This window comes from Epinephelus fuscoguttatus, linkage group LG8 (assembly GCF_011397635.1).
Source record: "Epinephelus fuscoguttatus linkage group LG8, E.fuscoguttatus.final_Chr_v1".
Lineage (NCBI taxonomy): Eukaryota > Metazoa > Chordata > Actinopteri > Perciformes > Serranidae > Epinephelus > Epinephelus fuscoguttatus.
This window is the reverse complement of record NC_064759.1, coordinates 29,868,204-30,365,783: the sequence shown is the minus strand read 5'-3', so window position 1 is coordinate 30,365,783 and position 497,580 is coordinate 29,868,204. Positions and strand designations below refer to the sequence as shown.

The following is a 497,580-nucleotide window of genomic DNA, read 5'->3' as shown; positions in this document are numbered from 1 at the left end:
AGGCGGGTTTAATTACACAGTATAAAAAACCTTTTATCATACTGAATGACACTGATACACAAGTGCTATAAAATCATTAAAGAGAACTTGTAAAAATGTTTTAATCGGTTAAAAACACTTAAAGTTACACCTGTTTCTTCCACCTTTATAAAAACTCCAAACCTAAACTAGGATACAAGATGTCTTCTACTTCACTGAAAAGCCTGATTTATTTATTTATTTGGATCTACACACATGTAAACATTACATCATAATATAAAACTAATGTGATTAAAATCCAAGGCAAAAATACAACATTGATTGTAATGTCACAAAATCTGGCTTGTACATACCCATCTTAAACTCAGATTTAATGTGAGCACAGAGAAAGTTTCCCCTTCAGCAGTCTCACAACCCAGCAGCTATCAGTCAGTCAACGATAAGCCTCTCAGAGCAAAGGCCAGTATCTTCAAGCAGGTATAGCTGCAGCTGGAGCAGCTACATCACTCACCCACCATACCTACACGACAGCTCAAGATCAGCCCTGTTCGCACCTTGGCCCAGAAGTGGAAGTCCTGAAGAAAATGCTAAGTTAGCATTTAGCTAAGTATGAAGAGTTATAAGAGAGGTGGCTAAGGTCAAGGGTTAAAAGGTTAGGGTTACGTCTTGTTACCTGAATCATGTCTTCATATGTAATGAATTATAAGCAGATTCATGTATTTACTACAACGTCACATTGTAGCAGGGTTCAGATAACCATCCTGTTGTCTTCTGATCATGGGCACAGTTTGTAGGGTTGAGTTGTGTAGGCTACAAACAGAATTTAGACTTTACATGTCTAAATATTTTGGGGGATCTAGTGTACCCAGCAGATATCCAGGCCGAGACTTCCTGTAATTGCATCTTATATCTGTATGTAAACAGATACTGCGTATTAATGCAGATTGATAAAAATTTAAAAAAAAGCTAAAACATTGTCATACTATAACCAATGGTTTCTTAGATTGCATTTCGCCCAGTGTGTTCAGCCTCTTTTGCTCTCCATACAGACCAGTTACCTTCCATTCAAAGGTGACTGGTCAATAATATGCCAACTACAACTGGACTTCGAACAGAAACCAGCACACTTTTGATACCAATATCTTGTCCTGCTGCCTACTGATTCTGCATACATATGCCGATATCTATTTACAGACATTACCTCTTCAGTGGATAAATGTGAAAACAGCCTTGCTGCTGTCAAAGTGCATGCACTTCATTCTGACCAGTGAGGAGCAGACATTTAAGTGAAGCAACAATAAGCAAAACACATTTGTCAGTGAAGGGCTTTAAAATATCACATTTGATTAAAACTACATTATAATGTGTTATACATTTACTAATTGTGTATTTTCTGCTTATAAATGCTAAAAGGTGGGGAGGTTACAGTGAAGTGTTGCTTCCTTCTTATGTAAGGAGTTATTCTTTTGTTAGTTGCTATTGAACACAAGTAAATTAGTTATTCGTTAGAGTACATTGATTATGTCATGCTGAGTGCGTGCTGGATAAAAGCAACAAAGAGACTGTGTTGAAACATACTTATGTCCTTCCATATGTCCAGACACTTCACCTTTTGTTCCCGCTCGAGGTATTGATGTGGATACAGTGCCGTGTGTCTGTGCATCATTGTGCTACTTGTTTTGAAATGTTAAACTGTTTGGAAGAAAGAAGCACACAGAAACCCGCTGCGGCAGCTGCATCTGCGATTTGCTCCCCCACACTATCCTGCTCAATTGACCGTGAGACTACTGTGAGTCGGTGAAAATGAGAATGACATCCTCAAAAACGAGACAACATTTTTTCACCCACATCGCAGAAGCTGAGTCTGTAGTCTGCTGACGCAATACTTGCGATTAAACTTTCCACCTCTTCTTCCAAAGTGATTCTATTTGCTCGCCCAATTATTATTTTTTTTATCACTTTCTGTGATGTCACTTTTCTCTTTAGCATTTGCACAGATTACCCTAAACTATGTGTTTGAACTGAGCATGGGAACCGAATGAGGGCTTTAGCTGTGTAAACAGCCAGGCGTTTTGTACGCCGCAATAGGGGGAAATACTTAATTAGGATTATGGGATTTGTCTCTGCACCTTCAGATTCCTGAGAAGGAGGCTGGGAGATGTCAGAGGGATATAAGTTTGGTCTCATTTAATCAGGGAGTGCGGCCTGCACAGCCCTGACCCCAGCAGTAATTTATTACCGCTCAAACACAAACAGAAGCTCTTTCACCGTGCCTGCCATCGCCCTGTCATTGGTGATAGAGAGAATCAGCTGGCTGAATATAATGAAACCAGTTATTTCCCTGTCAACTCTGAATATTTTTCCTTTTTTTTTTTTTTTTTTTTTGCTCTCCCTCTCTCGCTCTCTGTTTTTTTTCTGCCACAGATATTGCCATGGCAACTGTGGATCCTGTATGGAGTAGCTGTTGAGGATGTAAAGTAGTTCCCGTGGAAAAATAATCTTGCAAATCCCCAAAACAAGAGCAGAAAAGGGAGGCAGATGCAGCTGTGGGAAGAGGTGCGTGTATGGTTGGGGAATTTAGCATTTATGGGATTATCACACAAGTCCGAACAACCAACGTGTGAATATATTTCCTCACATAACAGCGCTCTCTCTCTACCTGTCATTGAAGCAGCTCTATATTTCCCTTATCTCTCTTTTTTCTCCATGGTCAATAGATCTGCACTGTGATTGGCAACTGTATGGATTGAGCGCTGTGTTCTAGTTGCAGTTCGTCTCTGCCTGCCACCCAATTCGACGGCTGTCACCCGGCAGTGGCACAAATCCCACAGGCCATTATGAGGCTGGTTTAATCCCCACAACAGCAGCAACAGAAGCCTTTCAAGAAGGGTTTCAGAGCATGATACCCTGTCTGTCACATGCATCCGTGGGCTTCAGGCAAGGCTACGGTGCATTGTTGTCATCCCACTCCATCACTTATGTCTCGTCTTATCCCCGAGCCACTAAAACAAATGTACTGGATGTCCTCCTGCTAAAGATCAATCACATGTTGCGTGTAATCTTCTGCTGGGCTTTGTCTCTGCTATTGATACTCAGATTCGGCCTTGGCTGTTGCACACAATAAATTGATTTTGCAGGTCAAGATAGATTTGTAAACAGAACTGCCTCTTAGTATGTCGGTAATATTTTTTATTTCTGGTTTGTAATTTAAAGGTGTTTGCTGGTATAAACTGAGGACCCGATCTTTTTATGTGTATGTGTTCCATGTAAACTCTCCTCATCCTTTTTTGGTACACGTCTGATTTGTCATGTCATGTATCACAGTATGTTTTAGATCCAACTCATTGTTGTGCACAGATCAGTATCATTAAATGCATGCAGTCTGTTTTCAAAACTTAGGCAAAAAAACCCTTAGTATTTAGGTTAACTTTCTGAAGTTTAGGCAACAAACGGAAACAGTTAGGTTTCGAAAAAACATCATGGTTTGGTTTGTAATGTGCATTTCTAACCACTATAACGTAATGTAACATCACATCACTTACATCACTAGCATATGCTACATATACTAGCGCACTACGCTGTTATTAAAATAACTCGACTGACTTGTTTTACATGGAAGACAAACAGCGGTCTCTCTGGGGAAAGTCCAGAGTTTGTTTGAACCATCGACCTCCCCTCTCCCCTCCCTTTGCAGACTTTCTTGCTTTGAGCCTTAAAAAATTCTACCACCTGGTGCGTCTCATACGGCTGCTAAAAGGGTGCCTCTGTGCGTTGGTAACTAACGCCGAGGGCCGCTGACCAAGTGTCAGTATTTGAAAAAGTTGAAAGTGACACTAAGTTGAAATAAAATGTGTAACCTAAGAGTGCAATGGCTATTCCTGAGCTGGATTTTATATTATGTATCTCTTGTCCCTTTCTTTGTTTAACATGCTCTATTTTATAATTATTGTAAACTTGTAATGATGTGCTATCTTGGCCAGGTCTCTCTTGAAAAATAGATTTTTAATCTTAAGGGACTTCCTGGTTAAGTGAAGATCTTTTAAAGTGAATTTAAGTGTGACATACTCTTTTGTTCTGTTCTAAAAGATTAGAGAAATACAGGGATGATGAGAAGATCAAGACCACCTTAAGACAGAAAAGTGGTACTGATCTTGTAAAGTCCAGTTGTTACCAATGATTCGCGACGAGTCAAACCTGCCAGTTTACACCAATGCAACTAGATGAGAGGCTGTATCATCTCTGTGCAACAACCCTCTGTACTTTCATTCTGATATCTAGCATTTCAGACTAATTTGTGGCTGAATATAATTTGTAGCTTCTTAAATATGAATGAAGACAGTGATAGTGAGATATTGGCTGCAGTTTGTAGTAGTGATGAATTGGCAACAAACATAAAAAAACGAGCATCAGATGGACTGTATTTATTATAAATATGCCACAATGATATATTTAACCAGCACCAATTAATCAGTCAATGAGAATGTGCACATACAGAGAGCAGCAGCAGCAACCCACCATCTAACACTGGTGCACCTAAAGCATGAAAACAGTCCTTGGTGGGGATGGAGCACCTGCTACAGCAAGCGAATATGTTGTCTGCAGTCATTTTGACTTGACCAGCAGACTTCACTACAAGCTGATTGGCTGCTGAAAAGGTGACGTGCTTCATGCTCTAAAACCAGCCACCGGCGTTTTGACCAGCTGAGTTGCAGGTGACACTATCAGCCTGCTTAAGTTGAGCTCGGACCAGCCAGTTCACACTGCTACAACTTTTCTCTGCAATGTTCTGAAATGGTTTTGTCTCGGGGAACTGCCCATTGGTTCGACAGCCCATTGGTTCGACATCCCATTGTTCCGACCATATTAAACCCATTGTTCCGAAGTCCGTTCCGAAATCATCATGATGCCCTGTGGTTAAGGTCTGGTTAGGTTTAGGCACAAAAACCACTTGGTTAGGGTCAGGAAAAGATCATGGGGGGTTAAAATGAAAAAGAAAGTGACAAACACATAAGCCGTGAGCCTGCTCCGCCTCAAGCCGGTCGCGGCGCACCATACGCTCGCCTTGAGCCGTTCAGCACCGTGGACAGTCGGACTAATGGGATGTGGAACCAATGGGCTGTCGAACCAATGACATGGACCCTTGTCTCGTAGCAAATCTTTGGTCTGAACTGGGCTTAAGATTTAGGGGTATTTAGTGGCATCTAGTTGTAAGGATTGCATATTACAACTAGCTGAAACTTCTACTAGTTAGAATTCCTTCAGTGTTCATTGTTCAGGGGGTTTTTACCAGGAACTGAATTATCTGCAGAGGTCTCTTACTCTCAAAAAACAAACGGACCTGGTGATCTAAACTAGCTAACTAACCAGTAAATAGTAATGTTTTAAGCCCTGAGTTGACAGTTTCAGCCAACCTCAGATATTCTGGAAGTTTGTTCCACAGGCGGGGAGCATAGAAGCTAAAGGCTGCTTCACCTTGTTTGGTTTTGATCCTGGGAACACTGAGTAAACCTGTTCCAGATGATCTGAGGGATCTGGATGCTTCATAATGTACAAGTAAATCAGAGATGTGTTTAGGCCCAAGACCATTTAGTGCTTTATAGACAAGCAACAAAATTTTAAAGTCTATCCTTTGACACACAGGAAGCCAGTGCAGTGACTTAAGCACTGGTGTAATGTGCTCCACTCTCTTGGTGTTGGTGGGGACTCTGGCAGCAGCGTTCTGGACGAGCTGTAGTTGTCTGATTGATTTTTTACTCAGGCCTGTGAAGACACCATTACAATAGTCCATCCTGCTGAAAATGAAAGCATGAACAAGTTTTTCTGTATCTTGTTTAGACAGAAATTCTTTTATTCTTGCTATGTTTTTAAGGTGGTGGTAGGCTGATTTAGTAATTGTCTTAATGTGACTATTGAAATTTAGGTCTGAGTCCAGAACTACACCAAGATTTCTGGCTTGATTCATAGTTTTTAGTGTCATGGCGTCAAGGTGAGCACTGACTATTGATCTTTGTTCTTTGGGGCCTAAACCAACTATCTCAGTTTTGTCTGTGTTTAGTTGTAGAAAATTCTGGCACATCCATGTATTGATTTCGTCAGTGCACTCATTTAGCAGATGTAGGGGACTGTAGTCATCTGGTGACACTGTTATGTAAAGTTGTGTGTCATCTGCATAAGTATGGTAGGAGACGTTATGATATTCCATAATCTGAGCAAGAGGGAGCATATAGATGTTGAACAGAAGAGGCCCAAGAATGGACCCTTGAGGAACTCCACATGTAATCTTTGTTCGCACAGATTCATAATTGCCAAGTGACACAAAGAAATCCCTGTCTTGTAAATAAAATTTAAACCAATTTAGCACAGTACCAGAAAGTCCCACAAACTTTTTTAGTCTGTCAAGCAGTATCTTATGGTCAACTGTGTCGAATGCAGCACTGAGGTCCAGTAATACCAGAACCGAAATCTTTGATGCATCACTGCTCAGATGAATGTCATTTAAAACTTTTACAAGTGCAGTCTCAGTGCTGTGATGTGCTTGAAATCCAGACTGAAAGGCATCAAAGGAATTGTTTTGCTCCAAGAAGGTGTTGAGTTGTTGAAAAACAACCTTTTTAATGATCTTTCCTAAAAATGGTAGGTTTGATATGGGCCTGTAGTTATTTATTACTGAGTCATCCAGATTAGGCTTTTTTAAGAGAGGTTTAATGACTGCAGTCTTCAGGGCGTTGGAAAAAGGCCTGACTGAAGACAACAGTTGACTATCTGTAGTATATCTGATGCTATGCAGTTAAAAACATCTTTAAAAAAGCTTGTAGGCAGAGTGTCAAGGCAGCAGGTAGTGGACCTAAGGTTTCTAATTATGTCTGTCAAAGTAGCATAATTTAATGGGTGAAAAAGTGCCAAATTAACTGGAGTAGTCTTATGAGGCACAGGTGAAATAGCCACTGTGTTGGAGTTACAGACTGTCTGTCTTATCTTTAAAATCTTGTCTGTGAAAAAAGAAGCAAAGTCATTGCATGCCTTGGTGGATAGCAGCTCAAGAGGGACTGACGCTGATGGGTTTGTCAGTCTGTCAACAACAGTAAATAAAGTCTGTGCATTGTTGTTATTTTTGTTGATAATCTCAGAGAAAAAGGACTGCCGCGCCCTTTTTAGCTCCAAGTTATAGATGGGCAGATTTTCCTTATAGATGTCATAATGAACCTGGAGTTTGGTTTTTCGCCACCTGCGTTCTGCTTTTCTGCATTCTCTTTTTTGAGCTTTTACCCGTGTGGTGTTCCTCCATGGTGGTTTTTTCTTGCCAGAGACAACTTTGACCTTCATGGGGGCAATATTGTCCAAAATATTCATAGCTTTAGAGCTGAAACTTTGAACCAGATCATTGACAGAGACTGAGGGCAGAGCTGGTGTGGGTGTAAAATCCTGGGTGAATAGTGTACAGGTGTTTTCATTGATATAGCATTTTGTGATTACCTCTGTTGTACTTTTACTGGTGTCAGCGGGGATGGCCATTTTAAAGAAAACACAGTAATGATCAGAAAAGGCAACATCAGTCACCACAACCTCAGAAATGTTGAGCCCTTTGGAGATAATTAGATCTAAAATATGTCCCTTATTGTGTGTTGGCTCTGTTACATGCTGGGAAAGTTCAAAGCTGTCCAGGATGTAGAAAAGAATAAAAACACAGCAATTGTTACAGGCATCTATTGGCAAGGTTTATAACCACCTGAAAATAAGAATTGTTGTGTTACCTCAGAATGAGTCATTTATATCTACATACATTGCAGGTTCTTCATTGGAGGACACCATGTTGTTTCTACAGTAGCCCAGAGTGGTCAACCACTGGCTCTAGATAGGGCCATTCAGGTTTTCAAATCATTCACTGTCGTTTGTCTACACACCTGGTACACAGGAGCAGTTTCAGTTGGTTGCAATCTGCAACCTCATCACCGCCATATGCCACTAAATCCTACACAATAGACTTTAAATCAGATATAATCAATATTGTTAATATTAACATTGGCTCAAATAACTGCTTGTAATGTAAAAAGACTATTAGTGATGAACACATATCCGACTCAGCACCTCTCCTTGGCTCCACAGAGCAATTTAGCATTATTTTGGTTTTCCAGCCCACAACTTCGCTGTTGTGGTTCACTCCCAACAGCACTGCTTCCAGGTCCAGAACCAAATGGCAGACAGGGAGAGCAAGCAACTAGCTGATGGACATAGTGGAGAATTTAGCAGCAAGAGATTTCCCTGAGGAGCTGGCGGAGACAAAAACAGAGCTGAAAGGAGAGTGAATATTGAACTGTGGACAGAAACTCTTGGACTAATGTTGCTCCATATCTGCGAGGTGTGCAGGCAACTGTCTGCAACAAGTTCACAATGTCAACTTCAAAGGTGATAATATGTCTATTGTATGTTTGCAGCTTGTTTCTGCTGCTTGCACGTGGATTAAAAAAAAAAAATCAATTATTAAAGGGTTGAAAGTGCAGACGGAGTCCCAGTTGTGTAAGATTTTTTTTTAAATGATTATACTGGATCAAACAGATATCTATGCAGCCTGTAACCTCACCGAGATATGAGTCGATTTCATATGGATTCTGTCCCCCAGGGATTTACAGACTACAGTGTTGACGTGCTACTTGTGCAACATAGTAAACAGGAGGCTGAACCCTTTATTTACGCAAACACCAGCTGTGTATCAGTAAGACGTAGGACAAATACACTGGCCATCTTCCTGTTAAAGACCACACTTGTGGTGCTTTGTATTTTCTGTAGCACACATGCTGTTATTGACCTCCAGTTGCTCCCAAAACTGTTTTTATGGGCTTGATGCTTTTTATTCAGGACTATGAGTATTGTTATCTATCATCTTTGCTGAAACCTTGAATCTCTTACTTTTTTTTGCTGGCTTATCATATTTATTATAATTCATGATCAGCTTGCCTGTGTTCCTTTAAGTCTGAAGGTGCCAGGTTACCCCGGGCACAGTGATTGATGGGATGCTTGTGACCTACAATAGACAGACCTACAATTAAAGAGCACCTTATCTCCCAGCTGTGAATCTCAAAGATAAATGCTGATAGCACCCTCCCCTTTGATGTTCAATCATGCACTCCACGCCTTGGTCTCAGCTTGTGTCCTTAGAATGACTGATGTGCATTTGAATATTTCTTTCTCGCAGGTAAACATTAGCATTCAGTTCACTTATTCATTCACTCCTCCTCACTCTGGGTTCGATGTAGCCTGCCTGTTTCGCACAAACATTCTCGGGGAAAAGCAGCACCTAATTTAAGTGCGTTTATTTTCATGCTGTGCAACAGTAGGACTAATGTACTGAACATCCTTTTACTTTGGAATTATTCATCACATGATATGGAAAATAGTCAATATTTTTCTTTAGTTCTTTCTCTGCACCCTCTTCAGGTTTTTTATTCTTTCTTGCTTGTTTTTTTTAACTTGGCTTTGTCCCATATATCTTGTTTTTGGACTTTAAAACAACTTTTTTTTTCCTCCATTCTGTCTCCAGTGGGACATAAGCCTTTGACCATTGCTTGCCTTTTGTTCCGGTCCCGGGATACATGTTGGGCCTCAACCCATAAAAGATAAAAGAATCATCCCTGCCAGTTCAGTTGTTTTGTCCTGCACTAGATTTTTTCGGCAACTAGGTTTCCTTTTCCCGGGTGGAGTCTCACATATAAAACTTCTCGATTTGACTCTGGGGCATTTTGAGTTCACAGTTCTACATCTGTCTGATGACGAAATTCATACAATGCAGTCGGTGGTTATTATGGGTATGATGGAGAGAATGCAACGCTGTCGTGTGCCGGATTCCAGTGGCGAACACTCAAAGAGGAAACTGTCAGTGATAATGCTTCATTCAAAGTGGTGATAAAAATGCTCCGTCAGTGCAACAGTGCCATATGATCCTCAGATCTTCTATAGTGTTGCAATGCACAGTGTGAAATGCTTCCATGGACTCCATACTAAGCACTGTTCAATTATGTACATACTGTGAAAATTTGATCAATGCTCCCGCTTTCATTCTCGATTCCTTTTTGTTTCTCCCTCAGCTTATTATCTGTTTTTGACTGAAGTTAGACTTTACCATATGAGCTGCAACATGCAAAGTCACTCAGTGGGTGTCATTTTTCTGATCTCTCCTCTGTCTGAAGCTAAAATAACTGCACGGTTGGCTTTTAATGTTTCCAGTGCTCCGATGTTAAGGGAAATGAAATTTTTGTATGTACTAACAGGTATACTGTGCAGGATTGTTGGTTACTGTTTCCAAAGATCAAGTGGCAATCTCTGGGACTGAAAAATAGAGCCAATGCAGGATTGCCAAAAACTGCAGCTCTTTGAATGGCCACTTGAGGCTGGCTTCAGAAGCCAGTCAATACCTGGAAATTCTCATGTTAAAATGTTCAACATTACATCAGAAATAAACATGATTACAGGCTGGTACAACAAATGGTTTCTGTCTCTGTAGCTAAATTCCCCATGCATGACAGCAGGGGGTGAATTTTTGTATAACTCACTCATTTAAATTTTATAAGGCTTACAATTCTTAAGAGTGGGGCTGCTTTAAGTGGCAAGCTGTCTGCAAGGCGTCACTACAGTCTTTGAGTCAGATCAACCCCTTGTTCCTCCATTCCTCCAAAATGGGACACCACACTCTAGTGACATCACAGTAGCTACATCTATTACTTTATACAGTTTATGGTAAACATGGCATGGTGGTGCAGTGGTTAGCATTGTCTCATTGCAGCAAAAGGGTTCCTGGTTTGGACCCAGGGTGTGGGAGCCCAGAAACTGCATCTTCTCCCAGTGTTAGCGGGGATTTTCTCTGGGTACTCCAGCTTCCTCCCACAGTCCAAAGACTTGCAGGTTAGGTTAATTAATGAATGAATCTAAATTGGCTGTAGATGTTAATGTAAGCATGAATGGTTGTCTGTCTCTATGTGTCAGCCCTGCGATAGTCTGGCAACCTGTCCAGGGTGTACCCCGCCTCTCGCCCGATGTCAGCTGGGATAGGCTCCAGCCCCCCCGCGACCCTCAAGAGGATGAAGCGGTTAGAAGATGAATGAATGAATGAATGAAAATGGTAAACATGCTCACCAGCGAAAGTGAAAGTAAAAGCCAACTCCAGATTCCCTCTTGGTTCTTGTTTGCCTCACTATATTTGTGTTTCTTTTTTCCCATAAAAGTCCCAAACACAAGAAAAAATAAGAAGATAAGAAAAATAAGAAATACAGGCAGAGGGCAAAGTCTCTGCAGAAAAATACATTGCCACACACTGAGAGTGGGTCGTGAGTGACTATTGAGAGGGTTTTCTTCTGTATGAATCTATACATTGCTTTGTTAGGAAGATCCTGAGTATATCTTAATCTATTTTTTATGTGTTTTAAACAAGTGGGTATCTCTGGGTCTAAAGAGTTCAGCCAATGTGCAATGGTCTTAACGCTGCATTCTCTCTAATGGCCAGCAGGGGTAACTCCATTGGTTGCAAAAATAAGTCTGATTGTATGGAAGTCCTTGAGAAAATGACCCTGCTTCTCATTTGATGTATTACCTCTGTAAACATTTCCCTAATGAGGTTATGGTCTCGATTCCTGATTTCAAGTCTTCCATACAGGATGATGTTCTTTTTGTAAATTATGGTTCCATTTAGTGTAAAATAGACGATCAAACAGGGTATGCTTTAGGGCAGGGCTACCTTGTGATTTGCTAACACAGCTCGCTGTATGGCTCAGTGACAGGGTGGATCCACCCTTCACTCATCCACAGTGCCACCCTCTTGTCAAAATATGGTTGCCCCTGGCTTTAAAAAAAAAAAAAAAAAACAAGATGCGACAACCAAATGCCAAATTGGAGGCTTCAAAATGACAGTCCACAAACCAATAGGTGCCATCACGGTAGCTACGTCCAGACTATGATTTTACACTGTTAACACAGGTGCAGACTGTCAGAGAGGCACAGAGAGCTGCTGTCACTGACCTTTTAGCAGCATGAACTACTACATCATCTCCCAGCTAGGAAGACAGATTGCAACAAATTTAAACAATGATTTTTTTTTAAATATGCAGTTTTCACCTTCAGCTTTATTTTTCCCTTCCGCATCTTGACTGTAACTAATGTTGATGCCTGGGCCCTGAACCTTGTCATTTGGTGTCCATTTATTTCCTTTGAGGGAAGCAGCAAGCCCACTGACATTCAATCACATTATTTTGGCACAATGATTTGCTGCCTCCACCTGTGACCTGAACCACACATAACACAGTGCATGACAAGTGCTGTGTAAATCAAACCACCAGGACACATTATACACAGATTTCTAACCGAATCTCATGGTGAGACGCTGACCAGCAACAGGGATGATCACATGCACATCAATAAACAAAGCAGACGGTGGTCAGCACCCAGGATTGCACTTTTACCCTTTTCTACAATGTTTTAATTCAATTTCTCCAAAGCCATCTTCAAGGTGATACTACACCACTTGGATGCAACTGCCGACCTGTTATTGCCAGACTGTAATAGAGAGTAAGCTTATAGCAGCCATAACAGGCTTTTGTAAAGGCATGATTGCCTGCAGGTAAGTGATTTAGAGAAAATCAGGTTGATGCTCCTCAAACCCTCTGCCAGAGAGGCACAGGCCAAGGCCAAGCAGTTGTAAATTTTCTCAAAGTGTCAGCATTTTCCACATCGCTTACCTTAGGCTCGGCTGGAATAAATTCTCACACAATTTCAGAGCTGGAATTGGTCATTCCTTGCGCGTCTTCTCACTCCAGGACCTCTAAAAATTGTCTGAGGGTGCCGTTTGGAGGCTTGTCTCACTGTATTTGGTGTGGCACCTGATCCATACACTCAGTAAAGAGAAATTTCTGAATCTTTCACCCAGTTTAGAAGGAATTGGTTATGCTGCACAAGGCTGATTTGACATGGTCTGTGCACAAAGAAGGAGCACAGGCCTATCTGATGTGTTCAGGCTCACTGCAACTGGACAGCTAGCCTAGGTATATACAAACAGGTACTAGTGTACACTGGAGGTCAGAGTAAAATCATCACATGCTGTCCACATCCTGTATAAGAGTTTAGCAAATTTGTCTTAGTGCACGTGTACCATTATCCACAACCAATTTACTGTTAAATAACGTGGGATCATTTAAATGACAGATTATGACCTTGTTGAGACCCACACAAAGATAAATGGTAAAATGACTGATGAAGAATATCTGTGAAGAGCTTGTAGTTATTAAATCTAACACAAACTGTCAAATACACTGGGATACAGGTGTAAAGAAATGGACACTACATTAATATAGGTGGGATACTGTAGGCCTTTTATTAAAGATGAATTTCCTTTGTACTGTAAATGTGACAGAATTTCAAGGGAAATTGAATTATGCAAGACGCATTAGATTTTCAAGTATAGAGTGTGCACTGAATGACAACTTGGGAGTTCAATAGCTTGGAAGAATTTATAGGAGGATATATTTTAAAAGGCCCTAATTGCATCATGTTCCTCTCAGACCAAGGACACGGCCCCCCTGCGTCGCCAATTAATTCGGATTTGATTTCTTTTTTTCTTACAGAAAGAGCCCACACAGAGAGCATCACAGGTTAAGTGTGAGGTTGAGAATTAGCTGCTCTGTTGGTTGTCAGTGCTGATCACATTTTGACGCGTGTCCTTCAGCAGTTACATCTGCACCAACACCGGCCCTGACATGAAGGCTGTGATCTCAAACTTTAAATCACTCTTAACACGAGTCAGAAGGGAAAAGGTGACATCTCGGTCCTAATATTGACTGTCTGGATTGTCTGTACAGTCATACATAATCAAAATGTCTAGAAGGACCAACTAAGGAGTCAGATATTTCCCTCAGGAGACAGTGTATATTGGACTTTAATTTGTCAGGGGGCCTGAGACTCGACTCCAGATGAATGATAATGTTGCTCTGTGACTACTGGATTAATAAATTAGCAACTATACTAACAAGTTGGCCTTATCGACTTTAAGGTCTAGTGTGTAGGATTTGGTGGCATGTAGAGGTGAAGTTGCAGATTGTAACCAACTGAAACGTCTCCCATGCACCAGGCATGTAGAAGAACAACGATGGCTGATGCTAAAACGTGAAAACACAAATGGCCAGATCTCGAGCTGGTTTTTGGTTTTCGTTTACTACTGCAGAAACAATATTGCAAGCTCTGTGGAAGAGGACCTGCTCTGTATTCAGATATAAACCAGGTCCCCCAGGGAGCACTCTGGACTTTGAAGCCAATTTAACACAGTGGCTAAACCGTATAGCTTCAACTTCTGGGTCTATCATGTGACACAATGGGGCCGAAAAAAGACTATTAACCATAGACTTAGATTGTGAAGAGATGTCTGTAAATCAGTGGATACACTTTTTTGAGTGTCAAAACCCCTGCAAAGAGATGTGTTTCACTTTTATAAGTCTGTTTAAGCTGCACAATTAAATAATAGTTGTCCCAATTTAAGTTAGAGGAGTGCTAAACCTAAAGTTAGCCACTTGGCTGGTTAAATCTCTGGTGCGCTTGCTCTATGGACCCAATGATGCGGAAGAGCCGGGTAACTTTATACCTTGGATGACAAACTTTTTTGGCTTCGGGCACCATTGAGCAACTTTCATAGGAATGAACGGAGCTCTGCCTCCAACATCGTATCCAGTTCACTTTATACATCCATGATATAAATGGCTCATTCTAAGGTAACAAAACCACAATGATTCTTAGTTTCAGGTGATTATAAACTCATGAAAACATAGTCACAATATTATATTATATTTCTGCCAGTATATCCCACTAAATCCTGTACACTGGACCTTTAAAGGGCGATGATGTCAGTGTGTTAACGTAGTGTTATGTTCACAACTGGAGTGTTTTGACAAAGCAAGATAACCTTTAAGTCACTGTATCATAAAATTGAACTTGCAGAGGCCTATTACTTGTAGAAGACAGCCAACTACATTTCTCGTGGTGCATTCAGTGGCTCAGCTGTTGCTTTTTTGAATGAGTTGATAATGGTCGTCACTTATGTTAAAGTATTACAATATGTAGTTAATAGGCCATAAGATGGAATTAATCTCACGTAGTGGTCAGTCTTTGCCAGTGCAAAAAAAATTAAGAGTTGTATTTTAAGTTGATATTGGAACAATTGTTTACAAAAATGTAAATATTTGTTGTAAAACTGTCTTAGTCATTTCATTTAATGCATGTTCAGACAGCTGCTCTGTCAGCTCCATTTCATAAGCTTAGCAGATATAGTTTGGTCACTTTGCCCAGTCTTTTACAAACCTCTGAGTTTTTCTTGCTTGTTTTTCGGCTGCTCCTACAATATCATGGAATCTGACACCTGGCTGAGAGATTCAACTTCAGCTGTCATCTGGCACCATGGTAGGTTATGATTTGTTTTTCCTTAGTTTAGCTGCTTGCCAACAGTCAACACAAAACCCCATCTTGAGCCAAGCAGCTTAAAGGTCCCTTTATTGTGCAGTAGAAAATTTGATGGCGTACGTGCAGGTGAAAACCCATAGTGTTTATCGACTGATATGAGTGATACTGATCTGAAAGCAGTTATTTCCTCTCCACCAAGCTGTCATTTGGCTGGCTGAGTGAATCCAGCCCGGGCTTTAGCCTATTCTTTTACTGCCAGACGGCTGGGTGATTAGTACTGTGGCAGTCTGCAGTCGGCAGCTCACTGCTGTTGCCTGATAAAGGGGTCAGGCTCAGCCACACACCCATCGCCAACCTACCCTGCCACTTAGAAGTCTGTTTCCTGTTGGCCTGCACGCAGTGAACGACACCAGGTCACCATCCCACCGTCTGGCCACGCCACCTCTTCCTCCAAAGCCTGACTCTCCATGAAGCAGATCCCATTTTGCCACTGCTCCTTGTTGCAACCAGGGCAAGAAAATCCTCTGATTAATCTTAGTCAACATCAGAGCCAGTAACCCAACAATGCAGTCCGCCTGTAGCCAGATTCTCTTCATTGACTGCACAGAGGATAGGACCCCCACACACAGCAGAGAGCCAGAGTTAGTTAATTGGATATTATATTGAACAGAAGTAGTTTAGAGCTGAAGGAGAAAATAACTTTTGTTGGTAACGGTGCAATTGCAGCAGCATGGGCAGATAAAATGGATGTGATTCTCCTATCAAAGAGCAGTTTTATTGTGTCTAGAATTGTCTTCTAAAAAGGATTGAGATTGGAAAAAGAGATGGGGTGTTCATCTTTTCACAAGATGATTTACTGCACTGATACAGTTTCTAATCAGATTTTACTGGTGTTTTAGGAGCTTTTTGACATCAAATCTCTGAATAAATCCACCTTAAAGTGAAATTCACAGGCAGATGTAGCTAAAAGTACCAGCATTAACAGGTTTGCTGCCTTGAGAATTCACTTTTGCTTGATCCCAGTGAGAGTCCTATGTGAGAAATGCTGCAGTGTAAATGTAAGATGAAGGAATTGGGGGAATTTTTAAAAAATCTCCTGCTGAGTGGTATTTATTGGAATTGGAGAAGTTCGGTTAAAGTCTCTCCCCATTAAACTAACATTATGTTGTGTAATGCATAACACAAAGGGTCCCAAAATGGTGGACTTAACACTTTTAGCTCTGAATCTCATAACCATCCTACAGGCAACATCTTTATTCCGAGCTAACTTGTCATTACATGCAGCAAAACAGCGTAACTAGCAACATTCAGAAAAAAAGCAATTATAGCATTCACAGTGAATGTGCAGAAATCATTGCAGCTCACCTTGAAGGCTGCTGGAGGGTCAGCAGTAGGATGCTTTTAATCTGTTGGTCCCCACATGCTCATCACCACGACCTTGCAGACACACCATGAATTTCATTACATGCTTCTTACCTTTGACGTGACAATGACAGTTGCTGTTAGTTCCCTGAAGAAGTATTCTTTAGGCGTCGCTCACAAGCCAGGAAATCCATCAAGTTACAGGCCCATTTACCAAAAGAAAATATTACTTTCAGTTCTGCTTTGAGATTCAAGGCTCAGTCAGAATTCAGTCAGATGTAACTCTTTTCAGAATTCATTTTATTGTTTCACTTTCAATCACACACACATGCACGCACACACACCCACACATACACACACAGCTCGGTTCCACTAGTTTGGCTGACTTTTCAGACTGCATTGCTAAGCATTATCTAAGACTGCCTCATGGTTGTTGCTAATTGATGCTGCAGTCAGTTCATTATTTCAGTCTCTCATGGCCGCTCAGATATCTGATTCATACATACACCCTGCATTTAATCAGTGTGATCACACAGCCATGCAACCAAACATGAGAGGCTCTCTAAGGCCATCAAATCATTGGCTATCAATAATGTGTAAGATGTATTACAAATGCTAAATGATTATTTTCTATCAATCAATATAGATTTTTTTCTTCCTATATATCAATTAAATTGCAATACTTAATGTTTATTATTAACTCCTGCTTCAGAGATTCAATTACAGACTCAACAAGGCAATGTAATTTGCATGTCAGATTTCAAATTTAGGTGCTGCGAGCAGTGTCTGACGTGGCACATTCAGCGCCCCAGGCAAGCTTCTTCTAGCAAGAGCTAATGAAAAATAAACACAAATAAACCACTTAGTTAACAAACACTAATAATAAATATTAAACAATATAAGAATACGGTATGTGCAAATTTGCAAATTTCATCTTCTTCTTTTTCTTTAGGTCTGCTCCCCTGATGGTTTTGAGTTTTTCATTTCCTCCTACTTTTAATGCTCTCCATTTATACTCCATTCCACCGTACCCATTAATGCTGTTGCTTGTATTGACTGTGATGGTAACTCACTGATTAACCAAATGAATGTGAACTGCATTGCCACGACTAGAGGTGGTACCCTTACTACAGACATGGGGTAATTGGGGTAATTTTGGCACCCCACCTGACTGGCACCTTAGGCGGCCACCTATGTTGCCTATAGGAAGATCTCCCACCAGCTGTAAGCATTGTTTAATGGCTCAATAGTCACCAAATGTGCATCATTTTGTAGGAAGAAAGAATTTATGTGTGCTCATTTTGCTGCTGTGAAGAGGATTTCAAGAATCAGATGTGACAAATGACTGATTGAGCAAAATTCCTTCAACATGCCAATAGATCAGGGGCAGTATATTGTGGGATGTCATTGCTACTGTTCCCACATGGTTTGCTCGATGATGAGGCTACAGTACCACACCCACCCTCCTAAATATCCAGATATTATCCCATTTGAGTTTTTTACTAGCCAACATAAAAATGGAGTACCGAGGTGATTATTCAAAATTATGATGGTAGCAGTGATAAACATTGGCCTTGCCCACTAAACAGGAGCAGTGAACACCAGAGACAGTTGCCATTACTGAGCTATAAATGGCGGGAATCCCTCAGCTGGTGGGATCACACCAAACATATCCAAAACAACCATTATTCAGTCCCTGTGTTGACAGTTTATTCAGAACATCTATCAGCTATCTAAGGGACATCTAGAATTACCTTTCAGTGGCAGACAGACTGAAATGACCTCATTTGAACGCATTATTCTGTGCATAACTCCAACAAATGATGCATTAAAATGCCATGATCAACACGTAATAGACCTTACGCCACTGGCAAAAATTCACTCAAGCAACAGAGACTGTATGCCTCTGATAAAAAGCAGACAAAAAGAAAGACAATTAGGACGTGAAAAAGAAATTACCATCCTCATTGATGGGCCTGAATGGTGTCCCAGAGGAGGAAGAGGTAAAATGTAACGCTTCAACAAAAGGACATTAACGCAGATCCCTTCATTACTTTGAGTATAATGACCCTCCCTCTCTCCCACCCACTCTCCATCCATACGACCCAGCTAGGAAAAGAATTTGCAGTGGTTTAGTGGCAGGCATATTCTTCAAATACATCACTGCTCCATCCAGACATCGTAAGATGAAGAGGAGTGAAGTGTCAATGTTGTTAATGAATACTTTGACATTTTGGGAGTTTTCAGTGCATGGAGCTGGACGCACTTGCTTTTCATATGTTCAGACTCAGCGTAGTTATAACATAAATGGTTCCTGAGTGCATGTTAAAATGGGTTACACCACACACACACACACACACACACACACACACACTGGTTCTTAGTTCAGAGATTAATTTTTACCAAATATAATCAACTGTGAGGCGTAACTGTTGCACGGAACTGTCAAAACATTAGCATGCTAATATATGAACTGCCAAGACTGAAATTAAAAGATTAAAATAGCCCACATATATTACCTGACATTTGATCAAAATATTGTTTATTAACAGTGTTGACTGAGAATATTTCAAAATTCATCTCACAGTATCACTTCATATCCCTCAAATTACAAAGTGTTATGCTAGTACCTCCTGACTAAAGGACAAATAGCATTGGTGGGTTAGCACAGCCAAATAGATCCCACTCACTTTAAACTGTGAATAACGCCACAACACAAGTTTCTCCATTTGCAGTATGCGTAAATGACTTTATACCTACATTTAGAAAGGAGTGAGAGGTTTAAGTTGTTGCATAGCTTACAAAAGCAGGTGTAGTTTATGGCAGTTTGCTGGCAGTGATGCTGCAGTGACTCTCTGTGTAGACATAGCCGACTGCTTTATAATTGGACAGCACTATAATAGCCTACATACAGTGTTTCCTATAGCAACCAGTTTACACATTAGGTTTTTCTTTACTACACTAGCTTAGACATTCTTAAAGGAGCTCTATATGATCTTCGGAGTGTATCTATGATTCAGAGGATGTCTGCACATCCTGTCACAACAGCACTGTCTCCATACCAGTGGAGTGCCGTATGTGCAAAGTGCAAAGTGGTGACAATTAGCTAGCCAGTGGGATACACCATAAATGTTAAGAGACCTGGATACAGTGTTGGAGGCGGGACCCTGTTTATTCCTATAAAAGGAGCTTGAAGCCATGAAGCCAAAAAAGCTTGATTTCGGGGCGTAGGTGGCTTAGTGGTAGAGCAGGCGCCCCATGTAATAGCAGCAGGCCGCAGCAGCCCGGGTTCGAGTCCAGCCTGTGGCCCTTTGCTGCATGTCATTCCCCCTCTCTCTCTCCCCCTTTCACACTTAACTGTCCTGTCCATTAAAGGCAAAAAATGCCCCAAAAAAAATCTAAAAAAAAGCTTGATTTCCATGGTATTAAATTACCTGTATGATCAGCGCTGCTCCTGCATCATTGCGCCCATAGAGCAGGCGCACTAACACTACTTCTGGTTTATCACTTCGCTGACTTTGATCTTGCGGCTCTTCTACACTTTCCAAATGTTATCTGACCAAGTGGGTTAAATCCTGATAGTGAATCAAGTCATTTCGTGGAAGCTGTGATGCTCAGAAATCTTTATCCAGTGATTTACAGACATCTCTTCAACAATGGAAGTCTATGGGAAAAAGTATTTTGGGGCCCAATGTCATCATGTGATGCATTTGGGAGTTGTGATTCCACTATGTGGCTACTCCGAAAATTGGCCTCAGAGTCTGGCTTAATTCCTCGGGGCCTGGGATACACACATAAGCCAGACACATGCACACGTCCACACTGACTACCACAACAGTCTTCTCCCAGTCCTGAGTAAACTGCTAGAAAAAATTGTATATGGTCAAATCCAAGACTATCTCTCAAGCAATAATCTGATTACAAGTTACCAACATGCATATACAGAGGGACACTCCACAAACACAGCACTTGCACAAATGACGGACGAGTGGCTAAAAAGCATGGACGACAAGAGGCTGGTAGGGGTGGTGAGGTTGGACTTCAACGCTGCTTTTGATGTCAGTGATAACAGCTCCTATTGTACATTAAATGATATACTGATCACTGAGCTTGAGGTAGTTGCAGACTGGGTAGAAAGGAATAAATTGGTGCTGAATATTGATAAAACAAAATCCACAGTGTTGGAGTCTAGACACATATTGGATGGCGATCCTCGACTGAGCTTATCACTGGCGGGGAAAACAGTTGTACAAGTAAAAGAGGCTAAACTACTAGGCATTACTCTGGATTCTAAACTAAAATGGTTGAAACATATTAATAATTTAGCAAGTAAAATGGGAAGCATCGCTGTAACCAGGAAATTCTCCAAGTATAACACTACTAAACATCCTGAAAGAAGTAATCCAAGCACTTGTCGTGTCACACCTTGAATACTGCCCAGCCATTTGGTCATCTGCAACAAAAAATGATAGACAGAAATTGCAAATAGCTCAAAATAAGGCTGCGAGACTGGCTCTAAAATGTTCAAAGTATACAAATATTGTAGAAATGCACACAAATCTCTCATGGCTGCCCGTTGAAAAACGATTACACTCCCGTCTCCTCAGTTTCTTCAGGAATGTGTTAAATGAAAAAAACCCAAAGCATTTCTCAGACCAAGTAGTGTACATAAGAAACAAACATAATCATACAACTAGACAAGCCAGTTCAAACTATCTAGCTGCTCCCAAACCTAGAACAAACCTCCTTAAATCTTCTATAATCTATAGCTATTATAGGATGGAACTTATTACCTAATCAGATCAATAATATAAAACAAAATCCACTTTCAAAAAGAAGTCAAAAGAATGCTTAATGAAAACATATCTGCAATGAGGAAAGGCTTTGGTCGGGGATCACCGTCCAACATGTGTGTTTGGTGTGGGGGGTGATCATGAGGGTGTGTGAGGTAAACTAGGATTAGTAGGTTTTTCTTGTTTGTTTGTTTGTTTGTTTTCTCTGTCTTTGTTTTGTCTTTTATGTTCTCTTTATTTATTTGTAGTAATCTGGTTCTGGTGGTATGTATGTATATGTATATGGGTACATATGTATATATGTGTGTTAGTACTCTAAGGTAAAAATGATTGTACACTGAATGTATGTTTGTTTTTATATTTTATTTTTGACGGACCCCAGGAAGATTAGCTTTTGCATGTTGCAAAAGCTAATGGGGATCCAGTAAACAATAAACAACAAAGAAAAGAGAAACTCAGACTATAACACACAAACAGGAAGTGTGACTTTCAAGATGCCAATACTTCGCTATATCTTTACATAGCAGATATGAATGCTCTGAATATTGTATGGTGCAGCCTGATCACCAGTTTGAAGTTAGCCACTAGTTGCTTATAACTTAGAGGGGTCGTGACACACATACTTAGTCATGGATTTATGAGTAGCCTAGCTAGTGCAGCCAATACTGAACTGACCTTAGTGTCCAAGCAATAAATCTACTATCACCATTATCCCAAAGGAAAAGATAGAATCCCAATAAGCACCTTAAATATATTCTAAAAGTACAACTTCTTCATTTTTAATAAAGCACTGGAATCCAAGTTCAAGTCCATAATTTGCTTTTGGCTGCCTCGGTCCTTCAATATTGAAACCACACAGAGTTTACTTTTTGCAAACACACCAAGTACCATATTGATCACCTTGAAGGCAAATATTAGGGAGACAAGAAGCAAAGTTTCTCATTAGAACGCTGAGTTCATTGAATGTAATTACCATGGACACTCGAAAAGTTATGCATCAATTAAGCCAAGTTGCATAATGCGAGCTCAATTATCACACAGCACGGATAGGTATCCATGTAGAGAAACAGTGAAAATGATTACTCTGCTGTATCTGTTCTTAACATTGGTCACGTTCAGAACAAGCCCTGCCGGTGAGTAATTAATGAATGAGTGAGCTTAATGAGCAGAGGTGAGCACTTCAAATGTGAATCATGTCTTCACATACTAATGATGTGGGAGTTCATTTCAATAATAAAGAGATGTAAATTGCTGAATCATGCTCTAGTTACGGAGGAGGAGATTTAAAATTTGAATAGAAAGCTAAGACAGGACGCTTTTTAAGCCAATCAAATATTTGAACTAGTTGTATGAATATTTGATCTGCAGAAGTAGAAGTGAGTGATGTGCGGGTGGAAAGGCAGGCTGGTTTTTATTCTATTTATTGTTTAATTTCTTTTAATGTTTTATTCCCTGTCACTAAATTCAAAGTACAAAGATGACACTAAGTATAAACTGTCATTGATTTTGTGATAAGCCATCTTCTTATTCAAATAACAGAGAAAAAAATACCTCAGTACATTTTTTGGAGTATCCTGCCTTTAACCATTTAACCATTATGATTTGTCTGAGTTTACCTGAGGATAATTTTAAGGCTGGGACTTTTATGTTTTTTTTTTTTCTTTTGTGATAAGCCAGCCAACATATCAGGCTGCAGTGCGTCTGTGTCATAATCCTCTCTTACTAACCTTTTTCTCTCTTGCCGAGTCAGCTAAAGCTCAAAATCTCCGATGATAACCTGTTATAGCCTGGACCAAAGTGCTGCAGAGCTGGATGGTTACCTGCACAATGGCTCGTTGATGGTGCTTTAAAATTTAAGTGACACCCACAAAAGGGATTTTTTGGGTCCTTGGGGGCATTCTTGTTGTTGTCAATAACTGTTTCTTTTATAGAGTTAGTTCACAGGTACAGCAGTGTGTGTAGACAGGATAATGCCGTGGTTAAAAATTTTACACTCTTGCATATCTCTCCTGAGCTCAGATACTCCCTATTACACTACTCTGCAAACGAGCTCATCTTTATGTAGGCTCGACTCTAATGATGGAGGGAGGATGTGGAGATAGAGATAGAGAGAGCAAGGTAGAGGACTGGAGTGCCCTCATGGTCCCAGACACAGATGGACAAGATGAGAGGGGAACACAAGCACAGCTGAGGCCTTGCAGCGTAGAGTATTATAAGACCAGGAATCAGTGAGCCCGGCTCTGCACTGATGACACTGGCTTTACTGCCACTCAGTCATTCACAGCTCTCACCAGGAACCCCGGGGACGTGACTCGTTGGGCACAGTTGCATCAAGATTAAAGGCACTTTTCCCTCTAAGATCAAAAGTTTGCAAGGCTAAGCCAAACGTGTCTCCAGTGGAGTTAAGATGGCACAATAACAGAACACAAATGCCCCAAGCCATTAGCAATGGGGTATTGAGAGTCAACTCAGAGCATATGAAAGTGATGTGCATGTCCTGTTTAAACAGAGCTTATTACAAACTGATCTCACAGAAATGAATGAAACTTACCATGACCTCTTAAAGTGACAGCGTGTAAGATTTAGGGGGATTTAGTAGCATCTAGTGTTGCGGATTGGAGATTGCAACTAGCTAAAACTTCTTCCATGTGCCAATGTTAACTCCTAGTTAGAATTCCTTCAGTGTTTATTGGTCAGGTAGTGTTTATCTGGAGCCGAATTATTTCACTCCAAAACAAATAGACCAGGGATCTCATTTATAAAACAGTGTATAGGATCCATACTAAAAATGTATGTACGGACAAAAGCCAAAAATGGCGTACATCAAAAAATATTAAACACTTTCTACAAACTGCATCGTCAATATCCTGTCTCCAAAATGTGTGTAAGCATGGGTCAAAGTTTCTCCCATCAAGTCTGTTTTTTTAGATCACAACTGTTCCGTGAGAAGTGGAAAAGCTCTTTCAGGCCTTGTTTTGTGCATGTGCAATGTTCATAAATGAAACCCCAGGTGATTAAAACCAGTAAAAATTACGAACAAATCAGTTTTTCTTTGATGCAGTTTGGCTCGTTGCAGACAGGCTGCTAGCCCAGCACCTGCCAATGTGTGCTCACCTTTTGTCTCTGATGAGTTTAGATCCAGACGTTCAGGAGGTTATAACTGAGAGACAAACTATCAGCAGAGATCTCTTCCTCTCTAAAATAGATGGACCCTGTGATTTAAACAAAACACTAAATAAAGCAGTTTCACGTTAAAATAAGTTTTTTGCCGTTATGTTTGGCTCATTGTGGACTATGGTGGCTGATGCAGAAACACTGCAGACTTTTGTGTCTAGAGCTGGGCTACTGTAGAAATATGTGGGTGCAACACGGTTGACTCTGTGGACAAGGACTCATTCAAAACACGATTCTTATTTTCAGGTAATTATACACTCAAGAAAACATACTTATTATATTACATTCAATTTCTGCCAATATATCCCCCTAAATCCTACACACTAGGGGCTCTAGTTTCCCGGCGCAGCGCAGGGTGGCGAACCCCGCGCAGAGCTAGTTTCGAGCAGCGCAACCCGAGGCGCATTCAGTTTGGTAGTTTGGCAGACCGAGGTGCGCTGAGATGGGTGTGGCGGCGCAGCAGGGGGAGGTGTCAACAGATCCAGCTTGGCGCAGTGACAGTTTCATGCCAAAAGGCTTCGCCGAAGGTGCGCTAAAAGCTCACCAGCTGAAACCAGGTCTACTGTCAGTGCACGGGGAGTGCAGCCAGTGTAAGCCGAAGTTTGGCTGACCGGCGGACAGTGCGCACACGTCACCAAAACCTCACAGGCAGGTTTCCAGAATGTCAGGCATTAATAATGCAATAAATACCCAAAAAACACTATTCAATGCAACTATCTGCAATCAGCAATTAAATGTATCTCTATATCGACTGTCCCATCACATCTGATGTCAGATCAAAGGGGATTGGCACCGTTTGGCACGTTTGGCACGTTTGGCATGCGTATGCCCAACCTGATATGATTAACACAGCTGCAAACTAATGAGTTCACATCCCTCTCAGCCATCCACAAACAGCCACAGCATCCGATAGGGAGTATATATTCAGCATCTGTCATCTTAGAAAAGTCAAAAGAAAAGAAACAGAGTGAGACTGCGAGAGAGAAAGAGAGAGCGCACGCGCGCACGAGAGAAACGCAACATTGATTTACAGTTGTGGTGACCTCCTCCCAGGCTACCTTTGCATCATCAGCCCATGGAGGTCTGCTCGCAGTTCCCGTATATTCGGACACTGCGAGCTTGAACCTCCTGGACCAAAACATCAGTTTCCTCCTGGAAGAAGTTTGGCCGTCTGACGCTGCTGCTCTCTTCTGCCATGGCTAATTGAGTAAACTCTCATTACGCCTTCGCGCGGCGCATTTAAGGGCGAGGAGAGGGGCTCATTTGATTGGTGTGATGTGTGTAAAACCCACTCCACGCCTTCTCTCCTCCCTCTTTCTGACTTGCGCTGGTAGGAGGGACGGAGGTGGGAAAGAGGAGTAGCTGCGCCAGGCGCACGGTGTGCCAAACTTACAAAATCCACCTGGCCACACCCAGTTGGCGAAGCCCAGGTGCGCTGCGCCCGGTCTGTGAAACTAGAGCCCAAGACCTTTAAGGTCGCATTATTTGGTCGTTACATGTAATGTGTTAAAATAACGTTCCTCAACAGTCGCTGTTTTAAACATGGGATTAGGGCTCTAAAATGGTCACAGTTTCATTTTGGTTTAGGCACTAAAACTACCTGGTTAGGTTTAGAAAATGATTATGGTTATGGACATTAGTACATAAAGTTACAACACGTCAGCGTTGACTTTTAGCTTCACACAGGACACTGACAGAGAGGGTGAAAGTCCAAGTTTGTTTGACCCATCCACCACTCTAACCTTTCTCCTTGCACAAACTTTGTTGCTCTTTATACTACCTATAGAGCAGTAACTTTATCCAAAACTTATTTCCTGATGTTGAACCGAGGAATTTGTATGTCCAGCATGTCCAGCATGACCAGTCATTGTTTCTGTGGTGCCAGCATGTAATTTTAACACATGATGTGCAATCACCACATAGTGAGGTGTTACGAGGTCATGGCCATTTACATATTTCTGCGAGACCAGTCTGGTTTATTAAGTATGTCCTTCATCTGTTTGGACAAAACATTTTTGGCTGGATTGAACCAAAGTTATCAACTTTGACATTTTGCTGCTCCAAATTACCTTAATTAATTGCCTTAACTTTGATGCTTAGGCTTTACATCTGAGCTTTTCATAAAGAGTGTCATTTATGACAGATGGATTGGTTTGACCTATTATGTCTGCCATCCTTTATGAATCCCTTAAGCCTCATGCATAAAAATGATGTTTGTCAGAACTTTGGACAGGGACAATGAGTTAATGCTTTAATGGGAAAAAGAAGAATAAACGTATCCATTGAGGCATAAACACCTGTTTGTCTTGTTATATACTGTGTTGGATGAGTGTAACTGCTAAATGGCCAGAAAAAATTGTCAAAAGTTATCTGTGGTGCTTCACACTCCCTGTGAGATGAAGCACAAAGCATACTCCACCTGAACTCTACAGAGTACAGAGAGACTAGTAATCTTCCACCGGGGCTTCAGCGGGCAGGACAAGAAAGCACACAATAGCATCAACCACTTCTGATCCATTTTGTGAAGGGAGAGGAATGAGAAAAGAAAATGAATACATAGCCTCAACCTCAGCCTCAACGGTTGCAGAGAATGGAAGAAAGAAGTGGAGAAACGACAACAGCGAAATTCTTAACAAGTCCACTGCTGTGGGTTTATGTGAAACTTTGTGCTGCAAAATTGGAGATTCTTTGAAGATGATTATTATTGGAGGATTAATTGACATTATTTGAACATGCGGTGCTTTAAATCCCAAACAGTCTGTCAAATAAAATGAATAATCAGGAAGAAAAAGCCAGAGTAGTTCACAACTCTAATCCTTTCCACCTTCAGCTCATCAGCTTCCTCTCCTGTTACAGAGGGAACTTCCAGGTAGGCAACGCAGAATAAAGTATTTCCACAGGCCAGAGCTGGTTTCCAAGGTAACAGCCAGTGGGCCCCCTTTGGATCGAATGGCTAATTTCCACACCTGTAACCTTATCGTGACTGCAGAACGATGTATATTTCAACATGCTTTATGACTGCTCACCCGAAGGGATCGACAGCAACAGAGGTGACCACAACGTAGAGCTGAAATTCCAGAACAACACAGAGCCACCTCATTAGTAGTATCACACTGATACCGACGCTGGCTTTTCCTTTCCTCGGCTTGGTCATCACTGCCATCTCGCTGTGTGTTATGTCAGCCTGTTCTTGTTCCTCCTTTCCCTTTCACACCATAATCCTTAGTGTGCCTGTTTGTGTGTGTGTGTGTGTACCTCACCTCCTCCCTTTCCTGCTTTCACCTCATCTCCCGTTGTGATCTGTGATTCAAACTGTCCTCAGGTGGCTCTTTTCATCCCTATCAGTCTGTCAGTTTATCAAGCCTGAGTGCCCTCCCAATATCTCTGTTATAATTAGTACACTGTCCTGCAGGAGTTATCTGACACCAGCTGTTTTCACTTTCAGAGTTTTCCAAATTTAAGATGGCGATGTAATTGATTTGATTGGCCAGTTGAGCTAAATTGACCCATCAACAACTGTTAACTCAAAGGTCTAGAGTGTAGGATTTAGTGGCATCTTGCAGTGATGTTGCACAATTTAAACTTCTCCCATGTGCCAAGCATGCAAAAGAATTATGGTGGCCGATATAAAAACTCAAAAATGTAATTGGCCTTATCTAATGCCAGTGTTTGATTTGTCCACTCTGGGCTACTGTAGAACAACATGGCAGATTCTGTGTGGACCCACTCCGTATGTATATAAATGGCTCATTCTAAGGTAACAGAAAGACAATTGTTATTTTCAGGTGATTATAAACTAATGAAAACATAGTTGTGAATATGATATACCATGTCTGCCAATAGATTCCCTTAAATCCAATACACTGGACCTTTAAGCATTTCTTTATAACATCAAATATCTATGATTATATAACCAACTTTCAAGATTTAGAAACATCCTTGGGCATTATTTGTCATTTAAATTAACAACAGTTCATCAGCTTCATCACAGGGGTGTGGTTTGATCAGATTTGATTGACAGTGGCCTGTATAGTAACCTCAGCAAACTACCCCACAACTGTCATCACTTTTTGATTCAAATGTTGCTGAATCCTGATTGGTACATGGAAGTATACGACAGCACCTATTTTATACTCAGACCCACCCACTAGAAGCCAATGAGTGGAACAGGCAAAAACACACATACAGAAATACTAAATAGTAATGAAAGAGTCAAAACTGGCATTCATCTTCTTCTTCTAACCGCTTCATCCTCTTGAGGGTCGCGGGGGGGCTGGAGCCTATCCCAGCTGACATCGGGCGAGAGGCAGGGTACACCCTGGTCAGGTCGCCAGACTATCGCAGGGCTGACACATAGAGACAAACAACCATTCACACCTACGGACAATTTAGAGTTATCAATTAACCTAGTCCCCAATCTGCATGTCTTTGGACTGTGGGAGGAAGCCGGAGTGCCCGGAGAGAACCCACGCTGACACGGGGAGAACATGCAAACTCTGCACAGAAGGGCTCCCACGCCTCTTGCTGTGAGGCGATGAATACCACACCACACCACCGTGCCGCCCTCAAAACTGGCATTGCATGTTCAAATAGGACCCTGTCATTTAAAGCAAGCAGTGATGCAATTTAACAAAGTACATTTACTTAAGTACTGAACTCAAGTACACATTTTAGGTACTGTACGCTATATTTCTGCCCTATTACATTTCAGAATTGTTTGACAGCTTTAGTTACTAGTTACTTTACAAATTAAGATTTTACTTATGCTACAAACGTGAAAAGCCTATAAATATGGTTCTTTGTTATTAATGACAGTAAACTATCCAACATTGTATACTGATAGAGCTGAAATGAGCTGATTAATCAATTGACAGAAAGTACACTGTTAACCATGTAAAAAAAAATGCAAAACATTTGGTTTGAGCTGCTCAAATGTGCTCAATTTTCTGGCTTTATAGAATAACATTATTGAATAAACAGAAGAAAGGTGTCTCTTTGGGCTCTGGGTAATTGTAATGGGGATTTCTTAAGACTTTTCATAAGTTTTACAAACCCACCGATGTATCTATTATTCAAGAAAATAAGAGGCCGATTAATCTATAATGAAAATAATCCTCACTTGAAGCCTCATATGAAATAAATAAAGCTCCATCTCAGCCAAGTACAACAGTAAATCCCTGCTTTTACATTAATGCATGAGTAATAATAGTCTAATAATAAAATATACATTTCTCTCAACTTTTGATTGCAAATCCATGTTAGTGAGCACTTATCCTTTTCTCAGATAATCCATCCACCTGACAGGTCAGCATATCAAGATGCTGGTTAAACAAATCATTACTACACAGGTGTGCCTTGGGATGGTCACAATAAAAAGCCACTCTAAAATGTACAGTTTTATCTTGAAAAAAGATATTTAATAGGGTTTCACATGACTAGCACCACAGAAATGCATTCTTTGGTCACAGATACCCTAAAGAATTTGTCTGTACTTGGTGTGATACCATTAGCCTCATGCAGCGCAACACATCACCTCCTCAGAGTTGATCAGGTTGTTGATTGTGGTCAGTGGAATGTCAGCTTGCTCCTCTTCTAAGGCTGTGTGGAGTTGCCAGATATTGGCAGGAAGTAGAACATGACATTGTACACACAGATCCAGAGCATCCCAAACATGCTCAGTGACATGTCTGGTGAGCAGGCCATGCAAGAACTGTGATCAGCGTCCAGGGATTGTTTACAGATCCATCTAACATGGAGCTGTGCATAATCATGCTGACATGACAATATAGTGGCAGATGATGGGCATGAGAGTGGGTCTCAGGATCTCTTCACAGTATTTGTTTGCATTCAAACTGCTGTCGACAAAATGCACTTGTGATCATTGTCTGTAGCTTTCCCAGCCTATACTATAACCCCACTGCCACGATGGGGCACTCTGTTCACAACACTGGCATTAGCAAACCGCTCGCCCACACAGTGCTATACAATCTGCTCAGTATTCATCTGTAAAGAGAACACATCTTCAAAGTGCCAGGCACCATCGAATGTGAGCAGTTGCCCACTCAAGTTGGTTACAATGACGAACTGCTGTCAAGTTAAGACCCTGATGAGGATGAGGAGCATGCAGATGAGCATCTCTGTGACGCTTTCTGATGGTTTGTGCATAAATTCTTTAGTGGTGCAAACCGATTATTGCATCAGCTGTTCGGGCACCTGGTCTCAGACGATCTTGCAGGTGAAGATGCTAAATGTGGAGGTGTGGTTACATGAGGTCTGGGGTTGTGAAGCCAGTAGGATTTACTGCCAAATTAAGGGAAACGACATAGGTGACAGCTTATGGCAGCGAAATGAACATTCAGTTCACGGGCAACAGGTCTGGTGGATATTCCTGCAGTCAACATGCCTCAGAACTTGTGATATCTGTAGCATCGTGTTGTGTGACTAAACTGTAAATTTTAAAGCGGCCTTTTGTTGTGACCATCCCAAGTCACACCTGTTTGGGAATGATGCTGTTTAATGAGCATGGATTGCTTGTCTGACCAACATTTGAAAGAAATATATCTTTTAAGTGCTTATAAAGTCTTGGAAAGCCTGGGAAAAATGGGAGCAAAGACAAAAATTGACTTTTACTTTTGATACATTAAGTACATTTTCCAGATTACAGCCTATTGACAGACTTCTATTTCAGTAACATTTTAACACTTGTAACAGAGTAATTCAAACCTTGTTTCCACCAAACACTCTGGCTCAGTTCAGTTTGGTTTGTTACACATTAGAATTGTTTTGTATTTCATGTTGTCAGAAGTTGTGGATGGTACCAATATAACTGCTCCATACCATCACCATTTTTCGCTACCCCTTCGTTGAGGTACCTAACACACTGATCACATACTAGAAGCTGTTGCTATAAACACTGCTGCCATTTGGTCAATAAACAATCAATGCCTTTGCTCAGGCTACAGTGGACTGTGTTCCTACAGTGGCAAGTTGACATACATCAGTCAGCTCTAACTATGAAATGTCAAAGGATGTTTTGCTGCCTTTTCATCTTTACTAGTTCACAGTCAGCTACAGACTGAGAAAACATAATTTAAATCAGTATGCACTTTAAAGGCTACTGTCAGCAGCTACAGGCAACTAAGGTGGAATGTTTTCCTGCTTGTTACTCTATGCATGAGCTCACATCATGAATCAGTCAACACAACTTATATGTCAATATGATAACCCTGACTGGGCTTTCTGTGCTTTAGTGATGATTAGATTGATCTTCAAGAGCTTAAAAAATGTATATGAATTCAAATCTGTTTATGTGAAGTACAAACACTCTATTTCCTCACCTAGGAAAAAAAGTGGTGGAGTGTCATTGATGTGTGCTCTGGCAGCACTACACTCCTGCTCTGAACACTCCACCCTGTTCTTTTATGATCTGAACGCGTCGCACAACTGTGTTCCGTGGACAATCAGTGATGTGCAGATATCATTGGTGAAGAAGAAATACACAGAGAGCTGGACAGATCAGTGACGAGGCTATAACCATCACATAAAAACCATCCAAACACAGAACAGATCTCAGGTTTAGGCACATATCCGTACGGGTTGCATACAGTTCTAAGGGAACTATACCAAAAGTGTCTGGGGGAAACGCAGCCTTATAATGTGGTATTAGTACTTTTACTTAGTGGTTGTGGTAAATGATCTGAGTCTTTCCTCCAGGACTGATAACAAGAAAAATAACTTTTCAGGCCAAAAGTTCTTGCATTTCGAAACATTTTAAAATGAACATTGTGCAGCGTTTTTGTTTAACTTTCCTCAGGTTGAGTCGCTGTCCTCTCCTCTGAGGGCCAGTAGACAAACAGTCTAATGGCATCGCAGACGCTGTAATTTGTGTGCATCCTGATGACTGCTGCCCCGAGCTATTTGCACAGTTTCCCAGCAAGCCCTGTGAAGGTCAGCATGGTATCACAGCAGACGATAAAGACAGACTCAATTGCTCGGACAATTGACAGTTCACACACACACACACACACACACACACTGCTTCTTTTTTGCACCATGTTGCAGCTCATGCACAAATACACCCAAACCCACTGCAGGCGTTGTCTGTATACAGTATCGTTCCCATATAGCTCTCCTCCCATCGCACTGACACCGAGCACAACAGTGACTGTTTTTTTCTTCAGGCAAATTAATTTTTTTTTCTGTATCACAAAGTCTTTAAAGGTCCTTTTCATTTCTCTGACATGTTGGTAACAGGCTTTTAAGAGTGTGACGCATATTTGTTATCTTGTTGGCTGTTAGCAGCATTGTTGAGATGCTGTAAATTGGCTTTTATTGTTGTGAATGTGGAGAGTCAGTCAAAGTGATGTAACAGTCAGATAAATCACTCTTCCCCACATTCTTATGTTTAAACAGATGCATCTGCGGTTGCTGAAAATGAAAGCGTGCAATGATTGTACTGAGTGGAACAAGGCTCCTACCACTCTTACATACTTATTAATCTTCTCTGCATCGTGCTCATAGTTTAGAAAGCGTTTCCTGACATTTTCCTGACATTTCTCTGTTCTGATTCAAACCAAGGAGATCCAAAATCAGCCATTAACATGGCTAGAGGCTCCTTAATCAAGAGGTACATCTTGGAATTTGATATGGAAGTGCTCAGGTCAAAACTAATCTCACATGGTATTTTTTTCCCTAAATACTCGAGCACGCTAATTTAGATTAAGAATATAAAGACGGAATTAAAAACACAGAGGCCAAAGTCACAGATGGAAAATTAGCACAGCCATAATGATGAAACTTTTCTTGTTTAATTAACTGTGGCATAATCTTCATATTCTGCATGCACTCCATGTCCTCTGGATCAAAACAGAAACACTCTTCCCTTGATCTTCATTAAATTTGAACCCAAAATCTATTTTGTATGAAGACTCAATCTGTCACAACAACTTTTCTGGATTACTGTATATTTCTATTTCCACAATCCCTTATTATTGTAAATAAGTAAGTAAGTAAAGTAAATAAAGTACACAAAATCCAACACTGTAGTATTTTTAATTTGAATAACCTACACATTTGTATGACCTTATTTGTTAAACTATTTGAGATCATTTTCCTGCAGAGATGGCTAAAATGTTCAATTATGATCATTTCTGAAAGGCAGTTAAACTGAACTGAACTGAATCAAAGTGAATTGCACTGAATTAAAACTAAAATTTCATGCAAAGAAAAAACATAGGTCCTTTTAAGTGTCTTGGATCTTTCTACTTCAAACCCAAAGTCAATATCAATGTTTAGAATTTAAAGTAGGAGATAAATGTTGAAATACTCAAGCAAGACACAATCATTTGAGAGTAACTGTGGTGCAACAGGTTGTTGTCTTGCTTCTCTTACTGTTGGTGCAACATCCTAAAAAGCATTACCATTTAGCCTATTATTGTATTTACTTTTAGCATGCTCTACTTTTATCTACTGTAGGCTTTATGTTTTAATTTATTTAATAACAAATTTATTTTATGTTAGGCCTACATCTTAATATTTTATGTCATTTATCATAGTTTAGTTCTTAACTCCAGTGTTTCCTCAGTGGGAGCCGTGTGCACCAGGGGGCGGCTGCTGGTTCTGTGGCGATGGCTTGGGGTCCGCTCTCCCCTGGTGGAGTGGAGGGTGGCCGGGTTGCCACCTCCCGATGCGGACGGCTCCATGTGATGATGTTTCCTCTCTGGTTCTTCCGTGCTCAGCCTTATTTTTTTTCTTCTTATTCATTTATTTATTAGTGGCGTTTGCATTTGGTTACGGCAGACAGACGGCAATTTGAAATGGAATGAAGCCCACAGACGGCAGACAGTAGCTACAAAATGGTAGTGAAATGCGTCCTATCCGCCCCCAGCACAATGCTCTTAAAGCCCTATGCTATCAAAAGCTGGCAAAATACATTTATTTTACTTCATGGCCTTGACATTAACCTGTCATATTGTTGAGTTAGGAAGGACGCTTTCGTGTTTTTGTGTGTACATAGGAATGTTAAAGATATTGAGGAAAACGAGGTTGACGTGACGTTGTTGAATCAGGGAATTCGTGTGTCCACTACAACAATGGATCCTAATTGGTTTTACATTGGCATTGTTTCCGTGGTACCGGTACGTAATTTCAACCCATTACGTGCTGCCACCATGGAATGCGGTGTTAAGAGGTCGTGGTCATTTCATGTATTTCTGTGAGATCAGGTTGAATCACGCTATGCTATGCCCAGTTAATGTTATGTTACCAGTTTGTGACAGAAGAGGGAATGTTAGCCAGTGATTCTGTTGGTTGTGAATGAGCTGGGCCTGGCAGAGATCAGGTTCTGATGCTTTTTGTTCCAACTGTGCACGTTGGAGGAAACTAGTTGCTGTTGTCCTTACAGAGTTAGTTGCTCGACAGTAACTATGCTTTCTTGTGCCTTGACACTTGTAAAGTTAGCTGACAGATTTGTGTTGTAGGTGTTGTAGTTGATAGTGCTAAGCTTGTTTACTCTCAGTTAGTGGTCTGCACTTAACTAACCAGGGATATGCAGGCTCTTGTGTCCCTGTCATTTAAGGGTCCAGCGCTTCTGCTTTGTGAGCAGGGTACATGGCAGACATCAGAGAGACATCAGGTAGAGCATGGAGACGAGATGAGAGAAGAGAAGAGAGGCGTTGCTGCCATGAGAGCAAACAACTACTGAAGCTGGGGTTTTGTTGATAAGATCACATCAGGGTTCACCGCTACACTCCACTAATGGTAGTTAAAAACTGGGTCCGTGGGCAGGGTTTCACACACAAGTGTGAATAACAGAGGATTGTGGGAAACTGAGTCCATGTAATGGTTTATGTTTCACAATAAAACTTCAGTTTAAGGCACACAGATGGACACGTTCATCTGCGGAGCACATTTACAACAACTCTTTTGCAAGTCGAGTAAAATCTGGTCCTGTTAGTCACTGCACATTGCTCACTGTGGTCAAGCTTGTTAAAAATTCTGTGGGCAGGTTCGGCTGGTGGACGCATTACAAGCAGCTGCTTGCTGTGAAAGGTTTTGATGAATTCTACAATCAACTGGCTTTCATGTTAAACACCTTTCCAGCCACTGTGAAATTAGAATTCTTCTCAGCCCTTTTCAATTATTCATTAAATCTGGTTTGATCTGAAAGTCACTGAGTGTGATAAAAGGGCTGTTTTGAACATTTTTTGAGAACCATCCCACCTGTTAAAATAGCCTCATCTATTTTTTCTATTATATTGAGTCCTCATAGGTAAATTGTCTCACATTAAATGGCTGTGATGCAGTTCCTCACAAACCTTGGTGCTGTTTTAATCCCCAGAGTTTGGGAATGGATCTCACACTGTGCAGAAACAAGAATAAAGAAAATACAGTATGTATGGCAGTGGTCAGGTTTTACAGTACAAGTCAGAGAGATGGACAAGACATTTACCTCAGACAAGCAGCTCTCTGATTTCTAACATTAGCTACAAGTCAACACATGAGTTAAATATTTTTTTTCCACTGATTCTCTTACAACAATGGGTTTTTTTTCATAGTGAAAATGCGTAGGTCGGAACAGGCTCACTCCCCACTCCTTTCATACCCTCCAAGCACCTTAACACCTGTCAGTTCAGAGTCAATGGAGTATCACAGAAAACAAACTGAAAACCTAAGTCTTACAAACCTGGCATAAAAATTGCAATTTTTCAGAGTATAGAAACATTGTCATTCAGTGCATCAAAAATCTATCTGGTGAAGCACACATGCGTGACATTAGGTAGCCCTTGCTTGCATTGTAATTCAGGATGCATCATAAATGGTTCCACATCTTCCTTGAATGGTTTCAAAGTGCAGCACAGCATTGTAAAGGGTGTAAAATCTGACAATACATGGGCTCTCAAATGTTGACCAGGTCTTGCTTTCTTCTAATGTGCGCTCTTCTTTTACACAGAGATTCAATAACTAAGGTCAGGTAATGGCTGCTTTTCACTTTATAAAAATCAATGTGTGCTGGTAGTGAAACCATGTAGCTAAAGGTGTGTATATGATACAGGGTGCTGATACAGGGTGCTGATCAGACATGGCTGTGTACCAGGTGCATTTACTTATGCAGGGATTGTAATTGCGATGGGTTTTGGAGACGGGGTAGAGAATACAGCAATCTAAGCAGGTGAATTGGCAGCTTTGCCATGGGTGTGCTGAGCAGACTGCTAAATAAGGTTTTCTGTTGTCCAGAGAAAGAGCCAGGACCGTGGCAAGGGAGAGAGAGAGGGAGAGAGACGGGACAAGGGATAGTGAGGAGGAGCAAGGGCAACAGAGGAAGGGAGAGAACGAGTGAAGGAGATAGAGAGACGGGGAGGGAGAGAGACCAAGGGAAGATAGACGGCCAGCATGGAGGAGTGAGGACAATGGAGGGTAAGGGAAGGGGGGAGTGTGAGACGAGCACCTTAGAAAATCAAGCAGCCAGTCTATTCCCTGGAGAGGCAGCAAGGCTGGCTGTGGCTGACTGATCCAGTGCTGTGCTGCACTGTGTGAAAGGGGCCAATAACAGGCTGAGTAATGGGATTGTGCCACTGCAGATTGTGTGTGAACAGGTTGGGTCCTTGGGTGTTCCCACAAGTCAGGTTAGCACTGGCCTGAATAAGACCGGACTGAACAAGAGCCAAAGCTGCCTGTTGTACTCAACATCTATGGGCTCACCATTTTAGTTGGATAAGGCTGGGGCTATTCTAAATTTTTCTAAGTGCTTGCAAACCTTCATGAAAAGACCAAAACCAAAAATAAACAGATCCTCCTAACAGGTATTATGAGGCCATGTGAGGCCAAAGCTTATTCCTCTGTGCCACAGAGCTCCATTCTTCTTAAAATATGAACATCTGAAAACCATCAAAGAGCTGCATTGTTGCACTGGATGACATGTTCCTTCATTGCAATGAACATGGGCCCTGTAATTTGTAAATTACACACAAATGATTTGACCAAAAGTGTATTTATCCACAGCTGAAAATAGTCCCCAGCAGTACCATTTGCTCATTTGAACCTACAGTGTCCAGTCCGCTATTTTAACGAAAGGAATCAATAAAAAGATTCACTTCTCTTTCAAATAGATTCAGACAAAACACATTGCCTCATCCTAAACTTGGTCATTTGGTGGCATCTAGCAGTGAAAATCGCAGATTGCAAACAGCTGAAACTTCTCCAAGTTCCAGTTCCTTCAATTTTGATTGTTCAGGAGGGTTTTTTTACGGAAGTATCTGCAGAGGTCTCTTCCTCTTCAAAACAAATGGACCTGGTGATATGAACCTGTAAAACACTGTAAAGCAGTGTCACATTACAAATCAGTGTTTCTCCTACGCTGTTCAGCACATTGCAGACAGGCTGCATGCCCAGTCCCCGCTAATATATGCTCATTTTTGTTTTCTGATAAATCTGTGCTCATCTTATTTCTGATCCAGACGTTGGGGAGGTTTTTACCGGGAGTCGCATTATCCAGAGATGTCTCTTCCTCTTCAAAACAAATGGACATGGTGATTTAAGCCAGTTAAAACACGAAATAAAGCAGTTTCACATTACAAATCAGTGTTTTCCTTTATATTAGTTGTAGTTAGATGTCCATTTTGTTTTCCCCTTTTGTATTAAATGGTTTGGCCAAACCACTATATATGTCCCCTCAAGTTTCATGTGCTTAGGTCAGTATGTTCAGTTGAATTACTGTGTTTTGTTGCTGTTATTTTGAGTACAGTCCTATTTGTTTGACCTCTGTTATGGGCCTAGTTACTAAGTTCTTGGTTTGTATTGTTTTTGGCATTATTTGGGTAAATAAAACCCTATTCTTTCCAAACAAATCCTGTTTTTCTCATTGCCTCACTGCTTGGTCCCTGGCAGCTGCTATCTATGATGGCCGGAGCGAAAACAAATGGCCCTGTCTAGAGCCAGTTTGTCCATTCTGGGCTACTAACATGACAGACTCTGTGGAGGAGGACCTGCTTCCTATGTAGATATAACCGTCTCATTCTAAGGTAACGAAAACATGATGATTCTTATTTTCAGATGATCATAAATTAAAAGAAAATATATCTATATTCCACTTCTGCCAATATATCCCTCTAAATCCTACACACTGGACCTTTAATTCATGGTACCTTTGCTGTCACTAGTGATGACAATACTAACTCCTGCATTTCTGTCATGTTCAGCCTTCACTGCCTTATCTACGCCATGATATTTTTTCCCATCTTTGGTACTGAATCCAAAATCCACTTATTTGTCATTACCATGGGTTACACAATTCATTGTTAGTCATTGCTCTAGTTTGCTATTATTAATATTTTACCCACCAGAACTCCTCTGTGCTCTATTCTGTCCCTGTGATAGGCTGATCTGTAATGAGGTCCATTAACACACTTTAATTTAATACAACAGTTTTGTTGGAGTGTGTGTTATGTATGTTGCATGTATAAAAAGGGCTGATGATTACCACAGCAAATAGTGACTATTTTAGCTGTGTGTTTGTTGCAGACTAATTAAGCACATCACGACTTTGCTAACCTGATTGTCGTCATGAGTCACATAGTTCCACAAGAAATCTCTGTGTGTAGCTTGCCTACCAGCAGATAACTCATTTCTTACTTTCTTTGTTATTAGTGTTTTGGGGGCTTGTTCCTATAAAGCTGGCTGTAAGTGAGTTAATGTCATTCTGTTGTTAGCAGGAATAAATTTGCCAGTTTGAGCTTCATTCATTACTCAACACAAGAGAGAGTGCACAACTGCTACTCTTCCACACATTACTTCTCTGGCAATTTGGTGTTATAATTATACGTTTAGCACTGCTCGCTAATTTCCTCAACTCACACAGGACATTTGAGTTAAAATAATTCTGTCACACATGATGTGAATTTTTAATTTGAACAAATCATTACAGATCTTTTTTCTCCCCCGATGTTACTGCTTTAAATGGTTATTAGTGTAAAAAAATATTAAAATCACGGGTCCTGTCTGTCTCTGTGTATGTCAACCTGTCTTAGGGGATAAGATCATCTTCTGAAGTGAGTCAATGGGCTCCATGTTGATGTGCGGTTTAGTTACTGTAGTTCACACAATGTCAGTGTGGATTAGAGCCACCACTGCTCAACACCCCACACCCCGCTTTGAAGCCCCTCTTCCTCCACATCCTGCCAGTGCTTTAGCTCACATTTAGCACGTCCCATTGCATTAGTCTCACTCTGTCCCTCACCTTGTGGCTCCGCTCGAGCGGCTGCTGCCCAGCCATTTCCATTTCCTCGTTGCTTCTTTGATGTTTGTCCATCACATCAGCCGCTCCCGCTTGTGTGTGGGCATGTGTGCAAATGCATGAGTGTGTGTCAGAGTGCAGGAGTTAATTGTGCCGATGCGATTTAGCAATGCATACCGCTGTGATCACTGAATTCATTTAGCAGTTAAAGGCCTTGCGAATGCTTGGCTCAAAGCAAAGACGAAGTCGCTGGCATACAAACAGCCTAACAAGATGAGTGTGTTGCCAAATGTATAGCTGCGTGCCATTTCTACACCAACACAAAATGCATTCACAGGTCCAGATGATGAGTCAGAAGCAATATAAAATGAGGGTTTGTTTTTTTCCTTTTTGGAACAATTTTAACAGTGTTGATTTAAGATTATTCAAATGAACTTCCCACTTGCTGCACATGTTGAAAGGAGAATATAATTCATTGGCGAGTCACCAAAGCCATGATTGCTGCTTGTATTTTGCTTTCACACTGGCGTAACAATCTTTCTCCTTCTGTAGGTAACTGCAGAGAGCACTATAGCTCCTTTAAACACCACCATTTTCCACCAGATTTCAAGCCTCTGACATCTCATTACTTTGGATTAACTAGTCACAAGTGCCACCTCTGACAGCACTGAGGGGGCTACAGATGATGGCCTAAGGGTTTATTCATACCCTGTGGCACTATGCTATCCTACCCTGCCAAGGTACTGAGGGATGGAAAGAGTGAGGGAAAAGATGAGTTTAACTGGCTGTAACTCAAACCTGATTTAAACTTGACCTTGAGCTTCTTGTTTAGAGTAAATGTGTATTTATTTTCTTTGATGTCTTTTTTTCTGTTTGCATTTAATGGCGTTCATACGTAGGTTGCTTTCTCTGCTTAGCATTTCATTTTACCAAAAATTGGAGTTTGTGCATGAAAAGGTGGGAGTGCTGTATCAGATAAGATATGAGAGAGATTTTGCTGAATATAGAAAAAAGTGGATAAAGACATTAAGTTAACAGATGAACTTAATGCTCTGTGAATTACTGCAAGGACCCGTGGATTGGGAAACATTGCGTCTGCCATTGTGATCTCATGTTGCACTGACATTGCTGAACTCACAGAGAATAATCACCTGACTAGCCTTTACTGTCTTTTGCCACATTATTTTGTTTAATGCCTCCATGGCCAGAGCCATTATATTTTTGGGTTGTCCCTCCTGTCTGTCCGTCTGTTCTTCCCATTCTTCTCAATGCGATATCTCAAGAACACCTCAAAGGATTTTCTTCAAGTTTGGCAAAAACATTCACTTGGACTCAATGATGAACTAATCAGATTTTGGTGGTCATAGGTCAAAGGTCAAGGTCACTGTGACCTTGTCTTTTTCATTCTTGTGAATTCGATATCTCAGTAACAGCGCTTGAAAAAATTTATTCATATTTGGCACAAATGCTCATTTGGACTCAAGGATGAACAAATTTTGGTGATCAAAGGTCAAGGTCACTGTAACTTTGCATCTGTCTCATTCTTGTGAATGCAATATCTCGAGAAGGCCTTAAGGGAGTTTCCTCAAATTTAGCACAAACGTCCACTTGGACTTAAGAATCAACAGATTCAGATTGGGTAGACAAAGGTCAAGGTTACTGTGACCTCACAAAATATGGTTTTCAGTTTAAGTTTATTTACTTTATTAATCCCCCTGAGGAGAATAACTCAAGAATTTTTTCACTAATATGACAAAATGTCGCACAAATATTTAGTAGGATACAATGATGAAGTGATGACATTTTATATCCAACATGTCAAAGGTCAGCTTCACTGTGACATCATAATGATCTATGTTTCAAAAACATTTTGAAACTGTGCTGGTTGTGAAGGTCTTCTGTGCTGCTGGGGGGAAGATGCGTGTGAAGCATCCATGTTTTCACCAACATGGATGTACTCTGAAATTACAGCTTGAGTGGTTTACAAAGGCATACAACTGTAAGGCAGCAAATCTTTTTTTTTTTTTTATACAGGCAATTTCCTGTTTTCGTTCACTCTCATGGCTATATTCAGTGTCACTACAGATGAAGCACACAGCTGTTCAGTGATAAAGCTCTGATAAACCCAATGCACGCTACTTAATAAGCACTAAACAGTACGCATACATAGTTTTAAAGGCCTGTACAAACAGGGGCTTTTTTAAAAACGATTAATTTGCATGTTTGCATGTTGCATTTGCATTTTTCTACGGTTGTTTTTGTTATGAGTACTTTGACACAGAATGCAAATATTATGCCGTGGTAAAGCACCACAGTTTTCTCTGAGTTACATTTTTCTGAGCTTTTGCACCGCTAATAAAGGCATCATCCAATCACTTGTATGGAACAAATATCACGTCACAACATCTCAACAATGGCAAACTTGTTGCAAACACTCACATTAGTGCCTGCTGGTATGAATAGTTTTAATGCCTGATTTTTGTGTTGTTTATTCCTCATGCCGCCAGTGCGTAAAAGCCTCAAGAGTCAGATATTTCCCCATAGGAGTTGGTGGAGACCAAAAAAGAGCTAAAAGTAGTGTGAATTTTTAACTTAAATTTGTCAGGTGGACAGAAACACAGCTCCAAATAAATGTTGCTCTGCATCCGTTGGATGTGTAAGTAGGTAACTGCTTAAACAACATAAGGGAATAATCTGTCAAAGTTGTGCCCACAGCCTATTTTGCTGCCCCCTGGGGCCAAAAATATGAACTAATGCAGAATTAAAGGGGCTCTCCTCCACTTTCACAGATCAAAGTCAGTTTACCAGAGGTGGAGAGTTCTTCACAGACCGTGGAAATAGATATGTAGTGGAAGAGTTTCACAATTTCATCTTGTGGATTTTTTAATGGAAAGCCAGGTTTGCTAACTGTGTCTGAATTTGTATATTCTGAAGACATGGGTTTAACCACAGGTCTCATGAAAGATACTATTTCAGTTTCATTTCTCAAAGTGTATTAGGGACAAACAGTGACTAAAGATCATGGTATCTTGGATCTTGCTGAATCAATCAACTGTTTTTGTTAAATCTGTCTTTTATATATCACACAGCTTTATAGAAGTGTGATCCCACTGTAAGTTACTGAACCACTGTTTTAATTAGAAGCATCACTTCACACCCAGGCTAAAATAATAGATGGTGCCTGTTATAGTAAAAATGACATATGTGCATATTTTGAAATAGAATTGAGACATGATCCACACTGCAGTGGACTGTTACTGTCTCTATGAGAGGAAGTGTGACTCCAGCAGCCGAAGTCAGTGGTAATTAGGCCGGTGGGTGGATACATTTCATTATGCCCAGAGAAAGACGTGGCTAAGCCCTGTGTTCCCCTGTAATCCTTCCACTGCGCTGCCCATTATGACTCAGCCCCAATCCGCTATACTGAAAGTCATCACTTTTCTCCAGCCACAGCAGGCCAGACAAGCCAGGTGCCCCAGGCTTACTGACACCAGCCCTGCCTCTGGTGACTGAAGTCGCCTCAGCACAGAGTTGAAGTTTCCTCTTCTCAGGTTGAATAGGGCTGGAGGGAGCGGCATTTAGTTCCCCTTGTTTAAAGATAAGATAAGGCTAACGACTGTAATAGCTCCTCAGGGAAATAGATACTCAGGATAATAGAGATCCACTGTTCCTATCAGTCCAGGTATATTGGACAGAGCAGAGGTTTTTGGCTGGAGGAAAAAAGCACTGATGAGCTCTGCTTTGCATTACAAGCCACACTAATGACTGTGATATATCAACAGTTATCTGACATAGCAAGGAAATATCACTCCCTAATCCTTTTGATTTTTGTTCCTTACCATTACTCATCACTCTCTGTTCATTTAAGTTTTGCTCGTTGAAGGGAGAAATGTTTTTTCAAAAATCCAAGACAAATGATGAAACTTCAGAGTGGTTTTGAGGGGGTGTGTATAAGTGTTTTTTTTTAGTCCAAAACTTCTGTGGTCTTTTTGTACTTTCCCCTCATGAATATTTCATGAAGAACAAGGTTCATTCAGCAAAGTCAAAGTCTTCCCAACAGTTTTGTGCAGAGACTGTCAGGGACACAAGTAAAAACCCAAGACAAAAGCATCACCCGTCAAATGCCAAAGGGTTCAGAGAGCAACATGACCCCGGAAGAGATTTTACTCTTTAAAAGGTAATTTGAAGCAATTGTTTCAGGTGACTTTTGACTGAAGAACAATAATTGTCAGCCCCCCCACCATCATTAAAGTTTAAAGGCACAAAAAGACTCTACTTGCGTCACACGAGGCTCTTGGAGTCGTGTTTTTGACTGTTGATCAAAATGAGTCTGCCGAATAGCATCAAATAACACCCTCAGAAATCATCACTCACACCCTGCTTGTTATGTTACTCTAAAGGGCACCCACACCAAAGGCAATATCCAGTCAGAATAATGTTTTCCCACACTATTATATCAAATGGTGCAAAGAAAGACAGAGCAGTATGGAAAATGATCATTCTGTGAGAGGGCTATTATAGCAATTTGAGGTTTCCTTTCAATTACAAAACGCACAAATCACCAGTAATCTGAACTTGATTACAATAATTTTCATTGTGGTCACATCTGTAAACAACAGCAGTCCATCTTAGGTTTTAGCACTAGAGGGAAATTATAGCGTAGCAGTGTTTTATTTATTTATTTAATTTTTTTTAGGCCCTGTCCTTGTCTGTGTTTTGCTCTAGATGACTGGGTGTCTTTTTTCAAAATGTTAGCCGTGGGCAGGAGCATTTGTCCCTTCTGCCCACACCTTTTACTTTGTGTAGTTAAAGCCTGCGTGGCACCCTGAAGCTTTAGTGTGCCACCAACCAATTTAAATTTTGGCACTAAGATAATTTGTTCTGGGTTTGTACCACAAAAGATCATTGTTGCACACTGACTTTGACCTTTGGAAGACCAAATTATTAAGAAAAGGTGGTATTATTTTGCATTCATTAGATGTCACAGCTGCAGGCTTGCACATACTTTTAAAGTAATTGACATTTAATTTGGGATTAAAAGGTAGTGCAACTTTATCTATCTATCTATCTATCTATCTATCTATCTATCTATCTATCTATCTATCTATCTATCTATGTATCTGCACAGCACATTCAGAGCCTACACGCACACCTGCTGACATTGTTTGACTGTTAAATTTAGAGCATCTCTTTCTGCTCCCTTTGCTTGCCGTCTTCCCGTTTCTCCATTATCTCTGGAGAATTGTTGTGTTATTCCTTGAGTCTCTATCTGATTTTGAGATGAAGCAGTTTACCTTCTGACTTTCCATTCGATTCCAGGCAGATTTCAAACCCATCCTCTATCTTTTTATAGCCTCTGCTACTGTATCTCTGTGTCTGGGTCTTTTTTATTTTTCTAAACTTTGCATGATGCTTGGAAAGTAGGTTTTGTTCACTTTGAGCAGCTGTTGAAAAGAAGTAGCCTTTCAGAGTATTGTGCCAGAAGCAACAAGTGGCACTATGGGATGTACTTTGTGTGCCATTCTACATGAATGGTTTAGTACATCCACCCATCCATCATGATCTCATGAGGGCGCGCCGTGAGATTTGTGTGTTCTCTGCTTTACTACCTTTGCTTCTGCACAAACTGCAAAGCCTCTTTGAGATGACGGTGGGCCAAGTGGAAAGAGCAGAAGTGGTGCCTCTCTGCCCTGTTGAGTAAACACTCGGTCGACCGCATTATCCTCCTCTTTCTTTTTTAAATATTTCATTCCATTTTTGCATAATATAAAAGGTTAGAATCCAGGTCTGACTATGATACTTAGATGAGAGTGCTGTGCATATGCGAGTGTGCATGTGTGAATGAACCTGCATGCCTAAGTTTGTGTGCGTGTGTGTGTGCATGTTCCAAACAACAACAAATCCAGGTTACTGTGCTCCAAACCTGCATTGACTGCTCACTGTGGAGTGAATGTCAGCACTCTGTGTAGCTCTCGCTGTCTGGCATTTCGTATGTGCAATTAATGTCCTGGCATACAATGTCCCTGTGAAATGTCCTCAATCACTGCTAGATAACAAACAAATACAAAAATGAATCATAACAAAGCTAGGCTAACATTCCTTAAATATGATACTCAGCCTTCCCCCCTGAAGGAGTCACTTAGCTTGCACTTGTACAGAAGTAGAGTCAAGTGAAGCATGCCTCTGTTTGGTTACTCTCCTTTCTTCTTCCTTTCAAATTGTCTTTGGCAGTGTGTAGCACTGCACCACCAGGGACACTGCAATGCAAACTGGGACTGGCAAATAACAGCATGAACTCAGGGCTGAGCACAATTTCAAGAAGAGTAGGTAGCAACATAAAGGCCAAGGTGTGGAAGTGTAGTCCATGACTTGTAATTATGTGTCGCTGTCTCTTTCCCACTCCAAATCAATAACCCTGACACCGCCTTGGTCCTTTCATTTCAGAAAGTCCTTCCTTCATTTTGCATCCTTCAAAGTGAGCACAGATCTTTCCTGTGTAAGACTTTTAACTGGTGATAAAATATTACCATAGTAACTTGGATTCATAAATATAATTTCCATAAACAAACACAACCATAATTGAGAAGATTGGCAAGCTCTATTGTGGTCTTGAAGCTGGTCACACTGCATGCTCAATCATTCCTTTCACTTCCATCTCTAGTTCAACACTGGATAATAATCATATTACACACTGTATAATAGTGATTTTCTATGTAAAAATGGAGACATGCTGCCCTGAAGAGGTAAGATACTCTTAACCACTCTGTTATCACACACAGATAGTGACAGATAACCCCTACTTGTTGTTCATTATCAAGTGGCAATCTTTTTGTAGTAAACTACACCTCATTCATCGGCTTATAGTCATTTACACAAAAACTCCTTTTGACTTTCTTTGCTTTTTGAAACCTCAACCATTCTGCAAAACCCTGCTCTGTAACCTGCTCTTACAACCCATACAAAAATACCACAACACCACTCTTTCCTCCCTTCCACTTCAGTCTGCCCAGCTTGACAAGAGCCAGTAACACAAATCTCTAGAAATGGTCAAATGTATCTAAATTGTAGCTTCAGCTCCTATCACACACAATCTACCGCCTACAGCTGCTTCTCCAGAAAATGTGCCCTTACTGTGGTTCATGTGAATTTCTGTAATTGAAGCTTGTTTTATTCAGCTTATTTACGCTCTCTTATACTGGATGCGTTATTTCAGATTTTTCTATTGTTCATCATTTTCACATTGTTATCATAATTGTCATTTAAAAAAAAATTCTAGTCCAGTCTGTCAGCTGCCGTTACTCTCCTGTGCTAATCATCAGTTATTTGTCTGGTTGTCAGTGGCAACAAGGCTACCCAAATCTTACCAGCAACCTCAGGTACTATCCATCACGATATTATAATGTCATACTGAGTGACACATTTATTTCAGACTGGTCCCACTATTGCCAGTGACGAGCGTGGTAAAATCGTAATCATAATGACTAACATGTCTTTGCATCAGCTAAACACTTTTCATTAATGTGGAGCAATGCAGAAAAATGGCTCTTATTGCTTTATCATTATAGTGCTTTCCTATAATGTACAGGACATTACTGAACCTCAGAGCAAAATGAACCACAGGATGAGTCTCAACATTCTCTCATTCAATTCTAAAATGAAGATTACACAAGAAAAGAGAAACTTTTCTCTACCATTCATCAGAGTCAGCCTGGGCCTGGGTGCACAGACATTTGTCCCATAAAATGCTTGATGAAAGGCTCTTAGTGGGACTGGCTTGGACTGATTGCATATGCACAACCAGTGATGGTGAATTTACTTGGCCCACAGGGGAGCAGTGCTCCCTGGCTGCGTAATGCTTTGATCACCACAAGACACCAGCAGCACTGGGCATGTCTCCCACCTTTTACTCGCCCTATGCCACAGGAATATATTAGCATATTGTGCTTTAAAAGAGCTGTCGCCTGTGATTGCATGGCTGTGGGTTAACAGTGTGTTTAAGCAAGTTTGTTTCTTTTTGGTTGTGTGGAAATATTGAGTGTTGGATGAAAGATTTGTCAGCTGGCGTTGTTGCTCTTAATACTGTGGCAGCTTACTGTCAGAGCATTGTCATGATATAGCACAGCACACAGGAGCTTAGTGAATAATAAAGACCTTGTGCCATTTGGCAGACCTTTTGTTAGTTTTCATAAAACTTCTTGCAGCTCCGTACAGCTTGGCTATAATTTACACGTACAAGGTTGCAGTGCACGAGCCCTTAAACTCATACCCACTATAACTTGACGTCCATGAGGGGGGGCACAGACATTGGCAGGAGATGTAATTCTCAATAATTTCCATACTGTATGTATGAATACATCCATCCCAATGTTATTTCATACTCATACATATGTGAATGTTGGAGCGTAAAATGCTCCTCTGAATACTGCGCCTTAAGCAATGTCAAGTTTGATAGGCTTTGTTTTGAGTTTAGAGGTGTTAGGTCACACAATGACCAGGCATTAACTTAATATTCCTCAGGCTTTGTTCATATCAGGCCTGGTCTAGTTAGGGCATTTGAGACATCTGTAAGCTCTGAAAAAAATTTAAAGTTGTGCCCACATTGTGGGTGCTGCACACAGCAGTTGAAAGTTTCTTGAATAGCATTACTAATTAGTCCCTTTGCAAGAGAAAATATTTTCAAATGCCAAAAACATCAGTCATGAGATACTTGAAGGATATTGACCTGATGGCATTTTCATACATGTGCTTGAAAAGGCTGGCCTGTGATGATATGATAGATTTCACAGGATTTCATCACATCCTCTCAAGTTATGCTTTTGTGCATGTGTCCGATATATTATATCTCACAATGTTTCTCATCTCTACCACTCAGCCAGTATAATTTGATGCTCAGATGCCCCAACGTTGTTTGCAAGTCAATATTTCAAGTGCTTTAAGCGAGGGGAGTCGATAGCAAATTGGACGTATTCTGGGTTTAATCAAATGCTTTAGTTCTGTGATGACACTATCCCTGCTGTGAGACCATCACACTTGCACCGAGGAGACCACGAAAATATTCATTGCCACACAGCTCGCTGCGTTTGCTCTTGAGGACATTGCTGAATCATGCAATTATGGTTTGGATGAGGAAAGTCGATAACTGCCTCATACTTGGGCCGAGATGGCTAAGGTCACACCTGTAATCATGTGGGAGCAGCACAGTCCATTGACACAATGATGAGACTCCACAGACAGTCGGGCAGGATTGAGATAGAGGCTGATTGCTCCTTATTGGAAGATGGAGTCGGGCTGTCATGAATTGTGCTGTCACAAAGATGGAGATATGCACCAGTAGTCACATGTTTGCTCAGGGCAGGGCCTGACACCCCCCCCTGCAGGGCTTGTTTTGGTGAGACAGATGTGTAAGGGCCTTCATAAACAGGCAGAGCACTGACGGAGCAGTGACTTTACGGTAAATTAATATGAAGCAAAGATTGATAGGTGAGTTATAAGCTAAAATAACATTTGGGTTGCCAGATTTGGAAAAAAAAATTGTGCTGCTGCCCTTTTTTAGAGAAGGGCTTTGAGGATATAAACCAAAATTCATTCATTAACAACTGCTTTAGCATTTTTACCAAATAGAAAGTATAAACACTGATCTAAAGGTTTCTCACACTTCAAATTCATTCTTATTTATGGTTTATAACTGTGTTTTTTAATTACTGAGAAAACCACTGGCTACAACCATTTACAGTTTGGTTACTGTTTAAACCATGATGATGGGTTGTTTTATTCTATCTGTTTATTGAAATTTAATGTATTATATTCTTTGATAATGTAGATTTTATAGCTACATTTGAAATTTAACAACACAGTGCCCTTTACATAGGGGTAACTTAGGGTAAAAAGTGGTAGCTGTATTTAAAAGAGATAGCTCACCCCAAAATCAAAAAATAGGCCTACAGATTTTTCCTCTTACCTGTAGTATTATTATTAGTCTAGATTGTTTTGGTGTACGTTGTCGAGTGGTGGAGATATTGATTGTAGAGGTATCTCTCTCGTGCATTTACTACTAGCTCACGTAGCACCACTAAGCTAGCTAGTGTTACAGCTCAGCTGAGGAGGAGACCATTACATCTCGCACTGTCACAAGCAAGAGCCTCTTGTCCATGAGTAGATGCACGCTTCCTTCTGCACGGTGGTAAGGTTCGCAGGTGTAGTTTGGTAGACAGAAAATAGTTCCTACATGACACTGCTCACAACAAGGTCTGTGGATTATCTTGAGTATCTAGAAAGAGACATTGCTGTTGAGTTCTCCAAATGTATTTTTTGGTGCTTTGAGCACCACAAGCTGAGTGACATCTAGTTCCATTTTATTAAAGAGAAGGCAGACATTTCTACGGCCAATGTCTCTAACACTTGGCAACTCACGTTAAAACAATCTACACTGATTAACAGTACTACAGGTAAGAGACCTAAATACACCTAAATAGGCCTCTGTATATTTGATTTTAGGGTGAGCAATCCCTTTATGGAAATATACTACATTTCTTTGCTGTGTTGACACATTGCTGATTTTGTCTGGCTGTAAAGGCCTGGTCACACCAGCACTGAAAACAGCAAACATTTTTGCACATTGACAGTGTTGATCTTTAAGGAAACGGAGAGCCAGAGAGTCCAAAATCTAGCAAGCTCATGTAGCTCATTAGTTGTGTTGCACTATCCACTTTTATTACAGCCTCCTATGTCAGTGTAAAAACTGCTCCCCAAAAGATGAGTCAGAAGTTCATGGTACAGATACATCCTTTGATAAACTGGGCATGAACTGTAGTATTGGCAAATGTGCTTGCTAACTGACAGTTAGCGAGCTTGTTAGCTTGGAAAGATCTTTCCGTATTCAATAACATTTTTTGAAGAAACAAAATGATGTACAATCCTAAGAACAAAATGCCAGACGAAAGTTAAAGGCACAGTACAGAGAATATAAGGTGAAGCTCAGGGAAATATTGTGACTGACTGGGACTTGAATGTTTCTGGCTGGCTAGCTTGTTAGCTCGCCCAATTTCAGAGTATGGTCTGTGAACAAGTGGGCTGGTGCTGGGTAGTGGATACAGAACTGCCATTAGCCTTGCCATAGGAGTAGTCAAATACTTGTAGAGTTAATACAGTCACATCTTAATGATCTGTGCTCGTGCTAGTGACTATTCTTCTGATAGCGCTGATGTGAACAGGAATAAAGTGAGCTTTTGTGATGGGCTATAATTTTGCCACAGTGAGACAGTTTACACCATAAATAATGCAGTTTTAGCGAAAGGATGATAGGTTCGGTGAATTTCAGATATTGGTGCCAAAGGATTAGACACTGCTGGCACACGCAGCTCACATAAACCATCATATATAAGGTAAATGACCTATGAAATGAAAATACCTTGAAGAAAACTGTTACAGGGGTACTAATGAAAAATTGTCTGTATTGTTACATAAAAATAAATCCAGTCAATACAAAGTTAATGTGTCAACTGAAAACCAATAAGGAAGAAAAAATCACAAGTGAATATTATAAATGTGACATAAAAACCACAACAAAGGAAAAAAATATATTTTGATATGTGAAAAGGAAAGCTTTTGTCATTTATCCAGTTTTCCCTTTCATTTTTAAACATTTGTACAGCATTTGCTATAACCTAGCAACCCTCGTACCTGGGACACCACACGAACATGCATAGTGCATATGAGTGTGGTTCATAGACTGGTTCAAGATGATAGAAAGGCAACAGGAACTCAAATAACCACTTGTTACAACCAAGATATGCAGAAAGACCATCTCTGAACAAACAACACGTCAAACCTTGATACAGATGGGCTACAGCAGCAGAAGACCACACTGGGTGCCACTCCTGTCCACTAAGAACAGGAAATTGAGGCTGCAATTCACACAGGCTCACCAAAATTGGACAATTGGAAAAACGTTGCCTCGTCTGATGAGTCTAGATTTCTGCTGAGACATTCAGATGGTAGGGTCAGAATTTGGTGTAAACAACATGAAAGCATGGATCCATCCTGCCTTGTATCAGTGGTTCAGGCTGGTGGTGGTGGTGTAATGGTGTGAAGGATATTTTCTTGGCACACTTTGGGCCCCTTAGTACCAACTGAGCATTGTTTAAACACCACAGCCTACCTGAGTATTGTTGCTGACTGTGTCCATCCCTTTATGACCACAGTGTACCCATTTTCTGATGGCTACTTCCAGCAGGATAATGCACCCTGACACAAAGCTCAAATCATCTCAATCTGGTTTCTTGAACATGACAATGAGCTCACTGTACTCCAGTGGCCTCTTCAGTCAGATCTCAGTTCAATATAGCACCTTTGGGATGTGGTGGAACGGAAGGTTTGCATCATGGATGCTGTCATGTCAATATGGACTAAGATCTCTGAGGAATGTTTCCAGCACCTTGTTGAATCTATGCCATGAAGAATTAAGGCAGTTCTGAAGGCGGAAGGGGGGTCCAACCCAGTGCTAGCAAGGTGTACCTAATAAAGTGGCTGGTGAGTGTAATTGACTTGTCTGTAGAGAAAATGCCTTTTGGACTGAAGGGTATTTGTGTTGCAGTACAGGTGTTCGTGGGGACACTGAGCCCTGTGAGTTACCTCTATGTGTTCAATCCTTCCAGAATCAAATATTTCAAAAAGTTACACAGATGAATGACACTTGTGACCATCACGATCCCCTTTTAGAAAAGTTTCGAACTGACTGTTATGCCCTATACCTTTTCCACATTTAATGAAACACCTTAGGAAGCCCCAGCTTGTGTTAACAACATGTTATATGCACTTTACACCCAGCAGAAATTTACATCAGTGAGTTGTGTGCAAGCAGATACCTGCTCTACTGCAGCCTCTTATACAGATGACTCATTAGATGGCACCCAGGTATTCACAAAGCTTCTCTGTCCACTTCAGTCCAATTATTCTTAACAAGTGCTCACTCTGAGGTCATCATTATGCCACCCCCCACCCCCCCCCCACTCTGTCATTTCAAGAGCCACAGCAGAGTGGTGAAACATCATCTGCTTGTCCTCCTGCAACACAGTCTTTCCTTTTTCTCCACACTTGCACATGCTGAGTCTGATTAGATAAAAGATCGCATGAACAATAACTCCTCTATTAATAACTCAGGATCCATTCACCCGTAATGTTATTGTGTTTGCTTGTGTAAATCTGCGACTATTACAGCATACTCTCAGTCCTCTATACCCTGAAGCTGCATGTACAGCTGAGAATGAACGGTGGTTAACTGCCAAAATCATCCAGTGCTTGGCTTCTTCGGCTGGGCTGCGGAGGCAGACAGCGCAGGAATCCAGGATTTCGCTGCAATGTAAATGAGAGCCATTATAGCAATGAAGAGACATTTGGCTGCATTATTCTAATTAGATTGTCAGATGAGATCCATAAAGTATTTTTAAAAATTGCAAATGATTTGTTTTTGCATATAAACTGGAGCCTATATTATCAAGTCAGTGAAAACACCATTGTTTACCTTTTCTCTTGGGTCGCAGGCAGTGCAGAGCATCATTAATTCAGAACTTCGGCATATTTGTATAAGTACAGAAATAGGTGCAATAAGAGGGACTCATCAGAATATCGTTAGTAGAATGTGACTCAGCGATGGTGGATTGGTTCAGCTTATTAGCTTGTTAGTGTGTGTTTGTGTGTGTGTGTGTGTGTGTTGCCTCACTAGTTTAAACATCAAAGTCCCACAGCTACTGCCATGCAGGCGACAGATATTGCAGGCATGATGTGTTTTGTTATACGAGCTAGCTTGCTATGTGAGCACTGGCAGTGGAATGTAATAAAGGATTGCCAGAAGCATGTTCTCTCTCGTAATGATCTCTCTCAAAATCACTGCAGCAGTTATCTCAGATAAGACTTCCTTTGTTTATGCCTATTCAAATCAAAGTGATCTATCAACAAACCACAGCAGGTGTTAGATGCTTCCAACAACCTAATTGTTGTTTTTTCTTAAATTGGCCCTTATTTATTACACAGTTGTAGTAACATGTTTGTCAGCGCGTCAGAGACTGCTGTGATACTTTACCAGCCAAACAAAACTGCTCAAATTTACTTCAAGTGCAGCTTGCTTGTTTGTCATTTCTCTTTATCAAAATGCCATCATGTTGTGTGTTTGTTCAGCGCCTATGCAAAGCCTTTATCTATCGTGCTAAACTATACCGTGCAAAAAGTATGTTCGGCTTAACTGCCTGAGACTAACGAGCATATTTGAGGTGCTGTTGTTTCACTCGGGAGACGGTCCTCTTTTGATCTGAGCAATAATCTGTCTCTCAGAGTCTGGGAGCTATTTACAGAGGAGATTTATTTCACTGATTCTCTGTGTACAATGAAGCATCTGCTCCTGCCAGCTCAGGTAGAGAAGGGCTGTTTCAGACAGCGGCTCACTGAATATGTGCTAGTTCTTCTCAAACACAAAGAGGAAAAATATCTATTAATAGTCCGCTGAGTGTTGTCTGTGTGCTGGTAGATGTGTGTAATGCTCCTTTCAACGAGTTGAAGTGGGAGGAAAATGTCCATTTATGAGCATATCCCTCCTACCTCCTTGTCAATGCTGCAGTAAAAATACCACAGGAGGAAACTTTTGTCCATTTTCTATCAACAGTGGACACAACTGTGTTTTCATCTGCTCCACTGTGGCTACAAATAAAATAAAAGACCAACGAGTGGAATTTTCCATTGGATTTGTCTCTGCTTTTTTATCTCCCAGCTCCAAAGTGAATTACAACACAACAGTGTCTGGCAGGCCTTGAGATATTCCCAGGCAAGAACAGTAGAGGTCAAGGTGTGAGAGCAATGCCATAAGCGCAACTTGAAATTCTGCTGGTGCTTCTTCTCCCACAGGCTTGCTCTCACTTCCCCACTTTCTATCGCTCTGTCTCTGCCTGTCTCTCTCACACGTGCTTTCCGGTTTCTCTCCTCTGCACATTCCCTCTCTGTCCGTCTGTCTCTCACTTCCATTTCTTTTTAACACCTCTTTCAACTTCTTCCCCCTGGCATTCTCCTCAGCTCTCTCTGTACAGGTGTAGTGAGTCAGTCTATGGTTCTTGTAAGACTAATTCATTCATTCATTCGTTTCCCTTTAAACATTTAAACATTTCAGTCGTAGTTGTAGCCAGGATATTAGAAACACTCAGGTAATGAGTCCAGATTCCCTCAGTGCGTCCCCACCCCCATAAGAACTGTTTGACTAGACACCAGAGCATCTCTTTAAAAAGTTTAATGTATTGCACATTATATTAATTCATTTAACTTTTAATTATATTTTCTGTAAAATGAGGGTTATATCAGGATAAACTTGCTGAGATATATTATCTCACCGCCAGCGGGGAGACAGGAGGTCTTGTAAGTTGCTGCTTGGTAAAAATCTTCACATATCTGCTTCCAGCATCACATTGTATTGTATTAATTGTTATATTTCACATCACTTTAGTTTATCATTCCAATAACTCTCCAGGCAAATAATGTCACTATCTAAATGAATTTTCTGATTCAACACTGATTCAGGAAGCGTCAAATATAATAACAGCATTTTCATTAGGTACAATGTAATGGTGATTCTCAATAGTCAGTCAGGATGATATAAAAGAATTACAAAGGATCACACTGAAGAATAAAATATGCGGCGTGAATGACACACCATGAGTGTGTCTGCTTGTGGTTTTGTGAATGTGACTCATGGTGAGTGTGTATTTGCTTGCAACCAGGCTTGGTATTTATTGTATCTGTCCTTCGTTAAACACCAAGCCCCAGTGAAAAGTGCTGCTGGTGGGAAAAACTCCTCCTGTATACAATGAGGATCACTGGGTGCATGGACAGCATGGACTGAACAAATTGCAGCTTGGAGGTCTCCATCAAACTTATTTTAGCAGCATCCTGCGGCGTGGCAACTGTAGAGGAGAGCCGTGACAAAGGATTAAGGGGAGTCAATATCAATTTCTAATGGCTGTGGTAAAGAAAAACAGATTATTGTGGCATGGAGATTTTTCTGATGCTTCTAACAGGCAATTATATACTAATCTAAAGCTATTGAAATGTACCGTGTAATAATTTTTAAAAAAGTATGTTACATATCAAAGTATGATTTCATCGTTGTTATTGTGGAAGTTATGTCAATCTTGAATGTTGCCTGCATTTAAATTGCAAAGGTTTATCAGACATGCACAGTAGTGGATGAGTAAATGCCAGCGTTCTGCTTTCAGTCCATTTTAGAAAATATCCACTATTCACTGTTACCAAGCTGAATGTGCTTAGTTTAATGGTATCCTTGTAATTATTTTAGCTAAATATCAATAAAGAGTTGTACTGTTCATTCCAATATTTACTTAAAGATCCAGTGTGTAAAGTTTAGGGGGGGGTTAGTGGTATCTAGGATTGCAGATCACAAGCAGGTGAAACTTCATGTTTGATTTCCTTCAGTGCTCATTGTTCAGGAGGTTTTTACATGGAGCTGATTTTTCCACAGAGGTCTCTTCCTCTCCAAAGCAAATGGTCTTAAATTAGTGGAACCAGTAAAAACACTGAATAAAGCCATTTCACATTAAAAAAAAAAAAAAAAAGGCTGCTAATTACAGTGGACGATGTGAAAACATGAAAACATAAATGGCCCCATCTAGAGCCAGTGTTTGGTTTGCCTATTCAGGGCTACTGTAGAAACATGGCGATGCAACATGACTATTTCCATGGATGAGAACCTGCTCCCTCTGTAGATATGAACGGCTCATTTTAAGGTAACAAAAAACACAACAGTTCTTATTTTCACACTATAAAAAACATATTCATCATATTATATTCCTTGTCTTCCAATACACTCCCCTAAATCCTACACACTGGACCTTTAAAAGCCAACAGAAATCTGTATTAAGATATCATTTTCATGCCTGCAGACAGATGGTCTACACTGAGAAAGTTGATTGCCCATGCATTATAGGTACTAAAGGTAGCAAGTGTGTGCAAAAGTTGGGAAACTTTTTCAGTATGTGTGCTGGGTGAGCAGCTCTAGTTGGAATAAATGGGGCCTACCTGTTTGGCTTCATCTTCCATGTCTTCCATTTATCATCCATGGGTGTCTCAAGTATGGAGATTCATTTTATCCCTGCAGATCTCTCACCCCCCCAACCAAAACAGTAGTGCAGCAGCAAAAATGTGACCCCTCACTGCCTCTGCACGTGGCAACAAAAGCTGTGTTCAGCGGTGCTTTGGGAATCTGATTTCCACGTCCTCAGAACATTGCGATAACAGAATTTCAGTTGGAAGTCCACATGGTGAGATTCTAATCATGTACTCTATGAAAAACGAACCCTACATTTCTATCCTTCATGCTATATTTTAATTTTTCCAAGTCGTATTGAATCAAATCATGCTGTAGCCCGCCTAATAACTGTGACATAAGATGCAGACTATGTGATGAATTTTATGAGTTGCTCTGCAGGAACAGTCCTCTGTGCATGTGTGCCTTTGTAATGCTAATGAAAATTATGATGTGCTCTTCAGGCCACTCAGAACCACATGGGTGAAAGAAATACAGAGTGTGCGCAAACAACAGGCAGTGTGGTAGAAACTGTGGATAAAGACCTCACAGCTACCTTCAGCACTTATTTCACATGCCAGGCAACAGCTCTGTGTCCTGTGTGTGTTTGTATCTGTGTATATTTAATATTAGAGTTGCTACAGTTTGAACAACAATGCTAGAGTAACTGACAGCAAACAGTGTGGTAACAACAATGACTATTTACATGTACACAGGATTGCCTGCAGTTGGCTTAACACAGGAAACACCCGATTAAACTGTCTAAGCTCAGCTTCAGATTCTGAGAAGCACAGTTAAGATGCCTAGCACAGTGTGATACTAAATGTAAATCTTACGCATTTGGATTTTGCCATCTGTGCAAACTCTATGACTGACAGCGTTCTGTTTACATTTTAATATCAACAAAAAACATAGAAGAGCTAGCTTTTGTTCTTATTACTTGGATATAATTTTTTCCACCTGCATTAGAATTACTGCCTATGAAATAATGAGGAAGCTACACTATTTGATGCTTTTGCTGGTGAATTATTTATCAGTGTGACAGTCACCACAAGTGAACACTTATCTTCTCACACTGGTTTATTCATGACAGGAGTGACAGTTTATCAAAAGGCGCTAGTGCGCAGCTTAACCCGAACAAGATGTCAACCAGAACATGGCCGATAACTGTGTTGCTCCATGTATGTAAATGTAGCCACGGGAAGTGTTCTGGGTTCAAGTCTAACTATTAAATATTCATACACTTGACATGCTGCAGGGCACTTTGGAGAAAATACTCCTTCAAAGAGTGAGTGTAGTGATCCATGGAAGTGGGAGGAATTCTTTTGTCAAGTCAAGTTTATTTCTATAGTTTTACATCTCAAAGTACCCGCACTTTTATTACAAAACAGTAAATGAAAACAATGGTTGAATATGAAAATAATATCTCCAGCCCCTGGTGAAAACGAGGAAAAACTCTTGAGGAGGAAAGTAGGAATCAAACAAATTCAAAGAAATAGGGCTCTCCTTTTTAGGAGGACAGATGTGCAGAGAGCAGGCAAAGATTAAATGTTTATCACAAAGTACAGTGTGAATAAAAGACACAGAGTAAGAAAACATACATTAAAGACAGCTTTATCAAGATTAATAAGGCGGGCCTTCCTGTGAGTGTTTTAAAATGGTGGTATAGATTAAAAACTCTCCAGCTCAATATGTTAAAATACCCCATCAAGACACAATTTTTGATCTCAAAAGAAACTAAAATGACCTCGAATATAATGGGGTTACAGGCAAGGAAACTTTGGTGGAAATTAAAGACTATGATGACAAAGGAAAAAGGAAAACAATGAATGACAAAAAAAAGGAAAACAAAAAAAAAAACAGTGGGGGATGGAGGATGGAGGCTGGCAGCAAGAAGAGGGACTTGACCACCGTAAATCCATCCAAAGCCTGGGCAGGGATATACAAGACCTGACAAGTGAGCTCAAGCAGAAACTAATGGACTTCAAAAATTACTTTAGAAATGAAATTAAACAGGAATTCAATAATTTTAAGACAGCCATATATCAAGAGTTACAAAGTATCGTCAGGATGTCTGCAACCAAGGTACAAGTCTAATCAAAGCAGAGCAATGAGTGTATGAAGCAGCAACACTAAGCATCAAGCTAAAAGACACTCCACTTTATTCCCTCAGACAACACAGAATTCTTTGAGCTAAAGTAATATAAGAGGAAGGTCTGTCTGCAATACAGTAACATACACAGAAAGGAGCTTGGTGTTAACATTCATTAGCAACTTCCCAAGATGGAGCCGGTTTCATTTGTGCACACATTCATGAGCAGATGATAACAAAAAGAGCATAAGGAAAAGGAGAGCCAAAGTTTTAACTGCGGCTTTTTGTGGAGCAATGGTTACCACTTCTGCATGGATGCACGTGTGTGAATGTGGAGTCAGAGCTAGGAGTGGTCAGACAGAGATGTGGATGGCTTCACTGAAACAGATTTCATCCACAATTTCAGGATGGCAAGGGTAAATTTTACCTACATCCATCAGCACCTCTTCCATGTTTGTGTTCACAGAGTGATTCCCACCAGCACAGAATTGTGACGAATGTTGATATAGCGTGATGAAAAGGTCGCATGAATTCCAATAGAACTGTTAGGACCGAGATCGCATTGCAAAAATCTGACCTGTATCTGATTTAGTACCACATATGAAAGTAGTCAATATCAGAATTGGGATGTCAGATTCCATGTGATTTGTGCTGATTCAAGTCAAAAAACATGAGCAAACAAATATCAGATTTGAGCCTCTTATGTCTGCAGTCTGAATGTAGCCCGAGTGACTGGCTTAAAAGAGACTCTGGTTTTTGCAAATAGGGAGGCCCTACATGATGTAGAACTGATTCTCCACCAGCATATGATAAGGTTTGTGAAGATGGCAGGGCAGTGTAACACCCTGAAGTTGGAAGTCAGTGTTAGACTGGTTCCTAATTGTTCTGGTAGGTGGACCCAAACGGAGGACACTGACTCGGGGTTAGGTGAAGTTAAGACTGGTTTATTGGGTTTAGACAGGTTTATTGGACCACAGGGAGTTGTGGGTGAGTGGAGAGAAGATAGCTGGCTGAGGGAGAGGCTGGAAGGGAGATGGTGGATGGCAGCTACACCGGAGGGGTGGACGAGGATGAGTGGCTTGAGTGGCTCGAGGGTTTGCTGGCAGGCTAGCAGGCAGGCAGAAGGAAGATTATCCTGAGGCACAAGGTAGAAAGACAGTCAAACTCTGGCTAAAAAACAACACAAGGAATGTTCTCAGAATTTACAAAACTAGACAGGACCAAAGCAGGTGACTACCACAGGAGATGATACAATGATCTGGTACTGGATGTGTGAAAAGCTGGGGATGAACTACTCCAGAGGTGATGAGCCCATTGCAAGCAGGTATGCAGCAAGACTAGCCTCAGGCTGATGACAGGTCTCACACACACACACACACACACACACACACACACACACACACACACACACACACACACACGCCGGCACATGTAGACTGAGCTATTGTTACGGGGTATAGCAACTTTCGAGTAGCTTCATGGAAAGGGAGCAAATCTATGTTCCCAGGGTCCTATGTTCCCCAGTTCAATATGCTTTAAATGTGACTCAATAAGGAGACCTTTCAAAGGATTTATGTTCTCAGCAATGGTTTTCCTGAGATTAGATGTTCAATGTTTTTTCCTCTGGGTCAATATGTTTAAGTCCACCACATGCAGCTTATAGCATACTGATGTTGTACTCCTTGAAACCTACACCATTAGATTTGTGGGGAAGACAGTTTTCTTGACTTTAGACATTAATGTCCCCACAGTGGCTGAAAAGATTTTTTCCACTCAAACTGCATTTGAAATGTCCATGTCCCTTCTTTCTTTTGCAATTTGAACTGCAAAGCTGGCCCCTACCAGTCTCTTACAATGTTAGTTTATATCAAGAGAACATAGGATCCTGGGAACATAGGATTCTGGGAACATAGGACCCTGGGAACACAAGGATGACCCCAGCTTGGAATATCCAATTAAAAGAAGCAGAGTAATGACCAAAATGAGATAATGGATGTAATGGGATAATGGCATAATGAGGGTAGATCTATCCTAGAAGCAAGGAAAAATAAAAATAAAATTTAAAAAAACGTTATTTGTGTCTAGCTACCTCCACAAAGTGCTCAAAAAGTTATAAAGGAGGCTCTTGAACTCACTGCTTCAGAGTCGCAGGGTACAGTATGCTGTGCAGGAGACTTTAACATAGTAATAAATGACAAATGGAATACCTTTAATAATAAGAGGAATGTAATTTCTCAGACTAAATTAATGAGAAAGGGCCTGGGGGTGGGCAGGATGGTGCAGTGGTTAGCACTCTCACCTAGCAGTAAAAGGGTTCAGGTGTGTAGCTTGCATGTGGCTTCCCATGTTAGTGTTCTCTGGCTTCCTCCCACATTAAATTTTGACTCTTAATTGCCCATAGGTGTGAATGGGAGTGTCAGTGGTTGTCTTGTCATAGTCTTTGTTGTTATCTGTCTCTATGTCTGTTAACCCCTCACCCCACCCCTTCCCCCACAAGTGGTTACAGATAATGGATTGGTCTGGATGAAATTGGCTCATTGGACGTATGGAGGAGCCTACATCCATAAAACGAAAATTATACCTTTTACTCAGCTCCCCATTTGATGTATTTAAAAATAGACTATTTTTTACATTAGCCCGAATTCTGAATTAGAATTAGCCCTGGATATCTTAGATGCACCATTTTGTTCCTCAGAGTATTTCAATTAATTCTAACCCCACTGTGCTGTGATTGGCTAGTACTACGTGCTGTGAATGGCTTATACTTACCTCAATGCATTAATGTCAGAGGTGGTTAGGGCTGGGGCAAGGAGGTCATGGTTAAGGTGAATACAAGCCAATCACAGCACAGTAGGGTAGAAATAGGGAGAAAAAAGAGGGGGAAAAGCACAGTAGAACAAGGAAAACAATTTGGAGACTCAACACAAGCTTGCTTGAGAACAAAACAGTCACACAACAAGAAAGATCTGAAATTAAGATCTCTCTCAATCTTTTTAAATGACAACAGGGGAGGGAACCCATACAGAACACCACAGGCAGTTGGCAATACAAGAAGCAAAGACAGATAAACTGAATCTGCTCGAAAATAAACTAAAAGAATTATAAAGGCAACACAGTGCAATATTTAGAACCTCCAAATGATGATAAAAGTAAAAGAAAATCAAATTCAGATCTTATATGAGGAAGAGTTACACAAAAAATAAGAAAAAAATCTAATCATATTATGAAGTAGGTCCCAAAGCTCCCAAAAAGAAAATACGGGGGAAAAAACAGATTTCACAGTCATTGTTTAAAATATCATTATAGGGTCGAAGACAATACAAATATTTAACAGCTTAGATGATATTAATGCTGCATTTGAAGCAAATAACATGACTCTCTACTCACAACCAAAGCAAAAAAAAAAGTAAAGAGAATCTAAAAACATTCTTTAATTCACGACTGCCCCGAAAATTAGAGTACATCAAAATAAGCGCCTAATTACAAAATGGATGAGGATTACAAAAAAAGACCAGAATGCATTGAAAAAAAAAAAAATAAGACACCAGGAAGTGACAGCGTACCAGCTGAGTGGTATAAGATCTTTTGAGAAGATTTGACTCCAATACTCTGAAATTCCTTTCAAGGGACACTTGAGAAAATGTCAGCTCCAACTTCACAGAGAGGAGCTGCCCTTTCTGTCATCTCAAAATAGGCCAAGAAAAATGGTGTTGCACTTGGTGAGTCTGGAAGCTATGATAGTTTTTGACTGTGTTAGTTGGCAATTTTTGTTTGGGGTCTTGGAACAATTTGTCTTGCTGAAAAGTTAAGTAACAATGTTAAAAACTTACATTGAGCCCCTATGACAGGAGTCAAGATAAACGGGTGTCTCATTGATTGCATAAATCTAGAAAGGTCCCCTCGTCAAGGATGCCCCCTTTTACCAGCCCCTCTTGCACTTTACATAGAACCTTTGGCACCAGCAGTAAGAGAAGATTGTAATATTCAGATAATTGTGGTGAATAACAAAGAACACAAAATATTTTTTTTCTATGCTGATGATGTTTTGCTTTATATTTAAAACAGAGAAGTCTGCCTTCCTACCCTTTTAGGACTCCTTGACATATTTGGCACATATTCAGGCCAGAATCACAATGTGCAATACCACACCCACACTGCCACCTACACATATGACAAATTAGTTCTGCAACTCAACACAACCCAACCCACTGACACAAGATCCACAGCCCTACTAAGACCTGCAAATTCTATAATAAGCATGCACTGTTCAGATTTGGTTAGGCAGTGCGTTTAAAGTGATCATTCTGGGACATTTCATACATGTGAAAATAAGATTTTAAAACAAAGGTAATTCAGGTAATACAGTTTAGATATTTTTTTTTCTTATTCTCATAATATTGAAGAGCAGACCTCCAGAGTTTACCTGGCTTAAGCAGCTGTCATATTTCAGCTGGTGCAGAGGACAGAGCTGACACACAAAGTCAGCAGTTAAAGGATTAAAACGTTAAAACATTAGTCTCATTTTATTTGAAAATATTCATCATCCAGCACTCACAATTTGAGCCTCATATTCTTTGTTTCACCCAGAACTGAACCTGGAAATAAAATTATGACTAAACACCACTTGTGAATTAATGATGAAGTAAATTGTGTAGATTCCAGATTTAAGCACTGGACTAATAGAAATATTTCTGTAGTAAAACTGAGAGGAACACATTGCAAAGCTTTGAAACACTAAGAGGAAAATGTAACTTGGAAAGCCTTCACTTTTTCAGCCATTACTTCTTAAAAGAAATTGGGCAAAGTGAGGCAAATATGGCATCTGAAGGAGTAACACAATTAACTGTACAGGCATACACTGATGGTTCTAAATCAGTCATTATAAAACTTTACTGGGAAATTTTAAAGGTCAGAGGCACTACCATGAACTTTATCAAGGAGAGATGGGAAAGAATTACATGATAACCATTCAATAATGGGAAAACGTGCAAAAATATCTTTTCCATTTCTTCAATATATTGACGTGAATTCTTTTGAAAGAAAATATTTTTTCCCCATTACTCCTAAACTGAAAACATATCTTACATCCACAGACCATACACGTTGGAGAAAATGTGTGGATGATAAGAAAAATCACCACTGAATTTTTTCGGTCTGTCCAAAGATAGCTGTTTTTGGAGAATATTTGAAGAATATTCTCACTGCAGATCTCACTGCCATGCATGTCTCTTATTTGGGCAATCTGCCAAAAGGAATAATAGGAAATGAAAGGTACCTCCAGAAAATATTTACAGTAGCAGCAAAAAAATGCAATCACTCATAAATGGTTACAGGCCGATCCACCTACAGTAGATAACTGGCTTGAAATCATCAAAGAGATTCATGAGATGCAAAGACTGACTTTCCTACTAAGATAGAGAAATGATGAATGACAAAATGGATGATATATTTGTTGGAATAAGGAATGTGCCTGGCGGTTTGGCCTGCTTATCCTTGCTGCTTAAAATATAATTTACCTTCCTGTTACTGCCTGCCTTGACAGTCATGGAAAAATATATGCAAATTATGAATTGCTGTATAAAGACCCCCTGCCCATAATCCATATTATAGGATGTCTGTCATCTGGATATGGTTAATGTCATGATACATGGCAATGATGTTGCTGTTTTGCATGATTGTTTTTGACAAAAATAAGACAAAAAGAGAGAGGACTAATAAAAAATCTCAGTGTCAAAAAAAGGCCAATATGGGAATGTTATGTGACCACGATAAACACCACAAAGCAAATTAATTCATACAGGCTAATATGGAGGCCAAACCTAGAAATGTGACGTCATTTGCCTTTGTATTTTTATGTCAGACTGGAAGCTTTAATGAAATTAGATACATTAAATTAGTAAAGTAAAATAGAAAATACTTACTTAAGCTTTATGTATCCCAAAACAAGCAGTGGGTGGTGGCTCAGGAATCATCAATCATACCCTGTCCTTTACAATTCTCTTAATTTGACACACAACAACTGAGAGACACAGAGAGAGAGACAGAGAGAGAGAGAGAGAGAGAAGAACTTGGGCTATATGTTCATTAAGGATTTAGGAAATTGTAGATTGACAAAAAGTCTTATCACAAGATCCACTTACTGGAAAGTTTCGTGGACGAGAGACTGAATGAAAACCAGAAACAAAGCTGTCAAAGCTGTCAATGAACATCAGGACAAAGCCTGTCACAGCACCGACTGGGAAGGCATCAAAGTTATTGATTAAAAGTCTGTGGACAGCCGGAGAACGATCAAGGAGAAGGCCACTGACATCCAACACCAGGGACAAGAGATATTTTTTTCCCCCCCAAACCCAACCAAGTAGTTTTGCTGACAAAACCTACTTTTACCATAAACAGGTTTATTTTGAAAACACTATGCATGTAACAAGGGGACATGGACATGCTGTCCCTGAGTATCTACAACAAATGCTAGAGGGGTACCTCCAGTGTCATAGTTCAAATCTATAGACTGTATTCAAAAAATGAACATGACTGCCCCCCAAAAGTGAAGCCAAAACATCTCAATCGTCCCCTGGTGGCTGGATGCACGAGAGGTCATAAACCCTGCCTCCTCCATTTAAGCATGGGACATTGGCCAAACTAAAAAAATCTTTTTACCAAAGATGGTTTCTCATGTAGGACAACCACTGCTCCAGCCGCCTTGATCTTGGCATGGTGCTGGAAACACTGATGAGTCCAAACTGATAGAAATTATTTGTCATCTATGCAGTATTTCACTTAACTCTGAGCTTTTGGTCGATCAGGCCTTCATCAGAGCATACATGTGCCAAACTCAAACGTCACCAGCTCAAGATGGCAGTGGCTGTATCTGGGCTGTATCTTTGGCATTGACATTTTGTACAGTGGAGGGAAGTGGAGATGTGTGTCCATCTTTATATGTAGTCACTGTTTGAAGCACAGGGCCACCGAATAAGCTGCCATATTTTACAGATTTGGAGTGAAAACCAGCCCCCCCAGAAGGTACAGCAGGCTGAAGACAGTTTTTGTAGTGGCCAAACAGTGTAATTGCACCATCAAGTGATGCCCTGTTGCCCAAAAAGACTTTTCTCCAGTGACTTACATGGCAAAAAAGACGTCTGTATATCAGTCGATGCATTCTTTTGAGTGTCACAACCCCTGTGAAATGACTAATTTGACTATTGGGATTTAATCCATTTGGTCCGATAACATTTGGAAATTCTAAAAGAGCTGCATGATTGAATCAGTTTATTGTGTCATACTGTCAGGTGTTTCCTGTCACTTAAGCTGCTGCTCTCCTGTTATTCAGACAACCAGCTCTGAAAACAATGCTTCTCCTCACATAACCAAAGTTGGCCAGAGTCATGCCAGATCATTTAGCTGAGGTCACATCAGGATAACAACAGTCTCTATCCATTCACACACACCATGTTTTATACAATAATAGTTTATGCCCAGTCATTTACACTATGCGCTCTATCCAGGTCTCCTCATCCATCCATTGGTGAGAATGCATTGGAGGGCCATGATCTGTAGTTTAACACGCCAGAAATTTTCCTGTAAGTGAATCTTGTGCTAAGAATCAAAGTTGAATGATATAGGCTGAGGGGACCAGTGACATGCATTTATTTGTTTAGATCATACAGTTATACACACTCAGTAGGGTGACTGGTAGGTTTTCAGCAGTGCAGCTCAGCCCCCGAAGGTGGACTGACTCATTGGTAGCTTTTAAACTTTGTTCCTTAAAAAAGATTAATATCCCTATAAATCTCATCATAAACTCTTACTGGTGCAACGTTTTCTCATTGAACAGTTTGTATGATATCCTATAAATAAGGGCCTCACGAATTATGTTAAGCCCTTATCATACAATTGTGTTATTAACGTAAAGTTACTGAGGTTAGGTTTAGTGAAAGAAACATGGCAAGGACGTACCATAACATGACTCAAAGTTCACATGGTCCTGAACACACAACTTCAGAGGAAAGTCGTGGGCTAAAGTTCAGGTTTTAATGATCGATCCATCACAGCCATTCCAATACATGGAATATGTATGAATATAGGCGAATTACTTTTCATAGGAAAATATAGTAACAGTTTGTGTAGACTCACAAGTCAGTCTTTAGACGCTTTGCTTAACTAAAGACTGATGACTTTCTCCCTGATTTGTGTTTAGATGGGCAGATACAATTTAAAAAGTTTAAAAAAACTCCCTACGTTGCAGAACCGATAGTAAATCTGCAGGGCGGTCCTTCAGTGGCTCGCTGAACTCTTGTGCTTGTAGACATAGTCCCACTAGAATCACGTGCAGCAGTACAAAATGGCTCAGCCATGCTCACAGAAAACGCTGTCAAAGTTAGTGGATGTTTGTCGCGTTTGCAGTGATACATTCTCACCAACTAAAAGAAGCAAACATAATCTTTTACAAGGCCATGACTCATTTGTCCAGCCGGACTATAGAGGGATTTGCCTTGTTGTTTACATATACTTTCGGGTAGAAAACCAGCAGAGCTTTTAGCTATATATATATATGTATGTATATATATATATATATATATATATATATATAATCACATTTTTCACATCACTGTATCACCGTTTAGACTAATCCGATGTTTGTAAAGTCTATAAACACAATGACTGAACAAACATTACTATTTCTTAGCCGTTAGCGGTGTCTGTAATAGGTAATAACTCATTAAACAGTCCGTGAAAATATTTTTTCCAGCGGATATCTTAGTTACAACATGATTGAGCTAGCAAAGCAGTTTTGTGTTGCTATATGTGGTATTTATTCAGTTTTGGGAAATCACGATGTCTAGAAAGCATCAGCGGCTGCAGCTGACTGGGACAGCTAACACTAGCAGCAAAGCTAACATCAGGACGTCATCTGTTAAAAGCCTCCCGTTGTCGGATACGACATGAAACAACTCCAGTTAGCTTAATCATGTTGTAACTAAGACATCCGCTGGAAAAAATATTTTCTTCATGGATGAGCACACGTTTGATAAAACGGAGTTAAGTCTCTTGGCATCCATTTTCAAGCTCTCCGTGTGTTTGTTTCCTTGTGGACGAGAAAAGGGGGAGCGCACATTTCCGAGAAGGCGTGTCCTTTTCAAAAATGCAAGAGGCGTGGCTTTGTTGCCGGCCGTTTTCGCCGGTGTGTTAAACACACTTTAGAAAGGAGTGTCCCCAGACTATCAGAAGGCGGAGATCTCTGATTGTCTGGTGGCGAGACTACAGTTTGTGAGAACAGCCTGACTGGTGAGGAGCTACAGGTATGGTTATACATCTTGCTTGGAAATATTAACTTATGTTGTCTATAATTGCTTTTCAACTTCAGTTTGTTTTATAATACATTATGTGGAAGTCTACACGCTTTCTGCTCGAACCTGTGCCCCACTCAGATGTTAACTGTTTAAATAACCTACTGTGTTAAATCAGAAGATACGACTACTAACACTGTTAATGTCTTTCCAATCCTGCATATTTAATAACATGAAAAAAGTCACATTCAACAAGTACTACTGTATGATGGTGAAGAGAAAGGATACATTTTCCTCTCTCCCTTTATCAGGACATTATTTATAACTACAGTATAGAAAATTACCTGCACTTGCTGTGAATAATATTAATAATTCTTCCGTTTAAACCCATCCATTTAACATAAACTTGACTAAATTACGGTGAGAAACCAAAGCCATTTAATTGCGTCCTGCATCCTTGTTCATACCACATTCTGCTCGAAGCTATTAAATCCAATTTCAACCCTGATGATTATTATGTAGTAGATACTAATAGAATAATGGCAGAGGAATACCAGAGTGCAGAGGTAATTAGGAGGCAGTGGGTCATCTCGTTTGCCCAGAGGAGGATGCTGAGGGAATTACCTGGTCCACAGACAGAAGAGGCAGGAGGAGGGAAGAAGAAGAAGAAAAAGAAGAAGAACGTAGAAAGAGAGAGTAGCATATAAATGTATAGGGGAGATGAAAGAAAGGAAGAAATAAAGCAACAAAGAGAGACTCGAGAACTGAAGTATGGATGGAGACTGAAAAAGAGAGAGAACGGCGACAAGAGAGAGGAAAGAGAAAAATGAGACTTGTTTCATTTTGAAATGATGGAATGTGTTCCCGCCCCAGAGCTCTGTTCAATAAGCCACCTTCTGTTGTTGAGCTCTGGAGGAGACAGGGAGGAGGAGAAGGAGACAAGAAAGAAAGAGAGAGCAAAATGGCCATGTGTATGAGTGAGTGTGTGTCATGTGTGTGGAGAGCGTGTGTATCCAACCCTTAATTCCATAAAGAGCATTAGTCCGCCTACTCTGCTGCCTTAAATGTTCAGTCATTCCAATGCGTGACTGATCATGATCAAAAAAAAAAAGATTAAGACATGGATCTCTACAGTCATCCATAAAAAGCCTTATATGTCTACAACCGTCTGTCACTCAAGTGTTTCTGCTTTTGTGCTTAATTAATTCATAAACAACTTTGGTTTATTTTTGGGTTAAAAACTGTCCAGTGGCAGTCAGGAGATAAAGGCACTCCAGTGACAGATATTTATGTTAATTGTCTAGACACAGGTTTGAAAGTTATTTTGATTATTTTGATCCCACATATTAATGATTTTTTAAGTATAATGTTACAAGAGTAAAAGGAAAGATCCAAAAACATTATTAAGTGTCACCTTTAAGTTACTGCTCTTTAAAGGTCCAGTGTGTAGGATTTAGTGGCATCTAGTGGCGAGGTTACAGAACTGAAACTTCTTCCATGAGCCACGCATGTAGGACCTGGGTCTTCAACAGGGGGTCCATGACCCCAAGGAGATCCTCGGGGTTGTCTGAAAATACACATTAAGACATTTAATAAAACCTATCTAATTTACAGTACATATTAATGATAGGCTAACTGTTACCCATGAATCCTTGTGTAATCATGTAAGCTAGCTAATGCTAAATTAGTGTGCTGCCATATTGGCCAATTAGCTCTATTATTACCAGTATTTTAAGTGTACAGGCATCCATGTGAGCATCAGTGGATCATTTTGTAACTTTTTCAAGCAAGAGAGTCTGACATACTGTCCACAGGAAAGCCACTGGCAGAATTATCCCAAGTCCAGCTCAGTTTTATACAATATACAGTGGGGGTCCCTGCTCTGTCTCTCTTTCAGCAAAAGGGTCCTTGGCCTGAAAAATGTGTAGGAGCACAGAACTGTCCCAACAGAAAAAAGTCACAAAACTTTTATGATTCTGCAGAGACAGTACATTCTCCACTTCAGAAGAACTATAGAACAAGCATTTTTCAGCAGTTGCCGGAGGCTCGACAGAGGCACACGTCTGCATTACCTGGCTGCGAGGTCATTAATGAGGTCATTATATGACAGCTTCTGAGTGAGTTGTGCATCGATGCTGAGAACAGAAAGACCACCAGACGTCCCAGTCACATTGTTGAATGCAGGTATGTTTAATGAGCTTAAGTTAAAAATAAATTTCACTCAGCAGAGGCACCTGACTGTATAATTAACTCTAATATTAACCTACAGTATAAGCGCGAAGGCAGTGCTTGGCTAGCTTGCGCTGCAGTTACGCTTTGTTCACTGAAAACATCCGCGGTGCAGCTCAAACCGTGTTGTGTCTGAGACGGCCGTAACTGAGAGGGTTAATGAACAACGTGAATTGCACTATCTAGAGCCAGTGTTTGATTTATTCTCTCTGGACTACCGTAGAACAACATGGCAAATTTCATGGATGAGGACCTACCTCCTTCGTAGATATAAACGTCTCATTGTAAGGTAACGAAAACACAGTGAGTCTTATTTTCAGGAGGTTACACACATTAAAGAAAATATACTTATCCTATTTTGTTCCATTTCTGCCCATCTATCCCCTCACAGTCCTACACTTTGGACCTTTAGAGGGATGCTCTGCAATAACCAAAATCTTAAAAAATATTTTCTCTCTTTCCCATGCGACAGTTTTGGTTTATGTGCCAAGGTTGTGAGATGTCCACCTGCATGTGTGATGCTCAAAGCATTCAATAAATACATTTGAAAACACAAAAGCAGCCTTAAGCAGCCTTCCCTCACACCAGAGCTGTGCTCTAAATCCATATTACACAGTAATTCTAAGCAGAATGTGTTCACCCCGCAAAAGGGACAAAATTAAGTACACTCAAAACAGTCAATGTGCATACTAAAAGAAACAAAGGAAATGGAGGAGCTTGTCACAGCTGGAAAAAAAATCAAACTAATTGTGGACTATTACAGTTTTGGAAAAACATTTTTGCTTTCTCTTTATTAAGTCTAATTGGCAGTGGCATTATAAATCACAGTTTGACTGACGTCTTGCAGCGCATGAATTGTATGAATAAATATTTTGAACAAAAACTAATAGGTGGGTGAGAAGGTATCAATCAAGACCAATCTTTACACGCCCACACAGCCCTTCAGGAGAGATCCAGTCAGGCAAAAGTAAAAAATACCTGTGTGAGTGGACCACACATGTGGCCTGAGCAGATCTATGTGCATTTATATTTGACACCAAAGACATTTTGTCATGTGCCACTAGAAAAGCAAAGACTTCAGTGATAAAGGTAACGATAGCTGAATTCCATTTAGCTGCTTTAGTGGCAGATTGCTGGTATGGTGAACACTGGCCAACACAATCACCAGAATAAATGTTGGTGTTGTATATTATTGAAAAACACAGACATTCTTAGGTCAATATGAAGCAATACGAAGTCCTGTTGTGGGAACAACTTATTTATTTATTTTTATGCCCACAAAATAAAAAAATATTCCACCTTTAGGTCTTATACTTAAATTGCCACAATCGCCACTATGTGTTGCAGTTGTTTGTTGGTCTCGAACAGTGGTCTGCAGTGGTCTGTTGCTTGGCAGCCATCTTGCCTTGCTTTCACGAATAGGTGGACTGTGCTCCGTGTCTGGACCCATCCTATCTGGACCTGGACCCAAAACCAAATCACCCCCTTGTAATAAATTAACACAATGCTCACTAGTAGGGGCATAAAATGAATGTAGAATGAATTTATCTTAAAAATGATCATTTTGATTTGAGCTACATTAGACAATTCTCTTTTGTTAAAGGCACGCTGTAGAGTGTTTGATCTTTAGGAGCACTATAGAGCTGCCTTTCTGAGAAGGTCCCTGTTTTATTAATCTCATGAGCGCGCATGGGTGACTTGATCCATAGGTTTGTCAATGTTTTTACACTAACCCACTGCATCTACAGATGATGTTAACATGCTAAGATATGCAGTAATATTTATGCAGTGACGGGGAAGACCAGCAGGTATCACATACGTAAACAATACTGAGTATAAAATGCTTTAGAAAGCTGCTTTGTTAATGTTTTCTGAGGAAGGAAATTCATTTCGGCACATTTGTTAAAGCCCAAGGATACACAAAATGAGTTTTTGTGATTAACACTCCATTTAAACAGAACTTTTGTTTGTTTAAAAGAAAACTCCACAGGATTGCTTTAATAGAATCTATTCAATGATGGTGATCTAGGCAACCTCAAACCATTCCTCTCAGTGAGAAATAGACCTGGATTAACCCTGCTGATTTAAAATTCCAGGCCGCAGGTCCTGCATTATGTATCGTAACATTTAAGTAATCAGAGATATACCAGCTATAAATGGCAGCCCCAGCTGTTGGATCCACCACCAGCACCACTACAACCCTTCACTGAGGTCACAGCCTGGCCCTGCAGGCCATCATACCTAATTCTAACTGCACCATTTGCTCCGTCGGCCCAGTACCTACACCTCTCTTTAAACCCTGTTCCCCCATCTTGTCTCAGTTCATCTCCACATGCATCAACAAATCTTTGCAGACAGGAGAGGTGCCCGCTGCCTTTAAAATAGCAGCTCTGAGCTCAATCCCGGGGAAATCTAACCTCAATCAAGGCTCTTGCTCAAACTACACAGACCCATCCCCAGCCTGCTGCTTCCCACCAAAATGTTACAGCATGCTGCTTCAGTCACAGCTGCCTAAAAATGAACTTGATAAAACATTTTAGTTGCTGGCAGTTCACAGCAGCACAGAAATGATCTTGAATGAAGCTTTTCCATGACTGACTAATGGCAGCCAGCTCAGCTTCAAGTCTATTTTTCATTTTTATTACAGACCACTATATTCTCCTCAATCAATGAGTCCTGAAATGGTTTCCACTCTTCTCCAACATGCACTGTTATTTAGGTATTATTTGTAGCAATATGTACCCGTGAAAATGTATTTGCTGGAGCAGTCGCGGCAAAGATATGAGTGTGTGAATTTCACAACTTGTTAGATGTAGTGTGGGATTTAAAACAGTGCAGTAGTGAATGCGAGGTGTAAGGTTTAAGGTTGTGTTTACATGAGAAGAGAAAAATAATTTAGAGACGTACTGCTCCAAAAACAATTTTGTCTCACTTCAGATTTATTGCTTATGTGCACTTACAGTACTCTGTACAAATATAAATTCCTTTGTAAACATGCCCAGATCTTTTGCCACAGATACAGATTTTATTGTAGAAATATAAAGGGATTTTACAACTAAAATAAATTCATAACTGCCAGGATTTACTGGTTGAATTAGTTCAAGTGAAGCTGGAGAATAAAACACATTTTCATATGATTCACAGAGGTGTTGTGAGGGAATCATATAAAGGATTTCTGTCTGGCTATGTATGCATGCAGCATGCATGTAATGTGTTTAGATCTGTCTCAGTCCAAAGACAACAACAGTGTGACAAAACATACAATATGGCCCAATTCCTTCTCTTATTTTTACCCATACCACTAGTTTGTGAATGCCCCTTTGTCCCTCTGAAGAGAGTTACAAGTGGCAGTGGTTAAAACGTTCCCTTCACAGCCTGTTCTAACTCCCAACACTTCAAATACTGCTGCTTTGTAAGTGATTTCAGTGTTAGGGACCAATGCACAGAGGCACCTTTTGCGGCAGAATAATGCGTACCAGGTGTGTCAGTTTTAGAAGAAACGGGCAACATCCTAAGTCATCAAATGCGGCTACTTTGCCAGTGGATGATGGGGTCAGATATGGATGCAGAGACACCCTTCACATGGTACGTTACACCCTGGTTGGCAACTACTGTGATATAAAAAGCAACAAAGTCCATATAGGGTGGGCAGGAGTGGAGGTGGATGGATAAAACAAACTCACCAGGGAACCTGCTTTTCAGTTCCTATGTGAATTTTAGGCCACACCATGATGTTTTTTTCTGCATGTAACCACATGCTATTGGTGCCTTAACCTAAGGAAACCAACCTAAAAACCTAAGTGTTTTATCAATGTTGTAAGTTTATTTGAGAAAGACTGTATGCATGAAACGACCAGAAACAACATCTCCTGTGAAAACGGATTGTATTTTAAAAAAGAACATGTTGCCTTTCAAAACTCTGATACGTTTTTAATAGTGGTCAGTAGAATGTATGTAAACAGACATGTGGAAATACTATGGCAATAATAGTATTATGACAATTACATTTACCTGATGGAGATATAAAATCATGGATGCTCACGACTTGTTCACAACTTAATGGACCTGCATGGTGAATGGACCTACATTTGTGTAGCACCTTTCTATTCATCCGACCACTCAAAGTGCTTTTACACTACGAGTCTCATTCACCCATTCACACACACATTCATACACTGGTGGCCGAGGCTACCATACAAGGTGCCACCTGCTACTCAGTTTTAACACACTCACACACCAATGGAACAGCCATCGGGAGCAATTTGGGGTTCAGTATCTTGTTCAAGGATACTTCGACATACAGACTGGAGGAGCCGGGGATCACACCGTTGATCTTCCGATTGGTGGACCACCCGTTCTACCTCTGAGCCACAGCCGCCCTTGAGTTTCATGCTCTCAATTGACCCTTCGCTAAGCCTCTCCCTTAATCAGTCACTGTCCAATCCTACCTTAGCAACCGTGTGTAACAACCGAGAGGTCCGTCAAGCTTTAAACAGAAGCTAATATGCCGAAGCAGTGTGCACACGGTACCATTACCTTCAAGTCCGACACCTGATACCCAGAAAGTGTCGAAGGTGGTGTTGAATTTTTCCCCTTCCCCAAGCCCAAGACCCAAGGAAGATATGGCTAAAACAGTGTGGAAGACCACACAAACAGCTGAATCCAGCAAAAAGCAATATAAACACCTACGTTTGTTCCAAGTTAAGATGCTAACTAACATTAGCTAACGCTAGCTTTGTGTGCTAGTTGCTCTCCCTTTGTCAGCCCCGGAACATAATTCAACATTAACTTAAATTTAAACCATATATTGACTTACCCTGCTGTACAAGAACATTCTTTATCCTTCACATGAAGTGTCAAGACGTGGGGTGCCTGACGCTTGCATTGCAACTGGTGAGCTTTTCCCTCTATTTTAATGTTCTCATGATTTATACTCCACCAGCAGATGATATTGTGAATGTAGCTCTCACGTGCATATTGAAGACCTTTCTGTCGGCTTCTCTCTGATATCTCCGAACAGTTTTTCCAGAAATTTGATGTTATTCCCTTTGGAATATCTCTCACTGATATCGCTGAAAACTCCATATTTCGTAGGGGGTGATCACACAGAAATGAGACGCTAGAGACATGGACGCTTCAAAGATGCTGGAAGCGCATATTCAATGCGTGCTAGCTACTGCCGTTTGACGCTCAAAAAAGTTGAAAATATTTTAACTTTTCAGCATCTACGCGCGTCTAAAAAGAGGCGTCTACAAAAATGCGCGTCTAAAAAGACGCCGGAAAAACGTGCATCTAAAAAGATGCTTGAACGCCGGTCAGACGTGCCGTATCATAGGAAAACAATGGTTTTACTGGCGTCGCGTTTCTAGCATTTCATCTCAGTGTGATCGCTGCCTTATGCTAGGAGCGAAAGCTTGATGGACGTGGCAACAGTAACTAAGGGGGGTGGGGCTTAGCAAAGGGTCAATTAATCAGAAAAGTCATCAAATAAAAAAGATCACTGCCTGATTTTCAGGTAATTAGCGGTGCTTTGAAGGCTAACGTTAGCAACTCGTGCTTCTATCCTGCACTCATATAAGAGGAGCAGTCATGCATGCAAGAACTTTTGGGCATCGCATGCCATCAAAGGGGGAAATGTGATATGGAAATATGTCAAAATGCAGAATTGTTATGCACAAATCAGCAATAACAGTGTAATATTAGTGAGCTAGCTAGTTAGCTAACGAAACATCAGCGTACTACTAGTGATTTGTTTTGGTATGTTTGTTGTAAAAAAAAAAAAAAAAGGGAAAAAAAGGACACACTGATACAATGTTCAGTTAAGATAATAAAATGGTTATTGTCATTTTTAAAACTGGATTAATGAAGAAAATACATTTTTGGCTTCTTTTGTTGCTTTGCAGCCATCTTACAAAAGATTTCTCATAACACTCGGTTTAAAGTATGTCTTGAAATGCCTCCATTTGGAGCGCCATGTAGCCCTAATACTTCACCCTGACCCTCTACTCCAACAAGAACCGGACACCCTACCCCTAAATGTGACACATAAAACAGAGAGGTAGGGTTAAGTAGAAGGGGCAAGGGGTATATTGGGATTGGGCCTATATTTTACATCTTATTTTTAAAAACCTCTTTTTTCTCTTTGTTCTCTTGTTTACCTGGGGAAAAAAATCATCACTCCTCAACATCCCAAAAAGTTGTCCTTTATTTTTTTTATTCAAATATTTTTTTCAAACTGTTGTTGAAGAGAACATGCATTTTAATGCTTTTCATGTGTCATCTTAGTTTCTTTGAAAAATAGTTTCTTGCTATCATTTGACTCAGACAGTCATGATTTATTTTTTCATTTGGTGACATTTCTACAGTGTCTTGTTTGAGGGAATGATGGGGGTGGTTCAGTTTCTTTGTTAAACAATATCTATTCACAGCCATGGCACAACGACGAACGAATTCAAAAGGCAGCTAAGAGAACTAGGGTATTGGAGATATTCAGGCCAATGCAGAAACTCGTCGGTAAAGGAGCAAAACTAGATAGAGACAAAATAACAATAGCAGTCGAGAAAAACAATAAATACTGGGAAGGCAAAAGAAATGAGAAGGTACAAAAAAAAGAACAGGCACTAGTACTTACTATCTCTGTGAGATTTGAGGGAATTTTGTAGGAAGAAAAACAGAAGCCAGCAGCTCAGAATCGAGCCTAGAGTGATCACGAACAGAAATAAAGCTCAATCAGGGCAACAATGGAAGGTTGTGTCCGGTTAGTAGGAAGGAGATCCAGATGTGATAAAGCTGCTTTTTTTTGGCTCATTCCTCTCACTGGGTACCACAGGCTGGAAAACGAGCCTGAAACTGTCAAATTCAGGAAATTCATCTGTGAAACCTATTCTGTTTTTTTCTGCATCATGCCTTTCTCTTGCCCAATCAGGCACAGACAAATGATTCACAATCTTACTTTCTCTCACACACATCAGTGAATAGTCTCCTTGGTTTCTTTTCAGATAAATGCAGCAAATCTCTAAGAGGTCCTGTTTTCGTTGATTTTCTTTGAGAAATGGTATAAAATATTCACAATTATGTGTCATTAGTTTCTAATCACCTGAAATAAGAGTTGTTGTGTTTTTATTTCTTTAGAAGGATCGTTTATATCTACATACAGAGCAGGTCCTTTTCCACGGAGTCTACAGTTTTGTTCCACAGTATCCTTGAACGGACAAACCAGTCGCTGGCTATAGATAGGGCCATTCACATTTTTATGGTGGCCACCATACTTCTCCTACATGCTTGGCTCAGACTGGCCCTCGGGCAATTCTGGCAAATGCCAGATGGACTAGCCCACCTTGTGAGCTGCAAGGCGACCACCAGCAATGTTGGAAAGCATTCATTCATTCATTCATTCATTTTCTGTATCCGCTTATCCTGTTAGAGGTCACGAGAGTGCTGGAGCCTATCCCAGCTGACATGAGGTGGGGTACACCGTGGACAGGCCACATGACTATCACAGGGCTGACACATACTGTAGAGTGTTTAGAGTCACCGATTAACCTAACCAGCATGTCTTTGGATTGTGGGAGTATCTGGAGTACCCGGAGAAAACCCACACTGACACGGGGAGAACATGCAACTCTGCAGCGAAGGATACCTCCACCCCAGGGTTCGAACCAGGAGCCCTCTCGCTGTGAGGCGACAATGCTAACCACTACATCATCGTGCCGCCCTTTTGGAAAGCAATTGTAGGGAAAAAAAGAAATTAGCGGTTAGATGGTCCAAAAATTTTCAGGGGCTGACCTGGACTGTAAGGCAGATGCAGTGATACCAGCCATCGTCACCTCCCCCTACCCCTTCAAGTTGATCGGTCCATCATGTAATGTCAGAGGTCAAGCAAGAGAAGTCAAGCAGGGCATACATGAAATCAAGAGAGAAAAAGCGGAGTAATGAAAATACAAATTAGATGAATAAATGAGATAGAAAATGAAAAGGTGGAGCAGAAAAGGTCACAGACAAAAGGATAAAAGTACTTGAGCAGCACGCTGATACCAGTGGAGCAACGTTACAGGCCAGGGGCAAGGAGAGGAGGTCGCTGCCTGCTGCTGAGGATGAGCTACATGACAGCTTCTCAGCAGGTGATAGTGCTAGTGCTAGGCTAGCCACTCAGCAACAGTACTACCAGTGCCAGTGCTGTGCCTCTCAGAGGGCTTTAACTTATCTCTTTTTAGGCTTTAATTCAGTTTATCTGTGCTGTAAATCCTGTTTTAAATCTACAGTCTGTTATTTCTGGTCAGACCACTGCTATGGATGCAGCTCTGATCATAGATGCTTAGTGCAAGCAAAGTGGACCTGAATTTTAGCCCTGGTCTGCAACCTCACTGTTAGGTTGCACTACACACTGGACCTTTAACTGTCATATGATTTGATTTTGATTTGATTTATTGCCAGAAAAAATGAAATTTGTTTTGTGTCCCAGGACGTCAACAGTTTCACATACACATTAAAAAAAATACAAAACAACATTTAACCAAGCAACAAAATCGTACAACAAACCCTACAGTTCACAACACACATTAGAAAAGTGGTTGCAGTGCAACACATTACTCATTACCTATCACATTCAGTGTTCCATCCAGGCTACTTAGAAGCCATACTCTGATTTAGCAAGTTGGCAGACTGAGGAATGAATGAGTTCCTCAACATGTTCAGTCAAGCCTGTGGGACTCTAAATCTTCTCTGTGATGGCAAAAGTAACATGAATGAGGGGTGTGAGAGGGATCGGATTGACTATTACCAGTCAGAGACAACACTCTGTTAGTACACGCAGTTTGGAAAGTTTTACGAGGGTGCATAAGTATGCATTGCACCCTTATTTTATGTGTCTGCATGCTCAGTTGAAAAGAGTGAAAAAAAATAAAATAATGTTGACATAACAATATAGAACACATTGACATTGAAGTGCGTATTCTATTTGCCTGTTTAGTTTTAATTCAATGGTAATTAAATAAAATTCCTGCCTTTCTTTCCTTTCTTTCTTTTGGACGCAGCTTTCTACTGTACCGTTAACAGCCTGTAACACAAATAATGTTAACGAGATCGCCATGGATATTCGAAAATGGTTCAAGCAAAACACGACCAGCAACAAGTCAGACAACGGTAACGATGGTGAGACAGAGACTCGACTTCAAAGTTAAGTTAGCCTAGCTGCTGGGGAGCAAGTGGCAGCCTCGTCCTGCTCACTCCCGCCCGAGCTGCTGCCTTCCAAAGCACCGCCACCCGACAACCTAGGTAAAGAGGAGCCATAAGACTCTATAAAACCTGCACCTTTTGCTGTGGTATGGCGGTTTCTGCCGGATGAAATGGACCACACAGGTTATTTTTATTTTATTTGAGCTTTTTGTTTTTTGTTTTTTTTTTAATTCAACTTTACTAAACATGTTTACAAAAAGACACAGATAAACAAATAACAAAAATAGGGCATATAAACAATACAATAAATTAGTTGTTGAGTAAGTTAGATGGTATGTGTCATGTTCAAGGGGTAGGAAGAAATTAATAATTTTTCTATGTCCTACCACGTTATACTGTTTGTGCAAATTTGAAATAAAAAATAAAATAAAAAACTACAAATTAAAACTAGGAATTCTATCTATAACAATCAGCGATGGTTTTGAGCTGACAACACTAACTGTTATAGATAGAATTCCTACTTTGAATTTCTATGTTTTATTTTCAGGGTAAGAAACATCTGTTGCTAGATGGACTGATGGGTGAGGTAGCCCAGACTAAATGTAGGCTTTTCTTTGTTCTGCTACAATATTGCTGCAATAAAGCACTTGAAAGACACTTTAAATATTTTTGCTTGGCTGGTATCATCCAACTTGAAATGACTGGAAAATGCGTAATTTAGTATTGAATAACGGGCCGGGCATGTGCACCCCCTCTGATCTAAGATGCACCTCTAGTCATTATTTTCTGGAACCGGCCCTGAGTTGACTCAAGTGTTTGACCCACAGTCACAGTCAGACCAAATATGCAGCAGTCTAGCCAGTCTTGCTTTAAGCTGACAACTGAGAGACAACTGAACCATGCACTGATTTCATACTGCATTACACTTTGTATTATAGATTGGAAAAACAACAACAGTCTTCTCACAAAATAAATGCATTGTTGTACCTTACTTCAAATGTGATTTATATATACACTCCAGGACAAAGCAGCATCCTCATAGATGCCCGAATATTCACAGGGAGAACTTGTTCAGTCTGTGTGTTATGGACAATAACTGGTGAAAAAATACCAGTCCAGTGGAAGACCAAAATTATCTCTTGTGTCTTCTTTGTGCTCATAATAAGTGGATCCCTCTCACACCCCTTGTCTGTCTGTACAATACTGACAGATCGTCTTAAGAGCCCAGTTTTACAATTATCTGTATAAAGTGCGAAAAGTTGAAGAGAGCTCACACAGCTCTGGAGTGCTCCTGAGTTAGTGATAATGGAAGCTGAATATGTTTGATTAACGTTAACTATCTGTACTCTATGTGTAAGAAATAAATAGCACCACTGAATTAGCTGAGGATTAACCTCTAGCTGAATCATCTTTGCCAACAAGAGTTCTGGCTGAATCATGTTAAATGCTAAGTGTATGCCTACGCCTGTTCTCATAAATGTGACATTTTACTTCCTTTATTATATATAATGTTAGTTCTAAAAGTTTTTCCCTAATGTGTTGCTGCAAGTAAAGCAGCTGTTGATATGTATCTGTGGGAGGAAGAAAAGACGGTGACGCTCAGTGACGCTAACACCATGAACTTTTTCTACTATTCCAAACAGACAAAATATACTTACAGTGTATGTAACAAATATGTCATGCAGCTCCACACAGGTATTTATTCATCAAACACAACAAGTCTAATCGGTCTTTTAAAGGGCAATCACAGTGGGAGCGTGGAGATCAGGACTTGATTGCTGCAATTTGGTATTTAGGCAAAGCCAATATGGAAATGCACACATTTCAGAGCATCCAGTTAAACTGCATTAAAATGGAATTCAGTCACACTCTACAATCAGTGTGCACTCAAACCACAACCAAAAACAATCCCAGCATCGCACCTGTTATACCTGCAATCCATTGTGATTGTGATTCTGTGCAGCGAGCTTAAGCTTAGATCAGGGAAGCCCAAATAATGTCCTTAGACAAAAGGAGATTTTACAAATTTCCCATCAGAAGGGAAGTGAGTGATGTTTCCCACTGCAAGCTGAAAACGTGTCTCACCTTCCTCCCTGAATCATATCCTCTCTCCTCTACTGACTCTAATTGCTCTCTCAAAATATCCCTCCAACACTCTGTCTCTCTGTCCAGCACTTATTCTATTTATTTTCCTACATTTCAAGCCAACAGTATCATTTCATGGTCTCATGGGTATTATAAGAACCAAAAGGGCCCAACCTTTGTGCTCCTTAAGTTTGGCTGCTTGCTCTTGTAGTGATCTGGGAATTGAGGCTTATTACACTGTTATCTTCACTGTAAATCACCCTGGGTTAAAATGCAATCGGAATACTAACATGTAGAATGTAAATGTAAGGCTTCAAATCCCAAACAATGTCTTTGAATCACAATTTCCTGTGCAATAAATGCACACAAACAGGTGTTTATGTTCAAAGCCATATGGGGAGAACGGGGTAAATGGATCTGCTTTTCACATTATGCTAGTACAGCAAAATAAATGCGCATTCACCTCAGGTAGTAATTGCTGTGGATAATTAAGGTTGCTGGGCATCCATGGAAACTAACACAAAAACATGAATTTAAAGCAATTTTAAAAGAATGACCCAATTTTTGGCACAGCCTGCCCCAGGGTTGGGGTAAGCATGAGGCAAGATAAATCCGAGGTAAGATCTAAGACTCGCCCGTACAACAGGGATTAAAAAAAAAAGAGATGCAGAAATATCTCTATTGGTCTTTTTTGGCAATTTCACCAGAACATGCTCAGCTACCACCTGTTGGATTCCAGGCACAGACGATTTGTATCTTTGCAAAATGTCCCAGTCTTAGTTGCTAAATTTACCTTACTCACACCAACGTAATCTGCTGGAAAACAAGACACAGCTTGACTGAACAGGTCCGTGTTGTGTACAATATGTACAGTATATGTATGTATCAGATGCTAGATCAAGGCGACTGATCCCACACCTATGATCAGATTAGCATACATCTGCTCTGCGACATCTGAAAATCCCACCTGAACATACATTTACTATCTTAAGTTCATTGCATTAGAATGTGAATATGATTACATAACATTATGCTTCACGCAGCAAATCATCTCTAGAGTTAGTTAGGGATATCATATTGTAAAGTCTAAAATGTATCTAATGTTATTTCAGTGCATTATTATGATCTTTATCTTTACCCAACATCTGCCCCTGCATAAAAAAAAGTTTATCTTTTACCTCACTCTTTATGTGCTCTCTTCTATCAGAGATACAGGAGAGTGAATAAAGTTCTGATCTCATTAATGTCTTTGTTTGGATAGACAGGCGAGTCATCTAACACACCAGCTCAACCTACCAATGTTGAGCTCTGCTCAGCTCTCACAGAGGCCTCCAGACAAACTTGGTTTCATTTTCGATCGAAAAACAGATTTGTCTCCTTTTTCCTTAGACCATAGTTTGTTTGTTTGTTTTGAATTCATTATTTCTTTCTTTTACCCACCTTTTCAAACTATTCAATTCCATATAAACTGGAGTTGTGTTTACATTAATAATTAAAAGGAGCACTGTGCACTGCCAGCGATCATTTGTGTGCAGACTGCTGGAGTAAGAGGGTTCAAAGTTACACCGTACATAGAAAAAAAGCCCCATGCACCATGTGTTCATGCCCAGACTGTGAAATCATTGATGTTTTGTTCTTTCAGACCTTTATCATAAAAATCCTAACTTGCCCGACGACCATATTAACCCACATCTTGACCACTTCACCTTCATTTCATGGTACATAAATTTGTTACCCATGGATATGTACACTTTTAATTTCATCTAATGAAAAAATATGGTAAGCAGAGTTATTAATGTTCAAATTAAACTGACGCAATATCCTGCTATATTTCTTGCTAAAGGCAAATACAATTTTTATGGTGTAATTTAACTGAGACATTGATTATTTTCATTCCCGCTCGAAAATGCACAGTAGCTGAGTGACAGTGAAGATGGGTGAGATAAAAGCAATGACAGGCAAGAAAAGGAATAAGCCCAAGAGCAATATAGCGAGTGGATGGTATACAATGCTCCAGCAGGACACCCTTGAACCATCACTTGAAACAGGAAGTGGTTGGAGCTGGAGCCTTAGGTAAGTCATTGACCTACATGGAATGCAGTGAGCGGCTCCAACAGACATATGCATTTCACCTTGGGAGCAACACTAAGTGTTATAGGACTTGCTAAGCTGCTTAGCTGGGTTCTTGATTTGCCTCAGCCTTGCACCATGCTCTGCAAAAAGTAGTGCTAGCTCTAAAAAATAAAACCAGTAATCTGCCTCTTTTTTAAACATGGATCCTGCATGCCCAAGCACACAGCACACCATGTTCTACATACTGTAAGACGATGGTTTGAAGTGATTGATTTCTCCTGCTTGGCAGTGAGATACTGACAACATGTAAAAATAATGCAGCTATTCCAGTCACTTTGAAAGAAGTACGCTGTAACAGAATGTGGTTGTTGTGCTGAAGAGACACGGACGCTATTTTGAGGGAATTCAGATGGGTAATTTTTCCCCTTATCAAGGATGAGAACTTGGAAAAATGGGTAAGATGAACAAATGCAAACAAACTCTATTTAATGACTTAATCATTACATTTGACGTGTAAGTTGCCCGTGTTTACTGCCTCAAAAGGTTGAGCGTGTAGCACTGTCGTAAAGGTGCTATTTAAGCTTGGCAACACTTTATTTAGTGTAGGTAAGTCTGGTATTTCACAGTGTGATTAGTCTTGGCTGTCACGAATACAAGATTATGTTTTGGACTGTCAAAAAACCTCTCACTCAATAACCCCAGCACATTTTTAATACCACCAGCACATTTACAAGTCTCTGCTCCACACTTACAATCAAATGCATTTTTCCTCCCGAAAAAAAGGTGTTTAACTCTTTTTTTTTTTTGCCTCCGTGGAGTGAATCAAAAAGCTAGCGTTTGCTTATTCTCTCCTCCTCTCTCTCAATCAGCAATTTTTCCCTTTGATCTTTTATTCATATGATTAAGTCTGTGTATCACCAGACTGTTCATTCTACATTTCAGTATATGATGAGACCATCTTTGAAGTTGGGTATGCTGCAGTCGAGTCACTTTGACGAACAACAGCTTTTTTTTATGCCAATTATTGTTGGAATGGAAAGACTTTCCATCTGGTTAATTATCCCATTTAAATTGTTTGACCTTAAATATAAACACACACAATCAGTTTCCTGTGTTGTTTGTGGATCAGTCACTGAAATAATTTCCATCTTAAATGAAAAAAATATTGAAACACTTCCAAGTTTTCCGGCCCATATACTAAATACGGCTTGTGTCACCCACAATCTCTTCCATAAACATTTTTATTTGGTACCCAGTTATTCACATTCATTACTTTTCCCTTGTTATTTTGGCTTCTGTGCTCCTCAAATCTATTTTTCTCTCTTGGTTATTATAATGCTTTACCCTTGCTCCTCTCCTCTGTCTGTCTCTCTTCCTATTTTTTTTTCACTGCCAGCCACCTCTATTCATCCTCACTCTGCCCTCTTTTGCCTGTTTGTCCTTCCCTGTCTTTCTCTCACTCACATCTGTTCTCTATCTCTCACCTTTATGCTTGCCACCATCTCTCGGTCAATACCTTTAACCCTTTTTTTCTCCCAGTTTCTTGTTATCCCCTGCCCCCCTTCCCTCCTTCTCTCTGCTATTTCAGACTTTCCCTAAGAAGATAAAAGGTTTACGAATGTTTAATGTCAGATGTGTGAACAAGGCACATGAGCAGGAGCAGTCAGCAGGGATCTGATAGAAACCTATATAGAACCTAATGAGCAAAAGACAGCCGAGTGTGGTGAACATGTAGTAACAAGGCAAAGGTGGTGAGACCTGGGAAAGAGAAGAGTGAGATGAAATAGAGAAAGTGTATGTATCCATGTGTAAGCAATAGGTCATGCAGGGGAAAGACAAAATATTGTGGGATTCATATTTTATGAAGCTTTTCTTAGACTAAAAATGGTTTTGATGTTTTCGATGTCACTTTTTATCCATATTTATTCAGACTGAACCATTTTCCATGACTTATAGCTCAGAGTGATGCCCTGAGCTAGAGCGCTAGCATCGCGCTGATGATGATCTCACCAGGCATGCCAGTGAAACTGTCAATGCGTGTTTTTGTCAGTACGCCACCACGTAACCTGCTACAGGATGAGGTGTGAAGGTGCGCTTTTGTGTAATTGTGAGATCTATGTTCCATTCTGTGCAAGGGGAAAAGCACGCCTCTATTTAAAACCCCAACTCCAAATGTGTTCAGTGACGGGCCATCATCCCCAAGCACTGGAGTGGAACAAAGATTATCCACACTGGCATGGTGACTGAATTTATTAATTTATCATTTATTACTCAACAGTGCTCACATATACACAAACGCACTAGGAAAACATTCAATAGTAAACGGACATTTGTTTGGACTCCATGTTTTTTCTGCCCCAAATACCCATTATCGCACATTAGTCCTTCTGCACCCCCCCTCCACCATCACAGTCACAGATATCTCTCCTCTGCTTTTCTCACCTGCACACACCTTCACAGTGCCCCTTGGGTGCTAGAGGTAGCAGACCCAGAGCAATGGAGCAACAGAACCCAGCAGTGGATTAACAGCAGTGTGTGAGAGAGGCCAGATCCAGACACATTCCTCTGGGGAAGTCAAGCCAGCTAATCCGACCCCAGTGCTTACTCTATCAACCCCCTACCAGCTGCACTTCGCCCCTTCAAACAGACAAACACAAAACTAAAATACAACCCAGGCATGAAGATTTCAACTTAGATGCATGCCGAAGTATACGGCAGACCTACATGCAAACAGGCATATACACACATTTTAGTGTACAGCCCTGGAGGGAACGTGTTACGTATACACAAAAAGCCTGACACTTTTATTCACACGTGTGCATGTACTCATGCATAACATACACATATACAGTATGCACACACACGCTCACAGACTGTCCGAGGCCCCCGCAGGGCCCCCTCTGGGAAGACAAGAGACCTTTGGCCCATGTGTGACACGAAAACCCTCCCAGGTGTCAGTTCTCATACATGGCCACTGCTAATCAGAACATGCTGCCCAGATTCACAAGTACAACAGCCTGAGTCCCTGAGGGGGAACACAGAGCTGGTGCAGTCACTGTAGCAATCTGACTGGCTGTTCAGTTGGCTGTCTGATAATCTGGCTCGTTAGCCGACTGGTTCTGTTCTTTCTGATGCAGTGGCCAGCACATAAAAGTACATTCAACACATCAAGTCCCTTTCAGAATGAGATTAAGCCTGCAAACATTTGCACAGAGCCTCTTCCATACAGAGGAAGCTTAACCATGCTTGCACACATGTATGCAATAGTGTATAGGTTCATTTTGGCATGCATGAACTGCTACGTTGACATAGACACACACACACACGTAGAGATGCATACGAAAACAACAGGAGGATCAGGGAAGAGGCAGTGTGATTGCTCATCAAGCAGCAAGCGAGAGCTGGCGAGAGGCATCAATACGACTGAAGCCCACTCTCCTGGGCCCACCTGTCGATTACAGTGGTAAAGACAAGCTGCCTGGTGCCTCAATCCATTCCCAGCAGTCTCCACTGGGCCTGTAGACACCTGAAGAATTCTGATGCCAGGAGGGAATAAGGGACCTTCCACTTCACACTGGCAGATACGCAGTGGTTTACCCCTGCTGCATAAACCATTCAGATAAACAGCTCTACGGAGAAACAGAGCGGGGGTACAAATCTATCGCTCACAAGGTAGCGATTTAGTTTGTAAGGATAGAATGAGATAGATTAATATCAAGCTGTCCGCAGAAACATGTGAAATGAGACGCTCACAAAGCACTACTACAATTCATTGCTTTGAGCTACCCAAGACACAATAAATACAGAATAAAACGTAACTCACAAAATACAACACCCATAAAGTGCTGCAGCTATTTACAAATCCAGAATATCTAAAATAAATCTCAAGTCGTTACAATTATATGTGAGATATTTATCACCATTTGGCCTGCAGAGTTGAATTATGTTTTCTGAATATTTGGCCAAAGGACAACAATCCCATTGCCCTCTGCTGCCTTATAATTAGACGAGATTAGAGCAGGATCAAGCTGTTTTCTCCTATTTATCCTCCCATGGGAGAGCAGGGGTAGGGGTGGGAGGTTTACCCTGTCTAGCCAACTAACCTTGGACACAGAACAGAAACATGCAAAAGATGATAATCCAGACAGCAGGCCTGCACTTTGGAGGGGAATTTTGGGCAGAGGGCGAGGTTGTTCTCTCTAATCTGTTAATTAACTGTTTGAAGAATGTAAGTATGGATAAAGTGATAGTATATTATTCTGAGTCGCATTATTTGCTGGGGATAAATGGTGAAAGGATGAGTGTGTTTCCTTGCAAAAGTGGCTGCAAGCAGATGCTCTGGTATAAAGTTTCTGGTTTCAGCACCATGGACAGCTCTCATACTGTAAGTTACTGAGCAGGCTTCCTCAAGAGACGCTCTGGGTTCATTTATTAGGTTTCCTAATGAACTCACCCTGCTGACTTCACGCTAATAAATCTTGCCAATAGTAGGGCACAGGATATTGATTTCTATGGAGGTCGTTGCAGCGACAATTATTAAGTGGGCAATATTCAAACCAGAAACCATGCACATAATTGATTTAATCCTCACCTGATATCCAAGCTCCTTTCAAAGCTGCTGCTCTCACAGAGTAGAAACTTTAATTTAGATTAAATAAGAGTGTGGAGATAATGTTGATGAAAGAGAGAAGCCTCACACATTCTTCTCACAGTCTTGAAGAAACTCCATTTGAATGTGTTATAGACTGAATGATGTTCATTCTATGTGCAATCACGGCCTCTCACTACACTGCTCCCCTTTTCCTCTCCGTCTCAAAGTGGAGGTCGGTGACTCTTCCGAAGCTAGATGGCAGAAGAGCCCCACTGCAGCTGAGCTGCGCTTTGCGCCGTCATCATCCCATCTTTGCATTGCAAATTGCCCAGTCCCATCACTCCCAATAACAGCTCCGCTCGATCTCCAAAATGAAAATCAGAGTTATGGTGGGATTGCCTACCAGGCGAATTTCTTTCATCAGCTTTCGGGACGGGATGCTGCCTGTCTGAGTCTCACCTAACACCTCCACACCCACACCCACCCTCTCCCCCCCTCTCTCTCTCTCACACACACACATAAACCACATGCTGTCATTAACAGAGTTCATTTCTTTCCCAGGATTTACATTCTTCCCATAAAGACGTGCCTCCTCCTCCCTTGCCACCCACACCTCACTGTTCGCACTTCATGATTTGTTAGCCACACATCAACCGAATCATACTTACACAGGACGCTCTCTCCCTCTCTCCCTCTCTCGCCACACCACCACCCCTCCCTCCCCACCACCTTTTCTCTCACACTCTGCGTGGTTCAATTGCCGATCGATAAAGGCAGCATTCAAATTGTAGACTAGACTCCTCTCCGTCCACAGCCGGTTTATAGGGATTAAAAAGGAAAGATGTTGAACAGCAGATGCGAGAGCGCACCGCCAGAGATGCTCACACTTGATGCCCCTCTCAGCAGAGATGGTTGAGCCCTCGTCCAGGTTGCTGTGGTCCTATCCTAAAATTCAGTCTTGCTCACTTCTCTCCTATCAGCTGACATAGCGCGGCGGGCGGCTCTGCCTGTTTCTCCTCTAAGAAGAGAAAAGGGGAATCTACTTAAACCCAACAGAAAGAAAACATATGCTCATAGGTTACATGTGTTAGTTGTGGACATGAAGGGGATTTACAGAGACGGATACTACGACGGATCTATTGAACTACGGGACGTTTTCAACAGGAGATGCGTTAAATGTGGCCGAGGGGACTTTGTTCAAGCCAAAACGATGAGGATTAGGACGGGAATTGTTTTTTGGAATCTCATCTTTTCACTGATGTTCACTTGTGTGAAAGGTACGAGCCACTGCAGCAAGCCTCTGTATTTTCTGATGCGCTTGGTGTGCCTTGGTGTGTGTGTGTGTGTGTGTGTGTGTGTGTGTGTGTGTGTGTGTGTGTGTGTGTGTGCGTGCGAGAAATCAAAAGCTTTAACGTTACAGACGTGCGCAAAAATAGGCTACCACGGTTTGCTGGATAGAGTTTTAAGGGACGCATTTCACCGGTTTGGCGCTCAATGCAGGCTTTGACTGAGTCGCTCAATAGATATTCTTGCGGTAGCCTACCCTTCTTCTAATAGCCTACGTGAGCTGCTTTGCTTAGTAGGCTAACTAGTGAATTGTTGAGGCGCAAGTGCATGCACTGCAGATTTCCTATAGGATGTAAAGAGATTCTTATTTATTTCGGCTCCAGCCGTCCGCCTTCTCTCTTTTCTGGGTCGAGTTTTCAAGTATTTATGTGGGATTTGCGTCAGGCCAGTTCCCCCATCAGAAATGTTACTGGAACCATTTAGGGGGCCGAGGCAATTAGTAGTGTGGAACCAATTTGTCGACTGGTGTTTATCGGACTTGCCAGTGCAGGCAGGTGTAAGGTGGGCTTGTTAGTATTCTAGTGGCTCTTTCTCAGGGTCTGCCCATTTGAATACTCGCTCTAGCTGGTGAGGTAACCGCTGATTCCATTTTATTTCTCATATGCATCAGCTATTTTAACTCAGACTGATGGCAATTTCAGCACCATGGAAATGACACTTTTCTGATACAGTTTTTTAAAATGTAGTCTTCTTTTTTGACCACATGAACAAAATCCCAGACTTTGGACTTATCTGTCTGTTTTTCTTCCCCTTGTTTACCTCAATAATGTCACTCATGCTATTTACATAATACAGCTGCTTTGAGAATCAGTCAAGCAATTGTTGCTCATTTGCCACTCTGCAACCATGTTGCTCTCTATTGTCCACTGACATTAAAACAGCATTTAGAGTAAACGTATGAAAATCAGTTTGTTGCTTCCTTGAAATGTCAGTCACATGTTGATTATAAAACTAAACATAAGTGTGTGTACTGTATGTGTGTGAGTGTGTGTGTTTCCATCTGTTTGTGTACGATGTATTTAATGTTAAACTCACTGTGTGAAATTCTCATTTCCAACTAAAATTAAAGCCAAAGAAAAAAGGCAAATCCAATTCCAGCCATCAGAATGTTTTTCTTCGTGTGTGTGTGTGTGTGTGTGTGTTTGTGTGTGTGTTTTCAGGGTCACTGTGTGTATGAGTGCATGTCCATTTATCTGTTGAACGCATGTATGGCTGTCTGAGTATGGGCACTCACAGATATCAATTTACATGCAGATTGTTCACCTTGTGAGTAATTCTCATGTCTGTCTGTTGGGGGTGGATGAAATGTGCAGCATGCAGAGTAGCAGCGCCCACCAAGAATGAGCCAAGTCGAGTCGAGCAGAGTCGGGCACAGTGCTGTTTCATCACCACCCACATTGTGGCAATGTCAAACCTCGAGGCCACTGCCAATCCTCCTAGTTCTGTTACTTATTAGGGAGCCAGCCAGCCAGGGATCGAGGAGGGAGGGAGGGAGGGAGGGAGGGAGGAAGAGAGGAGGAGGACGCTTGGGTCTTCTTTTGGAAAAGAGCAAAGGAAACAGTCGCACAGACCGAGGCGAGAGGGAAGAACCATGGAACAGCTGTTGTTCCCCTGCTCTGACAGGTGACACAATGTTTGCAGAAGTAAAAAGATATCTACTAGATCTGGCCTGTGACTCACTGCTCCTGCTAAGATAATGATGCTGTAAAAAAAAAAAAAAAGAAAGAAACAAAAGAAAAGCGTCTATCTAGCAAAGTTTGTTCAACACCGCTTTGCTAGAGGTGCTTTTTCATATTAGATTATTTTTGAGCCATGTGTGTGGGTGGTGCACAGCTCTGATTCTCAGTTTGCAAAGTTATCTCAGTCACCTGTCTGATTCTTGGCGCTCACACACACATTATACAGTGGATTTTAGTAAAATTTTTTCAATTAAAAAAACTGCATAGTGAATATGTTCTCATTGCGGCAGTCCACCACCAAACAACCGAGGACATCCACTGCAACTGTGTCACCTAATCCTCAGGGAACTTATAAAACTGCTTGACACAGACAAATTTAGGAAGCTAAATCGCAGGGACTGGGTTTTTTCTTTTAAATAGAGCAAAAGACCTGGGTCAAATACAAATTGAATTCCTTTACTCTGATATTGAGCATTTTACTGTATCTTCTTCTGGGTACCACTGCTGCGTTTGCCTCTTTTTTTGTCATGACAGTCACATTGCTTCCATCGACTGCACGACGATCAATCAAGTTCACAATAATGAAAGAGTCACACAGCTGAGAGCACCCCATTCCTACAACACATGCTTGTGTAAGCAGTGGATAATATCATGTGAGAGAGCAGAGACATCCTCAAAGTGTAAGTGAATAAGATCCAGATTGGATTTATGGCCACAGCTTCCTGGATCTGCCCTTTACATTGTTTATGGTTATTAGAATATTAAAACTGATGAATGTTTTGTTACTTTACAGTTTTCTTTTCTTTAGATCCATTTCAAATGCCACTTTGCAGATCTGAATCTCCCAAAATATCCAGTTTCTTTTTTTGGGACTTCTTTATACAGGCAGTCATAGTGGTGACCTGATAAGGAAAAGCGGGAGGGGACATGATCATCATGGGAAGTTGGAGGGACACCACAGGAGAGGACAACCAGTACACACAGGGACTAGCCTGTTTCCCACACTGACATTAGCTCGTCAAATGACAGCAAACGATTAATGATAGTCAACAGACTGTTGAAAATTGTCCATCTGTTGTGTCCCACCACTTCTATGTCTTGTGATCACGCTGTATTTTTTCAGTATCCTTCTAGCTTCCGTGTTTTGTTGAAATGTAGTTGTTGTTTTAGAAACTCTATACCAAGCTGTCACTAATTGCTGGTAATCAGGTGGGTTCTGCACAGACAGTAATCTGGCCACTGAGCCCTTGATGAAGACTTTCTCTCAATGTGATTATGTAAACAGGCTGGAAAGGCTGCTGGGGCTAATCAGGATTACAATTTGTCTGTGTAATTATACACTATCTACAGGGAATTTGGGGCATTATCCCACTGCCCCACAGGTTCCTGATCTCCACAACAGCAGAAGAAGTAGATCAAAAGTACGAGAAAAGGTGGTCAGTCTCCAGGAGCTTCACTTGGATTCAACTGGAACTGAGTGGAACAATAAACAATTTTCCAGGAAAAAGGAACTTGGAACAGAAACAATTTTACTCCCTGGATTCCTAATGCCTCTTTTAGTGCTGACATCTCACTGGATAGCCGTGGTGTGTACCATAGTAATACTCAGTTCACCCATTGGCCTCCCGCCCATGGCTTTAGGCCTGGGCCAGGCTCTTAGATGTTGCTGACAGGTTGGATATAGTTTGCTGGTTCTGATTAAGTCAGTTCTTCTCAGGTATCAGTTTTAATATAAGCAGTACTCTTGGGGGAGAGAGATTGGCAATATCTTGTCTTCAGGAGGAAAAATAGCTCACCGTTTGTTGAGATTAAATGTAATAGGCTGAGCAGCTGCTGCTTCCAGAGTCAAGGCTACAGATTCAAGGTGGACTGTCTTCTCCACCTCAGGTGCAGGTTTCAGGGAGGATTAAGTTCTGTTAACGGGGTGGAGGCATACTCCCAGATAAAAATGCATTCTATTTTACAGCCTTAACCATGACGTTAAAATCTAGAAACCCTGACAAATAAGAAATTTGCAATCATGGGGATTAATTTGTGAAGTAGCTGTTTGTTTAGTAGCAACTATTATTATTTATTTTAAGTGAGATGCAACAAATAAATCAGTAACTACATTGCTGCACATGAAATCCCCTATGTATTTCCTATATGTTAATTGAAGCACATTAATATCCATACCTTTGGATAGTTTTCCCATTAATCTCATGAAGAATTGTCACCACAGTATACTGTATTTACAGAATAATTCACTTCATAACCTGTGACCCACGTAACTTTGTGAATCTTCCTTGGCAGTGACCACTGGTGCTCTTGTTTGTGTCTGTGGCTGTCGCCTGGATTTTTGATATGTGACAGGAGAGCAGGCAGGGGCAAAGCATGGGCAGGGAAACAAAGTGGGGGGTGGGGGCTGGGGGGGTGTGAAGGTAATTGAATAGTTAGACTGCTTATTGGAGGCTGCCGTGATTCCACAGTATACTCCACAGCAATTAAAATGATAGGTGTGGATAGATTAACAGATACCTGTTTAGACTCTCAACTAAACTATTTTGTTATTAGCGTCGATGAGGCAGTGCTACATAATGCGTATTTCATCTACTTAGAAAATAAACGTAGACAGGTAGACCATAGAGGCTCTCAGATCAGCAGCTTTGGAAATTATTGATTTCTTCATAAATGCTCTATTACTGTTAATTTAACCATCGGGTTGATTTTTTTTGTGAGCATCCCTTGTTAGGAATAAAGTAGCAGAAATGTGTCATGCCATGTTTTTTCAACATGCGAGAAAACACATTCAGGCTACTCCTGTTCATACTAAAAAATAATTGATTCACTAATAATCTGATTTTAAGATGCCATGCTGTGTACATTGATATGTAGCCCTGGCCTGTGGAAGCGCATTTATTAAAAGCACTTATTCATCGATCTGTGTCCACTCTCAGTTTAGAACCAGGCTAGATGTTGGTCATGAGAGCATTATCAAGGACACACAGTGTCACTGATACGAAGAAGCTGAATCTAGACCGAGCCAATATCATCAAACTGCAGTGGCAGCAGTTTTAGACCTGCAGTTCCAGTCCAACCTGTTGAATCTGAAGGCAATGACAGTAGGAGTAATAGCAATAGATAGTAAAGTAATAGCTTTTTTATTGTGCCACCTACAGGTAATGAGTGTAACAACTGCAGTGTTGACTTTCTGTGATTGTGTGTATTTATAGCTGATGTTTATATTTTCTACTGAATTCTACTAAGGCAGTCCACACTGCTTGGAGTGTCCTTGTGTGTCCTCTGACTTCCAGTGTTTTTTCAATGGCCGGAGGAAAAGGGTCTTATCTAAATTATATTTGTTAATGGAAAAAAAGCCGAGGAGATTATGCAGAGGCCCCAAAGAAAATTAGCAATGTAGGTTGACCAAAACTTGAGTAAGAGCTGCACTGATTAGTCCATTTATCGATTGGCCGGGTGTTTGATTTGTCCACTCTCTGGACAACTCTGGGTTACTGTAGAACAACATGGCGGACTCAATGAAAGAGGACCCACGGCATATGTAGATATAAACCACTCATTCTACTGTAACAAAAACACAACAGTTCTCATTTTCAGGTGATTATACACTAAAGAAATCATAGTTATGAGTGTTATGTACCATTTCTGCCACTAGATGGCCCTAAATCCTACACGCTGGACCTTTGAGTCTAAATGCTAGATATATAGAAAGGGAAACTGAAATTCATTTTCGAACCTTTGGGTGTTTTACAGCCACAGACTGCGCATATTTATGATTAACACTGCAGATTAGCATGACTAACTAACAGGTCAAATCATTGATGGGATACTCCCAAAACATACAAATACAATAACACTGTAACACTCATTGCCTCCACATAGTGCAAAATTGTTGAAGCCATCACTCTCTCTACCTGTAGGTGGCGAGATCAACATGTCTATATTTGCAGGTAAACTCCTGCCGCCATTACTTTTCTTTCCAACAGGTGGCGCAGGTTTAACAATTTCTGGAGAATCAGCAGTTAGCTAAATGTTAATGAGGCAGTTTTGTAAGTTTGTGATTGAGGTTCAAGTGGGATCCATGAGGTAGCTTTGCATCAAAAACATGCCCTCACTAAGTGAACAGGCTGTTAAGTGGAAGAAGATGTTTACTTGGAGAGTGAAAAACAGCCAAGTATTTTTCCAGCCCCTGTGTTTGTCTTTAGACAGAAAAAGATTCTTGTTCTCTGCTTCTCTCCTTTTTCAGGGGAAAGTGAAGTGTTGATGTTATTGTTTGTTTGGAAGATTGGAGGCTAGAGAGACAGGCGTCCTATTAGATGTGTTGTTGGCTCACAGTTTTGTGTTGTACAGCAGCTCTCACAGTGGTGGCCTGGCATCAGGTGCAATATGGCTCAGTAGCTCTTTGAGGAGGTATTGGTGTCTAGCCATAAAATACTGTATCTGCTGGGAAGTGGCTAAAGCACCAGCAGCACGCAGACGCTCGCAAACAGTTATTACACTTGGCTATTCAGACTCACAACTTCTGTTATTTCCTTGTGCAGTGGCGTGTGTGTTTGGTGTGTGTATTTGTGCACGTGCCAGCTGTGTTTCAGTGTGGCAGTGTATTTGATTTTAGTATTTCTCACCTCAGTGGTTGGCAATTTAAAACCACCAAATGGAATATTTCAGAGCCCTTTTCCAAATTGCAGTGACACACTCATGAGGTAATAGTCATTCTCTAGAAAGCCTCTTTTCTGTTTCTGTTGTATGGAGCCCATTTCCCTTTCATCAAGCATGCAGACAAGCATAGTGAGGGGCTGCGATTATGCACATTCTATCAGTATGAATTGTGAAGGTGCAGCACAGCCATGCAGATAAAACCCTTCTCTTTGGGGACATCAATTTGAGATTTCTGTCTACTAAGGTTGCTGTCTAGACCCTTGCAGTCATCATTGTTGTATTCCTGGTTGTGCTGATGAAAAATTATTTTCTCTTCCCTCCATATTTTATGTCTGTGGCTAAGAGTACAGCTTGTCATGGATCTAAGAGAAAAGTGCTTGGTTTTCTAAAAACAAAATTACCTCTAAATATAACGCCTAAGTGCTGCAGCAGCTCTGATTTGATATGGGGCAAACCCTGAAGATTCATGATCTGATGGTATGACAGCAGACAGGCCACAATAGGTTTTATTTTTTTACTCCTCTACACATTTCCTTTGATCAATGGTTATCCTCAATGTTCAACACAATCTATAATTTTAATTTCCTCTTCTTTTTCGGGACTTTATAAAATCAATACTCAAGGGAGCACCTATGTATAACAGTTCAGTTTCTCTTTGTTGTGTTTTGTAAAAGGTGTGGATGCTCTGCAGCGAATGAAACCTACCAGGATGTTTGCTGACCTTTGTTTTTGCTTGGTAAGGGCTCAATCTTTCCGGTGGGTGCTCTGTAACCAGGCCCCGCTGATGGATATCTCTATATTGTCTGACTCACCTTTAAGGTCAGGTGCAAATCAGTGCTGGGTTTTTTGTACTTTAACTTTGATTGCTAGGACCGGTGCTGTCGCCTTCCCCCCTTCTGTCTGTGATAGGCCATCATCGTGAACAATGATGACATGCCATGCGGAAGAAGAGGTGTCCTTGACTAAGCATACACTACAGTCAATCGCAAGGAAAATGGAGTATCAAGCAGAGAGAGAAAATAATACATGCCAAAAATAAATCAAGAAGAGGAGCTTGAAAGCGCATAGCTCAGTAGGCTTGTGGATATTGGGCTTAGGATTTGTTTGAAGAAAGATACTGTGATGTATGAAGGGTGAAGGCAAAACTCTTTTCATGCATAGATCGACTGGTGGTCCAAATCAAGGCTTGTTTCTTTTTTTAGAAGTCTGAAATTGTGCATTTTAGTATTGTTTAGTTTTTCATGTAATCAGGTACTGATTTGAGCCAAACTGGTTTGAACATTTATTCACAGCAAGAGTATGTGCATTTAAGTCCTTATCATTATCCATGCATCCTTATACAGTCAATATTGATTAAAAACACAAAATATTTACATAGAAGTATTTATATGCTTCTTTTTATTCGCTTTTCTCATATTCAGTATATTTCAGTAAATATATCTATATGACTCAGAGAAAAAGGTGTAAGGGTGCATTATGTATATCACCTCACACACACTGTTTGTGCCAGAGATTATAATAAGTCACTTATTGCAAGTCTAAGTTAACTGTCAAAACACTGGGGGACACTGAGGCTCATTACAAGTCTCTGCTTAACCCTGTTATCTTCAGAAACAAACAAACAAACAAACAAACAGGTATATTATCTATTTAAATAGCAGGTTAAAGATAAAAAGCCACAAATGATCTTAAATGAAGCTTAAACACAGAAAGTAATAATACATAATAACCTGAATTATACCGTGGTGCTGTAAGAAAGCACTTAGTGAAATGCTTAGGTTTTTTAGGAGAGGAAGTCTAATTGGCCTTGAAACATAAACATCTTATGAGTGTGTCAGAGCTCAGACACTAAAGGCACCACTCCACCTCTGCTTTCTTTGGTCTCGAGGCTCAGTGCACTACACAAACACATAGCAGCAGACAAAAAGGTAGCTCTGGTGGTATGAGCATGTTGGCCATTAGTCATATGGTGGCTCAACCTCTTCCTGTCCACTTGTTGAAGTGACCTTAAGCCAGACAGCCAACTCCGAATTGTTTCTGATGTACAGAATTTAAGTTGCACAGGTCAAAAGCATCTGCCAAATGACTGGAACATAATGGTACACTTTGACATTTTAGCATCCTTTCTTCTGACACTGTAGACTTTGTGTAGTCCATTTACCGTGCTCTATAGACCTTGCCAAATGTCCTTACAAAAAGCCCTACAGCTGATGTCCTCTTGCTATTTTGTGTCCATACATCACAATGAGGTTAAGACATGTTGCTAACCTTTGAACAAATTGTCTTCAATATGTAATGTTTCAATGGTGTTGCATTCACTGTTTGCAAGTAACTGATCAACTGACCAAAGAATCTTTACTTCACAACCTAAATGTCACATTGAGAAAAATATGCATTGTTGCCCCATTAGGTTGGCACTGACTGATGCCAAAGGGGGGCGCTACAACATTCCTTTTATTGCCAGTACATTGAATGCCATTAATCAGGGCATAAAAACTTCCATTTCAATATTACTCTGATTGCTCTAAGCCACAAGGTTTTGTTAGATTAGATAAACTTTATTGTCTCATTGGAGAAATTGTTTTGGACATGCAGGCTGCCGCATAAACTGGAGACAATAGACGGTCGATAAAAGACAAATACAGCTCAATAGACTGCAGATAAATTCAATATGGTTTAGGGACAATCTATACCAAATGGAACACAATAAACTTGCCAAACTAAGAGCTGCAGTCTTTCATCAGAATTCAACAGTTTCACCGCCGGCGGAAGAAAAGTGTCTGCCAGTTAAATCTGCCCTGTGAGATCCAGAAGCAACTACCTTAAGGGAGCAGGTCAAACTGTGAATATTTATTTTTCAAGCCCGTTTAATCACAGTCTGTTCAAAAATAGTCGATTGGGATGGGCAATCTTTCTTTCCCATCAGCAATCATCCATTACCCAATGGTCTGTTTGTCACTCATAATAATTTGGATGGCAGTAAATGACTCCGCCTCTCCTCTCCTGCTGCACATAATCATTTCTCTTTATGGCACAACTACAAATCTGCATTAATACTGGAGGACAACATATTGGCTGTTTACTTCTTTTAGGGGGCACCTATCCCGTCAAACGCTAGCTCATGTACTGGGAAGCCACAATGTTCTTCCATGCTTACAGCGAACCTTAAATAACGTATTTAGCCTGAAACAAATTCTATTATCGATACTCTCTATGATGCATAATGTATTTTGTTTACAAAATCAATCTCATTCCCTTTCCACACAGGGTACAGCACTGTGGTTCATTACCTGGTTCATTCTCCTCAAAATCTTTGTATTCACTGGGCAAAGAGGAGAGAATCACTTTCAGTCGTCTTGTTTCACCCCTTGCATTAGTGAGAGACTCCGCAAGGCCTACAACACATATAAATATGCATGTACTTGCAAAATAAACACACACATTCAATTCAGACTGACAAAGAGACAAACACCTTCTCATCAGGACGGGAGACAACTGTCATTTTCCTGTCTGCATTTTGCACAGCAAGCTTAACAAGCAGTTACAAGCATCAAAGGTGTGGCGCAGTGGAAATGTGGTATTTGTGTGTATATCCAAAAGGCCAGTGGTAAATGTAACTATTTGAGGAACAGCTGGGACCGTTCTTGAGCTGTCTGTCAGCCAGTATGGCTGCCTGCTGAGGCCTGGGTTTTTTTCAGGGACTTGTGCGTTGTGATACTGATTCATATTTCTGAACCGCATTTTCCCCACTGCGCAATCACAGCATGTTGTTAATTTGGTTTCTCATCACAATTTATGGTTGATGTTGCGGCATGGCACTAACATGGGGTCGGAGAAAACCCCGGGGAGTGCGTTTTCCAGTTGAAATGATGATGGAGGTCGGGATAGGCGACTAAGTGGTGACAGTGGAATTCAAAGAAGACACACTGTAGGTGTAAGTGGTGAATGGATTTAATGCATGTCCTCTCTCTTGTACAAGGAAACACATGCTGTCGTTTCCCTCCATGTTCCCTTTGAAGTAACAAGCTAAATGTTTACAACAATGTTCTTTTTATAGATGTGGCTTTTATGGAGATGACGGTGCTTAACATATTACAAGCTCCTATGATTCATTGCATTGAAAAGGGGGATTCTAATTCATAATGGATAGCTTATGGAGAAAAAGAAACAAGGGGGGCAATAGATAAGGGGGAGACGATTGGCTGAAGAGGCAGTGAATGAACGAGTTGAGTGAGATGAAGAGAGGGTGGGAAGGAAGAGGTGAGAGAGTTGCAGCAACGCTGAAGGATGAAAGGAATACATAGATCTGAGAAGGGAAAAAAAGGAGCGGGAGAGAGGCGGAAAGAGGGACATAGATATCTCCGCAATGAGCATCTGTTCTGTCATCTTCAGGACATCAGAACAATCAGCCACACAAACATGGCTAAGCAGTTCACACCAACAGCATTGCTCTGAACATTAATCATCTAATGCTTGACAAACACTGAAATATCTCAGGGACTAACAGAGCGCTGTGGGTGCTGTCCTTACTGTAGTTCTAGACTCTGGGTGACACAAGAGAGCCTCACATAAAAGCAGTAATAATTGACTTTTGCTTTCTAAATTTAGGTGGGTTTAATTACTACTAAGCCCCACACAAGGTTCAGGGTCTTCTCTCTGTGCTCTGCTGATATCCTCAACTGGGACTGCTCCTGGTTCATGTTGTCCTACAATGGTTAGCCGCAGTTACCAAACTGTGTGATAACCTCACTGCAAGTCTAGTTTTCATTACTTGTGCTCATGGTTATGTAGCAGTGATTAAAACTTTATGTCTCTGGGTTCATATATTTTTTACTTGGCTGTTTAAACAGTCTTGCTTAAACAGACATCAAATCAAGAAAAGTGTTGCAGTGATCTTTCTGTTGTAACATTTAAAGGGATATTCCAGCGATTTAGTATCACCATTTCCATAATAAAGGGGACTCACGAGAGACAGATAAGAAAAAAAAGAAAAAAAAGAATTGTTAAATCAAAGCAAAGGGGGAGCAAAGAGATATCTTGACTTTAATCCAGCTGGCACCAGGTGTCAGTATGACATCAGAGTCACATTGGACTCTTGCATTGGACTCATGTAAAACTTTGGTTGGAATGAAAATTGGGTTGACATATAAATCTCTATCAATGATATAATTCCATGTCGCATGGACGTTAACATTATGACATTTTGGAGACGATGGATTTTGTTCTTCATATCTTATGGCTAAATATTGGTATTGAACTTCATGATGGTGTTGACGTAGAAGTTTAGAGGGCGTCAGATTTTGGTAGTCTCGCCACCAGACAATCAGAGATCTCCGCCTTCTGATTTAGTTAAGCAAAGCGTCTGAAGACTGACTTGTGAGTCTAAATTTTGGTGACTCAACAAGACAACTTAAAACCAACAAAATATCAACGTCATCTGTTTTCAGTGTTCTACATCAAATTGACATTGGCATTAGACATTGTCCTGACATTTAATATTGGTCACCTGGGGTCACAACCAATCGTGTTCCAAAACCGTGTTTTCCCATGAAGCATCTGAATAGCATCTTTTATTAGACCCTGCCTGCCTCCTAAATGTTCACCTCCTTTAAACCCTACACCTCCAATTAAACCTCACACTGAGATAAGCCTGATGACATTATCAGGGTTTTTTTTAGACTTTAGAAAGCACCCTCCAGAGACACAGAAGGCGTTATGCAACTGTTTCCGACTCCTCGTAAAAGTTAACTGAATGCATCTTTGTTTCTGCCGCCATTACTGTTGGATATTTAGTACAGTTGCATCATCCTATGGCCATGGCTAGGTTAAAGTTTTGTTTTGGAAAATGCATTCATAATTTTGCTCATAAAAATGGAGGAGGTGACATTCTATGAAAAACAATAGACTGAAGCTGCACACCAGTATCCAAATAGTGTGCTGTTATGCATCTCTGCCCTCATGATGATCTGCTACTCCTGTTTTTACAGAGGTGAATTAAATCTTAACTGTAACTACTGCAGCAGCTTTTGGTGGGCCCACTTTCAGTAATGGGCATGTCTTTCTCAAACTTCTTTTGCAAGGCCATTTTAAATAGCCAGTGTGGGTGTGGATCATTCTGCCATGTCTTCAAGTGCTCTTCATTAGCTGCAACCTTTCATCTAAGCTGTCTTGCATACACCCAGTCAAGCTATCAATTGCTTTTAGTTGGAAACACAAGCAAAATGTAGATGCTGGGAAAATATGTTGGTGGCATCTTTGTAAAAATGTGGATCAGACATCTAACAGGTACGCTCTATTTTAGCTCATTAAATTCGAGACTGTGACAACTCATGCGACGAAACCCTATGAAAAGACCACCAGGCAACAATTAATATCATGGTCTCTGTTGGTCAGACATGTTGCCACTTTACAATTACTCATCCACTCTTTTCCAGTCATACTGACAGCTTTGCTGGATCAGTGACAAGGGCTGTCCTGGTAAACATGATATTCCCGAGAGCACTTGAAAGCTGCAATAATGCACTGTGTCACAGGTTGGATCATGTTGAACCTGTAGGCGGGGCGCATCAATGTTACAAATTTGCCATGATCACCCTGTTTGCTCAATGGTGGCGGAAATAATTGCAACTTAGACATGCAACAAACCTTGGCGAGAATTTTTCCTCACTGCATTTAGAGCAGCAGCTCATCACCAGACACAACATCATAAACCTGTATGGGCATGATGCACAGTCGACTGGATCCATGACTGCATCTATAAGAAGGTCAGGCCACTTGATCGCTGGATACAGGAGGAGTGTATTGGTCTCGGGGGCAGGTCAGCTATCTGGACAATAGGTGCAGATATACTTTACTGTCAGGGACTCCAGGTCAGGACCCCCTGTGAGGATAATATCCTGAAGGTATTGCAAGATGTAAAGATTGTGGGGGAAAAAATGTCCCAGAAAATTATCATATTTGTGATAACAGAGTTGTTTTTTGTATGAAATATAAACAGCTGCGAGGCTTTGTCCAGAAATAATGAAACAGCTTGACAAGAGGGAAATTAATTGTCAGTTTGTCTCAGAGTTTAACATTTTGTTTGCTCACATCAATTTATAACGAGGCGTACACATTATCAGGAAAAATTGCCACTGCTTTCCGAGTTAGAGGCCATTCCAGATACATAGCTGCAGAGCAATCTGTGTGTTTTGCTTTCCTCCATATACTGCAGTACGTGTATGACCAACACTATGCAAAACATCCTTTTCCTACCGAGTGTGAAAAGCTAATTACACTAGGAGTAAATTGTGGGTGGGTAAACCATGCATCTTAATTAAGTTTGCATTTCATTAGACAACGTGTAAGATAGCATCACAGAAAATGGCATGTTTTTTTCCTGGTATGATACAGTGTGTATGGTACCATCTCAGACATTGTTTGGGTAAGTGTGGGAGTACACCGGGTGTGGAAATATGAAAGAATATGTGTGATCGTGTGGGAAAAGGGGTAGCCTACTGTAAATGTCTGTGCATGAGTGAGACAGATTATGTTTGTGTTTGAGCAAGAGTTACTTAGCTGTGGCACATTTGCTCATTTACATGAACGCCACAAAGGTTAGCCAAGCAGTCAGATTATTGCAGTCTGAGAATGATAGTATAATGCTTAACCTAATATGTCATGGGTATTGATTTTCAGCGAGCCAGTGCAGCTAGGTGCAAAGATATATATTGTGTGGGCTGTGAAACAGAGTGTTAAGGGCTTGTGGCACCAAATTGGAAGACCTTGCTTGTTGCTTGTCTCCTGGGCTTTCTGACCCACCGGAAAGAAGTGGGCAGTAATGATACATCACTAGCTTTTTGTTCGATATAACATTGAAAAACATCACTGTAGTCCTCAATTATGCATTTCTCCTCCGTAATGACAGCAGTAGTTGTTGCAGCCTATTCCTTTTTTTTTTTTAATTTGAAGGGGAACTGAAAGCATAAATGGAAGCACAGAGCTTGGCTCTTATTCAGCTGGTTGCCAGATTTCCCTTACAGCTTCTGCCAGCTGAGAACAATGTGGATTTTACAAACAATTTGTTCTCAGGTGAAGAAATATTGCACCTGGACTTTACAGGGTGCACACAGTTGTTGCAATAAAAATGTTAACTTGGAATAGCATCTGTACAGGCCTATTTAAAAGTTTTAAAGCCATTCTGTTTATTTATTGCCGCTTGAACGTGTTCACCAGGCAAAATTAAGTACATTTTCTGTAGGGATCTCTACAATTTACTCCTTTTCTTTAGTTGTTGAAAAGCATTTTGTTATCTTTATCTCCTCCACTGTGTTTGATAATGACTTTGTGTTTTCCTTTCTTTCCAGGTTTTATCCATACTTGCGGAGGCACTTTAAAAGGGAGGAATGGGACAATAGAAAGCCCCGGGTTTCCATATGGATATCCAAATGGAGCGAACTGTACCTGGGTGATTGTTGCTGAGGAGGGGAGCAGGATTCATATAGTTTTTCAATCTTTCGCAGTGGAGGAGGAATATGACTTTTTATCTTTGTATGATGGGCATCCACACCCGGCTAACTTCAGGACGAGGTAAGGAAGCGGCCCCGAAGCCATGCACCTTGAAGGCTCTGTTTGAAGAGTGGCAGGCAGGGACGGGAAGTAAGAGGGAGGGGAGCCTTCAATGATCACTTCTGATGGAGGGTTCATCTTTAATGTACACATGACAAAGGCTGCTTATTCTTGTCTGGCAACTCAGCAATAGTGTGCGTGTGTGGATTACACTGTGTCCACTCTTTTCTGGCATGGTTTTGTGCAGAATTGAAATGCCCTCATAAAACTATAGAAGATTTTGATTTAAATTTATGAAAAGCTCATTCTGTGTTTTGGTTGCAAAGGAACCAACTTTCAAAGATATATCTTGTACATTAAACTTAAAACAGACTTTCAAGTTCAATATGCAATATTTGATTCTCTGGAGAGTCAAATATATGCATTTTTTTCAGCAGTAACAGGACAAAAAACATGATTCTGTTCAAACACAATCATACAAAAAAGTCAAAAACTATTTCTTCCATGAAACACAGTTTAATAGTTTTGTTTGGATTCCAAAGCATCAACCCAAAGCTCTACGAAGAATCCCTGGAATTTATTTATGAATGAGCATGCTGTGTTGGCTTCACTGATCCGTGGGTCAGCTCAGTAGCCATCCTTTATTCAAATGCTTCACTGGAGGAGACAGAGGTACTGAAAAAACAACAACATGAAAATCAAACACAAAGATTTCTCCTTGTTTACTTTTGTCACTGAACAGACAAATAGCTGTTTACTCAGTGTGCTTTCTGCATTGTCGGAAAAGCCTCACATTCAAGTGGAGTGGGAAGATCCATCTATGTTTGTTTTAACATTTCTCCCTCTCCTCAGTATCTGTCTCTAACAGAGTGATTTGGCTCTCGCTGTGTTTGATTTTTTTACGGGACAGTAAATTCACACTATGCAGCTGCGTACTGTTCGATAATTGAATTTGATAAAGAAAAAAATGACACTCATGGTGAGACAACGCTCCATGATTTTTGCAGCACAAGCTCATTGTACTAAACCCACATGTAAGATATCACACAGACATATGGATATAAGACGCTGATCCAGATACGCAGTGCATGCATAGATACTGAAACAGTATTGGAAGCTAAGGTTTAGATGTAGACGTTTTCACAGAGCACACCATTCTTTTAGTTTTTTGTAGGATGTACATTGCTAATGGATTTTGATTATTAAATAATTCTGATGCTTTTCATTAAACATCACCAGCATGAGCTCAATCAAACCCTCAAACCTCGCAAATGGGTTTAACCATGCCAGCTGTAAGCCAATCACTATAGTGACGAAAATAATTTTGTTTCTTTGCCATAGAAAAAGAAGGACATATACAGCATCCGATTCAGAAAGAATCTGAACTGCGCCATTCTTGGGATGTTCTGTTTCTCACTTTCTAGAAAGAAATCCTCTTAAAAGGCTCATTTTTTGTTTGGATTTCAAAGAAAAACACCACAAAGGTTTTCCTTGTCAAACTAAATTGCCCAAAATAAACCCAGTCTTCACAGATAAGTGTGCTGTGTACTATGAGAAGATTATCTCACGTCTGAGCTGATACACACATCAGCTTTTAAACCTGTCAAAAGCTTTTTTTTTGAAAAGGACATCTTAGTGTCTGATTATCCACTTGTACTTACAAGCATGCTCATCAGAGGTGAGTGTGGGGTCCAGCGTTTCTCTGTGAAACACTCACAAAATGGTGCCAAAATGAATTCTCCTGGCTCATTTATGCGACTCGACTTCAGTGGAAGTGGACCGAGGTCACATGCTAATACAGTGGAGGATGTATAGCAAAGAGTGGCAATGAAGGGGAATAATTCAAGAGCTGAATCATTGTTGATACTTTAGCAGCTGAATCACTTTAGATACTTAAAAGATTATGTTGCATAATGCTGTTTTCAAGGTCAGGCTTATGAAAGGTTTGTCACCATGCTGGTTGACTCCACATCACTTAATGATCTCACATATATTACTCTTTCTGCAAATATGTTTGAAAAAGCCTCAAAATATAATGCCTTGTGTCTGAGCAATTATATAGCAGTTCCTGACATTGCTATGACTTTGCACCCATATTTTATTCTCTCCAGAAGCATGGTAAAGTATTAGCAGTCTTCGCTTTTTCTCTGCAGTAGTAAAATAATTGTTGCACAAATACAAATGAAACCACACCAAAATATTCAGCATTACCACAACACATCGGCTCAAACCTGTGTGTTATAAACAGCGGGCATTTTAATGCCAGCAATTTGAGTTTAATGGCAGTAAAATGGCACAACATCAACAAGTTATGTGATCACACATGCTGTTGATGTTGCCTCATATGCTCAGATAAATTAATCGGCTGTTAAGTATAACTAGTGTTGTCACAGTGCCAGAATTTTTACTTCAGTGACAATAACAACATTAAAATTCAGCAACACTATCAAACCTTGGTGCAATTTTAACAAATCAGCTCAACTTTAATCCATGAAACAGAATTCAAAATATATATAGCCTCAAAATATATCAATGATTATGTTTTACACGTGTTTGAAAACCGCTGAAAAAAAGATAAAACTTTAAAGTTTCCCTTTATTCATGAATGCATCACAAACTCCCCACACTCCAACAAACATGTAAACGCAACCTGTAATTAGACGGAGCAGACACCTGTGAAGAAGATGATGGGAGAAAAAGCATCAGGTTGACCCGTGCTAATAACTTTAGTAAGTAGCTTGTTTCTTCTTATATTCATGAATTTCTTTTTTTATTTCGTCCTTGTGTCTGCGTTTAGATATTTCAGATGATTTTCTGACAGTAACTTTTGCTACTGTCGCTAAAGTTTGTTGGACACAAATTACTGAGAGGAACATGAATACCAACATGGCGGAAAGATTAACGTTAGCTTGTTCGCTGCTTCTACAAACATACATTCCCAGTTCTTTAAAAGTTGGGACGCTATTTAAAATTTAAATGCAAACAGGATACAATGATTTACAATGATTTGCAACGAAAAAAAAAAAGTTGGGACAGAGGCAACAAAAGACTATGGAAGTTGTTTAATGCTCATGAAACACCTGACCACAGGTCAACAGGTTAACTGGTAACTGGTATCCTTATTATAGGGGCATCCTCAAAGGGCTCTGGTGTTCACAAGCAACAGTGGTCACCTTGTGAAAAACTATAGGCAAACAGTCCAGCAGTTTGTGACCAACTTTTCTCAAAGCACAATTACAAGGAGTATATGAATTGATCCATCTACAATCCAGTATAAAAGAATACTAAGCACATCTGTTTCCAAACAGGTACGTGGGAGAGGGACTAGCAGGACACAACTTGTAGAAAATCTCCTGCACACTGTCAGAACTTAAAAAAATAATGATTGTAATGCTGCTACGGCAAACAGTTTTGTGACAAAGCGAAGCCCTCTAATGTAGGAATAGCTGTGAGTTTGCAATCAGTCACATTACCTGCATGCAGTGGGGAGGTATAAATACTAAACATATTTATGTGACAGTCCACAATATTATACATAGAGACAGAGAAATAAAAAAGTAAAAGTTAAAACACTGTATAGTGATAATTGTAAACATACCCCAAAATGTTTACATTAAATAGGTAACTGCTTATGAATACATGCTCAAGTCCTTAGGGTTAAGTTGCATTCTCAAAAAAATACATTCACAAATCTTGTAGGTTGCATTAGTTAGTGAAACTGCAGGAATATCTTTACAGAGAAAAAGCATCAGTACACAACTAGGAACCTCCATAATGAATACAACAAGGCATCCAAAATGCCACTGGGCAAAAAATTAGAAAATGAGAAAATACAAGACAGTAATCTAATTACCCTCCGCCCTATCAAGACTGCACACTCTAAACTAAGTGGGTCCTTTTGAAAAAACCCTTAAGCCCTTCAAAAGGTGATTGCAGTCAAACAATGTAGGTGTCATTTGTAAATGAACCTAACACAGCATATAGAAAAAGCCGAAGCTAATGACACATTCAAAAAAAATAATATTTAAATATGAAGGCCTAAAAAAAATCATTTAGTCACTGCATACATGTATAAATGGACACAATCAACAGGTCACATTAGTAAATGAACCTGATAATATATGTACATACACATGCATCCGTGACTAGGTGGGTGTGAACTAGGAACCCCTGGGGTAAATCTTTCATAAAAAAAAAAAAAAAAAGAGGGCGTACAGGAAATAACAGAAAAATTTATGAGGAATGTTGAGTATATAACAGATCACAAGAAAATACTGAGAAGTAGTTTATCATTCAGTCCCTTCAGAGCCAAGGTTTGAAGAGTATAAATCCAGTATGCCTCCCACTGTTTAAGTAGTTTGTCATGGTCACCACCTCTAGGTGGTAGGGGACTTGTTCAGCACCACAGAAACATAATGAGATGTCATGGTGAGCATCATTGAAATGCACTGCTACTGTATGGGACAGTCCCTAGCATTTCTGCATGTAGTGCTTTTGTGCTCACTGCTCCTTTGTTTGAGTTTTCTGGTGGTTTTCCCAACATATGCAAACCCACACGGACAGCATATCAGGTAGATTGCGTGTATATGTACAAGTGATGACGCTGTTGATGGAAAATATATTACCTGTGTGGGAATGGGAGAAATGATTGGTCTGATTATTTGATGTTTAGTATTTATACCTTCCTGCTGCACGTAGGCAATGTGACTGATGGCAAACTCACAGCTACTTCTTCTTAAGAGGGCTTTTCTTTGTCACAAAACTGTTTGCATGATGAAAGTCCAGTAACTGAGACACTGGAGCATTATCATTATTTTTGCAAGTTTTGACAGTGTGCAGGAGTTTTTCTACAAGCTGTGTAGAAAAGCATCTACACAGCATTCTGACCACCTATAATCCATAATATTATAAAAAAAATATTATAAAATATTATAAAAAAAAAAAAAATACACAGTATCTGGAAAAATCTCTGCGCATGAAGGGCAGTGCTGAAAACCAATACTGAATACCTGCGACCTTCGACCTCAGGCTGCACTGCATGAAAAACCTACATAACCGTATAAAGGATATTACTGCATTGGCTCGGGAACATTTGGGAAACCATTGTCAGTAAACACAGATTGCCACTGCATCTACAAATGCAAGTTAAAGAATAACTTAGGTATTTTTCAACCTGGGCCCTATTTCCCCATGTGTATGTGTGCGTATGATTCATAGGTACAACTTGTTCTAAAACTGGTTCATTATTGAGGGAGGCGGATGCAGCCGGCAGCCACGAAACGAGCTAAAATGGTAACGGACCGGTTCAGATAGCCAGTGCTATCTCTGTAAATAGCATACTAAGTGTCCTCCTCCTGGCTGTGATGTCATCTCGCGAGAGCTTTGCTTGTTGTCGGAAGAAAACAGAGGAGTCATGCAGAGCGCCGCTCAGAGTGGCGCCAGTTGTCCCGGAGTACAGTTGAGAGTTTTACTGCATCAATTGAAAACAGTGGTTCGTGTTTGTGCTTATCCGAATTGCAAGAACAGGATGTCGCGCAACACCCCGTACAGCTTTCATAGGCTGCCTTTGTCGGACGGCGAGATGCTGAAGTTGTGGCTAGTTGTGCTACAAATAGATGCTAACACTCCTCTGCAGACACTGCGCCTTGCAGACCATCAGGTCTGCAGTGCTTACTTCTCCCAAGATGACTACTGCCAGCCAAAGAAGAGAAGACATCCAATACCGAAACACCTCTTCCTCAAGAAAACGGCTTTCCCCCGAGTAGAGAGAGCTACAGACACAGTGGAGGTAACGTTATATAAACAATGTTCGAAACGCTTAGTATGCTATTTACAGAGATAGCACTGGTGATCTGAACCGGTCAGTGGCGAAAAAAAGTACTTTTAATGTGCAAACTTATACAGGACGGGGCATTGGTGACTTAGTGGTAGAGCAGGCGCCCCATGTACAAGGCTGTTGCCGCAGCGGCCTGGGTTCGACTCCAGCCTGTGGCCCTTTGCTGTGTGTCACTCCCTCTCTCTCTCCCCCTTTTACACTTGTCTGTCCTATCCATTAAAGGCTGAAAATGCCCCCAAAAAATATCTTTAAAAAAAAAAACAAAAAACGTATATGGGATGCATTTGCCCCCGTTACCGTTTTAGCTCATTTCGCGGCTGCATCCGCCTCCCTCAATACTGAACCAATTTTAGAACGAGTTGTACCTATGAATCATACGCACACATGCACATGGGGAAATAGGGCCCAGGTTGGAAAATACCAAAGTTATCCTTTAAGAGTCAGGAAAGTAAAAACAATATAACAACAACTTCCAGAGACAGTGCCGACTTCTCTTGCCACATTTCAGATTGTTTTTGGAAACCATGGACGTTGTGTCCTCTAGGCTAAAGATGACGAGAATCATTCAGATTGTTACCAGTGCAAAGTAAAAAGCCAGCATCTATGATGGTGTGGTGGTGTGTTAGTACCAGTGGTATGGCTAACTTGCACATCTGTGAAGGTCCCGCTAATGCTGAAAGGCACATACAGATTTTGGAGCAACATGTATCCTTCAAACGATGTCTTTTTCAGGGACGTTGTGCTTATTCCAGAAGCACAATGTCAAGCAACATTCTGCACATGTTACAAAAGCGTGGCTTTGCAGTAAAGAGTGCACATACTAGATTGACCTGCCTGCAGTCCAGACCTGTCTCCCATTGAACATGTGTGGCGCATTATGAAGCACAAAATGCAGCAATAGACTGTTGAGCATCTGAAGCCTCAAATCAAGGGAGAATAGGAAAGAATTTAACTTCCAAAACTCCAAGAATGAGTGTCTTCCGTTCGCAAACACTGAGTGATGTTGAGAGGAAAGATGAAGTCCCTGTCCCAACCTTTTTTGGAACTTGTTGCAGGCATCAAATTCAGAATGAATTATTATAAATTATAACATTTAATACAGTTTCTTTGGACTGTATTCGATTGAATATAGTTGAAAAAAGATTTTCAAATCATTGTGTTCTGTCTTGATTTACGTTTTACACAACGTTCCAGCATTTTTTGGAATTGGGGTTGTAATATTGCGGAATAACTTCATGCTTAAACATGTTTCATGTTTCAAAATAAAAGCTAGCCAAAAAGCACAGGTGTATTAGCTTCTTGCTATCTCAAATTCTGGCTAACTGTCATGATGTAGTGGGGAGGCTGGGGTACTTCAGTTGAGCAGAGCCATAATTGATTGTTGTTAGGCACAATTGATTTTCCTGATGTGACATGTCAAACCACCTCTTATTCTTAAATCTTAAATGTTCTGTTGCTGTTAACACGTCAGAGTGGAGATATATTTACAGTGCAAAAACAACACACAACAAACATGCAGTCATAACAGAACTATTCTGTTTGGGGTTGAAATTGGAAAGGCATTAAGGATATTGTTTCTACGCCCTGTATTTGCAGCTGGATCATCAAACTGTCAGTATTTGAGCACAAGTGTGTTGCTACCACCCATTACCCCCCTCAGCTCACTTGCTGAAATGACCATTTGATGTTCAGTTGAAGTCGCTGGCCCATTTAGTGACAGCTGTTGCTGAGGAAAAAACTTGTTAACAAGAGCAAAGGTGTAAATAGTGCAGATACTAGTACCAGTGGCTGCACTGGTGTGTGAATTTGTAGACAGAAAAAGGGAAGAATGCTGTCAGAAGTGGTCGGAGCATGGGTTTGTCTGTTGTTGTCTGCTTGGGTTTAGGCAGGGGCTTAAAGGTTAAGGTAAGCAGCCAGGACTTTTGACACGGCTTCTCATCCAATGTCATCTGTCAGGTGACTTTTTTTGTCTTGGTCCCTTTCTCACCAACCATAAATTTGTTCTAAAACTAGTGAATGTGTAAACTGTAATTTCCTCTCTTCAAGACGAGAAGCTGACTATTGCACAAACTACACTATGAAAACAATTAACTCTGGTGGTGCAAACACTGTTACTGGCTCCACAGGCATTTTGATGTTGACAATGAGAGCCTAATTAAGTTTTTGAAGGTATCCATAATTAAATCACATTTCTTTAAAGTCTTGTTTTAAGGTTTTAACTGTGTTATGAGATATGACAAAATGTAATTTGAGTTTAATTTTGTTTTTGTTTTGTGCAGTCATGGTGGCATATGAATGGGGGAAGGTATGGAGGAGTTAGGGACAAGTCTCTAAACACGTTTTCAGCTGCTGGGCCTGTTTTTTTTTGTCTATTATCATTACTGTGCAAGACATGTTTGAGAATATGATTGCCTGTCTGTTAGCTTCCAACAGCTGTCCTGTAGTTTAAGGTCAGTTTTAAAATTTGGTCTTATCACTGACCAGTCTCTCTGCAACAAGCACTTGCAGTTATCCACCAGACCAGTGCACTCGGCAAAACTGACCCATGGTCAAAGCATGCAAGTCGTGCTGCTCAAGGCTTAGGGCTGAAGTAAAGTCTGCACACCAAAACTCTCTTCATATCTTTAACATCACATGACTAATTACTTTATAGAATCTAGAATTAATCAGGCATTTTCCATAGATGGAAGAATATTATAGAAGATTCAGCTGGAATGTTGGAAATGATTTCTAATTATTTAGTTTAAATATTGTAATGTTACACACTAGGGCTGGGTGATGTTTAAAATCTATATTAATGTATTAATAGTAATATATTTCTGATATACCATAGTATGGCAAAAGGAAGCAAAGTCAAATATAAGAGACTGAAGCTGATCTTCAGTGGAAATAAGTCGTTCCCACTGTAAAAGTATGATTTACCTCAAACTAACTGTGTCAGAAAAAAAATCTCTAACAAACTCAGTTTTAATTACATGGAAATTGTTTGTTTGGAAAACAGAATGTTAAATGATAAGATATGAGTCATGAATCATGATATGAGTCCAGTAGAAGATGCTAAACAGTATTATGGGCGTGCTAATAATATTTACAAATTCTGTATCTATTTATGTGGTACAGGACTGACAAACTGTACTTTTGACAAATGACTATGGATGTTATATGTATTAGTAATAAGAAATCAAGATAATACATTTGCTATTCCTAAGTACATGACAACTTAGAATTTACACTGTATAAATGTGCAGGCTGTACTTCAACATTCAATGTATCAACTTTTAATTGGTTTATGTATATCTAATCTACGCGAAGCTACTGCTGCAACTCTACTGAAATGACTATTACTGAACGAATCCTGTGGGTATTTCATAATAAAAGCTAAAGACAGTTCCCTTCAGTGCAAAGCTTTTATGGTGAAAAGCAAATACAGAAAATGTTATCTTTAATAGCACGCTGCTCATTATCTTCTGTTCCACTTGTTTATCTTAGTGCTGCTTTATCCCCATAATTCTGGTGGTCAGTAATGATGGTGATAGGCAGAAGTAAACCTGTAGTAGTGAAGTGTGCAATGCTGTGTGTAAGTTAAAAATGTTTTGGTCATTAGTATGCAGTGTGATGAAGATTCTGGCTACAATTGAATTGTAAATACAAGTATTCATGTTTTTCCAATTTACAGAAACTTTCCTCCTCCTGTACACTGAGGTGATTGTTTACAGACATGTTGGTTCAAGAGTCTGCAGTAGAGGCTGCGATATTATGCAGTTGGAGAATACACAACAAAGCTGATGTCAGGGAGATGGCTGGGCAGAGTTACTGTCTTGACAAAAATGTATGACTAACGTGCAGGATGCTTCTCTGCTAACGCTTTATAATCAGACTGTAGAAAAAATAATATATGTAGATGTTGAAGTTCAAGTGTAATGTTACCTAATAGAAACCACTAGGAAGCTCTTCAGTGACATTCTTATACCAAGGCGCTCGCTGCTGAAACACCACAAAGCCAAAATAAATAATTTACAATAGACAATATGTCAGTGGATTTATTGTAATTGGGACTGTCCCAAATGCCAAATTTTGGTCATTCAAGCGTCAGTGAGAAATATCCATATTTAATCGAAGCTTCAGTTTTGGGGATGTGGGTAATAAGTAACAAAGACATGAGTCGGAAATTTTAGAACAATAGTTTTCAGTTGATAACGCAGCAGTTAGCTACTTTGTCAGCATGCAGGTCACAGTTAGGGCTGTACCCAAACATTCGGATATTCGAATATTCGTTTCTATGGGTAGGTATTCGTTATGAAAATTTGGTATTCCATATTTGTTTTTTTATTTACTTTTTTTTTAGTCTTTTTGTTGTTGGTAAATGTAGGTTATCAATAAAAATCAAAACATTTAAATTGCATTGTTAAAAATGTGAAAATATAGTATAGCCTACCAACGGAGCTTGTGCGCACGGCACGCTTAAGCGCATCCGTCTGAGGCTGTGGATCAATGCCAAGTTTTACCACTATCACTATTCCCTCTAGCTTGTAGCTGTTTTTTCGTTATCTTTTGAATTTAATATGAATTATAGAACCGTTTTTGTCAACGTTCATTTCCCCCGTTTTGTACAATAAATTATTGTTTAAAGTTTCAACAAGTTTCTTTTGGAGTGCGTGACACAAGTATGTTTTGAAAACAACCGCGGACTGTCACCTGCTCAACGCATCAGTACCTTCAGATGCCATGACAGTAATAGCCAATAATGTCAAAATATCATTTACAGACCTATTTAACAGACGATCACAGCTGCCCGACCCGCAGGTCCATTTGTGGGTCCCGCGGGTTACGGGTCAATCCTACTTCCTACAACTTGTTTCAACAGTTCCGATTTAATCAGAAGACAAATTAAACAGGATGACTAGCCAATGTGAAAATCAAAAGAAAGCATAGAGTAATGTACTGAAGGAGACTGTTGTGCCATGACATTTTTTTGTGGTTTGAGAGCAAAGATCCGGTCGCAGCTGTGCAAAACTCCGCAATACAATTAGGTCCGAAAAAGCCCTGGAGTTAGTTATTGCTGATGCATAATAAATAATGCTGGATTTAGGGCTGGGCAATATATTGATATTATATCGATATGTGACTAGATATTGTCTCAGATTTTGGATATCCTAATGTTGTAAGTGTTGTCTTTTCCTGCTTTTAAAGGCTGCGTTACAGTAAAGTGATGTCATTTTTGCTCTAGCTGCTTTATCATTTGCCTTTACCCACTTAGTCATTACATTCACATTACTCATGATTATTGAGCAAAAATCTGATTGTGTACATATTTTGTAAAAGCACCAAACCCAACAATATTGTTGCAATATTACTACCTTGGTATTTGGTCAATAATAACATGATATTTGATTTTCTCCAAATCGCCCCTACCCTTGTTACTATTTGTTAATTTACTGGCTATTTAGGATACATGGGTCAGTCCTAATTTTAACTGAATTTAACTGAATGCACACTGCACAGCTATTGAATAAGTTAGTGTGAAGTTATATGCACCAGTCATTTTTCCTACTTTTTTTTTTAGGCTCAACATTATAGGAACTCTTGAGCTCATGTGTTACTCCTATGGATTATACAGCTCGTGCAGTATTTTTCTGTCTCAACCAGGAAGCTGTAAGAGAGTACTGGTACTTGTGATGACACAGTTATGTTTTCACTTTAACTCTTTTGGCACCGTTAGCAGGGCCAGCACTGCTTGTGGTGCAAATATAGTATAGGAGCAAGTGGTTAACAATGCTAAAGGGGTTTTGCAGCTCAAAATGAAGCCGCTTGCTCATGGGGGGGGCCTGGGGGAAGATTGGAGGGTGGCCACAAAATTTTAAGGGGTTACTTACTGGTACTGTCAGGCTTTGGTAAGCAAAATTAACCAAAACTGAAATCCCTAGTTTCTGTGTTTGGTCCTTTACATTTACATATATGGAAGGGGCAGAATATTAGAAATGCTTCTTAATATAACGCAGTTCAGTGCAACACTATCACTAACTATGACTTAAATGCTAAAAAGTGTAGTTTACTGAACATCTTTATGACAGAGACAACAAAAACTGAAAATTATAGGCATTATGAAAGTAGACCTTATGGGAGGACAGTTGTATTGGATTGCACAGGTGTACCTCTTAAAGTGGACACTGAGTGGCGATGTCTCGTCAAGTCATTGGCTTCTAAGAGCCAATGCTGTTTCAGCGTGTCCATTATAGGGTTAACAATTTGCAAAACAAGAAACCAGAGTATTTTGCTGAGAGTTTTTAAATTCACATGGAACTAATCCGGCCATTCAGAGAGGAGGAGGAAAAGCACAACTAATTCTCGCTACAAGACAAAAGCAAATGGCTCAAATTCTGATGGGTTTTTGCTGATCCGACCCAAACCTCCAAATAGCAACGTCGTTCTTTGTGTTTTAGTCACACTTTTGTTTTTTCCAAGTGGTGGATTTCCTCACAATGTGGGACTATGTTATGTGGCGCCAGAAAATGATAATTCCATGACACAGTCTTTGCTGTGCCTCTAGGGCCCAAAATGTACGCTAGTAGAACGCCTGCTCTTACACAATTAATTCTCTCCAAAATAAAAATCACGGAGAAAGAAAAAACAAGCTTCCTTACCTTGTGTTTTCTTACCTTTTGTTTAACTTTGTCAAGAAAGACGCAGCAGAAACTTTCCCACCCTCTCTTCCGGCAACTTGTTCTAAAAGATGCTCATTTCCATATGGCAATACCTGAAGTTTTTTTCCCTTGTTTTCTTGTTTTTCCCAGCCTTCTCTGAATGTATGTTGATGTGTTTTTCACTCAGGTGTATCATCAGCTCGAGTAAATAAGAAGGTGAACACAATGACAGGCAATCATTTTTTCTGCCTTTCTTTTCCCCCTCCTAGGGTGATTATTAATAGAAACCTTGATAGAGATTAAAGAGGTCCTGAATTTATTAATGCTTTTAATTAATTAAGGCAGAAATTCAGAAGGGAACACGACAAAAGCGACAATGAATTTTTAACATGAAAAGGAATCGACATCCCCGTGATGGACCTGATTAGTGTGTCTCCCTATTGATCTATGTATTCTCTTTGCTCTGTGAAGTTTTTTCCCCATCCCTCTCACTCAGTGCTGCACTCACATTACGTACAATCCCTCGTGCCTGAACATGGCTGGTTGAAGTACTCATTATTTGTGCTGAAATGATATGCTGAGGATGGTAGAGGAAAAGAGTTGAGTTAGTGTGTTGCCCTGCACAAATAATGACCTAATTAAGGTGAAGTTTTTGCCGTTTTCAATATACAATTACTATGACAAAGACATATTGAATGCTGTGTTGATAAAGACTCAGTTTTTGATTTATTAGATTTGTTATTTGTCTATAGAGCCATGTTTTCTTCCTGCAGCTTGTAAAAAAGCAATCCCTCCCTTAACTTAACACAGCGCTAAACACTGTGACCATGCATCTAAAAAAGTTTTGCAACTGTAGAAAAATGCATAAAAATTTCGATGTACTTTCAGTGTCAGTCAATATGAAACTTGGCTCTGGTGAATTGTTGACCTGCTAGTGTATATTTTTATTTAGATATTTTTCAATTTTTGCACTTCTCATGATGTAATGTGTTGCTTTACCAGGAGTTTGCATGTAATACTAGGTAAGAGAGCAGATAGTCAGGTGACCTGGAGATAGAAAAGGTCTTCACACAACAGAAAACTGAGTGCTAACCTCAGTTCCTCATCTTGTTAAAGGACATTTTGTACATGGATTATTGAACTCTTGCCTGACATGAATGCCATGAAAATCCCTAATTAAATGTTAATTTATTTTGTACATAACCTTTGAATGTCTTTCATACATTCAACGGAATCTATTTTTTGGCTCAATCTCAACTTTCCTTCAAATTTGCTATCATTAGTTTGTAGCTTAAAGGCTAGACAGCTAACTGTTGGTCAAAAGAAACTGAATATAGATGGCAGGCAGTGGTGGGCGTATTATACTAAACTACACCCACTGATGGAGACTCTAGAGATATACACTTAACGATATAACTGTTTTTTTTTACCATAGGCAAGATATGACCTTGCAATCAAAATAGATATCTGCCTAGATTTGCCAGGAAAGTTGACAGTATTTCACGATTTTTTTCCAGCAGGGTGCAGCCATCTGTCAACAAGCTAGTTGGTGACATCATGGAATGATTTTTTTACCAAGAGCGCTGAGTACAACACTGTACTTCAGACTAGGTTAACTTGTATTAACTTAATAAGTGTTGATACAATGGAGTTTGAGAGTTTTGATAAGATACAGTGAACCACAGACAAAGTTAAAATCCAACTGCCAATGCAAAAGCCAGTAAGACCAAATATAGTGGTAGAACCTGTTCCCATGGAGTCAGACAACAGCAGCGTAAGTGAAGAGCTGCCTAACCTTGACTAACATTCATTTTCAAGTTGCTGCTGCTGACACACCACACAAATCACTTCTCCACACCAGACATGTGCTCTACCACTTTTTCCATCAAGTTGTTGCAACATTATGTAAATGCTATCATGTGGCAGCTAACATGGCTAATATTGGCCTAACGCAGGCCAGTGGTCACATCCACAAGCCACCTTATATCATGATCAACATTTCCACCTAGAAGTTGAGTCAAATGTAGGCATTGTCTGTATCACAAAGCATCAGCACAATACACAAACTGTATGACTCACCATCAGAGTAACTGTTGGGGTTGAGCTCCACTTGAACTTGGCCCATCTCCCTGTGTGTGTGTGTGGTATTAGATTTCTGGTGGTGCAAGTTAGGTTTTGCGTTTGTGTGCCCATCTTCTTGGTGTACATAACAGACTGTTATCTTTGATGTGGAGACACCACCAAGATCTTGCTGGCTCTTTGGTAAAGTTTTGGAGACAAGGGCTCCCTTCTTAGCGACAGAATCGATTTATAATGTCAGGCTGGTTGATGATGTTAGCCTTGCCTTGTATCATACACCAAACGTTTTACTGGTACGGTTCTTACCACTTAAAGCTCCTCTTCTGTTATTGTATATTTATATATCCTGCGCTCCAATTCTTCCATCAAAACCATGTGTGCACTACTCCACTCAAAACATCATACATGTCCATAAGAAACATATTGCCAGAGAACAAAACATCCATCAAAGGAAAAACATGCTTTAATACAAGTTTACCTAGCTTAGCTCAACAGCTGCTACAGACAAACAGGCAGACAACAGAGATGAACCATTCTAGTGACGTCGCTGACCTGGCAAATTTAGGTGGATATCAAGTTTGATTGGAGAAAAATCAAACAAACCACAATCGTATTGGCCATGGTTTCATCTCCTCTCTAACGCTTTGGTGGACTGGTTCTCTGTACAGTAGATAGGGAGCTTTAAAATGTGGTGTTCCTTTTGAAAGACTTTAGTAACAGAGGCGAAGTAGTGATGATAGTTAAAAGCTTGACGACAGCTGTAACAAAAAGTTGGTGATCTGAGACTTTGAAACTGAATCTATTAAAAGTTGTACTGTCAAAGTAGAGGCTTTACTTCCATTTAGCAAACTAAAGTGCAACTTACAAAAAAAACTCAGCAGTGTATACTAATACCATTTGTAGTTGCCACTGAGCTCCGATAAATTGGTATGTAATCCTAGATGTATGTATCCTTTTAAAGAAGAGATGGTTGCACTCAGAAATGTGACATTTGAAAAGTTTACTTGATCATTTTGTCTTTCAATACACACAATGTTTTTGGGCATTGAGATAAATGTGAATGAATTGCAGTGAAAAAAAGGCTTTTTTGTCTTTTGTTTTAGTTTTTTCCCCCTGACTCCTGTACTTCAGTTTACAGAACTGTTTTCCTTTCCTGTAGGCTTAGGGTGCTTTCAGACCTAGAATTCTCTTGCTTTGGTCTGAATCAGGGACTCATTTTGTGTGTATTTCAAAACAGTTTGTTTCAGTGTGCAACCTATATTTGATACACTCTGTGTTGTCTACTACTCTTGCATGCGAACCAGAGATTCTGGAGCACAAAAAAAGTTTTGGCAGTGCACCAGTTGCTGTCCACCAGCTGTAGTATGTTAGTTGGCTCAAATTAGACCAGTTATCCCGGTTAGTTAAAGTCAATGTACAACCAATGTAGGGATGTGCCGATCACATTTTTTTTGCACGCGAACCGATATGAGTCCTTTATTTTGAAACCGAGTCCAATCCGATACTTTGCAAAGCATTAAGAAAGAAAAAAAAAGAATGCATCCAAGTTGTCCCATAAGGTTTGTTTTTTATTTAAATAGTATCCAAAAAGCTTATCAGTGGTTCAGCAGCAACAAATGTAAACAAATTCAATATCATCTTCTTGCCTTCAACAAACAAAATAGGCCTATATCTTTTGTAGCGGTTTGACACATGAAACAAATATTTTTCTTTTACTCAGTCAAACCCCACAGAGAAACCATAAAACCCATAAAACTGGTCCATTAACACCAAAATTAAATTGTTAGTACCTGGTTTCTGTAGAATAAAATAATTATACTATACTATACAAACAGGGCTGCCCCTGACCAAAATGGGGCCCTAAGCGAAATTTTATTTGGAGGCCCCCATCCCAAATGTATCATAGATACAAAATGACCGTACAACTTGCCATTTAACTTGACATCCTTTATTGGCAATAACAAATGTACTGTAGATACAGTAGTTTGGCTGTATGAGTCAAATAAAATAAAAAATTAAAATAAATAAATAAATAAATAAATATTAAATAAAAATAACTTCAAACTGAAATAAATAAACAAATCTGAGTCACAAATAGCCATCAATTACTCATCAAAAGAAAGTAACTTCCACCACCTCAATCCCCCACCCTTGATTAAACACTGAAAATAAAATAAAAGAGGGAGACAGGTTTTTCCTATTTAATCTTATTTTGTTATATTTCGCCCTCTCCCCTTTCTGGAGGCATCCGATCTCCCTCAGCCCTCCGCCTCTCCCACCTTAATTAAACACTGAAAACAGAAATAAAATACAGAGACATTTTTTTCTATTTTCATCTTATTTAGCTATATTTCTCCCTCTCCCCTCTCTGGGAGCATCCGACCTCCCGGCCCGCACATACCCCTGAAGCTTGGGTCCCCCCCTCCGTGGAGCCCGCCCTCCGTCCCAACCCCGCACATACTCCTGAGGCTCTTTGGACGACATGTCGACAACTCTTCACCTGCTGCAGCTCTGCAAGTGCCTGCCAGCGCACCCCTCTGATTGTTCAGATGTGGAGTGCTGTCAATCATTGCAGCGACGCATGGGCGGTCAGGTCTCTTCTCTCCTTCCTCGAGCTGATTTTACGCACGCCTCACGGTAGCGCATGTGCGCATCCGTTGCGTATATGCGCAAATGCGTCTCCTCGCGCAAAATGTGGCCCCCCATGGAAGATGAGGCCCTACGCACAGCGCGTGTTCTGCATTTAGGGAGGGGCGGCCCTGTATCCACCTTATTTTTAAACACGGAAGTAAATAGTGATCAACTTCCGTTTTTTTGTGCGTGACTTCCGGTCAGCCGCTTTCCCTCATGCTTTCCCTTATCGGAGCTAACGGTGCAAGCTAATTTTTTTTCAATTTTCAGTTGTTTATGTTAGTGAATCAGTTAGTTAGTTCGTTAGTCTGTGTATTTTGTATAGATAACTGTGCCCACGTTTCCATTATAACGAAAATTTATTCCCTCTAAACGCGAATAAATCGCACGTCAATCATAAACTATGAACCAAAAAAGCACAATCTATCCCGAGTGAGACAAACTGCTTGATCCCCGTCTCCAGTGTACCAGCAGAGAACCTGCAGAACCGAATCAGCGAAAAAACACACTGGGCTACACAGCCTCTCTACCTGAGCAGCTGCGGCTCGCACCCTCGACACACAGACGGTGCTTCTACATGCCAGCCAAACGTGTGTGCAACTGTGAGAAATAAATATGTGAGGTGTACGCCGCTTTTCTATCTTTTTTCCCTTTTCTTTCTTTCTTTCTTTCTTTCTTTCTGTCAGCGACATACACTCCTAACACAGGACGGGTTGTTTTTATTGACTGAGTTGATCATTAAGCCATAGTGATGCGCGGATCAGCTCTGATAGCACATGAATCAGCATGTACGCATCAACCATCCAGCCGTTACAACATGATTGAGCTAGCAAAGCAGTTTTGTGTTGCTATGTGTGGTATTTATTCAGTTTTGGGAAATCACGATGTCTAGAAAGCATCAGTGGCTGCAGCTGACAGGGACAGCTAACACTAGCAGCAAAGCTAACATCAGGATCGTCATCTGTTAAAAGCCTCCCGTTGTTGGGTACGACATGAAACTACTCCAATTAGCTCAATCATGTTGTAACTAAGACATCTGCTGGAGAAAATATTTTTTTCACGGGCCACTGTGAGTTTAGTGAGTTATTACAGACACGGCTAACGGCTAACAGCTAATGGTTAGCCCAGTTAATCTGCGATAACCATGTTATTAATTACACACAGAGAAAATACTAATGTTTGTTCAGTCATTGTGTTTATAGACCTTACAAACATCAAATTAGTCCAAACGGTGATATAGTGACGTTAAAATTGTTATATATATATATATATATATATATATATATATATATATATATATATATACATATATATATATATATATCACATTTTTCACAGAACGCAGCCCTTTTTTTGTGCTGCACTTCCGGTCCAGCACTCTTACATGTGTGTATATATATATATATATATATATATATGTATATATATATATATGTGTGTGTGTATATATATATATATATATATATATATATATATATATAGCGATTCCCATTTACACAGTGGTAAGAGTGCTGGACCGGAAGTGCAGCACAAAAAAAGGGAAGCTGGCTGCGTTCTGTTTTGCCTCCGTGTTTCTGTGAAAAATAAGGTGGATACAAAAATATAAATACAACAGTAATCAGTTTCAAGAAAGAAATGCTCCGTTCTGTTCAGTCAGTTCAATCCAATACTGAAACGGAAAGTAACCCCCGGCTTTTGCCAACTCACGGGACCGTGTGTGAATGCCGTAACGCTGCGGTGCTGTTTCGGGCGTGGAGGCTCCGTAGGATCCCTTGATATCCGTGGTTGAATCTCTGAGGTGAGGCCGGTGGCCGGATTGATGATATTTCACAAGGAAGCGCACCTATTTTGCGGACTTTGAGCGGTGTAAAATGCCGTGGTGGGCCGAAAACGCAGAGGACTTCTGGCTCATTTCTCACTCGCCGGTGTCTCTCGTCATACTGCCAGGAGCGGCATAATGTAGGGGCCGGTCTACCTGGGCACAGCTGATCAAGTCATCCCACTGGCACCGGTGGGTGTGTCTGGAGGTAGCCTACCTCAGTGTCTGGAGGTGAGCAAGCCATCAGCTGACTGTCTTATAAAAAATATATATTTATAAAATATACAGGATCGCCACACTTTATACATTGGAAGGCGGAGGCAACGGTGAACAACATAGATGAAAAACCTGGCTATTGTTATTGTTTAGATTCCTCGATCTTTTATTACCGATTCGATTTTGTAAACATAACGTGATCGGAGTCGATACATCCTTAAATCAATATATAAATGTATGCATTGTTCAGCCAAAGTCAGGTACACCCGTGGAAACACTCCAAATATTTTATTTAAGACAACATCACCTGAATGTGTCAGAGAGGAAAGAGACAAAAACGGACTGGAAGGCAAGGCTTTCTTCCCACAGCATTCAGGCAGCCTCCCACTGCAGATTCGGACTGTGCCAAAATAATAACTAATGCTATGGAATTAAGTATATGTGACTAACCTTGCTTATGCTGTAACTTGTCTTGTAGAGAATAGCAAATTGAAGCACATGGTTAAAGTGCTTGAGCTCAGCTACAATGTGCCTTCACATGCTTTGTTGTGCCTGCTGTGTAACAATTAGAGCAAGCTGCAGTTCAGGAATTATCAGTGAGTCAGGTCCTTATAATGGAGCATTACATTTACATCACTGACAATTCAGTTATCCCCTTAACTTGTACAGGAAGAACTATGGCAAATGAACCACTGGTCAATGTTCAGTTTTTTTTTTTCAAATCAAATTTAAAAACACATTTTCTGCCTTTTTTAGTTTTCTCTGCTTTACCGAAAACATACTGCACTGTGTCCCCCAAACTGAGGTACATACTGAATTTTTTTTTTTTTTTTTAAGATATTTTTTGGGCACTTTTAGCCTTTATTTGATAGGACAGACAAGCGTGAAAGGGGGAGAGAGAGAGAGAGGGAGTGACATGCAGCAAAGGGCCACAGGCTGGATTCGAACCCGGGCTGCTGCGGCAACAGCCTTGTACATGGGGCGCCTGCTCTACCACTAAGCCACCGATGCCCCCATACTGAATTTTTAATTTTTGTCTACTGTTATACCCTATAGCAATCATCCATCTCTGTTTCAGCTTTGCTTTCAAAGCATGCCAGGCTCACACTGTGTGGAGGTGTGCTTTAAAATCTAAAGGCAAATGTCAAATGTAGAAATGTAAAACTGGAGCTTTCGATCACAGGAGACTTATTAAAACAAGTGTAACCCCAGCCTAATTCAAATTTAAAACATCCAATAACATTTTTTATACATGACCACTCCAGGCTCATGTTCATGTCATACTATTAGAGCCATAATATGGGACAAAATGTCCTTTGCCTGTGATTTTTTGAGTCATAGATACTCATCAGCAAGTTACAAAGTCCAAATGAAGCACGTCTATAGAATTTAAGTCGATTATAGAGTGCTCTGCACATCTGATTATGACAAGTAAATTTTATCTTCTGTTTATAACAACTGAAAGCTCATCATCTGAAACAAACCAAATTTGTTTAGCTTTACCCTTTTGCCACTTAAAGTTAAGAAATGTAAAGTTATTAAGTGTGTTGCCAAGATTGTGAAACAGTTAACAAAATCATTGTGAATTCTGGTGCATTTTATTAGTGTCAGCACGTTGTCCTGTACATGTTGTAGTTTTAGTAAGAAAGCACTGAGAGAAAAACCCTTTATCCTTTATATTTCACAGAGGAGTGACATGAATCATAGCAGTAGTTTCTAATGCAATACAGAAATAACAAAGAGGTTAACACGACTTAGCCTGACATTTAGCTGCCATATTTAACCGTTCTTAACCCTCTGAGTCACTTTGGGTGGCACTTTAGGAGTTCAAGGTGGTGGAATGTAAATCTGTGACTCTTGACCTGTGTCTTTATATAGCATTTTGCGACTGTCATTTAATGCCCTCTGATAAAATCGTGGAGGCTGAATAGTACTTGTCATGGAACAAGTGGTGCCACTAGTGACAAGTGGTTAGGTTTATAATGTCTACTACAGAGAACACAGTGCAGAAAGTGTTAGGTGCAGAAAAATTATGCTGCTAGCATCAAATCAGATCCTCAAGAAGGTTTGTAGCCATGTAGTTCACAGAACTGGCTACAACCATCCGTGTCCAGGTTTGCTGTGTTGAATGGATAAAGATTATAAATGACACAGTAAACAATGCAGTAAATAAATAATGTGACTTGCCATTTCGACACCATATCCATGGTGTAATGGTATACAAAATTCACAGTTTGGTATGTACCTTGGTTTTCAGGGTCATAGTGTGGTACGCTTTTAAACAGCAGGGAAAACACAAATAATGCATTTTTTCTTCAATTATTTAAAAAAAATTCCAACAAATCAATGACAACAATAAAAAGCATAAATGTCAGTAATGCCCCATCATAAGACTCTGACCCATTGTCCTTCATACAGAGCAGGCACAACGGACTGATTGAATGCACAAAGGCACATTGTAGCATGGCTCAAGCACTTGGACCATATGTTTTTATCCAGCATTCTCTATGACGAGTATGGTCACATACATGTGGCAATAAACACTCCATAGCTTTAGTTATTACTGTGGCATGGTCCGAGGTTGCCTGAATATTGTGGGGAGAAGGGCACACCGTCCAGTCTCTTAATTGTCTCGTTATGCTAAGTGGTGAATTTGGCTGATGCCGTCGTAAATGAAATGTTAGTGTATCCACAAATATACCCAACTTCAGCTAACAATGTTGGCACACAGTCTGACACAAAACTTTTCGGGTTAAACTCCAAAAATTCTGGTACATGTGTTGGTCATAGGGTGTATCTAGTCTCGTTCACAGACCTTTCTCAAGAAAAGAAAGGTCTGGCTGGGCCGACTCTCACTTTAAGATTGGAGAAAAAAACGCCCCAGCTGTTTGTATTTCTTTCAACCAATCACAGTCGTTCTGGGTGGTGCCACAGCAACGGTGCGCTTGCAAAAATATTGCCGGGGGGAAACAGGTTTTGGTGTAACACGCCCACAAAAATATTGCCTACAGGACGCGAACCACGGCAGAAAAATGGCTACATCCCCGCAAGATCAAACACCACAGAAGTTAGTAAAGGACGTGTAGAAAACGGTTGAAAACTGCTACACAACCGGAGGTGGTAGGGCGGGACTTCAGCGGGTGGCTCGTTCCGCCCAATGAGAGGCTGATCTATGCAGCGAACTTCCGCCCACTCAGACTAGGGTGTATCAAACTTTGGATGTTGCATACCAAATTGTTTTTGACCTTTACACATTCCGTCACACCCCTAATCTTCAGTCACAAGCAAATCAACAGTCGTGATGTATGAAGAATCTAAATTGTGACTCATTATGACTCTAGAGCTTTCTTTTCTTTTTTTTTTTTTCTTCAAATAAGTGAAAGTAACTTGAAGTTTTCATGGAGTAAGAACACAAATAATGGCTTGGCAGTGCTTTATTTATCTGCTCCTGCTCTGTCACTTTCAGCCTGGATAACTTAAATCAGGTCTGTGGTTAGTCTGTCTTTTCTTCTCCACATTGATTTACCAGAACGACAATACAGATGGCATACACTTGGAAGAAGAGGATTAATTACCCTTTTGTCTGTACACCTGTGAACTAGCCTAATTACAGTATTGTTAGCTGAAATGATAGCTCGTATTTATCCAGTTTTGTTTTTGCATTTGACACCTGCCTATTCAAATCAGGAGCATCATTTGCAGATGCATGATACCATGGAAAATGTCAGTGTGATTCTGCGCAAAAAAGAAGTTGAGCGGGCACAGTAGACACGCAGAGAGAGTGATATTAACTTTCTGACCATTCAGCAGGCATTTACAATATTAGATTTTCCATTGCAATTCAATAAGTAGCCTTTTTTTTTATTCTTCACTCCTATTAGACAGAGAAGAGCCAAGGATGAATTAATTGATAGGATGATTTGACCTTTATTACAGCAGTTATTAAAACGAAATGTCAGTGTCTGAGGCTGCTGTAATGAGTTAGGACATGTCAGTGCAAAATAAGTCTATTAATCATTCCCTGCTGTTTTTGTGACGGCTAGCAGAAAGGCCATTATTCACCTTAGTAAGTAACATGCCTTTTTTTGCTCTGTTTCTAACAAACTAAAGGCAAGTGATTCACTTTAATTGTTGCTTACTAGGTAAGATCAGTCACAACACTTAAGGGCTCTCTCCCCTCTATCTGTTTTTGTTCTCTCTTCTTCTATCCCAGGAGACAAAGAGGTTAAGAGCAGTGTTGCAACAAGGAAAGGTGAGCAGAGGGAAACAAAGAGATACAAAGAGGCAAGGCGACAGAAATGGTGAAACAGCAAGTCAGGAAAAGCAAAAGTAACGGTGAATATGAGCAACCTCTCGCAACCAGAAACAGAGAAAGTGAGAGAGAGAGAGAGGGTGGCAGAAAGAGCTAGTGCAACGCAGAGGGAAAGACAGATGGAAGTAGAGAGACAGTGAGTCAGACAAATAGAGGTGCATCATTCTCGTCTCTCTCTCCTCTCTGTCTATATGGCACGCCAGTACCGTGACACACTAATCAGATGGCGGGAATGTCTGACAGCTACCTTCAGGGCTGATGTAGTGCGTTCAGGTGGAAGGAAAGGCTGCATCTGTCCAGGCAATCATTGGCACACTGTTTCCAGGCACACACAGTCATTCTGCTGCTACTGGTGTTGCTTTGATCCATCAACAGGGGGGCACCATTATAGCTGTTCAGACACCTGGCGTCTCTCGACCTACACTGACATTTTTGGTTGACCTGGTAGAGTCAATACAGATGCAGCAGAACCGGTTTGTATCTGACTCACTTTTGTAGCACTATGCAATGTCTATTCATACAGCTACACAGCATTTAATTTAGTGGTTTTTTTTGTTTATTTTATTCTATTTTGTAAATGAGCTTTCCCGTAGGGCTGGGATGATATGCTAATCTCCCAATTTGATACTATTATGATACTTGGGTGACAAATTATTTATGTATTGCAGTGTTCAAGTATTGCAATTCTACAAGTATTGGGATTTAATTGGATTTTAGTTTAGCTTTTAACACTAGACTGAGGCATATTTCCAAAACCAGTGCACATCACATCAGTCAGTCTTTCATTTCAGCAGCATCATATACTGCATAGAAGAGTTGCAAATAAAATGTACATGTACAGTAGAGTGAATAAAAACATATATAGCCAACATTTTGATGAAATCTTAAAGTGCTAAATTTTGATGTCCCTGCTTATCAAGTACGTGCAGTGTTTCTCATAAATTGATTTATTAGTTGGCTGCCACAATATGAACATTAACTGCCATATATTGATTTTTTTTTTTTTTAACTAATTAAAATGGGTTACTTTAATGAGGAGCTGCGCGTAGGGCATTGGTTTGCTCAGCCCCTCAGTGCCCCTGTTTATCAAACCACAAATAAAACAAGAAATAGCTAGCTAGCTGTGGAGCTTCAGCAGCTGTCGCAACTTGAATTTAGCCAGCCCAACCCCAGTACTATTGGTCACAACTGGTCGAGTCAGGGCAGTTGGGGATCAGATCCCTGATGCTTGGGTTTGCCCTCGCTGGATTCCAGTTGCTACAGTCGGTAACTGATGGTCCATGTCCTAGGGCTGTTGGTTTTTCTCTGCTATTTTTACTTTGGCTTTGTTTTAAAGGGTTTGACTTCACCTTGCTCATAGGTTACAATAATAATGAGTAACTTCTTTGCACCTAGACATAGACTAAAATTAATATAGGCATCAGAAATCTGTTTAAAAATTTCAGTTTAAAAAAAAATTGCCATACTCAAGTAAAACAGTTTTTTCCCTCAACCCTCCCATCATCTCAGAAATGTTCCCATCTCACCCTTGCCTGAAGGAAGTCATAATTACTGTTTGCTATGCCATTGTGAGGACTTCACAAATGTTGTTTTTGCTTCTGAACAGACTTTGATCAAATTCATCAAAGCATTTTCATGCAAATAATTTGGTCCTGACTTTGTATGACCTCTAATGTTCCATCATCCATCACTATCGCAGGCCAAAAGCAATAATGTTGCTGATTGGCTATGAATGGGACTGCATTATCTACTGTAAAGTGGATGACCTTGTTTTCGCTGCAGTTGGAATTTCTTTGTCACAAAATATATTGTGTATTTTAATCCAAACACTCTGTACTCTCCTTTTCACCCTAACGTACAGTAGATGTAACATACAGTAAAATATGCAGATAATATTTGTTTGTGATCCTATTTTGCTCTCATGTAACTTCATGGGATTTAAAATAGGAGTCCTCTTAACCTTCTTTTTTATGTGCAAATTCTTTACCATCTTTTTTGAAAAAAAGTTGGGTATAGCAGGTCTATGAATGGTGTGGATAAAAATATCGTTTCTTGTCAATTGACAAAATTTTCCAGTGAGCCAGCAAGGGCTTCTGCAGTGAGCTTGAATAACTGTAGGTTAAAGACAAGTGTTTGATGTTGTTTTAAAAGCAAAGTACATATTTGCTAGGACAAATTTAATACATTTATGTCAAACATTAATGTCTATCCTTGTATTAACCTTTCTTCTGGTTGCGCGTTCATCTTGACTATAATGCCTTAAACTGTTGTACTTTTACTCTCTCAAATGAAAATGAAAATGAAAGTTCCCTAGTGAGTCTGGCCTACCTCCCAAAGTCAGATTAGGGCATAATCCGGTATTTAGGATGTCGCCGTTGTAGAATTTCAAATGGAAGTGTGATTTAGTTGCAGACTTGTGTCTGCTATCTGACTCATAAGCTCCTTGTGTCTGAGGAGACAGCAAGCCCCGTGGTGTTTATTTGTTAATGACATTTTCCAACCATTCACCTGATGCTTCCGTTGCCAAAGCAACAGGTGGTACTGAATGCCAGATGATGGAGATCTCTTTGTCTTCTGTGCTTCTTTGGCTTTAAACACAAAACACATAAGATATTCTGAAGACCTCTTGAGAATATGCTGTCAAAATGTAAGTACTCTTTTTGGATTAATTCAGAATGATTGTTTTGTAGGCAGTTGCAGGTTTTCATGTCAGTGGGTTCTAAGTGATACTTGTATAGGTTTTCTTTTCAGGTTTAAATTATTCCTGCATTATCGTAACCTATACGAATTGGCCTGTCTGAATCAGAGATGAGTCTAGGAGTGCAGAATTTTTACCAACTCTGCCTAGACTGTCACCTCCTAATCCGTCTCACTGACAGCCTTAGAAAAGATGTCTTCCCTTCATGTACACTCACTCCATGACATCCTCATTCCCCTGCTATTTTGTGCCATGATGACAACAGAGCAATCTAAGAAAGGATTTAGCCTGTTGAGACTTGGAACGTGGGTCTGAGGTTCAGTTTGGCATGCCTAAGCTTTTTCTAAGGCATTTTATCCACTTTGCTTGTGGTCATGAGAAAATGTCTTTATTTCAGATATCCTGGTGGTTGTAGGGGACTAAAGAAAATACCTAGGCTTTAGCTCATCAGGACTAATTCTTCACATTACCCTGTATATGCTGCCTTAACACTGCATTTGTTTCTCACCCTTTTGTCTCTCTATCACATGTTGCAGCACATCTTTTTCTCATCTTTTGTGTAGTCTATCTTCAAAGTCAGTGCTGCAACACAGAGTAAAGATTTGGCTCAACCAATTCAGTGTTTATTTGTTCCACTTCTTTTGCAACCTTTGCAGGTCAAGGCTTTTAGTGTCATTGTGTAACGGCATTGCACTCGTATTGGTGGGTGGCATCGACCTTTGTGCAAACACTTTGCACTCTGGAGCCACTGATTGCTCTGTGGTTTTCTGTTCTGCTCAGCCAATAATTAGTTCCCCCATGGATCCCCCTCCAAAACTCGGAGGTAAGGAGGGCTGATTTTAAAGACTACCCAGCTTGACATCAAACTGTGTTTCATTGAAAATATATAACTCCCACATGGAAATGGCACTGCAGACCCCTCCGACCCCTGCACTCCTGTTGGAATGGCGCTGAGAGAGAGAAAGATTGAAGGCTTGTTAGTTAGGTTCCCATTGGGAACAGAGATACAGGCCAGGGTTACATGCTTGTCTTTTCAAGGGGACTTTTGTAAACAGAAGCAAAGTCAGATCAAACTCATGTGTCCTTGTGTGTCATTTTCATGTGATCTCCGACTGGAGCTGTGTTTCCAGAACACATTTCTAACAATGAAGAGATATAAAAGGCACAGAGTGAGAGAGAATTCCTCAATATTTTCATTGTTCATATCTTTAGATATTTGTTCCCAATCACATTTTAGAAACAACAGTTTTGGCAGTGCCTTTCTTAGCAGCCGTGACAAGGTTGTGACAGCTGGTATTGTTTTCACTTTGAGTTTGTGTGTTTCTGTGATGATGGCAAAATGTAGTCCTGAAGACACATCTTCTACCGGGAAGTACCACAGAAGCAGTTTTAAATATTTTGGCAATTGTTTATATGTCTGTCTGTGGACAAATTTGTCAATGCAATGTCGTCACAACTTTGCAAAATTCAGTCAGGAAACATTAAATATTTGTAGGATCAAAATGAAGGCTGAGTTTGAGGAAGAGCAAGGGGGGCAGAAATGGAAAGGAAGTAGGGTTTCCTCTGTTTTTGCGCTTTGCACTATGTGTACACTTAACAGGGTTTGACAAATTCTTCTATTAAGTTACATGTAATTTTATATCACTGTAATGATATATGTATCATGATACAGTGATTGTTCCGTAAATTAAATTACAAAATTAAATTAAATTAAATTACCTTAATTACATCACATTTAATTATTTTCTTATATATGGTGAACTACCATGCAAACAAAACAACTGCCTCACATGAGAAAACACATGAGTTAAAAACAAAAGACTCAAAACAGTAAAACTAAATTTCAAATGGAAGCTTTTAGGTCCTGGCAACATTGATTTCAAACATTACAGGTTTCTGTATTTACAACTTCACTGTCCTCTTTCATATCTGCCAGCATCCCGTTACCTTGTGAGGCAGCTGTATTTGCATAATAGTTAGAGTTGTACCGATACCAGTATCGGAAATGCCTCCGATACTGCCTAAAATGCAGTATCAGATATCGGCGAGTACAGCCTATGACCAGTCTGATACCACGTAATGCCTCACGTCATTACGCATACGCACGCTACAGGCAAACGAAACGGAAACGGAGCGTAGTTTAAATTAAATTCTACTGTAGCCTTTAAAATGTCTTTTTTACCAAATTGTGTGGCTGCACTTTAACCTGTGTCTTGATCTGTGTCAACACTGGATAATAATAATAAAAAAAGTTTTATGGCATTCATTCTACTATTATATATTTATTTCTTAATATTTTATGTTGATTTTTAGGAGTTGAGACATACAACAATTCATATCCCATCCATTTTATTTTACGCGCTGGTATCGGATCGGTACTAGGTATCGGCAGATACCTAAGGTTCATGGATCAGAATCGCAACCCAAGATGACGTCCTCAGATGTCTTGTTTTGTCCAGAAACCAGAGATATTTAGTTTATTGCCATAGAGGAGTAAAGAAACCAGAGAAAAATCACATTTAAGAAGCTGGAATCAGAGAATATAGAGTTTTTTGCCTTAAAAAAATACTCAGATTTATATTTAGATTATCGAATCGGTTGGCCATTAATAGTTGACAACTAATTGATTGATCAGTTAATCTTTGCTGCTCTAGAAATTACCCAACCCTTGTTTGGGGCCCGCTAAATGAATAACATTGCTTTTGAGATTTAGATTGTGACCAGTTTGAATATTGCCTAACCAGATGTCATTGAAACTTTATTAGTAAAACCATAAAATGTGACAAAAACAGTTTTAATGTGCTACTTTTTTGTCCTGTGCTTGCTGTAGCATTTCAGCAGACTTTTCTTGCAATGCACGGCCTTGCCTCCACTTTTAATTTAACCATGATAGCATGCATATTCAGTGCAGTCCTCCTGTGAGTGATTAAGCTTCTAACAAGGTCACATTTTCAGTTCTGTTTCCTCCATAAATGTATTCAAAATTGCATCATGTGGCAATTGACTTTTAGCAGTATCTTGGCATGCTGTGCAGTACCTGCGACAAAGGGTAATTATTTACTGCAAGGACCAGCACAGTTCACAGTGCTGTAATTGGAAACTCTATTGAAGCTGTAAATACAGCACCCTCTTCTTTGCTGTCACAGGAGGGAGTTCAGTTTTTCCACACTTGGCCCACTACAGACATTATTCACCTGGCTTATTGTCAAGTCGAGGTTCAGTCACACAAACAGCCCCAAAACTAGCAATGGAAAATAACAAAAGAAAACGGGATGGCAATAGAGAAGGAGACATTTTGTTTCATGCACAAGTTCCGTCCATGCTACAAAGTCTGCCTTACAGCAGTGGAAGGTCGATACAACATCAGCAACCACCGCTGAGGAATGGTCAGCAACACATCTTGTTTACGACGTCGTGAAAGTAAATGGATTTGTTTGGATCTGCACCTAATTTGAAATGCAGTAATGAAGCAGTCTGTTACAATGCAGCTGCCAGCCCTCAAACACCATCCAACAATAGGGAAGGTTCTCGCTTGGGTTTTGATTGTATAGTACCCAGTATATTATTGGTAGACAAATTGCATCACAATTCTCAGAGCAGTTCTGTTTTATTAGACACAGAATGCAACAGCACACAAACTCACCAGTGGTGTGAGGTCTTTCAACAGTCATTATTTTTAGTGATGGTTACTTTGGTGTGCAGTTTTTGTGGATCATTGCATTTTAGTGCCCACATCTCTCAACAGGAATTTATAAATTTACGGTCAGCCACTTCACCTGGCGGCCTATCTAATTTAAATAGAAAAATGACAGAGGTTAACAAACCCAGATAGTGTTTTGGTTTCTGCTTCACAACTTTTTAATAGTGTTGCCTGTTTGGAATCATTACAAGTTGGGGGAAAAGCCTTAATATTGGTAGATGTCACTCAGGTTGATCATTCTTGAACTCGTGGTTTTAGCATGTGAAAGCTGTAAAATGCAAATGATTTACCACCGTAATACTTCTTGTAATTTCCGACAGGTTTTGTTGGACTGCCATCATAGATTTAATTAAAACATTTGTCTTGCATTTAATTAAGCTCAAACTACAACTGCACATGGTAATTTTAGTGTTATTAGCATATAAATGTGATTGATATGACATAAATCTTAAGTTCAGCACTGATGTGTCTTTCTCTTACCTGCAGGTTAACAGGATTTACCATCCCTCCGCCTGTTACCAGTACTGGCTCCATTTTTTCACTGAGGCTTACCAGTGACTTTGCAGTAAGCGCTCATGGATTTAAGGTAGCTTATGAAGGTAAGAAAAGCATCGTTTTCTGCTCTTTGTCTTTGACTCTTTGAATAGAAAAATGACAGAAATGTAAAATTTAAAGTGGTGACTACGATTAGGGCAGCTCTTCATAAACTGGGTCCTCATTTGGAAGAAAAATCCATCAGCCAGGAGAAGAAGACACAATTTATTCTTAAGAGAGGGACGGATGATCATACTTAGCTTACCTCATCTGATTTCCTGTAGGACTTCCACTTTTGAGTTATGAAAACATTAGGTACCTCAATTAAGCAAATTAATCTCATATTTTCCAAATCAACATCCCTCCCCCCAAAGTCCTGAACCTTTTCTGCAACTCCAGAGGTGCATCTGAAATTGCATGGCAGATGGCGATGGGAATTAGTTGAACTAATGGATGTGCCGAGTTATCTGTGTTGTAGCAGAGCTGAGTGCAGCGGGGAGCTGTCTAAATATGAACTATCCTTCTGTGACCATCTCGCTCACCTCTACTTTTTTTTCCCCCACTGCTCTTTCATGTGAACTCCATCGTTCATCTGTCTCTAGTTCTTTCTCTCTCTGTAATCTTCATCACATCTTATTGTTTTTCTTAAGCAGTCTTTTGTCTTCCTCTTCGTTTCATCATCTCACCCCCTTTCCTACCTTTCCTTTCTTCTCTCTTTCCTTCTATGTGCTCCTTTGGCTTTTCTGCTCCTCTCTTCCCTCTATTCCCAATATCCTTCGGCTGTGTCTTTACTTTCTGTCTTATTCTCTTACCTTCTCCCCCACAAACAGGCTGACCCCATCCGATAGCCTCAATCCCCCTCTCTTTCATGATGTCCTTTTCCATCCCCCTTTACCCCCTCCTCATCTCCCCACCTGCCCCAGACCTGGCCAGTCCAGGACCTCTCCCCTCTCCATCTGCCCATTTGTGCTCTCGTCTCCTGCTCTGTTTTTCTCCCTTGCCTGTCTCCTTCTATCTCTCTTTCTGTCTCCAGTGAGTGGCTCGGTTGAATTAGATCTCGTTCTTCTGCTTCCACCTTTTGCCTTTGTAATCTTCAACAGAATTTCATGCTGATTTGGATGTTAATCACATTTTGTTACACATGAGGCAAAGCCATTTCCCATTACATAATACTGAAGAGTAATAAGGACAGTGGAGGATATTTTCCAATAAGGACGATAGGGGATGTTATATCATCAGCACAGTTTATTTCATGGCTAGATGTGTCAAAAACGTATGGACTAGAGAGTGTAGCCAAAGCTGTGGTGTGGTAATACTTGGACTATAACATGTTCAGCTCAGTTTCTTATGACTATCATTCATTCTTTAATACCCCAGTGTTACAAGAGCGTACACAGCACACGCATAAATATTTAAACAACAATCTGAGTAGTATGGTATTACTTACTCAAGCCTCTACAGGGGTCTACCTAGAAATCCTTGCTATGATGGTGCTATCAATATTAAAACAGTGTATTCCCAACACATTTTACATTGTATGCAATAATAGCATAAAATATGAATGTAATGCGCTATTTTGTGCGTGAAATAATGGTACTATAGTAGATTACAGTGGTGCAATTCACTAAGGAATTGAAATGAGAAAGTTACTTTTTATCATTGTCACCATCACCACCATCTGAATGGAAAGCCCAATGGCTTGACTACCATCATAAATTTTCATTATTTTCAGTCAGAGACCCCTATGACTGACACACACAAAATACAAAAATTCAATGTGCTCATCCATAATGTATTCATTTGCATTTACTGTCACTGCTGTATACCTTTTTCCTTGTTATGCTGATATGGCTAGGTTCATCTTACACATGAATATGTATGTGTTTCTCATTCTTATGACTGAAAGTGTGTGATGCTTGTAGACTCTCAGATATGATTGAATCATGGCTGCAATTAAGTGAGTTTGAATCTGCTTGCTTACAAAGGACACAGTGAAGGACACGGCCAGATGGAATCTAATTCCTCAACGGCCTGTCAATCTTTTGTCAAGTATATTGGAATGCAAACCACCTTCAAATTTCTGTGAATTTTATTACTGATTAGTGCCTACTTTCCTATACAGTCACCACACTGTCAATGTGATTCCGCAGCCTTAATACTCAGGCATGGCCTGAAGGGTCAAGCCGCATTTATTAAGGAATGGAGATATGGGTGCTTTTCTACAACAATGGCCACCGTTGCTTGTGGCTTTCACAGGGATAGAGAGCGGTTGCAGTCGTTCAGCGTACACATCCTGAGCTGGGAGTAATGCTATCTGCTTGCCCTTTATTGAAGGTTGTGTGTTTGCAGTGAAAACATTGTCGTGCCTATCTAAAACCTGCCTCGATGCCATTTCAACCTGCCCTTTATTTGGAAAAGTCTTTGAAAGACAGCTGACCCATAAAACATATTTTCATCTTTTATCCCCAAATCATTTCATTTGTCCCTCTGTGGCCATGCAGATTGTCCACTGAGTTGGAAAAGTCTGTGTGTATGTGTGTGGGTGTGCATGCGTGTATGAGCATGTGTTGTTTACCAGCTGCTTTGCCCTGTGATCCAACATGAGTTCAGTCAATACTCTTTTCTCTGCCTGCGTGAAAATCCAGCTCAGCAGCCAGTGAAGCAGCCAGCTAGGAAGCCAGACAGGCAGTCTGCAGGCACCTCCTGAGGGGAAAGTGTGCTGCTTGTGTGCTCACAAACACTGCCACTCCGTCAAACTTCCATCTTCTTCAAAGGGCTACAGAGTCATTAGATATACAGGCGAAATAAATAGCTCAGCCCCAGAGAAACCTCACACCCAACTACCTCATTTACTAGTTCACATAACTCACTCGTTACCACTGTGATGAGGCATAATGCAAGCCACTCTCACTCCCACTGTTTGTGAACGCAGCTGTAGGTAAAATTGTAGAGGAGTTTTTGTTATAATGACAAAATCCCATTACTGTGGTCTTTTTGCTTTAATTGTGCACTGTTGGTTTACCAGGTCTCAGGTTATATTTTATATATTGTCGCTCCCTGTCCTATTAACATATTTTGGTGAAGACGTAAAACACAGAGCAGTTTTTTCATCACATTAGTTTACAGATGGGCCAGAGAGATTTCTCTGGGTTAAAAGCACTCTGCAGCATCACATTAATATTGTTTGTATTTGTTTTTCTCTGGCATCACAAATGATATTTACTGTGTATTATGATGTTAAGCATATATATATATATATATATATATATATATATATATATATATATATATATATATATATTGTTTTCAACCAGGCTTTATTTTGCAGATTGGGTGGTGCCTTATGAGGTTTAAAGCACTCCACTGGCATTAAGATTTTTTGCATTCATTTTCTCTCCTTGAAGTGTTTTTGAAGTACAGGTTTTCATGAGGCTTTTCTCCAGCATCAGCCCCTGGTGTTTAAGAGCAGCTGTTTTCCCAAGGTTCTGTTATATCAACAATTTATTTAGGGTCCTCCAGACAGCAACACTTTGTTAGCTCAGGGCTAACATTGTATCTAAAACACTTGATTTCTTTAGGGGGCTCTTCAAACGCTCGTAAAAGTAGAAATCCTGATTCAATGTTAAGTGCAGGCTATTATTCAGAGTACTTCCTTTTTCTTAGCTTTACCTTCAGCTACTGTAGCTGCAGCTGAGGCTCAGAGTCCTGTTTTGCCTACAGTAAGAGGCCTTATCCAAACCAACTGCTTCGAATGTCTGCAACACATCATTTAAGTTAATTCAAGAGCCATGTCTGTCTGACACATTAGTTATGACTTTCCATACACCAAAGGCCAGTGAGTCAGTGCTGGTATAATTACAGCTGGGATGCATCTATTACTTTTTAATTAGTGACCTGGGGTGAGTTTCTCCAAACATTTACTTGTGCTTGCACTTTTGTTTCTCTATGTAGTTCTCTCAAAAACAGCTGCTGGAAAGTAATAATTGTAGCAATGCATGTCTTATAGTTAGCATACTGTAAGACCTACACTATGCACATGAGCATCCACCATATATCCGTACAGCCTGCTGCACAGTTAGTATTGTAGTGGGTAGGTGTTATGCTCACTGATTTATGCTTAGGGAATAAGGCGGGTGTCATAAAATGAAATTGGAGAAAAAGAATTAAAACACCCAGAAATATGTGGAGAAACAAAAGTTGCATTTAATTTACAAAAATAAAGTTGTAAAGAAAAGTTTTAACAAGAAACAACAAAAAATTTACTTTCCTAAACAGAAAGGGCTGTTAGAACAACAGCAATTAACTAAATCAAATGAAGGAATTACAATGACTAATAACACATACTCCCCCGGAAGGAAGTAAAAACTATTGACTATAACTATTGACTAGGTCAACCAAAACACACCAGTGTGGGTGCCAAACTGGCCCAGTGGCACCGTCTTCTCCAGTCCTTTTCACTAGCCCATGAAAAAACTGGTGTGCTCAACCACTCTCTGATCAGCGTAAAGGGGGAAAACACGGAACCTGAGGGAAAAGACAGAAACACCCAAGGGAAAGAAGACAGGAAATGTGCACTCTGCCTTTACCCAAAACAGCAGGATGTTTTTGTTTTTAAGCATGAGCCATAAATGCATCATACCCTTGCATAGAAGATCTGTGGGAAATTATTAAAGAAGGTTACTACGCTCTTGAAAAATGTGGTGTCATCCTGTAAAATAATTTATATGTCATCACATTTTTATTTGGCTGAGTGCAATCTGTCCGAGGTCCCAGCAACATCTGGCAGCTGAAATTAGAACTCTGTTTGGGGTTCACATGGGTACACATAGTATGATTTGTAACACTCAACAGCTCACAAAGAGTTTTTGATTTCACTCATAGTCACATCCAAGTCACAGCAGGATAGTCGAGGCACTTGTGAGCAGAGGCATGTTGCATGCAAAGAATAAATTGGGAATGAAGTATGGAGAGACAATTCAAAGAATGTATGCTGACATATTGTTGCAAATATTTACAGATGAAGAGATGGTACCAATAGTTTGCATCAAAGCCACCTAATAGCTACACACGGTGTCACTTTCCCCTCTGCAGACTTTGTATATTTAACTATTTCACACTGAAGTGTCTTGCTAGACGTCAGTGTTACTTTTTTGCTGAGTCAGTGCAGTAAGAAGGCAGTAATCTGTGTAAATAGGCTTTTGTATACTTTGTGCACTGCTGGGTTTTCAATTGCAGAGTCTCATATTTAACATATGTCTTTTCCCCCTGTGTTTTCCCATGATATTAAACAGTGGCAAACATGGCTGTGGTCTTAACCACCCACACACACGTTGCAAAGCTTGCCTCTTCTTTTTATACATGATATTGGCAGTTTGGATTTTTAAGCTCTAGAGAGGAAAGCTTTCAATATATGGATTCAGATAATTTTTCAAAGGTTTAAACATGCAGTTGTATAATGCAGATATTTCTGTACAGGGAATGCAAGGTCACTTAATGGATTTAGAATGAAATTGATTTAAATCATATGCCATGGCCTTTGCAGTCACTCGATCTCACCTCAACTGACCTGTTAATGCACTAGTATACGTCATCAGAAGTACTTGTTAGATGGTTCAGTAGCTTCAGGAACCTCCTCTCCTCACACCTTTACAACACCATAATATGGAGGGCTGCACTCGACAATATCTTGGATTTTCTGAAACAACAACAACAGACATTCACACCCGCTTCACTCAGTGATTGGCCAGGTGTGCAGAGGTGGGAAAGTAGCCAGGGTTTGAGTCATCTTTTTTTCATTCTTTACACATCTATTTCCAGCACTGTTTGTGTGTACAACCGACACTGAGAATGCCTTCCAGGAGAGACTGTCTGAAAATGTGCGAGTCTCCCCCCTCTCCTCTCCATGATGGCTGGCTTTTCATCCTGCCTTTCAGTGTAGCGGTTTCGAACAGCTATTAACACTTTTGCCCTCTAACGTAGTCAGACAACATGATGTCTGAACTGGTTCTTTTCTAGTACAACCCGGCCCATAGTTACAGTTTATCAGACAGCACTGAATCCCATCAAAATACCAAATATCCCTTATTAGTATATTAGAATTTTATTTAATCCATTACCCATCTGCATAGCATTTAGCTCAGCCTCTTTGGCCAGGCGTATAGTACAATTTCTAATATTTACATAGCTTTCAATGGCAGGTACTGACACTATTTGTTTCTAGTCCATATTTGTGCAGTGTGTTATAGCAAACTTAAAACCAGTGATTTACCCAAATTGATAAAATATTCTGTTTCATCATATGATATGTGCATCTCTGTAGTTTGATGTCTTAATTTATTTTCTCAAATCCCGTGCCAAGACATTCAAGACTGAGTACTGGATGATTTTTTCCCCTTACAATACAGTGTATAAGTGCAGATTGCACTTTAGATAGGACAACATTAGAATTACTAAACACTGACGCTAGTTATTTTGCCAACCAAAAGTATGGGTACACCAAGTGCATCAAAAGGGAGAGTTTAGATCAGCTACATTCAACCCACATATTGTATTGTATCATGGCAAGCTCATACCTGAAGTCTTCAGTACTCTTTGTGATCTATGCACATGCACCTTACCTTATTTTACTTTTAAACGACTGGCACATTTCACCACTCAAGTCATCCACAGAATGCTCTGCAGCCTGGTAAAGCAGCCAGGCTTTTGCTGGTAACGTTTAATTTAATTGGCTGATGAGTATTGAATTGCTAAAGCACAGTGTGCCTTTGGTATTTTCCAGTGATCATCACCATCCATGAATGGTAAATGTCCAGTTAAATGTGATTGCTGTAAAGGCAGGCTTGGTGGGAAACAGCTTTCTTTTCAGTCAGGGAGAGATCTGAATAACATATGGTTGCACACAGCACCAGTCCCCTGACCAGTTGATTTTCTCTCTTGTTTAGTTTTTTTTTTTTTTTTTTGTTATTCAGATGTTTTCAGCTCAGCAGTGTGCTGCATTTGAATCTGATGTTCTCTGCATAAATTGTAAAGGGCTGTTGTGGTGAGTTTTTAGATATTTAGCTTATCTTTGATGTGCTTAGTCACACTTTGTTGAACGTACATTTTGATATTTAAAAAATTTAATACATTTAAATATCACAGACTCTCCGTAACTCCCATGTAGACATACTATTTTTGCAGTATGTTGCCAAAGACCATGATGTGCAATGTAGGGATGCACACATTCTTTGCAGCTTGCAGTTATTAATGTTCATATTAAAGAGTACCCATTGTGCTTTAACTTAATGTTTATTATAAGTTTAATGTTATAGTGCTGGATGTTCATATTAAACATGGCCAAAGTTTAAATAGTGTGGTAAACGTGTGTAAAAGTAATCCCTGTGAGCAAAAACCTCAGGCTTCAGACCATTTCGAATACCCTCGTTTCCAATGTTTTTTTTTCTTCTTTCAAGACAAGCTGTCAAGTCAGACAAGTCAGATCATATTGGATTCCTTTATACAGTCATGTGCTCGGGGCACGCTATTGCAGGTTTTTACAGTACTACTCCGCTACGCGAAGCTACATGCCAAATTTCTCAAATTCTGGTTGTGTTTAAAAGCTTTTATTGGTGATTTTTCACAGTAAAAGTGCCGTTATTTTCCATCACAGTCATTCCCCTGGCTGCAATGACGCTGTAGAGACACTCAGATACTGAAGCCCTGGAAACATTGACCAATCAGAGCAAATTGGGCTCTTTTGGGAGGAGGGTCTTAAAGAGACAGGTGCTAAAACAGAGCCTCCTCAAACAGTGGGTGAATACTGGTGTTCCAGCACAGCTTTTTTTGAACATCAAACATGTAAACATGTTCTAGTAGAAACCCAAAATACAAGTATAAACCTGAAAATTAGCATAAAGGTCCCATTCAATCAAGTTTTTTTTTTTTCTTTTTTGGATGCTTCTTACTATAGATCTGTTGTAACCTTAAAGATTAATGTGACCAAATACACTGTGCCCCATATAATTTGAACACAGCACCATGGACTCTTATTACTTTGTGTGAGTAATAGTTTACATATTTGCAAATGCAAAACAGTTGCTTACGAATGCTGTTCTTGAGAGTGGTTTGCTCCTTCTCACCCCTGACCTCTGTGCTGGTCAGATGTTAATCCAGGAATCTCAACCCTGCTTCACACTTCTCACCCCTACATCGGTCAGGCATCATTAGTGCTGCATATGTGGTCCGATTTTCCTTCAGTGTGCACCTCTCTCAGAGAAAAAAAACATCACTCAAATTGGCTGTTGGTCATAAATTTCCATTTCTGTATTTTCACTGAACTTTTGGAGATACTTGTGGAAGGAGGTGTTGCAGCTTGAAATAAAAGAATTGCATGGATCATACATAAATAGATAATAAACCCATTATACATATTTTACTCTTCTTCAGACAGATTAATTTGCAGGAGCTTTTGTCTAAAAATAGCTGGTATTAAAATGTGAGAACGCAAATGAGGGCCTCAGCTCCCAATGTTTCAGTTGGGTCTGTCAGTGAAGAGTTGATCAACCCAGAAAACTACTGTGCCTGTAGGGTTTTTGGAAATACTGTTTACTGTTTCAGTTTTACATCATAGTGTTTTTGTGCTCAGAAATGTGAAGGTTGGGATTGTCAGGCTAATGGTCACTGGAGTATCAGGTCTGTTTTGGATGTTTTTTACCTATTAGTCTACCCTTTCTGTATTTGATTAAAAAAGAAATTGCACATGCTCTGTGGTCCCCTTTCCTCCTGCTTTATTCCCGTCACAGTCTGTTGGTATTTAATTTTGCTCATAAACATAAACAGCCGGCAGTTGATGCTAAGGATTTATATTGCATTCATTAGAGATCATACATATGAGGGATGTGTATGTGAGCATCTGCAGTGTAAAGTGGATTAGTGATTGGATTTCAAAAATGATTCCTAGAAATTAACATTGGAAAGTGCATCTTCACAGATGTGTCTGTCAGTGAAATCAACTTCAGAATTGTGGTCTCAGATATACTTCTCCTTACCTCCTTCTGTCTGTCTGTCTTTCCATAGATCCATCTAACACAGTTTATGTAAGTGTAAAATGGCTTCCTGTTCCCTGACTTGCCAGTTGGAATAATTAGCCACAAACAGATGGCACATATCAGAAATAATAATTTAACTTGACTGCATGATCAGTCACAAGCTGTAGGACTGAAGGAAGTGTTCTTTTCCTATCAACAAGACAACTCTGGATGTGATCAGACGTAATTGTGTTGTATTGATCAATAGCCACGAGTTCAGTTATGTTGTGTTCCTTATCATAAAGCTAAGTCAATTGTGTCTTTTAAGATGGACTTAATATATTTAATAATAAAATTAAGAGTGTGTCTCATTTCATAGACTGTGAAAATAATGGACACACCTACTGTAACATCACCTACTGGTTTGTGAACTCTTCTCATGAAGCCTCGAGCTCAGCATTTTGGCTGTTGCTATCTTTTTTTTTTTTTTTTTTTAGCCAGAAGTGACCATTTTTGGATGGAGGATGGCGCTGTGAAAGAGCGCAGGGTGGATCTGACTGAGAATCGAGGACACTATCAGCAGACAACCTGTCAGTCAAAGCGACCTACCCTTAATTATGCATAATTTTAAGCTTCAATTTAATGTAAATGGGTGAGTTATATAAAAATTCACCCCCATACCGTTGTCATGAAGGGAGAAATTAGCTGTAGAGACCAAAACCTTTTTTATATCAGGCTGCTGACATACTTCAGCTGTTAAGTTGGACATTGTAATATGGGTGTCCATGGGGACTGACTGGCTTCTGGAGCCAGTCTTAAGTGGCCATTCAAAGAATTGTGTTTTTGGTGCTTTCTGTTGGCTTCATTTTTCAGCCCCAGAGGTTGGCCCTTGGCTGATTTATATTTTTTATACATACATTGTCTTTTACTGAGATGCTCTTTAATCTAAAATGACAGATGTAGCCCATATGAAATATTTACCTTCAAATAGATAATCACTGATCATTAAAGTGCTCTATATTAAGAGAGTAGCAACTGAAAAGCCATATTAATATATTTCTTAGTTACTTTTTGTTTTAGATTTTGGTCACAAGTGTGGCACTGGTTCAAGTTAATGAAGGGGTGTCCAAACTTTTTTGAATGGATTAGCTGTTAACTAGTCTCTATATACAGACTCTACATTCAGTGAATGTAGAGTCTGTAGGCAAACCCTGGAGATCTTGCCTCCGGAAAAAGCGGAAGAGCCCTGATTTCCGGTTGTCGGCTGTTTGTAGTCCGTGTGATATCAATCACATTTGAGCCGGCTGCAGTTGTTGCCAGGTTAAACGCTCTGTGCGGTGAACTAACGAGGTGGAACATAATTGGCGTCACTGCAAACTCTGAATCCATCGCAATGGTTCAGCATATTTACTTATATATAAACGGAAGTTGGAAACGGAAATTTGCCTCCTCCGCCCAAATCAAACTGGAATGCCAAAATATTGGGGGTCTGCCCCCAGAGGCTGTATCGCCGTCTGCCGGAAGTCAGACGCCAAATACAGCCGATGGGTTCCGAGAATGGCTGTTGACCAATACATAAGGAATTTAAAAAAGGTGATGACACTGTTGTGATTAGGGCTGCAACGATTAGTCGACTAATCGATGACTAATCGACTATTAAAATAATCGGTGACTATTTTAGTAGTCGACTAATCGGTTTGAGTCATTTTTCATAGAAAAGTACTATAAAAGTAACCCAAAATACTCTTATTGCAGCTTCTTACGGTCAAATATTGGCAGCTATACACACTCTCCCATGACAGTGAACTAAAACCCTTTGGCGTGAGTACGAAACGACATTAGATGACATAATTTTGGGGATTGGGGGAGACAGACCGCCATTTTCAACATTTTGACACATTTTTCGATAAAACGATTAGTCGACTAATCGAAGAAATAATCGACAGATTAGTCGACAGTGAAAATAATCGTTAGTTGCAGCCCTAGTTGTGATACTAGTTGTTTAACATTTGCAAACACACTTACACATTTGTTTGTCATTTCATCCACAGACACAAGCATAGAGCATCATGAAAACAATAATATACAAGGGAAAAACAGAAAAATTTAAAACCAAATGTAACATCTTTAGAAAGACTGTATTTGCAGCAAAATAATTGGCTTTACAGGCCAAACCTTGGTTCAAGTCGACCGCAGGTTCCAACAGCCAAAAGGACCCTGGATCATTAGTCTGCAGTCTGACTCACTCAGGTGTTTAAAGTTTAGTAACATGAACTCAGGTCAGACTCAATCCTGCCCTCAAGAAAAAACAAAACATCTAACTGCAGAGGCAAAAAGAAGCCAGCGCTGTGTTATGTTCTGTGTTGCAGCTTGAAATAAAATCATGATACATTTTGTTCAGTCTGAACATGTGCAGGGAAGTTTAAACAGAGATTGAGTTATGGTGGTCTAATGGAGGAGAGAAATGTACTAGAAGATTGTGTTCAACCAAAAGAATATAGGATGGGAGAGCCCTCCAGGCCTGTTTATCACAACTTAAAGTAGATTGTTATCAGAATTCTCTTTCTGTAGTTTGCAAAGGAATACATTGATCATAAGAACTTTGGCTCTGTCAGCACATGAGCACAATATTATGTTGCTGGTAATTTCTGGGGAATTGCCTTCTTGTGAAAGACGTATAACTCTGAGATGCCATCTTCAAAAATGTGTCCAGCAAGGGATTTAAATTTGATGTAAATGCAATTTTGTACAAGCAATGTTATTTTTCATCATTATGGTTGTTCTATCACATGCAGTCGTTTACATTTAATATCTATGTTTGTACCATGATTAGCAGACACACAACAGGTAAAGTAATAAGAAGAGAGCAGAGGGTGCTAAGAGATGATAAAGGAGTGGATATTAAGTTGTAAATATAATAATGTCACTCTGTTAAAGTACATGCCTACTATAGATTTCATCATCTTGTTACTATTTTCTGGAGTTAAAGAAATTGCCTAAATCAAAAATAGTATTTAAACAAATGAAATACAATCAGTAAGTAATATAAGTAAGGTAAAAAGAAAGTCATTTGACATGGCAGTTATCTGTACATAGTAAAATCTGCCATAGGTTAGATTGAACATTCCTTCCTATAGAAATCCTGTATTCATTGTAAATGATGTGTTAGCCTGTCCCTAGGCCCTGCAATGGGTATCAGATAGTAGGTGCTCTTTAAAAGTTAAAAGCCTGGTACACATTCAGTGCACAAGTCCCTTGGATTTCTGAAAATAATTTGAGTTCAGTTCCTACTATTAGGCAATGCGGCGATTCAGCAGCATACAGGAAAATGATAATGGTCTGCAGCTGTAGCTCCTTCTCTCATGTCCCTGTGCCTCCTTCTTCTTTTTACTACCTTTCCTTTTCTTTCCTCTTTCACTGTGCTCATGTACTTGTTTTTCTCTGCCCCTCATTGCAGCTTCTAGCTATACACTGATGTAATTTAGTGAACTATTAATGCAAAGAGATTGGTAAGACACCAGTGTGGTACTTCACCGCTCCCTGGGCAGTGGATTTTTAACATCTTGCCAAGATCATTTCAAATCTTCAGACATAACTAAGCATCTGAGTAGCAATGGCATAAATGTCAGACTTGTGCTGACATGTGCTATTAACAGTGTATGTGATACTCTTAACACTTAATTCAAGATGACTAACAGTGTCAAAAATGATATTGAAATCTTTTAGGAAGCCATAGCTATGAAAATAAAACACACTAGTGCAGATTTTTTTTTTTTTTTTTTTTTTTACATCAACACATGATTATTTTTAACAATACTGTCTTTATTTTCCAGAGCTGAGAAGCAGCTCATGTGGAAATCCAGGAGTTCCACCCAAAGGAATACTGAATGGAACTCAGTTCAACATAGGTGACAAGATCCGCTACCGGTGCGTCACCGGCTATGTCCTGGACGGACACTCACTCCTCACCTGTGTGACCAACACAGCCAGTGTGTCAGTGTGGGACTTCCCTGTGCCAATCTGCAGAGGTGAGGATGTTTTATTACTCTAAATGAATTGCTAATCATTTTTACTGCATGTCATGCCTGCTGCTGCCAACTATTTCTCCCAGCTGTACAATGTGACTGTAGTTACGCATTATGTTATCTACACATTTTAGGGTTCCCCAAAGACATATAAAATAAGCCGGTGATTGGTTTGTTTTGACCTCTTTTCCATGAATTGCATAAAGGTAATTCCTTTGACATGATGGAGAGCTTGATGGGGTGTGACTGGGTGACTGGTGTGTTCCACAGAGTAGTAAAGTCTGGCACAAGTCTTCATTAGATCTGTAATTTTATTTGCAATCTGATGGGATGGAATTACTTTTTTTTAATCATGTTGAAGAAGTTAATTAGAGCCTCTGTGGCTCAAAAGGTTAATTAAATATTTATTCCTGTAGAGCAAGTAGCTTAAATACATTAATGCTGATGGCAGGAGTGGTACATCTACTAGGTTTTGGCATCGCCACTTGGGCTGTACTTTAATGGCTTACACTGGAGGAGTATGGGTTTTGGGCACGTCTTTGGAATGTGCCATAGTTTTTTCCTGATGGGATGGGTTTTTTTTTTTGTTTGTTTTTTTTATTCAGTGACCTGTTTGCTCCTGCTGCTTTACTTAGATACCATTCACCTCTCCATTCAAACTGCATGAGTAACAAAACCAGGCTGCATGAGCTACAAAGCAAGCAATTAAAGACACACCAAGTCTGTTTTATTGGGCAGTGAAAATAAATGCAACCATTGTAGTCCACTGTGGTCACCCACCAACTCCAGAGCCATTTCCCGTGAGGTGGACCAGCAACAACTTGAACTACTACAGAATGTACAGCAGAGAAAGAAGACAGTAAGAAGACAGTTCTTATGCCACAATGTGGGGGATTTGAAATGAAAATGCCACATTATTCAGTCAGACCTGGAACCTGTGAAACTTCAATATCTACTGTGCCTTTTCTCTTGCCTGGCAGGAGGAATATACTGAGACTGCTGATTCACCAATATGGCAAAAAGCGTTCATAGTATGTATGGCGGAAATTCTCAGACCACTAATTTTTCTGTCTACTTCAAGACAAGTGACCCAACATTATCTATTGTTTAGACTGTTAACCCTGGCAAAGGTGATTGTGGAAGGCAAATTATTTATATCAATAAATTGTGTAAATTACAAGTATCCACTAGTGAAAAATTTCTGGAAGATCTGGCATCTCAGCTAATAATGAACCAAAATGAAAAACAACATGTAGGTATAAGTATGAGCGTACAGCAGGGGTAGATATTTCAAAAAGTTGCATTGCTTGAGATGTAATATATTTTCTCTTCTGACACTTGGAAGAGTTTCATTATGGTTTTTGCTTCATTTTTTGCTCAGAAACTTCCTAGCATGTTCAAAATACAGTGTTGCCCAGGATTTGAACCCTTAAAGATGCTGTGCATAGGTGATTTGTCTCAGTGAGCTCTTTTGCTCAACCATCAGGAACAGAGAGAGTGAAAACGATGCTATAGCATAATGATGGTTTCTTTCTGACAGCTGGTTGATGAATGACTGACTAGTGCTCTTCATGCTGTTTATCCCTTGCTGTGCTTAGATGGGACCTGTCGTCACACTGACGCAAATAATCCATGACATATGTAGAAAGGCATTGTGCTTATAAGAGCCTCTTGAAATTTGCAATGATGTGCGCACAGTGGGAAGGGACTTCAAGAAATGTCACTGTGGTCGGTAATTTGTCAGAATTGCTACAGCACAGTGTCTGTACAAAGGACTGAGAGTGATCGTTTAGCATGATGGATTCAAAATGAGGTAAGGCAGTCTTTATACTGCAAGTTATCTCTAACAGTTGCTATTGCGATGTACAGTAGACTGAAAGTTTTTGAGCTGCAATCACTGGGAGTTAGGTTTAATCAATGTTGTGTTGTAGAAGCTCATCTAAAACTCCATTTGGACATTTGAACAGCTTATTTTTTGCTGCACTTGTATAACACAAGAGAACTGTTCAGCTGAAGAGATGGAGGCATTTATTGCAGTCTGGGTGAACCTCAAACCTGTGATGCACATATTCCAGGGAGTCAACACCTTTTCTTTTCTTTTCTTTTCTTTTCTTTTCTTTTCTTTTCTTTTCTTTTGCTTTTGCTTTTGCTGTGTCAGCCTCCCTTTACCCCAAACCACCAGGAAGTTCTGCTGTAGTCTCATTTTTAGCCGGGGAGAACCTTAACAGTTTTTTTTTTTTTGTTTTTTTTTTGAGACAGACACCTCTTCATACTCTATACCACAAGGAAAAATAAACTAACATTAGGGGAAAAGCTCTCAAGGATTGAAAACCATTCTCATATACTGATCATTTCCATCCAATCTAACACCATAGTCAGCTCCTGTGTTTTTTATTGCTGTATACTAAAATAGCCTCATCCAACTTAAAGAGCTGAGCTTACAATAATTAACCTCATCAAAAAAGTCTTGCACCATGGACATTTTTGGAGTAGGCCAGTGTGTATTTTCTAGGGATGCACTGATTTATCAACTCAGTATTGGCAGATATTCACTTTGTTGACTGTCATCAGCCTATTGGCAAATAAGATGTCATTCACTGATGGCAGTGGCCGATTTTTTTCTGTTGTATCACATCAGTTTTAACCACGCTTAAAAGCAGGGCTCGAGACTAACAGCCACAGACTTAAATTAATGAGCAGGTACAAGAAGAATACAATAACTGTTTGGCAAATGGGCTCTGTGATCTCAACAGAGATCTTTCCCAGGATGTCTTTAGGACGAAAAGACGCAGGTAACTCACTATTAACACGTCAGAGGACGCACGCTGTTGTTTCCCTGGTAATACTACATTCACTGTAAACAACTAATCTGTGTTTAAATCGGCACAAGGAGAGCTAGTTAACATTAGCTGTTAGTAGCCAGAGGCCATAAATAACAGCTCATGGAGGTTGCGTTGAGTTACATTATGGTCCACTGAAGCTCTATTCAGTAAAAGTGAGCAGTGGGAGAAGGTAAATTACAATGTTTTCATAATGTGTTCAGTGTAATCTTGTAAAATGTAGTTTTCAGAGAGAAAATTGAATATATGCAGCCTTTTGATGGAGAAATTTGTTGATGTTTTCACAGCAATATAAAATAGATATGAGAGCGAGAATTATGATATTATCATTTACAATAAAAAGCCTTTGAAGCAATTTTTAAAAGATGTTTTTTATGTGAAAGAAGGTTATATTAAAGGTTGTTTCAAAAGACAAGGGTAATGAAGTACTGAATGACTTGAAAACAGTTCAGTTGCTTTTTTATAGTGTAGATTTTTTTGTTCCTCTAGTACAAAAGAGAGAGTGAATAGCAACAAAAACAAAATAAACAACAATATATAAACATTGTTATCAGCTATGAGCCAAATTATTTTAAACATCGGTTGTGGTCTTGGCCCAGAATTTCACAATCGGTGCATCCCTAGTATTTTCAACTGACTCTTTATTCAAGCAGATTGATCTTGTAGTTTTCTTTATTGAGATGAAAAGCAGGAAATAACTACATGTCTTAATAGACTAAATTGGTACATTTTGGTGCTGATGGACTGCTAGATCTAAAGGCCTTTGCACTGTACATTGAGTCTGCTTTTTATCGTTCTACTTGTTGTGAAAATTCGTAAAATGATACTGAACAGTGTCGTCAAGCAGTGAGGATGATTTGTCCTCTCACTTCTTTAAAGTAAAATAAGAAAAGATTGGGTCGATCCCATTCTGAGAAGACATCCAGAGCAAGGAGAGTTTTACCTGCTGATAAAGGAGCAGCGTAATCATCCCAGTCGTTTCCAGGTGTATTTCAGGATGTCAGTTTGATGTGCTGTACTGTACTGGAATCACACATGAAAAAGAAGACCACCAATTTTCATGTTCCAATTGATCCTGAACAGTGGGTGGCAGCCTATGTCAGATAGGGACACACACATACAGAGATAGATGTGAAAAATTGCCAACAATTGAACCTGTTTCAAAAACTTCAATGGCTGACAAAAGTTTCCGAGTTGGAGTATTAACATGATTGACCCAATGTGACATATTTACTTTAAAATGTGTGACGATTTCAGATGAATAAAATGGACATGGTGTGCGAAGGCCTTAAACCTGCAAAGTCAGCCAAACAAAAGAGAGAATATACTAAAAAGAGTCAAAGATCCCCCCCCCGCCCCGTCCCAATATGCAATCCTTAGAAATCCCAAAGCCAGCAGAGCAAATTTGCTCTTGCCAACTCATTCTACAGTGCAAGGCACAGCAAAAAGGAAATGGCTCAGCATATGTTTGAGAAATGGAAAGCTTCAGGGAAACAAAAAGCTGCATATGGGGGGTTCCTTTCCATTTAAGGATGGTGTTAGCCTCTATTGCCACGGGCCAGAAACATCACTCCTTTTCAGGCCTGGGCACTGCTTGAGCCACTCTCTCTCTCGACTAAATCCAGCCCGGCCCCTGTATGCGGGCAGATGGTCCTTTGATCTTATTTCCTCAGAGATCCTGCCCTTTCTGCTCATCACCAATTGTTTCACACTAAACACACAGCAACACAAAATCTCTCCCCAATCCACCGTCCACCCCCCACTGTCTCCCAACACCTCAGTCTCTCAACCAGTCACCTCCTTTTTGTCTCTATCCCTCTCTTTTCATCTTTCTCTCAGTTCTCTTCTCCATCCTCATACAACTTCCAAAGTCTGTGTTTGTGAGGCATTTGTGTGTGAACGGATGACAGAAAGAGAGAGGGATAGAGGAGAGGAAAAAGAGAAGTGCAGGGAGACATACAGTACCAATTTCCAATACAAACGTTTCGTTTAAAGCTGGATAATGAAGCCGTGGAAATTTGACCAATATTAAACATCATTACTGAACTGTGGAATCATCAGATATAAGTATATTTGCTGGACAGAGTTGTCGACTTTCATTTAATTAAAAGTGGTCACTGCAGTTTTTACCCTGGAGGCTCAGTATGTAAGTCGGTATGGAGAAAGGGGTGTAATTTAGTTTTTCTTTCCCTCAGTTTGACTCCTAATGGAACAAGTCACACACAACCACCACGTTTGTTTATTCTGTTATTGAGAAAATCAGAATTCATGGCTTAGATGGTTTTGAGTCAGGGTTATGGGAACCCCATAACAGTATACTGTAGTTATTGTGAAGCCGTCGTAATGCCAGGTGTTATCCCATTTAGATTAACCATAAATGTGTGTTTATCCTGCATTACTGTCTCTTTGAAAGGGGACATTAGAGCTTGAAAGGTAGACAGAAAAACAGAGGTGGCTATTCTAATCGTGAGTTGCTACTGCCCCTCCCAGGAGCCCATTTCAATTCCTTCCATCTAAATTGTCTCTGGACATTCATTAAACCAGGCAGCGAGACAGCAAAGAGGGACAGGATGGTAACATGAGAATATGGTCTATTGATGCACTGTCATTCTCGCTGCCAGCCACTGTCCAACAGAATAAGAGAATTAGACCACAGAAAAACCTTGCTCCTTTAAAACATCTCCATGTCTGGTAATGTGACTGGACGAAGCACGCAGTTCTCTCTGCAGTGCCTTTTCAGCTCTCTGCTACTCAAATAGAGAATTTAAATATGAAAATTTTTCTTACCCATGTCACGATTTTTCATTCCAAGTGAGTGCTCATTTGTCCTCCTCAGTTAGAACTGATATAAAAATATCTCTCTCTATGTTCACTAAGATACTGCTAGAAATTCTTGCATTGAATCCACAAAGGTGATAACAGGCAACAACTGTAATAGCATTTGGATTAGTAATTAGGTTACCAACATGATCCTCCATGTTCAGTATTCATTGATATGAGCAGAATAATAATACGATGTGAGGATCATTGTTTTTGTGAAAAGAAAATTACCAAATCCTTTACCCATATATACGGCTGTGATTAGTGCTGTAGTGCTATATTGCTCATTAAATAGTCATCCTCTTCTCTCATTACTCATTTAAAATATGAAATTACGGCAAAATGGCCACTGTAATGAAATGACCCCCAGCAACATGCATGATGCAATATGAATTGCATCTGTGCACCCATTACAGATCACTTTGCCGCTGCTCAGCTCTATCAATGTTTAACATGACTTGCAGCTGAGCAAATGAGGGACTCACTGTAGGCATAGTCACAGCCTTTACATTAACACATGGATTATTACAAAGGAGAAACCTAAGGTAATATAGAAAATTATACATGTTCCTTCCCCTCTATCCTTGGGGGTGAATATTTCTAAGCAGAAAGACAAGTGTTGTATATCTGATCAAAGTCAAGGGGAGAGAGGCTTAATCCCTCCTCAAGTAGCATTAGATTGCTGATGCTGGGGATGTAAATGAGCTCAGCTAAAGCAGTCCTAATCCTCACCACCATCTTTTTTCTTTTCTTTTTTTTTTACACTGCCACCGTTTTCAAAAGAGAGATTCTTCGTCTTCTTTAAATCCAGAGCATGCTCTAATGATTTGCTAAGGAACACATTGCCCAGCATTCAGTGCCTCTTTTATGTCACTAAACCTCGTTGGCTTACTGTACCTCAAATGCTGCCATGCATCCGAACGAAACGCTGCATGTGAATATATGGAACCTGTAAGGCATTATCCAGTTGAAGCCATTTAAAATTCTCAAACTGCAAAGCATTTTTTTTTTGAGCCTCAGACAGCAGTTTGCCGGTTCATGATTTACAGTACCATGCATGGATGCTTCTCAAAGAAACAGCTAAGAAACCTGTCGTAGTACTTCTCCACAATAATGAATTGCTCCCAAGCATCTACCCAATTTTCCTGTGCAATTTAATGGGCTACAACTGTAGACACATTAATGAGTTATAAGTGAGGTTATGATCATAAAAACGTGGTTGTGGAAATCTGTCTCATGCCTTTGAGGAAGCCCCGTGCTAAAATGTAGGCAATTAATCCACAACACACAAACCAAAGAATGAGTTGCATTTTTTTTAGTGTTACCAAAATGTCTCTTTAAAGATGCTTGTATGCAGTGGGCAGTTCCCACTACATAAAAATTCATATCTGTCACTCACACTACTGCACATGGCTTCATGCCGCCACCACCTGAGCTGAATGACGTTCAACGATGATCAGAGAGCAAGTCCGTTATCATGGAAACCACTTCAGAGGAAACTATAAAGGAGCTATATTTTATTTGTTCCAGCATCCTATTCCAGTGTACAAAGATCTGAGGAACAAAAAAGGGCTTTCATTTTTGTTTACGGTTTGTGGGAAAGCCTTTTCATTGTCTCCTTTTTTTTCTATGATAATGTCAGTAGTATCATTTGCCACAGTGGCAAGGCTGTGTCCTCTGTGCTTCCCAGTCAAAACCTAGAATATAAACAGTGCTGGATGGCAGCCTGCGGTTTCTGCTCACTCTCTGCATGCACCTCGAGGCCTAACTTAATTTACTCTTATCTACAGCACCGAGTCTTACTGCTGCGTGTTGATGTTTGATTGATGTATATATCAAGTTTCATCATACAATGCCCCTAGGCTCCAGCAGATGCCCTGCAGATTCTTGTTTAATTGTGCTCGTTGTGTTCCTTTCATATTCAACAATATGAAAATGTGGTTGTTTTCTACTCTTAAGTACATAGGCAATTTAGTTACAGCTTCCAACTCATTTAGAGCACTGAAGAAAAGAAAAAAGAAAACATTTTAACATGAAAGACCTTTGGATGCACCAAATCTTTCTGTTCTTTTTTTACAGTATTTTTCTCCTGACTACTGCAAATTAAACTTGTGTAATATGCTTGTTTGGTTGTAATGAATTTTCTATTATTTATTCACCGCTGCTAAAAATTCTGTTGCTTTAGCCTGTAATCTGTTTACTCTCTATCAGACCTTGGACACCTTTAAACGTACCGTGCATTAGTGTGTTTGAGAGAAATTAGCCAATTTCCCTACAGGGATCAATAAAGTTCAATTACATCCTTAAGATAGGATGCTCGTTTTGATATCATTGTGACATAATGTATCATGAATACATGCTGTCAGTTTTGTCGGGTTTTACAAGTACTTATTTTATGTGGCACTTCATTGGAAATCAATGTCACAGTGTTCTGAGTGCATTTATAAAATACTTACCTGATAATTAGCACAATGAGCTTTTAAGCTCAGCCCTGATGTTTCTAGTAAGATAAGTTCATCTAGCTTTGGTTAACACAGAGTGTATTTAGTTTGGATTTCATGTTAAAATGTCATTGAATGACCTTGACTGACTCATGCTTTTTGTGTGGCTGCTAATAATTTTCAGCCCACTACTTTATCACTGAAGTCTTTTTGACTCTTTGAATTTGTCCTGTTAGACTTCTTTTGTATCCCTTAAATGTTAAATGTTTTGTGGTTACTGATGGTCACATTAACCACTGTTTCTTTTCATAATACATATTAATTTCTGTGCCCAAAATTGTTCACACATTCACTGTTGCATGTGGGGGGAACACTGCTCGACCACAGCTCTCCGACAGACACGTTATTTTGGACTATTTAGAATAGAATATAATATAACAGAATAGACTTGAGTACAATAAAATATGTCTTTATTGTTCAACAGTCCACCAATAGTGAAGGATGTCAGACAATGCCCAAGGTTCCCATGGTCACGGAAAACCTTGAAAAGTCATAAAATTTCACAATTCCATTTCCTAGGCCAGGAAAATTCATGGAATTAGTAAAAGTAGTTGAGTCAACAGTCATGGAATTTTGTTGTGTGTCATGAGGTTATTCCAGTAATCCTCCGTGGATAACCGTTAACATATTGTAACATAACAACAACTTTGCTTTCTGTAGCTAACGATGTAAAGTTGCTCGAATATGTGTCATGTGTGATGTTTTGTTTACCATCACATTTTCCAATTCTTCATTTTCTCCCCACATTTGATATGCAATCTGATATTTTTCAAAAATGCCCACCAAGTGGGACAAGAAATGTATTTTTAATTATGGGTTCTTGAAAAGGCATGGAAAAGTTTTACAAATTTTTAAGTTTTGAAAATGTGTGGGAACCCTGAAAGCGTCAAAATTAAAATGAAACAAGTCCTCCATTATCTGGTCTGGACATTTCCATAGAAGAAGTACTCATATGTACATTTACCACTCCAAAAGCAGCACAACCAGTATGGAATGCATAGTCTGTTTTATTTAGATGACGATTCAGCTGTAGATGAAGGAAAAAAACTGGTTTGACTTTGGAGAAAGATCATTTCTATTTGACAATAAAGGTAATTCTAAAGCTTGAGTGCTCCTGGCAATTATTGATCAGACCAGACATTAGCTTTGAGAAACCTTTCAAGCTGAATCCAATAAAACATTGATTGATACTGTTGGATTCATTTATAAAACTTTGTAAGATGTGTTGTAGGTCAGTCACTTTTGCACCCAATTTCCATCATATTTATTGCAGGTCTGTTGTATTAGACACCGTTAGTTTTAGCTAGCCTAGATGTACCTAATAAAAACGGCATCTGAGTTATTGAATGTGTGAGTATGAAAATTGTCCCTTGTGTTGGCCAAAGGGATCTCTTTATACATTATTATTTCAATTTTTGAAATGATATGAAAATCTTTTCACACTGTGAAAACATTTTTTAAATTTTGAATACAACCTCAATCATTTATTGTTGTGTGATGGATGGCAACAGAGATGCACCATTAAGGCTGTTTTGATACTGCCTCTGGCTGCCAAATTCCAACTGATTCAGATGTTAATGTTAGCACCCTTTTAAAAATATATTAAAAATCCCTTTTGTTAGGACCAAATTCACTTTGGCAGGGGCAAGGTATGGTTAACTTTTTCCCTGCCTGTCCGCCCCTGTGACAAGCAAAATTTTTTTTTTTTTTGTCTGCAACTCAGAAATTGTATCTGCCACTTTTGAAAAAATGCACTAAATGAGCAAATCACATTTAGATCATGTAGACATCATTTGATGGAAAGAATGTTGTCATTTAATGGTCAGTATATTTACACCTAAACCATACACACACATACATGCATGGTAAATTCTAGTGTCCAAATTACACTTTCAGGGGAGCTCTATGGTGGGAGGGTACAGTACACATGCATGCTTGTGCATGAATGTGTCCACCTATGTGCAGAAATATACCATCAATGCATTTCAGTTCATAAAGAGAATATTTAGCCTGGAACAATGCTGTTACAGGAAAAACAAATCATCATGGTAATATTTTAAAGCAAGACAAAGGGACTTGGCTTGGTCTTGAGGAGCTGTAGTGTTTATTCATTGACAAACTGAAGCCTACACAGTACATTTACTACAACTCGACAACTTTACTTTTAATTTCCTTTCTGCTTCTGTTGCCAACACCTGTCTGCTCTGAGCACACCCATCGTCTCTCTTGCTCTCTCAACCACTCACTTAATACACTACTGACTCTTCCTTGAGACGAAATTTAAATGTGACGTAGATCTATGTAGATGAAGTTGATACAGCAGCAGGTGGGCATGTATATACGTATATGTGTGCATCTTTATGTTGGTTATTGGTTAGACTTTGTTGAACTTCAAAGATTACTTTTTTTTTAGCTTTTTGCCTTTTTTTGCTAGGACGGTTTCAGAGAGGAAGGGGGAGAGAGAGGGGATGTCAGGCAAGGGGGGTGGGGCGCTAATGTCAGACCCTGGACTAGAGGAAGATTCTGTCTCCTATTTTGCTGCTATTGTCAACAATTGAATTTCAATTCAATTCAATTTTATTTATAAAGCCAAATATAACTGTCCTTGGACCCTCACAGCTGGTGAGGAAAAATTCCCCCGAAAAAAACCCTTTAACGGGGAAGAAACTGGTAGAAACCTCAGGAAGCGCAAAACAGGAGGGATCCCTCTTCCAGGACAGATAGACGTGCAGTAGATGTTGTGTGTGTATAGAGCAGATCAACATTATAAAAGTGGAGTGATCCATATGGCAAAACACAGTATCTCGCTATACTCAGTTCAGTGTATTGAGGCAGGAGCTCTTTCTGGAAACAGCCATTTGTCACAAGTGCAGAGGTTACGTCCCCAGTGTTTGAAGAATCAAGATCAGAAAATATGCCCCTGACTTTTGAATGACTGTGTATGGGGAAGACGTGCTAAGTAAAGAAATGCAGAAGAATGGAGCTGATTTTTTTAATAAACATGTGGTAAAGGTGGTGTGATTGCCCAGAAGAGAGGAGAGAGAGTGGAGATCTCTCGGCTCCTATCTTGCTTTTCCACGACCTTATCCAGCAGAATGTATGGAATAAGACTCTGGTAAACACAGCAAGTGGAGATTAAAGACTGTTGTGTTCACATCTTTGCAGACACCTGGCTCCATCATAAGCCCAGATCAGGCTGTTGTATCTGACAGGCAGGCCGTGGACTGCAGACAGGGTGCAGTACTCCGGTGGGATGAGAGGGGGCACACTCTGTGTTTACATCAGTGATGCTTGGTGCTAAAACAGTCAAAGAAGGACAATGTTTCCCTGATGCTGAATTTTTAATGTTTAGATGCAGACCATATTATATGTCCAGTGAACATTCCTCCTGATGCAAATTGCAAAAATGCACTACTGTGTTTTTTTGTTTTTCTTGTGCAGCATAAAGGGACTACCACTGATTTTGTTGCGCAACCCTGTGTTGTAGTGTGACAATAAATGAACCTTGTTACCTTCTATCAGTCTTGTTTTCCTCTCACTCTTGATTTGCTCTCTACTCATCTCTTTCCTTTTCACTTATTTTTTTGTCTCCTCTCCTGCACTCACCCGTCTCTGATTATCCAACGCTTCCCTACCACTTCTTTGTTGCTCTCTCAGCCTTGATGGCCATGAAGACACTTTACGCTGCCCCCCTGTCTGTCATCAAGGTTAAAAAGTGATATGGCTCCTTTGGTCAGACTCGCAGCACTTTAATATCAGTTTAATTTCAGCCTATAGCCAATTACTCTACAAATCTGCTGGGCACTTTTTGAAATGTCATTTTAAAAGCATTGAGGGGATATACAATTTGTCACTCAGGCTAAGTGTTATGTGGTGGAGGTAGTGGTAGCAATGATTCAAATGAGAAACAAATCATGACTCCATTCTTTTGTTGCTACAAGGCTGCAAGCATTCACCAAATGAAAGCCTGCCCTTGGTGTAGTCTACAAATGAGTCGGCCCTTGGTATAAATCATATATGTGTGTACATCATTGATGTCTCACACAGTATCAATGCCATTGCTGCCCTTTCTATGAAAACTTTGATCAATCGCTATGCTTTGGCTAATGTGTCAAAGGACATGGATCAAGCTAACTAGCGAGCTCCTGCTCCCTCATCTTCTCCCCTTTTCCCTTTATCTTCTTTTGAATTTCAGACACCCGCTTCCTTGTTCCTTGACCAATCGTGTAATGCAGCATACAGGAATGTTCCAAGGCTGGCAGCTCTGACAGCCCTGAGTGGAGCGCTGAGCCATCAAAGGTTTCAGCTGGCACAGCTGAGTGTCACATATTAGTCTTAAATGATGTGAAAACTGTGAAAGCCCTGCCATCATTAGAATTCTTTAGGGAGAAAAAAACGGATATAGGGGTAGAGAGGAGGGTGGTGAGTAATAGTAGAAAGATCTGAGAGGGCATGCAGAGAGGAGAGGAATGGAGAGAGAGAGAGAGAGAGAGAGAGAGAGAGAGAGATGGAGAGATATGAGAAAGGGTGGGGGAGAGAAGGGAAAAGGGACATGGAGTGAAAGAGAGCAAGCCACTGTTATGGTAGAGTGCATTAACATTCAACTGACGTGCCATGCTCCCCACATTGGAGAAAAAAAAAATACAATTTCAGAGCATTACAAGCCCTGTTTATCACCATTTGTTTGTTTCCTGAAACATGTGGGGGCTTGGAGGACACGATGATGAATTACTGACTCTTGGATGGAGGGAATAGACAAGATGGGGGGAAATGGAGAAAAACACAGAAGACATTGTTAGGACTTTTACTTCCACAAACAGCACTGAAGGAAACTGACAGAATTAGCACACAATAATTGGTAAATAATTCTGTCCATTGTCTCATGTCTGAATGCTTCAAGATTCTTGCCAGTACGAAGAAAACAAGCCGTCTTTTAATCTTATGTTTCATATTGTTAGAAATCCCATAATTGTACTGGAATTAGCTTTAGACTCGACAACCTGTGGATGTGTGAAAAACAAAATTGTGCTTAAATGGCCTGTGCTGCTCTGACATCAGCTTCCACATTGGTCTTGCTCTGGTTTGCATTTATCTGAGAGGACAGGTACAGATGTTTTATGCCTCAAGCCACTTTTTTCATGTCCCATGTTGAGCTTTGAGTAATAGCTCTGAAATAACCCAGAGACCACGTGTCTGTTCTTCCCTCACCCTCCCCACCCTGCTTTTCTCTCTGGTGACTGACAGCGGAGGACACGTGCGGTGGCACCCTGAGGGGCTCCAGCGGGCTCATCTCCAGCTTCGATTTCCCCAGCGGTGAGTCTCCTGGCGCTGGCGGAGGTGGAGGTGCTGGAGGCCTGGGCAGCAGTGGGGAGTGTAAGTGGACCATCCTGGCAGATCCGGGGGACACCATCTCCCTGGTTTTCACTGAATTTCAGATGGAGGAGAAGTCGGATTATCTGGAAGTAGAGGGATCTGAACCGGCAACAATCTGGTGAGTCGAGCTGTGAGTGGGAGTGCTTAATCATGCAGTTGTTAGTTTAGGAGTTTTACTGTGACAACAGCTGTTTATGTGTTATATTGTGTTGACAAGGTGTTAAAGGGACAGTTCACCCCGAATTCAAAAACATATATTTGCCTCTTACCTGTAGTGCTGTTTATCAACCTAGATTGTTTTGGTGTGAGTTGCCAAGTGTTGGAGATATTCAGCCATAGAGATGTCCGCCTTCTCTTGAATACAACCACTATTCCAAAAAGTTAAGACTGCTGTGTAAAACGTAGATGAAAACAGAATGCCATGATTACCAAATCTTTTTTGACCTATATTAACTTGAATACAGTACAGAGACGAGATATTTGATGTTCAAACTTTTTTTGTAAATATACACTTATTCTGAATTTGATTACTGCAGCACGTCCAAAAGTTGAAACAGGGACATGTTTGGCACTGGGTTACATCAGCTTTTCTTTTAACAACACTCAGTGAGCATGTTGGAACTGAGGACAATAATTACTAAGGGTTTGAAAGAGAATTTTTGTTCTCATTCTTACTTGATATATGACTGAAGTTGCTTAACAGTTTCAGGGTCTCTGTTGTTGCATCTTGTGCTTCATAATGTGCCACACATGTTCAATGGGGGGCAGCCCTGGACTGCAGGCAGGTCAGCTGAGCTCTGGAATAAGCAGGACGTACCTGAAAAAGTCGTCATCTGAATGGCAGCATATGTTGCTCCAAAACCTGTATGTACCTTTCAGCATTGATTGTGCATTTACAGATGTGGAAGTTACCCATGATGCCATGGGCACTAACACTCCCCCGTACCACCATAGATGCTGGCTTTGAACTTGTTGTTGGTAACAATCTGGGTGGTCCTTTTCATCTTTAGCCTGAAGGACACAGTGTCCATGATTTCCAGTAATAGTTCAAAATGTGGACTTGTCAGAACACAGCACACTTACCCACATTGTGTCAGTTGATCTCAGCTGAGCTCAGGCCCAGGGAAGTTGGAGGCATTTCTGAATGTTGTTGATATATGGCTTTTATTTTTAACGGAGGAGTCTTAACTTGCATTTGTAGATGCAGCGACAAACTGTGTTTACCTGAGGAATCGAACGTCACAGGCAGTCAGCGTTGGTTTTCAGTCTTGCCCCCTTATGTGCAGAGATTTCTGCAGATTCTCAGAATTTTTTGATGATATTATGGATTGCAGATGCTGAAATCCCTAAATTCTTTGTGTCTGTGATGATTCTCAGTCATCCATGTCATGGTAAGTGCTATATCGTAGGCAACTGGACTTGGTTGAGTCTCTTGAAGACGGTGCGCCTCTCGTCCAAGAGGCTTCTTCAGTTCAGAACTGAAGAAGCCTCTTGGATGAGAGGCAAAACGTCTTCAAGAAACTCAAGCAAGTCCCTAAATTCGTTGCAAATATGTGTTGAGAAACATTGTTCCTAAACTGTTGGCTTATTAGTCACAGCAGTTTTTCACACAGTAGTGAACCTTGCACTGTCCTTCCTTGTGAACAGCTGAGCCTTTTGAAAATGCCCAATTTCATACTCAATTTTGATACTATCACCTGCACTGTAAACCCCAATCCATCCATGACACAACATTTTAATGTAAAGTCTACACAAATGCCCTGGATTGTTAAAATGACATAAAAACTTTATGTTCACTTGACACAAAAATTCATCCCATTTGAGGCTGACATAATTTTTTTTATGTCAAGTCAACAATTTTTGAGTTTTGAGTTAATTTGACTAAAATGTATAAAGCTGATTTTGCCTAATTAGTTTAAGGCCTTTAAACAACACTATCATTGTGAGCTTAATATATTATGGCGTGATGGGGCTAAATGGCTGGAGATTCCCAGCATGCTGTTCGACAGTGTGTTGAAGGTCATAAGCTGAAGAAAACTGTCTTTAAATGTGTTTTAATTACTTGCGTTACCCATTATGCAGTGATTAATGCTTATGTAATTCACAATGGTTCTAATGGGTTACAGTTCATGTTGTGGTAAAAGACATTTTGCACCATGAGTGAAAACGTATACACAGTGACCTCCTGCCTGTGTGGAGATCTAAGTGTCTAACATAAAGTTGTGCTGAGGTGAAATAAAGAGCACTTCCTGGTTCAGCATTCATCTTTTTGCCTTATTGCTGCAATCAAGAAACCTAAGATCACCACAATATATTTTTATAGTTCAATGAAATAAAAGAATGTTGTAAAATGTGTACTCAATGTTTTTGTGTTCATGTGACATAAAATTAAATGGTCAAACAGCAACAAAAAAGCTATGTTAAACTGACATAAAATTCCTCTCAGACAAGGGTCATGTGACACGTTTATTTTTGTGTCGGGTGTACTCAAAACTTTTATGTTGCTGTATTGTTCTGAACTAACTAAAAAGTTTTGAGTTTAGTTAAGCTGTTTCCTAAAAAAAAACTGTAAGTCAAGTGAGTGTTGGGGTTCACAGTGTGGTAACAGTTAACTGATTTACCTGTGGAATATTCCAGACAGGTATTTTTTGAGCATTCCACCACTTTCTTAGTGTTTTGTTGCGCCTGTCCCAACTTAATTGGAACTTGTTGCGGGCATTAAATTCAGAATAAACATATATATGCAAAAACAACTAAGTTTATCAGGTAGAGCATTAAATATCTTGTATTTGTATTTCATTCAATTGTACTCAGTTATTTAAGTTTTACACAGCGTCCCAACTTTTTTGAAAACGTGGTCGTATAATGGATCTAGATGGTACTCAGCTTTGGGTGCTAAAAGCACAAAAAAAAAAAAAAAGACTCAGCAACGTCTCTTTCCAGAAATCATGACATTTTTACAAGATTTATGTCGAAACTATTTTCTTTTTATTGAACTACACCCTACCAAATGTATCACCACGCAAAAGAAAGCATGCTATCTAGTTCAATTATATTTGAGGGAAGGCGGACATCTCTGCGACTGATAACTCCAATACTTGGCAACTCACATCAAAACAATCCACACTGATAAATAGCACTACAGGTAAGAGGAAAGAATGTTTTTTTTTTTGTTGTTTTTTTTTTTTTTTTAAGTTTGGAGTGAACTCATCTTTAAGAGAAAGGTGAGATGCGTGAAATTAAGTATAGTTTCCATAAGCTGTGTTGACTAATGTATCACTTGAAGAGAGATAGGGTGAATTCTCCTCCCCCAAAAAAAGGAGTTTTTGTGCTGTTGTAAAACTGTTGAATTATGGCCTGTATTCTGCTTGAAAACATTGCTGCCAAAGCAAATGTAGGCCAGAAACTAAGTTTTGAAATCCAGAAATGCTAGCAGTATTATCACAGTTTTGATTGACAAGTTCAAGTTCGGGTAAAGTAAGTAGTGAAATCATTTTTGTTCTGCTAGAACATATAATGTTTCAGTGGAATTGACAAGCCCACAGCTGCACTCCCAAACTCAGACCAATTTGAATATTCTGAAGAAATCCCTCAAAAATGTAAACATGTGGAAAGAAATGTAAGAAATGCAAAGAGAGATCCCTCCATCATGTTAATGGCTGGGGTTGCAATAAAGACCTGTTTGTGTGTTGAAAAAAGACAATAACAAGAAGAACATGTAGTAGAAGTTAGTACCATAAATAATCTGATTATAATCCAATAATAAGATTACATTCAGTTCAATAATATAGTATATTTACCTGTCTGAATATTTTTCATATCCTGTAGAGCAGAGTCTTTGTCATCGGGTAATTCTGACTTATTTAATATCTCCGTTCATAATGTCCATTGAAAATAATTCCCCCTGAGAATAAGTAGCCCTAACACTGTGTACTAACAGCAAGCGAGCATTACTCTCTGTCCACACTGAATCTTTTACTTATATGCACTTCTGTACTCATGAGCAGCCTGGAGACATAACAACTGGAGAGATGAATATCTCCCTACATTAGCATTTTTTTAAACAGAAAACACATGTTTTACATTGTGATATTTACTGGAAATAACATACAATATAGCCAGCAGCAAGTTGGTTGTAATTGTTATTTAGAGTTTTGTGATTAAATGAGGAAGAACTGTATAAGTAATGCTTAATTTCTGCTTCACGACTCAGCTGTTATTTGTCCAGCTTTGAAAACGAGCAATAGGAATAAATAGGAACAGGCATCCAACAAAAGTTCAGCTTAAAACAGCGTACCACGCAACATTGTGTTGCTCGCAGCTAGTTAGAACATTCCACTAGAAAACCATGCAGTCAAACTGACTTTGTTGCTGATGCTTGCTGGTGAACATGAACATAGACTGACATAATATTTAGCATTTCTTTTTAAATAGCAATTAATTATAATGCGTGTGAGTCTATTCAACCAACACAGATATTTGTGCGCAACATTGAAATCATCAAAGCCATGTAGACCAGCATCAGTTTTTCAAACAGAACCCTGCTGGACTACTGTATATTCATGCACTGCAAAAACAAAAGGTTATGGGCTGTCATAGAGAGAATAAACACATTTTAAATCTAGATTTACAGATCACAAGAAATCCTGCAACTGTATCGACAAGATTATTCCAAAGAGAGGTGGTGACTTGGTAAGACGAGGCTGTATTGCCTCAGGATTTTGTCTTAGTTCTTGGGATAACGAGGAGGCCTGCTTGCTATGATCTTGAAGCATGCAAAAGAACAAAGGTTTACTGTGTATGGTTGAGCATGACCATGTAATATAAGAACGGCACTTGAAAATCAGCCACATGTATTCAAAACTTAAGGGAAACGGCCAGCTGACTGGCATACAAATGTACCTTTAATGAATTTCCATGGGCAGTTGTGTGCAGAAAATGTTTTAAATATGCCCTGTGGTTCTGATTGAATTAAACCAATTCTCAGAGAGGGCACATGATTTCCTGTTTCATAATTCAAATTAAAGTGCCCATGAATTACAAATCTTCAACAGAGTTTTGTTTAAAAAGCAGTCCTCAGACACTTTGGTTTATGGCTTTCTGCAAGGGCTTAATGTAGAAGTCACTCCCAACTGAAACAAGGAAATATGAAATGGGTTTGACCTCCAACCTTGAGGCTAAGGTTATCCATCTCCTCCACGTCCTGAGTGAATGGGAGCATTTGCCAGGTTTATGTGATCCTGCCGGGCATTAATTATAATTGGCTGAAAGAAGCTCTAATCAATCACTGAGCTACAAGCTTTGTTGTCCCTGAGAGTTGTCATCCGCAGTCAGAGGGAGAGAGGGAGGCAGACACTGTGTCAGTGAGAGACAGAGAGAGTCAAAAGGAGAGGTGCTCTGAGCGTGGTGATGACTGCTAAGTATTGTATGTTGACGTAGCTCAGGAGAGTTTGACAGGGAGCTGATATGGGATGACACTGATGTGTTTTGACAGACCATCAGGTAACCCTCTTCTCTTAGGTAAAGCTCCAAAATTAACTCTTTCACTGACAGAAATGCCTCACAGAGCCCCAGTGATATGCTTCGTGTTGCCTTGTGTCTTCTATTTTCAGGATTAAAGAACAATGGCTCTAACTCGTTAATAATTTACATACATTTTTTGCTTTTGATTTTATTAATGAATACTCTGGTTATTAAAATATGTTCACATGCTGGGGAGACAGTTGTTGTGTAGTGGAAGCTTTCAACAATGACAAAAACAAATGTCTTTCAAACAATTTAAAGGACAATGTACTGCAGTTTGAACAGATAAGAAAGCAAACAGACTTCTGCACACAACATCTCAGGTTCACATTAAACTCAGGGATGAATAACAAGATATACTAGGCAGGTTACTTCCTCGCAGCTTCAAAATAAAAGCATCCATAAATGTAACTCATTTAAAAACAATGTTTGTTTGTTTTTTCACCTACCAAAGTAGTAATGATTTGTTTCTATTAGCGGGTTTCTTATGGTGTGTTTTAACATTTCTCTTATAACATTTAAAACAACATGTGAATTACAAATAAATTGCATGAATAAGGGGTGGGGGAAGATATTGATACAGCATAGTCTCTAATATTTGGCATGGTGATATTGTATCAATACATGGACATCAGGGATTGACTTTGTTTTATTATATAAATTGTTAATATTGCAAATACAAATTCAACTTTTGGTATCCTCCTAGAACAATAAAACTTTTAGTCCACTATATACATTTGACATTTTACATTATAAATGAGATGAACAGACTGGAAACTTTATCTGATTAGATAAAACAGATGATAACAATGTTTTCCTTTGAGGATATAATTTGCAGTTGAAAAAAGGTAATAAATGCCAGTATATCATGATATATGTTATTGCAATATATGGCATATTACAGAATGTTTAAAATTGCAATGATTGTGACCTAAGCACTGTGATAAAATCATATTGTGGGGCCTCTGGTGATTCCTAGCCACATGAATTGGTTACATTAAAACAAAATAAATCACATAGAAAATGACTAAGAAATGTGGAAATGTCTCTTGTACCTTTTAAAATCAAAGGCATCTAACATACTGTACAATACATACAGATGATGCTCTCTTTATCTCCATCTACAGCAGGGTTTCTTATACTTTTCTATTACCTTATGTCAAGGTCCCAGCCATTAAGAAAGATGTCAGGTAAATTGAAGTAAACCATACTTTTTCCTGTGACCCTGTCTGCTATCAGGTGATACTTTAATGAAGCACAACCTTGAAGAGTGAACTGGCATCTTATGCGATTTTTTTTTTTTCTTGCTGTCCAGTGTCCAAGGAGAGGATTGAAAAGACACATACTGTGTTTGTTTATCAGGCAAAGAACTTTAACAAGTAGTGCCTTTATTTGTGGCAGTTGTTACTTATGCGTGTGTTGAGCGGTCACCATGCATCACTTGAATGCTTTGAAACTCAAAGATGATGTTATTGTATGTCACTAAATGTCAGAGGCTGTCAGGCCACGTTCTCGTTTTAAGCCCCACAATCCGAGTGGGACTCAGTGAGCTTGAGTGCAGCGGGGCCAGAATTTTAGAGAGATGGCTTCAGCTTGGCCAGGTAAACAAACAGACAAGCAAACAAACACGATTCAGAGCGAGCAATTCTCGCATGCCCATAAAATTCATAGCTCTCGCTCCCTCTCTTTTTATGAGTGTCTCTGACTGTGTACAAGGCCATTGGACAGCTAAACTTTCAAGCATCCTAACATATAGCACCAGCTGCAGGCAGAGACAAGCAAACTGTCAATTTACCCTTGAGGTTTAGAGCTGCTTAACGATGATTGACAGCCCGGAACCTCAAAGTCAGACAGATTTAACACCTCCTCTTAGCCTTTTTCAGGCAAATGGCTTTAAAATGTGACCCAACTTAACTTGTTATCCTCGCTCAACCTGTGGTATTACAGATTGTTATCAAATGATAACACAAGTAAAAACATGAATGCAGACTTTGATCTCTGAAAAAGTCCATTCATTTTGGTACTAGAGAATAGGAATCGCAAAATAATTTGCAAGGCAGTTAATAATTAATGAGATCGACACACATGTTCCACATATATTCAGTTATTGAAGCTATGTAAATATGTAATTAATGTTGTCAGATGTAATCATTGTTATAAAATGGAAAATGCAGTAACATTTTGAACTGCCGAATTTCACCAGCCAATTTCCTTGAAGTAGCTGATAGATGATGACTAATACTAAAAAACAATTTTTGTTAGCTGAAAGTACACACAGTCCAAGACTATAGGGCAAGAAATATGTTTTGCTGACACCTTTTAGCAGCTTTTATCCTTTTATCAATTGAAGATTTCTATCAGATCTCTGCAAATGAGTTTATTGATCCCGTTGTCGTCACGCTGGGGAAGGTTTATGTGAGGCTACACATCAATCACTGTGAAAATAGACAAAAAAAAATCTCTGTTTCCTTTGACAAAAGCCAATGGTGGAGTTTGGCTCGACCAAGGAAAAACAGTTCTTTGTTATTCTTCTGACCTTTAATATGATTGTACAGCCCCTGTTCACAAAGGGCAAAAACAACAAGCTGTAGATTACACGTCACTCATTATTTCAAATATGGACACAGAACATAAAACCTGAAAGACTATGCGGATATTAAATACACTTTTTTGCTTATGTACTATAAAATTTGACCAGAACATGTTCCGTTTTGTTTTTTCTCTCTTGCTTTTCTCCCCATACACACCTGAGTTTTTCACCTTCCTATCATTCGGTTTCTTTGGAGATTTTTCTAATCATGTACTCTGCATGTTGTAAACATACTAACAGAGCTGAGACTTTAGAATAGATTGCTATTTTGTCTTGCAATCTGGCAATATTTACTTGGTTCACTGAATATGAACAATCCTATTCCAACAGAGTGGCTAAATGGTTGTCAGAGGAAGATTACAATATTCAAAGCAGGTTGAGAGCAAGAGGTGCCCTGCAGCTAAATTACCAACTTTGGTTAAATTACCATGTGTATTAGATTCAATTTCTTTTTCCTGGGATTTATTATTGATCTTCCCAGGCAAAATATAACCCATCAAAATGTCTCCGAAAGCTATCCTCTACTGCAGACAGACTGCGAAAAATGCAATAGCCCTTTTTAAACAGAGATTCTGTAGTATTGCCGTGAAGAAGAGCAGCCATTATGCCAGCTTTGCTTTTTTACACTGAACCAAACAAGGCCAGCATAATGCTGCCCCAAGTGTGTGATTTTTAGATAGCATGCCAGCATTGCGAAAGCAAAAGAGGCGTGACATGTAACACATCAGCTTCAGCTTCTAGATTGTGTTTGCGTGAAGTCCTGACATGCCTGCTGTCCCTTTTACAGAGACATCGATTTGGATCTTTGACTTCCTCCAGGGCCAGCTTAGCGGCGGAGCAACAGTACCCCCCACTCCATGTCCATACCTTTTATACAGAACAGTGAGGTGCAATAACAGCCCAACAGTACCGCCTTGAACATGCTGTGATAAAGGAGCTAGAGTTTAATTGAAGGAATGTGAATTGACAACTGACCCAGGTATTTCACCATGGCCACTGGGTATACTGTGACAGGCTCACTGTTCTCAGAAGTCAATCTACTGGCAGACAGGCACCAAACTGTATAAATACATCTCCTGAACAGTCTCTGATGAGGGAGTAACTTGAGGAGGGAGAGCAGCGGCTTCTTATCACTTAGAATATTCTTACAATTATTCCCTCTTGTCAGATTTTATGGAATATATGTGGGAGGAAAATCTGGCCCTATCTCTTTTGACAAAATTGAATTGATCGCTCATTATCTGGGGTGCACTTATGTATAGCCCACCTCTCTGTGAAACTAAGTAGAGACACCAGAGATTTCAACTTCGCTCTGGCCTCAAGGCCACATTTAGCCACAGTACCTGCACATTGGGACTCGTTACGTTGGTATTTTGATGAGATTGCCATGCTCCCTTCAACCCCTCTTCCCATCAAATCAGGCCCATTTTACACAGAGAACTTTATGAGAATTCACTAATGTGCATCACAAACCTATGTCAGAATCTGCCATTAGTCCTTGAGACGCCCCAAATCAATGATATGAAGCAAGCTAAAACTTGGACGAAACCACGCACGTAAAAACACTGCACTTATGCCAAGAAGTAATCTCTGAAAAGCCATATTGCATATCTATGAAGGAACAAATAGACAGCCTGAGTGAGTCTGCAGAGATAGAACGGCAATGCATTATGTGAGGAATCCATTTTCCCAATTGGACTTTCTCATCTCTTGTCACTCAGTATGCACTAGAAGAGATACAATAAGAAAACAGTTGACAGCACTCACTTGTTCTTATCTGTCGTAAGGACACTAGACAGCCCACTTCCCACAAGTAATTTATTTGTTTTCATAATGGTTACATTGACGAGTACCAGTGACGAGCGTAGAAGTTCTTTGAAGTCACCCTGAGTGATTTTGCATAACCTATTGCTGTTAAAATTTTGATCACAGTCTGGACACATCATCTCGAGAAACAGTTCATCAAAGAGAGCATGAGCAAATGTTGGCATGCAAGACAGCAGTTTCTTGGATTACATCGGATGCTGACAATATGATTCGTGTCACAGTACAGAGGTTATGATTTGATATATAGTGATACTGTAGACAAGGATCTATCAGTGCTAGCAGTGCGTTCTTTATGGCTGCCTGTTTCATAGGCCTGTGTTCTTTTTGTTTATGCTGGCGATATGTTGTTACGTTAGAGTGAATGAGTCAATAGCTGAAGATATAATACAACACTGAAGGAACCAGTTGGAGGGTTTAAACATGAACTACTGCCACAGATCTTTGAATGTAAAGTATTAATTAAAAGTGTATGTATCGTGTTTCTGAGGATTGATACAATATGACAAAACTTAATATCAAGAAACTAGTATTTATCGATATTTTCTTACACCCCTAATGCTGTAAGTTTTCCCCAGCTTGTGATCACATTTGTGTTCAGTTGGCCATCTGCTCTCACTGAGAGCACAGCGTCTGAAGGGAGTGTATTTCCTGTGTGCAAACTAGGTGTCCCCAAAATAGTATTACAGTACAATTCATATCGTTTTTACTCTTTACTCACATTGCTTTATGTAGCAGGGGTTTTTTTTTGCAACCAGAACTGACTGTTATTGTATAAATTAATAAAATGGTTTGCTGCACATAGATACAAGTGCACTCATTGGATTAAGTGCTCTGTAAGGTGTCATTAAGCCTTTATTTACTGTCGATGGCAGATCATGTTTCTCCTCCTCTGCCATACTCTGCCATAGTGCCAACAGTACATTCACCTCCGCTGGTCTTAAATTTGTAACATCACTCCTGTTCTGCCTGGAGCATCCATGCAACTTGTGGATGGGTACAGCTTTATTGTCACAATCCATTTTCTTTTAGACTTCTAGCAGAAATGTTGTGATAATTTGCAGCTTCCACTACAGGAAACATGGAGGCAGTTTCTTCTAAATAGTTCAGCTACCTGAAGGGCGCTCTTTTTCATTCTGCCTGTATATTGGTGTCATTAGCATTTTATCAATGACGCAATGAGAGAAAAGGTCAGCTTTTGTGTGAAAATCAATTACCTTTTAACTTTTCTCCAGGAGCTACCATCATGTTCCCGTGTAATGGATAATTTGGATTAAAAATGTCACTATTTAAGAATTGCATTTAGTTTTCTGATTAGTCAAAAATAAAACATGCAACAGCCTATAATCTGTCTGACAGATGTATTTTTTTTCTCTGAAGTAATACAGTTAAAATTTAAACAGCAGGAACCGGTGGTGTAATCACAATAAGGAGGAATCAAATGTCAAGTAGACTTACTAATGTATTTCTTATATCTGCAATGGCCACCAAGGGAAAAAGTCACCCTCTCTCCTTTGTTTTTGCTCATCACTCTCTTTCTGTCTCTTTTTCTTTCTCTCACTGCCACTTTCATTTCTCTCCTTTTGATTTTGTCTTTCTGCCCCTTCGGTGGCTCTGCAGTAAATGCCAAAGAAATTACATGGAAAAACAAACCTTAAACACGACTACACACACCTTTTACACACACAATAAAGCAGACATGGACGAGTGTGGGCACATACACACAAACAAAATAACAAGTTAACACATTGTGTTTTCATCCACTGAGCCAATTTGGGAATACAGGGCTCAACTGCACCATGCTCTCTTTCAGCCTGTCCCAAGCCTCTGTTTAATAGCTACTGTAGAATGGCATTGTGTGCTATTGACTGTAGTACGACAGGGTGTGGTGCAGGGATTGCAAAGTAATAGAAGAGAGCCAGAGCTGGTCAGGCAGACAAATGAGAAGGCTCCTGGCACCCTTAAATCTCTACAATTATAGTGGGTCCCTGATGCTGCGGCCATGCGCTGAGTGAAACTTCTGATCTAAACACTAACACAGACACTAGGACAGATGTAGCCGGAACATACACAGCCTTGAATCAAGCAGGCCAGTTTTGAGACAACTGGCCATGAACATTTATGGATGTAGATAACACACACTTTTTCCTCTCTCTGTTACTCTTTGTCCCACCATTTCTTTCTCCCCCACACACATTTGTACATATAAAAGCACAACCCAAAACAAGAACTTGCAGAGTCAGAGTAAGATTGGCTTTCTTCTTAGGTTTTAAGGCTGGTCCTCATTTTCGGAACCATTTTCTTTCCTGGTCTGTAGAAATTGATTGATTATCTCCTGTATTTGTTGTGAAGTCTTCAAAATTTTTCCAATGTTTTCCTGGTGTCCATATTTTATTATATTACCTGTTTTCCTTTCCTTTTTTAGGTGATTATGGTGACACAAGGATGCTAGTGACAAGTAAGCCATGTAGTTGAATTAAAAATAAAACAGATGACATGTGTTTTCTTTTATTTGTGACTCTTTACACTCAGGATAACTGGAATGAATATTCCAGCACCCATCATCAGCAACAAAAACTGGCTACGGCTGCATTTTGTGACAGAGAGCAACCACCGCCACAAAGGCTTCAGGGCTCAGTATCAAGGTAAGACATGATTACTTCATTTGCACATCGTAATAGAGGCCCCCCCTACTTGAGCGAAAAGGGATCATCGTAAGAAAAACACACTGTAATTACAAAACATGTTTTTGATCTTTGTTAACTGAATATTAAACAGTTTGATTAATACCCCCTCTGTAGAGGGCATGAAGGCCTTTTCTGCTTCAAACCATTGACTTCAAAGGACCTTGCTAATCAAAAAATTTGAGAGATAAATACTGTATATACTTTCCCCTTATACAAACCCAGCTCTGGCAGCTCAATAATCCATTACCCTGACATTGTTCCCTGGCATGACTTTAAAGTCACAGTATGTGCTGCATACACTATACCTTACAGGCTTAAAGCCTGGCTTAGAGCCTGGCCCCAAGACAGATATAAAACCTGCTACTTCACCGTAAATGCTCTATAAGAACTTTCAGTAACGTGCATGTGTGGCAACTCATCGTAAATGACGACATAAAATCAATTGCATGAAAAATCACATTTCTCATCTATTGCAGTGTATTGTTGTGCAGGAGTAAAACAATTTCTATATGCATCTGTTATTTATGATGTATAGGGCAGATATTTTTTAAGCACAAACAGGCACTGACGGGTTTCATATTACGCAGTATGCTTTTGAGCATAAAGCAATCCTTATCTGGTCACTAAATAGATTCACGTCCTCATTGTGTTTACAACAGGTTGAATAAACCAGTTGACCTTCAGTGCAGTTCAGAGGAGAGGCATTGTCTCAGTGTTTTTCAAATTCAAATAGCCATGTTTTTGCTTGATACATCATTCATTGCTTTTGGCTATTCTGTTGATACTTCAAAATTATGACAGCCGCTTGCATCACCTGGCTTTTGTGTGCAATCTGGCCCCTGTTGTGTTTAATTAGACTGTCTTAAGATGTAGCTTTGGAGTCTTTGGGCTTCTTGTTGATTCTGCTGAGTATTTCCCCCCCTACAAGCTATAATCATTAAATCTGCTCTGACCAATCAATTTTCATCCACTGTTTAATATGTCTGAGTTATATGAACAAACAAACATGAGAAACCAATTTAGGTTTTATCGAATTGCCAGGGCAACCCTTAAGAATGCATCAGAGCCACTGGACTCATTTCTTTTGAAAAAGGATGCACACCAGTAGCAATAACATTTTGATGTTCTTCATAGGACCAAGTATTATCCAGAGAAAGAAACACTTGTACTGTATCTTCTCACATCTAATACTGTAACTTCTATCATCTAATGAACTCTTTCTATTGCTCTCGACCAGTGAAAAGCTCTGGAGAGCTTAAATCCAGAGGGGTAAAATTATTACCAGGAAAGGACAACACTAACAAACTGTCTTTGAGTAAGTCTTTTATTTTTTCTTATGCAACTGTTTTCATTGTTTGGATTTTTTGTTTATGTAGGGCTTGCGTTCTGGGTCTTTGTTTTTTTCTTGTCTCTTTTTTTTGCTGCATCATTTGGTGAAGGAATTAAGCTACAGTACTAGATTTTGCAGAAGTGCAGTCTCTTTTTCTTTCTGATGACCCATTTCCCCTGCTGTCCCAGACTTCCTGTCCTGACACTCAGTTAGATCAGGCCTAGTTATGTATATTGCAGCAAAATGCTAAATACGATCAGTCACGATCGGCCAAAACCCCCTCTGTCTCATTCTGTAGTATTTAGGCAGTACATCAGATTGACTTATGTTCATGCACTGTGTGATCTACACACACAGCAGTAGTCAAGGTTGAGTGACCACTCACTTGTCAGATGATTTGTGTACACTTCAGACCGAAGTGAATGCATTCTAATTGCTCGCGGAGCTCCGTCATTAACATAAATCTGGAACACAATTCCCTCTAACTCCACAGTGTGCTAAACACTTCAATGATAACAGGTTGTAATCTTTATTACCTTATGTGTCATAGATTCGGCATTGCATGGAGACATGAATAATGCAGAGGGCTGTAATCTTTTCTGTGAGACAATACTGTATATCATTTAAAAGACTGTGAGGAGATGCTTCATATGCCTTGTGGATTCATCGCATATAATTGAGCCCATAACTGTATTATAACCCGCAACAATTAACTTCAAAGCTAATGAACTTCCTGAAAGAAGTCAAAGAAAAGAAACACATGCCGGTAGAGCTTCTCGTGTTAAAACGGAGGGGTCTTTGTGTGTGTGGGGGATGATGTCTTACTGCAAATATTACACCAAACTTTCATGATAATTATGATAGTACATATTTCATGGAATTCATTTTGAGTGCATGTAGTCTTTGATGTACAGATCATAATGTGTGGGGGGAGATGAGCTTGTTAAAAGTCAGAACACAGAAAATGCTAAGCTGTTTTCCTACTTTCAAGCCACCTCTCTCCGTTCCTACCATAGTGAAGGCAATACACTATATGAAAGTATATCTGCAAGGCTTTATCTAGTGTACTTAAACTATTATTATGTATGGAAAGTCTCACTGAGTGATTATTGTTGCTCCTGCAATTGATAGTTGAAGGTTATTTAATCCTCTTAGTCCCTGTTGGGCCCAGATATATTTCCCTCTATTTTGTCTAGCTCAGGTAAGAGAGTTGCATTTACCCTTGGCACTCACTCTGATATCACAAAACACGAGTGTGTATTCACAACAGTGCTGCCAAATAACTGGCAGTTGAAAGTCAGTGACATTGAGAGATGAGGTCGATTTGTCTAACTACATGAATCCTGGAACCAAATTCTGTTACCAAACATAACCACTGAATGTTCAAACAGACAGAGTTATCTGCTATTGAAGTGCTTTTCACTGCAGTGGGTGTTTTCTGAAAGTGCGGAGCTTTGACAATTAAAGTATCTCTCTCTCACAACATTCCTGGTCCTTCTCTTTCTCTCTCAGTGAATGAAGGAGGAATCAAACAGGTGTCTAATTACTGCCCTGACCCAGGGGAGCCGGAGAATGGTAAACGGAGCGGCTCCGATTTCAGGTGAGTTGGTGCTTCTGCAGCTGAAGTGACAACGCACAGATTTGTGTAGAGGAGAGTCGAGGACTGGGACAGGATGCTCTCCATCCAATTTCAGTATTATGGCATGCAGCATATTTAAAGTATTGCTGTCACATTCTATTAAGTCAACAAAATCTGTGTGCACATAAACCCAGTTTTAATCTTGTTACGGAAACATGCGTCCATTTTGAAACCGTTATATTACATTTGGAATGTTTGATGTATTTATCAGAGTCAACGGAGAATCTTTTTCCTAATATTGTGCAGTACAGTGTGTCTTCTTTTTCATGAACCAAAACACTTCAGCTTTCAGCAGAGAAAAAAACACACATATCCACTTTAAGACTATTTGCTCTGACATGTAGCAGACTTTGATTACATTTTCATCCTACACAGTGTACAGAATACAACACAGTGAAGTCATGCAGCTTTAGAAACCCTCTGTAGTTCTAAAAATGAGCTGGATGCTGGGATTTAGCTGCCTGCCACAGTTAAGTCCACTCTCAGGGCCCTAAACAACTGAGTGCATGTTTCTTTGTTCATGTAAATATATGTCTGTGTGTGGAGGGTAACTCTTATTGCTCTAAGATGGTGCAAAAACACTCAGTACATTTTTCCTTATTTAACTGTGACATTTGCACTGTAACTATGGAGAATGAAGACAATTATATATAAATTGATAAATTCACTCATTCCTCCACTGAATTTGATATACTGATGCACAGTGCAATGTAAACCTGTAATGAATGACGTGAAATAATTAATGAATTTGAAATTTCATCAGGAGTCATTTTTGAGGAATTGATTGCTTTTTCAGGCGTTAATGGTGTTTGTTATCTTCTCAGCATCGGAGCAACTGCTCAATTTACCTGTGATGAAGACCATGTGCTGCAGGGTTCCAAAACGATTACCTGCCAGCGCGTAGCAGAAGTCTTCGCTGCTTGGAGCGACCACAGACCCGTCTGCAAGGGTGAGCGAGGCTTCTGAAGAGCTAATAAAACAGTTTGATTAAGGCAGTGCCTCTGGATATAGGCTCTATGCAGATAGAGGAAAGTTCATTTTTGTTAATTATGTATGAGAGCCTCTGCTGCAGCACTCCGCTTTTCCATTCCAAACCGCTCTGCCTGTTTTTCTATGTTTCATAATACCTGGAGCACCTTTTAGAATTTGATTAATGGAAATGCAGCTAATAGACCTTCTCTCTACTTGTGCAAACAATATATTACATTTCTGTCATAATACAATGCAGGAGTTATTACTCTGCCTTTTGAGGATATTTATTGTGAATTCAGCAGTCCTATCTGACTTTAAGGTTTCATAGTAATGATTTATACTGTGTATACTGTATATAAATTTTTTTTGAATGATCAAGAGTTTGAATATTTCCTTTAAAATATGTTCATTGCCTGTGTCTTCCCGTTTATCTTTATGCTGTTGCAGTGAAAACGTGTGGGTCAAATCTCCAAGGACCCTCTGGGACTTTTACATCTCCCAACTTCCCGATCCAGTATGAGAGTAACTCCCAGTGTGTGTGGATCATCACAGCCAGTGATCCAAACAAGGTAGTACAATATTGTCACAGATCTTATTTTAATTTTCTAGTGGGGCTAGGCAATATATAACCTGGAAATCCAGATGCCCCGCCCCTAGCAAATTCAAATTTGCACTGCACGGGGATCTGGCCCCGACGAGCAGAGTCCGCTGAATCGCCAATCGGACCAATCAGATCAGTCTATCTGAGAGAGGTGGGCTCTGGGCGGGCGTAACATGATGAGGACAGCACTGCGCAGTGATGTAATTTACTGAACTTACCAGACTTATTACTGCCTTTCTATTATTTGCCTTTACCCACCCAGTCATTATATTCACATTCACATTATTTACCAAAAATCTCATTGTGTACGTACTTGGTGAAAGCACCATTAATCAACCCTACAATATTGTTGCAGTATAAATATTGAGGTATTTGTTTAACAGTATTGTGATAATTGATTTTGTCCATATCGCCCACCCCTTGTTTGTAATCTTCTTACTCTTTGACCTAGTCTGATGAAAACCCACTTTTACTGTTGCCATCTGTGGACCCAGCAATAACACACCTTTCGATCCAAAATTATTTTTCATAAAAGTGTACAGTATAGCCTATGTTTTATATCACACCTATTCACCTATACTATATAGTATAAATTGAACAGTTCCTTCCAAGATAACAATGCTGAATACTGTTAATATGACTAGAGGCACAATGAGTGCCATGGTTACTCTTATGAGGGTGAAAATAATAATCTGACATGAGACAAAAGTGTTTGCCATCATTACCTACAACCCCATTAGGTCATGATTGCTCGACTACGGCTTGTAAATTTGACCCCAGAGCAGTCTCTTTACACTGCACATATGGTATATATTAAGATGAAATAGTGGCTTTTATTTACATGATTAATACTGAAGAAATCTCAAGAGTTTAAGGAAATATATAGTATAAGTAATATGGTGTAATGGCCGATTTGTGTTTTTTTATAAATAAGTAACAGTCCCTCATTAGTTATATCATAAACACAAAAAGGTTTTTTCTTCTGTTCCCCAAGAGTAGAAAACCCCCTCCTGTATGTGGTGTAGTGCATTTGTCCAGGCATTCCTTTCCTGGATATGTATTTATGTATGCATTTATTTTCCAAGGGCTTCCCAAGGTGGGAAAAGGTTACATAGAATATGCATGTATTTTGACTTAAGTTCATCGTCACTGTCCCTCATTAGTGTACATATCTGCAATGCATTTCACTTCTCACTAGACTAGCCTGTTGGTAATTGAGCGATTTGCCTCATTCATCTAGGGTAACAGAAATGGAGAGAAATAATGATTGAATGAAATCAGCTTTTCCCCAAAGTGAAGAGGTCAAAGCTGTTTCCCTAATGGTCATTACTGCTCTCCTATATCAGCTTGTAATCTGGCTCTCTATTGGCATTCCAGTGAATCATATACACAGGGGTGAAAACTAAGTGCTATCGTGCTAATAAACAATAACTAACCAACTAAACGTCACTGAGAGCTGACTCGGACTGGCAATTGCTGTAGCTTTGTGCCGCCGTGCCCTCTCCTAGGCAAACACACCATTGAGTTGGCACTGCAACTTGGTCCATTAGTGTTATTATAGTAATTATGCTTATGTGTGCATTGTAATGAGGCTGTTATACATGGATATTGTGCAGGCATTGTCCTCCCAATGGCCAGAGAAGGGGATGTTAAGGATGAGCAAGCAGCCATCATATGTTTGTCATTAGCAGATGTGACACTCGTGTCATTAAGACATTCTTTCTTTCATCACTAATCCATGTCGGCAAAGTGTAGGTTGAGATAATAAGGCTTTATTGTGTACTGTCTCCACATCAGACTCATTTTTACATGATTATTGTTAGTGTAAGCAGCTGTTGCAGCTTTGATTAGTGAATATGTCATCTTTTGTGATGTTATGCATGTTAATTCAGGGAAAACAGATCAAGACCAGTGACAGCTGACAAAGATATCTCAAGGGTGAATGTGGACAGGCAATTAAAAATTTTGGACTCTTAAATTTGGCTGCCGTGATTGGTTTTCAGCATTTGATTTGCGCTCCAAAGTAATGTGAAGAGATGCTGCTGTCAGTTTTTATATCGCTTTGAGGGATGTTTGTGGTGTCCTTTGCGGGGTTGTATAGCATTGACATGCATTATTTGTCAAAGCCTTATTCCATAAACAGTCACAAATTTGATGTGAGTTAAGTCTACCATTTTCTCTTGATGACATTGTTGATTTGAGTAGTTTCTGCATAATTCATAAAAGTACCAGAATGTAGGCTATATAATGCAGCTATCTGAGTCCTGAGGCAGGAGAATGTTCTGGGTTTTTACAGCATTACTCAAACATGCTGCTGTCTCCTTCAAAAAATGTATAAGGCATTACATAGGCTTTTCCCTATATAGGGTTGCCTCTTTCAGTTTAGCTGTCTCTAGAAACACTGTCTCTGAAGGCAAGTTATGGAAATGAGCAACCATGTTATGAATTTCTTATAAATGAGATGGCGGGTTCTTTGGTAATAAAACTTCAGAATCATTTAGAAATATTGCTCATCATTGAGAAGGTTTGGCTTTTATAAGTGAATACCACGAGCATGATCGACGGTCAGGATGTCGGTCTGTAAAGAGCTGTTGGTTCGAATCACTTGGGTACAGTTGGGTGTAAACAGAATGACCTCCAGGGGCAGGTGGTGGGGCTAAGTTATGTTTGTATTTATAAAAATCTATAAACATTGCTGACAGACAAGTTGTTTAACATGTCCACAAACTATCTGCAGTCTGTGTTGACTGACTCAAATAAAATGCTTCATTAGAAATATTTCTAATTATCACCAATGCTCATAAGCGCTGCCTTGCTCCAATGATAACGGTTATCAAAGGATAAATATGATTCGTATTTTGTTGCAGGTTATTCAAATCAACTTCGAGGAGTTTGACCTGGAAATTGGGTATGATTCTCTAACGATCGGCGATGGAGGGGAAGTTGGCGATTCTAAAACAATAATACAAGTGTAAGTACCACATGAAATACTTGATTGGATAAATACAGTAGTATGATAATGCTCAGGCAGTTAAATATGTTGCAGAGCTGTTTAGATCTTCATTTGTTTAGATAATGTTTTAAAGCCAAGATATGCAGAGAACCTAAATGAATTTAATGACTGCACCATTTAAAGACCGCATGAAATGAGAAATACATTTTTCCAGTTTTAATCCTGTGTCCCTGTGATTATTGTTCAATTTTTTTCTTGTAATATGCCAAATATATGTCAAAAAATCAGCATCAGAATATTTTTTACATCAGAATCCAACCAGGTAGAATGGTTTCAAATGTGTGATGACTCATCCTGCACTCAGGGGCCTTTACAAAAATTCATCCAATCAAATGAGACTTTAACTGAGAAGCTAGCCACACTGGTCATATAAAACTGCACTTCACTGTTTGTGGGTAGAAGTAGCTACAAACCAACAGAGCAATATGAAGAGAGATAGGAAGAGATACATGTTTGGATGTCAGCGAGCAAAACTTTTGTTTCATTTCCAAAACAATGTGCTTGAGGTCTAATTAATTTATCTCTCCCTCATCATCCTCTTGATCTGATGGTGAGGTAGGAGTGTGTGGAGCCAACGGCCCGTGCAGCAGCAAAATCCACTGTAGCTTTGAATCACGCTAGGCTCTAATCTTGCTGACTTTTTAGCAGTCCAATTAAATTTGAGGGATTTGATTTAAATCCCACTTGCAACTGTACACTGCTCAAATATTCTGTTTCACTGGGAAATACGTCACAGTACAGAAGATGAAGGCGCCCTGACTTCTGTTTCACAGGGACTTTTAATAAAGGCTTACTTTGTTAAAACCAACTTAATGCCCTTTAATTACTATGATGCAACACTATATAAAGTAAACAGTAGACAGTTTTTTACAACACACTTTACAGGAGTAAGACGTTTTTGAAATAACTCTGTGAGAAGTGGGTTTTGATACCATAGTGACGGTTTTTGTTGCTTGATCTGCAGGCTGACAGGGAGCTTTGTCCCAGACCTTATTGTTAGCATGTCCCATCAGATGTGGCTTCATCTTCAGTCTGATGAGAGTGTGGGCTCGATCGGCTTCAAGATCAACTATAAAGGTACAGAGACTTTAATGCGGATATCATCTCTCACTGTCTGTATCCACGTCTGTGTCTGTGACTGTCTCGTTCAGTAAAGCAATGACTCCATTTTCCTGTCTGCCTTTCGTTAATTCTATCTGTCCGTCTGCCTGTCTGTCACTCGCTTCTCTATCTCCTTCTTTAAGAAAAAACCTTCCTTAACCAGACTCTCAGACTCTTCACCTGGACCTTTATAGATAATGTTAAGGGAAAAAAAGTACCTCAAAGTACTTGGCTTGACTTAATCCTCTACTTTACCCCCCTTACCCTCTTTCCATCCTTTCCCCCTCCTCTCCTCCCCTCACCCACAGAAATTGACAAAGAGAGTTGTGGTGACCCTGGTACACCCCTGTACGGTTACCAGGAGGGTAGTGGCTTTCTAAATGGAGATGTTCTGCGCTTCGAATGCCAGTTTGGATTCGAGCTCATTGGGGAGAGGATGATAACCTGCCAGAACAACAATCAGTGGTCGGCTAATATCCCCATCTGCATATGTGAGTCCAATACGTGCTTTTTGTCATGACAGCAAATGAAGCAATTACTTATGCGCTTGGAAAGTTCACAATGACACTAAGCTATTGGAGGATTAATTACAGAGTTGTTAAATGACCATGCAGGGCATTGTGTGTAAACAGCAATATACATAATGTAAAATGGGAAATTGATAGGATATGGTTGCCTAGTTGTTTGGGGGGGGGGGGATTTGAAAAAGAAGAAAGTATGGTACACACTGTTACACTTTACAAATACTCAGGAGAAGGGAAACCTGCATTAGTCTGCACAATGTCCTTTCTCAAGACAAGTTAAACCCCTCCTGTGAGTTTCACTGTACCTAACCCATATCCATAACAAAAATCTAGTCTCCTATTCCATTGGGACGATGTGCAGTATTCTTGTGCGCCTATATTGCTGTATGTCTGTATCTTTGTACACTAACTCCTCTGTTCCGTCCCCCTTACAGTTTCATGTTTCTCCAACTACTCAGCACCCATGGGAGCAGTGCTGTCTCCTGATGGCTGAGCTAGTTTTTCAGTACTGACATTGTTCTACACTGATCTCTGTGCCTGACCCTGTCACGGCAGAATCCAATGTACACTGTTGCATGACCAGTGACAGTTGCTGTAAAACAATTTGCCTCACCTGGGCAATTTAATTTTTTTTAATCATTACTAACATATTTCATCCCATCTATCACACAGTCCCCTGTTTCTCCAACTTCACTGCTCCCATGGGGACGGTGTTGTCTCCAGACTACCCCGAGGGCTACGGAAACAACCTCAACTGCGTGTGGCTCATTATCTCCGAGCCTGGCTCCAGAATCCACCTGGCTTTCAACGACTTTGACCTGGAGCCTCCCTATGACTTCCTCACCATCAAAGACGGGGACCAGTCAGGAGCCACAATCCTAGGACGCTTCTCAGGGGCCGAAGTTCCTTCCCACTTGACGTCCAATAGCAACGTCCTGCAGCTGGAGTTTCAGGCTGATCACTCTATGTCTGGGCGAGGGTTCAACATCACCTATAGCAGTAAGGGACTCTTTTATCAATTTAATTCAAAGAATCATAGTAAAGAATTTATAAAAACTAATTATTGCATTCACCGTTTTCCTTTTATGTTTAGGAATTAGTGTGGTGATTCATGTTAATGTCTCTTTGCAAATGTCAGGACTGAAGCTGAGCTCTTAAATTTGTGCGCTTTTTAAAAACATATAAACCGCTAAACAAAGAAGGGTTATCTAGAGAGAAGTGCAAAGAAATTACATCTTATATCTTATGAACAATAAAGGATGGGCTGAAGTTCAGCAGTAGTTATTTCTGTGAATGTGAGAGTTTTCAGTCCCAAAGCATAGTGTTGTCCTTGAGTCCTCTTTAAAATGAATGCCTAGGCTTTAAGGAGAAATGCTCCTACATTGCACCCCAAGTGAAGCTAAAGTGCCTTAACAAAACAAAAAGCAGCATTTAGGATAGTGCAAACAGTTCCTAACTCTTGTGCCTCATTGCCTAATACAGCACCATCGTAATTCTTTCTCTCCTGGCGAAGGCACAACAAGCTCTGAAGACAGAGGCTATTGTCACCCTCAGGTGTACAGACCTCTGCTAGGAGTTTTTTTCTCTCCTACGGACAGCTACATCCATTTCCCTTATCTCCCGACTTCTCAAAGACCCCATTTCTCATTCACACAACAGCGTTTGTCACCAGATCTTGTTCTCTTTCTTCTCATTACAAGCTTTCGGGCGTAATGAGTGCCCTGACCCTGGCATACCGTTGAATGCCAGGCGCTTTGGGGACAGTTTCCAACTGGGTAGCTCCATCTCAGTGGTTTGTGAGGAAGGCTTCATCAAGACGCAGGGGGCTGACACCATCACATGCCATCTGGAGGAAGGCAAGGGGATGTGGAGCGGACTCATTCCCAAATGTGAAGGTACTGAAATGGAATAGCTAATAATTGTGTGGTTGGCGGACAGATGTGTCAACTTTTGAGTTAGGTGGAGAAAGAAAAAGAAAGAAAAAACAGAGGGAATCTTGATACAAAAAAATTGAGTGGGTTATGTGGAACATGCAGTTCACCCGAACTGGGCTTTGCTTGTATTATTTTCAGGTATTTGTGTAACTCCAGCCTTTTGGTGACTCATCCTATATTTCTTTTTTTCAGTGTTTCTCATGTTGGTACAAAAAGATTACTGACAGAGTGGTATCATCTTTAAAACAAATACTCTCTCTTTCCTCCTCTCCTCTCCTCTCCTCTCCTCTCCCCACCTCGCTTCACCTCGCCTCTCCTCACCTCTCCTCGCCTCTCCTTGCCTCTCCTCACCCCTCCTTGACTTGCCTTTCCATTTATGAATTTAATTTATATCTTTATCCTCCAGCTCCTTGTGGGGGCCACTACTCAGGGCCGTCTGGTGTCATCCTCTCCCCGGGGTGGCCTGGCTACTACAAAGACTCCCTGAGTTGTGAGTGGGTCATCGAGGCCGAGCCGGGAAGCTCCATCAAGATCAGCTTTGACAGGTTTGTATGACAGTGCTGCAACAACTCACCCATGGAAATGAAGACACACACATACACACACACACAGACGTAATGGCACAGGCAAATACTGAGAGAGTACACAATCCCTTATGGACATGTATCCACATACTGTATTGTGTGTGAGTACCACTTTACGTAACTACATACAGACCTACGTTTACACACACACACACACACACACACACACACACACACACACAGCATATCAATTTACACACACTGTTCATGTGCACAAACAGAAGGCGTACCCCTGGCCCTGGAAACCTCCGAGTTAGAAATAGAAAGTCAGAGGAGGTGGAACGCAGTCCTGGACCTAGTTTCCAAAAATGTTGAAAGCCTTGAGTAATTCTTTATTTCGCTTACCATCTCCCGCTCACTCCCTTAGAGAGCTGCAAGTGTTGCTGTAAGATCTTTATTTCTTACCATTAAGGAACGAAACCATAAAATGTTCATATTTTATAATCAACGCCTTCTCATTGCTGACATATTCCTTTGTAAAGAAACAAAGAGCTACTTTCCCTTCGACTTTTTTTGTAAAGTGAACTCAAATGTTTTGCCCCTCTTCACTTTAAATGAGCAAAAGTTTTCCTATGCCTAGCTCATGTAGCTTCTGTTTTTTTTTTAAGCTTTTTGCAATAATAATACAGAGAGGTGTGGCTTTCCTCTTGCTGAAATTGTCTAAAGGTGATTTTTCCACAGTATTGATAGTGATATCGGAACTGCTAATGTCACTTGTTTGATGATTTAGAGACCTCAGGGTGACCACAGAGCTATACCATGTCAGATTTCCAAGAAACTCATTGATCTTATACTATTGCAATAATTGGAAAACCTGTTGTGCAAGCTATTTCTGCTCATTTATCTCCTTGAAATAAGAATGTTTTCTCTGCGGACACAATAGGCTAAATGGCTTCAAACTGTCTAATCTGTCAAAGCAGGAGTATTGTTTTGAATACCAATAACTGTGTACTCTACAGCTCTCTCTCTCTGCTCTCTGTATTCTCAAGGTTTCAGACTGAGCTCAGTTATGACTTCCTGGAAGTGCATGACGGCCCAAACCTGCTCTCTCCTCTGATTGGCTCGTTTAATGGAACCCAGGTCCCTCAGTTCCTGTTCAGTAGCAGTAACTTTCTGTATCTGCTTTTCACCACCGATAACAGTCGATCAAACAGTGGCTTCAAGATATTCTATGAAGGTGAGAGTATGCATCTGTTCCCTGCATGCACTGCATAACATGATTTAAAGTTATGAATGCAAAATATTTTTGGGACTGTAAACAGGTATTGTTGGTACATGTCACAGGTACATTTAATTGATTTTAAATTAGATATGTTTACAACAAGAAAGAAAAAAGGAGATAAAAGTACAAGTAAGCAGCAGTTAATGACCCTACAAACTTAAATTGGTCTGCTTCTATAAAGTTTGTGAAACTATATGTTAAAGCCAAACTGCCCTGAGGATGTGTTTCAGGAGGATTATATGACCACCATGATAACAACTTGGCTCAATAAGCTTCAGTCCTCAGGATAAAACATTTTTTTTTATTCCATTTCAGCCTACAGAATTTTAAACATTGCTCATTTTAGAGGGAGACTAAGGTCAGCACTGTATGTTAAATCTTATCTTGCCACAAATGTTAATTTTTCAGGATACCTCACAGTTACTTCAGCGTCCCAAATCAACAACAAACAAATCCCATTGTTTGCTGGGCCTTTTGTGTGGGAGGTTAGGCTTCTGGGTAAAATCAAAGCCAAACTTCAGGAAAAAGTCGGCTGTAGATCTTGATCAATGCGGCTTGTTGAATATTATTGTGCCGTAAACTCTAAATGTAAACAAACACTGAAAATAAGGTTACTTTCAGACTGCAGTCAAATCAGATATTTTTTCTCAATCTTTAAGACTAACTGTCTTACTTTTATTTGCAGTTGATCAGATACGAATCCAATTTGAGGTGCTCGAGCATCCGGACTGAGACGCATTTATAGAAATTGGATTGAAATTACATTTCAGACCTTCTCCAAATGTGGTTTGCAGGTGGTCTTTTGCTGTCAGACTTTATAAAATCAGTCTGAATACAATCTAGAAGTGCCAAAAAAAAGGGATCAGGGCTGGCTCTTAACAAGGCCCTAGTAGCTAAGTTATCTAGTGCAATCGTTGGATTTTTGTATATGGTCATCTGCTGCAGGCACGCTACTGCAAGTGCAGAGGTACCAAGATGCAGAAGAACCAGAAACACTGGTGCAGGCTTGTTGAGGAAGGTTGTCTTCAAGTGCAAGACTGACTTAGAAAATCTGGATGAGGGAAGAGTACTGTTAGCTTTTAGAGGTACACAATCGAATACTGTAAATAACTGGCTAAAATCTTCTGCTCTCAAAGGAGTTGATGTTTTTAAATTTTTTTTTTGTTGTTGGTTGTTTGTTTTTTTCCCCTCTCACATGCATAGAGTGGTAGTCTTTTTGAAAATTCAAATAGAAAATACTCTGGACTTAGTGTGATCTGTTTTCACGATTGTATGCACTAGCAGCATTACCCTTGTCACTCAGACGAGATTCATAAGACAGTTTGTTATTATGTCTGTATTATTGACTGAGAGCAGACCACAAGTGCCTTTGTCTTATTATGTTTCACTCTCAAGTGCATTTTTCTTTTGTTGATGAGGCTATTGAAAAGCAATAACAGTAAGATCATATTAGCTTCTTCCATTGCAATTTAGGACATATCTTATTGCTGAAATGCTTTGGGGAAACCCAGCCTAGTTCATTTGTAAAATTGGTCTTACAAAGTAGGGCTGTTGTGAATTATGCTGTGAATAAACTGAGGTACAGGGCCACTGCATCATTCCCTTTGTATGTAATGGATAACATAGATCAATTCAGTTACAAAAAAATACAATAAAATGATATTAAGTGACATGTGGGCCCACATATTCAGTTAATGTTTTTTCTAATTTCTCTCCTGACCCTTGTATTTCTTAATCTTTTTTTTTTTTTTTGTATTATTGTTTTCCACCAAATCTGTGCACCCCAGAGGCCAGTACCAGCAGTGATCCATGAATGGTTTACTTCTGTAACATGTTCAGGCAAAATCCATGTGTTTTCTTACTAAAAATATCACAAATTACTCAAGGAGAGCAAGACAGGTTTTCTACAGGGGCCTAGCAGTACAGAGGAAGAGCCCTGTTATCACACATGAATAATCAGTCTGCTTGGGCTGTTTTACAGGTTATTAATGTTGATGACTGTGATCTGTAGCTCACAAACCATATAGTATAACTGTGTTACACTGTCTACAGTGTCACTTCTTGTTGATAATGCTGTGCCACGTGGCCAAAAGTAATTGCTGCTGGCCACGTAATAGAACTACACTTCTCCCAATGGATTAGAATTCATTACAATGGGGTACTGGACCTTTTCAGACAATATTTGTTTGACTTGCTGAGGGTGTGTGTGTATCCGGCGCTGTTTGATTTTGCAGTGGGGGCACTTTTACATAAATTTCACATTGTGTGCTGTACCTTTCTCAATGTGCTTCATGCTGGGCTCACAGTCACTGATGCCAGACATCCCACAATGAACAGGGTACTATTTGCTGACATGTCTGAGTTCTTTGACTGGGTCAATCACCTGAAACTACTGCAGCACCAGACATTGGACTTGAACCAGGACACCTCTGAGAGGAAAACAAAGGATACAATACAATACAATACAAATTTATTTATATAGCACATTTAAAAACAACAGCGTTGACCAAAGTGCTGTACAAAAAAGCATGACCAAAACACAAAACACGAAAAGTTTGTTAACATGAATTAAAAACACAAAATTCAGACCACAAAGCAACCCGCTATCATACAGAGACTGAGAAGGCCAGAGAAAACAAATGAGTTTTTAAAGAGACTTTAAAAGGCAGGGTAGGGGCGAGTCTAATCTGGAGGGGCAGCTGCAGCTTTGTTCTGAATTTGCGCTTCATTCTAAATATAAATACAATACAGTACAAAATGTATGTATGACCACAGTTTAATTCAAGTTACTCAAGCCCTTCCATGCATCCATTACTGATCAGGTGCACTTGATATCCTAGGGTTCATTTATACTCCTTTCATGTACAAAAATAGATCCCCTCATTACAAATGTTGTAAATGTCACTGCCTACATACTTCCATGCATCCTTTATATTTACATAGATAGATCTACGAAATGGCACTAGAGGGCAGGGCCAGAATTTTTTTTAATTAATTTATTTTTTTTTTAAGTTTATTTTTGTTGGCTTTTTTTGCCTTTAATGACAGGACAGAGAGTGAAATGGGGAGACAGAGAGAGAGTAGCAGCAAAGTGTCGCGAGCCAGACTCAAACCCATAGCTGCTGCAGCAGGGCAATGCCTCTGTACATGGGGCGCTGGCACTATCCACTATGCTACCAATGCCCCAGGGTCGGACATTTAATAATGTCTGTTTTAATGGAGGTAACTTTGTAGGTGGCAGTGGTCTGTGAGGCTAATAAATACTTGTGACATTTGGACAGAGAATTCTTTTTTCATGTTAACCGATTCGTTTTGGTCCAACATTTTTAAAATATTTTCATATTTTATTTTATTTTTCTTATGCTCGTGTCTTGCTTGAACTACGCTAGACTGTCGTCACGATTTCCAGTGGCACTGCTCCATTTTGTCTAGATCTATAAGTTTTCAAAAAACGTGCACAAATATGGACAACAAGAACGCAGAGTACAAACAGAAGGCTCCATCCATGTCAATATACATATCTTAATGTTGAGTATGAATAAGCCCTTACTGGCTTTATAAATGGATGCTCTTGTAATATGGAAGTAGCTGGGCAAAATGATGAAAATCAAATATAATGGTATTTTTTAAATAATACCTCTATATCAATACCATGATAATAATTCAGGGTTGACTGAATACAATATTGAGTCAATGAGATTTTTTTAAAATAACCATCAGTAATGTGGATATAATGGCTACATGGGTTAAGGCAAATAATACACCTAGAACAGCCTGGTAAGTTCAGTAAATTACATCACTTAACTGTAATGCAGCTTTTAAAACCAGGAAAAAAACAACACTCACAATATAACAAAATCCAAAAGATGATATTGAGTCTCATATCATGATATATATATATATAATATCAATATATTTCCCAGCCCTACATCAAAGGAGTCATTGTCAGGCAAACAGCCGTTTTTCAGTGACTCCCTGAAGTTAATGCTTACATGTTCCAATAAATTGTTGGAGGTGGCAAAAGTAAAAGATAAAAGTACAGATTGTGGTGATCTTAGTTTAGAATAGCTCACCCACCAATGACCTGATAACTGCTAACACAACTGTTGCCAGTCAGTGCCTAAAATCAGTGTATTTTTAGTGCATCAAAAGCAACCCTACTTGGAAGATATCCAAACAGCAGTCCTGGAAATCACAGGGAAAACCAGGGCAACTCAGCTTGCATCACTAAAGATTAAGAGAGAGCTGGCACTACTATCCAACCTGCTCACTCTAGGAGCAAAACCAGTGAGCAACAGTTTTTTTTAGGAAAACCTGAGGTGGTGGTGTAACACATGGATGAACAGGAGTATTTTTGGACAGGTTCACTGGGGTCATAACCCCAATTCTTTCTCAACATGCCCTGTAATCCTCCTCACCACCTACAGTAGAACATCTGCTTTTGACCTGCTTTCAGTGGGTGACCTGCTTACATGTAACACAAAAAAACAATAGCTTGAAGACAGCAAACAAAAACCAACCCTAACCCTATCAAGGTTATTTAGACAGAAAACTGTCAAACTTCGCAGCAGTCCATGCAATTGTGCATTTTTCTTCAAAGTCTCAGCTGTGTCGTGTTATAAAACAGCCTTTGCTATTGTCTGAATTGTGACATTTTTTTCAGTGCAGTCCCCTTAGTGTGCCATGAAATATATTCTCTCCACTTTGTGTAAGCATGAGTGAGTGTTCATTTTTACATTTAAAAGTCAATAAATGTCAAAGTAAATATCTTACTTTGGAAAACTTGCTTTCTCTATTATGTATGCGACCCGAGACCTACCTTTGTTGTGATGATTGTAACAACATCAAAGGTTCTGTCAGAGCTTTTTCTGTATGAATGTGGCCTAGAAATTTTACTGATGGTAAAAATAGAATTGTCATTTTGTGTTTCGTGAATGCTGTGTGACTTTAATATACCTCTATAGCTCAACAGTCATTCTTTATTTGAATAAGCAAAAGCAGACCTTGTCCCTGACTGTATAAATACTCATCATCCACAGTAGTTATCGTGTATGACAATAATAGACCACATGCTCATAGGTTAACACAAAAACTAGACACTTCCTAAATGTTGTGAACAAAGAGGAACTGCTATGAAAATCAAATTATAAGTAACTTAATGATGATACGAAGACGTACAGTTTTGTCAAAACTTAAATAAGAACTGTTTGTTTTTAATTTCTCTAGTGGTCACATTGGACACATACTCCTGCATGGATCCTGGCATTCCAGTGAACGGCATGCGGTTAAGCCATGACCTGTCCATCGGCTCCACGGTGTCCTTTCAGTGTGACCCAGGATACAGGCTGAGCCACGAGGAGCCACTGGTTTGTGAGAAAAACCACTTCTGGAGCCACCCACTGCCCACCTGTGATGGTATGTATACTGGATGATAAAAAGAAGACTCAGAGGGAGCAGAGGGAAACAGATATACTCTTTCTCTTTTTTTTCCCATTGCCTGCATTGCTTGCGCTGGGTTGACCTGTGAAGGGAGCAATGCACATCAAGGTGGCTAGTGTTCACATCAGAGGAAACATTGGAGAAATCCAGCCATACATGTTTGAGCCTCAGTCAGACCCAGACTCAGATGAGGAGTCTGTTGTGCACCAAAATCTGCAGCCATATTGGCCATATCAGAATTGTAGACATAGTTAGCGTTTTTTATTTAGGTTGTTTGTTAGTTGGTAACTGCAATTAATGGTTGTAAAACATACAGTAATATTTTGCTACAAGTTGTGCTCACCAAGTTGCTACGAGTTGTTTACATCCAAAAACTGCACACTCTACCATGTGTGCTATCAAAACTTTTCCTATGCTAATGCAAACTCCCGCTCTCTGTCAAGTCTGCTCTGTGCTGGAGGTTTCAGGTTTCTTTGCTGGTGTTGTGTCAAAATCTGTTACTCCGTCAATATGTCTTTACCATATCAGACATTTTTGCATTAGTGATGTACCCTACCTAACTTGCCCGGTGTATGTTTAAATCTCAGATTTTTAGGGAAATGCACAGACATCACCCCACTTTAGTAGAAGAATGTGGAAACACCTCTCTAGTGACAAACTTTGTGCAGACACAGGTCAGTGAAGTCAAAGTCAGACATTTTAGGCGTCTGTCTGCATAGCTTTTTTCCCCCCAGCAGAAAAGCAGTGGCAGGGTGCAGGAGCTTCATCCCAGCACTTCATTAAAAAAGCGCTCGCAGTGGGGGTTGTTTTTTTCATGAAATGCTGCACGTGAGTATCTTGACACTAACATAGCAAGGTAGCTAATAAAATGCTACATTGACAGAGGGTTTAATATAGTGTTAACAACAAGCTTACAAAGTATATGGTGATTTAAGCACAACACTCACCAGTGACACTCAGTATCCAGCCGATCCACATCCAGAAGTGGGCTTTTCTGTTGTTGTTGTTGTGGCAGTAGACAGTAGCCAGCCAAAAAAACAACAGTGACGTCACCAGTGCCTTTCTAAAAAATGTTGAAGCACTCTGAGTGGCTGCACAAAAAGAAATTAAGTGAATGCTTATCATATTTATCAGATCTGTTTTTTTATATGCTGTTTTGGTTTGTATGTTCTTAATATGGTTGGCACTATGACATCATATATGGCCCTTAAAAACTGTAGAGCTGAATGACTGTAAAATACACTGACCAGCCTTTTTGTCCTAAAAAGCATTCTAACATGAATGTTAAGAGTCATTGAAGAGACATTAAATAATTGACCTGGTTATGATTTGAAGCACTAAATGAATTTTGTACAGCACCGCATCAGCTCATTAGAATGTCAGCATTATTTTTAGAAAATACACATAAGAGCTTCTCTGCACATTCACTAAGTATATCCTGGCAGAGTCTTTTTTGCTCCAAATACTTATGGGATGCTGCCACTAGTAACTGGCAGAAGGTTTCTAAGTTAATTTTTGTTGAAGGTAACTGGGTTCATATAACAGCTGCTTCCATGGTTATATTTATTCTCAAACTGAAAAATGAAGAAGAAGAAGAAGAAAAAAAGCATGGCCTTATTGGCAAGAGGTAAGGACACAAGCATAGTGACTATGGGTAGCCTACAGCAGGTCTGACTAACCAAACATGCGCTTGTCAAAATGCTTTTTATTCAACAAATAGACCCAGTCCTTGTGTGAACAACTTACTTGGGGTGTTATGAATCATATAATACTGAAGACAGATTATGCTCAGCTTCAAAGCATGAAGTTCAGCATGTTCCTGATAGTTTTGATATCTCACATAATCTCCCTCTCACGGCTGTGTTTGTGCAGTTTTGCTCTTTGTGCTGTTTAGAAGCACACTGAAGGACGATTGTGGCGATTATTGTTGCGGTGCACAAGCCGTAAATGATGTCTCTTAGTCACGGATCACTCAGTTGAAAGAATATAACGAATAAAATACATGCAAGGGTTGGCAAGGAGTGCCGTACCGTGCATATGATACAGTGCCATGTGATGCAGCTTCAGCCCAATGGTTGTACTGAAAAATTGTTTTATATCTTGGAACATTTTCTTGCCTAGGTGTGTGCCAGACTGGTGCCAAATGCCTTGGCTCTTTGCCTATGGAGCCTCTAAAGTAGATCATTTGCCAAGCGTACTCATCCACTTTTAATGACTTTATGTAATTTTGGCTCATTAATAAAATATTTGATATAATTTTGTTGGTGGGTAAGGATTCAGGCCTTGATGTGTTGTGCTTGCTGGAGGGCCCAAGGGTGGAAGGAGAGAGGATAAGAGGGGGGTGGGTGTGTGCAGCTGTGGAGCCTCAGGCATCTCAGTGATCCTCAAAACATCATCTGACATTCATTACTTTGAAAATATGTACATGCACAAGAGTCCTACTCCTAATATTTGTCAACGATTGTGGTTTTGAAGAAGGCATCCGGGCATTCGGTTGTTACACCAGTCTTAGGACATTCAGGCCAAAGGACACGCACATACACACACACACACACACACACACACACACACACACACACACACACACATAAAAGACGGAAGAAAAGAAGAAAACAAAGCTTGTCAAATGTCATCAATGCTATATTTAAAAAGCAGTGCCCTTTATGTGAAATGACCTTTTATTTGAAGCACAATGACAGCATGAGAAAACGGTTGCAGGTTTGAACAATAGCCAATTAGACCAGTTAACCTTCAAGTGGATCTAGCATTAACCTTCGGCTCCTCAGCAGCCAATGAGGGTAGAGATTTATCTCATTAACTTCCTTTGATGAGATAAGGAGCTTTATAGCAGTAAAGTCAATAGTCAACATGGTTGAGAGTTGTATTACTGAGATGACAATGAGTGTTGCTGCTTTAGACAACATTATCTATCACCTCAACTGTAACTGCTCTGCACGGTGGGTTGCTACTGGATTATCCTCCCAACCTGACTGAAAAGTAGTTGGAACGCAGCACTGGGTTGATTGTTTCTATTTGGAAGAAACACAAAATCACTTTTAAGTCACAATCAAAATAAAGCCTGATTCTGTAATCCGCTGAATACGCCTGTGTCAGTTTTTGTGATTTGTAAGTAAATTTAACGGATTATCGTGTTTTCTGACAATGTCTTTCAGTTTAAGATACCATAGGAGAGGAGAAAATATGGATGGATAGCTGAATTAATGAATAATTTATTGTCCTGGCAGTAGGGCAGGTTTGGAGCGAGAGAGAGAAAAAAAAAACATTGTGTTGGCAGAATTACAGGTACTCATAAAAATAGCAGGACAGGATGTGATATGACTCAAATGCATTATTCATTTAAATCGCTCCTCTGTCTTCAGGTGAAGGATTTATTGGTTCATTTACAATTTTCATTTTTTTTTCTGCCAACAGTTATCTTTCATTATCTTCCCTTTCTATTCAGCATCATGCGGTGGGGATATCAGGGGACCTGGAGGGATCATCTTATCACCTGGCTTTCCAGAGCTGTATCCAAACTCTCTAAACTGTACATGGACGGTTGAAGTCAGCCATGGAAAAGGTAAGAAAGCACCACTAATTTAAGATTATGCATTTTTCAACATACAAGTATGCAAACAATGCATACTACAATACGTTGTTTTTGTGTTTTGGGCCTACGCCTCATATTTTAGGAACATTTAAAGGGACTGTTCCCCCCAGAATCAAAAATACACATTTTTACTCTTACCTGTAGTGTTATTTATCAGTCTAGATTGTTTTCGGACATAGAGATGTCTGCCTTCTCTCAAATATAATGGAACTAGATGGCACTTGGCTTGTGGTGTGGGAAAACAATACATTTGAAAAACTCAACAGCAATGTCTCGTTCCAGAAATCGTGACCTGGTTATTTAAGATAATCTACAGACCTTGTTCTGAGCAGTTTCATGTAGGAACCATATCACTATGGAGAAGGAAGCGTGCATCTACTCATGGACGACAGGCTCGTGCTTATGACAATCTGAGATGTAAACATTAATGGTGTCCTCCTAAGCTAAGCTCCATCGTTAGTTAGCTCAATAGTGCTAGGTGAGCTAGCAGTAGATGCCCGCTTCCTTCATCATGGCAATATGGTTGACAGGTGTAGTTTGGTAAAAAGAAAATAGTTCTTATATAAAACTGTTTACAACAAAACCTGTGGATTATCTTGAGTAACCAGGTCATGATTTCTGGTAAGAGACATTGCTATTGAGTTTTTCAAATGTATTTTTGGCACTTACAGCACCACAAGCCGAGTGCCATCTAGTTCCATTATATTCATGAGAAGGCAGACATCTCTATGGCTGATATCTCCAACACTCAGCAACTCAGACCAAAACAATCTAGACTGATAAATAGCACTACAGGTAAGAGGAAAAATATGTATTTTTGATATGGGGGTGAACTGTCCCTTTAAACTATGGATATGTTAATTTAAGAAATATTTTACTTTGTACCTGCATGAGTCATTCACCTGCTACACCTCAGTTACCAGCACATTCATTTTTATATTCCTTACCACACTGACATTCAATAGTCCTCACTATGGCCAAATTATAAAACTATAAATTAAAATTTCACCCCCTCAACAGATCCCAAGAACATTATGGGGATTTATTATTATGAAGTGAGAAGTGACTTGAGCAAAGATAATTTAAATGCACTGACTTTTTTCATCTTTGACAACTGTCCAGAATATGCGTTGGGATAATATTACACTTTGAGGTGTTCACGCATTGAAAATTTAACTGTGTGATTCTTTTTCTTTTTCTTTTTTTTAAAGTGTGTTTGAGTATCGGAGAATACAATTTAATTTGTAGTTCCTCTTCATCAGCAGTTATTCCACTTATTATGCTTATTTGAGACAATGTTGTATAATAAGCTGCTTCATACATCCCTCAGTTGGATAGCATTTTACGCTGTTAGGAGAATATTGCTTTTCATCAGTTTTTCACCTAGCTCAATTAATAATGAACAGCTTTGACATTTTAGTGGTTCATCTGGTAGATAAATCTGGTATTTCACTGATTTTCACATATTATTCTTTATTTAATTAGATTAATTCCATTATCACAGCACTCGCTGTCAGTTATGTGATCAGTTACCTCTTCTCTGAGACATTCGTATTCATTATCATTTAAAAAGTGCACTAAGCTTATCTTAGTGCTCTAGCACTTAGCTGTATTATCCCTGTATTTTACCATAGTATTTCTTGTTATTCTCCTCCACAAGCCCCATTAAAATGCCTTAGTGTACTCTTCATACATTACCAATTGTTCCTATTGTCAAAAACTAGAGCCTTTTTTCCTCTAAAGAATCACCTTCTGATAGTTGATGTCTCACAAGACCTAACAAGACCTGTCTTCTACCCTCTCCGTAATGTGCTAGTCAAGCACAGGAGGTGCATTCAGTGCAAGACTCATTCAAGATACACCACAGAGCGCCACAGGAAGTCATTCCTGCCTGTGGCCATCAAACTTTTCAGCTCCTCCCTCAGAGTGTCAGACACTCCAAGTCATTGGACTGGCCTTTTGACTTATTTCACCCAACAGCAGCTATAGCTCCATGATTTATTGATTATTTATATTTTCAACAATGCAACACTGACTTAACTGTACAGGCATCTGTGCAGTAAGTCAACTGTACAATACTCTGGCATTAAGACTAAATTTATACTGTATATTTCAGCCACTATTTTAATTTAACTATTTATAATATTCTTGCATTTTTTATTTTTATTTTTTATTTTTAGATTTTTTTTGGGCATTTTTTGCCTTTTAAAGATAGGACAGTTGAGCGTGAAGGGGTAGAGAGAGAGAGGGGGTAATGGGGTAATGACATGCAGCAAAGGGCCACAGGCTGGAGTCGAACCCGGGCCGCTGCGGCAACAGCCTTGTACAGTACATGGGGTGCCTTCTCTATCCACTAAGCCCCAATATTCTTGGATTCATACTTAACACACCTGTAGATCCCATTTCTCAGTAATTTTTATTTAAACAGTAAATGCAGTACCATATCAAGTATGATGCACATATTTCTGCATATTTTTTTATGCCTCGTATTTCATATTGTTCAGTTTTCTCTCTGTATATTGTTATTTATTGTAGCATAATGCACTTATTTTCCATTTACAGTTTTTCTTGTAATTTCTTTGTGTATATCAGAGCATGACTCAACAACGTGACCCAACTTTCCTCCCGGGATCTCTGAAGTATTTCTGAATCTCATTCTGATTCTATCAGCAATCCCTCCACTCAAAGTAAAATTAAGCATTTTTTAATTTCTGCCTCTGAGGTTTCTAATCTTAACTTCTCATATGACTTATTTTTCTTGCCATCAAGGATAAGATTAATGTTATTATTGTACACATAACCCACTAGGCTCATAATGGTTATATCTGTGTATGCATTTTCAAAGAGGAGACTGTAGTGTAGTGATTACCCAACAACATCACCTAATCCTTCCCTAAATAACTCACACCAACAACAGAAGACTTGTTTCAACTGCACTGTATTGTTTCTTTTTTTTCTCCTGTTGTATGTATTTTTAGTCAGGGGTGCCCAAACCTTGAATGGGGGCCAAATCAGATCATGTAAAAATATCTGGGGGCCAGCTGCTTCTCACAACAAAATTGTTATTACAAAAGTCCTACACAAATAAGACAAATGAAAAACCATTAAATTTTCTAACGCTCCTTAAAGCGGCGGCCCTCAGTGTTGAACTTCCACTTCTGTGCTGTGGCCATGTCTGCTACGTAGCAGTCTGCTGTTGGGTAACAATTTTTTTGCTTGTTTATCATCTGTTCATGAACACATATTAGTTCCGCGTGCATAGTTCCTACATGACGCATGTCTAAAAACTGTATGGTCATCCTGCCATCGATAGGCGAATGGAAAAAATGCAAAGTGATCTTGCTTGGTTAATCAACATTGTGTGGTGGGTCACACATAGTATATTTTTAGCAACAAGCCCCAAGCGGGCTAGGATTGGACAAGCCTGTTTTTGGTGATTATGATAATAACCTCACATACGTTCTCCTATCAGCAGCATTATCCTTTTTATTTCTTACATGGGTCCTCACCTAACAACTGGAGCCATAAAACTCAATTGCACCAGCAGCTGTAAACCAATAACAACAATTTGAAATAGTTGCCAACTAATTAACTAATTATAATCAAATTCAACACAGTGCCCAAAATGGTTCAAGCTATTTAAAATGCTAAATTAATTTAGTGTGGGCCAATTAACAATCAAACCTCATATATGCTGTGCAAAATCAGGAAGCTAAGAAATTTTACTTAGACCTTACCTAAAACCCTGAAGCGTGGTGAACAAATTTGATTAATTATAAATAGTAAGTGATGAAAATAAGCTTTTACATATGACATTGTTTTGATCAGGGGCAAATTTAGTTGATTGAACATGATTTAGAGAGGCAGGTTCTCACAATTTGCAGAGCTTAGCTGAGCAAAACCAAAGACAATAAGTCCAGGGATCACCATTTAGTCACTGAGACTTAAGTTCTATCTTTTTTGAATGGAATAGGTTTGAAAAGTAGGTTCAAAAAGTACTGGTACAATACCTGTACCAGTACCTGGGTGTAATGTTAGGGTGTTACCTAAAACTATACAATAGCCACTGTACTAGAGTCTATCTCCTACATAATATGCATTTTCTTTCGATGGTTTTAATTATATCAATATCTTCAGATTTTCATCACAATCTGAAACAGGTGATGCTACCCAGGACCAATCTTTTATCATTGCACTGATTTTCCCTGTGTCTTGTTTTTCCTTTGGCTACTGACTGGAAGACAAATTCATCTTTAGGGATAGTAGCTATGTAACTATTCCACGCAGTAATTACCACCATCCCGTACCAACTATATTAAAATATTGGGATGTCCCCTCACAGGGATGGGTCTTGATTAATTGATCATTTGGCTTGACTCTCTGTGATATAATTGCCATTTTACAGAGCACAATCCATCATTTCATTTTGTTATTTATTTTATGGCCATTCGGGACTTTCTTTATCAAGTGAGCCAAACATTGTGGAGGACATTATAGAGTCATATTCGAACAGATGGCACTAAAATGGCAGTGCTTATTGTACTGAAAAGCAGCCAACTGGCCATCATGGATGGAGGGAAGATGTTACTGGGTCTGAGTTACAGTGTGAAAATAGAAGCAAGGTGCACAGACCTAGATCTTGTTTTCAAACTTAAAAGTTAAATATTAGTTTGTTGATACAACATTTAGAAACCTTTTGACCAATCTTAAAGGAATACTTCACCCACAGAATGATCATTTATATATCAGTCATGCCATGTTACCGTAAATACCTAAAGACAGCTTTGTTTATCTCATATGCCTTGAAGGAAAACAGCAAACCTATTGATTTCTTGATTGTCTAGGGACCAGGTTTAACAACAGCAAAACTATATCAAAATGTTAAAAACTCACACAACTCGTGCAGTATAATGTAAGTTTCATATATCCAGTTCTGTGCTCAATATTTGCCAAACGGATGCATTTTCAAAAATACAATTTAAAGCTGGACTGAAAATGAATCTTATCTGTGCTCATTTTAATGCCAGACTCCTGTAGTGAAAATGCATGTGTTTGGGAAGTACTGAGCACGACTGCCTCCACGACTGGATAAATGAAATTTGGATTATACTGCGCAAGTTGTGTGACAGTTTGTAAACCCATATTTTGGCCCCCAATCAATCAGTAAATCACTAGTTTGCTGTTTTCCACGTAGGCATGCAAGAAAAACAAAGTTATCTTAATGAATTCAAGGTAACATGGCACCACTAACTGATAGACAAATGGTCATTTTGTAGGTAAAGTGCTCCTTTAACACAGTTTCCTGCACTTTGCTCCTGTAGCAGATTTGCTAACATCAATCATGTTCTCTTCACTCATGTGATTCTGTATCATTGGCCTGCCATTAGAGATGTTTTGTCCTGGAGTTTTAAAGTTTCACAGGATGGGCAGATTCCAAAGTGTGAGAAGTACTGACTAATACTCATGTACTAGTGGAAAGGCCATGAGTCTTTGATTACATAGTTTAATTCTGTGGAAATCATTTTCACTTTTTTGGTTTTTACTGCATTTTGAAATTGCTTTGAGTCTTTTTTATGTGTGGCCTTTTTAAATGTATTTTTTTTTCCTTTTTATGTAAGTATGATAATTTAAGTAGGATTCATTTATTCCTAGTGCTGCTGTAAGTTAAAACATTTAATATTTAATGGATGAAAAATGAATTGTGTAGATGGATGTTTCAGCAAACTAACCTCAAATTAATACAAGTGATTTTGAATGATAATCATGACATTTGAAATTAGAGCTAAAAATTGAATTGAATAATAGTCACATTCAGTCTGAGGTTGTTGCATTAAATTTTGCTGCCTTACATTGTCAACAGTAAATCCATTTCTTAACCTTACGGGTCAGTCTAGACATGAAAACATCAAATTTACGCATTACATATTCTATTCAAAGCTTCCTCTATGTCTCCATCAGTGATTCTTCGTACTTTCCTGAAAATCTCTAACACTGGCCTTTTATATTTTCTCCTTCAAGGTGTCCAATTCACTTTTCACTCTTTCCACCTGGAGGATCATCATGACTACCTTCTGATAACAGAAAACGGCAGCTTCGCCCAGCCACTGGCTCGACTCACCGGCTCAGAGAGGCCTTCACCAGTTAATGCAGGCCTGTATGGGAACTTCAAGGCCCAGCTACGCTTCATTTCTGACTTCTCTATATCACTGCAGGGATTCAACATCTCCTTCTCGGGTATGACGGCATTTGAGGGTTCTGTCTGTAGGAGGCAGGGAAGGGAGAGTATTGGTATGTGTGAAGACAGGATGGGTAGGTAAAGCTTTAAAAGAGGAAAGGAGATGAATTGTGTGGGGGAGTGAGGATGCTGAAATGTGGTGGGTGGAGTTGTTAAGTGGAAAGGGTAGAAAGCAGAGGTAAAAGACACCGTGACAGACAGAAGGAGAGAGACGGCTTGTTCAATGATGAGATCAAAAGTGTTAAGCCTCTCTAAAGCGTGCATAAAGTAACATGTGAGGAGTGATTTGTCGGTCAGAGTGGGAGCGGGCTTAAGGTAGACCATGCCTCAGGCTGCGCCGATCAGAGGAGGATAATTAAGAGACAACGAGGTCACGCAGGTAGAGGATGTCTGACCGTGATGGGAATGATCATCAAAGCATGCCATGTGGGTCAGTATCCTCAGGACTGAGGAGATGGAGGGGAAAGGGTGGAGGTGGGGGGGCTGTACAGAAATAATGCCCCCCCATGCAGAGTGCAAGAAATGGAGAAATGCAGAGAGAGGTAGAGATAGGAAGCTTGGGGAAGGAGAGGGAGAGAGAGGAAAGAGATGAGACAGATGGTGATGCTGAGTGAGCAGGGTTGATGGAGAGGGCGGAGAGAGAGTGATGGAGAGAGAAAGAGAGAGAGAAAGAAAGTGAGAGAGGGATAGAGTAGGAAGAGAGAGAGAGAGAGAGAGAGGGTCTGCTTCATGAGCATCCTGGCTAAATGTTTGCCTGCTGTTCGCTGAAGTGAAGCATAACTTATGCAGCCATGAATATTCATGAAATTTAGTTTGTGAGTGTGCGTGCGTATGTCCTTGCGTGCTCTGTAATTAGCATCTATAGATTTCCTGATTAGAATTAATTTTTTAACCTTTTATGACCTTTGATGAAAATTTGCCAAAGCTGTCAGGTCACATCCTACAGTAGGATGCTGCTTTAACGCTTTGCTGTGATGGAATCAATAGTTGTACATAGCTCTGCATACTGCCAAATAACAGCACCGTGAGAAAAATGCCGCTGGGACTAAGACCTTATTCTTCTTATGCAGCCCAAGTTGCATCTACACCTTAGATGATAAGGCCACCAACAGCCTTTGTATAATAATATTGCATGCAGAGTGGCCTATATCTTAGAGAGTCCATCCTTCATCCAGACATCCAGGGTTCAATTTTTTGGCATGCATCCTGACCTGATGAAGTGTCCTTGAGCAAGACCGTTTATCCCCCAGAGCTAAGATATTGCTTGCTTTGGCTGAACACGCACTTAGTGTTTCATTATAGGGAGCAAAAGAACAGACAGTTTTTTCCTTAGAGTATTATCAATGACAAGTTTACGAAACAAATCAAAATAATGGAGCATTAAAAGTACATTTTGGTAGTTAAGACAGCACTTTGTTCCAACTCATTTCTTATGACTTTCTTGTTTCCAGAGTACGATCTCGAACCCTGTCAGGACCCTGGAACGCCTCAGTTTGGCTGGCACACAGGCTCCAGATTTGGCATTGGCGACTCGCTAGCGTTCTACTGCAACACAGGATATCGACTACAGGGGGCGAAGGAGATTGTATGCTTGGGAGGTGGCCGCCGCATGTGGAGTGCCCCTCTGCCAAGGTGTGTGGGTACGTGGTCAGCTGCTTTTATTCCGTTTTCTTTCCTGTCTGTGTATGTGTATTGCAGAATTTGCACTGTAAGCCAGTGTAATGGTTTAGATTTATATGGCACGGATATGAACCTTTTATTAGTCATTCAACAAGTCAGTGGAGTTACATGTACTTGAGCAGAACACTATTAAAAGTGTGTGATTAATACTGATGTGAGTTGCTAGGTTAAAATTATTTTTGGAGATCTCTTTTACACTCAAGAGTGCTCCAAGGCCAGGTTAAAGGGAAATTTCGGTTTATTTCAACCCGTCTCCTATCGTCCTAAATTTGTTTCAAGTCACTACTGACAGAAATAATAGTTAGCATGTTAGCTGTTAGCCTAGATACAGCCGTAGCTCAGACCTGTTAAAACTTAATTGAACGGGCATCCTTTCAAGTGCAAAGTTAGTCCACTAAACAAGCTTTTTCTCCACAACGACCGCCTCATATCGTTAGGATAAATGTCAGAGAACATATAGAAAACGACATGTAAACATGTTGTCTTACCTTACCGGTGTGGTGCCATGTTTGTTGTTTACCATTTAGCTAAGGCTGCAACCAGTCCCATTCCTTGCAACAGAGGTATTCCTCTTCTGTGGGCATTGGGGTACAGCATTCACAGGTAACGTTACACCACCGAGCTTCAGAGCTAAAGCCTTCCAGCAGCCATTCCTCCTCTGTCGTCCTCTAACGTTACCTGTTGTGCTTCTCTCTCTCTCCTCCTCCGTTCTTCAATTTCACGAAGCTCTTCGTCAGTGTATTCTGGCTCAAATAAATAAGGGCGGCCATCGCCTCTCGATGTGGAAAGCCTATATACTAACTTTCCACATTTAGGTGGTCTTCAGAGTTGTTGTCTTACCTTACGGTGTGTTTACCATTTACCTCTGCTTCCCAAAGCACGGCCGAAATATCGCGAGAACAAGCAGCGATTTCATACCGTGCCTGAAATCTTGTGAGAACAAGCCACAGCAGCTGCAAGGCAGAACCGGACAGTAGCCTGAAAGGTTCATTCATTTATTTTATGAAAGATTTATAGAATAATGGCTGACTTTTTGCCAGACTTTGACTTTGTGGAGGAGGAATTTGATTTTGCAGAGGTTTATGGCCGCCCTTATTTATTTGAGCCAGAATACACGAGTCTACAAACATATTCAGTGCCGCATTACAGTCTGCACAACACTGCACACTATGACAAAGCCTGTCATGTTTAAAAAGTGACAATCTAACTCGGAAAATGCTCTCAAAATACGCTAAATAATATGTAAATAAAAACCAAGCACTTATAGCCACTGGATCATTACAGAGGTGAAAAGCATGGACTTACATTTACTCACGTCACTGTAATTGAATAGTTTTTTGTGTACTTGCACTTTTTAAAAAAAAAAAAAAAAAATTTGAGTGTTACATCAGTAGCCTATGTTTTAATTTAAGTATTATGCTTTGCTGCATTTTAAATGACTTCTGTGACAAAGGGGGAAAAAAAAGAAAAAGTCGACCGAAATTTTAAAAAAGCAAACGGAATTGTACTACCATGACACAATATTAATAGTATTACACTCTGTGACAACCTGGCAGCTAGCTCTGATGGAGACATATGAGCTCTAAGAACAAACTCACATTTATGGACGCACACTAAAAGAAATGTCGCCATGGTCCGAGAGAGGTGACGTCATACTGTTATCTCTGTCTCTACAGGTACGCAATGAGCAAGTTAGATCGCCACTTTTTAAACATGACAGGTTTTGTCATAGTGTGCAGTGTTGTGCAGACTGTAATGTGGCACTGAATATGTTTGTAGACTCTTGGAAAAAGAACAAGAAACATTGATAAATATGTATGGGTATTTTCAAGGCAAGTCGAGGGTAACCAGTTGTCTCAGGTCAGCCCGAATCAAAATGTTACCTGGATGCTGACGTAATTTACTAATACCTGAGGAAAGCCTGGCTCTCTCTGAGTCTCAGTGGCTCACACAGGTAGACGTGCGGTTTGTGTTACTTTGTCTTTTTGTTGACGTGAAATCGAGTCCAGCTCGACGCAAATTTGTGTATATCATATTTTCTTTCCTTTCTTTTTTTAATGTCGCTGGTACGTAGTGCTCACTTACAGAAGCATATTCGCTGTGGTAGATGTGGGCTGCGACTCTAAAATCGCTAGTAATATGTTGTGTATGTTTGTGAATTTGTGACACAAACATACACAACATATTACTGCTGACGGAGGCGCAGCACATCTGCAGCTGTTCAGTAAGGAAACTAGTTAAATTGGAAACCAGTAGGGACATAACACCGGTAAGGTAAGACAACACGTTTACATGTTGTTTTATATATGTTCTTTGACATTTATCCTGACGATATGAGGCGGTCTTTGTGGAGAAAAAGCTTGTTTAGTGGACTAACTTTGCACTTGAAAGGATGCCCGTTCAATTACGTTCTAACAGGTCCGACGCTAAAGCTGTATCTAGGCTAACGGCTATTATGCTAACTATTATTTCTATGTCAGTAGTGACTTGAAACAAATTTAGGACGATAGGAGATGGGTTGAAATAAACCGAAATTTCCCTTTAAAGGAGAAGTGTTCATGGACAGTACAGCTACACTGATTTTTCTCCCCAGAGAAGCTCATTTACATTACTTGCACATTTAAAGAGCTGACTCCAACGAGCTAATTGCTTCATAGCAGAGGCATTGTGTCATTTAAACTAGTTCCATCACACCCTGTGATAGAGTACCCAACATGATTTCGCACAACCCTGCCTCTGGCACACCAGTTTAGCCTTGTGTTAAAAAAGGACTGCTAGGGTGACATGAATTTTACATGACAGTAGTGCTTGAAAACAAATAGAAAAAAAATATTTATGCAGGGCTTGCCGTGACTTTGTTTAATTGGTAATGAGTTTTAAAGTAGGCAGCTCTGGTTTTAAAGGAAAACAAATAAATAAATAATTATTGTCTCCGTGTTGTTGTTATTTCTTGCAGCCGAGTGTGGATCGACAGTCTCCAACAACGAGGGCATTCTTTTGTCACCAAACTATCCAATGAACTATGACAACAGCCATGAATGTGTGTACAGCATTCAGGCCCAAGCAGGCAAAGGCATCAACATCACTGCCAGCACATTTCAGCTCGCACAAGGTGACATCCTCAAGGTAAAGACACAAAGCAGTCACTGCTGTCTGTTTACAAAAAATAGATAGGCAAGAAATAAACACAGGGCTTTGGTTATGAACTAAGTCAAATACATTAATGTAGTTGTCTAATTAAAGTTTGGGTGTATGGGGCAGGTCTTTTTGCCTCTTCATTATGTAAAACCTGGGAAACCAGAATAGGGATTAGGCAGAGAGCGACAGGCAGAATACAGAATTGTTTTGCCCTGATAGTGAGAGCAAAGGTCAAACAGCAGCACCATCATCAAGCCTTTGGGAAGGAAGAGATTCATTTCTTTGCTCAAGGGCATTTTAACAGTTTTGGTAAGCACCACAAATGTGATGCAAATGACTATGTAGTCCCTACTTCACAGCTGGAATGCACTCTTTTTAGGATGCAGATGTCTTGTCTAATGCTCCAATTAACAGAGCATTGTAGCCTACTATCAGTGTTTCTAGTAATGGAGCTGTGTAGACAGTAATCTCTTGTACTTAGTCATTTTGTGAACATCTGAAATGTGAAAAGACATGCTTAGAGAGCTAAATTGACTTGAAGAAAGAGAAAAACAAAACCAAGAGGGCCCCAGTAGTATTTCAAAGGAAGAGCCCAGAGCCTTGTATTTCATTCCTTGTTATTTCACAGATGTCAATCAGAAAAGATTAGGTATACTGCTGGAAATTCGTGGGAATTCAAAAGGGTGCTTCTTCAACAAATAATTTCCATTAGATACGTGGATCAAAAAAAGATCTGTGAAAAAACAGAATAACAAATGAAGATAAAAAACATGCAATTATTTCTGAGCAACAAATCCACACAAAACAGACAAACAATGTAAGTACCTTACTCTTTGCTTAGAGAATGCACTGCTTTTAAACTCTGGATTGGATTTTAGTTCTAGTATAATATTTGGATGATAATTGGTGTTCACTCAAAGTTTGATGAAATTAATAGCATGACAGAGAAAGGACAATTATTCCTCCAAACCTTCAAAACAGTCTAATTTTAGTCTGACTTCATGGATCCCACCATCTGCCTTGTTAGCTCTACAGATGCACAGTATCAAATCAATGGCAAGAATAATGGTCTAATTTTCACATCTCATTTAGGACATTGGTTTTGCAATAGATGTGCCATATAAAAAAAGAATATACAGTACTAATACCTTCTTTTTAATTGTGGCTCTCTTTCCTCAGTATTAATATTTAATTCTTAATCTGATAATTTTACTTTATTGGGGCTATTTAATCCACCATAAGCAGCAAAACTCTCCATCACGTTCTCCTTCTTTGTCTCTGATCAGGTGTATGATGGCAAAGACGGCGCAGCCCCACTCCTTGGCACATACACAGGCACGTCGATGCAAGGTCTGTCCCTCACCAGCACCTCCAACTATCTGTGGCTTGAATTTTACTCTGACCAGGAGGCGACAGCAGCGGGGTTCCGGCTCATATACCACAGTAAGTCACATTTCATTTCCCTGGAGGAGGAGGGCCCTAAAGCTTTTCCAAATGAGTGAATTTAGCCTCACTTCAGGAGCCAGGCATTTCAAGTAGCAGAATTTTAAAGAAAATTTTAATTGACCCTCACCCTGCTTCACTGTGTCTTTCACTGTCAGGATATCCATTTAACACAGCATGGTGTTGCTGTGCCATTCCTTCAGGAAAATTAGCTTTTTTTTCTTCCCACCCTTTCTCTCCCTCAGCCTCTCTCTATGTGAATGCATTTTCCCTCTTTTCCTTTGCTCTCCACCCCTGCAATTAGCGTCCATGCCTGCCTTACTGTACCTTGTTAAAACAGGTGAATTATTGTTGGGATTGTTTGAAATCAGTGTGTTTGTGTGTGCATTAGCAATGTGCATGTGCATGCACGGTATACAGTGTGTGACTCTGCATACAGTGTGCGTGTGTGTCTGTTGAAAGTTTGGGTCATTGCTGTAAGTGGGCCAGTAATAGATGGGTTTTGTTTCTCCCCCTAATTGGCTTGCTGACTGTGTATTGTTGCTAACCGTTTCTAATTTATTACTGTGACGAGAGAATGTTTTGGTGACACTGCATTTTGCAGTCCAATTTAAAGTGTTTTTGTGTTTCACCTGCAATTGAGCTCTCTGAATTCTTTTCGTCTACCAGTGAGTTTTCTAGGGTGGGATTCAACATAGTTAGTGAGAATGGCAACAGGCCAAGTCTTGTTTTGACTTAAAGTATGAAAGCAAAAAAGTTTTTAGCTAACTTGCAGTTACTAGGCCCACACTGGCAATTTTTTTGTCTATACCTGGCACACTGGGTTATTTTATCACACTTATTCTATAGTTCAAATAAAATAACCGTTTCAGTGCAGATCAGCATCACTACAGGTCTGCAAAAATAATAATAAATGTCCATTAATCGGGGATGTGCAGTGAATTATAACAACTAAAATGAATTGCCATCAGCATCTAAATGCAACTGCACCTACTTAAGAGTAAGTAATGGTCTAATTACAAGGTGCCTTTTGAGTTACAGAATTAGACATAATTAAGTTTTACATAATTAGACTTCCTTTTACTTTTTCCTGGTATGTGCACAAGGTAAATGGCAAAGTGTGGACTAGCACCCCTTAACCATCTCAAAGTGCAGTCTATACTTGGTCTTTTCAACCAGAATGAATAGCCTTTTTCAACTCGGAGAGATGTGACTGATGCACGAACAGCACAAGGGCAAGGAGAAGGTGGAATATGGGCAGCTTAAATCTTGTCTGGACATGAAACCTGATCATGTTTTCATGACTCTTCTACCAAAAGTGCAGAGGTAATTTTCTAAATGTGAGCAGTAACTGTTGGAGATTTATACTGGGCATGACACTTGTAATACTACCATAACATCTGGCATGGGCATGGACCTCGCTGTGAGAAGAAACCATAAATCAGAACTGCTGGGTTTATGTGCGGCCACTGTTGCTGCATAGCAGAACACTTACATTTAGTACCTGAGAGAGAGGAATACATATAACAGCCATGGTCGAGTTCAAACATGGTGAGCTAAAGAATTATTGCAGTGTTTTCTTGTTTGTGGCTTGTTTATTTTATTTCTTTTGTATTACCCCAAAGGGTTGGAAGTGCATGGGCTGTTTCTCAATAGTGGTAAATGTCCACACTCAATTGAACATTTAATTGTGAACATCTAATTGTGCTCTGTGTCCAAAAGGAATCTTTTACTGCCAAGTGATATAATGGGACTGTAAGCCCAGCCCTCAACTGGAAATTAATTCTTAAAGCTCAATCAATACCCCTACAATACAAATGAATGGAATTATGGCACTGGTTTACAGAATGGCTGCTCTCCAGTAGACTTTGTTTTAAATGCAGACAAGCAATTCTGTGTTTATATGTGTTCATGGTCTTCATGTTGTGTCATTCTTCGACTTATGTTTTTCTCCTCCTCTTCTTAATCTCACTCGTCCAGGCTTTGAGCTATCCCACTGTGATGATCCAGGTGTGCCGCAGTTTGGCTTCAAAGTCAGTGACCAGGGTCACTTTGCTGGAAGTGCCATCACGTTCGGCTGCGACCAAGGTTACACCCTGCACGGCAGTGGCATACTCAAGTGCATGACTGGGGAGAGAAGGGCATGGGACAACCACCTGCCGTCATGTATAGGTAATCCTTTCTGCGTATGTCTCAATACTGTCTTTGTCTCAATATTTGGTCCCTGTCTCCCTCTGACCATCTCTCTGTATCTCTCTCCTTCTGTAGTAGATTATTATTCAGGCCAGGCACACTGTCAACATTGCTCAGCTAGGTGTTAATCCTAAGGATTTATCCCAACATGATTTCTACTTAATTGAACCGTGTTGAAAGAAAATACGCTGCTTGTCATTTTGTAAGGGAATATAGACAGCTCTGATGTTTTGTTTTGAATCATTGATCTCTCTGTGTGTGTTCTTGATGCAGAAAGTTAGGAGTATAGTGATTAACAACACTCGTGAAACAATCTGAATCGCTGTTGAACTTTCACTGTGATGCTCTGTCTCTGTTTAATTTGTAGACTGTGTTATTCAAATGTTTTAATTCATGAGCCATTGATCAGCATGTTTCTCAAAGCCCGGGCATAATTATCAGAATATTCATATCAGATTGAGTCACGGACATGATGTACAGTCCAGGCTGTGCTTTCATATTCAGAACATGCTGAGACAGAGAGACAGAGAAATGATAAAGCTATTACCTGCATGCTGCTAGAGTCTGGAAGGTGTTGTGAGGCAGTGTCTGTTTCTTGATGTCTAGCAGTGATGGATTAGGGTAAAAAATGATTTATAAATTCCTGACGTGGGCAGAATTGCACTTTAAATGCCACTGTGTCCTACTGCTTTTTTCAATGAAACATGTATTTGTTCCCTTTTCCGCGAAAGGATTTATGTGTGGCATTATGGCATGTTCAATACCATCACAAAAAAAAACTAAATCAGTCTATTGATTAACTGTTTAACAGTGCTGGATCACTGAGTGGTCAATATGAATAGTGAGCTTTGTATTTGCGAGCTGAATGTGAAATGGGATTTCCAGCTTTTTCTCCAGGGCCACATCCCGGCTCCTGTCAAGGACTTTTACATTTGCCCGGTGTTATGATACTGATTATAGCCTACCACTGTGGCAATGTAATGCAATTTTCCTATTAATTAAGTGCCGTTTGTTCTGTAATATAGATAGCCAGACGATAACCAGGGGAGAGACAGCATAGATTGGATGATGAGATATTCCTTCAGTCATTAACATTTGTAGCAGTGTCCTCCCTACAGTGCAAGGCCCAGCCTATATATTCTCTGGACACAGTCTTTTTAAAGTTAATTAATGGCATCATTAGAAGGCTTACTTGGAGACAAAACAAGTTCTGCATCTTTGACTATCTCTGCCCAGACAGGAAGTCCTTGTTACAATCCTATTACCTTTAAAAAAAAAAAAAAAAAAAGAAAATTGTTCATTTTCAGCAGAGCTTAAACTGTTGCTCATTAGTCCTCATCATAGACTCTGAGCTTTAGTGAGCTTGCACTCTGACAGCATTTTTTTCCTCTATTTGTTTTCAACGTGTGATATGAGCATTTGCTTGTGTGTGTGTTTCTCCATTTACTTTTATGTGAGTTTACATTTTGGAGGTTTTCATGCATTTTGTGTGTGTGTGCATGCAGCGGAGTGTGGTGGAAGTTTTAAGGGTGAGTCTACAGGGCGTATCCTCTCTCCTGGGTATCCCTTCCCCTATGACAACAACCTGAGGTGCACCTGGACAATTGAGGTCAACTCTGGCAACATTGTCAGGTATCTTTTTATAGCATGGTCATATAATACATACATATTAATGCATATATTATCTATCCACTATAAATGAAACATTTTTGTCTTTGCACAGCATAACCATTAATAAGTTTTTAAAGAATCATTATATTGTAGAATATTTTAATAAAGATGTGCAGTAATTTATCAAAATATGCAAATTGAATTTAGCATCATCACTCATGTAATTTGGTGCTGAGGACATTTGGGCCTTAAATTATTAGTCTCATAAAGAAATTAACATATCAGGAATAAGTTTAATCAAAAACAGCACAATAGGATACTCAGTGTATTGATACGATGAAATGAAAAGGAATTTGATGGACGTTATCATTAGACTGCAGTTTATACACAAGAAAATTGCCTGGAAGTGAACTGAGTTAAGTCAGTTTAAACAGATCTTAAATTAACTGAGGTCATCCTAACTTAACCTAACTTTAAAAAACTTAAAGATGAAAACATCCTAAAATGTTTTCATGAGATGTTGTAAAGTTCAGTTAAGATTTTAAACATGAACAATTCTCCTCTAGCGCTAGATGTCATCAAGAGAAACAGCCTGTAGCAGCTCCATTAACAATGATTGGGAGAGGGACTTTGTAGACACTGTGACAGCACCCAGGGGAATTTTCCCGGGACATGGAAACATTTCTTTCTTTTTTTTTGGGGGGGGGTTGAAAGCTTCTAGTATTACTGTGAAATAAAACCCATTTGGGCTTAGAGGTCGAAGTAAACATGGTATGATTTCATAAAGTCAGCCACACATTCTTTGTAAGAAGAGCTGCTTCAGGGTATCTCTTGATGAGATTGCCGATAAGTCTGTGCTCTTGTATTTCTAACTTTGGTGGAAATTGATTGATGATACCATATTTCAACTGTAATACCCAAACGCATGGGGACACACTTTCTAGATGGATCTCTCTTTTGAACTGTATTTAATCTTTGCTAAGTTCATCAGCCATTCTGCTTGCCCTCTTGATAACATTTGTTTTTGTTGTATTTAAAATGCAAAGTAAAAGCAATGCAAGTAAGCAAAGTGCCATATTGGCTGATTTTATCTTATCATCTGATCATATGTTAAATGCAAAGACTTGACTTAAACTAATTTGAACTAAAGCCAAACTAAGAGTCTCTTGTGTTCACCCTTCCCAGTCTCCAGTTTCTTGCATTCGACACAGAGGCATCCCACGACATCCTGAAGGTGTGGGACGGGCCTCCAGAGAATGAAATGTCTCTGAAGGAGGTTAGCGGCTCGCTGCTGCCTGAGGGGATCCACTCCACTCTCAACATTGTCACCATACAGTTCGAGACTGACTTTTATATCACCAAGTCTGGCTTTGCCATCGACTTCTCCAGTGAGTATTTCCTCCTGTTGATGTAATGTAAATGTTTACTGTAATTTGTCTGCACTTAGTGAGCGTCTTTGTGAGGAGGTGATAAGTATTACGTATGTTATTTATTTACACTCTTGTGCCAGGGAAACAAAGAAAACTTCATTATAAATGGGAAAAAAAACCTGAACTGTTCAAAAATCTTTTAGCCCCTCATTGCATCTTTGAATAAGCACAAATTCAAACAAACAAATTTATGAAACAACCTTATAATATAATCTTCTTTCACATGATTTTTTTTAACTGTTTTTTAACTGTTTCAAATGCCTTTTAGCCTGTTATACAACCACATGTACCTACTAAATGAGACATTTTCAGTACAGTAGCCCAACAAAAACTTTCTTTTTATGAAACACAAGTTGAATGCAATTAAATGTAAAGGCATTGAGAGACGCAATAAAATATAGTAGCATTGATAAATAGAACACGAATCAAGCTATCTCGATGTTTTTCCATACAGAATACAAAGTTTTTGTCTTTTCATGAAGCACAGACTTACCATAGATCAGAACATAGGGCTGAATGTGGACCTTTTTATAAAACAAAAATGGGCATCTCAGGAAAAGCCTTCCCAAACAGGGAGGTTAATGATAAGAAGAACCACCAATAACCAACACAATATTTAGCCAGTGCAAAATTTATGCTATATGACAAATAAATATTGGCCACTGCTGTCAGTCACTGTCATGATATTTGCTGCCAACAAGACAAACAAAGGCCGATACCAATGTTTGCTGTATCTGTGCATCCCTACCACAGAGTATGTCTGTTTTAACAGACACATTAGGCGTTGTCACCACAAAGAATGCTAAGGAGTATGTTAAAGGTTAATATCATGTTGATTTCTAAGCATTATATCCCAAAATGGTGTCAAGTTATTAAACTGAAGTATGGTGCAGCTTTTAAGTTAAACATCTCCTCATGCCATGTGGATCTCTCAGTATTCTATGTGACCTTTAACCATGACATGATGTGCAGTAAAAGTCACAGGTATTTTACACATCACTGCTGGCGGCCTGCTTATATAGTCAACATGTTCTGCTGATGAATGGTTTCTAAAACCAAGCACATGAGTACAGCAGTTCCATAATAAGCTATGTATGATGGGTTTGTATTTCTTTTCCTTAGCACTCAGGCATGGCAGCAGCGTAATGTAAAAATCAATCAACACGTTTGAAGCTGTAATCGATAGTAGACATGCATACTGCACTTAAATACACAGTTTGCCTAAGGCTAGTGGTGTTCAGAACCAAAACATGTTAGTGTTCAGTGAACATTTGCAGGCCTTCCTTAATGAGTGACAGTATTTTGTGGTTGGTATCCAAGATATTTTTGAGGATATCAGTGTATTTTCAGGTTTGAAGCCGCAGTACAATTAAAAGAAACCTTTGTTAGGGTTGGTTGAATTAAGTCTTTATACCATAATTCTGAAGATAAAGTTACACTTCCTTTCATCATCTATGTAGTATTGAGGTTATGGGTGTCTTTATTACACTGTGAACTATCATAGTCACTTCTTTTACAGATGTTACACTTATTGATTCTTATATACAATGTGAGTATCATTATATTTTAATTCCACATTTGTGTGTCTTTTTTTTTCATCTGTGTACTTTTTTTTTTTTTTTTTGGTTATGGTTTTTAAAGCAACAGCTACACCAAACCGCAATAAACTTAAGTGTGTTAAGTCTCTCGGTAAAGTCTGTCATGATGGGCATATTTGAAGAATCCATCAGATTTTACCAGATCATTCTTGTTGCTCTGGGCTCCACAGCTGTGGTTTAGGAAAACAGATTAGGAAAACACAGCAGGATTTTGACTGATATCAGTCAGTAATCTGCTCTGTGGTCTAACTCTGTTTGAGCTACAGTTTCAGCTTGACAGCTGTCTACTCTATGATATGAAACTCCTTGTGTGTGTATGTGTGTGTGTGTGTGTGTGTATGTCTGTATGTGTGTTCTCCTGTGCACACATTGATTCCCTGTACTTTGCATGCACATGTGTGTTTATGTCTGTGCATGTCACGTGTGTGTGTGTGTGTTTGCCCTTCAGGTTCACTTGCGACAGCTTGCAGAGATCCAGGTATTCCCATGAATGGCAGTCGCAACGGGGAAGGGCGGGAGCCCGGTGACTCGGTGACCTTCTCTTGTGATCCGGGATATGAATTGCAGGGGGAAAGCAGAATCACCTGCATCCAAGTGGAAAATAGATACTACTGGCAACCCAGCCCTCCAAGCTGCATCGGTGAGAGAGAGGGAGATAGTGTGGGTTAGAGGGAGAAGTGGGAGTGTGTGTGGAGGAAACAGAGAGAGGTATATGGATTGAAGAGGAGAGGGAGAGAGGGAGGGAAGCATAGGGGATCAGACTGAAAGAGATGGTGAGAGGAGGAGGGGGTGAGGGAGTTTTTCTATTAACCGGCTGTAGCGGAGACTATAATTCTCTCTCACTGATGTCTTAAGAATATGTGCAGGATAAACAACACTCTTCAGATATGTTTGAGTCGTTGCCAACTCTTATGTGGACAAATCCACTTCTGTAGCCAGTCAAAGACGGAGTACTCTACGGTCTCCCAACACATTGTCTTATTAGAGCTTAACAGCTAATTACCTAACAATGCAATTAGAAATAATTACACTAAGTAGGTCCAAAGAAACCTAGATGTTGCTGCCAGCAGGTCTAACTGAAGATTTTTCCTGGACAGGAAAGAGCTAGGCATTTGTAGGTCTCACTGTGCAATTACAAGTTCACACGACTCAGCGAAATGTAATGACACCGGAACCAAGTCTGTATCAGTGAAAACTTGATGTAAATGTCAGCTGTCTTTTTACAATTTAAGTGTTACCACACCAAAAAAGAGCAACATACTCATCAGTGTGTTACTCACACCTCTTTGTAGTGAAACATGACAGCTGGCAGTTTATTCATCAAGTCAATGACAAGAAAAAATGGTAATGGAATGACAAGTAAAGCCGTTTGAGGCTTTATGATTTAGGCACGTAGAGTTTCTTCTGACATGCTTAGGCTCTAAAAAAAAGATGTCCTTAAAAATCATATAAACATAATCCATCCAGTTAAACCCCACAGCAGAAATGCCCATATGCATTTATTGATTATTAAATTGCCTTAATGTCTTGCTACTGTACTTTAATCTCTCAGTAAGATCCAAGAGTAATAAACAATATAAAACAAGTCCAAAATGATTACATGACAGGCAAGGAAAAATGAGTAAAATAGAGTAACATTTTTACAGTTTTGGACTTTTGTTGAAAGAGTTGCAGAAGTCTTAATAAAAGCAGCACTGAGATCATTTGACCAATAAGACCATTTTGTTAACTCTCTATATTTGTTAAGTTGTATGTTTATTCCAAATATTTATCATATTTTATGATTACCTTATGTGTGCAACTACACAGGGAGACAAACTTATTTGTGCAGTGCTGACCTGTTGACTACTGAATAAAACACTCAACAGGCTGCACTGGAAATTAATTGGAATGTGTGCCAGAAAAATCCAATCCCTTAGCGAGACAAGTGTCAGAAAAATAGTCCTTGTAATCATAATGTGGGGAAATAATGGCATGGTCTTTCTCATGCCCTGGTTTCTGGCCTGATGTCATTGCAGTACCTGATGGTTGTTGCTGATAGAGGTCGACTAAGGTCATAGAATTTGAGTCAATTATATTTAATGACCTGCAGGTGCTCATTCCCTACCTGTCTCCAACTGAATTCAGCTCAGCCAAACGTTTGCAGCAGGTCAGGCACATTTAAAGGCTTTCTTTGTGACCACTGTGTGCATCTTTCTTATCCATCTCTTCCTCGTCTTTTATCTCCCAAGCTCCTTGTGGTGGGAATGTGACTGGATCTTCAGGATTCATCCTCTCTCCCAACTACCCACACCCGTACCCACACAGCAAAGACTGTGACTGGCTCATCGCTGTCCACTCTGACTACGTAATTTCCTTGGCTTTCATCAGGTAATGTGAGCTGCTGCAGTGTCAGTTTTACTTAGTTTGGTTGTTTTTAGTCAAAATACAAAACAAAACAGCACTAAATAGAACTGTGGTGACACTGGGTGTCTAAATGGTGAGATGAAATGTAAAAAAAAAAAAAAAAAAAAACAGCCAGATTTTGTCACAGTTGCATTATAGCACTGGGGTTTGATATTTTCCTGACATTTGTGGATTACTTAAGTTGATTTGAAACAATCATTAAGGAATACTTTGTGTCATGTTAAATTTGTGAAGAAAACTTTCTTGTATGCATCAGGTGAACACATAATTCAAAAACAGAAAATTGTTGATGAATGAAGTCATAGGGGTCCACGTCTAACAACCCCAATACTATATAGAAAAAATCTGTTTACAAACTCTCACACAACTCGTTCAGTATAATCCAAGTTTCATTTATCCAGCTGTGTGCTCAGTACGTCCCAGAAAAAGAAAAAAGACTGGTGTTTTAAAGGGTCAGTTCAGATTTAGTGAAGTCACACAATAACACACACAAACTACCAATCAAGGCACCAGTTGACCAGCAATTCCAGTGTTCAGTGAGGTAAAAATACAGTATTTGTCAATGTCGTCTGGCTTTGAAGAGGGCATGGTCAAGGTTGGAAAGGATAGGCTACGACTGGATAAATGAGACTTGGATTATACTGCACAAGTTGTGTGAGAGTTTGTCTGTGGATGTTTTGTTGTACTTTTACTTTTGTTTAAAGTGAATCCCTTTTGCTTCAATTCATCAAGAATTTTCTCCGTTTTTGGATTATTCGTTTGCTGTGGATGCATGTGAGAAATACAAAGTTTTTTTCAATTCAAGGTAACACAGGGTGAGTCATTGATATACAAATGGTCTTTTGGGGGAGTTGAAGTATTCCTTTTAAAAGAAAATCCTGAAATGTGAGGTTTCTACAGGATGTAAATAGTGGCCCCAATAAGAACTACTAGACACAGTGGAAAAAACAGTGTTGTCCTTTAAGGATATGGTCCAGTAGCTTACAAGATGAAGCTTTCCCTAAACCTGTGGTATGTTTGTAACCTACCTGCAACAGAATGGAGTCAGTTCTTAGTGGATGCACTACAGCTCAGGCTGTGCCTTGGAATTGGTTGTTTTCTGCGGTGGAACCAGCTATAACATCACAGTATTGAGCAAAGTTGGCCATGTGTGTTAAGCAGAGGACCTGAGTTTGAGTCCAGGTGTGTTGGGAGATAGGGGGAAATCAGCAGTGCCTTTTCAAATACCTAGAAGGCAGGTATTCCTGACACTTTGCTGAAATGTGGTGAAACAAGATTTCTGAATGAATACTGAATATTTCAGGCAGAACTGTGAGATGAGTGCAACTCATTTCCCAGACTGAATGATACTCAGACCATAAGCTTTACATTATTAATTGCAATCTAAATATGTAGCAGCAATACTGGCAGAGGAAACTCACAGATGGGCCTGAGGGCACTTTTCATGGGCTGTGTTGCTCTTGACTGTTGAGTATTATTTTTGTAGTCGTTTGATGAAGGGCTGGAGAAGGAGCATATGTACATTGGCTGTTACTGCACTCCCACCTACTTTCCCTCTTCTCGAGGTGAAGGAGAGAAATTCACCATGTTTCTTTTTCAACTTTGTCCTTCAAAACAAACATCTAATAGAGTTAGCACAATGCTGCTTTCTCCCTTGGGAATGCCAAATGAAAGGATGGAGTTATGATTTTAAATTGGAGTTGCCTTGATCCAACTCAAATGCAATTATCTCCAAGCTATTTACATTTTTGTCATAAACCACGCTCATTATTTTGAAAACAAATGCTCCTCTCTCTCTCACTGCGGCATGTGATTTGATATACAGCACTACAATATGAAACGATCTTTTCACACTGCATCGCCATTGCCGTCTGGGAAGATTTTGTGCCAGCGCAGTGTCACAACAATTTAATCTCTTCTCACCTCTTGGGGGAGATATCTTTTTTTATCTCTTTGTCTGGAGATGCAAAAACAAATCGCTTGGCATGACTCACTTCTAGCACTGCGGTGCACACTCTCATTTTGAAACCCTAATGCATTCTAAATCTCACATACAATCTGCACAATCTGGTGGTTAAGACTTGGCAAAATAACAACTGTTTTATCTCTCATTTGTGTGTTTCTTTCACTTGTCACAGCTTCAGCATTGAGCCCAACTATGATTTCTTGTATATCTACGATGGTCCAGACAGCAGCTCTCATCTGATTGGCAGTTTCCAAGACAGTAAACTTCCTGAGAAGATTGAGAGCACTTCCAACTTCATGTACTTGGCATTTCGCAGCGATGGCTCTGTGAGCTACACCGGCTTTCATTTGGAATACAAAGGTACTTTGAAGGCCTATGCAAGTGGGATTCTATATGCATTTTTACAGAATGTGTATATGCATTGCAGCAGGGGATTTAGTTGGATACATTTAAAAATAAATCATAAAATAATGTCTTTGAAGTTTGCTACTGTACACAGCTACTTTTTCTAATGTTGATGCCAGCCTTTCATTCACCCTTATTCATTTCCACCATGTTTACCATTTGTTAACAAGTTATGTAATGTCAAACCACACACACACACACACTTGCAGCCTGTATAACTATTAAAATCTATTAATGAGAAACCACTCTCATTTTAGACACTTGTCAGTGCTCTAAAGGCTTTGTTCTTTTGATTGGCAGCAAAACTGCGGGAGGCGTGTTTTGATCCCGGGAATGTGATGAATGGCTCTAGAATGGGTACTGACTACAAGCTGGGATCTATGGTGACATTTCATTGTGAGGCTGGTTACCTGCTGCAGGGCTACTCCACTCTGACATGTGTCATGGGCAACAGCAAGAGACCAGAGTGGGACAGAGCCAAACCAAGCTGTCAAGGTGAGAAGCAACACTTGTGCATTAACAGAAGGCCTGCCTGAGTAGCAGAGAACTGCACTCCAGCTGTTTGGTCAATATTTGATACTATGTGATACCAAGACTGTGCTGAGTAAAAATGAGTTGAAGTGTGGTGTAGCCTTCTCACGCAGAATGCAAGACTCAGATTCAATTCTGTGATATTGATGCAGAGCACTTAAATCTTTTCAGGTGTAAATAAATAAAAACAAATACTTTATATTAGAGACATCACTATGTCATGTGTTAAAACAATTTGGGGGGCTCTAGCCTGGTGGGGGCATTATAAAAATGAACATATGTGTGTATTTTGTTTTTTGATGACAACTCCAAATGGAAAATTACATTACAGGGGACCTGTCATGCAAATTCTCAGGTTCATGCTTTTATTTGGGTTTCTAGTAGAACTGTGTTTATTTCTGGGTCTTCAGTATCTGGGCATCTTTGCATTGCCATAGCAACCAGGGGGATGACCTTAACAGAGAAGTGCAGCACCTTCTGCTATGAAAAATCACTAATAAAAGCTTCTAAACCAAAATCTTCACAACCAGACATGTTCCAGCAGAAATATGATCCAAAATGGGGAAGACATTAACAATGGAAACCAAAATTACATGTTTCCCTGACTTTAGCTTGTAGCTGCCTGTGGCAGTGTAGGCCACGTAACGTAAACACTCGCAGCAGTGCACATGGAGCAGATGACCATATAAAGAAAATTGTCATAAGCTGATGGCATCTTGTTGCAAAAGCAGAAAAAAACAGTTGAAAACAGAGTATTCAGAATGATCTGAGGCCTGAGGTTTTACACATGTTTATGTCATTATTTGAAATTGTGGCCGTGTGTAATAAAAAAAATTAAACATTGTTACATTATGTATGACAGAAAATAAGGAAAAACACAATAGGTCCTATTTAATGTACTGTATATACATTTAAGAAGCTATATGTTAAGTTCTCCAGTCCCATAACTTGTAACAGAGGACAATATAGCTTTATAAAGGCTTAAATTTTCTGCTTTTTACAATAGTGAAAACTATTATGTTTAAATTTGTCTGGTTTTCATAACTCTAGCTCTTATCTTCAGTACACACCCAGCTGCCAAACATGGTTTCCAACAGCTGAACCCTGTCAGTCTAATCATACTGAATCATTTTCCTTGAAAGCACAATAAACACAGATAGCGACAGTATCTCCGCATGCACATAGCATTTCAGGTTATCAATTATCAACCCATGAATCCAACAATAAACTGACCTTAAACATAAAACCTGCAGTGAATCTAAGCAGAGCAATACAGAAGCAGTTGGCAGTCAACAAAGCAATATAAATACATTCATGGTACATAAGGCACTGGCTTGACAGGAAGTGAGCCAACCTTTGTGGTAAAGTAGGAAAAAAGCAGACTTTATCACAAAGTCTTTCATCAACTTTAATTGGCAGTATAAACACCACAGTGTTTGATTAGCATCTACCTGTGCTGCAGAATTACTTTATGTTTAAACTAACAGTAGTTAAAGCAACAAAGTGTTAGTGAAAAATAGTCTGTTATATAATTTTGTAGTTTTATAATTGCAGTGTGTTGCGAAGAACATAATATACCAAATATTAATTGTTTATTATTCACAGCCAAATCTACAGCATAAGATATTTCCTAGAGAGCTTTTCAGTATCACAGTATGAGAGAAGTGAGAAAAGATGTGAAGATTTCAAGATAACTCTCGAGCGTTTCTTCCTCCAGTAGCATGACGCCCTTTTTTAATACTCCTCAAAGTATCTGATCTGCCAAGGTTGAATTAGAATTCAGCTCTCATTTTCAGCAGTGGGGAACAGGGGCACCCACTCTCACACCAGGGAGCTATTCATTACTTTTACAGTTGGCACCTGTGTAACTTCCCTGAACAGCCCTGGGTTATGTGCTTTACTAAAGGGTCCATCAGCATCTCTCCATTTAGTATTCTCACTTTGAGACCAAATTTGAACTGATGACTTAAGTCTAAAGGCTAAATCTAATGGCTTCAGCTGCCCCAACATATGGCCAGCTCCTGTCCCTTCACATTATTTCGCAATTAACTGAAGCTGATGGTATTTCCCAAAGAAGCAAAACACGCAGTTTACTTTAAAAAGTCGGTAATTACTGACAAGACTGATTCCTTTTGTATTATATGTTGTAGAATAGTGTTGTGGACAGCAGTAATCACACTGTAATACACAAACATAGCTGTTAAACCATATCATTTACTTAAATCCAATATATATAAACAAAACATGTACATTTCAGACCAGTACATTTGTGGGCTGACATCATTTGTTGAGATTAGCTTAGCTCTGCACATATACTGACTGATAAGAAATTGCAGTACAGATATGCCAAAAATACTGTATGTTTGAGTGCTCAATAGATTTCTTGGACACAGTTTTTTTAATAACCAAATTAAAGGGATTGAATTTAAGTCATCAGGAGTGATTTGGTACTAGTCGTAACCCAGATCAGTTACAATTTTCCTGTCATATTTCCAATTTCATTGACTTTCCTGTCCGTCCAGATTTTAGCATCTCAGCCAATACATTTAGCAGATTAGATTAGGTTCCATTAGCTTCAGTGTTTGTCTGAATGAAGTGGATTGCAGTGCTGGGTCAGTATCCTTCAAATATAACCAGCTGAAAATGTAAAAACATTGCAAACCTCTCTGTTTGCAGCTTTCTGTCTGTTTGTAATGGTACTGCATCCTCACGTTTTTAAGAAGGCTATGTACGCTATGTACTGTATATACGTGTGTGAACATTTTGCCGAGTTTGGTTTTTGAAGATAATCTGAGCTCTCTTGAAATGAAATTTAATACATGAACATCGTAAAAGGTAACCTGATTCTCTGTGGCATATTTATAGTTTTAAGGAATAACCCACCTTTTTTAGTGGGGGATTAAGGTTATTTCTGCCCATGAGTCTTTTACAGAACACAAAATGGTTTCGCAGGTTTTGCAGTGTGCCCACTTCTCCTTAAGACTACACTCACCTGTCAGAATGGAACCATTAAAGCATATCTTGAGAATCCCTTCCTCTCCATAGTGCTGCTCTCACCTGCTGTGGATTGACAGTACAGTGTGCCCTCCTTCCCAGCAGCAGCCTTCTCAAATTCCTCACCTACCACGGCACCATGGCTCCCATTCTGTCTGACAAATCAGCTTCAATCAGAGTCCCACTTGCCGTCATCACATATGTTTGATTACATGCCTCTTGCTACTCCAACAACCAAATGCGGATAAATTGCTGATCCATCTTTCTACATTAGCCCCTTTTGTTCGTCTTCTCCTGTGCTACTCGGTGAAACAGCAGTAACATGTGCATTGTGCGGGCCACGGGGGGTTCAGAGCAGCTGGTGACAGCTTCCCTCTGACAAATGAGTATGTGTTTGTTTACAGTCGAGGCTCCCCCACCTGATGGCTCAGTCCGTGAGGTCTGAGGCAACCGCGTTAGAGGGCCTCTTGGCAAATTAGGAACATCATTAACAGCTTAAGATAGAACTCTGAGATGCAACGCAGGTGCAGGACAGACCACAGCTTATATTGATGAACCTAGTCGCCTCCACTATGATGATGGTGCAAGTAAAAGTATGCAAGGGTATGAATTTTGTTTGGAGTTAATAGTTTTCAAAGACAGGTGTTGGTTCCTCCCTTGTGAATGGGGTCTTGATACCGTTCTGTGGCTTTAGCAGCATAAACACTTATCCAGCAACTTCCAAACAAGAGCAACTGGACTTGTTATGTACACAGCCTGCTGACTGAAAGTCTGTTTCAGCTGAAGAGTTTGGTCCAAGTTTTTCTCAAAACATGCTGCTGGGCGTTATGAGCTGATTAAAGTCGAGGCGTGTGGAACTTTTGTGATTGGGTGTTTTGTTGATTGATGATGTTTTCATGTGTTTTGAAGGCAAAAACTACTTTTCCTCGCTGGTTGTTTCCCTTTTAGGTTTTAACCCTGTGAACACAACTCAGACTTCCTTTTCTGTCCTTTTACAGCTCGCTTTGCTTTTGAATATGTCCCCAAAGTGTCACTCAAGTGTCAAATTATGTCGGTTTGCTGGCCAAAATTATGTTTGTCAGCAGCTGAAAGTTCAAAGGTGACTTTTCATCTCATTTAGTGATATGAACTGCTTACCCGTGCACCTGTGCCAGTTAAAATGGATTTGCTGATTGTAGTTTATTGCCTCATTTCCCCAGGTATTGTGAGCTGGTTGTTTCACATTTGTTAAATGTGTTTCTCTGTTGCTTCCCTTCCTGTCCCCACAGCTCCCTGTGGAGGTCACTTGACAGGTTCAGAGGGAACTGTGCTGTCCCCAAACTACCCACATAATTACACCAGAGGCCAGAGCTGTGTCTATGACATCTTCGTCCCTGGGGACTTTGGTAAGCATTTCAAGCGTTATTTTCCTAAGGTTGCTGAAAATTGCTGCATATAGTCTGCTCAACTGCTGCTTATAGTCGTGTAGTGTCTGTTTCCAGGAATATTTTTGCTTCAAAGATGAAGTGAGAGGAGGAGGCCACGAGAGATAATTGTCTGTGTTTTTCCTGCAAGTTTTCTGTTAATGATGAGGATAGACGATAGTCTAAGAAGAAATGAAGGCTTACTCTCAAAGCTGGTCATAGGTCATAGAGTACTACCAAACAAAATGTTCAGGCCTGCATAATTCATTTCTCTGTAGGGCCTAACTTGTTTCATGCGTTTCAGTGATTTGTAAATTTGGATCCGTATGTTTGATGGTTACACTCAGGTTAAATGCCTGTCTGCTGCTTGATTAATATTCAATCCCTGTATACTCACCTCATATATAATGACTGAATTGACAGAGAAACAAGTCAGTGGTTACACCATGAATAGACAAAGGTCAGTGAAGGTTACTGCTATTCCTCACAGCGGTGCATGTCTAATGAAATCACATTTAATCAATAATATCAATAATACATGGTAGAATTCCACACCAACATTAGGGGACTGCTACAGGCTTTTTCCCACTGACTTGAAACACAACCTGAAGAATGGAAGAGATTGGGCTCCAGCAAGAGGCGTAAAAGCAGAATAGGATCAGGGCAAACAAAAATTGATTGTGTTGACATGAAAAATGCTCTGTACAGAAGGTAATGGAGAGGAAGGTCAAGCAGCGGAGGACTCTGGGCAATAGCTGGAGCAAACAAATTCCCAGGTTTATCCAGGCACCTTTGTATATACATAATTCAGCAAAGATCTCCAGAAGACCTTGATGCTCATCTGCCCAATATTCCATGTTAGTCATAAAGAGCTGCAGAAATCGTAGGCAGAGGTTTTTATTCTGTAAAGCCCTGTGCTTATGAAACACAGATTAATCCCCTGTGTGATGATCCAACTCGACAGTTTACATCCTCTGTTAGCATCTCCCACTGCTCATGGAGTCCAGGAACCCACAGGTCCTCTTCTTTTTTTTCTTTTCTTTTTTTTAATAAATATTGCATATAAATGCAGCCTTTGCTTAAACTGCCTGCAAAAGCTTAATGGAGTGTGCAAGTCGCCAAGCAACATTCCCACCTGAGCCTGCAAATTTATTCCAGGGAGTGCAGGCACAGAGGCTATTGAAGTCCCACTGATTATGAACAAACTGCTGTGGCGTGGCTTGAGGGAAATATATTCTAAGTAGTATTCTAACAAAGCAACTGGGATTCACAGCTTGGATAGAGCAAATTGAAAATGTTGGGACAACAACTCCAGCTATGATGTAACAAGAGATCCTAAATTATCCAAAGCATGCACCCCTCATTTAACTAGTAATATATGAATCTTTGATATAAAAGCTAAAGCCAGAAGAGATAATGCCGTGGCAAAAACATAGTATGGCTTATAGTGAAAAACAAACTCTCCACAGTTTCTTGCTGTAATCACAATTGGCAAATCTGAGCTTATTTGCATACAGCATGTATGTGCTCTTAGGAAAATAGCCACAACTTGTAATTCTATACAGTATATTGCAACAGCAGTACCACCCTAACACATTTTTTTTTTTATTTTTTAGTTATTTTACTTAATCAAGTGAAATTACATTAAAAATAAGGGCAAGTGTTGTACAGTATGTAGCGTCCATCATTTTAGTGTTTTTAACCTCTAGATAAAACTGTATGGAGATAAATTTTGTTTTCTGTGTAGCAGCTTGGCAGCTGAGTGTAGCCTATAGGCAGTGCTATGGCAGAAATCACATTTCAGTGTCTAGTATACAGGTAATTGAAATTGTAAGTGCCTAGGGTAAAGTATCAAACGTGTGTCCTACTCTGTCCCTAATATGACCGATAGCGTACCATAAGCCTTTGAGACATTATGTCAGCCTGGTTGAACTGGCAGGAAAAGGTCAGTTGGAAATATCATCTCATGACTCTGGCCCGTGACCTGAGGGTTTTACACCTGAGAAAGGGGGGTGCTGTAATATTATGTGGATGTGTGTCTTTTGCTGTCAAGGTATAGTCCTTGGCATAAATATATGTATTGTAAAATGTTTGTGAATGTTGAAATATGGTGCAAGCACACCGTGTTAGTCTTCTCAGAAAACTGAGTAGGTTTAGAGTTTGAAGCAGTACATTTTAAAACAATTAATCATGTGCTTTTAATGATTATTATTATAGGAATATTTGATAAAGCCAGTGCCAGTAAAGTGCCTGACATCATGTTTGAGTTATGGTTGCCAGGGTGGCAACCAGCCATCAGCTGTGTGTTGCCAGAATGAAAGCTATGTTATAATTGTTGATCATCATAAAATTGATTCCACTAAAAACAAGTGGCTTAGCATCGCCAACAATGCAAAATAAAATTAACAGTGATAGACAGATGTATTTTTAAATTGCATATTTACAAGGTAGCCTCAAGTATAATGAGGTAAATTGCAATAAGGAAAATTACTTCCCGTAAGCATGATCAGATCTGTACTCTATCGGTCATATCACAGCTATATTTGATCTGATATGCAGCAGACAAGGCAGGCCGAGTGCTGTAAAGTGCTTGTCATATCTGAATAAATAAGAAACTGTTGAAAAGTTTCTCAAGGATAACTTGCTTTCTTATTACAATGTGTTATATTGCCACATACCCAGATTTTGGCAGTTACCTAACGACAATACAGGTTGTGAAAAGGAAAAATCTTCTGTTAATTTCAGCCTTGCCATTTCTGACAGAGTAAGGCAGTGGGTAATGGTTTCTGAATATTTGCCGCTTTTAGCTTTCTGTTTTTCCTTCTACACAGATAGGAAGAATTCAGCAGTCCTTAATTGTTGTAGTTGTTTGTTTTTGTATAACAGTTGTAAGTGATTGCCAACAGGGGCAACCAGATCAAATCCAATGATTGATAGTTTTTCAGATCTTGTTGTCTTGAGTAATTGGGCACCTGCCATCGTCAAGTCCTGTATTACCTGTGACTTCGATTTTTTTCTAACTACTACAAGATTTTTGCATACATACATACATGACTTACACTGGTGACATAACCAGCTGTTCCTTCTTTTTCTGTTTCATCTTGAGTTTTCCTAAAAGCACAGGTTTACACTGTGTGTTTCAAGATTCTCTGACAGGTTGTCAGTGCAAATGAGTGTAACTGCTGAAAGTTTTGTGTGTTTACACGTGTTGGACATTGGCAGATATTTTGTTCAGTGTTATCGTAGCAGAGTTTGTATAAATTTACTGTGTTTTACCCAAGCTGTCATGGTTTCTGTCAGACTGATTGAACAAACCTTGTGGATAGGTGCATACCTCCCTGTATTTGTCTGTGTTTTCATTTGAACTGCATCTTGCCATGCCACATTTTGCTTCTGATATACTAACATAATGTATGCACATAATAAATATCCGTCCACAACATCATAATGCGCCACAATGTAATCTAGTTCAATTCTGCCCCAGGCGTCACCTCAATCACATAAATTTCTGTTTTTGTGTAGGGCTCGCTGGTCCGACCTGACTTATTTTTACAAATGGGATACCTGGCTTCTGCTCTCATTTTGTGCATACATGCCTATATAGGCATTTATGTGCTATATCCCAGCTGATGATCATAAAAATGATGATAAATAAAGAGCTGGCCGTAGACACCAGTACTTAAAGCGCACTGTGAGTATAGTCAGTAAAAAAGCTCTACATTCATTTGTGAGCCATCATTTCTTGGTACTTCAGTGCTCATACTACGCGCTGTGCATATTTTACTTTGCACCATTCAGATGTCGTTAAGGTACCATGCACATCTGTCTTGCCCTTTAATGTTTAATTATTCTGTCAGAAATAACGGTTGTAGTCATATTTCAAACAATAACTCTGCTTCTTTTTTTTTTAAATAGATGAATTATTCATAGCACTCAACCTTTGCCTTGGGCTCTACTTGTAAACATACAAACATACACAGCCTCATACAAATTCACTCTTGTTTACACCAAATTTGGTAGCTAGTATGTAACTTTTTTTGTCCTATACTTCCATTGGTGCATGGTATTTTCCTACTTAAAAACAGGGAGACTGACAGTTGAAATATTTTGACAAGATTAGACCCAATAGTGTGCACCGGTACACAGGGAAAAAAGAAATTAAAAAACATGCGGACACATTTTGTCTTTGACAAAAATGCCAAACTGTGCTTCAAGGTAAATTGATTTTTTTTTTTTTTTTTTTTGTACAGCCTTAGTTTGTATAGTTTGTATTTTGCCTCAAGGTTTGTTTGCTCGGTGCTGCCTTCTTTGTGGATGTTTGATAGCGTCAAAGTTGAGCCAAATTCTTCCAATTAGCTGGACCCTCCATGGTATTTCTTGTATATGTATATTTTTTTCTTTTGCGAGGTAATATGTGATTTATTTTGTTTTGAATTGGATCGTGCTTGAAATATCCCCAATGAGATGTAGCTACATTCACTCCAAATATCATTAGCTTTGTAGATAACCTTTGAAAATCAGCTGTGGATCTGAAAATCTCATTAAAATTGAGCTGATTGTCAGAGGCCATTTACATGACTGAAGGTGAAAATTGAGGCTAACTACTAATGCTCTCCTTTCAACACACTGCAGTAGTACTTCTATGCTTCTAACTCTGGGCCTTGTTTTGATGGTTATGTAGCAGGTTGTATAACCACTATAACACAGTATTTTTAATTGTGCTTCACTTTGCAAAAGTTTCATTGCATCCTTAGCTAATGTGTCACTGGAAGGATGCTCATTATGAGTCATTGGTGAATTTGATTTCACAGACACACAACACTCAGTCACCTCTGTTTATCTCCTGAGGCTTTTTATAGCACCAGTGTATGTGTCTATATAATACTAACAACAACATATGCATATTGGATGCCACAGAATGTGTCAGGAGGCGAGACAGGAGCACTGACAGATTGCAGTAATAAATCTGGGCTGTAACAAGATGGACAGAGAATGAGTGTGAGCGAGAGACTGAGGAGACTGCAAGAAGTAAGGGGAGTGAGTCTAACTATGAGAAAGAGGCACATAGATCTTGGTTGAATGTGAAAGGCTCAGAGAGAACAAGTTAGATGGAGAGTGATAATGAGTGAGAGAGTTATAATGAGCGAGACAGAGAGAGAGAGAATCAAGAGTGCTGCTGAGAGCGATCATAAAATCGTTGACCCCGGGGGCTTACTGTTGACTCATCAGTGATGTTCACTGGAGAGTAAGATTATGCCTGGGGCCACCTCAGTACATGACTTCCTACATCCCACACAAAAACCATTACCTTGTCTGTTTGCGTCAGCTTATAGTATATACTACCCTAAGTGTGGTTAACCTAATATGAACTGTGAACTTTGTAGAAAGTGTTGTTGTCATGGGGCTCCACAGGTGCATATGTCTGTGGATGTGTTATTTGAATGTGCCTCAAATTTGAGTGTGTCAAGCACTTACTTGAATTGATTGCATTGACTGGATTTGACAACCTGCGGTTTTCAAGTTGATGAAATTCTGGGTACCCATTGTGTGAGTGCAATGGCTTGTGCCAGTTGTCGGATACACCCCTGAAGAGTACTGTACGCTGTTTTAAAAGTCACCAGGTAAAAACGATGATAAAGACTGGAGCAAATAAAAAAGCAGAAGGAGAGCAGCTAAAAGTGGAAGGAAAAGAAGGTGGTTAAATACCCTCGTCCCCTTACTTCTCTCTCTTCGCTCTTGAGGTGACCAATAGTTACAGCTTTCAATCCACAGAGGGGAGTTTGTACTCAAGATAGAAGCCTAATGGACTGGATGGAGCTTGTGCCAAGGTGTAGCCACATACTCTCTGCCAAAAGGGCTGATGCAATTTCACTGTGATAATGGGTCATTAAAAATATATGTGTCTGTGCTGTCATACAATCCCTCTGGTTTCTGTAAATGAGGCTTGTGTATGCTGTCACAGCCCAGAATCTCAGAAGGCCTGTGCTGCCACAAAGCAAAGACGACAGGTACCTCTTCCATAATTCATAGCCAGAAGGACAAACATATGCTGCCATTTTCCTTACCTTTTGCCGCTGACTGTGCTGTGAGTGTCTTTTACACCTTATGTGGGCTTTGTGCATATTTTGCCTTAAGGCACATGTAGCTAATGCAGTGGCTGTAGGCAAAAATGGGCTTGCAATGCATTACAGTGTCATCCGTGGGTGTCCTGAGCAATTGCTTTTCACAGCATGGCCCACTGATAGTTTACCTGAGTGGCTCTGTACCAGTGGGAACTTCTGTTTCCCACCTATTTAATTTGCTGCCATCATGGCCATGTATCTTGACTGACCAAAAATGTTTGCAAACAGACTGTGGTGGCTGCAGAGAAAATGGTTGTTCACACATAAGCTTTTAACTGAAAAAGTAAGCAAATGGAGCAGATAGCAGATATTTTGACATTTAACAGCTGTTATAAACAACAAAACAAATACCAACATTACCAGTGGCTCTTCTGGATTTAAGGGTCCTAGGATTCATTATCACTATAAGGTGACAACAAGAAAGGTAACTCATCAAGTAGAGAGGTGCTTTTATGAGCCAGTGAGGAACAAAAGTGCACCCAAGTAGCTTATGACCAGAGTAATCAGCTGATGGGAAACAAGTGCCATGAGCTAGCAGGCAGGTGAGGTGTGGCTGGATGTGGAGAATAAACATATCACACAGACATTAGGAAAAGACTTTGGTTAAAACGCTGAATAAGATGGATATCCAAAAGATGGAGGCATCACCATCACGACTTGGCTGCGGTACCCAAGTTGGCAAAGGCATAAATGCACAAAAGTGTGATTGAAGCAGTTTTTCTCCCCTTTTTTTTTTTTTTTTTTTTTTTTTGGATAATTGAAGGTGGAGGGCCTACTTCCTTTTTACTGTGAGACAAAATACCTTCAAGACTTTTCAGACAGAGGCAAGGGCAGAGGGAGAGAGCAGCCCTGCAGAGGCAGTCAAGGTTCACTGATTAGCTTCCACATGATACCTGAGAAGTGCCACAGCCTCTTATCTCACTTTTATACTCCATTTTAGATAAATACTCCACCAAAACTGCTTTATCACCACCGAGAAATGATGTGCTGGCAAGGATTTGTCGAGTTTTAGCCATATTATTGCCACTAATGTTTGTAATGTGTGTCTTAACAACTCATAACTCCTTGTCCTTACTAATATTGCTGTTTTTTCATTGGTGTTACATACCTCCTGACAGAATGGTTTATTTAGTTAGATAGAGGTGCCTCTTATAGTTAGTACAGTATGATGGCCTAATTGCCTGAGTCCAATAATGGAGTACTTACCTATTGGAGGTACACATAATTTAAAATAAATATTGTGTATATATTATATAAATGTCATGTATATTATTATGGGTATATGGGCATGTGTATGTATGTATATATATATATTTATATGTGTGTGTATATATATGTATATATATAGATAGATAGATAGATAGATAGATAGATAGATAGATAGATAGATAGATATAGCTATAGATCGATATAGATACATACACATGCCCATATACCCTTTGCGCGCACAGGGATTGCGGACATCTGCTTTTACCGGGCGGACCTCCGCGGAGTCCACTCCACGTACGTTCCGCCCCAGTATGCGGTCCGGTTGGTCTCAAAAAAAAACAAAAAAAAAAAAACAGTCCAAGACAGAGTACCGAACCGAATTGGTATTACCAAGAACCGACCCAACCCTACCAAACATAACCTCAAATATTAAATTGCAGACTGTACATGTGACTGTATGCATTCCAGCATACTTTGTTTGAGTCTTGTCACATCAGGATGTTTTCAGATAAACTGTAGTCAAGGACTGTCTCTCTTGTTAAGATCATGTTTTTTTAATTTACTACTGTTTGTTTGTTGCTTGTGAATCATATACAGTATCATAAGGAAACAGATGCTCTGACAAACCAGATGGTGTAGCATGAGTCTGCAGTTTCAGATGGATTGCAGTGATGTACGTGTAATCTGACCATAGGCTCTTTTTCTATTTTTGCTTAATGTGAGTGGGATTATACTCAGATATTGAGGTCTAATTTCCTGTGTGAACATGGAGAGAAGTGTTTTTTAATACCAGTATCTGCCGATGAGTCATATATAACAAGCTGGCAGTCTTGTAGCACGGGTGTGTTAAGCCAGTTGAGTAGGTAGTTAATTATTAATATTTACATCCAAGGCAGATATACTGTATATTTTGCAGCTTCTTTTTTAAAGGCATAGACTGTGGAATGAGTTTCTCTCTCCATTACTTTTGCCGCACTCTTCTTCTCTAATAACATTATAATTGTGATTTATCGTTGTGAGATTTTTCCGTAGATCTTTGGTTATCCACTTGTTTTAATGAGGTGTAATGAGGCAACATAAACTAAGTTTGTGGGTTGACTGCATGAAAAAACAATATGAATGTGTTTTGTTGTTAGGCGACAGTGATAATCTCTGAGCTCCCATACCTGTGACTGCAAGTAACGCTACTGATAAACATACCCCAGAGGCAATCTAGGAGCATATTGGTTTGTTCAGGTTAAATAGCAACAAAGTAAAAAGATTACTACCACAGGCATTACAGACTTGTGCTCTCCTAACAATCACACATGCCTCTCATGTTGCTGCATAGAGAGACACGGATTCATAGAAGCTGGTAAGCATTTAAGCATTGCTCTGTAACACCTCTTAAAAGAGATATAACTAAATAAAATTTCCTCAGCATTCACTGCACGTATAAGCAAGAAAATACACTCAAGATTCTAACCCTGCATTGTGGATTTTTTTTCTTCCTGTCTGGCATACATGAGTTTTCTGATCATCCATCAACTACCCACAGCACACAAGTGTTCAGTGGGCTATGCTCATTCATTTTGTAGAGAGAAGATCAAATAGCAGAGGGGTGAGAGACGCAGTCTGAAAGAGCCTTTCTAAGATTATGACATTTCTCTTCCCTGCTGTATTGTAATGATCCTATCTGCAGCACATGCCCTTGTTTTTGACAGGGAAAGGACTCCATCCCAAAAGCCGAGATGATAAAGAAGCCAGATAAAAACTGAAAAGTGCAGCCAAAGTTTATAGAGCAGGGGCAGTAGCATTAAGCCAATCAGATATGTTGTCTATATTCCAGCCTCTTTGGCTCCTGTTTTCTCTTTGTAGGGGAACCTTTACATTTTGTTTCTCTTTTTGATCTCCCAAACCTTTTAAGTTCCTTTTCAGGCAAGGATTAAACCCCTAAAAACTCATGTCTGTTCATCAAAATGACATGTAGAGGCTTTATTCCATGAAAGAAATTCTTAATGCCTTAAATTGGCTCAGATGTAACTCTTCATATTTGCTTTTAGTATGCACAGATCTATAAATATGCATTTTAGTCCCGCCCCTCAACCACTGGCCTGCAGCTCAAGGTTACGTGCTCACCTTTAACTCTGTTCATCAAACACACAAACCTTTTCTTGACAGTAAGAAATAAGATGAGACTTGCACATTATGTTATCCAACAGTTAATAATGTGTTGCTAATGTAGGATAAACCTTGTTCCCGATCACTAGTTCTGACAAATTGAAGTGAAAGTGAAGCTTAGCTTGCCAAACACATCTTCTTCTCTGATATTCCTTGTTTTGCCGTAGTGTTATGTGATTGGTTCCTTAGGATTTTGATGTAAAAAAAAAACCTCAAAGTCAGAATCTACGGTTATGAGACTGTCATAGGTGCACTGCAGTTTGAAGGCAAAAATGCTCATCCATGGTGTTGATGTTGTGTTGTAGCACATAAAGTAACACCATATGAACATGTTAACAAGGCTAAAAACTTTATTTTCACTGGAGGGCGTCCTTAACACCTCTTCTGAGATTTCTTAGCTTCCTAGCAATGCTGATATTAGTCAAAATGAGACAAAAATCCAAGTTTAAAGGTGGCCTGATTTCAGTTGGAATGTCACAATATGGCATATACAATCAAAGTAATTCATTTCCTTATTTCCCATGGATGTGGGACTCCTTTCTTTAACAGGAAATGAAAGACTAAAACCAAAGCAACTGTTGCCCTGTGTTGTGCAGTTAACAATACACACCTTTAAAAGAGAAGGAATTGTTTATAACGACATGTTTACCCAGTGGCTATTTAGAATAATGCAAAAGAAAGATGCATCTAATCACAGGTTTGCATACATAATTTCCAGTGATGTTGCTTTGCTGTGAAACTAAGCAATGTGTCAAGTTATTTGGCAAAATACAAAACTGTTGATGCACAGGAAAGTGTAAGCCCTGTCTAATTAGTGTGTATATTGAACATGTAGCATGAATAAACACACCATATGTAATTGCTTAGTATATATTTGCAATGGTAAAACATGATTTTAAACACACACTAAATGTAAACTTTTTATTTATATTTTCAAGCATTAATAGACCGGGTTAGAAATGGAGGCAAAGAAGTTGCATTGGAACCATCTCACCAGCTGTGGTGCAATTATGTGGGGATGTTTTCTTGGCACACATTACTCCTCTCGATAACACCATGGCACCACCATTCAGACACCACAACATACTGAGACATTGTTACTGTCCAGGTGCATCCATTTAACGCCACAGTCTACACTTTTCCAAATGGATACTTGAAACAAGCCTTGTCACAAAGCACTCATCATCCCAAAATGGTTCCAGAAACATGACAGTGATCTTAATTTACTTCACTTCTCTGCACTTTCTCCAGATCCCAGCCTAATAGAGCACATTTGAGATGTGGTGGCAAAGGGATTTTCACAGTAAGAATGCACTGGCAAATATCTGCAGGAACTGTGTGTATTGAGTCAGAATGAACCAAGAAGTGGGAGCCATCACTTTGTTGAATCCGTGCCTCAAAGTATTAAGTCTGTTTTGATGCAGAAATCTCCTATGCACCTCGAGCTAGTTGTATCTTATGAAGTGAATTTAAAAGTGTTAACTCTACGTGACCGTCTTCTTCTTTGTTTTCTGAATATGACTCAGAAGTACGAGCAGTGAGCACCCAGACTTGATTGCTTTAATCATATGCTTAATTAAAACAGTTCCCTAAAACCATTAATATCTGTCAGACATCACCAAGGACAGTAGAAACCATCACAGCCTCTTGTCAAAATTTTCAAAATTAGTGCTTTTAAAGGGAAGGAGAATAAGATTACCATCGCACGAGGAGGATCAACCTGTAACTTTACATTTTTTCCATTATTAAAGCCCAGCAGGCATAGTGGTATTAGATATAGGAATGCACTAAACTCATGGTCTAATACCCAAAGAGGTATGCGATTAGAGCGACTTAACTGCTTTGGGATAATTCAAGGTGAAGATGCAGGCATGAAAATGTTGTCCATTGTTCAAGTGCATTAAGTTACACTACCATGACTAGGCCCAGAGGACAAAAGATTCATCATAGTCCTGCATAAATTAGGTAACAAGTTTACAATGATTTATTGACTTAATATCTGGACGTGATTACAGCAAAGGAGCAGATTGCAGTCATGCATGGCTGGCTTTGGATTAGAGGCAGGAATGAGCGACACTGTACTCGTGAGAGTGTGTATTCACGTGCTCATGTTTGAGTTTGTGTGTAAGTGTGTGTTCACAAAGCAGGGCAGAGCAGCCTATTCAGTGTAGCACGGTGTTGGTATGCTAATACCACAGCGGTGAGCTGTCCCTAAGGGGAAAAATCATCTCTTATTCAGATGCAGGTTCAGCCATAGGCATTCTCACTACTCTACAGATAAAGAAACAGGTCTGCCTGTGCTGCTCTCTGTGAGTGCACCTTTTGTGTGCATATATGTGTGCATTTTAATTATTTGTTTGTTTTTTGCTGTGTCAGAGTCATCTGTCTCTGGCTGTGTGTGTTCAATCTGTTTTCTGTCACACAGAGTAGGGGGTAAGGCACCCTTATTATTAAACATAGAAACTTTTACACTTACCACCACATTTCCTCCTCCTCTTTCACTCTGTGTCAACAGCACTGTTATTTGGTTGCTCACTTTGTGGTCAGTACAAAACCACCATTGCAGCATTGCCTCCAGTGGCTGTTAGGGGGCGTTTAGTCTCTCAGCTTTGTTTCCTACTCTGCCTCTCATTCTCTCTCTTGCAGTGTCCGTCTTAGTTATGTGGCACGTATAACAGTTTTACTGTGCTGTACTGAGAGGCTACATGCCAGAGGAGATCCGAACAGCTACAAAGTGAAGACGACAGGAAACTGCTCCATAATTCATAGCCAGAAGGACAAACATATGCTGCCATTTTTTACCTTCAGCAATTGCCTCTGTTACCAGTGTTTTTTACACCTTTTCAGGTGGGTCTTCTGTGTATTTTGCCTTGAGGCATGTGGATGAAGCTAACACATTGGTGAGAGATTACTGGCCGAAAACAGCCTCGCTTCATTTAGTAGTTTCAGCCATTTGAAGTCTGTTCCTTACAACCTGACCCAATTATAGTTAAGTGGCATGTCTGTGTGCCATTTACAGTGGCACTTTTACTCAAGTTGTTACTTTATTTTAATGAAACATTTAACTCCGATGTGTTGACTGCAGCTTCTACAATTTTAATTAATTGATTCGAAATTAGCCTTAAGAGCTTACATACAATACAATCATGAGAACAATTGTATGGTTTAAAGGTATACTCTCCAAGATTTTCCCAGTTAAAAGCTATGTCTATACAATGGCTAGGATCATACAGAAGTAATCTCTCAGTCATCACTTACGACCCATAGAAGTGTGTAGTGGTGTATTTTTTTTAGTCTTATTTCTTCCTATTTGCTCTGTTTGGGACGTTTACCTCAACAGCACACAGGTGAGGTCCGGGCCTAATAAAAATGTAGAGACTAGGTGGCAAACTATAAGATGCGGACATCCAAGAGACAGAAAAACCCACCCCCAAAAAAACACACATATTGCAAAGTGAATTGCCAAACGAGAGAATCTGGAGTTGACATTGGCTTCTGCCTTTGTACCTTTAAAAAGATTTACTATTATTTTTTAAATGAACATAGACTTTGTATTTGCTCTTTCCATTTACAAACTGATTACACAATTTTTTGTCAAGATGAATGCTTCATGAAGCCACACATAATCATTTAAGCTGAGATCTTGCTAGTAAGGAATACTGTTTCTCAGAGATTAAACCCACTTGTCAAGAACAGGATGGCATTTCTTGCTAATATTCTCTCTGCGTTAGAGCTATGATGGTGTTAATTGCTAACTATTATTCTTTTAAATGAACTCTTTTCGAACCATCCCACACACTGGATCATTGAAACAGAGTGAGACAGCTGGGAATTCATTTTCTTCGAAAGGTTAAATATCAATAGTGTTTAATTTATTTTCATAACCTGCTCCTCCTTATAAATCAAACTTCATTATGGTTGTAATACCTGGCTAATAGCTGAACACAGGGAGCTCAGTGCCCACAGCCTGTGATGCAGGCACAGTGCGAGAGCTTTTCCATATGACAGGAAAGGCAAAGTGTAAGGTGCCACTTACCTTAATGAACATAACGGAGGTTTGCCTAAACTGCAGTAAGAGCCTGTCATGTGCATGGCCTCAATTAACCACCAATACTGTGGCTGTTGTTGCCTTATTGTTGACAGATATAAGCTGGCATTTGAGAAAAACATGATGAGGATGCTAATGAGCTCAGCCCAATGGTACGCACAAAAAATAAACTTATTGCGGTAATCGCCCATCTTCATCAGGCTGAAAGGTAAGAAGCATAAGAGAGAGTGAGTGAAATAAAAGAAGTGCGTAAAGACAAAGTAGCTTTCACAAGATGCCTGCGCATCAGAGGGCGAGATTGAGACTGTATTAATTTTATCATTGCTAATGCACACAAATACAGTATTTCTATGCACACTGGCATGCACAACCACACAGACACAAACGCCAATGATATCACAGAAGTAGTGATCCAGTCGACCATGTCTATTCATTTGGTTGGAGAAAGATCTGATTATTTTCAAGGGCGTGTACACATTGATATAATCAGGAATGGTTAATTGGAAATATTCATGCAGGACATTATTTAGATAATTCTCTGTTCATTATCATAAATTCTCACTAGTTTCCCTCACTGCTTTTTACTGAGGATGAGATTGAATTATTACTTTTATGATAAACATTAATGTTCTCATGTGATATGTCATTAAGTAAAACTGTTTAATTAAATTAAATGTTAGACTCCACAGAGACATTGTTGAGTAGCATCGTAGTTAAACTACAACTGAATAATATAATAATATATTTTTTATTTTCATAAAGGCCCCCTTTGCATTTTCCAGTTTCACTCCATTGTGACATTTTAGTCATACATTCACACAGATGGGGAACTTGTTTCTATTCCGACAGTCAAAATGCTTCGTTTTAGATTATATTTGTATAAATTAGTTCTACCATAGGCAGACGGGCACACTTACGGAGATAAGGTCTAGAACTGGTGGAACAAGCTACCAAACAAACATTCACAAAGGAAATGTGCAATGCTAATGTCAGTTTGCAGGCTACAAGGTTAATTAGTGGCTCGACTGCTGCACATTAAACAGCATCCAGCAAAATGCTACTTTAGATGCCATTGTGGGCCTTACTCTTCAGTACCACTAACAGCACACTGCTTGCCCATGGCATGCAAGCTATGGCACAAGTTTGTTTAGTTTTCCACTTGTTCTCCTGCTGGGGCTCAGCCTGTCAGCTGCTGTCAGTCAAACACTGACCGACCCCTACAGTGGCTGAGAGGAAAAGGAGCATTTCTGGTATTTCTCCAAAGATCTTTCTTTTTATCATTTGATAGTAAAAAACTATTACAGTGCCTTGGCACACCAAAGACAGATACAAAATTCAGAGGAATACATTATTATTGGTTGTTAGGAAAATGTCACATAAAGGTTTACAGTAGGTGGGCAGATAATATGTTGCTTGAGGAAATGGTGCCCTATAAAAATGTACTGTAGCTTATTATTAGCATATTACTGTAGCATAGCATATTGCACCAAATATATTTTCTTTTTTTTAAGCTGCCAATGCTGCACACCACACTTGTGTTGTTTCTTAACATTGGAGTGAAATGAAGTGGATTTTTGAAGACTCCCCATCTAGGTGCATGCGTGTGCATACTAAGTGTATGGCTCATTTCCAAAATGGCAAAGCTGTGTGATGTGTGTAAACAAAATCTTGATGAAATAGCTTTACTGAAGGGTTTTACAAAATCAAAACAATAATTAAAGTAAAACCAACCAGCCTAAATACTCGTTTAATTTGAATCAATCTGTACAAATATTATTTAATTTAACACTGTTAATGATTCTTAGTTATGTAGTAGGCAAAGAAGGAATTAAAAATAAAGCTGAGTTCAAGGGTTCAAGCCAGAATGGACCTTTAAAACTTGAAAGCTGGGTTGCATTAAAGATTACTTACAGGTTTTCTCACGAAGAGACAGATGCTCATTCATTTATGTACAAAGCTTTACCACACTCTTACTTGGAAACACTGTTGTTTCCTTTTGGTCGATTGCAGAAACATTTTGAGGCAATGCCTTAATGGCTTTGTTAAAAAAAAAAATCTTCTGAGATTGGTGATGTTTGAACAAACTGTCATTGATTTAGGGCCAAATTATGCCATTGGCCATTGCACTAGTTTTGACCTGGTGGTGCCCCCTTTAGAGGGATTTCAAAATAATTTTACACACATGGCTCAACATTGGAAATTTACATATCCTGCTTGTGATGATTGGACAAATCATTTCTGATTTATAGTTGTGTTATGCCATGCCCATTTTTTGCTTTTGTGATGCCCCCTAGAGGTCGACTTCAGTGACACTTTCAGTGTATGTTGCTAGTACTTACTAGCAACATACACTAGTACTTTCTCCCATCTAGTGTTGAGATTGTATATTGCATTCAAACTGTTACAAATGCGTATTGCAACAAAGGTAGCTGCTGTGTACCAAAAAGCTATGATAACATTGATGAAACCATGTCATCCGATAATTCATGGAGTATTCATTCAGGCTCCTACACGGACACACACAGCGCAAGTTGACAAACCCCCTCCTCACCATGCTGGCTGTGTTTGCAACATAGGACTGTTGGGGCGGGTGTAAATCGAAACAAACCAATCACGTCCTGTCTTTTGGCAACTGACAAGTGGCTCAAACTCACACACCTCATCCCTCTCCTTGCTAACAGCACTAACAGTGCTAACAGCGGCTAACAGCTGTTAGTGGCGCTGTTAGCGGCGCTGGTCGCTAACAGCTGTTAGCTGTGATTCTCCTTCAGCAGCTCTCTCCACCTGGGAAAGGCTACCCAGATGTTGACCCTTGTTTTTTGAAATTACCAGTCACGTTGCCTTTTTGCCTTTTTTCAAATGCACCGGCACTTGTGACTAGCCTGCTCGCTGCTGCTTTCCATCACTCTACCTCCAGACGGATACCAGAAACCGACAAGTGAAAACACGAAAGGCGATTCCGTATTTCCGTACGTACCTGTATTTTCAAGATGGTGCACGTACATGAGGAGACACCGGTCGCAATGTATATGTAAATGAGAATTTCGGAGCTTACGGACAAACTAAGATACGCTGATGGAGGTAAATACACATGTGCTAGGACACACATTTGCAAAATTTGTTTGTCTCAAAGAACAACTGAAATTGTTACACATAGTGCCTGTAAGTAGACCTTTTCTGTGCGTTTTGTGATGATTGATTTGACAGTTGTGGAGTTAGGTCTCTTCATGTGCTGAGCCACGACCCCCCAAAAGTTCATTGGGTAGTACCATCAAAATGTAATAGAGTATCCCAGGAGTGAGTCCTAAAACCTGGAAATGAGACAGCATTTTACCACTCACAGTTCCCTCGCCTCCAAGTCAGTGGGTTTTTTGAATGGGTTTTTTGTTAGGTGCCTGAAATAAGGTATGTGGTCAACACAAGCTTAAAGGGAAATTTCGTTTTTTTTCAACCTGTCTTCTATCGTCCTAAATTTGTTTCAAGTGACTAGTGACATAAAAATAATAGTTAGCATATTAGCCGTTAGCCTAGATACAGCCAGGGCGCATAGTAGTAGATAGTCAGACCTGTTAAAACGTAAGTGAATGGGCAACCTTCAAGTGCAAAGTTAGTCCACTAAACAAGCTTTTTTTTCCACAAAGACCGCCTCATATCGTTAGGATAAATGTCAGAGAACATACAGAAAATGACATGTAAACGCATTGTCTTACCTTACTGGTGTGCTGCCATGTTTGTTTACCATTTAGCTCTGCTTTCCAAAGCGAGAACAAGCAGCGATCTCATACCATGCCTGAAATCTCAAAGCTCTAGATAAGGCCCAGCTGGATACTACTCCAGGTGGAGGTGTCTCGTCCTCAGTCACATCAAGACCTTCAAAATAAGGCTGCCACCGGTCCCATTCCTTGCAACAGAGGCATTCCTCTTCTGTGGGCATTGGGGCACAGCATTCACAGGTACACCACCAATCTCCAGAGCTATGCAGCCTTGCAGCAGCCATTCCTCCTCTCTCGTCCTCTACCTGGTGCGCCTCTCTCTCTCTCTCTCTCTCCTCCTCCGTTCTTCAATTTCATGAAACTCTTCCTCAGTGTATTCTGGCTCAAATAAATAAGGGCGGCCATCAAACTCTGCAAAATCAAATTCCTCCTCCACAAAGTCAAAGTCTGGCAAAAAGTCAGCCATTATTCTATAAGTCTTTCATAAAATAAATGAATGAACTTTTCAGGCTACTGTCCGGTTCTGCCTTGCAGCTGTTGCTGCTTGTTCTTGCGAGATTTCAGGCACGGTATGAGATCGCTGCATGTTTTCGCAATATTTCGGCCGCACTTTGGAAAGCAAAAAAACAAACATGGCACCACACCGGTAAGGTAAGACAGCACGTTTACATGTCGTTTTCTATATGTTCTCTGACATTTATCCTAAAGATATGAGGCGGTCTTTGTGGAAAAAAAAAGCTTGTTTAGTGGACTAACTTTGCACTTGAAGTGCGCCCGTTCACTTACGTTTTAACAGGTCTGACGCTACTATGCGCCCCGGCTGTATCTAGGCTAACGGCTAACATACCAACTATTACTTTTTTGTCACTAGTCACTTGAAACAAATTTAGGACGATAGGAGACAAGTTGAAATAAACCGAAATTTCCCTTTATGAGACTTTTACATTTTGTTCTACAGCATAAAATACATCAGTACAGACAGAATGTCATCATGCCGAGCCCTGTCGAGCACAGCTTTACAGTCTTGTTTATGGTGGTGACATCAGGTCATGCAACCGTAGTGTAGTTTGTTTATAGCCAAACGTTAGCTTTTTATTTCTGACGATTGCATTTAGGAAAATGTCATCCCTGGAGCTCTATATGATATCAGTAAGCTTTTGATAACTTTTGATAAGCTTTGTCCAGTGATGATCTACAGGAAAATTTGGTACAAATTTGACCTACTGTGTAAAAGGAGGAATATTGTGTTTTTCAAAAATCAAAATTGCGTTGCTGCACTGCCTAAATACGGATTTCAAAATAAATTTAACATTATTTAACATTATTAGTCAACATATCCTGCACATTTTGTGATGATTGGATTAACAATTTCTGATTTATAGTCTAATTTGTGTTATGCCACGCCCATTATTGCATTTGTGATGCCCCCCCAGTGACAGTTTGAATGACACTTTCAGGGTTTGCTGCTGTTACCTCTGTAGAAACGACGTGGACCTACAGCTTCAGAGGAGAAGTCAAAAATACGATTTTCAAAAAAAAAAAAAACAGAACACATTGAGCTGGGCTTGTCCGTCGGTTTTCAAGTCAATGGGACTTATAGTGTGAGGGGCATGGCCTTTCCAAAATTGGATTCTTGGGCTTTAATTATAGTGCCCCCATCTGGCCAATGGGCATCATATTTATTGAGCTGCATTTGCACACATCTTCAGCAGCTGAAACCCTTACACTTTACAAAATACTACCAACGCTAAAACATTTAAACAAATTGTCAGTTGGAACACAAAGCACATCCGTGACATTTGTGTTGTTTTTCTGCTTCTTGATAAACATTTGTAGAATTGTTCTAATGTTTATTTATTTCCAAAACACAAGATACATTGACATTAACTACCACTACTGACATATCTGTGGACAACAATTCTCGAGAAAGATTGAAAAATAAATGAAGCGCACCTTATCTGACTGTCTCTGTATCTCAGATTCTCTGACTGACTCACACACAAATAGCAGCAACAGTCACAGCAGCACATAAAAGTCGTATTACATGCCTGATTTTCTGTTTTGTTGTTGTCTGTCATAATTTTGCATATGAAATGTATTTTTTGTCTAAGATAGATAAACCAAACATGTATCATGCTTCTGGTAAATGTGCTTTAAAAGCATTGAAACTACTTCTAAGTGTTATACGGTAGGCAACTGGACTTGAGTTTCTTGAAGACGTTTCACCTCTCATCCAAGAGGCTTCTTCAGTGGGTGTGACCATTACAGAGTCATTGAGATCACTCTGTAAGGGTTCGCCCCATGGTTCATGTCCACACGGGGTTTAAAGCCTGAAACTCCCCACCAGGCAGTCAGAGCTGAGGACACCACTGGATCAGAGGTTGAAACGTCTTAAAGGAACTCAAGAGAAGAGTTGGAGAATCTTCACCAACACATTAAAAGTACTGCACTTTGATATCCAAAGGGTGCTAATGTGCCTAATTTTCCATTTGCGAAGAAATGATCTCAGATATATTTTAAGAGGTAGTCCAAGGCCAATAATATTTTATTTAAAGTTTGAGTGTTATGACTAATGTGTTTGGTAGGAATTTGTCCAGGGTGCCTATCTGGGGAGAGACACACGCAAATTAGATTGGATACACGACCCTTCAAGTAAAAGGGAGTATTCCAGTCAAAACAACATTAACTTCTGTGTTACTGGTTCAAGGTGTCAGTTTTTTGTCAAAGCAGCCGCCAGACTCTTGAAAGATTGAAAAGATAATTTCAGTTTTCACCAACTAACCTGATAATTGCCTCCTCACAGTAAAAGCCCCAGTGAATGGGCTGAATGTCGACAGTTGTTTGTGACCCTCGTGTTTTGATGTACCCGTTAATTTCTTTGTCCCCTCCCGCTCCTCCTTCTCTGCAGTGCTGTTTGGTCAGTTTGTGGTATTCCAGACTTTGACCAGTGATGTTGTGGAGATCTATGACGGATCCTCCACAGATTCAGCCCTTCTTTCATCCATATATGGATCACACTCAGGTAAAAACGCAACACTGGAACACGTATGTGTCTATTTTTTTTTATTTATTTATTTTTTTGTGCTTCTGGCACATACTATAGATTTATATATTTCTGTCAAGGCATTTTGGCATTTTGCATTGCAGGCATGAAAGTAAATCCATCTCTTAGTTTAACTCAAATCAAATAACTATTTTTCCCAGACAAATTAAAAATCTAAAATCCTACCTGCCACGGATAAAGATTTTTCTTCCCTTTATACATTTGTGTTATGATGATATAATGAAACACGCTGATGATGCATAATACATTATGACTACAATCGAATAAACTCCGTAGATCAAAATTGAAATACTAAAAGCAAACCATCTGTTGTAAATTGTTGTCACACTCTGCTTGATTAGACTGCCGCCATGTGAAAACATACAAATTAGTCTGATCTTCCACTGTATATTCAAATCACATTGACATGCTACACAGAACTCAATCAATAGTTTTCCTTCTTTGCCCAGATTAATGCGCAGTTAATAAGGTCATGCAGAGCTTATGTTCATAATTTGTCAGTTGCTTGTTACTGTGTTTGTATGTCATCTGTGGACATGTGTAAATGGCATCCTCTGCAAGTGTTGATAATGTCTCCTTTGATTTTGTAATTTAGGCGAGACACTTCCGTTGAGTTCAGGAAACAAGATTACACTCAAGTTTACCACAAATGGAACAGAAACAGCCAAAGGATTTCACTTTGTTTACCAAGGTAAGGCTGCTTTTGTGATACATGTCCAGAATTTTGATGTGGAAACTTATTTGGTGCATTGAGTGTATTTGCTTGCTTTTGAAAAAAAAAAGACGCTACTTTAGCCTCACACTCATCACATAAAGGGCTGTTCAGCAGAGTGCAATTGGCTGTGGCTGGGCATGGCTGAGCAGAGTTGGATGATTTGGAGTCAGACAGCCTATCCTGGCACAGCCGACAAGAGTGACTAATGACGTGAGGAGATTCACAAGGGCTTCACCATTCCTCTCTGCTGCCTTTGTCTTGCCATCTCTCCTTCTCCCCGTTGTCTGTCTCTCTACCACACCCACCCAACACTCTTTGTCTTTGTCTTTCTCCCTCTCATGCTTGCTTCCTCCTCTCTTATCCCTAGCTGTCCCCCGGACAAGCGCCACTCAGTGTAGCTCGGTCCCTGAGCCTCGGTTTGGGAAGCGGATAGGGAACGACTTTGGCATCGGTATGGTGGTACTGTTTGAATGCAATCCAGGCTACACGCTGCACGGCTCCAACGCCATCAGGTGTGAGGCCGTGCCCAATGCCCTGGCCCAGTGGAACGGCACTGTGCCCACATGTGTTGGTAAGCGCCCTCATCCTCCTACCCTTGCCTCACCCCCTGCATGCATACACACACACAAACTCACATTGATCCAAAAAGATGGAGCAGGTGCACCAAAATGGTTGGTGTCTGCTTTTTCTAGTCATTACTTATCCTAATGTCTGTCACCTATTGCACAGCAGCCGCCTATCTCTGGTCTTGATAGTTCAGACAGGAACAAAGAGGCAAGGACAAACAGAACAACAAAGTGTCACATAAATTTTCTTCCCAGACGAAGGATTTCAGTTCTTGTGTCTTGACAGACTAATGGGAAAATAAATAGCGTAAAGTGAATAAGTTCAACAGCAACACCTACTTCTGGTAAGTTTTTCTCTGTAGCCCACATTTCTAATGCACCAAACACCTGCAGTTAACAGTTTGTTATCCAATGCAATTCAACACAGCACAATAGAAGGTGTTTTTAATATACAGTCAACCCATATGTTAATTAAGGTTGACAAAACATTCAAATGATTCATGGATGTGATTAGACATTATAAAACATAGTAAAGGTTTGCTCTCTTGATGCATTATGCAGGCATCGTGATGCTATATATTATGCATTTATACACTGACATACCAGTTTATCAGGTACACTGTGCAATCTAATGAAAAAAGATTCAAGTGTGCAATCCAATACCCTGTAATAAAGCCTAGTTTTGTGAAGCTAAGCATAATACGTAATATATTTTATGAGGTGTAAGTGTCTATAATCAGTATTTTTATAATCACAGTTTATCAAATGACAGCGTGGATGGGGATTGTTGGAAGTGTTGAACCGACAATTTCTGTCACCATAATGGATGTAGAGGAGGCTTATGGCATGACAATGCTTGCCATTCATGCTGTTTATTTTCTATTTTAAGGAAAGTAATTAAATATTATAGATAAGGCCTTCATAGAAGGTGTTACCACCATGTTTTTAATTTGCATAGCTTTGTTCAGACACGTTTTGATCAATCAATCAATCAATCAGACAATCAATTTTATTTATAAGGCCCAATATCACAAATCACAATTTGCCTCACAGGGCTTTTCAGCATACGACATCCCTCTGTCCTTGGAACAGGATGCCACAGGTGGGGGAAAAAAAAAAAAAGTTGATGAATTAATGCTATTGCTGTTAATACTGCCGTAGCGCTAGTCACCTGTATGTGTTCTAGCAAAGAGAACGCAACAAACACAGAATCTGATTCATTTTTGACATAGACAGAAAATACAAGGAAGTGATCATGATCCTGTAGCCCTATAATTACATCAGCATCTGATGGTATATGCAAATTGTGGACCATCTACTGAAGGGACCAACATCTCTCTCTTCATGGCTCTTTGGCTAGCATACGCTGAACCGTGCATGTTTAAACATACCTGCATAAATATGCACAAACATACACGCAACCCATATTCATACACATGAACAGATTTACATGCCTTGTCTGCACACGCTTGTTAACCCAAGCACATGCAAAGGGACATGCACTTAGTCTAGCAAAGACACCCACATGTCTACCTTGGGAAGATAAAGAACTGCAGATAAAGTAGGGAGAAATCTATTGAAGTCAGGCCTTGTGCCAGCCAGCAAATAGTCCCAGCCGGTGAGTGCGGAAGATTTCAAGCCAGGGTTCATCCAAGTTTACTGCCAAGTGGTAAGGGAATAGCAGTGGCACGCGCAGTTCCATTTTAAACACAGTGATTTTTATCTGGAGATTGAATCTGGCTGCAGCATCTCCCCCAGCGGCAGTGTACTCGTCCAGAATAATGGATATAGTTTCATGAAAGCTTCAACAAAAACACTATGCTCAATTACTCAAGCCCTCTTTATGGGATATGACGGCATCAGACACCGCTCTCCTGTGAGGTACCTGTGTTTCAGAAGATACTCTCCTTGTCCTGCTGTGATTGACCCGGCTCGTCGGGCAACACTTGGTTTGCCTTCAATTTCACAAATACAAAAGCTGGCGAATCAAGGCTTTGCTGTTGAGTTGTGCGAGCACAACGTTCTACTGTGATTTAATTAGCTGCGCCTGAATGGATGCATAATGTTTGGGTAGCCTCTGTTGAATTTAATGGAGAATAGTTGACTTGAATAAATAGATGTTTTTGTTTCTTTCCTGACAGAGTCTGGCTTCAAGTACTTCACAGTGAGCTGTAAAAAAAAAAATAGGAGTAATGCTAATGGTCTTGCAGAATACACAATGTGTAAATGGTGGAGTCTCTCTAAACATCTTCTTTTGTCACCATTAGATTATGGAAATAAACAAGGGTCCTTTACACTTTGTGATAAAGGTAAAGTAAAGGTAAATGCTACTAGATTAACACCATTTTGTCCCCTGCACAACTGAGAGTAAGGCAGCTGAATCTCACACAAACTAAATCATGACTGATTGTGGAAAATCACGACTGCCCAATATTACATAAGCTCACAGATTGCCGTGATTCATACTCAGTATGCCCACATGATGGAATTCACTGTTGGCTTAAACACTTTTTCGAAGGTGTCAACAAGTAAACAGTGTCGCACTGAGCTTGTGTTTAAACACTGGGTTCTTGTTTTGAAATAGCCTCCCAAGACCAATTAAATTGTCTCAGTTTGTGGGTGTGTGGTAAGGCCAGGCCAGAGTGCCTCTCTGGAGCAGGATGAGCTATCCTTGAGGTCATGATACTTTTGGGAGTTTGCTTAAGTTTTTGTAATGAAAATGGAAGCTGCTGCCAGTATGACTAAGAGTGTATTTACAATATAGCATGTCTATTTACTTTTTTAAGAAAAAAAGCAATGTATTGAATTTAGAATAAAAAGATTAAAGCCCCATCCCTCTAAAACATTAAGACTATACACAAAAAGCAATTTGTGTTTAGGAAGTACTTTTTTTTTTTGTCATTATACTGTGATGAGGTTCTGTTTTGCTCACTGTCCATAATGACTTTGACCAACTGGCTAATATCTAATATAATTTTGCCCAAAGAAGAGCAGCAGCATTTTATCCACCTTCAATTCCAATTAGACTGTCCTACACAATCCTGGGAGGGCTGAGATGTCATAGTGGTCTTCACTGGCTTTCTTGAAGTAAATTAACCTTAAAAAACTGGCATGCGTGTCCATTTTTGGTGCTTAATTGTTCAAAATAAGCTTTGAGATTGAATTTAGAGTGACTCTGCTGCTGTTAATGAGGGAAAAGGTAAGATAACAGAGACATTAGAGGATACAGTTGTTGGGTGGATGTAAATAATTAGAAGATAATTGACAAAAGGCAGTTTTGACCACATAATATGCACAATTAATGTAATATAAGGATAACATTTGTAAGATGTATGTATCCTAAAAACAAATAAGCTATTTAGGAATATATACTTAGAATATAAGTAGTGCATGTGATGTGAGACACCCATATGGTACCCACATTATGTGCTGATAGGTTTTTGATATCTTGATTGAAACACCTCTAATTAAAAGTTGCAGCGAATTCCCTGCCTATCAGATTGTGTTAAATGGTGTCTCATAACGTGTGTAGTCCCCGCGCTTGTCTACCTGCAGTAACTCTGACATATGAGCCTGCCATAGATTGAGATGGGTGTGGAGCATTCATGCTTTTATGAGTGTCATGATTTCTAATCTTGCTCGACCAATTACATTAACTGACAGCTCAGGGGACTCAAAGGAGCTGTTAAATTATACTGGAATACTGGAACTTTCTCAGGAATGGCTGCGTCGCTTGTTGTCACAAACGTGGTTTCATGCTATAAGAATTTAAACATAACAGGGCTATATTTTGTTATTCTTAGAGTGCTTTGAATATTTTTTCAGCCCTCTCTTTTAGCGTTTGATGTTGGGAGTCAAAAAGATCAGACTTAATTTTCTATAATAGAAATTTTGGACAGCTAGCCAGCAGGAGATGATTAAATAGAAAACAAGGTTACTGGCATTGATAGTCCGGACACTCAGTCACTCACTATGTTATTTAGTGTATAGACACCTCATATTTTCAAGGAGCCTTAAACGAGTGTCTGCAGGATATTACGTTCTGACATCAGTACTCTAGATTTTATAGACATTGACCTTCATGTTTCATTTGTGGAGCAGAATTCAAAACAATTACGTAGGCTGTTCTCCTTCAGCCTTGGCAAGAGTTAATCAATAGTGAATACTCTTCATGTGACATGCATTAGCTGAAGATGGCATTACTATGGCGTCGATTATGTGGAAGTGCGATTGCTGTGAGGTACAGCATAGAAATAATTTTCTTGAATGTGTCACTCGGTCTGAAAGGAAAGGAGTACTGATGTCACTTCAGCACGATTCTCCAAGCATGTGTAGGAGGGTAGATATCACCTGTAAAATATTGATGAGTTTGAAATCGTGGCAAGCTGAAAGCTGAAATATGTGTTTTTCCACCTTTTTCTGACAGCCATTTTTTTCCTTTGTGATAATTAGAATATTTTCAAACCCTCCAGTGGCTGATGGATATAAAAAGGGTGATTATCATTGACCTGTATGAGTTAAACCCTCGTCCTTGACAAACAGCAGCTGGTTCTTCATTGTGAGAACACATTGTACTACTCCACTTAGAACCTGAAGGATCTCATTCACCCTGAGTGACAACTTTGGTCATGGTCCTATGAGAAAACCAACAAATGCTAGGTAACTCTGGGTTACCTAGCATTTGTACAGTTTAATCTGATGAACAGTTGTGTCTGCATCAGGAGTGGGAAGAAAAGGGATAATGGAGCTGACGCATTTTAGTCACGAGGCTTGGATATAGACTTTTATGCCATTTATTTTTGTAGTATACATCAACTGTCATTAATGTTGAAATACATGCGATGGTTTGGTCTGATAAACATATTGCAGTTGGTGGCAGAAGAACAATGGATCTCATTAGAACAAAGCAACAATGAAAAAGCAAAATTTCATCAACCTATTAGGATGCTTGTTATTGTGTTAGCCAGCAGGGCTACATCTCAATAAAAAGGAAATTCATTTCACTCTGGGGTTTTTTTTTGTGTGTGTGTGTTGAGTGCAATAATCCAAAGGATTCTGGTGTGCAAGGCTGGGTTACCACAGTCCTTAATGGACAAAAAGTGGAGCCAGACACTGTGTAGAAGGTAGCTGGCCGGATACAAGGCCAATTGGCACCGTCTGAAAAGCAATAAAGAAATTGTAACTGTAATGGACCTTTTTTTTTCCATTTTGATTTCTACTCCTGCTCAAATATATCACAGTGCGGGAAAATGTCAGCTCAATATGGCCAGTGACTCCAATTCAACATTCATCTGAGAGCCAAGAGGCTTGATAAATATGTTACTTGTGGCACTGGTAGAAACAAGGTGCGCTTTGAGAGGAATAGCTTTCACAATTGAAAGATGTGATTTGCGTGGCCTGCGAGGGATGAAATAACATCAGGGTCGAACTGTTTATGTCTGCATAGAGCGAGAGGCAAGTGTGCTGCCATGCAAAACTCCACTGAGGTATTAAAGGAAAATAATATCATGTGGACAAGGATGCATGATCTGGTTCAGTACTGTCATAAAATAAAGCTCTTTTACATCATATATCACAAGCAGAACCAGTCATTATCATGGCTGGCTTGCCTTTGGGTCCATAGAATTACATCATATGAAGTGATTTTTCACAGATGCTCATTTAAAATCCATGTATTAGTGGGTCGAATGATGCTTTTAAATACGTGGTGTTTTGCTGCTGCCCCACTCTGACCCCTGCCCACTCCTGGCTCGGCAGACTTCAACTTTGTTGAGACTGACTCTCTCGCTTTCGATCTTTTCTCCTTTGTCTAGTTCCCTGTGGTGGAGTGTTAACTGAGCGCAGAGGCACTATCCTCTCTCCTGGATACCCAGAGCCGTATGCCAACTATCTGAACTGTGCCTGGAAAATCTCTGTTCCTGAGGGAGCCGGCATCCAAGTGAGAGGACACAGACGCAAATCTTAGTAGTATAATATTTAATGAGAGATTAAAAGATGTTTTGGGGATGCATGGGTGAATTATTAATCAGTCAGCTTTTTTGCTACTCAAGTACATTTGTGTTTTTGTATCTTGTGTATTTTTCAGGCTGTCTTCAGCATTTGTATCAAGGTGTCTTTGTCTTTCAGATTCAGGTTGTGACCTTCGCCACGGAGCATAACTGGGACTCGCTGGATTTTTTTGACGGGGTTGATGGCAATGCTCCAAGGCTTGGTAGCTACTCAGGTAAAACAGATACAACTGGATTTTAGTTGTCAGCTCCCTCTTGAATTTCAATCAGATGTCACAGGGCCCCAGCAGCAGACAGATGCAGTGATGGAGCTGATGACATTTGGCATGTCCTTTGAGAATGCTGTCTAAAAACCAGTTAAAGAAGTCAAAGAAGAAATAATGTTCCTCCTCCTTCAGACAATATTCCTGTCTCTGCATTAGAGATCTTCATAATGTAGCCCCCGTTTCAGTCTGGAGCTTTACAAATGTAGTGTTGCCTTAGGGCACACACTAATGAAAATGGTGCTCTTGCCACATGGTAACCTGCTAGAAACAGGCCATCACATCATTTTAGATGCTGGATCCCGGTATCAGAGGGACTGGTGTAGCATAATGACTTCTGCCTCTATATCGGCTATCAGGTTTATGAGACTAGGTGTCAGATTTCTCAAGTGGTGGATATCTCATTTTGGAACAAAACTCTTTACATATTCTAATAGCTTCACAGTACAGCTCTCACTGTGTAGGACAGCGTGCGGTGTGAAAAGGCTAAGCCATTTTAAATGGCTAGCAATCAATTTTATCTGGGGCTAAACTGATGAAGGTGATTATGAATATATGTAAAAGTCCCCTTGCAAATTGCTGAAGACATACGCCTGGAATAGAGAATATGATCCTAGACCTCAGTGTTGCCACACATACTGAATATTCTGCAGTGCAAATTCAGAGTTAGAATAAAAGATCATGTTTGTGTTCATTGGTTTAGTTTTTAAGGGTCTGACTGAAGATCCAAAGGACGTGTTGAACACCTTAAAATGTGTAACAGAGACTGCATATTTGATCTATGTAGTGAAACAATCTTTGTTGAAAATGTTGAAGTAGCAACATTAGTAAGTAGAATGTAATCATGTTAGTGTTTCCACAAAAATTCAGAGCATTTGTGCTTGCCAGCTTGAAATTCTAATCTGTATATCACTGCACAGTGTTGACTATTGTAATGCTTTCTTCTCTGGTTGACCCAGAAGGACTTACATACGTTGCAGGTTATTCAAATGTGTTCTCTGCCCAAGGATGGCACAAAATACATCCTCTACCTTTTTACATTTTAAACGCACTCTGCTCTGTTATTTTATTTCTTGATATGAGTGATTGCCTGTGATTTATTGCATTATGTGAGGCACTTTGTGTTTTAGTTTTTCACCATCATTTCATTTGTACCTGCTGATATACTCGGCAACCCCAATTTAGCGAGGTTATGGAGGTGAAATGGCTGCTGCTGAAAGCCACAGAGTCCAGGCTCATACTTGAATTTGGCTCTGGGTAAAATATAAAAGTGGAATTCAGAGAATGATTTAACAAAATTGCAGCACAGTTATTACTGTATCTACATTATTATCTATACTGAAGATAACTGAAGTGCAACAAATGTTCACATGTTACTTGGGTGCTCTCAAATCTGGAATATGGACTAGACGTGGTCTTTTCTGTCTTTTGTTTAATACAGGTACAACAATTCCTCAACTGCTGAACAGCACGTCCAACAACCTGTACCTGACCTTCCAGTCTGACATCAGTGTGTCCGCTGCTGGCTTTCACTTGGAGTACACAGGTATGAGGAGAGACGGCTTGTCTGCCTGCCTGTCACTTTGTCTGCTGTCAGTTGGTTTCCATGTGTCCATCTGCCACTGGCATCCAGCTGCTGCACAGAGGTATAAGGAATAAGGGAGACAGCTGGTCTGGGTGGCACAGTTGGACATAGAAAGAGAGTTTGATGTTAGCGAGTGACTGGGCAAAGTTTCTTCTTCCTCTTTATCTTCAAATTCTCAGCCTTTGTCTCTGCTCCTCTGGCATTCTGGCATGGTATTCCCCAGTGGTCTTTATTAAGTCCTCTTATTACTACAAGGTACTGGACCCACATCCTTTTTCATTTAGGGACTAAATTTACTCATCTCTCAGCGGGCTATTCACTTAGGGGCATATTTGCAAAGGAGCATGCTGAACATTTACCATGCACTAAAATTTAAGGAGTGTAGCTGGCCCCAGTGGAGCGACTGATTTACTAAGTCCTCCCATTCAAAAATTGTGCAAATGAAAATAGGGGTCCTGATGTTCAGGTGATGCATGGAGCTCTTCTGCAGACATTTAATAATACAGTCAATTGTGACCAATGTCCCTACTGTTATTTATATCTCCTGCACTTTCCCTTTGTCTCCTTTAATTTCATTGTAATTTTCCTCTTTGTTATTTGTCTCTCTAAAGTTAGATGGATTTTAAGTTGGTCCTTTTTCTGTCTCCTTCTCTCAATTGTCTGCTATTTTGTTGCTTACTGCTCACCTACACTTCAAAGCAGTATTCTTGCTAAAATGTCTAGTTATGGGAGACCCGTTGTCAGCCATTTTCAGTGAAGTACATTGAGGGCTGTGAAAAAGCACAGCCATGGGGAAGTAAGATTGGAGAAGACATGAACACCATAATGTTAAGATGAAACGGGAGCATGACAATGGCACAAAGGAAGGAAAGAAAGGCCATGATGAGAGCCTCGCTAACATAATCCAACTTTGAGATCTCATAAAGATGCAACTAAAGAATAACATGGTTTTGACTAAAATCAGTTCCCACTCAAACTAACAGTCCCGCAAATGTGTTGCAAAACAAAAGAAGCATGAAAAAACATAGCTGTCACCAAATCTGTCCTCGCTGTCAGTCGTGTCAGTCCGCGAGCATCATACCACTGCTGAGAACGACTTCACAGTCATGTCTCTCACAGTCGGCGCTCCGTTTCCACAACACCCTCCTCTTTCCTGGAAGCACTCTGTCGCTGTGTCTCTCTGTGGGCTCTTTCCTCTCTGCACTAACCCCCCTCCCCCTCCACCGCTACCCACTGCTGAGAATCACTTCAGAACCATGTCTCACAGTCAGCTCTTTCCTCTATGTCTGTCTTACACTTTGCCACTGCTGCCCTTGTAAAGTGCATTCCCTGATGCTTTGTGTAAACCCGGCCCCAGTCAAACTCCTTCCTACTTTTCCTTTTGCTATTCATTTTTGTGAGGTTTCCTGCCATATGTTTCTACTGTCTGCCTATTGGCAAACATTTATCTATGTCTGATCAAGTCATGTTACTTCTCTATGGAACTACTCATTAAGCATTTCTGTTTTTGTGCTCTGTTGTTTCCCATTGTGCAATGTTCTAGTCGACTGCTTATTGCAGAGTTCAGACTCTGATGTATTTGGCCATATTACAGCAGTCCTCTCTTCGGCCCTCTAGTTGGTTGTATGTTTGTATCTTATTTCCAGTCTGTAGTTGGCTTGAACCACCCATTTATTTTGTTCACACTCCAGTTTTTAGCTACAAATTAATGCTCTGAATGCTCAGTACAGTGGGAAGAAAAAGGCAAGAGGGATTGGCACACACCCAGCCAGTCAACCATCTGTTTTAAAATGTTTCCTTTGGGTGATTGTTGCAGTCCATTGAGACCAGTTATAGAAATCTTGTATACCACCCGTCACTACAACTTCTTAAGAGCCAAGCATTTAACCAGCTCTCCTAAGGCAGACAGTATGCTATAGTTGAAAACAAAACTGGCATCTCCTCACAGGCAATATGGCGGTTTGCATCCCAAATAAGTCCCACCCTAGGCTTCAATGGCTACAGTCTGCAGAGGCCTGTATTATTTCTACATCAACTACATGAAGTGACTGTTAAAACAAAATGAATCGATTCTGGACATCTTGGGAAGAAATTCAACCTCTGAATCAGCCCTTAGGTCTGTCAATACATTTTTACATTTTTTACTGCACATCTAATTTCAGTCACACCACTCAAAGGACATCATGGCACTGCATATGGTAATTGCAGTTTTCTGTAAAACCTAAGCATACTACAGATGATCTTCTTGATAATTACCTGCACTTATGCACTTTTCAAGTAAATTATTATCATATGTTTCATGGCTGAACCTTGCACACTCATTAAAGATCAAGAGCGGAAATCCCCTGGTATATACCCGTACTTGATTAATGCAATCAAACTTGCAATCAAGTTTCACATATTTTCACTACACTTGCTTCTCAAGCAGTGAACCATACTGTAAGCTGTGCTGCAGGAATGTGCACTGAAATTCAATGTAAAATGACTATGCTAGGGTCTTTCTCTCATGTGTCAGTACTGTGCTTCTCTTAGGCCTCTAATTTCATGCTAGTGCAAAGCCATTAGAAGTGTCACTTTCATCTGGATGCACGTCTCTTTCTTTGACCTGGCTACTGTTGTAATTTTTTAGGCTCCCGGCGCAAGCCGAGTTCTCCATTAACTGGATGTCTTTGAGAGCTGTTGGAAATGTTGTTCTTAGGTCTGTCACAATAATTATGTCATTGACTTACGGAGGTCAGCAAAAATGGCCAAGGTCATGTCCATATATCATCAATATTTCCCTCTGGTTTATATGTATTTGTTTACATAAGAATGTCACCAACAATTGAGCCGACATGATGCCAGAACAAATAGCAGGGTTTTCCTGACCATTATGAGACTTGGACGCAGTGCCTGAGCTGAATGAACAGAAGAAAAGTATGCTGAGACACGTTTTGCTGTCATTTCTCGTCATGCTGCTTCTGTCCTCTCCTCTGCTCTCTGTTGGAGTTTCACTGTGGGTGGGGCAGCTCCTCTACACACATGCACACACACACACACACACAAACACAAACACACTTTTTTTCTTAAAAGTTTTTATCTTCAAACAAAAAGTGACATACAGATGTCATTTAGGAGTCAGTATGATCAACTGATGCAGCAGTGAATGTGTCAACCAAACTTATCAACCAACAGATCACATACCCCTATTACAGATAGTGGAGGCAACTGAACAGCAACAACAAAAGTAGAGTAGAATAGACGCTATAATAACACAACACAGTACCATAGCTACTTGCAACAAATACGTTGCTTTTAAATTTGCTGCACATTTCAGCAACACTCAGGTCCAGACACGATTACCCTCAAAGTAAAGAGTTCTATCCAATTTGGAGTTCTTAACATGTGAGATGAATGGCTGCCAGGTGTTATAAAATTTGTAAGTAGTGAATTTAACTTTCTCAATTTGCAAAAACTGCATTACATCTCTAATCCAATCAGTATGGCTGGGAGGTGTCTCATCTTTCCACTTAAGAAGAATGAGCTGTCTAGCGATTACAGACGCAAAAGCAATAGCATTTAATTTAAATTTTGGAAGGTTAGATTTTTCACCAACCAGTCCAAATATTGCTATTAGCGGAGACAGATGGAGAGGGGTCTCAAACACCTCCAAGGAGTTTTGGACACACTTCCCAGTACTTGCAAAGTCAAGGGCAGGTCCAAAAAGTGTGGACAACAGATCCTATTTGATTTTTTTGCACCTAGCACACATAGGATTCACATCAGCACAGCTGTTGACTAATTTCTCCTTAGTGTAGTGAAGATGGTAGAGAACTTTAAACTGTATGAGCCCATGTTGAGTGCAAATAGATGAGGAGTGGACCCTGTTCAGAACTGAATCTTTTGCGTCCTTATCCAGTTTCAAATTTAGGTCATCTTCCCATCGGCCTCTAATTATAGATGAGGAGGGGCAATCAAAATGAGAAATAATCTCGTATAACTAAGTAACCACACACTTTCCCAGTGGATTAAAAGCCAAAAGATTGTCTAACCAAGTTTTATGTGGTGGATAAGGCAACAGGGTCAAATTAGTTAGCGCAAAATTTCTGACTTGTAAGTATCTGTAAAGCTGGTTGTTAGTAAGGTAATATTTTGTTTCAACTACAAGAATGAGGCAAATGTAACGTTGCTATATAGTTCCCCAAAAGATTTAATGTCCTTGTGTTGTCCATATTTTAAAAGCAGAGTCCTGCAGTGATGGAGGGAAAAAATGATTTTAATCTATCAGTGCTGAGAGGGGCGTTAATTCCAGTCCAGATTTCTCCTGAACTGTATCCAGAGCCTGAGGGAATTTTCAAGTGACGGGTTATTTTTATATGAAGACATTTCCCCCAGTATGGGTCATGTCAGGAGAGCAGGTAGTGAAGAGATTTTACAAAAGGTTGAGTTATTGTCTAACCAGAATGGTTTCTGTTGACCTAGCATAGTTTTCCTTTCATGCTATGAAGGTTAGCTGCCCAATAGTAATATTCAAAGTTGGACAACACCATTCCCCCTGCTAACTTAGGTCTCTGCAAAAAGCTTTATGAAATCGTGGAAGCTTTTTATTCTAGATAAATTCTGAATTAGATTTCTCCAGAGTTAAAGAAAAAAAAAAAATTCATTATCAATGTTAGCACACATTGAAACAAACAAAAAAAGAAATGGTAAAATGTTCATTTTAATGACATTGATTCAGCCAGCCAGGGACAAGAGTAGTGCACCATCTTAGAAAATCTTCCCTGATTGATTTTAAGAGGGTGGTTCAATTCTGGTCCAAGAGTTCAATATGTAATTGTGTGTTACTGACCCCTAAGTAAGTAAGACATCATCCAAGCTGTGGTATTTATAGGAAGCAGCTCACTCTTCTGAAGGTCCAATTTATAGCCTGACATTTGTCTAAAGAGGTCAAGTTTTTTATAGAAATTGTCAGGAAGTATGTGCTTGCAACATCCTGATAACCAATAAATAAAAAGGCAAAAAGTGCTAAAGAATAATAATAAACAAGTATGTTGTCAAAGTAACTTTTTCTCTGGTTTTGACTAAAATCCAACCAAGTCACTAACCTTTCTGACTTCTTAGGGGTCGAGGATCAACTCCTAAAGCTTACAAAAGTATCATAATCAATACAAGGCAGAGGAAACTATTCAGCCTCTTCCCCCATAAGTAGTAGCCAAATATTAATGCTCACAGTGATTGGATCACTGTAGCAACACGTGGGGAGGGGTTACAGGCAAGCATGATAGCTTATTTTACTTATAAGGGCCATGGATATAGATGTGTTCATTGCCAGTGAGATAGACTAGTCAGTCTGTGTACAAGCCTCAAACTGTGCATGACGCATAGAGTTAAATGACTCAGGCAAAAACGTGTATTTGATGTACCTAAAGTTCCCCTCTCTACTCCACTCATCCCTACTGCGCATGCCACCACCCACCTCAAGTATCCTTGCCTTATGTGAACTCCCAGTTGCTCATTTTGTTGACAGTGTATAACCACAGTACTGTGCTTTGTACCTTGTACCTTTTTTTCCATTCAGTAAACTTTTGCTATTGTGTGATCTGCATGTGTTGTGTCTGCATCCGCCAAGTAGCTTTCAATTCAGTATATTTTTTTGTGCTACCAGCCTCTTCTACTTTTTTTGAATACTCAACAATTGCTGTTTTCTTTACAGGTCCAATATATCATTGAAATGGATACATATATGTAAATGCTCATATTAAATTAAAACCAGGAGCAGGTGAAATTCTCAGCTGAGCTTACTATGACAACTAACTGGTGACATGCACTACTGAAATTGTATTGGCTAAGTAGAGTGGCCAAGGCATCCTGTTGAAAACATAAATCTAGTTTGATAAGGACGGGAGTCCCCCCAGACGTGGTTGCCTACTCAGAAAAAGTGGGTGTCGACCTTGTCACAGCAGTGTGACAGTAATCCTTGCCAAAATGTGCATTCTAACAGTTTGATTGGAACCCATCTGGAGCTCAACGGGAACCAGTGCTGTCTGTTAGTCGGTACCCACTCTTAACTTGACCAGAGCACAAAGGTCTGTGTGCTCAGTTAAGATCTGGCACACCGCCTCTGGCTGTGTAAACTGGAGCCTGGCTGTTTGATATGACTGATAAATACAGGCTTCGATATATGCTTACCAACAAAGTGTTTTACTTAACTCTGGTTTTGTTGAAGGCCTACTGACAATCCATGAAGGTTTTGTATGACTAAGTTTATATCTGTTAAATTAATGTATGGATACACATTTACACGTTTTGTTTTGTTCCCATTTGTAATGCAAGTAGTCATCAGTGGATCCTGTATTATAATATGTCGCCAATCCAATATTCAGTCATTTTCATTCTATTGAAGTAAGAATGCACCGCTTTAGGAAACTGTTTTACACAACACTACAATGAGAAGGCTGATTGTTGCCTACAGTAAGGACACATGATGAAATAGTTTAATTTATAGCTGCATTATTCTTTGATGCCAAACTTACCTGATGGCAGCCTTTTACTATAGTAGCAGACACTGCTCTCATCAATTGCATCATCATATCTCTATTTCAGAGTCATTGGACGTTGTCAAAGTAATACTTTCATTTAAACCCACATCTGACAAAACTTCAAAGGATCCACCCACTCCCCTTGTACAGTAGCTCTTCTTTAGTAGATGTATCTGTGAATATCTGTCATATTGCTTCCTGCTCTGCGCCTCTTGGGTTATTGTCTCCTCCCACCCAAACATCCTCTCTAACTTTCACTAGATGCTCAGTGGAGTCGCCACTCTCGCAATCCAGAGCTCTGAAGAGTTGCCTATAAATTGTTTTTGAATCTTTCGTGGCCATTTTTGCTGGCATGTTTACATTCATCCTCCCACCTACTTGCTTGGACCTGTTAACTCTTTGAGTGGGCTTGTGTGTGAGTGTTTGTACATTTTTGTGTATTTTTTCTTTTTTGAGTGCTGTGTGATTGCGGTATCCGTGCCTACACATAGGTTGGGATAGATTGGTCCTTTTTTTTTGTTGTTGCTGGGTTTGTATATCCTCCTTCCCACTACCTCTCACCCTACGGCCTGCTTACTAATTATGCGTCAAGGAGAAAACTTCTGTGTGAATGTATATGTGCTTTTCAGAGTTATTACAAAAGGTCCCCTTTCTGTCAATTCTTATGTATTACTGCAGCAGCAGCAGCAGCACAGCAGCCAATTTTAACACAGAATTTAAATAACCTATTGACAGATGACTTGTGTCAGTTGAAAACTTACAAAATAAGCACTTCTTCCAATGCTACTGTTCATAGCATTTAATGGGTGCATCAATAATGAAGTAAAGTATGAGATGTGTGCTTCTCTTCCTGCAGATTTAACTTTTTATGTATTTGTTCAGTCACCTCTAGGACAAATGAAACTGAAATATAATTATAATTTCTGTCTGTAAAAGTGACTGTAGCTTAAATTTACCTCAAATTCCTTCCATTAATATAGCCCATAGCTGGGATCAACATTGCTTTTAAGCCATTAAAACACAATATCAGGCCTCTCGGTACCTGGCAAGTGGCACTGTATTCACTTTGTTCCAGTGAAGCTCAATGCTTCTGTCAAGTAATACTTCAGGGATTGCTTTGTAATTTCACAGTGATTGCTTCAGATCACAGTCAGAAGGATTTTGCGATTACAGCCACCAGTAGAATAGCTTTGTGACTTGTCCCACTTTCTAAATGTTATGATGAGGGGAGAGAGGGAGAAAAAAACACTTACTCAATTATTATGCAATTACAAGCACATTAAAATGTGTCACTGTGTAATTACATGTTAAAACCTTTGGTTTTAATTAAACAATTCCCTTTTCTCTATAGGTATTGGGTGATTAAATGTAAATGTTTCCATTAATTAAACAGTGGATGTTCAACAATGAAACAGTTCCAAGTGGATTGAGCAGTTGCAGGTTTGGTTTGTACCCATAATGTGCAGAAGAATGATTGCTGTCCACACTTGTGTGTTGTGACTCTGTCCTAAGCAATAGGTTTGGATTCTTGCCCAGAGCCGCTGCCTCCCAGTAACGGCCAGAAAGTAGGGGACCGCTACACTGTGGGTGACATGGTATCCTTCCAGTGCGATCAAGGCTTCTCGTTACAGGTAGGTTAGAGCATACAGGGCTGGTGAAGCAGATATCCAGCTCTCTTATGGTTATGATAAGTGAATCATATCTACCTGCCTGGAGTGACAATTTCAAGGGAATACCCCAAAGGATGAGTCTGTCAAGGCAGCGTTACTAAGTACTTTTTCTATGACATTTGTGTGTGTGTGTGTGTGTGTGTGTGTGTGTGTGTGTGTGTGTGTGTGTGTGTGTGTGTGTGTGTGAGTGTGTGTGTGAGTGAGTGGAAGAGTACATGCAGGAGAGAAATGTGTGAATGTACAAGTGTGAGGTAACTGTCAATGTATTTAAGCTTGCATCTTTATTGTGTCTACTTTTGCTTGCGTGCCTCTCTGCTTGTGTGAGTGTGTTTGTGTGTGTATGTTACAAAGCAGCTTTAACTTCTCCCAATCCTCCTCAAGTAGATACAGTAGTTGTAGCGTTTTGAGCCGTAGAACCCTCCAACGCCACAGGCGATGGATTGTGTTAACAGTCACCTCGCTAATCCCACACTGATTTTTCTTCCCGGGCCTAGGCATTCACTTCTTTTCACATTCTCTCTGGACCAACCAGAACTTCTTACACGCATCTTCAGGCTGAGTGTCTGTACACCAGAAATAGACCAGAGGCCATTTTAGAAACAAAAACACAAGAATGGCCGAGTTTTTTGAGTTCAGGTGTGTTAATGGCACACCTATGCTTTAGTAAATGCCTGTTTTCGGGTTTGACTTTAGTGTACGGCAGGCATAGGACAGTATGAACATTTTCTGTCCTGGCCAAACTAATTACAGTTCATGATATTTTCCCAATAAATAACTCTCAAAATGGCACTAAGACATAATGGAATCACTTTCCCTTTTTATTGCAACACAAATAGCACACACACTTTTTAAATGAACATCCTTTTTTGTGAAATAAAAAACTGGTCTCCTAAAGCCAGCCTTTTCAACGATTTTAAGTGTCATCATGCCAATGCTTAATTAAGAGCTGTTGCTTTTTTGAGGTGGGTGTGTATGCAGCCAGTCTCTTTTATTGTTGGTTGCCCAGCAGTCTCTTTTGGGACACAATATTCATAATCATCCCAATGATGGAAATTCACCATGGTCAAGTTATTCTCAGTTTTTTTTCTTTTGTCGCGATCCACAATAAAGTCATATATCGTCTAATCCTTGGTGTACGTGCTGGCTGGTGAATGTACCTGTATCAAGGCATTTTACAAGCATCTTGGTTGCAGAAAACTTGTGGACTGCACTTAATTTTGAAAGGATAAAAACAACAACAATGTTATGAATATTTTACAGAGGATTAACCTGTAATATCCATCACAGGATGATTATTTTTGTATCTTAACAGAAAACAAGTCTGGAAGCTAGGATGTTTGTCTTCTCTTGTTTTCTCAGTCTAACACATCTCTCTGTAGTCAGCCCCCAGGTGGTACTCTTGCTGCCCAACTAGCAGCAAGAGGTCCCTTTCCTACTCTTGATACCATCAAATATTCACACACAAGACCTTGAGAAGAGGATTTTGAGAAATCCAAAAATCTGACTGTTAACCAATTCCAAAGATCCATGGGAAAGAGATAAAAAAAAAAAAAAATCTGCTGCAAGCACCTGTCTGTTTGTTGATCTCTTGGTGTTCCTTTTTTATTGCACTGTATTTTGAAGGTGGTGAATATATTGTTTTTGTTTGTTTTCCCAAACAGGGTAATGCATATATTACCTGCATGCCTGGCCCCGTCAGAAGGTGGAATTACCCCGTACCTCTGTGTTTAGGTAATGTCTTATTTTATACAGTCTGACATTGCCACCGTACAGGATTTCAATGGGTTGATATTACTACAGACGACAAAACCATATTTGTTGCATCAAACACAGATTCAATCTCTTTCTTCTGTCTTTTGCCATTCACCTTTCTCGTTGACTTTTTCCTGGTTTATTTTTTTTATTTATTTATTTTTTTTGTTCCTCCCATAGCAACACTTTACTCATACACAGCCACACAATAGATCAATGGCCTCACAGAGGACTTGTTATTGTATTAGGAAAAGCAACAATTTCATTGTAAGATCAGGGGAGGAGATGATGGGTGGGCGTGGAGGGCTTGAGGGGTGGGGATTATGAATTTTCTGCTTTCCCCTTCAGTTCAAAATCAATAAGGCTTTGCACCATCTCAGTGTGTTGTTTGATTTCTGATAGCCTTGATGAGAGTCTCTGCTCTCCCCTGACACTTCCTCTAAAGTTGATTGCCACAGTGACAGATTCCAGAGATTACTAATGAAGCGCACCACTTTGTCTTTTGACACCTCACTGTTCTGTTGCCCCCAATTACACATGTACACAAACACACTCACGCGCACGCACACACCCTTACGGTGTATATAAACACACAGACGCTTGCACACACCAGCATGCACTCACTGCACTCTTCATGTAAATGTTGCGTCCCTGTGGTTTTCACAGTTCACTGCAGACATAAATCCCGGCTTTACTGTTGACAGGCCTGTTCTTGGACGCGTGTGTTCGCTCGTTAGCTCAACTCCTCGCTCGTTTACAGTACATACGCTCACCCCAACACCCCAGGATCTGTATCCACTCTGTAGCTGATAAACTCACATCAAAGTGGTTGCATGCCCCAGCACAAACAGTATAACGTCCTCATAAGTGCCTCTCCTCTCATCTCCTCTTTCATTTCATACACAAGCGGGTCAAGCAGGTTTCCCCCACCAGCAGCACAATTAAATCCCGAGATAGTTTTCGCCTCATTGTGGCCTTGGTTGATAGTCTCCAAAGAAATGGCAGCAGTACCCCTTGTGTTTCCAACCATTTGCCACATAAATAGGCCTGTAAGGGTTGGGATGAGGAAAAGAGGAATTATTTAACTACAAGTTTACATTGGAGCCTCAGTTGGCTCTATTGACATTACCTGGATGGTCATGTAGTGTAAAACTATGTATATGCTAGCGGTGGAAATCTTTTAGGCACCTCACATTTAAGCAGCGGGCTACGATGTGATTATAAAACAATTATAAATGCATCTTGATGCATCTAAATTTTTTATTTCAATACCTGATCTATTTAATTTCATTGTGTGACTACTTGCTATTTTTAAAACATGGCAAATGTGTAATTACCCCTAAATAAAATAAGCAGATGGATTTACTTCCATTATCTTTTATTAATACTTTACAAGTAATTTAGAAGGTAGATATGATGCACATGTTTATGTCATTCATGTTTCACCTTACAGTTGGTTCAGCCGCGAGGAACGTACAGCTTGCTCTTATATATTGTTACAGGCGATCATACTGTCGAAAATTGGGTTTTAAATTATTGAGATTGTTGGCTTTTCGAGATGTAATCTTTCAAGACAGAATCGTGAAGCATCTAAGAATCCATTTATTTTTACCCTGCCCCTAGTGAGTGCCACAAGAGTGGGGGTGAATATATCCTTCACAGACAGCTGATGTGCTCTCTAACACACAGTCTAAGAAGAGAGGTGGAGTGTTGCAGGGGGAGGGTGAAGTAATCACCGCCACTGCTGAGCAAAACTGTGGTGCTGTATTGAAAATTGACTCCCTCATTTATTTTAATTGACTCGCTCATTTATTTTAATTTAAAGCATCACCAAACAAGGAATGTGCCTAAGTCTGTTATCTTTTCATGGATGCAGTTATTGGGCATAATCCACACAGTCAAGCAGAGATGTACATGCACAAGTCACAAACATGCACAAACATGAGAGACATAAGCAGCCCCCCTTCCCCTCCTCCTACCACAATCAATCCTAAGCTCATAAAGCACACTCGCAGCACTTATTTTCTTTCTCGCCCACACAAGTCCCCCTCTTTTACAGTCTGCTTACAAACACATGAGTGTATAACACACATGTGCTCATAGGCACACATGTGGCAGACACAGACATTACCAGCACTGTGTACACATTCACAATAATTGTGCATGTACTGAAACCCACAGACACACAAAGACACAATGCTCTTTGCCCTCCCACCATACTCACCCCCTCTAGTCATTGTTTTTCTTTGTTTTCCCATTGAGCCGTTCTGCGGAGTAGTGACATGTTCTTTCTCCTTGGTTGGTCTCCCTCAGCTCAGTGTGGAGGCTCTATGACAGACTTCAGCGGCGTCATCCTCAGCCCAGGCTTCCCAGGGAATTACCAGAGCAGCCTGGACTGCAGCTGGAGAGTTCAACTCCCTATTGGCTTCGGTCTGTCATCCCCCCTCTGCCTTCCCTTTCTTCTTCTCCTCCACTCTCTTTTTTTCTTTTTTGATCTGGTAGCTCTAATGTCTTCTCTGCCGCTTTCTTCTGCATCGTTCAGTTAACTCCTCTCCTCTCCACTTTTTATTGTATTAAAAAAGAACCTGCTAGTTTTATGAATGCTTTTAACATTAAATTTGAAGTAACCCCCTACTGCTACAGTACTTTAAAAGAACATACACATTCACTCACTTTTGCTTTACTCATATATTCTTGAGTTTGTCTCTTATGTCAGCCCTTTCTTTCTGCTTTTTAGGGATCCATCTGCAGTTTCTGAACTTCTCCACAGAGCCTGTTCATGACTATCTGGAGGTGCGCACCGGGAACCTGGAGACAGGAACTGTGATTGATCGGTTCAGTGGCCCCGTGGTGCCCAACTCTCTCTTTAGCACCACCCACGAGACCACTCTCTTCTTCCACAGTGACTACTCCCAGAACAAGCCTGGCTTCCACATTGTCTACCAGGGTGAGGAGGCAAGATTGGTCTGAATGGTAAAGTTAAAATGGGGTGTTATCATAGCAGCAGCTGAAAAAGTGGAAAGAGATTGAAGAGTTTGCTAATAGAACACTTAAAAGACCATTGGTGAGGTTGGATATAGACCATGGACAAAGATCAGTTCTGCAAGGCAGACGCTTTGACTGAGGTTGTAAGATTACAGAAGGTTAAAGAATAAAGAAAAATAAATCAATGCTGACCTCCGCTGAGACATTCAATTGCACATATCCTTGAATAGCAATAGTGTTGCCTATGTCAGCAGGGTATTGTATGTGCTAAAGCAGATGTGGGAAAGAATAATATAACAATACTTTGAATTTTGATGTATTCTGGACAAAACCTTGTATTTTCAAAATCATACCTTTTCATGAAAATGAAAAAGACCAGACTTCCATTCGTACCTTCAACCACCATAGTGATGAAAGATTTGCTGCTTTTGAAAGCTCACTAGCCAGGCTTTTATTCTTGGAGGTCATCATAGATATTACATATATATATACATAAGAGGTCGACCAATGGATTTTTAAAGGCCGTTATAATAACAATAGTTTGGAACAGGAAAAAGCTGAGAGCTGATTAATCAGAGCTGAATAATGTTGTATTTTCAAAATGCTCAAAATACTTTCTCAGTGATTCATAAAACATTAAAAACAAAACTAGACTCAAGCGCTAACGCACTGGACCTGCTATTGCAAAAAAGTAATATAAATACATCTTAAAATGAACTATACACTCAGATACAGTCACACAGCAGAAGGGACCTGCTTTCTCTGGAGCTGTACCCACTGATCAGCTCCTTTTCGCTTGATTTAACTCAACCCTTCCCTCTTCAGCTCCTAACGGATAAGTTGGTTGACCTCTATTATATAGTATTTTGTTGAAAGTGTATTATTTGCTTCCTGGAGTCCCTGTTTTATAAACCACTTATACTGTGTGTGGGTTTGTTTTTTTTCCCCAGCATATGAGCTACAGAGGTGTCCTGATCCACGACCGTTTCGTAACGGCATCGTGATTGGTCAGGATTATAGTGTGGGGATGACCATTTCCTTTGAGTGCCTTCCTGGTTACACTCTGCTTGGAGAGCCATCTCTTACATGTCTGCACGGAATCAGCAGAAACTGGAATCACCCTATACCTCGCTGTGAAGGTAACTGTCTGCTGCCTCTTATGAATGCAACAGGTGTTTTTCCAGTATCAGCACATTGTACCTATCAGCCCTGAGATGCCTTTTATTTAATATTTTTCTTTCAGTTTTCCCAAACTTGGTGGGGAAATATTTAAATAAATGTGTGCAAAAAAATCCTTGAGAAAGTCGTGCATTTTAGTCTCTGAGAAGCCGACTAAAGACTGAGATGCTTTTTCATCGCCATTACCCACTAAAAATAAGGTCTTTGAAGTTATTTTGAATAGAAGAATGAAGGTTCTTGAGACTGCTTGTAGTCTTGTCCTTTATTCCAGCACATTAAAGCAGCAGACTCACTTTTACCACCAATGTAGCACCACTTTACTGAACTATAAACTGACACAGCACATTATAATGATATATGGAACATTTGCAAGTCTTTATTACAAAGCTGATTACACCTGTCTCTGTTGTAAATTTCAAGGAGACTCCTCTGATGTTGCTCAGGTATGATAAATTATGGCTTTCCTCCCATCAGTTAAGTGAAGCATTTACATATGTTTCAAGTCCACAACGAAGTTTGGTATTTGTCTCAAAGAGTGGTAAATAGTTTTGTTTTTCTCCACAGACAGCGTATTGTCCCTGTCGACTTTACGGTTCTGTTTTTGGATCCTGAGGGCACTGCCTTGGCTTTGACTCCCAGTTCAAAGTCAATTTTTAACACATTCCCTCTGAAGAAGTATGACGGGAGAGTTTTAGTGTCTGAACTACTTAGTGTCATCAAGTTCACGGCAACCAGTAACCATCCCCTGCAGTTGTATCTAACAGGTGCAACCCCCCCTCCCACCCTGAGTATCTTAGTGATAAACCAAACATGCAGTTATAGTTTGTTTTATCAACTGTTAGTGGCGATACCGTCATAAAAGCAAGCTTTACGACCTGAGGTAAATCAAATACTGGCTTTCTATTTTTATCCAGCCTCTCTGATTTTTCTCCCCTCCCTACAGCTCTGTGTGGTGGGAATGTAACATCCATGAATGGCACAATTTATTCTCCTGGACACCCAGCTGAGTACCCACACTTCCAGGACTGCATGTGGACTGTCAGAGTGCCTCCTGGGTATGGCATCTACATCAATTTCTCTGTTATTAATACAGAGCCAATCTACGACTACATCACTGTGTGGTAAGTTCTCATTTCTCTCTCAGTATGACATTATTCATCAATCATCAGTCAATGGCACATATCAAACACACACTGTTTTCTGCATGCAGAGTTTTATTGACAGTTATTGGGAGGCAGTCTTTCTCAATTAATAGTGATGTTAATTTAAAGGGACGATTTACCCCACAATCGAAAAAACATATTTCCTCTTACTTGTAGGGCTATTTATCAATCTAGATTGTTTTGGTGTGAGCTCCCAGATGTTAGAGATATCGGTCATAGAGATGTCTGCCTTATCTCAAATATAATAAGACTATATGGCACTCTGCTTATAGGGCTTTAAAAAAAAGTACATTTGAGAAACTCAACAGAAATCATGACCGGGTTAATCAAGAAAATCAACCCACCTTGTTGTGAGAAGAGAACACTTAAATCACACATCGGATCGTAGTGTACAAATTATTCAAGTTGAAAACCTTTACTGATGTACACTGTATAATTTATTTAGAACAAAATGATGTAACAATGGTCACTGGAAACCAAAATTATCAACCCACTGAGGGCTGGATTTAGAATCACACTGAAAATCAAAGTAAAAAATTAAAATCGCAGGTTGATCCAACTTGCGTGAATTTTATACTGCAACTCATAATGTGACTGTGTAGTAGGCCTATGTATGGCCCCCATGTGCCTTTATGTGCACCTGACAATGTGTGGGCATGCTCCTGATTAATCTGCGGATGGTGTCTGCTCCTAGAGCTGGATCAAGGCATCAGTGAGCTCCTGGACAGTCTGTGGTGGTATTTGATGGCGTCGGATACACCAATACATAACGTCCCATAGCTGCTCAGTTGGGTTTAGGTCAGGGGCACAAGAGGGCCAGTCAATGGCATCAATGCTTTCATCATCCTGGAACTAACTACGCACTCTGGGCACATGAGGGCGGGCACTGTCCTGCACCGGGAGGAACCCAGGGCTCAATGCACCAGTGTAAGATCTGACAATCGCTTTGAGGATTTCATCCGGGCAGTCAGTCAGTACAGCAGCCAGGGTACCGTTTGCTGTGACATGGAGGTCTGAGTGACCCTCCAAGGATATGCCTCCCAAGACGCTCACTGACCCACAGCCAGACCGGTCATGCTGGATGATGTTCCAGGCAGCATAACGGTCATCACGTTGTCTCCAGACTCTTTCACGCCTGTCACATTTGCTCAGTGTGAACCTGCTCTCATCTGTTAAGAGAACGGGGAGCCAATGGCAAACCTGCCGATTCTGGTGTTCTCTGGCGAATTCCAATCAAGCTGCGCTGTGAGCACAGGTCCCAGTAGAGGACGTCTGTCCCTCATGTCCCTGTCATGCGGTCTGTTTCTGACAGTTGGTCAGAAACATGCACACCAGTAGCCTGCTGGAGGTCATTTGGTAGGGCTCTGGCGGTGCTCCTCCTGTTCCTCCTCGCACAAAGGAGCACATACTGGTCTTGCTGCTGGGTTGATGCCCTACTACTGTCTAGCTCTTCTCGTGCAATGGCCAGTCTCCTGGTATCTCCTTCATGCTCTTGAGACTGTGCTGGGAGACACAGCAAACCGACCGTGACTGCACATATAGATGTGCCATCCTGGAGGAGCTGGACAACCAGTGCAACCTGATTGAGCTGCAGATACCGCCTCATGCTACAAGTAGTGACAAAGACACTAGCAGAACACAAAACTAGAAAAGAATCAGTCAGGAAGGATAAGGAGAGAGCATCTGTCTGTGGACACCACATGTAAAACCATTCTCTTTTTAGGGGTTGTCTTGGTTTTGCCTCTCCATTGCACCTGTTGTCGCTTTCATTTGCACCAACGCAGGCGGAATTGATTCACAATCTATGTATATCTTCAATGCAGGGCAACTCACACCAAAACAATCAAGATTGATAAATAGCATTATAGGTAAGAGGAAAAATATGTATTTTCTGTTTGGGGCTGAACTCTCCCTTTAAGTTGTAAACCAATGGCACAGATTTAACAAACAATACTAAGTAGTGAGCCACGAAATATATCCGTGTTAAAGTTTCCACCAAGTTAATACCATATATACCTTGCATTACTTATACAGTAGCTCCCAAAAGGTTTGACAACTGAAGTTTTTTTTTTTCTTTTTTTTCTCAAGGATGAACCAAAGAGTATATAAGATTTTCAGAATAATATTCCGTACTGGGCCGGGTATTTCCCGTACCCATTGCAAAAGCAAACTCAAAAGCTGCATACAATGGACTTTACAGTTGACAAAACGTGAAGCCCATAGGCTAGTTGGACAAGTTTTGTTCACAGCTTCTGATGTGACACCCATATTAGATGAGCCAACAGCCATCCAAATATGTTGACCTTTGTCGGGACATCTGTGGATTCATTTTTCTTTCCCTGACAACTTTTTTTTCTTTACAGCCCCTTGCTGAAACAAAATAGATTCTAGTATGTGATGAAATAAGAGAAACTGAAGAGAAGTCTGAGGCACTCTGTGTCCCTCTTCCCCAGTGAGTGTTGCGTAAAAAGGCAGAAACGCGCAAAAGCATGAAAACATCGGCTCAGAGTTGCTGTAGATGTTTTTTAGTATGCAGAAACTTTTAACTTTGTCAGATAATTGTACAGCAGTAAACTACCTTACACTACCCACCTCTTATCAGTCCAGCAGCTGTGTCTCCCTCTCTGTCTCTGCTTCTCTTTCTACCTTTCTGTAGCCCCTCTGTAGTATGGTAAGCCTCAGGCAGCCATGGAGCTGTCCTCATGGGTGATAGAGGAGGGAAATGCCTTCCAGCATCTGGGACTACCATTCACAGTATGGAAGGAGGGAGCTACTGGCACTACTGTTTTCAAATGAAATAGCACATAAACAATCTGTTCCCTGATGGTAACATTTCATTTCCTTGCCTGACTGCCGTCTCCCATTTTGCTGATCACTCTGAAATGAAACTGCAATAAGACTTTTTTAATATGTAAGATATTAAAAGTACACACACATACAAAAAGCATTTAGTGTACATCATTCACGTGAATAGGCCTGGAGCTACCCGAGAGTGCCAGTAATGAAATACTTTTCTCTTGTACGGAAATGGCATTTATATATATAAATATATATATATATATTAGAAAAGTACTGTCTCCTCACATGAATCTTTCTTTTTATCCTCAGAGAAAAGCAGCATGTGGTTTGTCCCCACATGCTCCACCCAAATATTGTTTTCCAACTTATTTTGGCTGTTTTTCAGAATACAGATCATGGCAATATTTTTACAAGGCTTCGAAAGTTCTCTCCTGCTCTCATTAGCAGAGGTGCTTTTGTGCTCTGTGCTGTCAGAAGCTAATGCCTCATAAATGGCTTCACTGCAAATGGCAAGTTCTATTATCACCTCACAGCCACAGCTTTGGGTAAAGGATGTGAAGAAATGTTAAAGGTAAATGTTGTTTGACATTGCAGTAGAGATACACGTCACAATATAATAAATTATCTAAAAAATTAAAAAAATCAGTTTAGAAATAGTTTATATGTGCAGCATAATGATCAGGTGGGAATGCATGTTTTTGGTAAATCTGGCAAATTACATACCTGACAAATCAAGGAATATCATCACAGTAATGCAAGAATCCTACAAATCTAAAATTGCCATAAATCGGTCCTTCTAATTGAATTGTATCTTTGCTCTCAATCACCTAAAAGAAATAAATATAATATTAAGTTTAACCACATTATTAGAAACATTTTAGAAAATATCTAGAGGTTAGGGCTGTCCTATACAGCAGAAAATGTTATCACAATAATATTTTGCAGATCGTCATAATCTGTGCTTCTGTAGCTTTTGAGATCCAAACTTTGATATAATTGATGTTGTGTTACCTCTTTTGTCAACAATTTCCCCTAGCTCTGTGGCTGTGTAAAACAAACCAGGTGTGGATTAAGAGGAGGCAGCAAGTTACTCAGGGGCCAAGGACTTCACATTTCTGCAAGCCTGTGCTGTGCTTGTTCAACAGCAGACTGACTGGCTGTTGTCGCTTTTATTTCTACTTTGTGAAGACTGTTAGGTCTATCCGTATTGGCTAAAAGCTTATCATTGTTATAGAAATTTTATCCCTATCCCCAATCAAGATCATTCATCAAATCTCAGTCATTTTACAATATATTTTTGCCAAACCTACATTTATCTGTCCATCCAATATCAGACACCTCTCTCCAACTTCACCTGGGAGATCCTGAGGTCCACTCAGGCCAGCTGGAATATATAAGCACATTCTGGCTCTGCCCCCGGGTCCCCTCCCAGTCGGATGTGCCTGATGGAGCTCCACAGGGAGGTGTCCCAGAGGCATCCTCATTAGATGTCTGAAATACCTCAGCTGGCTCTGTTCAGGAGGAGCAGTTGAGCAGCAGGTCTACTTGGAGCTCCTCCCAAATATCCAGCTTCTCCCTTTATGACCCCAACCTGCACAGGCAGCTCATTTCAGCTCTTTGTTTGAGTAAATTGGGAACTTCACCTTCAGGCTTAGCTCCATTTTCAACATGACATTTCAGTACTATGCCACTTGTCAGTTTCACACTACGTTGTACCCTCATTCAGGAACAAGGCCCATAGATAGTTAAACTCTTTCACTTGGGGCCGCAGCCCCAACTGCCAACAGTGGATGCTGTCCAAAAGATGCGTCAGATGCGACAGGCTGACAACATTCAGGGCCTTCAGCATTTCAGGGTGAATCTCATCCACTACAGGCATCGTGCCAGTAACTCTTTCAGTGACTGTTGCTGCCCCATCCTCTTGTCTTTCCATCTGTTTGTAATTTATAGATGCCTTAAGGAGTTGGTAGACTATAGTTTCCATCACTCGAAACATGTTATTGTCACAACTTTGCCACATGCTGATGACACTTAGTGTAAATCAGGTTTGATGGTTTTTTTTTTTTAGATGTGTCATTGAACTGGAGATGAGCTGCTGTGTACTGTAGCTGCAGTAATGTAGATATGGGTATACACTCCCATGGAAATATCCACCCTTCACAGATAACAACCCAAAGAGTGAAAAAATCAAAAGGGCCATTACGATTCAATTAAATTTTCATTCCCAGGGCTACAGTTCCTTATGCAGCCTGTTTTTCAGTCAAGGGCTTTAGGATTTTGTGATAACCTTCCATACATTTTCTAAACACTTTTATTCTGCAGGGTCACAGGGGCTTAAACCTCATGATAATTACACAACCTTATTATATACATACAATAGACGTACAGAATATTAACAGTCTCAACTAAACGTAAAGGAATATTTTGCAAGGCAAAAAGAGGTCACAAAAGATGTTGTGGATTTTGCACATTTTTCCAGAATTCTGAATCATTGATTTTTTTTTTTTCTCCCCCCAAAAAAACTTTATTCCGCATCAGTATGTAACATGGCTGCAGGAGGCAAAAGTTTCAGTACTTTACTGCCTCATCTGTTAACTTATACTCAACTTCTACTTTGACACCGTTGATTAATGTGAAACTTTTTCTCGGGTCGTCAGAATGACTGCTGGGTCCACAAGACTGCTCGGGGACAACTAGACCTGCTCTTTGATCCCTGCAAGTTATTACTGCTGTTTATTCATAAATCATTTGCTCTCTCCCCCTCTCCCCCGCTCTCTGTCAACCTCCTCCCTTCACTCTTTCAATCTCTCCCTTTTTCCTCCCCCCGTTCACAACCTCCACTGCCTCCACCTCTCTGTATCAGGGATGGACCTGACCAGGCCTCGCCTCAAATCGGTCAGTTCAGCGGCAACTCTGTACAGGAAGGGGTGTCCACCACCGCCAATCAGATCCTCATCAAATTCCACAGCGACTTCAGCACCAGCGGCTTCTTTGTGCTCAATTATTACGGTAACCTCCCCTTTGATACCAGCTAAGTAAAGACCTTGTTCCGCACTGCTGTAATGACCCCTATTCATTTGATGCTCACGTCTCCACATTACTGGGACCCTGCTGTAGTAATGAAGATGACTAAAATCAGAGGGATATTGTCCCTGTGTTTCTGTATTGGAACGCCTTTAATTTTCCCCCTTTTATGAATCATTATTTGGCCTTTCTCATTTTGCTACATGGTATTGCTTCCAGTTCTGTGTAATGATAAATGATGAATGCCTTCTTATGCCTATTTTTTCGCCTGCACTATTAAAACGCCCCTTCGAAAAAAGAAGTTGATTAATAATAAAATGTCCCCCATCTCAGCTAAATTAGTGATTGGTTTTTGATGATCATGAACAGTGATAGGTGGCAATTTATGATCTAATCAAGTTTCAGCATGATGGAAGAGCAAAGAATGTGTTGCAGTTGAGTAGAAAATGCATACTCTCCCTCTCTCTCTCACTTGAGTGCACACACACACACACACACACACACACACACACACACACACACACACACACACACACTGTTGCAGATTTCAGCGTTTGTCCTCTCTCCAACAGCTTACCAGCTGAGAACATGTCAGCCACCCCCTCCTGTCGCCAACGCCACTATCCTAACCGATGATGACGAGTTTGAAATAGGTTTGTCTTATTTTATTTTGCTTGTTTACTGGCTGTGGACAATGCGTAATAAACTAAATCTGCACCAGACATAAGGTAATTTGCTTGGACAGCCCTGGACAGAGGAAAAAAAAATGGGAATAGACGTATCAAATTGTTTCAGCCATTAATTAATCAATTCATTCCCCTTCAAGCTGAATCCATTATTTGCTCCCTGAAACCATTGTTTGGATGATTGCTACCTTTATTTTCCTACCTTTTTGTGAGTATTGTAATCCATGCATCCACTTTACTGTTTGAAGGAGCTTTGCTGTAGTGCATATTCATTTGGACATACACATTTTTTCTATAATCCTGCTGCTGGACAGATTTTTTGCAACCTTCTCTGTCTTATTCTAGTTGCAGTGTATTCCTTCTTGCCCTTTGCTCTTCCTTTTTAATGTTTCTTTCCTTCCTTTTGAGTTTTTTCATCTATTCATGCAATTAAATATTAGTTTGAGGGAAGGGCTAATTAGCTCTCCACATAAGCTGTTTGTATTTTCAGTGTTCAGAAATGAATCAGAATTGGAAATCATATGGCTGGTGGCTGCCTTACTTTGTGTCTTTGAAATGGAGTTTAATTTAGATTTCATATGTGAGTGGGTGTGTGTCTGTGCATGTGTGCGTGTTTGTCTATCTGTGTGCAAGTTTGAAGCTGTAATGTAATGAAGTGCCTTCAGTACTCCAGTTTAGCTAAGGGGATGTCAATCTTCATTAGAAAATGTGTTGTTGATTACTGTTTCAAGTGCTGGTACTGAGGAGGCTTTTACTAACAGCTCTGTGGGGATGTGTGTGTTTGTGGTTGTGGTTGGGTGGGCGGATGAATGGATGGATATGTTTTTCGTATCTACTCCTGGCTCCTGTGTGTGTTTGTGTGATTGCGGGTTTAAATGACCTCACAGGGGACATAATTCGGTACACGTGTCTGCCGGGCTTCACCTTGGTGGGCAGTGAGATTCTGACCTGTCGTCTTGGAGAGAGGCTACAGATGGATGGACCCCCACCAGTCTGTCAAGGTTGGTTTTATTCAGTGTTTGAGTCTATTACATGTTTTTGTTTGGCTATATGAATGTCGTGTATATAAATATTCCTCTCAATGTGTGTGCCAACGTTTGCGGACATGCATCCACATTTATGTGTATGCGTGTCCATGTTCAGCTCTGTGTGCCTCTGTGTGTGCTTGACGCCACTCTGCCAAGGTTGGTTGCAGTCAGCAGCACCCACTGTTGATGCATCATTTAACAGACTGTCAGCAGGGCCCCTTCCAGCAGGCTCCTGGTGGCAAACAGCATCTCTATTCTAATTTGTCAAGACTCACAGAGTCGGAATACTACTGACCCAAGATCACAGACCTGCGCTCCCCTGGAACCAGCTCTCGACTGTGAGGGATCAGTGTGAAACAGATTACAGATCAGCAGGTTTCATCGACAAATGTTTTTCTTTTTTTTTCTTTTTGCAATGTAACAAGGTAGATGGAGGCCAGTCATAGCTGTTTTTCCCCATAGAAAGACGGGAGCTTATATTTTACCCCTTAATCCCTGCTCAAATAGCCCCATGGGTTTGATTGATGTAAAATGTCTTCCTGTACATGTTTTTTCAGAAGATGGATTTTCAAACATGAAGCAAAGGAAAGAAATGTCTGTGTTGTCTGCATCAGAGATTTTGTTTAGACCAAAAAACAAATGCCATCAGCCTGCCTGTCGTGCCAATACATCTCTGCCGCAGACAACAGAGTGCTCTGAAACCTCCTATTCCCCCTGGATAGGCATCTTTTGAAGGGCCCTGAAGTCCTTTGTGTAGTCTTGAGTTGATGAGCATTTCTGTCTTTTTATTTCTAGAAACTATGAGTAATCGCATTGGACTTGATCAAGGCATGACAGCTACACGACAGACCCAGAGCCTGCATTCATAAAGCATCTTAGAATAGGACTAGTGATTTGGAACCTATTTGCTCATCCCTGGCTGTTATTATTTGATGTCTGACTTGATATCTTGGTTCTTCCCCTGTAGCGTTTTTGCAGCTGACATCATTTTGCTCTTACAAGTAAGAATTTGGCAGATTCCATTTTAGAATATGAAAAGTACCACAAGTAAAGCAACAAATAGTGATGGCAAAGCTTAATTTGCGTGACCTGATCGTTGATCCAAGCACTAGAAGCTACTCATATTCTTATACTTTATTCATAAAGGCTACATGTGGCACTGCCGATGAATAGCTCTATTAGTGTATGCACAAAGGTCAAAGAGAGCAAATTCGTGGTAATTTGATCAAATTTGCATTGATGTAGGTGTGTGTGTGGGTGTCCTGGAAACAACAGGGCCTGCCTTTACTTTTGCTGCATCGGGCATTTTTTAAAATTAATAATTTATAAAAGCACGAGGGGGTATAAAGTCCTGCAGCATTTTATCAGCTTGTTAGACAGTGCCGAGTAAAGAGAGATGGGAAACAGAGGAGGGAACAGCTCCATTGCATACTTGCAGACTGCATACCTGTCTGGCATACAGATACACAGTCACATTAAGAACGACGTTAATGGAATTGCATTAAAATGTTTTCCAAAGTTTTATTTCATTGATTGCTTGAAAGTGACCAGCTGAGCAGATCAGCAACAATTGGAATAGTTTGGAACAATTTGATCTGTTTGTTTTGTGCCAAGTGAGGGCAGTCATTCACTTGAGAGTACAAGCTCTCTTGTTACGTTGGTCTTGCCAGCTCACCTTCTCATGTGTTACTGTTACACAGAGCTCTGCCAAGACCAACTAGCTCCTATCAGCTAAAACTCACATACTGTACTTGAAATAATTTCACAGGCTTTCATTTGAAGTGACTAAATTAACCTGCCGAATCCAGATGGGTGAAGCGTGTTGGGACTGTTCTGGGAGAACACAGCATTGTTTTTCAGCTGGTTTGTTTTGCAAGGCACATCGATCAGTGCCACAGTTTGAGGCGTTTTAAACTATTGATGTTGGACAGCACAGACTCTCATACATCACAGTAAATTGTGTTGTGCACTGCCAAATCAGTGGGTTCTCAGAGTCAGGTTATACTGGACATGGATGACAGAGCAAATTAAATATTGTATATAAAAACATATGAGGTAGATGAAAAAAAATGTAGTAATAAGGATGTTGCGCTTGTTAAAATCCACAGTAAAAGGGAGCTGATATCAGGCAAACTACAGTGAAGTGAGTAGTGTATGTGAAAGGCATATTTAAAGTGTGCAACCAAATGTGTAAGATGATTAGGCAATATATGTATCTTGATGAAACAGCTCCCTAAAATCTGCCTTGAGCTTTAAATTGGCATAGTTAGTACTATTTTAGGACGTCTGGGTTAGTAATTCGTTGTTTGACATTTTCATGGATCACCTCATTATTGTACTCAAAAATTCATTACATTTTCTTGTGCTGGATATGTTATGTCCTTGTGCCACCTCTAGCACGAAACTAATTGCTCTCCTTGGGACATGTAAAATTGAACTTAATTTGAGTTGACCTGCTATTCACATCCAAGATACTGCTACAGTAAGCTTATAAAGGGCCATTTCCTGTCGGCAGCTTGCAGACAGGGCAGGAAAAAGAATTCTCCTGTGTTTCCTGATTCCGCTTTTGTTTGCTGTCAACCCTTTTGCTAATTGTCATTTTATGCTTATAAGATAACACTGAAATGTCCTTGCATGGCTATGCAATTTCACCCCCAAATACCCCTGGTTTTAAAGATATTTCCCCTGGCTCTGTCTTTACGAAAGCCTATGAGGAAGGTTATGCAGTAGCTTTGATCAAGGATAGAGCCACAATTGAGTTGACTGCTGTGTTTGCTTGGTAAACCATCTGCCACATTGAGGTTGAGTGTAACCCATTAAACGTTGTCATATTGGTCTTCACATTCCCATTGATTTTCATGTGTCAGAAAATCTAATGAAAAACAACTTCTGCTCTAACTTCATTTTCACAACGTTATGTAAGCTTTATTGTATGATGTCTCTGTAGCCGACAATGTGCAACAATCATTATCGTGGCATTGTCATTCCATACACACAGTGTGCTGAGTAAAAGAGTAAACAATTGGTGGTTTGCACAAGGAATTACACAGCCGAGTCTTGCAACGTTTGCAAGATTTAACAAATGCCAGTGCCAGTTCTTTTTAAAGACATCATGTTGGCATGCATCTCACTGCAAATAACAGCACACGCCTCTATATGTGGGTCTTAAGACACAGTGCATGGTATCAGAAGTTCCAGTCATTACCTGGATGTAATGCACTGGCTAAGGATGGTTGGTTTATACTAATTTGCTGTTCACTCATTATATTTACAAGATTAAATTAAACTAGAAATACCATTTAGAAGGTTGCATTTAAAATAGTTTTTATTTCAGAGGTTTTTTTTCGTAATTTATATGGTATTTATAATATAATAGTATACATGCCAGTATCATAATAACAGTACTTCTGCTGCCTTGCATTTTTGTGACACGAAGGTACAGAGGTCTACATTTGTATAATAGCCAAATCACCGAATACATTGTAAGCTTCAGGGTGCTTTCAGCGTAGCATCCTATCCTTATCATGGCCCTCTAAAAACCCATCTTATAAAGCAGCAGCGTTGAGGTGTCTGAAACAGTCTTAAGCCTCTCATGATTCATTTTTTTAATCCCTGCACCGAAAGTTTGAGGCAAAGCAGTTTAAGCCACGACTGTGCTTGCTGGATAGACTTGTTTGTTGCCTGGCAACGTTGGCTTATTAAACAAGTATTGGGGGCTCAATTATTTCAATAACAAACCCTTCCCAGATAGACGGCTCTATGTGCGTAAGATCTTATCAAGTGAGTCAATTTCATGTACATCTTAAAGCCGTCCAATATGGTAAAGTGCTGCAGGGAATCTGTGTGGCGTATGAACTTTTTTTTTTTTTTTTTTCAGTTGCTAACCCCAAGTGTAATAATATGTATGAAAATTGTGTAGAATTGAAATCAGCAATTGTTAGTAGCAATTACTTACACATTTTACATGTTTCCTTTAAGCTGAATTCGTGCCGGCTCTATGACAAATCTTCCCACTGGCATCAGTAGAAGCAGAGACTCCTGCTGACGACAGAACTGAGAGAACAGAGCACAGAACCGTGTGGACTGACGTATAACTGCACCAACTGAAGACCCTATTCTAAACTCCATCATATTGCCAGTGAGAGTCCTGTCTCTCTCTCGCTACAATTCAGCACTACAGACCTTCATTTTCATCTCAAATGCAGCCTCTCAGCTGCATAGAAAAGCACTCAGACTCCTTTTTTGGAAAGTGTGGGCTTTAGAAAGCAAAGTTTTTGACTAACTTAGTGTTTAAGAAACTATAAAATTAAAACTAAAATCACTGACTGGCTTACCGACCTGACTCAGTACCACTCACTCCTGTGCAGTATGCCCTTGTCAGTGTCCACAGTGTGTTTTTAGGTGGCATGACTACAAATTCCTACTTTATTATTCGTGTGTTTTACCCTCGTGGCCTGTAAAGCTTGTAAATATGCATAAAAATTCTGCACTCGGTATGCATAGGAAATTATTGATCATGTCTCACAGAAACTGTCAAGCAGTGGCAGTAAAGAAATATTGCGATTCCATATTAAATTGCTATGTAAATTTATTTTCTGAACAGATCGGGTTGAGATATGTTGCCTCCCTAATGAATACTGTACAGTGTTTGTATAAATATTGATTCTGCTATGTACAAATCCTGCTACGCATTTGTTGTATTATTTAGAAGGTTTTTTTCTTCGATTCAAGTATTGTCTTTGGTGTTGAGATAATGTAATGAGACATTCTCTTGACCTCGGTTCCCGCAGAGGGCCTTTGGTGTATTGTGTGATTTGAGAAATGCATCGTTATTTAGAAAATCACTGACTTTCGACTTTTGGGAGATTATATCTGCCTGTTATCTGCGAGCTAAAGGCTATTCTAGGTGAAACTTCTGCAGTGACTCGCCGTCGGGAATATTCATATTGCTTTGTGTTACAATTCTTTCCCTCTGTCTTTTTTTCTTGATATATGTCCGATTGTTTCCACTGACCTTTTTATCTGGAACAGTTGTTCGCATTAACCTTTTATATGCGTCATGTTTCTTCACTAGTGGCCCAGAAGAGAAACTTCTGTTAGCAGCAGAAAAGGAAAAGAAAGAAACAGAACTGTCATTATTTCAGACATGCCAGCCTACAGGAAATGAAGGGAATGCTCAGAGCCGATACACACACACACACACACACACACACACACACACACACAATTTTTCCATACAAAGTTAACTGTCTCACCTACTGAGTATTATTATTTGATAGATTGATATCGGGGGAGCCTGGTGACAACAGCAGACTCACCAGCTCAGCCCTTAGGTGCAATATCAGTCTGGCTGAAATATAATTGTTTCAGGACTAGTTATTTTTTCAGTGTAATTTCTTCTGTCACAGCAGAGCATTCCTGTCTTTTCTCTCCTCACCTCATCTTGCCTTATCTCTAATTGTGCCTTCCATCCCCTCTCCTGCACCTCTATTTCTTGTGTTTTCTGCCTCTACTAGGCTTTCATCTCCTTCTTTCACCTCTTTCCTCATCCAACCTTTGTCCTTTCTTCTCCTCTCTTTTTCTCCGCTGTTCCTCCTCTGTCTCTTTGTCTTCCTCTTACACTGCCTTACCCTTACACTGTATCTCTTCTCACAGTCCAATGTCCAGCCCATGAGGTGCGTTTTGACTCAACGGGGGTGATCTTGAGTCCAGGCTATCCTGATAATTACCCCAATCTCCAGATGTGCTCCTGGCTGATCAACGTGGAGAAGGGTTACAACGTGACTCTGCACTTTGAGCTCTTCCAGACAGAAAAAGAGTTCGACATCTTGGAAATATATGACGGTGGGTTCCACTGGGGTTTTGGTGTTTGTGTTCTTTGCAAAAAATTTAGTAAGCAGGATACAAAAAATGTTACTAAGTGAAATTATTGATGTGTTAGTCTGGTGTTATGAATCTTAGTGCTTCTTTGTAAAATATTCATACTTTCTTATTCTTTTGGGGGGTTTTTTGCCCAGTGTCTCAGCATTCCTGTTTTGAATATGGCATCTTAGAGCTGAAAGTTTGTGAATGCGAGAGGTGGGAAAATCAAGGCCTTGACAGTTTTTGAAAATAGAGATAAATAGACATGGGTCATTGCTTGGATTTATATATTTTGTATAAAACTAGAAACGAAAATTCTTTTGATGCTGTTTGCTATCACTGTAGCGCAGCACAATTGAAGGGTGTTCACACATCTCTTTTTAATTGTTGTCTGTGAGCTTCTGTAAAGCCTGCTGCTTCGCATTATTAAAGTTATTAAAGTAAATCAGTATTTAGCCTTGATCTGCGTCTCAGTCTATAATGTGATAGGCCCTTGAATTTCAGGAATTTTTACCAACAAATTAAAATGCATGTTCATATCTGTCAACAGTAATGCTTGTTTTTGACATGGATGTTTTTCTGGGAAACTGTGTGTGTTTGTGTGCACGCATGTGTTTCTGTTTGTCTGTCTATTTTTGTTCAGGTCCCAACATCTACAGTCAGAGCCTGGCGTCACTCAGTGGTGACATTGAAACACCCTTCAGCCTGACCACCACAGGCCACCAGCTCCTGTTGCGCTGGTCCTCTGATCACGGCACCAACCGACGGGGCTACCACATCAGATACGTGGGTGAGTATCAAAGTATGTATCCAGTTTATAATCATATTCTCTTTTTATTAGTGCTGTTTTTTTGTCTCTAAACTACAGAAAAGTGATAAAAGTCATGGGTTTACAACTCGAGCATTTCTATTGTAGGCACTGTGTAGAGACACTTCAATTGAACGAGTGAAAACACGACATCGGGGCAAATATTCAGTGAACCTTTGCTGCAGCTACTGCATATTACTATGGATACAATGTAACCCCATGATTTTTATCACAGTGTGCTGTGATTGCTTTGGGGTATTATTTATTGAGTTTTTTATATCAGTTAATTTACAGAAATACTTTGAACAGTTTTAGAAATGGTAATGGTTCACAATAGGAGATGTTTTCACACGCAAAAACCACGAAGTGGGAAGAAAGTCACTGGAAGGCTTCCATGCTGTTTTGCACTCCTTAATTTAAAAAGGTTTTAAATTCTTAATTGGCTCTTTAATAAAGCAAGTGGTGCTAAGCAAGAGCAGCATAGGGAATCTTCTTCCATTTGAAATGCATCAATAATAATGAAAAAAGCACAAAAGACATTTATTTTTCATGTTGTGTCTCTCCATTATATTTAATACACGAGAGTGTTACTGTGAGAGCAAGTCGGTGTGATGAATTTTGTAAAGAAAGCTCCTCCTTGACTTGATTGACTTGAACAGGAACTGACTTAAACCCCAGTGTGTGTCTTTTCGTCTTAAATCCCAGCTATCTCCCAGTCATGCTGATTTGAAGGAATGTTTGACAGTGTTTGTGAAGCACACAGCCCTCCCCTGGATTTTCTGTCCCATAGGCTATTCGGTGCTCGTATTCTGGAAATCAAATTTACCTTTTTTTGTGTTCGATGGGCTGTAAGATGAGGGAAAGGAAGGCTATGGAACAAATAACTGGAGGATGCACCAGTATTGCTTGTGTTAAATCAAATTGAATATGTGTGTGCCCATCGGCCAGGAGAGGAATTGTAATAATGTGATTTTGAGGACTTCCTTTGCTGTGTGGCACACAGCCCGAGTGCTAAATAGATGTGACACTCCTCAGGCATTTTCCCTCATTATCTTTCTGCATTTAAAATGGAGCCTTACTGTGACTAAAATGTTCACCTGAGTCTTTCTCTAGAGGAGCTTTGTTAATGCCTCTCATCCTTTTTCTTTTCTCGGCTTTATTTCTCTTTTTCCTGTTAACATCTGCTTATCTGTTCTGTATTCCCTTTCCTTGACTTCATTCTCACCTTCTCTTCCATTTCTTTCTCCTCTCCCTTGCCTTGCAATTCATCTCGCTCCTCTCCCCTGTTCCCTTTATTCCTTCATCTATTGTAGCAATGTACTGCAGTACCCCAGACTCCCCACAACATGGCTTTGTAGTAAGTCAGACCGGGGGTCATCTTAACAGCATGGTGCGCTGGGCCTGCGACAGGGGGTACAAGCTGATTGGAAAGGGCACAGCTGTGTGCAAGAAGACCACCTATGGCTACTACGCCTGGGACGCACCAGTTCCCGCGTGTCAAGGTGAGCACATCGGCCCTGGCAGCCTTTTATTCTCAACTTCAGCCTGTCTTTTTCCCTGTTCTTCTGGTCACTGCCTCTGCACCCCTATGCTCAGCAGGCAGACAGACAGGCGCTTAAGGCACCCAAGTGTCTCAGCCCAAGCTCCTATGCCTGTGTTGTTAGCAGCTGAACTGAATCCAGCCTGATTGAGAGCCAGCACCCTGTCAGGTGGAAAGGAAACAGAAATCAATCCTCCCTTCTTCTGTCAATTTCCACTTCTTCAAATTACTTTGGCTAACTCGCTATTAGCATGCAGTGTCTGCTGCTGTTGGGTCTCACTCAACTAATTGGGTTCTTTGATGCGCACACGTGAAATGTGTGCATTTACGTGCGCATGATTGCATGCACTAGACACACGCGTGCGCACGCACTCACACAGCAGCAAACAGCAACAGATGGTGTGCTCAATTGCATTTTAGCATGATGCAGTGAAATCAAAATATGTATGTCATGTACTTTAAAATGATTTAAAAACACTTCACACCTGTAATTAATTCTGTCAGTTTGGTAATTGCACATAGCTTTTCCAAAGCACATAAAGCCAACTGTGGCTGCAAATGAACTAATATATTCATACAGATGCTGTCCATCTGCTATCTGCTAGATGGTGGAGATTACATTATGTTATGTTCAATCCTTCACTCTTTCCGATCAATATTATATGATATGTTGAGAAAGTACAGTATATTAATCCATCAGTGTCGCTGATGCACCTCAGAGAACGAGCAATGATCTGAAATCAGGCTCACTGACCTTCTAAGCTTTGATAAGGAATCCACCCTTCTAACGCTGAAACTTTCCATCTGCAGCGGAGAAAAGTGTTTAGTGCTTGTGATTAACATCTGTTAGATTGTGACTTAGCACTAGCAAATGAATGTTGATTGATTCTCTCATGTGGTGGTGAGCGGCAACGTAATGGCTCCGGGCCATGTTGGCAGATTCCTACCTTTGATGTTTCTCACAGTGTGCAGCTACCATTGCTGCTCCATTTTATCATATGTGTGTTTGCATAACTGTTCCCATTTAGCCTGGCCCTGCAGATGTTGGTTTCCCCGCTCGACTCACTCCCTCTGACTTGGCTCTGATGATAAACACCTTGAAACCTACTAGCTTGAGCTTTCAGTCTGGTTTAAGCTCTGAGGCCACAGTAACCCAGATTCACTGTGTGTAGGGGCAAGGACACAGTGCTGTGTGGGAGTGTTTCTATGTGTGAGCGCTTCATAGGAAGAGTTACTCTTTCCTCAATCAGCTGGTCTTCGTTATCAGTGAGTCATTCAACTTGGGCTAGCACAATATAAGATTTTCACTACATGAGTTTCATGGCCAAAAGAATTTGCAATAATGATATTATCACAATATCTATAGAAGATTTAAGATAATAATAATATTTAATGCGTAAAGTGTAACTTTAACTTTGTTTATATTGTGCCTTTTGTCTATTTTTTTTTTTTAAATTACGCTTAAAATACGAGTGTAGGAATATGAAGACGGAGACAAAGTGAGAACAAAAAGAAACCTAAATGATTTAAGAGGTACTGGATTATTACACAAAATTATCATATGTGTATATTAACATGATATCAGAAATTTAATTTCGCAAATATCACGGTTATTGTCAGTATTGGTATATTGTGATAATCCTGTTTTCAAACACCTGCTGACCAAAAAAAAAGAGAGAATAAAATATCATCCCAAGTATCTCCTTAAACTTCATTGACTTAGTTGAATAGCTACTTGTAAAGTCAGTAGGGTAACTTTTCTATATGAAAATATTCTAAAACCTTAGAAGATTTATGAGGACTTTCTGATAACATCCCTCTCTGCTGTGTGCTGGACTACTTCCAATCTGAGGTGGCTGGATACATTATTCCTCAAGGGGCCAGTCCTATATATATAATGCTTTCATGGGTTCCTCTCTCGCAAGTGAGATGTCAAGAGCTGTTTTATGGATTCGGTGGCCTATAATATATATTGTATAAGCATATGACTTGGTTAAGTGTTGACTCGAGACAAGCATTCCAGACTCATTATCATATTAGAAATGCATTGGGTGGGTGGTGAGACTTTGGTTTTCCTTAAATGTTGACTGCAGTGGTAGGCGCATAATTTTTCAATTCAGGAAATGTTGCTCTATTGCAGTGACCCTGTAAGAGACTTTTTTAACTTGTCATAGCATGAAAAGCACAGGTGCAAAGCATTTCGTTAATGATGGCTCAGCTCTATTAAGTCTTCCAGTAAGCCATACCGGTCAGCTAGCATGCTTGATATCAGGGATCAGGCACTGGCTCAACTAAATTGAACGCAGCCATCATTATTGTTAATTATACCTGTGCTGTCTCTGCTGTTACATGTCAGAGTACTGTTAGTGAGGTCTGTTGTCACAATTCTATCAGGGCATCCAGTGTTAGTGTTGACAAATTATTCTTGTTGGATTTTTACCAACTAAAGTTGGAACCATTTGAAAGGGAAATAACAAAGTAACACATAGCTGCTTGTTTCAATTGAAAAACATTTGCTTGTGTACCACAAAGAGGTTGCACATCCAGCACTGGGGGAAGCACATACATGTGTATTTAACACTTGCTCACAAAAATGTGACTGTTAAGTGAATATGTGCCTGCCTGCCTTGCCTGTGTTTACCAGGCGTCTCTCTGCAAATCTCTCTAGTATGTGTCTTGTATTGCGCATAAACACATTTGTTGACAACCGTCCTCTTTGCCGCCTGCAGCTGTGTCATGCGGTGTGCCCAGTGCACCAGTGAACGGAGGTGTGCTCGCTGCTGATTACTCCGTCGGCACACGGGTGACCTACTTCTGCAACAGTGGCTACCGGCTCTCCTCCAAAGAGCTGACGACCACAGTCTGCCAGCCAGACGGCACCTGGAGCAACCACAACAAGATACCCCGATGCATCGGTGAGTGGAGGATGTTGGGGGAGAAGGCAGGGGCATGCAGAGGAGGAGGGGAAGTGATTTAGAGAGATGGGGTAACCACAAGAAGCCATTGCAGCTTTGGGAAAGAGAAGTTGAGAGGTGAGGACAGGAAAGAGTTGTGGAGAAGACACTGATTTTGGAATTTTGACAGCTGTGTTGGAGACATAAAAAAAATCAGAGTTTGAAGAATCCTCCAGAGGAGTTGTGGAATATCAAACAGTTTTAACAAAACACTGCACTGTAATGGAAGGTGTCATGGAATATGGACGGCAGTCCCGACAGAGCTGCGAGTTGTGGTTTCATCACATAAACTAACTTGTTGGGTAGTGATGATAAGCTGGATGGATGAAAGGCAGAAAAATAGTTGAGAGGAAATCTGTAGTTAGTGCTCGGGTGAGTGTTTTACATGCCAGTGCAGCTCCTCCAAGTTTGAAAGTCAGTGTAAAGAGTGATTGACAACATTGTTTACTGTTGAGACCAGTGTTTATTCCCCGCTGCATATGTGTCTCACAGCAAAAGGAGAAAAGTGTTTGTTTTGAAACTCATTTGGTTTTAGAGAGTGCCAATTCATAAACAGCTTTGTTGGGGAAGAACATTTGTATACGGTAACCGCAGAAAGGTTGCTGTTTACGTTTTACATGGATTAGTCTACTCTACTGATTAAGATTTTCCTTTGCAGCTTTTTTATTTCTTCTACACAGCTGGGTTGTCACATATGTTTACGGGTTTTGACTCAGCAGTGTGTGTCCAAGGGATAAGAGAAAAAATTGAAACAGAAGTCAGTCCATTTGGATAATCCAAAACTAACAATGTCCACTCCCCACTGAAGCCCCTCTTCTTTTTTTCTTTGTTTTTTGGCACAGTCATCATGTGCCCTAGTCTCAGCTCCTTCTCTCTGGACCACGGGAAATGGAGGATCGTCAACGGTTCGCACTACGAGTATGGAACTAAAATAATCTTCACCTGCAACCCTGGATACTACAGAGTTGGCCCCGCCCACATTCAGTGCCTGTCCAATGGAGTGTGGAGCTGGAGAAACGAAAGGCCTCGCTGTAGAAGTGAGTGACACATAAAATCACACATCACCCTTGAAAATTTTACTTTTAAAACCAAAAGGATAATGTCTCAAGAAATGAAATCTCCTTTATCTCCATTTTGCCATCGCATTATCATAAAAAATAAAGAATAAATGTGTTTCATTAGCTTCATAGGAAAGATAGAAAAGAAATGAACATATCTCTGTGGCAAAAATGAAATATCTATGTCCTGCCTTGCCTCAGGCACACTTGATTCATAGACTGTAACAATGAAAGACTTGAAGAATGAATACCTTATTCACTTCTCACTTAATCAGCAGCTCGATGATGCACTTTTGTACTTTTTACCCATCCCTGTCTCCATCTAGGTTAGATATTGTTTATTGCAGGAATGGGAAATAAAGGCTTTTCTATGCTGCCATGGGAGCTACTTTTTGAGGAGCAAAAGAGCTGAATAGCCCGTGTAATGGCAAAAGGAGATGCCAGCCAGCATGATGAAAGATGTTGGTACAAAGGCAAACACCATCATTATCCTCCCCATGAAATAGTACAGGTCACTCTTTTATCGCATTAAGGTCGGTAAGATGGGTGTAAATGACTGTGCTCTCCCATTGACTCTGAAGATGTAAGCCAACTTCCATCTTCTTTTCCTTTCTTTCTCACTCACTCTCCTAGTGTCTCATTCTTTTATTCTGTGCCTCCTCTATCTCCTTCCTCTTCTTTTTACAATCTTCTTCATCTTATTGCAGTCATTTCCTGTGGGGATCTGCCCACTCCTCCTAATGGGAAGAAAATTGGGACCCAAACTACCTTTGGAGCATCAGCCATTTTCAGCTGTAACCTTGGCTATGTTTTAACTGGATCTACAGTTAGAGAGTGTCTCCTGTCTGGCCTTTGGAGTGGGACGGAAACTCACTGCCTGGGTAAGCATGGTCTAAATGTCCTCTTTAACTTTATAAAGGACAGCCTTGACCTGGATCAAACACTGCTGGCAATCTGTTCAGACAGGATATGCTTCTTTTTTTTGGTTGGACCAACATGCCCAGAATAGAACCAGATGGGGAAGCAGAGGGTGGCTTTAATTGGTTCTGTTGCCAAGTGTGTATGGCCAATTACTATAAACATTTAGAAATATGTACAGTTTTTGTCGTCTGGTTGTGACATCACGCTGGTACTCACTGCGGCCACTTTCTATTTTCCTTTGGGCTGGCACACATCAGCCTGTTTCACACATTGTCGAGATCATGAGGTAAAAATTGTTGTGCAAATGTGCAATCACTTTTGGCAACTACCTTAGTTGATTGGAGCGTGGTGCTGTACAGTGAAGCCCCCGAGTCAGTGTGATGTGGTGTTTCTAAAATGTTAAATGTGAGAGAGCAGCTTTAGAGCCACAGCTGGCCTGAAACTATGAGACACTTGCCAAGCTGTACCAGCACAATTTCAGCAGTTGTTAAGATATATAAACAAGAAAATATGCTACAGCTTAGCTTACCACAGCTCATCTCAGCTCTGTACTGTGAGAAAATGAGACATACGTAATTACTTGAGCCGCATTCAAACCCACACAGCAGCAGACTGTGACGGTTCCTCTGGCAGATGCGGCAGTCCGTTTTTCAACCCTGTGGCAACAGCACTCCAAGCTCCGCTCAAGATTGGTTCAGTTCATTAAAAGAGGGGCACTTCTCTCTTGTTTAGAAGTATGACTGTCAGGGTTAACATAGCCAGGGACCCCTCGGTGTAGTCGCCTACTTCAGCACTATCTTCATAGAATCTGGCTGCTCTCAACTGGAGTGTGATAATAAAATGCTCGGCTGAGTTTCTGGGTGCACGAGTGAATTAGGGAAATCAGACTCACAGTCAGTGGCAATTTCCCAGGTTTTAAGTGGCAGTGGAAATCTCAGCAAGATTCCGCCTCTCTGAAAGGGATTTATTGTAGCTGAAAGTAATACGATTATGTGCATGAGTGTATTGCACAGATTTTGAGGAGTTTCATATGCGTCCCTCTGTCTACTGTAGATGAGAAATACTCAGTTACCACCATAAGAGAAGCTGAAGTCAGTAGGAATGTAGAAACAATAATTCTGAGATAATGAGCTGAAAAAATGCTTTCCAAATCCAATGTGATTCATGAATACACTAACTAATTTTGTTTGCCAGTGTTATAATTTCAAGACCTTTTAAATCAACACTTTCCTCATTTCATTTTATAATACAGTTGTCAAAATGCAAAGTTATTCAAATGTGATAGCGCAATCAAAATTGTGCTTTTACCCTGCAACTATCGTCTATTAGTTCAGTGGACGCCACTGCAGGCTATTATTCTCAAACATTAGAGAGCTGAACTTAAGCGTTGCACCACATGAATGGTTGACTGATAATTCATTGTGATTTGTAATGGAAAGTGCAACTAGTGCAAGGTTGGACCCTCACAGTTGCCACAACGAAATAGCATTCAGAAAGCAGAGGGTTATTTAAGGAATATTTCACTCACAAAATGATGATTTGTATATCAGTTACTCATCTTGCGTGAAGTTAAATTTGTGAAGAAAACTGTGTTTTACTTTCATGCCTCCACAGTGAACAAACAATCTAAAAACAGAGGAAGTTCTTGATGTTATGGAGTAAAAGAGGGCCACATTTAACAACAGCAAAACCACATCAAAACATCTGTTCTCACACAACCCGGGCAGTTTAATCCAGGTCGTATTTATTCAGTTGTACGCTCAGTACTTCTGAAACACATGCATTTTCTGTGAAACCTTACTATTTAAAACCCCTCTGCAGAAACAGTCTTATGTAAGTATTAATAGTGCGCCTGAGCGAGCGCGTGCATTTGCACTCTACTCTGCACAAGCAGAGTTCAAGTGCGCGCACTTGCCGAGGCGCACTACTCATGTGAGCAACTGTTTTAGTCAAGTTTTTAGTGAAAGTGCATGGGTTTGGGAAGTACTGCGTATACAATAGATAAACGAGACTTGGATTATACTGCATGAGTTAGCCCATGAGTGTAATGTTTTGTTTTAGTTTTGCTGTTGATAAACGTGGATCCCGTTTATGTCAGTTCTTTTTGGTTCTTTTTGGATTCTTCAGTCACTGTGGAGAAGTTTTCTTCACAAATTCAATGTAACAGGGCGAATTATTGACATACAAGTGTTAATTTTGTCAGTGAAGTATTCCTTTACTGCCATACATTATAAGTGGTTCAGGATGTGCTGTCTTTGTTATGTCTCTATTACTAAAATTCTTCTTGTGGAGAAACAGAGATAAACATTAAGCAAACGGAAAGAGTAAAATATGTTTACAATGCTACTATGTAAAGAAAAAACCACCTATGTTGTGGCTACATAACGCACATAAGACAGGCCTTTGAAAGAGGATCAAGATTTAATAGAGCAGAGCAACGCATTTCGCTTACAGCTTTATCAGGCTGTGCACGGGCATTTTTCTGCTTTTGATGTTTACAATGCTGTATTTTTTTTTATTTTTTTTTTACAGCCGGTCACTGTGGTGTTCCAGAACAGATCGTAAATGGGCAGGTGATTGGGGAAAACTTTGGTTATAGAGACACAGTGGTTTACCAGTGCAACCCGGGATTCAGGCTCATTGGCTCCTCAGTTAGGATCTGCCAGCAGGACCACAACTGGTCTGGACAGCTCCCAGTTTGTATCTGTAAGTACTTTAACACCAATTTTGACTGCAAGAGGGATCATGGTGTTTGTGTTATATCTGAGTTTCTCACCATAGACACTACTGTTCAGAAGGAGAAGAGCAAAGAGAGATTGTTGTTTTTCATTCCTGGATTTTAACCTTTTTAAGTAAGCCTTTAATATGAAAATCTGTACAAAAAAAGAAGTCAATCAGAACACGATGATTTAATTGCATTGTTAAAGTAAATCAATTAAAACATACTTAGCATTCTTAGAAATGTAAATGACATTCATAAAGCCTTTCTACAATTCCCTAAGCTTCCTGCTCCTTTAGCTTTAGAAGTGCTGAAGTCAGTAGTTGATACATATCCTCATAATGAGATTCTCCATCTCCTGTTCACCTATTGATGTAATGAGAAATGTGCTGTTTACCCTTTCCCAATCGAGATCATGTCTTGATTCCTAATTACCCCATTGTCCTTTGAGGTTAATTACATGATAATGATATTCCTATGATAGGTGTCACTGTACATCACCTATCGATCATTGTTATTGAATTTTCTCTCTCACTTTCTTATTCTCTCTCTTTCCACACCCTCTGTATCTTTCTCACCCTCCTCCTCCTCACCTTTTCTGTGTATCCTTCCTCTGCTGCCTTTCATCTTCCACGCTCCTCCTTTCTGACACGTCCCTGGGTGATGCGTGTCAACTTCAGCTGTCACATGTGGCCACCCTGGCAGCCCTATCTATGGCCGCACCACAGGCGATGGCTTCAACTACAATGATGTGGTGCGTTTCTCCTGCAACAAAGGCTACACCCTGGAAGGACCCTCTACAGCCCAGTGCCAGGCCAGCCGCCAGTGGAGCCATCAGCCACCGACATGCAGAGGTAAGGTCCAACTGCAGAGGTCCGGCAGAATGGATAAATGATTGGCAGCTGGACTGACTTAAAGTATCAGAAGGACGCAAATGTATCTTGACAGTTGAACTAAAAAGCTTCAAACTGCAGACATTTCCTCAGGTGGCAAGACAGATAGGGATGAAAAGAAAGAATTACTACAAGAATTTGGACGCAGCAGATGCATCATATTGATATGCATCTCATTAACCATCTGCAATGCTTTAATTTCTGGAGAGAGTAGCTCTTAGTGTATAACTACAACTAAAGGTTTGAATGTTTGATAACAGAAGCCACTTCTATCTAATTCTGCTCCTGTGAATCAGGCTAGCCATCAGTGGAGCAGGTAGCTGCCAGCGAGCAGAAGTAGGATCCAGCCAAATTGTTGGAAATGAATGAAATGGCTTTTGCAGGTGCTTTGTGATGGTTCAGGAATCAGAGGCTAGGATGACCACAAGAATTCAGCAGCCAGCAGATGTATTGTGATCATTCAGGAATCAGCAGCCAGTGACCGCCAGCATGCACAGGCATAGACACAGAAGCAGAATGGATAGAGGTAGTGTCCACATATCTATTGATTTGAATGAGAAAAGTCGTTGTGTGTTTGAGAGCAAAGCATTAGGCAGCAACATCTGGAGCCCTTGCCTCAGAGCAAACACAGGGATATAGCAATAACGAGCTTGCAGCAGAATGTATGGAAAGGGGAGAGTAAATGGGGAATTGTCTCTACAACTTTACTGCCAGTTTTTAACCAAGAGGCTTGCTGCAGGAAGAGATTACTTTGAAGGCGAGGAAGCTCAGAGTACATTTAATGGAAGGCATCTTATTGGGAGTGTCAGATGGTGGCTGTGTTTTAGTTGTGTCCAATTTTTGTTTGCCCAGGTTAGGCTCATTAGTGGTGTGTTTCCACTCAGCAGCAATCCAGACATTTTTTGTGTGTGACCACACCAGAGAACTGTTTACTTGTTTGCCAAAAATAATTTTGACAGTTTGATGATATCTTTTTCTGGAGATATTTTCCACTATTTGCATTGTTTTCCCCAAAATAAAATGGAAACAGACAATAGATGTATTGCACATTGTGACGGAAGCTCTATATTTTAACAATGCTTGTTAAAAAAAAAAAAAAAGAGCTTTTCCATATTTGCCTTTGAAAATACTTCTGGCTTTTGACGGATATTTGTTGCAGTGTAACAACCTGGTCAATGTAAGTACATATTATCTTAACTGGCTGTAACATTCTATAAAACAAGGTGACAGATCGATCATTAAAACACAATTATAGATATCATTTCAGTGATATCCATTGTGACTTAAATTGGTCTGCTACCTCTGGATTTAGTCGGCCAAGGCTGAATTTGCTAGACTTTGCCTATTTAAAACTACCTCTCCTCTTGGCGTGAGTTTGTTGGCAGTCAGATGTGAGGAGACACAGTTTTCATTATTGTGAATAGCACCATAGAGACAGACCTGGTAAAAGATCAAAAAAGTAAAACCATTAAACTGTCGTGACTCCCTTTGTCAAAATATGTCTGTGTTCCTGCTAAAATTTTCTCATGGTAAGCCAGCCTTTTCACACATTTGCATTATTGATTTAATTTGATTTTGCTTTGAACTTAATTTCACCCTCCTCCACTTTCAGCTGTCTAAGCCACCTTGTCAGCAGTGTGGTTTTAGAGACTTCAGCTGCTGCTTTAATGGATGCCTGTGAATTTGTGACAATAGATGTGCCTTTGGTTCTTTTAAAATTGCCTTTTGCTTTTGGGCGGAAGCATTAGGTGAAATTTTATTGACAGTGCTTAAATATAGCCTGGACTCACTTGTCTCCTGTCTTTGAAGAATAAACAGAAAAAGCCACTGATCAGGTCATATCAACACTTCTATTATTAACTCACAAGTGAACAAGCTGACAGAGAGCATTTATGTAAATGAGGCTCCAACAAAAGGAGACTACAAACCTTCTACGAGAGAAAAGTCAGATCCCGGCAATGATGCTGGGTGATGTTTAATTAAGCAGATTGCCACATGACTGTTAATATATGTGTTGTCTATCTTTTTAGCACCAGCATAAGCACTGGTTACCCTTTATGGGGTCCACACACATACAGTCATACACACTTATACCTACTGTAACCTCATAAACACAGAAAACAAATAGCTCATCTCACTGAATATGCAGTCTAGTACGGAAGACAAAACTGTCAAACTTTAAACAAGCATTAAGCTCAACACAAAATTATAAATGAGTCAAATTTCCCCAAGGTTTCATAGCAAACTTGATTTTTTTCTTCTTCATACAGATAAATAGTAATTCTTAGTAGGGCTGTCAACGAGTATTCTAAATTCGAATTTAAATTTGAATTTGAAAAAAAAATGGACCTTCGAATGTGAAAATAAATATTCGATTGTGTAGAAAAAAAAAAACACCACTGCGGCTTCGGTCTTTGCGAGTGGGTGTTGGCCTGGGCCACTGCGCTGAACGCACTGCGTAGGCCACACCGCCCGCGGAAGTGCTGCGAAGCGCAGTGCACCGAAATTCTCGCGCGAGTCGGAGCACTTCCGTTCACATCAGACGCACACTTCTCCACGCTGGTCGACAAGCGGTTCTGCTCCCAGCTGTTGTCTCCGTCACCCGGCTTGACACATTCGCTCGCGGCTCACGCAGAAAATAGACCAGACGCCGAAACGATCGCTGCAGGGCGCAAGACGGCCACGGAGCTGGCTTCGCTTTGAGGCTGTTCGCAGCGCTTCCGTGGGCGGTGTGGCCTGACGGGGGGGGGGGCGAGCGAGAGGTCCGTGGTCGTTTATAACGTAATGTTATAGATAATTGTTTTATGTGTTTTAATGTGTAGGTATGTAAATGTTTTCAAAGACGTTTTTGTTGAAATAAAAATACCTACAAGTAGTTATGTTTCCTTGTATTAATACATATACAAATAGGTTTCCTTGTATTAGTTTGCCCTCTTGTGGACATAATGCAAAGAAAAAAAAATCGAATGGTAAGAACCTATGAGTTATTTTTAGAAGGAATATTTGAACATCATTTTTGAGCAATTTTGACAGCCCTAATTCTTAGTAAACATATCCTTGTCTGAATAACCTTAAATTATATATTCATCCATCCTGCAGACTTTGCCTAAAGGTGATAAAGTACATTTTTCATTTTCTACCAAGAGGGATTTCTGCTTTCACCCAAGTTTACATTGTATTTACGAACAACTGAATAATGGTACCTGAAATATTTAGAGATATAGTTTTTCACTTTTTGCCAAGTTTAGATAGAGTTATCCATGACAGAATACAACTTTGCCAGATATCCTTTACTTTATACGTACAGTATACATGACAACAGTAAATATTATTAAGGCAAAGGCATGTATAGAAACATTCGCACATCTGAATGTCGCATAACCTTTACAGCACAGTAACTTCAACATTTGTACAGTGTCATAGTTCAGTTGATAATTACCGCATGCTATATTTAATCTCCTGCTATGCAGTGGTGTGATGTGCAGTATGAACATGTGGTGCCATAGCAACCTTATGGATAGAGGTGATTGTTCATACGGTATTCATAAGATGGGGTTGGCAACGGTGCCAAGAGGTAAATATATTTACTGTGGCTCAAGTAAACACTACTATGTACTGTACACCACTAATTAACTTACATTATCTATTGAGTTGGTGTGTATGAAAAGTTGCCAGAAACAGTTCTGCTAAACATTATTACAGTATGACTGTATACTTATGATAGAGTGTATAGATAAGATGCTGAATCTATTAATAGATTCATATTTTAAGACTCCACTCAAAGCTACAGGAATGCAGGCCTTTCTTTCAGCATTCACTTCAACAAGTAATCATGTGACTGTGCAGTTCCAACAGTAATTTGCCTAAAATAACATTGAAAATGTCTGTTGAGCCTGAAATATCCTTGTAGCAATAAAAATTGATTAAACTGCTGTCAGTATTCTGCTGTCTGTATTCTCCTATTATGATTAAACTAATTAAATGATTCATGATGGCGTAACCGTATTTTTTTTCCCTCTTTTTTTTCATTCAGTGGTAAACTGCACAGATCCGGGTATCCCTGCCAATTCCATCCGGGAGAGTAAGATCGAGCACGGAAACTTTACTTTTGGCAGCGTGGTCTTCTACGACTGCAACCCAGGATATTACCTGTTCGGCTCATCGGTGCTCACCTGCCAGCCGGTGGGCCACTGGGACAAACCTCTACCAGAATGCATCGGTACAGTAGCCAGTTGTAATATTATGTCATCATGTTATTGTATCATTATGTTCAATAACAGTGTTTGTCTGTCTACCAACCCGTGTTCAGTGCATCAACCTGTCCACCTTTCTATCAGTGCATTTATGCAAAAGGTAATTAATTGATATACAAGAGACACAAATAAAAAATTAAGAGAAGTTTCACTCTCGATTGAGTGTCCACAACCTTGTTTGTGTCCTCATTTGCTTCTAGACTTTAAATGGTACAAGTTGCTAAATGCTGTGACTGAGAGCATCTGTGTAATGTTCGATGCCCCAGTGGCTTATGGTTATGTTGCACCGTGCCTAATTGAGAAATGGGGAAACTGTCATAGGGCCAGTTGTTCAGGCTATAGCTAATGTTCCCTCAGAACTAAGTGCTCAGATTCTAACAACAACCATCTATGAATGGTAGGGGTTGTCTGAGGTTGTAATGTTTCCCTCAAACACCTGGCTCATTGTGCACTCTACTTTTGCATGAGGCCACCAACAGTAATGACCTATTTCTAGTGAAATTATCCAAAGTAAACCTCTACATTTTGCACACAGGCTCAGAAAGCACTTCATTTCATGGAAGAGAGATGACGCACAGCGTTTATTTTATCAAATGGAACTGTAATTAAAGAGATACACAGGAGTGTCTGTCTCAAATGTTTATTCACGTCTCCAGGCGTCACAGACTCTTTGTTAAGAAATTAGCTTTGCGATATTACAGAAACTTACTCTGCGTTATGAGACTAAGCTGATTAAATGACAGCACCCACGGACATGTAAAGGTCAAACGAATAATAAAGTAGCGCAGAAAGTGATGCACCAAATTAGATTTTAGTCTGGAAAATAATCTAGTGAGCATTTTATGAAGTGCATATGCAATATTACATCAAATTATTCTTTTCGTGAAAAATGGTTGTGACAGTGGAGTAGTTCTGAGCAAGCAGATGATTTCTGTTTCAATTTTTAAGGCACAGTAGTCGTCTTAAATGGTCTTATCTTTTGACACAAACTTGTGTGTGTAGTTACAGATTCAAAGTTTACAGCAGTGTAGATTAACATGCTGTTGGACAAGTTGTTTTGGAAGAATTTCTTAATGAAGCAGTAAGCTATGTGATGTTATGTATGTTACCATTTCACCAAACCATTTATTAGCAGTAGAGGACAGTGGGTTGTTTCACCAGTATCAGTGTCAGTGGTGACTTTGTTGAAGCATGCAACACTGATCCATCCATCCATCCATTCACTCACTCATCCATCGATGATCATCATTCCTCTCACTCTCTGTCATGCAGAGGTGGAATGCGGTCACCCAGGCTCACCTCCCTACGGAGTAATGAGCGGAGAGAAGTCTACCTTTGGCTCCACGGTGCGCTATTCCTGCACTGGAGATCGCCAGCTCATAGGAGACTCATCACTCACCTGTCAACTGAACGGACACTGGAGTGGCCCACTGCCCCACTGCTCAGGTACACTAACACAAATATAGTCATGCACATAAACAAGCATTCCTGCGCCCATTGACACGATGAAACCAAAGTCTCTCTTTCACTCTGTCAGTGTCATATTAGTGACTAGTAGCTGTTCAATTTGTAAAGTAGAGTATCCTTTCATTTTAACTTGTGCTTCCTACACAGGGCTTCTCTAAATGGATGGCAAGAGTTGTTTTCACCCAAACATATTAAAACATATTTTCCCACCTACCTCCAGTGATATCGGGCCACACAGATAGTTTTATTTCTATTTGCCCAGGCTTTGAGATATCTGTGTCTACGATTACTGCCATCACCCCAGTACCATAGAGTTTAATGGAATTCCATTTGTGGTGTTCAGAGCATTAAAAATTGACTTTTAAAAAATTCAGCAGCAACATCTTTTTTTTCTTTCAGAAACAATGCCTCTAATATTCCACAGAGCACACTGTCAACAGTTTTCATAAGCACTTTTTCTTTGTGAGAAAGTAGTTCCAATTAAAACAGTTTTCAGCAGTATCTTTGGATTATGCAGACTCATTAGGACACGCATCCTGTGAAATTGTTTAAAAGTTCTCTATAGAACATTCAGAACATTGATATACTGTAGTAACAAACCACTATTTGCTATGTAAGGGGCCGTACACATGCCGCGTCTTTTACCGCCTGGAAAACACAAAATCGGGTGCTGGGTGCTACTCTTGTGCCTGTTCTGTGCCGGCTTTCAAGAGCGCAGTGGCACGTTGCATCCGAGGTTGCTTAGCAACCTTAACAAGCACCGTATCATAGTCCATTTACCTGAAATCCAAAACCTGAGTGCAGAGCTGATCTTCTTCCAGGTACTGTTTGTGTGTAGGCCTATTGTCCATGGGACAGATGAAAAGCTCTGGCAGCTCTGCACTAAAATGAACAACTTCTCCTCCTTATTTACCACAGAATGGTCTTTACTGAATAAGGGAAAGATATCTGCCGGCTGTGATTGGTTGGTCCTTTTCACATGACATGCAGCACACGCTGCTGCGTTCCAAAAGTTGAACTCTGTTTAATTCAGTGCGCAGCCGTGGATCCCTGACAAATGGGTGCTTGGGAATGTGTGCGCATCCTGACGGCATCTCTCTGGAGTTTGAGCGCCACTGCCGCGCTTCTGCATTAAAAACAAAAAATTTGAGGCCGCAAAAATGTGGCATGTGTAGGGCCCCTAAAGAGGCACTGTAGTAATGGAGTCCTGAGCAGAGCACTCTTCCTTGGTGTGCATGTAATCTGAGCTTCTCTGTTCGCTGTTATGGTAGACAGTTTGGTACTGCGTGCATGTTAGTGCATGTGAGTCCTTTGTGTATATCCCACTGGCTAGCTAATTGCAACAACTCACACTGCTCTTGTACTGCTGTTACCACTGATAACAGCAACACAGGTGTAGTGTCACACAGGTAGCTCTGTCAGCACTGTTGCCGTTGTTAGCACTGTTCACACTGTTAGCACCTTTAGCTACTAGCCGGCTTAGACATCTGCATGTTGAGGACCGTGTGCAAACAATTCTGGTTCAGACTCTGATTCATAGAAGTCTATACAGCTGCTTTAAATGTCATTTTTCAATGCTGAACCCACCACAAACAAAATTCATTATATTAGAGCCAGTCAAACCTGTATTAGTGCCAGAAATGTTCTTAAAAATATATCTCACCACCTGAGTTAATTAAATCAAAACTATCTGCGTGGTTGGATAGTAAGCACAACACCACAGTAGTGTAGTACCAGGGAGTCTTGGCATTAATGGGATATTTGGTTCGCGCCTGTGTGAAATTCAGAGTAGACACACATGATTGTTATCAGCCAACTGAGCCAATTTACTGCCCTTGAACTAGAACCCCCTGGAGCTCTTACAGGATTATTTAAATTGTACCTTCATGCCAAAATATTTGACCATTATTTTCCACAAATTCAAAAGCAGTTTCAGCATTTCAGGCACTCTTGTGGTTGACTTGGTGTGTCTGCATGTGACTGATAAATGTTTGATTAAGTACAATAATGGTGGACCAGTATCAAATAAGCCTTAACCAGCAGTCCTCTTCAATTCAGTGATTGAAAGTTTTGACTTTACACCTCAAACAATCAAACCAGTGAGAGATATCAGTCCTGACATGGCCTAAATGCAGACTCTGGCAAAGTAAAGTTTTAACAGTGTTCAGTACATTTAGCTGCAGACTCTTCTCTTGACATTTTCTGAAAACCTGAAAGAAAGTGTGTCTTAGAGTGTATGTCTGCAGATCTACAAACTTCCCCCCTCAATCCCCACTGTGCTCTTCCCTCCCATCACACTTAAGCATTCCTGACCATTTAAGTGGATTCTCTTTATAGAATGTTCACTTGGTTTGTTCAACTCACTGACCCAGACGTAATGTTTGTAAGCAGACTTGTATGACGGTGTTTTTTCCTTCTTCTTTAAATGGGAGTGCAAACTCTCTCACCTGCAGTATTTTTGTATTTACTGAGACAGTTGGAAAGTAGGAAGGCAGTAGTTTAGGATATTAAGGAGATGCACATGATTGCAGAGGCTCAACTGTTTCTTCCAGTCGATGAATCATAACATTTTTATCCCCTCCAGATCATGCATTTGGTCATATGCACTCTTGTGTGAAATGTGTATGTGTATATAAGTATGTGTATCCTTCTGTCCACAGCTAATTTCACAAACTTCAGGACCAGTAAGCATCATTATCTGTGCGCATTCATGACTGTATGTTGAAGGATCTCTTGTGGTTGTGGTGATTCACAATTGTTGAAGAGTTTCCCAGACATTGTCTCGGCTAAAAACAACAAGCCATACCTATTTGCAGGACACAATTTGGTTTTTGGCGTGGCTCAGAAACACACAGACACCCATAGAAAAATTTGGTCTCTTTTTAAACCAGAGAATCCACAGATTAATTCTATTCCTGATATGTTATGATTCACTGATGTAAGGCACGATACGAGATGAATAAATCCCCATTTTTTTTATCTTTGCCACCATCTTGACTGTAAGGGAGCCAGAAGCGACAGTCCCGCTGGCTGCAGGTGCAGCCCGGTTTTGTTTTGTCTGCTGCACGGCATCATAACACACAAGGAGGGTTTCAGAAGAGGAGCATTTCGCGCACCTGATTTTGTAGATTTGGTGATTTTTTTTTTTCTTGACATTTGTGCTTCTACCTTAACAAAGTAAACAGGCTATGTAGTTAGTTTTTTGTCTGTTTTTGTTGTGTTTATTGTTGTTATTTCCTACTTTTTTGTGTAAAGTTAATACCGTTCAAGTCCAGTTATAAACGACACGCATCAAAGATTTCTGGCTGTGTTTTACTCATTATAAATACATTTCTCATGATTATATTGTATCTATCTTCTGAAACATGCTGCAGCGCAATTGCTGAAATTACAAGAACTGTCTAGAGGGGCCGCAATCAACCTGGGCAGCTACCTGCGGTGATCTGCACGCTACTAAGGGCACTTTTCTAGTTGTTCCTAGTTTTGCAAATTGAGTATTTCTCATTGTTTGCGCCTGCATAATTATCTGCTGTGTACAGCCTAATAGCTGTTTTTGGCCTGAAATTATAGCCACAGAATCTAACAAAGCATGTAATTTTAATGCTTATGGCCGAAAGAATGAGCATTGCAAGGTTTTTTTTTTCTTCAGCCTCATCTTTAAAAGCAATTTGGCATCTGTTATTGAGATGATTTGATCAGCACCCTGCTGTTATGACAAACGAGCCTTTTGGAAAGTGATGATTTTCAATTTTGTGTTATATTTTATTTCATCACTCACTCTGAGCTGTGTATCACCAACATGCTCTCTACTGCCTGTTTGCTGGAAGAAACCCAGCCAATAAACTCTGCAAAAAAAAAAAAAAAAAAAACATTTATTACCAAACTAGATTCAGTGCTTTTAATTTAACTTGTCCAAAACCTAATCTGCGTCAACTCATCACTTGAAAAGTGAGATAAGTAAAGCCAACATGAATCTGTTCCCAAGTATTTAAATTGTCAAAGAGCAATCGCTGTTTAGAGAGTAAACCCCTGCAGAGGAATTTGTGCAGCAGAATAAGAGTCCTGGGTCAGTGACCAAAGGATTTAATCATTATAAATGATGCTGTGACTTACCAGGCTAAAGAATAGGATGTGCTGAGGTGAGCTATAGCACATAATACAAAGTATGATTACATGTAATCAGATCACAAAAATGCAACTTCAGTTTATTTTGTAGTGAGGCAACAGCCATCCCATAATAGATGCCACTAGGAAAATAGATTGCATTGGATATTTTTTTAAACACTAAAAGGAGATCAGTGGCAGCTTTGTTTTGATCTTATTTTATGACCCAAGGCCCAACCAGTTATTTTATATTTATGTCACAGCGAGGACCTAAATAATATCGATATTGACGTTGGTTATAGATGATGGTAATTAAAAGTGCAAAAGCATTGTCCTCACATTGTCACACAGGATTACACTGCATCAGTGCTTCTAATTAACTATGAAATTAGCAACTTATAATGGAAATAAGACACCTTTGTAGATCAGTTGTTCATCACTAAGAGGCTTGATGAATTCAGACCCATGGCAGTAAACATCTGTTACAGCTGTTTGGCAAAAATTAGAACCACAACACAGCTGGAACTGAGTTGTTGCTTACAGGAACTAAAGTTGTGATGCAGCAAATGCCCGGAGAGTTTTAAATTAGTGTGAGTGTACATTTTAACACCTAGTTTTCACAGGCACATTAGCAAAACCTTCTGAGGTGATGCAATTAGCACTGCAGAGTTAGCACAATAAATGAGCTAACTGAAAGTGTTAATGTATATTTAAGTGTTTCTGTGTGTTGATGCTTCTGCAATGATTTTAAAGTTTATTTGCAGAAAGAGCAGTAGAGAGCTTTATCTGCAGTACTAGAAATTATTTAAATGGCACATTTGTATTCTCAGAGAGTGTTCATCACCAACAGCAACAAAATAATTTGGGCTATGAATTCCTCAGAAGTCCGGCCCAGCATCAGCAACAGTTCTCATCTGTGTATCCATTCATGCATCTATCCTTCCTCTCATCTGTCCTCCTTTGTTAATTAGTAAGAGGGGGCTTAAAACTGCTTGCGAAGCCATTCCCCTTTTGTCCTCGTCTGTTGCACGGCTGAGTTGAAGGCCTTATTATTTCCTCACAAAGGGAGCCTGGTGAACGGACATTAACTCAGATTCAAACCAAATCCACCACCATCCCAATTAGAGAGATTATAGCTGTCACAGTGCATGCCGAGCCGGGCTGCCTCACCTAACCGAAGGAGACTAATGAAGTACCGACAGCTGCTGTGAGACATACACACACATATATGCACACACATGGGGCAACAAATAAATGCATACTTACATACATACTTAAAATGCGCTTGTAAAGACAAGTGTATGCAAGTGCATGCACAGACAGACAGGGAGACACATCGACACTCACATCGAGTGCTCGCTCTCTCTCGCTCTCTCTCTCTCTCTCTCTCTCTCTCTCTCTCTCTCTCACTCACTCACTCACTCACTCACTCACTCACTCACACACACACACACACACACACACACACACACACACACATATGCAGTACAAAGGTAGGCAATGGTACACATATTTGCACACACTCATTGCTAACCAGAGCCACACACAAACTAATCATCTCCAGCTGTGAGCTCCTGACCTGACAAATCCAGTTTGCGCACATGTGAGCAGTGGGATGCGTGTAGAAGATATGAGCTTGGTGTTTGTGCAGTAAGGCTTTGTCAACAAGTCCAGTATTACTGCAGCTGTTTGCTGCTCTGTAGACAGAGAGCGGCAGCCAACAAATGATGCACAGGGTGTGTGCATAGCTCAAGAAACAGGATCTCACAGCCAATAAAGCACATATCCTTCACGAAGAGACAACACGTCCTGAACTGTACAGACGACCACAGTGATCTATCTGTGTGTCCATCTATAATCTCTTTCTGTGATTTATGTCCTTTTCTTCATCTGCTGGTTTAATTTCTGTTCATTAAGGGAAGCTGCAGTGGAAGTGGTGTATGGTATCACTTGCTTTTTTCCCCCCTTTTCTCTACCAAGAATCACCCTACCCCTAGACTCCAATCTGACTCACACACCACTCAGATTTGCTTGCTGTTCATCACATCAAATGTTCAGTAGTTATGACACTACCCTGACTCCATACCTGTCATCTCTCTCATTTCCTATGGCTTAGATAGAGAACATGTCCCATTTTATTCACCCACAGATGACAGCCCTAGTGGGGACATGAGAAGAGAATTAACAAGAGACAAAGCATCTTTTTATATGACTCGATTTATAGATGTGCAAGACAGGTGGTGCAAGACACTGAAAGCACTGTATGTTCCTCCACAGAACAAAAGACAGGAGAGATAATTCAGGATAATGAAAACGCATTTAGCTCCAGAGGTCAAGCTGTATTCATCATTTCTCATAACCACAGCTGGTTGCCTTTTAATGCTAGCCCCGCTGTTTTTTATGGACAGAAAGCTCCTGGTGTCAAAGCAGTGAAAGGTATTGGTCCTCCAGGTTGTTGGCACAGTGACAACTGCTCATTGGTGCATTGTGTGTTTTTATAGCTACTTCCTGGAGGACTCAAAAGATGTACAGTTTGAGTCTTAGTCCTCTCTGTATTGTCCCTCTGCTTGACAGACAGGAACACTGCGTTGTAATTCACTGACATACCAACTTAAAAGGACTTGTCTGTGAATGCACACAAAGACAGTTAAAGTGGAAGGCATCTTTAGTTTCTTGTTTACATTGCTTCTTGTCTGTTATCTCCCATTGCAGGCGACTCGGCAGGCACCTGTGGGGATCCTGGCACACCTGCCCATGCCAGCAGGGAGACAGGAAACTTCAAAGTGCGCAGCAAGGTGCGCTTCACCTGTGCGGTGGGACATACACTTTATGGGTCGGCAGAGAGGATCTGCTTTCCCAATGGGACCTGGTCCGGAAGACAGCCATTCTGCAAACGTAAGGGGAATCTTTCAGATGTCTTTGTGATGTTACGCTTGAAACAGTAGGAGAGAAGAGCATAGGAGTCATAAAAAAGGATAATAAACATATACTTCTTCACACACACGGGTCAACATACACAATGAAACTCACAGTTACACAAAGAGATACAAAGTAACACAGGGGCTTTTTAGTACTGACTCAAAAGTGGCCGTAACACTGAATATTAAAAACTGTCAAATACCAAAAGTTGCAGCTTGGTCAGGATTCTAGTTTTGCTTGCTTATTGTTTGTATTGACATTCACTATTTTAAACCCAACTTTTATGGAACGTTATTTAGGCAAAGTTCTTGTATGACTGCTTTGTTGTAAACTGGCGGTATGCAGTGTAAAAGAAAGGAAGGGTGGATCCAGTGCTTAAGAGGCTTAAACACTGATGAATTTGATAAGTCCATTTATTTTGTTCAATTTGTTTTGTGTACTCCTCAAAATACGCTATCAAAAAAGTATTGTTTTGATCTACTACCAAAACCCGCGTCAGCTGCAATATTGATCGATTTCAAAAAGTAACCAGACTTGGCTTACACACAAAAACATTGTATGCAACACATGGGCAGCACGACAGCAGGGATGTGCATGGAGTGTACAGATAGGTGCTCATGTGCATCCACACCTACACACACAAATGATTGCAAAAGCTCACAAACACAGTACTGCACCAGATGGATAAGTATCTCTCTGCTGCAGTCTGGTATTTCCTGCCAGCACATGGTGCTGTGACTAGCTTCCAGATTGCAACCAAAAAATTCATTAATTCTAGACACCTAAAGCCAAGTTCTTTTTGGATTGTGATAAATGAATGATTGTGGATTTTGAAGATATTAGTTCACAGAAAGGCAGCTCTACATCTTGCATAAATTACCCCCAGGGGTCAACCGGATATTGAGGCAAATGTTTGACTGCTTCTGTTCTCTTCCACTTACTGTCCGCCAGGTTGGCACAGAGCTAGTGTCATTTTTAATATGATAGGCCAATGTACAGGCTCTCTGAACTACCGTCTGTGTTTCAGCCTTTTATTCCAACTCTCTTGTTTCTCCCTCTTTTGCTTTCTATCTCTTTCTTCTCTCTGTGTCTATCATTTGTTCCCCTGATGTCAGCCTTTTTCTCTTGCTTCTCCCCTGATTTCTCTCTGTCTTAATCTTGTTGTCTGGCTGTCTCTCCATCCCTGTCCACTCCTCCATCTGTCCCTTCTCTGTCTCCCCCTCTCTTTATTGCTCAGCCTCACCCTCCCTCCCCTCCTTTTACCCAACATCTCTCTCCCACTACCTTTTTATCTCTCCATCTCCCCACTGAACTCCTGATTTAAAGATTGTTTTAGCCATCCCTCTACCTCAAGAGGGAGGGGGCAGGAATTCACTGAAGCCTGAATGAGTTTCAGTGCTGTCTGTCTGTGATCTAAAGCCCTGTCTACTGTTAAAGCCCATCCATCCGTTATCCACAACCTTTTACAGTCTCTGGAAAACAGTCACTGTGGATATTCAGCTTAATATCCATCTCACAATACCATCAAGGTCTGTTTTGTGTGTCTGTCATCATGTCTGTAATGAATTATTAAGAGAGGATTCAAAGACGCTACCATACTTTATTTCAGAGGTGGGCCTAGACAAGTATTCTTTGGGTGGCATGGCGACTCTAAGGGGTTGCCAGTATAATAACAAATAATAATACATATCAATACTTTTGCTTGGAAAATCCACCAAATAAAGATATTTTAACTCAAACACATCGATTTGTTGTGAAACAAGAGTAAATCATTGAATAGAAATACCAAAGGGTGGCACTGGAAATAAATAAATAGTTTCATTTTCATGTCTTCAGACATATTTTCAGTGAAAAGCATGGGCTCATGTTTTTATTCAACATAAGCCCATCACATAGCCTAAAATGCATTATATGCGTTAGCATTTTTCTGATAATTTTAATTTCTTCATAGATGAATAGTAAGTTTTGCCTCAGTTCTTCTCTGTATGCTGATTTGACTGCTGTTGTCATCTTCCTTCTCGTTGTCATTGTGTCGCAGGTGAAGTCACAAACAGTTCATGTTGGTGGAGGGACAATCTCTCAACCAATATTACTGGTTTGACAATAAGCCTCTGGGGGTAACAGCCAATATTTTGGGTAATCCAGTGTAGCAAGTTACCAAGACTTCCTCTTCCATGTGTAGGTCATATTGGCTTATCTCTTAAAACAGATATGAATGCAGATACATTTTTTGAAAAAGGTTACATAAAGTTGAATTATGGTGAGATGGGTTTTAAGATTGTATTTTGGCCACCTCATTTGTTCTTCACTTGTACCGATTACTTGCAACTCAAACATGATCGATTAATACTACTCAAACTTGACTAAAAATGGAAACCAGACCACTTACAATACCAAAATCTTGATATGTCGCCTACTAGGGATGCATCGATTTATTGGCCGCACATATCCGCAGACATTCTCCTTATTAACTTTCAGCCTATTGGCAAACAAGATGACATTCACTGATAGCAGTGGCCGATGCTTTTCTGTTGTGTCATATCAATATTTCACAGGCTAAAAAGCAGGGCTCAAGACAAATGACCACAAACTTAAAATAATGAGCATGTGTAAGAAAAATACGACGACTGTTTGACAAATGAGCTCTGTGATCTGATGTGTGGAGAGATGGCTAGTAGCAGCCTGTGTCCGATCCTCCAGGGGACAATTGACAATGTGTTTAAGATACAGGCATCTTCCCTGGGACGCCCTCCGGACAAAAGGATGCAGTAAACTCACTACTGTCACATCAAAGGATGCACGCATTTGTTTCCCTGATAATGTGAACAAGGAATCTGTGTTAAATTCAGCAGGAAGAGAGCTACTTAGCATTAGCTCTAATCAGCCAGTTGCCACACCTAACAGCTCATGGAGATTGCACTGAGTCACATTATGATGCGTTCAAGCTCTGTTCAGTAAAAATAATTGAGTGAAGGTTAATTCTAACATTCTTGTAATGTGTGCATTTGGATCTTGTAAAATGTAGTTTTTGGGGTAAAAAACTAAATAAATACAGTTGTTTGAAGGAAAAATGTTTTAATGTTTTCACAACAACATAAAATAGATATTAGAGAGTAAATTGTGATTGATACGTATATAAATATATACACACACACACACATAGATAGATAGATAGATAGTATCTGAAAGAAGGTTGTATTAAAGAATGTTTCATAAAGTTGTGTGAGTGAATTTGTGCTTATTCAGAGGTAATGTAATGAAGGGCTTAATTCCTTTGAAACGGTTCAGCTACATTTTATAGTTAAGATTTCATAGTTTCCCTGACATAAAAGAGAAAATAAATAACAAAAACATAATAACAATATAAAAAGATTGGTATCAGCTAGTGGCCAAATTGTTTTATTAAACATTGGTGTCAGCCAAGAATTAAAAAAAATGGTGCATCCCTGTTGCCTACAGATTCTGCATACATATGCAGATATCTGTAAATAGAGCTAAGGGGAGAGGTAGAACCTAGAAGTCTCGGGGCAGGGAGCGTCATCTCTTGCTGCACTCACTTGAACTTGAGCATTAGGGTATATGTATTTTTTGATTTGACGGTGCAATGCTGGTGTGGCGGGGGGGCAAATCATTTTTTAAGGGTAGCAACTACCACCCCATGCCACCCTAGTAGATCTGGCCCTGCTTTATTTTTGGTGTGTGTGTGTGTGTGTGTGTGTGTGTGTGCATTTACAGTAGAGTAATGAGAGCATGATGGCACCTGGTGTGTTTGGGTATGTGCCTGAGTGATGCGTTTGCACCTCGATGAATTTGTGTGCGTGTGTGTGTGCGCGCGCGCGTGCGCACATGTGGTAATTGAGAAATCATACCCACACCTACAACACGTCTGTCTCCTACAAGAATCACTATTTCAGATTTTCCAAGCAATTAGGTGATTGAGAGAGCAAATCAGTTTCGTAATTAGACATGATTTGAAGCAGAAGAAAAACACATGAAGCAAACTCTGTCCCTTCACCTCTTCAGGGATACATTTTGGTTGGCGGATTCTGGAAATGCTGTAAAGGATACCTTTTAGCGAAAAGCCCAACACTTCAGCTCACTTCAGAAAGTCTGTTTTTTCCTCCCCAGTGGTTGTACACTCTAAAGTAACATTTTGCATGAAATTGAGCCTCCTGTCTGAGTTCAATTTGTGCTTTAAATTGTCAGGAGTGACATTTCATATTTCAAAATAGTTCTACATCTGTTCATTATTTAGTAATATGTGATAACTAAAAGTTTTGTTATTGTTAGACCAGAGCTGCAAATTTTCACATTACTCCCACGTTCCTCTTCTGGTTTTTAGACAGCACTAAATGTCACTAAAAGGGACCAACTATGGGACTTGACAATACACAAACTGCACTTTATTTACTGATGACTCATTAATAGTGTGATGGGGATTTGTGTACCATTGCACCAGCTCTCCTCATTAGCCTCTCTTAATAAAGCTGTGGCGCTGTATAGATTAGTCGTTCTTTACTGGTTTGGTTCACAGCTTCTTTAAGAGAAAAACAATCCATCCTTCCATCCCCAGACGTGAGGTAAAAACGCATAATGGGAGTCTCTGAAAAGGGCAGAGAGAAATCGTTGGCTTGTGTCAGACTGTTCCACCTGAGTGCTAATCGGACTGAGGCAAGAAACTACAAATATCACATCAGGTCAAAAGCAAAACAGCAATTATTTCATGAATAAATATAACTATTGACACAATATGGAAGGAGTATATTTTTCACGACCCCTTAATCACCTTGAGACCTTCAGAAGTCATCTTGCAGCCACCTTGGGGGGTCCCAGCCCTCGAATTGTGAATCACTGACATGGAAAATAGAAAGCCCATTACTGTTTTACACCTCTGACCTTCACCTCCTCTCCTTCTCCCCTCTATTGCAGCGGTACAATGTGGGAACCCAGCCACACCTGCTCATGGCCGTATTTCCCGTGTGGATGGCACAACCTTCTCCCACTCCATCGTGTATTCTTGTATGGAGGGCTATTTCCTCACCGGCTCTCCCACACGCCAGTGTCTGGCAAATGGCACGTGGTCTGGAACGGCCCCTAACTGCACAAGTGAGTTTTATATGCATGGAATACCAGAAACGCAACAGAGCACAATTCAGTGTTTCTTGGTTGATCACATTTAGCTCGGTCACACTTACCCCTACAGTGGCAGTCACAGAATTTGTTATTATAGCTTTAATAAATATGGAAAGAAACATAATGAGAGATAGGATGAGGAAGATTGGTGCATGGTGGTGCATCACTGCTGACCAATTACATGTCCATTTATGTCAGTCACAATAATTGTGTGCTGTTGTACAGTAGACTAAATTGGTCGTGCTGTTGTTGTTGTGTAAACGTGCAATTTATAGTGTAAAGCAGACAACCCCCTCTGAAAAGAATGGAGATAGACAGGGCTAAGGATGATTTCACTCCCTATTTCTGCCAAAGGGAGGCGCTCCAAATGATCAACAGTGGTGCTAAAATAGGGTATAAGATTTCAAATAGCACATAAATCTCTTTGAGCCCCCTCTCCCTGCAAAGCGTCAGAACTGTCAGGCAGTTTTTTATTGTCTGGATCTCAGTAAATGAGCCTTGCAGTAATTAAGAAGTATGCCAATCTATATTCAATTTGCACCAGGGTGACTATCAAACAAAATTACACATTGTTCTTCTCTCTGAAAATCACCATATTCCCTCTTCCTCATTCTTTTTGCTTGTTATTGAATCACAAGAAAAGATAAATGGTTTGGGCATAATTTTCAATTTTGGAATGAAATGAGTCTCTGGAGAAATATACACAGGGAAGGAGGGAGAAGGAGAGAAAGATTGAAAATTGGATTGAATAATAATGATCAAACATGCAGAAAGGCAGAAGAGCTTTCCTTGCCTCCTTCCCCCACTTTAAAGCCTGCTCATCACCAAACTTAGTGTTGCTATCCTCCTGTATGCCATCACTTCACATTACATTTCAGTGGTCAGTTCAGGGACATCAAAATGCCATCAACATCAACAAGATGCCGAATTGACTCAGTGTGCCTTCATTAAGGAGGCAATCATTTTCACGGTTCATGGGTAATCGATCATGTAGGTTACCAGATCAAAGTCACACAACATTCTCAAGGGGAGAGAGAAAAGTTCCCGTTTTATTTTTTTCCTCAACGCTCTTGATGTTTGATAAATGAAATTTATAGGGCATGTTATGGAATTAGCGAATTAGCAGAAGTGAAAGAGACTTGCTCAATGAAGTGTGAAGTAAAGCCAGAGAGCACTTTATAAAATAAACAGTAAACACTGATTATTCAGAAAGACTATTTGCCTTGTAACATGCTGAGATCCTGTTGATTTATATCTACATTTTTAGTATTCTCCTCGTCTCTACTCCATTCCTTTCCTCTCTCCTCTAGTTTAAAACACCAACACAGTCCTTGTCTGTGTGGGGTAAGAGGATGTAGGGTTGGAGGATATGATTAAATGAAGACATCGGAGGCAAAATGCCTATTACTGCATTTAAGAGTCAGATTTCTGCTGTAATATGATTCTTGAACATCATTTAAATGAGCAAAGCAGTGTCCTAAATCACAGTGGTGTCCTTGAATCTGAAATAATTAAATCAAAGCCTGACTAAAACTGAAATAAGTCTGAGTCTGTTTCCACACGACACATCATGTGGAGCTGTAAATGCTCCAGTGCTATGACAGAACAGGAAAAAACTCGATGATGCAGCATCATGTGTCACTGCCACACCTTATACGTGTTAGCACATCTAAAAAATATGATATAGCTGGGAATAAAGAGAGATGTGATTTCCGACCAACTGCATTTAAATGTACGTTTAACTGAGAGCAGGTTCCTGCAGTGCATGTGAACTCCTCTGATCTCCTGCCTAACCTCAGGTCTCCCAGTAACCTTTTTTTTCATCGGAGCAAGTAAATGTACAAAACGAAAAAGCAGTTGAAGTCAACAGCCCGCAGCTTCTCTACATTGTGCTGACTGACTGGGTTTTTCCACTCCTGCACTTAGACAGGCACACGTAAACATTTACATTCATGTACACACATACTTCTCTGTATCTCTCTGTCTCTCCTCTAGTAAGACCTCTTTTCCACATCTACAAGTGTTGCCAGTTGATATCAACTGAAATTTGTATCAGCTGTATTTTATTCATGCCAGTTGCTTCTGGCGTATGTTTGGAGAGACATATCATGCCTAATTCAAGATAGGGGTGGGCAATGTATTGAATACATATTCGATATACTCAAGTATCTCTTTTTGGGTTATATTGAAGATGACCATCATATAAAGATATTCCTTGCACATTTTAGCAGCTTATATAAACCAGGTCATGTTCATGTGCAGGGGACTGGCTTTACCTTTCACACACACACACACACACACACACACACACACACACACACACACACACACACACACACACACACACTCACACACACTCACACCTCTGACTGATCAATCACGTCCACCAGTTTAATTGTCCTGCGTTACCGTACATTCTAAGAAGAGGAAGATCCCAGAACAGGTCTATCACTTGGAGGTGGTTTGGTTTCAGGAAGGCATATGTGAAATAGGCTGCTCTCCTCTCCCACAACATGATTGCTGGTAAAGGTAGCAGTACCCTAAATCTGCTCCATCACCTAAAACATCACCCAGTGGAGATCGCTGCAGTCAAGCCAGCCCCCACTTGGAAAAAGACGGTCTATCCCCCATGTTGTTTTGCGGTATGTGAATGTACTAGGCATTATGGTAAGAGTGTGTCAGAACTGACCTTAAATTAGAAGTGCCCTTCTGGTGAAGGTGGTAGGTAAATTGACATTCATTTAATAAGTCAGTCAGTCTGTCTGTTAATAATGAATAAATATAAAAAACAAAATGAATAAATATTGAATAATAAATCAAACAAATGGGGCATCAGTAGCGTAGTGGATAGTGCCGGCGCCCCATATACAGAGGTGTTGCCTCGCTGCAGAGGTTGCGGGTTCGACACCGGCACGCAACCATTTGCTGCATGTCATCCCCCCACTCTCTCTCACTCCTCCATTTCACTCTCTCCTGTCAATTAAAGGCAAAAGCCAAATATATATATATATATATATACATACATATAAATCAAACAAATGATGATTAACAAAACAAAATAAACAATTTCAAGCATGTGAATAATAATAATAGTGTTCATAACACTAACTGAACACTACAAGTACCTGGGTGTGTTCATAGACAATAAACTGGATTGGACTAAGAACACTGAAGTCCTTTACAAGAAGGGACAGAGCCGCCTCTATTTTCTGAGGAGGCTCCGCTCCTTTAACATCTGCCGGACTATGCTGAGGATGTTTTATGAGTCTCTGGTGGCCAGTGCTATTCTGTTTGCTGTGGTTTGCTGGGGCAGCAGACTGAGAGTAGCCGATGCCAACAGACTCAACAAGCTGATCAGAAAGGCCAGTGACGTTGTGGGGGTGGAGCTGGACCCTTTGACAGCAGTGTCAGACAGGAGGATGCTGTCAAAGGTGCGGGCGATACTTCAGCATGGCTCTCACCCTCTCCACAACGCTCTGGTCGAACCTTCAGCCAGAGACTGATTGCTCCTAAATGCACCACTGAGCGCCACAGGAAGTCATTCTTACCTGTGGCCATTAAACTGTACAACTCCTCCCTTTGATGATCGGACTCATTTGGCTATTTATAAAACAAAACACACAATATAATTACTCATTCTTATTTCATTTATAACGCTACAACCATTTCATTGTATATTGTATATATTTCAGATTGTCTACTTTACTATTTTTATTATTTATTTTACTTTGTCTACTTTAATATTTTATTTTATGTTAATGTCTACTTTAATATTTTATTTTATTCTATTTTATTCTAATGTCTACTTTAATATTTTATTTTATTTTATTTTAATGTCTACTTTAATATTTATTTCATTGTCTATTTTAGTATCTTATTTATATCTTCATCTTTATCTCTTGTTTCCATTCATGCTGTATTTCTATTTCTACTTTGCACGGAGCATTGGAACAAAAACAATTTCCCCCCGGGGATTAATAAAGTATTCTGAATCTGAATCTGAATCTGAATAATAATCCAGTCTGACTTGAAAATGACAGTACACCACCTCAGAGTGTCACTGAGACAATATCAGGACATTCTGATCCTGTTCCCTCTAAATTCAGATTAGTTACTGGAAGGATCACACTGGTATGATCATATGCATCTTAGGATTGAATTAAGCAGTTGTTATTTTAGTGAAAATATTGGGATACATATTACATATTGCAGCATTAACAAAAAATATCAAGATGTTCTATTTAAGCCATGTCACCCAGCCGAATTTTAAGATTATGTGTAGTTGTCTTGGGGTCACGATGAACTGAAGAACTACAATGCAGAAAACAAAACATTCATACAGTCACCCAAAAATGCACATACACACATCAAACATATATTTTGTATATACAGTCTTTGGTTCCTGAGCCAGCTATGAATTATAGCTCTTTTGTTGTTGATGCAGATTTTGTCATACCTTTGTTATTAAACTTTTATGTCCGGCATTTATAAAATATGTACATGCCCAATATACAGCAATGTTCAAAATCAATTTAATTCAGGCTAGATTGTGGATAGAGGGGAATGTTTGGTCTGTCTTTGAATTCTTACATTTGTCTCTCCCAATTTGTTTTAATTTCTATTTACGGTATCATCCGTGGCAGACTACATCTGGGAGACCTGACTTGAATCAAGTATTTTTTCTATGTTTTTCAATGCATAATAATAATAATGATAATAAACTTCTTTAATTCAAGCAAATAATAACTGCGCTTTCCAGAAAAACGTTACTGGTTGTTTGACTTCAGCGAGTTAGCGAGTCCAAAGCATCTTCAAAGCATCTGACTGCAAACTGGGAATACACTAAGTAACAAGGATGTTTTTTTTGTTTTTGTTTTGTTTTTTTTGGGGGGGGGGGCGGTAAATTAGTATCTGCATGAATAGACACCACTTTAGGTGTGAGTGGGAAAACATGTTCTTGTAATATTTGGGTGAAGTGACCCAAAAAAACGGAGCTCACTACCCACAGGACCTAGAGTCTAAGAAATTAGAGAAGGCTGACAGGTTAGTTTATTTATTACACAAACACTTTGCCATTAAAGGTGGGCAGCAGTGCATATATAAAAGTGAAAGTAAAAATAATGGACTCCATTATGAGTCACTGTGTATCAAACACCAAATACATCCGTGGCAACTACTGTATAGTGCAATTCAATCATCTGACATAGATTACAGTACACAGGGTGCAGAAACCTCTGAGGAGGGTGTAGTGTGGAATTACTAAGCAGAAAACACACACAGCAAATAGCCATACAACCTTTGCCATCCATCACACATACATCAAGGTAATTCACTGTCTAAATGTCAGTGTTGTAGTTTTGTGCTTATTTTGAAAATAGACACATCTAGGATTAATTACGGAAGCAAGCAACAACATACTGCCATCAACTCCAAACCAGTTGGTGGCAAAGTGAAGACTCCTCTTCTTCTCTGTGCTCACAGCTAGCAGCTCTTTGATGTATCTTGTCAGGATACAAAGTTACTCTCACCCAGCAACGATAAATATGTCCAAGTGTTGAGGTCCTTGGCAGCAACTGAAGATAAACAAACAGAAATTAATTGAAGGGAGGAGGCGTTAGCAGGGACAGCCATATGCATCAAACTGGCTTCTTGTGTTAAGGTGAACAAGTCAGGAATGATTTTGTAATAAGTAGGCACAAATTAGGGCTGTAAGATTAAACAAGGGCTTATGAAAAGGCAATCAAATATAGGTTGGCAACTTACTATTCCATCAGATAGCACTAGGTTAAGACCTGACAATGTAGTGGGCCAACACTCAGCCATCTGTTTACTTTGGAGAAATCGTGCCATGAGAAGAAGCCAAGAATAGGCATATGAAAAGAAGAGACTAAACAAAATTGACTTGGGGAGAGACACTCCCCAGCATTATTATTATTTCCACTAGGAGCTCCCCTGGATTTAGACAAAAATGAACCAAAATCTCAATATGATATAAGCACAGTGTTGCATTTTAGAAAGGGAATATGTAAATAAAGCATAGTTATTACTGTAAGGATCACTGTACAGGCAGCTCTCACACTTCAGGGGCACAACACAACAGATGCTGTGTGATGATGCATTGATTGCCTGGTCATAGACTAATATGGCTACTGCTATATCATCAGCGTCTGTCAGTATTTCTTATCTTCACATAACTAAAAATTATATGCACTGAAAATCATTTTTAAGTTATTTTTATTACCCAGCGCGTGCATATCTAATTTTACAAAAAGCAGCATGAAAGCACAGAGCCATTATGCAAGATTATACATCGTTTTTACCTTAATAAAATAATGGGGGGGGGGGGGGGTGATTACCTCACCTTAGCTCTGTATCCAGGAATACCTCAAAGAAAAAAGTGGTGATTAAGAGGTATTACTTTTCTGAGTCTGTAAATTGTTTTTTTTGTTTGTTCGTTTGTTTTAGGAAAATCCTGCATGGTGTACTTTTAACATTTATTCTTTTTCTGTAACCACTTATGCTGTTAGGGGTCACAGGTATGCTGGAGCCTATCCCAGCTGACACTGGGCAAGGGGCGGGGTGCACCCTGGACAGGTTGCCAGACTATCACAGGGATAACACATAGAGGCAAACAACCATTCATACATTCAGACCTACAGACAATTTAAAGTCACCAATTAATTGTGGGAGGAAGCTGGAGAACCTGGAGAAAACCCCTTGTTGACATGGGGAAAACATACAAACTCCCCCACTCTTGGGTTCAAACCCCAGCCCTGGATTTGAACTGGGAACCCTCTTGCTGCACTGCAAAAACTCAATCTTACCAAGAATATTTGTCTTATTTCTAGTCAAAATCTGTCAGTGGAGCAAGTTTTTTTTTGCTTGTAATAAGAAAAAACTGACAGACACTGACAGATTTTTCTACTTATTTCAAGTGAAAATTTACTTGAAACAAGTGAAAATTGCCTAAAAACAAGTAACTTTTTAGGTGATGAGTCTTATTTTAAGTGTAATGAGATTTTTTTTTTGACTAGAAATGAGACATTTTGACTAGAAATAAGACAAATATTCTTGGTAAGATTTTGAGTGTTTGCAGTGTGTGAGGCGACAATGCTAATCACTGTATCGCTGTGCCACCCTGTACCTTTAACAATTGTACACTATTTTCAGCCGTTGTGAATCATTTGAACCAAATATTAAAAAGAAAATGAACTGTTACTGATGATCAGCATACAGTTAATTCTGGTGAGAAACCTACAATGTTGAGTGTCTTGTACCCTTTAACTTCATTATGTTGGACAGCATGCTTCTGTTCAGCAAATCATCAGGGTTATAATTATGAGCTGCTGGTGAATGATTGTGGGTCCCACTGATTCTTTACTGCTCTATTTGATGAGCCATTTTCATCACGCACAACTGTATTTGGCATGGCTGTTTGAAACTTTGGAAACAAATATGTGGCTGACAGGATAATTATTAATCACCACCCACCCTTCTCGCCTATAGTGTATGGAGAAAAAAAATAGTGCCCAGGGCCATGTTATGCCCTGGTGGCGCAAATGAACAAATGCAAAGATTAGGAAACCACCAACTTAACAAGAGGAAGCTAAAAATAGAAAATCTAGGGGGGAAAGCATTTCCTCCCCTGTGCTGATTTGATAATCCCTCACTACTCTTTCTTCACAATGCAAAGGGATGTAGGTCAGTTACATCAGACACTCTATTTTTATAATTTGATCTTCTATTTTTAATATATGGTAAATTTCATATTTAGTATGTATGCTGTCATCACCATTCACTATTTAGGATGATTTCTGATGCAGTTTATATGTGTTTGACCACCAATGACAGTGATCACCTGTGGGGACCCTGGCATTCCAGCGAATGGACTCAGATTTGGTGATGACATCACAGTTGGCCAGAACGTGACGTTCACGTGTCAGCCAGGGTATGTGATGATAGGAGGGGACAATGCCGTCACAAGGACCTGCACCACCAATGGCACCTGGAGTGGCACCATGCCAGCATGTCAAGGTAAGTACCACCCACAAATGCACACACACACATACGCTGCATCCAACACGTGCTGCACTACACAGTCAACCTTGATAACCATCAGACCGTGCTGTAACAACCTTGGCACGCTAGCACACTGTCACGTACAATATAAAGTACATGCTTACACCCCGAGATCTAATGAGATTTGCAACCAAGATGACACAGATCTTCCTATTTGGTCAGATAGCGTCATATAGTTGACTCCAGTGTGCTGATAACAGAAATACCAACAATACTTAAGGTTGAACATCTATGAGACTGACATTTATGTAAGTATAAACACACAGGCTGACCCATATAAACACAATATGCAATTCTGAATCTGTTCTTTTGAATTATGTCTAGTGCATCACTACATTACAAAAGTAGTACTGTATTTTAACAAGTCCCCAGATAAAAGATGGCATCACTCAGTTGGCTTTCATGGGGGGAAAAAAAAGAAAAAAATATTCTGCCTTTTTAGAGCCCTTGATCTGGGACACAGTGATTTCACCCACACCTGCATCTAGAGTTGCACCTGTGGTGGCACAGAGCCAAGGCTAAAAGTTCCTCTGACATCTGATGATGGATGGCCAACAAGTCCTCTTCATCACAACAAGGATCCCTCTAATTGTACTCCTACGGTTAATCATTTGCTTACTCCCTCAAAAAGTTTGTGCGCACTCTATAGGAGTGATTAACATCAAAGTTAGAAAATCCACTAAGAGGACTTAGTTGTTGTACGCCCATCAGCACTACATCATTCTATGATTTATGACGCTCTAGTGGAGGCATAGATTAGCATGTCTGCCATCGACACCCAAAAGTAAGTATTTCAGGGAAGATTAACTTGTGCAGCAAACAGTTCAAAAGTACACCGGGAAAAGAAGGAGCCCAAAAGGCAAATGGTGGCTTATTGTTGCTAAGGAACTGTTCCTAGGCTGCTGTCTCAGTTACAGAGAAGAAAGCTGGCGTTGTATTCGCCACTTGAGAAATAGGAAAGGACAAATGAACTGTGAGAGAAAAAGAGGCAGAGTGTGAGAGACGGACATGCACACAGACAAACATAACAACAGGTGGGAGAAATATGCAGACGAGTTACAGAAAGGCGCGCAATTACTAAAGATCTAATAGACACTGACACATTCTTCGGAGGGGAATGAGTATCGGAGAATGTAAAAACATGACGCCTGTTGATCTTTGTTCTTCTCATGTAATGGCTGTTTTTGTTTCGAGATATGCTGTATATAGATATTAAGTGTATCTAATGTTATTATTGACCAGAAGTAGTGGGCCATTGCCTCTTCTTAGCTCCACTCATAGCAAACTTTGGTTTTAAGCCACACACTTCTTGCCCTCCTCAGGCTCCCTGTAGGACCTTGCCTAGAAGTTAACAACATCCAAACTGACATTGATTTGTAATATTTCATGGGTGTGTTTCATTATTTACACTCTCTGTTCTGTGCTATGTTGAGGCTGTTGGATGAATCGATGGTCGCACAACTGTTGCCCAAGGCATTTTAAACTGCAAGAGAGAGAAAGAGAGCATGGGTGTGTATGTGCACGCATGTGTGTGTAACAGTGTGTGGAGCTCCTAACCTCCAAGCTCTAATCCTTGACAGCCACCGCAACAGCTCAGGCACTCGGCCTCGATGCCACTATGCTTGATGGGGGTGGTGTGGAGAGGAGCGAAACCCCAGAGCTTAGCCATCCTCATCACACTCACACCACCATGCATGCATACAATCACATGAGGGCATTACACAAGCGTCTCTCTCATGCATACATAGGCACACATGCTTCCACACCTTGACGTTTGCTCCTACCACTGCTGCCGCTGCTTGAGTGCTGTCAGATCGCACTGACCTGTATGCATTAGTCAGTGAGCCACAGGGTCCCTCCTGCCTCCTCACTTTCCCCGCTGCTTTCACTTTGCCAATAGTACTTATTTCTCTTATGGGGAAATGAATAAAAGAAAGGCAAGACAGAGGGGTTTGATTACTAAGTGTGTGCTTCATATTAATTTTTGTGATTCCTCAGTGTGGATGGATTATTAAGAGGGAGGCACAGATGTTTTATGCTTTATTTTCTCCTTGTCTTTGCTTGCTTCCTCTCCTTTGGTCTCTTTCTAAGACTATCTAGGACAAGCAATTGAACAGCTCGCTGGTAATCACGGCTTTTTTATCATCTCTCTCGCTGACAGCCTACGCAGCAAGAGGTCTTAGAAAAGGACTGAGCAAATTTTCTATTTTATTTTCTTGCATCTGAAACTAAAAACAATGCCCCTTCCAATGAGATCGGTTGCCTTTTTCTTTTGCATGATTGGGTTCAAGTTGAAGGTGCAGCGGTTCAGGCGGGGTGAGCTGTTTGAAATTGTCATGATGCGAGGCATCTGTCATCTTGTCATAGATTTGGATGATGTGCCACAGGGATGTGAGCCGATATTCCAGGAAGGGAGGGGTAAAGAGAGAGAAGGAAGGAAAGGGAGAGAGCGGGTTGAGACTAAAAAAAACAAAGAGGTTTTACGTGTGCCGACTCTGTGCATAATTTTAAACATTTTATGTGTGCGTCAGTGCTAGCCACACCGTTTGTGTGTGGTGTGCATACACACACTGCCGATGACACATCCTAAGCCTCGCCCGGCAAGGATTCTGTTTGAATCCCAGGTTTGGCGTGTTCAGCTAAGAGGCACTAATGCTGCTTAGAACTACTTAGGAAAATGGGGACACTCTTCGCTTCCTATTCGGTTCTGCCTGCCACCCATGCCTTTTTTTATTTTTATTTTTTCATTTATTTTAAGTAATTTCTGATGCAGTGCTTATAAGATTAGTAGGCCTACTCCTTTAAGCAGTGTAATTTGCCTACTCGCACATGTGCTCTCACACATTCTCCCCCCATCTGTCTTTTCCTCTTTCTTTCTCTCACATAGACACACTTTAAAGAGACTCACATACATATCCAAAAGAACTTTATGCTTTACACCATCCAGCTGGGCATTTTAGAGAGGTATTTCAGAATGAAGTGGCTTTTTTTTTTCTAGGGCTCCAGAGCAACAACATGAAAATCCCAAACTGAAGGCGCTCTTTACTAATTCATTAACATCAAAGAGAAACAATTTCTAGTGAACTTGTTTCTCCTTGAGAACTTGAGAAAGAAAATTATATTACCAAACAAAACATTAAAAAACAGATTGCAACATCAGTATGGTTTTCCCTTTTAACTTTAATTCACTATTCATCGTGGCCTGAATATCTTTCCAAATATAGTATACATCTAAATCATATGTATATGATGTATACTGCTGCTGCAACATGTCCATATGGAAATCTGTTTGGATCCACTGCCAGCCAAGAACAAAAGATAGTTCCACCTTGGAGAGAATGTGTGAATATCCCACAGTGGCTTGCTCCACATTTACTGTAAGTTGTGTGGAAAAGGGAAAATCTATCTAAATTCTACAAGGCAACAAAGTTGTCCATCATGATGTGCCTACCTTAAATCAACACTATCACAAGAAACCCACTCATTTTTAAATTTTACCATGACACAGTGTAAAAACTATCTTTAATCACCTGACCAGAGGCTTTCTGAATTGTGTAAATAAAATAAATAGAACTATCTAATCTAGTTTGTACAAAAGGAAGCTCCCATGCAGTGATGTATCAGTGTTAATTTTGCCAGCTATTTTATATTCAATTTTGAGATGTAATGTCTAAATCTGTTGGCTTTATTCTCTATGCATCATTAGTTTTTGTTTTTCATAGAATTTTTTTTCTGTTTTTCATAGAAATTTTTTTCTGTTTTTCATGGTAATTTTGTTTCTGTTTTTCGTGGTAATTTTGTTTCTGTTTTTCGTGTGGTTTTTTTTTTCAGGGTAATTTTTTCTGTTTTTCTGAGTATTTTTTTTCAGTTAAGAGAGCAATAGAACAACAGAGGCTTTCATTCCTTTCTTGAGAGCTCGATATAATGGAAGCAAACATGACCCGCTTGTAGATGGTAAGGTGCCTGCGTAAAGTCGACAAACTAATGATAACACCATCTATATGACTTAAAGACAGGAGTATCTCCCAGTGTCTCAAACCCAAAACAAAGTAAAACAGGATTAAACTAAACAAGCGGGTCATGTTTGCTTCCATTATATCGAGCTCTCAAAAAAGGAATGAAAGCGTCTGTTGTTCTATTGCTCTCTTAACTCAGAAAAAAAATACTCAGAAAAACAGAAAACAATTACCCTGAAAAACAAAACAAAAAATACCACGAAAAGCAGAAACAAAATTACCACGGAAAACAGAAAAAAAATTACACCGAAAAACAGAAAAAAAATTACCACGAAAATCAGAAAAAAAATTACACTGAAAAACAGAAAAATAAAAAAATTACTCTGAAAAACAGAAAAAAATACTCAATAAAACAGATTTTTTTTATTTGTCAGGTGAATGCAATACACTTCTGTATTAGTCCATGTGAATTTGACAAAAAAACAATTTAACCTCTTTCTGCATATCATCATTTATGAATAAGTTTACCATGTGTTTGAATATATATTTAGATTTAACTAAACTTTTGTGGTGGAGGACAGGGAGTTCCGGGTGCTCACAGCACAGGGGAAAGCCATATACTGTTCATCTGAACACTGTGATGACACAGAGCTGGTTTTAAACAGGCGGTTTCCCATTTAAAGGGGAACACCACCTAAATTAAGAATTCCAGTATGTTATTTCCATGGCCTGGGAAAGTTCAATCAATGTGATCATGAGCTACTGTCTCTTTAAACCTAGAAACCAGAGAAGTACGTCTCAAGCTTGTGATGTCCTCATGTTTGAAGTCTGGAGCTGCTCCATAGACAACGAATGAGTCAGATTTTGTTTTCTTTCTTTCTTTCTTTCTTTCTTTCTTTCTTTCTTTCTTTCTTTCCAAATGAGCTTTATTCTATTGTAGTGTTCTCAGTTATGAAACAGAAAATGTACCCATGTTCTCAAACCATTCCCTTGCCTGCTCTCAGTGACATCTACAATATATCTCTCAAATCATTATCTGTGGCACAATTTCAGTCTTTATACTTTATTTAAAAAATGAGATTTAATACTCTAGTTTTTAGATTTGGGAGTGAGCAGTTTGTTTCTAGTATATTTGGAATGTCTTAAACCATAGGAATAACGTATTCATTGAAAATGGGCATAGTACCCCTTTAATATACAGCGTAATAAATGATATGATATTGTAACGATCACTCCTACAGGTACTAATGGGTGAAATCACATGCTGTAGCTTTTAATGATTAAAATCAGTTTGATGTCTTCTGGCATGCAGTATGCCAAGTTGCTTGAATGTATTGATTCACTGTGCTCTCAGCATGTACAGTAGGAACAGTGCTGGTTTGGAGGTGAGTGGTGCTCTAGAATTTAAAAAAGAAAGTATTACGCATGAAGCTGACAGGAAGAAGTCAGTGATGAAAGTGTCCAGTGGTCAGGAAGTCTCAAATCTGTGCTCCAGATGGCAACTAGTCCAACTTGCCTTAGCAAGGTCTTTGTCTTTCTAATGATGCCTACGAAAACAGTGGGTGCGTGTCTCTATTCATGGTCCTGCCCAGCGCCAAGATGTCCATAGACTCTGCCTTCATGTTGCTAGATCTGTATGTTTTTGTCTTGTATTTGGTAAGTGAAAATGACTGTGATGTTGTTCTGCCAAAATGCTAAACCTTAACTTGAGAGCCATGGTGTTAACATGACAGTTTAAGTAACTGGATTTGTAAACTAAACATCTGATCTTGCCAGACAGTTGCGAGGTTTGGATAAAGCCTGACTTTGTTCAAGAGTTTCAGCATGCATGAGTATGTCTAAAAGAAAGAGACTTGGGGAAATGATGGGTGTTGTGGGAGGATAGTAATGCTATAAAACAACTGCTATAATTTATTCACATCCCTAAAACCCATATCCCATCTGCGTCCCCACGGGTTCATCTCCAAGTGTGTCAGAACAAACTCTGAGCTTTATTATGCATTCATTTATTACATTTGTTGAACAGAAAGTTTATGGCTTACACAGGCACAAGATGTCCCCTCATTTCTCGCAGAAATAATTCAGTATACTCCAAACAGAAATGGCAGAAAATCTCACACAGTCACAGTCAAAACACAGACCATTTCTCTGGGCTAAAGACCTAGTTTTCATTCTGTCATAATCCACATTATGTCGAATGGTGCATTTGTGCCACCTCTACTGCCACTTGATATCTGTAAAATAGCACTATAATGTGAAGCATGCAGTGCAATAATAGATTTGACAAAACATGTTCATGTTTAACCTGCATGAAAAGCTAACTCCAATCCTGTTGTGTCTCATAAAGAAGTGGTGCTTAGGCCCTCCGGGACATTGTATCATTTTGGATAGAAATGGGAAGATTAAAACCTGTAAGAATGACAATTTATTGGACAGAAAGTGGTTTCATTACAATGTTTAATACATTTTAACACCACTACTCCCTCTTGCCATTACCGCCACCTCCATTTATTAAAGTTGTGATTAGAAATTGAAAGACCCAGGATATAGCCATATCCCTGTAAATCCACATAAATCCTAGTAATTATCTCCAAGCTTTAACATTGTCTGTTATCCTTGAGTTACACCCAAAGCTGTTTTATTTCAATTGTACCGAGATGGAAGACAGCAACAGTGTTTCTTGAGGATATTTTCTGATCCTTCATGTTTGTGTCCAGGGATGTAGAACCAAGTATTCCCAAGACCATTCAATTGATGCCATAAAGTATTCTGGCTTAAATTTGTCGTAATTCTCAAGTGACTGTATCCCCAAAACATAGCAGGGGTTTTGGCTGGGACTATGAAGAGAGGCATACAAGTCATTGTGCATGCACAGTACCCCAACACTATTAGGCCTCAGCTCCAGCTCTTCCATGTTTGCTGTCGACCATAGACTGCACTGTGATGTCACCCACTGTTTTTTTTTTTTTTTTTTGGACTTGCCATCTGAAGTCTTGAGTTTGGCATTTTGACCACTGCCATCTTTGGAGCTAAAAGTAACTATATTTGGATGAGAGTTTGGAGCTGCGGAGGAGCAAGGGATGAATCTGACTCATAGGCTGTGGTGACGCCACGCAGACAGCCTGTCATTGAAAGCAGACACGGCCTTAATGATGTGTAACTTTAAGCCTTACTAAATTTTTGAATGGTGGGATAAATAAAAATTCAACCCTTGTGTCATGAAAGGGGAAATTAGCTATAGAGACTAAAAACATTTCTTGTACCGGGCGGTGAACATGTTTATTTCTGCTGTAATTTTGGGCATTTCAACATGGAGGTCTATGGAGATTGACTCACTTCTGGAGCCAGCTTCAAATGGCAATTGGAGAAACTACAGTTCTTGCCACTCACGCGTTGGCTTCATTATTCAGCCCCAGAGGTAGCTGCTTGCTGTTGACCCACCTGTGCCGCAATAACATGCAGCGTTTTTTGATTCAGCTTTCGTCATTTAAAGGTCTTTGTGCTGTCAGCCTTTTATTCCTTTGTTATAGATTTGCAGTATTTCAGATTTTAAAATGTCCTATGGCTTTTGCTAGATGTGATTTTTGTATAATCTATTTTCAATTTTGAAATTTTTGTCTTGCTCTCAATTAGGACTTAATTTGCTCTCATGTGTGTTTCAGTCCCACAATTCTTTTGATCCTCGTCTTGACTTAAATTTAAGTGGACCTATTTTGTGCATCGATTGTACTCTAATGAGCTCGACTTGACTGAGACTGTGTCCTCATTTTTCTTCACAGTGGTGATGTGTCCTACACCCCCACCTATACCCAACGGCCTCCTGGAGGGCTCAGTCCTGGAGTGGGGTTCCAGTGTGAGCTACAGCTGCCTACCTGGCTACGAGCTGTCCTTCCCCGCTGTGCTCACCTGCACAGGGAATGGGACATGGACCGGAGACCTGCCTCAGTGCTTGCGTGAGTCACCATTTTATACTTTCTTGATGATTATTATCATAATTATAGATTTATGTAGAGAGAGTCTCCTTATCTTTAGACTGAAATGGTGGTGGTGACATTTCTTTCGCTGTCTGAAACATGGTTATTTGCACAGTGAGCTAAATTGGATCTTGTCTCTTGATGCCCCTTTTTAAACATGATCAAGCATGTGAAGTGTTGGACTCATAATTAAAATCTGGCATCCTGTTGCTTTCCCTCTTACTCATCTATTGATCATGAATTCATATTAAATCATTTGGAAGTAAAAGTGAAAGATTCTGCCTTGCCTTACGTATCTGACTGTGAAATTACCAGGGTTCCCACTGTGCGTGGAATTTGTGGAAAACACGGAATAGTAAGAGGTATAATAATCCAGTCAGACAAAGGCCTAACATTGTACAAATGTGTTTGAGGGAAGTCATAAAGTAACGCGGAATTTCTCAAATAGCTCTCTTAACATCAATATACCTGCATGTTATTTTACAACTTTGCTCATACGTTCAGTACATTAGTATTAAGTTCTCTCTCCTAGGCAAGCCTTTTTTACCATTTTACTGCTTACCCCTGTGGGGTTATCGCAAGTTAATGAAATTAATGAAAGTCATGAATAAGTCATGGAATTTAACATCAGAGCCTAGGTGGAAAAGCTGAAATACGATACAAATATAATAAGGCAGTCTTGCAGAGGTGCAGAACAGGGATTATTAGTGTTGCTCCTAGTTGCAACGTCAAGGTCTTTCTCCATAAACAGTGAGTTATACATAATCCTGATATCACCTTCAGTGTCAACACAATGATTTTTCTTTTTCAGATATCAAATATTGAAAAAGGCCAACCATGAGAAGGATATTGTGTCCTACCTGTTCATAAAGAAGGATAATTAATATTTCATCATTCATACATGAACTAGACCTCCAATTTACATTTTGATTAAATGACAAGAGAATTGACCTCTAGCCCCAGAGTCAAAGCCCCAGTGTTGATGATGATCTGAGTGGAACCACAAGTGGGGTGTGTGATGCTCTTTACTACATTAAGACCTTCTCAGAATCATCTTTGCAAGCATAATAATAACCCCTGGGATGCATGACTGCTCAAGAGCGTCTCTTTGTCATCAGAATCATTCTTGCATTATATCAGTCAGACAGAAATAAAACATCAAGAAGGGTTAAGTACTTACATGTGTTTGTTTCTCTCTGAGTGTTAGTCGGTACTAAGTGGAATAAAAACAAATGCCACTGAAAAATATTCATGCACATCACTCTAAGTGCTGAAAGATGTGTTGGGTTTTTTTTGACAGCTGTGCTGCAACAACAACATCTCCACTTAAACTGCTGAATGCAGGCAGTCCTTTTGACTGCTGAAGTTGTGCATTCTGCATCAATTAATTGATTGTTGCAGCTTTCTTTAGCAGGGGATCTCTGCTATCAGATGGCTGCATGCATTAATTGTGCAGACTGTAACTACACTGTGTTGATCGCTGCCTTTATGTAAGAGTTTATGAATTGGAGAGAAATGAGTTGGTTTGTAGTATTTTTGTCATGTTGAATCATGACAAAAACAGTGTGAGACCCCTGAGCCTCTTTAAAAAGGACTACATTCACTTCTGTGTTCTTTTGTAATTTATGTTAATGACGGAGTTCGGTGCTTGTGGCCGTATTCAGTCAGGCGGACACGGTCCCATTTGGGTATTTAGCATCGGAGATCCAGCTGACAGACTGCTAGGGTTTGTGTCCCCGCAACTAGAAGCACAGTACCTCTGCAGCCATTTGCTCTTCTAAATGGCCACATTGCAGTCGTTTATTGTAATTCTTGTAAGTCAGTGCGCACACTGCTGTCTGATTTATGTCCCGCTTAACTGTAAAGGATAGTTTTTGTCTGTTATGACCAGATATGTGCTTTAGCACTGCTAAGTGACCAACTGCCTGTTTTATCGAGGTGCACTGATATATCTGTGTTCTTGTCCTGAGCTGTTGTGATGAATAAAAACTGTCATCTGGACATAAAATGGATAAGGTTCCACTTGGTAAATGTACCATGTCTACTTGCTGTCTACCACAATTATGATGAGCAGTGTCATCCCTCAACACACCACAATCATTTTTCCACATCAGCACCCCCAAAACAACCTCTTGCAGCTATGTGAGCAAGTAACCTTTGTTTCATGATGCAATGCTAGTGTTTAATGTGTCTCAACAGAAACTTGTTTTTGATGTAGTAATTATATTTAAGAGCTCCATTACTTATGACCTAGAATGCAGGTTCCCATTGCTAGTGCAAAATTGACACAAATTGAGAGCCATTCACTGTAAACATCTTTCAGTGGGATCGATAATCAGCTTCTGTTAAGAACCTAGTCTTCTAAACATGTTGTTATAGCTAGCCTCCTGCTACAGTACTGGAAGTGGAAGCAAGTCTGTGATAAATCACTGAGGTTTACTAAGGCAAATAAATGAGTTTAGAAAATGGGGACAACGGGGAAGAAAGTGCTGATCATATTTGGTGTAGAAAAAGCTATTATCTATGCATTAAAATGTCAGCACAGCGCTATCTACAGCAATCTCAGCTGCTCATCCCTATAAATCTTAAAGTCGTTCTTAAGAGGTAAATACTAAATTAATGCCAATGCTCACAATGCAGTCACAGGACTGACCGTTGCTGTACATACTATGCATTACTTTATAAGACATGCATTTGTCATGAAATGCGTATAGGCCAGTAATCTTATCGTATCTGCGCATTAAATACAACAACAACTATAAAGATACAAGCAGTAGTCAGTGCACTACTCATCTTGTAGACTGGGAATATTTTTCATTTACTAACAAAATCATGATCTGAGCAGGAAAAATAATCAGATTCCTTTTGGCTCCATCATATAGATCTGCTGCAAATGTAACCTGATATGCTTATTAAATTTAGTTTAATGCATAATCATTTTAAAGCCACAGTCTTGCTGTTTATCAGACATACAGTATAGTAGGCCTGCACTGCTGCAGACTTTACAAATATGATTGCAATTCATACTCAGCACTTTTAGTTGAATTACAGCTCAGCAATACTGCAGGAGATGCCATGCATCTGCAAAAGCAACCCCATCTGTGCATTTCTTAAAACCTGTACTTCTGTAAGCACTTGCAGCCAAACAGGATTAAGATGCATATTCATGTTCCCTTTCACAGCACATGGGGGAAACGAAGAGCAAGCAGCAAAAATCAGTGTTTGAGAATGCTAGTTCATGTGTCTGCAGGGATGAGACTGTGATCCCAACTTTGAATCTGGCCTCTGCATACTGATTACTTCAAAGCATTGATAATTCATCAAGGAAGGGGAGAGGCTCGGAGAGAGAGACGGAGAGAGAGAGAGAGAGAGAGAGAGAGAGAAAGTTTGACTAGTCTCACTCTCCTTCTTTTTCTCTCACTCATCCACCGACACACACACCCACACACACACACACACACACACAGGCACATTAAATATGCTGAGCTTGGTTTGGCCCGCGGCCATTTCTCTTATATATCCATAAAACAGTACATTATTTCCCTGCAGCTTGAAGCTTATGACTGATGTGCATGTCACCTGTTTGGTCTGTATTGTCAACCCTGAAAAAAAAATGCCATCTGAATACGAAGTCTTACAATGTCATTTGAAAAGTGACAAGAATCCCTTTTCACATCCAGGCAGATATTTGCATCTTTGTTTGTTGACATATCAAACACGGTCAAACAAAGTATTGGGTGCTGGGGGCTGAAACTAACAATGCATCGGTTTCAGATGGGACCTGCAGTATGGCAGCAAACATATTTTCTAGGAGAAGATATGTCTCTGAATACAAGGATTTGTTCCTGAGATAACAGTATTTGCAGTAATGGCTTTATTCAGCCATTCCTGCATGGGCCGGATTCTAATCTCCTCTTTTACTAGATATCTATTATGTCAGGGATTGGCTGTGAGAAGCCCCTGTTGGTTCCTGACTTCTAGGAAGAGAGCAAGCGAGAACTTATCTCTGTCTCCAGACCTCCACGCAGCAACACATGTCAGGTCTGGAGAAGCAGCCTGCCTTATTATTGGCTTGATCCCACAGTTCTCTGGCTGCGTGACTGAATGCTGTGACTCTCGTCCCCGCCTGTGCTCTCTCACACACTGAGCATTTCTGCACCTCCTACAGCTAATAAATGACTTACTGATCAGTGTGCTTATAGTGGATTGATGGTTGTATGTATACAGTAAAGGGTGGATAGAAAGATACATTGGCAGCCTGTAAAATGGCTGACTTCTCTTTCCATCAAACCCACTCAGCCTAAATTATTCCAGTCAATTTGATTAGATGTCTATAAGCAATAAATTGAAGGAGCAGCAGTGATAATCCAACGGGCTTCATCTGCTGAGGCTGTGGCGAGAGTCCCATTAAAAAGGCGATATCATACCAGAGGCTTGGGGAGCAACAGCGGCAGCAGATGGCTCTAGTTGTGTTAACCTCAAGGCCCTGTCAGAGAAATTAATATTTCACTTGCTAATTATTTTGATCTAAAATTGAGTGCCATGACCTCCCTCACTCGCTCTTTGCTGCCAAGATGAATATTCACATACCTACTGTAACCATTCAACAGAAAGGTTGATTGTTGGAAACAAAAAAAAAAAATGTTCAGACAGAGCAATTCATCCTGAGACAAAGACATCAATGCATCTGCCCACATGCAATAAAAAATGGCCAAAGGAAATTGTGCAACAGGCAAAATGTCAATGCAATTTGAATAATTCAGTCCATGAAGACTTTCCAGATCATATAGAAAGACAATAATTTTTTCAGTCAGGTACTCAGATAAATCGGATATAATTAAAAGCTCATCAAAAACAGCAAAGCTCACAGCAGCGGTGGAAATCACTGTAGGCACACCACATCCCGGTCTGATCTTGTATGGGTGCAGCAGCGGCCCACACAGCTTATTATATCTGAATTAAATGCTGAATAGTCTACGCAATGCTGCATTCAATTGACTAGCTGCTGCAGTATTATGTGTAATGAGGTTAAAAAGAGATGAATGTTTGAATTGTAAGAGCGATCCAGAGGAATAGGGCATCAGTATTGACAGAGAATGAAGGGAAGATGCAACAGTGCAGTGTGGTACACTGCTGGATGAATGCTTGCAGGAAAATGCATAACATCTGTGTTGGATTTGTTGGCCGCCAGCTTATCACATCAGCAATATTCCACATTTCTGCCTCCGCAGCCAAGTTCTGTGGAGACCCTGGCTTGCCTGCCAAAGGACGGAGAGAAGGGCGCAGTTTCATCTTCAAGTCTGAAGTGATGTTTAGCTGCACTGCCCCCTATGTGCTGGTGGGATCAACAACACGCATGTGCCAGGATGACGGCACCTGGAGCGGATCTCAGCCTCGATGTATAGGTACTGAATTATTAGCCTGTTTAATGATTCAGCTAATTCACAAAATAATAAGGTTTCAGACTGGGGTGTCATTCTTTTGTTTCAAAACAGTCAGTCATTTATTCTCTTGTGTGTTTGATTTAGTATGCTAGTACATTAATAATCACTAAATGATGTATGTGATGTTATCCAAGGTTTAGACTTTTCTACATGCAAGAAATAAGCATTGTAATTTGCAGAGTAAAATAACAAAGGCAGTAAAATTAAATGAACAAGGTATCTGCCAAGTACCATCCCACCCTCCCAAATGATCATCCTCTGTTGTTCTTCCTGAAGCAGCTAACGTAAATATCAAACACAGTTAAGGGTGAACTAGAATCAGTGTGTTGCCATCTGGCACTGATGTAAAACTAAATCATAAGAATGAATTACATTATTTATATTGTTACCTCAGGGGCGATGCTTTATATTTGCAGCCCAGCGTTGCTGGAAATATGAAGTGCTGAAGAAACACTTTACCACATGGACGTGTCTTAATTTGAATTTAGTCTCACCAATGATTAAAAGTCTCAGAAGCCCATATTTATGGGACTTGTGAAAGCCAAGAATTCATAGTCAAAGAGACTAAAGATGGCAGGGTAATTCTGTTCATGTTAGAACGCCACTTCAGTAATTGTCCTCTGGTACATGGTACACCAGAGAGAGATTGCTTCGTCATTATCAATGATTGCCCCTCTGTCATATTCTCATTTTTGTTCTCTAGCAATTCCCCTGCTCATTGTGACAATGATTTCTTGTTTCAGAGCCCACGAGAACCACCTGTGAAAATCCAGGGACACCTGAGCACGGCTTCATGAATTACACAACAGGCTTTAAGGTAAAATGAGCTGCATATGACACAACTTATAAATAGATGGCGTTATGTTCTTTAACTTTAAGGTCAATGTGTACCAGAAAATCTTATTTCAGAAAGGATCAGAAAAATCACATCCTTAGTTTGAGACAGGTTTGCAACAATTCTCCATGAGATCAATATTTGAAGCAACCTTGTGGAGGTAGATGAACAAGAAGCACCAAATCAAAATACCATTGAAAGCTTGCAGCTCTACTGTGTTACCTGTGCTTAGTCCTTTTTCAAGTGCACAGTATCCAGTGGATGTTCCATGTACAATCATCATTTATTCCGTTGGATGATGTTATGTGGGTGCAAGGATGAAGTAGTCATGCATGTATGTATCCATCCCATGTGGTTGCACTGAAGAAAACCAGCCGGATTTCTTGCCACTGTGAATGTGTAAAGACATGGTTCATGTCTGGATCTATAATAATGTGCACAATATGCAGTTCGACTGTGAGTGTAAAACGGGCAGTGCTGAAATGCATCATAGTCGAAAAAAAAAAACTGATATCATGACCATTGGTGTGTGCTCAGTAGCTCCCTTGAGATGCTTTCAGCCAGTGTATTTCATTTTATTTCCTCTATGTTGCTCTTGGAGTGTCACTTACAAGTTAAGAGCAAACAATTTCTCCACAACATTCAGCAGAATATCTGATATGAAATTTGTCCCAAATGAAAGCAGAAGCAGCTTATTATTTGGATCACTGCTTGTAATGGCTGTGCTCTTGCATTTTTCTGCATTACTGAACAACTTTACCAATATCTTGATACCAGCGAATGACAAAGTTCTGTCGATGCCGTCCTTAAACAGTTGACTGGGATGGTAGCTGAAAGTAAAAGTCATTTATTATGATAACAGAAAACAGTTTGTCTCCATATTTTTACCACAGAGTCAACTCCCTCACTTTCTAATGTCTGTGTATCAGATGAGAACACAAACATGGGCCATCGCCTCTAGGAATAGTCTCCATCTGCCTCCACACACTACAGATAATCATTAAAAAAGGAAAAAAAAAAAAAAAACTTTAGTGTGCAGTATTTTTCCCAGCTCTTTAGATTTGATGTTGGGAGCCTATTGGCATTTGCATCAGTGTATTGACTCTTTCCACTTTGTGCACTGTCTGTTTGTGGCCAGGTGGGCAGCAGAGTCGACTTCCAGTGCCAACAGGGACACCTACTGCAGGGCTCCACCACCCGGCTCTGTTTGCCAGATCTCACCTGGACCGGCATCCAACCTAGCTGTATCCGTGAGTGCTTTTTCCCTATGCTCCCTCCCAATATCTTTATATCACTCTTCCTGGCTTTGTTTTTCTCTTCCCCTTCTGGCATCCTGTCACTGTTTATCTGCATTGCTGGCTACTCAGACACTCTTTTCTTTTCCTCGACACTACCCCCCTCTCTGTCGATTCGCTCAATCCTGCCATAACCTCTGACCCCCCGGGAGATTGCAGCTCCAGCCTCAATCAACCTGCCATCCCAGTCATTCTGAGAGCGAGGTGTTGACCGTGATTACTGTCATTCTGTTTGAACTATCTGAACTGTCGACCAACACCAAAGAAGGGCTGTGCAGTTTAGCCCAGTCACTTTGCCAAGTCTGGTGCTTTTCTAAGTTGTGATGTAATCCAATATCTCAGTGCAGTCCCTTTCAGGCACAGCATTTTTCATGGAAATATTCCCTGTTCAAATCGTACTATAGTCTGCATTTTACTCTGCAACTTAAAGTGTAAACACTTGAGCTGTGTGATGATAAGGGGATTGAAATGATATTTTGTAATCTTGATTTCATAACTACCAAAGATGTAACACCCACTTGAATTTTCCGGAGACATTTGTGCTGAGGGAGCAGAAACATTGTAATACTTACCCTTCATTCTCTGCCTGATCTACTCTGCTGCACGGTGTGTCTGTGTGTGTCTGTGTGTGTTTGTGTGTCTGTGTATGTGTGTGTGTGTGTGTGTGTGTGTGCCTGTGTGCCTGTGTTTTAGTGGGATGAGGGGAAGTTTTAGAGGGCTTGTGAATCCATAAATATGCCCATGCTGTCTTTTCATTGTGCATACACTCACTTGTCAGTTCATTAGATACACCTAGCTGAAAGTAAGGTAGTCTGATAAAGACCTTGGATTGTCATGAGAGTTATCATGTTCAGTTCTTGTTAACTATTTTAGAGAGATGTTGATTCGACTCATTTGGGACGCTGCAGTTTGCGGTGCTGTTAAATTATATACTAAGAGGTATCTCTATTTAGTCTCACTTCATTGAAACAAATGTGATGCATGCATGTAACTATGTGCAGACACAGGCAGTTTATATAATTTAGATTTTAAAATCCCTTATGTATAAGCTATATTATATAGCGAGCACATTTGCAAACAAAATGTTTGCAGTTATATGCAAGACTTTACAATAGAACACAGCAACCAAATATTCACAAAATTGTCTGTCACTTTTAATGGTCTTATTATCATTCATGGTGCTTATTTTCTGATTTAAATTTTCCAAAAAGGTTCATTTGAACAGCTGACAGCAGAAAATAATTCAAGAAGCACTCCTGTCTAGATTTGCGTCATCCGACACCTCCTCAGCCTTTCCTGCTCCAACTTTATCTTCAAACTGTTGACCCCATCATCCCACTCACTAAGGACTGATTCAGGAGGCTGCGCATCCCCCCTGCTCCTTAATGGCATTTATTGCCAGCACTGTGACAGGTCCCTAAGAATAAAAGAGCAGTCAGAGTGAGTACAACTCAACAGAATTACAGGTTAAAGCTTCAGAAAGCTCCATAAACTGGCACTTACAAATTTGGTTATAACCAGAAAATTGACACCGTCTCTCCGGAAAAGTTTTGACAGCTGTGTCAGGTGAGGAGGAATATCTGCATGTAGATAAATGGCTGATACAAAGTGGATCATACGCAGTCTCTTTTTCTCAAGGGCTGAATACTCTGCTGTCAAAATCTTTGAAACGGTTGAGATGGCATGGTCCTGTGAGAGACACACTTTGTCTTGGAGCTCCAAAGGAAAATGGAAAATGCCAGTATACAACAGGAATTCAACAGGAACTGAAAGATAAACCACTTAACAAAAAAATTAACTTAGAATTTCTTAAAGTCACAACTATTCCTTCCCAAGTCTTGGTGTTATTTTTATTATTATGGAAATAAATAAGAGCAACAGTGCTGGATAAAATGTCTTTTATCGTTATTATCATTATTAAAATTATCATCATTACTATTATTAATTTATTTTGATTTTATCTATGCATAGGAGAGTACACAAAACCAGGATAAAAGGAAATTACACAGTAATGAAAATAATGATAACTGTAATAAGTAATAAATAATAAATAATACTGCAGAATAGTAATCAATATAGTAGTAAAAAAAGTTCTTAATATAAGGCCCTTTATCAGCAGCATCTTAGCCTGTTCCCGCTGGACAATGCACAGACATAAGCAGAGGTCAGGAGTCAACTGCTTCATTCTGTTTTCCTGATTGACAGTGTTTTATGATTAAATATGATAATTAGAATTGTAGAGTTATGTTTAATGGATGCCACATTGTCTGTGTACTGATATGTTACCATAAAATAAACATGAACACAACATCAATCCAACGGTAGTGGATTCATCTACACATAGCATTTAATAGATTATTTTGTAGAATTTTGTAGAATTGATTGTACGTATTGACTTTATATTCAGTTAACCAACTTTGTTGACTGACTTGCACATTTATAACTTGTGCAACATTTTAGATTGAGAGCTGAAATTTGAGATGCTGGTGCAAACTTTAGCTTTGATTTTGTTGGGCTTTCATATGCTGTCAGTGGTACATTGAACCTCAGCGAATGGCCTCTAAGAGGTGCCTCTCTTCCACCTTTGTTGGATTTGTATACAGAACATCCCAGCAGTTGCATTTACTGTACTTTCACAGTGGTAAATATAAAATGACACATTTCACACCCTTTTTGTGTAACCATGATGTAGTAGAGCCAACTGCTGAAATGGAGGTCTGACAGCCAGTTCATTCATGGGCATCATGTTTGAGGCTTTTAACTTTCCTGACTCGCTCTGTTCAGCAGGTGCAGTTTCTTAGCCAGGTCACTCTGCTGAGGTTGCAGGGTTTCAGGAGCTTCTCTCTGGCTCTGGTCCATTGCCTGTGGTGGCTTGAAAACTATCGATTTTCCTCTGCCCTCGTCCTGTCATTGTTACCACTGGAATTAAAATAGAAAAATGTATCTCTGATGGTCACCATATTTTAGCTCCTCATATTTTAACAAATGTCTAAATGTCCATATTTGTGACTGAGGAAACCTTGACCCTAATGCCACATAAACATTGGTCAAGTTTAGTTAAATTAAAATATAAGTGGTGACACTGATTAGGTTCCAACCTTGTGAATTTAGTCTTCATAATACAGGTATCCTTTAAATTGCCCTGTAACTTTGCAGCACATTAGCTCATAAGGGTGTAACGATACATTAATCTGGATCGATATGTCAGTGCAATGATCCACGATCCAATATCATCAATGCAAATTGATACATATCATCATCTGAAGATACCTTTATTTTGAAATTCCACACATTTGTGTCACTATTTCTGTCCAGAGCACCTTCTCTCTAAACATTTAAACAACGCTAGCAACCTGGTGCCAGGCAGACAGTGGCAAGCAGCCAAGAAAAAGGCAATGAGGATATATATATATTTTTTTTTTAAAGATATTTTTTGGGCATTTTTAAGCCTTTAATTGATAGGACAGACAAGTGTGGGGGGAGGGGGAGAGAGAGGGAGTGACATTGTACATGGGGCGCCTGCTCTACCACCAAGCCACCAATGCCCCAGGATATTTTTAATACTGTCTCATATCAATCGCAGGCCCCTGAATTTAATTGAATCAAAATAGTATTGTGGTCATCACAAGACTTTGTGATATTAGCAAATATTGTATCATTACCAAAAAAATGGATATAATATTGCATAGTGAAGAAAGTTGTGATTTACACCCCTGTTAATCACTCATTAACTGGCAAGTGGTAGAAATATCCAGTAGATGTTTTACATTGATAAAGTACTGCAGACTATGTCTTCAGAATATTGTCATGAAAATATCCTGCTAACTCTAAAATCCCTGGTCTGTTGTATGAATATATCGTTATTTGTACAATGAAGAAACCAGGCTTATTTCACTGGTCTCCTGTGAATCATGTAAACACTGGCAGCATTACTCTTAAATGGGTAAAGTTGCACCGTAATAGGTATATGGTATATGATTGAGCTATTCACTGACACATCATTGAATAACCTATTCCTCTAACTGTGTTATTATTTTTTGATTGTTGTGAATTGATTTAAGAATATAGCTGTTATATCCTTACAGATCCAGAAACACAAACCAAAAGGTCAATGTGTATTTCTACTTAAAATAAAACTATGAATTCACTTTTCACTTTTTCAGTCCGTTGATGTAGAACATTTTCTTTTTTCATTTTTCATGCGTGCAGCCCTGAGGGTGGACATACAGACCCAGAGGGCTGTCTGGCCCATAATACACTGGGGGGGGGGGGGGGGGAGCTGTGGTTATGTATATGTATTTGAGTATGAGTGCTTTTGTATGGGTCCGACACGCTGTGTTGACCCTCGGTCAAAACAGTCATAAATCCTCTAAAGTACCTTTCTCTGTGATTAAACGGTCTTCTGTTACTGTGAAGCCACTTAAATGGATTTAAAAGTGAAGCCAACCAATCTTGTTCTGCTGGCGAAAGCAAAAACCGAGAGGGATTATCAACACAATAGATGTAATAGATGCAATGGACACAAGTCAGAGTTTAACATCACCGGTTCTTAATCATGTTACCTTTCTATCAGATTAATATTTTTTTGCTTTAGGTACACAGCCCAAATCCCCAATTTTCTTTCCAGCTCACTTTGATGTTTTGAAAAGTTCTAAAGCATCAGCAATGAAATTTTGAGATTTAAGGGGGTGACAAGTTCAGGAAGTGTACCTTACGGACAAACCAGCAATAGTCTCAAAGTGTACCCAGTAGATACTGCTGCTAAACCAGCCAAACTAAACATCATTCTGGTATCAGAATCTGCATGCCAACCTCTGAACAGTTGCTGCTGATTTTTTTTTCTTTGTACAGTGAGGCATGCAAACAAGATTGAAAGAAAAACCAGCTAAAAGAAAAACATTGTAACTCAAAAGTTAACTTTGTCCTCTTGACCGTGGCCTGCTGTTGCTGTCTGTAGCTGGCCAGCCTCCTTGGCTCGAGCAGAAATCCATCAGCAAGGCTGTCTCTGTGTGTCTGCCTCTATCTGTCTCTGTCTGTCTGTGTCCCTAACTAATGCACTCAGTCTCTATCAGAGATACCAACTTTGAACTAAGAAAATTACATGCTGTTGTGTGACAGAAAAAGCAAAAGTGTCTTTTGAGGCCTGGTGTAATCTCGGGAGTAAAGCCTGCTGTGCTGTTTGAAGTGTAAATAAACATGGTGATGTCAACAGAACTTGATGAGGGATGTGACGTGTCTTTGATACAACAATTCATCGGTCTTGTAAGTGTCTTCAGAATTCATGGTCTACATACTCTACAACCACCCTGGACATGTGCTGACAGTTTGTAATTTTAAATGGGTTACAGAGACTAGTGCTCAGGCAGAGAGAAGGGTGTTCATTTAATTATGTATCTATTTATTTATTTAGGTCTGCAGACTTTATCTCTTCAACTTACAGTATGAGGCAGTTTTTCTTCTTTCTTGTAGTGTAAATAGATACCGCATTAAATTTCCTCAAGGCAGATTTATCAACTCGTTGAGGGAGCTCTGGGTGGCACATACAGGTGACTTATAGAGTTGTCCTTGTGCTTTCTTCATCAGTCTCTCTTAATGTATACCAACATGTTACAGCCCCTGTATAGCTGAGTATCTGATGAATAAGAGAAGGATCCTCCTGGATTTTGGCACAAGACTTTCACCTTGATGCACCTGTTTTACCTTCTAGAGCTTTGAAAAATGTATGTCTTCAGACATACATACACACATAATATTACTGGCTCACATGCCAGCAGAAAGTAATATCCAACAAGAGGAGTTTCCTGCAGTCTCCTCATCTTTCATAAAGCCCACAAACTTTCATCCTGGCATTCCTTCCACACCCTATTGCCACTAATGTCATTAAGTTGCCATGAAGGACCGATTTGGTGCTGTGACTCACTTGCAGCTGTCTCTCATTCGACAGCTGGCAACATGTTCTTTAACTCACAAGCTGCAAAATTATTTCGCCATTTTCACATTATTGTGGAGCCTGAATGTTCAACCCCTCAGTGTTTTGGTGGTGCGATGTGATTTGCATAATTTTTTGTTCTGTAAAGAGTTTGTTGATGTGAAAAATTAAACTAAGAATACTGAGCCCACTCATGAGAGAATGAAAATGTGTAATATGGTCTATAAGACGCTATTGTTTTGGCAACACAGCAATACATGCTTTTGTTCCCAGTTTCTGATTCAGCAAAAGCTTGTAAACTAAGCTTTTCAGTGCTATCCTAAATCAGCAGCTCCCTGCTTTTTGAAACAGAATAATTTAATAAGCTAAGAAAGTCACAGTCAGGAATGTCAAAACTGAATCGCAGTCTTAAAAAAACACTAGATCTAATGAGACATATAGTTACATTTTTGTAGTTGTTTGTGGTCTTTCAGTGAGCTCACATTCTTTTCAGGTCACAGTCGTCTGACTTTCAGGACATGGGTTGAACTTATAAGCCTCCTATTACTTCATTGAGCATTCATCTTCCTTCCAGTGTCCATAGTGCCTCTGACCTTCCAGCCTATATGAACTTCTTTGTAATGAAAAACACTCTTGCAAGATTCACCATAACATTCACTCTAGTAGTGTTTTGCAAGGACACAGATGAGCTTATTCTAGTTTGTTTTTGCCCTTGAAAATTTTTATTAGTTCAAGAAATACAAAAACAACTCCAAATGTTTTTGCCTTCTGTTTTTTCAACTTTTTCTGAATGATAATGAGTTTAGTCAGACTTTCCTGTTGTACTGGCACCTTTTGTTTTGCAATCCAAGGCTATGGGTAAATGACTCATAACAATTCATACAGTTATTGTTTTTGACTTAATTTAAGCTCACTACATTTTGCAGGGCAATTCAGTCTAAAATTAGGCAGTGCATCTTCCAAGCCACAAGTGTCCATATTCATATCAGAAAAGAAACTAGAGATATTAAAGTGTCAATATGCTCCCTAATAGCTCCCTGGACTCATTTAAAATTTTAAATGTGTGTGCTTCCTTTTTTTTTTTTTTATCCTCTTTTTTTTTTAACCCTCCCCCACCTCTCTCTCTCTCTCTCTCTCTCTCTCTCTCTCTCTCTCTCTCTCTCTCTCTCTCTCTTCCCCCCAGCGAGTGCTTAATTATCTTTCTGTCTATCTGTACGTCTGTGTGTGTGTGTGTGTGTGTGTGTGTGTGTGTGTGTGTGTGTGTGTGTGTGTGTGCATCTGGCTCTGTTTTGTGTGTACTAAAGTGTCTGCCCTCTGCTTGCTCTCCAGCTCACTCTTGCAAGCAGCCGCGGAGCCCGGCCAACGCTGACGTTGTGGGTCTAGACCTGCCCTCCTACGGTTACACCCTGGTGTACACCTGTCAGCCAGGTTATTTCCTCTCCGGGGGTTCAGAGCACCGCGTTTGCCGCTCTGACGGCAGCTGGACTGGCAAGGTGCCTGTGTGCAGAGGTACGTGGTTGGCAAAGGTTTGCAAAGGCAGATGATGGAGAAGATGGCAGGGAGGATGTGGATGCATTGAAAGTTTAAAGGTTGAGAGAAACATTTTGCATTTGCATAAAGGTGGAGGGCAGGGCGGTGTAGGAGAGTGTGTGCTGTACTTGTGTAGATGCTTCAACATTTATCCTATGTGACATTTGCACTACTGCTCACTGATAGTCAAGACACTTATCAAATATAATGAGATATTTTGGTTTCTGTAATATTTTCTGTAAACCCACTGTGACACTGTACTGTTTTCAGAATTAATTGCAATATGCACGTTCAGGTTCTTTTTTTAACGTGACGTTTCAACAGTGTGTTGATTTGTAAATGTTTGTGTGAACTGAGCTGCCAAGGATGTTACCAAAGTGAGGAAAGTTTAATGTAGGCAGCATGTTACAGTTGAGCAGTGTTTCCTTTTCCAACATCCTCCAGCTGTTAAGCCTGGCTGTGTATCACTACGTCTTTGTGACATACATATTTATGTTCCTCTGCAGCCGGTTCCAAATCACATGAGAAAACTGTCAAATCCGTACCAGGGACACCAAGCCCTAAAATAAATGGTGAGTTTTGAAAAACACAAGCTGTCAAACTGGTAGCCACAGAAGTCAGCAGACTCATACAGTGGCTTAATCTGTGCATGTCTTCATCAAAGTTGTAGAGGTTACACTGACTTCATAGGTCCTTTAATACTGTACCTAAAGACAGCATTTCTTGAAGTAGAGGAAAATAATTAACGTGAGAAAAATTATTAGCCTAGAACCATAGACTGTAAAAATAATGGACGTAGCTACCATGACGTCCCCCAGTAGTTTGTGGACGCCTGTTTTTAAGCCTTGAGTTCAGCATTTTGGTCGTCACCCTCTTGGGGGTTTTTTTTGGAGCCAGAAGTGACCTTATTTGGGTGAGAGGGAGGAGCAGGGGGTGGATCTGACTGAGAAGCTGAGGACACTCTCAGCAGACACCTTGTCACTCAAAGCTGCCCGCCTTGATAGCGTGACATTAAGCTGTAGTGAAATGTAAATGGGAGAGTTGTATAAAATTTATTTCCTGTTCAGTTGTCATGAACGTAAAGTTGACACCATGCTGTAGAGTTGGTCATTTTAACATGAGGGTCTGTGCGGATTGACTGGCCAATGAAGCCAGCCTTAAGTGGTCATTCAAAGAACTGTAGTTTTTGGTTCTTCTGTGTTGGCTTCATTTTCAGCTCTGCAGGTTGCCAGTTGCCTAGAAGCTGGTTTATTGTTTGTATAATGACCATAACATGTTAGGTTACTGCTCTTTTTCAGTTAGATTTGAGACATTTTCTTTGCCATTAGATGTAAATAATTGGAACAAAAATATAATTATGTTTAACTAGTAACAGAACATATTAAGTGGCCATTAACATGTACCAGGGGCTGTTTTTAACCACACTAGCAACGTTGCAAATGGAAATGTTGGTATACGCAGGTTGGCCGGGGCACCACCTTTTTGTTTTTTGTAGAAACCTTCACTCAGCTTAGCTTAGTTAACATGTTAATCTAAGATAGTAAACATGACAAACATTACATGCTAAATATTAGCATGTTAGCATTGTCAATATGAGCATGTTACCATGCTGACATTAGCATTAATTTAAAGCACTGCTATAACAAAGTAGGAACTCCAGAACCCCTAGCATGATTGTAGACTCTTTGTCTGTGTTTGTAAAGGTCGTCAGTAAGATATATATACGATATATGGCAGACATACGTACCTACAGTATCACCTGTAGGTACAAGTCTTTTACATATTAGACTAACGAGGTATAGTGTATATTGCCAATGTTCCAGGCAAACAATGTAATTAGCCCAGGAACATGAAACTATACTGTGAAAGAGAGCGTCTGCCGTATTCATCCCTTGTAGAGTCACATTTTACTTTTGCTAATCGGTATCATACAAAATAATAAGCTATTAGCAACAGCTGTTACCTGGCATCTGCATCCCCTTTCAACCTCTTAAACGTTAACTTGTTGTGCCAACGATAATTATTCTACCTATTAGTAGCTTTAGTTTCTGTTGTGAACTACAAGCATTCACCTTTTTGCTTGGATAATTGACAATTCCCAGGTAAATAATTAATGGTAGTTAATGGCTGTGCTGTAATAGTCCTACAAAAAATGTAATCAGTGCAAAACTATTTAAAAAGTTTTCCCAAGTTCACAGAGTGAGTCCAGAGTTATCTCTTTCAGAATATATTTAATTATCATTAATTGAGATTGCCAAAGCTTATAAGGAACATGATAATATTCAGACTGAATGAAAAGATCAGCTGTTTGATATGTTGATTCCACTGCACATCTAATTACCATTTTACAGCGTGGGTGCCAGTATTCAACTGGCATTAAGAACATAATATTGATTTGATGTTTTGTTTTTAAAAAAAAAAAAAAAAAAGGGAAAAAAAAGAAGGCATGTTAGAAACAAAATAGGAATGATAACATCCACATTTTCATACCTTTTTGTAACATATATATTGGTATGGTACACCATAGTTATTTTGCTCTAATTTTAATGGCATTATTTAATGAGTTCTTTTCTTGTTCTCTCCTGAAGTTCCTGACGACGTCTTTGCTCCTGATTTTGTGTGGAAGGGTTCCTACGATTACAAAGGCCAGAAACAGCCAATGACTTTGACAGTCACAAGCTTTAATGCCACAACGGGAAAAGTCAATGTAACTTTAACCGACAGTAGCATGGAGTTTCTGCTCTCTGGTGAGTCATCTATAAATCATCTGTCTCTTACTTCCTCCCCTCTGCCTCGCCTCTCCTCCTCTCACTACCTCTGTGTGTCACTTCCATTTATTTTGAGGGTGCCTCATGTCAATCAGTCAATCACCAGATGATCTCATGCATGAGAGTGGAAATTAACTATTGGTTCTAAAGACGGATGTATTAGTCTGCGCTGACTGACGAACTGCCCACTCAAGAGTCACTCGTCTCCTCCCTCAGCTTTATTTTCTCATCTTTTCTCACTGCTTCCCGTCTCTTCTGCTTTTCTTTATTTTCTCCCCTTGCTGCTTCTTTTTTCGTCTTTTATGATTCCCTCACACTCTTATTGCCTCATCTCTTTATTCACATCATTCCTCGTATTGCCTCTTGTCCTCCACCTTGTAGGGGTGTACAAGCGCCAGGAGGCACGGTTAATGCTCTTGCTGTACCAGATGAGAGCGGTGGCCCACAGCTCCTTGAGCAGGATTACTGATGAGACCTGGGCAATGGACGGATTTGTGAGTATACACAGGAATCTAAAGCAGTTGGCCAGTGATCTTCTGAAATTAACCAAGAGCTATGATTGTCTTTTATTTTACTTCATTTCTTTGTTCAGTCTGACAGACAAGTAGAATATTACAGGCAATGGGGCTGAAATTACTAGGGAGCCAAAATAATCCTTTCTTGGACTAAATCAAGCCAGTGTTTCCTCATTATTCATTTTTTTTCTCATCCTACTTAACGTGCCAACAAAGAAAAAAAAATCACAATACATAAGAAGAAACTGTGACAACAAGCAGAATAGTAATTTCCTGGCTTATTGTCTGTTTTTGTTTACATATATTTACATTGGCTGTACATCAGATGCACCAGTGGCTCTGTGTGAGTCATTTCCGCATTGACAATCTGCTGAATAAGCTCAGACATACACCTGACATCTAAGGGACCTGGAACGACTGCAGAACAATTTTCGTTGGTGGAATTGAAGTTCCTCTTCTAAAATAAACTTCAAGGTCCACTTAATAACAACGTGTGACAGCTGACTGCACACTGCTGAGCTATTGATAGCATACTGCACAGCTTCTGAAGCAGGCTTTAGAAAAACAAAGGTGTTATTTTTGAATGTAGCATGACAGAATGTGTTCACTGTCGTACTAAATACAGTGTACTGCATGTAGTTTTTGATGTGGTGTGGAATAAATGCGACACTCTCTTAGGTGCCAAGACAAATCAGATTTTATTCATGCAGTTAAAACTACACGTACAGTTTCTCAAGCTTTGTTTTGTTTTTTTCTTCTAGGTTTCAGCTGAGCCTGAGGGTGGCAGCTATGTGTTCCAAGGCTTTATACAGGGTAAAGACTACGGACAGTTTGGACTACAGAGACTTGGTATGTGTCATTTTAAAACAGTTCTCATTTCCATTGGTCACTCTTCATCTTTCATTTTCACAATTTTGTTAAAAGAAAGAGATTATATTTAAATGCCTACTCCACTCAAAAAAATATTTTAATTGTATTGAATGAATGATACAGTAGCAGAGTTTGACACCGAAGGCTGTTTCCACATTCATCTACTGGAAAGTTTCTCTGTGCTTATCTGAAAGGGAAAGTTCACCTAAAATTCAAAAATACATATTTTTCCTCTTACTTGTAATGCTGTTTATCAATCTAGATTGTTTTGGTGTGAGTTGCAGAGTGTTGGAGTTATCAGCCATAGCGATGTCTGTCTTCTCACCATGTAATGGAACTAGATGGCACTCTGCTTGTGGTGCTCAAAGCACCAAAAAAATACATTTGAAAAACTCAACAGCAATGTCTGTTGCCAGGAGTCATGACCCAGTTACTCAAGATATTCCAAAGACTTTATTGTGAACAGTTTCATGCAGGAACTATTTTCTTTGTACCGAACTACACCTGCCAGCAGTGTCATGGCACAGAAGGAAGCGTGAATCACTTGGTGTGCTAATGGACAAGACACTCGTGCACATGAAAAGTGGTAGAAACATTAATGGCATGCTCCCTGGCTGAGCTGTAACATTAAGTAACTCAGTGGTGCTTAATAAGCTAGCACTAAAAGCACGCTTCCTTCTGCACAGTGATATGGTTGGCACGTATAGTTTTCTAGAGAGAAATCTGTGGATTATCTTGAATAACCAGTTCATGACTTTTGGAAAGACACATCACTGTTGAGTTTTTCAATGTGTGTTTTTTGGCGCTTTGAGCACCACAAGCTGAGTGCCATCAAGTTCCATTACAGTAAAGAGAAGGCAGACATCTCTACGGCTGATATCTCACACTCTCACTCTACTACTCACACCAAAACAACAACATATTGATGAAAAGCAAAACAGGTAAGAGGAAAATGATGTATTTTTGATTATGGGGTGAATTGTCCCTTTAAATCTGAGATTGAAGCATATACAAAAGCCTGATTTGTGACATCACAACCAGTTCCAATATGCAACAGTGTAAACAAGTGTAATGTGGAAATTTGAAACCTTCAGCACACAAGGACCCTACAGTGAGGTAGAAGACATCTTGGGTCCAACTGTATAACTTTGGAAACTAAAAGTATTTTCATATTCACAAATTCTAAATGTTATAAAGAGGGAGATGGAATAGGTGCAATTTTAAGAATTTTTAATCAGGTAATTGATTTTTTTTGTGTGTGGGGTTTTTTTTTGTTTGTTTGTTTTGTTTTTGTCTTGTCTGAAGAGGAAAATATGATCAGATTTTCTTAAAACAGATATGAAACACTCTTGGGCATAGACATATTTTTGTCCTTTAGTCTAAGTAGATAATTTACCATCCCTTAATCTCCATGGAGAGAAGAGATGTGGGGCATGTTAAGAGCAGCACAGAAGATGTTACGAGTTTTCATTTAAAACATTGTTTTTGAAAATACAAATGAAAACTGAGACCCAAAGGAGGTCTTAAATTTCTTTTAAGTAACACCTACAATAATTATTTAAAACTAACAATTACTTAGTTACTTTTTTTTCCATTTACTTACAATATGCTTATATGATATGATGCATTACTATACTACTGATCTACCCAGTAGTGCGCAAAAGAATAAAAATAACCTCCATACTGACAAACTGTAACATTAAATTTGTTCCTTCAAACGGAGCCATTCTGCATAATGGGTGCTTTTACTTTTGATACTTTGCTGGTTACACTTATGTACCTTTATGTAAACCATGATGAATTCAGGACTTGTAATGAAGTATTTTTAGACTGTGGTATTTCTACTTTTACTTCAGTAAAGGATCTCAGTACTTCCTCCACCACTGCCTGTTACCACAGTCACAGCACTCAGTAGATCATTCCCTTCCATATTGTTGTCCTTCATTTCTTTGCACTCAACATTCCTGTTGTCATCATCTCATGATTGTCTTCAACAAGATTATCACAGTCGCAGTGATCCTTATCAGTGCCATCATTATGGTTGGCGTCTTTATCAACTGGCTGCTGCAGCTCCGACTTGTCATCATTGTGATCATCTTCCTCTTCATTATCATCATCATCATCATTATCGTCACCAGCAGATGATACGTATCTTTCTATTATTCCATTTTGTTTCTCCAGTGTTTGTGTTTGTGCCATTTTGTTAATCTGAACATTTAAATTGTTGTTCTTTCACATTTACCTCATTCTTTTGCTAAATGTAATGTTTTTCTTCCAGGTTTGAGTGTTAGAGAGAACGTTACACTCCCTGACCCTGAGACCAACGCCTCCACTAACAGCAGCTCTGTTGCTGTCGCTATCCTTGTGCCTTTCTTTGCCCTCATCTTTGCAGGCCTCGGATTTTATCTCTACAAACAGCGGTATGTAGTGTACCCTGATGTCTTCCTACTAGCTCGCAACCCAAATTTACTTGCTACTGCATTCTATATCTGTTTTGTTCCCACATGAGAAAGAAAGTAGTACGTTTTTCATGAGCCTTTGTCCCATGTTGAGTTTTAAAGTTACTTACCACAGACCTGGTGTTGAAAAAGTTTTCGGAAACCCAGATTCATGTAGATGTTTGTACAGTTGCAGCCAAAGAAAATGCACATCAAGATGAGGTAGATAGTACACTGTGGCCCACTTCCACAGCCTGTTTTACTGCAGCAAGGTTCCTTACTGAATACAGTAGCTTACTTGTGAGAGGCTTCAAAGCATGATGCAATATTAGTCAACGTGTTACAATCCAAACAGCATTACACAGCAGCATACGTCAGGCATTTTTAATGAGAACACTTTCAGTTTGATGTGTAATGTACTGTACGTCCGTATCCCCTGTATGAACATGTACTGTCTGTAGACGGGTGGACTAATTTATTCAGATTATCTCTCAGAGCAGAACATATGTGCAGAACGTATCCTCATACAGCAGGTCATATGATATCTTAGGAAAAGTTCTGCACATGGTTTTTATGGTATCTAACAAGGTAGCCCCCCACCTGTTGAGTCAAGTTTAGGAAAAGAATCACAGTTAGGTGTCATGATGTTACGTACTTAAAGCTATACTATGCAGGAATTGTCGGTGACAGTGTAAACACTGTCACCAGCAAAAGTTAACACAGATAAGCTATTTGCACTATTTTTGGCACTGTGTCCGCAATTTTTGTAGGTTCCTCTTGGATGCTTGCTATTTATGGTCTGGCACCTGGTTTTTATAGAGTCCTCACCTGCCCAGGAACACCCTGAATACGGCAAAATAAGAGTAAACTAAGAAAATACAGGCAGAGGGCAGTCTTTTTTTAGAAAAATCCTGGATAGTATCATTTAATGTGACATACTTATGTAACTTAAATAATGTAACTCCTGGGTGAAAGTCCTGTGTTTGTCTGATGCATCCACCACCCTGATCTCCTCCCCAGATGGAAAATTTTTATTCTGCATTGCCTGACTTCCTGCTCTGCTCCTGTCATATGGAGTAGGACAGTGCATAGGTCATGTGATTACACCCCCCCAGTTCAGAAGAAAATTAGAAAATACAGGCAGAGAGGGATTAGGTTGGTTATATACAGATTGTAGTGCATTACTTATCGTCAGTTTAAGTATGAGCAGTGAATGAGAACAGCCTGCACAGGACCTGTGACTTGCAAATTTAGCGCTCATTATGTTAGTTACCAGTGAACTGGCATAGGGCTCCTCTGACTGATCTTTTCAACAATAATTACCATTCAGCCGCATTTACCTACTGCAGCTGTCCACACCAAGATAATGGAGACATGTTTATTGGATTGGAAGGAGGGGAGATAATTGGGCTACTGTCTCTCAACTAATATGAAACCTCCTTTTTTTCCCCCCAGGAAAACAGATAAAGCGCAGTACACAGGATGTTCTGTCCACGAGAACAACAATGGACAGGCCACTTTTGAGAATCCGATGTACAACACAAACACAAAAGCCGCTGAGGGGAAAGTTGTACGCTTTGACCCCAATCTCAACACCATCTGCACCATGGTTTGATGTCTACTGAGGATGAGAATAACAGGAGGGAGAGGGACACACATAGAGGGAGAATACAACTTCTCCTTGTTTGCTTAACATGAATATATATTGACATATTTATATTTTCCCTGTTTCTGATGACTTACAACAAAGACACAGAATTGCTCAGAAACATAAAGCACACTTTCAGCAACACCTACGTCAGTTGCAATCGATCATATACAAAAGATCAAAGATTTAAGAGAGAGGAAGGGGAGGTCCCACACCTTTCCGCATCTTCCCGTAGTCCGGTGAAGAAAAGTGTTCTTTACACTCTATGAGTGTTGGCTTTATGAATAAAAGAGCCTCTGGCATATAGATAAAATAGAGTATTTTATGCTCTGTAGTATAAATATAGAGGGGTTACTTCACAATGCCAAATGAAAAATTTAAACTTTTCCTTTGAAGAAAACAGCCCAGACCTAGAAGGTTTTTTTTTTAATTATTTTTTTTCTTGTCTGAGTCTTGTATTCATCCCAATGAGAGTTATTTTTTCTTATGGAGGTGAGGAGCCTCTCGACTGTGAGCTGATCAATGTAATCTTTAGAGTCTATTTTCCAAGCAGTGGGGTGTGTGAGAGGAGACGAGGAAGTAAAGAAGAAACTGCCTCTCTTTGAATAGTGTCTGTGCTGTAGTCTGTTCAAAGTTATATGCTCAATTATACCTCTTAATTGGATAGTACCTCCTACTGAAGAAATATATGGCCAGGGATTTAATTACTGAAGTGCAGTACAATTTTTTTGAGTGCCATTGGGAATGCTAGGGCTTTTATTGTTACAGTACAGGTTCTGTGACAACAATAGAGTACATTTTCTTCACAAGAGATATAGTCCACATTAGGGTTTATTATCAAGTTGTGTGCAATGAATTCCTTTTTGACAGAAATGTTGTTCGAGTATGAGAGTTTAAACTGCTGACTAGTGTGAGAGTCTAGTCAAGACAAACTGTAACTTTCAGTATATTGGTCATGTGGGGTTCATTCATCTATTTAACCTGTTCTTAAGTTATTGAAAATGTTCTGAAAACTAATTTATTTTTGGTCATTTTTCTTCTTATGATTTTCCAACTCTGAGTGTGCCAAATGAACCAAATTTGGTGTGAATTAACCCCAGCCTGGAGCCTGTGTATATATATCAAGAATCTCACAGTAGGAGTTCCCTGATTAGTTATTTCAGGTTTTATAGAATGACAAAGTTGAGAATACCCACAGTGCACAGTACCTACAGCTGGCCAGGTTTCCCAGAAGTTTATTTAAGCCTGGATGTCAGTAAATCGAAGTGCAAGGATGTGTCAGTGGCAGTCCGAGGTCAGACGAAGCTTGTTGTCTTGTTTTATGCTTATTTAAAGTTTGACATGCATCTGCCTTACTCAAGAGTAATTCCAAGACAGAACAAGTGCAACTTCCACATCATTTCTGGTTTTTCAAAAACTGAGCAGCGTTTCTGTAATTCTTTTGGGAAACCGTGCCTTAGTTAATTCTTGATCTGTACTCTTACTCTGAGACTCTTGATAAATGCACAGCTTTGGCCTATTTTATTGACACCCACTGATACAAATGGTTATTTCAATGTCTTACTGAACCATCAGCTTCTGCCAACAAATGTACAGTATACATGAAAAAATTTGCACACTTACACATGAGCCACCATCAGTATTGTATGATCATCCAAGTCCATCCACGTTTTAAAAATGAAGAATAAATTTGACACTGTCATCACATTTCTACATCATTGCAGTGCCTTGAATACTGTATGGGCATATGTTTTTAAGGGAGACATAACATTTATTGCATTAGTGAAACTGTACATCAGTGTAATTTATCTGCACAGTTTGCAATGATTTAGCTGAGTGATGTCAGCTCTGGTGGTTTATCTAAGAGAGGTGTGTTTGAAAAGCAGCTCATAGTTTCATACCTGTGCATGTTGGCAAAAAGTGATCCAGTATAGCAATTGCTGCTATAGTACTTTGTACCACTACGTTGATTCCTGTCATTGCTGTTACATTTTGTACATTTATACAGTTTTGATACTTGATGGCATTCTTTGGCAAGATGTCTTGTGTTATCGATATGTAATATATTTTGCGAGTTCATATTTCGTATGGATGAGAAAAGAAATGCATCTGGTTCAAAACAGTATACGGCAAGTCAGTCTCACATCAGACTCTGGAGTAGAGTAGAATGCTTTTAAATGTACCACACAAATTGTTATCCCATTCAAAAACCTGTCTATATGAATATGTAAATATTACAAAAGTTTTGTAAAGAGATATATTTTTTATGCAAATAAAGCATTTGTAAGTTATTGAATATGTTGTGTAAAATTTCACATGTAAATGTCATGTAAGATCAAAAAATGTTTTGTATTTTTTCTTTATCAGCAATGTATAAATCCTTAATTTATATATAAAATATAAAATAATGAAGTTCAATGTTGCTATTCTCTTTTATTAATAGAGATGCGGCTGTTATGAGACTCTGCTGCAGTATTCACAGTCTAAGAAAAGAAGTTGCAGAGAGCTTTTATCATTCAGTCTGCTGCTTTTCTCCGATGCACCTTTACAGATTTTTTAATGAGTTTTTCCACTTGCTGTTCGCGGCTTGGTTTAGTCAAAATAACCACTGATATCACCTCAGTTCACTGCAGAACTTTAAAGAATGCCTGTCGCAATGCATTGTGGCAAATATTCCTTGTTAACATTAACACCTAGTGTGAGCAGAGACTCAGTCTCACCCTTTAAAATACCTTTCAAAAGAGGTGAAATAGTAGTATAATTTGACTTCTCATCATCCGCATCTCCTCGCAGTCAAGAGCAGTCAAACTGCAGCATTACCTTCTTTGAATTTTCCTTGTCTCTGCTGTAATGTGGGTCTCATTTAATCTGCCGCTCTCTGTCACTGTCAGTGGTTACAAATAGCTGAGATTTACTCCAAAAAAGGCACAAAATGAAATGACATTTGAATATACTTTACTTTGCATGTAAGATGAATTAGAGTACTTTTTTTTTTTTTTTTTAATACAAATCTTCAGAGTGGGCAATTTTCATGATTGACCATTTATGCACCCTTGTAGAGGTACAGCTAGTGCTGCAAAGAATAAGACTATTTTAAGTCACATGATCTGAACACTGAAGTGTTTGATGGAAAGATGAGCATACTTTTTGCACAAACAACAGAATTAATGATGACGTATGATCTGCAGTGTGTGTATTTGTCACTGAAACTCTATGATTGCAGAGAACAGCAGTATGTCTGAGAAGAGTTTGTCAAAGTTATTTTAATGAATGTTAAATGTCCCAACAAATCAAAGTATCAGAATATAGAAAGGGACAGACTGGATTGAAATAAGTGGATACCTACCACAGACTTGACAGTGTGAGGAGGTGACGGTTTGTCACGATATTATATCAACTGGCCAAGATGAAGTTAATTGCAGCAACCAAAGTAGAGACGATCAGCAAGGGAGCATGACCAAGATTACAGAACGCTCAATAAAGAAAGTATGAAGAGACCCCATAAAAAATCAAACAACATGCACTTGACTGGCAGGAACAGGTTTGATTTCAGACTGGGGTTAAGCATATACTTTAAAGTCTAAGCCTCGGATTTGTGTATGGATTAGAAATATTTGCCAGAAGGATTTTCCATTGAAGTTACTCCCAAGCTTCATCAAGCAGATTTCACCCAAAGGGTGATGATGTAATATAAGCTGGTGCTAGGCTGAGATGTCAAATAGGCTCAGAGTGTTTGTTCAGTATGGATGTATGCTCAGTGTAATGCACTAATAGTAACACCCTCTAAACACTAATTTGACCCCCTGTTTGCTCTTGGAACGTTGCATAGCTTCATCAGAGCTCTGGTTTCTGTGTCGGAAAATCCCTTGAGGAACCTCTCTGGTGTTCAGTGTTGGTCCTCTGCTGCCGTTTGCACCATGTCATCCAACAAATGCTCAATTGAGATCTGGTGACTGAGCAGGTTAGTGCAGTAAGCTGATTTCACTGTCCTGTTCATGGAGGCATTTGTGGTCTGTTGGCGTGGGCATGTGCCTGCTGGAGAAAATCAATTTGCAGAGGTGCATGCGCGGGTACAATGAAGGGATGTTCCTGGCTGCCTCTGATGCTCAGATACCCCATGGCATTCCTCCACTTTCATCAAAGGGCTGAATGTGTGCCGTGAAATCACACCACACAGCATCGACAGCCAGCAGTATTGACACATTGCATGATAGATGGAGGCTCTCTCGGTTCTGTACATAGCAGCGATTCTCCTATGTACAGAATCTTATTGATCTGAATGAGCATTGTTGATAGAATCCTCCAACAGGTGGAGTTTTTCCACTCCTCGTCCTGTATTGCACAATGTCGTGTGCTTACCGAGAGAAGCAGGAGTTGTGAAGTTGTTGGTTTTCTTCCCTCACACGTCTCAAAGCATAATGAGTTGTGTGTGCTTCCATGGATATTTTGGCTCTTATATGCTGCGTCGACTAACTAGCTTCTCTCTCGCCTCATATTTCAGTCTTTCACTAATGAGCCGTTTTCAACAACTCTGCTCTCATTGGCCAGATGTCCTCAGGGTGGTGGACTGCTCTTGGTACAGATGGGAAGCTGTTGAGAAAGAAAAACCCCAAGGAAATACCAGAGGGGTTTTTTCACACACTTAAATGAAGGTAAAGCTATCTGAATGTCATCCCATAATTGTCTCAGGACTTTAAAAGAAAGAATCCTTGTTTTTCATTTTGCTCAGCGTTCTTATCTACGCATTTTTGACTAAGGCAATCAGACCTTAATCCATTTTGATCTGGCAGATTTTTAAGAGCACAAATTCCTAATGATTCGTGCACTAAGTAGCAGCATTTTCACCACTCATAACAATGAAATTCATGTCTTGGAAAATAGACCTGGATTTAATATTCTGTGGAACAGTTTCCAAGAGCAGGACCTAGAAGAGTTATATAGTTTAATATACTTTCTAATCTTAAAGTGGATGAATAATGTAAATTCCTCCATAACCATTTCAGCAAAATAAATTTTTAACCCACAGTTAAATCACAGGGGCATTGGGAAATAGCCTACAGTAGATCGAGAAAGTCTCTGGTTGATATGAATTGAAGGATGTTAAACTGAGGTCAATGAGCGCTATCAACACTATGTATCATGAAAGCAACTGAGGGGGCAGATGTGTGTGTGTGTGTGTGTGTGTGTGTGTGTGTGTGAGTGTGGGTGGGAGGGATCACTGTTGTTGATCCTGAGAATAGGGGTGATTTTGCGAGTTCTATGTGTTTGATTATTGAGCAGCTTTCATCATAAATCTTAAGCAGGATCCATAATTTAACATGATGTTCCTACTACTGGGATATCATACATCTAATTACAGTAATGTTTTTATTTATTTATTCTTACATGAATATGTCTTGCTAGATTTCTTCCTAACCTTGTGGAAAAACAAAGGTTTTCCAACAGAAATTTAAACATAGTTTGATGTTTTGGAAAATGCGCTTATTCACTTTAATGCCATTGTTTATTGTTGTCATTGTGAGGTTGCTGGGCAACCAGCAGAGGCACCAAGAGCTAACTGTACCTGGCCAAGAATTAGTAAATAGAAATCAACACTTTTCAAATGTACCCTTCTGTTTTTGTATTATACTGACAAGAAATAGTATGGTAATTGGACAGAGCCAGGCTACCTGTTTCACCTATCTTCAGTCTTAATGCTAAGCTAATTGGTTGCTGGCTGTAGTTTCATATTTAGTGGACGGACATGAAAGCAGTATCAGTCTCCTCATCTAACACTCTACAAGAAAGCAAAAAAGCATAATTCCTCAAATGCTGAACTATTCCTTTAATTAACATATTCTAGTAGAACTATATTTGAACATCTTGAAACATTTCTGTCACTCCAAGCCTGTTTAGACCTGGTGTTAACATGTGTTATGGTGGACAGCACTAAATACAGATGTAAATGACCATCAAGAAGTATTGTGATCTGATTACTCAAACCACTTGCTGAGGTGGTCTGGGATGCATTTGACCACATACGTTTTGTAGTACAAACATGTTCTGATGTTTCCCTGACAAGGACTAGGTCATCGGTGCAGGAAGTGGTGGTTGTTTTGATGACAGTGCGCTAATGCTCTAAAACGATTTTATGTTGAGTTGGACAGTGTTGTGTGACCATCCATTGTTTTGCCCTGTGGAAGGAGAGTGTTGAATTCTTCTGACAGCGACATCTCCAGCTGTACTGACACAACTGCTAATGTGACTAGTGAGCATGCTACAGAGCAGCAGAACAGCAGCAAAAATATGGATATAATAAATATGCGCAGGTCAGTAATGAAATCTGAACTCTAGTGGTTAGCTGGCGATGCATGATATGCCAGCACATTCTCACTTCGACCTTGACGCACATCAACGTTAGGCATGGACTTTCTATGTCAAGGTATGACATGCAAGGTACCCTGGGTGCATTGGTTGTTGACGTTCTGGGACGCCACGTCAACTTCAGCCTGTTATATGCATCTTATGTTTTCAAAATACACGTCTATTTTCACAGGAAATGTATAGTTTGCATACGGTCTCTGTCAAAATAAATGCACTACATCAGTACAACACCACATATTGATGTGTTTTTGCTTCACCAACAAATGCACGTGATTACGTTAAAGGATAACTTCGGTATTTTTCAACCTGGGCCCTATTTCCCCATGTGTATGTGTGCGTATGATTCATAGGTACCACTTGTTCTAAAATTGGTTCAGTATTGAGGGAGGCGGATGCAGCCGGGAACCGCGAATCGAGCTAAAATGGTAACGGGGCAAATGTGTCCCGTATAAGTTTGCGCATTAAAAGTGCTTTTTTTTTCGCCACTGACCGGTTCAGATCGCCAGCACTATCTCTGTAAATAGCGTAGTAAACGTTTCCCTTACCTCTGGGCTGTGTGAGCGTCATCTCGCGAGAGCTTTGCTCCACTGTGTCTGTAGCTCTCTCTACTCGTGGGACAGCCGTTTTCTTGAGGAAGAGGTGTTTCAGGACTGGATGTCTTCTCTTCTTCGGCTGGCAATAGTCATTCTGGGACAAGTAAGCACTGCAGACCCGATGGTCTGCAAGGCGCAGTGTCTGGACAGGACTGTTAGCATCTATTTGTAGCACAACTAGCCACAACTTCAGCATCTCGCCGTCCGACAAAGGCAGCCTATGAAAGCTGTACGGGGTGTTGCGCGACATCCTGTTCTTGCAATTCAGATAAGCACAAACACGAACTATTGTTTTCAATTGATGCAGTAAAACTCTCTGCTGTACTCCGGGACAACTGGCGCCACTCTGAGCGGCGCTCTGCATGGCTCCTCTGTTTTCTTCCGACAACAAGCAAAGCTCTCGCGAGATGACATCACAGCCCAGAGCAAGTGAAGGGTAAGGGAAATGCTATTTACAGAGATAGTGCTGGCGATCTGAACCGTGGCGAAAAAAAAAGCACTTTTAATGCGCAAAGTTATACGGGACACATTTGCCCCTGTTACCGTTATAGCTCGTTTCGCAGCTCCTGGCTGCATCCGCCTCCCTGAATACTGAACCAATTTTAGAACGAGTGGTACCTATGAATCATACACACACATACACATGGGGAAATAGGGCCCAGGTTGAAAAATACCGAAGTTATCCTTTAAGCCAACATATGCAAGTGGTTGGATTTAGGACAAAAGAATAGGGTTTGGCTTTACATTTATACAGGAAGCTAACACCATTCTCCTGTGTGAAAGTCTGTGGTTGTTGGACTTATCCACCACCCCTCCTGCCTGCAACATGGACTTTCACCCCCTTAACCTACGTTGTTGCCTGGCCATGGTTCCCTGACGCTGCTGAGTGCCATTACAGAATAATGGCAACAAAAAACCACAGAGAAGCTCGGATTACAACACATACACACAGTGTGTCTCTATTCTCTGCATAGAACGCTGTTACCCCACTAAATCTTTACAAAGCAAATACTGCTACGCTTCAATATTATCTCTCTGACTGTTGCATACAGAACCTTTAATAGGTTGCATGTGTCAACCATTGCCTCTTAATATCATCACCAACATATGCTTTGAGCACATCAGAATCCATCTCAGTCAGAAAAGAATGACTGTATATATATAATTATAGATCTTTAATAGCACCGCAGTGACAGTTGACAGTTGACATCATGATATGTATTATATCCTACTAGGAATAACATGAAAATATGAGAAGGTTGACGGCTCAAGGCTAGAGGCTTGATTAGATAATAACATATGTAATATTCATATTATAGAATCCAATGTGAAAACATTAGAAAAAAAAATAGCTGGGAAGAGAAGTACAAAAACCAGCCTTGAGCCAGGTCTATATGACCTTGATATACTGTACAAACACAGTGTGAACACTAAAGCTCTTCTCAGCACATGACAACTTTGATCTAATAGCTCACAGGGTGTCCAATTTAATAGCCCCCCTGTCCTCAGCAATTAATTGTGGAAATTTTCTAAATTAGCTGTTAATGCCTTGTGACACGCTCCTAAAGGAAGCAGATTCAGTTTGATGTGAAATAAGCAGCTGTATCACAACAGATTTTTTCTCGCTCTTGTTCTTTGAAAAAATAAATTTTAAAAAATCCCCTTTGACCAGCCAATCGCATCTGTCACATGCGACATTCTTCACTTGCAGAAAATCACTTCTCCCACAAGGCAAATCCTTAAGACATCAAATTGAAGCTGGTAATGTGCTCCGCTGTACGGAGGATGAGCCTTACGAAGGACATGAGTGCGGTTTTAAAAACACACGGCGCATTATTGTAATTTCATCAGCTCTCAAAGCCTCAATCACGGCAGTCATAAAAAACTCCTACGCTCCCCCTGAGGAAAATCCAGAGAAAAGAAACCCCACAACAGAACGGAGCAGCCTGCTTTTGATCACTCCGGCTTGTGAGTGAGTAATCGAGCTTCATAATTGAAACTGCACATGTAATATTTTATTCAGGGAACCAGAACTACTGAACAGCATTTCTGCACTCCCTTTGTTTTCTTGGACTTATATTTTGTTAACACTGCAGCAAAAGCAAACCAAAGACATATCTTACTGGATCTGTATGGAGCAGTAATACTGAGAGGCAGTTTAAATGGTACACAGAGAAGATTTTTGTTTTGCATAAAATTTTACAGGGAACTTGGCTGTATTGTGCCGTTCAGTGCTGTATTTGTACAGTCTGTACAGTCCCACAGTCTGTTTTAAGAAACCAATAATGCCACAGCAACTGCAATCAAAACAAAAACCTTTTAAATTAATTCAAACACTCTCACCTGATGGACTGAACTATGATTCACTCTACTGTCTGTTTTGTCTCTTATGGATGAATACAACAAACGGTTTCCTGTCTTTAAACATCAGATAATATGCCCTTTAGCTTCCATCTGCGTATAGTACCTGGCACATGAGGACACCCTTTGAAAAAAGATGGTCACTGGTCAGACCATTTATACTGCAACATTTTGAGAGACACATAGAGGGCGGGGGAAATCTGCAGTGATGAGGCATGAATTAATATGTGACATTTCATCCTGTCAATGAATGTGTGGGCATGATGTACAACCTCTCAGTTAAGGACTGCATTATAAATCATAGGACGCTGACATTTTGGATTTGTTATCATGCATGCTCTGCAGGAAGTGGAAGTCATCTCAGCATAAAACTGAAGAGGAGGGGAAAGTGTGCCACACATGATGCTATCTAAGCATATGATTGAGCACATTTGTCCTGCGAGGAATAATCGCATGGTCTTCGTCTGATGTTAATGTGCCACAGTGATGCCTGCGGTGCCTTCTGAAAGAGGACAGCTTAAGTCGTCCATTAAACAGCACACAGAGAGAACCCGTGGCTGTGCGTGACAGGGATTTGTGTCAACCAAGCAGCAGGTCTAAGCACAGGTTTATTTATTTAAGTATTTAGTTAGGTTGTTTTTTGTTTTGTTTTTTGTCTTTAGCTCAACTCAGTGCTGTGGTGACTAACTGAACTTCACAATGTCTCAGTGGGAGGGCAGGCACAATGTGGTGTTTGAGTAGCTATTAAGGGGTGACGTGCAATTTTGGTGTCAAGGATCACTGGATGTGTGTGTTTTGGATGCTTCCCTGCTCAGGCTAGGTCAAAAGCACAAACACACAAAGGCACAGTTGTATTCTGGGATTCAAGAACACATCGGCTTACCACTCTTTGTGTATAATTTGTCAGATTTTATCTATAAGCAAGTAAACCCAAACCACACATGCGGTAACAGAGACTGTAGGGTGGCATCTCATGATTATTTTCAGTAACAATTAATCTGCACATTATTTTCTCAATTAATCATTTTGAAAACAAAATTGTGAAACATGCCCTGTTTTATTTTCCCAGTGCTAAAGGTGACATTTTAAACTGTCTGTTTTATCCAATCAACAGGCCAAAAATCCAAAGCAAAGAAATGCTCACATTTAAGAAATATCAAACAACTGTAAGGCTTTTTTCGTTACTTACTTAAACAATTACTCAGTGATTAAAATAGTTGCCATTTTATTTTCTTTTTGTTGACTGATTGTTGCATCTCTAATAGACAGAGTACTTTTTAATTTCTAGCTGTTTGCAGTACATAATGTCTCTGGACTATGGCGCTTGTATGCACCATAATGCACAAAGTATGGAGTATGGAGGCGGCTACATTCTCGTCAGATGTCAGTGACTGTTTGATGGATAACCCAAACTGTCCCTGCAGTCTGCTGCCTGTTCTCTTTGGCTTTTTACTAAATTTTGTTGAACCGTCTCTTTGGACCAGGGCAACATTGTAAGAACATGTGTTATCTCCTCCCAATCTAATTTCCACAGGGGTGCCATCAATTGACTTATGGCAGTCCTCCAAATTCTACACAAGGACATTGGATTCCTCCTCTTGGCTCACACTTTTGTCTCCTTCTGCTACGGAGTTACATCACTGAATTATTCGAGCTCACTGGTTTATAAAGGAAAGAATAATTCAGTTGGCTATGACTAACGTTTGTCCTGTTATTGTCCATTCTCTGTAGCCAAGCATGTGGCATCTGGCCACAAATTTCCAAGAGTGAGAGGTCACTCCTGAGCTTTGTGCCATTGTCTGGTTTTGCACCATTTACTATCGATTCGCACAATTGAAGCCATATAATGAAGGTCAGTTGAAAATGATTTTAAAGTCGAAGTCATAATCAGAATCCACAGTTTCTTTCTGCTGCTGCTGAATTCTAATACAGTACAGCTTTTAACGGCTGCCATCTAAATGCTTTTTTTTCCTGATGGATGAAAAAAGTAAATACAGCACATAGAGGACAGTTCTTGTGGGAAAAATCCCAATTGTGTGCAAAACAACTGCAAAACACATACTGAGATAAAGAAAGAGTTGCATAATGTAGTATGTTTGACAGCGATACACAGTATATGAAATATAGCGTGAAATGTGACACCAAAAATATCTGCACAGATGTACAGTAGTGTTTTTTTGCTAAAAATGCTTTGCAAAATACCATAATTAATAGGAGGTGCCATGTAGGTTACTGAAATATGAATGTGTGAACACATGCTGTTTTATTCTCTGTTTCACCCTGGAGGAAGCGTATTGTAATACAGAAAAAAAAAATATTTCCAAGGGCAGAAATCTAAAATGCAGTCCAGTATTTTTCACTCGGACACTGCAGGTGTCCTGCTTTTGTTCTCTCACAGTTGGCACATAGCTGTTGGTACAAAAGAATATCTAAAAGCAGAAGTTGTTCAGTAGCTACACTGGCCTTCATCCTTTGCTCTGCGAGTCCAATGTTGTCTTTTGTCATCAGTTTATTTATCTATACTTTCCTGTCTGGATTCTGTATTCCAATCCAACCAAGAAAAAGCCCATTCAACTATTATGGATACTGATTGACAAGTAATGTAGGGCAGTCTGTTGTGTGCATGCAAAACACTTTCAGTCCTGTCAACATATCACTGCTGGCCAGGTTGCCATGGAGTTTACTGTGGATATTATCATTCCAAGAGGATTATTCCTAGTGATTTTAGTGACCACCTGATCTCTTGTCGAGTGTCGCCACAAGGTCAAAATTTCTTCTCCTGCCAAACATTTTTGAAATTCTCTTCCTTGACACAAGGACACAAAAATAGCTGGATTTCAAAGAACATGGCTGACAATAATCAGTACCCTCAGAGGATGAATCTTAATGTGTTTGGCAACTCATAAGTTTTCCTCCAACATCACAACTAGGCTAAAATTGTAACACTGAACAATAGATAGATGGTTAGATTCATTTGACAAACATAAAATACTCATAATACCGCTTCACCTGAAGACAGTTATCACGTACACCTACAAATTGTCAAGAATTAAATTGCACAATGAAGCCCACAGGCTTATTTTTCCAAAATGCTAAGTCTGGCAAGACTGACAGGTGCAAATACAATACCCATTTAATCACATAAAAAATAACATAAAATGACAATGTGGAGTTAATTTGTGTGAGGTCCCTGTTCTTGCTAGTCATTTCCTCATAGCCTACTTAAAATTTCTCTCTGCTTCAATAAGTTTCAGAGGAACTGGAAGTTTATTCCATTCAATTTCAGCTCTATATTTTGGCAATTTAAGTATTGAGTCTAAAAAGGATCGAATCTGTTAAGTTCCCTTTTGTTGCATAGTTGTGAATGATTTTTTTTTTCATACCAGAGAAGAAATGATACACACTTATTTTTTTTAAGTGGACTAATATATCAGATATCTCAGGGAGGTCAAAGAGACTCATTTCATGTTAAGTCTTCTCAGTTACTGTGTGACTCTTTGAATAGTCATTGGACAACAGGGTTAAAGCTTCTGTTATTCTGTATGCTCTATGAAATTGCATTTTCATGACTAAAGAGCAATAATTAAAGATAAAGTTTAGGGGGAAAACATCCTAAGTGTAGGTATAATTAATAAGGAGTTCAAAGGAATACTTCATACACAAAATGACCATTTGTGAATCAGTCAGTCAGTCAGTCAGTCAGTCAGTCAGTCAGTCATGCCTTGTTACCTTGAATTTGTGAAGAAAACATTGTATTTCTCACAGATAATAGAACATATTTATAGGGCCGATTTTTAGGGCTGTGTTTAACCACAGCAAAACTATATCAAAACAACCGTTTACAAACTCTCAGGTAGCTTGTGCAGTATAATGAAAGTCTAATTTATACAATCGTATGTTCAGTACTTCCCAAACATTTTGCATTTGTTTGGCTTTAAAGAGATCTTAGGTAAGTTTTATTTTCAGGTCAGTTTTATGGATTAAGGTTTTAGTGAAAATGCTTTTTTTTTGGTTCCCCAGTAAATCAATCAGTAAATAAGTTTGCTGTTTTCTGTGGAGACATGCAAGAAAAGCAAAGTTTTCTTCACAAATTCAAGCTAACACGGCATGACTAATTGATATACAAATGGTCATATTGTAGGTGAAGCATTCCTTTATATGCAAAAACTGGCTTTGCTTTGATCACATCTGTTTGACAGTGGCCTGACAATGTGAGTGAAGAAGGCCACATTTTCAAAACAGGGAGAAAACCAAGCATAAAAATGCAAATACAGAAATCTCTCATGTGAAATGACTAAAACTGATCGAAGCCTCTTCATCGCTTACAATAAGAGGCAGGTTGTGAAAATAGATTTTCAGGGTTTAAAAATAAATTGCTGCAAGGTTCATCTCCACTCTGCCTGTATGAGAACAAAAGCAGTTACTAGTCTACCAGTGATCATGTGTGGAAATGTTCAAAGCCCAACATCCAACATCCCTGCATGTACAGTATGATACAACCTGATATATGTAATTACACCATGTTTTTAATCAAGAATAATTTGAGCATGTTTATAGCGTATATATCTATTTTATGTTATACTCTTTATATAATTCTTACATGAGCCCTGAATGAGTAAATTAAAAGTAATCTCTACTGCAGTGTTTTCATCCAACTAGTAGTTTTCAGCTAATTACATTCTCCCAGTTGGAGAAACAATCACACTTTCATATTTGAGATTATTAAACAAGCAGGCTGAGTCGTAAAGTTGAGAGAGGAGCAGGCTGACATTTGACCGCTGGATGGTGGCAGTGGTGGTTCCTCTTGTCGGAGCCATACCAGCAGTGAAATGCCACTGTCAGTTATTGTTCTGTGGTTGTGACGGCTTATGTGAAATCCATTTTCTCTGTTTGAATACATTCTGTCAGTGAAGAAAAGACCCAAAACTCAAGTCTTCTCTGCCTGGTTTTTGACAGGGAGCATCTGACAGCAAATGGCTACATGGCCTCTGCGCAGATGAGACATCCATCTGTCCTTGGACTGCCTTCCATCTCTCATAATGGCTTCATCTTCTTTACACTAGTTTACAATTACTTTACTGCTATTGCCTTGATCAGCTGACAGATTTGATGGGAGACTGTCACAGACATGTCTCATTCATTTTATTTATTCAGCCCCCAATATCACAAACCACAGCATGATCTGAGACGTCCGTACACTTCATCATTACACTGATTTTTCTTTTCATATAGTCAGAAGAATCATTTTTGTAACAGTGAAGGGCACAAGAATTGTCTGCTCGTTATGTGTTTGCTCAGACAGACAAAAACAGTAGTAGTAGTAGTCATACTCTATCTGCCTTGCATGGATCATTTTTCTATTTTTGCAGTTATTTTAGGGTTTTCTGCAAAATTCATGTTGGTTTCTATCTGTTGTGAAACTACAGTAACAACTCTTGTAGGCTTTACCAAGTTAATTAGCAGTTTATCTGGGGTGACCAGATCCCACAAAAACAAACAAAGTATGTTTGTGTATGACAGTGTGGGACTATGTGTTACCAGTGCTGAGAGGTAGACTAAAATTTCACAGGCTAGACTGAGTTACAAGTAATTTCCCAGTCTTTGATGTAGCTGCATTTCTTTTTTGTTGTGGTAGTTTTCATCATATTCCCCCTAAATCTGTGTAGCTTGTGACTTCATGGTGACTTGCAATTTCTCCCATTGGCCAAAGCGTATGCGATGGTGACAAATTAACCTGCACTTGACACATGTCTGTGCAGGGTGATTGACATCAAACACAGCTTCATGATGACAGCCTTCCCTGCTTTGTTCACAGCCATTGGATAAAAGCCAGATTTTAGAAAAGCGTCTGTCCTGCAGTGATTTGACTTTTCGAAACTGGAGCAAATCAAAATGCAGGACACTGTCTCAACATGTGGGATGCAGGACAAGGGATAAAAATGCTGTGCAGTCTCACATAAAAAGGGCCAACTGGTCACACTAAGTTCATCCCATCATTCTCATCATTTTTCCACATAAAGTCTCAGCGTTATTAGGTTTGATGCCTGCAGCACGAATATGTAAGACAGAGGAGACTTTTCCATGATGACGTTTGTTTTTGACCCTGAGGGATTTCACAGAGCTCCAGCCAATATTTGACCTGGCAGCATGCACCCAGCCTGTCTGACAGTGCCATGGCTTCGAAGAAACTTTGCCTCAATCCTGCTGTGGCATCATGACACTCCACTCCACTCTGACTCAGCTCCAACATCCTGAACTCAAGCATTCTAACATCGTCAGAATCTGTTCAGATCCATCTGGGATGGTTAGATCAGAAGTCTACAGACTCTAATTAACTGGCTTAGCTTCTGCAGTTGAAAACACAGACTTTTATTCATGTTTGGACCGAGTAACACAAAAAGGAGTAATAAAATCACATGCTCATTAAATTGAGTCAGCACAGTCAAAATTCGTACCAAAACAGGACGTCTTCAGTTAATTAATTCAGCTATTCCGAAGTTGCAGTCCCTAATTTTAACAAAACTGTTTCATCATTGGAAGCCAGATCTTAAAGCATTTACAGATCTAACCAAGTAACAGATCAAGTTGAAATAATTGGAGAGAAATTAGAGACTCAATGTTGGTGATGCCTTAAAAAAACTGTCACACAGCTTTGGGTCTTGGTCAGCAGTATGTGTTTGACTGAATTAACTCAAAACAACTTGAAAATTCAATTTGGTGCCTCAGCTGTCAAGTGATATTTTATAAGCTTGCAATTTGGATGAATAATGCAATAATGGCTTTCATTATCAATGCGGGTGTTGTTATCTCTTCCTGTTGTTGTTGGTTAAAGTAATGCAATGGTGTGACAGCTTTATTTTGAGCAAAATATAAAGTTTACTTGTCTCTTAAAAGTAAAAATGAGTTAGAGTTAAAAAAGAAAAGATGGCAAAAAGCATTTGTACACTGTAGAACATATATTAGCATAACGATATATTGTGCGTGTGCATCACAGCTTTCTACTGATCACCTTTAACCTGTCCTGGAATAGGTTCTAAACTGACTTTACAACAACTGGATCAATGTATAATATGTAAATGTAGAAATAAACAACTTAGATTTACTTCAAACTAAATAATCTCTTTCATAGACACCTCACTATCAATGCTGTTCCTGTTGGTGCACAGGCAAGAGCGTAATCTTCTTTCTTCATGATGGGAGGTAGCTTTGCAGCTGTATAACCTAATTTGCTGAGGAAAAGAGACAAACAACCTCGAGTGCTGTTTGTGGAACTAGCTAGTTCTGATGGGGGCAGAAGGTGTGAGGTGACCGCAGGCTCTCGGGACTCCCCAGGACATGGATCTAGTATCTGGTATCAATAGATGCCCCGCCTAACCAGGTTTACTGTTTAAGTACAAAACTAACGTAACTCACCTTCCATCATGGAGAATTCATGAAGGTGCACAATACATATCAGGCCAATAGATTATCAGCTGATAGTGAAAATCTCGTGCAATAATTTATTATTCCAATATATAAATAGAGCCAATAATACAAAGCCAAATTGCTTTCAAATGGCCCAGCTTCTGCACTGCCAATAAACAAAGGGAAGGAGAAGGAGAGCAAGCGTAGCATGCTAACTATAGAGAGCCAAACATTTTGCCACCAGTGTGGGTGTTTTTCACAGTTTTAGCGGAAGACAACATTATTGTGCTGGGGGTCTGATCTTTTTCTGTTGCTGCCATTACACTGGTAAGATGCAGTTCTAAAGGACCGTCCACAGCCACTGCCTTCCTGGCGAAAGGTTATGAATTTCTTTTTAAAGTACAAAAATGCGAAATTATCAGTGAAAACTTTGTGTTTTTAAGGAGTCCTGCAGGCTCCCAGTGCTGTGAGCTTGCTAGATATAGCTCAATTAACAAATGCAAGCCAGTAGAAAGGCTGCAATACTCAAAGTAGCACAAAAAAACTATGATGATGGCTAGCAGACTGGCATCCTCAGCAAGCAGCACCTGGTGATAGAGGCATCTGCTCTGGTCTGAGGACACATCAGGACAGAGCTAATCAGGACAAAGCTCATTAGACCTGAGAGCCGGCAAAGATTAGCCTGGCTTTTGACAGCTTACTCTTGCTGCTCAAAGAACCGGGGTTATGCAAGTTACCTAAAGTTATGTATTTCTGGGGTTGTTTGTGAAGTTAATACAGTATGTCATGACATTTTTAAATTATTTGTACCGCCATACTTTAAACCTGCATATTTTGTTACACGTGCTGTATTTGGCATCCCATAGAGTAGTGCCGCAATGCCTAAAGCTTGGAAATGAGTTAGCATTTTGGCACTCCAGTTCCCCTGTCTTAAAGTCAGTGGGTCTCATTCATGAAAAGTGAGTAAATCTCTGTGTAGATTTGCACATAAAAGCCTACGCTACTAAAAACCTACTCCGGATTCAGGAACACTGCGGGAAACTCAGATTTGATCGTAAACACGTGTGTATGATCATGAATGCCAATCCATCGTAGGTAATCAGCAATTAGCATAAATCCCCGCCCATGAGTAGCCAATGACCACCATATAAAGAGGTGTAGGTGCATCCAGTTGACCTGTCAGTCATGGCGCAAAGAAAGAAAGAGAGAGAAAGAAAAAAGAATTTTTCTGAAGCGGAGATCGAAATAATTTTGGGTGAAGTGGACTTAAGAAAAAACATTTTATTTTCTTCAGTTAGTAGTGGTGTGACAGGGACAGGCAAAGCGAAGGCCTGCAGGGAGGTAACAGATGCTGTTAATGTTGTCTCCATGGTACAAAGAACCATGTCAGAGGTGAAGCGTAAATAGTTCGATATGAAACTGGAGGCAAAGAAACGCATAAGCACACACACAAAAAATACAGCGGTCACCAAACAAACAGAAGATTCATTTGTGGGATTTTGAATGAAGTGGGTTCAGTTTTGTATGCATCGTCTTCAAATGAATTGAATCTTAATAGCCTAAAGCTCTGTTTAATACAACGTAAATTAAACATTTTTCAGATCAGATTTATTCATTCAAATGATCAAAAGGCCACCAAAAAAAAAACCAAAACAAAAAAAAGTGTTGTCTCAAATAATTCTTTCAGCTGGCGCATGCTCCTTCATGGTTCCACCACCTGCCTCTCCTGCTGCCCCTGCTGAACCCAGGCACCGAGGCTGAAGAGGCTGTGATCCGGCTGTCCTTACGGATATTTTTATCATCATCACTCAACATGTAGAAAGAACGTGTAATCTATTGAGTCGATTTACATAGATAATTCACAATCATGAACCTAATCTGGATCTTAAACCTGCTAATTGCCAACTAATTTAACTAAATATGTTATATATTTAATATTTTGTCATGTTTAGATTACGTGTTTCAAAGGCATCTGTGTATTGTGTACATAACAGAGCGCAATACGAGTTAGTGACAAGCAATATTTATGTGCTTTACTAAATTTACACAAGCACTATGAGTGGTCAGGAGCAGGAGTAGATTTTGTTAGTAACGACGAAAAGATCAGAGCTACTAAAATATTGATGAATGCGGACATGCACGTAAATTTCCATCTGTGAACAGTTTACACACAAATTCCTTCTGCTCACGTTTCATGAATGAGACCCACTGAGTTTCTTGAATGGGTTTTTGTAATAAATGCCTGAAGTAAGGTCTGTGGGTACAATAAGCTTAAGAGGTTTTCAGGTTTTGTTCTATGACATCATTTTGAAGATTTCAAGTGTCTTTAAAAAGGCAGTTGCTAACAAGTGGCTAAATAAGACTACAGAACATCATCATGTCTAACTGCATGAAACATGGATTTACAGCCTTGTTGTGGTACTGACATTAAAGTCGTGCAACCGTGGTACAGTTTGTTTGTAGCCTAGTGTTAGCTTTTTACTTCTGGGGATCGCAAAATTCATAAAAGTGGTGTTTTTGTGAAGATTATCTTGTTGAATAAAATGTGTCAGTATCATAAACTTTTGTTTGCCACAGAACTTATTTTCAGCAATAATCCAAAATGTAATTGAAATATCCTATTGGCTTTTTGCCAAGGGAACCAGGGTGAAGCTAACTTCCGCATTTGCCTACAAATAAACATCATCCCTACACCACTTTATTGTAACAGCATTATTTGAAATTGGTTATTTTGAAGACAAATTGTGACAGAGATTAAAATAATTCTTATTGTCCCATTTGAATGAATGTGGTTTAGGTATGTCTGCAACTGTGCAAGTTGATGATACGCAATCTGTTAAGCTCCTGTTGAATATATTTAGACAGAAGTTTCTTGGAGATTATTTATAATTCAGTAATGGAGTGCTCATTGTAGACACAGCTAATGTAAACTCTGACTCTAATAAGGATAAATTCATCTGCAGTTTTGTGCTCTCTGCTACAGTTGTCTAATATATTAAATCAACTACGGATAACAGTCATTTATTCACTTAATTATGTCCATTGACTTAGATTGACTGCAACTGTGCCTTTTGTATCGCACTCATTTGCTAAACAAGATAATGCAAGTCATTCTGAAAACCAAAGCAATGCTGATTTGGCCCCCATAGTAAGTCAAAATGTTGTGTCAGGACTGTTCATTCTGCTGAAATAGTATTCCTTGCTTGACACAGCTGGACTAGCTGATATAATTAAATGGAACATAGTGAAGCCTGTCTCATTATTTACAGTAACACATGCAGTCCCAGTGAGTAGTGCGGGCCATTGTAGAACTCTCCTATCAGCCATACATCCTGCTGAAATTCTACATTAGCAGCTTCAGGAGGGTTGTAAATTAGAAATGAAGAGGCATGTAGTGACACAGACCTTCAGACCCACACTGAGGCTCTCAGAGGCCTCACACAAACCTCCATTTCAATTCTCCAAATAAATCCTTCTGTGGCCCGAATGGCCGGGAAGCCGTAATTCACAACAACACGCAGAGGAAAGAGAGACTCACATGATGGCTACATCTCTCAGTCCTCCTCCAGTGACACCAGAACACTCCCCGCTGTGATCCTCAGTCCCAAAAGCCCCAAAGAGCATCGTAGCAGTCTGACAAAACAGAGCTGTCACAGTCTGTCTGCACCAAGACACAGAGCAGACTCTATCCGTCTGCCTGTCTGTCTGTCTGCCTGTCTGTCTGTCTTCTGTCTTCTTTCCTTTCTGACATCCTGCCTTTCTCTTTCTTCCTTCCACCTTCCTTTCTTTTCTTCCCTCCTTACTTTCATCGATCAATGTCTCCTTCCTTTATTACTCCCTTTCCTCCATCCTTCTTTTCATCTCATCTGATCTCTCCTTTCTTACTATCTATCATCCAATCATCCTTCCTTTCTTTTTTCCTTCCCTTCTTCCTGTCTTTGCTTTTTAACATTGTTCATTTCTTCCTACCTTTTTCCACCTTTGCTTCTTTTCTACCCTCCTTACTCTCATTGATCTATCTTTTCTTTCTTTCTTCCTTTTCTCTATCCCTCTTCACACCTCATCCAATATGTTCTTCCTCTCTATGTATGCATGTATGTATCCATCCATCCATCCATCCATCCTGATCTGTCCTTTCTTACTGTCTATCTATCATCCAATCACCCTTCCTTTCCTTCTTCCTTCCCTTCTTCCTGTCTTTACTTTTTAACATTGTTTCTTCCCTCTGCCTTCCCTTCTTTTCTTCCCTCCTTACGTTCATTGATCTATATGTCTATCTGTCCATCTTTTTTCTTTCTTCCTTTTCTCCATCCTTCTTGACATCTCATCCAGTCTATCTATCTATCTATCTATCTATCTATCTATCTATCTATCTATCTATCTATCTATCTATCTATCTATCTATCTATCCTGTCTTTACTTTTTAACATTGTTTCTTCCCTCTCCCCTCTGCCTTCCCTTCATTTCTTCCCTCCTTACTTTCATTGATCTATATGTCTATCTGTCCATCTTTTCTTTCTTTCTTCCTTTTCTCCATCCTTCTTGATGTCTCATCCAGTCTATCTATCTATCCATCCATCCATCCATCCATCCTTTCTGTCCTCTTTCCTTTATGTCATTTCTTTATCCTTTCTTTCTTCCACCTTTCCTTCTTTTCTTCTCTACTTACTTTCATCTATTTACATGTCTGTCTATCCTTCTTTCCTCACTTCTTTCTTTTCCTCCATCCCTTTTGTCTCATTGAATCTTTCCTTCCTTACTATCTATCCACCTCCCCACCCCTCCTCCCACCTCCTTCTATCAATCTATCGTTCTCCGTCTGTCTTCCTTTCTTTCCGTATGCTGTACAGATTGTTAAGCCCCTCGAGGCAGGTTTGTGATTTGTGATACTGGGCTATATAAATAAAATTGACTTGACTTTTTGTTCCCTCCCTTCATCCTTCCATTTTTCATTTCTTCAGTCTTTTCTTCCTCCCTTCTTTCATATTCCCCTCCCTCCCTCCATCCTGTGTATCATGGTCTCTGGACACAGCTCTCCGCTCTGTACACATTCTGCTCCATGTGGCTTCAGCCTCATGTGTTGCTCATGTTTGGACAGCGCCGAGACAATCAGATCTGTGTTAAATGCGGCCTCACACTGGGCTCCACACTGATTGGTGTGTCAACACAGGCCGGATTTCAACTGCCTGCTCAAATGTGACTTTGTTTGTTGTGCCATCCATTCAAATCCGCCTAAGATCTCATGAACAGGTGAGAGCAAGCTCATCAGAATTGAGCAGGCAGTGTAAATCCAGCCATGTTGACTGACACACCAATCAGCAGAGAACAGAGTGAGAATGTGTGTTTGTCACAGAAAAGCTGCCCGTCCCTTCAAAATATGATGTTTCATTCAAGTCTTTATCTTCTTCCTGTGTTTTAAATGATTCTTTATTTATTGCTGTCTAAACAGGGAAAACAATGTTTCCTTTTGTTTTAGCAACATGTCACATGCAGATGAGAGACAGGAAGGATTTGATCCAGCAGTTAAAATGAAGAGGCAGCTGGTTTTAAGGAAGCTCTCTGGAGGATTTGGTTGGTGCTGGTTGGTTGGGAAGGTGGCAGAAATAGAAGGGAGAGAGTCACAACCAAATCACTGCAATTAGTGGAAGAAGCACAGGAGACTAGTGCCCCCCAGTGTTTGCTCGATATATGATTAGTGTCTGTGTGCTGCTGTGAAATGACTAGACTAAAATCTCAGAGTACAAATTCTTTTCTTTTTTTTGTTATGCGCACTGATCCATTGAATTTGGAATTTAGTTTTTGCCACCGGTATACCTTGAAACCTCACCTTTAACTACTGATACAATCATTTATAAATCATCATTTATGTATCCTCTGCAGTTTCATTCTCTGTCATATCAACAAGGCGGGCAGAGTTCCTGAGTGTTTGTACATGAGGCAGGAGGTCTGTCGGACTATTTGGGTGCTCAGTTGTAACATGAGAAGAGGCTGGAATGCCATCTAGAGGTTAAGTGGTTAATTTTTATGTACGGTGGTGGAGGAGGTACTCAGATCCACTGCTTAAGCACCAAGTATCAAAACGGCAGTGTAGAAATTCTCCAAAATCCTACTCCAGTAAAAGCATTAAAAATCAAATATAAAAGTAATCATACTCATTCTGCAGAAGAATGTCCATGTGACTGATATATAGGCCTATATAACAATAAATGTGACCGTATTAGATTGCTAATACTGATGCAATAGTTTGCAGGTGGCATTTTACTGTTGTAGCTGCGGGAACTAGTTTAACTGCTTTATTTGCAGTACAAGTTTGGTCCTTTGGTTCTGAACGTAGGGATCCAGGCCTCTCCAAACATCACATTATAAATCTGACAGTTCGTAAGATGATTACTTGGGAGGGAAGGAATAAAAAATAAAGTTTGTATTTTTGTTCAGTACTTTTTGTTAAATCTAGAATATTTTTTCCTGATTGGACTTCAAACAACTATTGAAATGAAATTATGTGAGAAGCGTCTTGTTTGTGGAACTGCTAATAACTTACAGACATCCGACACATGATGAAGAGGTCACAAGTCAGTAATGTCGGGAACCAGTGGTTTAACTTTTTATTTTGTAATGTGACATTCTAATCTTAGAGGTAACTAGTAACTATAGATGTCAAATACATGTAGTGGAATAAAAAGTAACAATATGTCCTTCTGAAATATAGTGAAGTAGAACTATAAGGTAGCATAAAGTACCTCAAAAGTGCACTTAAGTACAGTGCTGAGTAAATGCAGTTGGTTACTTTCCATCACTGGTTATGTATCTGGGGCATCATTTCAGTAATATGACATTACAACACTGAATGTTTAGTGTAATCAAATTTGACAGAGGTTAAGAAGTGGAAGTTACAGTTTACATAGGCCTATCTTTTTGTAATGGAAAAGTCCAAAGGATTCATCCTGGACTAGTTTCTTATTCATGGATGAAGTCTTCATTACATCCCTTTCAGTGGCGATTCTCCATGGAGAAGCACTAAGACTGTATTGACCTACATTACTTCATGTATTTTCAGCGTACAGTATGTCTTTAGCTATTCTTCCTCGCTATGACTCAGTATCCATAATCCCTTTGTGTAGGCTGGACTGATGGCATGTGTACATCATTCATTGCTCTCTCTATTAATGGTTATTTTCCACGGGCAGGTTGCTATCAATGTGTAACCAAGATGAGCCAGGAAGTTGATGTGACTCCCATAATTCCACAGGGCGCCGGTGAGCTGCATTTGCCTTATTGTACATTACAGACTGAAATGGTAGAGGCTTATCACACACAGCAGGCTAATGACGTATCATTACAGGAAATAGAAATTTAAAACATACCTTTGTTAAAGTGTGTGAAAGAAGCAGTATTAACTTGTTCTAAAGACCCATGTGGATCAGTATTGCTGAAAGAAAAAGGTAAAGACACGATTTGCTCTGACAAAGTGCCAGCCTGGTTGGTTTAATGACATTTTAAGAACTTCATCTGAATATCCCATTGAGCCTAATGAGGGATACATCCTTTCCCCCTGGAGCTAAAGTCCTGTCTCTGTGGGAACCGACTGATAGCAGGTAGACTTTGCCCTGAAGGGGAACCAACAATACAGGAAGAGCAGCAGAGCAGATTCCTGGCTGTCACAGAGAGGTAAGACACATTACAATGGATTAGAGTTGTAATTAATTGATTTATGTGAACAGACTAAAGTCAAACAGCAATTGATCACTTGTTGAAGACTTGGAAAACACAAGGGGTACTTGTGAAAGTGCTTCATTCATCACATCACGGAAGTGATGTTCAAGCCTGTGCTGTGTACACGAACAGAAACAAAGTCCATTTTGTGTCATTTAAATATGTGGAAATATGTTTAAATATATTTCCATTGTGTCCTGTTCATGGTGTTTTAGTTTGAGGAGTTAAGGAAGCTGAATGTGGTTTTAGGTATGAGATGATTATCAGGAGTTCAGAAGTTCATTTCTAATTACGGATATTACAGGAAGTGTATATTGTTACTGATTAAACCATAGAAAGGCAGATTTATACGCAGCGCTGATGTTTCTTTGATACTGTCGTGAGGACTCAGAGTTTCTTATCTACAGTCAGTGTAGTCCTGGCTCTACTGAATTTTTATATCATACAGAATCTATCATTGTGTAACTAATTAGAACTTTGCGTCTTTAATGACTAATGCAGAACCAAGGACCTCAAAGCGAATCTGTTACACTTATGTCTTCACTATGTATAAAATAGAATCCCTGAGTTTACTGTCTGTCTGTCCTCCTTGATGACAACTGAATTTCCTTGGAGAGCAATTAACCACAACTCTATTTGGCCATTAAATATACATACAGCTCTATTAAATAGAGGCTTAAGGCCATAATTATGGATGTTAGTCATGGATGGCTTTCGTGTTTGTGTGATGCATCGTTTCATAATTACCCATTTATTTGTTCCACTCTGACATTGCCGCATTTGCCAGTTTAACATCGCTGATGAAAGCGCTGACACTGTTCAAAAGGATGCTTCTGTGCTGTCAGCCATGACCTTAACTTACCTGTATGTTCTCTGTCACTTTTGGCCTCAGTTGATGAAGAGATCTGCTAACTTTTGGCAGAATGGAGCAGACTAATGGCAGCAGCAATGACGGTTATGGACCTCGCCCCCCTCCGTACAACACTCCAGACTATGGGCCAAGTTCTTACACGGGGGTGACATACAACGTTAGTAGTAATGTTAAATCATTTTTTTTTAGCCTTACATGAGAAAGGGGAATTTGGTAGTGAGCTCTAACCTTTTTTTCCTATTAATTTTGTATTCAGTGTCTAACTATTAGTACAGCATGAGCCAGAATCACACACTGCCAGCCTTTAATCAGGAGCTAATCATTAAAACTTTCCAACAAAGTCCACGAGCGCTCTTTGCACACTTGATTACACATGGATGATTGATTTTCTTTCACTGATGAACCATTTACATTATTTTTGTGTTCTTCAGGATTTTTGTTCAAAAGTAGAATCTTTTACAAATGTTGCTTCAAAAGGAACTTTGGTATTTTTCAATCTGAACCCTATTTTCCCGTGTTTTTGTGTCTAAGCAATTAATTGGAACAACAATTTTTGAAATTGGTCCAGAATTGACAGAGACAGCTCCAGCCACAGCAGCGAAACAGGCTGCAGTGTAATCTCCACGGGCAATTTGTTCGCCATCAATTTATGTCCATTACAAGTGCTTGTTTATGCCACTGACAGGCTCAGATTGTTATTGTACTGTCTGACTGTCTGACAACATTACGGAAAGGACTCCACAGAGAAATGAAACATTTTATTTATCTTTAACTGATCCTGTCTGTTTGTTAGTGTGTGTGTGTGTGTGTGTGTGTGTGTGTGTGTGTGTGTGTGTGTGTGTAAACTCACTCAGGGAGAAGTGTCGTTCTGAAATCTTGCAGAATTTTCAAAATCAGCTAAATATTCAGCCATGACACTGAAAAACTTTTAGACAACACTAAACTACAGTTTTTGTGCTTCAACACAACAAATTCTTCCCAGCACTCAGCACCCAACTCTCACTAGCATTTCCATCGTTGTCACCTCAACAACACCACAACAATCTCAGAAAATATCACAGTATACATTCATCCATTCATTCTTGCATTTTCTGTAACCTCTTATCCTGATGGGGGTCACGGGGGGGAGGGGAGGCGGGCTGGATCCTATCCTAGCTGACATTAGGTGAGAAGCAGGGCACACACTGGACAGGTTGCCAGTCTATCGCAGGGCTGACACATAGAGACAGACAACTGTTCACACTCACGGGCAATTTTTAGAGTCACCAGTTAACCTAACCTGCATGTCTTTGGATGGTGGGAGGAAACTGGAGCACCTGGACAAAACCCACTCTGACACAGGGAGAACATGCAAGAAGGGCTCCCCCAACCCCAAGGTTCGAATCCCCAACCAGGAAACCTCTTGCTGTGAGGTGACAATGCTAACCACTGTACCACCACGCTGCTCATGATATACAGATATATTACACAATTTTTATTATTGCTGCAATTACTATCTGTGACAGTAACCCTTAAAGGACTGAAAACAGAAGTTTTTTTTGGGGGGGGGGGGGGGTGAGCAAACACTTTATTATTATAATTAAAACATTAAACCTTTTTTTAAAAATAGCAAAATGTGCAAAAAATGAACTCCTTGAGGAGGAGATGCACAAGTTAGATTCTCCATCCGGTTGCATTGGGTTTCTTAAGCACCTGAGACAAGTTGATGTACACAGTATAACTATCAATATTCATACCACAGTGTAAGGTTTGACGGCATACCACTGCAACCGTTGTCACAGAATAGACCAGTAAAAGGTGCGAAAAAATGTTTAATTTCTCTCAGAGTCCTTTCCATAATGTTATCAGACACTTATAATAACAATGTGAGCCTGTCAGTGGCAAAAACAAGCACTTTTATTGGGTGTAAATTGATGGTGCACAGTTGCCCATAGGATTACATTGCAGCCTGTCAGCTGCTGCAGCTGGAGCAGTCTCTGTCAATACCGAACCAATTTCAAATCTGTTGTCTCCATTAGTCAATTTGACACAAGAACGTGGTAAAATAGGGTCCAGGTTGAAAAAAAATACCAAAGTGTCCCTTTAAACTACTTGTGCTGTTTTTGGTTTGGATCAATCAGGTGGGGAAGGGGAACATTGCAGTGGTCTCCCCTCCTGGACCCTACGATAACATGGCAGCTGCTGGAGGCACCCTGCAGTATGGTCAAGCTCCTCCTGACTACTCTCACGGCTTAGAGGATAGCGGCTTCAGTGATGCTGCCATAAGAAGAGGTGGGGGCTAGAAGAAGGAGAAATGGGCAGAAGGAGAAACAGAGAGCCAGAGAATGCACTTTTGTTCGCATGGACAGAGCTGAAGAAGGATAACAATACCTACTCCCTCATTTGCTTGGCAGTGTTTCCTTGAAATTGATTTGAAATTGAAAATTGTTCCCTGATCTCAGCTGCACCCTGCCTCGGCTTTTCACCTCCCATGCAACATGAATCTTTTTTTTTTTTTCTTAAACGACAGAAAACAGAAGCATTTTTAAATGTTTTGCAGCATAAACAACCCCGCCTGCCTGTCTGCTTCGCTCTGGCAGATTTTGATTGTTGTTGTTGTCGTCTATCTTTCTCCTGTCTGTCTACCTTCTATCTGTCTTGTCTCGCTATGTGTCGATGTCTGTTTTTTCTGAACAGGTTTCATAAGGAAAGTCTACTTGACCTTGATGATTCAGCTGTTGGTGACTGTCGGGATCATCTGTGCTTTTCTTTACTGGTGAGACACTATTACACAAGGGAGTTTCTTCCAAAAAAAGGGGATGAATCTGTGTCAGGCACCTATCCATCATTCCCACATTTAGTGTTGTCTCAGCTTGTAAGAGCACCCAACATCACACAGGAGCACAAGTACCATAGTTGTTCCCACGAAAAACTTTGAGCATGCAACCCAGCACTGCTCAAATCATTATAAATATGTAAGGTGAGACAAGATGGTAGATAATAAAAGGGCATTTTTGCCACATAATACTTGCTTGCAGTGGTTTGAAAGCTTTATGTTTTGTATAATAGATGTGGTAGAGCACTGCTACAGTAATTTCTTTTCATAAATTGTATTCAGCTCCCATGTGCACAATGCTCTGTCCTCTGTTAATATTTAATACAATCATTCTACTGCCTGTATCAAATAAATGGTTCCTCTATTAAACACCCTCCTCTCCCTCTGTCCTTTTTTCTTATGGAATAACAGGGAAGCTCTCGGGAGTTGGACATGGGACAACCCCTGGTTCCACTACACTATGATGTAAGCTATCAAAAACATACAGCTAGATTGCCTAGCACACTTTGTTGCTTTAACCAGTTTGACCACCTACAAATCTGTCCGCAAGTTACCTAAATGAAAATGTCGCTCATGGAAACCCACGGAAATAAATCACAAACTGTCACCCGGGTCTGAATCCCAATCCAAGAAACTGCCAGCTACACTTCATAAATAATGCACTCAGTGAATTCACATATTGAACACAGTGGATTTTTTCTGTTTATAGCCTTTTTATTTGCTATTTACGATACACTCTATATTCTCTGTGAAATAGGGCGCTGGTGATGGTGCTCATCGTGGCCTTGTCCTGCTGTGGCAACCTCCGCCGTCAAGTCCCCCTCAATTTCATCGCCCTGGGCCTGTTTGTGAGTAGAAGCAGTACCAGCCAGGCATCAAATTAAACCTCCGCCACACCTGCTCTATTTCACAGTTTTTTTGTCATGTATTTACTTTCCATTTGTCTCTCCCTCCCTCCCTCCCTCTCCCTCCCCACTTTCTCCCCCTCTCCCCCTTGGTCTCAGACTATTGCAGAGGGCCTGATGCTCGGATCCGTGACAGTGTGAGTGCTTGTTTCCAAGGATGAATCCCCACCTGATGCTGACTCATTTACACAATAATAACCCTATTTGATCCATATCTGATAGCCTGTTGGATGCCAGCAATGAAGCCATCAAACCTGATAAGATGTTATCATTGCTGGTTTAGTAAATTAAAAAGCACATGGAATCACATTTTCTGGAGGTTCCGGCAGAAGATAAATCAGAAGCATCGCAAATAGTTGAAAACCAATTTTTCTGTACCGGTTGCCTGTGTAAACACACGTTACCTTTTCCATCTGCGAGACATTTCGTCTTTTAGCAGCTTGTCACTCTGACAGTGAAGGCGTCAGTTGAAGCCTAACTATCAATAATACATTTAGATTATCATATTTATGGGAGATTGCTATAACTGAAGCTGTAACTGATATGAAATGAACATAGGCAATACATTATGCAATGCACGTCCAGAGGGGGTCCCTGCAATCACTCTGGTTCAGACACATAATACAGACTATGAAATGAAAAAACACCACATTTCTTATAAGAAAGTAATGTTTCGCTTTTAGGTTAGAACAGAACCCTACTGTTAATGTATCCTCTCTGCTTGCTAACTAGTTTGACTTGATACTATGGGGTGCCTTTCCCACTGCATATCTGTTTGATATACCCATCTGCAGGTTCTATGAGGCAGAGGCAGTTCTGTGGGCTGTGGGGGCAACGGCGCTGGTGTCCTTCGCCTTGACTCTATTTGCTATGCAGTCAAAGGTAAGATCTGTCACACACTCTGAGCTCCGTTTGCAGCGCAGCCAAAAGTGAAATTCCATAAACTGCGGCTTTGCTATGCAGTCAGTGGTAAATGTCCATATACTCAGCTGTCTTTCCTGTGCAGTCAAAGGAAACGTGTTAAGCTGAGCTGTTGGCCAGGTTCTCTCATGCAGTGTTTGTTATATGCACTCACTAGCAGAGGTTTTAAAAGTCTGATGGCTTTGCTGTCCAGGCAAAACTATGATTACTGCTGAGATCAGTGTGTTTGTCAATCAAGTTAATTCCTTACGTCCAGTAGTGGGACAGAATTAAACCTCCAGGCTGTCCTCGTGCTGGCTGAGGCTCCTACCATAAATCTTGAGTCCAGAAATGGCCTGGAGCTTTTTTGTTATTTGCTCAACCCCCCTCCTCTTCCTTTTTTGTCTGTCTCCTTTCACCATGAACTGTCTGATAAAGCAAACACGCTCTGAGATTAATCTTTAAAAGGGCCCTTTCAGGGACACACCGGTTGACATGATGCTCCTCCAGCCAGGTATATTTTAATATTGAGAAGGTGATGCACATATACTTGCTTTTCTGATCTCTCACCATTAATCTAGTTTTTTTTAAAAAAATACAGTAATAACTTAACTCTTCACAACTTCTTGTGTTAAATGGACTTTAACAGTGTTCTTTACAGTCTATGGTTCTTCCTCAATGATGTCACTCGGTTTATGTATAATAGCTAACTGTATGCTTATGTAAGTGACATTTAAAAGTTTCATTATAAGTTGCGATGCTTTGTAAGCAAGAGTTAATGTGCACAAGTGAGGAGACCTTTTGAGAATCACTTCATTGATGCTGTCATGCTGTTTCGATAAATGGCTCGTATTCAGAACAAAAGTAATCATACAGGCAGCGGGGCAAAAAATTAGACAAGTGAAATAGATGTAGGCCAAATTCAAATTGCATTTAGAGTCCCTCTTAATTGCCTTTAAACGCAGTTTGGCATTTCACACATTTTGCCACTTATTGCATCTGAAGGAGCTGCAGACATTTATTTCGACTGCTTAGATTGGATAAAACTAGCAAGCAGGTGTCTAATGATTATACTGCGAACAAATCTGTTCTTAAACGCTCTCTGCTCATTAGTAATCTGTACAAAGAAGGCACATGCATCAGGTCTAAATAGCCTGCATATAGAGGAGGAAAATGTGATATAAATAAAAAAAAAAAAGCAGTAGCATCCTCGGCCCATAAAAGAGGTTGTTTTATGGGCTGAATGAGCGGTCACTACCACAAACACTTTTGCTTTATTTTTTATGACTTCACGTTCATCTTGCAGATTCCAGCACCTCTTGCTCTGCAGTTACCGCTGTGCGCAGCGCCGTCTCTGTCACTGTGATATAAATGTCATACAGACTGCCTTGCATGCTTAGCCCGTAGCTGCTCAGGTGATCAGCGTTAGTCATTCTCCTGTTGTAACTGCCATCTTTTTTCTGTCTATTTGAAAAGGGCATGCAGGCCAAAAGGCCACCTCCCCTCCCCTCCCCTCCCCTCCTGTGTGCCTGCATTGCAGCTTGTTGATTAATTATCCAGGGTCATTAGATCCAGAATCATTCAGAATTTTCTTGTGTGTCGAACTGCAATATGTCTTCATCATTTACTAATCTGCGGCACCCTCACAGCACAGCTGCAATGCAGACGACCTTGAGTGCCCTGGCTTTTATGGCAATGATGAGTGTAAATGAGAAATGTTCTGTCTACTGTTTTCTGTTTGGGAGGCCGGTCACACTCATTGTCCCTCTCCTCTCTCCCCCTTTTCTGGCACCAGTGGGACTTCACCGGAGCAAATGGGAGCCTGTGGGTGTTTGCCTGGACCCTCTTTTCGTTTGCATTGCTTTGTGCAATTCTCCGATCGCAGGTAGATCAAGAAGCGGTCGTGTTTACACCTGTGTTTGCAGTGAGAAGAGGTTTGAAATGAATTGAAGTCAGAGGCAGTCAGTACATACGGCCTCATAGCTTTTATCCCCAGGATGTACTGGCCCTGACCTGTGTGCTGAGCAGACTATAAAGAAGAGAGCGTGCACTCTGAAACCTCTCAGGAGCTGCACTGATATCAGTCCGATGCATTTAAATGTATACCTTTGTTTACTGTGTCGGCTGTTAGTGTCTTAGCCATAAGCAGCGAATTTACAGAAATAAGCCTTCCATCGATTTTAAACTGCTATTTTTACACGACGAGGAATGAAGTGGAACACAAAGTAAACACTGCTGTCTCAAAGTGTATTGTGTGCACCTATTATCAAACCTTTACCATCATATTTACCATACGGAACAACTAGAACGGAAAAATAAGCCCACCTTTACAGATATCGACTTAAATGATGAGGCTGAATTATTTTCTGCAGCAAGCACACTGTATCATCTCACTAAGATAGAAAATAACAAACATTTCACAGTTTTTTCACTGCATATTACCCAGCCATCACATATCAGTGTCAAGTCACTTATGTCACAGAAGGCCTCTGCTGATCTTGTGTCTGCTTCTTTCAACAGTATCTTAACATCTTATACGCCTGCCTGGGAACCCTGCTGTTTTCTTTAGTAAGTACATGCACACGTAAATGACAGAACATGGTTTTCTGCAACACGGCTTGAATTGAAAACAGACTGAAACTGACCTTTTTAAAGTGAAAGAAAGCATCATCAAACAAGGCTTAATGTCAAGTGAGTGTATGCAATGTAAGGTTTGATCCCACCCTGCCTCTAGTGTCTGTCACAGTAGTTAGCGTAAAAAGAGAGACTCTAATGTCCTTGTGCCCTTTAATTTCAATTATACACTGCTTAACAGCAGTAGGCTTCATTTTCACAGCCACCTCTCTGCGTGCCTTTGGCATTAACAGCAAATGTTGTGACCCATCCCGTCAGCTGGTGGAACAAACTGCTACTGCACACAGAGCTGAACAGGCTGTCAGCGGCAAGTCACAACTTACTTTCAGCCCTACACGATTATTTACATGGCCTGTTTATCTGCGCCGTCCCCTCTTTCAAAGATAAGAAATACTGCCCGTGTTTTCTTTCAGACCGATTCTTGTAACCGGCTCTCTGTCTCTTTCATCACACAAGCGCACTGCCTTCAGACGTCAGTGTTGGTAGTGCTGAAGCATCTCTGATCTCTCTCTGTCTCTCCGCAGTACTTGGTGTTTGATACCCAGCTTATCCTGGGTGGGAAACACAGGAAGTATGAATTGTCTCCTGAGGAGTATGTGTTTGCTGCCCTCAACCTCTATTTGGACATTGTCCTCCTGTTCCTCTTCCTGCTGAGGCTCATCGGTCGCTGACACTGAACCACTGTGACAGGCCTCCTTAAAGGAACACTGAAGCTCTTCCCACACACAATATCAAATCATCAGGAGCATCATGCTGTCTAGGTTCACATTGAATGAAGATTCACAACCCTCTGTTAGTCCTCCAGGCATCTGCTGTCATTTTAAATATGCAGGGATACAGATTTGTTTTATTGTCACACGCCATGTTATTATGCACTGCAATATGCTGTGCAAAATGTTTGGGGTTATTTTTTCATCATTTCTACATTTGAGATTCTTATGCGACACTAGCATGCAACCTAGAACGTCAAACTCATGTGCTTAATATTTCTTTATACAATTACACTTGAGCTTTACGTTCTGTATCAGGAGATTAAAACTTTAAAAGGAAACACCACCTATGTTAAAATTACCAACATGTTATTTCCATGGCCAAGGAAAGTTTGATCAATACTTGTAAACATGAGCTACTCTCTCTCAAAACCAGAAACCAGAGAGGTAAGTCCTAAACTTGTGATGTCATCAAGTATGAAATCTGGAGCTGCTCCATAGACAATGAATGAGTGACTGATTTTGTGGAGCCACAGAGCGTCTGTTTTCCTCTGTTTTTTTCTGTACAAATGAGCTTTATTTTCTATCATATTGTTCTCAGTTCTGAAACAGAAACTGTACCCATATAGACTGAACCATCATGATATTGTGCAAACTACAACAATCGTTGCCCAGTAGACAGCTGTCACCTGGTTTCACTTGCAGAGATATGTGAAATGGGCAAACTTTATTTAGATATACACTCATCGGCCACTTTATCAGGTACACCTTGCTAGTACCAGGTAGGACCCCCTTTGCCTTCAGAACTGCCTTAATTCTTGGTGGCATAGATTCAACAAGGTGCTGGAAACGTTCCTCAGAGATTTGGTCCATATTGACATGACAGCATCACACAGTTGCTGCAGATTTGTTGGCTGCACATCCATGATGCAAATCCTCTGTTACACTACATCCCAAAGGTGCTCTATTGGATTGACTGTGGAGGCCACTGGAGTACAGTGAACTCCTTGTCATGCCAGATTGAGATGATTTGAGCTTTGTGTCAGGGTGTGTTATCCTGCTGGAAGTAGCCATCAGAAGATGGGTACACTGTGGTCATAAAGGGATGGACACAGTCAGCAACAATACTCAAGTAAATCATCTTTCTTCACCATTGTGATGTTTGGTTTGAACTTAAGCAGGTTGTCTTGACCATGTCTACATGCCTTAATGTTGAGTTGAGTTGAGTTGCTACCCTGTGATTGGCTGATTAGCTATTTGCATTAACAAGCAGTTGAATAGGTGTACCTAATAAAGTGGGTGGTGAGTGTAGTTAAACATGGTAGTCAAATCTATCCAGCGTTTCTGCTCTGCTTATTTTATGTACTATGTTGCTTTCCTAGCATCTTTGATGAACCAAATCTACTGGCACAGAAGCCATGCAATGTTCTGCTGTGAGCTGGGGCTGCAGCAAAACGTATTTTAGCCACATAAGAAATCAGTATCAGTTTAAGTGCACGCCATGTATAGAATACTCTCATTGCTTTACCCTACACACTATCTGATGGAGGCAGCGGTAGACCAGAAACTCTGCAACTCTGCAGTGTTCTGCAAAGTAAAATGACAGCTTCAGTTCCCCATCAGAAAGGGCCACCTGACAGAAAGGTGGAGCAGTGAAAATCCTCTAAATATAACATACACTCAAAGTGATACTGATTATTTTTTTTAAGGTGGGCCTTTATTTAGGGGGCTAAAAACTACCAATTGACGCAGCTCAGTGCCATGATTGTGATTCAATCTATACCCTGTGACATCACAAGTTTGAGTTTTAGCCCTAAACCTTGGGGAAATCTAGCATTTTTCATGTTTACTAATATTTTCGGACTGTCTCAGACCATAGGAATAACCTATCAATTTTGAAAATGGGGTAGTTCCCCTTTAAGGCAAACATAAAATCCCTGAACAGTTCAGGTAGTAATTTACAGTATGTTGAGTCAGAGTAGTTCAGCCATCCTGTAATCTGTGCCGCAAATGTTTTAACAACTTATGGAATGTGTCCTGTAGTAAAGATGTTTTTGGAAACCAAACTAACTCCATTAAAGGACAGAATCTGTCAGCTTTCCACTCCCATAAAACCAGGTGGGTGCTGTGACTTTCTTGTTTTTTTTGTTTGCAAAACATGTTTGTTTAGAATGTAGTCATCATCACATCCCAATTTAAAAAAAACCACACAAATTAAAACTCAACACATATTTTATTGGCATCACACATCAAACATTTTTTCATATAAAGAGGGAATGTATCAAGTATAGACTATGAAAGTGCAAATAGCATTTCAAGGATTAGTTGCTTTACAATAGAAAATCTCAGTGAGTTACAAAATGTTATATGCCATTGTAAAATAAATCACCTGAACATTAGAGGTGAAATACAAAGGAAGTACAAATTCCATTTAGACTTGTACCCATTTCATGCACAGCATACTGTTACACAAAAAGGGGCAACATACTGTATGTTATCTCCACTTCCATTAACCAAGTCCAACAGAGTTAGCTCCACTAACCATATGGCACTCACAGTTTCACAACTTCAAGACACTATCTTTAGATTTAATGTGGCTTTACACATCTGCTAGGGGAAAAAAGTCATTTACTTCAGTCAGACATTAGTCTATGTTTAAAAACATAATCAAGTCTACAAGGTAAAATTGATCAATGTGTCATATGGGTTATTCACAATCCATTTTTTCCTTTAATGGATTCAATTGATTTCAAATAAATACCTACTTTATATTGCAACTTTCCTCCATTTTAGTGTCTTCAGGTAAGATACATGATATACATACAGTAGGTCAACTCATTTTCAATACAGTGATTTTAGTTTCTAAATCACAGAAAAAACAACTTCAAAATTTAGGGCAAGAAGCCCTTCTGCACAAAAAAACAAACAAAAAAAGAGAGAAATAAAACCTTTTTCAAAATATTTGGGAACAAGATTTGAAAGTATGACATTAACCATTACCCATTATACCAAATCATATAAAATCAGTATTCTCCATTAACATAATACTACTAGAACCAACAAAAAAGCCTCATGCTACAAATATTTTGATGAGAAAAAAAAAATCAAGATCTCATGTTTGCACACTATGAACTTTATGTGAGAGATATAACTTTAAGGTAACAGGTGTTTGTTTCATTTACACTGTAAATACTGTGTAATTAGCACTCAGAAAAATGTGTGAAAAAAAATATGAAATAACGGTGATTGACATAAAGGCACTGTGTCTCTAACTGCGTAGAGAACTGTTTCAAAGACATGGACTCCCCATGTGTTTGAGATGCAATACACATTCATGAACTCTCCATGCATTACCCTGCTGCCCGAGACATCTGTAGAGCTCGAAGAAGGCTTTGCTTATATTACACTTAAATAGGACCCAGAGATTAATTACAGTGACTTGGGCATGATTAATTAATTCGCCAAAGTCTGAATGAGATTGCCTGATTATCTCTCTCACTGGCCTTTCCTGCGGTATCTAAACAAGACAACTCACTGTCTACTTAGTCTGTCACGCTCCACATTTAGCTGCAGCGCTCAAACATTAATATCGGCGAGCTACAATGGAATTCAGACTATAGTGAACTGAGTGACACTGAGCAGCCCCTCTGGGCCCTCAGCATTTGTTGTTTCTAGAGATTAGAAGACAGTTCTCTTTAAAAGCGTGTTAGGATTGAAGCTCCAAGATGAATAATTATTGTCAAGTCAATTTTGAAATGTTTTCAAGCAGGCCACCAACGATCCATTTAGATAATGAATCTAAACTCTTGCGTGTGAGTGTTTCACATAATAAAATACACAACTATGATGGTCTTAAAGTACAGATTCACTGTACACAGCACACTACAACTTTTAGACAGTAGTGAGATCTGGAAAATATCACACACAGCCGCAGTCTCAAATACAAATATGGCTCGAGACGTTCACATTTAAAGTTTAGCTGAGTTGTCGAGATTGTAATAAGCAGGCACAATTTGCTTTTAAGAATCCACTTAGTGACTGCAAACTATGCTTTTGCTAGTCAGTGTTTGGCACCTATAAAGTAGGCAGGTTTGGACAGGAGCGGGAACCATCTCCCAGCCTGTACCCTACAGAGTGGAACAAAATATTGATCTGCTCATATGTACAGCTGGAAAAAACCTCCCTCAGACCTGATTCAGACACATACAGTAGGCTTTTACTCCAGTGGAAAAAAAAGTTAATACCTGCACTAACACTAAAGTCTCTACATCTCTTATCTCCTCTAAAATTGATTTCAGTAAAAAGCAAGTTATTTGTATTCCTATCAGCACAGAATCATTTTTAGGAAATACATCCTTGGAAAAAAACTGTTATCAAATGTAATCTCTCCTTCAGTTAGTGCTTTCTTTTCAGGAGGGCTGGCTGTCGGAGGGCTGACAATACAGTAAACGCAGGAAAACGATCTGACTACAATGCTAGACTAACTAAGAGTCTAAATACCTCTTCCCCCACTTTCCAGCCGAATACAAACTGACACATTCTTCATTCTGTTTACGTTCCATCTTAATAGCTACTACGCGTATTCCTCAACTCTATTTCAATGCAATCTATAGTGGTTTTTGGCCTTTCCGAAAAAGCTCCTTCCCATCTCAGCTAGTCAGCTCATACCAAGTGCACTTGGTCCTCCCACTCAGACGAGCTGGTGCTGGGCAGCTGGTCGGACACAGAGTCACACTGCGGAGTGTCGACGTGGCAGACCTTTGAGCCTCCCCGTTCGGCATGGTCTCCACTTGTATCAAGGGTGGCCGTGTAAGGTAGTGGTGTGGTGTCCATCCCCGCTAGATCTAACTGGGTCGGCCTCTGAGCGACGGCAGACTCCTTGTCCTCCATGTCACCCAGTCTCTGAGAGCAGAAACCCACGTCTGCCATCATTTCCTGAGGTTTCCTGTTTTCAGGCAAGACAGCCCCGCCTTTCTCTTCATCCTGCAGGCACCCTCCTCCGCCTGCATGGAGTGCGCCGAGGTTTGAATCAGTGTCGGAGGAGGTTGAGGGGACCAGGGTGATACCTTGAGGATTCATGTCGTGGAACCATGCCATGATGTTGCCCAGCAGGTTAGCATTTGCTACTAATGCAGAGGATGAGGATGGGTCGTGGCTGCCGCATGTGGTCGAGTCTATTGTGTCACTGGAAGAGGAGAAGAGGCCCGTGGATGACTTGCTGCCACCCGGAGCCACTGGTATCGGCACAGAGGCCCCGTAGGCCCGGCGGTGACTGTCACAGTGCTGTACAGAGGTGGAAACACTAGTAGCAGCAGAGTACTGGCTGCTGATGTTGATGTTGCCAAGTCTAGCCATGTTATCTCCCAGCTCCAGCAGTTCTGAGCTGCTCAGAGAAGCTCTGGGAAGGACCTCTACACCTGGAGCACTCTGTTCAAGCCTAGAAGGTAGGGAGGTCCCGATGGCGCCAAGTGAGGCTTCGTTGGCAAGGACGTCATGGTTGGATCCAATCTCTGCCATCCCAGAGTCCTGGAGTGACAGCTGAATGGCCAGTAGAATGTTAGGGTCATCATCGTCCAAAGAACCGAGACCCTGCAAGAAAATCCAGGATACACAGTGTCAGTGATGCACACCAAACCAGTATCATCCAGTAACAGAGCACCACCTGTTTTACACCTGCAGTTTAACTCCAACCTGCACCACTTTTTGGCAAGGACAGTAAAAGCAGTAGCAGGTTAGAGCTGCACATGGAAACATGCTGTGTGCCATCTACAGACAAGGAAAATAATAGCAGGTAATGGCAGTTTTTTCTTTTCTGTTTTTTTAATACCTGCTGTGTTGTTGTTTGCTGCACGTGTTTTTGAGTTTTACACTTTAATACTCCACTGTGGTAAAAGATACGGCTGTCAATATGGTGTATTTTTGTTACTGTCGAACAGAATAACAGTGATTTAGTTCGTCTCTGAAGTGGAAAAACTTGTACTGGTCATCTCTTTGATGAATAATAGATCTAACTCGACGAGCCTCAGTTGTCCTCACTTGTGTATGTTTATTACAACAAATCTGATCAGAGAAGCTTCTGGCACAGCACATGTGCACGAACAGATATACCAAAAACTACAAGTGATGTTACATCCCCTCAGCCTGATACAGTGTATCCCACATCATAAAGAATCATGGCTCATCAGGAGGTGTCAAAACAATGTTCATAACCCTCTGCACAGACTTTTTACCACAGGACTCCATCTTATCTCATCCTCCAGAGACCTAGAGCCTCCTCACATAAAGTATACCAAGTGTGAAGGACTTACAAAGGCCTCTTAGGTTAATTACCATGAAAGCATAATTTTTCTACAACAGTCTCTCGGTATGATCCAACTTCCCAAACCAGTCTGTGGCTGTCAGTCTATTCATGAATGCACACTTTTATCTTTTAAATGACAAAAAAAACCCAACTAAAACAGCTCGGAAATACAGATTAAAGAATTGTGTATTTGTAGGGAATTATTCCAATCTGGGGATCTGGTGCGTTAGTGAGTTTTAAAGGCATCACAACAGGAGTATGTGGGATTGACTTTAAAATAAACTCCTGCGGATATTCATTGTGAGAAAGGAACATGTTGCCCAGTAGTTTTTTGGAAACAATAAAGGTCTTCGCATCTATCATGTATGAAATTTTATGCCTTATGTGCATTATGTACATTAGCTTCATCTGTTTAATTTACTAGACAAAAATCACGGTTTTATTAATCAGTTATATATACTCATACTATAATTTACAACTGTCAAAGGATTCTACAGCCCCATTTCCCTGAAATTTGACTCTGGATTTAATCTTCTACCTATTGTATAATGTAACAGTATACAAAATTATAATGTGAAGAAATGCATTAGACTTTAGTAAAGTTTTCTGTAAGGAATACTTCACCCTCAAAATGACCATCTGTATATCAATTACCCACCATATGTTGCATTGGAAGTTGTTTTTCTCACACGCTTCCGGTGAACTAAGAATCCAAAAATGGAGATTCTTGATGAACTGGAGTAAAACTGGTCCACGTTTAACACAAGCAAAACTACATTAAAACATCTGTTTTTGCAGAATGGGTAACTGAACTAAAGGTGAAACCTATGCTTTCATCAAAGCCAGACTCAAGTGACAAAAATAGTAATTTTACCTCACTGAACATGGGAACTACTGGTCTACCACTGCCTTGACTGGTAGTTTGTGATATTGTGTGACTTTTGTGAATCCTAACTAACCCTTTAAAACACTTAAGCCACACAATAACACAAACAAACAAACTGATTGAGGCAGCCTGCAGCTCCTGTGTTCAGTGAGGTAAATGTCTATTTTTCTTAATGGAGTCTGGCTTTGAGAGAGCGTATACAAGTTTCACTTTTACTTCAATTCCCTGTTGGAGAGGGCTGTCTGTTTGAGATGTACGGAGCATGTGACTGGATAAATGAGACTTGGATTTTACTGTATGAGTTGTGTGAGAGTTCGTAATTCATCGTACCTGGCATGAGTAACGGATACACAAAGTCATTTTGGGGGTAAAGTATTCCTTTAAGATTGCCTTAACAAAACGAAACCCAAAAATGAACAAGGAAAATTGTGTTACCTCAGCATTATCAAGCCACAGTGACAATAAGAAAAAAAGCCCTTCAGTAATCAATTCAGCTAGATTAATTTCCCACACTCTTGACATTGTCTGAAAAGTTTTAAAGGCAGAAAGCCTTTAGCTGAGATGAAAATGGAAATCGTTCACTCACCATCAGATGACCTTGTCTACGTCCACCTCCGAGATCCTGTGCGTCTTTGCAGAAAAAAAAAAAGGAAAAAACACCCACAGTCATTAAGCTGAATCTTTACAGCAGCACCTGGATGGCAATTAAACTTATTGCTAATTACTGCTTTTAGGAAAATCATCTTCCTTTTAGTGAACACTGCAAGATATAATGCAAGTAATAGCATTTTCCCCGGACATTCACTAATTCAGATTCTTCATCTGAAATCAATTAATCCTTCCTGGCACAACACAATCTTGGCTGGCTTCAAAACTGCAAACTCCATCCATCTTTCATTCCACACAACCAAAAACAAAGCAGCACTGTGATGGACAAAAGTTTATGGATTAGAAATATTGGCTTGTTGAACTTGAGCAGTTGTGATTTTCCAAAGTTTGGGCCAGTACCCTCATTTGGGTTCTGTACAAATCAGTATCGAGAACTAAGGGAGGATGACTGGATCAATGTAGTTTAATTTGATGTACACGCATTATTTAATCATAGATTAGAAAACTTGGTAATTGCACTTGTTTACATTGCATTAACATTTTTTATGTACCTCACCCAAGTGTGTTGCATCCATCCTTTGTGCCCTTATTTCCTGACATCTCTCTTTATGTAAAAACAGGCCAATCACTACTGGGAACGTAGGGTCACATCATCCACAGGTATGATATTGTTTAGTTACAGAATTTTAGAACGAAGGTCCACATATGAGACTAAGTCCAACACTAAGAACAAAGAGCCCCCTCAGGGAGAGTCCTGTATGTCCACTGCAATACCTAAAATGCTGTCGCTGGAGTCATCAGGGTCAGGTGTGTTGCTACGGAGACTGGACATGTCGCCTCGCCTCCGCTGCCTATGTCTCCGCCTGTACTGGAACTCTGCGTACTCCTTAAAAGAACAGAAATAAAAACATTTAAAAAGCACATATCACCAATTAACACTAAGTCTACATTCCTCTCTGTTGCTTGATTTCAATGAATGCTCTAATGCTGCAGTCATGATGTCTCTAATTCTCATCATCAACATATTGCTCTCTGAACAGATAATGTAGCCATGTATTGCTGATCTGGAGAAACAGCACATTTTCATTGATTCATATCAATCAAGGAATTGTTAGAAACATTTAATAGGTGAACTGGTAACTTTGATTCAAGTGTTGGAGCAGTTTGTTTCAAATGTGGCCTGAGTGCTCTGTTCCAGGAAGAATCAGCACTGAGAGATCATTCAGACCCTTTCATCTCCGAACCAAGCCTTCAATCGTCAGGCTCCATTCTAGACTGAATCCAAGCAGAGCACACACTCACTCACTGGAAGGAAAGTGGAGATCAAGCATCATCAGGATTCAGATGTTTGAAAAATACTACGTTTGTATGTCTGACTAATCTCAAAAGCAACCAGAATACCTCATCAAAAGTGACCGTGATGTGATAAAAAAGTAAATAAATTAAGCATTCATTTACTGGCAAGTTTTAAAAACACTACACTGAATGAATTCAAAAATATGTATTTCAGGTAATGGGTATGAAGTAAAAGGATACCCCACATTTAACAAGCCTAGAGGCAGTCTTACAATACAGCTTGTTTTCTCCACTGGAGGTAGTAAGACTATGTAGTAAATCTTTTACTATTATGACAAACAACAAAACTCTAATTTAATATTTCTGGCACGTTATCACTCTGGGGAGTTTATGTGATGTAGAATCAATTAACACAGACTGTGTTTCACACAGCGTGTCTAAATGAAATTACAAAAAAAAAAAACACTACAGTAATGGTGTGTGCGCATATGCACGCATTTCTAATTATAGGATATCTATGGATATCTGCGTGCGTGTGATGGTTCCTTGTGTTAATTTAACAGTGCTGATAACTGACTGATATGCATCAAGAGACTGAGATCCAACGATATGAAGGTGTCAGAAGATGAATAATATGAGGCAGCCTAATTAAGACAGGAAATATCTAATACAGGAAGTACATACCTACTTTAGGCATAAACTATAGTCTTTCCACTGAAACGACACAGTTAAAGCATCTGTAGTCACAGTTTAACTTCAAACTCAACTGTAGTTATTTTGGAAATAATATTTCTACAAAGCAGGAATTAAAGTGTTGGGGTTCTGCTTCGGTCTGATGGTACTTGTAGTGGTCAATTGCAAACTGAATGTGAATTTCAATGCCACTGCTAACCTAGAGATTGTGAGCTAGTGAGAAATGCTACTGTGTTTACTCTATTCTCTGGTTGTAGACCAACATGAAAGGGTTCCACACACTGAATCTGCACATCTGCATATCATTATCTCCGGAAATAATCAACTCCATTTTCCATTCACTCATATCACGTCTCACACATTTGCAAAAGTCACTGAGTCACATTCATATTATCAGAAGCCTGTCACCCAAACACTGTCTTTCATGTTTCTGCTGCTCTAAAAATAGCCCACTATGAAGTGATCTGCAGGCATTGTAAGAAGCGTGGAGCGGACCATCTGTAGCTGTGCCTGTGAGGCAGAGTCATCAGGCTTTGATTATTACTATGGTGTTCCCATTAACTACTGCAGCTGAGAGACAGAGGCTCTTAATTAGGGGACAAAAATAAAAAACTGTTTTTATTTATTCATTTTTTGACTGGCTTGGTGCTCAGCATCTGGTGGAAACATTTACTGTGAACTTCCTCATAGATACACGTGCCCAAAATAATGTGTTGACAACAATTTGTTTGTTGTAATCCTGTAGGTGCAGAGTGGGTGGAGGTGAGATGAGCATCTCAGTTTTAGATTGATAATTGGTTCTTTTGAAGATAAGTCACATCTTTGTAGTGTGCACCTCACTTAATTAAATCTTTTCTTGTGGCTGGTAAACTTAGGCAGTTGTGTGTGCTTCTGTTGGCTTGTATTCTACGTTTATCTGAGAAATTAATAATGGTATAGCACCGCAGTTAATGCAGTAAACAAATAAATACATATTAAGGTATGACAGAGATGATAGTAGGCAAATGAGACAGACCAACTGTGTAGCAAAACATAAACTTTCTTTCACTTCTTGCGTGGAACAGCAGAGAGAGAGAAGTGATGTCAAAATCCTCTGTTTCAAAAAGCTGAAAGCTATTTCACTTTTCAGACCAGTGACCAGTGTGAGAGCAGATAAACTGTAACACCATGTCTTGAGGCTTAGTATTCTTACAATCTACAGACAACAGAGGATCTGCCTGGATAACGGTACCTTGTCAAAATACTTTATATTTTATGAGGAGAATGCTAAATGAAAAAAACATAGGAACTCATTTCAGACATCCTCTGCATCTGTGAGTCTTCTGTCAGACAGGAAATAGTAAAAATCGAAGGGTCTTGGATCAGATAACGAAAATATTTGTCCAGCAGTGACTGTGTACTCAGTAAAGCTAGAGTAAACAAAAGCTTTACAAAGTGTTACCTATGCCTCGCTGCGTGGTGCTGAGTAAGCAGAGGATAAGGAGTTCCAAAATTCATTTATCAAACTGACAGACAAGACTGATCTTGTCATTTGTTTTCCTGTCAATAGGGAAATGCTCACTTTATGCTGTTTAAAGGTTTGCACAATAACCTTAGAGGCTCAGATTTGATGTAAGATTTGCATATTTGTGTTGTGTTTCATGGAGCCTGAGGAGAGCTGTTGAGCTGAGTGAATGTGTTCCAGGTGAAAAGCTTGCATGCTTAAAAACTGTCACGGTGTAAAAACTAAACAATAAAAGAAACTTAAAATAGTAACTGCAGTGTATTGTCTTATGCAGTGCTACTGAGTGCATGCATCACACTGTAAAAAAAAAAAAAAAAAAAAAGTAGGCCGGTCAACAATCAAACCATTATATAGTCGACAGTTTTATGACTCTAAAAGTTAACTACAAATGCCTGTTACTAATGTGCAATGATCGGGAGCAACCTGCTTAGGTGTTTGCCAGAGAACTGCGCTTTTTAATCATTCCAACTGGGTGCACAGGGGAACACTGAACCATCTGGCTTGCTCCAGTGTGTTAAATAACATGGTGATCTTTGGGTCACCATGGTTTGTCAGTACTGCAGCCAAAGTCGAAAAGATTTAGATATACATACTGACTTTATAATTTTCTTTTTTGAAAAAAAGGTCAAATGTAGGGTAGGGTTGCATCATTTAGTGCCATAAGAATCACAATTTAAGTTTCTGCAATCAATTAAACCTGATTAGGAGTGACATTAACAGAAGTGCCTGAATTACTGCATCAAATTAAGTGCTCCCTATTCACAGATAAGTGGTCCAGCCAATCACAGGTATAGGTTTCACACTGATTAATCACTTTCAGCCTCACACATGGGTATGCTACTGACAGCTGCAAGTATAAAGTAAGTGCATCTTCTGTAGAGATTAATCCATTTATGTAGATCTTTTTGGAAACTTTTTAGTTTCTCAAAATTCATGGAGGATCATGATGAATGATCCTGATCTAAAAGCAGCGTGCAGTAAAACAGTTATTATTATTTTAAGAGCCACACCTGATCTGTTTAGATATTTCATAAGAAATTTAAAGGTCCAGTGTGAAGGACTTAGGAGCATATATTGGCAGAATTTATACATATTATCAATTTATATGTTTTCATTAGTGTATAATCACCTGAAACTAAGAATCATTGTGTTTTCATGACCTTAGAGTGAGATGTTTATATCTATGTACAAAGCAGGTCCTCTTACATGGAGCCTGCCATGTTGTTTCTACAGTATCCCAGAATGGACAAACCTAGATGATAGATGTCACTAAATCCTACACACTAGACATTTGAGATCCCAAATATATAAATATGTACTTGAGTCAAAATGTTATCTTTAAGGCTGTAGTATACAGCATCAACAGACATGCAAATTTTGTTCAAACAGCACAGTTGACATTTTAACTAATAAGCAAAACTAATGAAGACTTGTTCTGTTACCTCAGGTGATGCAAAGCCTAAATATTCCCAGTCCCACGTTCCGCCAGCAAAACTGCAAGTGAGAGAGACAGATAAGATTTTGTCAGTACAAGATTGTGATAAATTGCTTTCATTTTAGAGCTAATTAGTCACTTTCAAATCATTTCAAACTACAGTTCTGTTATATTACAGCAGTGTTTTTATCATAAAAATTAGACTGACACTGGAAGTGAGCTGCATGTCTGTGTCTTACCTGCGCCTGGGGGCCTCAGGAGAGTCATTGGGGGCCACTCCCCTGGCGACTGAGGCCAGGAACTCTTGCCTCTTCTGCTGTACCAGACACGCTGCACGGATGATCTTGTGGCGCGGCGTCCGCAGATAAGGCCGGTTGACCTTTTGTGCCAGGTCCTCAGTCACCATCTCCAAGTCCGTCTGAGGACAGAAAGAGAGCTGGCTGGGAGACTTTTTTTTAGGAAACTCACTGAGTGAGCGAGAAATTGCAGTGTATGGATAGTTTTCAAGTTCAACTTTGTCTAATAAAATAGTGTGAATGTTCAAGGACAAAGTGACTTTAGAGGTAGCCCTACAAACGAACTACTGTGAATGTATCTTTAAAAAACATTATGATTTTTACAAGCCTTTAAGAGACTGAGATCTCAGTGGGAGACTTACCTATTCATTTTACAGTATTTAAAAAAACACAATATAAAAGATAGCAGGTAAGTACATTTCTTGTCTATAACAGACATTATAAATTATATAACACTAGATCTTTAACTAAAAGCTGAGATGCGCAGGTATAACTGGGGCAGATTGTGAAGATCAGGAGGTAGAAAGCTTTAGTCCCGCATCTCTAATGGCCCATATAAAACTGACTGCTGTGAACATTTGTCTTTTTTTCTGAGTAAGTAGGACTGAAACCTGCATAAGCTCGTAGATCTCTTTCTTTGTGCTTTTGGGCTCCAGAAAGAACCCATAAGGATAAGAGCACTTCAGGATGCGGCGAGTCTTTAGTAGTTCTAGGACTGCATCTTCAATGAATGTAGTGTCAGGTGGGCCTCCTTCCCCTGGGAAAAAGAAGGAGAGAGACGGGTAACAAAAATAAGTATCTTCTTTGCTTTTGTAAAATGTATCTCTTATTCCAGCCTTAATTACCTACACAGCTAAACAGATCAGTATAAAATGATGAGACATCCTGAAATAAAGCAAATGGCAGAACAGCTATATTCTATTAAATGTACTGTACATATTGTTGTTCTATATTGAGGGATTTGCTTGATGGCAGGGGAGAGCCAGCATTTAGACCTCCGGTAAACTGAACTCAAAATCTCTTTTGAATACAAAAACAAACAAGCAAAAGTCACTGACTATGTTTACATGCACAAAATATTTCCGCTGTTTTTTTTGCCCTTTTTTACCCCAATATTCATACTGAGCTCTTACATAATGAAGATGAATATTCCAGTTAAATTCCTGTTTACATTCAGCCGCGCACACTCCGATTATCGTGCCTTAACATGTCATTTATCATGTCAATATATGGAAAAGTGGAACGGCTGGAGCCGCTTCTGTCGTTTTGCTTTTCTGGGTCAAAACAGGATTTTCTCAAAGTTTTCCACAGCTGGTGCAAACACAGCTTCTCTCTTTCATTCCTTTAACCACCTTTATGAAAAGGTCGTCATTAGGAAATTGAGCACATAAAAAAACCTGTTGATATCCAAGTCTTTCATAATGTTTAAAGGTAGGCTTGTTTCTCCTTCTGACCAGAAATGTGGGTTTTTCTTTCAAGCTTACATCTCTACCCCAGCCTTGCAAACCACTGGCTGGTTGGTTTGTGTACAACACACAGAGCTGACTACTATAACAGGCAAGAGGCTGTGTGTCGCAAACTGCAGTAACACCCCCGCCTGAGAAGCATATTTCCAATGTGGTATACATGTCCAAAGAATGCTCCTAAAACCCGACTAATAGTGGCATATCCCGCATGTCTTAATCCAGTAAAAAGAGTTAATTGTGGCTGGTTGTTATTTTGGAGAATAAAACCTGTCTGCAACTGTATTGTGCAGGATAAATTGTGCAAACTTTCAGCTGAGCCAGACTCATAAATACTGAGTTATGACCATGTCTATTTCTCTGTCAGCTGGCAGACTTATGTGAGCAACACTGCGGCAATCAGAATCTACTGAAGTGTTGTGTATAAGAACAAAACTTGGCTATGCGCAACAGGTTGTAATTGCCTGAACTGACGGGGGTTTAAAGGACTCTAGACAAAGCTTATTCACAAAGCGTAGCTAACTTAGACATGCCTGCTGAATAATAACTCTACCCACTATTGTTAATTCATTCTTAAAACACCTTTGTGTCTTTTCTCCCTCCTGCCTACTTCCAAGAGCTCAATATCAGAGGACTAGATTAAGATGTGTCTAAATGCGTAATAAAGATTGACACTGTTATGGCAGACTGCACACTCACTTCCACTCAGGGCTCGACTGAGCTGCTCCATCTTCTCTTTGGCTGTTTTTAACAGGCGTTGCTCCAGCTATTGTGAGGAAGACAGAAGCTGTTAGGTTTTATTGTTGAGTAAAAATGTCTTGCGAACACCGCCCAACCAAAGCAATGAAGAGAATGCCAGGATATGAGGCTGAATAACACAACAAAAGGTGGGAACAGCTGACTTTTTTAATCAAGGCATTGTAATGTCTCATTATTGCAGCCACAACAATCACTGAAAAAGTAGAACAGTCTCCAGTAATATTGTAGATACTGTACAGAATACAGACACAGCATTCTTTTATCATTTTACAGTATATTGCATTAGAGAGTATGCCCGCCTATGAGGACTTATGTCCGTTTTACACAAGATGACAAGTTCCCACTGCATGCCTGTTAGTACACTATGCAAAGCAGACATCATTGGAAGGCAAAGCCAGGCCTGTTTACCTGATAGCTGTGCTCATGGTTCTTGAAGCGTGTGTAGTAGTGCATAAAACGGTCGAGTTCCTGAAAGCTCTTGTGCTTCTTCTCTGCCTGCAAAACCGTGATGAGACACCAGTCACAGTCAATAAACTCCTGAGCATGTTGTTCCCCCCTCACAGAGGAAAGTGTTGGTACTCCGGTCGAGAGCAGTCAAAGTAAGTGAGCAGTGCCACAGGTGAAATCAGTGCCTGTGATTGGGAGGAATGCTAGTGAAGACTGAGAATGAACTTCTTTTCACCTTTGATGAAGGTGGGTGGAATTGATTGTGGATGGCTCCATGGTCAAGAGTCTAGACAAAGACTGTTTGTGTGTGTGTGTGTGTGTGTGTGTGTGTGTGTGTATTGTTATATGTGTGTTTTCCGTCTTACTTATGGACGCTCCATGGACTCAAGTGCTTTCCTGTTAGAGTGTATAAGCGTATAAGCACACAAACACAAGCACCGTTCTTGGATGCGTGCACATGTGTGTATGTTTTTGCATCTTTAGATGTGAAAGTTAAAGATGAGAAAGTGTGTATTAAGGTTAGGCTGATTCATTGTCAACAGCAAAGACATGATCGCCCGTGTTGATACTTTTGCCAACTTTAAGTAGCTTTTTATTTATTGTGCGTCAAGGAAATGTGTGCTTATCGATTGAATAAAAAATCCTAATCAGTGTGCTGTAGTAATCCATTATTTCTTAATGTTTTTAAAGGAGAACTCCACTAATTTTGCACGTCAAAGTCTGTTTATAGGTCTTAGGTAGTACTACTTAATACATGAACAAAGTTGTATAAACGCTGTTGTAGCTCCAGAGAGAGCTGCATGATGTCAGCATCATCTGGGATGGACCACTACAAGTTTGAAAATGAGGCTACATTACTAACTTTAACTTAACACACCCAAATCTGCAACCAAACTGTTAGTGGTCAAGTTGCATTGTGGGTAATGTAAGTGCCAACTCTGGTTCTGCTGCATCGTTGTTGTTTTTTAACTGTCCAATATGAGTCAGATGATGTTATGAAAGTGTGATGCTAAATCAGTGGAGTACTCTTTAAACATTTCTAACTAAAACCTAGTATAAAACATCCAAAGCTCTGCTTCCTTGGGCGTGTTTCCTGTAGGCCAGTACCTGTGCACATGATAACAGGGGGCTCCCCCAGTACTAGCTGCCGCCACTCAACTCTGTCTTGTCATATACCTCTGTGAAGTCAAATTTAGGAAAGGGGACAGTTAAGTGGGCTGACACCCATGATGAATGTGATGTCAATCAACTTGAGCCTTCCCAATGAGATGTGTAGGTAAGCTGTGGTAGTGCGCTGCAACTATGAGGGAGCCTCCCCTCCGCCTGATTAAATAGGGTGTCAGTGATCTAACTCAACACTAAACAGGACGATATGAAAATAAGTGTCCAATTCTAATGTGTATATGTGTGTGTATATACCTCTTCAGTCATCTCCTTCGACTGCTCCTCCACCTGCTGGATGACCTCGTACCGAGTGCAACGATAGTAGCCTCCTGTTGATGAGCTGTGCTTTTTCCACTCCTCCAGACAGATCCAGCAGAAGTCATACTTACACTACGGGGAGAGAATGCAAATAATAGACCTAAGTCTACTATAGTCTGCCATCACATCACAAACTGGATAGCTAGATACTAATGCTAGTCTAGCTGTACTGGGGAAATCTGCATCTCATGAATTGCCATCAGAGAAAACATGTCACTGTTAAGCAATAACTAAAATCACCCCTCACTACACACAAATAGTTGGTTTATGTTTGTTTTCACTTGATTAATCCCCCCTAAAGTAAAACGACTGACAACACTTCACAACTCAGCTGACGTGGTGCAACGCCTAATATCATCAAGTATGGACCTATGAGAATAGGAAAGCTCAAAATATTTCTTAACATCAGCAAGTCTTATTGAAAGTCTGTTTGTGTATCCTTCTAACTGCTCTCAAAATCAGAATACTGATTGAGGGTGAAGGATATTGTTTAGAGTCCTTAAATCTAGGACTCAAGATCTACTTTCTTCTCTCTGTGTCATCTTTATCTCAATCTTCTTCCCATCTATTTTTTGCCTATTACAAATGACAGAGTCTAATAGACAGGCCTGCTGCCACTAGAAGGCACTCAGACTACATTTGAGATCAGTGAGTCCCACTGGGTATTGTAGAACAACAAAACACTGCAGCCACTCCAATCCGCATCCTATTTGGGTGTAAGTGATTTCTCTCTCTCTTTCCATGCCACAAGTACTTCTGTAGGTGACAAGTTAGCCAGAGCAACACGAGAACCTAAAGGCTGAGACCTCTGTTGTCCTGGAAACACCATGCTTACATGACACTTCAGAAAAATCAATACTAAATAAAAATGTGTGACGGTGAAGAAATGAAGGATGGAAAGACACAAAAAGACAGCGTAAGAAATGGTGAGACTCGAGATTTTTAAAAAAAGAGCGTGCAGTCAGATCGGAGGGAAGGAAACGGCAGTGAAAAGACAAAGAAATGTTCCTTTGCAAAACTGAGTCCCGTGTTTCCAAGCAACAGGCATAAAGCCATTTCTTACCAGGTAATAACAGGTCAAGAGGCTGAGCCCTTGGTGGCCTCTCAGCTTGTGAAAGCTGCTCCAATCCTCCTAAACTAATCTCCATCTCTAGTCAGCCTCTTTAACCAGGATGGAGACAGTGAGAGGGCTGTCACAGAGACAAAAGGAGTCTGGGTGTATGACTGCACTGTGCTCCTATCATGGCCTGCCCTCCAGCGACAGTGGTAGTAACAGAGACACAGTTAGGCAACATGACTCTGACGGTGTGATCCAATGCCCACTCTACCATACAATTAAGTATGCCATAAAAACGATTTAGTAGGTCTCAATATGTCAAATGCAGTTTGCCAAAAATACCACAATGTCCTATTGTATCCGGTCTCATTTTGCAGTATGCACGACAGCATGCTTTTCTGGCTATTCTGACCCACAATTCTCTGCACAGTTGAAGAGACGTCACAGTGACTGAGCCGCAGACAGATGACAGCTCACTGACAGCTGACAGAAGCTGCAATGACTATAATCAGTCCATCAATCATTCGCAAACAATCTACAATGTATGCAGTTATAACCTAAAAGTTAAAACTACATACATTGCGGAGAAACAACGGCAGAGCTCTCCAAGTTTACCTTTGCCTCTGGCGGGCTCGGCAAATGGAATTTTGTTGTATCTCCAAGGTAACGTTAAGTGATAATGTTAAGATCTGGTGCGTTTCGAATTGCATTCTTTTTCCTTTCACTTCAACTTTGCCGCTACAGACTGTGACAGATATAGGAGCAGGTCAAGTAGAATGTCCCAGTTGTATGCATACTCCATGCAACAGTAAATACTTTGTAAGTGCAGCTGCAGTACATGTTGAAAGTAAATAGAAAACATGTCTTTTTTTTTCCTCCATCACCTCTGCGTCACTCTCTCTTGTCCATCAAAGTAAGACATAAGCTGCTGAATAACTACAAGACTTCCCAGGTGTTTGATGGATTGTTTGCAAGCATGACAGTATCATAAGCCACCAAATAATCTTTTACAGTGATTGCAAAACTCGGCTGATAGCAGTTTAAATGCGATCACTCATTTTCACCTTCACAATTGCATTGCAACACTACTGCTACAGTTACTGTCACTAGAACAAAATAGCTTCTTACATTCTCAAGTTGAGAGAATAATGTTATCGGCAATTTAACACAAAAACTGTTTTATACTCAATTATTTAACCACATAAATCACAAGAGCAAAGTGTAAATTATATCCCGACAGACTGCTGTAGAAATGACACACAGACACTGAGAAATCTTGTGTAATGAGCAAAGAATTGCCCAAAAGCAAATAAGTAAGAACAAATTGTCTTGTGAGATATTTAAAAGTTAAATAAGGCGTATCATCACAAGAATCCAAAATAGTGCTACAACACAACAAAACCTGCCCTACAGGGAGACATTTAATTAGCCACTATATTAGATCTTTTGTTTCCATAAGGCTCCTGACTTTAAAAGGAGCATCTTTTCACCCTGTTTCCCAGTGAACCATCTGTGTGCTTCGAAAATGATTTGTGTGCAGTTACAGAGCCTTCATGTTAAACCAATTTCCCTTGTGATGCTCCCACCTAAACCTCTGTTAAAGCCTTGGAAAACCTTAATTAGGTTTCCGCTGAGGGCATTATTAGGGCGAGGCGCTGATTTAAAACCAGCATGCTCAAATCAAGTCCCCACTAACTTTTTATCCTGACACAAGAGGTATGTTGTCAGTCCTATTCACCTCCCTCATTTGGTCAACTTCCCACTTTTCAGACATTGTAAGACACTACTTGCATCATGTAGCCTGGGGGAGTGGAAACCAACATCCATTAAGTCCAAAAGAGATACAATAATAACAAATACATGGTACATACCATAACATAAATGAGACTAATGAGAAAGTCTATCTATCTATCTATCTATCTATCTATCTATCTATTTATCTACCTATCCATCCATGGGCACACACACTGAGCAGCAGAACGACAGAAACCCTTCATTAAGCCATTAAGAAACAGGGCGCTCTATTTCTTAAAACTACAGCACTCTCATTTCATTGTTGTCCATTGTTTTCCCAACCTACTTAAGATGGAGCTGCGTTCCAATGGCAACTGTGCACTCCCTGAACCAGTGCAGGAGCTAAAAGTTTGCTTTTAATCGTCTTTGCAGCAGCTGCATCTAAATTATCAATCTGATCAGCTCTGATTAGCTTTGATCAACACTGATTGATCCAACGTCAAACTGATCAACTGATCAAAATCTTCACTCTGTGAATTAGACTCACCAAACTACCCCTGAGGAAAAATGAAAAGTCATAAAGAGCTCCGCCTGCACTGCATTCTTGGCCTGCAAAACCTCCGAATTCAGGGGGGGGGACCACAAAGTGATCACAAAAGGACTTTCCCCTGGTCTGGTTAAAAAAAAAACATCGGCATATGCGTGAAGTACCAGCCGATCTCGTCCTCTAAAAAGCAGAGGATATAAAGGTAAAGCAGGAAGGCAGGCGAGAGGGTTGTTTTTCACACTGTTTCCAAAATATAAACCGTTATAGAAATAATGTGAACCTTGACTCCATTGTATCGGTGTGAGATCTTGCAATTGGTGTGGTTTTCCACACTGTAAACAACATAAAGCAAATGTCATGTAGATCATGATGAAGTGCGCTGCGGTACACAACATTACTAATGTGAAAGCTGAGCAGCAGGGGAGTGGAGAGGGATGGCAATCGTACTTGGGTATGGCACGAATCAATAGTATCTAATATGAAAACACTCTAAAGGTCTAAGGCTCCACTAGAGGCCCCTACATGCTGCAGTGTTTGCTGCAAAGCTCTAAACTAACAGTGAACCAAGCCCTAAAGCCAACAGCTTAACTGTGTCTGAAATTCTGCCCAAATGTTTTCTAACTCAAATTTTTATGCCTATTTTTTTAGTTTAAATGTAAGCATCAGCAAATTGTGTCCAATACACTGCAACCCTTGTGAATTGTTCATTCAGGTGGTTCTCCTAGTTAGACAACAACCATTACCAGCTGAAAAATACTAGCCAGTAAAGCCTCTGAGATGAAAGAGACACCTAATTATAAAATGCAATAGTAAGACAGTCATGTGAAACTCCCCCAGTCTAACCTACCTTAGCACACTGCATGTGGTTGCAGCCCTCGTTTTTCTGTATTGGTGACTTGCAGTTGGCGCAGGGTTTGGAGTTAGAGAGCAACCACAGGCAGTTGGCTGCATCCTCGTAAGCTTCGCTCACACCAGCCACTTCAATAAGAGGGAGGGTGGGGGGGGGGTAAACAGAACAAATAAAGGCATAATGAGACAGAATGAGAATGACTATTACCACAGCGTCTAAACAGACCGCTGCACTGAGTGGGAAATTGTCCTGCCTGACTAATGTGTATTGCTTATATATTTTGCTAACATCTCCCAAGATGCTCATGCACCCCCCCCACACACACACGCATACGCACACCACCCCAAACACACACAAACAGAATAATTGGCTATTATCAAAGTACCTCTGATGTGCTGTTTGAAATGCCAAGATAAAACAGAATCTGGGGAAATCGAAGGGGAAGATAGTTCCAAAGCAAAATAATTGCTTTTATCTTTCGACTGTCACATCAAGGAAGTGGCACTTTGGAGCAACTTGGGCCATCTTAAATCATCTATGAGATTGCCCACAGTCCAATTACTGCTTCTAAACTTTGCGTACTCTCAGTGAGTGGGTTGTTCATTTTAATTAATAATTTATCATCAACATGGTGGATTTTAATTGGCTTAGCGCTAAACTGTTTCTAATTACTGTGGTTGAGTTCCAGGCAATTTAGCTCCAAATCAATCACTTGACTGCAACCCAAAAAATCTGGGCAAGTAGGGGGACTGGCAAACAAACTACATTTCTTTGTTATAACAATTTTATCACCAGGTGGCTTAAAGGAACAGATCATCCCAATATCAAAAATACATATTTGTCCTTTTACCTGTAGGGCTATTTATCACTTTAGACTGTTTGGGTGTGAGTTGCAGAGTGTTGGAGATGTCTGCCCTCTCTCCAATATAATGAAACTAGATGACACTCGGCTTGTGGTGCTCAAAGCACCCTAAAAATACATTTGAAAAACTCAACAATGTCTCTTTCCAGAAATCATGACCTGGTTACTCAAGATAATCCACACACCTTGTTGTGAGCAGTTTCATATAGGAACTATTTTCTTTTTACCAAACTACACCCGCCAACCATATCACGAAGCATGCATCTACTGCTAGCTCATCGAACACCACCAAGCTAATTTGTGTTATATCTCAACCGAGGAGAACACAATTCGTGTTTACATCTCATTCTGTCACAAGCACAAGCCTCTCATCCATGAGTAGATGCACGCTTCCTTCTGCACGGCGATACGGTTTGCTGGTGTAACTTGGTAGCAAGAAAATAGTTCCTACATGAAACTGCTCACAAAAAGGTCTTTGGATTATCTTGAGTGGTCGGGTCATGATTTCTGGAAAGACACACTGTTGTTGAGTTTTTCAAAAGTACTGTATCGACGCTTTGAGCACCACAAGCCAAGTGCCATCTAGTTCCATTATGTTTAAGAGGAGGAAGGCATTTCTACGGTCGATAACTCCAACACTCAGCAACTCACACCAAAGCATTCTACATTGATAAATAGCACTACGGGTAAAGGGAAAAATATGTATTTTTGATTTGAGGGTGAACTGTTCCCTTAACATAATTCTACTGGTGTACCGACCAAGTAAGGTGATGCTCGAATAGATAAGATAAAAACATCTTAGATTTGAAATTATGTCTGTTTAAAACCGCATTAAAATGGGTAGGTTTAAAGTAAGAAGGTTTGCAGTTTGAAATTCAGCTGTAACTTCATGTCTCATACATACCCAAAAACTAAAATATGTAAATCTATGTCAATACTCACATTCCTCAGGTCTCATCTCATTGACTTTCTGAAGCCACAACTTCCATGTCTCACAGTCGCAGGGCTCATGAGCCTCGCCTTGACACTCCCTGGAATATACACAGACAGATGAGGTTGATGCAGAAAGTTGAAATGACTGATTCAGAGCTCACATTCTGTCCCTGGACTATACGTGAAATTAAGACAAATGATGAACACAGCAATCACATAGTGCAGTCACAGACACTGTCAAAACCGTCAGCCATCATCAATTGACCATATCTGCCTTTCAACCAAATGCCTTCCTTATGTCAAGGGAACTATTAAAGTCAGACATGTGTTACATCCAGTTCCATTACCAAATGTCATGTCAACTGCACTCTTGAGTAAAAGTGACAAGTGAACCTAACGGCCACATTCAGGAACCATATAGTGAGGTGAGGTGCAGTGAGGTGAAGGTGGGCAGCATTAGTTGGGGTGGAGGTCATGATATGACAGCGCAGGAACTGAGAGGGCATTCTGCGGGGCTCTGGAAGTATGAATACAGAGGACAGACGGTGAAGAATAACAGCAACAGGGTCCATCTGCCCTGGAGGTTGGTGCTAACACATGCAGGGAGATAACACAAGTACTTACAAATATGTGTACACAGAAAATGCAAACAAACATAATGATGGAATTCAGCATTTACAGGCAAGGGCTCTGCATTTTCGCTACGTGCATAAGGGAATATAAAGCATTAAACATTAGTCTTACTGATTCATGTTTTCTAGTTTGTTTACCTAAAACAGATAAAATTCTTTTTTTGCCACCAATCTGCACACGTATTCCATGATGGCAAAATGGTTAAACATCTTAAAAGATGTGTGCATTCATCAAAAGTTACAGGAATAGTTCAACATTTTGTGAAATACACATATCAATCTCATGTCTGTGCAATAAGTACAAAGGTCAAGTTGGAAGGACTTAAGCCTGGCTTAGCATAAAGACTGGTATTAGCCTGATTATGAGTCTTACCTGGATCTTACAAGGAAATCTTTGCCCTCATGCACTGCGATTTCCTAAACTGCTGTTTGGCAAACTCCAGGCAGGCTGTCATATGTCTTTTACTCTGTAGGGGTATCCATCTAGCCACTCTATCATTAAGAAATGATCGATGGAGTGTTTTTTTTAGAGAGATGGTTCCCAACAGAGCATCCGAGCTCTCTGTTGGAGAGGCCGCTGTTTTCTTGGCTGTCTCTTTGAAAAAGGCCAATCTTTCCTAGTTACTGGTTTTGACTGGACACCCTAACTCTCAGATGACTCTTGTTGATTTCAAAGTCTATGAAAGTTTAGTTTAGGAACTTTGTATAATTTTGAAATAAAAACGACTCTAAACATGTTTCCAATTTGTCATTTTGGTGAAGTGTTTGTAATTACTTATAATAAAAAGTCCCACATAAACCTACACAGATATAAACAAACACTTCTAATGTTACTCATGCTTTTCAGTAAGTAGTAGTATAACACACACATAACAACAGAAAAGTTCACATTTTCATATATTAGGGATGGTACTGATTACTGACCAGCAGAAGAGGTGGCCTTTGCCACAATCTACAGCTGGAGCCCGAAGGAGAGGAAAGCTAAGAGAGTCTGAGGTGGAGGTCCCAGGGCCCTGGGTGTTCAGTCTCACTGCCCTTTCACAACCTGCCTCAGGACACCAGCGGATTGCTGGATTGTTCTCTACAAATGCCTGTCAACAGAAGAAACAAAGAACATTTAATGTGCTTTAGCCACAACATTATCTGTTACAGGTTTGAAAGTTTCTGCAAGAGAAGATTAGTAAAACAATGATTTTCTAGTAAGTTCGAATTTACTTTTCATACATTAAGTTGATCAAAACATGTTGACTTCTGTTGCAATAACCCCATAAACTCTGTATGTTTTGCTTTTTGAGTCCAGACCACCAGTCAGCCATCTCTAACAGGTCCTAAGTGCTGCTTATTTTGTAATTCAATCTTGACGCAAAAATGGGCCGATTCTGATGACAGTGCCTGTGCAGCTTGAATGACAAAATGGCATGCTGATGTTTCTATGACAACTCAAAAAAGTGGCTGGTCATTTATTTGAGATTTGTGCCTCTTACAGATTTAAAAAAAAAAAAAAAAAAAAAAAGAAGTGGGAAATAAGCACTCATGTTGAAGTGAAGTTTGTCGTAGAAACTGGAAATTTGGTAACAGCAAAAAAATCCCATTTCCACGTAAGGACCACTTCAGTTGTTTTATTCCATTTGACTAAACTACACTGCCTTTCAAGTCCAAGAATATCTCTCATTAGCCCCTTTCATACAGTCTGTTCAAGGTGGGAACGTTGCGTTGTTATTCTGCCTCATCTTTCTGCATTAAACATACATACATGAAATGGGAGAAGGCCACTGTTCTGCTGTTAAGCTAGCAGCGTATGTAGTAACACAGCCGAATCAATGTCTGTGTAAAACTGGGGAGCTGGCACACTAGATACCAACGTTGTTGTGTTACATGTCTCACATCTTTTGCTTCCAGAACACCAGCATGCTTTCTAAAATCACACACTGGGGAGGCATTTTGTGGGCATCGTTTGGGTCAGTGAAGGGATGCATCTATTGTGAAATTCTGGGCTAATACCAATGTTTAAATAACAATTTGGCCGATAGCTGATACAGATAGGTCTACCTTTTAGCAGTATTGCTGAATATCTTTTAACGATACAAAGGGCTATCCTCTCTGACCTTCCATGTCACTGGCGTCTATATTCAGTGTAGTCTTTATTCTACAGTGAAACTGAACTGCAGGAGTCATGTGTTTATTTCTGAAGGTGACAGCATCATTTAAATATATATGTATAAGGCTCACAGTTAAATGACATCGGTTTACTGCACGTCTCTGTTTTGTCATCTCATTACCTTGATGTCAAACTGGAGGTAGCGCCTGTCCATCTCTCTTGACACCACACTCTCAATGACCTCAACAGGCACAAGCTGGTAGCAGTCAAAGGCGGGGCAGAAGATGTTATGGGCTTCACCCTCTTGGATCTTTAGATTTAGAAACCTGAGGGAGGATAGTTGCACTGCAGACATCAATGAGGTATACACGAAAAAAAAAAAAATTAAGATAAGAGTTAAGAAATTAGGTAGACCCTGAGCCAATGCGCAGAATCCGCAGGCCATACCAAAATACTACTTACCCTTCCCAGCATGCGCGACAGAACTCATGGCCACAGGACATGTCAACAGGTTCCTCGAAGACCGAAATGGAAGACATGCAGATACCACACTGTGACACAAAAAAAAAATACTGTCTTAAGGCCAAAGTACACATAGTTTCAAGTCAGTCTCGATAAACAAACTCTGCCATAAAAGATCATTTCCCGAGTAATTCTGTAAACTCTGTGGTGCATTTTCAAAAGGCCCTCCAGTACAATTCACCCTTTGAATGAAAATGCACATGGCTTTTCGAGAAAGACACTGACAGGTTTTTGCTTGAAATTCAACAATTTTGAGAACAGGCTGACTGGGTCATGTTTTCAAAATGTGGCAGTGGGTGGCCTTATTTTAATATTCAATGCGATGACCAGACCAGGAGAACGAGGCCTTAAATAAGCCAATATGTTATGTGTCAACAACACACAGAAGTAGCTCTTTATTTGTGAAAAACACTGTGCCAAAGGCCAGGCCAGGCCAATATAATGATGACTTCTCATCAGCATGAGGCTCACAAATTACTCTTCTGTCATCAGACGTATTTTCTCACATTCACAAAGACTTGAGACAGAAACAGGAACAAAAGCACACAGTCACACACACAGGCCTTGTTACAGTGAAAGACTGACCCCAACAAAAGACATAAAGGAGGCAGTGTACTTCAACAATGTAAGTATTGATTTGTGAAAGAGCAGAATGTGATATAATCAACTGTAACCTTTAAACGGGCCCTTGAGTAGACCCGGTCGATTGGCACAGTGCAGTTCGAGGCACAGAGCCACGACAAAAGATACTGTCAGCCAAACGCAACCTATAATTTCTCATAAAGTAATGGCTAAATCAAGGCTGTCAGCTTCAGCTATCATCTATCAACAGTTTAGTTCACATACCGAAACACTCTGGATTGAAACAGCCGTCAAAGGACTAATCATCATTCATCCAGAAAGATTATGTCCTCTAACACTAAAGTTTTCAGAGACTGGCAAAAACCTGTCTGATTTTCCCCACAGGTAGCAATGTCATTTAAAAAGCTTAAAAGTCCCTCACCACCAAAGTCAGGGGTAAATAAAAACATTATAAAAACACAAAGGATTTATTGAAAGGATCAGCTCTCCATCATTATGCCACTTATATGCTTACAGATGAGTTACAACATACGTGGATAATGTTTTTTGCCCACATTTAGCATGTTAAAAAGCTTAAAATATTGTTTTCCACACTGAAATCTAAATGTGCTCAATTTTGCAAGTTATTACCCAGTTTAGTTACAGAAAATAAACTGACAATTAAGTGGAAATTTTAACAAATATTCTTAGGCCAAGCACCAATGAGCAGACAGGAAAACCAACCTTGCCTGTCTATGCTCCTAACCTCTCCTAGGACTGCCTGATTATTATCAAACACACTTAATACCTTCATTGGCAGTCTTCTATAGCAAGTGGTCAAACAAGACAAATTGCCAGCTGCATAAAGGACATCTCACATTACCTGGCATAATTTCCATCTTGACAACTGCACACAAAGACAACTGCTGAGAAAAATGTCAAGCTTGTTCGATAATTATCAGGAAACCCCAGACAAGGTCGGGATAATGGAAGGGTAATTAAACAGTGGGTGTGCTGACCCTCTCGCAGCAGTGGGTCAATAAGGCTAGATAATGCTCTAAAATACACCTTACACGAGGTTTGACAGTACACTTGCATGTCTATGGGCTCTGACACACCAGGTCAACGGTCAACGCCGGGTCATCAGTGAGCGCCATGAGGCAATGCAACAGTTGCCCTTCATTGCCACTAGTTCTTTGATGCCGGTTTGGTGTTTCTGGGCCTTTACGTTGTACGGACACTAAACAAACACTTTCCCAAAAGGCAACAGGTCACAACAGGCTGTAAAACTGTAAAGGATCTCTTACGCTATGAAATTGAAAACATCAAAATGCACATCTGGGTGATGCCATCAAATGTGTGTTAGCATATTGGATGTGTTTCCATTCACATCCCCCCCAACAGTGGAGCAACGACTGTTTCTCCATTTCTAGTGAAGCTAACCAGGAACTTGCAGGTGTGGTCTTCCGGCTCTGGTGTTTCATTTCTGCTCGCCATAGTGTGACAGACTCACATGCAAATCCCACTTGCTGTGCTAACCTCAGCATATGTTACTAATGAAAGTTACTAAAACTAAAAGTTTTCAGACAGGACTCGCATTCACGAATTGTGTATTTGTGTGCACCAAACCGTGACCCCCGTACCCTGATGATTTGTACGAATACACCATTTATACGAACTATCACAGCCCTACTGTGATAGCATCTACAGGTCTATACGTGTCCTATGTGTTTGAAACAGAAGCAGAAGGTTGCTGTGGGATGTTCTTACTACCTTCTTTTATTGTCCCACTCATTGGCCTATGGACAGTTGAATTTTGTACACTAATAACATTTTTCAGAAGGTATTTTAATATTCTTTCATGCTCAGAGCTTACACCATAATTAACAAACCACTTGCTCTCCTAGGAGCAGGGGAAGTCCTGCTTGTGTTTATGTTTGTCGGGGAGACTACTGGCATGAATACTAATGATTGCTAGCAATACAGTGCTGGAAAATAATGCAACATTATGCAGAGAGACAGGTGTGGCAGTGAAAATTTAAGGAATTCAGCAGAAACACTTCAGGAAATCTGTGGCACCGTAGGGATTCCATTTAAATAAGCATTGGTGTACAGTTTTTATGGGTACACTGCCAGTTACTATTAGTCTGTGCACTTCCACGCTAGTTTTATCCTTTGCTACTGCAGGAGCTTGGCCAGGAAAACATGCTGCTCCCTGGGGCTGCTCGTCTTGTGGTTTAATTTCAACTGATGACTCTGCACTGATAAGTACATTTAAACGATAAACTTCCCAAAATATACAGAAAGAAATGGAAAGAAATACACAAGGCAAGACAATCCATTTTTATGCATATACCATTAGGTTTCAAAGTTATACATTTAGGCTATAGCCCCTTAAGTAAAAGGTACTGGTTGCTGGCATCAGGGGAAAAGGCCTTGACCAGAATATGGGTGATGCATGTTGGTCCTACTGCAAATGACTGAATAGATGTAACAAAGGAGGTTTACATGATGAAAAAGGTTACTTTCGCTTTGCAACTAAAGATGGACATTTCCATACAACTCTGGGAAAAAATGGGTGCAATATATCTCCCTCTGAGACCTGACTTTGTTGAAATAACTACTTGATGGAACATGCTCAATGTTTTTCTTTTACCTCTGCTGTGTTCTTATATGTCCAGATATTTCATTGTAACGTGCAATTTTGTGAAGCCAAACTGCTACAAACATTTTATTTATTTTATTTTATTGTATTTTAGCCTTTATCTCTACCTCTCTGGTTGTATATAGTTTTGTTATGGCTCCTTTTTCACAGCCGTCCTTTGTAATAGAAAGAAATAGAATATAAGTCAATCTAAATGAAAATGAGGGTGAGAGGCTTTATTTATGATCCAAGATTCTTTCTTCTTACTTTTTTCTTTTTTTGTTTAGTTTGTTTTCTTTCTCTCTCCCTCACTGCTTATTCATTTGCATTGACAAAGAATGTGTCAACACTGCATTTCAAAAATAAAACGAAAATGTAAAATAAATAAATGATAAACTCCACTATAATGATGTTCTTATCTATATGTACCATATCTGCAACTGCCATTCAAAGTTTTTTTTAACTTTTTAACCTCAAATATATGAAAACAAAAAGAAGGGAGTTTGAAGGCAGCTGTGAAACATCTTTTTGGTGAGAGGGAACTCGCAGGCGTGTCTCACCAGAGAGGACTCCTCGTCAGCAGGCATGAGGCTTATTTGGTCTGGGGAGGTGATGGAGGAGCGGGTGGTGCGTGGTGTCCGGGGTGAGGGCAGGGTGTCCCAGGCATTATAGCCACTTGGAGGCGGGTTGTGCATCTGGACCCCTGAGCGCTGGCAGCATTCCTCCGCATTGCTCATCCAGGCCTCTAGGAGCTTCTCTCTGTCCCAATCTGATGCACAAAAAAGAAAAGACATAATTAAGAAAGAGAAATGCAAGCACATAAAACCAAACGGAGAAGAATAATCAAAGTAAATGAGAAACATAATAGTTTTGTTATGAGCACATGACAATGAGGCATGAAGAAAAAGTTTGGGATGACAGTCAAAATAATTAAGCTGAGAGAGGGGGAGAGGGAAATTACTACATCAATGTAGTAAAAGGCCAGTGCTTATAAAAAAGTTTGAATGGCCAGTTGAGTTGTCCTTTTAAAAGAAACAAAAGTACCCAACGGCAATTAATTTTAACGACAGCACATACTTTTTTTTAAACTATGTGATAAACAAACAGACCAGTCCCAGTTACACAAAGCAGCTCTAATTTAGAACCACAGAGGTGATGACAAGAGCATGAAAAACCAAAGCACAGTGTATTTTGCGATCATATTCTATAAATCCTCATGAATGAAGGCATGGATAATCATGAAAGACAAGACCTGCAAGAATTCCCATTCATCCTGATGAAACAAGACTTGTTCTCATCTAAATTCTCCCTTCATTCACACAAAGTGTATTCACATAAAAACATTTTTTTTTCAGTCCATCCAGTCTTATGTTTGTAAGAAGCAGTAAGCACAGTGCTGAATCCACCAAAGCCCACACAAATCCCACTCCAGTGGCAACACTACCACCTAAGCCTTTCAAACAGCCAACAACATAGACCTGCTGCCATCTGGTTTTCTGTTTTAGAATAGCTGTTCAATCTCACATTAGCTTGGGAACAGGTTGGAGAGCTTTTCAGTATAAATATTGAATGACTTGTGGACTGTTCCTGTGTCCAAATATTCTCTGATGGAAAAGTTCCCCTCCTAAAATAAGGAACACGACCCGGTCAACTGTGCAATTAGGCCATTATCAGCCTCGAGACACGTTTCAGCACCAATCAAATGCCTCTGACTCTAAATGGCCTCGTTTAGATAATGAATATTGCAACAATTTCCCCCATCTCCATTCAATTAAAACTCATCAATGAGTATGACTCTATCTTGCAGCTTTTGGCCATTTAAAGGAGTTTGAAATTAAAGTCTTCACATTTAGTGTTAAATATCAAAAATGAGCTGGGAAATACAAATTGTCAGGAGGACAGACAGATGGACAGGCTGGCAGCTCAGCAGGAAAACACCAAGAATTGTGATAAGAAAACTAAAAAAAAAAAAAGAGAATAATGAGGAAAAGCTAGGAAGTGTGGAAATGTGTTAAAGTTCTTACAAGAAAGTGATGATAAATAAGAAATCAAAAATCGTTCTCCTGGAGATTAACAGAAATCCTGAAATGTTTCATCCCTACTTAACAGACAGGATTCCCATGATAGAGGTGAATAAATATAGCAAGAATCTAGGGTCACTCTCCCCTCTAAGCTCCCAAAAGTATGTCTAATATGTAGCACACACAGCTCAACAGCCAGACACTGAGCCAACTGAATTAGGGAAGGGGGTATTTAAAGACTGAAAATCAACCCCGAACTGTGACACATTTTTTGAAGTCCCCTACTAGCATAATCTCAGCCAAGTTAAATTAAGTGGGGTAATGCTTTTCAAAAGGCTTCAGATCAAATAAGTTTGTTTTAGACATTTGAAGTTCCTCATATGCATTATCTTAGCTAGGTTAAGTGAAGCTAGTACAAGAATTGGTGGCTCAAGGCTACAAATCAAATCCAAACCGTGACACTGTTGCTCAGTACTTGGCCAAGCGAAGAGCATCAGTGAAGTAATTCAGAGAAAGAGACTGATATCTGTGGGCATTAAGAATGTGGCAAAATCAAATTAATACACTCCCCAGATAAAAGGGCTTTCACTGATTTAGCCCATTAGTAACATATGTCTCTTGGATGCATATGTCATTAGGCACTTGATATTGACTGAACAGAATCATGTGTACTGTATTGCATTGCACTTGACCTTAACTGTGTGGACGTGTGCATAATGTCTGTCCATGAATGTGTTACACATGTTTGACTTGGCATTAACCTTAAGCTACCATTACTTCACACACCAGTAGATTTAATAAGGCAACTAAAATTTTACACTCTAGACTCTAATCTCATACTTGATATTCCTGCTGGCATTAAATCCACACTGCAAAGACAAACCATCTGCTTTAAAGCAAACCATTAATATATGTTATTGCTTTGCTTTACTAACATTTTACTTTTACTCTGTCATTACTTAACAACCTCAATGTCAGCATGCCATTGTTTATTTGTAATAAACAGAAATTATGCTACCTATTAAGGGTTTGTTTGGAAATGTACATTAACAAGTATATATAATTGCAGTGATATATGATGTAGCTCAAGCAAGGAGTAGTTAGTAGCAGGAACAGAATGGAAGAAAACAAAGCCCTAAAATAAACAGAAAGTGCAAATATCGAAGATCCAACTCTTTTCTCATCATATTGCAAACCTGTGTTTGCAACAGCAATATAAGCAAACAAAAGGCCTCTGTGTTATTATATTATTATATGACAAACTTGTCTCTGTAGTGGACAATGTTCTTCATAGTAAATGTCAAATGTCTACGTGACCTAATTTTTTTTAAGTATCAGTGTTTTTACTCCCTTATTTGGTGGAAAGGACAGGCCCACTAAAATAGCATTTTAAGCACGTGACATTGACGCTCTCCACTGAGAGCAATACAAGTGAAATTCTTTTAGATAACAAAGGCTGTTCACATCTTGCCAATTTCACTGCGAGGGAATCACTGGAGTGTAGCATGAAGTTTATAGGAGCTACGGCCTCTCTAATCCCAACACAAATAAAGCATGGGGAAAATTTAACAGTATTTTCTTTACAAGTAAACAATGAAGTACAGTTTGTGTAACAAGGGCGAGCTCTTTGTGGAAACAAGGGGTACAAAGTAGAAAAATGGTTCAAGATGTATGAAACCATATCTGTTTAAAAAGCAGTCTGTGTACTGCCATATGAATTATAATATTCAGGAGGGGTGGTTCATAATGGTTGAGCTGCGCCCTAAAAAACTGTCCTTTGTTAGTCATCTTCTCCAGTGTGGTAGTCAGGGAGAAAGTGTAATGCAGCAATGGAGGACTTGCACAAAGAGAACTTAAGAGATTCAGACCAGAGTCTGGATTTTCAAATACTTTCGTTTACATCCTTGGGCTGTACAGACAGTGAAAAAACACTTCAGTCCATGTCCTTTCCTTACTGCAAAATGTAGCATGCATGATGAGTCACCCTGTATGTAGGTTACTCTTGACCTAGTCAGTCATCGAGGCTTGATAAAACACATATGAAGCCAATTGCCAGCAACATACCAACATATGTCCATAGCACTGACACTGACACATATACATTCAAATATTAGCTTGCACACTGGGAATGGGACTTGCTTGCCCCCAAAATATCTTTAGAAAAAAGTCACAGAAAACAGGTCATATCTAGTTCTTCATTCTTAAATATATATATTTTTACTCTTATCTGTAGTGCCATTTATCAGTGTAGATTGTTTTCAAGTGAGCTGTAGCGTGGTGAAGATATCAGTAGTAGAGATTTCTGCCTTTTCTCCAATATAATGAAACTAGATGGCACTCGGCTTGCGGTGCTGAAAGCGCAAAAAAATACGTTTGAAAAACTCAATAACAATGTCTCTTTACAGAAATCACAACCCAGTTACTGAAGACAGTCCATCGACCTTGTTGTGAACAGTTTCATGTAGGAACTATTTTGTCTACCGAGCTACACCCGCCAACTGTATCACTGCACAGAAGGAAGCATGCATCTATTCATGGACGAGAGGCTCGTGCTCATGACAGTGTGAAATGTATACATTAATGGCTGTAATGTTAGCAAGCTCAATGGTGCTAGCTGAGCTGGTAGTAGATGCATACTTCCTTCTTTCTGTTGTTTAAAGATTTAAACAGGAATTGTGTTTTCATTGAGGCAGCAAAAGGACAGAAGGCAGCAGCAGATCTTGTGTTAGTGTTTGGCTATTTGATGCTGCCACCAAAATATTGAACTTTTTAGGCTTTCTTGTGTGTGCTCTCTGTGTGACCATGGCAACTACAGGAACCACACAGGGGAAACAATGAGTATGTCTATGGATGTGAGTAATCCAGTTATGATCTAGTTTTAAAAGTATCCTGATCATTACCAGTCACAGTTCAAACTTAGTTAACACTCATTTTAATGTCAATCAGTACTTTTTTTCTTTTTGGCATCTTAACCTTTGTTAGATAGTGTCAGTGTAGATGCACACAGGAATTGTGGGGAGACAGGGAAAAGAATATGAGATGCAACAGTGGGGATGTTGTGTCTATATGGTGTTTGTTTTAACCACTAGGCTACCAGGTCACTGTCAGTGCCAACAATTTTAAAGACAAGCAGATACTCTGCGTATGTGTATGTGTGTTAGAGGTTGATGGTACCATGGGCACGTAGCAGTGCCTCTGCAGTGAAGAGAGGGGCCTGCAGCATGTCGGCTGTCTCCACGATCAGCATGTCCTTCAGCCTCCGTAGATCCTGAGGCCGCAAGCCCTCATACAGCTAGAGGGGAGGGTATGGGAGAGGAGAGGACAGAGACAAGGGAGGAGAAAAGAAGATAATGACAAGAGGAGAATAAGAAAGAGTGGAATAAAGGAAGGTAAGGAGAAAAAAAGAATGGGGCATTTTGGCAGAGAAAAGTAATGAAAGAGCAGAGGGTGAGATCAAGGAAGGGGGGGAGGGAGGGGTAGAAAGAAAGATGGGGCAAAGGGGAGGGAGAGAAAAGAGTTATTAAAAGGAAAAGATACTGACGATTACTGATACATGACTGAGCAAAACCCAATGAGCTAACAGCGTGATGGTGATAGGAGTCACATGCCTTATGACAAACTTTTTTGTGTGATTAATTTGTGTGTGTGCATGTGTGTGTCTAACCAAAGCATTTGCAATGTGAAGAAGGCGGCTGGCCAGCTAAATTCCAGCAAAACATAATCAAGTTTTGTCTGAAACAGCAATAAAATCAACAAATGTCTGTCATTACATTTCTCAACAAGTTTGGTACATGTAACGTTTTAAGTGACACCAGTTGAGGGTGACAAGCTGAAAGCTGTGTACCCTCTGCCTCTTGGTATGTTATTCTGTACCTCTCTTCGGTCAAGGGCTGCGTACTCCGCCTCTATGCCCTCGGCCTCGGGGGCAAGAGAGAAGACCATCTGCGACTCCAGGCACAGGGCCAACTCCTTGTGGTGCTGCTTCTCTGCACAGTCACATGGAGTCTCGCGGTCTTCGTTCTCTGCAAACAGGTCCGCTTCTCTCTGAACCAGGAACTGAGCAAGTGGAAACAAGAGGAAAATTTTGCTTTGAATAGTGGGGCACACTCTATATGCAGTGACATATACTAAAGTTTACTGGCTAATACATGCAGTTTGTAACAGCTTAAATGACAAAAACAGTTGAGTATCCCTAACTCTGTGATAGTAGTTAAGGGAAGGGCTACACAATTATAGCAGAAATGCTAATCCTAATTATTCTGATCTATAGTGTTCATGACTATTACCATTTTTTTTCAGTTTCACGACCCACAGGTGGACTGCACTTGTGTGACATAAATTTTCACTTTAACAATTGCAGCATTTATTAAAAGTACCAGCAGAGAGAAAGTCTCCTTTTGATTGTTACTAAGGTGCTTCTGAGCAAAATTGAAAGAACTTTTTTTTTTACAGTGGCAATGGCTGAGCCACTTTAAGAAAATTGAATATGTTCTTCTCTCTGGTATGAATATGTAATTTCAGCTTCCCAAACATTTGTTCACTAAATTCTTTTCCACTTTCCTTTTTGCTTAATTTTCCAAAGTCCTATGTAGGTTTCTCTTTTTCTGTCACACCAGAACTACCTGCCTCCCAACTTTAACATTTGGTTTTGCATGAGGTGCAAATTGCATTGTGCTATATACGCCTTTGTGCGATTTTTGGGGAAAATAAAATACAGGGGAAAAAAGAAAAAAATCAGCAGCAAAAAATGTAAAAGTTATGAATCACAGAAACTAAACTCAGGTCTTTATAAATGCAGATACTGAGACACACAGTCATCGCTTAATTCATACGTGACTATATATGATGTTCTGTGCTGCACAAAATCTTCCCAAAACTCACAAGGGGCTGGTTTAATCAGACTTAATATAATGGATGTGAGCACAAGGCCAAACATCAGCCATTATTCTACAAATATTCATAAAACAAAAGGGCAGACACTGAATAATTTGTGTTAACATCACGGTTACTCTGGCCCCTTTTATCTTTCTTCCACTCAAATTACTCCCTGTATTAGTGAGGCTCTTCAATTTCCATCTATGGAGCCTCTGACCTATACCTAAAATGTCATATCTGAGAATATTTTACATGAGCCTGTGCTCAAAAATGTCCACAGGACTTTGGAATCTCACCTCAACACAAGTCTTCATGCCTGAGGCAGCAGCATAGTGCAGGCAGGTGTTTTTCTTGTTGTCAGTGGCATTGATATCAGCGCTTTCATACTCTCCGTGGTCCAGCTTTGCTCCGGTCCATGACAGGATGATTTGTAGACATTCAGCCCGACGCTGTTTGTCTTCATATGGCCGTGAGATCCGAGGTTGCAGTGCCCCCTCTGAGGTCAGGATCTGAGGCCCCATGCAAAGAAGGTGCAGAGATGTCTCATTGTGCACATTACGCTTGTTGGGATTACCATCTTTGCTTAGGAGAAAAGACCTAAGAGAGTAAGACAGAGACAAACAAACTAAACAAGGGTGAAATTGACAAATATCAATTATTCCTGTTGTGCATGATCAACTGATTTTAGTTTTGGTGCAACTGTACATTCTAGTGCATTTTAAGTTGTGAACTTAACAGTATTTTAAATAAAATCTAGAGATTAAAACAGCAGAGATGCATGCAGAAAGACACATTACACCTCAGGTTAACTATTCCATTAGTTAATTAGTCGAAGATTCTTAATTATGATGCTTCATGCAGAATCCAGAATTTATATTTCACCAGCTAACTATTTAGTATTCAGTATGTTTTGATTCCGCTTGACTTTGCTACTTTTTGAGCAAACATCTATTAGCGGAAAAAACAACAGGGCCTGAGAGGAGTAAAGATGAACACATGCAAGGTTGGTAGCTTGTGGGATGGGAAGCTCTTGGAGCCCCATCCTATTTCGTCCCAGCATGTTGCATTCCTGAGAGCTGTGAACAGATGGCTATGTGGAGAGACAGATGGGACAAAGACGTATAGAGACAAAACATGAAAAATCTTCTCCGACAATGCAACAGTACAGTACTAGATGGGACCAGCTGATTAGCAACAGAGTGCTGCAGAATAACAGAAGTGCTCAAAGGACACTTGCTAATGTAATTAATTAATAAACTGCAGCATATCAAAAATCTAGAGCATAGCAAATGAGTCCCTCATCTGTCAGCCCTGAGATATCCTTTTTCTCCTTCTGACAGCAGCCACTGACTGCAAGTGTGTACATTATATCTGTCTGCATGATTGTCTGATTTTGTCAGAACCATATCCTAACCTGAGTAGGCGTGTCATAGCGTGCCGGGCAGCATAGTGTAGTGGAGTGTTGTGCTGGTAGGACTCTCCATATGTAGCGTTGGGATCCAGAGCCTCCTTGAACTGCGGGTTACTCTCGTACAGTTGGCAGGCCAGCATCTCATCCCCATTGATGAGAGCCTTGCGGAACTTTGTCGCTGTGTTTCCCATCTCTTCCCCTACTGTAGGTTCAAGCTCTGACTGACACGGCAGCCTCTTTAGTCGTCTTCAACCTGTTCAAGTCCAATAGGCCAGCATACTGAATGTCCTGAAGAAGAAGAAAAACAGAAGTTTAATTCCTTTATGGATGTGTCCGAATCCAACAAGGCCTTGTCAACTAAAAAATGGTGAGTATTAATCACTTCCACTCCGTCTGAATCACAAGGACGAGAGGTGCATCTCCAAGGTTGCCCAGACTGCTCTGCCACAAGCCCCTGTGTCAGCATCACCACAGCACTGTAAACCACCTCCTTGTGTTTCTCTTTTTATTTTTTGTTTTGCATAACTAAACATGGTGCCAACAAAGCTCACACAGAGAGAAAAACAAGACTTCCTCTAGCATCACCAGGAGCTTCCGCCTCACTGTGCCAATGCTGCCCATCCCACTGAGGCCAGGAGTCATTGTGAAGCAAGATATTCTCAACTGAACAACACGCAGCAAGTCAGCATTTCGCTTCCACCAGAGCACCATATGGTCGTGACTGTTTGTGCAGTGCAATGCTTGTATGGGTTTTTTGGTGAGCTACAGCACAAATCGACAAAACACATTATCTCCGTCAGCACAACATATTCTACTTCATGATGCTAGAAATAATTCATACTCAATTCTCACCACCCTGCAAATCCTTCAGCACAATAATGTCTTGGTGTAAGCAACTTGTGCACACAGTAGAGGGAAAAAAATGCTTCCTGAAAACCTTCTAAGTATACATAGCATATGCCTAACTCTCCATAGGTTAGCAACAATGACAAAGGAAATGGTATGCAAATTTCAACATTCCATTTGCAGGACAGTTGATTATTTTCCGCAGCTTAGAGAGTCAAGACTGTGGATGAACTAATCTAATCTAATCTAATCGTTACAAAATATCAACTTAAACTACATAAGCAACTGTGTGTGACAGAAATAGAAATGGAAAAAGGAAAATTTTATAACTGTTTTCCATTACAAATTATTATTTATTGTGATTTGGGGAATTTTTAATGTTATATTCAAACACTACTAAAGTAAAAACCCTATACATGCATACATGCAGAAAGAGAGACTCATGTTATAAGTTTACTTATTTAAATTTACCAAAATAATAGGTACACTCAGTTACCGCTTCATTCAATATACCTGGTTAAAACTAATGCAGTCTAGAGTCATTCAATAAACCCTATCTTTATGATGGTTATAATGTTCAGTTTGTATTTCCCACAATGTTTTAGAGAAGTGTTGGTTCAATTTGACAATACTTTTGGAGAATGTAATCTGTGGTGCTGCTGAACTGCACTGCATCATGGACAGAGGTGTTTCTATTATTTTGCCTACCCTCACTGATATAAATGGGGTTAACAAAATAATAGAAACACCTGTCAGTATAACAAAAGTAAGATTAACTGCAGCACTTACGTTTTAGCTGGGTGTACAAACTGGCAACAGCGTACATATGTGGTAAAAGTAAGTTTAGCAAAGTTATGAAGTGCACACATAATTTAACATACTTTCACTTATTCAGTTTTTTAGAAAGACTGATGAGTCACACCCTCCATGAAAACATCCATTGTGGAATGGAGGCAATGGAGCAAAGGCTAGACCTTCGTGGGATGGGACTTTGACTCCTCCTCACTCTTTGTAACCCACTTGTAATGATCAATCTACATGCATGCCTGACCATTAACTCTTTATCCTGCCATTCTAAATAACTACTTACTGTACACTTACTGAAATGCTGGTCAGCTGCCATTATTAGGACAGGACAATCTGCAGCCACCCTTGCAAAACAGAACCCATGCATTCAAATACCGTTAACACCATATCTTACACATACCACTAACATTTGTTTGCATATTGATTATACATCACTGAAGACAGATGACACGTTAACGTGACTTGCTGCACTACATCTGTGTCAAGCTTGTGCCATGTGAGGACAGACACCCTCAAAACCACACACAGTCAGAGAGCAAGACAAACTATGTCTCACCTTGGTGAACACTTGTAAACGCCTGCTCTTTGAACAGAGTTCGATATCTCATAAATGGTGACACATACTACTCGATGAGGTTACGCTCCACATTATAACTGTTTAATTACCGTCCGACAATTGTTAACAACACTCCTCCATGACAGCGCCAGCCAACATCGAGCTGTAGAACAAAAGCAGCTAAGGCTATAAAAACATAACAGTTTGTCTGCGTAGCGTGCCACTTGTCACTAAACTCCTTCATGCAGGCCTTTCCCCATGTTGTGTGGTGTTTACCATTTTCGCTAGCTCACACCGACGGCGGTGTGTTGTGTTAATGAACAGTCCGCGATAACGCTCTGTTACATTTCTGATTAATGTAATCATTCACCAGTCAACTGACCTTAGATAACGTTAGCTGCAAACTATTCCGCTTGATAAAAGGGCTGGTGTTAACCGCAATACACAACATTCCTTGCTAGCTGGGTGTTATTCAAAAAGATATAAACAACATGACGCTAGCATCTGCGTTGGCTAACGTCAGTGCATACGCTAGCGGATCTGCTAGCAAGCTAACAGCGCCGCTAGCCAACTTAGCTAGCACAGTTGATAAACTCACAGTAAACAATGAGTAACAAGTATTCCGACTTACACAGACGGTTCATGTCGCTGGTGTAGCCCCGAGCTTGTGAATTTGCTGTCACTCGCTAGCGCAGTTAACGGAGGGTTTTCTTGTTAGTGAGGTAATCCATAAATAATGTGTGCAGCACACAGCAGTGATGTTGTTCCTGTCAACTCTTCGTTGACTCTCTGCTGGCTGCCTCCTGGACGGGTTGCCAGGTTTCAGCAAAAACACCCAAACAAGCGAAAAGAGAAATAAGCCGTTTTCCTCCGAGACTAACGTTACAATATTTCTGAGATATGACCAACTACGTGCGTGTTTTTTTTTTTGTTTTGTTATTGTTACTTTATCCTGATATTTCCATTTATATTCAATTTTGTTTTCAGCATTAGAATTGTGTATATTTGTGGTGCAGTATATCATAATGACGGACATATAAGCCTATAGTATTCAACCTGTGCGTCAAATCTACAGGTTCCCATGGCCAGGAAAGAAATGTGATCCATCAAAATAGTCTGTACAGCAGGCCCACAGCAACACTTCTTCATCTATTCTGGCACTGTGCCCATACTAAAAGGCTTTGGAAAGACTTGAGTGGATTTGTTATTGATAACATTGACTGTGATTTCACTTTTTGCCTAGAGACTATTTTGTTCTGTTTCAATAAATGTAATGGCAATAAACTCAAACAACAGTATATTATTAACCTATATATTTTGGCAAAATTCACAAACTCCAATTTTAATAGATGTAACTCATCATTTATTATATTTGGAAGTTAAACCAAGCAATACATTAAAAAAAAAAACATTTTCTCCAAAAACAAGACGGATATTTAGACTATGAATTTGTGGGCCTCTTTTAATGTATTTGTATGAATGAATATTGTCATCTGGCTGTGTAGTTGTATATGTATATGTATACTGTCCCCTGGCATATATGTTCCTGTTTGCTTGTTTTATTATGACTGATTGGTATCACTTATGTAAGTTATTTTGTATATGTTTAATTGATAACTAACTAAATAAAAAAGGAGAAAGGGTCCAGCTCTTCACTTTTTGGCTTTCATGGTCCAACCATGGGATAAAATGGAAGTGTAATTAAACCTTAAGTCACATGAGGTCAGTATCCACTCAACTCAACAGGCTGCTGTAGTCATTCGTTTAACTGTGAGTGCAATAAAATTCCACTAGAGTGCGACAGAGTCCACAGAAACAAATGGCGCTTTTGGATGGGCAGGAAGTTGTGTTTTATTTGCTTTCTGTCCCCTGAGCAGCCCAGTCTTAACATGACATGAATCGGTTTTGGCGTTGCACTTGTAGTAGCCTTTATTAATCAAAAGGGGAAAAAAGTCTTAAAGGTGGGTCAGCTGATTTTAAGGTACTTCATCCTCCATCACATTCCTATGTGGTGGTTCTTATATGCAATGAACCAATTAAATTGTAAAGCCTATGAGCATCAGACATGACCCTGCTGGTAATTACAGTCAATCATGAACTGGTACATTCATATGTCAAAAACAAATTTATATATTAAATGTAAACAGTATCATCATATATAAGGTAAACAGGGACAGAGGTGTTGTAACTTGAAATGACCACCCAGATACTCAATAGAACACATATGCCTTTTTATTATCAAATATTTTAACATAGCAATGAAGGTATATACAGCATATTATCATAACATTTATGAGTGCACCAATTTCATATCAACAGGCTTTCAATAAATAATCTGTAAACACATAACCTCAGTGTAAAGGCAGATACAGTAATGTATGCACAATGAAACATACAGAACACTGCTTAAAAAAAAAAAAGTGGAGCAACTTAAACAAATGCTTTGGCACTTTCAAAATTTCAAATACAGTTACATAAAAAGGGTGGCGGAATAAATAAATATTCCAGGAAAATAGATGTATTGAAGACAGAAATTATGACAGCATCTCAGGATGCTGATGTTTATTGTGTCTTACATGCCCCCTGACCTTTAATGTCATTATTATTTTATTATTTGTGTCTTTTATAGTTCCTGTGTCACCACAAAAGGAAAAAATATACTACCACATTTATCACCACCAAGACAAAATCAGGGTGTGCACATGACAAAAAAGCAAACTCTTCATTCATGGTGGCAGGTGAAGAACAACCAAAATGGCAAAAAGAGAAACAAAGCATTCAAGGGTTTGTGTAAAAGGAATAGTAAGCTGCCATGCCTTTGGATGAGGGGGCTTCTTTGCTATAGGAGCTATCAGTGGCGGCAGAGGCCAAGTCCTCACACTTGATGTCAGAGGGTGAGTCCTCTGTGCTGGGACCATTGAGAGACAAACGCCTTCGTTTGCAGGCCGTGGAATAAGAATCAGCCTTGTCTAGGGACAGAGCTGATGGCTGTGTCTCTGTCCAGGAAGAGATCAGGCTTCCACTGCCGACCACCTCCTCTTCTATTTGTGCTTTAACTTTGTTTGAGTCTTCTGGGAAACCAGCAGTCGGACTGGGCCTGGGAGACCAAGGCAGGCTGGGAGTAACCTTTCTCTGGTATGATGCTCTGGACCCCCACCCTGCAGACATGGTGGTGAAAGGAGAGTCTGGGTAGTAGCTGAGAGCGTGAGATGTTGGCATGGACAGGGATTTGATACCATAAGGTAGGAGGGAGCTTGAGTATTCCCCTTCATAGGGTGTCAGATCTAGTTTGTTGCTGGTGCTGGTGCCGTTTCCCCCTTGCTGCATGGAGGTGACAAACCACCTCTGTGAAGCTCCGTCTTCTGTCTGAGGTGAGAGGAGGCTGTTAGTCTGCGGCACTGCTCTCTCGCTGTTGTAGAAACGATTCTGGGGAAGGTTGTTGACAAATTGGTCCTGAAAGAGGGGCTGCATGGCGTAGCGGGCCCCGGGGACAATCTGGTGGGCACGGGGAGAGTCAGTAGGAGAGGGGGTTAGGCGGTCATTCTCTGGAGCTGTGTACATCCTGGAAAATACAGGTACATATGAACTTGACGTCAAGGAAGGGCAGTATCTGGGTGAAAAAAAATCATGGTGAAAACATGTTTCAAACTGAGTTAGCACATGCATATGAAACAACACATCCTAAATTGGTATATTTACAGAGACAATGACAACAGATTGAGACAGCTGATGTACTAAAACATAATTCAGTGTATATCTGTATTATTTATGCACTTTATAACTGGTGAGCAATGCATGGCAATGAAGTAAAATACTCACGAATCATAATTATCTCTGAATCCTTTGGCAAAAGGGTTGTGATCAATTTTCAGCTGTGTAATCTAAAACAAAGGAAAATGAAAGAGCTTCATATTAATATGTGAAGATAAAGAGAGAACAAATATAAAGAAGCATCATGAAGTTACCCATGCATATCAAACTTAGCAAGGAAATAGCAGATAGAGTAAAATTAGAAAATGCTACTTCATTCTTACACACCAGGGGTATTGGTCTGAGTGTATAATCATAAAAACAGTGTTCAGCTCAAAAGCCATATTATAGAAGAGAAGGAAAGAGGAAGGTTTCATGTTTCATGCTTACATCAGTGTTCTGGTAGGCAGTCACAGCTATGTATTGGGTCTCTGGAAATGTGAAGCTCTGAGTCTTAAGATCATTGTTAATGTCCTCCACACCATCCTCAGTCACCTCAACGATGTGCAGCCTGGGCTGGTACTTATGCAGCGATTGCAAGACAATCATCTGCATATGAAGATCACAAGATTGTTAAATCACTACAGTTACTACAATTTGTGCAAATAAATAAAAACAAAATGAATAAAAAATAAGGTTTTTTTTAGAGTGGTTTGGCCTAATGAAGTAAAGCGATTTCCTTTCAAAGTGAGTAAAATATATTTATTTTATTCTTTATACATATATGTATATATATATATATATATGTTTTAAAAGATTTACGTAAAAACTATGACTGGTGCGCTTTAACCTTGTCTATACGCATTATTTACTGGGGTAGTTATTTTACTGCTAGCTATAGAAATACATAGCGGTTCTGAAACAATTTATGACACTTAAATGCAAAAAAAATGTACTAATGCAATTTATTTAAATCTTCGCCGAATGTTAAAGATCAGGCTTAATAATTTATTAGTTTAACATACCTGTGGAGTATTGTGATTGGTTCCTTTGTTGTTCGTGAGTTTCAGTTTGCTGAAGGAGATTTCTTGTCTCATCCAGTGGGCCCCTGTATTTGGAGACTCTGGGTGGATGTAGACTTTGTTCCCTGAAATAAAATTAAAAATATATTTTTTTCAATATCAAACTGCAGGAGCTAAAATCAAGTATACCATTTAGTAATCTATGCATTGAAAACAAAAACAAATGGCACATCTAAATTTCTAAGGGTATAGTTTTAAGACTTCTAAAACAAGCCTTATTTTTACAAAAAAATGTTTTATTCTTGCAAATAGAAAATCTTACCATTGTAAATTTCAGTTATATTCATTTTTAATCGACGGGATATGGTTACCCCTTCAATTTTAATCCCAATACCGACTCAGCATCCATCAAAATGAAAAGTTAAAATTGTCAAATATCAATCAGTCGCAGTACCTTGGCTGCTGTTGTCCGCCTTCCCACAGGTGACCCATTTGCCACCTTGAAATCTCCAGTGGTTTGGATCTGCCAGCACCACCTCCACAAACACGTTGTAGTGCGCTGTCAGGTTGAGGCCAGCGATGTTAAAACTGAGGAACGGGAACATCCTTCTACAAACACAAAATAAAATCAAAATGATTATAGACGGCACTGAAAGAGCCTATTACAGAACAATGAAAAAAAAATAAATGAAAAAAAAAAAAAAAAATATATATATATATATATATATATATATATATATATATATATATATATATGAAAATCACAATAACTGTGTCTGGGTGAAGTATCCTCTCCATCTCACCTGCCCTGCTTGGTGATGATCATCTCGGTCTGGTGCCGGTGGAACTTGAGCCACAGCGGCCGGTTGCACAGGTACACCTGGGCCCTCATCCCCGGGCCGGCGGTGGGTAGAGTTATGTTGCTGAGAGCCGACCCTGAGCTAGTGTAGGGCGGATATATACAGCCGGGGCTCTGGCCGAGCTGGTAAGCCGGGCTGAAGTGACCGCGGCCAGTGGTGGAGGGAGGAAACCCCGCGGGAGGCAACACGGAGCCCAGGTGTAGAGATGACGGGTACCTGCCGGCGCTGGACGGGGTGTAAACCGTCCCACTGGGGGTGTAAGGGATAAAAGAGCAGGGGTTCAGTGTGTCTGGGCTTTGTTTAGAAACCGCAGGAGGGATGTAGTACCGGTCAGCACCCATCTCGTGCTCCGTGTACCTGCTGCCGGCTGTCGGGTCGTCTCCATCCACAGCCGGAGACTTGCGCCTCTCATCCGCTGCGTCCTTGGTAGCAGTGAATGTACTGCTCTCCCCCTCACCGCCGAGCATGACTGCTTCTCTGGTCTCTGCTCACAGTGCTTGATTTCCTTCTTTGATCTCAGTTGCTCTTTTTCGGGGGTCTTCTTCCCCCTCAGGAGGACAGTTTTATGCCAGGTGTCTTCTGGGATAAACTTCTTCTAAACTGAAGTCTGAGATAAAGAGACAGAAACAACTTATAGTGAAGATCAGCCCAGAGTACAGGCTGCATCTGTAGTCAGTGGGCTACCTGATTCACCTTCACTTAGAAGGCCTGAAACCAAGTGTCAAGTGGCAACTTGCACGTACACGCAAACACAGTGACTTTTCCTGCAACATAAAAATAATTCTTTGTAATAGGTGTCCCTGCCCCTCTGTTAGCCCTAATAATTTTCTGTTTTAAAATAATGTTTATCGGAAATATTGGCCTATATTAAATTCAGTGTAATAAAATAAGGCACTGTGTTTGTATCTTTTTTTTAAGATATAAAATTCATGAGCAGATGCTAGAAACGCCACGAGACTAAGGTCAATAGTTCACATACAAACATAAGACAACTGTAATATAGCTGACCTGAATCGATTAGAAATAAATTAGGTAAAGTGGTGACTTCACTTTATTTGGATACCTTAATATTGGAGGCGATCAGCCTGGAGGTGAGAGCCAATTTCTTGTAAATCATATGACAAACTTTAAGTGGAGCACATATTTTTGGGGCGGTAGTTTCGTGGTGTAAACCTGAAGTGAAAGCTCACCTACGAGTCTTGATATTCGTGGCATATTTTGGGATAATCTGATGGAAACCGCAATTTTTTCGGTGGAAACTAACAAATGGTGCTATTTTTGTTTTATAACACGTCTGTGGAAAACGAAACCCGAAATGTTATTATGACAGCAGTGCATTTGTTTTAACAGATATTTATTTATGGAGGAAAAATTAAAAAAAAAAACATGTTACTTTATGAGAAATAAACGGGGTGCTGTTAATCCTATATTATTATTCAGAGTTAATGAATTTGCATTCATTCAATTCTGATGCGGCTCTGTGTCCCACCGGGATACCCGACGTGAAAAAGGGAAATAGCCAATTATTTTTCCGTTTGAAGAAACCTGTGATGTTTCTCAGATCAGACAGATCGATGTTGGAAACGACAACAAATAAATGTAAACGATCCTGTCCAACAAAATAATAATGATAATAAAAAATAAATCTGCTTATAAAATGAATAAATGGGGCTTAAATTATTCCAAAGGCTAGATTCATTTTTTGGGAGACGATGTTTTAATTTCTCATTTATTACAATAATAAATGAAACACATGTTTTATATGGCAATGACATAAAAACGTCACATTCATATATAAACATATATCTAAAATATAAACTTACCAAGCGATTTCCCTCTTGTTTCCGTTTAAAAGTCAAATTCAAGACGCAAGAAAATGAGCGGAACAAATTATTTTTTAAGCAAAATCAGAGCGCAAAATAACCTGCGGAACTGAGCCCACACTAGCAGGACATCATGTTGTGTTTCTGGTTGAGGAGGGAGTAAAAAGTATAGCCTGAGCCATGTGGAGGAGGACTGATCAGCGCGGAGAGGCGCACTCCCGCTTTCACCGCTGCTCGCTCGGTGTGGCCATGACGCACACATAGCAGCCTATTATCAGATTCTCCTCTGATCTCCAGGGGAGGAGCAGGGGATCCTCAGCATCAACGCCAAGGTGTATAAAGAGCGAGGCTGCTCCACGATCCAGCCGTGAATCGTTTCCATCTCATCATCCTCACAAAGACATCATCAGAATAACATTCCCACCAGGGCTGAGAGTGCGTCTGAGGGGGGTCAATAGTGCAGAGTTTATGGTGATTGTCATCCCCAGAACACTGATGTCTACAACTCAATAAGCTTCCTATCTGAACAGAAAAAGAAAATGATATTTATGTTCAGATTTCTGAAAGGTGGCGCTGGCCACAAGACTAGTCAACTTTTTAAAACTTTTAGCACATTCACAAAATTTAGCCCCCAAAATGCATAAAATCAACAATATGAAAGTTGCTGCTAATTTCAATTTTGAGGTATCTCAGAGAGATGGAGACTCAGCCATTGTGATGCTTTAACTACAATAACATGTTGTACAAAATGTGTCAGACTATGAAATGAGAACTTGGAGAGTAAATGTACCTTGCTGATAATAAGACGTAAAATATAAAAATAATAAACACAATTCTGTAATTTCCTGTCAATAGCTGCACAGACGGAACCTGTCATGATTGAAACTCAGCTGTGTCACTGTCTTTGTGGTTTAGTGGCTAAAGACCACTACAGATATACAAATCATTAGGATCCCGTCCAATAATAATGAGGCTGAAGAGTGAAGAGCACCAATCAGAAGAGCAGCCAAGGCACAAAAAGAAACCGTCATAAGAGATTTACATTGCTACTCTCTGATTTTGCCATATTTAGGGTAAAAAGAGCAAATAATAAGAAGAAACTCATTTATGTTATTGACAGATACACTGGCATAAAGACACAAAATATGTGAACCCTGATACTCACATACAATTACAATACAATTGATTGTTTTCTGTGGTTGACCCCAATAAATAGGCACAATGCTGATGACGAATATGGCCCGTTTGTTGTCCCAATATACACATTCGTTTGTCACAAAAGCACAAGGAATTCACACATCATTTAGGGACATGTCAGACTGTTTTGTCCTTGATTCTGTCTACTTCTTCAGTTCAAAGGAAACCAAATTCAGACTATCAGTGATGCTGCATTACTGTGTTAATGGGGCGCCTTTTAACAGCTTTAAAGACCAGGTCTTCTCCCAAGACCCAGACGATGCTCAGCTGCTGCTGCTGCTGCTGCTGCTGCGTGCTTGGAGAAACGTTTGCATGATAAAGACTGAGAGGATTAATGAAGCAGGTCGCCACCTCTGAAATAAACAAATCGCACATCAAACAAGACAGATCAACTGTTTGGGTAAACTGTTTGAACGGCAAACAGTCTAAAGCTAATACACCTCTGCTGATAAACTGATTGAGCTGTTTGTGTATTTCAGGAAGTCATGAATATAGAGTAAGAATTCACAGATCTCGGTGTGCACATGTGGTTTCAATGGTCCTGCATTTACTTTGTTTTCCCTATTCCCTTTGCCAAGTATGTTACTTTTTTGTGTGGTTATTCTTATATCAGTAAGTCTATTTATTACTTGTGCAAGTGTATCTTACACAGGTGAATGTAATAAAAATGTTCAGTCTCAGGTATTATTTGTATTGGATTGAAACCCAAGGACGTAAAACTCTCTCACGCTCTCTCTCAAGCTTTCTTTTTCTTTATTTAGTCTATCCACCTGACACACAAACACATATGGTCACGTGTGCTGATGGTAAAACCAATGAGTCAGAAGTGAGAATGTGTGGAGTGTTGAAAAGTTTCTATTGCAGTTTCTATATAAGCCTCTGTTTGTCCCAGCAGTGCAGGGGCTGGCACACTCACTGACACATTAAATATTTCTGCATTCAGCCTCCTTCAGAAATAGTTTTAAGTCTCCCCTCTGCTCAGAAATGTGCTTTACGTATTGCCACTTCACTTAGGTGCAGAATGATGTATGTGCAAAGTTTGACACCAGAAGGCTGTTTTACATTCATCTGCTGAAGGGGGGATTTACTCTGTGCTTACCTTGAAGGGTATTTGGATTTTTTGAAGTGGGGTTGTGTGAGGGACACATCCATAGTCAGTATTACCTACAGTAAATGCCAGTCGGTGCACCTCAGAAGCAGGCAGGAGTACCATCCTGGAAGCTCAGCATTGTACTGCTGTGGACAGGGGCAGCAGCAAAATGTGTTTAGCCACCTAAAAAACACCAACTCAAAAATAAACCAATACCTGTTTAAGTGTATGCCATATGTAGCATATTTTCACTGTTTTACCTTACCATCAGACGCCATTTCCAACAGGGAACTGAAAGTGAAACTTATTTGTGCTCTCTTATAGGCCACACTCCATTGACAAAAGTTGTCATTTTACCTCGCAAAATATAGGAGCTCATGCCTACCACTGCCTCATTTAGTTAGTTTGTTTGTTGGTGACAAACTGGGATGTTTTAGAGGGTTAGTTTGGATCCACCAGAGTCACACAATAACACAAAAAAACTATCAATCCAGGCAGTGGTAGACCAGCAGCTCTGAATTTAGCAAGGTAAAATAACTTTTTGTCAGTGGAGTCTGGTGGCTTTGAAGAGAGTGATAAAATGGCTTCAGTTCCTTGTCAAACAGGGTTGCCTGATGGCAAAGTAAAGCAGTGAAAATATTCTAAATATAGCATACACATAAACCAATATTGTTTTTTGGGTTGGTTCTTTTGCTGCTGCCCTCATCCACAGCAGTACATTGCTTAGCTTCTGTAGTGGTACTCCTGTCTGCTTCTCCAAACTCAGGACGCACTGATCATCATCTACTGTGGGTAATGTACTGTCTGTGGATAAATACCTCATGCAGCACCACTTCAAAAAAAATCCAAGCTACCCCTTTAAATCTGAATGTTTTGTACAAGCATAATCTTGTGACATCACAAGAGTGGAGATAATGATGCTCAAATATACAACTTTACGTAGGTGTGATGTCAACACTTGAAACCTTTAGTGTACATACATTGACAGTTGATTTTTTTTCAGTCAGGTAGGAGATGCTTTGTGTCAAGCAGTTTAACTTTTAAAATAAACAAAGTTTGAATATTCATAAATTCTGGATTTTTTTAAAGAGAAAATGGAGAAGACATAACGTAAGACTTTTTTAACAAAGTAACTGAACCTTTGCTTGTAACAACTAAAGACAAAAAGTATAGTCTACAAAGCCTTACAGCAATGTCTTAAAACATATTTGGAGGGGAATCTTTAAAATTAACTACCCAGGATTTGCCTTGTTTGCATTACCTCACTTTTGACTATAAACACATAATTTCTATCTTTAAATCAGTTTATCTCATTACCAAAAACATATGTTCAAAGATAACCACTACACATCACATAATGCTGTTTGGTTATCGTGTGCTTATTGGGCAGCCTGTCTCTATAATGGCCTCACTCCTCTTTCTGTCACGCTCGATGAGCAGCTTCCCCTAGCTGTGCCTGCTTTTTGACACGTCTAAAGGGCTGTTTCTGACATCTTGCCATCCTGCCGGCCACCGCTCCCGCAGTGCTCATGCCAGGCAGGAGGAAAAAGCTGGTGACCTGGCCATCGCCTGCCTGCCCTAGGCCACTGCCACCCTGCTGGCAGCAGAAGGTCTGTTGGTCTGAAGCCATGCCAGGAACTCTGCCCGCCGCAGCTTGTGATGTCACGACAGACACGCTCTCAGACGAGAGCTCTGATTGGCTCTGAGCGTTTGCCTTTCTCACTTCCTGGGAAATGCCCTCTCCACAACTTACAGACCTAATTAATTATCACTTTAATTGAATGTGATCTCAACTTTCTGTCCTCCTAGCTGATCAGCTGCTTTCACAGATCATGCAGCAAACCACAAATATGTTCTTCCCTGTGATGCAATTTGCATATGAAAATTTGTAATTAAACATTTTACAACTCATTTTTTACTTCCTTTTTCTTGATTAGTTACCAGTGCATAAAGAACAGACTTGAGTCATGCAAAGTTTTTCTTGCTTAAATTAAAACTTTTTCATGCTCAGTAACAAGAGAGTCTGGCATTTGAAGACTGTAAAAGTCTGTTAATAAATGCAAAAATGTGTGTTGTGAGTGTAATGATGTACTTTGAAATATACATTTTTAATGAAGTAAAGTAATGTACACATCAGCACAACTCCTTTATATATAACTAATATAACAAATCCCACTGAGGTACTTCTTCCACAAACTAAGAGCCAACAGCAAGAGTTTTTACAGCAGGTCTTCACATGGCAGAAGGTGAAGGCCTCTAGTGACCCACTTCCTTGTCTCCCCCCTACACTTACATTTATGGTTTGGTCCTACATCCTGTTAAGAGTAGCAGCAGGAGTGGACCATCACATTTGGTGCTCAGCGTGGGGGCGGTTGGTGAGCTGTCATGTTCCAGCTATCCCACGGAGATACACTTCTGCCTCTCTGCGAAGATTTGGTGTTTTCTCATTTGCATTTGCTAATGAGATCCTGTTTGCATGACTTTATACTGGGAGGCTATCTCTCTGAATTTCTCTTTACAAATACAGCAGGAGGATGAGGGCCTGTTTGTTCAACCTTTATTAGCCAATTAGTCCCATTGAGATTAAGGATGTCCTTTTTAGGAGAGATCTGGCCAAGAGAGTGGCATCATGGTGACGTTAGGTACAGTAAACTTGTAGGTATTTGTGAGTGATATTCATATTCTTTTAGTTTTGGGTTCTCAAATTTGATGTAACACATGAGCCACATGGTGAGTCACTAATCAAAAGTTGTAACAACTTCACAGTATAAATGTAAAGGCCCTTATACTGGCATTCAGCAAAGGCAAAGGAAAAGTTTATGCTTGTTGTGGCCGCAAACTAGACCCATTTTTAGTGTCTTCATTTGCAAGAGAGCATACCATTTTACTGATAATCAAGTGTCTGAGTCCGGCCCTGCCAGTTCACCCTGATCACAACTTCACACAAGCGATTCATCTTCCTAGAAGCTTTCCTCAGCCAAGACCCATGACTCCCAAAATCACTTATCTGAAGGGAAGTTGCAGAAGTCTCAGGCCAGTACCAATTAGGGCTCGTTTAGAGCACTTCCTCGTTATCACCCAATCTGTACTGTTAAGAGTTCCTGCCCACCAATCTGCCAGTGTCAGGAGCCCCCCTCCCAAAAGACACAGTCACAATTTGATCTCAGGTCACAGTAATAAACTAATGCCTAATTAAACCAGGTTGATCCTCAGAGACAGTGATACATTTAGGGCCATACAGAGTGACGAGTCCGGTCTCACTCCAAAGTTGTCGAAATCCGGCACCTGGGCAGTGACTGGCGTCAGAAACCAATGGAAAAAGGCACCGTTTAACGTTGGCATCATATGCGGCTGGTTGCCATTATAGTTTTATGCCGCAAGGGGGAAACTCGGGGGACAAGGACGAAAGCTAAGGAGGCAAAAGTCTGAGTAGGGCTGGTGAGAGGGGTGATGGAGGGGGTCCAACAAACACCAACTTTCACCCGAGAGAGCGGTGTTCACATCCTGTAAGATTCTAAAGCCAAACCCTGTTCTTTTTTCCTAAACCTGTGTGTGTTTTGAAAGAAGACAATGTATGTAACAGGCAGAACTTGACACGGTGGCCCAGAACGTCAGCAACCAACACACACAGGGTACCTTGCATGTCGTATGTGGACGTGGAAAGTCCATGACCTAAATGTCAATATGTGACAAGGTTGGAGTGAGAATGTGTTGGAGCCACAACAACCAGCCCAGTCACCAGAATAAAATGTGGGCATTGTACATTTCCACAAATGTTATATTTGTATGTTTCATTCATACGATGTACCTTAGATACATGCATATGAGCTGAGTTTCTCATCAGGAGGACAAGGGGATGGTAGATGGCGTGACACCTAGGCGAGATGGCTGCCAAGCAGTATGGACATAACCAGCAGACCAATTGTCAAGATCAACAAGAGCAGGTATCTTTTAATATGGGTTCCAGCTGTTCGTAGTGACCAACCAGGGTATTTTAAGCCAAAACATAATTTTTTTTTGTGCCTGAACCTAACTACACATTAACCCAGTGGTGCAGCCATTATTTCAGAAGTAAGGGGCACACAATTTTTTTCAGTGATTTGTTTTTTTTAAATATTCTTTCCCATTCAATTATGTCTCCATAGAGGCTAAGGAGCCAAACCAAATAACCAACACACCTGATGACTCGGAAAAAGGTCATCTTTAAACGTCAGCTAACTGTTATCAAAAACTGTGTTCAGCTTACATGGTTTGTGCAGGGTTTTCTGCCTCTTGCTGGCTTTTTTGCTGTACATTTCTGTTCAAACATACAGTACATTCTCCCCGCTCGAAGGGAGCCTGCCTCTCTGCTGTGATGACAAAAGAAGCAGCAAGTGACAAAAGAAACAGCAAGTGTGCACCTCGCCCACCCACTCACGGTGCATCCAGGACAACTTGGAAAAACTGAATTGTTAAAATAAATTGAATGCCTCTGTCAAACTTGATTTACAGTATGGAAAAATGCAGGGGACATTAGGGGATGGATACAGCAGCTGCGGGGAACATGTACCCTGCGTACCCTGTCTCCACTATGCCCCTGCATTAACCCCAGCATTGTCTCAATATACAATAAAATTGAATTTTAAACGTAAAGAAACAATAAGTTTCACCATATGTAACATACAAATGTAGCACATCTGTGGTTTGCAGGAACACACAGTGCTGACATTTATTCCGATGATTCGGTTGCATGAAAAGCATTAACATGTGCTGAGAATAATGATAATTCTATTGATTTCCACTGTATCCTCTGCGTCATTTGCATAAGGCTGCCAAGTAGTTAAATGTACCAGCTTTCAACTAGACCACTCAAAGTCGCAAACATCCTCCAAACTGAAGCACCATCACATACTTACCACTACAAGGCTGTTATTTCTCTTGTTGACCTCTGACCTCCCTGTGAACAGAATCCCTACAGGCTTTAACTGAGCATCATATCATGTTATTAAGACAATACTGTGTAAAGTCTGCCAACTGTTCGTGATCCTTGTCATAATCTCTTAAGAAATATTCAAAGATGAGATTTAATAAGAACATATCATTTGTGTTTAATCACATTCTCTCATTACACTTGGTTCTGAATTTGCCTTTTTCACACTGAGCACACAGAGAGATTTAATAGATCTATATATTGAACCAGCTGTAACAAAGCATCAGTATGATCACCCAGCAATAGCAAAAGAACAAATACATTCTCTGTATTGTCCCTCTCTCCAGTGGGGTGGAAAGAATATTTTCTGCATTATGTCCTCTCTTTGAGCCAATATAGGTAGAACCCTGTGCATGTTTTTTTTGTCTCATATGGGGAATCTGCTGACTGTGGTATCACATTATGATTAACAATTTAACTATGATCCCCCTCTTTCCCATTGTTATTCCACAGATGACTGAGAGTAAGAGCGAAATGCCAGCGACGGCACGCAGGCTTCATTAGATTCATTGATTGATTTATTGTTTTCCATGGTTGTAATCACTTCCCCCAAGGTAATTTGTAAGCTCTTTATGGTTCAGAGGTATAAGCCTGAGAGTTAATTAATCGGCTTTGTTTAGAAGTTTGGAAATAAAAATGCCCGTCTGAATTGGTAACTGCTGCAAAGGCAACAGTCCCTGTGACTTAGAATCCCTTGTTTACCACTACAAAAGATCACATCTAAGCAGGTAAACAGACATAATCATGTCGGGATGATTTCTGGATGTTGTGCATTTACCTTGGTTCATATTTACCCTGTTAATTGTCTTCTTGTCAAATGCAAATTTAGGGTTTTGTCATGTTTCAGAGGACACATTCTTGAGTATCTTGGTTAAAGCTTCAAATCCAGCATTAAAAGTTATCATTAAAAATGTAGCCAGTGCTCAACAAAGAACAAAGAGTGCAACCAATTCCACAGACACTTTCACCATTATTCAAATAATTTTTTTTTTTTTAAATGCACAAAACCCTGAGAAAAAAAGGTAAAAGACTCTTTGCCTGCCTGTCCTTTTTTTGTGAGTAATGGACACATCAAAAACAGGTTAGTAAGCATTTGAAAGCAGCATGGAGACCAGTGAAAGTGCTGCGATGGTTACTTCTTTTTTATATCTCTCATTTACTCAGTCTCTCTTGGTGTCGACTTATTTGGGACGATGTTCAAGCACTGCTTGGACGGAGACAGACAGATTTTGTGGCTGAGATAACAAAGAGTTGCCGAAGTTGACGTTGAAAAAGGGGCCAATATTAACATCTCCACACAGGTTTTCATCACTGCTGCTCAGAGTTGGAGACAATAAATTCCTATGACTACTGCAGAGCCATTTGTCCCAGGAATGAACGTGAATAGTAACCTTTCCCACCAAAACAAAGCCAGATGCTGGTGGGTGTTAGTGTTTTTTGGGAAATGGGCTTATCAGTGTGAGTCATTACAGAAACTGGCATAAAGCAAAAATTTTCAAACTTCTTTTTTTTGTGATCAGATATTTATTACAAGTGTCCGTTATGCATGATAAATAGTATTACATTTTGCAAAAACAGACGAGCATAATGTTGATCTATTGAATATAAAAGAAAAACCCAACAAACAAATGACATACAAAACAACTACTAAACTGAAAAAAAACAAAAAACTAATGGCGACCATTTTACAGTGCACTTTTACTAACACTATACTCCATTTTGTGATTTTATTCTCGTGTTAGCCACTTAAATTCACACTCTTTATCCCAAAAAAGCTAAAAAGTGTTATTACAGAATCTGATGATACTACTTTTATGTCCTGACCCAAATCTTTGCTCTTGGCAGAAGCAAAAGTGGCACACTTGTCCTCACTCCCCCTCACCCACAAAACCTCTGATATTGTCTGGCCTTTGTCAGTTTTAATTGAAGTCCTGGCTTGCTTTAATTGGCTTTTCGATGTAATGTGAATGGGGACTGCTGTTTATGGGTTAAGTGCATCTTAATCAGAGCTTTAATCCAGTCATTAACAGAGAAACATGAGGTGTTGAGAGGAGAGGAGAGAGGTTGATAATTGAGAGGCTGCTTCCTTGCTCCCTGTGCTCTCTCTCTCTCTCTCTATGTGTGTGTGTGTGTGTGTGTTTGCTTACTTTCTTACTTTAGAAGTGTTAGGGGGCATGCAGGAAAAACTGGCGAGATAATATGAAGGGGGAAAATCTTCAAAATAATGTTAGTGAAATTTTATTCAGTGCATGTAAAGACAGAAACATTTGCTTTTCATACTTTGAGCCACGATACCCTCACATTTTCCTTTCCTATACTGTTGGTTTACACTTGGCGGAGGAAAAATGCAAAGGATTTTGAGGATGAATAATATGCCCTCTATAGTACTTTCAGAGCAAAATAAAAACCACCAGAGAAAACATTTCTGAAAACAATTTTCTTTATTTCAGATTTGTATTTTGATGAAAATATACACCACCACTGATAGTAAAAATAGATTGTTATTGTCTACGAAACACAGCTCCTCCATATCCACCCTATTGCTCAGCTGTCACATTCACACTGAGTTTTTCTCACTGTATATTTTAGCACCTATCCCCTGTGTGAGGCCTGTGTTCTTCCGTACCCCCACTCTTGTCGTCGTCTCACACACAGATGCACGGAGCGTTGAATCTACCAGTCTATATTGAATAAACATGCTGCTTTTAGATAGGATCCTGATTTGCATCATCCTTTTCGGAGTGTATTTTTCACCATTTTTAGTGTAATTTATTACAGCCATACACGCACCCACTGATCCTATAACAGCACTGTCAATTGCTCACAAACCCTCAGTGTTAGTCACCTTCTCAGAGAGGATCATCACCAAATAAAACTCAGAAAATAGCCCATTCATATTCTGCAGGTGGCAAAGAGGCTGAGCAAATGAGGCTAATAGAGAGGATGTATATTTAATATGTGTGTCTTCTCAGATTGGGGTTGGTATCAGGGATGAGCCCATCCAATATGGAGAAATGGTATTGGACTAGTACTGGCCATACTGCATCAGATATTGAAAAAAGTATAATCCCATAATGATCCATTAGGCTAAACTATCATGTAAAAGTTCAACAAACTTTGCATGACATGCCGTAAAGAGACATGTCACATGATACATAACACAGATGAGCAGCATGTGCTATGTGAATAGTAGAGTTGAGTGGGATTTATACTTGTGCGGCAGACCCTACGCACGTTGCCTACGCCTTTGTGAGCATTTATACTTGTGCGTGGTGTGTCTGTGTCACTCTGCAGTTACACCTCCAAAACACTAGTGGGCGGCAGGGTTTCTGTGAAGTGCTGTTAAGTCTAGTTGATTCAAAACACACCTAAAACACACACTGAACATGGCTTAACAGAGACAATTTCAAACACAAGTACACAGCATTCACAGACAAAGCGCTTGTCTTTATCTGGACACATACCCCACAAATATAACATACTCTGTTATTAGCATAAGCCTTTGACATTTTACATTGTATAAATTAGCCTAGCGGCCAGCAAACTTTTCCTCTTCTCATATGAAGCCAGGGACAACAACAACATTTAACAAAGGTAACGATACACTCCATTACAACTCACAAGGTTCATCGACAAACAACTGTCTTATACTAAATACATTTTCCAAACAAATATAACATGCTAACATTATAAGCACATGCCTATGGCATTTTACATCGTATAGATTAGCCTAGCGACGAGCGGAGATTCCCTCTCCTCATATGAAGCCAGGAAAACCCTGAAGTATAAATCCCCAAAGGATAAATCACACGCAAGACTGAAAATGCTATTTTTGTGGAGGCTTTATTATCTACACAATTTATTTTTTCTTATCTGTGAAATTAAAGTAAATAAAGGCTTCGTTTCCATTGATGGAAGTGGTTTCAGCTTACAAAAGACAGGAGACAGGAGGTCTGTGACACCATGACGTGTAGCCTAATTACATTCATGGGAAGGTGTACGTCAGGGTACGGTGTAGGCTCTTTGTCGATGCAGAGCCTATGTCGTAGCTATGGCGTCAGTTCAGTGCAGAAGTATAAATCCTGCATTATGTTTGAGCTTGCACTGTCTACCCTTGAATATTTTTTCAATGCAGCTAACTTGATATCAGGTGTAATAATAGCCTAGACTTTCAGTTGTGAGTGCCTTAAGATGCCATGTCTACCGTACTATGTTAAACTATTCTATACTGATGATGCTATTATTTTTTTGTTAAATAAAAGAATACTCAAGGTTGTGGTATCACTATTGGACATGAAAAAGTGATGAGTCATCCTTAGTTGGTGGTGTATTACATGTGAATCTAGTGTTGAAGTTGTCTAATGAACCCCCTTCTTGTTATATAATAATTTATCTTTTAACTGCCAAAAGTTATATAAATACAATTATTTTGCCGGATAGTCCCACATATTTGCAAATGTTTTACACATCAATCTTTGCTAATAAAAAAAAGACAGTCAATGAAATATTCAATTAGAAATTTGATGAATAACAACTTGGAACACGATTCACCACTTGTGTCCACTAGTGTGAACAAACACACATTGAAATTCTAGCATGCTTCCAGTTTGTGCAACACCTTTCACATTGTGGGTGTGAGGGTTGTCTGTTTATCAGTGTATTATTTTAAGGTGTGAAGGGCCAGATCACAAGAGAAACACTGCTGGCCAAGCCTTACCTCTCCCAAAGCTTCACCACACATGACTCTCCCTGTGAGAGTGTGAAAACATTTACAGGCCATGTAGAGCGCGAGATGACACTTCCGCCCAGGTCAGCGGGTCACACACACACACACACACACACACAAACACACACACACACACACACACACACACACACACACACACACACACACACAGGGATCGCTCTCAGCCCAGCAAACAGAAACATCTCTCTCCAATGCTGACAGAGAGCAATGAGGATGCAGCCCTCTCTGCTTCTTCATTTCATCAGATGAAGTGAAGAGGAGGAAATGTGCCTGCATACTGTGAGAGCAACTGATGAAGGTCTCGAGCATTGCCTGCAAAAAGCAGAATTTCAGACAGCTCTATCTATAGCATGACTATACTGACGCATGCTGACTGTAGGACTGATAGAGTGAAGGCATAATAGTGTCTGGACAGGGCTTTTGTACATTTAAAAGTCACAAATGTGATTTTACTTGCGCACACACATAAGCACACTCTCACACGCACATACACACACTGATGCACATACGTCGTTACTTCTGAGATGTTATAAAAACGTCTCTTTTATCCATTAAAAAACTATCGATCTTGTGCTTTGCCTTCTCTACTTGATGGTTTTTTTTCCCCGTCATAATGGAAAGTCTCCCCGGCCATTTCTTCAGCCTATTCTTCATTTGGAGTAATTATAGATGGAGAGGTAAAAGATGTTTTTTCCCCTTTCTTTTCTTTTCTCCTTCCTGCCTATCTTTCTCTCCCCTGCGTGCATTCAGAGGCGCTCTCACCACTGCATTCTTATTAGGGACATGTCTGAAAGGCTCCCGCAGCATGTGGTGTCCTCTGACCATCCACTATGGCTGCTTTTTGTTGGCATTAACAAGCCAAGCAACCAAGGATAGCTTTTCAACAGGTACAAACTTTTCCTTTTAGATAATTAACCGCATTCAGACACTCAGCGCAGTGTAGGCAATGTGGGTACAGAAACCTAGGGAGGATCATATTCTAGAAAAAAGGACAGAGAAAGGGGAGAGAGATGGAGAAAAAACTTGATCAAAAGACAAGATGTTCTCTTTGGTGTTGTTTAGTGCTAGTGGATTCTATACCAAACCCCTATTCAAATGGTGTGGTCTTCATTTCTGCTCTCCTTGTTGTCCTCGTCTCTGTCCTCTTCATCTTTTCATCAAGATGGACCATGTAATGAGGGAAAACTCTGGTCATTGTCGAATGGTCAAAGGTTTGCTGTCTTAATGAATGGGAGAAACACAAGAAGGGCTGAATGCGCTCCTTCGTTCCTGTTTGCCTCGCACGTGCAAAAGCCCCGGGATGCCTCCTGAAGAAGGCCTCCTCCATCCATTGCCGTCTCGTCTCTTGTTAAAGGGGGCATAAAGCGAAGGCAGAGGGGAAAAGTAATTTTCTTCTCCTGTCTATCCATTCTTTTGGTGGGTTTCTTCCACTTTTTGCTGTGTACTTTCATAAAGCTTATAATTACCTTGGCGAGAGCCCCTCAAGTGAGAACGAATGGGGTCTTTGTAGCCTTCTCTCTTCAGCCCTCTCCTGTTTCTGGGAAGAAGGGAGTCATATTAACATTTGGTCTTTCCCTTTTACAGATGCAGTGAGAAAGCCAGATGTGTCTCTTCTAAAAAAAGCCTTTCAACAACTTAATTTTACATTTTATTGAATCACCACTGAGCATGTCAGAACAGGACAGGAGAATAATGCAGAAACTAGAGGAAGTTATAAAACTTCAATCCCGTATGTACTATTCATTCTATACTAATTAGTTAACTGACCAGTTGAATTGTTGTGAGATGTGCATCATTGTTATGCAAAACTCAAAAATGAGAAAAATGTGCTATTGCTAATGCTATTTTCTTACTATTGTTATTTCTTTTTGAAAATATATATAGAGGCCCAGTACAAAAAAAAAAAAGAATAATAAAGCAACCAAAAGCTAACTAGGCATGACAGTAGCTTCATCTATACTGACCTGGCAGCATAGATCATTGGTTTAGGGTCAAACTCTCCCCCTCTGTCATTTATGCAAACTGCACCTCCGCTCACCAAACCCTCCCTTGATGCCTCTGACCCCCATCCCCAACTCTTCCGGCTGATTACTCCTAATGTAATTTTAATTAAAAACTGTGGTGTCAAAGGGTTTAGCCTGCTTGAGAAGCGGGTGCAGATTGTGGCACAGTGGCAGACCCCTTCACTTGCTTGAGCGGAAATGCATCCTGACATTGCTTGGGTGGTGCCAACATGACCAAAAAAGCAAAAGAGTAAGGGGGCTTTTTGGATATCATGTTATGACTTTATTCTGCCTGGATATTTGTGATATTTTTCATGCTGCTGAATTTGGGTTGTACAGTTTTGACCAATAGGTGACTGTTGATTAAATTTGGTATAGGCTACACCAGCGCCATTAATGCTTTAAACTACTGGTATCAGTTGTATTAGTTGTTATCATCATAATTAAAAAAAAAAAAAAAACAAGTCTCATTCGTCTTCTGTGACACATATCAGATCTGGTGATAGACTGGTGCTTGATGAGGAAACAGGAAGGCAGAGGGGTCGATGATAAAGTAAAAATGTTAGATTTTTGGAAGCCGTAAAAGCTCATGTTTGCCCTCACCATCAACCCGACTCATCGGAGTATTTACAATCTTGTGTCAAATAAATCTGTTTCAAAAGCCAGCAAAGAAGAAGCAAAGTAAAGTCACCAGGCTGTATCTCTAACATCAAGATGCACTTAGTAGTCATTGACAATACTTACCACTGCCAAATGTCACAGGGGTGACCTGTGGAAGGTGCCCCACAGCGGGACTCAACAGCAGAGGTCTGCCTGTAGGTTTGTAATCCCCTCACCCGAGTCGTTGGATTATCTGCTCTCCATCGACCCTGAAGAGGCTCCCCGTGGCTCGGGCTTAAACACTCTCTAAAATCTCATCTCTACACCCCATCTGCTGGCCGTACGACGTCTTGGAAGTCACAGATACCGAGGAGTGGGGACTGAGGCAGAACAGCAGATGAGGAGATCAGAACACACAGCTCTTCCTTCTCGCTGTGGCTGTGTGGAACGGAGAGGAGCCTGTCGTAAAACAGTCTGGTTTAGGCATTTTGCTCATCATAATTACTTACAAGATTTAGTCATTGAATGTTTGTATTTTCCTCTGTGCTGCAAGTTGAAAATCTGTCCTTGCAGTAAAGCCTCTTTCATCCTTGTTGCAACAAATTTTCCTCCATTTTCAACTGTGCTTTTAGTGGATTCTACATCACTATGCTTAGATAAAGAATATACATAAATAACACATTAATAACTGGTTTCTTGAGACTCTTGAGTGCAAGAGGTGTCAGTGTCAATGACCCTTTAACATTCTCTGACAGGGGCCCTGTTTTGTGGCCGTCAGTGGACAGTTGGAGGAGCTGGTGGTTGGCCCTGAGCAGTGAGGCATGTAGTAAGAGGGTTTAACTTTGCTAACCTCCTTCTGCCAGGTTCATGGGGCCCTGCTGCTTGGGTAATATTGGATCAGTGTTGGGAGCCCGTGCCCCTGCCATATAAACCAGCACGCTACCTGGGGTAGTGAGCAGTTTCCACTATAGAGCCAACTGCGCTTGATACTTGCTTACTTGCTCTCTTCCTAAGACACAGAACTGATTCCTTTTCCATCTTGAACAGGATTTTACGGACTATGATAGTGTTTTAATAGCAAATACAAAAAGATTTTTACTCTTTAATGACATAAATGAAAATAAAGAGTGGATGTCTGATAGGTTTGCAAACTGGGAATAAAAATGTAGTGATAAGATTTCTATCCTTAAAGGCTGAACTTCCAGGATTTACCCTGTTCCAGAGCAAAACAACAACATGTAGTTGTTTCAGTAATTGATCTTTTTGCATAGTAAATCAGTAAGCATCTGTGTGGGTTTGTTCTTTTACGCAATTTACTACCACTTTTTCCCTTTATAATTTGTGCCATATTTTGTCTTTGTGTGAATGTCTTGTTTGTAACTGTTTCGTATTGCTGCTGTGTCTTGACCAGGTCTCTCCTGAGAATGGAAGCCCATGTCTCAGTGAGATTACCTGTTTGAATAAAGGTAAAATAATCATAATGAAAAATAAAACAAGTAAGTGAATAATCAAAAAAAAAAAACACCTTATAGCTCTTAGACACTTGCATTTCAACTCTCTTGTTTTTTTTTTTTTTTTAATCTTTTGTTTAACAGCCTAAAACCCAAAGATTGTTCACTTCATCTGGTGTTTCTGTATATTTGGTCTCCATTAACAAACATTTTTATGAAAACTGCAGTCAAACAAGAATACATCGACCAGGAGGAGAAAGGTTATATTCTTTGAGTAAGCGGTGAGCAGCATTATAGCAGTTCAGTAGGCAGGAAACAGTGTCGGAGAAAATCATAAGAACGATAGGAAGAAGAATGCAGGCTGTAACAGGCAATATTTTTAATGTATACCATAAAAAGATACACATGATGTTGTGTTTCCCAATGAATAAATCTGCAATGTTTTAGTTGTTTTGCTTTTTAAGGAATGCAAACAGTTCGAACGTAGACATTAAACACACACTGTGCATGAGTAGTGGTGAATCTTAATAACTCTTTGGCTAATCTAATTGCTTATGCCACTTTGTCCGAATCACTGCCTTTATAATTATGTGTTTGCATTTCTTTGTGTTTCATTTGCATTTGTGAAGAATTAAAAAGGTCACCATCAAAGAAGTAGATTTACTTGTAACCCCAAAAAAGTAGATAATGCGCTATTATTTCCACTGCAACATATTCTCCTCTCATCATTTGACATTAATGTCAGGCCCCTGCTCTTCTTGGCTAAGTTGCTGCACACTGTGTCTGAGTGATTTGTCAATATTATGGATAGTAAAGTGGATATTTTTTAAAGGGACATGTTTTGTTAAGCTCATGTTTTGTCAAGAATTCAAGAAAATATAATTTTTCTCAGATTTGGTTCAGTGGTTGTGCAGTCATTCGCATGTGCTCCACTTGGCCCTGTTGTGGAAACTTGGCTTGTGCTTCAGTTTGGAAAGATCTGCTGATATTAAAATCTGCAGATGCCCACCTGGTGTCAGGAGGGATGGAAACACAAGAGTGTGCTGTCTGTCTGGGAGGCGTTTGGTTGGGCTTGGAGATGTGTGCGTCCATCTGCTGTATGTGCCTAAGTCTCGGGTGAGCAAAAAAAAAGAAAAAGAAAAAGAACATTCAGTGCATACAGGTGAAGGTCTGTGGTCTCTGTTTGGCTTTTTTCTACTCGTAGAAATCATTGTTTTTTTAATCTTTTTGGCCTTTGATTTATAGATGAAAAGAACGTGCTCCTCCTCAGAGGTAAAGTGGCAGCTTTAGGGCTCTAGGTCAGAGAGCTGTGAGAACTTCAGGCAGACAAGCAAGAGATTCACCATATCCCCTCCGCTGGTGGTGTGTGTGGGTGAGTGTGAGTTGTGAAGGCGCACTGGGTGTGTATGTGTGGTTTGGATGTGGAGGTGGGTAGCTTATGCCGGTGTCTTACCTTAGTCTTTAGTCTAACAGCACGTGTGAAGCTTGTCTTTTTTTTCAAGGTGTGTGTGCACGCATCTGTGAGTGTGTACCTGTCGCTTTGACTGAACAGGTGGGCTCTCTTTGCATGGGATCTAGACAGCCAGTCCGCCACATAACTGACTGTGGTCAGGCTCACTCTGCTCAACATGCAATCTGTGGTGCAGGCTCAGAAACATTGTGGTTGGATGTCAGTGTGCTCTTAGCGGAGTGTTCTTTCACCATTCTTATGGCTTTACTGTTGTGTATTTTGTATGTAAAGTAAGACATATTTTTTAAATCATTGTATTCAGTCATTAAATCTGGCAAAATTAAAGCTATATTAATTCAGCCATAGTTTGGAAAAGGGCATTGTTTGATTTATCAGTGATGCTACAGATATCATAGCTGACAGTTTTGCTGCTTCTGCCCATACATCAAACCACATGTGACATTAGTAAGGGATTTATATCGTGATTTAATAATAATCATGTAAGTAAAAGTCTTGTAATTATGATAATGACAAGAAGCACTGATCTTCATTAACTTCACATTAGCTCTGACAGCATCTCACCATTTAAAATATTTTACTACTACATTATTTTACACCAAAAAGAGAGAGTTGACAAGTATACAAAAACACTGTACTATGTTTGGCGACATCAGTCTCAACATAAAAACCTTGTGTTGAGGTGTAGGCCTAACTGTGATTACATCCAGCACCTAGACCATAAAGTGATTTGCAACCAGGACTACACAGTAGTGCAGGTTATGTCTTTCTGAAGCAAACTATTTTATTTTAACCAATTTATGCCTGAAAACAGAAATTTTTAATTTCCCTTGGTGGAAGTGTTCTATGGTCTATATTCATTTTCAGATAAAAACAACAGTCCCATATGCCTAAAGACTAAATATGGTATGATAAGAAAATGACTATATCTCAGAAACTACAAGAAGCATAATCAAGTATTGAATAGCTGAATATAAAAGCTATGCACACACATACAGTGCAAGAGCAATAGTTTGTATAGAAAACATTTAAAAAACAATGTAGCATTTTTATTCATGTGGTCAGTAAAACAATGTATGTCAGATAGGCTTACATGATTGTGATTGGGCTCAGCTGTCACATTATACATGGTAGGTAGCTCACACCTAATCTCAGTGCAATTATGATAACAAATAAATAAATAAGTTAAAATGATAATAATGATAATAACAGTTATTTTTATTATTATTTTATTAACCACATTATAGGATGAATGGTGTTTATAATTTCCTATCATAGGTCTCTTCAGAACATAAATAGTAAGGGAAAGAACATGAGAAACACTTCTCACAGTCAGCTACAGAAATGAATATGAAGCTTAATCACCTCCCCTCTGTTATTAAATAGCTTATAAGCTTCATGGGGCAGGGAGCAGGGTTTTATCACTGCGGAGCTGTCTGACTGCTTGTCGTATCTCTTAAAGCGGATGTTGAATCTGTGTTTGACTCTGGGATTTGTAGTTTCTTCCGCCGCCTAACTACGTTAGCGGAAGTCTTTTGCGCGTGCGCGAGCGAGGTCACATTGGTTCAGTTTGGTAATGTTTTGAGAAACACCACTACAATGGAGGCAGCAAACGCAGGTATTAAATATTTCTGTCATCATAAATGCATGAAATGGCTTTCGTAGCATAAAGTTAAATACTTATCCAAGTCCCTTCGCTCTTTATAGCTTTATACAGCCCCGCGCACTCAGGAAGGAACAACGTTACTCAATGTGGACTCATAGCTAACGTTAGCATGCTAATGTAAATTAAAGTGGCTATCTCTACCTAATGGGAAATGATAAATGATTTAGCAATTATTCTTCGTGTCTCCATTAGGTTGTATTTTCACCACCTTAATACATGGTCTTAAGGTTGACTTAAAGTGTATTACACGCTGTTCGCTCGTCTTTATGAATGTAGTTAATGAACAACAGTGATGGTGTACTTCCACGATATGTTTCTCATGTCGTGTGTGTGTACGTTACCGAAGTAAACGTCACCCAGAATGAGCACATAAGAGGGACACAAGGGGCTAATGATGATCGTGATCGTGGTTGTGATGGTTTACCTGTGTATCTGTACCTGTTTCCTCAGAGGAGGTCCACCTGAGGCATGTGGAGAAAGATGTCCTGATCCCCAAATTGATGAGAGAGAAAGCCAAGGAGCTCTGTGCTGAGAAAGTTGAAGGTGTGTGTGTGTGTATGTGTGTGTGTTTGTTTGTGTGTTTGTGTAACTGGTAGAGCACCTCTTCTCCTACCCAGAAGTCCAACTCAGTACAGATAAGTGTAGTTTAGTAAAGCAAAATAGCTGTTGTTATCTGGTCTTCCTTAAGGTTTCACAGGTAACGTAAACACCAGACATTAGAATGCATTTCCTTTATACAATTTATTTTGTATTTGGTTTGTATGTGTTTGGTTTACATTCACAAATATGCTTACAATTACAATGCTATTTTGATTGATTTATTGATTATTAATTATAGATTGTTTGCATAACATACATTGTTTAAATTCATTCCCATAAATGCAATTTTATATTATTTATGTGCAGAAATAGTACAGCTGTGCCATCTAAGTACATAACTATATCGTCAAAAACAAGTAGTGTTTTTGTACAGAAAAAGTCCTTTTCCATAACAGATGTTTTGACATGTTACAGCAGGTGTATTTAATGGCTGCACATAATTTATGTGAGGCAATTCCAGATCCTTGTTACTGTGTATTATGGCTCACCAGAATGGCATATTAGAAGTTAGCCATCATTAAGAAGACACCTGTAACACCTGAGCTTTTTATGGTAATACCACTGGCATCACCGTTACATTCACAAAATATATTTGGTCTTTGGTCAGTGAGACTCTGAGATCCTTCCAGATGCCTGCATTGATTTGTGGCTCTGTAATAAAACTACAGAAAAAAGGGTTTTCAACTTGATCATCAATTAAACCCCCTAACTATTTGTCAACTAAGAATTTTATTACACGGACATATTTAAGTTATATTGAGTAGTGTTTCTAATGTTATGTCCACCCAATAGGCCTTTTTTAAGGGAAGACATGTTGAAAGGTCACAGTAGGGAAAACATGTGAATAATAAACTTAATGATGGCTGAATTCCGTTTAGCTTTTTCAGTTTTAGACTATGTCCACACTAGTACGTTTTAATTTTAAAATGGCATTTTAGCATTAAATTTATCTCAGTCCACATAAGCTTTTTGGCTAGTCTCTGACCAGACTAACACGCCTGGAAATGCACATCATTCACATTCACATACACTGGGCATGCGCATGCTGGTGTTCGCAGAAATCAGATTGTTTATCCTGGAGGAGGAACAGCAATGGCAAAAGTGAACATGGGTGACTGTGTCATTGTTTTCAAAGGTTTCCATTTCTCTCTGCCTAGACTAAAGCACAACCTGGAGTTTTCAGACTAAAAGGGGGTCAGCAGTGTTTTCAGAGGTCTCTGTTTTAAGGGTAAAAGCAAAAGTTACAAGTGTGGATGTAGCCTCAGGCACTTGGTATTGTTGATGCACCATCATGACTTAAACTATGATCTTTGAATAGAACAGAGCCATCATTAATAGTAGTTATTAGTAACTCCTGTACCTATTCTGACAAGCCGAAATTTCTGCTGTGAAAAATACAATTTTATCAGTGAAGATAGACAAATTATTAGAAACACCTCTCCGTGTAATGTAATACAATTCAGCAGCACCACTAACTACAGCACCCAACATGACCATAGAGTTGAGTCAACACCTGTCTTAAACATAACCTGAAGTCTCAACAAAAACTCAACATTATAAGCTTCATGAAGGTCTAATTTATAGTCGGGCCATTGTGTTGTTGTGGCAGCTGAGTGTGTTCTGTATGATAAAGGCAATTAATTGTACACAAAACAAAAATACTGGCACTTTAGCTACAGTAGTACAAGGTCACAAAGCAGTTTTCGTCTTTTGCCCTGTCTTAATTCCTTTTGCACCTCAATTCACCTCCTACATAGATCCATGCATAACACTTGCATTTTTCAAGCTTAGGAAGTCCAACTCAGTGACTCATTTAAGTTTAAGGTGTATATTTGCCATATTTATTGCAGAAAACGCACACCTGCAAACGGATAGTCTTTGTATTTTCCAGAATATGAAAGTTTAAGAAAATGTTAATAATAAACCTTTATACACTTGTTCATTTAAGGTCAGGAACTGTTACTACCAAATCCTTATTATAGGGGATAATTCATTTAGTCCCCCATTGTGATCATTTTAAATTATTATTTTAAGTCATAATTGGTTCTTATTATTGTTAAGTAACACAATAGGATACTCCCACCCTCCAGTTTTGTTTAGTTTTATAGTCTGCATTTTACCTCCAAAGAAATTAGAAGAAATAATGGAAATTGTAGATTTTGGAAGACTGTAAAACAAAGAAATGCATAGAAATTCAAACAGTATGTTAAAAAACCCAATATTTTCAGATAACATAAGGATCATTAATGTGTCCTTATTTGTGGTTGAACTTCTCCATCAGGCTGGTGTCCAAAAATATTGGCTATAGGTCTGCTAATAATAGACATTTTGTCTGATTATGTGTGACTAAACAACTATATTGATTATGTCGGCAACCCAACAGAAAATACGACTCCAGGCTATGATGTATAGTGTGTTACTTTAATTACAACTAAAAACCAGCCAACTAATCAATAATCCAACCAAAAGAGGGATTATTAAGGCGTTCATCATTGTAATTCTTTTTCTTGATATTTTTTTGTAAATAATCTTACACCTGTGAATCATAATCTGCAACACTGCATGTTAGTTTGGAGGCTTTTTTGATCTCTTCCTTCCATGGACTTTCTTGTGTTTCCTGTTCTTTAATCTTGTAACTCGGCTAAACGGGCACTTCTTGGGTCCTTTTTCATTTCTTTGAATTGAGAAGCAGGCCAGTTGGCATGACACCAGTTGCCACTTCATCTGCATGGAAATGGCTTCTGCAGCATTGCTCACATGTGCCCTGTCTACTGCAGCAATGACTAGGTTATGTGGTTTCTAGAAATCTGATGACAGCCTGTATGAGCCAGTGTGTACTGCTCTCGCGAAGAGACGATGCACATGCAGCCTGAGGTGATGGGACAGACAGAGGCTGTGTGGGTAGTGGAAACCCCCCTCACATTACTAGCTGCTCATCCCACTCATTTTCACACCTCCATGTCCGCCATCTATCATTTCATTCTGTATGTTTGTGTCTGCCCGCATGCGTGTCTATGATTGTGTTTTACAAAGAAACGTTAAAAAAAAAAAGAAAACAGAATCTCCAGTAGTATGTTTTCCTGTGTGATCTGTCTCTGCATACAGGCGTCTCTAAACACCCCGCAGCTGTATATTGTAGGCTTTGTTGTGTAACCTGAGAAGTACTACTGACCTGTGCATGGCATCTTTGTAGTTTTATCTTAACCTGATGTGATTTTTCCTATTGCATTGATGATTCATGTCAGTCATTTCGCATGCCTTTCAGATGCAACCATTTAAACAACCCAAATATTCGATGAGAAACCACTTTCACATTGACACCGGCTACTGTTTTATTTTTGCTTTGATTTGCAGAAAGCTAGTTGGTTGAATTGAATTCAGATTTCTGTGTCTGAATCCCCACATCCAAAATATGGAAGTAAAAACTCTCAATTTCCTGACATTTATTTTCTGTTTTAACTGATTATTATGTATTAGAGGATCACATGTTTATCTTCCTCTAAAGGTACAAGTCTAAGAGTTCAAGCCTCTAGCTTCTGCTTTCTACTAACTGCCAAGCTACACTTCTGCATCTTTAAAAATGGCAAACAAAACAGCCAAGTGAAGGTGGTATCACACCTTTCTTTAGAGGGGCCTTTTCTGACACAAAACTAGTCTCCTAGACTTGCCTTTGGTGTTGCTGCGATCAGAAAGGCAACCCTCTGCAGCCTCTATTAGTACCATGGGACAGGGATGAGGCGTTTGCTGATTAGATTAGTCGCACTCTTCTGCTTCTCTAAATTGGTTTTGCAGTTGGTTTTTTCACATCTGCATCCTGATGAAAGTGTCTGTGTGATAACCATACTGATGCTACTTATAAAGGTAATTATGATGTCAGTTGTTTGAAAGGGGACATGGGAGGCCAGTGTTTTTAATTAAATCCTTTAGAAAGAACCTGCTAACAAGGTGAAGACTCAGTGTCTTCAACACCTTGTTTACAAGGAGGACCTTACATGTTTAATCTGGAAACACCACTGGCCAGGGCACAGTGTCACCAAAGCAAGCATTGTGGAAGAACTTTTCATTTGTATTTCAGTTGAATATCAAAACATTTGTTAATTTGTGTCAGGTGTTTTGTTTGTGCAATGTTTTACCTAAGCCACTTTGTGCCTTTTAAACATGGTTTTATGTCATAAGCATCTATACAAATTTCCAATTATTTCCAGCATTTCTGCAGTCTGTAAGTGTTTTTTAAAAGTCACAATATCATGTGTATCATTGCTGCTTGAGTGTCTCAACAGCTCAGTGGTAGAACCTTTATTTGTGCTTGTTTCTTGTTCCTGTCATTGTAGGAGACAGCTGCTCTGAGCACCTAAAGCTCTGTATTGTGTCAACATACAGGCACAACTCCTAAATTGGACTCAATAAAAATTGGGCACATAGGATTAATAGCAAGTACGTAGAGTTAATTTGCATCCATTGATATATTTCTGAGGATGAGCTCTACCATAGGCTCAAAAGGCGACTTACTCAAGGCCTGCAGGGCCAGCGGCAGGACCCATGCTGCAGCCTCTTAACCCTGGCGAGGCATAGCCTCCTGGCGCCACACAGAAACTACACCGCTCAGTAATGCACACCAAGTGGCCTTCCATCAGTGTGGCCAAAGTTTAAAGGTATTGCTGCCACATGAACCTTTATGGTTGAGGCAGCCAGGCCAGCTTAAAAAACTTGAAGTATGTTTGCCCTTAAAATGAAAGGAGACTGGGTCTAATCCTCTGTCCCTGCACCATGAAGAAAACACAGCCCAACAGTTTCTGTATGCCATCCTGGTGGAAGGAGCCTTGGCACTCTGCAAGGTCTCATAAATTGAGGGATCAAGGTCAGCTGAGAGTGGCTGATCCCTTTTAAGTGACCATACACAGAGTTGAGGGAGACTTGGAGATGGATACCCAAATTTCCCATCTAGCTGGGACTCCAGAGGAGTGTGCAGAACCATATTCTCACTGGCCAACTGGGGGCCACAAGGAGGACCCTGTGGTCTGACAACTGCACACTGTGAAGCATAGGTGCTATCAGTGGGATTGAGTTCACAAGCTCTTAAGAGAAACCAATCAGTTACCTGGCACTGTGGCCAAGGGCAGTGGGCTCTGTCCTCATCTGGTGAGATAATCAGTGAGGCAATACACTGGTGCACAGGCCAATCCAGGCCATATTCCCCTGCATTGTTCATGGAGGCCAGGGTCATGGTTGAGTTTATGCCTGCGGATCGGCCCTGCAGCACTTCAGCTCTTCCAAAAAAGCAGGTTAGGGAGGAACTTTAAAGGTGGGGCCGCAGTTGCCCGCTGTAAAAACGAGTTGCCCCAGATGTATTAATACGAATGCAGTCGGACAAACAAGTGTCTAGCCAGCCTGACTCATCCAGCCTGCTGCTAGCTTGTTCATCTGAATTGCAGATGTAGCCAGATAATCTTTTCTTTGGCTGACCACAGAACTAACCACTGAACCTGCAGCAAGTGGGGGAATTAAATTGCACAACAAACAGTGTAGCTTGTGAGTGAGCCAGCACAAAGCCATGGATGCCTCAAAGGGCAACAAATTACACCCTGACCATAAAGTCACAAGCAGGATGACACCAACAGCACAGAGTGTGCTTGCCTCCCTTGGACCTGCAAGTAAAATACAGAACTAAAACAGATCATTGGTCTGAATAACCTGCAGAGGATGGTAGGCTAACTGCAAGAAGCTCAAAGAGGCCTAATATAGGCTACCATATGGTATTTATAGCTGGGATGCGCAGGTAGCTACCTTGTCAGTCTTGTGAATTTGTTTATATGAGATCTCGACCAATGCGGGCTTATCTACTTTGTTTACTGCCACTGTCAGTCAGGAAGGGATGAAACAAAGCCTATATCTGATTCTTGGGGATACAGTCATGTTTATATATGCGGATGGAGGGCTGACTGTTACAGAGGCAGTGTGGAAACTGGGCTACCGCCAGTTCAACCGCTCTGTGGCCTGTACAGCTCAGTTCCATCCTTGTGTGAAGAAGGAAACATGGGTTTCAGTTTGATAAGAGGCTTGGCAACATCACCTATTACCAGGTTCCTTGTTGTGGTCAAGTACTAAGATGAGGCCCATCTTGGTTTGCTTGTGGCTGCTTGTTTTCTTTTCTGCGTTGTACTCTAGGATCAAATAATGTGACGTGAAAGGTAGGATGTTAATAGATGTGAAACAAGTGCTATTAATAAAGTTAAGTTTGACGCTATTGCACATGTTGCGCCTTTTCCTCTGTTGCTGTTAATCTCACCCTCTTGACACCACCTGCCTTCTCCACCTCTCTCTAGCCTTCTCCCACTGCTGTAAAGACGCTGGTTTCCTCATGGCATTCAAGTGTCGAGAGGAGAACGCAGCGCTGAAGGAATGTCTCACGATACAGTGAGTATTTTGCAGTTTCCTCTGCAACACCCAGCACTCATACAGTAAAGTGTGTTATCGCACCAAGTGTTATCTCACCAACATCTTTGACATGGTATTACCCACTTTCTCTGGCACCCTTGCCCACACTCTGAACTGTTGTCTATCAAGTATCAGGAGTCTCAAACCTGTATAGGCACCATCAAAGGAGGTCATACAAGGCTACATTAGTTCTGTGAAATAAACACTGTACCTTCTGTCTTACAGCTACAAAGACCCTGGCTTCTATGAGCAGTGTAAGCAGGAATACATCCAAGAGAAACTGGAGTTTGAGAGGACAGGGGTCGCATCAAAGAACAGGAAACAAAAACTCCCAACTAGCATGTAATGAGCAACATGGCACCCAAACAACTTCTCTCCTTTGAGCGCAAAGGTGCGGGATGTGAGGCTCTGGCCAGAACCAGCGCTTAGTTCTGCATACCCAGGACACATGGTCATCTGTCATGGTTTATTACTCTTAAAGGCACCAGACTGTGCACTTCATTTAAATCTGTGGAGTGACTGAAACTGGTTTGGTGTGCGAGAGTGGTATATAATCAGAACAATGGCTTTTTTTGGTTCTGTGTATTTGCAACATGTTCTACATCAGATTGCCAGAAGATCGGCAGCATTTCCATTACATTTACTAACCAGGTTATTGACAGAATATACAGATCTGATCATGAGTGCTGAGTGTAGAGCTTTAGCTTTGAATGTGTGCAGTCATAATTCAGGGATGATTAATATATTATTTGCCAAGCAAAGATGTAGCATATATAACTACATCTTTGCCTGGCCTCACGGCTTGGTATTTCATCTGCAGAAGAAAGTGGAAGGCTTCTTTTGTTATCAAAAATAATTTCATAAACACTTGGAAATTTAAGATGCTTGTACAGTGTATGTAAGTGAGCAATGCACCATGTGTGGTCTTGTGATATATGCAATGAATTGTGGCATTGTAAATAAAAATATTCAATAGCAATAAAGTGTATATCAGTGGTAAATTAGATGAAACACAATGTTAATCAATGCATTTTGTTCAGATAAACCTCTAACATCCTCCGTTTATTCAGTTAAACATGAATGATTTTTAGAGGTTTCTTTACACTCTTGACAGTGGATCTTTAATGCCTGCAGTGCACTGTGTATTTAAGTTCAATTTCAATTTAGCACATTCAAAAGAAAGCTGGAAATTTCTAAGCATTACTGATTAAATTGTTTTTTCTTGTTGGCTTTATTGCATTTTGATATTGACAGTGAGCTGAGTGTCAGCCTTACATTTAGATCACATTAACACAACAGTTTGAAACCAAATTAACATCTTAATTTAATAAGAATTGTGAAGGACTGATTAATTTAATCATTTGTGCTTATTTTTAATGAAAAAAAAAAAGTAAAAATCCATTTTAATTTTCTGTTCCATTTTAACCAATTTTTTCACTACTTTTTGTGTCTTCACTGTGTTTTCATAGATACAGACTGTCCTTATATATGCTTTTTCTTCTGTATCTGTAATTCCAAAGAGCCAATGATGGCATATAATGAGGTAAAGAGTAAGTCAGCTACTGTAATTGGGTATTCATGTCATTCATAAAATATAGTGTAGATACAGTATATCCCGACTCACTGAATTTGTTTTTCTCTTGTTCTTTTTTGGTGACAGCAGAATTGACTCCAATTGTAATCCATGGCTGTGACAGGACAGGTGACTGAGGCTGGTTACTCTGCATTTAAGATAATTGAAAATGTAATGCTAAATTATAAGTATTAAAATAATTATAAGTAGACATTTTTCAGTTAGTTTGTATATTGGCAAATGCCAGTCGCCAGTCTTCAGAGTCTAGAATTATATTTTGAAATTGCTTGTATGCAACATTTCAAAACCCTTAGATGTTCAGTTCATAACAATATGACTAAGAGAAAAGCAGCAGATTCTCCTATTGAGAAGTCAGAGCCCTGAAAATTGTGGCACGAGCCATTAGCTGATAAAATGATTAGAAAATGAGCTTAATGATAAAAGTATTGCTTCAGCCGGGGCATGAACGCTCTGTTTCAAAATATTAAGTGAAAAATAAATATCTATGAGGACAGGAAGCGAAACAAAGTAACTGTTGCTTTATCTGTATACATCAAAGCCTCCAGTTGTACTGAAACACAGACACTCATTGCTAAAAATATGAATAGAGACAGAGCAGCTTCACACAGTAACTTCCTTTCCTTTGTTTAATTGATCATATTTACAAACAGTCTGAAGTGCAGTAAATCTAAAATATAATCCATATCTACTGTACATTGCATTTTGGTTTGCAAATCGTTTACAGAAGTATGAAACTACTGCTGTAAAATAACATTTCTTAAAAATGAACAAAAAGACCACAGTTATCATGAAACAGACCGAAGAAAAATGGAAAAACAAAAGTCTTTTCAACAACCATGGGCCTTTGTGCTTTGTGCACCTATTAGTCAAGTCACAGCTCACATTTCTTAAGGTTAACAGACGCATTGTCTTGTCACCATCACAGACAGCTCGTATACACATCAGAAGTCTTGGGGGTAGGAGAGGAAAATAAAAAAAAAACCTATGGTTTGGAGTGCAAAACCGCGTTTGGCAGAGTACTGAAGCCCACCATATACATTTATACAGATATGCACATACTTCCCTCTGTGTATCTTTGTATTCTACGCGTAATGTGTTTTTTTTTGTACATCCTTCAGTTGTTTCTACTCATCTGACTTAAAAAGAGAAACCAAAGAGAAACTTCCCTCTTCACACAACTTACCTCATACTGCAAAACATATGTATCATAGATTAACATCAGCACAGTACAGAGTTTAGATACATTTTCTATTATTCAAAATCTCAACAAACCTCATCAGGTTTCCAACCTAATCGGGGTTTCAGATACAGGGGAGTGTGTGGAGCTTTTTCATGAGTCCTTCAAATTTAAAAAAACAAAAAACAAAAAAAAAAAAACAACAACCCAAAAACACATCCAACAAAGCACAGCCTCACATCTTACAGGTTCCTTTACAACCAAGAAAAGAAAACAACACAACAGATATCATCTGACAGCAGTTCTGAGAGAATTAAATGTGTGATAACAGGCAGGTTTAAGGAGGCTTGTTTCGAGTTGTGAAATTTATGTGGAAATCAGTTGATCCTTTTCTGGTGCCGGTGAGGGTGCAGTGTGTCGTTTCAGAAAGCAGTACATTTTTAGATTAAAATTATTTGCTACTCATTACGCAGTGTCCTCAAAAATCCAAATACTGTAAGTGCATTCTCAAAAATTATTTGGTAAGCATAAGTAGATTGACAACCTACTCAGATACTGATCCGTAAGGACTCTGATGAAAAGGGGGGAAAGATGCCATTTGGTAGCTGTTAAAATTTGGAACATAAATCTGATTATCCTACAGTTACTGTATGTCTGTCTTCATCACAGTACAAAAACACATTAAGTCCTCATACCTAGACACCTCCTTCACACGATCATGAGACATACATTGGACTACATACCTTTTATACTTTACAGCGATCAAATTTAAAAAGACTTGCAATGGAGGGAGTACAGTTTACAAATCCTAGTACAATGCTGTGGCCCCAGTGATCACTGGCCACAGTGAATGGAGAAGGAGGCCCTTTGAGCCCTATTAGGTTTATTATGACGATATACAGATACAGGCAGGCGAAAGATGCCCGCACACTGATCTGCACGCACAGGCACACTCTGTTTGATGTGTGTATACGCACACACAGAAATAAAACTGCTTGTATGCATGCTTGCACACACTTAAGCATGTGCATACAAGGACACATACACACCGACAAACTATTTGTTCTGCTGAGGGTCTCTCATCAAATGCTCCTCTGCGAAGTCCGATATGTTCACCGATGCGGTGTGCAGAGATAACAGCGTAATGAGTTTACAGAGTCTGTACCTCAAAAAGGCCTCCTCTGGCCTCAATCAGTCCCCACAACCAGCAGGTCCAGTGCAGTCCAGCCCAGAGGAGTGGTCTCATCAACTTAAGGCAGATTAGGTGGTAGCTATGTGGCAGGGTTGGAGTCCATTCATCCATCCATTTGTTTTTTCCCATCCAATTACACACACTATTTAATCATCTATTCTCCCATCGAAGTTCCTCTCAATAGGGCTTGGCCCACTCGGCATTGGAAGGGCTCCTGGGACTGCAGTTTCCAATAGACGATGAGGAGTTGGATGCAGCGGAGTGTCCCTCCCAGAACATGGCATCACTGGGTTTGGGGGGGCTGGGGAAGGACCGTGAGCTGTCATCCAGGGAGGCTTGGTTCAGGGGAGGCGGCGGCAGGACGACGGAGCAGGTGTCGCTGCCGACCAGAGCCTCTCCTGAACAGCTGTGGGAGGGCCAGGGCCCATTGTACCAGCAGTCCTCCCTCAGACTGTCCGGCAGCAGGGTGCCCGACGGCCCGCAGGTAGGAGGGCAGGGCCGGCCGGAGCACGAGGGGAGCGGGGGGGCACTAGGGGGGCGAGGCACTGATGCCCGCGGAACTGTGTGATGGTGGTTGTTCTTTTCCACGTCGTCCAGACACTGAACTGGAACTGTTGAGGCAGCTAGAGGCAGAGAGAGGGGGGTGGATGATAGAAGCAGAGAAATAAAGGACAGAGAGAGGATGGAAGCAAAAGACAAAAAAAAAATTAGATGCAGTCTTAGACATTGTTGCAGAAATGCTTATTAGAGCCTGCCAATGTTTGCCTTGCATTTCCGAGAAAGAGATTTTTTAAAACAAAACTTGACTGTCATTTGTAGAAATAATATTTATATTATCATTTCTACTAATTTCATTGTCATGATATGGGGACATGGTTACATTACTGTAATAACTTTAGCAAAAGGCATGAAGAGACCCATTGCCAAAAGCTGGCACTTGGATGCTCATGCAGATTTTTGGTTATTTTTACCCATTCTTTGATCATATATATTACCAGATTCAAATATATATATATCTGTTAAGTTTCACACAATATTTTATTTAGACAAAGTTATTGCATGGCTGAGAAGACAGAATGAAAAAGCTTTTCACTACCTTAATATTGGGAATACAGTTCAATTTGAGTGCACGTCAGCAGCAACTGTAGACACATTGATAGAGCACAAAAGATCATGGGTGTGATACTGAAGGATAATTCAGAGCAAGTTATTCGTGATGCCTGGAGAGTTTATATCTGGCATTAAATATGGAATTTAGTAGACATACGTACGTCTGCATTAACAGCTGTTTGTCAGAAATGGATATGACTGAACATTTACTTTTCAGCTTTCAGTTTATTTCTGCCATCCATTTTAAGTAGGAACAGAAAAAAAAAATACACAAGAACAGTTTCTTTCCACAGGCGTCACTATGATAAACACTTAAAGCTACAGTTGGTAAGTTTTATGAACTTTGTGTCATATTTTCTGAAACTCACTATAATCTGAAATAATTATATGAGACAGATAGTCTGTGAAAAAAATCAAGTTCCTCCTTCTTTTCTTGCTGCTCACTAAAGGCAATTTACAGTGCCGCACTGAAAACAACCAATCAGAGCCGAGGAGTTTAACAAAGCTGCAAGACATGTAAATCACTGCTCATGTATGGTCAAACTATCAAACTAGGCAGTGCTAATCAAACATGAATCAAGATTCTGTTACTGCATTGCCTGTTTCTTGCCTCAAATGTTGTGAGGAACATTTGTTAGTGCACTGTTTAGCTGTAAAAGGAGAACTTTTTACAGCACCAAGCAGTTGGACCAACTTTCTAATAGAACCTTGATTCATATTTGATCAGCGCAGCCTAGTTTAACAGTGTGACCGCAATGAAAACAACCAATCAGAGCTGAGGAGTCTCTAAAGCAGCTGCCAGTCATGTCAATCACGGCTCGAGAACTGCGGTCAAACTGTCAAACTAGGCAGCGCTGATCCAATATGAATCAAGATTCTATTATCAAGTTTGTCCGACTGCTTGGTGCTGTAAAACATTCTCATTTTACAGCTAATCAGTGCACTAACAAATGTTTCTCACAACATTTGAAGCAAGAAAAAGGCAATACAGTAATAGAATCTTGATTCATTTTTATCAGCGCAACCTAGTTTGAAAGTTTGACCACACACGAGCAGTGATTGATATGAGTGACAGCTGCGCTAAAGACTCCTCAGCTCTGATTGGTTGTTTTCATTTACTTGCGGTAAAACCATTAGAAGGGTTAAACAGCAGTAGAAGGCAGAGGAAATTATTTTTTTTTTTGCAGATTATCGGTCTCATTTTGTGCTGTGTCGATATTGTGACAGTTTCAGCAAATATGACAAAAAGTTATATATATATGTAAATATAAAAGTTACCAACAACAGCTTCAACACCTGTCCATAATGTCTGGAACAATTTTGGTGCAATAATCCTTTGTTGCCAGGTGTCCATCTTACCTGTATATTATATATTCATATTCATCGTCCAAAAAAATAAGTGTTCTTCAAAATGTCAATATCATCACTATCAATCCATAAGCATTGCTGTATACAACTGTATGCCTATTTCTGTGCTTGTACATGAGAGCAACAAAACAGAGTCAAATCCATTATGTGTTATGTGACACACTCCAGGACTATTTTGATTTTGATTAAGTGTTCAGATAACATAATTTAAAAAAAATATTTTTTCAAATTTTCTATGTATAAGGTGGTGAGAAGTGTGTGTGAAAACACGCCTGTTTGTAAAATCCAGTTAGTAGCATAAATGAAGCCATTCTGTCTTTCCTTCAACAGTCTCCTTTTGCATTTGGCACCATGATCGCACCTCTGCACTTGTTTACACGTTGATTAAACTTAGGTTTCTAAGGAGATTTCAGACTTACAAGTTGCGTTCAACAAGCCCTTAGATCCCCAAATAGAAAATAGGCCTCATCTTGTAAAACAGAGAAGAGAGGTAAAATCTCACACCATGCAGCAGGCTACATATTATACAATAAAACCTCTGCAGCATGTAAATACCGCAGTGAACGCGTAAATATCCAAAATAATAATTAGGTTTTGTTCACCAGAACAAATCAAACAAACCCCTATGCATAAACTAAGCCACACTTTTATTCCATACAAAGCATATCAATACACAAATCAGATGTCCTAATCTCACACACACATCATTGCCTTGCTATCAAATCATCATCTTGAGCGAATAATAAAGTTTAAATGAGTATCTCCTCCTGCTTTTCTCCCCTGCCTCTCTCCATCCATCCCTCCCCACTACTCGTCCATGAGAGGGTCTCCTGAGTCTAGGATTTGAATAAAACTGATTCCAAAGGAGGAACATAAGAAGAATACAGATGCACAATATGACTGAATAAATACATAGCTCACCCCCCCTCTTCATCTCTCTCCGTTTCTTTCCTTATTTCTCGTCATCTGTCTCATCTAAGTTACAGGATTACCCTGTTATTCAGTGGAATAAATAGGCCAAGATTTATTTTCTTGCCATATTTCGTTCTAATTTTCACCTCCTAGTCTCCTCTTCTGACACTCGAAGGGAATCGACAACAGAGGTAATCTCTCCTGGGGTAGAATACATCATCATAGAGGGAGGGGAGAGGCAGGACAGACTATTTCGTGATGTCCTTTAGCAAAGTGTTTGAGTACTTTGATAATATCCACAGTCTTATCACACCCTCATACAAATTGCAACAAGGAGCAGCAGGAGAAATCTTTTCAGTGAGTAGTACTTCTTCTCAGAAAAGCCTTCCTTTAACAGAAGAGAGGCAGCAGTACCCCCTCGTCTTTCGTTTGATGTTAGCCACATTAGTTCCTGTGTAGAAAGGCGAGGTTTGGATTCCAGCCACTGTGCTTGAAGTGCACATAAATCTGACACTACCTGACACTCAGGTTATAGAGACATTTTCAAATGTCACATTGGTTAAATATGCCAGAGCTTGTCAGTATATTTATGTCTCATGACAGACTCAGGGTTGTTATATGATTTCTAACTGTAGTTTTTAACTTTACAATTCAAGGATTAGTTTTCTTTTTTAAGTTGGGTACAGACAGCTTATGTAGAGAGCACACTCTGCCTTCATTATTCAATTGTATGGGAGAAAATTAGCATTGAACACTATCAGGTTGGAATCAAAGGTTAGTTAATATATTTTTTGTCAGAAAAACATATTTAAAAAAGTTAAAAACCAACAAAAAACTAGAAGAGCACTCAGAGAGTGAAGTCCTCTGCCAAAGCCAAAAGCCCTACTTTGCAATGTTAACGAAATTGGAAAAACAATTTATTTATCCGCCCCATGATTCAGATCCACTCCCAAATTTGATAGGTTCTTCCTTGGCTCACGCTACACTCTTTCACCAAGTTTCATAAAAATCAGGCCAGTAGTTTTTCCATAATTCTGGCGACAGACAGACAAACAAACTGAACCAAAAACATAACCCTCTTTACAGAGTAACAAGTACCTGTGCAATTAAGGAAAAAGCAAATTGATTTTTGTTTTTTATACTAGTCTGGGAGACTTAAGGAACCTGATAAAAAACATTTCAATGCTTCACTGCATCTCAGTGGTAGCCTGTGTGAAATTGCTCTAAGGGTATACAGGGGACACAGGATGCTCTGCATGCTGTATATGATGGAGGTGGGGAGGTGTGAAAAAGCAGAAGGGAAGCAGTGCTGGTGGGTTATCATATATACTGAAACCAGCACAGATATTAAGATTGAAATTGTTTGTATCAACATATACGGCGACCACAGCGCGACCCTGATTATGCCCACATTTTGTGTGCATAGGTGTGTGTGCCTCACCTTGTCTTGTCTCACTGATGAGAGGCCTGAGTTTCCTTATCAGGCCCGTTTGGTGCTTCAGCTCTGAATGAAGACGAGTGAGCTCGCAGCACAAAGCCTCATACGTCTGCTGCATGTTCCTCTCCCTGCTGTGTTGTTAGAAAGATCCAACTGTCAGAAAGGATCTCATGTGGTTATGATCATAAGCTTTGTGGCGCATAGTTTTACTTTGGTACCATTCAAATATCCTTGATATTATTGGACTTACTCAAAAAGGAAGGCACTTTGTGTTCTTATTCTTCATTTAAACTCAAGGAAAGTTTAATTTCACCTGTTTGCTGACACTCCAAAATGTAAAACTGGCATATCCATTTGATCAAATTTGATAGGATATATAAACACAGAAACCTTGTCTATTTAGCAAATTTCAGAAATTCCTTCCTTGTATATGCTGATTAATTTAACACAGTCACCTGCTGGTTTAAATCCACACAACTACTACAACACAAACTACTGATGGATTAAATGCTAAACCACCCAGTAGCATCAGCTGCTCTACAAACCCACACCACAGTTTAAAAAAAAAATGGAGGTATTTGAGGCAATACCTACAAACTGTCCTATCCACACCTTATGTAAAGATGCAAAATCTCATCAACACTTAGCATTAACTTCAAACACCTGCCTGAAACAGCAAATAAAAAAAAAATTGAGAAGAGATCGTGAAGAGAAAAACTGAGGAAAAACTGGAGCTTTTTGTGCTGCTAAAAACTAACACCATCTGAAAACTGCTGACACGTGAAACAATTAGGATGCACCACAAATAGAATTTTCTTCATGAAATGTGAGACAATGCTAATTTACAGAAGATTATCCTCACTGAAAACGTAGGTGGAGGGCAATTCCATATGCTATAGACTGTGTATACATCAAAACACTAGAGTGCCAATTTAAACTGTTTGTAATGGACACAGGTGTTAAGGATTTAGCTGGTGCTGATCACGTACCATGTCCAGGTACTTCTGAGGTTATCTGCATATCACAGGCTGTTATGCAGAGTTAAAAATGTGTAAAGCTGCACCCTCCTCTAGTGGCCAAATGGAGCAATTACAACACCAGCAGACACCATGCAGTGTATAACTGTGACATCCCATGCTCAACAATACAGCTATCTAACCAGTGTAGTCTCTCTCTATAGCATTTCTTCATGTCACAGCTTCTAACTTTCTTACAAATGTTTTCAGGCTCATTCTGGTGTTTTAACTATATGACATAGCTAAATTATCCCTATGCTTACTTTCTAAGGAGCAGCTGAACTCACTTACCATTATGTTTAATGTAAAGCCATGATATTGCATTTGCAGTTAAAAGACAGATTAGAAATGTCTTCCATGTGTTCCATTTAAGTGCACATGTAAAGCATTGCATTCACAAGCTGTCAGAAAACAAAAAATGATCAAGCATGGACGTTTTGAAAAGGATAACTACCTGCATTTAAAAGCCTGCTACTGAGCAGCAAAGTCCAGTATCTCTGGAGTCTACGTTAGGGTAAATAAATTCAAACTGATTCGCTGCATGAGAAGCAAATGTATTTAAAGTAACAAAGACAGTAATAAACACTTTATTTCTCCATTGTTTACACTCATGGTTGCTTATGATGAATATCACCAACTGAGGAATCATCATTTTATTTACCACTGCAACGGTGAATTCTTGCTTTGTCATTTCTGGTCAACGAAATGAGGGCTGTGCACTGGATATGTATGAAACACTATACCTTGCATTATACTTTGCGTCACAGGTCTGGTCCAAGTCTGGTCCGTTAAGGCCATGGGGTTCCTCCTGAAACAGAGTTAAGTTATGCAATTTAGAGAGTGTCTGAAGTTGTATTTTTGTGCTCTTCATTATAACATAACTTAGGACTCCTCCACTCTCCTTCAACCTCTATTCTCCGTTATATTTGTTTATCCCCTGCATCCCTCGGCAATTCATCTTCTACTGTTTAAGTTCAAGCATATCCTCCCCTGCCCCACTTCTCTCCACTACTCTGTGTCAACCTGTCTGGCTCTGCCCTAACACCTCACCTCCTCTCCTCTAGTTATACCACATCTATCCAAGAGCAGTGCTGTCCCTCTTATCTTACACCTTTTTTCCTTAAAGGGCCTCATCCTTTCTTCCCAGCTTTACTTACCCCACTTCTCTCCAGCAGTCTACTGTTTTCCAGTGTCACTCTCTCCAGCTCCTCCTGCAGTTTGTGGATCTTTAGCTCGGTGCTGACTCTGTCCACCTGCCAGTAGTCCTGAGGGCTGTTCAGGCTTTTCATCACTGGATACACACAATTAAAAAGACAACTACTGAACTTCATTCAGTATAAAAGACATATCCTCATAATTATCACTTCAATTGTAGTGTTTGTTGTACTGTAATTGTAATTACAATGAATCACATACTTGGTGAGATAAAGTAGTAAATATAGAGCAATACACTTTAATATGTAAAGCTGATATGGTTTTATACAGTGGTCAAATAAGTGCAAGTTAAAGTCCTGCATTCACATTTTACTTAAATAAAAATATATCAGTATTCTCAGCAAAAATTATTAAGTGTATAAAAATTAAAAGTGTTTCTTATGCAATGGCCCCTTTCAGAGCAATATAAGTTGTCGCTCGTCAAGGTGGAGCTAATTTCAAATAATTTCTATGCTTTGACGTAATTAAATCTACAAAAAACACTATTCTATACGTTTATCACAGATTCTGTAAGTAAAATCTTAATTTGAAAAGCCCCTTGTAACTACAGTACAGCTGTCACATTAATGAACTACAATAATTCCTTCTGAAATGCAGTGTAGTAGAAGTATTGAGCCATATAAAATGTAAATGATAAACACACAAGTGGAGTCAATGTAGCTTCCTACTGTATTTGTTCCTTTAGAGCATCATATAAATTCCATTGTTCATACAGGTCGGTGGCTGTTACACAGGGTAGAAGACAACCATGTGTGCTCTACCTTTACCTTGGCTGGTCTCCATCTCCGTCCTCAGCTGAAGCAACTCCAAGTCTTTGGCCTGGAGCTGCTCCGTCAGCAACCTCTCACTCTCGCTCTTCTCCTTTTTCTGACAGAGAAAAAGAGGTGGGGGAGGAGATGAAGGGAGCGTCAGCATTCATACCAATGCACCAAACACACACTGTCTCTCTCGGCCCCAGGTAAGATCGGTGCACCTGTGCTGTATTTGTGTAACAGTGTCATAAGCTTGGTGTTTCTACCTTGAGATTTGAATCAAAATTACTGCAAAATTGTTCAAAACACACTCTTTGTTTTCCTTAAACACATGCATGTGATTTCAGGTTTGCAACATACTTGATCTTTGTGCCAGGCTCTAGTCAGTTTGAGGAAAATTAAAATGAAACAGTAAACGCACCAGTTTGTTAAGCTCCATCTGCAGGTCCTCCTTCTCTATATAGATACCTCGGTAAGCACTGAAGGCCTTGTTCACATACTGGGGACCCTCTGATGGAGGAGCCTCTGGCCTGAAGAGCTACAGTGGAGAGAGATAAAACACACAGAAAGGAGACGGGAGATCAATTTCACTTAATTCACATGTCTGTGGTAGGAGGTTACTTTGATCCCACCACATCCTATCTTGATGGACCAAATGCTGCAGCAGATAAAACCAAAAGTGATAAGAGGAAATTAGACACTCCCAGAGAGACAACTCTGCCCACATGTTGTGCAGCACTTTCACTTTAGCCCGCCATCTGTATTAAGACCCTTCCTGCTTAAAAAGCTCTGTCTGTATTATACTCCATCCTTTGTTTTTGCGTGTGTTTTTTTTAAAAATCCAATTTCAGGAGCCAAGTGTAGCGCTCCAACACATTGTTTGGCAGTACCATACTTTTCCAGAACCCCTCTCTGTTTTTAGACAGAGCAGATTTATTTCGCATTGTTTTAAAGCTTTGACTATAGGCCAACAATATTAATGATGCTGGCATGCACACTCTCCCAGAGGCAAATATTTTGCAGTTGAATCTGCTGAGGTTTTTAAACTTTCCCTGAGCATTTTATGTCTGTTCATAATTCTGATGTCTTGGAAAACAACTTTCTTTCACCTCTCAATAGCACACACCCCTTCTACACCTTGCTCTCTGGTTTTCATCATCTGGATGAGCAGCATGTTCTTCTACATCATTCTCTCATATAGACTCTCTCATCATTCTATTAACTCTCTCTTCCATCTTCTCCTCGCCTCTCTCCCACCATCACCCCTTTGTTTACGTCTATACCTTATCCTCCAGCTGCTTAACCCTCTTCCTCAGCAAGGTATTCTCTCGCTCTGTGTCTCTCAGCCTCTTCTTAATGTCCTCATAGGCTGTGACCAGGGCAAAGTGGGAAGCGACGGATTCATCGCCAGCGCACACTGATACAGGACTCTCGCCAGCGGCGGTGTAGGCTGTCTCGTGTTTAAGGATACAAATGTCATCATCCACTGCCAGGGGCTCCATGCCTGCACAGGCCTACTCTGACGCAGATAGAAGACCTGGGGATTACAGAAAGAGTTTCATTTTCACAGTGAGAAAGCCAAAGAACAATAAAATGACTGAATTAAACGAAGTTCCGTTTCGGTTTGAGAACTTAAATAAGCACCTGCTATCATAAAGCATTTGTTTTTCCTTGTGTTTACGACACACTGGCTTACTAAGTAACTTTGTGACTAGTTTCTGCACATTATCGTGACATGAAAAGGATCTGCTATATTTTATATTACATAGTTCACAGATCGTTCTGCAATAAAACAGCGTCACAGAGCTGTAACATTGCTCAGTTGATGACACTTGCTGCAGGAAATGTATAATGCATCATTTCCTGTGTGCAAGAGACATTTTTACAAGGAACGAGCTGCCTGAGGTTAAGTGTTAGAATAACAGCAAATGCAAAAAAATCTCTCTCTCTCTCTCTCTATATATATATGATGATTGGTTTGTTGTGGCAGTATTTTGAAAACCAAACCTGTTTGACACACAGATTAAATGAAGTGTCAAGGTATGTTAACATGGACACACACAAAAGTCGAGCACAATGGTTAAAGCTTATGCAGCAGCACCTCATATATGTTGTTTAGTCTGAATCTGAAAAGAAACTGTGATTAACTGACAGAGTTTCAGCTTAAATATGATGGGTCAACCTATTGTAAACTCGCTCGGAAAGTTTGTTCGACAGATGTGTTTTCTTTCATCATTACTTCATGCTGGACTTCATCAGAAGGTCTGGAGCTGATACTAGGTGTGACTAGGCTGTTTGAGATGGGCCTCATCAGGCCACATATGAATAAACTCAGTGCCGCCACCATCAGGCCTGCTATTGTATCTTGAGCAGAGTTGACACAACCTCCACAAAACTTTAATCATGTGGCTTATTTGAACAGTCTATTCCTGTTTAAAATATATTTATACATTTGTGAGTATTTGGCTACTATACAAGTGAAGATGAGAGTAAAAGTGTGCAAACATCTACACATTTTAATAAAAAAGCATTACAGCATTTGCAGTGGGGTTATATAAAAAAATGCCAGATCTATAATAGTGTGCGTGAGGTCTTTTGGGGGAGTTTTTCCTTATCCGCTGTGTGGGTCCAAAGGGCAGATGGATGTCGTATGCTGTAAAGCCCTGTGAGGCAAATTGTGATTTGTGATATTGGGCTTTATAAATAAAACTGATTGATTGAAATTGATAGTACAGCTGCTGTAAGGAAATTTGTGCTATGTGGTATTTTTGCGTGTACTGTAGTTTTGGCACATGGCATTTGATCCATGACTGCTTGCTTGAGTGCTTAATACAAAGGTATACTTCTATTGTAAACAGGTGCAGAGGACCTGTTGTTACAGGTCTATCATTCAGACCATCTGACTCTCAGCAGGAATTAAACCAGTCCAGTCAAGCTTCCTGGAACTGATATACCAGTAGACTGAAACTAACCTAAACCCCACACCCTCCTTGTATCTGATGGAGCAGCTGGGCAGCAGAGACGGTGCAGCCAACGCTGGGTGATGATGTCAGCATGCAATGATGCAGCAAACACTGAGGAGCCAAGTTTTTAACACTGAAGGCCGAAGATTTTAGAAAAATAAGTTTTAGGAGCACAGCTGGACATGCTATGAGATCCATGCCGTGGATACAGAGCAAGAAAAAACACAAACGCCGGGCCGCTGACTTTAAAGGACGACTTGAGAAAATGTATGAAATCGAAAGTGACCCCAGATAGTTAAAACGAAAGTCAACGTGAATTCAAAACAAGGCAGGAATAGCAGCGTCATTTCGTTCGACCTCCCTCGATAAAATATAAAAGCTAACAGCTAGCAGGGTAATGACAGCAACGAAGAGACCTTGTTAGGTTCATATAAGACACTGAAAAGCTGCCATAATTGGGATGTAAACAATCAATGACTCTCGTTTGTAAACGATGCTAACGTTGTGGTGCTAGCTTCCGTGAGCTCTGTTGACAACCGACAAAACACATTAACAGGTAGTTCTAAAATATCTGTCAGAGTAAATAACACAATAAGCAGACAATGACCTAGACGAACATAACACATGTATCAACAGATACGGTGATTAAAATGATCGATCTGTTGATGATAACAGTTAGCTAGCTCTTAGCTAACGTCTCCTGGCTATTTGCGGCTAGGTGAAGCAAAAGCAGTCGATTATTTTCCCCTCTCGACTCTCACCCACCGTGTAAGACGCTGTCCTCAATTGGGCGACAGTGGACCACACAGGATTATCATTTAGTCTTGAGAAAAGAAGGCCAGTTTCTCGGAGAAAAACAAAGAGACGAGGCTGGACTCTCGCACCGTGTCAGAACTGACAGGTGAGGAAACAAAAACTTCCGGGAGTCACTTGACTGCTGAAGTCCTTTCAAAATAAACGCACGATGTAAATAGAAATGAGTGACAATAATACTCGTGGCCTGCTAATTTGTGCACGTTTAGGAAGAACATAATCATTAATGAATGAATTATCTTAGCTGGACAACATGTAAAAGAGGAGGAAGCTTTGCTGCAATAATAATAATAATAATAATAATAATAATAATAAAAAATAGAAAAAGTAATAATATACTGATGAGGCTTCCAGTCGATAGCATGAGCCTATTCAACTAACATTTTATTTTATTTATTTATTATATTTAGTTTGATGTTGATGTTCCTGTGTATAACGTCATGTGGACCTGATGGTGGTACCAGAGTAAAAGTCAAGGGTCATAAAAGTCTCAGGTTGGTAAGATATCGATTAACGTTACCCAGGGCCAAAGTGGCCAGCGGGCGGACTATCTAACGTTAACCTTACATCCTAACAGTTTTCATCCAGAGCTAGCTAAAGACGGCGACTAGTAAGCTGAGCACCGATACAAATAAACGAAATATAACGTTAACCAACTTAAGGTACTTTCTAGAGCAACTTTTGTACGTCTGACTATAGGAACAGCTGCCTCCTAACCTGCTAGCTTAAGGTTAATTTTTACTTTAATGGTAGACAGGACGGACAGGACTGCGTTACAGTTACTTTTAACAACGTTAGCTAACAATGCTAGTATTTGTTCTCTTGCTAAGCTAAAGTAAGATTACCTTCCACGGACACTCCCAACATGTAACGTTAGCTGTTAATATTTTTGTGAAAAATACATGAAAATAATATTTTAATATGACAAAACGTAGATTTTATTATATTATCTGTTGCACTTCTTGTCACTCTTTCGGCCGGTAGGTAACGTCAAAAGTTAGCCATGTAGCTAGCAAGCTAACTGTTAATCACCAAAGTAAAAATGTAAGGCTAGCTTAAATGTCATCTTTGTTTTTGGTTATCACACATACATTTTTGTCAAAATTGCTTTAATTGTCAATTGAAGTGATGCAATATTTTAATATATTTATGTATGTATGATTAAATATATATCTACTTTTCAAATTATAACCAGCCTTATACTGTTGCAACTTATTTTGTCCAGCATTGCACAGCTAAAGATTAGCATGGGTCAAGCCTCTAGTTAAATGGGGACTTCTTCCATTTTAAAATTTATACATCAATCATATGGTTTAAGGCAGTCCAAAAATACCAGTAAAAATGAAAAACTCTCCCAAATTCAAAAACTTTTTTTTATTCTTTTTTTAATGGTATCAGGTTTAATCCATACAGTTATCTTAAACAAAGGTAGCTATAAAATTTGACAAGAAATCAAAACAAACAAACAAAAAAAATTTGAAGCTCTGTTTTATATGGAAACGTTTACATTCACAAATGCAAATGGACTAAAAAGATGCCTCTCATACAACACTTTAAAATAGAAATTAGGCACTAAATTGAAACATTGCATGGATTGAACTGCAGTAAAGCAATGAAAGCAACTGAAATTTGTAAAGCCTTAAATACGTTTCTTGATACCCAAAATGTTGACACCGAGAGCACCCAATGTTCTGAGTATATTGGCACATTTTCTGTTTCACAACTGAGAACACTACAGTAGAATAAAGGTCATTTGCATACAAAAAAGAAAACTGACATTTTGTGGGTCCATAAAATCAGGCTCCCATACATTGTTTTCAGAGCAGCTCCATACTTTGTATCCTATGACATGACAAATTTGAGACTTGTCTGGTTTCTGGCTTTGAAAGAGAGTAGCTCCTGTTCATAAATACTGACTTAACCTTTGTGTGCTCTGGAAATAACATATTGGAATTCTTCATTTAGGTGGTGTTCCCCTTTGAGGCTGATTCCCTGCCAAGCAGCCCTTCCTGACTGCTACTGCTGCTGAACCTGAGTGTGAGATCCATTTATTTCTTCAATGTTATAGGTGATAACTAGGAAATAATATATGACAATGATGAATGAGTTTGGAAATTGCAGTCTTGCAAACCTTTGACATGTTTTTATAAAAACCATGAATTGATAATGATATCACTTGAAATTCCAACAGAAAGTCCTCCGGAGTGTGTCCTTTTGGCAACTTCAGCACTCTGGACTTTCCCTCAGATTCAGTCTTTGTGAGGAAATCCAAAAGCTGGAGTGTGGGACTTTTTGTCTTCCCTTTCTGGCAGTGAGAGCAATTACACAAATACTGTCAATGTGTGCTTATGACATATGCCTGAAACTGAGCTTCACCATTGGTAATCCATGTTTTTATTGCCATTGATTGCTTTGTTTTTTAAAAAACAAAACAAAACTTTAATCTTTCTCTAAATATAAGAGTTTCTTTTTTTGGAGTATCCAAATCAGAAACTTTTTTTGATGCTTATTAAGGCTTTCTGCCACAGCTTTTGCCATACTCCTTGCTGCTGCTTTGTTGCTGTGGTCTTTCCCTACTTCCTGCCCCCTTTAGTTTTGGCTTGTTGACATAAAATGCATCAGTTCTGTTGTGCCAGCATGGGAAAGTTGCCACAGACACTAGACACTGTGGCTGCAGTCAAATAGTCTTTTTCACTTTGGAAGGTTGTTAACTGAGAGATAAGACCCGAAAGTGTCTACGTGGCAGCCATAATAACAGCGGTCAAATTCTCTAAATGCTAAGGAAAGGTGCTTCAGTGCTTCCTTTCTCCTCCTTTAGCATAGATTACACTGAACCATCATTTCATCATCATCCAACCATCATCATCAATTAAATATTTTTTGTTACTGGGTTGTCCAGGTTTAATTAACCTTCATCAAACAACACGGTAAAAGCACAGGGGGCAAAGTATCTAAAATACACTTATAGTAGTCCATCATGGAACACTGTGGTGTCATTAACACCAGACCCATGTCAGAAACATCCACTGTCACATAATTACGTAGCCTTGTGTAAGTGCAGTCAGATTCTCTCAGCACCATAGTTGTCTTTTCCTAAGTCTATATGAATTCTCCTTCTAAACTTTCCTTGATCTCATGATGTTTTACATGGAGGTCAAGGAAAAGTGTTCAGGAAAAGACATAGGATGTAACTTTTTTGACTATTTGGCCACAGCCCACAAAATACAGAGAGCTTTCCTGGCAGTGATAGGCCTAATTGCCATTGTCTGAACTCGTTTGGCAAGGGCTTCAATTTAAAAGACGTTTATTTATATGTAAAAGTTCAATGACATGATTTGACACTATAGAATCCTCAACTAGTTGGCCCATTCATCAGCTCCAAATAAAACATTTAAATTTCCCCAAATAACTTTAAAGCAGTAGGTTTAGTAAATCTGATTACTAAAAGAGAATGATGTCTGGTGTCAGATGATAGATGATATTATTTAATGACCAAGTCCAACATAGCTACAATAATTGATCAAGAATATTATACAGGTCTAATAAAAAAATATTTTATTATCATTTTTTAATTTATGTGAAGATTGGGAAATCTGTGTTTTGTCAGTGAGAGAAAAACATTGGTTTCATGAGTGTGGCATTCACCAGCAGACAGTAGTTGTGCTGGACTTATAGGGTGTGTACGGTATATGTGTAAAAATCTCACTCTCTGTCATCATGTCTAATTAATATAAGGCTTTAAATGGTATCATCCGAACAGTTCTACAGCTTTAAGTAGAAATCAATACTAAGTTCATGTGGTCTCAACTTGCTTTTATGATTTCTAATGTTGGTCTTACTCCTCCGTGATTTTTGGAAGCTTATAACTCGTATTGACTGCTGTTCAAATGTATATATGGCTTTATTCACTTTATCACCAAACATGGTCTAAGTGTGCTATGTTATTCACTTTAAAGGACAGATGAGTCAAAAGTTTGAAAGAAAAACTTCAGAGGAAGCTGCAAAGATCACTGATATGACATCTGAAGAGAAACCTGAGATGTGCCTCATAAAGACTCGTGAATGTAAGCCAAACACTTGCAAAATGTCATTTCAGTAGATATTGTGTTTATACTCATTTCCTGGTGACTGTGACACACACTAGTTTAGTTTTATCCAGAGTCTTTAAGAAAGAAAAAATGTGTTTCAATTCAAGTTTTAATCCTTTCTTGTGTTCCTGTCCCAATATAATTAATACTCTTTACTTTTTGTATGTGCCTTATCCTGCACAGTCCAAAGCTAGTTTGCAATGTTTTTTAGGCTTTCTATCAGTCTTGATTTAAGGTTAACGTTGTTAGAGTCAATGACATGAGATGACCTTTTCCACCATCATTTGAATAACAACTATTCATTTCTTTTCTGGGGTTCAGTCTATTGCAGTAGTGTCTTCAGGCTCTACTTAAACATACATAAAAACTTTAACTAGTAGTTTGTGAATCCTTTGTGCTTGTTCCATCTCGTAAAACTGTTTTTCTTTCCCTAAGAGATACCCATCAATTCAAATCTTTTAATACCTAAGTGTTATATGCAATCCAAACCTCCAGCATGAAGGAACACACAGTACTAGTCATTACAGCTTGAACTGTTTTATGTTTGTATTTTTGCATTTTATATTTATAATTATAAATGCATTTTAAAACAGTTTTCTTCTTGCCCTGGAACTGAGGCCTGCAGAAGTGTTTACTAAATGTAATGTGGGCAGTAGAGGTGGGGACTTCTACTTTTTTTGTGTGTTAATATCATTGCAGTGTTGTCAAAGGCTCAGTTGCTGCTGTCTGACATAGAGCACCTGCTGGACCAGTGCACAAAAGGCCCCACCAATCGGAGACAGTGCAGAATGGTAAGCATAGAGGCAGGTGTGCAAATCCTTGAACAAACCTCATTGAACCAATTTACTAAGCCATTACCACAATACTTTCCTTACTTTCAGCAAGTAGTTTTATTTCTCTAATCTTACTACCGCCTTAAAGGAATATTTCACCCAAAGAATGATAGTTTGTGTATCAGTTACTCACCTGGTGTTACCATTGAATTCATGAAGAAAACTTCGCTTTTCTCACATGCTTCCAGTGAACGAAGAATCCAAAACAAAAAAAAAAATCTCGATGAACTGAAGTAAAGGGGGGCCATGTTTAACAACAACAAAAAAACTATCAAAATATCCATTGACATATCTAGCCATATGCTCAGTATTTCCCAAACTCATGTATTTTCGACAAAATCTTAATATTTAAAACACCTCTGCATAGACTAGTAGTGCGCCCAGGCAAGAGTTCAAACACAAGTGCTTTCTCAGGTGTGCTATTCGTCCGTATGTGAGACTGTTTATGCAGTAGTGTTTTAAATTGTATTGTAGCAAAAATACATTTTGTTTGGGAAGTATTGAGCATATAACTGGATGAATGTGACTTGGATTATACTGCACAAGTTGTGTGAGACTTTGTAAACGGATGTTTTGATATAGTTTTGCTGTTGTTAAACATGGCCTTAGAATTTTCTCTATTTTTGGATTCTCTGTTTAATATGGGGGCATGCGAAAAAAGTTTAAATCTAAGGTATCACTGAGTGAATAATTGATATACAAATGATCATTTTGTGTGTGAAGTATTCCTTTAAAGACTGCAATTAGGGAGCATAGTAGGTCATGTGGTTCCATGAGGTTTGTCTTCTTTTGTTCCTTTCCCCCCTGGCACTGCAGCTCTTTTGTTATGGCTTGGCCAGTGAGGTGTATTTGTTTAATTCATTTAATCCTGTCTTTAAAGCACATAATGAAGCAGATAGTACTATTACATTCACTCAATACTGAGGTCAGAAGTTGTCAGGCTACATGAGTTCCCTACAGTTGCATAGCAACGCAGTTAATTTGCCTTCTCAGCTGCTGCCTGAGACGTAAACTGAATTGGCATCAATGTAGTTTGCAGCTGACATACGGTAGGAGCTGCTTAACTATTTTACCATTTAATTATTGCTGTGCACGCTAAGCCGAACTGCTGAGCTTCTTTTACATGGTTTTCCATCAAAGCGATCAGGGGACAAACAGCTGTAAATATTAAATCCTCCTGACCTATTTTGTGAGGTACCAGAGGGGCCAACACATAAAACCTTTTCCAAAACCCTTTGGTCAGACAGGAGAAAAATATCTTTGCTTTAAACAAACAACTTTAGTGCATGGAGTTTTAATTTAGGAGCTGTTATTTCGCTCAGCTGATTTACAACAGCCTCCATAGCTGAAGCGATTTCATCCATGCTTGTTTCCATTTTTTTTTTATTCTGGCTTTTGCTCAGTTACATGATGTTCCCAACCACAGTCCCACCTGCAAAGGCAATGATTGACTCAGTGGTTTCTTCTAATAGAAAAAAAAGAAAGGCCTTTGAATCTCTCAGTAACATTTCAGATGTAGGTGCTTCTTCAGAGGTCTAGAACGAGGCCAGCAAAACACAAAGTTGGATTGATAGTAAGGACTGTTAATACGTTTTTTTATTTATTAGAAAGCATACAACAGGGATATTTGCAGGTCTATAAAAAGTATTAAAATGTCTTAAATTAATTTTTTAAATAAAGATTAGGCATTAAAAGTAATTAAATTGTCTTAATTTTTTAAAATTTGAATATGTGAGGTCTTAATTGTCACAAACATTTTATGCAATTTAATGTGTCCATGTTTTAATTTCTTTTTGTCAAAGTGAGTCAAGTTCTTCTGGGTGAAAGTCCACATTTCTGATAAAACAAATATTTAAACCTACCATTTAACCTAATACTGTCTTTGTACTTTATCTTGTACTGTGTATTTGCGCTTACCTGTTGGCAAAATGAAGATTAACCTAAGTCACTCTAATAGCCATATTCCTACACAAAACCTACCTCTGCACTGGACCACATAGTATATGCTACTTACTTTTATACTTACCTGCATTGCTTGAATAAGAAAAAGATTATTTGTCCAAAAATCAGTCTTAAATTTGGTTAAAATTATCTTAAAAAGGTCTTAAACTGCATTAAATTAAAGTATTTGATACCTATAAATACCCTGTGCAAGCACATAGACACACACACTAGAAGACACATTTTTGGAACATACTGCACAGGGCAGTTTTTAACTAATGGATATGCAGATGACCTTGTTATTATTTTACATGTATGTGCTCAGGCATGCTGTGCACAGTGTGACCTAGTGTGCATGTTGTTGTTGTGACAGATTCAGCAGTGTCAGGTCAGCATAGAAGAGGATGGAGAAACCTTGGATATAGAGGGCTTCAGGTTCACGAGTGCAGTCAGCAGGGAGGACCTGAGATCACTCACTGTTGGAGGAAGAGGATGCCAGGGCAACACTTAACTGATGGCTACCGTAGTGATTTCATCACACAAAGTCAACAAGGTCAAACGACTGATAGAGGTAACGATGGCAGACGGAGAGCCGACATATGACATGAGTTAAAATGATGGGAGAAAGGCTAACAGTTGACATGTGTTGCTCTTTACAGCAGAGAGACAAAGCAGTATGACACCATGGTGTATAAAGGATACAGACCATTTTTACAGTAGATAAATGTTCCAATTGTTCCTAATGTTTTATGAATTATTAGTTCATTGTTGCTTATCTTCAGATTTTTGATTCTTGTGAACATAGTTTGACAGTTTTGAATTGCCATTTTTGGCACGTTTGAGTCATTTCTGAATATGTCCATGCAGTTGACTCAAAGGGTTGTTTATGTTAGTGCCACAGTATATAGGATGGATATTATATAGTTAGAATGCTGTTGTTTAGGCTAATGGTTATGCCTTGCATTATTTATTTCACTCCTGTTAGTCTTGTCCAACCCAGCATAGTACATTTTGCCGTTTCAGCAGCACGAAGCAAATGGAACAGTAGCTCACTGGCATTCTGCACATTTATGCCTTTATTTCATTTAGCGTTGTTGCCTTTAAGTGTACTGTGGGTCACGCACACCTTGAATATCCTGTATACAACAGCACACCGTGTAGGTTAGATGGGGACATGGCTTTCTCTTTGATTATACAGAGCTGTTGGACTATTCAGTGTCCTTTCTGTTTGTTCCCTATTGTAGATCATCTTGCTCCCTAAAAGCACCTCCAGTGCTCCTATTATAGTAAAGTTTCACAGCCCTCCATGCTTTTTAGTGCAGTTGGCTCGAAGAAAAACAGTATAATAAATACAAATGACAGTGCTATATTTCGGTACCTGAAGGTCTATAAGAAGTCTTATAATTGAATAACCTGAAGTCAAGACCTTTAAAGCTCATAAATAAAGTTCAGTGCATTGGAGGATGATTATGACAGTGCAGTGTGTCTTAAATGTGTCACTCTTCCTCACTCCACTTTGCAGGAGTTTTTCCAAACAGTTCAGATACATTATTCGTTGTGTCTTTACTTCTCTGCTGATTTTGGTGAAGAAACATTTAAAAACATTTTGTATTAATTTAAAATTGAATTCTAGACATGTAAAACCACTTGCATGACATCATTAACATCAGTTGTCAGTATCTGATGATACATTTTGTTTTCTAAATATTGTTATACTGTAGCATCAGCTCCAAAGAGGAATAAAAGATAACTGGTTAAATTAGTTTTCCTACTGATTACTCGCAGCATCTTTTCTGGTTTTACAATAATTTTATCTCAATAATCCTTCAAATTTCAATTCAAGCGCAGTCTGCAGCGAAATTACATTATAGCAAATGGCCATTGACCTGATTGTGTCAAGGGAAGCTAAATGCAGTATCAGTGAGAGCAATATTCTCATCAGCCCTTTATTACCCTTTGAATTCCATTTCTGTATATGTTAAGGGGAAGTACAGTTGCCTGTTTAATAGTAGTGTACCATTTTAATCACTCAATCTGCATCATTTTATTAACTTCACACATGAATAGCCTGGGTTTTAGCACCCACCATTAGTTTGTCAACGTAGAATTAAATATGAAAATCTAGTGAAGAAATTGTAAAATAAATCCCCTTGATGGTGAGACCAAGATATAAAAATGAATCAGTCTTTCCTCGCCACGAAACGCCCTGCCTAGACGTGAGAAAGTAGGCTGTTTGGTTCTGAAATGAACAAACGAGACCTGCCAGTAGATTAACAAGTGTCAGAGCATCAATGTAACCAATTAACAAACTCCCAATTAGACTGTCTGCTGAACGATTAAACCCAGAAGTTTACCAAGCATTAACATACTAAACAGACTGACATAATGTATGCAAATAAGGTCATTATTATGCATGTGCTAGTTCAGTGCCCAAATTAAGTGCTTGTTTGGAGCACTCGGGATGTGTTTGCAAGCATGAGCTCTATGACAACATATTACAGAAATAATGGTCACTTGAAAAATCTAATTCGTTTTACATTTAGCTGTAAGCTATGATAGTTACTAGAGCACAAAGACAGCTTGAATCTAATTTAGTAACCATTTAAAGCTATAGCAAGAAATCTCCTTATAGCGAAAGGGCTTGATAATTAATTGTTTGGACATATAATATGGAGATACACACTCACACTGTGCACACAAACACATGGATCTTGTAATCAAGACAAGTGGTAGGAAAAGTGGTAGAAAGGCATTCAGCAGATGCTGAATTAGTAATGACAGAAGTTGCAGATTGACTATGTTGATTGTCATGTTTTTGTCCTAAAGTGCTGCATGAATTATTTATGTCACAGCCCATGTAATTAGATGTTGATGGGAATAGACTGGACCGGGAAAACAAGAGCGCTCGCTGTTCTTTGGAAATGATTAATCAGTGGCTTGGGTCTTTATCATTTTTGACAATTTTAGGACTTTGGCCCTCTTCAAGCTGAGAGCGGCAACCTCTTCACAGCAGCTTCTAACAGATTGACACTGCTGTATTGGGTGTTATCTTTTGGTTTATGATTGCACTTGTGGTTTGTTTGGGTGATCATCTCATGCCTGTTTTTGATATAAACATCTGCTGCCCATATATCTACGCTGATTGAACCGAGACACTTGAAGCAACAGCAGATGCACGCCATGATCGTTTTCAACCAGAAGAGGATGCTATTTCTTTGTTATTTTACTCAGCCCTTGCACCCGGGCATTTTGCACTCAGATGATTATAATAGATGACAATGAGACATTCAAAGGCATATGAAACTCACGGTAGAAAAGAAGAGTGGCTGAAGGTTGGACTCTTATGGAATTGTCTTTTAGTACCTTGTAAAACCTTGAGTTAGAACATTATGAAATTAGTAGGGAGTACAGACATGCAGAATAAACTCACCTTTGTCTCTTGGCAAAGTAGAACGTATTCCCCTATTATTAATCACCGGCGAGACATGTATGGATGGTGGGGTCACAGCATACCCTCTGTGATCCCTTTCTCTGCAATATAACACCCCATCAACTACAACTGCACTGCTGCAGTTAAAGTTGGGATCAGTGATGCCAGCAGTACAGCCATATATCACACGGCTGTCTCAGAGTTGTTTCACACTGCTGAACTAAACTGCACCAACACAAATTACACCTACAGCAGACATAACTCCAGTATTTCTCTCTCTGCGTTTCAAAACACTGGGGATGTTTGACAGCCGTGGATTGCCCTGATGTCTTATTGCCTATCAACTGTGTGTCAAGCTGCACTGGGAGGAATGGTGGCATAAATTGTCTTTTGAGATAAGTTGCTTTTTTTTTTTTTTTTTTTTTAGCCTTTTTTTTTTGGCCTTGATGAGAAAATGGCCAGGGCAAAACATTCACATCACACACTGTAAGCTTTGTGCGAGTTGGTTAGCCTCAGAGCACTATTTGCATGTGGAGTTCGCGAGACCTCCGTTGGTCAGAGCGTTCTTGGCAACCCACATTGTGTTTTCAAATTGAGCTTCAAAACTGTTCTGAAGTGAAGTGCACTCGCCTGCTTACTGATTCATTACAGACCCTGAAACTGTGCCATGTAATCAAGAACTGGCCTTCTTTAGACAGCACAGAGGTCAGCCATATCCAAGGCCCCTGCATATGTGTTGGTACAGCAGAGGGCATCCCTGTAGACTGAATGAGCATAGCTGCAGCAGGGAATCCAAGGCCCTTCCTTTGTTTTTGCTGAGCCAATTAGAGAGAGATAGCATCTGCTGTGAAAGGGGAACAATGGCTTGTTCATTGCGTGTTTGAGTCCATGTGTGTACACATAAAGTTTGTGTGTGTATATCTGTAGGCCAGTTTGTAATTATGCGTGTGTGTGTGTGTGTGTGTGTGTGTGTGTGTGTGTGTTTCTGTAGCTACAGTATATGAGCATGTGGAGTATGTGTGTTGAATAGTAATAAGAGGGAGAGGAGTATTGTATACAGAGGAGAGGACACAAGAAAACGACTGCCTACAAAGTATGACAGACAGCATATGGCTTCATCTGCTGTGATTCGGTTAAGCCACAAACACACACAGACACACACGCACACACAGCAAATCACCAGAGAGGCAAATATAAATTAGGAAGACTTCCTGCATTTATGCGCTGAGGCACATACAATGCTTGTAATTAAAAAGTCACCGCTGTTGAGTGACAGTCTCGCTCATGCACAGTTAGTTTCTGTCCTTGCTCCAACTTCTGTGAAACTTTTTGACAGGAAGTGCGTCAGTGATTTCACAGTGGGCCATAACACTCTATCTCTCCAACGGACCTGAAGGTCATTAACCCCTACCTGCTGCTGTCTGGAGCTGTGCAGAGTTTGATGACTCTTCTTTTCTAGCTAAGGAGTGAAAAGAGAGAGGTATGAGGATGTGTGTGTGTGTGTGTTTAGCAGAGCTAGCTAGCACCCCTGGCTTGGCCAGCCGGCTCCACCATATGGCCACATTTATCATGTATCTCGCTATTCATTAAGACTGCCCTTGCTGGCTGCAAAAGCACTGCTGGGGGCCTCAACCTCACCTCAGAAATGCTGCGGACGACTGACTGCAGTCCACTGTAATTTTGGGTGTGAATGCTGCAAAATCATACAAAATCATACGTGGCCGAACACCATGAACCAAAGGTTATTTTGCTTCACAGAAGGCCCCGTTTTGCATCACAGGAAAGCGCTGATTAAAATGCAGTTTGAATTCAATTATATTTAATAATAATATAATAGCTTATTGCCCAAATATGTAATTAGTGTTTTTAAGCTCTGTAAGGATGCAAAGATCAACTGTCTGTGGAGAGTCTCCCACAGTGTGCTATTCTCCCACACTGTGTGACATATTTTTGTAACTATGTAAACATAATAACAGCTTATCAGTATTATCTGACCCATTGCTTGACTGCCCTCATTGGATGCAAAAAAAAAAAATAAAATTGGCAAATGTGCTGTTTCTTTTTTACTTTTACAAGTAGTGGGTGCACAGCTTTTTGGAAAAACCTGTGGCTAGCTGTGTCTTATGTGTTTACACATATTAGATTGTTTCTTGCTTGGTGAAGTTTTAACAAAAGTCAGTGGCATCAGTATGTGTTATACATCTACAAGGAGTCAAACATCTTCATTTAAGGCAGACATCAGTTATCACCAAAACAATATGGCACAGCAGACATGTTTTGGTCTGTGATGTTAATTCCCCCTAGTTTCCAAGTTCCCCTTTGTGAGGAATGGATCAAAGCCTCTCTAGTTTAAAACATAACATTTCTTGTTACATATAAAGAGAAAGAATTTACATTTTAGACATGATGCATTAATGGATGGTTTCCTGCATCAACTACAAATAGTGCTCTGATTAACATATCAGCCTTGTTCCCTGAGCTAACTGTGGCAGTGCAAAATAATTACCTGAGCAGGGGATTTTTTGATCTGCTCTCCATGCAGTGTGTCAGACTGTATTTACACAAAGCACATTTCCTCTTTGACTTTCTGATCTTGGTTTTGTTCTCTTTGTTAGAATCTGTAATTGTACACCTACTGTTTAAAGACAGAGAAGTAAAGTGGGGTTGACAGTGATATCCCCAAGTCTTTAGCATCTGAACCAGAGAAGAGAAAACACTCTACCCACCAATACATTAAATTAACTGAAATTTCCCTTGGTCGGTCATGTGTGGTGCGGAGTCTGGAGAGGAGGTAGTAGCACTGTTTGAGCAGTGCAAAGCAATTTTGTTCCGTCTCCATTGCTTTGTTTATCTGTTTCCTATTTTCTTACTTAACAAAATCAACACTTGTCAGGGTTGATTAGTTTATATGTCAACTCATACAGCTATTTTTCGTTTCCTTTTCATGTCAGTAACCTTGGCTTATCTGTGTAGTCTTAAAACGTGGATGTGTGGAGTTTTGTGTTTCTTTCTGAATATGTATCACACAAAACAGGTGGGGAGCTCAAAGCAAGCACTGATCTAATGTTTACTTGTTGGAGCATCCATCTGCTGATATCCTCCTCATCCAACTCTTTAACTCTGATTTTTTTTTTGGTTTCATTTGAATTTAGGGGCATAGCATTTCAAACATGAGAGACAGTACAAAAAGAAATGTTGAGATATGTGGGGAGCCTGGCGACCATACGCCATTGTGACATCATCACTTTTACAGATAACCGCACCATGAGCCGTGCAGGAATATCTGCCGCAATGAAGTCCCGACAGTGCTGGTGGTTCACAGTTGAAGAACATTAAGCCTAGTTGAAGATCTAGATGGATGTGATCTGGAGCGGGATTTGTGATGATCTCATTGGATGGATCCATTGAACATCTGGTTCCAATAAAAAGCAGTAGGGGAAGGGGTGGAGGTGGGTTTTATTACTGACAGCCGAAAGCACCATCGAAGGGAACTGATTTGAACCACAACAAGATGATTGGCTAATGAGGTCGAAGCAAAATCTGATTGGCTTAAGTGAGTCAGCAAATTGAGTGGGAAGCAGAAAGGGAACAAATCTAAATAAACAGAAAGGGGCTATGTCATTTACTATATAGTGTACTTTAGTTACCAGAGATGGAAGTAAGTCACACATGTTCAAGTCTCAGGTCTTAATCTTCAAGTCTAAAGCAAGTCCCAAGTTCCTGTGGTGAGAATCAAACGTGTCAAGTCTAGGTGTGTGCTACTGGTCAAGCAAGAGAAGTCAAATCATATGAAATGATCTGATTATGATAATCTACCTCTGTTTTCACATTATACAGAGTGGTCATGAGTTTAATTTTTAACATTAATAAAAACAGCTTGCTTAAACCATATGTATCTAACTGATATTTGACATTTTGAAGCAATCAACAGCAAGAGAGGAGTGGGTCACTGAAATCATAATAAAAAAGTATAACATAGCTTAAACTTAACTTTGGTCTCCCAGCTGATGTTTGACCAGCCAATAAGCTAATAAGTTAGCTAAAAACACACATTCATGTACTTTCCTTTGTGGGTTTTGTATAGTCTCTTACACAGACGCCGTTGACGTCAGCACACTGGCTGACTCTGTCGTATGTGGACATTCCCATAAAAAAGTTGTAATAGAACTAGCGTTGGCTCCCAGGGGCAGTGATGTGATTGGATCCAAATCTGTGTACTTCCGTACTTCCTTGAACAACGGCTGATTAGCTTTGCCTTACACCCGCCTACACTGGAATTGCTGTTCCCCGAATTGTTGTACGTACGACTCCGAACAAACCCGACAAATATCCACACGTTTCTTCAGTGTAGTAGCCTGAGCCATGACTGACTACATTACGAATCTACATCACAGTACTATGCACCGGTAACCTGCTCTGTGTTTCTGGTACGTCTCTGTTACATGTAACACACGTGCCGTACCTATGGCAACGCCACCACGTGGTCTGGATATCCCCGCCCATTTCTATTACAGAACGAAAGACAAATGTCCCCAGACTCCCATTCTGAAGTAAGGGAGGCTGGTCGCACGAGATTAGTTTTTGTAATGACGGACGAAGTTTGTCGTTGTGGTGGTTGTGTTGGGGCCATGTCATTGGTCCGACAGCCCATTGGTCTGACATCCCATTAGTCTGATGGTCCGCAGTGCTGAACGGCTCCCGGCGGGTGTATTTCTACCTTGATGGTGCGCCACGACCGGCTCTGGGTCAGCTGGGAAAGGCTTGAGGCAGAGCAGGCTCACGGCTTATGTGTTTGTCACTTTCTTTTTTATTTTAACCCACACCATGATCTTTCCCTGACCCTAACCAAGTGGTTTTTGTGCCTAAACCTAACCAGACCTTAACCACAGGGCATCATAATGATTTCGGAACAACGGGACTTCGGAACAATGGGTTTAATACGGTCGGAACAATGGGCTGTCGGACCAATGGGCAGTTCCCATTGTGTCAATGATTTGTAGACCTTGCATTCTACTGTCCTGGTCAAACCACTGACATAATCCTCGACTCCAGATTTATGTACTTATGGACTAGCCCCCTGCTTGATAGCTGTCTTGTGTGCTAGCCGCCTTGTGCGTTGGCTTCTGCGGGTGTGCTGCATCCCAGTGGGTCTTCAGGTTTGTGCTTATTGCACTAGAAATCAGCCAATCATGTTTTAAACATAAAATGTAATTTCTAAGTATCTGGAAAAATAAAAAAGTCAAGTCCTTTTGAGTCCGCTGTCTCAAGTCTAAGTCAAGTCTTAAGTCATGAGTACAAAATCAAAGTCCAAGTCAGGTCTTACATCAGTGTCAGTCAAGCAAGTCTCAAGTCCTCAAATTTGCAACTAAGGTCAAATCATGTGACCTGAGTCCCCCACCTATGATCGTTACCCTCCATCATTTATGCAAGTGTTTGAATTTGAGTGTGAATTTTGTGCATTATATTGTCCACTCAAACTATTCTCACAATGGAACAAAAATATGTAGTATAACAGTAACTACTATTAATTTAATGCAGTATGTCACATTTTATGAATGTGTAAAATATTGATTGCCCTGTTACTCAATATCTGTCTGCAATGTCAAAAATATAAGGATCTGACATTTCACTAACTACTGAGTGTCTATAAATTGGAAGTGGTGGATGTATGATCAAGGGAGCGATTTGAGACACAGCTAGAGTAGACATGTGAGTTAATCTTTCTGCTTATTATGCTTATTATAGATGTGTGATTTCTAATTGGTTCAGACACAGATCTGAACAGACAAAGACAGTTACTGGTTAACAAAGTCACTGGTCTTTATCAGTGTTGTCATGCAAACTACTTCCCATCCTCTTGAGATACAAAGTTGCCGGCTTAGTTTCATCAGGACTGCTCCACTCTCTGCAGCTTGTGTTGGGACTGTGAGGCCAGCTGTTGTTCCAGTGTGTCCCTGTTAAGCATCACAACATCAAACGGAAAGCATGACTTCACTGCCCAGTGAAAATCACAGACTGTTGTTGGGCCTGTCATTTTTATCTCAGGAAGAAGTCTTTGCATTTCTCTCCCACTCTGTGTAACACACTTGATTTTCTCTCGTCCTGCCTGTCCGTCTTCCTCTGTCTCTTCTTGACGGTTTGACAGTGTGACAGTGAGGAAGAGACGTCTTCAGTCTTGTGGGGGGATGTCAGCAGGAGTGAGATGTCTGTCTTGGCACCACTGATTGCTCTGTGTGTGGGCGTGTGTCCATGCTTGTGTGAATTTGATGCATGTGTGCGGATACTTTAGGTGTGCTTATGTGTTTAATATTGAATATGTTTTGGTGCATACTGTTGTGTTGCTCTTGTGTTCATATTTTCACGGTCACTGTAGATGTGTTTATTTTTACTGTATATCAGAATATTCATAGCCTCAAATGATGGAGTTCCAGTTATTTTGGCAGGTCATAATGGTATAGATTAAAAAAAATGGTAAGACAAAGGTTTGTCCTGGTGGAGCACCTTTATAAACATTGTCTCTGTGACATTTTGGTTGTGCAGCCATTTAGGCTTATGAGGCAAAATTCCTCTTAACTGCACAGACTGTAAGCGAGACCTTGTTTCTCTAAGATTGATTGTCCAAGAGACAACATGCATACAGCTTTAGATGAGGAAAAACATCAGATACACAAATGCTTTATTAGTTGATAAAAATAGTCAATGAATTTTACCAGCATGCAGGAACATTAAACTAGCACTAAAGGTCATAGAAGAGAAATGTTGTGAGCTAAATGCCTTAGTTAAGAGCATTTTAACACAGTTTGTTTTTCCTAAATACTATATAATCCTTGCTGCTAACTGTGCAGTTGCTTTCTTTAGTGCTTTTAACTTTCTCTATGCCTTTGCAGATATTAATTACTGATGTGCATTTTAACACATTGGAGGATTAGCAGAACCAAGGAAACAACAAGTGTGATTTGACAGTTTGTAAAATCACACTGCTGTGGATTGTATTGTAGATTTCTGAGGCTAGAGACTTAGTAGAAAGACAAAATAAACAGCACTAGAAGGAGCTTGTCTGTTGATGCAGATGTAAAAGTCTCATTTTTTACTGCTCACAAAAGCAATTCCGATTTTTTCTCCTCTCAGCTGTCAAACACAGTACAGGAGATGATGTGGACAGATTAGAAGTTTCAGAGTGTAAGAGTGTGTTGTGATTATTTTGTTCTGTTTCGCTTTTATGTCTGTGCACTCACTTGTATTCAGGGACTGATTTTTGGGACATCAGACTTTAAAAAAGTGTACCTATCACCATCTTTTTAAAAATCTCCTTGAGGGAGTTGCAATCAGCAGCACCAGAAATCACCTCTCAGCAAATGCAAATGCGCTCTCAACAATGCTGCTGGCTCCCATACACAGGTATGCCACAAATAATTAGTGGCTTATAACCTTCCTAGCCATTAGCTTCTTCTGGAGTTGCAGCAGCGGGTTGACTTGCCATTAAGGCAGCAGCACAAAGCAGCTACAGTCTTTGCTGTTGTTTAAGAAGGATGTGACAGGAGAATCTTTGTAGTAGCAGAGCAGAGCAGCTTGTAGAGCTCTGTAGTCTGTAAATCTAATCGCAGTATTCACATCCTCTCATTTTAGTCGGATTCCTTTTTTTCCTTTTTTTATGAAGGTCACTATTGTTAGCCAACTGCTCTGTATATTGCACAATGCTTTGTTTATGCTCAGCAATTCCACTCATAGCTTCAGTGGAGATGGGTTTCAAAAATAACTTTAATTGAATTTATTTTTATGCACTGACTTCTACGCTTAACAAGAAAAAAGTCCAACAAAGCGACAGACACTGTTTGGATCAGACTTTTTATTAATATTGGTAAAGGAGGCAGGCATTTAACCTAACAGTCATACAGCTTCCATGAGGAAATAAAAAAACAGCCCAGTCAGAAGCCAGAGTGTAAGCCAGAGTAAGTGAAATGCTATTAAGTGAATATATTTGCAAAGAAATTACAGTTTCAGGGCAACACGCTGGATATATTTCCACAGTGCTGTACTCTCTACTTCTGCATAATAACCCTTCCAATTCAGATGTCGCCTGGACAGGTTTGGTAGACCCGTTCATGTGGCGCCTATACAATAAAGCTGCTGGCAGAGAGACATGCCGGGGCATATGAAACCAGCGGAATGAGAGGATGTGTGGACACAGATAAGGATGAGAGTGAGACTATGACCTTGGTATAGTATTAATGACAGACTCGATCACATATAAGCTTTGATGACAAAAGAGGCCCTTATTACTGCAGGGAGGGAAAGCCCTACGAGGGTGGTATCTGCATTCTGAAAATGATAAACTAATCAGATTTTATGTGCGTGTGGTTGTGTCTGAAGGAGTTTTCGAGTGCAGTGGAATTTCCCTCATCCTTGTATTTCTATCAGTGGAATTACCCTTCAGGACACCTGATGCTTCGTATCACGCCTAACACACACACACACAGACACACACACACACACACACACACATACACACAGACCAAGTTTCGTCAAAGTGACAGAGAATTATTTGTCTGCCTGTGTCTCTTCGGTCAGAGCCTTGTTGTTGGGTCACTGACATGCCCTCATATGTCTTACTCATATGACATGTCCTGCTAATATGAAGCAATATAAAGGGGGAGAATCTGCTGTCAGTCTAGACGCTTTAAACTTGTCTTAATTGGAAGTTTTTGCTGTCTCCTTGTGTTTTAGATCGTAGAAGAGCAGAACAGAACATCATTTGTACATGCAGTTATTCACCATGCTAAATGCCATGTTTATCTGCCCAAAAACGACATCTTGCATTGACAAAGTTTTATGAACTGACTGCCAGGATAGACTCATATTTAAAAATTCAACCATATTCCTTTGCCGTACATTAATTTCTAATTGTCAAATCAATGTAATTGTATAAATATGTCAGTTCTGACAAGACAACCAGATAAACTCACGTTGTTATTACCCTGGGTGTTACAACAGCTTTGTGTGCATCATTGTACATCTGTAATGGGTTGACAGCTTAGTTGTGTTCAAAAAGTTCCTACTGTGAACACACAGAATTACACATATGTATATATTCTTATGCTGATTCTATGCCATTAAATGCCACAGGCGCTTCGATGTTTGAGCACGTTTTCTATACGGGGCCCTAATCAAAGCCAGCTTCAGCCATCCTGCCGGCACCCACACACAGAGAGACTGTGGACTGGAGTATGATGTTATTTTCCAGGCTGAGCTAATTGTCTCTTGGGCTCAGTTCTCTCTCTCTGGTTGCAGTCGGACTTTGCTCTGTTACACGATGCAGCCGCGGGGTCCCTGGGAAGGCTCTAATGAAGAGTTATGAGAAGCTGGATGCCTCTTGGCTGGGGAGAGAGGGATGGAGGGAGGACGTGGAGAGATAGAAGATGGGAGTGAAGCAGAGGAAGGTGAAGAGTGAAGCATAAGAGGAAGATGGGGGGTGGGGGGGGCGTGGAAAGGAGGGAGACAGCATGCAGTGAGGCAGAAAGATGGATGGAAGGGAAGAAAGAACGAGAGGCTATGGGAAGAGAGACCCAACACCCTTGGAAACCTTTGTAGGCCAAAAGCCTGTTACTGCAGTGCACTGCTCTGATGCCAATACTGCCTTGCAACATGTACGCAACACACGCTCTTTATACAGCGTTATCTGTCAATTGGAGGAGACATTGGGCGCTATTTAAACGATCTATAGTGTGTGGTCTAAAGTACAGGGCGCAAGTGCATTTAAGGTGTGTCTGACTTCAGTGTTGCTGGATAAACAGCAAATAATCGGGTACAAAGTAAGGCGCAAGGGGTAAAGGAGTTGTATGTAGTTCCTTAAATAGTCAAGGTGCCGCTGTATGAACCCACCTATGTGGGCGTTTCTTACGGTCTGAATAAAGCGCCCTGAAAATAGCAGGAAAATATGCACCATTTTGACTTTAGACCAGGCTGTTTTTGGTCAATGGTGCAATCTCAAAGACCTACACATCCATTGGTGCACAGATGGTACATTTGCAACTTACACAACGTGGGTGCTGGCCATGAAAATGACAACTGCGCTGGTGTGAAACTAGCAATAACAGTTGCACTGCATTGTGCGGCGATTTGCGCTGTGTTTAAGATAGAGCCCGTTATGTCTTTGCATGAGTGTTGTGAAAATTCAGATATTATCTTACTGAAGTCTAAACTTTTACATCGTCATCAAGGGAGATGGTTTGTGTTCTGTAACCAGAACATAACTGCAGCATTTGCATTTTTATGTAACGTTTGGGGCTTAAGCCTGCTGGCCAGCATTGCAGTTTTACTGTCCTCGGGAGTGCTAACATGAATTATCCTCAGATTGTACAAGTTGGGTGTTTATGTCGTCTCTCCCTAGAGGCCTGCCTGCATCCATAAAGCTGTTTTTGTTTTTTTTTTAATTCTGTCTCTCTCTTTCTTTAACTGATAAATATCCACTTGTATAGCGATTACATTAGTAAATGTTCAGACCTTGAAGCTTTCTCCCTGTCCGTCTTTTTCTTGCTTCCTCTCTTCTGCCTTTTCCTTGTTTATGCCTGTGGGAGGCAAGTATCTTGTTTTCACTCTGACCCACTGTGGGTTTTTCTAAAAAACATCTGAAAGATTTAAAAAGCAAATCTCAAGGATTTATTCAGTGTCTGTCAGTTTTCAAACCATTTAACATGCAACATGTCCCTGCATATTGTCGGTATGTTAATCAAAATATTATCTCCAGGTTGTGTTTTTTAGTGTCACCTTTTACAGAAGAGAAGTCCTATAAATGAGTGTGTAAATATGGATTGAGTGCCGTACACATTTTTTATAAGCAGCAGTTATGATCTGAATCCAAGTACAGCAAGTTTTTAATTCCTTACAGCAAGGAGTATTGAATTTACCAAGGGTGTTTAGGGTAATAATGCATCAGCCACCCATATGGTCTTCTAAAAAAATGCATTCATGTTATTTTTCAGGTGCATTTTCATAATTGGTGCAGTGCCTGTTCAAAATGTGCCTGTTTAGGAGGGGCTCATGGCTTGATTGCTGCTTGCAGCTTTTTTTTAGAACTACTCATCCAAACAACTTCACACTCAACAACGCGCTTCTTTGGGTCCTGAGCAATACACCTGCCATGATATAGTTGCGTCCCACAGCAATACTAGAGTGTGCACGTCATTTGGGTGAAAAAACTCACATAAACATTTTGTAGCTTCGATAAAGTCAAAGCCCAGCTGTTACCTGTCAAACAAGGGTACATTGCTGATGCTTGAAATGTTTGACTCTGATACACTGTAACATCTCTGGCCTCTCTTGCATGTTCTTGAATGTACTGTAGCAAGGGATGGAGAGCAAGCTATACCTGCCATGCCAACTGGTGGTGTAACAGTTAATAGTGGTCCCCTCTCAAAACACTACACAGTGGGCACTTCTGGCAGTAGTAACACTACTTGTAGATATGTCTCCTAGATCTCAAGAGCTTGCACTTGACACTGCACTTGCTTGAAACCTCAGCAATACACCTGCCAAGTTTGAAGTCGATTTGATGAAAGGTTGTTGAGAAACTCAAAGGACATACAGACAGACAGAGACTCCAATCATTTTAGTTAGATATTTAGCTGTGACCTTCTTCCCTAAACTTGTTTGTTAGCTATCACAAATGTGGAACCATCTTATTTTTGTTGGTTGCAACATGTCTGTGATCAATCAAGAATAACACAGAAAGAAAATAATGAAAAACTAAATTTAGTCTCAAAAGGTTTCTGCCTTATACTGAGATTAATGGGGGAAAAATGTCTATTAAACTTTGTGATAGCATTATTGCTTTACGATTTGAAAAAGCAGCCTGTTCTCATTCCATGCACATCAAATATTGACACTTTGTCATGCCCCTTGGTGTGTCATATCGATGCCATAGGCACCTTTTAAGGTCTTTATGAGATGCAGCGGGTTTTCTGGTAAGTCCAATGTAAAGCCATTTGTGGCAATAATAGACAATCAGAACAAGTGAGTGATGGGAAGGTCAGACAAAACGGGACTATCATCTAGAAGACCACAGTTCGTGTCCTGTGTAAAACTAAAAGTCAGTGTTCTTTTACTGTAATGTTATGCAATTTACGTATAGTTGTCTCGCACAGTTGTCGCTTATTTCAACCTAAAACATGATCTTTTTCTCTAAACCTAACCAAGTAGTTTTGTTCCCTAAACCTAACCACGACAGTTTCACAATATTAACCATGTTCCAAACCACCATGTCCAAGCACCCAAAGAACTGAGTATGTGGAGTCCATTTTCAGGGTTTCTTGCCTACATGACAAAAAAACCCTTCCTCCCCTATGGTCAGGGCTGCCCTCCTATATGGATGACAGAGCAGCTTCAACCATTTTGATTTGAGATGGGGGTTGACCTGGTCACGCCTTTGGAGGCTAGAGGAGACTCTTTCTGTCCCTTTTCAGGGAGAATCCTTTCTTTGACTTCCTCTCTTCCCTCTGTCTTCACTCCAGTCTAAATGTCAGCCAGCCGGAGAGAGAGAGAGACAGAGGGAGATCTGCAGTCCGCTGGGAGAAAGCCATTGAAAGCATACATGATGGCACACTTCCCCCCATTCAGTCTGATGAGCTATTGAAAAGCAAGATGACATTTTGCAATAATACACCATATAGCTCCAGAGTTTAGTGAGATGAAACATTATTCATAAATATGTGATGCCTGGCATTTATTGATGTTTGTGGCTAAGATTTGCTGTCAAATCATTCTCAGTTTCAGTTGGAGTTTTATTTGTGAGGAAATATGCCGCACCTTGACAAAGCGATGAACCGTGACAGCGTGCTGTTATAATCAGCTATACAACCACATTGTTTAGCCCAAGGAATGTAAAGAGTCACAGTGAATAATATGACAAGGTTTATAAGGCATCTCCTGCATAATTATGAAAAATGATCCACTCTGTGTTATGTGCGTGTGTGAGCACACTCCTGTTATTGTCGAGGTTACAGAGCAGAATTGAGTTCAGGCTTTAGCTTTGTGTCCTAGTTACAGTGGAGATTCTGCTACATCAGCCTGCACACGAGACTGCAAAATCAGTTTTAGGTGATAA

At 39.9% G+C, this 497,580-nt stretch overlaps 5 protein-coding genes and 1 long non-coding RNA gene across 13 annotated transcripts; 3 read left to right on the top strand and 3 right to left on the bottom strand.

Moving 5' to 3' along the window:
• The first annotated feature begins 89,377 nt into the window (after window positions 1–89,377).
• On the top strand, window positions 89,378–353,994 carry LOC125892989 (CUB and sushi domain-containing protein 3-like). Of its 2 annotated transcripts, none has more exons than XM_049583381.1 (70): window positions 89,378–89,842; window positions 104,596–104,818; window positions 135,216–135,328; window positions 148,102–148,296; window positions 161,699–161,945; window positions 174,297–174,409; window positions 175,689–175,766; window positions 177,294–177,381; window positions 178,245–178,369; window positions 178,840–178,961; window positions 181,861–181,964; window positions 182,971–183,083; window positions 183,416–183,598; window positions 184,304–184,630; window positions 185,332–185,526; window positions 185,972–186,110; window positions 187,139–187,326; window positions 192,598–192,786; window positions 196,274–196,390; window positions 202,439–202,654; window positions 204,107–204,295; window positions 207,292–207,461; window positions 208,760–208,916; window positions 210,897–211,088; window positions 212,615–212,741; window positions 213,906–214,108; window positions 216,197–216,388; window positions 217,980–218,118; window positions 220,293–220,480; window positions 220,826–221,020; window positions 225,319–225,435; window positions 245,614–245,727; window positions 246,365–246,460; window positions 246,852–247,055; window positions 252,864–252,988; window positions 253,177–253,273; window positions 254,763–254,867; window positions 262,937–263,055; window positions 264,756–264,825; window positions 267,160–267,276; window positions 267,584–267,793; window positions 268,782–268,970; window positions 269,954–270,131; window positions 275,836–275,981; window positions 276,569–276,649; window positions 277,570–277,683; window positions 283,366–283,554; window positions 284,216–284,362; window positions 285,694–285,882; window positions 288,650–288,835; window positions 289,717–289,911; window positions 290,640–290,813; window positions 293,386–293,559; window positions 294,253–294,426; window positions 298,499–298,684; window positions 299,991–300,164; window positions 307,002–307,184; window positions 312,138–312,314; window positions 320,193–320,375; window positions 328,156–328,329; window positions 333,582–333,755; window positions 334,538–334,611; window positions 335,768–335,879; window positions 343,183–343,362; window positions 343,890–343,955; window positions 345,972–346,130; window positions 346,533–346,645; window positions 347,428–347,515; window positions 349,815–349,956; window positions 351,430–353,994. In XM_049583381.1, exons 1-70 carry the CDS (start codon window positions 89,665–89,667, stop codon window positions 351,587–351,589), a joined length of 10,860 nt encoding a protein of 3,619 aa, XP_049439338.1. In that variant the 5' UTR covers window positions 89,378–89,664; the 3' UTR covers window positions 351,590–353,994. The 2 variants fall into 2 exon arrangements, with proteins under 2 accessions (XP_049439338.1, XP_049439337.1); XM_049583380.1 differs by having other exon boundaries at window positions 284,216–284,374.
• Window positions 353,995–387,105: 33,111 nt separating this feature from the next.
• On the bottom strand, window positions 387,106–425,827 carry LOC125892933 (ankyrin repeat and IBR domain-containing protein 1-like). Of its 2 annotated transcripts, none has more exons than XM_049583288.1 (20): window positions 425,650–425,827; window positions 422,813–423,097; window positions 421,695–421,995; window positions 420,397–420,579; window positions 419,698–419,815; window positions 415,063–415,271; window positions 411,238–411,326; window positions 410,957–411,101; window positions 409,602–409,768; window positions 408,055–408,143; window positions 406,248–406,378; window positions 402,000–402,134; window positions 400,542–400,628; window positions 400,074–400,140; window positions 398,523–398,668; window positions 397,855–398,033; window positions 397,623–397,674; window positions 393,462–393,573; window positions 392,665–392,708; window positions 387,106–390,480 (listed from the first exon to the last, which is right to left on the bottom strand). In XM_049583288.1, the coding sequence occupies exons 2-20, from the start codon at window positions 422,998–423,000 to the stop codon at window positions 389,554–389,556; spliced, it is 3,369 nt and encodes a 1,122-aa protein (XP_049439245.1). In that variant the 5' UTR covers window positions 423,001–423,097; window positions 425,650–425,827; the 3' UTR covers window positions 387,106–389,553. The 2 variants fall into 2 exon arrangements, with proteins under 2 accessions (XP_049439245.1, XP_049439246.1); XM_049583289.1 differs by lacking the exon at window positions 425,650–425,827 and adding an exon at window positions 425,401–425,536.
• A 1,461-nt stretch (window positions 425,828–427,288) lies between these two features.
• On the bottom strand, window positions 427,289–432,633 carry eomesb (eomesodermin homolog b). 3 transcript variants are annotated; one of them, XM_049584820.1, is made up of 8 exons: window positions 432,414–432,633; window positions 430,948–431,197; window positions 430,534–430,839; window positions 430,185–430,339; window positions 429,734–429,855; window positions 429,159–429,317; window positions 428,838–428,899; window positions 427,289–428,628 (listed from the first exon to the last, which is right to left on the bottom strand). In XM_049584820.1, the coding sequence occupies exons 2-8, from the start codon at window positions 431,055–431,057 to the stop codon at window positions 427,797–427,799; spliced, it is 1,746 nt and encodes a 581-aa protein (XP_049440777.1). In that variant the 5' UTR covers window positions 431,058–431,197; window positions 432,414–432,633; the 3' UTR covers window positions 427,289–427,796. The 3 variants fall into 3 exon arrangements, with proteins under 3 accessions (XP_049440777.1, XP_049440775.1, XP_049440776.1); XM_049584818.1 differs by having other exon boundaries at window positions 430,534–431,197; XM_049584819.1 differs by having other exon boundaries at window positions 427,289–428,580; window positions 430,534–431,197.
• Window positions 432,634–451,456: 18,823 nt separating this feature from the next.
• cmc1 (C-x(9)-C motif containing 1) lies at window positions 451,457–459,622 on the top strand. The gene is made up of 4 exons (XM_049584915.1): window positions 451,457–451,556; window positions 452,055–452,147; window positions 458,528–458,618; window positions 458,865–459,622. The coding sequence occupies exons 1-4, from the start codon at window positions 451,538–451,540 to the stop codon at window positions 458,983–458,985; spliced, it is 324 nt and encodes a 107-aa protein (XP_049440872.1). The 5' UTR covers window positions 451,457–451,537; the 3' UTR covers window positions 458,986–459,622.
• A 1,114-nt stretch (window positions 459,623–460,736) lies between these two features.
• Window positions 460,737–474,280, bottom strand: azi2 (5-azacytidine induced 2). 2 transcript variants are annotated; one of them, XM_049584913.1, is made up of 8 exons: window positions 474,142–474,280; window positions 471,697–471,950; window positions 470,835–470,951; window positions 470,429–470,528; window positions 469,604–469,737; window positions 469,190–469,254; window positions 467,434–467,561; window positions 460,737–463,225 (listed from the first exon to the last, which is right to left on the bottom strand). In XM_049584913.1, the coding sequence occupies exons 2-8, from the start codon at window positions 471,913–471,915 to the stop codon at window positions 462,780–462,782; spliced, it is 1,209 nt and encodes a 402-aa protein (XP_049440870.1). In that variant the 5' UTR covers window positions 471,916–471,950; window positions 474,142–474,280; the 3' UTR covers window positions 460,737–462,779. The 2 variants fall into 2 exon arrangements, with proteins under 2 accessions (XP_049440870.1, XP_049440871.1); XM_049584914.1 differs by having other exon boundaries at window positions 467,434–467,558.
• LOC125893928 (uncharacterized) lies at window positions 474,141–482,796 on the top strand. Of its 3 annotated transcripts, none has more exons than XR_007449944.1 (5): window positions 474,141–474,277; window positions 476,155–476,226; window positions 478,146–478,253; window positions 478,977–479,068; window positions 481,425–482,796. It is a non-coding gene; the product is annotated as an uncharacterized LOC125893928 (long non-coding RNA). The 3 variants fall into 3 exon arrangements; XR_007449943.1 differs by lacking the exon at window positions 474,141–474,277 and adding an exon at window positions 474,606–474,683; XR_007449942.1 differs by lacking the exon at window positions 474,141–474,277 and adding an exon at window positions 474,693–474,851.
• Window positions 482,797–497,580: the final 14,784 nt, after the last annotated feature.

What these genes read in the sequence shown, in the direction of transcription:
- LOC125892989 (XM_049583380.1), top strand. Translation starts at nt 89,665, where the DNA reads ATGAAGGGGATTTACAGAGACGGATACTACGACGGATCTATTGAACTA. An exon ending in TGAAGTCAGCCATGGAAAAG is followed by an intron (nt 196,391 to 202,438) that starts GTAAGAAAGCAC and finishes TTCTCCTTCAAG; the next exon opens with GTGTCCAATTCACTTTTCAC. An exon ending in CTTTCATTTGGAATACAAAG is followed by an intron (nt 220,481 to 220,825) that starts GTACTTTGAAGG and finishes TTTGATTGGCAG; the next exon opens with CAAAACTGCGGGAGGCGTGT.
- LOC125892933 (XM_049583288.1), bottom strand. Translation starts at nt 423,000, where the DNA reads ATGGGAAACACAGCGACAAAGTTCCGCAAGGCTCTCATCAATGGGGAT. An exon ending in CAGTCGAGCCCTGAGTGGAA is followed by an intron (nt 398,669 to 400,073) that starts GTGAGTGTGCAG and finishes TCTTTTTCCCAG; the next exon opens with GGGAAGGAGGCCCACCTGAC. An exon ending in GTAGACAAGGTCATCTGATG is followed by an intron (nt 390,481 to 392,664) that starts GTGAGTGAACGA and finishes ATTTTCTTGCAG; the next exon opens with GGTCTCGGTTCTTTGGACGA.
- eomesb (XM_049584818.1), bottom strand. Translation starts at nt 431,057, where the DNA reads ATGCTCGGCGGTGAGGGGGAGAGCAGTACATTCACTGCTACCAAGGAC. An exon ending in ATCATCACCAAGCAGGGCAG is followed by an intron (nt 430,340 to 430,533) that starts GTGAGATGGAGA and finishes TTGTGTTTGTAG; the next exon opens with AAGGATGTTCCCGTTCCTCA. An exon ending in TTCAGAGATAATTATGATTC is followed by an intron (nt 428,629 to 428,837) that starts GTGAGTATTTTA and finishes TTTTTCACCCAG; the next exon opens with ATACTGCCCTTCCTTGACGT.
- cmc1 (XM_049584915.1), top strand. An exon ending in CTGTGCTGAGAAAGTTGAAG is followed by an intron (nt 452,148 to 458,527) that starts GTGTGTGTGTGT and finishes ACCTCTCTCTAG; the next exon opens with CCTTCTCCCACTGCTGTAAA. An exon ending in AAGGAATGTCTCACGATACA is followed by an intron (nt 458,619 to 458,864) that starts GTGAGTATTTTG and finishes TCTGTCTTACAG; the next exon opens with CTACAAAGACCCTGGCTTCT.
- azi2 (XM_049584913.1), bottom strand. Translation starts at nt 471,915, where the DNA reads ATGGAGCCCCTGGCAGTGGATGATGACATTTGTATCCTTAAACACGAG. An exon ending in GACTGCTGGAGAGAAGTGGG is followed by an intron (nt 469,255 to 469,603) that starts GTAAGTAAAGCT and finishes ACTCTGTTTCAG; the next exon opens with GAGGAACCCCATGGCCTTAA. An exon ending in CATCAGTGAGACAAGACAAG is followed by an intron (nt 463,226 to 467,433) that starts GTGAGGCACACA and finishes CTCTGCCTCTAG; the next exon opens with CTGCCTCAACAGTTCCAGTT.